This window comes from Podarcis bocagei (genome assembly GCF_964188305.1).
Source record: "Podarcis bocagei genome assembly, chromosome: 9".
In the NCBI taxonomy this organism is placed as follows: Eukaryota; Metazoa; Chordata; class Lepidosauria; order Squamata; family Lacertidae; genus Podarcis; species Podarcis bocagei.
Window position 1 is genome coordinate 48255086 of NC_138134.1, and position 554432 is coordinate 48809517.

The window sequence follows — 554432 nt, forward strand, 5'->3', positions numbered from 1 at the left end:
GCAGTGGGGGGCAGTCCTGTATTCTTTGTTAAGAAGCGAGACACGCCCCAAAAAAGACTCGTAGTGGATTACAGGATTTTGAACAGTGTGACCAAGCCGTCGGACTTCCCCATGCCCCGCATCGACGACCTCCTGGCGAAGGTACGGAAAGGAAAGGTGTTCACCAAGTTGGACCTGCGGGGGGCGTACAACCTCATTCGCATGCGGGAAGGTGATGAGTGGAAGACAGCCATGTTCACGCCACTGGGTACCTACGAATACAGAGTTATGCCTTTTGGACTACAAAATGGCGCTCACGTTTTTCAAGCATTTATGCATCACGTGTTGGCGGGACTTCTCTACAAGACGTGCGTCTGTTTCTTGGATGACATCCTGATCTTTTCGGAGTCGCAGCAAGAACATGACAAGCACGTCAAGGAAGTGCTGGGCAGGCTAAAGCAACACAGGCTCTACGCCAAGCTGGAGAAGTGCCAATTTGACGTGCCGGAGGTGGATTTTCTGGGCTACAAGCTGTCTGCCAAGGGGCTCGCCATGGACAGCGCCAAGGTTCGAGCGGTGTTGGATTGGAAGAGCCCACGCAACCGGAAGGAGGTCCAACGGTTTGTCGGCTTTGCGAACTTCTATCGCAAGTTTATCAAGGGCTTCGCGATGCAGACGGCGGCCATCACTGACACCCTTAGCTCCAAGAAGAAGAAGTTCATCTGGACAGAGCAGGCGGAGCAGTCCTTTCAGGCCCTCAAGCGTCTCTTCGCGTCGGAAGAGCAGCTGCTTCATGTCAACCCCAGCATGCCGATGAGGGTGGAGACAGACGCTTCGGACAGAGCAGTGGGGGCGGTCCTGCTGCAGAAGGACCCGCAGGGCGTGTGGCGGCCGGGAGCGTTTTACTCCAGGAAGCTCAGCAAGTCCGAGCAGAACTACACCATATGGGACAGGGAGTTGCTGGCCATTCATGCAGCGTTCAAGGCGTGGAGGCACTTTCTGATCGGCGCCAAGCACACGGTGCAGGTTTGCACGGACCACAAGAATCTGGAACACTGGCGCACGGCACAGTTCCTGAACCAGAGGCAGATACGTTGGGCTGAGTTCTTTGCGGACTTCGACTTCCGAATAGAGTATGTCCCGGGGGACACCAACATCATGGCAGACGCTCTCTCCCGCAAGCCACAGTATCTGGAGGACGCAACACCAGCGGCCGCCATGCACATCTTTGCACCGACAGTGTGGGCGTGCGCCGCGGCGACCGTGGACCTAGAGGCGGTGCGGCGAGCGTTGCAGGGGGACTCCTTCGCACAAACGAAGATGGCAGAGGTGCGAGGGGGCAAGGCAGCGGCCGACGGTTTCCAGCTACGAGATGGCTTGCTCATCCGTAAAGGGGCCATCTACGTGCCGGGTGACGAACTTCGAGCCAAGGTGCTACAGCAGCTGCACGACGCACCCACGGCCGGGCACTTTGGCAAGGAGAAGACGGTGGAATTAGTAGCCAGGGATTTCTGGTGGCCTGGAATGAGAGGGGAGGTCGCAGACTACGTAGCGAGGTGTGACACCTGCCAGAGGGCAAAGCCGGTGCACAAACCGCCGGCTGGACTGTTGGAGCCGCTGCAAACTCCGGTCGAACCTTGGGAAAGGGTGGCTCTGGACTTTGTCACGGATCTGCCCAGCTCAAGGGGCAAGACGGCAGTGTTGGTGGTGGTGGACCTGTTCTCCAAGATGGCGCATTTCATTCCGTGTGCTAAGGTGGCCACGGCGGAGCAAACCGCCAAACTGTTCATAGACCACGTGTTCAAGGTTCACGGTCTGCCACGGTCTATTCTGTCCGACCGCGGGCGGCAGTTCATCTCGAACTTCTGGCAGAAACTGATGGGCTTCCTAAACGTCAAGATCAATCTGGCGTCGGCGAGACACCCGCAGACCAACGGGCAAGCGGAGCGAGCCAATGCCATCATGCAGCAGTACCTGAGATGTTATGCAAACCAACAGCCTGCGACGTGGGTGGATTACCTGCCGCTTGCAGAGTTTGCCTACAACAACACGAAGCACGTATCCACGGGCGTCACGCCGTTCTTCGCCAACAACGGGCGGCACCCTAGAACCTTTCCGGGACTGGAATGCAGGGGAGAAGGGGAGCCGCAGTCAGCAGATGCGTTCGCGTCGGAGCTGCAGGAAGTCCACGATCAGCTGCGGCGCCACCTGGAGCTGGCTAAACACGCATACAAGGTACAAGCGGACAAACACAGAAGGGTTGGCGAAGAGCTCCACGTGGGAGACTGGGTCTGGTTAGCAGCCCACGCAGTGCCGGCCAGGTCGTTGGCCAAGAAGAAACTAGGGCATAAACAACTGGGGCCCTACCAAGTCGAAGAGCAGGTCAACCCGGTGGCTTTCAGGCTGGCGCTTCCGGAGGGTTCCAGAATGCATCCGGTGTTCCACAGATCGGTGCTCACTCCCTACAAGGCACCGCACAGGTTCCAGGAACCCGGAACGGCGCCGAGTCCGCTCAGAGAAGGAACGGGGCACGCGGGAGTGGCACAGGAGGAGCGCATCAACGAAGTCACGGAGATTTTGGACTCCAGATGGGGGGAAGAGGGAGTAGAATACTTTCTCGCCAGGGAGGGCACCCCGGCCAGTGCGAACAGCTGGGTGCCGGGCTACGCTTTAGACGAACCTCTGCTCAAAGACGAGTTTCATGCCCTCTTCCCACATAGACCTATGCCAGCAGACTTTTTCGACGACTGGCTTTTCACGCCCACGCTTTCGGACAGCACGTTCAGGGGGTTCGACTCGGACGAGGAACCAACACGAGACGTCCGTTCCCCGGAGGGGTCACCCTCGGGATCTGTCTCAGAACCCTCGTATTGGTGGGACGATAGGCCGGAGGAGCAGTTCCGCAGGAAGTGGCTGGACTGTTCCGGCCGAGCAACGCCGCCTGGAGGAAGTGCGGGAGAGACGGACATGGACATTTTCGGGGACGACCCTGGTTTCGAGCACGGCGGCACAGAGATGGAAGAGGAGGTGACTGTCGTCAACGAGAGCAGAGAGGAAGACCTGGAAGAGTTCCGCTGGAGGCCTGCCACGGGAAGCGACCGATATCCGACGTTCGTCCCTTTGCAACAGCAGCCCCCAGCTCCAGCATCGGAAGGAGGGGAGGGGGGACTGGGGGGCTTCGAGGGGGGGATGGATGTCAGGGGTTTAGGTGCAGAGGCACGGGCAAGGGAGGAAACAGAGAGCAAAGGGGAGGAGACAGAGGAAAGGATGAGTGATGACGACGACCCGAGATCTCCCAGTCTTTCCAGTGAATCAGAGGATTCACAGAAAGGAGCACCAGTGGCCAGGGCAAGGGGGGCGTCTAGGGAGGCACCCCAGGAAGATAGAGCCAGAGGAGACTCAGGGGGGAGCAGCTGGAAATCGGGACCAGCGTCACCGCCAGGAAGCAGGGAAGAGGAAAGGAGCCAGGAGGGAAGCGCTGGCAGCTCACCACAGGAGGGAGGGCAGGAGTCAGGAGTGGCCACACCTCCATCGGGGAGCGAAGAAACGGTTAAGAGGAAAGTGGAAGGTTGGGCGCGCGCGCCAAGTTCAAATGCAGAGGAAGGCGGCGCAGTGAGCAGCCCCGAAAGGGAACCGGGTCCTAAAGCCCGGCGCAAGGAGGCAGAAGGGTCTGGGTCAGCGTCAGAAGAATCCCGGAAGGAAGAAGCCCCGGGGGGTAGAGGGACCCAGAGGAGGACAGTCAGGAGGAAAAGGTGGAGCAAGGCTAGGATATTAAGTTGGTGCGCACGGGGCGGAGACTCAGACGGAGCCTCGCCGATCTAGCTAGTAGACGTAGAGTTGCAGACAGCAGCGTGAGAATGGAAACTGTAATTCAATAAAGACTTTTACTTAATGACCGCTGGCTAGCGTGATCCTCTGTGAGCTAGGATCTTGAAGCAGCTCTGACACCACTGAATAGCCTTTTCAACAAAAAGTGGCTGCAGAACAAGCCACTGGAGGGGCGGGCTTAGCCTGGTGGCCCAAGCCCACTCATGATTCACTGATTTGGCAAGCAGGTGGGACCAATTACCCAGGCAGCAAGCGCAGACCAGAGGCTTCCTTTGCTGCCTGGGAAACTGTCCCTGGGACATCCCACATCGAATCCCGGAGCATAGGAAAATTCCAGGCTGCAATGGCACCCACCAGAGAGGGTGAGTGAACTTTTAGAAAATTCAAACTTTAGGTATTGGCAGTGGGGTAGGGTGCAATTTTAACTGCTAAACTTTTCAGATGATTTACCCCAAGGACTATTTCTCAGATCATGGGTCTTCTGTAGTTTGAGATACAGTTTAATCTTCAGCAAATGAGAATCCCAGGGATTTTCCCCTCTTTGGCTTCTCGAAAGTCTCAAAGAAATCCATGCTTTCTCTCATATCTATTCCATTGGTGTCACTTCCACCTCTACCTAATACGCTGTCAGATTCCAAAAACCTATCTCTTAAGCATTATGCAATGAATAACCACTGTATATGCAAACACCAGAGAAATGTGCTTTCATTTTAGCATTGCGGTAATTTACATAGCAAATATGATCCCCCTATAAATGACTTCTTGTCAAGCTCTTTACATTTGATCAGGTGAAGGATCCCTTTATCGAAACTGAGAAAGCGAAGGGGGGGAAGGGGGGAGGCAATTTGACATGTCTTTATGCTTCTATTTTGAAGGTCTGTGAAATTCATATTCAAACTGCAATATTTCCAAATGGTTTCTTCTTTCTATGATGGATTTCTTTGGTATTTGGACACCTATCTTACTCCTCCAGGGTAAGATCTGAATTTTCACTGCCTCTGGAAACTCGGAATGCCTGTCTTTCACAGCATTAACCATAGAAAGTTCTTTTAAAAATAAAAAAGCACTTACGACTTGACAAAATGCATTAGTGGTGAGAACTGACAAGAATTTGTACTTGTGGTAGCTTGGAGAACTTGTAAAGCTTCTATTTCTTTCTATTATAAAATATTTCCCCCATTCACATTGGTCTACAGCCAAGTATCGTCTCATCATTTAACAGGTACATTGACAAGATTGAGCTTAAATCACATCTTTGTCTACATATATTACCACAAAAAGAACCTTTTATGCATTAAAGTGACAAAGAGAGACTGATTTAAACCCCTAAAGCAAGAAAATGCAGTTAAAGATACCACAAGGAATAACTTTTCTCTTTCAGCACAACATTCAGAGGAATCTAAAAATCACTGACTGAACACAGTGTACCCAATAAACTGCATTGCCCTCTGTTGTTTTTCCAGTGCAGACGAACGACTTTTAATCCCTAACTTCTTTGTCTTTTATCATCTTATTTTAAAATGCACCATGTCATAAATGCTAAGACAGAAACGGTCAATGCAGTCCTCAGCTTGGGTCATTTTTTTCTGAAATGCCCAGCAAAAGGTCACAATAAATGCATTTAGGGTTAAACAGCATTAGCAGTCATCCTAAACTACTTGCATGAGTAATTATTTCTAAATGAGATGTTGCAGATATTATTTCATTCCTGTCTAAGGTGTTTCTTATGTTAAATTAGCATTAAAATTGTTTTACTTATTATTTTCTGGCCTCTAAGTCTTGGAGGTTCCAATTCACACTCATGGGAAGGGAATTCTTAAATAGCTAACAGATCTTTTGGGGATGTTATCATACAAGGGGAACTTATTTTAATTAAAATGTTTTTAGTTGGTGTTTTTTTAAAAAAAACTTCTTGCTTAAAATAACTTCTTAGTTTCCAATTTGTATCTTGGAATTTTATATGGAAATTCTACCTGAAAGTTGTCCAGGTCAATGGCTTGTACAATACGGGAGATAATAATCCACCCACATGTATTTGTAGTTAAAAACCACAGGCAACAAGTCTGTACTACCAAAGCAGCTGCTTTGAGGGTGGACAGAATAAAAAGTCCCACTACATGTGTTGAATATTTCTATATGCTTCACAATACTGTGCTATATCAACTATCAGGAAAGTCAAACTGAATGAAACATTAAATTCCCTCCAACCCATTCACCCTCACAAAGTATACTTGAAAGGAATTAAAAACAATATCCACCCTCTCAACACAGAACATAGGCTTATCAGAGCATATAGAATATCCCCCTCTACACATCTGCTACTGGAGATATCAGAAAATTCCAATGAAAATGGAAAAGGAAATTGCTGCAGTCAAGTGGACACAACTGGTATTTGTTCACTGGTAAAATACAAAGTCTACAAACGATGTAGTTACTTATCTTTCATTGCTTTGATGTTCCCTTTACATTGAAATGAATTTAAGTTATGTAAGTTACATAAATAGTTATGTAACTTATGTTAAGTAGTGGACAACGAGACAAAAAACAAAATATTTGGCAGAAACCGGACAGCAGTGGAATGGAAACAGCACCAATTGCAAAAAATGCAGGTTCAAACAGAAATCACTGCCTTCTTATGTCACTATCTACAGCAGTGTTTTTCAACCTTTTTGGGCAAAGGCACACTTGTTTCATGAAAAAAATCACGAGGCACACCACCACAGTGTGCGGAGAGGGAGATGTAAGAGCCCCGCTGCTCTCTATGGGGAATCGGATGAGAGCGGACTGCCTGTCCGCTCTCATCCTATCCCATCCGATCTGATCCCCACCCAGGACGGATGGAAAATAGGGTGGACACAGTCCGGTGCCCGCCTAGTGGGCGAAAACTTGACATTTTTTTAAAAAAAAAATCTTTCGAATTTTTCAATTTTTCCCACGGCACACCAGGCAACATCTCGTGGCACACTAGTGTGCCGCGGAACAGTGGTTGAAAAACACTGATCTACAGCAAAATAGCCCACCTAACATAGGTAGGTTTCCCTGTAAACTGGAACATGCAGGGGTTGAATTCACAGAGGCAGGCTACCTGCGTTCAACAAGCTTCCCTGTGCTTTAAATGTTTGAACAGTATTAGGGTGGGGCTGATGTGGGGTGCAACAGTGATCCTTCCTCCCTGAAATGGACACTCTTGCATGTTTCAGAACACCTAAATAAGTCCTATGGCAATTTATGGCTCTCTGATTAGGTTTTCCATGCAAATACATTTGGGGGGGACAACCTGGGATGGTTTATGTGGTGGTTTGGGTCTGAGAAAGTCTGAGGAAGAAACCTTGCACTAAATACATCTTTAATTTGACTTTCTGGAATCCAAAGCCTGTATGTGCTGAATTACCTTGGTATGTTTCTGACTGCCTAATGCCAGTAAAAAGGGAAGTTTTCCCCCTCTAAGCAAACCTTTTTAGATGTTAGATATCGTTTTTCCACCCATTAAGTGATAGATTTGAAGATCTAAAAAAGAACTGAAGAAGTGGCAGAATCAAACATCTGTTGGACTAAGTATGTAAATTATAAAGTTGAGACTCAGAACTGGAAGACCTTAAGTCAGAGTACTGGTATATCAAGAAGCTGATGAAAGCTGTTCTCACCATTAAGGAGGCTGCTGATTTCATCTGTGACATTTTAAGCCTTCAGAAGTCTACTGATTTTTTCCCTGTGAGATCAAAGAACATGCATTCAGATTTGCATATGGTTTCAGAGTCTATTTCTTTGCTTTCTTCCCCTTTCTCCGTTTGCATCACTCCTACTTCCCAACTTCAAACACGGCAAAACACTGAAATCTTAACTATAAAGAGTGAAACAAACAAGAAACTAACCCTGCATTTCAGATAGATAAAAGGTCCACTGAAATTTATGTGAAGTATTTGGTTGTTGCTGTAGCTGTTGTTGTTTTTTTAAAAAAGAATTATGTATCAAAAATAAAAAAATCTGACTCTTTTTGAGAAAGGTCAGATATTTATTCACTCAAATGCAACCAAAGATGTAAGTATGGTTTCTTAAATGAAATCAATGACTTCCCAGTGGTGTCATCCATTCAGACAACCTATTCTAAACTTCTAAAACCACATTCTGACTGATGGGTAGAACTTAGGAAGTGGAACCATAAAAGACAGAGGCAATGTAGGGCAACATGTGCTAAATAGAGTGTGGTTGTTAATGTCATCCCAGTTGCTGGACTGGTTTGGTCACCCAAAGCCCATGAGACCTGTTATGCATGCCCACAGATGAAGTTTTCAGGTTGCCCCATCCAGCTACAGCCCCCTCAATTTTGTTTACGAGGGGCCAGGCCCCCTCAATGTTCAGAGTGCCCTGCACACAGTGCGTGCACATGACATCACGTGTGTTGATGTCTCGGCTTCAGCAGCCAGCTTCTCCAGATGACGTATCCTGGGCCTCCTCTGGTACATAAAATAACCCAGAGCCTAGAAATGCTGTTAAGAAAGTGAAGAAGGGAAATTCAAGAAACAAGGGCCAGTCAGATAACTTCTTCAACATGTTGACCGACAAGTAAGGTCCATAGCAAATATATATGCTTGTACACACATACATTTTAAACAAACTCTAACACAATAGGGTGGGTGGGAAGACATCAGGAAATAATGTCTATGGTCTGAGGGCAGGTCACACAAGGGCAGAGTCTCTTGTGGTCACTACCTGCCTTGCCCTATCTCATCACAGTCAACAAAAAATTATAACACCAGCCAATAGTCAGAACCAAATATTTAGAGTTCTGTGAAAGCCTCCTGCGACTGCTTCAAGCCAGAGGTCTGGTTCCTTCAGAGGCAGATTTGGGACAGCACATCTGGTTTTGTCATTCTGGATGCCAAGCCTAGGGAACACCTCAGGATATCACAATTGTGATGTAGTGAATTGAGCAGAACAGAAGGCGAATCATGGGAAGGTGCCAAATTTTGGCCTTGCACATGGCACACTGAAATATGAAAGACCAAAGTCCTCCTGTGGTCAAAAGTTGGGCCAAAAAGTTGGGCCAATAAACTGGACCAACACTAAAGTCTGAAATGACTTTCAAATGACTATGGCTATGCAGTGAAAATAGTATGCTATCCTCTCTGCATGTAATAGCTCTGGGAATTGGTCTTGCTGTGGGAGATAACCAAACAATCCTGAACAACACTGGCATTACATAATACAGCCGAGAAATGTTAGGGGCAGAGATGAACTCCCCAATTTTCCCTTGGATTTATCCAAAAGTGAACTAATTTATTTTTCTGCATACCATTGTTAATTTCCTGAGCCAATATGAGCAGCTTGGAGAATGAATTACATTACCATTGCTCTTGCTAGCCCCCAAAGCCCACTCCCTTCCATTCCCTTTACTTATTTACATTCAGTTGACAACATTGGTAGCAGGGTGGAGAGCAAAGAGCATTTTCCTTCCCCAACCCTTCTTTTTTGTCACCCTGATGCACTGAGACTTAACAGAGCAGTGACTCTTGGGACTTCATGAGGGGTGAGTAGAATATCCAAGAGCTATGGGTATGACATATTTACGGTAACAGTAGAACTGAGTAAAACTTTCTCAGAAAACATTTATCAGAGAAAATGCATGGGATTTAATTTCTTTTGCAGCATCCCAGAAAAAGAAAGCATTGTAGGCTTCTCTCTAAATATTCTCCACTAATCTTTTTGTTGCAAACACCATTCTTCCCCTTCCTAATGCCCTGGAACAACACCAGGTTGGGTGGCTAGGCTGCTGACACAGTAAGGAGGGAAAGAAATAAACTGTGTTACTACAGCTGCTGCTGATGAGTCCTGCTCCTAAAACATTGTTGTTGATTTTCTCCTCTCATTTGGTGGAATGGTCTGCCCAATTTCCCTGCCCACAGATGTGGTGGAGAATGACAAGGGGCTATTCTGCAGCATGTTAGGACAATGGTGAAGAAGGGAAAAGAAAAGGTGGGGCCTTGCTTCGACCCACACTCTGTTGCTGCTAAGTGAATAGCTCAGTTGGCTAGAGCATGGTGTTGATAAAGCCAAGGTTGCATGTTTGATCCCTGTATGCCTGTATTACAGAGGATTGGACTAGATGGTCCTCAGCATCTATTCCAACTCTACAATTCTCTGATTCTGTACTGTGTTCTGTATACATGTTAAATTATACTTGTGGGAAGTAGGTTGGGGGCTGTGGGGAAAAGAAGTCGGGAACCCAGCCAGGCTATTGATATGAGCTAGAAAAGAGCACAGTGAATTCAAGGGGTTCTGAAATTTTCACATCCACTGAGGTGCCTTTGTGAAAACTCCAAAGATTTGTTTCTGAGCCAGGCTTGGGAAAATGCTTATGACAACACTACTGGCTCTCCAGATGTGACCCATCACCCTCCGGATGTTGTTGGACTTCCATCAGCCTCTTCCAGAATGGATCAAGGACAATGAGATTTGCTGTCCAACCAGCTCTGGAAGGCCACAGGTTCCCCTGCCCAGACTTTCAAGCTTGGATACACTGCAACATTGTGTCGAGGGTCCCCTCTTGTTCTAATATTAATGTGGCTCTGGTGTGATATTGTGATTGAACCTGCCCTTCCAAGATTTGGTGATTAAGGACTAGTCATGGAATCAATAGTGGCTCTATACCTATGCACCACAGCCTTTGACTGCAACCTTAGGATTATTTAGGTTGTTCAATGTCTGTAAACTTTTACAAAGTAATTTTATTTCAGATGCTTAGAAATATGAATTTATTCAAAGCAGCTCGAATATCACATATTATAAATATAGGCCACATTCCAACGAAAATTGGTCACAGGGATCACAGCAAGCAATGGAAGTTAAATTAGTTGTGACTAACTTGTCCCATCAGTTTCAGTGGGATTTAGACCAATTATAACTGGTTCAGGACCAGGATGAAGATGTTTGGGTAATATAACTTTGATGAGTTACTGCTTCTTGTTGTTGCTTTCTCTGTATATTATTAACTGCACTTCTCTGCTTTTGATTATTCTTTTATAGTTATAGATAAATACACTAATTCCATGGAACATTGGAGCAATGCTGATCACCTTTCAAGATTTTGGACTAAGATTTCCAGTTACTGTAGAACTATCAATTATTTAAATAATAGCTTCGAAAAGCTCTTTAGAGAATTCTTGACTTTATAATTGTACAATTTAAGCAAAATTTTATCATGATTATGCTATATATATGGGATGGTGATTTTGTATAAAACAGTCACATTGCCATCTACTGACAATGCTTTAGAAAAACTGCTAGTTGGTGTGTAAAAAAAACCTATGTATTGGCGCGCGCACACACACACACACACGCACACAATCTAACTATGCACTACTGATTCAACCCTGTTCAGGTAATAGTTCAGAGAAAAAGGCATTAACTATACGCTGTTCAATATATCTACTTGTAATAATCCTGGTCTCAGGCAATCCATTTCCATCCATTCAGGGTCTCACCTTTATATATGGCAGTTAGACACATGTATTAATTACACTGTATGTCAAAGGAGCAAAAGCAGGTTTTAGTCACTTAACTGTGGAAGAGTATATTAATAAGTCTAGGTTGCATGTACAGTACACAAGGGCTTGCTAATAGGATTTTCATAATACTAGCATTTATCTCACCATATATTTTATATAATGCCAATCATTCTGCAACCATAGCATTGTTATTACATTAAGTGAAAAATGGGATTTCAGGTTAAGGATATATATTACGGATTAAAAACAGCAAATGCAGCCAAGGTGTGTGCTTTTATATTTAAGGGCATTTGTTTTCATCCCTTTGCTTAAGAACGTTGAGGCCTGAACCTTGAATACAGCAGTGTATCCTGCTGCTTTAAACAAAATCTAAGCCTTTTCCATGTCATCTTACTAAGCTGGAGTCTGTAGATCCTGCAGTGGCCTTTGGGTGAACCAAAGCAGTTTGCGCTTGCTTGCTTGCACTCTCTCTCTCTCTCTCTCTCTCTCTCTCTCTCTCTCTCTCTCTCTCTCCATAGCAGACACATCATGTTTCAGTTTGTATTTGTTAACTGTTTTCTCTCCTGTGGCTGCTGATAGCATTAATTTTATGCGCAAGCTAGGCATCACTTTCGCCACTTGCGATTCTTTTTGCCTGCTCCCCTCCCCCTTGTCTGCTCCTCCACAGGAGTTGTATGAGCTTACTTCTTGTGCATAAAGCTCTTAAACGTGTTGTCATGCACTGTATAATCTTTAATAATGCAGTCCTGCAGGCAGGCTCCTTTGGAACAAATGGAATTGTAGATATAAAACATCAAAGGGCTACCTCTGTCAGTTGTATTCAGAGTATGTTTCTATGATTTGCACAAGACTAGTAACTAGGTACTGGCAGTGCATTTTTATTTAAAAAATGTTTAGGGGTACTCTCATTTTGACTCAAGAAAATCACAATTGTATAGTTCAAATTGGGGGAAATGAATACAGTAAATGGACAAAAGTACAAAGATTCACAAAATGTTTAGAGGTATGCATACCCCTGCGTCCCCCCAGAAAAAAGCTCTGGGTACTGAAAAAAGGATGTGCCAACAGCTTCATTGGTGCAGGATCCCTAAACAAGTTTACATTACTGTGCAACGGGGTTAACATAAAAAAATATTTAGGATCAGAATGCAATGGGCAGTGGAAATTTTTAGGATCCACAGTATCATAGCCTCTGCACTCTATAATAATTTTCAGTGAGGTTTTTAGCAGTACTGGGCCACAGTTAAGCTGAGCCACAATTTTGTCCAAAACTGCTACCTTTCTGTCATGTGATCTTTGCTTTGGTTATGGACTCAAGTTCTTGTAGCACATTTCAAAAATCACTGTTGAGCATCTCAAGTGGTTAGAAATACAGTTCTAGGTTTAATAGGCTGATTCTGTTAGACCTTTCTTACCTCTGAGTCAAAAATATTCAATGCACATCCTCTAGTTTTCTTTTACTACCTAGAATTGGTTAATATTTTAGGTTTTGTTCTACCTACGATTGGTTTGTATTTTATGGAGATAGCCTTAAGCACTGAAGCATTTGATTTTTATCTTTTTCTCTGGATTTATACAACTGTTTAAATCTTTTTAGAGGTATTGAGCCATGCCTAATTATTCCTTGCTCACTGATACATCTGTAATAACTGGAATGGCTGGATGTCAAGATGGAATGATTAGTATGCATACAGTAGGAACAAGGAAGCCATCAGGAGATAATATAGTGTTTTGTTAAAATTCATTGTCTCTACAGGTGACACAACAGCCAGATTTAAAAAGGTGGAAATTGCAGTCTTCCTTTCATACCCAATAGTTGTTGGCATTTACAGGCCATCCCTGAAACTGAGCCCTATGGCAATTCAAATGAGCACAGAATAAAATATTATGGCAGGGGGTTACCCTTCATTGGAAATCAATGAAAAGTAGTCATGATTTTTTTTTTCCTAGAAAATTAGTACATAAACAAAGTAAATAAAAATGCATTAACTTGGAGCTCCTAAAATCACCCATCATGAGTTTTTTTGAATCAAAGCATGCTAATGGAGCTTGAGTAAAAATCATTTATTTTTGCAAGCCCTCAAGGGCAAAATCATTTATTTAAGCACCAGCATAAAGCTGTTGTTCTCCCCCAATTCCAAACGGCTCAATGTGTGGCCCAAGAGTTTATCATTTTCTTCAGTATTAAATCACTAAATGCCATTGTACATATGATATACCACCCCAGAGCTGAGTCTGGAAGTTCTAATATCAGATGATGGGAATAGCTGTAGTTCAGTGGTAAAACATATCATTTGCATACAAAAGGACACTTGTTTAAACCTCCAACATCACCAGGTAGGACTGGTAATAACCTGCCTTAAAACATAGAGAGCAGTTGCGAGACTACTGAGCTAGGCGGATTGATGAATTGACTTGGCTTAAGGCAGCTGGGTGGATACACTTTGTCCCTATTGCCTGACAAAGGCTGGGAAAGGCTAGACCTTCACATACAAGATGACTATTATACAAGCAAGCTGCAGTAGCTAGTGTGGTGGGACTGAACCATAGAGCTGACATGGATGGAGTGGAGCAGGAGTGCATGGGTGCGTCAGCAGACCCAATCCAGGGCTCCTATTGGTGTATCCACCCAGTCCTGATGTCACCACTATCCTGCCCCAGACCTGCCCCATGGGTAGAGAGGCTACTACTGTAATCAAGGTGGTCATAGCATCTTGTTTCAGGGTGTATCTCATTCCACGTATTGTTTTGTAAAGAGCAAATTTGGTGGGTTCATCTTTAAACATGAGCTGAGATGAAATTTTCCCCAGCCCTATCCCCAGCCCCCACACACTCAGATGACTTCTGAAAGAGCCTAAACACATAAAAATAGTACCCTGCGGATCTGTGTTTACTGTGAGCTCTGTTCCTAGACACATAAGCTCCATTTACTTCAGAGTGTGTGGTTAGCTTGAGTTGTCTCTCCCCCACCCCTTTTTTATTTATTATATCTGCAAGATTCACTAAAACACCTCATTGCACCATTCCTCTTTTATTTCATCTACCCAAGCTATAGATATAGAACATACTTGCAAACACAATGAAGAATATAACCACATTTCCTGAAAAGACCTAAGGTCTTGTTTGGCATTTGGGGAATTTGCCTCACATCTTCCCTGTTTCCTTTTATCTTTTAAATGTTGCCCCTAGAAGATTTGCTTTACTCAAGAATGGTAAACAAAGAAAATAATTTGCATGGCTGTTTGGAGCTGCACCTCCAGCTATTCGGTTATGAGACGTTTCCTTGTAGCTGTTATGTTGTAAATCCTTTACAACCATTCATTCTTAAGTGCTTTCCAACTGGTATTCTTCAGAGGATCATCATTGGTCGATAGGAGATTTGGAGCATGAAAGGGAAGGTTATCTGCTGATATTTTACAACTGTGTTCCCAGCTATAATTGCACCTTTTAGAGCTTACCTCAACCCAAACAAGCCTTACAGTATTTCTGACACACACACAAAACACACTGGAAAAAGTCACTTACAAAAAAAGACAATCTAGAGCAAAAGAGTGTACTAAAAGGAAACAAAAATCTGATTAAAGGTGCTTCTATCTAGTGCTAGTGCTTCTGTCTCATTTTCTAATGCTCCTTTCACACGGCAGTACCTGTTGTATCATGGAACTGTGGCTTTTATACAGGCATACCAAGCAAAATTTCATTCACACCAGTGAGCATAGTCTGACACAGTGATGGACATCATTGGACAATGTCACTACTTGCCCACATTTTCTGCATGTATGTGCTCCTCTTCCCCCATGATTCCCCCATGAAAACAGCAGGAAAGAACTGATGCCAGTATACCACCCCAAACTCCTCACTTTACTGCCATGATTTTCTGGGTTAAGGGGGCTGCAAATAGAATTTTTTATTATTATTAGAATCAAAGCACATAGAAATAAGTGCTAAAAAAGCAGCTACGTTCTCTTAGTTTTCCAGAAGTGTCTTTTACTTCGTGTGAAAGCTAAAAATAATAATAATGTGGAAATTAACTGTCAGGAAAATGGCATAAACTGCAGTGTGAATGCAACCTAAGGATGGTGGAATCCTTCTACAAAAACTCACCAGCTGAGGGGCTGGTAGTTGCTGAATCTTTGTCACAGGGCGGGCTGCGTCTTCTCTATGTAGGATCCCTTCCCAAGGAGTTCTGTGGGTGCTGTGTTTTGAGTTGTCTCCTTCCTCCCCTTTGTTTGTGGTGTGATTCTAAAACAGTGGTGGTGATTTAAATCCCTGTCTGGAAGGAAGGGGAGTGGAAGTAGTGAGGTTGCTATGCCATTGAGCCTGAGGGTATAGGGATCCTCTGGTGTCACTGAGTGTGTTATGATGCCAAGGAATATGTGCTAGTGGTGTGTCACCATCATATTGAGTTCATTGCTTCCTGCCATGTGTGAATAGCATGTGGGTGTCACCACTGGAACAGTTCCTGTTTGGTGGGTGCTGGCAGTATGCAGTGGGCATGCCTATTGTTTTACTGTCATTTTTGTATTTCTCAGCTGAGCAAATTTATTTACTTATTTATTTTATTTCATAAAATTTATATACTGCTTGATTGTAAAAAAAACAACAACCAAACCTCAGTGCAGTTTACAAAAGATAAAACAGTAGAATCTAGAAAAGAATTAAAATATAGAAAGGATAAAATACTAAAACAGATTAAAAGAGGATTCGACATAGTCATGCAGCACAATGTAAGTTTAGGATTTCTCAGACCACAGCTGATGAGTTTCCAGACGATGAGTGCTTCGGATGATGCAGAATAGCATTATGGTTCATTGCAAGCATTGTTATCTGCTGCATTGTGTGGGTGTCAAAGTAACACAACTGTTACACATGATCAGCCAACTGTAGTAAATTTATCACTGCATCTTTGCACAAAACAGTAATGGGGTGGGGTGGGGGCTTAAGCACTCTATCCCACAAGTTTTCACTGCCTTCACCTCCACCTGGTGGCACCTAAACTACGCATATCATATATTATAGTAAAGGGTTAGAACAGAATAGCACCTGGAATGCAAACTCATAGGGACATATTTCTCTATAATAGAACCATCTATCCATCTGGAAATACATATCAGAATTCACCTTGTAGAAGAATATAAGCAAATATTTGATATGGCAGCAAGACATTTACACCTAATCTCTTACAAGAATTAGAACTACCTCATCATTAGCAGTTGCCAAAGAAGTAGAAAAATGGAAGAAAAATCCTTGAGTCAGAAAAAAAGTAATAGGTACCATTCTTTTCTTTCTCAAAATTCGGCGGCATTGTTAGTCCTCTTTACTGGCAGAATAATTATTGTGCTGATGCAATGATTTACTAACCAGGAAAGGCGGATCCTGTATTTGCCCTGTATAAAGTGATATTATAGTGTGTAAAGTGTGGCTGACACGTAAGAAGAGCCCTGCTGGATCAGATCAAAAGGTCCCTCTAGCCCAGCTTTCACAGTGACCAACTAGATAACACTGGAAAGTCTACAAGTCTACATAATAACCTTCCCCAACTGTTGTCCCCAACAACTAGTGCTTGAATGCCTCAGAACACAAAGTTTCAGGTGCCTTTGGCTGGGAGATTCCATTCCACCTTTTGTTGCAGATATGTGGGATTGTTACATGTCACATGTCTGTTTACATTCCAGCACAGACTGCTGGGTCCCATGAGCGGAACTTTGTTTCATTGTTCTAATTTATGTAAAATAAATCCGTAGTTTTAGTATGTATCCACAACCTCAAGCCTCTTCTGTTGTGCAGTTTACTCTGCTAAGTGTGCTCAAGTCAGCAGGCTTGAGTCGCTGATTTACATCGGAGCCAGAGGTCGATGTATCTCCGCAGCGGCAAGGCTGAGAGGGAGACGATCCAGCTGGGGCCAAGCCAGTTGGCCTATCAACTCCCAGATGCCGACATCTTTAAATACCTGGTCCCAACTTTTCAGACACACATTTATAGAGCTATACTTTATGGGTTTGCTGCAGGAAGCAGTTGTATAATCAGCAGCGGTTAGTGGAGAGAAGAAGAAGAAGAAGAAGAAGAAGAAGAAGAAGAAGAAGAAGAGTTTGAACTTGATATCCCACCTTTCACTCCCTTTAAGGAGTCTCAAAGCGGCTATGTCCTTTCCCTTCCTTCCCCACAACAAACACTCTGTGAGGTGAGTGAGGCTGAGAGACTTCAGAGAAGTGTGAATAGCCCAAGGTCACCCAGCAGCTGCATGTGGAGGAGTGAGGAAGCGAACCCGATTCACCAGATTACGAGTTCACTACTCTTAACCACTACACTACGCTGGTGAAGGCAGGATGGTTCTGCTCACTGGGCTTCCAATGCTGAGCGTCGCTGCTGGTTATCAAGAGGAGGAGAAGGGAGGCATGGGGATCTCAGTGTGGTGAAGGCATGGCAGCAGAGCCAATTCAATGCTTCTGCTACCACGTCCACACAGTGCTGAGCTCCCTTGGCTTCCCCACTATCCTTCGGCTGCATTCACATGGCAGGTCATTCCATTTCCCTCACTTTCCCCTAACTCTTACTTTCCACATTATATTTGAGCTTTCACACAACAGAAAACCCACTTCTGGAAAGCTAATAGAATACAGCATATGTCTAGCACTCATGTCTGTGTTATCTGATTCCAGAAAAAAATCCATTTGCTCTTAACCCTGAAAATCATGGAAGTGCTGAAATTTAAGGCAGTTTGCCAACATACAGTTTTTTTCAAGAGGGAATCATGAGTGCCTGTATGGAAAGGGTGAGGAATGAGCAACATTGCCAGATAACTTTTGTTGTTGTGTCACACCACGCATACTAGTGTGAATGAAATTTAGCATGACATGCTACCATATTGGTCCAAAAGCCACAGTTTGGTCCAAAAGCCACTACAGGTACTTCCGTATGAAAGAAACATTGGAAAAAAGGATAGAAGTGTTAGCGTTGTCACCAAGCACTGTAGCACAATATTCATTACGTCTGAATCCACAATTAGTAACCAATAGCAACGTTTAGCATTGGGAAGGCAAGTGGGCAACAGTGCCCTGCCTGCACCACCCTGCTGATCTCTGTTGTGTACAATGTAAGTCTACATGCAACAAAGAGGATGTTAACTGGCATACCAAATGAATCTCAGCTATGAAGGGTCCATTTCCTTTCCTGCCTTCCCCCATCCATTCAAGAAAAGTCCACACTTGCGAAAACACCAATGAAGTTCTAAAGTGATATAGGACAAGTCTTCAGAAACCAGGAAATCACTGAACCCATCAGATTGTGAAGAGGAGGGGGCAGAAATCAGAAAGTTATAAATAGAGCAAAAAACCATCAAAATCACCCAAGAGACTCCCGCTGAAGTTGCTTTACAAATATGAACTATTATCATAGAGCAAGACAGACAGGCAGCCTGGCCCCCAGAGTTCAGGCATGATTCCTGCTTCACTGACACATTTCCTTCACACCGTCTTGACAGAAGGTGAAGAGCATTCAACCTGATCAGAAAGAAAACGGCAATTGATACAGTTCTGTGGTGAACACTTAACTCCAAGACCAAAAGTCATCAAAGTACTTCCTGCTGCCATTTGCTATGAAATCAACAAGGCAATGATGGGAAGTGAGCTGAATACCAAACAGTATGGAGGCATCTCCAAAAGTTGGATACATTGGCAAAATCTGTTTATTGCTTCAACAAAGATTGCAGCACCTCAGGTAGTTGGCAAGCTCATTATTAGGCTATCGCCTCAGGAAAGGCTAGGGGCAAGAAATAGCACACAGCATATCACTTCAGTTGAGCAAGAGTGTCTTTCCTACATGTCATAATGGCACACATAGTTTGGAGGGAGAATGATTTTGGACTGACAGTAGGTGATGAACTGCTGTCTATGGGTGTGGAAACTTTCATTAAAATGTTTAGTCCTTCAACTTCTCTCCAAAAAACTGTAAGCATGAACCTGTTGTTCAAATGCACAAGTGTATAGAAATAATGACCAATTTGAGAAGACGCCACCATTTTGTTCTGCTTTGCTCCCAGAACAGTCTGTTAGCAATAGCAAATCATAGTAAAAGGCCTACCTGAGCTGACCTACCTGGCAATATTTCACCATGGCAAGCTGCTTCTGTGTGGCAACTCTTCCCCACCTTCTAGCATATTTTTCTATGTAGATTCTCTAGATCAGATTGAGTGTTTCTATGTAATGAAGCTAGTAGAGGGTTTACACTGCTTTTTATTAGGAATGAGGACGCTGTGGCCCTCTAGATATTGTTGAACCCATCAACTTTGACCATCTGGGTCCAATGGTGTCCAACAATATCTGAAGGGTCATAGGCTTTTATATGTACCTTTTTGACAGATCTATTGAACCAAGTGTGTTTTGGATATCAGCCTTTAATTATTCTATTGAAATATTTTCATCCCTCCCCCTACGTATCTATACATTTGCACACATTCACACTTTCCTAATCAAAAGATTCACAAATGATCCACAGCTTTAAGATCTGTACTTATTACCAGTTGTATCTCCTGACATTCTTTTCGGGGGTTTTCACATTTTGATCTTGTACTCTACTTGTTCTTGAAGCAATCCATCCTCCCACCCTGCTAGTTCTTCAAGCTAACTATCTTTATCTTGGCGGTCCCATAGGAATACAGATTTTTTTAAAAAATAAAAATGTCCTTGTCTATAATGAAATCATAAATATAAACTTTATAATTTCACTTTGAATGTGGGAAAAAGTTAAGTTATTTAAAGGCATGTGATGGTTTTTTATCTACTCTCCCTGTACTTTGATCCATCCTTTGAAGATGACTCCAAGAGCATATTCCAGACATATATTCAGGTAACTTTATTTGCATGTGAGACCCACAGCCACCTATTGAAACATTTGTCATTTTCATAGTGACAGAGACAAATGTTTTAAACTGATTCACATTTTCGGAGAAAATGATGGCAATCAAAAGCTTTAGAGTCCCTCCTGGCCGACTGAAGTTTTCATCTGTTATATAATCCATTATGTCTGACAATTCATTAGGTTTCAAAAAAAAATATTTTTGAGAGATGAATAAAGCATCAATGGCGATATGGAAGCACAAGCTTTCACTCCTCCATACTAATAACATCTTTTTGAGCCATTTGCGCATACCAACTAAGAGCATAGATTTTAATGTGTCAGTTTGGATTTTCCCTGGTGCCTGAATCCAGCTGAAAGAGCTTACTTGCATGTTTTGATTTGCTTTCTTCCCAAAAAGTATCACTCACTCGGCTGTGTCCTTTGAATCTCAAAGATTAGTTTTGAAGAACAGCCAAATAAGTTTGGCCTTTAAAGTGTGGGAACTATTTCATCATAGGAAAAGCTCCAGCTAATTACATAACTACTTTATTTTTCCATTTTTTAAAAGGCTCAGATCTCAAGTACTGTACTTTCCATCTTTCTGGACATTTGCATGCAAGCACATGCAAAGTGAGGTCACATGTAATTGTGATGGAGGGTGCTGTTTAGTACATAAGTTCTAAGGCATGCAGAATGTATACCTCAAAAAAAATAAAAAGGAAACTGTCTAGACAGGATTTCACAAAGGTAAGAATCATATAATGGTAGTGGACTAAGTTCTGCTTAGTAAACACAAATGTACCCTCTGTTAATCTAAATACATAATTGCCAGGACCCTATGAATGGAACCAGTAGACACTTGATCTGTGATCCACTGCACCCTGAACTCAGCTATGTGTTCTAAACATGCAACACCAGATGACACTGTAGAGCACAAAGCTTTTATATGCAATTTTACATAGCGTTTTTTTTCTTTGGTTGTAATGGTTGAATTTATCACCTAACTGAGCAATCACATTGGTTCTGGGGGCCCCTAACAAAAGTCACACCCCCCCAAAAAAACCATTGATTGATTGATTGATTGATTGATTGATTGATTGATTGCATTTTTTCCTGTGTGTAGATCTACCCCCTGTTGCAAGTCACTTGAGGCTATATAGAAAAGACTATGGTATCTGCTTTATAGGCTTAAACATATCTCCATCCACCTGCCAGGGCACCTGCATTCCTGGCCTGTCATGGCTATAAATGCTTCCAAATAAATTTATGGATCTTTCCTTGGACAACAGTTTGATTCCTTGTCAGTGTTAACTTTGGATTGCTGCATACCAAAAACAGTGTAAGGTCTTAACTAACTCTGGACACCAGAACTACCGTAAGTAACAGCAAACACTACAAAACAGGCCTACTGTTCCCTGAGAGCTACAAAGAGAGAAAGAGTGAACTAACAAAGAGAGAAAGTTAGTTCACATTTCCTAGGCTTTACAAACAGGAAGCTCATATCTTGCAAGTGTTCCCCAAAAAAGGGACTTACTGGGGGTTTTTTTATTTTGAGATAATTTTACAACGCGTTTTTTTCAGGGGGGGGAATGTACCACAAAATTGCGCAAAATCCCGGCACGCCATACAGCTGCCATGCTTTCATGATAAAAAATGGGAAGATGGCAGCCCAGATTTTGGCTTCAAAGTGTTGGAGGGTATGGAAGCTGTCGTATAAAGGAACAGCAATACTATTTTCCATAACTGTTCAGTGCAACAAATTCAATAAGACTGTTCAGGTGCATTCCAAACAATTTGATTTCCCAGCTTGATTACCTATTCAAAAGGATGCTTCCAAAATTCTCCCCATCCCAATGCCTTGCTGGATTTCAGCCTTCCAAATTACCCATTCTTGTTTCCAAAGTGAAACTGTTGTATTAGGAATCCTACCATTATTCCTTTAAAAAAGTGCATGTATAATTTTCATCAGCTATCACTTCCTTCTCCCTCTGTGTATCTCCCCACTACCACACACATTAATGGTTCAAATTTTACATATCACTAAAACACTGCAAGAAAGGTATCCTTAAGCATGAGCTTAACTGGGGGAGGAGGGCAGCTACCCCCTAGATCAAGTAAAACAATAGAAATACTTACCTAACTGACCAATCACATCGGTTCTGACCTCCCCTGACAAAAGTCTCCCCCCCCCAACAAAAATCCTGCCTACGCCCATGTCCTTATGTTATTGTAAAATTGAGTGCACCAAGAGCTTTTGTGCAGAAACATACCGATGTGTTCTGTTGTTGTTGTTGTTGTTTAGTTGTTTAGTCGTGTCCAACTCTTCATGACCCCATGGACCAGAGCACGCCAGGCACTCCTGTCTTCCACTGCCTCCTGCAGTTTGGTCAAACTCATGCTGGTAGCTTTGAGAACACTGTCCAACCATCTCATCCTCTGTCATCCACTTCTCCTTGTGTCCTCCATCTTTCCCAACATCAGGGTCTCTTCCAGGGAGTCTTCTCTTCTCATGAGGTGGCCAAAGTATTGGAACCTCAGCTTCACGATCTATCCTTCCAGATTTCCTTAAGAATGGAGAGGTTTGATCTTCTTGCAGTCCATGGGACTCTCATAAGTCTCCTCCAGCACCATAATTCAAAAGCACCAATTCTTTGGCGATCAGCCTTCTTTATTGTCCATAAAGAAGCTATAGGAAGAACCGATGTGTTCTACCTATAGCTAAACCAAAAGAGCAATCTTAGGTCCAAACTAGAAGACATGTAATAGGGCCATGTGTGTTTGCTATTTCTTCACCAAATAACAGTCATGTGGAGAGAACTCAATTAGGGCCACATTGTGCAGGGTGCGGGGACGTCTTCAACAGAGTTTAGTTACACTTTTAAATAACTCCGGTTTAGTGTTACATGCAAACCAAATTTACCAGGGTTTATTTTAAATTAGCTTCCCTGGTTAGAATGTAAGGCAGTGATTTTTAAAGTGAGACTAAGCTTTGCTGAAACCTTCCCCCTGGCTGTGCGGGACAGGAGGGGAACAAGAAAGTCCATACCTTGCTCACACTCACTCACAAACCATGGTTTAGCAGTATATGTGAACCAGCCCCATTGTCTTAACTGTTTGCATTTGATTATGTGGGCATCATCCCTAGTCATTTTGTAAACAAAAGTTTAGCTCCATGTGTCATCTGATCTTGGAATAGTGGCTAAGCTCTTTCCTCCTTAACCATGAGCTGTAGGCAGATTTAAAGCTTTTACCATGTGCCACAGCAAATTTAAAGAGCATGGGATAAAGAACAAAGCGGATATAAGTTTTTTTCCAGGCATCAACATGTATGCATGGTCCTAATAAACCATCACTTGATTACTAGGATGAGTGAACCAGGTCAGTGCATTGTATACTTGCCTTATCTTTCATATCTGTGGACATTCATAACAACCTATTTTTATGGCCCTAGCACCAGCAGCAGTATAGTTTCACTAATAGAAAATAAATTGCCCACTCTAATCAAAACCAGCTGTGAGGAAAAACTGGATGCACATGTTGTTAATATTTCATGGATTGCTAACTGAATCCAGCTCTATCTGCAGCTCTTTCTGTTTGTTTGCCAGATTTTGGATGAAATAACTGTATGAAAAATCTATCCATTTCCAGCATCAGACAACCCATGACACAAGATGAGATTATGTACACCAAAGGTTTAGGCACTGGAAAATGTCTGAGGAGGCCCAGTAGAATATAAGGAACCACTTATATTAAGATACTGGACTAAAATCCTGTTCATATGATTTTTTTTCAAAGGTTTATTTCATATATTTGTTGTGTTTAAGGACACCCAGCTTTGAAGTGGTGTGGGATGAACATCTAGCCATTTCTGAGGCTTCAGATTGCCCTTTTCTCCAATTTCACTGAGAACATTCCATAATAAACTGTTTGAAAATGTGCCCTGAAGCTTGTTGTTGTTGCTGTTTCACTGGGGCTTATTTTCAACAATTAACAGAGGTGTCAGGAATAAAAGGAATGAGAAGGCCCCTGTTGACACCTGGGTTCTGATAACAGGCTTGGATAAATGTGCATGTCTCTATCTAGCACTTGATATAGATGTATCTGCCAGTTCTCAGGAACGGAAATGAGAACATGGGCCAGAAAAAGTAGTACTAGTGCCGATCATCTTTTAGTATCCCCTCAGAACACTCTTACTTAAAGCAAACATTTGATCATCTGACAATTAGCATAGTCCCCTCTTTGATTTGACTTTTAACTTTGTTTTCTAACAGAAGGGAAAGGAAGGGAAGGGAAAGGATTGTGATGAATATTCACTTATTTAACTTTGCAGCAAGTCAACTATTCACAACAGGAGAGGTTCCCATTAGGGAACCACAGGGTCTCTCAATTGCAAGCTGGAGTATGGGGGGGGGAGCGGTAGTTCTCTAGCTACTAGATCAGAACTCACTTTGGCTAAGCTGGTTAGGGCTTACAGGAGCTGGGAAAACAGCAGCATCTGAAGGGCCACAGGTCTCCCAACCCCGGTCTAGAGCTAAGGGCAGACTGGAGTCATGCATTAGAAAGGCAGGTATTATATAACATTCTGTCTTAAGGAAATCTTCTGTCTCTGCTCTGTTGATAACAGAGCAAGCAGAAGAAAACCACCCATTCACCAGGTATAGACAAGCCTTGGCTCTACAACAGGCCTGCACCACTTGTAACCCACTAGCTAAATATATCTCACAAGCCATATACAGTGGTACCTTTAGATGCGAACGGGATCTGTTCCGGAGCCCCGTTCGCATCTAGAAGCAAATGTAACCAGCGACAGCACGTCTGCGCACACATACATCGCTTTTCACCGCTTCTGCGCATGCGCGTGATGTCATTTTGAGTGTCTGCGCATGCGCATGCGGCGAAACCCGGAAGTAACGCGCTCCGTTACTTCCAGGTTGCCACAGAGCGCAACTCAAACGCGCTCATCCCGAAGCACATTCAACCCGAGGTATGACTGTATACTGGTGACCCATCAAAGACAACCCTTGGCTCTACAACAAGCCTGCACCACATGTAACCCACAAGTTAAATATATCTCACAAGCCATATATGGTGGTGACCCATCAAAGGTTTGATAAAGCAAGTTTTGACAGCCTGCTTGGGATTGCTACAGGAAGCAATCACTATACAGACCACAATGCATAGCTAGTGGGCTGTGTTTGGACAGATAAACCACACATTCTGCTGGCTTGAACAATGTTTGAGAATATAATTCCATCTAGAAACTCTTTATGGTTGGGGGTACTATAATATATCAAAGCCATAACAACTTCTTTGTACAAACTCTAGAGCAAGCCATGGGGCACTTCGTGGTGAAGAACAAATAACTTGTTAGAGATGAAGTAAACAAGAAAAGTTCTTTTGAACCATGTAGAAAGTCTCCAAGCTATTGAAAACACCTGCTTCTCAAGAACACTTGGTTTTGAATGACATATTTAGACATATGTCAGTGATGTGATAAGCTTAAACCAAGATGATGGGTTCTGTTTGCCTGGGGGAGCAGCACAAGTTTCATAGCTAGTTGGGGACAATGTCAGTTAGAGAAGCACTGATGAGTTTTTGTTTGTATGGTTCAGTATTTGCCAGCGAAACACATAGCTTCATAAGAAACATGCACCAAACCACAAATATTGATTACCCATATATTTTCACCATTCGTATTCGTTATCGTTGACACCCTTTCTCTAAGCTTTGTCAATTTTATCTGTGATTACTGAAATAAGTATGTTGAGCGGTTAACATTTCATTTCAGCATTCACGGGTAAAATGTTTCAGTCACTTTGGAGGAAATCTAGCCATTACAAGCAAATGTTTGCTCTTCTGGGCATGGGCATGAGGTCTGTTGATAATTGCAAAGAAGATTGCCACCTTTTGGAGAGGATTTTTGTACCCCTATATTTTTTTAGAGGATCCGCTGCTATTAGTTGGGCAGAAATCACTTTCATCACTGGAAAGATATCTCTAAAGCGTGAACTCCATGTTCATACCTTTAGGCATGCAGGAGCGCAGGTGCAAAAGAGGAAAGGGATTGAGCTACACTTGCTGGCATTCCCTAGTAAACGTGCAAGAGCCCTGTTCTGTTTTGCATCTGGCCATCCTGTCTCCTTTCCTCCTCCTTATTTCACTTTGCTCCCTGGGCCCTGAGACATTTAGGGCTTCGAACACCAATGTAAGCACTTTGAATTCAGCCTGGAAAGGAGCTGGCATTGAGACTATCATAATATAAAAGAGGATTTACCATACAATCACAGTTAAAGAGACAGAGATGCATAACAACTAGGTGAATTCCATCACCCTTTCCTGCAATCTTTACAGTTTAGCATCTACATGCTGGTTGACACTCTCAAAGAATAGTTTCCACTCTCTGCTGAGAATCTAAATGCTGGTTAATGGGCTTCTCTGATGTGTGTGTGTATACCCTCTACTTTTTGCTTCTGGTGCTGGCTTTGGTTTTCTTTCTGGTCTATGTTGTGTTTTTTAAATAATTTTAAGTTTGAGCCACTTTTTCAGGACCTTTGGCAATTAATTAATTAACAGCAGGTGAAGCAGAGCTTCCCTTTGCAGAAGCCATGTTGATCTGTCCACAGCAGGGGTTGTTCTTCTAAGTGCTCATTTAATTTGAGTTTTAATAATGTTTTCTACCAATTTACCTGTGGCAGAAGTTAGGATGACAGGTCTGTAAATTTTCTAAATTCCACCACTTTGCCTCACCAGATCTTTTTGCATTAAAAAAAAATACTGGTGCTACTATGACTAATTCCCAATTCTCTTGTAAGAAGTCTGATTTTAATAAGCTGCATATAGATGAACAATTTCACATTTAAATTCTTATAAGAAGTCTTGGGGAAATGCCATACTGAATTGTGATTTGTTGGCTTAACAAATTATAAGCTCAGTTTTAAATTTCATCCTTTGTCATTTGTATTTGGCATAGCCCCTAAAATGCCCTTCTCAAAAACAATTATTGAGATGCTTTCCTGCATCTTCGACAGTTGAAGACCAAAGAAAAACATTTGGCTTTCGTGTCCACAAACTCCTCATCCTCTTTCAGTATCCCATCATACCTTTGTCATTTGGCAGTGGCACTCTGTGCAGGTCTACTCAGAAGTAAAGCCCTGTGAGTTTAACAGGACTAACTACAATGTAATTGGATAAAGGATTGCATGCCAATAATTTCAATGGACTAATATTCAACTTGTGGTGTATTTTTAAAAGAAGTTTAACATTCTTTTCATGCTCTTAGAAATTTGCTCCCAGTACTTTGCTTGCCATACAATTAAATGGCATATGATTCCCCCCCAAAAAAATATATTTTTATGCTCTTTTTTATTTTGAGCTAGACTTCCGTTCATTAAGGTAGCCTTCTAACCTTTTATTGCTTATTTAACATTGATCTTTAACCATCACGACATCCTCTTGGACTTTTCCCATATGCTTTCTGTATTTTATCTAAGGCTCTGTAATGTTGATTTTAAGAAATCTCCAAGCTTTCTGAAGGTATTTGGCTTTACTGATTCCCTTCAAATCCCTTTTGACAAACTGCCTCTACTGAGACAAATCAAAAAATGCTACTTACAGTGCAAACTATAATTGTCTACATCAGAGCTTTCCATACTGTGTGTCGCAACACATCAGTATGTTAGCTGCAGTGCATAGGTGTGTCACGCAAATGCTCCCCACGCTCCTCCCAGGGCTGGAAAGGGGTTAGTTTAACCTCCAGTTTGCTAGTAAAACTGAATTACTGTGTCACAAAATGATGCATGTCTAAAAAGTGTGTCACCAACACAGTGGTGTAGCGTGGGTTCTCAGCACCCGGGGCAAGGCAAGTAATTTGCGCCGCCTAACCCGGGGCAAGGCAAGTAATTTGCGCCCCCTAACCTGTGGATTTTAGCACTCGAGTCTCTCCCCCCCCCCCGATGTTGCGCCAGGTGCAGCAGGCCCCCTTGCACCCCCCACGCTACGCCACTGCTCCCACCACAAGTCTTCAGGACAGCCATCCGAAGGCTGGTGCGGGGAGAAGGTCTCTCCGCCCCACCGCCAGGCTTCGGAGCAGCCTTCCGAAGGCTGGTGTGGGGAGAAGGTCTCTCCGCCCCACCGCCAGCTTCGGAGCATCCTTCCGAAGGCTGGCGCGGGGAGAAGGTCTCTCCGCCCCACCGCCAGGCTTCGGAGCAGCCTTCCAAAGGCTGGCGCGGGGAGAAGGTCTCTCCGCCCCACCGCCAGGCTTCGGAGCAGCCTTCCAAAGGCTGGCGCGGGGAGAAGGTCTCTCCTCCCCACCGCCAGGCTTCGGAGCATCCTTCCGAAGGCTGGCGCGGGGAGAAGGTCTCTCCGCCCCACCGCCAGCCTTCGGAGGAGGTCCGAGGACAGTGGGGTTCCTGCTTCCTCGAGGAGGGCCGGCCAAACGCGCCCCCCAAATGTTGCGCCCAGTGCGGCCGGCACCCCTGGCACCCCCCACGCTACACCACTGCACCAACATGAAAAGTTTGGAAAGCTCTGGTCTACATTATCCCAGTCTGCATCCAAATTGAAACTATTTCTAACTAGTTTTGTACGTGAAATTGTTTTTAATTGTTTGTACCCTTGTTTTATGGTTGCAACTCTTTTATTTGTTCAATAGTTGTATAGTTTACTGTTGTAAGTCTCACTGGGACATTCTGATGAAAGGCAGGTAAGAAAGCTAAATAATAAAATGATAGAAGTAAGCCCCATTGAATCCAATGGGATTTACTCAATGGAAAGCACCCTCTTACCATGGGAGTGTCCCACCCTTATCCAGGTAAGATGCAGCAATGCTGGTATTAGAAGGGCAGCTCCACACTAACACACTAGCCGCTGTTGTTCTACACATGAGTATAGGTGCTAGGGCTAACTGGGCCACTCTTGGTCTGTCATACTTTGCATTGATAGATCAAGTGTTCATTATTGTGTTCCCTTCCATCTTGTTTTTAAGATAATACATAATTTTTGGAAATGATGTAATATATATCACATGTACAAACACAGCTATATATGTGTATATAAGTATGGAAATGCCTTCCCAAAGAATGCTTCCATTCTATACAACTGAACAAATTTTTGGCCATTGAAGCTGAGAGAAAGTCAAGACTCACAAGGGATACTACAACCTGAGGTGGATGAAGGTTATTTATTACTCTATAGAAACCTTCGGAAACTGAACTTTCAAACTCGATTCCACAGTGACTAGTTAACAAGCAGGACAAGTGAGAGCAATTTAAGAAAGAGGACTCCAGGAGATAAAAGATAATTGGAAAGTGTCACCATTTCCTTGCCCTCATGGGAAGCGTTAAACACAAGAAACAATCCGAAAATGTCACCCTTTTCTTGTATCCAGTGAGGTAAACATGGAAATTAATGTTTCCAGCACAACAGATTAGTAGAGCAAATAAAACGTATTTAACTGAAAGAAAGACTAGCTCTTCGAAGGCTGTATTTACCTCTCCTTCAGTGTCCTCACCAAACAATTCACCAAGCAAAGCAATTCCTTCTCCTATTTCCTGAAGGAAGTCCTATTGTTTGTTTGGAAGAGCTGAGATACAATGCTTCACAATGCATTGACTGCTCCCTATAAGGTCTAGCTATCAGAAACAGCAGATTAGGTGGTAAACATGTTTCTGGCTTATGTCTGCAGAGGAGGAACCATAGAACAAAATAGGTTTCCCACAAAATAGTATTAAAAACTGCCATGCTGGGAGGAAGGCCTATTTAGAATCTTGACACCTAATTTCCTATGTGCAGGGATTTATGTGGCCATCTCTTTATTTGTAGGGAGAACAGGAGATGGTCCAAGGCGTTTTGCCACCAAGATGAAGCACAAAATGGCACCTGCACCTTTCCATATACAAAAGATGGGTGAACTGGAATTTGAATCTTAATACCAGAAACAGGACAGTGTCCTCCACTGCACCTGAGGCCAGTAGGTTAGCTATGGGGGTAAAAGGCAGGCCATGTAGCACACATAGCTCTGTCTACCAACAGAAGGATATAGCAAGGGGGTTTCTGACACACAGACACAGACACACACACACAGAGAGAGAGAGAGAGAGAGAGAGAGAGAGAGAGAGAGAGAGAGAGAGAGAGAATCTGCTACTTCGGGCAGTTGTCTCACTCTGTCTAATGGTAGGGCTTTCCCTGATGGAGAAACCCAAACTGCTCTAATAGCGTTTTTAGAACCAGGTTCCCCAGCATGGCACCCATAGGCACAGCTGCACCTTCAGACATCCCCTCTCCAAGGCCCTTCCTTTCACCTTATTTGTTTGCCTATTTGTTGTTGCTTTACTGGGAAGGTTACCTATTTGAGCAGAGGCATTGCCTGTTTGTTTGTTTTTTGACCTGTGTTTCGTTTGGGTTGGGGGAGACACGTTTTTGGAGGAGGGGTGTCAGATCACCACCAGTTTTTCTTCTGGAAAGTGGGTATTTTGTGCTGTCCATAATGTTTCTCCGATTTCCACATGTGCCTTCAGATTTATTTATTTATTTATTTATTTTTAAAACATAAATCTCACTCACTCCTACTTGCTGTGCTCATGGATGCATGACTTCATGGACTTTCGGAAAACATGACCTTCTATATGCAGATCTTCCTTCTGATTTGTAGGGAAGCATTTGTGAAGGACACGTTTGGTGGTTGCTTGACACATTTTCCTTTATTTGTTACCATTCTAGATTTAGAAAGAAAATTGGTAGACCTGTGATCTATAAGAACTGTTTTATTTATTTATTTTATTAAATTTCTATACCAATTTCTATCATCCGAAGATCACAGGGTGGTTTACAATATAAATACACAAAAATACATAACATTGTAACAAACAAAAATAAACCCCACCCCACAGAACTAGCCATACATATGGAGACAGATGTCAGACCAGACACTGAAGATGCAGTCCTAGACTTCCTTCTGAGTTGACTTGTCTCTTGCACTGTCTCATGCCTACTCCAACACACATATTGGCAGGAAACAACCCTCTCAAGTCAGTCAGCAATGGTATGCCAATAAAAGTGGAACTTGTATTAAAAATTGATAATGTGCATAAATTGCAAGCTATAGAAAATTAAAGTTAAAATATGCAATTTATTTCACAGCATGTCTTCTGTTCAAAGTATACATAGTAGAATTTAATTTACAAAATCTTGCTCAGTGCAGCACAATACATAAGTAGCATGCAAAAAAAAGTGATTGTTGTTTTTCTGCCTTAAGGGTACTTAACACTGCTTTTAATTTCATCTCTGTCTTTTCATATTATCATCTGTAAAAGCTCATGGCTAAGAGTTTGCCCTGGTAATAGCTGACTGTTCTCTTTGATATCATCACTTCTTGTTCTTTACGGACAGGCCAATATTCATTGTGATTAGCAAGGGACAGCCCTGTCTATCCAGATTATTCATAAATACTTAGCAGTTTGGTACATGTATCAGCACTAATTGCTGGAGAGAAAAGGCCTGCATTTTTAAACTGTGTGTGTATTTGTGTGTGTATTCTCACAGATAGCAGTGTAATACTGAAGGTTGTTTACGACCTTTCTTTAAAGAGATAATATAGTGTTAGCTAGTAGTGTTTCTTGTAATGGCAATTTCTTTCCAGTGTTTTGAAACCTTATTTTCACCCATGAGCTAATACTCTACTGCAGAAATTAGCTTAGCAACCTGTATTAGGTTCCCAGTACTTGTGCAACCTCCCCAGTGACTTTGTCTTGCTATATGTGTGTGTAAGAAGAGAGGGGAAAGGGAGAGGAAGAGATATATTTAATGAAATAGTTTTGTTAGTTCTTGTCAGGCATCACATTGCCTTTGTAGTTCCAACATTTTTGAAAGTAGAAACTTAATTTTCTTATTACCAAGTAACTGTGTAGAAATGAGTAACTGCATGATTTCCTTTTGTCATGGAAAAGAGCAAGGCTTTGTTGCTAGGTGCCTGAATGATGAGGGTCACAGGCCCATGGCACAAATTTGCATAGAATTTGTAGATAGATGATAGAGATAGATAGATGATAGATAGATGATAGATAGATGATAGATAGATGATAGATGATAGATAGATAGATATAGATAGATTCACAAGGAACACCCAAAGCCACTGTAGGGCAATGCCTTTATTAAGACCAACCTAAGCACCTGCTGGCATGCTCTGGCATGCTCTGGCATGCTCTGGTCCATGGGGTCACGAAAAGTCGGACACGACGAAACGACTAAACAACAACAACAAGCGGGTGGCGCTGTGGGTTAAATCACAGAGCCTAGAACTTGCCGATCAGAAGGTCGGCGGTTCAAATCCCCGTGACGGGGTGAGCTCCCGTTGCTCGGTCCCTGCTCCGTCCCTGCAAGTAGAGATGAGCACCGCAACCCCAGAGTCGGCCACGACTGGACCTAATGGTCAGGGGTCCCTTTACCTTTTTTAAATGCCACAAATACAGACAACTCCCCATTTACACAGGGGTTATGTTCCAAGGCACCAAACGTTTAAGTTAAATCATGTACCTTGGGACCACCATTGAAAAAGCCTGCAAATAAAAAAAAGGAGGGGGTCTGTCATCGGGGTGCCTAGTTGCAAACCCTCAAAAAAATGCACCCAGGGCTAGGCCACCCATGCTATGCCACTGAGACCAAAGGTGTATGAACTACCACAGAGGGAGCACAACGTGTCCCCCACCCCACGTGCCCCTTTTCTAACACCCCATACACGCATTCCTCACTGTACTTGGATGCTATTTGTCAAGAACATTGTTTGGATTCTGCAGTTCAGATTGCAGGTCGACAAGTTACAATAGTACTCTTGTAGGATGCTAAATCAAGAAGCATTTCTCTTGTATTGTTAGAAGGTAATTTGAAACCGTCACAGAGAAATGTTTTATTATGAAAAGGCAAGCAATCTTTTAATAAGACTCTAAGAAGACAAAGTTTTAATGATGCTTAGCATAGTGCTTTCAGCTATACCCAGCATCAATATGTGATTTGCTTTTAAAAGCCTGCTATTTAGTAGCAGGTTCACATACAGATTGCCAGCTAAGTGTTATTCGGGTTAGCCATTACAATCTGACAGTGTACAAAGGTGAATAAGGAATAAGAGCAGTCTTTGTTCTTAATATATTTTGTCCTGACACTTTTCTTTCTTTGTTACTGATGTGTTGAAAATATTAGTAAACACACTTAGAAGCTATAAAAGAAGGGTCAAAGATGAACAAAGTGTATAATTTAGTGCTCAGGAAAACAGATCAACATTTTCCAAAAGAATTGTATTTTCCATTAGGAGTGTTTTTGTCTTCACTGCTACATATATAAAGCCCATTTTGAATCCTTAAGAGGGAACAGCAACACTTCAGATAAGACACAAAAGAAAATTTCAAAATTAAATCACAAAATTCAACTTTAGTTGCCTCCCACAATGTAGTAATAACTGATTTATAGACATTGGAAATAAAAAATGTCCAGTAATAATTTATCGGCTCTTAATTCACACAAAAACATAATAAACTATTATTGTGTGAGAGTTGTGGACTATTTCATTGTAAGATAAGACTGGGAACTGCAAACAGATTGTTGAGCTGGATTGGTTATTAATACAGGTTCAGAAAATGCAGCAGGCACAGAATACTTCTGCACAGCTGCTTGCAGGGAGAAGCTGTTTAGAGCATATTACTCTGCTATGCTTTCAGGCCTAGTTCGAAGTGCTTGTGGTAACCTTCAAAGCCCTAAAGAGTTTAATGGACTACTTAAACCTAATTCTGCATGCCTCCTAAGATTTTCTAAAGTGTCTCTACTCCCCAATCCTCCTGCCTCTGAGTCTAAACTGGTGGGTACAATGGACAGCGCCTTCTCAGTCTCAAAGCTGTGGGATTCTCTGTGCTGGAAGGCTAGTCTGCTGCCTCTTCAATTTCTTAAACTTTAAGAAATCTACGGTTGTGAACACATTAGACCTTTAAAGTGCATTCACTGTAGATCTGAAGGTGATAAACTACAATTCCCAGAATTATTTGATTAGGAAGAGGCATTCTGAGTGTACTTTAAAGCTCTGGTGTGTATGCAGGCTATGACTCTATATAAACAGTTTTCTGAACTCTTTCTTGAAAGGTTTTTTTCAAACTTATGCTGTCTTTCATAACTAGATTTCTTTTAAAATGTTCAATGGACTGCATTGCTTGTTGATTTTATTTTTATACATGAAATTTTTAATACCAACTGTTAGCCACTTTCAGTTTGTTTGAAAAAAATTGTTTGAAAAAAAGAACCAGCCTGTAAATGCTGAATATTCTTATGCATGTAATGTTCAAGAACACATTTTTATATAATAAACAACAGGCAATGCCATAAGGTTCGTTTGTTCGAATCAGTTAGATGATTTGTTGTTACTAAATATTTCCTATGGGTGCTTTATCATCTTTTCTCTCTCTTCTTCTTACACATTATAATTTAATTGATAAAGGATCATCTATTAGAAAAATACACCTAGTTAATTGGATCGAGATTACATGACCTTCAGAGCCATAATGAATATGTGCTTTTCATCATAGGCAGAAAGATAGAGGGAGCGAGGGAGGCTTGACTTCATCAAAAACATTGAAACCTGCTATGATTCTATGTCAGCTTGAAACCTTTTTATTTATTTTTATATAGTTTCTCAGCTAGAGAAATTTATTCTACTGTTCATTAATTCTGTTCATAATTCAGCTGTTAAGCACATACACGTCTACACACCCAACCTTAACCTTATGGGGTCTCCAAGTAATTTATCCATGCTGATTTGTACTACCCTGACATTGTGTGGTGGATTTAGGTTAACCTTTTATGCTTTTATAACAGATGCTTCATACTTTCCAGTTAGGGATTTGGTTAATTGCTTCTCCAATGGGTGAGACTATCTTCACAGCATGAGATTAAGAATGACTGTGGAAGTCAACAACAGGTAAATTAGAAGTGGATCAGGCACTTCCATATTGGGGGGGAAATGTAAATGCTAAAAACTAGGTTTGATCCTTGTGTGCATGCATGGTTTCAAAATAGGATTTGTCAATTGCAAATGCAAAGCAGCTCCAGTTTGGTATTAGGGGCTCTGTTCGTTTTCATATTCTGAAGCATTAAAGCTGCTGAAATGACCTGCCAAGTATTGATGTAAGCTTATTGACAAAACAGAATGCCTCACAGTAAGGACATCATCTCACAAGGCTCCATACGGTGACTCGGTAATTACTGTTTCAATCTCTGCATATCACATCTGTGGCATACTGTGCTTGATTCACCAAAAATATAAAAAGAATTAGCTGATACAACTATGAATAAATTACCTGAAACAAATAATCCCTCAGGGCTGAAAAATAAAACCAAGAGGGATTTTGAAAAGCTAGGCAGTTACTCTTTCACCCAGGGTTTAGGAGCAGGAGAAAAGAGATAATGAACTTTCTGGTTTTATTGGGGTTTTCGTTCGCATTACTCCATGGGAGCCAATCTTGCACAGCAGCTTCCCATTCTTACAAGGCAATATCAGAAACTGCAGGGCCATGGAGGGGACAGCATACACAGCAGCTTCTCCTAGATCCCACGTTGTTCCAGTTTCAGGAAAGTATAATGCTGATGTGGGAGTAAAACAAAGCATGGGCTGTTCACACACGACCTGCATCACCTGATGTTACTTTTGTGGACAGGAAAAAGCTGTACACTCCAGGCCTCTCTACCCAGTCCTCAAGACCTTCCCTGGGCAATACCCCTTCTTCCTAGGCTACACGTCCCACCAGCTGTGTCCAAGTAGCTGGTGGGACGTGTAGCCTAGGAAGGGGCATAGGAAGGGGGGTGCGGGGGCATAGGAAGGGGGGTGCGGGCCACCCCGGGTGACATCCTGGAGGGGGTGACAAAATGGCACACTGCAGGGGGCAGCACTTACTGCGGGGACTGGCCTGCAGTGCGCCCAAGCCATGCCTCTCTCCTGGGAGTGGTGCGGTGGCTCAGGGCCCGCGCTGTCTGAAATGGCAACATTGGCTTGTGTCTGCCAGGCAGACTCTATGCATGGATCACCGTGCCGCCCTGCTGGACGGATCACAGTGCCCCTGCCGCTCCAGGTGCCAGAGCAGCTAGCTACGCCCCTGTGTTGATAGTCTTGTCTATGTATTTGTCTAATCCTCTTCTAAAGCCATCCAAGTTGGTGGCCATCACTGCCTCCTGTGGGAGTGAGATCCATTGTTTAACTGTGCGTTGGTAATAAATGCCTTTGCACTGCAGCAGAAGGTGATCAGAGACTCTGTAACACAGAGTTCCAGAGTCTAGGCCCAGCTACAGAGAGGTTCATATAAACTTCCAGCAGTGCATGCAGCTTTCATGTAGCTTTACCTTTCCTCCATGGCAGATGCAGGAGAATTTTTGGGTGAATTGCGGGGAGGGGCTTTCACAAGAAAATGGGGAATGAACTCAAACTATTTCTGTCTTTGCCACCATCACCTGGTTTTGATGCCACCTCCTGTTTCGTGATGGAGGCAGCAGCACTGTTCCCAAGAGATATCATTTTTTACCAGAATTCTCCTTGGAAAGTTGTCTCATGATGTATCATCATTCCAAGTCATTTAGGGGAAGAATGCTAGTGAGTCCTTCCTCACAAAAATATGGCCTCCATCCCAGAAGTAGCTAAAATCCCACCAGCACCACCTTACTTTCTTAATCTAAAACTTGGGAGGGACAACTTGATAGGAATCAGCTTTGACAGCAACTTGATTCACTAACATCTCATTGACATGCAGCATGCACAAACCTACTGCCTACCTGTTACCTAGCAACACTTCCCCTTATAAACAGGCAGCAAGTAAGAATAGTAGGTGCTTAGCTCCCATTCCTCTTGGGACAAAAGCTAAGCATATGCCACCTCTGGTATGCACTTGTATATGTATAGGCTTTCCCCTATTTGCATGATCATTAGGGACATCAGTTTGGCCCTCGCTGACTATATTAGTTAAAAGAACAAGAGGCATTAGATGTGTCCCTAGGTGTAGCATGTCAAAAAAATTGTTCTCTTCGGTGAAGGAAGGTGCTCACTGTGAATATGACAATATCACCCTGAAGAAATGGAAAATGCACACTGAGTATTGACCTGCTTTTGGATGAGAACAGCGAGCCACTTTCTTGTGCATCAGAGATGTTGGACAGTGGGCAGATCAAGCCCTTTATTACTGGTGCTGTAGAATCACCCTCCTTGGGCTTAAATAATAATTTCTCTTTATGTTGCAAATATCACATGAAAGCTCCTTGGCACTGCACCAAGCAGTGGCCACACTGAAGCTGCTTAAGTGGGGAGCCCTTTCTACTCTCGTCGGCTCCCTGTGCAATTCAGAAGTTCTAAATCACATAAGGAGCCTGAGTAGGGTAGACTCATCACTGTAGAAATTAATTTCCAAGAGATGACGGTGGACCCAGCACACTTACCACAGCTCTCACTCATGTGATTCTAATTGCATGTGGGATTAAAATATCCAGCTAGGGTGAATGGGATTGGGGTTCTATTCATGGCAAGATGCTCTACATTTAGTAGTACAGGTAGAGAACTTCACTGAGCGCCAAAAAGCCTCTAGGCCCCTCCATCTTGTCTTAAGGTTTGGGACACACTAGCCGTTCTTCATACCCTCCTTCCAAACTTTTGACTGGTAGGAATATGTCATTGAGCTCTCATCATGCCTCTTGCTTGCCTGGATGAAGGACAGAGCACATGAGTGTGTGTATAAACTGAACTACTGTACAAAGGTAAAGTCTTTGGTCTGCCCACTTTTGCCTCTGGCCTTGCCAACACTAGCGTATGGCTATAGGAAGGTTGCCAAGAAGGGACTGTGGCCTTTAGTCTGAAGAATGACCTCTCTCCACAGGGGGAAGCTGTTTCAAGCCTTCTCCATGTGTCAGTCCTTACATTAAGAGAGACAAAGCATGAGGTCAAGATTGTGAATTGTACCTCACTGCTGGGTCAAGCATAGCCATCGAGGTTGGTTCTGTGTTCATAATGTTCTTGGTTTTGAACTGTGTTGTTCTTTAACTCCCTTGCTCTTTAACAAATTTCCATCAGGATTCTATTTAGTAATCACCAAGCAATGCAAGATCCTAAATACCGGTGACTGTGGTTCTTCATCCATAATTTATGAACATCTTCTTAACTCAGATCCCGTTGGTATCACCGTTGCCCCTTAACTCAAGAAACTAAAGGTATTCCACAGTGACACTGGTATGCAACTGTCACTTTTTTCTATTGTAAACGAAAAAAAGAAAAAAGAACCCTGTAGTTTAGGCAAGTTTGTATGAGCTTCACGTCTGAAAGGAAAAGCTATTAGAGGCACCCTGTGGCTTTAAAATCCATTTTATTTATTTTATTTACATTTTAACAATGTTTGATGGGATAAACCTCTTAAGAATTACTGTATCATTTGTGAGGAGAGCAACTGAATCTTAAGAAGGCAAATACGCTCAGCCATAACAAATGTTTGACTCAAAATGGGGTTTCAGAAAATTGCTGTTGTCAATCACAAATATGACTTTATACCCTAAATACAATAATAGAAATTATTGTTATTGTTAAAATTATTATCATCATCTATGAATCTACAGCACAACCCTCAAGAGAGGTATTCATTGAGAGATAACCCAGAAGGCCCACACTGTCATCATTTTTCATAGATGCCAGAGTGATACGGTGGTTCAACTGTTGAACTTGGATGAGAAAATCCCAGATTTAAGATTCTGCTCTGCTGTGATCTTGATCATGTCACTGTCCCACAGACTAAATTACCGTATTTTTCGCTCTATAACACGCAGATTTTTTCTCCTAAAAAGGAAGGGGAAATGTCTGTGCGTGTTATGGAGCGAATGTGTGGAAAAATAAGGCAAAAATCAAACCGCGCTTCAGGGAGAAGGGAGCTCCGTGATACAGGAAGTGGCAGCTTTCCTGCATTCTGCCTCAGGGTCTTACTGCCCGCCCTCTCTGTTTCCTTGCTGTGTTTGCTCAAACGGAACAAAGAGCAGGGAAAGCCCCTCCCCTCCAGGCAAGTAGAGAGGGAAAGCAGAGCGTCCGAACAAAGAGCAGGGAAAGCCCCTCCCCTCCAGGCAAGTAGAGAGGGAAAGCAGAGCGTCCAAACAAAGAGCAGGGAAAGCCCCTTCCCTCCAGGCAAGTAGAGAGGGAAAGCAGAGCGTCCGAACAAAGAGCAGGGAAAGCCCCTCCCCTCCAGGCAAGTAGAGAGGGAAAGCAGAGCGTCCGAACAAAGAGCAGGGAAAGCCCCTCCCCTCCAGGCAAGTAGAGAGGGAAAGCAGAGCGTCCGTCCTTCTATCCTGTCCCTGCTCCGGAGGAACAATGTTTGTGAAGGGAAGAGAGATTACAGGTTCGGCTTAAAATTCTGATTTGACTTCCTGCTTTTTGTTTTTGGAGACACACAGCATTCAAATATGCTTTCTTCCATTTAAAGAGGGAGAGAGAGAGAGAGAGAGCACACGCTGGCTGGCTTGTGTGGGTGGATGGGGGGAAACTTTTGCCTTCCTTTCCTCACGTTATAGCCCTCTCCTGCATTCTTAGCCTTCTGTGTTTTTCCTTCCCTCCCCACTTAAAATGTGGTTACAAAGCATGGATCCACATGGATCCTCAGGATCTTTGCATTGGGTCACCCCAAATTCACCATCAGAGCACACAGCATGTCCATGGCTACAGCCTGCCCCCCCCCAAAAAAATCACGCACCCACTGTTGCCTGGGGCTGCAATGGTGCAAAAACGTGGTTACAAAGCATGGATCCACATGGATCCTCAGGATCTTTGCATTGGGTCACCCCAAATTCACCATCAGAGCACACAGCATGCCCATGGCTACAGCCTGCCCCCCCCCAAAAAAAATCACGCACCCACTGTTGCCTGGGGCTGCAATGGTGCAAAAACGTGGTTACAAAGCATGGATCCACATGGATCCTCAGGATCTTTGCATTGGGTCAGCCAAAATTCACCATCAGATCACATGTCTGTGGCCACAGCATGAAGCACAAAAATGATACGTCCACTGTTTCATTCAGAATATTTTTTCCCTTGTTTTCCTCCTCTAAAAACGATGTGCGTGTTATGGTCAGGTGCGTGTTATAGAGCGAAAAATACGGTACCTTTCAGGGTTGGTGTGAGCTTTAAAAGACTGCTTGTCTGAGCTTTTTTCATGAAAAAAATAGCACATGCATACTCATCCTGATTTCCTACTATCATTCAACTTCCTCACTAACCAAATGTAGCATATCTTTTGAAGTGTGAAACAGTATGGAGCAGAGGTGCCAAATTACGCCCAACATGGAAGGAGAGTGCCACACATGTGTGATGTCATGTGCATTGCATTGCGAGCCTCAAGGCCCAGCAATGCCCGGTGCTGCCACTGCAAGGCCCTGCGAGGTCCACCACCGCAAGGCCTGGCCCCTCAAGATTGGAGGCACTTGAACAGACTTGGGCGGAGGGCTGAAGACACAATTAGCCCTATGGAGTTGGCATCTATGGTATGGAGGCATACACTAGCACTCAATACATTTCTATAAAATGTCCTTCCTGGTGACCAAATGCTTCTAAGTTTCTCTGATTCAGAAAAGTTTCAGCTCTTGTTCCTACAGAAGATTTAAAGAGCATTCCATTCTATTAAAGAAAATAAGACAGGATAACCAAATAAGTGGAATAGCAGTCAGTGAATAAAAAGTTAAGAGCTTTTGCAGATGATGTTATGATCACAACAGAAAATCCCCTACAATGCACACCTAGAATATTGGAATGTATAAACGAATATGGCAGATTAGCAGGATTCAAATTAATTATAGGAAAACAAAAATATTAGTGAAAAATATGGAAGAAAATGATAAAGTGAAATTACAAGAAATGACAGAATTGGAAATTAAAAAGAAAATAAGGTATCTTGGAATAAATTTAACAACAAATACTATGGATTTAAGTAATGAGAAATATGGAAAAACATGGAGCGGAATCAAAAATGATTTGCAAGTTTGGGGAAAATTAAACTTATCCTTATTAGGGAAAATATCGGTAATAAAGATGAACATACTACCAAGGATGATGTTTTTATTTCAAAGTATCCCAATACTAGGAGGAGAGAAATGTTATAATAATTGGAAAAGAGATTTGGCCAAATTCGTGTGGTCAGGGAAAAAACCAAGAATAAAACATATCTCTCTATGATAGATAAGAAGGAAAGAGGAGGATTTGGCCTCCCTGACATGGAGTTATACCATGATATGGTGGGTCTGACCTGGTTAAAAGAATGGATTAAATTAGACGATTCAGATGTATTGGATTTAGAGGGAGTAGAGATGAGATTTGGATGGCATGCCTATCTAATAGATGAGAAAGTCAAAGTAGATAAAGGCTTCCTAGGGCAGATAGTCAGAAAGTCCATATATAAAATATGGGAGAAATATAAAAGACTCCTAGAACTGAAAACTCCTTGGTGGGCATCGCCGGCAGAAATTGTCACAGTGAAAAAATTAAATATGAAAGAAAATTGGGCCACTTATAAAACTGTATTAAAGGAAGAAAATTGAGAATTGGAATTAAAGGATTATACAGAAATTAAAGCTCATATTAGTGATTGGTTCCAATATATTCAAATTAAGTATAGATTAGCGAAAGATAAAAAGATAGGATTTGAAAAAGAAATATCTAAACTCGATAAATATTTAATACAAGAAAAATCTAAAAATATATCTAAATTATATAATCTGATCTTAGAGTGGGAAACAAAGGATGAACTGGTTAAAGCATCCATGATTAAATGGGTGCAAGATACAGGGGGAAATATTATGCTTGAACAATGGGAAAAATTGTAGAAAGAAGATATGAAATTCACTATGTGTTATTTGTTGAAAGAAAATTACCTTAAAATACAACATCGATGGTATTTAACAACTGAAAGAATAGCAAAAATGAATAAAAACTGTGGCAATGTCTGATGGCGATGCAACACTGAAAAAGGTACTATGATGCATGTATGGTGGAATTGTTTAAACATCAAACCATTTTGGGAAACAATATATAATGAAATAAAAAAAAAGTTCAGATATTCATTTAGGAAAACACCAGAGGCTTTCTATTGGGAATAGTACCAGGAAGCCTAACGGAAGAAGACAAGAAATTATATTTATATGCAACAGTAGCCGCAAGGCTATTGATTGCGAAAAATTGGAAAAGTGGTATTATACCGACAAAACCAGAGTGGCTTGCCAAATTATTGGAGTACTACAATATATCCAAAACAATGGGAGAAATTGGAAGGCTCTCAAAAGAGAAGATAGACAAGGACTGGAAGGTGTTTAAAGATACTTGCAACATCATATTGAAAAATCAAAACTCCTATTAGAATAAATAAGTTCCATTATAAATACTGAAATACTAAATAAGATGGATAACAATGTGTAACAGAAAAAGAAGTAGAAAATTGGTTTAAAAGTGTGTGAAAGAAAGTGACAGAAGTGGAAAGAAATTGCAATTGAGTAGATTGGAAGTCTAACACAAGGGAGGGGTGAGGGGTGAGGGATGGTGGTGGGAAAATGAAGTACCTGTGGGATTGAGTGTGGGTATGTATGAATATTTTTAAGGATTGTATGAAATGTATGTTTGTTTGTTTGTATATTTGCAATATGTATGTATTAATGTTGAATTTTTTAATAATAAAATATTTGGTTTTTTTAAAAAAGAACATTCCTATTTACATTTATGCGCAAAAGTGCAGCTACAAATTTCAGCTGAATCACAGTCCAGTTTGGTACATAGTCTGAGAGCTGAGTAATAAAGGACCAGCAAAAGAAATGTTTATTGCATTCAGGTTCTGTTTGCGGGCTTCTAATGAACATCTAGTAGGCCACTGTGTGAACAGGATGCTGGACTAGATAGCCTCTACGCCTGATCTCACAGGTTCTTCTTATGTTCTTTCTGCTGCAGTGTCGGCAAAAACCTTTTAGGGATTTATAGCTCACCAGTACCTTGCAGTGGACCATAATAAACTAGAGCACTGAAGCATTTATGTGAGGTTGTCCTAGCTAACCTTCCAGGAAGCTGAACGTGATCATCTGCACCAGCCAGACCTTTTCAACCATCAACAAGGATAGCTCAGTGCACAGCTCATCACAGTATTCTGTAACCATCTACCAAGACATGAATGACTACTGCCAGCTCTGTATGTAAATAAATTATTTCAGTCATCTTATCAGATGAAGCTGTTGAAAAATGTTTCTGGTTCCCACTGCAAGTTGAGCTTCCAGGCACAGATCACTTTTATTTCTTCTAGATAATTTAGTCTGGCAGTATACAAAATTTGTAACTGATTTCTTCCCAAATTCCCAAATGGTAAAAAGATCTGATAATATAGGCCAGAATTTTTATTCACTTTGTTATAAACAAAATAAAAGTCATCTGAGACATTCTAGAGAACACAAAAGGCAATTTAGGCTGACAAATAAAGTGCAAATTAGGCTGACAAATAAATTAGAAGTATTAACAGGAAATCATATTTTTTTGCAGGTGAAAATGTCAGAGTTCTCCAAATAGATCTGGCCTGTTCAACCTATTGCATGTTACATTACATCATTTTTGGCAAAGGGTAAAAATTATAATAAAGCTTCTGTGCTGAAGCAAATGTGTATTTCTTTTTTAAAAAAAACTGATGTGAGGAGGATTTAATCTTCAATCATCTTGCTTGATAAAAACACTTAAAACATATTGATCACTGTGCAAACCATAATTATTATTATTTAGGGTTGAATTATACAAACTATAAAGCTAAAAGAGAATATAGATCTATGAAGCTCTTGACTGCCTTCTCTTTTTTCTGCCTAGAGTTAGAAAGAGAAGAGTAATTATGCAACAATATTCATCTTTCAAGAAATAATAACAGGAATTGGGAGTTGACTTACTGGTGCCTTGAATGGTATTGGCCATACTTTCCATTGAACCTTGATTATGAGATTCAGATTCCGCACATTTCCTGGTAATTTAACTGGTTTTATTAACAGGGTTCTATACAACTCCCTGGTGGGGATCTTACCACAGGTTTACAGCAGGTTTTCTTGCCTATCAGAAGGTTGGCGGTTTGAATCAGGGCCGTAGCTAGGGGGTGGTGAGGTGGGCCCCCGCCAGGGGCGCAGGTGACAGAGGGCTAAAAATATGTCCATAAATATAAATATTGATTACTGCCTCATAAGAAATGTTTTTAAATAGAGGGTGAATTGAATGGGTAGAAGGGGGTGGTTGGAGGAGAGGTGGAAAGAAGAGCTAATTTGTCCATGGCTAGGAGGCGCAATCTGGATGGTTCTGCCCAGGGGCACAAGATCACCTAGCTATGGTTCTGGTTTGAATCCACACAACAGAGTGAGCTCCTGTTGCTCTGTCCCAGCTTCGGCCAACCTAGCAGTTTAAAAGCACACCAGTGCAAGTAGATAAATAGGTAATTCTGTGGCAGGAAGCTAAACGCTGTTTCTGTGCATTCTGGCTTCCTTCACAGTGTCCTGTTGCACCAGAAGCAGTTTAGTCATGCTGGCCACATGACCTGAAAAGCTGCTGTGGAAAAACGCTGGCTCCCTCGGCCTGAAAATTGAGAGTAGCGCCGCAACCCCATAGTCACCTTTGACTGGACTTAACCGTTCAGGGGTCCTTTACTATATATACATGGTATACAGTATATATAGCTTTATATAGCTATATAGTAGCTTCAGCCAAGTGTTCCTCTTTTTTTCTACTGACTATGGTAAATTAATTTTTACTTAGTATGAGATGTGTACTGTTTCCTACTATAGATGTAAAGGAACAGTAACATCTTCACACTGAGCAAAAATCAATTTACTCCATGTGGCGAATGAAAATGTATCTCATGCCTGCTGTGCAGTAAGATGTCTCAAACCATATCCAAGTACATTTCTTTGTAGAAGAAGAAAAGGATAGCTAAAGAGGGCAAATCTAGATGAAATGCCTAATTTAACGTTTTAGAACATGTTCCAGCAAGAGTCCTCTTTAAAAGTTATGGGATGTTTTATGTTGTGTAGATTACAGTTTGCTCCATTCTCTTCCCTCTTATTTGTTCAGCTGTTATCAAGGGTGGGTGCAAAGTCTCTCTATATGAGACATCTGATACATGCGACACAACTGTCTCCCCTGCTAGTGTTGAAGAGCACTCATGAAAAAAGGGTTACATTAAACATTCCACTCTGCATTTGAGCAGTACAGAAAGCCAGCTGTTCATAGTCAGTTACAGATTGCAGCAAAATTATCTTATTTGAAAAGGCTGGTATCTGGCGATGCAGAGAAATGAGATCACCATAAAGTCACATATTAAGAAGAAGAAAAAAAACTCACCAATATTGTACACATTCTTGGATCTATTGCTATCCAGTACACCATCCGAACTCCCAGTGCAGGAGACAGTTAATACAGTAAATTCTGTATTAAGCAAGTAGATGAGAAAGAAACAATTTATTTAATATCTCTGTGGAACAAAATAAAAAGGATTTATACTTGCCGTGATGCCTTCCTCTGTCAGTCATGCAATACACACTGTATTGAAAATCAGTGGTAAGGTTGCTTTAGAGAGTAAGAGGCCACTGGTATAGACAAAATCAAATTAGGTTTCATTGGCAAACAGAAAATCTGGTCGCATAGTTGCAAAATGAAATGGTCCACAGGAGCTGCACACTGGAACCTGACTGGCAGGCAGAACTCCAAATGGCTCGCATATATGTGATGCCTAGTTGTGATAAATAGGCAGCCGCTGGATATTTCCCACTTACAGGATCATCGAGGTGAAGGGGATCTTATCAAGGACATCTAGTCTAACCTTCTGTTTGATGCAAAACCAGAATTGGACATCCCTAACACATGGCTGTTTAGCCTCTCTTGGAAGGACCAGCCCTCACTGGACGTCACCATCCCTCTAGGTAACTTCCTTGGCTGTCAAGCTACTATTAATGTTACAGAAATTCTTCTCCTATTTAGTGGATAAAGAGAAGTTTTTCTCCCTCCCTCCTAATATTAGAGCCCAGGGCAATCTACGTAATGTCACTGAACATCACACAAGAGGTAGTGATGGCTACCACTATGGATGGCCATTGGTCCATCTTTTTAAATATTGTCTACACAGCCTGGCAGTAGCTCCCAAGATTTTAGGCATTGCTGGTTTTTGGGAGGACTTGCTGGATGCATCTTTTTTTGTCTGCCCTTTGTTCTTACTGGTTAATTCCACAATTTTTTTTAGAGGGGACTATTTGATTGCAAAACATTTGAGCTGTAGCCATTTACCCAATATATGCCATCAAATTGCCTAAGAATTATACCTCTCACCCCTTGAAGCCATTTGCTTAGCAGGTTGGCACAAGAAGGGCATCTGGGTGAGAAAGAACATTCTAGCCTTTGTGCCATGCATAGAATGAGGCACCCAGGCCCATGCAAAGATAGGCTGGTGGAAGACAGCAAATCTGGGAATGTTGATATCGGTCAGTGGCAACAAACTAATCTTCCAGTTCCAAGGGGAAGGGTTGTCACACAGTGGCAAAGCATCTGTTTTATATGAAGAAGGTCAGTCAGGGTCAGTCTCCAGGCAGGACTGACAAACCCTGGAGAGCCACTGCCAGAACATACTCAGTTAAGACGGACCAGTGGTCTGATTTGGTGTAAGACAGCTTCCAATGTTTGAGGAAGCAAGGTACCTGACTTCTGAGGCCAAAGAGGATTATTGGTTATTGTATGAAAGTCCCAGTTATCTGATATTCCTGAAACTGCAGGAATGCATCGTGTTTGTGTCCTGTGGCACCTCACACATGGAAAGTGGTATCTGAAGCATTTGTATCCCTGAGCATGTGTCCCGAACATTATTTATTCATTAAAAGAATGCCTAGACTGCTTTTCAATTTCCTTTGTAAACTGCTTGGATGTTTTTCTTCCCTTACAATCAAGCACTATATAAAATCTACAAAATAAATAAATAATTCTTCAAAAAATATACCATAGCAGTTCACGTTATAAAATCCCATAAAATAATGTCTGTAAAAAAAAAACCCAAAACAAAACATCACAGCAACTGAAGGCAACAGAAACTGACAACAGGGAAAGCCTGGATAAACAAATGGATCAGTGGAGAGAAAACAGCTCCCAATAGATGGGTACGTGACCTTGTGGGTTCACTTACCAAGGCAACAACAATTATAAGCCAGCCAGACACATACCAGTATCCGCAGTCAAAATGATGACAAGCAGGAAGTCCCCGTGGGAACGTCATCATATTCCTGGATCTGTCATGCTGTTTTGCAACACAAAGTACTTACCTTAGCGAAGCATTTTTAGGTCGTCAGCCAGGGAGAGGCTGCCTACACAATCGCACCTTTAAGAAGATAAGTTGAACTGGTTCTGCAGTGAAGAATTCTGGGGCTCTGTGCTTGCTGATCTGGAATACCTTCTCACTGCTAAAAAGATATGTAACTTTTTAATTCCCCTTGAGAGAAAGCTAAAAAAACACACCACCAAGACTATTCTAAATGGTGGCATGATCCCTAGAAGAAAGCATGTCTTAATGCAGTACTGGTGCAGTCAAGCACATTTTCTTTCTGGGAAAAGTGGGGGAAATAATAACCACTTGAAGGCATGTCAGAAATAACTGCTGCCTTTCTCTCCTCCCACCCCACCCTGGGCTTCTTACAAGGGCAGAGATTGGTGAGCCAATCAAGAAATTAAAGGCAATGTTTCACAAATGGATAGCCATGTGAATCTGTTTATAGTGCTGCTGTTCCCCCACCCCCAGTTTTTTTTCGCTGCCAGATGCAAACATTGAAGACACTAACCTCAGAGGTTTCTGAATAAGAAACCCTTCAGAGAATTAATACACCCACTCCTCTAACTGTTCAAATAAGCTATTGCAATTCCATACTCTCTTTTTTCCATGCTAGAACAGTGGTTTTCAGTTGTTCTACCTTTCAGTGCCCTACTCAGCAATTCTCCCCTTATGTGATTGCCATCACATGATGGGAAAAGAAGGGCCACACTCACTGGCCCTGAACTCTTTGCCACAGTGGTTGCTGTTGCTGTTAGTTGAGATTCTTAGGGCAGATGCCAAGGAGACTGACAGTAGGTGGAGCTAGAGCCCATGCCAGGGCTAATTCATTTCAGTTTTGTCCCCACCCTTTTCCCTGCTGAGTTCCCTACAAGAGGCAACAGGACTAGGGTAAGGGTAAGAATATACCACCATGCATTGGAAGGGAAGGTCTGATTCAGGGCTCCTCTAACAAGCAGGCTTCCTTTGTTATTTAGAACAGTGCAAAAAAAAAAAAAGCCTTACACACACACACACACACACCCCTATCATTCTCTATCAGTAAATGAGGAAAGAACCTGCATTAAAATGATCTAATGAGGAGAAAATTATCATGGGATGTGGGGCTAAGGAGCAAAGTTGTGTAGAATTGAATTCTTACTGCACAGGGCTTTTGTTGCACCCACCTTACTTTGGAGAAGGCCCAAGAGGGTTTTTGAGTGTCCATTCTATTTTTTTGTAATATCTCCACTTCGTCACACATCTAAATTCTAGACTGTAAGGTCCTCGGGAAGAGATGTGTGTACTCTGCAAAGCATCATGTAGCCAATATGGTGCTCTCTAGACTCCAACTCCCTTCAGCCCCAGCCAACATGGCCAGTCATCTGGGATGACGGGTTTGAGTCTGCAGCTTCTGGAGGACACCATGTTGGCTACTTCTGATAATAAATGAATGAATGAATGAATGAATAAAATCAATAGCCTTCATCTGGGGGTGAGTGCTGAGAGAAGAAAACCTCTGAACACTATAGCCTTGCATTATTGGACCAAGTGATGTTTTCTGCAGAGAAAAACTTTTCTCCATTGAAAAATTGGGTATATATTGTGCTAAAATACATGGACCCAGAGCTTCAGCTTTAGGCCAGTGTAAAACTGCTCATGGTGTGCCTTCTGTGTTGATGACACCCATTTGCTAGCTGATGGCTGGGCGTTCCTTTTGTGTGTGTTTTGATCCAATAAATCTGTTTCAGAATAATGATGTTTCCAAAAACAAGTTAAATTATTTAAGAGACTACAATGTCTCCATGTGAAAAGGTTCTCATGAACCATGAAATTTTCTTTGTTGCATTATTTAGTATAGTTATAAATGTCAGGTTACTGCTTACAGAGTTATGGGTGCTAAGAGTGGCATTTGCAGAATAATATTTGCCAGAGTTCATGTCAGGATTGCTGTCAGTGCTTTGGGCAAAGACTTATTTGCATCAGTGTGACAAGTCTTTGTAATAGAGAACGCAGTGTTTTTGCTCAGTTTTAAATAGCAACATGGGGGAGGGAGCATTGTCTCACCAATCAGTCAAGAGAATTGTTTTAGGAATAGTGGGCAGACTCAATACAATGTCTTATTAAACATATCAAAAGTGCCATGGGAGGGGGAAGAGTTTTAATTCTTCTTTTTCATTCATACTAATCTCCAAGTCCACATCCAATACAGAGTTAAGCATACTGACAGTGCAATCCTACAGTTCAATGGGGCTTACTCCCAGGTAACTGTGTTTAGGAAGCCCAGTGATACAAATGGGTTTAAAAATGCATTCTCTTTGTTTTGGATTATGGCTTCTATTAGCATTTAGGAGTTAATAAATTAATGATTAATAAAATTTAAACTTCCTCGTTTAATCTGATTACTACTTATTCATTTATTATTTATATTTATAAACTGTTATTCAAGGTTGCAGGGAACTGAACATGTGTAACAAAAGCCATAGAACAATTAATTTATTCTATCCAGGCGCTCGATATCATTAAAGTTGCATTAGATCAGCAAAAAAGAATTCATAACAATTCATTCACTGAGTTCCCATAAAGCCCCATTGAATAACTAGGTATCTTGTGAAGAAAACTTATGAGAAACTAATAGATAAGTTTCAGCACAGCTGTAATCTAAATTGAGACAGATTGGGCTGAAAGACTTGGGTAGGCAACTAATTATTTTGAACTTCAATATCTATGGTTGGACTGTGGAGTAATTATGAAACTGTAACACCAATTTTCAAAACTGGATCCAGAGGAAACCCTGGAAATTACAGGCCAGTTAGATTAATTCCTGCCCCAGGAAAACTGGTGGAAAGTATTGTTAAGGATAAAATAACAAAGCATATAGAAGAAGCCATGCTGAAGCAGAGCCAGCATGGCTTCTGCAAGAGCAAGTTGTGTCTTAATTTCACATATACACTCATGGGGTCTGAAGTGGTGGTGACTTACCAGAAATGAGACCAAGTGGATAGTTCAATGAAGATGTCAATGCAGTATGTGGCAGCTGTGAAAAAAGCAAATTCCACCTTAGGGATCATTAGAAAATATTTGAAAAGTAAACTGCTGATATCATAACACCTTTAATATATCCATGGTTCAATTGCATTTGGAATGTGTACAATTCCTAGTTGCCACACCAAACAAGATATTGTATTGTTCAAAAAGTAACTCCCCTATGAGAAAAGGTTGCCACATTGAGACTTTTTAGTTTAGAGAAACAGTGAGTCAGAGGTAACATGATAGAAAATAAAAAAATAATACATGGTATGGGAAAAGTAGAACTCAGGGACAGTCAATGAAGCTGAATGCAGGATGATTCAGGATAGATAAAAGAAAGTACGTCTTTGCACATTCTTCACTATGGAACTCATCCTCACAGGAGGTTATGATGGCCATTGTCTTGGATGATGATAAAAGAGGGTTGCATGAATTCATGGACAGTAAGACTGCTAGTGTCTACCAGCCGCTCCAAATACTGTATCGTGCTTTGAGAGGAAGTTAATTCAGCCTCTATGGAGGCAACAGCTCAACTTGAAAGAGCAGGAGTACTTTCTGGTGTTCTAAAAAAAAGTGTGGCTTGCCTGTAAAACCTCCCGCCATGTAATCTCAGCAAGTGTCTTTCTCTATCTTGTACCTTAAAACAAAGCAAAAACAAAATACCTGGTCCTCTTTGATTTGGTTTCTTTTGGTCATGCAAAAAAGGGTGTGCGTGTTTTCTTCCCAATTTCTAGATCTGAAGGCTTGCCGTCTCTAGATGTGAAGGGTTTCCCTCTCATGGTGGAAGAGTCCATACACAAAGTTGGTGCCCTTTTGTATACGGAATACAGCGGAGGTGAAAAGTGTATACTGTCTTGAAATAACTTAAATATCTGTTTTATTAAAAATGCATATGATAGACTGTTTATTTTTTTTAAAAAGGGGGGGGAGGGGGGTAGCCTTGTGCTCATGTCCTACTTATGGGCTTTCTATGGTCATCTGGTTGACGACTGTGAGAAGACTAGATGGGTCATTGGCCTGACCCAGCTGTCTCTTCTTAGTATGTTCTTAACTCTCTCTATCTTTCTTTTCAAATATCCATTCTGTTTAAAGAATTCTATGATTAAAATCAATCTGAATGGGTGGTGATTTGTATTTTAGTTCAAGGGCAACTACATACTATTTAACTAAGATATGAGTAAACAACAGATCAGATCAAATTAGGTTGGGTGAGGGTGGAACAGGCTCCCAGGCTGATTCCACACCAAGCTAGTTCATGCCTACAAGAAATTTATTAAGGAGCTAAATGATTCTGAAAACAAATCAGTTGTTGACATGCATTTCTTTTCTGGCTTCACTAAGATGTAGGCTTATACACCTTCATTAACCGGAGGACTAGTTTTGCAATAATGTAGATGTGGATGCACCTTAAAATGTTCAAGCAAATTTGCAACCAGCTGGAAGCAATGTAGCGGATGTAGCATCCACACTCTGAAGCACATCCTGTCAATAGATATGCCCTGTTGTTTCTGATCAATGAGTGTACTTGCTTAGCACGTGGATCTGCTTAGCTGGAACCTGTACAGTTTGCCACTTCATTGTCTTCTACTGGTTGTGTATGAACTCACTAGAAGCTGAGTTAATGATGACTCAAACTTTATTCTTATTGAGATATGGGGGGCTGCACACAGCAGGAACTAACTTCTCCAGCCAGGCCACACCTCTGAGTCCGCTTTCCAGAAGTTAGCCTATTGCATCATAGCCATTTCTCTTAAAGGGTCCAGGTGCTCGATATTTAGTTGATAATGCACACATTACAGTCACTACAGTGGTGGCTGGTGCCCTTTGGGACTGGTAGGGCAGAAGGCATACAGCCCAACAATAGATAGAGCCAGATCCAATTACACAGAGCCAATTCATTCTAGCTTGGTCCCCATCCTCTTCCTCCTCTATCTGGAGTTCTGCAAGGGCAACACTGAGACTACAAAGCTGACAGGAAGTACCATCCCCTGGACTGGTTGTTAGAAAGTGCCCAAACAGTGTCAATAGTATCCATATTTAGTCAATGACTTAAATCTATGGTTTATAGCGTGATTTATTCTTCTTCTTGAAATTTACAAGAGAAATGAGATGAGATTAAATGAACTATTTTCATTTTTCATCACTTTTATTAAAAAAATGCTGTCATAAAATATATAGGGCAGGCAGCCAACACTTCCTCTGTTCACATAAGGAAAGTTTCACTCATGGATGGAGCCCTTCTGTAAGCACAACCCACATTCTGTGAAAGGAAGCTGCTTTCATGCAAAGTGCCAGAATACTGAATGATACCCACCACTAATAAAATTAATTAAGTAAAAAATAAAATTGGACAAAAATAAAGAAAATAATTACAAATCTCACATCTGCAAACCTATTAACACCACACACAAAAAACACAACCCCACCACCCTCTAGAATAGTAAGAATTTACCTAGCATATGGCAGGTGTAGAATATCATAGGTATAAAACATGTTTAAACTGTGAGGTGTAGGAAGGGCCGCTCACCTGTAGTGATGTCAAGGCACTTTGCCATAAACTGTTGTAATGGAATGACAGTATTGTATGATTTTCAGAGGGATAGCCATGTGAGTCTCTTGCAACAAAAACAATCCAAGTGTCTTGTCTTATCATTGGAGATTGTTGATTTGTTCAAGATTGTCACATTTATCATAGCATAAGCCTTCATGGACTCAAGCCCACTTCATCAGATGCACAAGGCAAAATCTGAGTTGGCAGATACAGAAAAGACAAAAAACAACAATGGTAAAGTGAGATTTAAATAGTAATGAGCTGCAAAAGTTATAGTGAGTGATAATTAGAGCTTAAATATATGTAAAATAGGCAAAACCTTAACCTTTTACAGTAGCAAAAAGTGATAATTGCTGTGATTATTGTATCAGTTCCTGTAGAGGGGCAGTGATCCTTTTCAAGAGACAGTCATACATAACATCAATATCTGGGGTAAGCTAATTGATACGTGTAGTGGGATAAAAATCCTGTGTATTGATTAAACCCGCAAGTGATGGCATTGAACTTCTTGTTTTCATGATTCTGATGACACTTATATTTGTCATAAAAGAAAAAAATAACAATTAATGGAGGACTCCTGTACACAAGTAAGTTCTGAGTTCAATGGTGCTTACTCCTGGGTAAGTAAATATAAAACTGTAGTTTCAAAGTGGTGCCTTTCAACAAGCCCCTGGCTTTAACAAACTTGCACTAATATCTAGAGTTATAGAAAGAGAGATATATTACTGAAAAATTCTTAATGAGTACATTCCTGATCAATCACTTATACAAGCAGTTGGCCTGCACTGGAGTTCTTTTGAATGACGTGTCAGTTTGATAGATCCTGGGGTTTGATTTTCATTAGAGACATTAAAAATACAATCCTAGTTGATCTGAACTCTGGTTTTCATGTATCCAACTCTGTGTTCAGCCTGACTGAAGAAAAAGTAAGCGGATAGAGAGATCAGAAAGATCTAAGAGAAAATAATATATTATTCAACCATGCCCTAAGATGGTTAGTATACTATAAATTAAGAAAAATACATTTTAATATCCCTTGGTTCCTTTCAATGCAGAAATCTTGAGGAAATTCTTTTTTCCCCTTGCCCTCATTTTCCATTTCTATTTCTCCTGTGGTTTTAATTAAGTTTCCATTTGTGAATATGTCTTGCTTTTATTTATTTTTTTATGTTTTTCAGTGATAAGAGCTCGTAGCCATCTTTCCCAGAATTCTCTTCTTCTAGGTTTTTGATGCTGACAGTACCACCAAAGACAGATATATATATACACACACACACACACACACACACACACACACGAATGACTGATTTCTAAATCCAAGAAAGAGGGTAATATTTCTAATTAAAATCAAACTAATGACGATTATGTAACCAGCAAGATTTTTTTTCACCCACTGGAAGTTTTGAGAGTGGTTTGAACCTGTCAGCCTTTGCTCAACTTAAACATAAAAACACCTTTTGTGTACCCAAGCACCTTGAGTTGTTGACAAATAGTGAAAGAAGCAAACTTTACGGGGAATGTATGAGCTAAATTATCTCATATTAATTGCAACTTTAGTAGAATTATTCATAAACATATTCGGTAATATATGTAAAATTCTTTCCTTTTAAAGGTAATTATCTTTTTCAGCATAAATTCAGACCATATTTCAACACTTGACAGGTTTTGTTAAATCACTTGCTGATAACTTGACAAAAGGACTTGCTTATGGCCATTTGGATGAAACTATTGTATTTTTGCAGAATTTTTGAATACCATCACTCTTGAGGCACATCACTCAGACTACTGAGGCAGTTTGACAGTTTGGACAGGCCATTACAGTGGTTTAAATTTTATTTCTGGAAGATTCTTAAAGACATGGACAAGTTATGCTACCTTAGAAGCTCAAATTCCACTGAGCTCAGCTTTTGATCTCAGGTCATCATTAGTTAATGCAAATAACCCATGGCAAGCTCTTTCATATTAACATTAAACAAGAAACTTTTGAAGTGTTTCTTTTTCATGCCGTTCGTTATGTATAACAATATTGGACACTTCAACAGACATGAAGTGAATTATTGAAAATGGTTTCTCAATAACTCAATCAATAATTAAGATATACGATAATTAATGTATACACGGTATTTGTTTGATTAAAAGCGAGCCAGCGGTAGCCTGCTGTAAAATAAAGTTGTTTGTGAATGTGTGTGCATCTGTGTGTGTAGAAAAGAAAGTGGAGAAAGAAGGAGGTATTGTAAATTCTCTCTGTTCTTTTCTCCTTTGAAATGTTAATAAGAATGCAAGAAAGAAGAAAGTGGGAATGAGCTGGAGCAAATAGGGCAAGAAATTATTCACAACTCTATCAGCAGGTTTGCAACCAAACTGGGAGTCCAGGTATACACCAAATTTGCTTCATAAATATTTATAGTACTGACACTTCCATAATGGTAGTCAGCGTTGGGGGGGGGGGAGAGAGAATCTCCACCATATGCTGACATCAAGTATGAACTTTTTATCACTGACTACAGTAGGGAAAGCATTTGGATCATTATGAATAACTTTGGAATCTGAAATTAACTATTCAAACTGAACTATTCAAACTGAAATAAGAGCAGCCCTGCTGGACTAGGTTAAGAGCCCATTTAGTTCTCAAAGTGGCCAACAGGATGCCCCCAGCAGAAACCTGAGTGCAATAATGCCTACCGCTCCAGTGATTCCCAGCAACTGATACTTGGAGATAGAACATAGTCATTGTGTCTAGTAGGCGCTGATTAATTTATCCTCTATGAATTTGTCTTAACACAGTCTTCAAGCCATCCAATTTGGTGGCCATCACTACATCTTGCGTAAGTGAATTCATAGTTTAACTATGCCTTGTGTGAAGTACTTATATCATTTCCCAGAATGCTTTTAGAACCTTACAGGTCCACCACATATGGTAGAAGGTGCCTTTCTTTTGCTTACAATTCCAGCAGATATTTGCACTTGTCTTATACATTTTTGCAAGCTTACTAGGAGTCAAATACCACCGGTACATCATTTTCATATAATTTTCTTTCAGTGTACAACATGCTGAGAATTTCACCACCTCCCTTACCTAGATTGTGCAGCGGTGCATGGCAGCAACAATGGCAGATTCTGGTGTGAGATCTCACAGAGCTCTTGCAAGATCTTACAGAGCTCATGAGATCTTGTGAGATTTCAGGAAGCTCTCACAAGATCTTGCTAGCCTAATACTACTGTTAAACCAACTAGATTTAGTAGGATTATACATAGGGTTTCCATGTTGGGTTGCAGCTAGCACTGTCGGCAGGGTAAGGTCCTGGCACTTACATAACCTCCTACTACTGACATTGCTGGTGTGGGCAGGGTTGAGTAAGGTTGGCACAGTGCAAACACACCGGTGCACCGGATTTTATTTGCTGTTATTCTGGGTTCCTGGTGCACCAGCATTTACACCGGCGTAATAGAATTGGCCAAGACGAAAGAAGGGATATAATTTATGAGCTTTCTCCATTATCTGCACAGCAGGGGGTGTTCAGTCAACAGTGCAAAGGCTGACTGCAAATGCTGTGTCCCACAACCGTTCTAAAGGCTCTAAAGGTTATCAACTATTTCCTTTTTAAAAAGCCAACAACTTTGGAGTCCCCCCCCCTAAAAAAAGGTCTACAACTCTGGGCAACCTAGGGGCGCCGGGTGGATCTTTGCACCCCGGCACCGCATATGCTTAGTAGCATCCGCATTGCTGTTGTCACATACATGAAAAGTCTTTTCTGTTCCTTTGGAATGTGAGTACCTACAATTCCTAATAAAAGGCTTCGGGGTTTGTTTGTATTTACAAAAGTTATTTTAAACATTTTTTCAATTCATTATACAGTATTTTTCACTCCATAAGACACACCTGACCATAAGACGCACCTAGTTTTTAGAGGAAGAAAACAAGAAAAAAAATATTCTGAACCGAAACAGTGGATGTATGATTTTTGTGGTTCATGCTGTGGCCACAGACATGATATGTGATTTAACGGTGAGTTTGGGCTAGCCCAATGCAAAAATCCTGAGGATCCATGTGGATCCGTGCTTTGTAACTATGTTTTTGCGCCATTGCAGCCCCACGAAACAGTGGGTGCGTGTGTGTTTTTGTGCAGTCTGTAGCCATAGACATGCTATATGATCTGATGGTGAATTTGGGGTTACCCAATGCAACTGCCGACTCATCAGCTTTGTTTCAACACCCCCTTCCCTCTTGTTTGCCTTAGTGTCTTTTCCTTAGCTGGAGCAGTTTTTTGCTCCTCCTTTTCTTCTAATTTCTCTCCTCATTGCTTTAATCTTCCTGTCTCCTCTCCATGTAAGTTTGCTGTCTTTACCTCCCCCCTCCCAGGCAGCCTCCTTTATCACTAGAAGTCCCTTATCTCCCCTCCCAATCGCTTGCTGATCAGCTGATCAGCGGCTTTGTTTCAACACCCCCTTCCCTCTTTCTAAAAAAAAAAAAAAAAGCATGATCTGCTTTTTGCCCCTGGGCAATTCGGCCCCAGGGACCACGCATTCACTCCATAAGACATGCAGACATTTCCCCTTGCTTTTTACAAGGAAAGAAGTGTGTCTTATGGAGCGAAAAATACGGCACTATATTTTGTACATCCCAGACCTATCAACATTCATTTTCATTGGAGCCCCCCCCCCCAGTTTTATTCTTAATAGAGGGAGACAATGCATAATTTTATAAACTTTTATCATATCCCTTCTTACTCACCTTTTCTCAAAATTAAAGGTCACATATGAGAGTTGCCTTTAATGAGGGTTTATGATGGGAGGAGAATCAAAAGCATGTTAATGGAATCACCACAGATGTTTCGATAATGCACACATTTACCCAACATGGAAGAAAAAGCAGGAGTATGGCAACCAACCAAATATTTAAGATCTGTACACCTCTTTCCCCTTCCCCCAGATGTTTTCCTTTTCATTGCAAGATCAAAAAGGGAAGAAGGTTCTTGACAGTGCTCAGAGGTTTGTGCATGAAGATGTACACCCACAGCCAGCTCTTTCTGGTGTTGTGTTAAAAGCAAGGCCAGAAGACATGCTTGCACTCCCACCACCACACACTGCGTATATACATGGAACGGGTACATCTGAACACCCCTATTATGGTCAGAAATCCAAAGATCTTCTCAGATATTTCCATACATCCAAAAGAACTTTGGAGTTGTGCTTCTTGAACATCTTCCCCACACATGGCAAAAGACTTGAAATTGGATGAAGTTGCAAGGAGCGAATTGTGGTCAGGAATAAGAATGTGCTGTTCAAAGAAGCCCCAAGGCTAGTCTAATATGAATATTTGGATGAAGTCCTGTCTCTGTGTTTACTTATTCTTCCTCATCTCCATTCATGATGGAGTGATTTCTTCACTCATAGTGCAGATTTCTTAATCCTTTGAAATATACCCTAAGATCCTGAATCATAGAATCATACAACTGTAGAGTTGGAAGGGACCCTGAGGATCATCTAGTCCAACCCCCGCAATGCAGGAATATGCAGCTGTCCCATATGGGAATCGAACCTGCAACCTTGGTACTATGCATTATAGACCTGTGAATCTTTAGAGCCTGCTTTGAAACGTGCATGTTGTACTTTGAAGCCCACACGTTGTAAGACTGACATCTCTCCCTCACTCAGTCTCATACGAGGATTGAACCTGCAACCTTGGCGCCACACTATAGTGAGCTGAGCTATCCAGGCACAGGATTAGAGTCAACCACAGTCAACAAATATATTCCTAATGATTTCAGGCACTTGTTCTCTTTATATACTTTTTCCAAGACAGAAGGCAAAATGGTCGGCTGGTAAAAGGCTTTTGCCTGCGGCACTGGTCATATGTCCGCAGCAGAAATGAGGGAGGAGCAACATGAGCACTATGTTAGCTGCATGCCCCAGAATGCTGCTCATTACTGCTAAGCCATGGTTAAGTGCAAACCAGACTACAGAATCTTCCCTGGGAGCTGATAATATGTGCAGGTTCTAGATTTGAACCCTGGCACTGCCTATAGCAAGTATTAACCTAGTTCTGCTTCTATGTGACACTCGATATAAAATAGTGCTCTGGCTAATTATGAAACTGTATTTAGCTTATGTGTGAATGGTCTCTGTTAACATTTAGAGATCAGAAAATTAGAGGAAAGTATTGTAGCAGTCACATTTAAAAGGCCTCCCACATAATTTTAGCTGTAATTATATTAGGTAAATGATTTAAATGACAATATGAAAAGATTCATGTCTAGAAATGAGTAAACTTCAGAAAAGTTTTATACACGAACAATTATGCAAAGTTCAAGATAATTATACTTGCCTATCCATAATTAAATAAAAGAGTGAACATTTCAAAAAGACAATTAAAGCAGAAGTTAAATGATGAACTTGAAAATAACTTTGCCCTAATTATTAGTACAATCATTTTTTAATTGATAGCACTTATAATGCAATAGATTTTACTTATCAGGTTTTATTAACATAATAAAGAACTATATCCCTATGCATAGCCAGGAAACTAAATTGCTACCATTACATTTAAGCTTTACATTGACAAATAGGATGTGCTATGTATTACACTAAGCCATATATTAAATATTCTGGCTATTACCTGGAATTAGAGGTCTGTGTATTATCAGATCTAAATTTATTTTTGAAAGCCCTATTCAAGGGGACAAGGTTGTGCAAGAGAGAAAAGGGGTGGGAAGAAGACACTGAATATCAGAGAAAAGCCACTCAGAATAGCATCCATCAGCAGCCGTACTAAATATATTCATTTCAGCAAAGTCGTCCAAAGTACTGTTAAGGGAAGCTAATAAATAAGGTGTTGGGTATTTAGCTCCTAGTACACAAGAGCACGAGCGTACGTATGCATGTATAAATACTATTACTATGGTGTTGTTGTTTTTAATTCCATTTTTCAGACATCAATTTAAAAAGGAGAGGGAGAAGGAGGGAGAAGTCCAACTTCCATCAGGCGTACAAACTAAAGGGACAAGGCACAAATAAATCTATAGTGCTCTAAAGAGGAGTGGAAGTCTGGATTTCATTGTACTGAAAATGGAAATATTTGGCAGTGCCTTTCATCTTGATATAGGATAAACTATTCTGGCAGTTCCTTTCATCCTGATATTGGGGAAGAGGGGAATCAAGGTATAAAAACACTACACTCACGCACACACAAAATTTTACAGCTGTAGAAGTGTCCAAATAATCATATTTATGAAGTTTTCAGTATTTGTGTATCCAAACAGAAAGGTTGTATTCATTTCCAAATCAAGGGCAGGATCCTTCCCAAATGCACATGCAGGAGGTAATCCACACAGGGCCCTTTAATGCTTTCCTCCCATACCAGCCCATAGCTGAACATGAATTTGCTGTTGTTGTTTAGTCATTTAGTCGTGTCCGACTCTTCGTGACCCCATGGACCAGAGCACGCCAGGCACTCCTGTCTTCCACTGCCTCCCGCAGTTTGGTCAGACTCATGTTTGTAGCTTTGAGAACACCATCCAACCATCTCGTCCTCTGTCGTCCCCTTCTCCTTGTGCCCTCCATCTTTCCCAACATCAGGGTCTTTTCCAGGGAGTCTTCTCTTCTCATGAGGTGGCCAAAGTATTGGAGCCTCAGCTTCACGATCTGTCCTTCCAGTGAACGCTCAGGGCTGATTTCCTTAAGAATGGAGAGGTTTGATCTTCTTGCAGTCCATGGGACTCTAAAGAGTCTCCTTCAGCACCATAATTCAAAAGCATCAATTCTTTGTCAATCAGCCTTCTTTATGGTCCAGCTCTCACTTCCATACATCACTACTGGGAAATGAACAGGAATAGAACATGCAAATCTACTCCTGCTCAGGGGTATGTTGAGCATTGGATCACTCCAAGTGATATGAACACAGCTCATTGCAGGGTGTGCAAAAGTATGGGTTCAATCCAAAGATTGCTATGTGCAATCAGAAAGCATTTCCTCACCTGCATGTGGAAGTAACCAATTTCTCTCACTCTGACTACAGCCCCCTACACTACAATGTGGTGTTCCCTGATTCTCTGGCTGGAGAAAGAAGAGGGAGCCAAGAGCAAAATTGGTGGCATCCTTGCTGTTCATGTGTGCAACTGCCTTCCACATGTGCGCACACAGAGAGGTTTGGATTGGAGCCATCATGTTGTCCATGTCCAGCTATTTAATGGATTGAGCATGTCCTGTTGAGTGATCGAGCAGCCCTGCTCAGCATGCATAGATTATTCATAAACTGAGCAGGTGTAGCTTGCACACACAGTCCTGGGGAAATGTAGGATGGAAAAGGATAGGTCATGCCTAGGGTTGCAACACTTAAGTTGATTGGGAGGGCTGCACCTTGATGGTAGAGCCCATGCTTTGCATGCAAACGATCCCAGCTTCAGTCTTTATATGGCATCCTTATTCACTTGACTGCAATTTGTTCTAAATGTTTGGCTTTGCAATTTGCATTTAAATATTGCATATTTTGGATTGCTGTAACCAGCTGTGGGGTCTTATGGTGAAGGGTAGGTTAAAAAATCACATACAGGAGCAGCAGCAGCAGCATCCCTGGGGAGGACTGGGAATGATCACTGTTTAAAACCCTTGGGAGCAATGGGCAGTCCATATTCGGTAGACAACAATGAGCTAAAGCAGGCATAGGCAAACTCCGGCCCTCCAAATGTTTGGGACTACAATTCCCATCATCCCTAGCTAACAGGACCAGTGGTCAGGGATGATGGGAATTGTAGGCCGGAGTTTGCCTATGCCTGAGCTAAATAGACCAATAGCATGACTCAGTATATGTGTGATTGATTAAAAGTACATTCAAAAGCCACACTGATATCTATCTTACAATATGTATTTGTTCCTCTCTCATACACACGGAGGGAAGCATAAGACAGCGCCTAGTATGTGAAACAAGTTTCCATCCTGCAAAACCAAAGGTAAATAAGCTATTTAATCCCGAACTGTAGTCATATGCAGATTTGGTTGATTAATTAATCCATTAATAAGTTAAAATTGAGGGACTTCCGGGGGGGCGCCTCCGGTAATGGCTGGATTCCTCTGATCGGGAGGAATCAGCCCCGTGGAAATCTGGGTCTGGCCGCCACGGCGAAGGCGGAGACCTGTTAAAAATCACAGGCGGGAGAAGCCTGTGAGCGTGGGATTCGGCGGGCACCTTTTGTGCCTCCCCCACTCGCGGGGAAACCCGGTTTCGGGAATCCGGAGCGACGTGGGGTGAGGGGCGCGGTGCTTCGAATCATCTGCTTCTTCCGCGGAGCGAAGCCGCATAGCTGTTGTCGGAGAGCGCTTACTATTTCCTGTGGACAATTTGACTCTAAAGTAACTACCCGTGTGTAGAGCTTAATCAGGAAAATTTGATTTTTTAAAACGTCTAATTTGGCATCAAAACGGGGAAGGTTCAATACAGGAAGTCCGCCTTCCCCTTTTGTAAATAGACTGAAGCAATTGAGGCTGCAAGTTGAAGTCTTGGAAAGCCTTTTGTAAAAGACTAAATTTCCATAAGTAAAGAATATAATCCCCCCCCCCTTGGAGGCAGGAGAAGAGGGGGGAGGGAAGTTGTGAACTGAGTTTGCCTGCGGAAGAGACCAAGAGAGGTAAAACACCGCCGCTCGGACCCTGGGAACGGGCTGCTAGAAGGTCCGACGTTTTGGTGGGATGTTTATTGACAGCGCTTGGATCGTTCATTGACAGCTAGCATAAGAGAAGATACATTGTTTCTACTGTCTCCAGCAGTGAAAGTAACTGAAAATTGAAATTAGTTTTGGGTCGTTTGAACTGTGCCTATAAGAGGATATTACTTATCAATACAAATAGAAACTGTTTCCCTCTAGTGGAAGTTCTTGAAACTGGCGGCTACATAAGATCTGGGCTGGGAAACCTCCAGTTGTAAGATAAAAACCGTGAGACTGTGAGTTGACCTTGAATCTATTGAGTGTTATGGCAGATGGGAAAGACGGAATGTCGCCAGAAGAGGCCTTAGCGGTTGTATTAGTGAAAATAAATGACTCGCTGGAACAGCTTCACAAGAAAATGGATGTGATAAATATGAAAGTGGATGCTGCAAATATTAAAACTGATTTAATGGTAGAAAGTCTAAATAACCTGGGACAAAAGGTGAATACCAATACAGAAACCACCCAGAAATTGATACAGGAATCTATCCTGATACAGCAAACTGCGGATGAAGTTAATGAGAAAACCCTTGCTGCTGAAGTTAAAGTAATTCAACTGAAGAGAGAGAGAGTCCCATCCATACAAGGACAATTTGATGAATACAAGCTGACATTTGATATGACTGAACTTAAAGAGAAACAGATGAAATTGAGGATCAGAGCCCTACCTGAGGAAAAGGAAACCTTGATAGAGTTTCAGGAGGAGATAGGACTAACATTGGTTGAGAAAGAGAGGTATCTGGGGGTTAGTACGGCCGCCAGAAATGTGAATTTATTCAAGGGTAACTGTGAAGGACGTTGGCTTGAAGAGAAGGGGGATTTGGAAATAGGGTTAAATTGGAAGTTGTTATTGTTGGGCCGAGTTGCTGTGGTGGGGATGAGGGTTGCTGTGATGTCGGGGATGTTGCTTTTGTTTCAAATATTGCAAGTTTTGGATGGGAGGGATTGTTTCAGGAGGTGGCAGAGGGACGTCTCTAGATCTGTTTGGCAGGGCAGGAAGCCTCGAGTAAAATTTAAGATATTAACGGATGCTAAAGAAGGAGGTGGACTTGCCCTGCCAGACCCCTAAATTTTGTTGTGAATCATCTGCTTTTTGCTGGCTGAGAGAATCGGCAGAATCCGAGACCAGGGAGAAGAGCTGGTGGAAGAAGACTGGAAGTCTAAAGACTATTTATAGAAATACTGCAAAATTAATGAATGTTAGAACAAAGTTGGAATGAAGTTATATGGCTTTAGCAGAAATGTTATAAGGAATTAAGTATAAATAGATCAATTGAGCATTAAAGGGAATAAAATAAGGTTAGAATGTGTTAAGATAATTATAGGATAGAAAACAGAGGAAGATGGAAAGGAATTGCTGAAATAATTAATTGATGTGGAATACAAAAAGGGAGGTGTGAGGAAGTCGTGGAAATAAGCGAATGAAAGATATGACATTGAAATTGTTTAAAATGGTCTCTGTTTTGTTTTATTTGTCTTATGTGTTAGTGTTTTGTAGTGTTTTTGCATTGCATTGCATTGTATTGTTTGTTTTTTTGTTTTTTGTTTTTGCTTCTTTGTTTGTAGTGTTTAAATTTTTGGAAATTCAATGAATATTATTTTTTTAAAAAAGAAAAGTTAAAATTGATACAGATAATTACTTGAGATGTCTTTAATTCGGTGGCAGCCCTAATTGTATCTTATACTTTTACAGAGATAAATGATTACTTCTGAATATATAAACTGAGTATAACTATGCAGATGGGGAGAAAATGAAATCCTGGAAGTATGCTGGGTTGAACACCATGCGACTTATAAGAAAACATGCATAAGAATGCATAAAAATGCAACATGGGTTACTTTAGGGCAGTGGAAAGGAACCTCAGGCTTCTTCTAGTTTTTCCCCATCCTCCTCCCTGCTGAGTTCTATAATGGGGCAGAGAGTGGGGAGAACAGAGACGAAAGAGGAGGAAGGTGACAACTATTAGTATCACATCCTGGCCTGGATGTAAGAAAGAATGCAGGCAGGTAGCAGCCATTTGAGAGAACACTGAGGTTGATGGGGCAGTGCTCAATTTGCCCTAATGAACAAATGAGCAAATGGTGCCCACCCACATATCAGAGCAAATTGGACGTCAGCAAATCATTTTGGCGTCCAAAGCAGAAAATCCTGTAAGCACCTCTCCCTCTCCCTGGCCTTAAAAAGCAGCAATCCTAAATTGAATAAACAACAATTTGCTGCCCTTACATGACATCCAAAATGAGCAAGGTACAGCAGCTTCCAGTTGGGCTGGAAAATGGCTTTGGTGAATTTAGAACACTTGATAGTAGTAGAGCAATGGGGACTTTTTCCAGAATGCTCTCAATTCTATTCCTCATTTCTGCTAGCCTGAGGAGATGATCAAACCCAGGACCTTCCTTTTGGGTGCTAGAAAACTGACTTCAGATATATATTTTATGGCATCTTGCTTGGCGCACACTCATAATTATCAATATTCTTCACAAGTGAAAAAGACAGAATCCCCACAGAAGTGCATTGCCATAAAAACAAACACCTTCAATATACTGTACAAAAGTACTGGGTGTAAATCCTCTTCCACTGTGCAGTTAAAAGTAAATGTTATTGTTCCTGAGTCTTGTATATTTCTGGGAAAGATTTTGACTACTAATACATCAAAGACACTTTGTAAAACTGAGATCCGTTATATTCTGATAAAGTTGCTGGCTGTGGCTGGAGAGTGATGCATGTGTAACCTTAAAGCAGTCAACATTTTGGTGAGGCTCAGTGTCACTGAAATGAAAAATAATTGCTCACTGCTGGCTATAAATTAAATAAGTTTATTTTGCCAAGGGCAACACTTACCAGAATCTGTAAATAGCTAGCAAGTTAGAAATCACGTAAATTGTGACCCTAGCTAATTAAATTCTGCATCTAATGGAGTGAAATTTATTGACAGCTCACTAAAATGAATTAAGAGGCGCAATAACTGCACTTTGTTGCATGTAATAAAATGTTGGGTGGGGGAGCAAAAGCTGTTAGAAGGTTATTATAAAATTGCTCTAGGCCAAGCCGTTAACATATAACACCCAATTACTATTCTTTAATCAGTGAAGACATTTCTGTTTATTGGAAAATAGCTTACTTTGGTTATTGTTTCTAATTTTTATCCCAATTTAAGAAATTGGACACTTATTAAATATTGAGACTGAGGAAGGCAATGGATTGGTGTCAAATTAATGGCATCCTTGTACCAATTCACATGGAATTAACTTGGCTTTCCATCAGCCTGGCATTTCCAGGTTATAATTTTACTAACAGTAGGGATGAATATATGTCATTTACATTAAACTTAGCTAATGATGACCCTGAATGTTAGGTCTCACTTCTACATAGAGGAGTCTGAGTTTGGTTTTATGATCAGCCATATTTATTATTTAAATTATATCTTAAGAGTTATGGCTCTTTAAAACATACTTACACAGAAAAAACAAGATTTGTAAGTTTAGGCTTCTACCCTAACCTGTGCCATACGAGCAGTAAAGATTTTTGACAGTTTCACATACTATTCTCAGTTAAAAAATGGACATGTACCAACACTTTTATCCTGGTCTTTCAGTCCTAATTCTGTTCCTCCCCAGGAAATCCTCTACCTCAGAAGCTTGGATCAGTGTCAGTGCTTAAGGGCCAAACTGCACACCATTAGCAACAATGTCACTTAAAATAGCAAGTGTGGGGGACTCCCTGGTCCTGAATGGTGTAACTATGCCCCCCCCAAGGACCACGTGTGTAGCCTTTTGGACTAACAGCTGTCTTTGGAGTCACATTCTGTGTCCAGGGCAGCTCTATCTACCAACTTCATCTGGTACGCCGGCTGAGACCCTACCTACCTGTGCACTGTCCTGCCAGAGCAGTACATGCTCTGATTAGCTCCTGCTTTGACTACTGCAATGCGCTTTCCATAGGGCTTCCTTTGAAGGTGATCTGGAAACTACAACTAATCCAGAATGCAGCTGCTAGACTGGTGATTGGGAGTGGCCAACAGGACCATATAACGCCAGTCCTAAAGGAGCCACACTGTCTCCCAGTATGTTTCTGAGCACAATTCAAAGTACTGGTGCTGACCTTTAAAGACCTAGATAGCGTTTGTCCTATATATCTTAAACAACATCTTAAAAACATCTGAAGGCAGCCCTGTTTAGGGAAGTTTTTAATGACTGGTGTTTTAACGTATTTTTAAATTTTTATTGGAAGCCGCCCAGAGTGGCTAGGGAAACAGAACTGGTGGGGTAGAAATGATAAATCATCATCATCTCCACCAGTTCTGAGGTCCAGTTGTGAGAGCCTTCTAGCAGTTCCCTCACTGTGAGAAGTAAATTTACAGGGAATGAGGCATAGGGCCTCCTTGGTAGTGACACCTACCCTGTATAATGCCCTCCCATCAGATGTCAAACAGAAACAACAACACAACTTTCCAAAGACTTCTGAAGGCAGCCCTGTATCTGGAAGTTTTTAATGTTGCCAAGATTAACAGACCAATGGTTGATAAACCCCACACTGACATATCAAGTTTGCCCTAGATGAATATCTTCCATACCAAATCTTCCATAGCCAGACACATTTCAACCCAGCAGTTTTCCTTAGTGGCATATGAACAAAATTTAACAAACAGGTTAAAAATGAATCTTCTGGCTAAAGGATAATTTGGCCATTAATCTGAAGGGGCAAAGATAGGTCTAAGACACTGGCAGGAGAAGGTTTTGAATTTTTGTACTTCATATGGATGAAAACTACAGTGCAAAATTGCATTGTAACCACTATTGCAATAATAAAGCCAAAAGCTTCTCAATATTGTTTCCTTTCTGAGTTTTTTACATTATGATTTCAAACAGGAAGTTGAGCACACACATTCTTGGACTTTGCAAATATTATTTATCCCTCAATGTGCAGAAATGAAGTGATTAACTTGAGTCAGAGGCAATACACATTTCTTCTTCTGTTGCTTGAATGCATCTTCCAATACTCATATTTACACAGAAGTCTTTGAAACTTATTTTTTCACAATGAGATATTTCTTTGGTTGGAAATTTTGCTGCAGGTCTAATAAACTCTATTGTTTTTTGTCGCTGTTGTATTTATTTATTTATTTATTTTCAAAACCCCTACTGATAATTAAAGCCACAGTACCACATGCCAACTAAGGGAATGTGTGTGAATATTTCTCAAGGTTTTTCATGATATTTAAGAAATTAATTTCCCCTTTGAATGATGTGTTCTGCCTTCCTTCACAGAGCATAGAAAGCGGTGCATAGGGAATATGTAAAGGTTCTTATTTTTACAAAGGTATCTTCTTATTCAAGGACGCTTTCCTTTCTGATTTTTCCTTGAAAGGGAAAGCAAAGAACATACAAGCCAACTGATCAAGGTCAGACTGCACAATCTCCTCTATGGCACATATCCATGTCAATATGGGGCTTGCACAGAACTTCCCAATGGACTGTGTCCTATAAGGAACACTGCTTTTTAAACAGCAGCTAATAAGCTTTAATGTAAAAAAGTCAGAATGTTATATAAAAATGACTCCCAGTTTCGCCCATTGCCTTAAGAAGTTGTACAAGGCTGACAGAAACATGTCAGTAACTGGCTGATCCACTGGGAAATGTGTGGTCACTTTCAGCTGGAAATCATTCTTACACCCTTCTAAAGTTGGACACTTTCTTTTTTGTTCATCCAAGAGAAAGGAAGCTCTGCTAATTGAAGGTGACAGTTTGGAAGACCCAAGCTCAGGATGGCAGACCTAATAACTGGCAACAGGAAAAAAACGATCTTCAGCACACATCTCAATGGGAAAGAAATTATGTCCACAAGAACAATTTATACAGCCTTGAATTAAGAGCCTAATTCCAATCATCTGACAGCAGTTTTACTCAAAGATTCTTTGGCTTTAATGGAGCGGTTTTAATGCTCCCTTCTCATACTACATGTAAGAGACACAGGTGCACTTTTCAAGAGTTTTACTTCCTTAAAAATATCTGAGAAAACATAATGTTGAAACTGCAAAACACTTGTCTATTTCTAAGATTTATGTATACATTATAGATCCATCATTATATTTTTCACATATCTCTGTGCACAGATGCAACTCCTACAAGTGCACCTGTGTGATTTAAACTTTTACATCAATATGCATTACTTTCTTCAGCTACAGGGCTATGCAAAGTGATACATTCTGCCGCTGAATGATTCACTGCCCATAATGCAGGCAGATAAAAGTGTTTAATTAATGCTCAAAAGTATAGTGGGAACTTGATGTTGCTTAACCCAGCCAAAAGCACTTGATTATCTCACTGGGCAGAACACAAAGCTCGCATGTGTCATTGATAAGAATAAAGCATGAAAAGTTCAGAAATCTGCTAGCCACCAAAACAGGAAGTTGGGGAAGAAGGAATGATATTTTGCCTATGGAAGAGATCTATCCATTAATCAAGGCTGCAGAGAAAAACAAGACTGGTGATCTCTGGCGACACAATGGTTTCCAAGAGTGATTTAATGTGGAATCAACACAGTCTAGGGAGTTGGCATAACTGCGCGAAATGGGTATTCACAGAAAAAGAAAGTTTGTAACAGCATTGTCTTGCTTATTGGACCATTACTACAAAGTTCTCTCTAGTTAGGAACTCCCAGGTTTCAAACCATGTTCCTAATCACGTTACATGAACTCATGAATCACACATGTGACCATGTAAGTACCATATTTGGAGTCTTTATTCTGGAGCAACCTTTTTTCAGCCTTTTTTCAGCCCAGTGACCACATTTCCTTGTGGGCCAAATCATGCAGAGCCTAAGCGCACAGGCTTCCCTGCTCAGACTTATAATGGACACTGAATACAAGACTGGGAAAACTCCATGGGACCAAAAAGTCGCACAACATGGTTGAGTTGCCTTCATGCAGGAAAAGTGGGTCTTATATCCTAGCAATTTGCTCATTCCAATGCTTTAGACCACAATCTAACAATACAATTTTCACTTGACTTATGCCTAGATGCAAATCTCATTAGCTCTCTTCTCAATCACATTTTTCTTAAACTTGCCTGCCGGAAATTTCCTTTTACAAAACATTGCACCGTATACCCAACATCTCTTTTTATGGATTTTATATCGCTGAGATTATCAAGTGAGTTTGTCTCCCTATCAACATGTATTTGTTGTTGATATTATTGACAGCTGATGCAAGACTTTGTCACTGACAGCTGATAAATGATGAAAGTGCAATAGGTGCAATGACTGGCGGGTGGGTGGGTGGGAAACCTGGTTATCTTAAACTAATTACAAGCTGTTATGCTTCCCTCAGGGGTACAAATGATAGTCCTATAAATATTACGTTAAATGTCAATATGCCAAGTGCAAGGTAGGCATGCTGATAGCATTAGTAGATAAAACAGGTGAACATGTCAGATTTTCCAACAGGAGATTAAAATTTAGCACCTAAAGAGATTCATAATGATAATAATAAATAACGATTCTTGCATAGCATAGTTGGTAGGTAGTTTTCAAAATGGTATGAGCTTTCTTTGATGAATTTGCTCTCCACCCTGTTCTAAATATATATGGCAGCCATGAACTGTACATTTTAAGATTAAGTTATATATACTATGGTGTGTGAGAGTTTGTAGGCTAATCATGTTAGTCCTGGCTGTGCGGGATCCAAATTTACTTTATTCTTGGGTACAATATAGGGCACCACTTGATAATTCTGAGAGATAAACTCCTTCATTTGCTGAACAGTTTTTCCACTTCACAGAAGCCTAAAGGATCATAGCATGTGATTTTCCTGAATATATATATTGCCCTCAATCAGCAAGGGTGCCAACATCACTCACTAGATGCCCAGCTCCTAGAATACTTCTCTACTTAAAAATATGACCCTCATCACATGTTACTCATATAAAGCGGGGTCACGACATGACCGAGAGAAGTGGCACTGCACCACATGCCTGTGTATCAAGCACCAGCATCTGAAGAGATGGCCCTATACACAAGTAGCTGTTCACAGACATCTTCAGTTGTTCAGGCTCAACGTATGAACATTGGGGTATCAGATAGTTGGGGTATACCATCCTTGGTGGCATGACGCCACTCCCTGGTCATCACACTTTATGCTAGTTTATCTATATCTATTTTTTCTACTATAACTGCACACTGTCATATAACTCCCCACCAGCATCATACTGGCAAGTATAATCAACATTCTCGGCTAAATGAATGATCACCTGCTCCTCCGAGAGCAAGAAGGGAAGAACTGCTCTTTTCCAAGCACTCTGTGAAGCACTGAGACTCATTTCTAGACTGCTGTTTCTTTGCCCGCCTTGCCCCAATCTTCCACCTTGAGCTGTGTGTTGCACTGAGCCGTGCCCTTTCTGCATGTGTTATTTTGTGCTTCGCTCTGCTGTTGCCATTGCAAGATGCACAGTCTTTGATGCTGCTCTAGCCATTACTTTTATGATGAGATTTTTTGCCCTGGTGACTGAGGCGCATGGGATAAAGTGTCCTTGGACCTGCTAGTATCCAAATGAGACCGTATCCAAGTCTCATTTAAGCACCATGGAGTTACTATTGTTGTTATTTTTGTACTGTTTTGTTTCCACCCATGCATCCTAAATTTGGCACATGAAATATGAATTCCCCACTTCAGTTGTCTCCAGCTGCTCTTTTATTTCTTGAAAGGACCAATCTTTTTCTTCGGAAATACTCAAAAACACTGAAAATGCTTCACGCCACATCTTGCTGCTTTTTCTCTGCAGTAGCATAGGCATTTCACTCTCATTTTTCAAATGGCAAAGATCATTTCCTGTGGTCTTTCAGAGCCTACTTGTTGAGTATAATAACACAAAACTATGAAATTTACAGGTCTCTAATAAGGCAAAGATATGGACATTTTAAAAAATCTCTTTCAGGACTACTGGTTCTTCCACAGTAGTACCTTTCATGTTTTGATTATCAAGAGATAGCTGGAGAAGAAATTTGAAACCATGGTGCAGATTTATAGATCTGAGAGTCAAGGGAAGCTTAGAGATCATTAGTTTGACATCCTGCAAATCAGAATATTCCCCATTTTCCCCAGACTATTAAACTGTGTTGACAAAACCCTCAGTACTGAAAAGAGATGAGCTTCCTTACAGCAGAATAAACACTTGCAAGGTTTCATTACAAGACAAAATTAGCAATCAGTCAAAGCAATGCGTTTAGAAGTTAGCACAACACTACAGCAGTGCCATCACAAAAGATAATCAGATACAGAGAAGATCTTCAAAGGAGTTGGGGTATGGGATTCTTATCACATGAAAAATGATGATTATGAGTCATCGGCATATAAAAGAAAGACTTGTCCTGTTCTATTGATCTTAAACGATTTATTTCAAGCTTAAGAGTTTTGCTTATATTAACAGTACTAGGGTAGGGAGACTGATGGAATAGAAGTACAGTGGTACCTTGGTTTACAAACTTAATCCATTCTGGAAGTCCGTTCTTAAACCAAAGCATTCTTAAACCAAGGTGTGCTTTCCCATAGCAGCGGGGGACTCAATTTACACTCAGTAGGAAGTGGAACATGTTCTTCCAAGGCAATGTTCACAAACCAAAACACCACTTCCGGGTTTGCAACATCCTTAATCCAAGTTATTCATAAACTAAGCTGTTCTTAAACCAAGGTACCACTGTACAGGGATAGTTGTTTTCCTCTGTTTTTCCATGTTGGTGAGTTTGAAGCATATAAACAGGAAAGCTATTAACCAGGAAGGGAGCACAGTTGAGCCGTAGAGCGCATGCTTTGCACATAGAAGAATCAGGTCCCGATATCTCAAAAGAAAAGCAGCTCACAATGCAAGGCTGGTAAATATCATTCCTTGAGATTTTGAAGGACTGCTGCTAGTCAGAGTACTAGAGGAACCAACCATCTGTCTCATTGCCAGCTTCATGTGTACACTTGACCAGTTTAACATTCATGACTTCCCCTGAAGCATCCAGATAACTCCACACATGTGAAGTTGACGGCCATCTCTAAAACAACTCTCAGCTCCTTTGCAAGGCTCTGTTGAAAAACCAGTGGTTTACCATCAATTTTCTTTCACGCAAGTGTCTTTAAACTTATCCAAAACTATTAATTGCATCTGGGTGGATCAGACAGCCTTCAGATGTCTGCTAGCTAGCTTTGCAGTCCTATGATTCCACAACTGCTGGTAGTTAGCCAGCGTGCTTCATCTTAAAAAGGGCTTTTTTCCATCTTTGACTTGACATGAATGATAGTTCCATAAATAAAATTAGATCATGCTGGTAAGGTCAGTTATCAGAGGAGGAAATGCCAGCCTCTCTCTCAGCCTCCATGATAACCTTTCTCGATAATGCATGGGATGAAAGAGCTGTGCACTCAATTAGCTATACGTGTTCTATTCTTAGTACACTATCAATGTGCTACAAACCTTTACACTCAAAAGAACAGATCTGTGATACTCTGAACAGCAGCTGTTATTGTTCTATTACATTAAATACAAGACATAAAAGGGGAGGAATCAGCATTTATATCTTATAATGTGAGTACTGATCACCGGCATCTGTTTAGTTTGCTTGCTTGGATCAAAACAACATTTTAGAAGACCTTCTGAGGACAGCAAATTCACTTCTTGCCCTTAACAGAGGCACATAACAAGTGGTGTATCTCTATGCATGTGTAATTGCACAGTACAAGTCATGAAAGATGAAGCCACTGGCTACAGGGGCACTTCAAAATATACCAGCCAATAATTTAAAAACCAGTGCTACTGAATAAACCAAGCCCTCCATGGCAACAAGATAAAAGAGTTTGATGAGGTGGACAGCTGGCAGCATATTAAAATACATGCCACCTGCTCCCAGAATGCCTTTCGGGAATGACACTATATAGCATTGTTCCAGGAAGGTTTTCTGGAAGAAAGTAAGGGTGGTTGGCAGACAGCTGCCCCAAGGTGTTCTCTTGTTGCAGCAGAGGGAGAGGGCTTTGTAAAAGTGAAGGCAAACATCATAATAGTAAAAGGTAGGGATGGGGAAGAAATTGAGTTCAGCAATTCACACTTTTCAAAATAGTATGTGAACCAAAACACAGCCATCCTTAAAAAATCACATTTCTCCAGATTCCGAGCTAGACCTCCAGATTCCTAGCTAGTTCCACAGCTGGACCACTGTGGCCCCCTTCTCATACATTCTAACAGGCTACCCTTGCCCAGGCCATCTTGAGGAAGGTCATCACAGCATGTTGGTGCCCATTTACTTCTCTGGCCACTCATTCTGTATTGGGGCTGTGATTTCTACAGCAGCCAGGGGCCTGGATCCTGATTACATTAAGGCCATGGGCCACTGGCATTCCACAGTGGACAGAGCATACATATGTCCGCCTAGGATATCAGTCCCTTACACAGTCCTCTTAAATTTCTTTCAGGTACTACTCGCAGACAGGTTTGGGTCCTTGACCACAGTATCATCCATTGGGCAAGTGTGCACGCTACCTGTACATGCTGGGGAGCGCAACTGGGCCTTTCTAGCAAGGCCAACTTCTTCTGGATAGGTCGGCACGACATGCGGTAGAATGCGCTTCTGCCTACACTCCAAAGAGCTATCACCAGTCACAGCCCACCTGATGCCCTGATCCTCCAACTGGGCAAGAATGACCTCGACAAGCGTAAAAGTGCAGACGTGACTCTGGCGGCAATTGCCGACCCAGAACAACTGCAGTCTGAGTATCCATCTATAAGCATCTTCTGGTCAGAGCTCTTCCCACATTGTCAGAGGTGTGGTGCACTGAGACCAACACACCTTAACTATTCCCTTGTGAAGATCAACAGGGCCTTGCAATGTCTTCAGGAGTCTGTAATTTGATACCAGGACATCAAGTCTGATATGCGTGAGCTATTTCACCCTGATGGTGTCCATTTCTCTCCTTTGGGGAATGAGCATTGGGTAATAGACCTGAATGAGTGGTTCCAGCTGTAGGCAGTCTCGAGTGGCAGTTTAGGCCTTGGGCAGAATTCTATAGTCTTTCATCTAGTTGGGGTGTGGTGAAGCGGTGACTCACCCACTCCCTGTTCTCTGCAGCAGCAACAACAGGATGCCCCGCTAGTGGGGTCTGGAGGGAAGTCTCTGTCCAAAGAGCCCGTTGCATAGGGCTAACGGGCCATAGAGCTTCCTTCAGTGTTTGGGGCCCATCCGTGTAAACCTGCATTTTGCAATGGATTCACCCCCGAATAGACCCTGTCATGCCTCAGTTCCCCAGCATGGGGCTGAGAGGGATCCCCAGTGTCTATGCCAAGGCTTCCTACATCTGAAATCAATAAAGTTGTGGCCATTTTAAATCCTGGACAGTTGTTGTGTCCATTCATTTACTCATTTAGCTGTCAGGCACACCAGGCAGGGCAACTCTGTGGCTAGGCACATAATGCACTGAAATATAATTTGCCCTTTAAGGGTAAAGGGAGATGGGGTAATTTCTGCATGCACTGTCTTGTCATTATTTCATCTTTGAAAGTTCAGACTGCAAATCCTACCCCACAGTCCCTGAATCAGAAAATGAAAACAGGCTGAGTCTATCTCTGTATATATGTGGTTCAGAACCTTACCATATCTATTTTGGCATTTTTTAAATGTATTCCTCGCATTTCTCTATAAATAAACTCACATTAGCTTACAAAATACATACACCCGATAAAAGCAGTTCAATGCATTAAAATCAATGCCACTTCAGTGTATTATAGTCAAGAGCAGAACAAAGCAATTCTACATGAAAACAGGGAGACAATAATCTTAAACCATATTTAAAACTCAGCCTTAGCTCTAGAGAAGGCCAACTGTATCTCCCTAGGGAATTCCACAAGCTGGATGACACAACAGAATAATAATAATAAAGCCCATCCGCATCCATATTACCACCTGAATCCTTTGAATATTTCACATGCTTTACACATGTAAATTGAACAAAAATTCAGTAGATTCAAGCACATAAAACAGGTTTCAAGCTTATGGGCCAGGGAAAGCCATGACTTTACAACTTAGCTCTAGGTAGTAAAGTAGTAGCAGCAGGAAAAGAACAAAGTGGCGAGTTTCTGCTGTGAGTACCTCACACATTCACATTTAGCCATGGTTTGGCTTAACATTTCACACAAGCTGGGCTACTGGCAGAATTAATTATAATTCCTAAGTCTAGATTTGTACAGCAGCGCTTGGAACCGAGTACACCTAAAGTTTACTTGTGAAATTAACACGGAATATAGATTTCATCACAGTGTCTGGCAGAAGAACAAAGTTATTCTTTCCTGCTAAACCTGAATGAATAAAACCCCAAAAGAACACCCAGGTAATAAAATCTGACAAATTGACAATGGGAGAAAATTTATCATAAAAAAAATCTAATAATGCCTGCTAGCACTTTTTAATCACAGCTACTGAACTGTTGCATCCTGAGGAACACCGCTTGTTTTAATTATTTATTGGGAAGTGATGGTTTATTTGGAAGAAAATGCAATTACATCGTGACACTTTAATCACTATCAGTTTGTTTTGTTCCCTTGCCACTGCTAAGAGGAAGGTTACCTTCCTATGGAAATTCTGACATTTCTATAATTGGTTTTGTGAATCTTCCCAGAGACTGTAAAATATCCATATTATTAAATTTGTGCACAAAGTGGAGTTAAGATATTATTAAGATTGATGGCTAATAATGCTGAAATTCTGCACCCCAAGCTTTGATTAAGTTTTCTTTTCTCTTTAAAGGGCTGCACAGTTGACCAGATAATAAACACAGTATATTCTTCCAGTCAGCAACTCACATTCTGTGGAGTCTGCACACTTAATCTGTCTCTCCTTCCCCTTTCTGCCCAAGGGGTCACAAACCAAGAGTCCAAACAATTCTATGAACCTTTTCGAGGATTTTCAGCACCTAATCACATTCACAAGCTACCTTAGATGTGACTTTGCATTTAATATGCTTTTAAAAAATGCTATTTGCCACAACAAAGGGAAGTTTCCTAATTAATGGGGTCAGATGAAGCATTGGGAGTAGAACTCCAGAAAATACATTTTATGAAGCTGACATTTGTTTTGATTCCATTGGCACTCTTATGGACGGGGTTCCCCCTAAACCAAAGACTAGTTTGCGAAGAAGGATTTTCCTCGGACCACAGCATCAGCAGGTGAACCAAAAAGAGAAATATCTGAGGCAAGGAGGAAATAGTAAGGATTTTAAAAACCGTTGTCCAAGTTTCCTGCCACAGACGTTCAAAGGACAGAGCTGTTTTCTCTAGGAATTCATCTGTCTGTGTGTCTTAACCTCTTTATGTACTTGTACAGTAAATGCAAGTTGTCATTTTGGTTGCAGATTTCCCCCATAATTTGGGTCTTCCTTCAGTGAAGATGGGGCCAGCTCCAGCTTCAAAAGAGCCCCTCAGCCAAGTGCCTTCTGGTTGGCTTCCCTGCCTCAGTGCCTTCCCAGGGCAGATTTGCCTAGTGGCAGCACCAGACAATAACAGCTGATCTCTGATGAGTCTGAGAAGTCAACATTCAAAAGTTTTCCCAAGCCCACTCACTCAGTGTTCATTGGGACACCATAAAAAGATACACATGTCTGTCAGAGTGCCAGGCATCTCACACATTGATGCAAACCCACAATTGCCAAATTCCAACATATGGTAATGGAATTCCTCCCTCTACATAATTATCAAAGAAGTCCTTTCCCTTCATCCCAAGGCTTTTGTATTCAACAACTAGACATCAGAAGCCAATATAGCAACTGGATATAATCTTGCCCCTCCATTTCCCCTCGTATCTTAGTTAAATAAAGGGTTGACTTATTTTTGCACTCTTCAGTCCAGCTGAGGGGCTTCTTACCAGCAGCAAAACAACATACCAAGTAAAAGATTGTCTTTCTTTTTTCAAAATGAAAGCTGAGAATTAAAATTTAGAAAAGAGGTGTGTGTGTGTGCCTTTCAGACAGAAAGACAATGGATTAAGCGTGTTCTTGCTCCAACCAACTGTTCCGTTCAAAATCCACTCTTTGTTCCATGAAATTTCACAGCTTCACTTTGTAATACACAACTGAGCTGACTTAGATATTCAAGTACAGTCCAGTGTTCTCAAAAGCGCAGTTGTGCTGCTTTTGACTGTAGGCCATTGCTATACAACTATGCCTCTATATTAAATCCTTTGAAATCAGGAGGTAACCGTTTGCATCTTGGATTTCAGCCATTTGGTTCGCAAACCAACAATACAAAAATGCTGAGGCCCCTAAAAAGCCACCCAAAGCTGGGCTGTTGAAATAATTTACATAAATTACCTTCCACCATTATTAAAATGGCAATAATTTGAAGTGAAAGATGTTCTTGACCAAATTATCCTCTGAACCTCATAAACAACTAGCTTTTTGCCCTTGGAGTTTATCAGTGCTGTGGGAGACATTTATTGCCTCTTATTTGCTGTCCTTTTGCCAAAGCATACCAAGGTTAATGCAGTTATTCAACACCTTTAATGCAGCCAAGACTGCATTACACTGGGGTGAGGGGGAGTGGAAATATTAGACTAGGGAGAACTGTGTGGCCCTGCTTTTTCCTTCTTTAAAACAAGCAGCCAACTGCTACAAGAAAGACATTTTGCTGCTGGAGAAAGAGCAGCGAATGGCACCCCCGCTCCCCTCGCCCAAGTCAAAGTACATGATACCCAAAACTAGTCAAGTTATTTCAGCACCTCAGGCAGAAAATCCAACAAGCACTTCTCTCATGCACTAGCCATAAAAACAACAGCAACAAATTAGATAACTAACCATTTGCTATCCTTTCGTGAGAGCCCCAAACAGCTTTTCAGACTATTTCACTGTAGCTAATGGTAGGGCTGGCCCTGGCAAGAGCAAATTCCTTTCAGATATTCTGGCTCATAATAGTTATTCACAGTGCCATTTTTCTAGAAAAAGAGGAGCCAGAACTCACCATGAAGGCCTCCCTTGTTCTCTTACAATGACAATGCTGCCCACATGAGATGTGCTGGAACTGACTTCCAGTGAGTTCCAGCTGGAAAAAGCACTGGTTATTCATAGGTAAACTCGCTTAATTCAACGTAATTCAGCAATTATGAGTATAGAAAATTCATATAAAAATACTTCATCCCAGAGGCACTAAATACCAAGGTATCTAGAAAACAAGTCTTTTTGTTACTTTTTTTTGTAATAGCTAACTGAGCCTGTAATGATAAAATATTCTGGATATGTTGTTGGCTGATTGGTTTGGGAAATTTTCTTAAATTGGGCCAGACAAATTCTGGGGCTGTGCACATTCTTTCCCACTGCAAGGCTAAAGTTATATGGGGATGATAGTGTTCACCAACACTAATATAATAGGGCACCGAATTTTAGCGTTGCAGAGGGTGCCACTGAAATTTTAGAGGCTAGTGGTTATGTCCCATTTTCTAACATTCCTTTCACACTACAGTACCTGTTGTGTTATGGAATTGTGAGTTTTTGACCAATGTACCAGCACTGAATTTCATTCACACCAATAGGGGTAGTGTGACACAACAACAAACATCAATGGATAATGTCAGTACTCCTCCCTCTACACACTTTCTGCCTTTGCATGCTTTGTTCTCCCATGATTCCCTCATGAAAACAGCAAGAAAGAACTACATGCTGGTATACCACCCCAAATTTTGTCATTTTACTCCCACGATTCTTCAGGTTGAAGGTGCTGTAAATGGATTTTTCTGGAATCAGATACTGAAGAAATGAACACTAAACATGCACTATATTCCATTAGTTTTCTAGAAGTGGCTTTTATGTCATGTGAAAGCTCAAATATAATGCTGAAATTGTCTGTCAGGGAAATGCAACCTAAGTAGGTTTGTAGCTGATCAGTGTTTGGATGGGAGATTTTCCATTAACCATTCTATGCTCAAATTAAATAAATATCAGTACTGAAACAGTATTGTTACACAAATACTTAGCCTATATTTTAGTTATAGCCTTTGTTCTTTGCTCTTTGGCAAGATCCAAGAGGTGAATAGATACTGCGCAAGAGTTACACTCATGAATTGCACTCTGTATGGTTCTTTCCCTCTCACTCTTTACACTGTGAAATCAATCACATGAAAATGCTTTCCTGTACTTCTCTAGCCACCCAACAGCTTTTGCTCTCTTTTTTACATTCTGCCATCATTTTTACATGTAGTAATGCAGACTTTCAAATCTGCATTTCTGTTAATTTCTCTCATTAGGGAAAAAAATATTCATTATACTATTGAACGCTTGTGGAACCAATTACAACGGCTTGGTTTTTGTTATGTCTAAGCCAGCAGTTTAATGGAGTGACATAGCAATGCTTGCAAAACTGACATCCTGCATAATAAAAGGAAAACAAATCTTTTGTTGGATGTAAATCACTAGATCTAATTCTAGCAAATAGTGATACACATCTATTTCACTCATTTCCGTGAAACTCTCAAGCACGATTATTACAAATGCCTACAGCATAAGCAATAAGAATTAAAGAAGAACTCTGCTGGATCAGACCAAAGGCCCATCTAATCCAAAATCCCGTTATCCCAGACGCATCTGGGAAGCAAACAGAACCTGAGAACAGCACCACTTTCCCCTAATGTATCACCTCAAAGCCTTTAGAGATCACAATGGTAAAATGAATATATAAAATATGACATATTAGTATTAAACAGTGTTGCAATAGTAATATTATGCACTTTATTTAATACAAATATATATTAATCTTAACTACGTTGACCATAATTGTGCATAAACTTCCATTCAACAAACTTTATTGTGTCTGGCATTTATAAGAACCATTTGAGATAAGCTACTACTATTCCCATTTAATACTTGGAGACCAGCGGCCAAGGGCCAATTCACCCAAGCACAGGAAAAAGCATTTGTGCAACTTGGCACCACCCAACAGCAGTTTTAACATTTGACAGGTAGAAAACACAAGATTGCTGCAGTATCCTGTGTGTGCCAGGAAAAAACTGATTTGAATAGAATCAGGATCAAAAGGTTGGCTTTGTTGGCAAGCAGTTCACTGGTTTGTCGCCATTCTCACAATGCATTTTACTGTGAATAATCACATTGTGCCATGCCGCAGGAAGGATTGTTTCAACCTGAAAAATTAATCTTTTGCTATGGCGGCTCCAGCATGAGGCAGGGGGTGGCTGTACTTCAGTTAAGAGCTAACTTTAATATATAGAAACAACTATTTTTTCTCTCCTAATAACCTCCACAGGGCTCATTCACACTTTATGAGGGGGGTTTTCCAGCACAGGTTTGCTTGCACTGTAAACGATTGTCAGAGTTTGACAAGTTGTGACCTGCAACCCAACACTCTTAAGCACATAAAATCCATGTGGTAATGTGATGCACTGCATAGTGACATATGGTCAATGGTATAATAAGGATATGTTTATGCGACGTCAGGTGCAAGTTTCTTTTCTTTTGATTTAGGCTGCAACATGAAAACAATCGCATTGATCCCAGACAGGGACTTACTTCCAAACAAATTTACATATGGTTGCCCTCCATGCGTTGCTTTCCTTATTATTTGTGTGTTTATTTATTGGTTTTCAAAATTATAAGTAAAACAATCTTTTTAAAAATGAGATTGTTGGCCTGGAGTGCTTTTTTCTGCTCCATTTACATAAAAGTCTCTGTAGGAATCAATCCATACCAGAAAGATCATGCTGTGGCAATGGCCTCTTAATAGATACATTCAGCATGTTGTACATTAAAGTTTCTCCCCCTCACTGTGAATGTACACACACACACATGCGCATGCGCACACACACACACGCACACACACACTGTTGATGAAATTCACCTAGCAAAGCTGTTATCCATGCAAGATTGGTTTCATTGACAAATTAATAAGATAATACTGCCTATACTTATCCTTATTAAAATACTATCCGACTAAGGATCATAGAAGTTCAGCTTAACTCTTACATTTTAATTAATTATAGCATCATAATTGATTGTACACTTTTATGCTCAGGATTCCATAACCATGTTGGTCTTAATGTGAGGGCTACAGAAAGTGGAAATGACTTGAAACAAATCTGTTTTTATCTCATAAAGGCATTAATAAAGGTAATAAGTGCTCTAGCTATCCTGTTTTCAATTATTAAAGAATATAATTTTTTTCAAGGAGGATCCCTGGGAAAGCAATTTAGAAATAGCAGGACAAGTGCCATTGGCTACTTCATTTATATTATTCACAGAGCTCATTATAAATTCTCAATTGCATCTGCAGTCAATCTCATTAAATGTGGAATGAGGGAGCCAGGCGAGAATAGCTGGACAGCAGTGTGTCTTAAGTCATAGGCAAGGGACATGTTATTAAACAACATTACAGGAAAGGCTTAAGTAAAACATCCCATAGCAGGCATTGGTGCACAATGCAGATGTCATTGTTTACCTACAGAGGCTTGAGGAGTTCAAGCTTTCCAAATTTGAATACAACCTGGCTTGACTGATCAGCATCGCTCAACTTAAAAGTGCTAACTGAAAGATAGCTTGAACTTCTCCAAATGTTGCAATGCATTTCTCAGCAGTTTGAACTTATCAAGATGCTTCTAGAATGCATGTATTGAGAGAAAATAAATGCAGAAATGTGTATTTATATACATATTTAAGTGTCAATTTTCAAGTGGATTAAAAAAATGCAATTAATGCAGAAACTGAGCAGAACAACATTATGAGCAATCACATTTACAAGCGGCACGGTCCATTCCTATGTTCGCCCAGACAGATAGCAAGTTGCTTTCTAGGTATATTCTGAAAAGAATACTGGTGAATACATTACACACTTCTTTTTCTAGAAAAATGACACTGGAAATTGAGATTCTTTTTGACCTTTGGATAGTAAGTGACTAACAAGTTTAATTAAAAATAATAGACATGGGATTTTGCACCAGATGCATCTTCTGAACTAGCCTTAACAGCAGTTTTACATCCACAGTCCTACTCCTATTATTATTATTAATAATAATAATTAATTAATTAATTAATTAAACTTGTTATCATTCTACCACCTGCATATAGCATCTGTTAAAGGAAAAGCACTAGCCACTCCTATGCTGCCAAGCCAAGTTTAAGGTTTTGTTATAAAGCCCTAAACAACTTAGGACCAGATTGTCTAAAAGAACACCTTCTCCTATTATAGACTTGTCCACCAATTAAGATACAGTATTTGCAGACAGTCCTATTAGTTATGGTGCAGGCTGCAACTTGGGGGAGGACCTTGTACACAGTGACCTGCAGCCCGGGGAACGATATGACAAGCTCTGAGATTCAACAGGTACCTACTGTAGTTAGAAACTGTTAGAAATATATATGTTTACTCAAGCTTACCTTGGCATCCAATATTAGTTGAATATAGTATAATGTTGTTGTTGTTTTGTTTTGAATTAGTTTTTGAACCTTTGAGATTAATCTTATAATGTCTGGGACAAATGCAGCTGCAAAAAAATATATCATAAAACAAATTCAGCACTGTAAACAATCCAACAGTCCCAAGTCCAATAGGAAACTCTACAATTCAATCATCAAAAGGAGCTGCAAAGGCTAGGATGTCATTCAGAAGGCAGCGGGGGTCAACTAAAATAATCTCTGTTTCCTTAGAATTTAACTACAGGACATTTTCAAGTGCCTGAAACTGGACATCAAGCAGACACCTAATCAAAGCAGAAATTGCTTCCCTGGGGACACCTAAGACAGAAAAATAAACCTGAACACCATCATTCCTACTGGCAATGGTGCATTTATGTCTCTTCATGATGACATCTCAGAGAAACACATAAGCAGAACAGCTTGAGAACAAAAATTTAGTCCAGTGGAAATCCTTAGAGCATTGAAAATACCGTCCTTATCAATGGATTGTACATGTCATGCTGTGTGAAGTGACCACTTCAGGCCTTGTGCAAGTCATTAAAATTTACCTTCCCATGAAATGTAGTGCCTAACTGCCTAGATCTCAATTAGATGAAAAGAGTTTTCTGCTTGTACTCCTGCTTAAGAAATGTTATTGTAGAAAGACACTGGTATAGCAGCAAATCTTGGCCTAGGCCCTGGACTATTACATAGCACACTCATAAAATATTAGACCCATGCCTTTTCTGTAAAGTGTTGTTAGAAGAACAACAACAACAAAGAGCAGGAAGAGTTGACCTAACCCTGTTAACAATTGCCCTGGGACCTACACACTCCTGAATAATAATTCTTCCAAATATCTGAAAACTTCAAAATCTCTGCCATCAAGTAGGGTTCTTGACATCTTGGCATGTTGGAAGAATTAAAAGTACCCTTTAATTTTCTAGTACGATAATCCAAAATCAATAATGTTCCGAAGGTAGCATTTTACACAGTTGTCAGTACACATATGGTTCATAGACACCTTCTCTTAAAAGAATCTTACCCGTTAGCCAGCCCCAAAAGCGCACTATACCTTCAAAAGCAGTGTGGTGGTTTCATTTTATTTGTTTACTTCCGGGAGTTATTCTTTCTACGTGTATCTCCAAGGAGCTTAACTATTAAGACGCTACAACTGGTCATCTACCATTCATTATAGCTACTCCCTCATGTCTGAAACATCTATGAATTCTTACAGAACAGGTGTTATGTATTAAGATTAGTTGCAGTTCTCACTCAGGGCCACCAATATGTAAATGAAGGATTGAAAACTGTCACTCCTGATTGGTTAGCTGGTTGTAAGCTGTTACTGTTTCAAGTTACTTAGTATTATATATAGCAGCCAGCTAGGCTGCAGTCAGTCTGATTCCAGGAGCAGTTCTAACTACTGCAATAAAGAGCTGTGAATCCAACAGAGCTGTGTCCTTCATCCATCTTTTCCACTATTCAACAACAGGGGTGGTCTCTTCTTTGTTTTCAGGTGTTCCTAGAGCCATAGAAATTCATATATCAAGGCAGCACAAAGGAATGCTTCCTATACCTCTGGAGCAAAAGCACTGCTGGCTCCCCTCAAAGTACTAAAGCCTAGGACTGGACAAAACTGATTATGTTTGCAATACTTTCAAATTAAGATGGAAGAAAAGTGGCAGACTGACTATCGGCAATCAACTACTGAAGAAATACCTGATCCTCAAGGTAAGGCATTTGGGATCTTTGCACTACAAGTAAAAGAATACCGGGTTCCTGTAGAATGTTTTTACTTTGCCCTAATCCACTGTAGTTGGTTTCTTTCTTGTGGCTTATCTCAAACACTCTGCAGTTAATTTTGCTACATATTTCAATGATTAAGGCTGGAGTCGCAGTGGTGCTTCTTTAGTTTGCTGAATGCCAAAGAGCCTTTGGCACTTGTTCAGCACCAATACTATTAGATTAGCCAGAAGCTTAATAGTCAAAAACATCTTCTAAAGGAGTCTAGGGACTTAATACAATGAACGATTTTTAAGAAGCAAACCTCTCTCAGTCCTGATTTATTACAAACAGCAATTATAAAACCATAAAGATGAAGCATCCTGTTTAGATTAGTATTCGTCATATCTGAATGCATGACTTTTTTATATACATAAAAGGAGAACAAAATCAATGGCTGGTTTTTGCTTTATTTATTTGCTTAGCCTTGGAAGCTATTCCTCCTGCATGTGTCTCCAAGAAACTTTTCAATCAACTTCAAGATCCATATCTCTCTTTCACAGTTTGTTATCTTAACAGGCCTGGCCTACATCTTCCCCTGTTCAAGTCTTTAGCACAGCAAGCATTGCACTGTAGAAAGAAATGCAGAGGGGGAAAACAAATACACTGTGACCAATTGCTCCATCTCTAGTAGTCTGACTAATGGTGATGAAACCCATTAATTAAAAAAAGAAAGGAAGAAAGCAGAATGTATAATTGAGGAAGAGCATACAAAAAAAATTCTCAGTTAAGTGAGACTGCATATAAATGAACTGAAAACAAATTTCCAAACTATCATTAGGGTAGCTCCTCTTTCTAAGCTAAAATGTGTACAAATGAAAATACAAAGATATACATGTGCCAGCAAACATATTATCATGCCTAATGCACATCTCCCTAATGTGTGTATTTTAGCAAAATTAAAGGGAATTAAACTGTCTAATTAAGGGTATAAAGTTAGAGTTTCTTCCTGCATTGCTGATTCCATACTCTACCACCAGTTTCAAAAAAGGAGGTGGTACCACAAGGTATAGGGTCTATAATTGTAAACTTTTTTAATTTATTGTAATTTGTAATGGAAATTCTATAATGCACTTTTACTTGAAAGATGGCACAGCCAATGTCTACTTCTATAAATATTATCCTAGTGATGGAAAAGGATTTTAAATGTCTTTCCTTCTGGCAGCTTCCTCAGCCACCAAGCAGACTCTATGTGGGGATCAGCCCAGAACTATGGGGCCTTGGGGGATGGGGAGCAGGCCTTCCCACTCACCCTCATGGTGTGGTCTATGAATAAGATGCCGTCTCCAGCTTGGCCTCCAGTTCCTGCAGGCAGGAGTTTGGGTCGCCCTAGAGGCTGCAGTTGCTTCAGCCAGAAATTTGCTCCCACACCAATAGTGTGGGGTTGCAAGAGGTTGTTGTGGGTTTCATGTTAAATAAAGTGCCCCTAGTTCAACCCAGACTCTGTGTCTATCTGTTTATTTGGCCGCTTTAAATTCTGAACTACCTCTGGCAGTAGATAATTCCGCAGCAACTGTAAAGCCACTGATTATGAACTATTAAAGATATTCACTTGCCCTCATCAGCTGGAATACATTTAAGGCAAAAAGGCTAACCCAAAGTAATGACTTCAGCTTTCATTGCTGAGGCAAAGAATTTCTTCATAGGCTGAAGCAATAATTGCATTGTCTGTGACTATTTTTGCACGCTTCTTTATTAGGTCCACTAATTTGCTGGTCCTATTGTTTACTTATATGTATAATTGAACATTTTAAACAAAGCTGGAGAATAATAGAACAGTATCTATTTCTTAGTTTAAACCTATACCAACCTTATATTGTACTTGTTTTGCACATTAGAAAACAGCAGAATTATTTCCATGCATTCATTACATTTAACCACTTAACCTTTGCTCCACTTCTAGTATTAAATGCATAGGGGGGGGGGGGAACACGGTCTGCCCTCAGCCTACATCTGTGGAAGGACTCATTAAGGGTGAGGTAGCATTTAACAAAACTGCACCTGTGGTGATAACCTTTTTTATTTTTATTTTAAAGATGTCACAATCTGATATTCTTTGAAGGAAGAGTCTCAACTTCTGTAGAAAAGCAAAAAGTAAAGTTACTATGAAACTCAGATTTAGTATCAGTTTTACCATCTGTTATGATTGCAGGCAGGAAGTTTCCATCTATATAGAAATAACCGATTCAAGCCTTGCAAGTGGCTAAGCTTATGCAGTCAAAACCACACTACCTATAAACAAGAGGGACATTCCAGCAAATTGCAATTTATGTATAAGGTTTTTTGTTTGTTTTTTAAGAGAAAGCAGACATCCTCATAACAATATTGTGCTGTTCTTATTCTACCCCAACACCAGAATCTTTGTTGCCGAATGTGTAGTTTACACATTTATCCATAAATAAATAAATAAAGTACATTGGTAATGCCTATTGAAATAACAAAACCCAGTGGATGACTGAATAACATTTCTAGTGCTTGAATAACATTTCTAGAGATTGAATAATCTGTCAAGTTCACTTCTTTTAGTTTCTCAGGACTCATATCTTCAGTTCTTCGCATTTCTCCAGCAAGCTACAAGATATAAGAAAACCTCATGAAAATTTGTCAACTTCTTAGGGTATTTTATTCGAAAATATATTTGTATGCAGTCTGTTAACTCCTGGCAAAACACATTCTTGGGCTGTACTTCTGTGGCTGACTGATAATTGCCAGGTAAAAAAAGTCCCCTAAGTAGTGGCTTCCAGCCACTGGGCCCAACACAGATGAAAAAAGGAAGGGACTGGCAGGGATCCAAAGAATGTGTGGTAGAGACAGGAAACCAGGGGAGTGACCCACAAGAAGTGATTTATGGGGTTTGGTGCCACCTGCAAGGAAGGAGCCAGGGCAGGGAGAGCAGGAAACCTCAGGGCTATCTGAGGAGGAAGGCAAACAGGATGTGGCATAAGAAGAGGCGATTCTGGTGACAGTTGGGTCAATAGACTCCCCACATTTCTCCACTCCACTGTCTCCTAGAATTAGGAGGCATGAAGCAGGAAGAGCAGCAACAACCTCTGTGCAGGAGAGATTTCAGGTCATGAACGTGCAACCTGTCAGGGGAGGCTATATAAGCCAACAGAGGAGTGGAGTCTCACTGCTGCTGCAACAGTGGCACAGATCTGAGGGACAGCTGCCTAGTGCCTAGAAAAGTGTGTGCACGTGCTCATGCGCACATCTGGAGCACTAAAGGACTTTCTGTAAGTGCTTCTTTTGTCAATAAAGTCGTAACTATCAGTCGTGCGCCTTCCTTGGCTGGGGTAGGGCAGGGCAGGTACAATATGTGCTTTGCCTAGCAATTTGCTTCACACTTTGATAATTATTACAAAGCAGGCAGGAGACATGTATGTAGATTGTCTAAATGCCTGGAACACAGGTTTAGCTCTGCTTTCATGATCAATGATGATGAGCCAAGAGTTTCAGTTCTTAAAAATCCTTCAATCAGGTAAGTGAAAAGACTTTTTTTTTTAAAGAAACCTAGAAGCACAACCACATCCACTCTTACTTTTCTCTTTAGCGGCCTGATGCGTGTAAAAACTGGCACTTGCTGCATTAGGATTCATTATTATGTACACAGCGCATCCTACACAATGATATTGCCATTTGCTACCTCAAAGAAAGCTAATAGCATTTTCAAAATGCAATTATAACTTTTCAGTAGAAAGCTCAAGCTGTGTTTGGATAATCTGAAGCAACTCGCTACTACATTCACAGACAGCACACCAAAGCTAATAAATTCTTCTCATGTCTTCATATTATTAACACACCTACCGGCAATGTCAAGATGTTAGTTTAAAGAATTTCAAATATGAAACAGTTCAATAATCTGGTTGGTGAGAACTGACTGACAAAGCTAATTAACTGCCTGGAGAAGATTCTTTATAAATGAAGCAGCTTCTGTCTGAACACATTTCCAGGAAGAACAAAATGTTCTTTTTGTCTCTTGTTTTTACTCCCTCACAGGCTCTATCCCTCTCTTCCTCTAGTCTCCCCATCCCACCTAATCTCTGGAAAAAAATGGAGTTCTCTGGGTAATCTTTACCTGTTGCTCCTATGATACTTGAAGTCACATATCTTCCATACCCTGTGCTGTTTACAGCTTTCAACTGGATAATTCATCTCCCTTGTAGCTTTCATTAATTCTACCAGGGGATGATTCTTATATTATTTAGCTAAGGGTACTTTACACATTAGATTTCACATCTGGTATTCTGTCCTGGCAGGCAGAAAAACTGTCTAAGCCATTCAAGGCTTCAAAATTTTGATTTCCCTCTACTTACAAGCAGTCCCCTTTATCATCAAAACCTTCCCACTCAACAGTGATAAATTGTTGCCTTGTTTGTTTTCAGTGTGATTTATGGGATTACTAGTGACTTTTTTTGCAGGCAGGGGAGGGGATGATCTGAGAGAAATAATCTGCCTGAGAAAGTTGGCTGCAGTGTCACTGCCAGACATCATTGTGTGGAATACTATGGAAGGATCCACAGTTGCCTTTTATTCTCCATTATTTTCTCGTTCTGTATCCACATGATGCAATAGCCAACTTGTTTTCTTATTCATTTATTTAAAACATCATTACAGTATGTCGTCCTTTGTTCTGTGTAGAATTTCAAGAAGGCACACGATCAATTAGATCAATCATTAAATGAAACAGGAGAGAGAAAAACTCATTAATTCTGAAAACATATACAGATTCAAATGCCTCATTGAAAAAATGGTGTGAGTGTGAAAATATTGCAAGAAGGTGCCAGGGGAGCTTCTATAGGAGAGCATTTTATCAACAGGGTGGTACTGCTGAAAATACTCTTTCATTTTTTATCACAAATTATACTTGAAAAGTGGCCTCAGCACCAGGAGGCACTCTTCCAGGTATTTGGGTTCCAGGCCGTTTGTGACTTCAAAGGTAAATCCTACCATTTTGAAGTGGGCCTGGAAGCAGACAGGTAGCTGGTGCTTTTAAAACTGCCCATGATGTGCATAAATCTGGTAATATCAGTCAAAGTTCTGGTAGCCCCATTCCACAGCAATAGAAACAATAGTCATTTTGAAGGGCAGGCTCGCATATAATGCATTGTGGCAATCCAAGAGGAATTGTTGTTCACAAATCAGCCTTTTTCCTAGTACTGTAAATTTAATGCAATTCCCCCTGCTAGCCAATATCCCATCTGTAGCCATGGAGGTCCCGTACAATCATGTGCATTGTGTATAGGCTTCACACAGGAAATTTCAAGAGGTGATCTGAAGCTAGCTTTAATCAAGAATCAAAGGATATGTAAAGCAGCAGAATGAACAAACTCACCAAGGCAAGCCTAAAAGCTCGCTCTCAGCAGCAGCAGATGTATGTAGCTCACAGTGCATGCATTTGTAAAGTTTCAGCAATAGAACTTTTATTTTAACAGAACTGTTCCATATACCATCATATGAAGGAGAGCACAATTTTCCTGACCCCAGTGGGCCACATTTGTCAATTTCAGTTTCTATCATGCTTCTTTTTACTCGTAGTCCACTTAGTAGCACTTAGAGTTGGGATGGGGGGAGAATAATCCCAATTAAATGTATAAATCAGTAACAACCAGTTTGGTGGCTAAAGAGCCACTCTCTTAATACTGGCATCGCTGCTGGGGATTGAGCAGACAGTGGTGGGTGGTGGAGCAGAAGACCATAGGTGGAAGTAGATCCCCAACAATTCTAGTTTTGCCCCCATCCTCCTCTCTGCTGACAACAGAAACACTGAGGCTACAGAAAAGGAACCTGACAGCCAATGCCACCTGCTGGACCAGTTGCAAGAAATAAGATGGACAGGTGGGCTCCCCTTGTGTGTTTACTTTGCAGTCATCTTAATGACTTCCACTGCTTCTAGTTTGATTCATAGGCCTAGTGGTGTCCTGATGTTGTTGAACTACAATCAGCTCCAGTCAACATTGGGAATGACCAGGAATGACAGGAGTTGTAGCCCAACAACATCTGGAGGCCATCACATTGACTGCTTTTGGTCTTGTGGGAAAGTGGTTGAATTTAAATTTTAAAAGCTTTCATCTATTCTTATTATTGATTGCAATTCTTAATCACCCTGCCTCCAAAGCATCCAAGGGTGTTATGCAACAGCAAATAAAGATCAAAGTATATCAATGAATAAAATATATACAACACTAAAAAAAATAAAAAATAAACAACAGAATCATAAAAACAAGACACTGGTATGATTATATTTCTGCTAGGGATTAAGTATCCCATTACCAAATTTAGTGGTGTTATTTTTTATTGCATTTGAATACCTAAAAAGTATACACATTTGTCATATCAAAAGCTTTCCAAATATACTTGTTAATAATTCAGATAATGCTTCAAACATGGACCCTGTCCTTTTCCTTCAAAATTCTACCAAAGAATGAAATCTCTTCTTTCCACTTTTGCTTTGAATCATTTTTCCAATTCAGAAACCTCATATTGATCCACGACAATCCCAGCCTTCATTAGTCAGCTTGGACGCTTCCTTTTCCATTTTAAGGTCTCTGCTAGCTGATTAGAGAGTTTATTTATGCATTCTTCTGTTCTTTCTAGTTCTCCCTTAAGAAAGACTTTATCATTACAGCTAGGCACAGATCATCAAGAAATTCAAGTTCTGTGTTAATGAAGCCTGCAAACAGCTGTTGAAAATTCCACTTGAATGGGCTTTCCAGCATATCAGTAGCTTAGGACATTCTTTCAGCCTTCAACTGTTGAATCATTTGCTCACCATACTATCATGTGAAAAGGGAAATGAAACACTAAAGCAGCTTAATCCTTTTTCATTAGATATTTTATTTTAATCAGAATTTTAATATGTTCTTATTGAATAAGTACATTATGAACCATCATATCTAAGCCTCTCACCTTTTTTTAATAATGCTCCTGTGCTAACAGAGAGGCAAGCAAATGTTACTATGCAAATTTCCACAGAATTAAAGTCCTCAGCAAAAGCAGAGTTCAAATCACATTTGGGTTTTTTTATGCAAAGGTCTCCAAATTGCAAGGAATTAAGCCAAACCAGTGAGGGTCTCCCTTCCACCATCAATTCATAGAAGTTGGTCAAAAGATGTATAGGTGGGGATGAGGAAAATATGGTGGCTTAAAGCTTCTTTTGTTTTGCTGCCAGCTCCACACACACCTCACCAGCCTCCTTTGAATGTACACTCAACAAATGTGGTGGCAACCTATACCATTTTCATGGCTTAACTCACACTCAGACATAGATGTCTTAACCCAGCCTTAACCCAATGTTCACCATTACCACAGCTGTAGCTCAAGTTCATGCAACCCTTACCCTGTTTTTATGTGTGTGGCAAGGAAAGTGTGGGGAGGAGGTACCAAAAGAAGAGGCAGAAAGAGAGAAATGGGTGCCCCCCACCTTGGGTTCTGGGCTCACCCATTTTTTGCTTCATCCCAGCACACCTTTTACTCTGGCACCACCCATATGTGACCCATGAATAAGGTCCTCAAAAGAGGTGTTCCTGGGCTTGCCATACGTCTGGAAAATTCCTGTAAAAATGGCGTCAAGGGGTGATTTTGCTAAATTGGCAAAATGTCAGGGGAAACAACTCAACAACTTTCCGGGTGTCCGGAATTTTACTTTTTGAAATATGGCAACTCTAGGTTTTCCTCCCTTTCTACCATAATTAACCCTAAGTACATAAAAGAGAAATGATTGAAATTATTCTCTTGTCTATCCTGACATAATAATAATATTAATATTAATAATAATGATAATACCCTGCCCATCTGGCTGGGTTCCCCCAGCCACTCTGGGCGGCTTCCAACAAAGATTAAAAATACATTAAAACACCAGTCATTAGAAACTTCCCTAAACAGGGCTGCCTTCAGATGTCTTCTAAACATCTTCTAAACATTATCCATTCCTCTCTCTATTCTCTGTTATCTCCACTGTGTCCACTGTGTCTGTTTTCCAGATTTTAAACCCCCACTGGGGTTAGGAACTTTTTCTCTCATTCTTTGTAAAAATCCATGTACACAGATGGTGCTATACAAATAATAAAATAATCATAATCACATTTAATACTTGTCAAAGGTACTCAAAGCTCTGATACGTGAATATATTGAATAAAACTTGGACAGCTATCAGAGTTCTGTTCACCAAGGGAAATTGGAAAGATAGAATAAAAGACTGCATACCTTGCCACAGACAAAGGCAACTTAAATCAGCAATTTAAATCTTATTAATGAGATCATAAGTCCGAGTCCTTATTAAGTTCTTCAGTTATTCTTCACACATAGCAAAGATCAGCAAAGAACTCTTAGTTCACATAATAGCAGCACGATCTAATGAGGAAAGAAACGCCAATGAGCTTTTTTGGTAACAGTAAACGCCCTACCAATTATCGATATTTTTTTCTGAGGTTTTCCCAGCATTTAGCTGCTTCTGGACTTTATACACTGTTGCAGATTGTGCAGGTCACATTAATAAAAGAAAAGCAGTGACACTTTACGTGTTTAAGGGCACTTCATAATGGATGATAACAGCACTACCATGGTGACTGAGGGCAGCAAGCAACAAAGCTGAGCAGGTTTGACTCCTGAGGTTCAAAACCTCATTTGCTTTGTCTGTAAATGCTTCTAACTTTTGGACATTTCTGTTTGTCACAGTATCCTTTGCAATGAGAGAGAGAGAGAGAGAGAGAGAGAGAGAGAGAGAGAGAGAGAGAGATGCTATGCTACTGCTGTCAAGTCAGCAAACAGATCAGGTGCTAAGTTAGAAATTGGCATCTGTCCAGAGCTGTAGCTCTCAACGTTTCTCATCTTTCCAATTTTAAGCCCTTATGAAAATTATCAGCTTTTTAGTGCAAATTTCTCCTAATGTGTGCATTTTTGCAAGCTATTTTCCCTAACGTAATGTATTTGTGTGTGTTATTTTCACTAATATGGGTATTTTTTATTCATGTGTTCCCCTAATCTGTACAATTTTTTGCACATAATTTGGTTGGAGAACTGCATCACAAGCCTTATGAGGAATGATTGAGGGAACTGGGTATGTATAGCCTGGAAAGGAGGAGACTGAGATGAGATATGATAGTCATCTTCAAATATCTAAAGGCTGTCACATGGTGAATGGAGCAAGCTTGTTTTCTCTTGCTCTGAGGCTACCAAAATACGTAGCAGGAAAACATTACTGTCCCTAAAGTTGCCAAGGTGGTAGCTGTGTCTGTTGCAGCAATAAAAATCCAAATATTTTTGGTGTGGCATCTTTGTTTTTGTCCTACAAGTGATTATTAACACCTCAGCAGCTGCAAAAGGAGACATCTTTTGCCATCATTATTAGCCTTATTGACCACTTGTTCCCTAAAAAGTATCCAAGCAGCTTACATTTAAAAATGTAAACATATTTTATATGACAGATAAAAAGAAAAAATTATATAAAACATTAATGTTTTCATACAAAAAATAACCCCTCCATAACAGCCATCAAAAACTGTCGCAGAATACAGACAGTAAAGCAATAGAAAATAGTGTATTCATGTTTATACACATGCACATAGATCCTTTACATCCTTTGTAAAATTTTATTTCTAGAAACTCAGTGGAAGGCAGTGAACCCTGAAGCATGATCATGTTAGAAGCTCACATGCTGGATCCAAACTTAGTCATGTTTAGAGCAGACCTAGTGAAATCGATGAGACTAGCTAATTTAAGGACCAATGGTTTAATGGGCCTTCTGAAGGCAAGACTAAGTCCAGATGCAGCCAAAGATTTTACAAGGGATATTCAAAAGGCAAAGAATGGAGCAATGATTTACCAGAGATCTGTTTTAGAAAATAGGGACAGATGGAGTATATCAAGTGTCTTGTCAAGTCTGATGCTGTGATAACACTCCCTTGCTTGGGACTGTGGTAACAGGATAGTTTTCTAGTATCTAGCAAGCAACAACAAACAGTTAATAGACTGTAATGAACTTGATAAGACACAAGTTGTACAGGTTAGATGTAGTAAATGTCCATTCGTTTCAGAGAGCTTTACTTCTGCAAAACACACAAGATTGGTTCAAGATTCAGCAGTGTAATTTCATAGGAATAACCTTTGCCACATATTTGGGCACCTAAGAAATCACTGCAGCTATCAATCACAAGCTGCAGACAGATGGTATAAAAAGCACTATTTTCGCTTTATTTTTTATAGATCTCCACATGCCAAATCTGAATTTTCATTAAAAGCTGACACATATACTTGAAGAACACAAAGGCTCTTAACTAGCAGTAAAAGTTGTATAAATGAAATGGTTCCCCGTTGAAATTTGAAATTGCCTTCCTTTTTTTAAAAAAAAAGCACAGGGAATTCTAGCAGCAATATATTCAGGCAACTGTATCATAACTGAAGTATTCTGAAGAGGTTGCTAACATCTGTTGCACAATATACTCCCTGTAACTATATATACAATTATGTGCATTTGTACAGTACATCCAGAGACCATTCAATGATGATTATTACTATAACCAAAATGAATTAAGAACAATGTGCCACAGCTCCATGCTAAAGAGAACACATCCAGATTTCCTTCCTGCTATTACTGCCTCTAAAGTGAACCAAGACAAGGATTTTACTGTATCAAGAGGAAGGCTCCGATATTAACTCCTTGATTCCTCTGATGGGTTAGCTAGATAAAGGATATCAACTTCCCAAGAAGGAAAAGAGCAATCAGGTTCTGAGCTTCAGGATTCTGCAGTGTCTCGGGACTAGATTATAGATGATGGTCAGGCCAATGACCCTCAGGCTCAGAAATGGCCTCACTCTACCCTCTGGATCCCTCACCACTGCTGCTTGCTGCCACTGCTACCAGCTACCCTACCCCATCCCTGATGGGCAGTGGTGGTGGTACAGTAATTTTGCAGGGGAGGCATGGATTTCTGCAGAAGAAGTAAATACTCCATAAACATAGCGATGGCATCAGAGAACATCTAGTGACTAAGTGGTAATGAGGCCTAGGTAGACCTGGCGTCTGATCACCTCAAACTGCAGGTGCATCCTTCCATTGTTTCCTCAGTTGTAAGACCTGTCCATTGATGAGTAGACCTGGAATTCAGACAACATCTTTCCACTTATCACTGAAACCATTAATTCTTTCCATGGCTCCATTCACTCACTCCAGCCCTTAATTAATTGCACTGCTACTACAATCAAGTGCACAGCACCTCCCCATACCACATTTCCCGTTTAAAGGACCTAACACACCAGCATAACAGTACTGGACTGCCGTCATGAACCCCAATCTAGCAGTGATCCAGGCACAGAGTTGGAGGCTGCAGTGTACCTGATGGGAAGTCAGGTTAGGTTCAGAGCTTAGAACTGACTGCTGAAGACAGGAAGATCTTTGCACCTAAGGCTGTTTAACAGGCGCACCAAGAGCGCATACCAGACTGCAGAGTCAAATATTATTTTATAATGCTGAAGTATTATTTAATAGCTTCAGCTATTTAATCATCACAAGGTTGAATGTCACCCATTATTGTGAAACAATTAAAAGGTTGTTTTTTATTTTAAAAAATATAATGAATCATTATACATTTTAACAATGTAAAAGATTTCTATAATTGTGAACTATTCATTGAGCATTCCTTTTCTTTGGCCTTTATACTGAGATACAAAGGTCATCCTACACATGCAATTTGTTAAATTAAAAACATGAAATTTAAACAAAAATAAGGCCACTATGGAAAAAAACAAAGAAAGCCATTTCTAAAAACAGGTGTAGGTGTGGGATCAATATTTTAACTACAATCCACATGCCAATCTGAATATAAGAACATTTGTTAGGTGCACTCCGACTGTCCCCATGTACGGTATATAACAGGGAACATGACTTAATTACTGGAGGAGGAGAAATTAATTCATATATACACATTTGATCAACTAAAAAGCAAACTAAATTAACAAAGCCCTTATATTATTTTTCATCTGAAGAGTGCCAACATCTATCATATTCAAATACACTAGGTTCCCCCAGGAAAATTCTTTTCTCAGTTCATTAAATTTTGAACATTCAGATTTCATAATATATCTTCCACTTATGTAATTCTTTGAATTGTTAATCATTCACTGTCAGGGACTGGGCAGAGGAGGAATGGTGGGAGACCGCTTCCCCATCCTGACCCTTCCAGGGGGGAGGAGGAGGAAGACAATATAGATTTACAACAGGGGTTTGCGGGAGGTTACAGATCAGATGCAGATGAGGGGAAAAGTTGGGAAATAATGGGACAGGAGGAGCAGGCAGAGCCAGAGCAGCAGCTGGCTGACACGTCACTAGAAAGCATTCCAGACCCATCATTTCCAAGAACCCAATGAGCCTTAAAAGTAGGAGAGCAAAGAGCTCAAAGACAGAGGGCACATAGTAGTACCCATAGAAGTGATGAATGAGGAAGTTGGAGAGACAGGGAGTGGAGATTCACTCAGGACAACGCCATTATCCAAGAGGCTGGGTTCTATAGCCTCTCTCTGTAAAGATTGAAATTTAAAAAGATGGTAAGAAACTTTTCCTTGTCTTTATACTTTCCTGGGCAACCAGCCGGGAGCCACTGACATTCACAGTACTGAAGAGCAGACCCACATTTTCACACACCCAACCTTTCAGAAAGACCAGATGTATAAAAAATAACCAGAACTCAACTCAAGGGCTGCTGATAAGATGTAGAATTAGTGGAGAGCAGTGAGGAGGCCAAGTTTGCATTCCTGGCCCTTGCATGCATTGGCGGAACATGCATAAGTCCATTCTGCCACACCCCATCCCCATTCTGCCCTCTTCTATGTCCAAAGCAACCTACATATTGGCGGTCACACTTCAATTGAATGTGTGCAAAATGGTTGCTGCCTATATGCACATACATCAACTCTAACGCAAATAGTAGTATTATTTAATCTATTTCAGCTGGCTATTTCCTTAATTGTATCTGACAGCATTTATTTGCTTATTTATGTGTGTAATACTTCAGCCAAATTTTAATCAAGAAATGCTGACTGGTCTTTTAATTTCACAAACTCAAAATCAACATTGGACTGACACATAATGCCTGTTTAAATGAACATCCATCCATCCATCCATCCATCCATCCATTTGCTTGCTTGCTTGCTTGCTTGCTTGCTTGCTTGCTTGCTTGCTTGCTTGCCATCCTGTCTTTCACACTAAGTTCCCAGGACAGGTTATAGCATTAAAAACACAATATTAAAATCAATTTGAAACAACTTATTTTAAAACAACCATTAAAATAAGGTGGGTCTTAAAAACATACACTTCAAGTGCCAAAAACCAGGGTAAAGAGTATGTTCAAAGAATGTGTGAACTGCAACTAAAATCAAGCCTCACTACGTACCAGAAACCAGTTGCTGGCCACCCCCACATGTGAAGACCTCCCTGGCCTATGAGGGATCCCTTTGCAGTAGGAGCCTATGCATATACATTTGTAAATGCAAGGGGCCCCTTTCATATTAATGCTAAATTGCTGGGGTAGGATGGAGCCAAATGTAGGGACACGGGTGGCACTGTGGTCTAAATCACTGAGCCTCTTGGGCTTGCCGATCGGAAGGTCGGTGGTCCAAATCCACATCAAATAGCACTCAAACATTGGGGAGGATCTCCAACACCCCCTCTTAATATGTTCCCTGAATATGGTGATTTGCGTGTCGAGGTCCCCAAGTCACCCCAGTAAAACACAATTCACACAGAATTTTTGTTTAAGGTTTTTGGCATAATTTTGGCCACAACTTTATTAAAATTCAAAAAATGTGAGTGGTTGCTTAGGCATTGGTTGCAACTATCTGACCATGCACAGGGACAGACTGACATTCGCATGCATGCAAAGTCAGAAAGGGAAAACATTTTGGGGGAAAAGATGGAGCTGGGTACCATGCCCTCACCTCTCCCCAAATGCTCCCAGGGGCTCTTGCGTGGCCCTAGCCCCTTGATAGGGGTTCAGACAAAAGCATGGTGAGCACCTGGATTTCTTTAACGGAATGCTCTTGCAGCAGCAGCATTGGAGGGGCAGGCACAGCCAATTCATGCCCCCCTCCACCAACCAATTCATAAAACCAATGCCTAACTGCAACCTTACAAGTTGTGATGATTTGCTACGCAATAGGCAAAAACCAAATGGCACCAGCCAATCAGCCAAATGGACAAAATTCCTACCGGGCCTCTGCTCCAAAAGCAGACGACCCCATGACAGGCATAGCAAGGTCAATGCAAACAACCCTAAATATAGGGAGGGTGGGCGGGTGATCCGATGCGCACAGCGAAAAGAGAAAGCTCGATGCTGCGCACAGGGAATAAAGCCTTCTTGACTGTCAATCAGAAAATGGCAACATCAAATTCTCCCCAACGACAAGAGGAACCCAATCGCAAAGGTGGCCAACTACTTTTCCCCGCCCAGCAACAATGAGGTGTCTTGTTAGACCGCACCGCAACATGAAGGAGAACACGCTTTGTCCAAAGACACCTAATAGTTTTTCATGGTTAAATGTGGGTTTCCTCTGTCAAAACCCACCATAGCTAAAGCAATAAATTCTCCCCCTTTCATTTTCAAGATAAAAACAAAAATCTCTCCTTTCTCATATATGATTATTGAATTGCTCTCAAATCATGAAGAATTGCCTGGAGTTCTTCCAACAGCTTCTTCTATTGCACTAGCATTCGATACGCATTCCATGGGTCACCTGCTAAAAACCTCTCAGCTGCTCCTAAAGCAGGTTAACATTTTCAGTTCTGTGAACAAGAGGAAAGAGTTCTGATAATGATTGAATCCAAGCATGTAAAGGATCAAGAAGCACTTTTTATCTACAGCACAAACTCCTATCCTTCTTCAGGCATAATTCTCTCTTTCACTTAGTTCTCATTCCTTCTGTTACAGTGCCAAATCTCCTCCTGTCCTATCTGTGGTGTTCTAGGCACCATGGGGTAAATTGTAAGTACAGTGAACGTGGAACAACGGTTACATATCTCCTTAGCCATAATGAAACCAAAATGAATCACACACACCCATGCCTGTCTCCAACCATACTGGAACAAATTGTTCCATGGGATTATTAGAAGATCTGCCTGTACAAGTAAGTCCATGTGATACAATTAATGGTATGGAAAATTTTGTCAGAAAAAAGGAATGTAGCATCATTATCAATCCATTTGATTCTGCATCAGGAGTAGCCAGCCTGGTGCCCTCCATATGTTTTGGATTACAATTACCATCATCCAGGACCACTGCCTGGCAAACTGGGGCTAATGGGAGTTATAGTCTAAAACATTTGGAGAGCACAATGTTGGCGATCCCTGCTCTAGATTATGTATGCTACAAAAAAGAAAAGGGAGATGGAGTGGCTTCAGGCATACCCAGGAGCCTCTACAACATGCCTAGCCCCACTGACCTCATCAACCATCATCAGTGTTACTGTTCTTATACACTTCCTGTTCTTCCCACTGGTTTGCAAGAATAGTCCCAACCCCAGCACCATGGTCAGTCCGCACAATGCTTCATTCTGCTTATTTACAATGGCCACATCTGAACCATACATTGAATGCGCTGTTATATCACTGTATAGCCTGGGAACTGTACTTTGTTAAGGGTGTTGGAAAAACCTATCTCCCTACAATTACCAAAGTGGTTTAACAATCAGTCCCTCTTCCCAGAGAACTCTGGGAACTGTACCTCTGTGAAAGGTGTATGTGGTTTCCTAACAACTCCTAGTTTCCACTAACCAAATTGACTTTACAGGCAGCCACATAAGCAGGGTGTCTGCGGCAGATCTCAGTGCCTGGGGAGATTCATATCACAAACAGTCTGGCATCTTAATGGGTCAAATCAGCACTTTGAATTGGGTCTGGAATGCCCTGGTAACCCATCAGTAATATAGAATTGGTATCACATGCTCCAAATGCCTTGCCTCTAGAAGCAACCAAGCAGTAGTGTTTTCATTTGAATGAGATCAAATGAAATAATTTACACTATTGCAGCACAATATCGTACAAAAACACAACATGAAATAAATGCTCTGTATTATTTGTGCCTATAGAGCCAAAAGACTGTAAGAGAAAAGATCCCTTTTTCATGTCAGGATAGTTCTGCTTACCATGTTAGCTTAATCATGCTTAGTTATACATTCACTTCATTTCCATTTTTATGACAGTGAACGAATTATCATCATCACCACCATCCTGCCTTAGTGATCGCAGAGGAAAAGCCACAATGTCTAGAAGCCTTACATTAGAGTTTTAAAGCATCCATTTTACCTGAGTGTCTTGATCTTTCTTTTAATGCCTTCAGGACACAAACCAGGGCAATTTTGTTAGACAATGCATTTTGTTTTTCTTTTATTTTCTCATCTCATTGGCCCAAATTGATGTCCGGTTTTTCAGATTTTTTTTCTGTTTAGGAATATCCCTGCATTTTCCCCTGGGTAAATGCCTAGACTCCCCATAATCCTCAGCCAGCTGTGCTATGTGGCTGTTAGCAGAGTGTTGGCAGATAAATTGGAATGGCCTCTGTGCTAAACACGAAAAGGGCACTGTAACTTCCATGTTAGATTTCTATTTATTTTAACCAAGTAATCTATCTGGATATAAAAATGGGATAAGGTAGTAGCAGCTACCTTGTGTGAGAAGCCAGTATGAAAGCCATTTAGTTCTGTTCAGGTGTCATACGTTACCTCAAAGCTGAGACCAAGGATGGCTTCACAAATTGCAAGATCCATCAAAAATGAAGGGTGACATAGGTCTGAACTCTAAGTCTTTTTGCTTTCCTCTCATAGAAGTCATGTGGGAGAAAGTAAATACAAATTGTGCCAAGTTGCATGTACAATTTAAATTGTGGGCACAATCAAGACCCCTGGTCCCACGCGGGAAGGACAAGATGTGATGGTTTCACATAGTCAAACTAAATGTGCAATATTTAAGAATGTTAAATTTCTAGTAGTATCTTCAGGCTCCAATCATATTCAGAGTTTAAACAAACATTTTGTTCCTGCCCAGATTACGTGGTTGGTGTTGTCAAAGTTAGATGACCAAGGGTATTTTAATACAGGTGGCAACCATTTTTGGCATGTCCAATTGATGTGTGATTGCCAACGCACGGGTCATTTTGGGCCTGGAAGATGAAGGAATTAAGTGGGGGGGGCTTATGCACACTCCACCAGTGCATGCTTTGACTCAGAACACAACCCCTGCCAAAATGGGGAGTTCCCTGTTGTTGTTTAGTCATTTAGTCGTGACCGACTCTTCGTGACCCCATGGACAAGAGCACGCCAGGCACTCCTGTCTTCCACTGCCTCCCGCAGTTTGGTCAAACTCATGCTGGTAGTTTTGAGAACACTGTCCAACCATCTCATCCTCTGTCGTCCCCTTATCCTTGTGCCCTCCATCTTTCCCAACATCAGGGTCTTTTCTAGGGAGTTTTCTCTTCTCATGAGGTGGCCAAAGTACTGGAGCCTCAGCTTCACGATCTGTCCTTCCAGTAAGCACTCAGGGCTGATTTCCTTCAGAATGGATAGGTTTGATCTTCTTGCAGTCCATGGGACTCTCAAGAGTCTCCTCCAGCACCATAATTCAAAAGCATCAATTATTCAGCAATCAGCCTTCTTTTCCAGCTCTCACTTCCATACATCACAACTGGGAAAACCATAGCTTTAACTATACAGACCTTTGTTGGCAAGGTGATGTCTCTGCTTTTTAAGATGCTTTTTAAGATATATAGGGGAGTTCCCTATATATGTAGAATTCCCAGCAATTGATGTCTGAGACTTACGAGACAACATATTAAGGTTTATATTGATCGTTGGCTCCAGGAGCACTACTGAGCCTTTGTTTATCTTGCTCCTCACTTCTCTCCTCAGATCTCAGGTATGTGCTTGATGTATTGTCTTCATATGTTCTTATGTCTTAGAATACTTCAAAGGGTATTTTAGACAACATCACTCTTTCTGAGTCATACAACTGCAAATACCCATGCAGAAAGGGTAGTAATTTTCCTTACTAAAAAGATGGGAGGGAGAAAAGGAAACAAGGGTCCTTAGCAGTGGGGAGCACCCCTAAATCTGCCTGCGCCTACCCACTGACCAGATTGCTGGTGTTGCTCACGTCCTGGATAGGTGGGTCAGAGATGCAATTATTCATAACAACCCCATCTTTGATCAGCACCATCAAAGATTCTAATACAGTTGTACCTCAGGTTACAGACACTTCAGGTTACAGATGCTTCAAATTACAGACTCTGCTAACCCAGAAATAGTACCTTGGGTTAAGAACTTTGCTTCAGGATGAGAACAGAAATAGCAAGGCGGCAGCGGGAGGTCCCAGTAGCTAAAGTGGTACCTCAAGTTAAGAACAGTTTCAGGCTAAGAACGGAACTCCAGAATGAATTAAGTTCTTAACCAGAGGTACCACTGTACTAGGCATTTGACACAGCACACACAGTTCCAATCCAAAAAGGTAAGTGTGCATGCAGAGTCAGTTGCTGAATCCAGTCTTGGGGAAACACAGCACCCAATTGAACTCACGGCTCTGGATCAAGAAAACAGAACAGCACTGAGAAGCCAGTTTCGAAGTACAGAACATCTTACTGGTTCAAGGCATCTCAAAATACAATATAGTGTAAAAAGAATTTTGTTCAGGTGTAAATATAGTTTAAGTGCCCTGTCCTCTGTGGATATTCTCTGCTGGGTGAATAGAATAGAATAGAACAGAATAGAATAGAATTAGATTGTGAAAGGGATATTATAGTTCTTGTTCACTTAAGCATATTGAAATGAACCTAGGATTCTATAGTAAAATTAATGATCCTACTCACTCCACTTGGCCCAAAGCTATCACATGAAAGAAGAGCTAGATTAAGCTAAATACAGTTTTTAATCCCCAGATATAATGAGCAGCCCTGTCTGTTACAAAAGAAAAGGTGCTGCCCACTGATACCACATTAATTACAACAATAAAGAAAAGCTTAGATTCATATTACTTCAAGTGTTATAAGCTTTCATTTCTACAGGGCGATTTCAAATTGTTTCCTTCAATAGGCTGCAATGAAGGAAAGGCTGTTATTGGGATGCCCACAGATTTGTTTTACATAATAGAGTAAAACATCTATTAAATAATCAGTTTCTAACACACCGAATAAGACAATGAAAAGGAATACTGCATGTGTTAGAAAATATTTTTGATAATAAATATTGTAAAAAGAGAAAATAAAAAAGGCAAGTGTCATTATTATGACTTATAATGAACATTGGAATTGCTAATAAGCTTTAGGCTGAGACCAAGCTAGATGTGACGATGGCGTGAGACCCAAGTGTCAGAATTAGGTTACCTAATTCTGACATACAGATATAATAATAATAATAGATAATAATATTTTATTTATACCCCGCCCATCTGGCTGGGTTTCCCCAGCCACTCTGTGCAGCTTCCAACAGAAGTTTAAAAGTACACTAAAACATCAGTCATTAAAAATTCCCTAAACAGGGATGCCTTCAGATGTCTTCTAAACATCAGATAGTTGTTTATCTCCTTGACATCTGATGGGAGGGCATTCCACAGGCCGGGCACCACTACAGAGAAGGCCCTCTGCCTGGGTTCCTGTAGCCCCTAGGGTTAGCTTGTAGACTGAGTTCCAATATGGAGATTGTTATTGTTGTTTAGTCATTTAGTCGTGTCCGACTCTTCATGACCCCATGGACCAGAGCACACCAGGCTCTCCTGTCTTCCACTGCCTCCCGCAGTTTGGTCAGACTCATGTTTGTAGCTTCGAGAACACTGTCCAACCATCTCGTCCTCTGTCATCCCCGTCTCCTTGTGCCCTCAATCTTTCCCAACATCAGGGTCTTTTCCAGGGGGTCTTCTCTTCTCATGAGGTGGCCAAAGTATTGGAGCCTCAGCTTCACGATCTGTCCTTCCAGTGAGCACTCAGGGCTAATTTCCTTAAGAATGGATGTGTTTGATCTTCTTGCAGTCCATGGGACTCTCAAGAGTCTCCTCCAGCACCATAATTCAAAAGCATAAATTCTTCGGTGATCAGCCTTCTTGATGGTCCAGCTCTCACTTCCATACATCACTACTGGAAAAACCATGGCTTTAACTATACAAATATGGAGATTACAGGCTGAATAAGCCCCTCCCAGGTGCTACAGATAACTAAGTTGCACACCTGGGATTCTAGGATTAAAACAAACAAAAAACAGCAGCAGTTTTAGTGTAAAAAATGGGAGCTGTGCATGAAGTTAAGAAAGATTGTATATATCTCTGTAAAGAGTATTTGTTTGAAACAAAGTATTGTGCCCTTAAACAGAAACCAGCAAGCTATAACCTCATTGAGTGTAATAAACTAAAGTTCTAGTTTTGTTCTACAAGTGCCTCATTCTTGCTTAGATCCTCTGGGCAAAGGTTAAGTGGTCACAAGTTCCTCTTCATCCAATTACCTTGCTGCTGTTAAATATAAAAGCCACCACAAACTGTTAATTGAAGACCTCTGCTGTGGGAATACAGGGAGAGATTTATCTAACAACACACCTGTAATAGCGGTCATGTTACTCATCTTAAGTTGGGGTGCCACATAGGCTGCCCCAGAAACTGTTCCATAGGACACCTGTTCACTAATCACTTGGCAGATATGCAGCTAGGCAGTAGCCAGGGGCCCACATGTGAAAAAAATAAACTGAAAAATCTGTGCCTCTGTGCATTTGTACCATAAGAACAAACCACCATGTTTGGCGTTGATGCGCAGTAACAAAAAAAAAGTGTCTTTATCCTTTCTTTGGTTTTCACTTTCAAGAAGCCTGTTTTCAAAAGAGATATTAACCTCCCCAAATTGAAGAGAGAGGGGGAAAGAGCTGACAAAAGAAGTCACAAGCAGGCATGACAGCCACATTCTTTATACTTGAGGCTTGGCTGGTTTCCAAACTTCCTATAGGATTACTGCAGGGTATAAAGGGCCTTAAACAGCCAAGCAGTCAACAGCTGTCAGGCTGCCAACAAACTGTCTTTTTAGGCAGACGTCATGCATGCTGTCACCAGCTACTTTCACACAAATGTAGTAAGCCAATGGCAAGCGTGTGTTTTGATTCAGTTATTAACAGATCACTGTAGGGGACAGATGAATCGGAGCCAGCGCTTTGCTGTTTGACAAGTGGCGGGGGAGGGGGGGACTAGGACAGGCATAAAATAATAAAGGTCTGTGGCCTGGTTTCTGGCGTGAAGATAAATGTCACAGCACCATTTGCTGCAAACCTAGACAAAAGATACAAAAGGTATAGATTCAACTAAGGCCACAATTTTATTTAGAACAGTGTTATATAACCAACTGATTTTATCAGTGAACTGAACCCTCCCCCCCCCAATCCCATACAGCTATCTTGAGCTAGCATGGGGCAATAAATAGTATTTGATGTACTCCCAGGGCAGTAATACCTTTCCCATCTACACCCAGCCTATGAAGAATGAGAATTGTTAATGTGTGTGAGCAACGCAGCCATACGTCTGGAGTTAAGGATTGCAACATTGGAGACTGTCATCTGGAAGCGAGTCTTTGGCTATTGGCTGTCCAGCTGGCATAGGCTTCCCGACCATTACCTTTTTCAGTGCCTCTGGCGGGACGAATTTGTTAATCCGTGGGTAGGAAAAATCCATGCCAAACTTCTGAGCATCGGAATCTCCCCAGCGGACTCCTTAAAGATGAACTTACGCTCAGCTAAAAGCCTCATTGAGCAAAGATTAGCAGACATTGAAAATCAACACAACCTTGCCAGAGGTGGGGGTGTCTGCTCCCCCAGGTATCACGGAATAACCCCACCACTTGACCTTCCATCATACATGTCATCTCTTTCATCAGTACCTCACCGACTTGCATTTATTCGTGCAAGGTTCAATGTCCTTCCATCGAACCTGCTGAGCCACAGATTTTCCAAGGGTTTGGTGTCTCCGCTATGCGTGTGTGATGGGAAAACTGTTGAATCTCTTCCACATATAATGTTCAACTGTCCCCTACATAGCATAGCCAGGACTAAATTCCTGGGCCCTGCTTTACTGCGCTTGGTTAGCAGGCCTGTTGAGTCACACGCCGCACTGCTTTTGCAGGATACAGATCCTTCTGTTACTCTGCAGGTGGCGAGATTCCTGAATGCGGTTATCTCACACGCAAAAACCACCAAAAAACAACAACAACATCAAAATCTAATCGGACAGTTATGATGAGAGTGCATGTCGGATCTCGTCTTCAGTTTTCCTTTTTCTGTGAACCGTCCCTTGGAGCTCTCCGGGCCACATCCTATTATTTGGCTCTGCCCAATGACCCACCCTTGCATCGCAGTGTTCACCTTCTGTTGCCAGATATTTCGGTTTTTAAGCCTTTGTGCTTTTTTATGTTTGTACATATTTTATGGGCTAATAGCCGTAAATAAATGAATAAATGAAATGAATAAATAAAATGAGAATTGTTGATTGAGTTGCACAAACATTCAGGCTACCCCAAACTAGATTACTCTTTTATGACAGCCAAGCAAAAGTGACAGCTACTTTGACAAGGGTCATAGGCTGGATCTTTCAATTGTTCTTAATTCTTTTGTTGTCTTACACCATGTTCAGCCTCACTCTAAAACAATTAGCTGAATAGCTTCCCATGATTACTATATGTAGCCAGTGAATGTAGGATCAAAGGCAGAAGCCTGTGTGGCATAGGCATTTAAACAAAATTAAACCCATGGCCTAATCATGGGCCAAAAAGAAAATTTACATAGGTGATCAGCTTCTCTGCTATGACCACTTAGGGAATGCCAAGAAGAATGGACTACACTGGACTAAGTTGAAGCCACAGATACCTACTCTGTCAATAGGACTGAAATACATCTGTGGAAGTGGAGAGTATCAAAACTTTGACTCTCTGGCTCCTATCCTGTGCATGTTTACCTGGCTGTAAAGTTTAAATAGGCCTGGAAAGTAGGGGCAGTTTAGAAGTGGAGCATGTATCTAAAACCCAGTCTTAAGGCTAGAGAAACATCAGAATAGATAATACTGGGCTTGCATAAAGGAACTTCATCAGTTCACATTATTGATTGGCTTCATTCATCTGAGGTTAAACAAGTAGAGAGTTTGGATGCTCTCCTGGAGAACATTTTTCTAAGAGTGTTCACATTGTTTATAACAAATTGAAAGCAAGATACTTGAAAATTGAAGAAATATTTTGCATTTTTCTTCGTTATGAAGCTTTCTATGCAAGAGGCAGCATCTATTTACACAGCAAATGGTTGGATTTGCAACATTTATATACATATATTTCTGTCTAAATGCTGCAGTCCTGGGCTTCTCCATGGTTCATTCTTGGCAGACTAGCTTAAGTCAGTGATGCAGTATGAGGAAAACTGTTCCACAATATCCATCTTTTAAAAGGCAAGAACAATGAGGCCTCCTCAGCTAGATTTCCATGCCTCCTAAAAGCAAATCCATAGTTTGCTAATGCCACTCACACCCACCCTTAGGGAAGGCCATAGCTCTACTCCCCTCTAAAGAAGCCTCGGGTGGCTTCTCCCAGGTGATGAATGTGGGTAGGCATTTGGGCTCTCAAGCACAATAGGAAAGAGGTGAAGACCAAGCTATGTAAGCTGGTTCTGCCCCATCATCTTCCCTCTTCTCCTTGAGGCACTCAGCCTCCCTTTAGAGTGTGTGCTTTTTTAGTTGCCCTGCTTTTTCTGTGGGAGCCCCTGGTTGGCCTTGGGGCTCTTTTTTCACCTATTTCATACTGTAGGGAATCCACATGGGTGGATGGGGAGACTTCCTTTGAATTTGGATTATTGGCATTTAGTCAGAACAGCTGAGAGAATTTAAGAAAGGGTTGATCAAACATCAGTGGCATTTTTATGTTAATAGCAAAATCTGGTGCTTCTGCAGGCCTTGGCATGCACACCATGGTAAACATTGGCTTGCGGGCCATGGTATAAATGCCGGGTGGGAGAATTTCCTTTCATTCTTTTCTGTGTAGCCACACAGAGTGGGTGTAAACATGCCCGGGGGAGAGATATAAGGGCAATGACGACTGTATTAGAGCCTCTACTTATCTATTATAATCCTCCAAACATGCTAAATGCATTATTTAGGCTTAAATAATACAATGGAAATTCAAGTATTAAAAACTTGTACTGGGATCAATCTCATTAATATGAGCATTCTATTTTAATCAAAATAGCATTATCATATGAACTTTTTTCTGAACTTAAACCAGAAGAGAAGAGAAAATGATGCCATTGACATTATTTTATTTCTTCCCACAGTATTTAATTTCTCTTTAATATATAAGGGCTATCTTAAAGAGGGAAGGCAGTATTCAGAAAACCTCCTTGAAAACAATGACAACTCTTCAGAACAGGCTAAAATAGTGCTACATATACTCAGAGCATTTGAGATTCTTATTGATAATAGCCATAAAATAACATATTTGTGAGATGACCTTCAAGCTACAAGACTTTTAGAGAAAGAACAGTGGGAAAGAATGTAAGAGCTGACACACAGGTTATTGACTTTTATGTACTTGGACTTTCAAAAAGCTTTCAACAACGTACCTCACCAAAGACTTATCAGTCATGGAATAAGAGGAGAGGTCCTCTTGTGGAACAGGAATTGGTTATGTAGCAGAAAACAGAGAGTAGGAATAAATTGGTAGTTATGTGAACAGAGAGTTGTAGAAAGTGGAGTTCCCCAAGGACTGGTATTGGCACTTGTGCTTTTTAACTTGTTCTTAAATGATCTAGTGTTAGCAGGGAGCAGTGAGGTGGCCAAGCTTGCTGATGATACTAAATTGTTCAAGACTGTGAAAACAAAGAGATTGTGAAGACCTCAAATAGGACCTCTTCAAACTGAGTGAAAGGGAAGTAAAATATCAAATGTAAACTGTAAATCGTTCCATGTCAGCGCAAAAAAAAAAATTCCACACATACATACATGGGGTCTGAACAGACAGTATCAGGCAAGGAAAAGCTTGATGAAGATGTCCACCCAGTGGAACAAGAGGGAGACAGACTAAAATTGCAAAGTTTTGAAAAATTAAAAAATAGAGTGCGAGACTGGCTCCATTATTATCAAATAATGGAGGCATATAATTTGGACAAAAAAATAGGCTTCCAGGTGGAAAAATCAAAATTGGAAACAGAACTGCTAGACTCTAAAGTTAAGAATCTGTCAAGAATGTATAACTTGCTGTTGAAATGGAATACTCAAGATGAAACGGTGAAATCTGCTATGATTAAATGGGCACAAGATGTTGGACATAATATTATGATGGCTGACTGGGAACAATTATGGACCACTAGTATGAAATTTACGGCATGTAATGCCTTAAAAGAGAACTTAATGAAAATGATCTATAGGTGGTACATAACACCAGTCAAGCTTGCAAAAATTTACCATTTGCCTGATAATAAATGTTGGAAATGGAAGGAGACTGAAGGTACTTTCTTTCACCTTTGGTGGACATGCCCAAAGATTAAGGCATTCTGGGAGATGATCTATAATGAAATGAAAAAGGTATTCAAATATACCTTTCTGAAGAAACCAGAGGCCTTGCTTTTGGGCATGGTTGGCCAATTGGTGCCAAGGAAAGATAGAACTTTTTTTATGTATGCCACAACAGCAGCAAGAATACTTATTGCAAAATACTGGAAGATGCAAAATCTACCCACCAGGGAAGAATAGCAGATGAAACTGATGGACTACATGGAAATGGCGGAAATGACTGGCAGAATCCGAGACCAGGGAGAAGAGTCGGTGGAAGAAGATTGGAAAAAATTTAAAGTATATTTACAAAAACACTGTAAAATTAATGAATGTTAGAAAGGTGCTGGAATGAATTTACACGGTTTTAGCAGAAAGGTTATAAAGAATTAGGTAAAAATAGATTGTTAATGGGTCAAAGTGTAAAATTTAAGGTTAAATTGTGTCAAGATAAATTAGGGAACAAAGTTTGAGAAAGAGGGAAAGGACTTGCTGAAACAACTAACTGAATTAGAATACAAAAAGGGAGGTGTGAGGAAGTCAAGGAAACAAGTAAATGAAAGATAAAGATATGAAAATACTGGATGTTAGTGTTTTTAAATGTTTTTGTTTTTTCACTCTTATTGCTTTGTTGTACTGTTTTTGGGTTTTCTTTTTTTCCTTAGTATTGTATTTTTCTTTTATTTTTGAAGTATTGTAATCTTTTTTCTTTTTTATCACTGCCTGCTTTTTTTGTAATTGTTAAACTTTAATAAATATCATTTAAAAAAAAAAGATGATGTCCACCCAGTTACGACAGCTGTGAAAAGAATATACACAGTGAAGCTCACTCGCGCAAGAGGCACTGATGGCCACCAACTTGGATGGCTTTAAAAGACAATTAGACAAATTCATGAAGGATCATGTTATCAATGGCGGCTAGCCACAGTGACCATTTTTACCTCCACACGCAGTGGCATGAATGCTTCTGGATAGTACTGGTAATTGCTGGAAACCACAGGAGGGGAGAGTGCCTTTTGTGCTTAGCTGTTGCTTGCTAGTTTCTCAAAGGCCATCTGGGTGGCTACTGTGAGAACTGGATGCTGAACTAGATGGGTCATAGCTGGACAAGATATTTCATTGGCCTGATCCAGCTGGCTCTTATGTTCTCATGAGACTTCACAATCTACAAAATGAATAATAATAATAATTCAATATCATCTAACATGGATTTCAATTTAACACACTTTACAGCACAATCCTACACATGCCTAACTCATAGTGATTTAGGCATACTGCATTCAATTGGGTATGACTACAAAAGTAGTCATAAACAATAAATAAAACGTCAAAAAGTGCACAATCAAATTGAAACAGTTTCCTCATAAATCATAATAAGATCTTTTTAACAAGATATAAAAGATTACTATCAATAACAGCAACAGAAACCCACCAAAAAACCTCCACAGAATACTGTATCCCAAGTCTTTGTTTGGGTCCTCCCTTCCCAGGCCAGGTGGAAAAAGGTCTACAAAACAGGAAGCAGGTCTTATAGGCTTCACAGCCAAGATATATCCCTACTGGTCTGTGTCTCAGAATGCATTGCTTTTCCTCCTTCCTCCTTCTAATAAGCTTTAAATAAGTGACACAAACCACACGTCAGGCAGAAGCATTTCATGATTGGATCTTTCCATATCCCATGAAACATCCTGCTTTTACATTACTGCACAACATAAGGCATAATCACTTTGCTTGTCTTAATGAGTCCTAAAGGATTACTATATTTGACTGCACCTGCATGGCATAACCCAAGCCATTCTGGTGATTAAATAAGCAGTAGTGCTATATTTGCAATACATTGCCAAGATGAATTATCCTTATTAACTTTGAATACACGTGTGTATAGAAACATTGGCATTCATATATTTTTAAAATAATCTGTAGATAAAATTCAGGCAACCAGCGCTCATATTATTTTTCGGTTATCCCATAATGATATCTACATGGAAAACTATGTTATAACCAAAAGAATGCACTACATCCAACACATCAGTTTTCTAAAATTAAAAAAATAATATCCTAATGATGTGTTGTATGTTGTGACTGGGGAAGTGACCTGTATTTTAACCCAAGATAAAACATTCTTCCAAGGTTACATATGGTTACATATGGATCTCAACTTTCCATCCAAAATGTCATCTCACAGAGGACAGGGAAACACATTTGACCCTGTGCTAGAGGGCATCAGGAAACAAGGAACAGCAATAAACAAAACTATTAACCTTTTTTATACATTAAAAAAAAACCTGAAACAATTTTCTTCACTATTCTCCCACAGAGAAAAAACAACTTTATCCTCAAGAAGGCATTCTTTCAATACTCTGAGAATCCAGTCTAATGATATATTAAGTACTTTCCATCTAGTAATGGAATAACTATCATCAATCATGCCAATAATGTATAATTGCATCTAATTTGCAACATCTGTCAATTTTGGATACATTGCCCCACTTAAGTCATTAAGGTAGGAGACTAACTCCCACCTTCCATTGACTTATCTTCAACTTAAAGCAGTATTCTCCACCTGCGTCCAAAATGCATGTAATGAATATGTTTGGAACTGGGAAATGTGAAAATACATGCATGTAAATAAGCTTTTAGTTATTAAATTTATATCCCATTCTTCCTCCCAAAGGAGCTTTTGAGATGTAACATAAACCATGAAATATATCCTGTTGCTGCTTCAAATGGAAGATCTGATGGATAACAGAGCTTAATCTCTGCCCTATAAAATGGACACTAAGAACATTCTTCCTTTCTTCATTCAGTAACAAAAGATTCCTCCCACAGTGTGGGACTTTTAGAAACAAAAGAACAAGCAGGGATGCTCTGCTCAGAGACCTACAGTTCCCTGAGCTTTTGGGAAGAGAAATTGATTGCTCTGGCAATTGTAGCTCTGTTAGAGGAATGGGAATCTCCTAATACCTCACAGTACTAAACTAAACTTCCCAGCATTCTTTGGGGGAAGCTATGACTTTTGGAAGTGGTATGAAACTGCTTTAAATGCATAGTGCAGAAATGGCCATAGTTTACATGGAGAATCTGAACTGAATCAGTGTGCTGGTACAACAGGGTTAATCCTTTTGCTCTGCATAATTTCCCCCATCTAAGCTCTGCTGCCTTGGAGCTAGTATTAATTTATCAGGGGTGTGGGTGGGAATATAGGTATAAATTGCTATTGGATCTGCTGGGGGAGAAAATGCAGGAGCAGAACCTTCAACTGTTTCTCACCCCATTGCTGTACGGATAACAGGGTGTTACCTATACTGGGGGAAATGATTGTGGCATGAAAAAGATCAATCCATTCTCCAGTGCCACTCCAGTCCCAAGCCTCCACAGCTATTTTTAAGTAAAAGTCCAAATCATCAGAAGACCCCATCACAATTTTTTCACTTCATATGTAGCTTGGTCCCTGACAACCCTTGTACATTTCATAGCTTATCCATTCCACGGTCATATTTTGACCGCAATAAAGATGGATTTGATTTATACTTTTTAAAAAGCAAGATTCAAACCAGAAGAGAAGATACACATTCTAAGGGCCATAAGTTTTTGGCTTTCATAGGATTTTGAATTTTTCACGTTCCCCTTCACGCTTTGAACAAGAACAGTTGCTTGAATAAAAGGCATCACCTTACCAGCCTTGTCTTTCATTCTCTGAGATGAAGATGACTACAACTATTTTAAGTGTCAAAAAGCAGGACTGCAAGGCAGAAGAGGTCATTCCCAAATCATCAGAGCACTCAATTACATTAAGAGCTATTTATTGGAAGTGTCTTCATAAAGTACCTATTACTTTAAGAACCAATTAACCTTTGATTAGAGCCCTTCACATACGCAGCCTTGCACTTTATACGTCAATCTCTTTTTCCAGGAGGAAAACCACCTGTCTTGTACTCACTTGCCCTTTGATTCAGTATCCTGGATTGTCAGTAGCCATGCCCATTTATTCCTCTGGGCAGCAATAATTCTCCTTGAGTTCGTCATTTAATTCAAATAATGCCATCACTATCCAGAGGGAGAACAATTTATACAGGTATAAGGTGACCAGATACTAAAGGAGGGCAGGGCTCTTTGTACCTTTAACAGTTTTGTAAATATTTGGCAACTGTGGTGCAGGGTTGGGGAAAATCTACATCCACAAAAAAATTATCTTGCCTTCATTTGCAAATACGGTCATATCTTTTTTTTTATAATAGATATTTATTGAAGTTTCAGAAATTATATACAAAAGAAAAACAAACAAAACACAGACAAAAAAGAACAAGTATAATTTCAATCCCTTATTTTCTTATGCCTTACTTCACTGACCTCCTCCTACCTCCCCTTTCTGTATTCCAATTTCAAAATATTTATTCAGCAAGTCCTCTCCCTTAATTTCATTTAGTTTTAACCTTTCTTTTCTTTTAACTTGAACATTATTGCTATAAACCACCTAGCTTCTAAGCCGTCATCGTTCTAACATTCATTATTTTTGCAGTGTTTCTCAACCCTTTCTTCAGTTTATTTTTGATAACCTTATTTTCATTTAGTTTAGTTCATTTACAAAATCCAGTTTTACCTTATCCAAACTTAATCATCGAACTTATACCTCAGTTCTTATTCTGAAACCATTTTTTCTAAGGCCGACCAAGGTTCCCTTCCACGAATTTCCCAATTTACATAACAATGATAAGAAAAAATAAAAGCAACAGAATAAATTGTAATTATGAACCCTTTGGAATCCCAAACTCCACCCCCCCTTTCCCGGTTTCAGTCCTCAAAAATGTCCATCAGTCTTAATCTACTATCAGCCTGGAGATCTCACGTCCGAGGCGCTTGATTGTCTCTCAGTTCCTCTCTGCCGGTCTTTTTGATAGAGCTTGATATTAAACACCAAATCTTGGAGAAGCTCCGGCCCAACAGGATCTATGCTTTTTCCAGCTAGGCCTCCATACTTAAAGGTAGAGCCTATGGGGTGTTCCATTTCTTGTTTCTTGCTCCTTTCCAGTCCAAAAGTCCCCAAAGCTCTAGCCTCCACCTTAATCACATTTGTAATCCTTTGGTCTTCTGATCTCCACATACGAAGATCTCTCCATTTCTCAATCTCCAGTTCAGGCCAAGCTTCCCACATCAGATTTTTATTTTCCTTCATTGCCACCATGTCAGGCCTCAAAGTAACACTCTCTTTTAACATCTGCACACCAGCTCCTCCTTCCTTTTCTTCAGGGACAACATATATCTCCTTATCCATATTCGCAAAGCTCTCGGATTTCTCTATTTTTCCAGTTAAATAGGCTCCTTGTTTCCAATCCTTATCCAATCCAAGAATGTTATTTACTGTTAAGTCCAGAATTGAAACATTTAAGTCCAAAGTTGAAACATTTGTAGCCATAACATCAAATTGACCTTGTAACTTTCCCAAGAGAACAAATGCTCTATCCAATTCATCCTGGATTTTCCCTCCTCCAGCCATTTCTGTTATATCGCCAAGTCCCTCTAGGGGGATTTTAGTTCCTTAATATTCTTTTCAGCTCGAGTCCAGAAATCCAGTTATTTTGTAACAGCCCTTCCTTATTGTCAAGAAATTGTAACAAATTATAACCAATGTAACTGGCAGAAACAACAATAACAGAGTTCTCTTTTTCCGTCTTGACAGCCGACTTGACAGCTGTCAAGCTCTGCAATACTTCATCATCAGGCGCTCTCTCGGGGCGATCCCGGGTCCGGGGGGGTGGAACTTCAACTCTCAAAATCAGTTCTTAATCCTCCAGTGAAAATTTTGTAATATCAGACCGTGAAATTAAAATCTTTTGCAAGAAAGAAGAAAAAAAATTATTACGAACTTAGGTAGCAGGTCCTTTGCTTTATGATGTTTACAAAGAGGGGGGGCGGACTTCCTTTTTAGCCCTTCCCCGCTCGTTCCTAATTCAAAGAAATTCTTCCTTTAAAGCCCAAATTTCCATGATTACTCATGGGTTGTTACTTTGAAATCCGATTATTCAAAAGAAGAAGTCAGCGCTCTCCGACAATGGCTTGCGGCTTCACTCCACAGAAGAAGAGGAAGTACTCTCAGCACCGCACCGCACCCCGACCCCGTTCCGGAGCCTTTAAAAAGGCTCCTTCGCAGATCGGGGGCACAAATGTTGCCCGCCGAGTCACCACGTTCACATTTTTTAGGGTCCCCGCTTCGCCGCAGCGGCAAGACCCGATCCTGCAGAGCCAATTCCCTCCAGAGCTCAGAGGGAATCCGCCATTAGTCGCTGGCACTAACCGGAAGTCTCTCCGGAAATACGGTCATATCGCCCTATTCAGAAAGGTACATGGATGCCACTTCCACGATGCTCATGAATCCAGAAACAATCCAGAGTTGGATGTTGCAAAACTGCTCAGGGACCACGTCACGTTTAGGGTTTTGAGCCAGCTGCTGCGAAGATCAGTATCCAAGTATTCCAGAAGAACCAGGATCCAAGGACCCTCATGGCTTCTGCTTCTGATCATGAGGAGCCAAAATGCCTCTCACACTGAGTCCCACATTATCTTACCTGTCTAGTGGCACAGGGCATGCAACATGTCTCCTTGCCAAAGGGGTATGGTGACCAGATGAATCCAGGGTGCAATTAAAGCATCTTTGCTGGTGGGAGTGCTCCCTGGTGTCCTCAAAGACATCATTTCTGGCCACTTCTGAAAAAGCTCACCCTGGACATATTGATATGTAACATCTACCACCCAGTCACAAATACCCTACTTTTAGGAATGTATTTAAGGGGGTTGTGGCTTAAACAGATTACACTGGCCCATTTCAATCTGGGTTTAGGCCTGGTTATGGGACTAAACTGGCTTTGGTTGCCCAGATGGATGAGCCTTATTGGGAGAGGGATAGTGGGAGTGTGACCCTCTTATTCTTACTTGACTTCTCTGTGGATTTTATACCATTAGCCATGGTATTCTTCTGGGCCTTCTTAGTGGGATGGGTATTTAAGGCACCCTTTTACAGTAATTCCAAAGCTTTCTCCAGGGTTGGTTTCAGGAAATAGCAGTGGGGTGCCTCGGGGTACCATTATGTCCCCAAATGGTGTTTAATATATATATGAAGCCAAGGGGAGCTTTGGGGCAAGGTATGATGTATGATGTATGATGTATGATGAGTATGATCATATTCAGCTCTACTTCTCTGTAAAAACTGAATCAGGAGATGCTGCGCAAGCTTTGGACTAATGCCTAGACTCATGGTGAGTTGGATAAGGGCCAATGAACTGACTCAGAATCCTGGCAAGACTGAGACACTGCAGGTGGGTGGCTCCCCACTCCAAATAATAGGTGAATTGCCTGCTTTGGATGGGCTGTACTCCCTTCTCTACCCTTCTCAATTTCAAGCACAGCATGAAGCATCATTTTTTTAAAAATAAATTAGATGTTTTTATTTTCAGTTTGAAGGCTGGCAAAAGGCAGGAAACACCAACCCTCTTCTGAAACCTTGTTCTCAATAACTTTTCTGCCACAGTTTAGCCCTAAGAGGGTTGAGCCTTGTAGATATTTACACTGACATTTCATCAGTCAAAAATAGCAGGAAGAATTCTCAAGAACACCAGTTCAGTATTTACAATTTCAATCACATAGCACTCACTCCAAAGAATTTTCCAGGTTGTCATTGACCTAAAGATCCTTTTTCACAGTTTTTGTAACAGGAGCATCTGCAGAGGGGAACGCCAGCCACTTGAAACTCATTAAAACATACTTGAGATTGACAATGAGTTGGGAACATCTGTCAGAGTTGGCCAAGATTTCAATCAAGTGTGATGTGGCTGTGTTACTCTGCTACATTGACTTAATAAATGAGTTGGCTGCTGTCAGCGCAAGCAAAGGTTGGTTCTAATTACTACATTGCCCTTATTTTTGGGTACGTTTACTGTAAATGTTCACACTTTATATGAATTGCAGTTTCGTGTGATAAATGTCCCGGCATTAGAAGCCTAAGTACAAAGCATTGCAAGTCCCCTTTTCACTAGATCAGATCAGGCAAAGTGCAGTTGAACTTTATGACATTAAAAATATGAATTTCCAGCTATATGGGAGCATACACACCTTGTTCTAGGCCTTGGCAATGCATCCTCTGTCTGAGGGCTTACCTGAAATGTGGTACCAGCAACAGTACACTGAGCCATGCTGTATCTAACTGCCATTTTAATTTACCAAAAGAATGCAGCTCCTGATTCTTAATGGCACTTAGACATCAAAAGCAATCAGAATGAAATAAAAGAAACTGGCAGAGGGGGTTTGTTTGTTTGTATCATCTGGTTATGTTTTACAATGGGTGTTCTTGTCACATATTCTATAACCTGCTTGGCTTGAGTAGAATAAAAGAAGAAGATGGTTTCTGTTCTGTATTATTATTTAATGAGAAATTAAGAACATTTATTCAGTTGGCAGGAGTGCATTGAAACAATTTTTCACTTCACTGGGAGAACCACTTCACCTCACACTGGTATGATAAAATATTAAGCTATTTGAATTTTCTGACAATAACTTCATACACCTTTATTAAAAAGTATAGCACTGCTGAAGCTTTTAACCCTTTCAGACAAACACAAGCAATTTCTCTGGGCTGTAACATCAAAGCAAGGTGGACTCACCAGTGACTCAAGAGAGAAAGTGAAGCAGAAGGGTCTCCCTCCTGGTGTTGGTAGTGCTGCCACTCACTGGTAAAACTGACTCAGAGTTCTCTGAGTCTCATAGCCACCTTGCGCCACAACATCCTTGCCCCAGTAAGTGGCAACACAGTCAGTGTATGGGATAAAATTGGCACTATGTGTGCCTTTCCTAGCTTACCCCAGGTTCCCAACAGGCATAGGGGACTTTTTCCCTCTTGAGGGTCAAGAGCCATGCCAGTGGTGGGTAGGGCCAGAAATAAAACTGGGGCAAAGCCATGAATGAAAATTTTCTCTTTGTAAAGGAGGCTGCTTCTTAAACACACTCATACATCCCCCTCCATCCAATGAAGAAATATACATGATCAGAGCCCAAGCACACATCATTGCCATTTCAGGCTTAAATTAACATGCTGGTGTCAACTTGTAAAGCCTTACCTAGCTTAAGGCAAAAATCCCCAGCCTTTTGGGACCCATGGACCTAATTTTGACTTTGTTAATTTCAGGGGTTTCACACCATGCAAAGTTTTATCACTGGTGCTACCAGAGTTGTGGAATGTTCTCTTTCCTGAAATAGGAAGACCCCCTAAGTATGAGATTTCCATTGGCTTTTGAAGTCACACCTCTTTAAGCAAGCATTCACCTAATCTCTTGACTTCAATCTCCTGCTTCGATTTTCACTTTAAATGTAATGCTATTTGAAATGGGCTTGTTTATCATATATGTTAATTATGGATGCTTTAATATAGATGTTCCACTATGTATTATAATTACAGGTACTTGTATTTCATTTCTTTTGCTTGCTATTTTGACATAAGCTTTTTATGATATATGAACTATCTTGGTATCTCTTGTAATGAAAGGTGGTAGATTATGATTGTGATTATTATTAGTAGTAGTATATATATTATTATCTAGCCTGCTGTCTTCAGAAGTAGTGGAGGACTGAGTCCCATTCTCAGAATCAACTAAAGGTTCAAGTGACAGCCTAGTCAGCTTTTGTGAAAGAAATAGGGGGAGTTAACATCTTGTTCTTCACTTCAGGCAGCAAAGTATTTGGGGCCAACTTCATATAAAGCATCTATTTGTGAATGCTTATTTTAAACTGGGTTGGCAGTGATGTGTCCTTGGGTCTAAATCTCCCTGATAGAAACCTCTAAACATCAATCAATAGTCCACCTAAACTGGCCTCTACGTAACTTGCCCACTATGAAGATTTTGTCATATTTTGTCATGCCCACCAGTCAGTTAGCCAGTTTATTTAAAAGCAAGACAGTTGTTTGACAAAAAAAGTTTTTAATCAATTCACAATCCACCACAAAAGATGAGTTAGTACAAACCCAACTGTGATTGATTACATAAGGATTTTGCCTTTGAAGACAATGCTTAGCTAGCAACAATGCTCTGTAGATCCATGTAACTGTCGCTGCTGCAGCGGCAAAGTGAACACTTCTGTCAGCATAGATACAATCTGATTCTGTGATTCACAGAGAATAACCGTCCTTGTTGTCTGAATGCTGATATCTTAATAAGCACTTGTTCATCTGTTCATAGCAGAGCTCCATTGCTATTGATAGTCTGACACGGTGCACCAACTCATGCGAAAAAACAATAGGAGTTATTGACTCAGTAGCCATGTTTATATATGCACACACACATACTGTACACACATACTGTACATATATATGAGAAAGAGAGAGGGAGAAATTTATACTGTATAAACAAAGTCACACATTTCCTCAGAATAAATCAGGAACAACAAGCATCCTGTGATTCTGCATTCAGTTCCTTATTTTCACATTGTGAGCAAGCATGCAGAAAGTATTTGCTGCCTGCCCATTGTTTAATCACTCCTATTGTGAATAACAACAAAAAGATTTAATGTACTAAGGGGCAACTTATGAATGTTAAGAGATCTTCAGTATGGAACCATGACACAGCTATCCATGAGTAGCAGAGATCTTTATTGTGTAACCTTGTTGACTCTCCTGGACCTTTCTGTGGCTTCTAATACCACTGTCAATGCTATCAATCTTGGTGTTTATTGGTATATACCTTCTCATTCTTTAAGATCCACACAAACAATTTTGTGGTAGTTGCAGCTTTGGTGCAAGAAGATCAAACCTATCCATTCTTAAGGAAATTGGCCCTGAGTGCTCACTGGAAGGACAGATCCTGAAGCTGAGGCTCATACTTTGGCCACCTCATGAGAAGAGAAGACTCCCTGGAAAAGACCCTGATGTTGGGAAAGATGGAGGGCACAAGGAGAAGGGGACGACAGAGGACGAGATGGTTGGACAGTGTTCTCAAAGCTACTAACATGAGTTTGACCAAACTGCGGGAGGCAGTGGAAGACAGGAGTGCCTGGTGTGCTCTGGTCCATGGGGTCATGAAGAGTTGGACACAATTAAACGACTAAACAACAACAACATAGGCCTTGCAATGGCAGGCAAATTTAATGCAAATTCAGGCTCTTTTAAAATGGGCTTTAAATATATATTGCATATTTATAGCACAATACAATGGATATTTACTCACAAGCAAGTCTGCTCAACAAGTTTTACTCCTAGCTTAGTGTGCAGTGCAGTGTATAAGTTCAGCATCATATAGCATAAACAAACCATCTTAGTAGGAGCCAAAGAATCACACTTGCGGCAAAGAAAACATCATTTTTATTTCTTTGTATTATGTCAGAGATGATCACTGTCATTTCAGTAATATCTAAAAACTGCAGAGCTGCAATTAGGTATGTTAAAAAATCCATCTGTGCACAATTTAAATGCTACAACTGAAACTTCTCTAATGAAAACTACCGTATTTTTCGCTCTATAAGACGCACCAGACCACAAGATGCACCTAGTTTTTGGAGGAGGAAAACAAGAAAAAAAAATCTGAATCCCAGAAAATAAAGCCAGAACAGCAAGAGGGATTGCTGCGCAGTGAAAGCAGTGATCCCTCTTGCTGTTCTGGCTTCTGGGATAGCTGAACAGCCTGCATTCGCTCCATAAGACGCTCACACATTTCCCCTTACTTTTTAGGAGGGAAAAAGTGAGTCTTATAGAGCAAAAAATACGGTAATTATATCCTGGCCCAACATCATCAAGGTAGCCCTATTACTAAATACATAATATTCAATATAGAAAAATGCCACTTTGATGGGGTAATGAGTTGGTTTTTAATCACAGTATTCTGCCACATGTATATGGATCAACTGACATTTTTTGATGAAATACTGACAGACTAAAAACATTGTGCTCTTGTGTTGCACACCACCTTGTATTCAGTGTAGTGCTAAGTTAGAGTCCCTTCAATGTCAGAGTTACTGCTAATGCAATGGGTCTTTTCCCCTCTCCTTCCCTGGAGCACCTCTAAATCTGTTCTTGTGGTTCCCGTAAATCCTCCAGACCAGATTTGGTGAGGGAACAGGCCATGTGCATCAGGAAGAGAAAGGGGAAGTCTCATGATGTTAGTGGTAACTCTTGTGTTGATAGGATAAGTTATTAGAATACTGTCGTATATTTCTTATGAAAGTAACTATTTGAATAAAGGAAAAGTGGGACATCCCAGGATCAGATCAGAAACCAGGACGGCTTCTATAAAATCTGGGACTGTCCCTGGGAAATAGGGACATTCGCAGAGTCTGGAGTACAACATTCTGAGAGATCCAAATAACATTCAGAAACCACCTTAAGAACAAAGGCTAGACTGCAATACCACTTTGTTCTTCTGCAATAGGAGAAATGAATGAGAATGCCAGAGGAAAACACAACTCAATGGCATGTTTCATGGATGAAATTTTGACCAGAAAGCCACTAGTGAGGAAATGTAGGCCAAAGGCTCCAGACACTGGAAGAACATCAAAGACAGACTCCAGGTTACAGCTGGAAGTTTGACAGATGGGGAGAAAATGTGAAAACTGGATGCCAGTCAACTGGAAGGTGAAACACCGAAATTGCAGGCATGGCAAGGAAATGGCAAGGCCTGAAGATTGCAAATGCAGAATATAGCCCAAGAAACTGAACTGAAGTTGTAAATAGGTGAAACCTATGCTGCTTAACAAAAGGAACCAAAGTTTGTTGTACTCCAGTTGGTTTATTTTATGTAACTTTACGTTTCTCTTAGGCAGTTTTGCATGTGTTTTGCATTATTTGCCATATGATTTTTTTAATTAATTTAAAATTTAAAAACACCTTTGGTAGTGACTGAGAAGCAAGAAATCCCCCAAAGGAATGGGAAAATAAAATAACTCACGATGATTAAAAGCCTGTTTAGGATGTAGTAGGCCCTGGCAGTAAAAAAAAGTAGGGACTGTTTCTATTTCTGTGTACTGAAAGTATTCAAAAGCACCTAATGCGGTATATGTAGTGTAGGAAAGTCTAACTCAGGTTGATGCAACTGGGTTTCGACTATTGCTGATAGAAAGGTATTTGCATGATCAAGGCATAACTTGCCATTCCTGTCCAAGAAAAATTGTATGAATGGAAACAAAACAAAAATCTAACCACTATCCCATTACTACTCAATTCCATAGTCATCAAAATATCAAAAACTCCATAAAAGAAAAAAAATGTTGCCAATAAAGTCTGGGCTCTCTTAATTTCATGCACTGTGACTTCAACAATTTCTTCATTTCTCATTTATTTCTCTAAAAGTAGCTTCATTTAAAAACAGGGAAACCACATTTCATGCTCCTCAGTTTCATTAACATTATACAAATGCTTCTACCAAAAGGAGACTCCTCTAATTAAACCATTGTAGCAGATAAAAACATTTAAAATGATGAATCTGAACAGAATCCGACATTCCATATATTATCTTGAATTTCTTTTCATTATAGGATGTTAAAAATCTAAAATTGCATGCTGAAACATCTAAGGTCTGTCTTATAAATAACAGAAATGGAAGATCTCATCCATTTTTTAAAGTGTTATCAGCAAGGCTGGAGAACGTTGATCAATATTGCGAAAACCAAACGCTGTGACCAATGAAAATCTTATATCTTGTTGACTAAGTGAAAGATACAGCCCTGGCTCCAGATGCATTCTGCAGGAAATTTAGTATCCATATTAAATGAATTACGCAAGTCAGACTCATCATAATTCAAGAGGAGCTACAGTACATTCTGCTTAATGGGCACTTGAAATCAAGTGTTTCCAAAAATGAGAGTAAAAGTTAATGTAACTCATTCCCTTTGGGGACAGGAAAATAAGCTTGTTTGACTGACACCTTTCAAGAAGTGAAAGCAGTGATAATGACTGCTCAAAGACTGACAGCATGAAAAGTGGGAAGGATTGTACTCAACCCATTTTTACCTTGTTTTTGAAGCAATGTAGTGCCATATTATACAAAAAGCACCCAACTTTCTTGCTTTGCTATATATCTAATGTCTTCCCCCAGCACATTCTCAGGAAAAAAGCAAAACCCTTGCCATACATGTTGGGCCAAGACAAAAAAAACCCCAACCATCTGCAGATACCATCAAATGGACTTATTTATTTATATAGTACACATATACAGTACCACCATTCTTCCACTGAAGTCAAGAGTGTCATGTGGGTCTCCTATCTAGGCAGTGGCCAGATTTAGATCTTCTTAGATTCACAAAGGGGATTATATTGTCATTAGATTGTAGTAATAATAATAATAATAATAATAATTCACATTAGTATCATGTTTTCAAGTGCTCGAAGCACTTCACATGCATTATGTAGTCAACCTGTAAGATTCTCTTATACTGCATTTCATTTTTAGATTGATTATTGGTTTGAAGGTTTGATATTTTATTTCTGCTTTGATCATATTTTTGATATAGTCATAGAATTATGGAATTGTAGAGTTGGAAGGCAACCTAAGGGTTATCTAGTCCAACGCCTGCAATGCAGCAATAACAGCTGAAGTTTCTCTTCCTCCAGCCTTGGAATGTGAAAAACATGAATGCAACCCAAAGTTCTGTTGTCTGTTCTTAAATCTAGATTTAACCTAAAGACTCAGAATCAACACCAGGATATTTTTTGGAATTATACCAGACATCAGCTTCATATAATATTTTGAAACTCTGTTATAGTGTATTTGATTTTCTGTGCATTGCTTTGGAATTTTTTTTAATACGAAGCAACTGAGAAATTTTCTAAATGAATAAAAGTCAGTAATATTGCAGTAATTATTTTTATTATTATTTATTATTTATTCAACTTATACACCGCCCTATACCCAGAGGTCTCAGGGTGGTTCACAACAAGATGACAACATATCAAACAAACCAAAAGCAATAACCCCCTGCCCCCCCCCCCAAGCCACATTCTAAAAGGGTGCTGGATGTCAAGAAGATCAACCAAAGGCCTGGTTAAAAAAGGAATGTTTTTGCCTTGTGCCTAAAGGTGTATAATGAAGGTTCCAGGTGAACAGCCCTGGGGAGAGCATTCCGTAGAGGGGGAGCCACTGCAGAGAAGTAAGTAATAATTAAAGTAAGTCGGTAATATATTTCATATTGCAGGGTGGGTGCTGAAACTGACTGAGAGTGGCTTGCCACATGGTGAATTTATGGGGGAGGTAAGATTCAAACCATGAGCTTCCCAATCCAAAGCTCCGTCTCTTAGCCACTGCACCACAAATACAGGGACATGGGTGGCGCTGTGGTGTAAACCACTGAGCCTCTTGCACTTGCCGATCAGAAGGTCGGCAGTTCGAATCCCTGCAATGGGGTGAGCTCCAGTTACTCTGTCCCAGCTCCTGCCAACCTAGCAGTTTGAAAGCATACCAGTGCGAGTAGATAAATAGGTACCGCTGAGGTGGGAAGATAAACGGTGTTTCCGTGCACTCTGGCTTCTGTCACAGTGTTCCGCTGTGCCAGAAGCGGTTAAGTCATGCTGGCCACATGACCCAGAAAGCTGTCTGTGGACAAATGCCAACTTCCTCTGCCTGAAAAGCGATATGAGCGTCATAACCCCATAGTCGCCTTTGACTGGACTTAACCGTCCAGGGGTTCTTTACCTTTTTTTTTTTTTTACTTACACCAGACAGAGTGAAGCAGCGAGCTCCATCATTCCACAATATTCATTCATTCATTTATTAAATCTATATAGATCCATATGGAATGAAGCTGAAGTTCTAAAGCAATTTCATAGGGGTGTATATAGTGAAATTCTCCCATTCAGGCAAGGACATCTGGTTGCACAAAGGAATTCACCCTCCATCACCTCTCCGTACATACACCCACACATCCCAAATCTGCTCCAGTGGGTTGAGGAACCTCCAGAACAGATTTGAAGGGGGCACAATGAAGAGAGGGAGGCTAAGTTCTGTTGCACAAGTGGAAGTCCTTCCATGAGCAGTATGACTTTGTTGGATACAATCCATAATAACCCTCCCTAAATCAGGAACGTGAACAGTTCCTTCAGTGGTATCTAACAATTGTCATAGTGGCTCCTATTTCAAAGTCCATCTGGGCCAGAACTCTAATCTAGGATCTCAGAGTTCACATGATGGAGAGCAAGATTCAAATAGTCAGCTTTCCTCAGATATCACTGAACTACAACTCCCATCATCCCCAGAGAGTGTGGCCAGGTATGAAAAGAGCGCCATCTGCAAGGCTGCAAGCTGACCACTTCCCATTGACTTTTTTGTCTCTTGTACCTAACATATAGCCTGTAAACATGGAAGATACACTCCTGGTTTATTGGGTTTAGCAGCCTTTGGTGGACTAATTCTCCCTGTAGTTATCTAATCCCTTTGAAAGGATTATAAATGGTCATCTTGTAATAAAGAATATACCAATAATAATCCACTGGCTGAATTACTTTATTTTGCCCATTTTATACTACTGTGAAGGATGATGAGAAGTTCTAGTATTTTCGGAGTAGGTGAATAATTTCTCTGTATTCATGCTGTGCAATCCTTTAATTATTCTGTAATCCTCCATCACATCCACCCAGTCAATTTTTTTCTAAGCCAGAAAGCTTTCAAAGTTTCAACCTTTTTTTTTCTCATAAGGAGTTTTTTTCTCTCTCCAGCTCTCTTGATTTTACTTGCCTTCCCCCCCAAAACCAAATGCAATTGCAGGGAGTTTAACAGGAACAAATGCCAGTTGCCTGATGAGTCTGAATTTAGCAGGCATTGGGTTCAAATCTAGACCATATTATTATCCTGTACAGGCAGAGGGAACATATCACAGAAGAGAGGACAACCACACCATTTGGTGGCCAATGTGGGGAGGGCAGCTGCTTCCTTTATAAGAGAAGTCTTCTGTCTCTATACTTTGGGGCTTCTGACAGTGACTGCAGGATTTCTAACCATGGACTGTGCGTAGTGAAGGATTACCTGATTAGCAAGCCACATTTGTGGGCATCCCTGTTTGGCTTTACATTGCCTTTTTTCCTGCATCCTCTGCCCTGTTCAGGTGCATGTGAATTATTTGGTTCTAACTGTCTTTATCTTACTGTCACAACATGGCATTTAAGAGGACAATGCAATGAATTTAGATGTCAGATAAACACCGTAGGTTGAAGGCTGTCTGACCAACCACATTGTATTGCCATCTGGCTAAAGGTGATGCTTAATCTGATTTTTTGGGACCAGAAGGAACCACCCTGCTGAATCCTGGGCAGGAAAACCGCGTCCCCCTCCGGCTTATGGAGAGTTGACAATCAGAATCTCACTTATGATGGGTGGGTTTGAGTTAAGTGCTGTTCCCAAGAGCAGGGATTAGGGCATGAGTAGGCAAACTAAGGTCCAGGGGCCAGATCTGGCCCAATCGCCTTCTAAATCCGGCCTGTGGGCGGTCCAGGAATCAGCATGTTTTTACATGAGTAGAATGTGTCCTTTTATTTAAAATGCATCTCTGGGTTATTTGTGGGGCATAGGAATTCATTCATTACTATTTTTCAAAATATAGTCCAGCCCCCCACAAGGTCTGAGGGACAGGGGACCAACCCCCTGCTGAAAAAGTTTGCTGACCCCCGGATTAGGGTATTTGCATTCTCTTCATTCAGTGTGCAAATTCCTGGCCTGAGGTTATTTGCCTTGCTGCAGATCTTTAAGCATCTTTAAGAAACGTGTGTTATTTACACTAAATGCATATCTTGTGAGTCTCCACTCCAGGGGTGTGCAGGCAGATAAGCCTCCTTCCAATGCAGGGCAGATGCAGAAGACATAAACAACAACAACCTTGAGTTACGTAGGGACGCAGGTGGCTCTGTGGTTTAACCTAGGACTTGCCGATCAGAAGGTCAGCAGTTTGAATCCCCGCGACGGGGTGAGCTCCCGTTGCTTGGTCCCTGGTCCTGCCAACCTAGCAGTTCAAAAGCACGTCAAAGTGCAAGTAGATAAAGGTAAGGAAGGTAAAGGAAGGTAAATGGCGTTTCCGTGCGCTGCTCTGGTTTGCCAGAAGCGGCTTAGTCATGCTGGCCACATGACGCGGAAGCTGTACGCCAGCTCCCTCAGCCAATAAAGCGAGATGAGTGCTGCAACCCCAGAGTCGGTCACGACTGGACCTAATGGTCAGGGGTCCCTTTACATTTACCTCGAGTTACAGATGCTTCAGGTTACAGATTCTACTAACCCAGAAATATTACCTTGGGTTAAGAACTTTGCTTCAGGATGAGAATAGAAATCACATGGCAGCGGTGCAGCAGCAGCAGGAGGCCCCATTAGCTAAAGTGGTACCTCGGGTTAAGAACAGACACCCAGAACGAATTAAGTTCTTAACCCGAGGTACCACTGTATAAAGCAAATATAAAATGCACACAATCCTAAAAAGCATAGATTTCACCTCTATAACAAATGTAATGTCTCAGCATCCCATCACCAGCAACTGCTGCTTTCATGAGATACTTCAAGCATAATTGTAGCCCAATTTATACTCATAGTGCAGTCCTATACATGTTTACTCAGATGAGAATCACACTGTGCTCAGCAAGACAAATGTGACCAGAACTGCCATTTCACAGAACAATCCTATTTGCACTTACCTTGGAGTAAGGAGAGGGGGTTTGTTTTGACCTCATTTGCACCTCCCATCGATGAGAACATAATTGTATTTCAGATTTTGCACTGAATTTAGCAACACAGTTCGCAGTCCCAAAGAGGTACCAAAAAAAATATGTTTTAAAATGTGCATTTGGGGGTTAAAATTAGATGAGAACTGTGTTCAATGCAATAAAAATGTATTTTTAAAATGTTTTCGGTGATGAATACAGTGGTGCCTCACAAGACGAACGCCTCGCAAGACGGAAAATCCGCTAGACGAAAGGGTTTTCCATTTTGGAGGCGCTTCGCAAAACGAATTTCTCTATGGGCTTCCTTCGCAAGACGAAAGCCCATAGGGAAATATCCGGGACAGCGGGGAAGTGCAGCGCGTCTTCCCCACTGTCCTCGGACCTCCTCCAAAGGCTGGCGGTGGGGCGGAGAGACCTCCTCCCACCGCCAGGCTTCGGAGCAGCCTTCCAAAGGCTGGCGGTGGGGCGGAGAGACCTCCTCCCGCCGCCAGGCTTCGGAAGAATGCTCCGAAGGCTGGCGGCGGGAGGAGGGCTCTCTGCCCCACCGCCAGGCTTCGGAAGGATGCTCTGAAGCCTGGCGGCGGGAGGAGGTCTCTCCGCCCCACCGCCAGCCTTCGGAAGGCTGCTCCGAAGCCTGGCGGCGGGAGGAGGTCTCTCCGCCCCACCGCCAGCCTTCGGAAGGCTCCTCTGAAGGCTGGCGGTGGGGCGGAGAGACCTTTTCCCCGCGCCAGCCTTCAGATGGCTGTCCTGAAGACTTGTGGTGGGAGGAGGGTTTTCCTTCCCACCGCCAACAATCAGAATGCTGTTCTGAATGTTGGCAGTGGGGAGGAAAAACCCTCCTCCCACCTCAAGCCCCGGGAACAGAGGAGAAGCGCTACGCCCCTTCCCCTCTGTTCCCGTACCTGTCCTGAAGGCTTGCGGTGGGGAGAAAAGCCCTTCTCCGTACCGCCAGCCTGGCAAGCGGTTTCCATAGGAACGCATTAATTGATTTTCAATGCATTCCTATGGGAAACGGTGCTTCGCAAGACGAAAAACTTGCAAGAAGAAAAAACTTGCGGAACGAATTAATTTCGTCTTGCGAGGCACCACTGTACATGCTAAGTACATATTTAAATAACACTGAAGCATGGTTTTCTTTTAGTACAGTTTTTCTTTTTAAAAAATATGAATAGACAAACATGACATTGACACAGACTGAAAATAAACAGATCTGCCCATCTCTACCTGCCTCATTAAACACAGCAGAATTTACTCCTGAGTAATCATACAGAGGAAAGCACAGTCAATGGACCAATTTAAAGAAAGCCGCTGAAATGTACGGAACCTGCAGAGAGTTGCACAAGCTAGAAAGACTTTGTGACATGCTGCTGTAAACTAAGCTATGGACTGAGATAAAAGGGAGGGAAAAGCAGCCAGGTTGGTTCGGGCAGGGGACACACACGTACATAGAGTTTAACAACAATTTAAATGAAATGCTCTGTTCTGACTCCTGCCTGACATACCAATTTTCACACCAATCTCCTGCTGCCCCAATATCTGCAGGATACCTTGAAATGGCTACTTCATGGGCCGCCTGGGATGGTCACTGCTAGCACAACTCGTGGTGTTTTTTTGGAAAGATAAAACAAAAGCCAGTCATCTGAAACCATCTTTTTTTGGAGTCACCAAGAAATCAAAAACATGCTAATTATGATTTTCTTTTTCTGCAGCAATCTCTAATCCCTGGATGTACTGTGCATAAACCAGCAAGGTTTCTGTGGCCACCCTGCTGTAATTGACCTTTTGCTCTTCCCATTTCATTTGCCCTAAGTGTTAATTGACTTTGAAAAAGCAGTATATTATCCTTTTAGAGTTGCAGCTGGGGAGGGGGGGATAGAGGGAGAGAGAAAAACTGATTTGTGCATGCCAACATCCTATAGCATCAAAGCCCTGTTAAATCATAGTGCAGCAGAGCTGGAAATGAGTCTCTGAGAGAAGCCGGGGGAAGGGGGGTGGGGAAGACAAAAGGAGGCATGGATATGAAAGAGCTCCGGTGACATCTATAGGCAGCCTACACCCAGTCACTTGCCTAAGAGAGGAAATCAAAACGTCAATCCTCAGTACATTTATATGCACATTTTCTGATTTACAGAACCTAGATCAGTAACACTGCCATCACCCAAATTGAAACTGATATAGAATATCTTGAAATGTAATCTAATGCAGAGCCCGGAGGAATCTTATGATACTATCTCCTGGGCTTTCATATCATTTTAGGCTTTTCCAGAAAATACGTTTGCCACTCCTGGTTTTGTCTGGAATCTCTCCAGGCTAAATCTGGCAACTGGCTTTATCTTGTGCAACGCATATACCAGCTGTAAGAGCCTCCATATGCAGGCATATTCAAGGCTTTGTGTTTAACCAAATTTTAGACCCACCGAGTGATCTGGTCAATAAAGGTGATGCTCAAAACATGCTGAATTTGCACATCTCAAGGGATATGACTTTTATTATAGTACTACTTCACTAATTCATGTTCATTCATCACTTACTGACTGCAGTATCAAGTGGCAGAGAGCCATCATACAGCAAATAACTAGAGTTTTGTAGCACTAAAGGCATAATACATTTGAATGGCATCGGTTCATACATTTAGCCATCAGTTACCAGGTGCTGAATAGTGCTGAAAAATCAAGTGTACTGTAACAGTTCAATCATATGTGTATCTACTCAGAAGTAAATTCCATTGATTTCAAGGGGACTAACATGTTTAGGATTGCAGTTTATGCCTGGCATTTGACCCATGAGATCAGTGCCTACAAAAAAAGGGGGGGAAATACATCAATACAACATGCAGCCATTAGAAATGCATGGCTGCTAATTCTTCAGACACAGTTGTTTAATTTATAATGCAGTACAATCAAACAGCATTCCTGAAGAAATTGTTTCTCCCCTTATACAAGACAAGAGAATGTACTCTTGGGAGAGTACTTGCTGTGAACTGTAAAGGCGGTTATTTAGCTTTTATCGTCTCATTATTTAGTTGTTAATTAAAGTCTAATTTGTGACTTGTAACAACCAGCAGAGGCAGTCCCCTGCATCTCTGCCTTTGTGGAGCAAAGACCAAAGGATGGCCAGATGCTTGCATAACTTGAAGAGTTGTATAGAAGGAGGAACATCAGCCCAGGCAGTTTCTCTCCCACTTTAAAAATGCTTCTCCTACATAACTCTTAAAGCACGAGTGGGGCCCTGTATTACACTGAGGACTACATTCCTCAGGGGTAATCTGTTTGGGGCTGTGTGTTGGTGGTTGGCAGGGCCTGGAGCCAGTGGTGACCAGGGCTAGAGACAAAAGTGGGCAAGACAATCCCTTTTTCTTCTCTCTTTCTGCCACCCTGTTCCCCAGGTAGTGGTGGTGTTTTGCCACCCATATGAAATTAGGCCAAGGATCCTGAGGTGGAAGTTTCCCCTTTGTGTCTGAAAGGTGTAAGAATCCTGATCTCTTTTGCATCTGGTCACCAATTGCATATCTCCTTACACTCATGCAAACTAGCCAATTTATGTGCAACTGGTATTTGTTAAAGAAGTCTTCCTCTGTTCTTTCTTTCTTTTCTTCCTTCTTTCATTTAATTTCTTATTCATTATTCCAGTTACAGATAGGTAGCCGTGTTGTAAGACTGTTCACTCCAGTGTATACTCTCTTTAAAAAAAAAACCTGTAAAACCAATGATAATAATAGAATAAATTCCTAGAACAAAGACAGGGCAAAGTCACTTAAATGACACAGACAGAGTCCAGAGAGAAAAGAGATCTTGATAACATTTTACTGAGCAAAATTGAACAAAAACCATATGTAATTTCAGGAGAAAAGAACAGAGAGGTTTTGTCTATCTTACTTCAGGCCATGTACATAACAAGGAAACATTCAATCAAGCATACAGAGAAAAAACTGCCTCAGAACCACACAGCCAATCTAATAATGTGCTACCTTGGTAACCATAATGCCACCCAGCTTGGTTACTAACCAACATGTTGACCACCACCTCCTCTCAGCTAGCTGGCTTATTGCCAATAGAATTAACTCTACAGTTATGCACTGAATGGTCTCTGCTATTGAACATCTAACACCCTTTATACCAGAAAGTCTCGCCTCAGAGAGACAACAAAGGGAAGGAGAGAGATATAGGAGAGTCTCGCATAAACAATTAGGAGCAGTGAGACAGCAAGAATGAGGTGCTGAGCCGTAGGGAAGATTCAAGATGGATGTACTGGGAGAGGCCTACAGAGAAGCAAGCTTTAAGAGACACAAACATTTCACAGATTCAAACTGCCATTCTTAAGATATTTGTGATTCTTAAGATTTACTATGGGTTTTGCAAAGCTAAGCAGAAGAACAATATCTCACCAAGAGCCTCAGAGATCAACTCAGTGCACCTGCGAACAAAGATCAATATGTGAAACAAATGTATTTTTTATTTCCATTTGAAATGCTTTACGTATTTTAGAGGATGGTGTGTGAAATACATTAGGCCTTGAAGTAGTTCTTCCCTCTGTGCATAATATAATGGACTAATATGGAGACACAAGTTTCACCTTCAAGAACAATTTTCAGAGAACAACTCCTGCTTCCTTGAGTGTATAAGGCAAGTACTTCTTCAGAGCTCAACCTTGGCAAGTGACCTCAATGTAAAACAGTTTCCTTCTCTTGTTCACCTTTGGAAAGAGCATAAATACCTCCAGTCAGTGTTCTGTCGGCATGTACCAGGCGTCTGGTGAAGATGTGTTGTTCTGGTTTTAGTGAAGTGCACTTAAGGTGCATCAACAAGGAACAACGTGTTATGATTTAGGCACATGGTGTAGGTGTCAAGTTATTCTGAGTGAATAAAATCCTCACCAGGACTTTGCAGGCAGAAAATACTTACAATCATGAACCGTTCCAAATGGAAGGAGTTGACTTGTAGTGTGCCATGGTATTAGTATTGATCCTGTTTGCTTAAAGACCTGAAAGAAGGAAAATGCAGTACAGCGAGGAAAATGTGCTGATGATACAAAATGGAGGGAGCTTTGCAAGTACAGAGCAGAAAAGCAATAAAACTTGCAATAACTCAGAGAGACTAGAATCATGGACAGATAAGTGGCTTATGTAATTCAATTTGGCGAAAAGTAAGATAATGAATCTCAGGACAAAATAACTAGGAAGAGGGCTATATCTTGAATGGCAGAGTGGCGGCAGCTGAAATGACTGGTATTTTAACATTCTGTTCCAGGAAGTAGTTCATTGTAAATTCAGATTTTTAAGAAGTGATATAGCAGCACCAAAAAAATAAAAATAAAGGATTGTTCCATTGTTGTTTCTCAATGTCAAAAGCACAAAGCGCTGTCGGGGTGGGGGGCAGGAGAGGAGGTAGAGAAAGGAGAACATAGAGCTAATATTTTGGATCGGGGGGGACAGCAAACTGGGTGCTGAGCTGGAGTTGTCTTTCTTGAGTTCTCTTGTGACACTTCAGTAGGTATGGGTTTTATGTTCCCAGCTCAAAATAGGAGGCAACAAAAGAGTGGCTCTGAGAGTGCTTTACTCCATTCTGCAATCTCCCATCAAATACTGTGGTACCTCTGGTTATGAATTCAATTTGTTCCGGAGGTCCGTTCTTAACCCGAAACCATTCTTAACCTGAGGTACCATGTTTTCAGCTTTCAATATACTCAATATATATCAGCCATCCTAATCGTCTCCTCTGATTCAACATGACACAGACCTGAGATATATTTCTACAGTTAGAAAGGCAAAAAGCCACAGATACCCCCAGGCATAACCTTCAGGTAACATATGTACCTATCAGAGATTCTGGAAAATAGCCGTGTGTGTTATGCTTGCAAGAGTGCCTTTTTCCCCTTTCAGTTTGAAGGTGGATGGTACAGAAAAGATGTGGAAGATAGAGAGCATCTGTTATTTGGCTTCTATTTTCATTCTTACAGAGGTAGTCTTTCCCCTTTGACAATGGTATCGGAGGTACAATTCAAAGTTAAAAGAAATTCATACTCGTGGGAATCCTGTTAATCACTCACAGCTGTTAATTTTGACAGCCAATCTTTCCTGGTATCCTGGGAAGGTTTTCAAAAGTGCTGTTGGTATGAGCTTTCAGGTTTATAGTTTAAAATTTATAGATTGCAAGATTTCAAAGAAACCTTCAAAGCATTACTAGAATTTGTGCTCTAAAAGTTCAGAAAGTAGATGATCAAAGAAAATAATCTAGCTTTTAAGGAGTGTCATGATTTGAAGTGCCTTGTTCATTACATTTAAGCATTTTTGTCAGCAATTCCTGGATGACACCTCAGAAGGAGCAGGGATGACTGGAAAAGGCCATGGTTTGCTTGGAGGCATCATGGTACTGGGAGGTACTTATGAGGTCATAGGTCCGGGTATTAGCCTAAACAAATAACTACCGGTAATTTTGACTCCAAATTCATTTTATGGATGTCCAACAAATATTTTAATTTATGAATCCAAGCCGGCAAGAAGTTTTGTGCCTCCCTATTTTATACCAGTAGGGAATCAACACAGCTGCAACAGCGCTTTTGATAACAAATGTAAGAATGGCTAAACAAAGAGACACACAAAGACAACTAAAAGTTATGCCCAATCATTCCTCCATTTTACAAATACCTGGGATTACAGCTTTCCTCATTCAAAATTCAGATCTTGGCTTCCAGTAGATGTACAAAGAAATCAAGAACAAGAGGACTAAACTACTAATTTGTGCTTCACTTCCTATTTTCTTTATGTTGTTTATTCATCATGGGTCATTAGCTATATTTAATCACTCTTTTGAAATAACTGTATATTACAATTTAGACTATTCATGCCTAGCAGCTTTCCCCAATTTAATGACTTAATTAAGTAATTATTACATGTTTACATGAGCAGGCCCTGTTAGCATCAATGGAACAGCTCACATGAGTGCTGGATTCTCACGGGAGCAAACATTTGTTAGGGTTTCTTTTCAAATTCCTTCCAGTATCGGGGTCATCAGTATACAGTGGTACCTCAGGTTAAGAACTTAATTCATTCTGGAGGTCCGTTCTTAACCTGAAACTGTTCTTAACCTGAGGTACTGCTTTAGCTAATGGGGCCTCCTGCTGCCACCGCGCCACCACCGTGCGATTTCTGTTCTCATCCTGAAGCAAAGTTCTTAACCCGAGGTACAATTTCTGGGTTAATGGAGTCTGTAACCTGAAGCATCTGTAACCCGAGGTACCACTGTATACACAATTCTTTTTTTATATAAGAACATTTTGTAAGAGCACTGTTAGGGTTTAAAATCAATATCCTGCCTTTGATTCTGAACATTTGGCAGTCAGCGCTATGACTTGATTATTCATCTGGTTCTCTGGAGATTTCTAAGAAAGTTGGAGATATTTGTTATTACACACTGTGCTAGCCATAGAGCAATGCATCAGGTGAAGTGACCTACTCTAAGTAGTACCACAAGGAAAGGGGTGGGGAATTGGTGAAGGCATGAACTGGTCAGAAACACTAAGAAGTAAGGTAGGAGCAACATTTGTCCTCCGCTCCAGGCAGCAAAATATCTTGGGTTGGCACTGGGTGGTTGTCAAAAGGTAGGCAGACATATCCTTCCCTCTCTACTTTGCAATGTAGTCGTTATGGTCTTCAAGAGGCAGAACACATTTCAAGCCCTTGAGATCACCCAGTCCCTCAATCAAGACATTTGGCAGCACGGGGTATCCCTACACAGGAATACCCGATCCACAGGAAATCAGATTTGCATGCAGTTCCTCTACTCTGTCCTCAAGGAGTCACTTTGGCATGCTTTGTGTTGGAATTCAGTTACAATAACTCACTGTAGCATAAAACTCAGCCCATGGGCCACATTTTCTGGCATAAGTAAAATGGGAAGCACAGTTTCGGCTGCACTGGGATCACTCTCCATGGATGCCAAAGAAGAAGAAGAAGAGTTTGGATTTGCTATCCCACTTTATCACTACCCGAAGGAGTCTCAAAGTGGCTAACGTTTTCCTTTCCCTTCCTCCCCCACATCAAACACTCTGTGAGCTGAGTGAGGCTGAGAGACTTCAGAGAAATGTGACTAAGGTCACCCAGCAGCTGCATGTGGAGGAGCGGAGACGCGAAACCAGTTCACCAGATTACGAGTCCACTGCTCTTAACCACTACACCACGCTGGCTCTCAACAGATCACTGCTATTAGGTGCTCAGAGACAGTGAACAGGCTTTCACTTGCCTTCTCCTTCCCAGTGGTCCTGGGATCTTGGATGTGTTGGGAGCTGGCCGGGGGTGTAAAAGTGTGAGAGGCAATGGGTGAATAAGAGTGTGTAGAGAAAGGAAATGCCAACCCTAGCCCAACCCACCTCACCTGGTTCCTCGCCTGGGATAGCTCAGTCAGCAGAGCATGGGACTCTTAATCTCAGAGTTGTGGGTTCAAGTCCTGTGTTGGGCCAAAGATTTCTCCACTGCAGGGAGTTGGACTAGATGACCCTCATGGTTCCTTCCAGCTCTATTATTCTGTGAAGGCTTTCTTCAGACCAACCCAAAAAGCACCCAACTGGCAACCACTGCCACATGTGGCCCTCAGACAGAAAAGAGCCGCCCGCAGTTCATGGCTTGCATTACTGGTAGAGTGAGATATATGTGCATTTGTATATAAACTAGAAAATACTGGTGGTGCTATAGAGGAAAATAATAAAACACACAAGACAACCAAAGTGAAATATATGGCAGTGTGATTTGTCTTCCCTGTTTAAAATCACTACATCTTGGTGGCAGGTATGAGTAAACATTACTAGTAAAGGGGATATTTGTGAAGCTGGAAATAATAATGACTGGCATTTCTATAGCTTTTTTTTCATTCAAAGCCTTCTAACAAGCTTCACATAATATTGATTTACAAATGCTGCACCCAGCCCTGCAAACATTTCAGCACATGAGTATTCTGACATGCCCGGCTAGTGCAGTCACAGTCAATAAGAAGACTAGTTGTGCCAATAGTTACTCACATGCTGGCGCTGATAGGGATGGAAAACGGAAGAGCCATACATCTGAGATAGCACAGCAGCAAGCCTCCACAGTAGATCTCAAATGAAGCTAACGAATCTTACACTCCAGGGATCATACGGAGGGTGACTTTATAATTACCCAAATTGAATGAGCCTTAAAATATGGCACCATTTAATTATACAGCCCTATCAGCACCTCCAGCGTATGACCTTACGCACATCCGTGGAGTCAGACAGTGCAAAGCAATTTAATACTCTAGCTGATCGCATTTGTGGGTAAAGTTTGAGCCACTCTCGAGAAGAGAGAGAAGATGGACCATATATAATTCCACAGCCTTGTATGGAATGAGATAAGACAGTTTGGACAAATGAACCTATTACCACTTCTCCTATTAATAACATTAATTTTATTAAAATGGTAATCATCATTTAAAATTGCACCACTGGGAGATGAGAAGCAAAGTGCTGCAGTGCCATCTTCTGGTCGTACAGCATAAGGACACCATGCCAATGGAATCACAACTTGCCCATTGTCAGTATCTCAGGCTATGGCTGTGGGTTGCAAACAGATGCAAAGTATTTGCATTTCTAAGAGTTCTTGCAGCCTAGCCTCGCTCTGTAATGAAATGTGTGGTGCCTGTTATGGGATGTGAGAACTGCTATACATGTATGTCTTTCCAAAAACAATGTTAGTCTATTTAACAAGAAAGATAAAATGATTAAGTGCAGAGTTTGGTGTCTTTATGTTACCTCAATAGGATAGGTCAGGTTTTATGAATGCCTTATTTGAGCTTTTAAATTACATTTGAAGAAAAGAATTAAAAGCAAAACGAATTCCCATAATTTAAGACAAAGGCGCTTTTTAAGTAAAGGGCAGTATCAGATTATATAACGACTGTTCTTCAGGAGCATCTCTGTTCAGTTCACTAATTCAAATCACTGACAATACAATCATATATACATGTGTTTCTGTGGCCAGAAGTGGTTTAGTCATGATGGCCACATGACCTGGAAAGCTGTCTGCAGACAAACGCAGGCTCCCTCAGCCTGAAAGCAGAGATGAGCGCTGCACCCCCTAGAATTCGATTGGACTTAACCATCCAGGAGTCCTTTACCTTTACTTTTACCTTGCATGCATAAGATCCACTGTGTTCAATGGGACTTATTGCCAGCCAGGTGAGAGAGCACAGGATTGTAGCCTAACTGTACTATTGTGTTATTCCATTAAACAGGTCTATTTTCTAAATTCAAAAGTCCCCAACCCCTTTGCTTTTAAAAAAAGAAAGCAGATGAATGTTTCCTCCCTACTTATAGTATTGAAAGTATGGCAAAAAATCAAGTATGGTTTTGTGGAAATATATATTTTCTTCCAGGCCTTTCTTGGTTTTCAAAAAGAAAACTTTGCCTGGATACTCAAACCTGCACCATGGGATCAGTTTTTGTTGGAAAATGTTTACTGCAGCATATTGTATTGGAGTAAAAAAGGAGGGGTACATCACATGTAAAGAATCATTGAAAGCAGTTATTATAAGATTGGGAACACTGTGTCTTCAGTATGCTGATGACACTCAGCTCTATTTCTCTGTAACACCTGAATCAGGACTGGGTGTGTAAATCCTGAGGCAATGTCTGGATGTGGGCCAATAAACTGAGTCTGAATCCTAGCAAAATGGAGGCTCTTTAGTTAGGTGTTTCCTGGGTCTGGAAAACTGGCCAGTTGCCTGTTCTGGATGGGGTTGCACTCCCTTTGTAAGAGCAAATCAATATTCTGAAGGTGATTGTAGGGACCGCCTCTCCTGGTATGTCCCACAGAGGAACTTACAGTCTTCAAACAAAAACATCTTGAAGGTCCCAGGCCACAGAGAGGTTAGGCTGGCCTCAACCAGAGCCAGGGCTTTTTCGGCTGTGGCTCCGATCTGGTGGAACATTCTGTCACAAGAGACCAGGGCCCTGCGGGACTTGACATCTTTCTGCAGGGCCCGCAAGACAGATCTGTTCCACCAGGCATTTGGCCAGGGCACAGCCTGACCCCCTCCTTTGGTAATCTTCACAGAACTCTAGCCCAATGGTTGCCATCAATTTGATTTGAATTAATTTTATAATGAAATGATTTTAGAATGTTGTATTATTTTATTGTTGTTAGCCGCCCTGAGCCCGGCTTCAGCTGGGGATGGCGGGATATAAATAAAATTTATTATTATTATTTATCATGAGATGCTCAAGGAGACTCCTTCTACCAGCTTTGGCTGGTACACTAACTGCAGCCATTCCTGGAGGAGGATAATCTGGACACAGCAATCCATGCATTAGTTTCCTTAAAATTTGATTGTCACAGTGTACTCTATTTGGAGCTGTCCATAAGGAAATTTTTGTCAGATAGTTTCCTCAACACACGGCAGGAATGTAAAAAGCTGGACCTGCCAAAATCTACCTGATGTACATAATTTTACAGTGACATCCCAAGGGACTTTGCTGTCTAATACAGAGCTCAGTTGATCCCCTTCTTACTTTATAAAGTTTTTGTGCAGGGCTCAGTTAACAGTCTGTCCTGTTTCTGCCTGAAGCATGTCATCATCATCATCATCCTCATCATTTATTATTCTTTTTGCATAACAGAACCAGACCTGCAACCTCTTAGAGTTGCAAGAACTTTGCCCTTTATCACGTCTGGCCACTTGTCTTTTTGACTCCAAACATTAGTCAGTCAGCAGCACAATATTATTTCAATTGTCATTTTAAAAAAACTGATCTGAGAGTTTAAGAACAACAATATTATATGTTTTCTTCTAACACCTTTTGAGGTTTCTCTGTGGCCATAACAACATTCCTCCTTCAATGAAACTCTCCAGTTACTCCATTATTACCTTCTTTTCATTATCTCCTGGGCTATCCATTCAGGATCCCCCCAACCCCTATTCCTAGGAAGAGTGATTCATCTGCTCAGGGAGATTTATAGCATGGGTTTTTCCCCCTGTGTTGTTGTGCTTTTTGCAGTAAGTCTTTATTATCTAATAATGATGGCTTGCAAATTAAATTAGTTTTTAATGGCATAGTTAAATTCTAATTTATGTTTTGGAGCTTTGTTTAATTCATTTAGTTGTAATGCAATTGCTTTCTTGCTATTACCTTACATTACACAGAGTTTGGTGCCGGAGAGAAGCAAATAGAACTGCTGTAACTCTTTGGGATTTGTTAGACATCCTAGATACTCATAATCATTAGAACATGATTTATCTTTAATTATTATTATTATTAATTGAATTTATATATCGCCCTATACCCAGAGGTCTCAGGGCGGTTCCGTCCCAGAATATGGCCGTGTCACATGTGAACACCCCCCAACCTTGACAATCTGATTGCCTGATCAAAATGCCGCAATGAAATAGCATTACTTAAAAATCAGGGGTGAGTTTCAACCCTTGAGAAAACCTTAACAGACTGTTTCAATCATGTGAGAAAATGCTTTTCAGAGAAGCTTTGTAGCTTAATTTGAGACAGGGTTTGCCAAGTGCTAGAGGGTCAGCTTTGAAAGATGTGAAGGAACAACAATGAAGAGCGAGACATCCGTAGGCTGCCATCAAATTTTGCCGAAACCACCATTCAAGATGGATTTTCAAGGTTCCTGCTTAGGCAAAATATGAGGAGTTCTGAGGGACAATGAAAAATGAGCATGTTTCAGTGACATGGCCTCTGGTTTGCAGGCAGAAGGCTCCCTTTTCAGTCCCTGGCATCTTTAGTTGAAAGGACCCAGGAGCAGGTTCTCTTACCGTCTGCTCCCTGGAAAAGGCAGGTATCAAACCACAGAACTTCTCTGTACAATGTGCTGTACCACTGCGTTCCTCTCTTATGAACACCTCCCAAGGCAAACAGAGAGGTGCTTTGGGTTCCCAAGGCACCTACATGCAGGCCATTAGCTAGAGTGAACCAATCCTATGAGTCCTATCTCAGATCTTACTGCAAAAATGGACATGGGGGGAATACTGATATGCACCACATACTGCACGCAGGGCTGAAAAGATTTCCAAAGAGTCCCATCTATTCCAAAGCATACTATAGAACAGCACTTACCATTTATTCTTGGATCTGAGATGATTTTAGTCATCAAAATGCACATGTATTTCTAAAAATAGTTTTGTCTCAGTAATGCACATTGTCAAAACTGCTAAAGATTCTCTGAAAGGGCACTGGCAACCACACTACAGTCAGTCATATTTGTATTATAAAAGTTTTGTATTTATCTAAAAGTTCTGTATTTCCATTCCTGGAATATATGTGTTCCACAGGCCACAGCTATTACATGCTGTACTCCAAAGACTGTTAACAGCTTGAGTGGGAGATTGCTATCTATCATGGCAACAGACAGCCACCTATCAAAGAAAATGTACAGCATCTGAAGAAGTGTGGTACAAAAAAGAAATGAATACCAAATTGCCATGAAGTTCTGAGCTAAAATAAAAAAAACAAAGATAAGCCATAGATCAAAGCAATATTCTGCCTATCAAACCTGTCTTTGAAAGGTTTAGCTTTCATTTTCATTGCTTTTCATTTGAAGTGTCATTGAAATCAGCAATATTTACTTCCAAGTAAATGTGTCTGGGATAAAGGCCCCATGTTCTGTTCATGCTACTAGACTTCCTTGGGGGAAATAGCTGAGGAACATCTGCAAAATAAATGTAAAGAGCTGGATGGCCATCTGTCATGGATGCTTTAGCTGAGATTCCTGTATTGCAGGGGGGTGAACTAGATACCCCTCATGGTCCCTTCCAACTCTATGAATCTATGACTTCAGGCAATTTTTAAAAACCCACATTACTTTAATCTCCAGTGTTTGTTTCTGTATGGGGACGCAGGTGGCACTGTGGTCTAAACCACTGAGCCTAGGGCTTGCCGATCAGAAGGTCAGCGGTTCGAATCCCCGCTACAGGGATTGCTCTGTCCATTGCTCTGTCCCAGCTCCTGTCAACCTAGCAGTTCGAAAGCACAAAGTGCAAGTAGATAAATAGGTACCACTCTGGCGGGAAGGTAAACGGCATTTCCATGCGCTGCTCTGGTTCGCCAGAAGTGGCTTAGGCATGCTGGCCACATGACCCGGAAGCTGTACGCCGGCTCCCTTGGCCAATAAAGAGAGATGAGCACCGCAACCCCAGAGTCGGTCACGACTGGACCTAATGGTCAGGGGTCCCTTTACCTTTACCTTGTTTCTGTAATGGCCCTTGGCCCTGGTTAATATGAGGGTGAGCTGATGTGTTCAACTTGCCATCTTACCAGGTAGGCTACCTGGCACATCGAGCTCTTTCTTCTGAGTAAGGATAGGCAAATCTGTTAATTTCCATTTCCATTCCTCACTTTTTCCAGACTTAAGTTCCATTCTCCACATCTCCACATCAGTTTGCACTTAAAAATAAGTCCCAGTGAACATTCATCAGCATCTTGGTGCAATTTGTCCTACTACAGTATACACATTTCCATATGAAATTTTGGCTAATGTACACATGTTTACAAAGCAATACTCCCTAATACAAGGCATTTTTCTATGCTGTTTTTACCAATAGATGCCTTATGCACACTTTTCCCTAGTATATGCATTTTTCTATTCACATTACTTGGCTGGAGAACTGCATTGCAAAATTTGAAGAAGTGTGAATTTCAAAGGATGGCTGCATTTGAGTTGCTTTTTATCTCTTGGGGGGTGTTAAAGCAGTCCTTGCCACTTCTCAGTCCTCAACTGAATCCGAAGCCATCCACAGAGTTTATATCTGAGTTCTCAAGGGAGGGAAATTATGGAAAAACAAGCAAGGAATGTGTGGCTCCACTTTAAAATCACAGGTTCCTGGGTCAGTATTTGAAATCTTGTCTTTTTTATAAGAATATTAATTTCAGAAGGCTATCCATCCAGTTTCATGGACTAGGATTTGGTCCTGATCCTCAAGCCTTAAAGAAATAACACAAGATCTGAGCTATCACTGAACTTCTGTTGGGGAGCAAATCTTTACAGGGTCTTCTCTTCTATCAAATAATAAAAGAGAGCAAAGCTCACACACTTGCACCTAAGAAACTGGTTCTGCATTAGTTTTTCTTCCCTCCCACTATAAAAAAACAGATGGTTGGAATTATTAATAAAATAAATTCTCAAAAGTTCTCACAAGTACTGACTGTTCTCTTGCCCAGCTAGTTCTATAAAAATAGAAACAGTTAATGCTCTCCTGAAAACCCTAAGCACTAAATATGGTCCAAAGGAATGAGTCACACTCCTTGCTGAAGCTAAGCAGGTCAGGGTCTGATCAGTGCCTGGATAGCAGACCACCTGGGAAACTAAGTACACTACCTTGGTGGGAGATCTCATATACACAGCTTAGAGCTCAGTGATGGAAGAAAGGTGGGATAAATGTAATGAACAAGTAAATAAATGTACAGATTTGCATCCAACACTGCTGTTCTCTATGCACAGCAGACTTCCACTTGTGCAATAGAACCTGCCCCCGCTCTCCTCTCCTCTCCAACCCCCTAAACACCCTCAAAATCTGCTCCAGAAGGTTTGGAGACTCTGTGGAGCAGATTCAGAGGCACACTGAGAGAGGAGAGGAAAGGCAAGTCCCATTGCATAAGCACAACTCCATTTGTGCAGTACAGTGGTACCTTGGTTCTCAAACAACTGGGAACCCAAACACTGCAAACCTGGAAGTAAGTGTTCCGGTTTGCAAACTTTTTTTGGAAGCCGAACATGCTCCATTTTGAGTGTTACGTTTCTGATTTGAGTGCCACACTTTCATTTTGGGTGTTACGCTTCCGATTTGAGTGTTCCGCTTCCGTTTTGAGTGCTACACTTCCATTTTGAGTGTTACACTGAGGTCTGTCTGTTTTTACTATTTATTTTGCATTTTTGTTTTTGCAGCTCTTTTTGTGACTGTGTGGAACCTAGTTCAGCTACTGATTATTGATTGTGTGACTGCAGTACATTTTTATTGCTCTCATTTTATGGATCAATGGTCTCGTTAGATAGTAAAATTCATGTTAAATTGCTGTTTTAGGGGTTGTTTTTAAAAGTCTGGAATGGATTAATCCATTTTGCATTACTCTCTATGGGAAAGTGTGCCTTTGTTTTGGAACGCTTTGGTTTTGGAACGGACTTCTGGTACGGATTAAGTTTGAGAACCAAGGTACCACTGTACAGTTGTACCTTGGTTCTCAAACGGAATCCATTCCAGAAGTCCATTTGATTTCCAAAACGTTTGAAAACCAAGGTACGGCTGTACTGGATAGTCCCTTCTAAAGAAGCTGCAGTGAGTTCAATGGAATTTCCTCCTTTAGGCTTGATTCGGTTTGCAGCTTTAAGCTCCTACATTCCTGGTATTTTACAACAATTAAGCTACATTTGAGCTACAAAACAACATTAAGCATGTGGGAGGAAATATAAAGACTTAGCCACTATTTACCATATGTAACAGTCATGAGGCAACATTTCTCCCTCCTGATAGTGTTTCAGTCTCTCCAGCCTGATTTGTACTGAACGTTGTTCCAAAGCTATTGCTGGTGGTGGTCTGGTTAACTATTATCAAGCTTTAGCTGAGCCTAAAACTCCTCCAGCTATTGGACAGGAGTGCCTGGCGTACTCTGGTCCATGGGGTCACGAAGAGTCAGACACGACTAAACGACTAAACAACATATTGTTGGATGTTTGGGAGGGAGCCATCATGGATAAATTGACTCACCAAGTTATGGGACACCTTTTTTTTATAAATGGATCTGATCAGTGCTTTTTTTCTTTAAAAAATGTTTATGGGTACTCTCATTTTCCTACTCATATTGAAATACTGCCCCTAAGTGAGGCCAAACTTGCATTCAAAATGTTTAGGAGTATGAATATCCCTGCGTTCCCCCTCCACAGAAAAAAAGCACTGGGTCTGATATGGTTTTGCTTGACTTTGTCATAATGATGCTTTCTTTTTATACCAAATTTTCAGTTAGCCAAAATGAAAATTTAGTAGAAAGGATTCTTCATTTTCAGTAACATCAAGGAAAAGGTGGAATGGTGGACAGGCTCATTTTTGTACCAAAGCTTAATTGTATATTTCAGCCAATGAGAATTAACTATGGTACTCCAAGCCATAGTTCACAACCTTTTTTGTTTTGATCTAGTGCTGGAATAACTTCAGATAAATGCTTTCTTTTGCTTTGCGTTTCTACCAACAAATGTGTCCAAGGAAAGATGCCATTTAGCCTGAACTAGAACATTGCTGCCCTCAAAATGAAACACCTGAAACTGGGTGACAAAAGGTGTGCCATCTTTTTGAATACTGTATTAGAATAAGCAACCAATTCTTCATTGTGAACTCACCAGCGTTGCATATTTGGAGGGTGGAGGTTTTAACATACAATTCTAGAAATAGATTCAGCCGGAAGGCTGAAGCAAGCAGACCAAAATACTTTTAGGCCTAATTGTTACCTGTACAGCATCACAGGCAAAGATTGCTTATTATAAGACACAGCTGTACTCAAGTACTGTGCGATCATCAGCGTATAGAACAAAGCGGCAATTTTTGCTGAAGGAAACCACAGGGGGAATACACTGGACTGACAACTGACTGGAATTCAATTTACTGAAGTGATATTGAAATATGGAGGAGAGGTAGCAGCAGACTGATTACGGTTCGAAAGCTGCATTGCTAATACTGTCTCATGAACCTGTTGTCACCATGGCAACATGGTCATCAGAGCTATCCAGGAAACTGGCAACACTACCTGACTGTTCATTTACATTTTTGTGCTAGATACTTAAAAGACGTATGATTTTATAAGGTGCGAGAGGGGGGAACAAAATAGAAAATGATGCCCAGAGTAGAGCAACAACCCATCACCACTGCCATTTCTAGATACATACATATATACATAAAAAGACAGACAGGAATTTATTTGACTTTATAGGATATGAATATTATTGTATTTCAGGAAGTAACCAGGATTTTACAAGCACTAACAACAATATTTGATGCCTCCCTGTTTTACAATCACTTAAACCAATGTGATCAGATTTAAGGGGGTTTGGTTCCACAAATGCAATGGAATTAAACTGGTTTAAACCTAAGTACCCTGGCTTCATTGGTCTGTGGATCAGACTGAAAGCTTAGGTGTTTATTTTAAGCCCTCTTAGTGCCCCTGCATGTGGACTTTATTTAGGTCAGATACATCTTGGCCATGTTGAAGTTACACTAAACGCCCATTACCAAATGCTTTCTGGCAAGGCAGAGTTCCCATGCAGAACACAAACAAAATTGTGAGTCTTATCTCCTCCACCTGTCCCTTACTTTTGTGGGTAGTATTATGGCAAAAGTGGCAGAGGAATTGTCACCCTGTCCCATCATGGAGCTCCAAGGATTACTAGACTGAGATATGTCATCTCTTGCTTTGCTTTTCATGTGGAGAAGAATATTGATATTTTAATTTTGTTACCTTCACAACATGAGCCATAAACTTCCAAGTAAGAAGTATGCCTGAGTCCTGGACACAGCAAAAGTGTAAATCTACAGACAGATAAGTAAGAGTCATCCAGAAGGTTCTCTCTTTGTTTAGAGGTCTCATCTACACCCAGGGGTGGACCTGTGTACTATGATGCCCTGTGCGAGGTCAACATTTGGCATCCTGCCTGCCCCAGTCCTCCTGCTGCCTTCCCAAAGGTGGGTAGGAGGCACCTGGCTTTGGGAAGGAGGTGTGAGGGCTCTGGCAGGGTCCTAGAGGTCTCCCACCTCCTTCCAAAAGTTGGTTTTCAAAAGAAGGCAAGAAGACTCTAGGACATTGTCAGAGCCCCACAGCTCCTTTCCAAAGTCTTGTTTACTAGGCTTTGAGATGGTGCCCCCTTGGTTCAGCGCCCAGTGCATGCTCTGAATCCACACCTGCTACACCATATTTGCCCAATAAATAAAGCCCCAAAGAAGTACAGTTTTTAGGCAATTCAACTCATTTCATTTGTTCTTGCACCAAAGAAAACATATAACTTAAAATTACATTATGGCTGCAATTCTATGCTATTGGGGAGTAAATGCACATTCTTAACACAAAGTATTGGGCTGTGAGTTGATCCTGCTTATCTTCCACACCCCAGACATTCATTTTGACTTACTGTTTTGTTAATATCATCCCTTGAAAACTGGGACATTTAAGTTTTCTAAAGCCTCCGTCTTTTCCTTTATAGTGTACAAGCTGGGCTCCTGTAGCTTTACAGACTGAGGGATATGAAAAATAGTATCAATAAACTTTTCAATGCCTCTCTAAAAATTCATAAAGCAGTTCTCCAGTAACATATGAGGACTACACAGTGCAGTGACATATATAATGATTTTTTTTACACAGACACTTGTTTGAGAGGACCTGCTTATCTCACTCAGGGCCTCTATGTTTATGAGTAATGCTGCCATCAGAAACACATGCTGATAAAACATGCATTTCACCTTTCCCTCGCAGCAATGGTTTACTCTCTCCCTATTTTTTTTGGCCAAAAAGTGTGCTTTACCTCAGAAGCAAAGGTAATTTTGAAGTGGCAAAGAAAATTGTATCTTTGAAGAAAAATGAGGAACCATTCCTTTGTGTGCTAAAGTGAACTTCCCTGCATGTTCCCCCTCCCTGTTTCCCAGTGGGTGTTTGATACCACTGTGAAGCTGAAATGCCAGGCGTATTTATTTGCACACAAACATTTATATACACGAGAAGCACTAGATTATCATCACCACATGTTCACAGGCAGTGTGGGCATGAGTGAGGGACAGCTTACCTCACTCACCAACATACAGATTAGAAGCTGCTGCTGCTGCCTGCCCTCCTTTCGCCATCTCCATTTCCATTTCAGAGCAACAGGCATACTATTAAAGGTAAGTGAGGTAGCTGGGGAAGGGCCATAGCTCAGTGGTAGAGAATCAGCCTTGCATACAGAAGGTTCCAAGTTCAATCCCCCGCAGCTCCAGGTGAGGCTAGGAATGGTCTGAAACCCTGGAGAGCCACTGCCAGAGCATGGACAGGTAAGGTAAAATGTAAAGGACCCCTGGACGGTTAAGTCCAGTCAAAGGCGACTATGGGGTTGCGGCGCTCATCTTGCTTTCAGGCCAAGGGAGCCGGCGCTTGGCCACAGGCAGCTTTCCGGATCATGTCTCCAGCATGACTAAACCGCTTCTGGCACAACAGAACTGTGATGGAAACCAGAGCGCACAGAAACGCCGTTTACCTTACCAACGCAGTGGTACCTATTTATTTGCTTGCACTGGTATGCTTTCGAACTGCTAGGTTGGCAGGAGCTGGGACAGAGCAACAGGAGTTCACACCGTCGCAGGGATTTGAACTGCCAACCTTCTGATCAGCTAGCCCAAGAGGCTCAGTTTAGACCACAGTGCCACCCGCATCAGCATGGACAATACTGAGCTGTAGCATTTTATCCTGGCAGTTTTATCCAAAGGAAAAATACATAATGGATGCATGCAGAAGTACGCAATGTGACTTTTGACTGAACCCATGGGATAAGTGCACTTTCCAAGCTTTGCACAGATGTTCAATTGTCACTTTGGGACTGAGCTCAGGAGAAACCCATTCTAAATGTTCACAGCAGAAGCTGGCTTTGCAGAGCATTGATTTGAAGCAGAGTCCCAGTGAGATTGTGTAGTCATTCCTTCCCCTCTCCCTGGAGGCTAAGGAGGGCAGGAACCAAGAACAGTGCAATGAGCATGCTCAGTGAGTGCAGAATGTTCCCCAAATGCTGGGAGAGGAGGAAATGGAAAAACGGGAGGGAGGAGGATTGGAAAGAAGTATCTTGAACAGCAAAACTACAACATTGTGTGGCAAGTCCTGCCAGTTAAGAATAATTGCCATTGACTAATAGATACTTTAGGGATGTCTATAATTTCTTTCAGGGAATGCTATATTGTAACCTGCATGTATCTCAAAAGTGTGCAAAGTGGTATTAGGGAAATTAAGTCGAAACCAAACTAATAACCTCTACTGAAATAAATAGCTGAGACACAATCCTCACAGTGAAGCTTAAGGAGTTTCAGTGAAGAATTTTCAAAAAGAAAAAAAGAAAAAGGCTGCAGTTCAGTTTTGCAGGGAACTGAATATTTTTGTGCCTATTAGTAACACTTGTCAGTACAATGGTAATGTCAAGTATCAAGTCTATCTTTCAGGGCATGAAATATTACTATGAGCTCAAATACACGATGAGAAAAGTCATAAGGCACAGTTTTACTGAGTTATCCCATTATTCCACAAGGAATTTCATTTATAAAAAATATTTCCAGCAAATTAGAAAGCAAATAAACAAGCACCTAGTATATGAGGGAAGAGAATTCTAGGCTAGCCTTCTCTATGGCATGCAAATTTTGTATGTACAGGAAGGCATCAAATACACACGCACAATTACCTGGAAACTGAAATGGAGAAGGTGAGCAAAAAGAATTGTCATCATCCTAGCAATTAAGTTTTTTGTTGGAATAGTGTATGGTTTGGAACATATCCCATTGGGACTTCTCATTTCTTTGGCTGCTGTGATACAGTATTTGCAGGGGCGCCGACTTATAAAAAATATTGGGGGGGCCCATACCGGGGTTCTGCTGCTGGTTCGCTCGGGTAGCCAGGAGAACGCAGTTCGAGGTGGCGGTGTTGGGGAGAGACCCTCGCTCAGGGCGCCACAAGACTTGGCGGCCGGCGGCCTATCTGGGGGGTTTTGGAGCGTATTTCGGCAGAGCGATTGGGGAGGAGGGGGCTTGTTGCCGGATTCTTCAGCTGGGCCAGAGATCCGCTGCTGGGGGGGTCCCTGGGCCGAGTTGTGAGCACAGCCTGCTGAAGGGAGATCCAGCCGATTGTGCGATGGGGACGGCCGGGGCTCTCCGGCTAGGGCGCGCGGCTGGCTGGCTGGCTGGCGAGGGAGCAGGTGGGGAGGAGGCGGGCCTCAACGACTTTGGCTGCCCCCCCCCCCAGCAAAAATCCTGGCTACGCCCATGCCCCCCCCCAGGCCCCAGCTCCTTCTGCCCCCTCCCTTGGTTTTCTATATAGTAGACCCTTCGGAGAAATCCCGTCTGCTCCTGCGTCCCCTGCCAAGAGATTTTCTTTCCATAATGCAAGGCTGCATTTCCCCCTTCCCACCCCAGTTGCTTGTGGGTTAGTTATTCCCCTCCACGCTCTTGAAGCAGGCAATCCTTTTTAATTTTTTTAAGGTGAGCTGAATTTCCAAGCATTTGACATTTTGGGTGAGGCGGCGGCATTCCCAGGCGCGGCAAGAGATGCAAACAAAGCAAGAGGGCTGCCCTTTTGGGGAAGGAGGGTTGCTGCAACCTGCTCGGCTGCCCTGGCCCCTTGGCCAAGCAAACTCCGCGGGACGGGGGGTGCTTGTCGTTGTCTCTGCGCCAAGAGGCGCCTCGGCGGGGGCCGCCCGCCCCGCGGAACAGGGAGGCGGGGAGAGCAGGGCTCCCTCCCTGGAAGTGAGCGCCTGTTGCACAGCTGGAGGGTTTCGGCATCGCGGCGCCTTGCAGGACGAGGGAGGCGCGCCGGGGAGCAGGGATGCCACTCCGCGCTTGCTGCCCCGGGTAGAGCCCGCTTGCACCGCTTGCACCATCCCTCCCCCCCGGCTCGTGCTCGGCGCTCTGCTGGAGGGGCGTCTGATATTATTGGGGGGGGCAGAGCCCCCCCAAATGAATTTTTGAGGGGGCTCGGGCCCCCTCAGGCCCCATGGAGTCGGCGCCTATGAGTATTTGGCAATTTCAATGTCAAAATATACATTTAGAGGATATGTATATGTAGTTGACTATGTGTTTAAATAAATATTTTGGGAGTTGTTTTTTTAATGCTGATTAATGTGGAAATGGAATGGAACAGAATTATGGTCTAGTAATTTCAATGGGTCTAATCTGAGGGAAACTTAGTTAAAATTCCACCCTATGTAATTTTAATAGGAGCTTGCGGGGGGGGGGGGTTGTGTTCAAGTTTCTCATGTAATTCAACTCCTAGTGAAAATAATCTCCCGAAACAGCACAAATTCTCAAGCAAGGCAGCAGAGCAACCGTCTGTGAACAAGTGCCTCTAAAAACTACTTTAGCATCACCTCACAAATGAAAAAAGCAACAGTTCTCCTTCATTTTCAAAATTTAGTGTCCCCTCTGTATACGTTCCTTCTGGGTACATCAATACCAACATTTTACTGGGCGTGGGGCATTGAAAGACTAGAGCACAGTGGTACTGATGAAAAGGTGGGGAGTAGTTGGTAGGAGTTACTTGGAAGAAAAGATTAAAGCAGCTGCATGATGAAACACTTGAAAGATGTGAATATCAAGGAGGAAGATTAATTTTCTCACATACAACAAGGCAGATTATCTAGGAGTAATAAGATTAAGCTTGTCAAAGGAAAATTTATGATGAGTATCAGGAACATATCAAAGTAGAGTCAATAGGCAAAAATAATTGTCCTGCAAAGTGGTATCCCTATTACTTAATTTGTTTAAATTTGGGGTGGATAATACATTTAGGATTACCTGACAGAAATCAACACTGACTGGGAATGAAATTGAAATAAGGTTCTTGTTTTTTAGGATGTATTATGGCAAAATTCTGCATATACTGATAGAGTCCCTTCATATCAATAGGACTATAGAAAGAGTTCTATAGTTGTTCTCTGATTTGTATACCCCCCCCCCGCATATTGGGCCAGTTTATACATGCATGTTGATCAATTGGCGATTACACCATCAAGTGATGACTTGCAGATTAAAGCCTGTTGTGTATTGAGTCAAAGGATTTTATATCTGTATTATAATTGTCTGTATTTGCATTAGGGTGAAGTAACTGCCTTTGGGGTTCAAAGGGTACAGCTACTATTGGTTCATTTAAGCTGCTGTATTTGGATCCTCTGTCTTATTGGTTTCCTCCAAAAGGCAGGACTGTGATTGCCTGATATTGTTCCCTCCAAAATGTATCCTTTCTAGCTAGTTCCCTGTCCCTATAAATGTAGCTTTCCCCTCCTCAGTCTTCAGTCTTGTTTGCCTTAATAAAGAAGTGTTACTAGAGAACTGTCTCCAGCATATTATGTCAAGAGAGCTGAAATCACAAACCCCATGTCACAACAAAGCCAACAGAGTTTTCCTGTCACATTACACTCTAAAGTAAATCCATATGGAGTGGAGATGTGGATGTGTGTTTTCCCATCCATCAATTCTCTACCCCCAACACTAAACATAAACCCATGTGGGCTTTTCCTCCCACATGATGGCTTCACACAGGCATGTCAATGGCCACTGTGAGTACTGGATGGTTGACTAGTCTTTGCCAGCAGGAGAGCTCTGCAGTTTTGGAGGTTCCATGCTACTGCAGCCAATGTTTCCATGGTAGTAACTGTCACAAGGCTCTCAGAACAGAGGAATAGCAGAGAAGAGCTGCCAGTGGACCACTGGCCCTAAAGATGGCCCGTTTCTTGAAGAGGTCCCCAACCAGAACTTATGGTTCCCATACACATGCACACTCCCTGCCCTGGCCCACATGAAATGACAGGGCTGTGGATGCAGCAGAGAATCCTCTACTTAGTGTCTCCCTCACCCCAGGTAGGACTGCTCCCTAACCTGACAATCTCAAACCTGTTGTGTTCCATAGGGCTTAAGAAAGTGTGTTTGGAATTACAGTCAGATTCAAGCTGCAGGCTGTTCAAGCTAGTGCAACAGTCTTATCTTCCTTTGTAAAACCCATCCCAGTTTCAAATATACCTGCTGTGCTGTAAAATAATTTCAGATGTTTTGGGCACCACAGCCTTCCTGTTTCCTGAGCACTGTGCCAAATGGTTATTCCACTGACCATATATTCTCTGGATCGGCTCCTGATGTCAACTTCAATTATTTTACATTTCTTTATCATGAACCATCCTTGCCACCGGCTTAAACAACCCTTTTCCGGAATTGCATTGCACTGTTTGCTAGCTTTGCAGCTTCAGTGTCATCTTTTAAGAGAATGTATATGAGTCGGAGCATTGAGCAATTCAATTCTAAATTCAGCCTTATGTGAGCAAATGCAGGCATAATACAGCAAGTGCTCGTTGGGGGATTCTAGTCTGAGAACAAAGCTCTCTTCTGTGCTTCATGCCGTTCAGCAATAGCATTGATTTTATTTTTCCTTTATATATATATGAAAACCCTATCAAATCCTAAACTTGTTTTGTGTAAGATGGTATTTTCTTAATCCTCTTCTATCTTTATCACCCACTACTCTAAGTGCCAATTCCACCACCACCACCCCCCCCCCCACACACAAAAAAGACTAGTGTTTACACTGAAGCATTGACATTTTAGCATTTTTGTTTTTGAACAAATGGAAGCCTTAATAAAGGAAACAAAGATGAGCATCCTTTTGATTGCCCCTTTGTATCGGCTGCCTGCGAAGTGTGATTCAGTAAAGTACAGCCCTGCGGTGGCCCTTTGATGCTGGCTTTTATCTACCTGTCCTCTTCACCCATTCACTGAATGCAGGCAGCCAAGTGGGATTTAACACTTTTTTTAAAGCGGCAGTTAACTCCTGGCCACTTTAAGCCTTAAAAGCCACCAGACCAGCAGGGAAATAAGTCACCTTTTTCTCATCTTTGAATTGTAACCTCTATTTCACCCCACTTCACAGCTGAATACCTTGTAAAGCAAAAGAATCAAAGGCCACTTGAACGGTCTCCACGTATATATAAGTGCACACAAAGCCTTCCACTTTGGGGGCTGCCAGGGCAAATGCCTGGCCTCATGACCAGATGTGGCTGCAAACCAAACAACAGACAAAGAGATATGTATGGATAAATATTGGCAACAACTTTATTGAGTAACAGACATAGCTGGGGTTGGCATGCAATAGGGTCAGGATCTGTTGACCGAAGGACTTCCTCCCAACATGCCTGCTGGAGCATCCAATGGGAGTTATCCAGCTTCAAGAACCTAGCATGGTCCAAAACCATGTGACTAGGACCACTAGTAGCCTGAGATGGCTACTGGCCAACCCAGCCTACTTGAACTAGGGCCAGGGACAGTTCACCTCTCAGGCCCCTTAAGGGTGTCCCCCTTTAGACTTGGACCCTACCCAATGCCATTTCCTTCTCAAGGTCTTGTGATACCATTGGCTAAGCCAGTTCCTTGAGCTTTGACACACACCTGTCCCAATGCTCTGGCTTGGCCCACTCCCCACTGGGCAAGTGAAAAGGGAAGAGAGCTGTCTGTTATGCAGTTCACCAAGTGCTGCTCACATCACAAAGGATATGCTCCCTTGTCATTTCTTGTACTGGGTTTCACAGTGCTTCCCACAAAGACACACAGATCTTTTCCAAATCGATACAACCACGTGTTCGGCAAATGACGACAAAAAGGACACTCCTTGAACAGTTAATATTTAAACTATGCTTAGAAACAGGAAAGTAATATTTCAGTACTTCTTGCTCTACTTTTCAATGCTTCTTTCTTTTCTACTTTTGACAGTTTCTCCTACAGTTCAGGAAGATGGGGGAGATTAAAAGAGCCCATCCCGTCAAGCCATTTAACGTAAGTTGAAAACCATCGTATTTACCAACAATATCTTCTGCAGTCTTTTTGTGTGCTTGACAGGAAATGCTTGGAATAGCTATTGCCTTGCAAACTTTTTCATATCTGCCCTGTCCTAGGGAGAGAACAGCAATTTCTCACTTGCGTTAGTATGACAAGATGGAACTAACATCTACAAGTGATATCAGCATAAATGATCATCAGCACTTGCTGTGCATCTATCTCCTACAATATGCACTTCCCAACGCATTTTAAGATACATTGGTAATTGTGGAAGAAAGTGAGGCTGTCTACAGCTGGCTCTCTGCTTCAGATAAGAACATGTCCCCAATCTTTATTTATAAGTTGTGTTAAAAAACAAAAACAAAAAAACAGACAGAAAGAGAGAGGTCTCTCAGTTCTTTAGCTTGTAATAGAGATGTCACTGTTTTGTTTGCAGTAAGTCCACAGCCACTGAATGTTTACTGACACTGATCCATAAAAGATGCCCACAAGAATACTACATATCAACCTGTTCCCTCATATTTTAATATAAGTGGTGCCTACATACAAGCCACATTCCTTGACCTGGATCTGTTTTTCTCCAAACTAAAGATAGGGTAGGGTGGGGTAGGTGTCCAAGGCATTTTCTTCATGTTATTCCATGCTGTGTGCGAGGACCAATTTTGGGGTTTTACCCTCTGGGTAAAATCATGTAATGTCATGCCATCTGCACTGTGTAAAGCATTCTTTGGAAGAGTCCTTCAGAATCTATACATTTGTCTCCCACTCTTTCCTCAAAAGCTTGATAATGGTGGACATCAGGCATAGCTAACATTTTTGGCATAACACCCACATTTACTCTTGGCTAATTCTCCAAAGGTCACATGCCAGCAATGGGCATAGCTAAAAGTTTATGTTTCTACCCTACACCCTTGTGTGCATGCACACACATACACATACCCACATCCTTAGTTGATGCATGCAAGCAAATCAGCTGAGGAGGGGAAATTACTGCTTCCTCCCTGCACATCAAATGATTGAACTGATGACAGGAGGCATGTTTGCAATCCTCATCAGGGCTGGGTTGAGAGGGTTAAACCACTCCAACACATACACACCCACACCCACACTGTACCTATGTACATTCATTCATTCATTCATTCTGCTACCATCAACACTGTTGTGCTCTTTTAGTTCTTACTTGAGGTCTTGGAGAATGAGGTAGTAGTGTCTTCACTGACTGGGTACTTAATTCAAGCAACATTACCACTTATACTGGATTATATTAACACTTGAATTCTGTCGTGTTTGTGCTGAATTCCTATGCTTTATGACAAAGAGTTTGTAGGAAGTCTGACTGAGGAATGCCAGAGAGTGTTCTTAACTGGAGGTTAGAGAAACATCTTAACATCTGGCAGGGACCCATTATGCTGCATTGGCTGCTTCTGCTGCTCTTTTGGAATGTTGTCAGTGGGCAGATTGTGCAACTGTCTCTGTGGGTGTTATCTATAGTTTAATCAGTATTTGCCTTGAATACTTCTACCCTGGGTTTTAGGTAGACATCACCAAATGGGTCCCATAAAAATCACTTAAAACAATGATGATCACTGGAAATATGACAGTGGGGAAACTGAGCAGGAGCAAAAACATCAGTAAGATGAAAACATCAGTCAACTCTGAAAATACTGTTACATGCACCCCAGTCTCTGAGCCATGACAAACTTCAAGGCTACTAGTGCTTTTCTTGGGTTTGGTTTCGTTAGAATGAAGGTTACTAGATATCTTGTTTTTTAATATAGGGCTATATATATATATATATATATATATATATATATACCTGAGCATAAAATGAAAGGGCTCGCAGCATTACCAGCCCAACAGATCTTGGTCCCCCATTATGTTTCCAAGACTCTCCTTCCCAATGTTCGCTCTGCAGGCTCCATAGTTCAGTGGTAAAAAGCCCTAGGTTCAATCTTCAGCATCTCCTGGTAGTTACCCTGTCTAAAATCCTGGAAAGCTGCTACCAGTCAGTGTAGACAATATGGAGCTAGATAGACCAATTTGTCTCATTTGTATAAAACAGCTTCCTGTGTTCCTCCTGTGACACCTGATAATATACCGCTCTTTTCGCACTGTATTCCACCACTCCTCTTCAAAGCAGGTTTCCTGGCTTTAAGCCTAATTACTGCCTACATGTACTGAAAGTATTTTCCTGGGGAGAGCCAACATATGATGGGCTGTCAAGGAACAATAGCTAGCAGCATGTGAAAAACATGCTGGTGTGGAACCACCATCATTTCTACAGCATTTTCAACACAGAGAAAATAAAGTGAACAGCGCTTGGCTCCTGGCTTTGCTAGACAATACAATCCTCAAAGCAGCACTCTGTCGAAAACACAGTTTATCACATTAGGCTGGTTCTTACATCCACACTCATCACTGGATGATTTCAGCATCCAGTAATCATAGTAATGACTTGATTGTGATCTTAGTATATCAAACAACACATAGAAAAAAAGACAATGTATTTAGCGGGAATCAGCTCCCACATGTACAGTAGCTATGAATCAGCACACAAACAAGTTATCAAGAGATGCATGTGTGTATATATGAAATGGCCCGTTTGTTTTCTCACCTTGTCTTTCAGAATTAGTGCAGCTTTGGAGCACTGAAAAACAAGATTACCTGGAGGATGGAATGTCTCTGCAATATTCAGCTGCCATGAGAGTGCTGATTTAGATCAATTAAACTACAAACCTGTACACACTTATATGGAACTCATAGGAACTTACTTCTTATTAGAGATGTAGAAGGTTGTGCTCTTAGTCATACTAGAATTCAGTGTAAAACCAGCTCAGATTGTAGTTTGGGATGAAATAAGAAATTATAGTGAGATAACTTTAAAACAATTCAGCATTTTAAAACGTAAATATATCTTGTAACAACCATGAAATCCTATTTTTTCTTTATTGCATTTCTAAATCTTCACAGGTGTTTGGGTTTGTAGCCACAGTGCCGTGAGCAGAGGGATTGCCAGAGGGCAATTGAACTTGTTTGCCCCTCTCCCGGATCATTGTAGGGCCAAATCCTATGCCAGGCTATTAAGGAGAAAGAGAAGACTAGTTATCATTTTCCATATTTCTATCACTCCACCTCTTCCAGTCAAAGAATGAACTTTTGTCTCCCCCCATGCAGAGCAAGCAGGCTGGGTGAGAATGTGGGAGGAGAGAACAGGCCTTCTGTTCCCTTTTAGCAGTCTCCATGACAGGAATGGGGAATCTTTTGTTGGGATTCGCAGGATACTGGATAAGTCTGCAGGCTTCAACAGGATGATGCAATACTCTGCTGGGTCAGAGTGACTCAGCAGGAGTGTGATTAGTGTAATTGGCTATCACCTGTTTTAAAAAGGAAAGCCTGTTTAACAGGGGATGTGGTGGTTGTGCTGTAGTGTGGTGGTGCTGTGGTGGAGAGTATTCGTTTGTAAGTACTCTGTATGGACTGTTTCTTTTGTAAATGCCTGCATATAGCTCACATTAAAAAAGGACTGCACTGAAAAACCTGGAACTCTTAGTGTTTTGCTGAAAACACCGCGTGGAATACGCAACATCTTTGACCTGCTGGATGCTGTTTGACTTCCACTTCCATCAACCCCAGCTAGCATGGCGGGGGTGAAGGGAGGTAACGCCTAACAACTTCTGATGGAGCACAGGTTCCTTATCCCTGTGTTATCCTCCCTCTATACATGAACACGGTCCTCATGGTTGCCTGGATCAAACCATTTAAAAATATGTTCGGTTCATTTTCAAAATGGTTGAAACTAACACTTGCTTCAAAATACAGAAGTACCGGTATATAGTGTCACAGGCAGGTTCAGACTAAGCATATGCTGAACATCAACTGGAGGGGAAAAGACACCATTTTAGGTTCTGGTAAATGGTTTTTCATGGGAAAGCATAACCCATGGTTGTGACATCAGATATATCTGACCACGATAGGCATGGGCAGCACATTTCATTAGGGTGTGCACCAAAAGAAATTTGTTTTAAAGGTGAACATTTTTTTTAATACGTGCTCATCTTCATGCTCAGTTCTAAAGGACCTTTATTTTACTAAGCTAAAACTTAGCTTTTAAAAAATTAACAGCTGGATGTTATTTACAAAATAAAAACTTAAAAAAGGCCCAAAATACTTTTCTTTCTTTCTTTTTACTGTAATGATAACCAGACTTTTACAAAGATAAAGTCAATTTTCATGATCTCTATCTTTAACCCAAGTTGACCAAAACAGATTAAGGCGTCTTCATCTTCCCTCCTCCTTCCTTACTGCCACCACAGAAGCCAATCACACACACCCTTCTAGAAACAGATGCAGGCAGGAGCTGCAGATCCATTCCATCCTTTTTATTCTGCCTGCATCTCTCTCTGCGTCTCTGTCTGTCTGTCTGTCTGTCTGTCTCTCTCCCTCTCTCTTCTTCCTTCCTCTTCCCTTCCAAAGGTATTGACAGCTAAGGGAGTCAAGTTGCCCCTCTATACTCTCTCCTCTTCACCATGATCCCCATTATTTAAAAACACTAGGGTGTGCCTGAATACACCCGGCACACCCTGTGTACATGCCTTTGGTACCCACCTATCTGCAGTAGGGGCAGTCTTCAATGCAGTCATTCAGTGAAGAAGGTTCCTATAAGATTCACAGTGCCTGGGCACACCCTCACAGATCCCCTGCCTGTCCATGTGGTAGGTATGATGGATTTTTAGCCTGTGCATAGACACAAGATCAAGCAATGTGCTTTTGCCAAATCTGGCAGCACCGCACACTAATGCATTTTGTACTGTTATCAGATATCAGGAGCACAGGTTGTTCCCATGTGGCCACGCTCTTAGAACATTTTGGGTTTTCTCAGTACGCACAATGAACTCCCTCTTTTAACTTTCTGCTTGTTCCTTTACAGCTTCTTCTTTGTGCTTTTTCCTCTATAGCATTTTAATGCATTAAATATAATAATAAAGGAGGCTCAAAAAAGAAATGAAACTCCAATATGACAATATAATTAAATTACTTTAGTATCCCGCTTATCTTCTGGTTTTCAGATCTGTGAGTTAAATACGGCACCAATTCAATTTCCTTAAACACTTGACAGGACCTATTTTCTCTGAGATTTCTTCCTAACAGGCTTTCAGTCACATTAAGTGCTCAGAAAGTGTACTGAAGTTGTATTTTATCACATAGCCCTAATTGAGCTGTCTGGACTAAAGTAGCTGAATGTTACAGAAATGTTTATTATACAAACCCACTTCATCTGAAGCTAGAAAAAGAGCATTTTTGTAATTTATCCCTGCAAAGGGCTAGGAAAAAGGCCTTTAATCACCTTTCTCATTTCCGTGAATTATGTTTATACCTCCGTGAATCTGGTTTTGCTCCAGCCAATAGACAAGAGATATCCCCAACATTTCATGGCTGACTCTCATTATGCTGGTTGGCCCTTGTTTCAGATCAAGAAATATGTCTTAATTCCATACCATAGGCAGTAAAACCAACCATGTCTCTTTTATTTACAACCAGTTTCTATTCTGGTCGCTATGACTGGAGCCAAATTATGATCTTGGTGCTAATGAAATGTGCCTGACTATAACCCTCTAATTTCATCTCCATTTCACCTCACGCTCTTTTTTGTGACTTATTTATCTCTTTTAAAGCCCCAGTTCAAATCCTCTTGGCACCAGTAGTATCAATTGATCTCTTTGCAACAAATTGGCCTTGGGGGACAATGTTAGCTTCTTTTGCAGCTGGCTTCAAGCTGACTTCAAACTAGAAAAGTTAAATAATCAAGCCAGGACCACCCCTCATCCTGCATCTCTCTATTATTCCAACTAATGTGCTTGCCAGAGGTGTCAGGGAGTACCTGGCAAAACATCAGCAATCCCTAATGCCTTGGAATAATAATGGGGTTTGTCCATTCGAAACCATAGGGGGGAAGTGGTGGTAACACTTCCTGATCTTAGTAAGGCACCTGAATAAACATTTTGAAATGTCAACGGTATATTCAGGCATGTGACCCTTATAGTAGTCCTTAAGGAAGTCCCTGGAACAAAGAGGCTTGAGAATAAAGAGATTTCTGTGTTGAGGATGTCTCAAAACAATGTTCTTCCATAAGCTCCTTCCTACTCCATTAACATGAGAGTTAAAGTGATACTCTATGTTATGAGAGACAGAGACTTTCTAAACCGTCTTTCCCCCATTTACGTGTCTGCAGTACAGAGCCTGTTCATTCAAGAAGATCCTGGGCTGTGTTCTGATGGGCACATTTGGTTCAAACAGAGATCTGTTTGGGTACCATCATTGTCCTGGACTGAGGTTGCATCTTGGAACACATACTACGCCCCTGTTGTTTTAAAAACTGTTGCAGCACCATAAGGATGCAACATCACAAATTAGAAAGTGATCAGTGCAATCAGTAAGAAGCATCCTTGTTTAGTTAGCAAGACCCCTTTCTGCTTTCTATATACTTCCTTCCTTTCATGAAGTACTCCTCCTCTTGTACTCAACTCAACTTGTCTTGTTTCACCTCCTTCTCCCAACTGCTGTCTCATTAAAATTCAGCATCCACACTAGACTTGCACTTTGATTGACTGACTGGATTCCCCCCCCCCTCCGTCCACACTTGGCAGGCATTTAATAGTAATTAAAGATTTCTCAAATCCGTTCAAAGGGTACTCAGATAATCAACAGGCAATGACTTTGATTGATAGTCACTGTCAGGAATGCAAGAAGATGAGACCTTTGAACAAATTTCCTTGAAGAAGCCTTTCTTGTGGAGAAAATATGCTCTGGACTGAAACACAGAGACAAATTTTCCCCATATGCCAACGATGCCAAAAAGAAGGACAGACTAGGGAAGATTTGCTGCAGCCTTCAAAATTTCTTTATGATCCCATTTCGCCCTGGGGTGTCTCTCCTTTTCTGTGTTAGCCTTGGCTCCTTAGTGGTATGACATTTCAACTAGATATCCACAGCAATAAAACTAGCACTGAAGCAGCCTTGGCTGCTTAGGAATTAAGACAGAAAGTGAATCCTGTGGGTTTTAAAATAATGAGAAGAGATGGCAAAACCAACAGCAGTGGTAAAAGGGCAAGAACAGTTAAAGAGTCTCCATGGGTCATCTTCGGAAAACATATTATTTCTGTATACATTCTCTTGATTTAGTGCCTGCTACATAAGGGCTGTACTACCACAAAAACTAATAAATCATTGCTCGGGATGACAGTTTTAGCACCTGTGCTTTATCATACAGCGGGGAACCTTGTAAATTACCCAGAGAAGCAACTGGTGGCCATACAGCATGTCTGGGAGAATCATTCAACACTCATCCTGGCACACAGATTAACTTCATTCCATTGTCAGTAGCATATAAAACAAAACAAAAAATGACAGGGAGATGTACCCTCCTCCCCCCATTCTCCTATTAGTGCATAGGGCCAAATTCTGGCCCGTATACTCACTCAGCATCAATCCTGTTTGTGTGGTGGAAAAGCGGGGGTGTTGTAGGGGCCACCTTCACTATTCACATGTTATCCTAGGCCTCCAAAGATACTGCTGTATGCAAATAGGCCCTTCCTTGGACTGGCCCATATGCTGTAAAATCCTCCTCCTACAATAGCATAATGAAGATGGCTGGCATATAATATTGACAGGCACCAACATAATTCACACATACGTTTCACAGCTGAAAATGTGCTGCCACACAAAATGTGCTTCCTAGCAAATGGATGCTAGGAAGCAGCAATTGTCAACAGGGCTATTCTGCCTCAAGCATTGCTTCCTCTACATGACTGCATCTCTAGGGCCACTGTGCAAGGAGGATCTTCCAATAAATAAACCGGACCATTTTTTGATGGGTGGGAAATTGTATGAACTGGGCCTAGGTGTGGAATTTATACGTTACTTAGGGCCACAGGGCAGGTGAAATAAATGCCAAGTTCTTCATCATGAAAATAGTAGCAATAATTGCCTATATACTCAGTATAGTCCTTTAACACTTAGGCTTCAGTAACTGGGATGACTTCTAAATGAAACTGGTTCATCTTTGGCAGTATATTATGGCAGGGGGGGAACCATCCATGTCATTCCTTGTTAAATGAAAGATGCTTAGACACCCTGGATTTTCACACTATATTGAAATAACTGGATCTTATTCCAAAACGTGTATACAAGCCACTGTCATCCGTACTGTAGCTGCCTTGTGCTGCTGTGCAGTTTTCAAATAGTATTTAAGGATCCCTGTTATTAGAAGCATGGCATTGAATTATGCAAACTGTCGCTCCAACCAAAAGAAATTTAGAAATACAGGTTTGCAAAAAGAGAAGAACTATATACAGTTCCAGAGTCCTGTCAATGGGGCCAAATTAATGCAGGCATAATGGTTTTTTTCCTCAAGGGGGTAGATGTGTGCCACTCCTTAGTTCAAGCACATGAGAAGCTGTGTACACCTTCAGTCAGTGACGGATACATAAAGCCTAGCATTGCGTGGCAATAGCTGTCAAGTCGAATTGAAAGTCTGTGGATTGCATCAAATGTTGTGATAATGGAAGACAGCATAATCTGGAACCTTGTGTGAGCAGCGGTAGATTCCTTTACCTGATTTCAGGTGATTCCTCCTCCCCACTCCAGTCCATAAGACAGAGCCTGAAACATCTGGTGAGTCTCCCCAACCCCAGAAGCAGGGGTTGTCTGAAGATACAAGGGTCTGCATCAGGGAGGAAGGGAAGGGGGCAATTGATTGCTTAAACTACCTTACACTTGCGCAAGGATAGATACAAGCTCAAACTTGTCACTTGTTTGCAGGGAAAAGCAATTTAATAGAAATGTGGAAAATTGGAATGTGCATTTGCAAATACGGAAGATATGTATAAATGAGTTTCAGCAGACAGAATCTAATAGAAATTGGTTATTATCCAAAGAGAATGAAGATTGTGTTACAGGCTTGAGTGTAAGAAGAACAACTTATAAAAAGATTGTTCATCCTTATTTCAGACTCAGTATTTTCTTCTCGCTTAAAAAAAAGTTAAACTTTTTCATCTTGTTACAATCTTTGTGGCAGGAATGAGGTTCAGAAGATTAGTGCTTCAGCTTTCTGAAAATTGCAAGTAATTTCAAGAGAAGCCAGAACACTTTCATTTTAGAGCATTTTAGTGCCCTATAGTTTAATTGGCAGACCATTCTATGTGCTTTCACGCTTTCTGCTCGCTGCTAGGCTCGCTAAATTGTTGGTCACAGGTGAACTAGAGAGCCAAACGCAGGCTTGTTGAGAGAACTGGTGCTCGTAACATTATCTAACACAATCTTGCTACGCTATCCTCACAAGACATATTCCAGGTGCATATATTCAAGAAACGAGAGCTCAAAGGCCAACTACACCAGATGCAATATTATTTTCCTTACGTATTTTCCCATATAATAAAAAAGTTTTTAAAGGAGATCACCGCACCCTTACCAGACAAGTGTTCATGTTCCTATCAATAGGAACCCTTAGTTAATATTTTACAATTGAGCAATCTTTCTACGTAGGGGAGGGAACTTAGCACAGGCTCTGCATGCAGAAAGTTCTATGTTCAATCCCCAACAGCTCTAGTTAGAGCTAAGAAAGACACCTGCTTAATACTCTTGAGAGCTTCTGCCAGTACTTAACCAGATGGGTTAATTGTGTAGCTCCATATAAGGCAGCTTCTACATAAGGACATAAGATGAGCCTGATGGGTCAGGCCAATCACCCATCTCACCTAACATCCTGTTCTCACAGTGGCCAATCAGGAAACCTGCAAGCTGGACAGGAGCACAACAACACTTGGCCCACCTGCTGTTCCCAGCAACAGGTATTCAGAGACATCCTGCCTCTGACACCCGAGGCAGGGCACAGCCATCATGGCTAGCAACCATGGATGGCCTTGTGCTCCATGAATCTGCCTTCCTAGTTTTTTGAAGCCTTCCTAGTTGGTAGCCATTACTGCAACCTATGGGAGTTCCATAGCTTAACCATGCGCTGCATGAAAAAGCAAAGCAATGCATGCATGAACCATGGCTAATGAGCTCTGTCCGGCTTGGTGGGTCAGAGGTTTTGTAGGCCTGCCTTAATCTCATGCCTCATTAGCAATGCTTGGCCTTTTGCAGGAAAGCCTTCAAGAGTTATGTTCTATTTGAAGAGTTCTCTTCTTTCCTAATTCTTTCTTTTTTCTTTTTCTTTAAAAACAACCCCAGTCATGCACAAGCTTATACCTAGAACAAACTTAGTTGGTCTCTAAGGTGCTATTGGACTATTTTCCCATTTTTTATTTCAACTGCATCAGACCAACACGGCTACGTACCTGAGTCTTGATTTGAGTTAGGATTAGGAATAATTGCATGCAGCATTTCCTATTTTGTATGCTAAGCCCTTTGTCATCATTCCTCTTCACTTCTTTATCTGTATTTCTCTTTTTAAAAAACAATTCACACACCTGCATGGCATTCCATGGCGCCTTCATTATACACCTTTAGGCACCAGGCAAAAACATTGCTTTTTAACCAGGCTTTGGTTGACCTGATCAACATCCCATACCCTTTTAAAATGTGGCTCTTTGGGGGGGTATTATTGGATTATTGCTTTCACTTTTATTTTATATACTGTGATTTTTTTATATGAACCACCCTGAGACCTCCAGGTATAGGGCAGTATAATAATATTAATAATATTAATAATAATAATAATAATAATAATAATAATAATAATAATAATAATAATAATAATAATAATAGTAATACTGTGCCCTCATAGGTGTGCTTTTTGAATACCTGAAGAAGGCTTGTGAAATGCAAAGATGAAGAGGTATACATTTTTGGGCCTGTCGAAAGCATTTGGAAATCTAAGGAATTGTTGTGGGTACCACAAAATACCCATTTTAAGCTTGATGCTTAAACTCCATCTCCCCCCCCCAAAAAAAAAACAACCCAGGCAAAGCACCACAGACACATACCTGGAAACAAGACGAACAAAAATGCAGGTGACACCTCACCCAAATATGCAACACCTTCCCCCCAAAAAAAAACAATTTAAAATGTCAAACCCTCCTCTTTAGAAAATTGGAAGGGACAAGTAATCATGGTAGACTTCTCGGTGCACAGTGCCATGTTGGGTACCCCATGATTTATGTATCAGTTTCATAGCTGTACCTGCGTATAGATCCTAACAGTAAGCCACATTGAGCCAAAATTAGCTAAAATGTGAGTAGAAATATAATAATAGAAGCAAGCCCAACATCTGTCTTCTTAAGCACTGCCCTCTACAAATGTCATCTATTTAAACTGTAACTTTTTTTTAAAAAAACAAACCCTCACACACCATGTTGCTAACTTGAAAACCATCATGGATTGAAGCTGTACTGATTCCTCCCAATGAGCATATTGACAAACAAGTTCAACGCTGAAAGCAACAGTTACAGTTTGGCAATGAGGGTCCCCCCCCCATTTTAATAATATTGCCATTGGCATTCCCAGGTGATACGGTGGCTGTTATTCAAGGTGCCGCATCCATAACTCATGTCTGCCAGACTGTTATTGTATGTACACTTTGGAATAAAGGAGCCTCGCCGGCTGTCTAATATGATCTCCTTTGCAATCTGTTATTAGAACATGCATTTCCCATCTCGTTAATCACACCTTTATGGGTAGTGAAGACATTAGAAGAAGAAAAGAGAGGGAGGGGGGATTTCAAGATCATGAAGAAAGCAGTTGAAAATAAAAACAGGGAGGAACCACAGACGGACAATGACAGAAAGCTATAAGCACACATTTTTACCTAAACATTTGTGCTAATGGGGGGGGGGGGATAAGAGACATTTCTAGTCCAATTGCTGCCCAACGATTAGAAGCAATTATGTTAAGAATTTTTGGACATAGCACAGTACAATTAAAACCCAGCCAATAAATATATTCCCCATCCCACCCCTTTATCCATACTATCTTTTGGAACCAGGAAAGTCTGATGCATTTAGTCAGAGTCATCATGACTTTTGCACAGCATCATTAATCTCTTTGCTTGTTTATGAGCTCTGGGCTTTGGCTGCTTATGTGTACTTTGCTGCCACCACCAGGATACTGTGGTTTATTTTTTGGTGGGGGTGGCGGCAGTAGAAATGAGTACAGTACAAGACTGCATACAACTGCACTGGGCGCATTAGAGACAACCCTTTTCCCTTGACATACGTTTGCATGCAAAAGAGCAACAGCCATTGAGATGAAGACAGTTCACAGATGCAGAAGCTGCAGGCTGCTTGTTAAGCTAGGGAGAAAAAATGGTACTTTTACAATAATAGGCTATAATTTTACTCAATTCATTATGGTGGGAATTCAATAAAAATATTTACAGCACACATGCATACCACATGATTAACGCTGATGCAGTAAACACCAAGGGGATGAATAGAGACTAAATTGTCATTATTAAGAGCTTTGCTGAACGTTCTTTTGTCTTTAAGTACAAATGGCTTAAAGGACTGAAGGAGCATTGCTAAAAGCACAGCGCATTCACCACCAGTAGTGGAAAGTGCAATCAAAGAGCCTCAGTCCTTGGCAATATTTAACAAACACAGGTAAGCACAATATTTTTTTTATTGTGGACCCTTCAGTTCAAGTAGCATCTAACAGGGCCGGGGAGGGGGGGGAGGAATAATGTGGATTTTATCACAAATTTTGCAACAAAACACCAATTGTATGCCCTTGGCACTTTTTATCACATTGCGAAATATGCCGGTAGTGAATATTGGTCCATTGGAGTGAATGGGGCACTGCCCCACCTCTCAGCTCTCACCTCCCTGCCTTCTTTCTTACAACTAGCCCAGCACTGACTGCCAGTTTCGCCATCCTTAGGCTGTGTACACACTCCTTCATGCAGCTGCTAAAATGGACTCTAGACATAAGCTTTCCTTTAGGAGACAAATAAAAATGCACCTCTTCCAGCACACCTTTGGTGTAGAAGAAGTGTTAAATGGAATATAGGTACTGTATTGAGCAATTATGTAATTGTTAAAACTGCTGCCAAGTTTCAAATACTGTTTTTGTTTCCCTTTAAAAATCATTTTATATTATGTATTTATGTTTGCAAACATCCCTACAACCATTTTGTAAAAGGAGGTATTTTTGTTGTTGTTGTTGTTTGGTCGTTTAGTCATGTCCGACTCTTCGTGACCCCATGGACCAGAGCACACCAGGCACTTCTGTCTTCCACTGCCTCCCGCAATTTGGTCAAACTCATGCTGGTAGCTTCAAGAACACTATCCAACCATCTCGTCCTCATCCCTGAATAAACAATCGATACATCTGGGGTACCACAATCTGGTTTTTTAACTTATTCATAGCTTTGAAAGTAAGAGACCCTGGTCGATTCCCTTTGCCTTTAGATTACTAGGGGCATGTCACTGTATCCTCTCAATCCAATCAAATCTTTCTGAAGTTCTTGAGCATGAGGCATCACTAATTTAAACTCTGGGACCTGACCCATGTGTGTTAGTGGAAGGAGGCTGTCCTGAAGCAGAAGAGAACACCATGTTGCCTCCCAGGAGGACTGCAGGTATGTGTCTATGTGGCTGCATGTCCATGTTGGTTGTACATGCAGAAAGATAAATACTCGTCTTTTTAACACATTGCATTTTAAATTTGGTTTGCATTACATGGAAATTTACATTTATATGCATAAATGTTATACTGATTAAAGAGGCCTTATACCTTCAAAATGAAGGTGAGGGGAATTATTACAAGCACATAAGATTGGGAGCCCATTTTACACCATGAGTAGCAGCTCACTCTGCCGAGTGCTCTTTTAGGAATCACTTCACCAACAATATTTGTGAATGCCATTGTAAGAATTTGGTCTTACTGCATGATCAATTTTCCTTTCATCTGTCACATCCTGCAACTTTTGCTTCATAATCTTATAGGAAAATAATTCCAATTTGGCTGTTGCCTGCAGAGATACTGAACAGTTTCTTTCAAGGTATCTCCCTTTGAAATGTAAATATTGGTTATTTCTCACATCTCCAGAACTGAGCCAATCAAGCTGCCCACTCAAAAATACTTCTTGGCTGAAAGTGCTCCAAAATATATTTATAGTCAACAGTTTTAAGATTTGTCAGAGATTCTAATTTTCTGCCTGGTTTCAGTTATCCTTCTCACGGTAGTCTCAACAAAGTCTTTATTATTCTGTGTGATGACATTCTACAGTATTTTCAAGTATTCTGTGCAAGTAGAAAGTGGCATTAGACATCCCTGCTCTAAAAGACAAGGAGATGGGGCCTGCAACAAAATGGTGCAGTGCAGAGTGCTGCTTTTCAAGATTCCAGCAAAAATTCATCTCCCCCTCTCTTCAGTCAGTTAGCTTTTTGTACCAAGTGCGTACAGTCCTCATTATTCTGTTCTGAGAGTTCTCCCTGTTGATATTTCCCCCCCATTTTTTGTACCTCTGCAAATCCAGGATTCTCGGCCCCCCCCACTCCCCGCCATGCCTCATCATACATCTATTTTGAATGGATGCTTCCATTTTTGCAATGGCATTCAAAACTCCAGGCTCTCCACATCAGGCGAGCGACGTCTGCAACACGTCATCTTGGTTTTTCCAATGCTGTGGACTGACAATACATTGAGTGCTTCAAGACATTGTGGGAAATGAAAATGCCAGCTCCTAGTCAGCTGTGAAGTACTTCTGCTATTGACAAGCAAGCACGGGCCTCCCTCATTAATGTACTCCCCTGAAACCTGGAGTTGGGCCCGCCTCAGACTATCACGCTCACCGTGAAACCAACTAGTACACAAGGAAGCTTTTTCTGGGTTTTTAAGACACAACATTGCTACACATCCAAGTAGGTTCTAAACATCTTTTGCCATTCGTTTTCCACAAGGAACTTTGAGCATGGTAGTTCTGTGAAGGTGTCAAGAATCTTCTGTTAGAAAGCACCGTCTCCTCCCTGGATTACATTTCCTATGGTCCCTTGAGAAAAAAGCATGGCAATTAAAGCTTCTCAAAGCTTGAGCGAAGCCTGGCTTCTCTCTCACTAGCTCACTAGCCATAATGTGCACTATAGGCAAGGTTAGAAAAATAAGCAACTATTCTGCTCTAATCTTCAGTTGTATATATAATCTTAGTCTCACTGATAGGAAATGATTCAGTATTCTATTATCTTCAGTGACATGATTTATAGGGATTCTCTCTCTTCAACTTTTCTTACTTGCTGCATGTGCACTAGTTATGAAAACAATTCAGTGGGTGATTTCCAACCAAGTCATGCTCAGGATAGGCTCACTGACATTAATTGGAAGCCTATTAGGTCTACTTTGAGTATGAATAACATTGGCTCTCATTTAAAGTTTTGCAGTGCTTCAATTTATATTCTCCTATGGGCTTTTTTAAACCTTTGTTTATGGGGGAAGATTGGGTTCAATTAAACAGAATTCAGTGGCTTCAATGCCTGGGCTTGTGTTGAATTCATGGAATTCAAACAAGAGTTTTGTTATTAGGAGATTTTTGGCCAGGATTGTTGCCTCACTGGAGTGATTTATTGCACTGCTCTTCAACTGGTGAGTTGAGACTCACTAGTGGGTCGCAGCCTCATTCAAGGTAGTTTGCATCAGGAGCACTACTACTTTGCATTCACATGGTAAAAGATTAAGAAATTGGTTCCCAAATGCATGTTTGGGTTAAAAGTGAATCCTAGGTCTGAAAACATTGCCAGAAAAAATGTCTTTCTTTTCTTTTTCTTTTTTTTTGCCAAAAACCTACCAAAGAGCACAGGTGAGAAATGGTACCAATCAATATTTTTTCAAACATAAATGATTGGGGTATATATTTTCCAAATGAGGCTCATGTGTTTAAAATAATACGAGAGGAATGTGCCATACCTCTATTGCTGAATACATCAAAAAGAAGGAAAATCTGAATCCAGAGCATTCCACTGAACTAGGTGGATGACTTTAGAACAGGTTTTAAAAATTATTTCATAACTCTGTACGTGTGTGTTCATGTGTGCACATGTCCGCATGAATGTGTAACTCATGAAGCAAAAAGCTTAAAATGAAACCATGAAGTTAAGAAGAAACATATTAAAGGAAAAGCTTAGCTCGTATTTAGCAGTGCCAAAACTAGTTCACTTTATACAGATTCAGTTATCTCAACAACTTAAAGCTTAAATGATTAAGGAAATAAGTTGTATTTAGGAAGGTACATATTAAGAGAAAATGCCATACTCACAGTTGACCATGTTAAAATATACCAAAAAAATGTAATGAGCCCATGCTTAGGAAAGAGCATTGTTCGACTTAATGTAAGTAATGAACCTTTCATGTGAAATGATGTAGTGTCACAACTCATTTGCATCCCACTTAAAGTGTAATTAGGTTTCCCTGACAGCATGGCTTATGGCTGAAAGAGCAGACCTGGCTGCTAAATTAATCCAGAATCCTTCTAGTTAATAACACTCTGCAAAGCAAACTTTGCACACTTTAAAGTTCCTGAAATCACACTTTACATGACAAATTAAAAGGGGGTGCTAGTGAAGGCTTAAGGGATGATGGACCAAATTAATCCCCGGAGCTCATTTTACTTGAATTGCAACCATTTTCTTAAGAATAGTGTTTGATCTCAGGCAATTGCATTCAACACCGTGTTGCCATTTTACCACATTGATAGATGACCAGCAAGTTAACTACAATATCCTTGGGCACCAGGGTTACAGAGGGCCCAATATACATAAATGATGGAGAGCAAAATGATCACCACTAATTTCATTAATCATAGTATGCAATCAAGATGTCAATTAGGTAAACAGCACAAAGTAACATTGCAAAATGCCCTTTTTAAGGCCAATAACTGCTTCCAACTGTCAAAAGCGGTATTAAAAAAGGAACCTGAAAGGGTAAATATTTAATAGCTTAATTCAGGCAAATTCATATGACTGTTCTTTTGTTACCAAATGGAATTATTATCCTCACTCACTCACTCACTTAGTAGTGTGATCCCTGATGGCAATCAGTACTGTCAGGGTCTCCTGGTGACTAATGAAGATGGCCATGTTTTATCTCCACTGTCAGAGACAGTATGTCTCTGAATACCAGTTGCTGGAATCCACAAGTGTGAGATATTGCTTGTGGGCTTCCCATAGACATCTGGCCGGTCTCTGCAAGAACAGGATGCTATTCTACAAGGGCCTTTGGTCTGATCCTGCAGAGCTCCTTTTACATTCTTGGGACACCATGTGAATGATAGAATTCAAAAACTATGCTTAGCCAATAGTGCTACAACAGAATTCAACAAGGTTTCCAGGAAGAGATAGAAAATAAAACTTTCCTTAGTGTTGGGAGAAAGCATGTTATGATCCTCCCAACTTTATGGCTGACATAATGCTAACCTTTTAGGCTTTCATTACCTGAGAGCAGGATATCTATTGGAACATCTTTCTCCACATGAATCCAGCTGTGCCTTAAAGTCATTCTTACAGCATCGCAGCTATGGCAGGTGGCAATATGGGAACAGACTCCTGTGGTGCCTTGAATAAGGAATACTCTCCCCAGGAAGACTTGCTTGGCATTTATTTTTATATTATTTCAGTGCCAGGCAAATACCTTTTCATTTTCTTGAGTACTGTCATGATATTTCTACAGTTTCTGGTTACTATGATGCTCTTTCATCTGTTACTGATTCTTCTTTTTACTGTGTTCTGATTATATTTATTCTTGTATTTGTATACTACAGTAAGTCATCCAGGGGAAAATTTATGAAGAGTGAGATATAAATTCCTGACATAAATGATAACCAAGCTCTTGACCTTTGGTTTAAAGTAAGTATTAAACCAAAGAACAAGAATTTGAGGGAAACAATGATATATAAATAGTGATATATATTGACACTTGAAGTCTATTTGGAGCAAGTCAACAAGATAAACATTGGCAGGCCCAATCAATTCATTTATTTTAATTGGCTGACTCACTAACACCATGAGACGACATAAGTAATTCAATATTTGACATCTCATATTGAAGCACAACACATTGTTACGTGTTTTGTAATTATTTTTCTCAATGATTGACTTGACTTTAGAGGTTGATGAAGTTATGACCACAGATCTGATGGAGGCTGGTTCCAGTCTTCTCCCATTATGTCCTTCAGACTGAAATCTTTGAAATATTCTAGAAGATGGCTATCAATAAAACATAAGTATATCAGCACAAGTAGTTAAGGTCCTAAATATATAGAAAGTTTTTTTAAAAAAAAACATATGTAATTTTAAAATGATAGCTTTAGGGCAATACTGTTTTGAATAGGAGCATCTATGGAGATTCACCTGATCTGCACCTCCTGGGCTGAAGTGCAAATCAGAAGCAGCCAACTTCAGAATTCAAATTTGCTTGATGTTCCACTCATTGAGGTGGCTGAGCACTGGGTCTCTTCTCTGTGTTCATTTTCTCCTTGTACACTCTCAGGAGATTATATGGAGAGATAAATGGCTGCCCCCCCCCCATTCAATCCAATGGTGTACCAATGCCTTTTTCTGTAGTTTTCCCTAGGAACATCATCGGTACCTGTCATTCCCAAAGGGGAATTCATACTGTTTTTAGCAGTGTCCAGTGCCAGATTTACATATAAGCTAAACAAGCTATAGCCTAGGGCCCCACTCTCTTGGGGCCCCCCACAAAATTTAAAAGGAAAAAAACTGGATATACATTTCCAAAATATAATATAAAAAACAAATAAAATAGAACCTACATAGAGCAACAGTGTTTTGTGTTGTGTAGGCTCCTATTTGTTATGTGCAAATGGCTTTAGATACCTATTAGGTCCATAAATTACCATATAGCATATATTCAACACAAAAAACAGTGACAATTTGTTGTTGACAAAGGACAGTTGGACATATAAAGGGTCCCATTACCTTCAGTAGCTTAGGGCCTCATCAAACCTAAATTCGGCCCTGGCAGTGCCAGTTGTGATTCCTCCATAATGACAAGAACAAGGGTGGTAGATTGGTTGGACTAGGACCAGGGAGGTCCCCACTCAGCCAAGAAACTTACTGGGTGACCTTGGGCCAGTCACAGTCTCTCAGCCAAACCTGTCTCACAGGGTTATGGCGATATTAAAATGGGTTCCTTGGAGGCAAGGTGGAATATAAATGTAACAACCACAACAACTTATGCAATTGGTAGCCATATGTGCTAAATACAGGACTGAACAAGCCTAGAATCCACAAGAAGACATGATGGATGTTGGAAGATAATAGTTATCCTTCACCACAAAAGCATTTCCAGAGTTAGCTGAGGAAAAGGTATGTTCACTGCACTGTGGAAAAATGAGGACTGGCCTATCCTCCCATGATCCAGTTATCAGTGTTCCTGTATTTACCACTTTTACACTTCATAAAATAGGTCCTAGCAGTACACTATGAAATTGTCAATATGAAGAGTAAACAGCATAAATACTCAAGTATATCCCAATAAAGAATGAAGGATTTTCTAAATGTGTTACGTAAGCAGTTACCGTCAAGAATAGAAAGAAGCTTCAGGAACAGTTGGAAAGCAATTTGAGAGAGACGTGGGTGTTTTGTACTCACAAATTAGGGCCCTGCCCCTCTTTGATCTCTTCTTGTGGTATTGGATAAAGTGCCTCATACATTCTCCCAATACCAGACCCATGGATTGCATATGAATTCATCTTGTCCACACCGGGGGGGAAGTAGTCCCAAGGAATAATTGCTGTGCCATTCCAGATGCCCCCATTTATATCAGCTTTAAATGTCAATGGAAGTCCTTTCTGCACAATGGAACACAAAATACACTCTAAAAACTTCATTACTATTTTCACATAAAGTTGTATCAGTACAAGATATTAAGCCACATAACCATTTTAAAACAAAGTTTAGCACAATGCTTAATTATCAAGATAACACTGAATTGCTGCACTTGAAGTTCCTGTTAGCGCTTCTGTGAAAATGTCAGCTGTTGTTTTAAACATTTATAATACCATTCTATCTATTCAAAAATTTAATACAGAAGTTCAATTAAGAGAAGGGCAACTTTTGAGTTTTAGAAAGTGCTTTAATATAATGAACAAAGAAAGATATTCATGTCATTGGAAGACTTTCAGGTAGTATACAAAAAAGTAAGTGGACTTCTTATTCAGTTTCAATTTCAATATGTCCTCTGAGTAACCATCTGACAGAACGGATTAAAAAGGAAGCATAAATCCCTGAAGCCAACATTAATTCAAATAAATAGCAGGAATTACAGGATTTCATTTGTAAAGAGGCAACCACCAGCTGCTTGCAAAAGCAATTACACTAGCTCTTTACAGAGATGCCCTAATTGAAACTATTGGTATTGAAGTTGTAACATTAACATCAAAGGAGACGGGTAATAATTTAGATATAGGAATGTGCCAAAGGCAGCATTTGCATTAAATCTGTGCCACTCTAGGAGCCAGCTAGATCCCTCAGAGATCCATTCCTTCCTTTTCCAGAAGGCCATATCTTGGTAGACTGACATTGGCTATGTACACACTAATCTGCTTGTAGCACAAAAATGCAGTTTCTCTCAATCCAGTATGATTCATGTTTGTCCTCAACGTGCTGCCTTCATTATAGATTGATTCTAGATCCTGCTGTCCACAAGGGTGGGTGCAGTTTAAAAAACAGCCCCTTGATTTGGTTATCTACATCTTTCCCTCCCTGCATATACCCCAGGTGAATAAAAGAGGAAGTGAATGAATGAATGAATGAATGAATGAATGAATGAATGAATGAATGAATGTTGTAATATACTTGTATGCATGAAAGGGTTATCTTGAGCTCAGTCATCATTGATTCTAGAATAAAATGTCTTTACACACATACACTTTGCACTGTTTCACAACTGCCAATATTTGAAGTTCAGAAAGGTCGTCAGGCTACCAACTGACCAGCAGAAAAACCCAACAGCCCAACCTGTGTTCTTTTAAAGCAACTTAATCTGCATAAATTAACAGATGAAGCTTTTGACTCCATCAAGGTCAACATTATCACCTGCTCATGTTTGTTTGCCAAGCAATCATTATAAGGCACAGGAGCAGGGTAGGGCCCACTGAAAACAATTTGAAACCCTAAACAGAGATTGATTTAGGGCCTCTGGGCACAGATGTGAAGTTCTGCAGTCAAGTCCTGATGTCACAGTGTGACATCAGACATGTCTCCCTAAGCAGGGAATAATAGTAACTGGTCTTTCAAATGTGTAGGGATAGGGGAGAGAAAATATTAATGTTAAAACACTGTGCACATAGGATATAAAACCATCCCTAGAACTCTCACACCAGATCTCGGTGATTATCTTTCAATAGTCATTGTATTTGGAACAGATTCCTTCTCTCCATTCCGTTGCTTCCTTGATTTCTTCTTTTCTTGACTTGCATTTCTCCCTTTTTGAAGCCCTCTTCAGGCATTCAGAAGAACATTGTGGGTTTAGAGTGAGGAATGAGCACGCACATGAGCCCTATGACTGCCATACATTCAGCACCCAGGGGGGGTTTAACTGGCTAAATATAGCTAGAATCCTCCCTACAATCAGGAAACCAGGCCCACCCAGGATTCCAATTACATTCAGCTGAATGTGGTAAGACTCCCTCTACCGACCTTTGCACTGAACACACAAAGTTCAGGGGAAGAGGGGGTGGGATGAGTGTGTATGGGGACAATGGGGACTGGGCCAATATGTCTGCCCCCATCTCCATGCAGTCTCTCACAGACTTTTGATTAACTGAAGGGGGCTCTTGTCTCCATTTTTCTCTCCCCCCAAACCTGTTTCTCCCTTCTGCTTCCATATATAAACTTAAGCAGCAAAGTAGACGTTGCTGCTCCTCTCTTTGCAAACAGCAAGGAAGGTAACCTGAAGCACAATGCCAACTGCAGGCAAAACTGAACATTATATTCAACTAAGCCCTATTCAGAGGAGACCCACTGAAATTAATGAACTAAAGTTTGTCATGTCTACTCTGAATAGGACTAACATTCAATACCATCCTAACACCTACAGTTTAATTTTGTTTATGAAGCTGGGAAGGAGAACATCACTCTTCTCTCCGGCAACTGCCAGATCTAATAATAACTTTGCTCCTGGTGACAAAGCAACTGGAATTTGGGGCTGTAGTCAGAACCCTTTGTTTAAGGATCACAGTTAAAGACTGATGATGGCAAAGCAAACAAACCACCCTCCACCTGTTAGCTCTGTCTGTACTGGTTTTAAACACAATTATTTGTTCAGCTCCAATAGTAAATAGGTTATTCAATAAATATTCTGTCAGCTGTGGATTTCTGCTGTGAATTGCTCTCAGTATTATTCACCTCAAGTATATTGCTGGATAGAACCCAGAGAGTGTTGGCATCCCAGATAGCTTATTTCATTTTCTGGGAACAATGATAGAGCCACATTTTCATCTGTGTTTTAGACGCCGCATCTTATGCTGTATATTAAAGTCTAAATGCAATCAAAACTGTTGTTCAGAAGATAAGATTCACACGACAATTGTGTGTGCTTTGAAGCAGAATTCACAAATCACCTTGAACCAGGCTGGAGTGAATTAAATGAAGATTACCATAAAGGACAGTCTTAAGCCCTATTAGTTCAGTGGGACTTTCCTTGGTAAGTGTATATAAGATTGCAGCCTTAAATCATGAATAAACCACAAAGAGAAAGTTTGATTTAAGTTGCTGATTCTAAATCAGACTTCCCATTTCCACTTCAATTGTTTCCTAAACAAAATATCACAATAATTGTTTGAGATAACTCTTAAAATTTGTTGCTATAACACTAAATAGTAGTATACTACATAATAAGGAAATTAGTGTGTGTGAATTCACTGTCCTGCATATATTTTGATTAACATCTCAGGTTTAACACTGGTTTAAGAAAGTACAGGGAAACTGAGACCCCACCCTCATATACCTTTCACATCTGTACAAACATTGTTATCTGAACATATTTCTTAATAACAAATGAGAAATATAAAGCTAGGCTTGATTCCACAAAATTAATTTCTTTTTCTTATTTAATTTCAGTGCAATTACTGCACATTTACCTGACATAAAATCACTGAGAACACACCCAGGTGAGCTTTCAGATATCATGTCCTAATCCGGAAAGTGCTGATTCTTTGGTTTCCTCTTTTCCACATTTGCTGAGATGCCCCAAGCTAGTACTAACTATAGTACTAACTTCCAATGCATGGTTTGAAGTAGGTTTGCAAACCAGACTTTGGGGATTACTAACCTTAGTTTGCCTGATTTGGACATCACAGCAAACTGTGGTTAGAGCAACATGAAAATGGAGAAGAGAATCAGCAGATGAGAAGGGAGGAGGAAATGCATGAGCTTGCAAGCACATCCCCATTTATGATCCTCCAAATTATGGATACTTAATGAATTGGACTTGATGACTATCCAGCTTCATGACTGAGCAGGGAATATCAATCCAGATTTCCCCATTCCAAGTCCAACACTCTATTCCCCATAACACACCTGCTCTCGAATTATATGATACTGCTTGCCGAATAAGTAAATAATGTGTTCCCCAATTCCATTCTTATAGCATGAAAAGTTTTTAGAATAAGATGTTCTTACTTATCTAAGATCTTCTGTGAAAGTATATCAAAAACTGAAAAATAAATCATTATAATATATGCCATATAATTCCTATTCTGTTCACATTGCACAGATATAAACTGACTCATGATAAACAGTAAAAACCTACTGAAACAGTAACATATTGATGCTGTACAAAATTCTAAAATATGATGGTATGCAAATAATTTATTATGAATCTCCATAGCATAACCCATGATTATTAGCTTCTAAATGTAAAATGCCTTTCTATGGGAATATATATGCATTGCTTATAATGGTTTTAAGGAACGCTGAATTGCTCAGCACTAAATAGAAAGGGAAATGGTCTCAGATAAATTTATAGCATAATAAAAACTTTGATGTAAATGCAGGATGTGCCAACAGGTGAGAGATTTTTTTAATTTAATTTGATCGAATAAGCTCCATGGAACCAATTTGCAAATGATTTGCAGATGTGTTGGCATTGCTTAACTGTATTGCCATGATTTATGTTACTTAACACTAAAGGAGATGATGAAATGAATTTATTGTCTGTAATTACCACAACAGGAAAAAAAAGCGATCAGAAAGGAAAACGAGATTTAAAACAAAACCAAAAAACCTTGAGCACAGAGAATGGCTGTTTAAACTCTGCTCATAAAGCAAACTGTGGAAAACCATTGATTTAATTATACCGCAGCAACCAATTGTACCATTATTTGCAATTGCTTGCAAAATTCTTTAGCAAAATGACCTTATCTGATCTGGAGAAACTAGGTCCCATTATTTCATACACTCATTTATGAGTAATTTCCGCTGAACATCCATTGAAAATTATTCATGAATGCATTTTAGATGATGCCATGGCCAGGACCCCCATTAAGTTAAATAGCGGACATATAGTAATCAAATAACTTGGTGCAAAAATATTAGTATAAAAAGAGCTGCAATTTTACAGAGTTTTACTCATCATCTTAATCCCTGCAGTGAACTAAAGATAGTCACATTAGGTGGCAATCCTAAACTCACTTACCTAGGAGTAAGCCCCATTAAACTCAGCAGGCTTACTTTTAAATTGGCATGCATAGAATTCCACGCAGCTGTTTGCAACTCTGAAGAAGAACACATGGTGTTCTTTTGCTTCATTTTACACAGTAATAGAAGACTGGGTGCACAATGTGCATATAATAATATTCACAAGTTTTATGTACTCAGGATGATGAAAAAAGGTAGAGGGTGGCACCCCCTAGCATCTGCTGCCTAAGGCAACTGACTCACTCTACCTAATGGCACAGTCGGCCTTGAAGCCACCCACAAAGATGCAGAGGGGTCATGTTAATGATTTATACATGCATTCTATAATGTCAGCATACACAAATGTGAGAATCATTGTGTTCATAAAACATGAAATATATAGACAGCATCCTAATCAAACCTTACTTGGTTAAATGCTTGCTTCGTTTAATTTAACAACAGAAAAATTTCATGCAGAATTCTACTTACCTCAATACAATCTCCTGCAGAAAGAAGTAATACAAGATGTTGGCCATGCCTAGCAAAACAAAATCATGAGGATGAGGGGTGGGTGGGAATCAATGGCATTGTCAAAACAGGTATCATAGGAATACAAAACAGTCAACGTATCAATTAATGAATTCCATAGCAGATTATAGAAAAGAACAAAATGTTATGAGTGCTGCCATAAAATGGAGTATGTTGCCTTCACTTTGGGTAGACTTAGCCATTGTTTTCTGGAGCTAGGAAAGCTCAGGCTGTGTATGCATTGCTGTTTACTCTGGCTCCAGTGCGCTCCCACTGCTGGTGTTTGAAGCCATGTAAACATGACATAAGCCACAATCTATAGCTAACTTACAGTTTCTTGAGAAATATTGCTGTTTGATGTGTGAAAACAGAAGCCATGTTCACTTCACAGTTAAGCTGAGGTATGTACATTTGAGATAGTTACTGCACATGCTCAGATGACAACTTCATTGATAGGCATTCAGGAGAATGTAACAGTGTGGGACTTCATCTATAAACCAAAGTCTAAAGTAATAGACACAATGTGTTGTTTACATGGCAAAACTTACGGGCAGACTTCCACTTCCAAATAGTTTCTTGTTGCACTATTCAAAAAGAAGGATTCAGCCACTGTGAAAGAAATAATACCAGAATGCTAGTGTGTGAGGTTTGGAAGGAAGGGGAAAGAGAATTAACCAAGGAAATTTATTATTATTTCAGAAAGGCAAGAAATTCTTCATCTTTATCATAGTTCACTCTCACATCTATTAAATGTTTCACATACAGTTTAACTCAAAAGCGCATGGGTTCTTGTTTCAGATAAGATCTTTCTATGGATTCTGTAATGATTTAACAAACTGGTTCATGTCTGGATGAATCTGGTTCACCTCCATGTAATCCATACACTGTGATTCAAAAAACATGTTGACTTAGTCATGTCCAAAACCTTGTGCATACGCAGTAAGTGAGTAAGATTGTTGACTCCCCCCCCCCTTTGAACAATAAACCATCTTCTAAAACCCTCAATTTCAAAAGTGGTTTGCTATGTTACATGTGTGTGAGGGGAAGGAAGGGTTCACCTTCAAAGCTCTTTGGGGTTCATGGGACTAATTATTTAGTTCTTTGGGTCCTGCCATATCTATGGGTGCTCTGTGATGACTGCAGACACTTTAGGTTTCTGTATCTCGAACACTAAAGTTCATGCCAGAAGTTACTGTATTTTTATAGACCAGTATCTGCTTTTATTCATATCCATGGCATATTTCATGCTTTGTTTATTACTTCATCCCCAGTGAACAGCAGACCTTCATAGCATACCACAAACTGCTTTGAGAATTCCCATCAATTTTAGAAAAGGTTAGTTGTGTTTCATGTGGAACTGCTGTTTGGGATGCCCAAAGTCCTTCCTCCAGCATGCTGAACTAGCTGAGTTGTTTTAAAAAACAAAAACAAAATGCTCTTGGCTATTAAAATGTTATCATGTTATTACAAAAAGTTAAAATCCTACTACGTTTAGTAGGAGCTTTCGGGGGTTGAAGTAAGTGAAGAATAAAGCTGTATGTATAGGGCAAATGTAAATAATGACCAGGATTAAACAATGATCTGACTGTGCAACCTTAAGTGGAAGAGGCATGAGGTACAGACTTTCACTTCTCCCACAATGGTTTCAAAGGGACTGTCTTTGCCAACTCAAAGCTGAAATAGGGGGGAGCATGATCCTGGGGTCTCTGCAATGAATGAAGGGACCTTAGATCCAGTTTGCCCAAGCCACCTTTTGGGCTACTGTGAGAGAAAGAGCCACCATCTTTAGATATATACCCATCGAACTATTTCCGGCATAGCAAGTCCCCACACACAACCTCAACAGGCATGACCCTTTGCCAGCAGAGATCCATCTCTACAACATCCCACCTATTCCAGTTAGTGCGCATGCCACTTTTAAAAAGAAATGCACAATGTTCCTTCATTTTGAACTTGTTTGGCAATACAATTAACAGGAAATACTTCATCTCAAGAAGCACTGTACGCATGAGCTCTTGATACACATTAATACTAGAAAAAACTGCTAGTTGAATCAATATTAGTTTTCTAGGCCTGAAACGTTACCACTTTTTGTGTTGTATATCATTCATAAAACCTCACCTTCATAGTCCCAAAGGCCATCAAAAGGCTTTCCAGGTTCACCAGGTGGAGCTGGAGGATCATCGAAGAATAAGGAGTTCACTTCCATTACTAAGCCTTGAACACCAGGTTTAAATGTGATAGTCACTGGAGCATGCAAAACCGGTATGCTGTTCCAGGTATTTACAATTTTATATTCTACCTACATAAACACATTAAAAGTGATAAAGATTTATATTATCTGGTTCCAACAGTTAGTCTGAGGCTGTTACTGCTACATTTCCATAGTACATTAAGGGCGTTTTTCCCATATTGTGCTATTTGGGCAACCTAGATATTGCAGTGAATGTGACTGTAGTCTTCTGGGGACAAACTTTTCCCCACAAAGGTTTCCAATGTGCTGAATCAGATCCAAATCAATTAAGCATGCTAATTAGAAAACAAAATTTTAAAAGAAGTACATGCATGTTAGCTGCCTAAGTGGCTAATAAAAAATACTAATAAAATTTTCTAATAAAAAAACTATCATTAGCAAATGTAGTTGAAGCGAAATATTAGATTAGGAACAAAAATTAAAAGTGCACATTATGTGATTTAAATGTTACAAAGTTTTAGCTGTGGTTGTTTACTGGAATACTCAATAGCATATATATTCCTATCATTTCTGGAATATTTTGTGTATGTGGGTGCCTGGAAAAGACCCTGATGTTGGGAAAGATGGAGGGCACAAGGAGAAGGGGACGACAGAGGATGAGATGGTTGGACAGTGTTCTCGAAGCTACCAGCATGAGTTTGACCAAACTGTGGGAGGCAGTGGAAGACAGGAGTGCCTGGCGTGCTCTGGTCCATGGGGTCACAAAGAGTCAGACACGACTAAACGACTAAACAACAGGAATTTACATTTCAAAACAACATAGGTACAGTCACCTAAAAAACAGTAAAACTTTGAAACTCCCTAGTCTAGCTGGTACTGTGCTCATTCATTCATTTAATATCAAATCAATCATAAGTGGGGTGGGGCAAGTGATGTGGAGGAATATACTGCCACATCCCAAGTCCTCTGAGCCAGGCCACAACAGAAGGTGAGCAGGTGATTTATTGTTCTTTTTCACTATGCCAGCTCCAGACCAGTACAGCCTAGGGGCCTGAAGACTGGGCCCCTCCAAGGGCTCTGGATTCAACAGCCTGCAGCATCCTATTTCAGAGCTTCTGATTGCTTTTGCTGATAGGACAGCTGCCAGTAATAGTAGTTTTATGCCACCTTGGCAAAGCTGGCTTCCTGCAGCAAAGGACGCCTGGCCCCAGTGGCAGCCCTCCTTTCTGCTGACAAAGGAGCACCAATGCACCATACAGCCTGTCATGTCAGTAGAAAGTGCAATCTATTTTATTTTACTATACACAAAGAGAATGCAGAAGTTTATGGGAGTTGGAATCCCAACAACATTTGCAGAGCCACAGGTTAGCCAGTCCTGTGCTAAATGATTAGTCTGGGGGAAAGTAAAGAGCAAATTTATTTCCACCTGTAACCAAAAGGTGGTTTGCCAAAATGGGCAATCTCAGGGGTACAGTACAGCTAAACTTCAGCTGCTGAAATGAGCCAAAACAGAACGCTTTTGAGAAGCAATAGAACACAGCTAACAGCTGTTCATCTTGCAACATTCTAAGTCAGTGCAAGATTACAGTTCCTTTAAAATGTGAATAGGAGACTTGATAAGAAACACAGCATCACTGCACTTAACATTTTAATGCAATCGAGAAAATGAAATATAAAAGGTAACAGCAGGTGAGACTTCACCATTGCATTGTATTTAATCTCAGTAACTGCTATGAATTTTTAAAAAAATACTTTTCACAATGTTCTCATTCTCTTAAAAGTGCAGCATTTTGTGTAACCATATATAAATTCTCACCTGTCTTGTTTCATCCCTCAGAAATTTTGCCTCATGATCACTGAACACAGCACTTTCACTTGGGAAGAAAAGACAGGTAACAATAGATGAATGGAATCTACCTGCATTAATTTGTACTATTGCACTAGACTGTTTTATTCACGAAATGCAAAACATCAGTTTAGAAACTGAAGTCCCATTAGGTTTATATGAAACCAATGTGAGGTTCTATTTGGAAAAAAACAAAAACACAACTTCTAGAAGAAAACTTAGTAGGGATTTCCTAAGCATAACATTGTTAACTTTAGTCTCCCATCTAGTGGCAAAAAGCAGTAAGAGTCAAAGTTTCTGTGATAAGCCTATTAACACAATCATTACGGGGGGAGCAAGACACCTTAATTTTATATATAGGACTATAAGAGTGATAAAATTTCATAGAAAGTGCAACAACACAAAATTCTTATTTTCAAAACCTTGGAAACATTTCAGGAAGTATTAGGCAAGATAAATCCTCATTTGGATTGCTCTGGAAGACTTAAAACAATGGCTGTAGGTCTTATCACGATGTTTGTCCACCTTTGGTCCCCACATAGCACTCAGATGTCACCCATGGTTCCTAAAAGCTGTCAGCATGTGACAGTGACCATACCCCAGGAACACCTTCGCCTTTCTGGCTAAACTGGGTAAGGGTAGCTGATGAGTTTCAAACCCTTGGTGAGTTAGGGATTTTCTCTGCGTTTGAAGACAGGCTCAAGAAGATTGAGTGAATGAGACCAATAGTGAGTCCAACAGTAAAGAAGGTGGTTTCTGCATGTGCTATAGAGGGAAGTGAGGAGCAGGTGGGGCTTGTCAACCTGGGAAGGTAGTCCATCTAGGTGAAGGAAAATTCTGACCCTAAGCCTCTGCTGCCTTGCTGGATACCTTCAGGAAAAGAAAAGGCTAAGGGGTAAACCCTATACAAATCCAGAGTGGAGTCTGTAAGTTGGTTGGATGGTGTCCTGTACACCTCTTTCCAGCAACTCCTGCAGCCAAGCTGGTGTCAAATATATTGCTCTGCTTTCCTTTGGTTCACATCAGTGAGGTCAAGGGGGGGGGTCATGTCTAGGGAGCCCAGGACCACCATACAACACTGCCCAGGCTTGTGCTCTGGGGAGGTCACTTTGGTTACAAACACAGAAGTCTGACTTCACCCCCAGAGGTACACTCCATTGTCTCTCAAGATAGTTGGATGCCAACAAAGATCTTATCATGTAGATGGATGACTCCTGGAATTTGTGAACAAAAATCACAAAATATTGCACTGGTTTGTGTCATATTCTTGTAGCTGTTGGGGAAAGATATATTTAAAAGAATGATGAAGTGGGGAGGGGGGAGTCCTAGCAGATAAATGCATGTGTACACCTTCCTGAATATGCAATAATAACACTGTGGGGGGATAATGGGTTTTGTTTTTTGTTACTATGTTAAACATTTTTGTGTTTTTATAATCTAATCTGATCCTCAAGTGAAGGGCAGATATAGAAATTTAATTAATAAAACAACAACAACAATAATGCAATTGAGTGTTTAAGCAGAAACCTATGTAAAAAAAAGAGAGAACCATGATATTTCCAGGACTCAAATAATACTCATTCACAGCATCTGCATATGGTGTACACTGAAGCAGTACAGTAGCGCCAAGGTTTTGCTTTTCCCCAAACCAATTAGATCACTCCTACAGAGCTTATAACTTAAACCAGGCTCTTTAGTGAAGAACTTTTCATCCACTCTGCACTGTAACCATCTCTGTGTTGGAAGGACAGATTTGTTCTGCCATTCTCAGCTTCCTCCCTTTTATTGTAACGGCTCCCAACTATCGCTTCTTACAATAGGGAATAAAGATTCTGCTTTATCACCATGCAATCCACTTATTTTATATATATATATATATGCTGGAGAAAGGAAAAATCAACCATATGTATAAGGTTTTCTTTTTCAGTTTGGTAAACGGAGAACTGAAACAAATGATATAGAAATAAAGTTAACTAGTACCTGCTTAGCACGAAGTGGTGGGCAAAGTCAGGAAAGCAGGCAGCAATAAAAGCCACAGCAAATAAAGTATTCATTTTTGAAAGCTACCGGGCAGAACAAAAAAATATGTTTTATATACCAGCTAGATGAACAAAGCTGAATAGTCATTGGCTTTGGAGGGTGTTTACTATATAAAGAAGAGGTAACTGATAACACATCCTGACCTTGGCAGTGTTTTAATAATTGACTAAGACTTTAGTTGGCTACCTGTTACAGTGTGTTAAAGGGAAGCATTTTGGTCTGGTACTTAATGAGCAGAATTCAGCATCCTAATCCTTGTCAATCATTCAAGCAGGATACCATGGGTCAATGATCCTGAAAGATGTCAAGAGATCCAGAACGATGAGCAGGATCACACTCTCCCTGCCTTTTTCCTGGTGAACATTGTCTAGTTAAAAGAGTACCTGGATGTCAGGGAACTGCCATCGGAGCATCAGGTGGTGGAGGGGCTCAGGGAGGAAGAAAGAGACTCAACAGCTGAAGCAGGCACCAGCAGGGGGAGGAGTGATTCTCTGAGGGAATGTGAGCAGGAGGGAGGGCTCAGGGACGCTTCCAGCGAAAACAGTGGGGAGGTATCTGAGTCTCACATAGGGAGACCTACACCTCGCCGGAAACTGTCACGCCGTGAGTCCAGGAGACGCGTTTCCGTTAAGGAGCTCCTTTGCTGGAAACGCTTCCGCAGACAGCCACTGTCGGACTCTACTAGTGACTAGAGCAGACATGTCTGAGGAGCTCCGTCACACACTGAGGTTTGTGGGGTCGCACAAACTCTGAGGGAGCACGATTTTACACACAAGCAGCTAATCAATCCCTAACAGCAGTCCGACAGTCTTTGTACGCTGCCTGTGCAAGAGAAAGCATCATGAGCGAACCAACCGGAACCGGAGGAGCTGGGGTTGGGGCTGGTCCAAGCTTGGAAGATAGATACCGAGCGTTGGAGGTCCAACTGGCGCTGCAGACGGCGAGGCTGGAGGAGAGAAGGGCTCAGGATGCAGACAAGAAGGGGAGAGCCACTCAGTTCCCCAGAAAGGTACCAGGATTGGTGCAGAAGTTTGGGGGGGACCCCAAGGATTACCATGCCTTTAGGACAGAGATGCAATATGCACTTAATGTGCAGTTTGATGAATTCCCTGATGAGGAATCACGAGTTGCTTTCGTGATTGGGCATCTTGAGAGGGGGGCGAGAGACTGGGTTCGACCCCTGATGGCAACGCACAATGACGTACTAAAGGACACGATGAAGTTCTTTCGTGCAATGGATATCATGTTTTCCAGCGATATTGAGGAAGGGGTGGTGCGCAGACAGCTAATGGCTTGCAAGCAGGGAAGCCGATCTGTCCGTGAGTACTGGACTGAGTTTACCATGCTGGTTCACAGACTGGGTTGGGATTTATCGGCGGCACCCATTCAGATGCTATTTGAAGAAGGTCTTTCGTCGGCTGTGAAAGACGAGCTGTCACGGAGCCCCAGGGCGGGGTCTATGGATCAGCTGACCAAATCTGCGCTGACCATAGGAGCGCGTCAGGAGGCAAGAGCCTTGGAGAGGCGGGAAGGGAGAGGGGAACGTTGGAAGGAGTTCCGCATTCCAGACATTCCTGAGCCAGCTTTCCCGCCGGCAGAGCCGATGGAAATCGGGACAGCGCGCGCGCGCGCATTTTCAAAACCCAGCGAGGGGGCTAAGAAGGAGGGAAAGGGCGCCCGGAAATGCTATCTCTGCCAACAGCCAGGCCACTTTGCCAGAGTCTGCCCCCAGAGGAAGGAATGGCAAGGGATGGTGGGAGCTGTTGAGGGGGAAGAGCAGGGGGAGACGGAGCAGGTAAAAGCCAACGCCTGGTTGCCACAATCGGGGCACTGCAGCCAGGCCAAAGAGCAGTGAAAGTGCCCGTGCCAGAAGCTCCTCGACCTGCTCTAGTGATTGAAGTGTTGCTAGAGCTGCAAAATGGACACCCCCTAAAAATAAAGGCGCTATTGGACTCAGGCAGCTCCTGCAATTTTATGAGCAAGGAGTTTGCTGCTGAACACCAGATACAGACTATCCCTTTAAGCAACCCCCTGCAGGTGACCACGATCGATGGCAGGGAGTTGTTGGGAGGAGGAGTCAGCTTGCAGACGGTCCCAATGATCATGAGGGTGGCAAGGCACACAGAACTGATAGCGTTTAATGTGGCCACCTTGGGAGGCGCTCCCATTATTTTGGGAATGAGCTGGCTAGCTCTACATGATCCGCTGGTTGGCTGGCATCAAAGAGTGGTGTCCTTTGGTTCAGCACATTGCTTAGAACACTGCAAAGGGGAAAAGGGTTCAGCAGGGGCCCAAGCCACCCTAGCAGGGACTGAAGTAATGGAGAAGGTGAAGGTACCACCACAGTATGCAGATCTCAGCGACGTGTTCAGCGAGAAGGAAGCTGACCAACTACCCCCGCATAGGCCCTTTGATTGCCAGATCAATTTACTCCCTGGAGCACAGCTTCCTGTGGGCAAGTTGTATGCCATGTCAGACAGGGAAATGCAGGAGTTGCGAGAGTTTATTGACAAGAACCTGAAGAGAGGTTTCATCAGAGAGTCCAAAGCAGCGGGGGGTAGCCCAGTGTTTTTTGTGGACAAAAAAAACGCGGACAAGCCGAGACTTGTATGTGACTTTAGGAGGTTGAACGCAGTGACTGAACCAGTGGTGTTCCCTATGCCCAGGATTGATGATATTTTGACCAGGGTGCGGAAGGGAAAGATTTTTACAAAGCTGGATCTAAGGGGGGCGTACAACCTGATACGCATAAGGAAAGGAGATGAATGGAAAACCACCATGTTTACCCCTTTGGGGGCATTTGAATATCTCGTTATGCCATTTGGATTACAAGCAGGCTCCGCGTGCTTTCAATCTTTTATGAACCATGTACTGGGCCCTTTGCTCTACAAGAATTGCGTTGCTTTCCTAGATGATGTGTTGGTGTATTCGGAGAATGAGGAGCAACATGTGAGAGACGTCAGAGAAGTGTTGAGGAGACTGCAAGCCAACAGGCTGTGGGTGAAACTGGAGAAGTGTCAGTTTCATACCAAGGAGGTGGAATTCCTGGGGTACCGCCTGTCAGACAAGGGATTGGCCATGGATCCCGGCAAGGTGCAGGCGGTGCTGGACTGGAAAACACCAAAAACCAAGAAGGATGTGCAGAGGTTCCTAGGGTTTGGAAACTTTTATCGTAAGTTCATCCGCAACTTCGCCCATCTGACGGCGCCCATTACTGACTGTCTCAGCAGTAAAAAGAAGTTTGTATGGACGGCGGAGGCGGAGCGAGCGTTTGAGGAGCTGAAAAGGGCCTTCGCCTCTGAAGAACAACTTCTGCATGTGGATTTACAAAGGAAGCTAAGGGTCGAAACGGACGCATCTGACAGAGCCATAGGGGCGGTGCTTCTTCTGCAGCCGGGAAAGGAGGAGTCAGAGTGGCGACCGTGTGCCTTCTTTTCGCGAAAGCTGAACAAATCCGAGAGGAACTACACGGTGTACGACCGAGAACTTCTTGCGATTCATGAGGCGTTCCGGAGATGGAGGCATCTGCTAATTGGTGCACAACATAAGGTGCAAGTGTGCACGGACCATAAAAATCTAGAGTATTGGAGAACTGCGCGAGTGCTCAACCAAAGGCAGTTGAGATGGGCCCAGGAGTTCTCCAAATTTAACTTTGAGATTTGTTACGTGCCAGGCCCAGAGAATGTTAGGGCGGACGCTCTCTCACGCAAACCTGAATATTTGGAGGGGGAGGGAGCACCTGAAGAAACCCATATCATCCCAGAGGATCGCTGGGTGTGTGGGGCGACTTTGGTGGGACAAAGGGAATTGGTAGAGGGTACGGTGCTTGATGCATACGCCCAGGACAAACTCAGGGGTCTCAGGAGGGAGGAAGACAAACTCGGTGGTTTTGAGGAGAGAAATGGGGCATTGTATTACAAGGGAGCGTTATATATACCCGAAGGGGAATTGAGGGAGAAGGTACTCAAGCAGTTGCACGATAGTCCCACAGCAGGGCATTTTGGGCAACACAAGACCATGTGGCTGGTTACTAGGGAATTTTGGTGGCCCAAGGTCAGGGAAGATGTGCGGGAGTATGTGAGAGGGTGTGAACAATGCCAAAGAGCCAAGGGGGAGAGGCGGGCGCCGGCTGGTTTATTAGAACCACTGCCCACACCTGAAAGACCGTGGGAAGCAGTGGCAATAGATTTCATGACTGATCTGCCAAGGTCTAGAGGGAAAACAGCCATCATGGTGGTGGTAGACCTGTTAACTAAAATGGCCCACTTTATAGCCTGCTCACATGCGGTCACAGCAGAAGAAACAGCCAAATTGTTTGTAGAGAATGTGTTTCGGCTGCATGGCGCCCCCTTGAGGGTGGTTTCAGACCGGGGAAAACAATTTACTTCCAGGTTCTGGAGGAAGCTCATGAGCTTACTGCATGTAGAGGTTAATTTCTCAACGGCCCGTCATCCAGAAACCAACGGGCAGGCGGAAAGAGCAAATGGGGTTCTCCAGCAATATTTGAGGTGTTACGTTAATGACAGAGAGAATGATTGGGTGGAGAAGCTGGCGTTGGCAGAATTTGCCTACAACAATGCAGAGAACGTGTCCACGGGGATGAGCCCCTTTTTGGCTAATCACGGGTGCCATCCCAGAGCCTTCCCAGGGGGGGAAGGGGAGAACTGGAGCGTTCCAGCTGCAGAACAGTTCGTTGAAGAAATGGAAGCGATTCATCGCCAGCTCCAACTCAACTTAAACAGGGCTAAGGAGGAATATAAGAGGCAGGCAGACAAAAACAGAAGAGAAGGTGAAAGCATTAGGGTGGGGGACCAGGTGTGGCTGTCAACCCAAGGGTTGCCATTCAAAGGAGGTTGTAAGAAGTTAAGACCCAAAAGGCTGGGTCCGTTTGAAGTCATGCAGCAGGTCAACCCAGTGGCTTTCAGACTCCGGTTACCGAACCACATGAAGCTGCACCCAGTTTTTCACAGGTCGTTGCTGTCACCGTATAGAGGAGACAGTGAAGGGAGGGTCACTAGGGGACCAGCAATGGAGGAGAAGGAACACAGCTACCATGTAGCGGAGATCCTTGATTCCAGGTGGAAGGGAGATCAAGTAGAGTATTTGGTAATGTGGGAAGGGGAACCGGAGTCGGAAAACACCTGGGTTAGGGCAGAGGATGTCAATGACGAAGTTTTAATAGAGACTTTTCATCAGAGGTTCCCACGTAAACCTCAGCCTGTAGCGAGGTTCCGAAGGGAATACTTTGCCACCACCGATGAGGAAGAGGAGTTGGAGGGGTTCCCAGATTCTGAAGAGGAAGAGGATTCAGCGAGCCAGGACGACGATCGATGGAGGGAGTTGTTCGAGACGTCTGAAGATGAGGAAGATTCTTTTCGGGGTTTTAGCCCTTCACCTCCCAGAGGGGAGGTAATGGGAGGGGGTGAGGGGGGCCCTGGAGGGGAGGTGGATGTCAGGGAACTGCCATCGGAGCATCAGGTGGTGGAGGGGCTCAGGGAGGAAGAAAGAGACTCAACAGCTGAAGCAGGCACCAGCAGGGGGAGGAGTGATTCTCTGAGGGAATGTGAGCAGGAGGGAGGGCTCAGGGACGCTTCCAGCGAAAACAGTGGGGAGGTATCTGAGTCTCACATAGGGAGACCTACACCTCGCCGGAAACTGTCACGCCGTGAGTCCAGGAGACGCGTTTCCGTTAAGGAGCTCCTTTGCTGGAAACGCTTCCGCAGACAGCCACTGTCGGACTCTACTAGTGACTAGAGCAGACATGTCTGAGGAGCTCCGTCACACACTGAGGTTTGTGGGGTCGCACAAACTCTGAGGGAGCACGATTTTACACACAAGCAGCTAATCAATCCCTAACACTAGTAATATATACAGTATAGAAGAACACCCGATACATTTTTAAAAAAGAAAAAACTTGAGTGAAGACTTTTGCAATATTTGAAGTCCAGTGCTAATTCTAGTATACGTTTTCAAATCTGCCTGACTTAATAGGGAATCACAAGTTTCTCTCGATTTTAATATAAACAAACCCAGATTAGTTAGGATTAATATTTAAATCTCATCAGGTCTGAAGATTTGAATCCTAGAATGCTCTAAAACATCAGCCTAAACCTATAAAAGCAATTGTAAGTCAAACACTAGAGCCTACTATGTCATTATCTGTCAAATTACTTAGCTGAAACGGTTTCCTGTTTCAGGGGACAAAGAGCCTTCTGGAAGTAGAATGAAACATTCTGAGATCATACTTCAAAGGGAATTTTCACAAAAGCAGAAGTGGCAAACCAGTTCAAATTTGCCATCTGCAATAACCTGAAGAGCTCAATAGCTTATTGAGGCTCAAGCCATCTCCATTCTTGTTACCAAAACTGTAAACAGTATTTCAGAGTGTCCATACTGAACTGGCAAAATGACTTTGAATCAATAAGTGTTAGCACACATAACAAGGAACAGCCACTGAAGAGCGTAGGCCCAACATGTTCTGCAGCTAATGCAGCATGAAACTGGAACAAAATGTTCTTCCCCCCCACTCAATTCTCCTAGATTTTGTGCTTCACAAAATGGGGGGGGGGACTGCACTGCCACCCACAAGCACAACTTAATCCCAAATAAAAGTACGACAAAAAGGACAAAGGACCCAATCATGGGTGTATATAAAAAGGGGCTTAATATTTCAAAGGGCAATAAGGTGGTTTTTATTTTTTAAAGTATAGGATTTTCAGCGGAAAAGGTAAAGCTGGATTAAATGGTGGAAAAATACAGGTTGCCATTTTGATGCCAACAGTATGCTACATAAGCAACTTTGCTTCTTGCATTCAACTACGGAAAGGCCTTGGCTTCACTCTAAACAGACATTATGAGACTTTATTCAAATCTGATTTGATTCTGTCCAGTTTGGATATTAAGAACACTGAATATCCAAGGCAGAGGTTGTGAATGAGTCCTTCTAATTCATGTAAATTGCAATATTCTCACAAAAGGGTAATTCCATAGTGACCAACATAATATTTGTAATCTTCTATACATAATATTTTGTGTACAGCGGTACCTCTAGATGCAAACGGGATCCATTCCGGAGCCCCGTTTGCATCCTGAAACGAACACAACCCGCATCTGCAGGTCGCGTTTCGCGTTTCGCTTCTGTGCGTGCACGTGACGTCATTTTGAGCATCTGCGCGTGCACGAGCAGCAAAACCCGGAAGTAACACTCTCCATTACTTCCAGGTCGCCGCGGAGCGTAACCTGAAAAAGCTCAACCTGAAGCACATTTAACCCGAGGTATGACTGTATTGGCCAGTATTATTAAACTAATTGTGTGTTAGCTTGATTGATGTTCCCTTCAAAAATAAATAAATAAGCCAGATTGTTTAAATGATTTCTTTTTATTGTATTTTAAAAGTTGTGACTAACACAACAGTTTTACAACCACAAGAATTTATCTGGACCTTAAAACAATTATATTCTCTAAACTTATGAATAAAAAAAATCAATTAGTAAGCAATATACACAGTTACTGGCAACAGTGATAAAGTTTTCCAGCATATGACCTGTGACCAACATAACACATAAAATTCAGTGACAAACACATACAAATAAATGCTTTCAGACAAAGACACTGTGTGTATGACACTTTACTTTGCATTCACAAATTGCAGGTGTGCACCAAATCCATTTGAGAAGTTGCAATGCCCAAAGGAATTTTGACTTGGCTCAGTCAATACCCTAATGATTTGTTTCTTTTCAACCCATTGTGTTTATTAGGAGAAAGTCACAGTAAGATTCTGGTGAATTTCATGAAGATTTTAGAATTTGCAAACTGCTGGAGCAATTTAAGACTGGAAAAATAAGAAGCTGAGAGAAAAACTGACTTTACATCACTACCTGGTCCACAACTTTTCTTTTCAATCTCCGTGTCTCAAATTCAACAATAACAAAGTTGCCAACTAACAGCAGTACTTCAGTTACTGTTTCTGCTTTCTTTCAGAATAATCACATTTCCCATATAGACATCATCCCCTGTGTTTCTTCTCATTTTATTAAATGAGAAAGTCAACTTTTCAATACAATGAAGGGTCATTAACCTATTGTCTATTTTCTTGGAGAGGTCTTTAACCGAAGATTAGGAAAAGAGAAATTCCAAGTCACCTTGAATGTCATGCTGCTGGTTGCTTGCTCACGTATAAAATGCCATTTTGAAAAAATTGTTGGATTATGAAACTTTGGAAAATATATTTAAAATGATACAGAACATGTTAACTACTATATAAGTAAAAATAGCAAATGGGTTTGTAGGTTGACATTTTCATTCAATTCTCCAAAACCATTTTTAGATCAAGCGTATAACCCAAAACACCAGTCTACAGCAGATGTCAAACCGACGTATAAAATGGTTCCTTTGTTTATACCCAACTGCACCTTACTCTTTCTGCATAATCCTTCCCTGTTAACTACCATGTGCTTATGTTATTAGCATCACATCATTTATTGATTCTGCAATATTCTGTTAGGCACTGTATGCTTTCAAACACATTCCGAAATCTTATTTTGATCTCTTGTTATGACAGCCTTGTTTGCATAGCTGCCTTTAACAGATTTTAGACTGCAGAAACTCCAGTTCCAAAGATATTTGTGAGTTATCACTAGTAACCTCAATCTTAGCACCTGTCCTTTCATGCATTAGGAAAATCCTATTATTTCTACCTAGAGTTGATACACCCCTGCAAGGGGTAATACAAGCATGAAGTGTCCTCCGATATGCTGTGGTAGTTGTGCTATTTATTTGTGGCCTTGTCTCAATTTGGGATAGTTAAAGCAAGGTTCACTCCTTGTATTTTAATAAGTGTGGAGTCATTACTGCCATAGCCGCTTGTCTTCTTTGACAGCATGATAGCCTTTCACTTAGTTTAGCAGTATGCACAGATGCAATGACTTGCCTGCTAGCAACTGTACCTTCCACAGCAATGGGGGAGTGGGGTCGTGTTTGTATGCCTTGGTGCAACTGCTACACACTTTACTTTGAGTGCTACCTGTGCAGCAGTTGTTTTCCTGGAGCCTGATTCAGCTCATCAACCAGACATCAAACAATATTCAGCTAATTTTACTAAGAATACACCCAGTGAAATGAATGAAAATGTTTGTTAGGTCCTATTAATTTCAATTTCTTCTGAATAAAACTTAGTCGAATACCACCCAGAACATACTTTCAAAAGACACACATAAAACAGGAACAGATTTGTGTTGATCAAGGTGGGCACAACATTTTAGCCAGCATCATATACAGAGATACATACATATCACGCCCAGAGATTTTTCTGTATTTAATCAAATGTCTTCTGTAATAACTTGCAGTTCAGATTATATTACATTGCCTTGGATGAAAAAACAATAATTTTCTTCCATCGAAAGGGAGTGTCTAGCTACTTTCATTTTAATTTTATGTATAATGGGAAAAGATGATAAAAAGCACCTGGATCAATATTGTTCCATTCATTATTCCTTTATACTTAAGTCATAATCAGTTTGGTGTGAGAAATGAAAACCTGCTTGATATACGCAGTGAACAGGTATGCCATTTACTTTTATCCCACGTTAATCAATAATTAAAGATTAAATACATTGAGACAATACCCATTTCTGGTTAAATAGAACATAGTTTTAGTGGAATTACAATGTTTGTCTGCTCATCCCAAGTGGATAGTTCCACAGATTTTCCATGAAGGCAAGTTGTCAACAGCCCAAAAAGTGTCCATTTATCACAGGGGCATTGAAAAAAATGCAGGTGGCAAACAGAGCAACAAAATAATTTTGCAGCTATCTAAATGGAGGTCACTGTAAATAAAATAAGCACATGCTTGTGTTGGGAAAAGTGAAATGTTTAAAGTCCAATTATGATCTAGCAGGTATAGCAGAGTGCGAATGGCTTAGTTTCTCAATTCATTCTTGCAAGCAGCATCAATCATGGATTTTGTTTGAAAACAGCTTGATTACATCGCAACTTCTTATCCATTGGGATACACATGTGTGGCTTCAGGGGGGAAAGTTCCCATTTTCTTTACTGCAGAAGTAATGCCAGCTATCAGACAGCATCTATAATTGACTTAGGAAGAAATTCGCAAGAAGGGAGGAGAGGACAAAATGCATTCAGATTGGAATTAGAAGGATTCTTCTCATCTCATCTCTTTTCTTTTCTTGGTATCCTTCCATCTTTTGCATTCCAGTCAGGTAATCTTTGAAGCGGTTGGGTACTTAAGACCCGCAGAACATGAAATACTTTACTACAGAGACAATCTGTGAGGGAATGTGAGAAACAGAACCAATAAAAGAGCAATACTCAAGTGACCTGTAAAGAAAGTAGATCAATATGGGGATTTGAATAAGATTAGATGCCTGACAGCTGAAGATCACAAAGCTGATAACATGACTAAATGAGGAAGTAAAGACACAGTCAATTACTCCTTTGCAACAACTTGTGGGAATGGTTGAGGCTGGATTACAAACATAACGTGCAAGGGCTTTTGGGGTGCGTTGTTACTATTTGCAAAGGCATGGACTCTCAGTATCCAGAACAAATTCTGGCCCAACATTAATAGTTAGTAAGCAGTCTCCAATATCATCCACAGGACTCATAATAATATTGGTATATAATGCCTTAATGGCTGGGGACCAGTTTCCTTAAGGGGTCCCCTTACCCAATATGTGCCAACTTGATCACTTCAATCTGCAAAACTCACACTTCTGTAAATGCCACACAATGTCTATATTGCATTCATCAGGAGTCACATCTTTAGCGCCTGTATTTTGAAACTCCCAGACTATTGACATTATTGATGTCTGCTGAAAATGTTTCTGTTTCAGCAGATCTATTCAGATACATGATATGTTATGTGTTTTGTCGTCTTTCAGTGTTTCTAGATTATTTTAACAGTTTCTACATGTTTTAGAAGTGTTTCAAATATGTTTTATTTTACTGTTAATTGTATTTTTATTACAGAGCAGGAGAAAACAAGCATGGTCTCTCTTCCATGTAACAGCCCTTAAGATATTTGAAGATGGCTATCGTATCTCCTCTCAGTCTCCTCTTTTACAGGCTAAACCTACCCAGCTCCTTATTGATAACTAAATAAAAGTATATGATCAGGATGCAAATGAGCAACAGTGTAAGGCCCAGTTGAGAGGAAACAAAAGCTTTTCTCCAACCCAGACATTGGCGACAGATATTTTCATACATGCAGATATATAATGCAACTATGGCAGCGGACTTCAGCAAACTGAAGTCAACACTCTTCGATTTGATCCACTGAATGCTTGTAAGTGCTACAAGTAGGCAGTGGTCATCACTGTCTAACCACCTACTTTAAGCTGTCTGGGTAGCCTACCTTTTGTCTTTTTTATTTAGTTGCATTTACATGATGCCCACAAGTCTGATTCTGGTTGCTTCCAATCTTCTCCCATTAACAGTTTCAGGTTCAGGCATTTAAAATATTCTAGGTGATGGCTGCAAAAGAAAGGAGCAAAAGAGTCGGATGGGTTGGAAACATTAACACTTACCCCTTTCCACATCTGCTGAATTGGTATGAAGAAAAGTTATTGTATTACAAAACCACAGTACAGTAACTACGTATTAAAGAACTAGTGTGTGTTGTTCTTCACCATCCCAAGAAATTACACTGTAGTTTTTATTTATATATATATGTGTGTGTGTGTGTGTCTCACATTCATATTGCGAAACTGATTGAAATAATTACAGTCTGTGCCTTGTTGCCTTCTAAGTTTTCATGCAAGGAAAAGTATGAAAGTAAGGTGTGCAGATAACACTCTGTCAAATAAAGAATAAAAAGTAGCCACCAAGATAAATAGATGGGTGGTAGATAGGATTGGAGGTTTTGTGGTACAACTACCCAGAGAGCACATGACACTGTATGCAAGATAAAAAAATTCCTTCCAGTAGCACCTTAAAGACCAACTAAGTTAGTTCTTGGTATGAGCTTTCGTGTGCATGCACACTTCTTCAGATACACTGAAACAGAAGTTGCCAGATCCTTCTATATAGTGAGAAGGTGGGGAGGGGTGTTACTCAGAAGGGAGGGTGCGAATGGGAGATTGGCAGATAGCTGAGAGAGCCTCTTGACGACTCTTAACGACTGTAATAGGTCTTACAGGAAAAGGCAAGGGGTGGGAAGGTGAGAAATGGTTTAGTCATGTATAGTGAGATAAGAATCCAATGTCTTTGTTCAGTCCAGGTCTTTTCATGGTTTTAAGTTTGGTAATGAGTTGTAATTCAGCAGCTTCTCTTTCCAGTCTATTTCTGAAATTCCTTTGTAGTAAAACAGCTACTTTGAGATCTTGTATAGAATGTCCTGGGAGATTGAAGTGTTCTCCTACTGGTTTCTCTGTTCTGTGATTCTTGATGTCAGATTTATGTCCGTTTATTCTTTGGCGTAAGGTTTGGCCTGTTTGTCCAATATAGAGAGCTGAAGGACACTGTTGGCATTTGATGGCATACACAATGTTAGACGATGAGCAATTAAATAGTCCCGAGATGGTATGTGTGATGTTGTTGGGGCCAGTAATGGTGTTGTCCGGGTGTATGTGGCAGCAAAGTTGGCATCTGGGTTTATTGCAGGCTCTGGTGCCAGTGTCTGTGTTAAGTCTGGTTGTAGTATTATTGTGGGTTAGGAGTTGTTTAAGATTGGGTGGCTGTCTGTAGGCAATGAAAGGTCTTCCTCCCAGAGCTTGAGAAAGAGAACTGTCATTGGCCAGGAGAGGTTGTAGATCTCTGATGATGCGTTGTACTGTTTTAACTTGGGAGCTGTATGTGATGACTAGAGGTGTTCTGTTATTTTCTTTTTTGGGTCTGTCTTGCAGCAAGTTCTCTCTGGGTATCAGTCTGGCTCTGTTGATCTGTTGTCTAACTTCATCTGCTGGGTATTTTAGTTCTGAGAAGGTTTGCTGTAGATCCCTTAGGTGAGAGTCTCTGTCTGTAGAGTTGGAACAGATGCGGCTGTAACGTAGTGCCTGGCTATATACAATGGACTGTTTGGTATGTTTGGGATGGTAGCTAGAGGCATGTAGATATGTTTGTCGGTCAGTTGGTTTGCGGTATAAGGTGGTGTCTATGCGCCCATCCTGTATTTTTATAGTAGTGTCCAAAAAATGTATTTCTTGCATAGATTGATTCATTGTAAGGTTGATTGTGGGGTGAAAATCATTAAATTTCTGGTGAAAGGTGTCCAGGGTCTGTTGACCATGTGTCCAGATGATAAAAATATCGTCAATGTATCGCAGGTACAAGAGAGGTTTGAGTGGGTAGGAGTTCAGAAAATGTTGTTCTAAATCTGCCATGAAGATGTTGGCATACTGTGGGGCCATGCGGGTGCCCATTGCTGTGCCGCTGATCTGAAGAAACAGGTCATCACCGAATTTGAAGTTGTTGTGGGTAAGGACAAATTGGCAGAGTTTAGTGGCAAGGTCCGCTGTGGTTTTATCTGATATGGTGTTCCTTATAGCTTGTAAACCATCGTTGTGTGGGATGTTGGTATACAGAGATTCCACATCCATAGTAGCTAGTATAGTATTGTTACAATACTATACTAGCTACTATGGATGTGGAATCTCTGTATACCAACATCCCACACAACGATGGTTTACAAGCTATAAGGAACACCATATCAGATAAAACCACAGCGGACCTTGCCACTAAACTCTGCCAATTTGTCCTTACCCACAACAACTTCAAATTCGGTGATGACCTGTTTCTTCAGATCAGCGGCACAGCAATGGGCACCCGCATGGCCCCACAGTATGCCAACATCTTCATGGCAGATTTAGAACAACATTTTCTGAACTCCTACCCACTCAAACCTCTCTTGTACCTGCGATACATTGACGATATTTTTATCATCTGGACACATGGTCAACAGACCCTGGACACCTTTCACCAGAAATTTAATGATTTTCACCCCACAATCAACCTTACAATGAATCAATCTATGCAAGAAATACATTTTTTGGACACTACTATAAAAATACAGGATGGGCGCATAGACACCACCTTATACCGCAAACCAACTGACCGACAAACATATCTACATGCCTCTAGCTACCATCCCAAACATACCAAACAGTCCATTGTATATAGCCAGGCACTACGTTACAGCCGCATCTGTTCCAACTCTACAGACAGAGACTCTCACCTAAGGGATCTACAGCAAACCTTCTCAGAACTAAAATACCCAGCAGATGAAGTTAGACAACAGATCAACAGAGCCAGACTGATACCCAGAGAGAACTTGCTGCAAGACAGACCCAAAAAAGAAAATAACAGAACACCTCTAGTCATCACATACAGCTCCCAAGTTAAAACAGTACAACACATCATCAGAGATCTACAACCTCTCCTGGACAATGACAGTTCTCTTTCTCAAGCTCTGGGAGGAAGACCTTTCATTGCCTACAGACAGCCACCCAATCTTAAACAACTCCTAACCCACAATAATACTACAACCAGACTTAACACAGACACTGGCACCAGAGCCTGCAATAAACCCAGATGCCAACTTTGCTGCCACATACACCCGGACAACACCATTACTGGCCCCAACAACATCACACATACCATCTCGGGACTATTTAATTGCTCATCGTCTAACATTGTGTATGCCATCAAATGCCAACAGTGTCCTTCAGCTCTCTATATTGGACAAACAGGCCAAACCTTACGCCAAAGAATAAACGGACATAAATCTGACATCAAGAATCACAGAACAGAGAAACCAGTAGGAGAACACTTCAATCTCCCAGGACATTCTATACAAGATCTCAAAGTAGCTGTTTTACTACAAAGGAATTTCAGAAATAGACTGGAAAGAGAAGCTGCTGAATTACAACTCATTACCAAACTTAAAACCATGAAAAGACCTGGACTGAACAAAGACATTGGATTCTTATCTCACTATACATGACTAAACCATTTCTCACCTTCCCACCCCTTGCCTTTTCCTGTAAGACCTATTACAGTCGTTAAGAGTCGTCAAGAGGCTCTCTCAGCTATCTGCCAATCTCCCATTCGCACCCTCCCTTCTGAGTAACACCCCTCCCCACCTTCTCACTATATAGAAGGATCTGGCAACTTCTGTTTCAGTGTATCTGAAGAAGTGTGCATGCACACGAAAGCTCATACCAAGAACTAACTTAGTTGGTCTTTAAGGTGCTACTGGAAGGAATTTTTTTATTTTGACTATGGCAGACCAACACGGCTACCTATCTACTACTGTATGCAAGGTTATGTTTCAAGTGGACATCTCACAAAGTCTCAGTTCAGTTCAGGCATAAAGCATTTTTCTATCAGCATATCAGAAGCGCGCATTTTGCAGATTGAAATGCTGTAAGGCACACATACTACCATATATTTCCATTCAGCAAGTACTAATGAATATGGAGCACAGCAAGCTGCCCCAGACCCAAGAAGCCGTTCAAAAGAACACAGGGGAAAGACGAGCAAGCATTGTTATAATATTTTACACCATCATTCATATATTCACATTTCCCAATGCACTTCTTGATCCAATGCAAGAAGTGTACAGGTATTACATTATATCCCAACGGATAAGCTTAGCAAAGCAGTGTATGTGAGAGAGAATGATCGTTAAAGGTTATTTTGTTTGAACTCCTTTAATGTGTTAACATTTTCAATAGTAAGACTGCTACAAGCCAAATAAAAAGCATCCTTGACCAGCCTGACCAGCAGAAGCAACATCACTGCATTTAAGTTCTTGTCTAGATTCTGCAGTTTAGGTCCTAATATAACTTGCCCTCCTAATTTGAAGGGCAATAAAATATTCTCCCACTCTCACCAGTCTCTTAGAACGCCCCCTCCCCCCCCAAAAAAAGCACCACAGATGTACTTACAAATCAGGTTTCTGTTTTGCCACAATGTCATGTTGAGGTACAGGGTAGAGGGCTTCATATGTTCTGTTAACTCCTGACCCATGAATTGCAAATGCATTAAATTTGTCAGTAGCTGGTGGAAAATAACTCCAAGGAAGATGAGCTTTTCCATTCCATTTGGAACACGTTCTCGACACTTCAAACATTAAAGGAAGTTCTTGCTGTGTTAAAAGAAGATATGCAGATTTATCCCAGTCTCGTGAGTGTTGAAGTAATTGTGCGTTTGGGGAAGGTGGTGGTGGAGTCTACTTACTTTGCACACTTTCCGTCTCCCAGAAAGCAGCAACACCAGATACTGTCCATGCCTACAAAAACATAATATAGTCATACCAGAAATACATCCATTAGCATATCTAAACCAGAGGCAGCTTATAGTTCTCAGATGAAAATTGTGTAACTCGATAAAATGCAAATAACTCCTAAGCAACTTGCTATGTAAGTCAACATGAAGCCATTAAATTGCACAACTATATTTGCTTCATTCTGGACTACATCTACAAATAAGGTAAAGGTAAGGTAAAGGACCCCTGGATGGTTAAGTCCAGTCAAAGGTGACTATGGAAGTGGTGCTCCTCTTGTTTTCAGGCCAAGGGATCCAGCATTTGTCCACAGATAGCTTTCCGAGTCATGTGGCCAGCATGACTAAACCGCTTCTGGCGCAATGGAACACTCTGATGGAAGCTAGAGCACACAGAAACACGGTTTACCTTCCCACCACAGCGGTACCTATTTATCTACTTGCACTGGTATACTTTTGAACTGTGAGATTGACAGAAACTGGGACAGAGCAACAGGAGCTCACCCAGTTGCGCGAATTCAAACCTAGGGGCACGGGTGGCGCTGTGGTCTAAACAACTGAGCTTCTTGGGCTTGGCGATCAGAAGGTTGGCAGGTCGAATCCGCGTGACAGTGGTGAGCTCCCATTGCTCTGTCCCAGCTCTTGCCAACCTAGCAGTTCAAAAGCACACCAATGCAAACAGATAAACAGGTGCCACTGGAGTGTCATGGTGTTCCATTGTGCCAGAAACGGTTTAGTCATGCTGGCCACATGACCTGGAAAGCTGCTTGTGGACAAACGCCAGCTCCCTTGGACTGAGGCAAGATGAGCAATACACCTCATAGTCGTCTTTGACTGGACTTAACCATTCAGGGGTCCTTTACCTTTCTTTACAAAGAAGACATTTGCTGAAGTAAGTCTTTACTAACCCACAGCCACATACACACACATCTTTATGGGATGCTTTTAAATTCACTCATAATTGTCCATCATTTTCACTGGTCCCCCACCCTAGCTACAGCACCACTCAAATCCCCAATTTTGTATATTTTTCAGAGCTTGCCTCCCTGAATAGACTCAACAATAAAAACGTACACTGCCTTTATCCTATCTTGGACTCTTTATCCTATCTTGGATTCTTCTCACTCCGATTCTGTAAGAATACAGAAATTCATTCATTGGTTAATGTTATAATACTGCAGCTGCAAATTAAAGATTCCTACAGAGCTTTACATGTAGAGTATTGGCAACCGCATAGGAAAACATACAGGTGCTTTTGCTCTTAAGGACTCCGTCCCTATGCAGCACCTTACCATCTCACTGTATAATAATATTACTATTAGTAATTAATTAATTAATAGTAATATTAATATCCCGTCCATCTGGCTGGGTTTCCCCAGCCACTCTGGGTGGCTTACAACGTATATGTTATTGCACTGCACGTCAATATACATTAACTTTACAGCTCTGTTCCTTAGCTTACTGCTAAAATATACAGACTGAGAGAAACCATAATATTTTTTTCTAGCCACATTGTAGAATCAGCAGCTACCTTCTAAAGCCACAGAACAACTCCAAGCAGAAAGACACTTCTGATACTGGACAAGGTCTGAATGGGATTCCCTAGTGGCAAATCCTGTTCTTCACCTGCATAAAGCTGAAAGCACTCTTGGAATTCTAGCAATCTCCCAAAGACAAATGTACACATCAAGGATTCAAGCAACATAATTGCATAAGAAATTAAAGGATTTTGAAATGTTTACTTACGGACAAAACTCCACTTCTAAGTACTGCTCAGTTTGGTGATTCAAGAAGAAAGCTTCTACAACTGAAAACCAACAAAACATTGCTGCTTCATTTTAAATCATTTTTATATTTACAGTGCAAACCTACACACAGTTACATGAACTCAATCCCATTTGCTCAATATAACTTATTCCCTACTGCATTTAGGATTGCAGACTTAGGCTACAATCCCATATCCATTTACCTGGGAGTACAGCCCAATTGAACTCAGTGGGACTTACCTCTGAGTGGATACGCATAGGAGAATGCTGCAAAATCTCATTTCTCCTCTAATTTTTTTCGGCAGCCCACTAACTGTATATATTTTTCATAATGTGCTTTGAAAACACTTTTCAAATAGCTTATAATTACCATAATCTAGAAGAGTATTGCTTTTAAAACTACTACAAAAAAGTGTTTTACAAATTCTCTGTGTGTATGTACATAGGGGGAAGAAACAAAAGATTGATTCTTCCATCTTGATAAGGATGGAAACAGCTGTGGAAAATAACAGTTTCTCTACTTGATATTAGCTGTCAATCAGGTAAGTGATGCTTAGGGACTTTTACGGGATGCCTGTGTAGGTAAAATTGAACAGAACTGAGCAATCACTCATTGCACTGGCCCTAAGGAAAAGCCTTAAGTGCAAGAAACTGATGCAATATACTCCTAAAGCAATGGAATGAATGTGAAACAATTGAGAGAGCAGGGAAAGAATTTCATTCATATGTATGAAAAAGCTACTCAGGAATCCTGCTGCTACTTTCCAATGCAGTGCTGATCAACGGAAACAGCTGCAAGAAATAAGAATAAAATACAAATGGATCCCAGAAAAAGATTTCTCCTCCACCTAGGGAAGTATAAATTATGAATTCGTCATACCTTTAAGAGCAGAAAAGAAAAAGAATGGGGAAAATTGTTCCAACTGATGCTCATACAGCACATTAAAGTTTTTTTAAATACAAAATTGGCGTTATTCTAGCAGGTAGCAGCATACTCAACTATTACTCTAGACTCTCCTCTAGAATGCTATGTGAACATAGCCAATTAGTGAATATTTTAAACACTATACACATTTATTGCACTGCCAATTTGAATGCATTATGCTGTGAATATTATTTTGGCAACAATGCTGCAATACTAAAATTTAAAAACCTATGGAGCTTGAATGCAAGATAAAGCAACATAAGCTTGATGGCATAAGAAAAAAGTTTAAAATGTGAAGATCACATAGCCAAGGAAACTTGCCAGATGACTTCACACTGATATATCATCCTGTTCAAGAAAAACAGAATCAAAGTAGTGTTGGTAACACTGAAACTCCAACTATTGAGTAGCCATCTCCATAGTGATAGAAATCAGGGAAGTCACAGTGAAAGCCCAGCTGAGATGGGGAGAGATTACGCTACTTAGACTTGGAGAAACATAGTGGCTATGTCAAACAAGACCACAAAAGTTGTTGGTCCATCAAAAACATTTTAAGAATGTAAGAAGAGCCTACTGGATCAGGCCAATGGCCCATCTAGCCCACTATCCTGTTCCCATAGATGCCTATGTAAAATTGAAAGCAGAATCTGAGCTCAACAGTGGAGGTAGTTTTTAGTCGTCTTATCCAGATATCCCTGCGTCAGTAGTATGTGGCCTATAAAATGAGAGAACCAAGTTTTATAAGGCTTTTATGACTGATGATATTCAGTACTTTGGATGTCACCCAAGCTAAATCGCACTCAGAGTAGATACACTGCAATTAATGGGTCTACACTGAGCAAACTCTTGCTTTAAACAGGCTACAAAGTGGGTGGCTATTTGAAAATCTGTATTATGGTATTGAAGCAGTTCATTTATCATCAGATCCCTTAAAGAAACAGTTGCCAGTATAAAAACCAGTGAGTTTAAGTGGCAACTGTACTGAAGTGTTGGAATTTGTATTATAAGATAAAAGTTCTTTGGACTACACATTTAGTGAAAATTAATTTATCCAGCATAAAAGATGAGAGATTCTAATGCTGTACCTCCATACTCCTCTCTAAAAGATGTACATAAGAGTCTTTATCACACAGGAAAGTTAAGCCTACCACGTGGATCTTTTAAAAACCTTGAAGCTAATGCACCGAGTTTGGGTTGCCACGTTTCAAAAAGTAAAAATCAGGACACCCCAAAAGTTGTTGAGATATATATATATATATATATTTTACAAAAACTGATTTTTCAATTGACTAAGATCCAGGACAAAGCACTGCCTTTTGGAAATCCCTCTGCCCCAGGTATCAATTCCACCTTTGAAATCCCAGTAATGTCCAGGAAAATCTGGACATATGGCAGCCCTAACCAATATACAGTTACCAAACTTTATTGATGGGACAAATATATGGATTTTCATTCATTTTGTACTTGACTATAGTATTTGGGAATACCATATGGGAAGATAATTCAGAGGCAGTCCTTAATCACTATCATGTATAGTAACAGATTACAGTGGTACCTCGGGTTAAGAACTTACAGTGGTGCCTCGCAAGACGAAATTAATTCGTTCCGCGAGTTTTTTCGTCTAGCAAATTTTTCATCTTGCGAAGCACGAAATCCCATAGGAATGCATTGAAATTCAATTAATGCGTTCCTATGGTCAAACAAAGCCAAATTTGGTACAACAAGAGTTTATTAAGTGCTCTTTAAAGTCACACATACTGTAAAGAGCATTTCAAATATTGAAGGAACAATAAATCAAGTTTCTAAACATGACAGAAAAACATTTAAAAATCAACAAAGTGTACAGTACATTTTCTAAGACTCTGGAGGACCACTCGAAGAAGGTTCCTCTTCCACTCTTTGCTTCTTGCTGAAGAACCTGTCCATGGTCTGCTGCTTCATCTGCCTTTTCAGCACCTCCCTGAAAGGCGACATGACCGTCGCATCAAAAGTGTTCGCAAGGTCATGTGCCACGTGCTTGTTAGGGTGGTGCCGCTGTGCAAAAGCCTGCACATCCTTCCGCTTCATGCAAATGTCCCTCAGTTCTTTGGAGGACAGCCGTTCCTCAGTTGCTTCCTCCTCTTCCAGCGAGGCCTGCTCCTGCGCAGCCTCTGCCTGCAGTTTGACCAGCTCCTCCAGGCCCATGGTCCTCCCCAAGGCAACAATGTCCTGCACCACTGTTGACTCTGGTGCATCAGAGTCACTTGGTGCCACACAGTCCGGCCACAGGCTGCGCCAAGCGCAATTCAAATTTCTCTGGCTGATCCCGTTCTAGGCCGTGGTGATCATCTTCAAGCAGGTGACAATGTCGAAGTGGTCCTTCCAGAATTCCCGCAGGGTGATGGTGGTGCAATCAGTCACCTTGAAGCATCGCCTGAAAAGCTCCTTGGTGTAGAGTTTTTTGAAATTGGCGATGACCTGCTGATCCATCGGCTGGAGCAGTGGCGTGGTGTTAGGCGGCAGGAACATGATGTTGATGAAGCTGAACTCCTCCAACAAGTCCACCTCAAGGCCTTTAGGATGGGCAGGAGCATTGTCCATCAGAAGCAAAGCCTTCAGCGGCAGGTCGTTGTCCAGCAGGTACTGCTTGACAGCAGGGCCAAAAGCAAGATTGACCCAGTCCACAAACAGCACACGTGTGACCCAAGCCTTGCTGTTGGATCGCCACATGACACTCAGCCGCTCCTTGTCGATCTTGTGTCTCTTGAAGGCCCGTGGGTTCTCCGAGTGGTACACCAGCAGGGGCTTGATCTTCAGGTCGCCGCTTGCGTTGGCACAGAAGAGCAGGGTCAGACGGTCCTTCATGGGCTTGTGGCCAGGCAACTTGGACTCCTCCTGAGTGATGAAAGTCCTTTTGGGCATCCTCTTCCAAAACAGCCCGGTCTCGTCGCAGTTGAAGACCTGCTGTGGAACGTAGCCCTCCGTCTTCACAGCCTCCAGGAACTCCAATGCAAAGTCTTCAGCCGCAGGAACATCAGAACTGGCAGCCTCTCCATGCCTGACCACGCTGTGGATTCCAGATCTTGCCTTGAACCGGTCAAACCAACCTCTGCTTGCCTTGAAGACTTCTGGCTTGCCTGAGGTTCCTGGCTGTTCCTGGACGAGGTCTGTGTGCAAGGCCTTGGCCTTCTCACAAATGACGGCCTCAGTCACTGTGTCCCCTGCACGCTGCTTCTCTTCTAACCAGATGAGCAGCAACTTCTCGACCTCCTCCAGAACAGCTGGGCGGTTCTTCACGATCCTGGTGACTCCCTTGGCTGCATCAGTCGCAAGGATCTTCTCCCTCATCTTCAGGATGGTGCCAAAGGTCGATGGGTTCCTGCCGTACTCCCTGGCGAGGTCTGTCACACGCATTCCACCGTCGTGCTTCCGGATGATCTCCTTCTTCATTTCCAGCGTCACCTTCTCCTTCTTCCTCTCGCTGGCCTCTGCAGCAGCAGTCTTCTTGGGTCCAGCGGCAGCACAGCTCCTACGTTCGTAAACTCAGGGGGGGAAAAATCAGTGCTTCACATCCAAAAAATTCAAAAGCACCCAGCCACCCACCACACAGAAATTCAAACCCAGAACCAAGTCCTTGAATTCCAAACACCCAACCCAAAATCCAAAAACCTCCAAAAAAGTTTTAAAAGTTTAACTTACGAAATGGCTGCAAATCACCAAAGTCTTCAAAATCCTCAAATGGCTGCAAAAGAAGTTTTGGAAAAGCTTTAAAAATCACCAAAGTCTTCAAAAACCTCAACTGTTCCCCCAGCCACCCACCCATCACACAGAAATTGCAAACCCCTCCCCAACTGTTGCAAACCCCTCCCCAACTGTTCCCCCAGCCACCCACCACACAGAAATTCAAACTCAGAATTTTTTTTTAAAAAAACAACAACATGGCCCAGTGGTCACAGAAAATCATAAAAATGCAGAAAAAAACACACAAGCTCCCAGATTCTTGCAAACCCCTCCTCAACTGTTCCCCCAGCCACCCACCACACAGAAATTCAAACCCAGAATTTTTTTTAAAAAAAATCAGCAGAGTGCCCCAATGGTCACAGAAAATCATAAAAATTAAAAAAAAACCACAGAAGCTCCCAGATTCTTGCAAACCCCTCCCCAACTGTTCCCCCAGCCGCCCACCACACGGAAATTCAAACCCATAATTTTTTTTAAAAAAACACAACATGGCCCAATGGTCACAGAAAATCATAAAAATTCAAAAAAAAAAAAAAAAACCCACAGAAGCTCCCAGATTCTTGCAAACCCCTCCTCTACTGTTCACCCAGCCGCCCACCACACAGAAATTCAAACCCAGAATTTTTTTTAAAAAAAACAACAACATGGCCCAATGGTCACAGAAAATCATAAAAATTCAAAAAAACCCCACACAAGCTTCCAGATTCTTGCAAGCCCCTCCCCAACTGTTCCCCCAGCCGCCCACCACACGGAAATTCAAACCCATAATTTTTTTTAAAAAAACAACAACATGGCCCAATGATCACAGAAAATCATAAAAATTCAAAAAAAAAAAAAACCCACAGAAGCTCCCAGATTCTTGCAAACCCCTCCTCTACTGTTCACCCAGCCGCCCACCACACAGAAATTCAAACCCAGAATTTTTTTTAAAAAAAACAACAACATGGCCCAATGGTCACAGAAAATCATAAAAATTCAAAAAAACCCCACACAAGCTTCCAGATTCTTGCAAGCCCCTCCCCAACACCATGTCCTTGAATTCCAAACACCCCAACCCAAAATCCAAAAACCCCAAAAAAAGTTTTAAAAGTTTAACTTACCAAATGGCTGCAAAAGAAGTTTTGGAAAAGCTTCAAAAATCAGCAAAGTCCTCAAAAACCTCAAAAAAGGCTACCACACCGCGTGCTATGTGTTGCTCCTCGAAGTCAAGTCGCAACTGCACCTCTTCAAGCAATGCACCTTGGGTTTTAACGGTTTTACGAAAAAGGAAACAAACTTGCAAGACGTTTTCGTCTTGCAAAGCAAGCCCATAGGGAAATTCGTCTTGCGAAGCACCTCAAAAAACAGAAAACCCTTTCGTCTAGCGAGTTTTTCATCTTGCGAGGCATTCGTCTTCCGGGGCACCACTGTAATTCGTTCTGGAGGTCCATTCTCAACCTGAAACTGTTCTTAACCTGAAGCACCACTAATGGGGCCTCCCACTGCCGCCGCTGCTCGATTTCTGTTCTCATCCTGAAGCAAAGTTCTTAACCTGAGGTACTATTTCTGGGTTAGCGGAGTCTGTAACCTGAAGCGTCTGTAACCCGAGGTACCACTGTACTACCATTTTGTCCACTGTAACACTCTGTATATGGAATAAGCAGCTTGTGCTATAAATAGCTTATTGCTAGCATTTACACACTTGCTAATGAGCATATGTTGTAGCATAACCCCATAACAATTTGCAAAACCACTTTCTCCTTTGAGGCAGGGGCCTATCCTTTCGTACTGTTTGCACCATATAAACTGGCAATAATAATAATAATGCCCCTGTAGGTTTCATAGCATTGAATTTTTTTAGGTTTTCACAAACTGTGTGACAATTTCTACAAAGAACCTGGCATTAATAACATTAGTTTTGATTCAGATCTGGATAATTAGATGATTGTTTACCATAAAATTCCAAGAAAAGCATAGTAATATATTTCTTTACCTAGGAGGCAGAATTGCGGAGAACATGCTCAAAAAAAGAACATTTCATGAAAATTGCCTGCCTTTTGAGATAACCTAAAATAGATTACTCGATATATAAATGGTAATTGATGTTTACAACACAGTTATAATATTTATTCAGGTTGCATAACCTCTAATAATTTGCAATAAGTAGCCTTCCCATTAAAAATTAAATGACCCTTCTGCCCCACCATATTACATTATATCCCAGCTAGAAGAGGACAGAGGGTAAAGAAACAGCTGTGGGTGGAAGGGGAGCCTCTCCTCATCCTTTGGACCGATCCCTGGGAAAGCTGCTGCACCTGGAACTGGTTGTGGAAAGTGCAGCTGAATGGGACACAGCTGCGGGCAGTCTGAGGCAGTGCCTTGGGTCTACGCATAAAGATCAAGTCTAGAGCAAGAGACTAGGCTGATGTTTGCTGTTTCCAGTATCTTTTTGTTGTGAAACCTTTGTGGGTAAGCTAAAAGTTTGCTGGACTTTGGGTGAGAAACCCAGAGGATGATAGGGTGTGACCAAAGGAAAATGAATATATTTTATTTTACTTTATTTATTTATATACACAGAAACAGCCCTATGTATTGATGCAGCGCTTATATGTAACTGTGTATTTTTGTAGTATTATGTTTAAGTTGTTTGCTGTTGCTTCAGTTTTTTGTACTCTGATCTCTAAGAATATATATTTAATGTATTAATCAGTATAGAAATTAGATATTAAATAATCAATCAATACTGGAAAGAAAACTGAATGTTTAGGGCACTTGGAACTCCTAACTAGGCTTCATTCATTTCTCTGTTTTGAATCAGCTTCTCTGATAGTCACAGGATTCTGCATAATACTAATGGAAAGCTCATTCTCTCAATGTAGATCTTTATATAACCAAAACAGCACCATCTAGCCACATCAGCAGGCTCAGGGTAACCCAAAGCTTTACAGAAGTAGAGGATGGGAAAAGGAGGGGCGGTGGGAGGTGAATAGGGGACCTACACCCCCTCACAGGATAATTAGTGTTGAGCATATTCAGTGGGCACAAAATGATGAATCTGTTGGGGATGGAAAATGGAAAGCTGAGGTGGAATAGAATACTCTGAAAAATGGCAGAGTTGTCTGTCTGCAAGCTTGAACAAGAGCACTCCACATAACCTGTTGCTGCATTTCTTTAAACAAAGTTCAGCATTTCTCTTGACAGGAATGCCAGCCTGTACACAAGAGATGCTGCCAGAATATACATGATAGAACCTTGCAAAAAGATTGATTCACTTACCCTCATAGTCCCACAGTCCATTGAATGGTTTTCCAGGGTCACCAGGAGGAGCTGGAGGATCGTTAAAAAATGGAGCAGACACTTCTATCATCATTCCAGCATCTTCACCTGTCAACTTGATTGTTACTGGATCATGACTCACTGGTAAGCTGTTCCATGTATCTTCAATTTTAAACTCCATCTAAATATTATATTGTAAACTTAAAATGATTATTTTTGTTTAATACTAAGAAGTTTGCCACTATTTTTTTTTGTTTCGTTAAAAAACCAACCAACCTGCAGTGTCACTATATCCCTGCTTCATTCAACCCTCTGCTGTTGTTTAAACTCGCAGCTTTCATCTACAGTCATACCTCATGTTACAGACACTTCAGAGTACGTCTTACAGGTTCGGAAGTACTGGAAAGAGTTACTTGCTGGTTTCGCTGATCGCACATGCTCAGAAGCGCTAAATTGCGCCATGCACCTGCGCAGATACGGCGCTTCAGGTTGTGCTCTTTTCAGGTTGTGAACGGGCCTCCGGAACGGATCCCATTCGCAACCAGAGGTACCACTGTATGTCCTTCCACCCTGCTCTACTCAAACTTCTGCCATTGTGGGAGTGAAAAGGGGAAACACTGAAATGGGCATAAATGTTTTTCGGAACTTCTCAGCTGCCTCACGTGAGAGACAAAGGATGAGGAACCTTCAAACATTCCATAGTACATTCTCACAATGTATTTTACTCCTGGTACCATGTGTTGTTTTCAACATGAAGTTCCAGATTCAATGTAGTAATTTAGCAGAAATGTTTTCTTAACAGACACCCGTATATGTACAACACTCATCAACTGAACTTAATACTCTCTAACTGAACAAACTGATGGGCTTGCTCTTAAGATACAGTAATATATATCAGCATGGGTTATGCGTACAAAAGGGGCTGCAGAATAGAAGAAAGGAGGAGGCACGGAAATGGGATGTGGTCTTTGTGCAAGGGGTTGAAAAAACAAGGAGGTAGGAAAGGGGAGGGGAGGGAAATAATGGTGTGTGTATGGAAAGGAAGATGCACAATAGGAGAGAGGGTAAGGTGTGGAAATAGGGGTGATCTGTGTGCAGTGGCGGAGCTAGCACCTGGAGAAGCAGGGTGGGGCGATCTGCCCAAGGGGCGATCAGTGAGGCAGCACAATCCTGGAGGGGACCAATCGCGACACGATGCTCGGGGGGCGTGATCGCGGTGCGGTGCGGTGATCCTCCTGGTGGGGGGCAGATTGCAGCGCGGTGATGCAATCCTCCCGGCGGGGGGCCGGTCGCGGCGTGGCAGCGTGATCTGCCGGGGGGGTGTCTCCCCCCCCGGGATGACACCCAAGGCGGACTGCCCCCACCACACACCCCTTTCTACGCCCTTGTCTGTGTGCAAGGAGAGTTGAGAAAACTATGGACAAGGGGTGTGGAAAAAGGAAAATGATGGTGCAAAGCGGGTTGCAAAATAAGATGGAGTAGGTGGCATGGGAATGGGGTTGAAGATGAAAGCAGTGGTGCGAAAGAGTCTGGATAATAGGCCAAGTTTCATAGCTTCATAACTGGGCAAAGGGCACAAAGGGTGCTTATAGTGTGGTAGGAGGTTTCAGGAAGTTATAATGAGGGTGGACAAAAGTAAATGAGGAGGCATGGACATGGGAGCAAAGGTGAAAACAGGGATGCAAAGTGTGCTTGCACAATAGAGCGGAAGAGAGAAGTAGCTTCCGGAATAGGGTTGGGAAGGTGAAAAGTGAGCTTAGTAGCAGTAGGAAGGGGAAGCTCTAGGGCCGTGGTTCCCAATGTGGAGCACATGCCCCACAAGGGGGCAATCTGATTTTTAAGGGGGGCAATTCAAGAATGAGTTATTAACCCTGAATGGCCTTTTAGGCTTCCTCCACGTGAACAGGAGTTCACTTTTTTAATAATTATATATCACTGGGGGGGGCAGCATCAGGATTTTAGAGATGCTTAGGTGGGGCATGGCCAAAAAAAGGTTGGGAACCACTGCTCTAGGGGGTTAATGTGGGGAAAATAGTAGGGGTGTGTGTGAATGGAGCAGACAGGGGCACAGCTGCTAGTAACTTTAATAGCATTCTATAATCTCCCAACTCCTACCCATTATTGCAAGTGACACAACATCATTGCAACCGAGAGATGCAAGTCAACCAATTGCATGTGTTACTGGAAGTTCCATTAAGATCTTGGTATAGTTATTACATATGCAGGAGAATTAAATAACTTGCTGCAACACCATACCTTTTTCAGTACCTGACTGTTCATGCCTATTTTCACCACAGGGTGTCCACAGTGATCTCAACTTTAACTTGTATAAATATGCAAATCCACTGTCATCCTCCAAATAAAGTTATATTTCCACAGCAGTATTGGTGATGAACAAATGGCCTGCCTACGGATAAAGTAGAACATGTTAAAGTTGAAATACAACTATATATCCTCTGCAAACTTATGATAAAAATAAAATTTCCTTGTAATTAGTCTTGGAAATGTACTCCTGCAATATCTTCTAAGAACTTAAGAGTGAGCTGAATCAGACCAGTGGCCAATTTATTCCAGCATTCTGGCCAGTCAGATGCTTTGGGGAAGCAACTTTGCAAGCAGGTCGTGAGGGCAACAGCATGTTCATCTTCTGTTGATTCCAGCAACATGTATTCAGAAGCATACTGCCTCCAACAATGGAAGAACACATCCATCAGGGAAAGTAGCCATTGATAGCCTTGTGCTCTAAGAATTTGTTGAATCTTCTTTAAAAGCCTGCCAAGTTGGTGGCCATCACTGCCGCTCATGGAAACAAATGTCACAGTTTCATAGTTTTGTCTGTCCTGAAAATTCCTATGTTCAGCTTCAATGGATGTCCCTAAGTGCCAGTGTTGTGAAAGAGAGAAAAACTTTGCTTTCTCTAGACCATGCATAATTTTATACACTTCTGTTACGGAACCTACTATTTTCTTTGAACTAAAAAGCCCTAAATGCTGTAATATTTCCTTCTACATAGCTGCCTCCAACTGGTACATAACATAGCAGTTGATTGGCATTCTGCGGTCCATCAGCTTATCCTTGTGCTCTACAACTTGCACTTGCTGCCTGTAGCCTTCCAGGTATCATCACCCTGAGCAGCTTTAAGTATACTTTAACACACAATACACAAAACAAGGTATTGTAAATAATGTGCAGTTCATACTTCAGCATCAATCCACCCACAAAGCAATCAAAAGATAATAGTTTAGACACTCAAATGTGTGACTAATATAAAAGTCAAAACTTTTTTCTCAATACTGTATGAGAAAAGAGTTTAAAGGAGTTAAGCTAAGTGGCAAGTTGAGTTGAGCATACCAAGAACGGAGGTGCAATTCCTACATGTCATCCAATTTATCCAGGAACCAGTTCCCCCACCTTGTCTAAATTATACATCTTCCTGTCCATACCTGCAGAAATATTGCTCTATTTAACTCTTTCCCTCCTTAACTGTGGTAAAAAGAAACTTTGAATGCAGGACTGGGAAAATGTGAGCTAATTACAAATTGACTGAAGGATAGCTCCAGCATTGAAATTGCCTGCAATTGGTGGGTCAATGGTAGGGAATTTGGTCTCCAGTTTTTCCAAAAAGGATGTGAGTTGGTTCCAATATCCTGTCAATGTCTGCTTGTTAGGGCAAGGGGGGCTATATATGCTAATTATGATTAGAACTAAGTTTGAAGAGCTCAGGAGGAATGCTTGGGCAATATTATTACATGGCTGGAGGGAAATAATTTCAAGATTAGACTGCTGGGCACAAAGAAAATTAGTCCCGCTTTATATCGACCCATGATGTTGGATTTGTGGGCTAGGAGGGAATATGAGTTGTATCCCAATTGAGGGATAGCTCAGTCAGTAGAGCATGAGACTCTCAAACTCAGGGTTCAAGCCCCACGTTGGGTAAAAGATTTCTGCATTGCAGGGGGTTGGGCTAGATGACCCATGGGATCTTGTCTAACCCTCCAATTTTACAATTCTATGCTGCTGTAGCGTTTGCATGTTCACAAAGGACATCAGGTTTCCAGAACTTGGGGAGGAACTTGGGAACTACTAGCAGTGAGAAGGGGCAACACAAAGTGTTAATACATCCCATTAATCACCATCCAGTATTGTGGGTAGGTCACACTGCAATAAGAGTTTAATAGAGAGTGCTTATGTGTGGGTGGAAAAAATCAATTTGCTTGACTCATATGTGCATTAACACTCTGGAATATACACACTCTCTAACACAATATTGTGCGCGTGTGTGTAAGTGCAAGAATCACTCTTTCCTCAGGATACCGACATACTGTACTGATGAAGAGGACAGTGAGGCACATCCCGAGCATCTCTTATCTCCTCTCTGCAGAGTAGAAATCTATTGCAATGACTGTTCTGGGCAGTCAATGCGGGCAGCCCTCTTCGATTTAAACCAGGTCCTTCTCCCCTCTCCCCACCCCCGTCCGGTTGCCAACTTTTTCCGCCGGGGAGGACCCTCTGCCTCTGGAAACCGCGCGAGACGAAAAAGTTTCAGCTGCCACCATTTCAGCTCACGGCGCCACCCTTTTAAAAACACCGAGAAGCGTTGTTGGGGAGGCAAGTTGCTTCGAAACCAGGAAGAGGGAAGGAAATCCAGCCCTGCGACGGAGCATAGGGTGGCTGCCAGTCAACTTTGCTCAGGAGGAGGCCCCGTTGGATTTAATGGGGCTCCCTCCCAGCTAGGACTGCAGCCTAACAGGTCTACTCGGAAGTAATTGGTCCCTGGGAGATGGAGATACTTACTTCCGCGTAAGCGCGCCTACAAACGCACAGCGGTTGCCCACTCACCGCTCAGTTTTGTTCCTCAGCCGCTTCCTCGCACAGCCTGAAGGAAGAGGCGGGCACGTGATGCTTTTTTTTTTCTTTCCCCCTTTTAAACCAATGGGAAAAGTCATCTCCTTCGCCTAGATTCCGATTGGCGGCCTGAGTCAGGCGCGTCATATGCGGACCCGTCTCCTCCTCCTCCTTCGTTTTCTTCCACTCATCTTGTATTTTTTGCTTCTTTTCCTGTCCGTCGGTCGTTATGGTAATCGGCGGCGTTGAGGTGGCGAGTTAACCAGGTGTCTCGCGCCGGTCTCTTACGGGGGAGGTGGGGAGGCCTGTGATTGGTCCAGAACGGGGAATTAGGCGAGGCGGGGAGCAGCTGCGGCTTCACGCGCACGGCGGGGTTCCAACCGTCAGTCCCGGTCCGTGTGTGGGAAGAGAGTGAGAGAGAGGGTCGCGTGTGTTCCACCCCCACATTTCTTCCAAGAGAGCAATGTGACGCGCAACAGGCGACCTCGTCTGAAAAGAAACGTGTGTATTACGTACACTTGTCGGCGGGTGTGGGGAGGCATTTTTCTTCAGTTAACGCTTCCTCTTAAATTAATAGTTTCTCCTATGGGTTTATGCCAGAATAAACCTTTCAGCCTAGTCATATATCTCGCTGGCATAATCCATGTCTACTTTAGAAGTCCTTTCAGACGGGGTTTTTCATTGCAATAAGCTCTTTTGCACATTAATGGTGCATTTAGGGGTGGGTTTGTTCTGTTTTAGTATTAGTGGTTCTGAAATGCTTTCCCCCAGTGTTTCCACATAATTGCTGTTGGGAGAGACTATAACACAACAATAGCGGGATAAAAAAAGCCCCTTGCTCCATAACGTTTGTTGTAACTTTTTGCTGATATCCCATAACTTTCTATACAACTTATGTACCGGTTGGAAATGAAGCAGTAGGACAACCCCAAAACTTTTGCAGGGACAAATGGTTGTGGATTTTTGTGTGTGAGTAGTATTGAGTGAAGGACAGTGTATGACGGTTCTGATTGCATCATGGACACAAATAGTCATGAACATGCAATAAAAAGGATGCGCTGAAGGACTGTTCTTATTTTTATCTTTTTAAACTTTATAATGGTACACTGATGAGCTACTGTAGGCTGGGGGAGTTTTATATTTGATATCCATGGGACCATGGGCATAGCCAAGAATGCCCCTCCCTGCCCCCCCACCCGCCCACTTCACCCATGCATGGGACTATAGCTTTGAAAAGTGAGTTTCCATTATGATGTTTGATAGAGCATTTTTCTTTCAGAATTATTTCCACATGCCCTATCTTTCTGTAAATAGGACACTTGTAGATTCTGAGGAGAATTCAGTTAGAAACTAAAGTTAGAAATGAATGGAAGTAAATTACTGTAGGTTTTGCTGCTTACATTTATCTGACTTTTACAGGTTTTGTATTTACCTTGATGAGAGGGAGTTCATTTGGTCAGAAACCTTATTGTGCGACCTTCCAGGTTAAAATATGGAAGGAGCAACTGATTTTCCAAGAGTTCAAAGTAAGTTCTGCATATGAGTTCATTCAGATCTATACTGTTAGTTGATGTATTTCATTGAAAAGCTTAAACAGAAGTTTTCTTTTTATAAAAAAGAAGTGGGGGCCAATAACAGCTTAGGTGTTCTTCTGGACCTGTTGCTCTATATGAAGGTGCAGATAACATCAAAGACCACAAGTGCCTGTTACCTGCTTTTGCTGGTATTCTGTGCACTCCTATCTGGAGAGAGCAGACCCGGTGTCTGTTATTTTAACATGTATTCTGTCCAAATTAGACAATTGTAATAGTGTCTACATAGGGCTCTCTATAAAGAAAGTTTGGAAACTCCAGTTATTTGTTTGCTAGCAGGAGTTATACAACTCAAATTATACCAACCCTGTACCACTTGCATTGCTTACCAGTTTGTTTCTGGACTTAGTTTAAGGTGCTGGTTTTGCTCTTTAAGGCCTACATTGTTTTGGACTAGGTTATCTGAAGTATCACCTACTGTCACGAACCTGCCAATGTCTTAAGATCAGCCTCAGAGTCAGGTTTATGGTCCTTGAGGAAATACCACTAGGCACCAGAGACTGACAATTTTATGTGGTGCCCCACATCTGTGGAATTTCCTTCTCAGACATCTTTGTCAGGCCCCTATTTGGTTGTTTTTCAATGAACTCTAAATATGTTTCACTTAGCTTTTCCTGAGTTATTTGTTACGTTTGTCTTTCTGGTTTAATTTCCCTCAGTGGGGGTGATGTATTTAATTTTAAGTTGTATCTTCTATTTGATTGTAATTATTTTTATCAATGGTTGGAAAGTGCTTTGTGAACTCATTGTCATTTAAGAGGATCTATCTATCTCACTTAGGCTGTAATCCAAACCTCCTTTCCACCACTTGAGGGTCTGGATTGGGCAAAAGTATTCGTCTGTCCAGACTTGCTGGCCACTGCTCATGGAGCACAGTCAGTAGAACCCCCTATTTCACCTGTTGAGCAGGCAGGCAGGTAGAAAACCTCAAAATGGAGTGTTCTGAGGAGGGCCTTAGCTAGCCTGGGTTTTATTGGCTCCCAAGATGTTTTTTTTTTATATATGATATTTATTGAAAATTTTTGAAATTACAAAGAAAAAACAAAGCAGAAAAAGAAAAAACAAAGAAAAAACAAACCACATCAAACAATACAAATTCAAAAAACAAAAATACACCGCAAACAGACAAAAATAAATCCATCATTCTCAAATCCTCAACTCTCATTACCTTCTTTCTTTGACCTCCTCCTCCTCCCTTTTTTGTATCCTGGTTAATAATTATGCAGCAAATCCTTTCCATGTTTCATAGTATTCTGTCATTACATTACCTTAATCTATTTTCATCTTATCTTACAGAAAACCTTAAAAACTTAAAACTTAAATCTTATTTTTACCGACTTCTCACAACCATAATATTCTTACCTAATTCTTTAAACATTTTTGCTAGAGCCAAGTAATTTCGCACCAACATTTTTCTAACATTCATCAATTTTATAAAACAATCCTGGTAATAAAAAGAGAAATAAAAACAATCCAATCTTCATCCAGCGTCCCTTCCTCCTTGTCAGTCCTTTTTATCCCATCGATCTAGTGCATTAACCTGGTAACCTTATAGCCGAGGCTCTTAAGTCTATTCCATGTCCCTTCCGCAGCTCTTCTTCATATTCTCCTTTCACTCGTGGGAACTCCAGCTTGGTGATGTTTTTGACCCTTTTCAACAAATCAGCCCCTTTTCCATAGTCCAGACTCAACTCCATGTGGTATTTAAGAAGATGTTTCAGAATCCCTCCAAAATTGAGAGCCCCCACAGCTCCAAATATCTTACGGCCCATTGCCAGACCCGGAAAGTCCAAACATCCCTGCACAGGGGGGTCTATCCAACCCCCCATTTCCAAACCAATCCAAACTTTATCTTTCCAAATCTGGCTTTTTCCAAGTTCATCTGTCAAGTCCAAAAGCTCTTGTTCCTGCAAGGCCGCAGCTCCCTCCATCTCTGGCGCCCAAGATTCAGCAACATCCTCTTCTCTCATCTGCTCTGTCAGGGCACACTCCCGATCCAATTCCTGGATGGGCTCCACATAGTTTCCCACTGCCTGTTCAAAAATTCTGGCCGCATTAGTCATCAAATCCATCTTCTCACTTAACTGTTCCAGTAGGGCACTTGTTTTACAGAGAGCACACAACAGAGCCTCTGAATTACATTGTCCTACAAGGTCACAAGTCCATTCCCACGATTGTAATCTGAAACAGCTGCAAGCTCCCTGGAATTACTTACAGTTTCACAGTCTCCCTCTAGGGGGAGAACTTCAATTTGTTCTTGCAACAAAGTATCCTTTTTGAGATATTTTGTCAATATTTGTTCCTTTAAAGTGCGAAAGGAAACAGTGGAATCACTATGTTTCTCTTCCTTTAACTATCTGTCAAAAACGTTTGTCTCTGGTCAATGAGCTTCAAACGTCAGTCCTGACACCCCGCTCCAGGATCAGGACGGTGGAAAGTTACTTTACTTTAAACTCACTTCTGCAGGTTTAAACAGTCCAAAAAAGATCCCCCTTCTTCTCCTGCTGCCGAAGGGGGGTTCAACAATTTTAAATGATCCTTTAGAAGCGATTTTCTGAGCTCTAGTTTACAATGTCTTTGCTTTATTCTGTCTACAAAGAAACGGAAGGCTGACTTCCTGTTTAGACCTTCCCGTTTCAGTGCCAAATTAAAGTAGATTTTTAAGTCCAATTCCTTTCTGCTCACAAGTCCTTATTTAAAGTCCGATTGTTCAGAGTTTAAGTACTCACGGGTGCTTATTTTAGAAGCCAAATTGTCCCAGGAAAAAGGCAGCACTCTCCGGCAACGGCTGTGCGGCTTCGCTCCACGGAAATAGCAGTTGACTCACAGCACCGCGCCACTTCCCCCTCTTCACTTCGGAACCCGTTAGTGGGTTCCTTTGCGGGTTGGGGGGGCGCTAAGGGTGCCCGCCGAGTCCCATGGTCACAGGCTTCATCCGCCTGTGATTTTTAGCAGGGTCCCCGCTTCGCTGTAGCGGAAAAGACCCGTTTCACACAGAGCTAGTCCCTCCAGTTCAGAGGGAGTCCGTCATTGTCGATGGCACCACCCCGGAAGTCCTATTGGCTCCCAAGATGGTCCCATTGCTGCCGCTTGATGGTAATGGGCCTGATCACTACACCAGCACTAGGTTGGACCAGCACTTTGCCTACCTTATGCCTTCCACCTATCACCTTCTGCCTAGGCTAGTGTGAGCAGCAGGGCTACTGATGCAGCAGTGACGCCTCCACTCTGTTAAACCGCAGTGCTCCCCAGCCAGGATTTGACTTGCAGTGTTGTATATTGAAACTTTACTCAAGGTCTTGCATAGACCTAATATTAGTGAATCTGATAAAACTTGTGTGCATACAGTTATTATTCCTATTCATTATTATCCTTATTTTGTACCTATAGGTAAAGGTAAGGTAAAGGACCCCTGGACACTTAAGTCCAGTCAAAGGCAACTATGGTACCTATGCAGCACAAGCACTACCCTCAATAAGTAAGAATGCAATCATAAACTCACTACTGTAGTTAAGTCCCATTGAACTTGGGGACTTAACATAAGAGGAGCCCAAACCAGAGCAGAACAGAGGTCTGACTGGTCCAGTGTCCTGTTCTCGCAGTGGCCAACGAAATTCCTATTGGAAACCTTCAAGAAGGACTTGGGTGCAATAGCATTTTCCCAGTTTGTCATTCCATCCCCACACAGAGGCATACTGTCTCAAACTGTGGAGGTAGAACATATCCATCGTGGTTAGTAGCTATAGCCTTATTCTCCATAAAATTTTCTAATCTTATTTTAAAACTATCAAAGTTAGTGTCTGCTTTTACATCTTGTAGGAGTGAGTTCCATGGTTTAACTCTGTGCTGAGTGAAGTACTTTCTGTTCAGACTCTTCCTTGGACAGCCCCCCCTTCTAGTAACATGCATGGGATTGTGAGAATTTCCATTACATTTTTCTTATGCTTTGTAAATCTTTCACCCTTTCAAGTTCATGTTCATTTCCATCAAATGAAACAGTAATAATGTATATAAAACAGAAATATGAAAAGAGGCAAAATGTTACTTCAACGTCAAGATAAACATTCCTCCTTTTATAGCGCAAACACAGTGGCTGTTTCATAAAGACTAGCACTGTAGATCTGGTGAATATGCTGCATATGACAGCTTAATCAAATTGGTGCTGGAATATTAGCATCACAAAGTGAAACACTAAGCATTTGTTTTCAGGGAGTTTCAAAGGTGCTCTTGTTACATCATTGAAAAAGCTGTGATACTTCTGTTCTGTTTAAATTTCATTTATCTAACATGCTCAGAAAATGTTAATAGACACCACTGGGAGCCAGGTGTTAACATATGAAAACACATTTATTCTTGGTCTACTGCAGCTTCTTAATATAGTTGCCTACTAGTGTTTTGCAATTCCAAAGCATGCCTAATCAACTCAATACTGACAGCCGATGAATGGCTTACAATAAATGAAAAACTGTTTGTTTTCACTGCCATCCATTACTACATCACTTTAACTTCTTCCCCTGCATAACTCTTGCCCCAGACATTCCTTTAAAATTTTCAACTTGGCAAATCTAGAAAGATACAGTTTTCAGACCCAAAGGTGCATCTACTTTTACTGTAATGTTAGGTTCCATATATTTTATATTTTTATGTAACCCTCCCTGGCATGTTTGGGAGATGCAGTAAATAAATGAATACAGTTTTACTGTAATTCTGAATTGACAAATACCTGACAAAATGTTCCCCAAAATGATAACTCTCATCTCAGTGACGTATCAATTACACCCTTAAGTGAGAGCTAACTAGGGCAGGAGAATGATAATATTCAGATTTTGGGAATACTTCTGGAGCCAGTATTGCTCCTTAAGGGTTTGGATACTGCTGTTGCCAGATGTGCTTTTACTCAGCTTCAGCTAGTGCAGCAAATGCAGTCTTCCCAGAATAAGACAGTTCTTGTCACTGCTTCACATGCTTTGGCTACATCATTGTTGAATTATTGAAATCCCCTCAGTGTGGAGCTGCTTCCAAAGCATGTTTGAATGCTGCAGCCAGTCAAGAATACTGCTGTCAGTAATTCTGAGGATGTTATTCAGTATTCAGTATTACTCAGTCTCCATTTTCTTCCAATATGTTGGTGCAGATAATGACCTTGAGAGCCATAAATGCATTGGCCTAGGGTAGAACTCCTTGCTGAGATCTTGCCTGCTTGTCAAGATCATCTGAAGAGTCTCTGCTCTGCCTTCCACCTGTATCAGAAGCCTAAATTGATGGGTTTCCTAGAGTAACACCTGGGTTCTAGGGCACCCTTCCCGAGGTGGCACTGCTGGATGTATAGCCTTTTGAAACACTGTTAAAACTGTCCTCCTTAAAAGTTTTATATGTTTTATAAATGACTTAGAAGGCACCAGTCTAACAGGAAAAGAGCATATATGTGTTGAAATGAATTAAACATGTAAAAATATTGTTATTTAAATGACTGAATTAATATCACATGAAGGATAATGTACAAGAGTCAACATACATCAAAATCTACTTCCAAGATAATCAGTAGAACCCCCGTTTAAGAAAAGTCCAACCAATTTGAAATCTGTCAAGTGAACTCTTATTTTAGGTAAATTGGTAGCAAAGATGAATAAGGTGACTCCAAATAATGTTTTACTATCTTCTTAGATTTTGGGTGGTGGAATTCAACAAACATGTTGGTAAATAAAATTTGGTGAACAAAACTACTTACCATGCAAGCCAATGCATTATTAGTTGGAAGTGGTCCACTGTGTTTCATGAAACTTACTCTCAAATAAGTATGTATGGATTGCAATAAACTTTTCTTTGTTGAATTCGTGTCTAAAGGTTTTTTTGAAAAAGTGCATTCTTTTATAACAATAAAGGAAAGGGAATTCACAGTGAAAAGTGATTAAAACTGTGATCTATAAACTATATTGCATTTTAAGTTATATGTTGTCAAAATAAATGTTGTCTACATAAGGTAAGGTCAGGAAGCAAATGTATTGGGAGAGAATATTTCTAGTTGAATTTCATAATGTAAACTATCAGTCCTGCAAATTAAGGGGTTAATTTGTTTCAGATCAAAGGCTAAATGATGTGCCCCAGCAACTTCAGACAGAGAATCTAACAACAACTACCTTTGAACAGGTAAATTTATTTCCTGGTGTTTACATTGCAGTAAGTCACCAAAATGATGCACTGTAGAAAGTTGTTGAAAAGGTTACTATTTTTTAGACCTCTCTACAAATCCAAGTTTTCCTATATTATTGCATATATTATTGACACTATAGCATGGAGGAGCTTAAAAGTTTGTTTGCAGTTAGAAGCTACCCAGTTCTTTTTATTTAGGAACTTTTTATACCAGAGGTTTTCAACCTTTTTGAGCACACGGCTCCCTTGACCAACTACCTTCTTTCTGCGGCACCCCTGTGGGGCTCAGGAGCCCAGTTATGTCATCCCTTGCCTGCAGAACTGGCAGCCTTTCACCCATTTTTGAACATACTCCCTTGTGGAGTGTTCATTCAGCCTCCTTTCCTCTCCCTTCTTCTTGGGAGTCCTCTGGGCAACCAATGATGCCTCTCCTGGTCTCTGAGCTGCCACCCCCTGCCCCAAAGAGAGATGCTTCCTCACAGTGCCCCACAGGAGTCTGGGAAGAGGATGCCCCCGACCTTGGTGACCCAACTGAGACTGGCCAAAGTTGAGTGAGGCCAGCACCTTAACTTGGGAGGAAGCAGTGGGTGCTGCTGGGCCTGCATGGCGGAAAGGCTCTACTTCAGCACCGGGCACTCAGCTCCCAGGCAGGCATTGCACACAGCAAGCACAAGAAAAGTACCTGCCTGCCTGCTTGGCCTCTCACTTGTCTTCCCATTCCCAACAGCAAGGGCTGGCAGACTGGCTGTTTGGGCTCCATTGCCCGCTTGGTTGCTTGCTTGCTTTGAGGCTGCCTTAACTTCTGGCATCCAGCACCCACTGGCCAGCCCCAGAGGCACTATTTGCCTGCATAGCATGTTGTAGAAGAAGAAGAAGAAGAAGAAGAAGAAGAAGAAGAAGAAGAAGAAGAGGAGTTTGGATTTGATATCCCGCCTTTCACTCCCTTTAAGGAGTTTCAAAGCGGCTAACATTCTCCTTTCCCTTCCTCCCCCACAACAAACACTCTGTGAGGTGAGTGGGGCTGAGAGACTTCAAAGAAGTGTGACTGGCCCAAGGTCACCCAGCAGCTGCATGTGGAGGAACGGAGACGCGAACCCGGTTCCCCAGATTACGAGACTACCGCTCTTAACCACTACACCACACTGGCCAGACATGCTGCAACAAACAGTCATTCGAGACACTTGGAGGCAGAGATGCGAGAGGGCATCCGAGGAGAAAGGGAAGAAATGAGGGATGGAGACCAGGGTTGCCCACGGCACCCCTGACCATCATTGAAGGCACCCCAGGGTGCCATGCCACACTGGTTGAAAACCGCTATTTTATACAGTACTAATTTTTAGAATATTGCCCATAAATACATATCTGCAGAATTGTGGATTAAAATAACAGAATCCATACAATAGACATGAATGGGCTTTGGATTCATACACTTGCTCCTCTTAGCCTTTTATCCCTCTCATCCACCCTGATTCCTTCCTTATTGTCTTAGATGGACCAAACCATACCTTGTCATGATCTCTGAATTGTAGTTTCTCTGTTGTTGTGCAAGCCTCCTTTAATGAATTTTATTCATAAAGGTAGCTTATAAATATTTTACATAATACAAAATTGCTTTATTTATGAACTGCCTTGAGATGGTGTTTTGCCTTGTGAAGTAGTGAATGTGTATATACACGTGTGTATTATAATACATGTTATATTGTATCATATTTCTAAAATCTAAAAGGCCTTTTTGTAATTGTTCTGAGGTTGACTGGGGAAATACTGAAAAGTAAGACCTTTTAATAACCATATATTGATCAGATGCTACTACAAATTTAAAAGCTTTACTGATGCTTCCAGGTTATAACTTTATAGATCAACAATAATTGCTAATCCACAGTTTTTCTAAAACAAAACAGAAATTCATAGTACAACAAGAGGCTGGTTCTCACTTACAGTGAGAGGTGTGCCACAGATTTGTAATACTATAGAAACTAATATGTTTACATGGGCTTAGACGAGAAAATTTCACCCTGTTCTAGTTTCCGATCAAAAGGTGGTATATGAATCATCATTTGGAGCAGTATTAGTCATTTTAGATGGAGACTTTCTGCTGTGGAAAAAGATTGTGTTTATCTCCAGAAGAACTGAAATTACACATATCATTTTAATGTAAAAGCAGAATATGGAATTAAATATCAGTGCACATGGAATGGATTGGCCAAAACATGAAGATTTTAGAAAATTAAATATGCTTCACTTTTTAAATATATGTGGTAATATGTAACAGTATTAAAAGGAAATAGTTTCATTTCAGAAGAATTCCTTAGGAGGTAACAATTCAATGGAGCCTGAACTGATGAATCAAAGGTAAAGGTTTTTTTTTTTTTGGTGTTATAATTAAATTTAAAGTACTACTGTGTTTCGAATGTGGTTTGATTATTTTGTTTGTTTTCTATCAGCCACTTTTTAAATGTTATTTTCAAGCTTGGAAATATAGAATAAAAAGGGAACAATAATGTATTTTTTTCTTTCTCGTTTTGATCTGTATTTGAAAGGAAGTCTCTGTGTATACTGATAGTGCTCTATGGAGCTTTACGTTTTTTAAAAAACAACAACATTGTGTTATGCCTCATTAATATTTGGTGCTGACCCATTTTAGCATTGGTTCAAAAGAGGAAAAAATGGTATATAGAAATGAGAGAATTATTGGATGCCAGGATCCAGGTTTGGGGCAAGTACTCTTTGATGAGAGAAGCCCAGCAGAGATTTAAAGTCACAAAATATGCAGCAAAGTAAAGCATGGAAATTTAGGCTGTTAGACCTTTAAAATATGTCCTTGTGAGTTCCTTCCAAAGTTCCCCTCTTCCCCCAGCATAGGAAAAGGCCACATGTTTGGTAAGTTAAAAAATTACTTACAAACCCTCCAAACGTCAGGTTCATGTGCTTTTCAATAAATCTTTCAGAAAAGTTGCAGAAGCAGTAAAGCATGGCTTAGTTATTGTGGTGAAAGTCCTAAATTAATGGTTTGAAGCTCAATAGTGGCTTTGCACTTATCTGATTGACTGGGGTACAACAGTAGGCTTTATTAGCTTCCTTCCAAGGTTAGCTTCCCCTAGCTAAACCTGACAGGATAGCATATGGTATTAACCCATTTGTGACTTAAGCATGCTGGTTATCCCCACAATATCAAGAAGCAAGTCCAGTTGAACTTGGTGAAATATACTCATGAATAAACATGTTTAGGAGCATGCTGTGCAACTTGAGGTTAATTGGCTTTCCTTGATGGTAGTGATGCCATTAGCTGTGTTTGGAGAACCCATGGCTCTTAAACAGGGTAAAAATACCACAAGTGTCTCATGCCTTAGGAATTACAATGTGGGAAACCATAGCAAGTCTGAGTATCCAAGCTCTTGGATAGGCATTAGACCAGTCCTTTCACTCTTCCTATATCTATTTGCACAATTGTGTGAATGTTGCATGGAATTTTCACTGGATATAATTTTTTCTAAGGTTACCATTTTGGATGCAGTAGAGCTTCCACTGAAAGGCAGGCCATCCCTTTATGAAAATAGATTTGTCTTTACACCAAACAAGGCGCAGTGTGATTCATCCCCCTCTATTGACAAGCACTTTGCTGAGGAAATGGGAAGGATTGTGTTGTGTATCAAGCCACAGATCACCTCCTTTAAACTAACTGAATGCTCAGTCAGTGTTACCAATGTCTTTATTTTGTATATTTTTACTTCCACGTTAGACTGTCTCCTCTAGCTGTTGATTATGATGGACATCTGAAGGAAATGAATGAACAGCTGAGGTACTGTCAGGTATGAATCATACACACCAGTGTGCAAATGTTTTCCTGTTTCTCTTCACACAAGCTTATTGAGATCAAATTTTAAGACATAGTAGCATGTGCAGTTGAAATCTACTCGGAGTGAATAAATTTGAGTATGTCTGTCATTGAATACCCATTATGAATAATATTGTCAATACTAAAAACAGTTTTTGTTCTAAGTTATAAAATGTTATAATTCTTTTTTTCATGTAGCTGAACTAGCAAAAAGAATTTTATATTCCGTTTTGTCACTGGTGTTTGTGTATATACATGGTGTGCGTGAGATTTAATTTTAGTGTGTCTAATCTAACAGTTTTGTGACACCTATTAAAAAATGAATGCTTACTGTTATTTATTGCTTTTTTTTAGGTGCAGATGAGGGAATTGCGACTAAAACTTGAACAAGTTACCAAGGAAAATGAAAGGTCGATGCACTGAGTGGCGTGGTTTTTTTGTTTGCTTGTTTATTTATTCATTTTTAGATTTCTATACAGTCTTTCATTCGAAGATCACAGGGCAGTTTACAATATATAGACACAAAAATGCATAACATAGTAGCAAACAAAAACAGTAACCCCTCCACGGTTTAAAAGGCCATAGACTGTTTAATCAGCCAGAGGCCTGGCATAAGAGAAATGTGGTGTAAAAAGATACGTTACGAGGGCGCCAGGCAAGCCTCCCTGGGGAGAACATTCCACAAGTGGGAAGTCACCATGTCGCTCAGATTTTGAGCGCAGGGTCCAGGTTGGTTCATATGGAGAGAAGCAGTCCTTGAGGTACTGCAGTCCCGAGCCTTTTAAGGCTTTATGGGTCAAAACCAGCACTTTGCATTGAGCCTGGAAACTAATTGGCAGCCAGTGCAGTCAGGCTAGGATTGGCGTTGTATATATGTCTTGTCCTGATGAGCAATCTGGCTGCTGAATTCTGCACCAGCTGAAGCTTCCAACCCGTCATCAGAGGCAGACCCGTGTATAATGCATTGCAGTAATCTAACCTAGAGGTTACAAGAGCATAGATAACAGAAGTTAGATAACTATCCCTGTCCAGATGGGGTGCAACTGGACCACCAGCCGCACCGTGCCTATGAGGGGAACATGGTGGTGACTCTGGACGTGAGCCAGGCCCTTCCTGTGAGTCATCCCAGCTGTGGCAGATGCCACCTGGCCCTCCTCATGAGGCAGGAGCAGGCAGGCTTAATGCCTCAACCAGTGCCTAGCAGCTGACTTAGATCTGCTTTAATCAAACTTGCTCTCAAGTAAGTGTGTGTAGGATTACAATCTGAACACTCCTCTCCTCTCCGCTTTCTGCCATCAATGTCTCTTCCCACCCTGATTTCATGCTGCCAGATGCATTTTCAGAGTGAGCATTACTATTGCTAGCATCATTTTCTTTTTCTTTTTTAAAAGTTTTTTTATTAACTATTTTCACATAACAAATTATTCCAACAAATCTTTTTCATTATATTTCCCCCCATTTTCCCCCTCTTCCTAGCATCATTTTCAACCACCAAGCTTAATATTTATAAATACTTATATGCAAGCAAAATATTATATGGATATTATTAGTATATTTCTAACCCTGCTCACATATCTATAATACTGCTCATACACAACTGTTTACTCTTTTCTTTCATAACAAAAATATATGCATGCCAGAGGTTTACCTAGGGGACCTGGAGTACTTGATTTATGTTAACTTAGTGACTTTTATTTATTATTAAAGTATCCCGCCCTTCCTCTCAAAGTACCCCGGGCCTCTAAATTTTCAAGTAACAATTCCATGCTGAATTTTAGGTGCAGTGTACTTTCTTTTTCTATAGGAATCAGTCTTTTTTTCCATTCCTGTCCCTCCAGCAACAACAGAGAGCCTGGTTTTTGGAGGCCACAGCAGAGCCCAGTATTGTCATGATGAAAGATCAGATCTGGCAAGGGAAGGGGAAAGGGTCTCATTTTTTGAAGTAGAGATATCCCTAAAGGACAGACCAAGAACAAGGAGAGACATCCCTGGGAAGATACTGCATTTCTTCACAATGTTGAATTCCTCCCACTATTTTCCACAATAAACTTATATTGTGTCTTATGGCTATAGGATGTGTTTCTAACATCCTCTTTGCAGAATTTTTCACAGCAGCAGCCACTTGTCTTCAGCTTGTCAGTTTCTTCATTGCACAGCAAGAACTATTAAATTCCTCAGAAAATTCCTGCTGTTCACATGGAACACTTTGGTGCTGTGCCAGGATATGGTCATAAGGGATCTACAGATACCACTCTTAGTGTTTGTTTCTCTTGTGTATATCCTGTAGAAAGATTTCAGTGTGCTTATAGCTTTCAGAATAATTCAATACATTGTTATAAACTTGAGAAGTGTTTATTTTCCAGCTGATGGTTCATTTCCATCAAATTGGCTTTGATTACTATGTTAAAATAAATTGCTTGTCTATATATTTGAAACCTAGATTGCATGAAGAATTGAAAGAGGCTGTTGAAAAGCAGTTGGAGGCTCTACAAGCTGGTCCTACCTCAGGGGATGGTACATTCATGGATGAAAATATAATAAGAAACCTTCAAGACCAGCTACAACTAGCAAATAAAGTGAGTGGATTCAAACATCTAGACTGCCTTGGTTCCTTGACTCTTTTGTATGTAGTTTTAAAGCATATTTCCTCGGAATTGGCCCTTCCCCTCCTTTTACTTTGTTTTTATTTTTGGTGAAGGTAGCATGCACTTCTCAAAGTAAAATTTTGTCAGGATTTTAAAGCTTGCTTTTAATTTCAGGATTTTATCTTATTGGTAATCTGTGAACCTCTAAGGTCTGTTGAAGATGATATAATAAGTTCTGGTGTATTGAATGAAGTGTTGGATTAGGACCTGCGGAACCAGGGATCAAATCCCCACTTAGCCGTGAAGCTTACTGGGTGACCTTAGGGCAGTTGCTCACTCTCAGCCTAATCCACTTCAGTGTTGTTATGAGGGTAAAATAGGAAAGAATAGAACTGTGTATACCACCTTGAACCCCTTAGAGGAAAGGTGGTAATTAATTAATTAATATTCACATTTGAATTCCATTTTTTTGCAGCTAGGTTGCAATTGAATAGAATTGCCCACTTTAATTATATAGCATATAGGAAACATGTAAGTAATAAGTACCATCGCTTTGGGAGGCAAGTGGGAATATATTGCAGTATCTGCATAATGCGGAGTGGCTTTGTAGAAAAATAACAATCTCTGCTTTCAGTTTTCTGAATCATAAGCACTTAGCAGAAACAAAGTTTATCATATACTATTTTTGCTTTTATTTTTGTAGGAAAAGGAACATGCAGTAGAACTTTGGCAGACAGTATCACAGGAGTTGGAGCGACTTCAGCAGATATATCATGCACACATGACAGAAGCACAGATTCATATTGCTGAAAGTCAAAAACAAAAAGTAATCCAGTTTATTGTAATAGCTATGTATTAAAATTTGATTAAAACTTCAGTCCTCTTTTATGGTGGGGGTGAGACTCCATGGTACTTGCTCTGGCTACAACCAAAGCCATACCGGGTCCTTCTGGCTGGGATGGGAAGTAGGAAGATAGAATTTTGTTCTCTTTGTCCCAGTGGGAGAGACATGCCAGCTATGTAACTGGTGTAAATTCAGACTCAATCCATTGACATGTCGGGAAACTAGGAGGCTTTGGGTCCTTGTTCATGGTCTGTCTCCATCATGCCCATCCCATGTAACATCCTGTTTCAGACCATCCAGTGAATGGTGCATCTATTCCAGCAGACTTTTCTGTCAGGATTTGGGGGGCATAAGTGCTGTCCTGAGGGCAGAGCTTCTGTCCTTTGGCAAAGCAGCTCTTTAATTGTTTCCATAAGCTTTTCATCTGGTACTTAACTGACTTTTGGATTGCTTTTGTAAAAGCAAAAACATGATTGTTTCTCCTTTCCTTGAGATTTCAGAGATTGTCTTCAGAATGTGACATCGGTGAATTCTGAAAGTCTAAAAACTATAAGGCATATTAGAAAAGGAGCACACTTACTATGGCTTCAAAGCTCCTTATTTTGAAACCCATTTTCAGGGGTTAATTGCAGGGTTACCTCCCTTTAACTTACACAGCTTTTATACATAGGACTCATTACTACCACACACACACATGCAACTATTGGTTCTGGTGCAAATACCTCACATCTGGTTGCAGAATGTTCAACCACAGCTTGGCATTGACCGAGTGCTTTGTGTATATATTTTTCCATTTCTTTCACACACACACACACAAAACAATAGGGACTGGAATACACCATTATTGCTTTTTCTGCTGCTGTGTATTTCTTTGGAAATATCTGGCTAACTGTCAAAGAGAGAATTTTGGATGACAGCCAGTGGTAATGTATACAATATAGTAATAGTACTTAAATGTTTAAAATGTTAAGCTTGAGCATTTATTTTTATGTTGATGATAAATTCTTTAGATTATAATTACATGCTCTGCATCTTCTTTTTAGGATCAATTGACAAGCTTTCAGCAACTAACAAAGCAACTGCATTTCAACAACGAAAAAACAGAGTCAGTAAGTGAAACACTGAACATTATAATAACATCTTGAAACATTTGTAGCCTATCTCATATGAATGTCCATTAAAAAGGGGGAAATATATAAAACAAATGCAAATACAGTGGTGCCTCGCAAGACGAAAAGAATCCGTTCTGTGATTCTCTTCGTCTAGCAGTTTTTTCGTCTTGCAAAGCAAGCCCATTGAAGGATTAGCCTATTAGCGGCTTTTAGCGGCTTATCTGCTGATCAGTTCAGCTGATAAGCGGCTTAGCAGCTTACAAAAAGGGGGGGAGGGGAAAAAACCAGCAGGAACTCGCAAGACATTGTCGTCTTGCGAAGCATGCCCATAGGAAATTCATTTTGCGAAGCACCTCCAAAACGGAAAACTCTTCCGTCTAGCGAGTTTTCCGTCTTGCGAGGCATTCGTCTTGCGGGGCACCACTGTAGCTCCAAAGCAGATTCTAGGCACTTCTTATCTGTGTATATTATAAACCCTACCTTATTTTTTAACGACTATGCCATATTTTCTACTTCATTTTTAATCTGTTTTAATTTATTTGTTGGATAACATAATTGGCCCTTGCTCTGGAAAATTAGGTCAGATTTGCGTCACCATGAAGAAGCAAGCCTCTGTCTGTGAAACCACACTTATTTACTTTTATTCCCTAGAGTTTTTTATTATCAATCAAAATAATGATTTACAATTTTCTGTTTCCTCTGCTTCTCTTCTTCACTTTTTGTGTCAACTCTGTTAGAGGGTAGTGAAAATGATTAGTGGTTGTAAAAGAGAGCATGAACACTGAATAGGGTACAAAGTTGTTTTATATATGATATGAAAACGCTGTACGATGTAAGTTGACAATACAATAAAAAGGCAAATGATATAAATAGCTACATTTAAGAGAGAATTAAGAAGTTTAAATGGAAAGTGGAGAACTTGTGAAGAAGATAGTCAAGTTGGGAAATTATGAAAGACTTAAACATTTTAGAGTCAACTGTAAGCAAAGAGCAATTTTTTGAAAAGCAAATTCTTACTTCTTGAGGTACATATGTGTAACCAGAACTTTTAAAACTTTCTGCTACAAGTCTTGGAGTCAAAGAAAAATATATCCACCATACTATGTTTACTGATTATTATTATTTTTTGTTCTTTGGAATGTATTAAAAGACTTTCCCATTCTTGTAGCTTAATCAGGTATTTAAGAAGACTGTAACAGAACAGAATGTAGAACTGGACCAGCTACGCAAGCAACAGAGGTATAAATGAGATTTCTGAAACCTACTTTTATTTCATGAGCCCTAGTAGCTTGTTCTACCTTGTTCATTAAACCCATCTAACATCACAGAAACAGCAAACTATGTGACAGTGGTTCATATCCAGAGGCGACTTTTGAATAAGCAAAAAGTTTTTGTGCAGTGAAAATTTCATTAATTCTAGTCCACTGCGCTCCATGCACTATGCATCCCTTCTTGTCCCTAACTCTTTTGAGGGGTTGCAGTGGGGAATCTGAAAATAAGGACCTTGCCTGGTAATAGTGAAAGTGCCTTCTGCTTATGCGATCACATATTCTAAGTACCATTCCACTATGATTAAACTGTAGTGGTTGTGTGTATTTTTGATTCTTAATACATTTTACTGTATTTTTGGTTTTTATGGAAGCCGCCCAGAGTGGCTGGGGAGGCCCAGCCAGATGGGCGGGGTATAAATAATAAATTATTATTATTATTAATCAACTGGACTTCTCTGCCACCCTTCCCCTCTGCAGGGAGGTGGGACCAATTTGGATGGTCCGCCCCCGCCACTTAATGGATCCAAATGGTTTCCAGAGAGTGGTAGGAGATGCTTTATCCCATGTTGATGGCCTTTCAGCTGATTTGCTGGTGGCCCGCTGGAATGCGGAGTTAACCAGGGCTATTGACTGTCTGGCTCCGAAGTGCCCTCTCTGATTGCATGGAGCCCAGACAGCCCTGTGGTTTTCTTCAGAGCTGAGGGTGAGGAAACAATCGCTGAGACGGCTAGAGCACTGGTGGCAGAAAACTCATTCTGAATCAGCAAAAATCATGTCCACTTCTCTTACATTAGCATGTACCTTTCCTGAACCAAAAGCCATGTGATGAGCAGAATGGCAGCACTGGATTTTCACAATGGGATTATTACCTTTTTTATTTTCTTTTTTGCATCACTTGAAGCAAGTAAATACCAGTACTTGCATAAATAATTGATTGCCACAGGCTTAGGGGCTTCTTTTTGCATAAGTAGCAGTGGATGAGAGTGAATAAATATTTTAAATATTTTGATGTACAGTGGTACCTCGGGATACAGATGCTTCAGATGCATATCTTGTGAGTCTCCACTCCAGGGGTGTGCAGGCAGATAAGCCTCCTTCCAATGCAGGGCAGATGCAGAAGACATTTATACAGTGGTACCTCGGGTTACAGATGCTTCAGGTTACAGACACTTCAGATTACAGACTCCGCTAACCCAGAAATAGTACCTCGGGTTAAGAACTTTGCTTCAGGATGAGAACATAAATTGTGTGGTGGCAGTGCAGCGGCAGCGGGAGGCCCCATTAGCTAAAGTGGTACCTCCAGGTTAAGAACAGTTTCAGGTTAAGAACGGACCTCCAGAACGAATTAAGTTCTTAACCTGAGATATCACTGTAATGGTCCTGTCCATGCAACAGAACTAAGCACAGAAACATGGCACTTTACTGCATATCAGATTAAAGTTTTTAGCTATAAGTGGAAGTGTAGCTATGTAAGCAAACCTAGTAGATTGGTTGAGTGGATGTTTTCCCTATTGCTGCATTGCTGTGTCCTGCTATTATGTGCTGCTGTTTCCCCCCTCATATTTCTGTTTTTTGTGATTTTCTTTTATGATATTTTTTTAACCTGCCCTGGGACCATTTGGTGAGGGATCTCTTCTGAGGAAAATACATACCTACATACCAGATTCTGTTAAGGCCTGTGGAGATATGAAGATGCTTGCCTAACATCAATGGGCAGGGAGTTCCAGAGAGTAGGTGCTGCCACACTAAAATACTAGTTCCTTACAAGTGAGGAATACTTTTTAAAGTGCCAGTTCCACAGATCAAAGGAGTCAATGGGTATATATGGATAAGATGATACTTGAAGTAAGCTGGTCCAGAGCTGTTAAAGACTTTATATGCTAATAGGAACACCTTAAATTTGGCCCAGTAATGAATCAGCAGCTAGCCAGGTCTTGAAAGCCACAAAGATTGTATCTAAAGCCTCCAACAAAGAAGCAGGGACACAGCTGCAGTACCGTTCTCTTGCTCTTAGAAAAGGGTGTTTATCAGGGTGACCAAGATTGGCTTAGTCTCAGGGCTGGGCCTGAACGCAGAGTAAAATATGTAGAGAAAATATTTTAATTATTCAGGTGTGAACAATAAATATCTGCTGAAAGCCACAGATTGCAGTACCACCTGCTGATGGAAACTTCTACTTCAATTCATAATTCCCTGTACAGTTTTGTTAGAGGGTATGTCCTATTTCATATAGAGATGGTGTTATTGCTGAAAAGTGCTTCGCAGAAGTTTCATAAGAAAATAAGAAGGGCCCTGTTGGATCAGATCAAAGCTTTATCTGGTTTATCTGGCCCATTTCCCACAGTGGCCAGTCAGATGGTTTTTGGAAGCCCACAAGCAGGACTTGGAGGGCAGTCGTTCTTTTTTGCTGTTGTTCCCCAATGACCCTTAAGAGGCATAAGATTTTTGGTCCTGGGGTGGTATACAGCTCTCATGACTAGCTTTCACTGATAGATTTATCCTCCATTAATTTGTCTAATCCCCTTGTAAAGCCATCAGAGTTGGTGGCCACATTTGTGAAAGTGAATGCCATAGTTTGAGTACGTTCTCTGCACTGCAGCTGTTATAATGTGCATGGGCTCAGTATCTGAAAAATCTCCATACACATACCACGTTATCTTTGGATCCATGCTGCTTTCGTTGAGACACTGAGGTCAGCTCCTTTCAGACAGTTTGGCACCCACCTGGCTGCATGAAAGCAGTTTTAGCAGTAATCTTGCCACTGATTCACAGATAAAGCAGATGGAGGAGATACAAAATAGACAAACGTGCATTTTTATTGGTCCAATGTAAATGTTTTCAGTATGGGAAAATATTATTTGATTATACAGTTTAGTTAAGATGAAATAAGTAATTGTGATTAGTAACTCTAATCTGCTTTTTTACAATAAATTTAAAAAAGTAAGTGTTTATTTTTACGTGTAGACAATCCAAGTTGGACTTGAGAACAGCAGCTGCTAAGGTTGATGAGATGACCAGGCTGATTGAGAATCTTCAGGCCCAGGTAGATAGAAAGGTATGTCATGTTACTTCTGATTTCAAACACAAGGCATTAATCAGACTTTGGTTGGTTGGCTCCTATTTTTTAAAAAATTCAAGCGAAGCTCTGATAATAATTTCTGAATGACTTCTGTGGCTTCTAGGAAGAAGAGGTGCTTGCTGCTCAGGAAAGAGAGGAAGCATCAGACAAACGCTTGCATCAGTTGCAATGTAGCGTAAAAGAACTGGAGAAAAGGTAGAACATTAATTGATATAAGGAGTGTGTGTTTGTTTGATTCTCTGGCACCATAAGGAGGAGCATTGAGAAATTCAAATACTTTTTTGTTGTTGTTGTTGCTTAAGCCATTACAGATATGTTCTTTCATTGAATATAGCTTATTAGACTTATAACTAGGCTTGTTACTAACTGTACTTTTCTATGTATTGGATATAAAAGTACACTTCCATTGGTAAACGGCATCTTCTTCTCACAGAAGGGTTGTTTACTCTTTTCCTAACCAGTGCCTTCTGGTGTTCTGGACTTCAATTTCCATCATCCCTCACTGTTGACTTGGGCTGATAGGAGGTATAGTCCAAAACAACTGGGAGGTCACAAAATTGAGGAAGGCTGCGTGCAAGTATTAGAGTAGGTAATATAAAACTACATCCAAAGATATTCTTGCAAAAGTTTGGGAACTGCTATAGAACGTTCTTAACATGCATGGACACCTGTGATTATTTTCCTTCCATTCCTTGGTGGCAAATGTATGTATGAATATTGCCTCTGAAGTTAATCTCTGTTTCTACTTGATGCGTTAAAGAGAGGTATTTGAAAGGTTTAAGATATATTGCAAAAACTATAGATCCAATCTACAAATTCATGCATACCTGCCAACCAGATTGCTGGTTCTGTTGAATTTGTAGAAACTCACCACCAGTTGCTAAAGGAGAAGATGGCATTGCTCCAGTCCATACTGAAAGAGGCAATCAATGTTAAATCCCAATCCAATCTAGAAAGTTCACTATGCATGCACCCCTGGTTGCTAAATGCAGGATTTTATACCAGGTATTGTCTTTTTACATGCACTGATTGTATCCACAAAGCAATCCACATGCTAAATTTTAATTTTGAATCTGATGCTTGTCACTGTAGGAGAGTGTTAAGCTGGTGTTGTGGATGTGTTTCTTGGCATGCTTGCGTGGAAATAAGTTGAATTTAAATCAATAGAATAGTTTTTAATCCCAGAGCAACATAATACAGATCTTGGGAGGTCATTCTTAATAGTTTCTTAGAGCTTTGTCCTTCATTTTTTGTTGTTGCCATCTCGTAGCTGGCTCCATCATACATGTTGACAAATTGCTTTTTCCATTTGAATGTGTGAAAAGGGTTTATGTGCTGAGAATTACTATCAATAAAAGCAGAATGATCTTAATACAGAATGATCCTAATGTATAGGTTTGGGTCCTCAGGAATGGGACCAATTTATACCAGGCACTGAGCGTTAGGTTTGGAATATCCTCCATTTAGAATTGAGTAGTATGCTTATTAGTGAGTTGGTGGAACTCCTGAATAAAGCCTTTCTTACATTATATATGACACCACAGGAAGCTTGGTGTTAAGTCTTAATTCAGGTAACCTTTCAAACCACCAGAAAAGAACCTCTATCTAGGCCATAGTTTGGAGGATTATTTTAAATGTGTTCAAATTAACAAATGATTGTATGTGATCAGTGAGCAAACCAGAATACAAAACCACAACTGGGATGTGCATCAAAATGTTGTAATTTGGAGTACTCCCATTTCCAGGATACTCTGTTCTATTCTCTCTCCCATCCTAAGTTTCTGGATTCCCTGCCCATTCTCCCAAATCAGTCAGAATTCTGTGGCCACTAAAGTTAAAGGACCCCTGGATGGTTAAGTCTAGTCAAAAGCAACTATGGGGTGCGACGCTCATCTTGCTCTCAGGCCAAGGGAGCCAGTGTTTGTCCACAGACAGCTTTCTTTGAGTTGTCGATCTTTTGAAAGAATTATCAAGGGCAGTTATAGCATGGTGTTATAGCAAAAGGTTTCATAGATGTACATATCAGTCATGAGATCTGAATTTGAAAGAGCTTGTCACTTTGCCAGGAAAAATTACTGAACTCCTGAAAACTACCGTATTTTTCGCCCCATAGGACGCACCGGCCCATAGGACGCACCTAGGTTTTTTTTGGGGGGGGGGGGAAATAAAGGGAAAAAAATTATTTTCCCCCCAGGTGCGGGGCTCGGGCAGGGGAAGCCCGAGCTTCCCCCAACCCCAGCCCCCAGAGCAGGCTGCTATCCGCAAGCCGTGGGAGAGCTGCGCGAAGTCACGCAGCTCTCCCACGGCTAGCGGAGGACTGAGCGAAACCCGAAGCTTGGGGCGTGCTGAGCTCAGCACACCAAAAGCTTCTGGGTGCAGGCAAGCTCTCCGCTAGCCATGGGAGACCTGCGTCTCCCACGGCTAGCGGATAGCTTCCTGAAGCCTGGAGAGCGAGAGGGGTTGGTGCGCACCGCCCCCTCGCTCTCCAGGCTTCAGCAAAAGCCTGCATTCGCCCCATAGGACGCACACACATTTCCCCTTCATTTTTGGAGAGGAAAAAGTGTGTCCTATAGGGCGAAAAATACGGTAACCTTCAGAATCACTTCAAGATAGTGAAATGTGGCAAATGAAAATTCATATAACCTTGTCCTCTCTAGATTACAAGAGCTGACAATTGAATGTAGTTTCAATCCTAGATTTAGCTTCAATCAGCTAAGTGGTCCTTGTTCTGATATGCAGGCTTTGTGTAGCTGCCGAAGATTTAAAAGAGCTAAGAACAGAAAAAACAAACCTAGAAAAACAAATCCAAGAGCTGACTGTGAAGTGCACTGTTATAGAAAGGGAGAAGAATGATGCTATGGAAGAGGCTTGTAAGAACATCCAACTCTTAGAAGAAGCTAATCTGCAAAAGAGTCAGGTAAACAAAGCACCAAGGGACCAATTCTCCATACCTGAATATTCACTCTGGTTCTTTTTCTGAAATAGCTGGAATAATCCAGAACATGAGTGAGAGGTTACAATTTTGAACAGCCTGTTCAAAAAGGGGCCTTCTTAAAGCCACCTCATACATTCAATTATGTCTGAATAATGTAAGTATTTCTGACCAGTAGTCACACACTTTAAGCATTATAATACAAATTGTGTCTTGTGTAATACTATCATTTTTTACAGTCTTCATCATGCACTTTCAGGAAAAGTGACTTCCACCAGACACAGTACGCATTTCAGAAGTGCCTGAATTCTCTTAGAGCAACGGTCTTACTTGAACATTAAATAAAACTTGGGATGTTTCATTGGGGCTCCCATTTTAGGGATCATCCTTTGGGTCATGTATTTTAAGCCTGTGACATCACATAGTTAGCATTTTAAAAATTTGAATCTTAGGGCATATATGTTTACCAGTAAGGCAGTTCAGGTAGCATAACCTGTATAAAGCTAGTGTAATTTTTTCTGTCAATTCTGAACCATCTTGCTATTATGATGTACAATAGTAAATAGAACTCTAAAGTGTAGCACTCTAGAGACAAACAACTTTTAAATATAGTCTGTAATACTCTTTTTTTAAAAATAGATTTTTTAAAGTCCATTTCATTTTGGGAGGGAAACCAATTTCTTATAACTTTGAAGTACTATACTTGTATTTTGACAATAAAAACTAAACATAATGTTCTCTGATATGGAAAAGGGGGATGATCCAGTCTGTCCTCTGCATGCAAGAGGAAGGCTACGAGAAGAAGGGAGCTGTCAGTGGGAGAATTATGCACAAAGAAAGGGCATGGAGGACAAGGGAAAAATGTGATGAAGAACTGGATCATATACATATTGCTATTGTGCTCCACCAATGGAAGGAAGGACTTTTAGATTGGATCTCTCAGCTATGGGAATGTTAAAATGAAAGGTCTCTTGAGAATGCAGTTGTTTAAACTCAGAAGAAGGTTGGTTGAGAAACAGATACTGTATCTAGATTCTAGAGTCTGGTAGGTAGCTGTGTTGGTCTGACGTAGTTGAAATAAATAAATAAAATGTCCAGTAGCACCTTAGAGACCAACTATGTTCTGCATACTACTCTTAATGTCATATTTTATAAATTGCTTCCTGGTCATTGACCGTATTAAAGATATTTGATTTATGTTCTGCACATGAAAGCTTATACCCAGAACATACTTAGTTGCTCTCTAAGCTGCTACTAGACAATTTTTTAAGATGTCTACATGTTCTTGTCTCTTGATTGGTTCAGCATTAGTTTTGGCTTGTGATCATAAGTTTAATTAGCCTGAAAATTCAGGTATGCCAAATTCATTTTTTCTTACAATCTAAGTGTATGTGGAACTCTCTCTTTGTGTTGTCACTATATGAGAAATCCAAAAGTGTAAAAAATCCATAGTATACAGTTAACTTAGGGACACGGGTGGCGCTGTGGGTAAAACCTCAGTGCCTAGGACTTGCCGATCGCATGGTCGGCGGTTCGAATCCCCGCGGTGGGGTGCGCTCCTGTCGTTCAGTCCCAGTGCCTGCCAACCTAGCAGTTCGAAAGCACCCCCGGGTGCAAGTAGATAAATAGGGACCGCTTACCAGCGGGAAGGTAAACGGCGTTCTGTGTGCTGCGCTGGCTCGCCAGATGCAGCTTGTCACGCTGGCCACGTGACACGGAAGTGTCTCCGGACAGCGCTGGCTCCCGGCCTCTTGAGTGAGATGGGCGCACAACCCTAGAGTCTGTCAAGACTGGCCCATACGGGCAGGGGTACCTTTACCTTTACCTATACAGTTAACTTAGGAGTGACGCACAAGTAGAAATATAGAAATATACTAAAACTCATTGGAAAAGTGCATTTTAGAGTTCGTTAATTTTCTGTTCACTAGAACACCATGGTCTTGTTTTTTGAATTGTTACCTGGTTGTCCTCAACAGGGAATACACTTAGTTTTTTAAGGACTATTCATTTCATTTCCCATTTAGGCAATGATATGTGCAAAACAAAAAGAAGAGGAGATTGAAAATATGAAGGAAGCATTTTCTCATCTGCTTCAAGATGCTGCTTCAAGTACTAGAAAGGAAGTGAGTTGTGCTTAAAACTTTATTTATTGGAGAAAACATTTATAGAAAGTCTTCTATATAAAACTGCAGAGCAATTTATGGGAAGAATTTATTTATTTAATTAAATTTAATTTATATACCATCCTTCATCTGAGGATCACATAGCATTTTTTAAAAATACGTAGCATAGCAACAAACAAAACAATAACCCTCCCAAAAACAGTAATCAATACAATAAAACAACAAAAGACAAACAATAAAATGCTAAAATACACAAATACTAAGATGTCCAGAATTTCAAACAAACCCAGTACTCAAAATCAGTGTTCAGACATACTGCCACAAATGGGTGTGTTCTAACCAAACAGTGGAACACCAATACTCCAGGTGGCTGCCTGCAGTAATCTCTAGGGGAATGTTGTTGCACGTCATAGGTGCAAGTGCAGAGGACTTTCCTTGAGTTGGCAGTAAATAGGTGGGTGTGTGCAAAAGGAGATTTGCTCTCAAATAGAATGGACCTAAGCTGTTCAGGGCCTATCTTGCATGTAAATTGTGATATATTTTATCTTCTCTTGATGTTTGATTAACTATATTGTTCTAGCTTGTTTATTTATATTTATGTTATTGTAATCAGGCCAGGAATCAGTTGACAAGATGAGCAAGCAGCAATTTAATTAAATTTAATTCTCCTTGTTTATTCTAATGGTGCATTGTATGACTGGAAAAACTAACCATTGCATACTAAACAATACACTTATATATATATTTTAAAAGGTAGAAAATGAAAAGAAAAGGTGCAATATCCAGATATCCCGATTAGCAGAAGAAATTGATGCACTCCAGAAGGTATGTCTTAGGTTGTACTGGAATTGCTTGTTCTTTGCCTTTAAACTTATTTGGGGGCAACGTAAATTGTATCATAGAATCATAGAATCATAGAGTTGGAATAGACCACAAGGGCCATCGAGACCAACCCCCTGCCAAGCAGGAAACACCATCAGAGCACTCCTGACATATGGTTGTCAAGCCTCTGCTTAAAGACCTCCAAAGAAGGAGACCCCACCACACTCCTTGGCAGCAAATTCCACTGTCAAACAGCTCTTACTGTCAGGAAGTTCTTCCTAATGTTTAGGTGGAATCTTCTTTCTTGTAGTTTGGATCCATTGCTCCGTGTCCGCTTCTCTGGAGCAGCAGAAAACAACCTTTCTCCCTCCTCTATGTGACATCCTTTTATATATTTGAACATGGCTATCATATCACCCCTTAACCTCCTCTTCTCCAGGCTAAACATGCCCAGCTCCCTTAGCCGTTCCTCATAAGGCATCGTTTCCAGGCCTTTGACCATTTTGGTTGCCCTCCTCTGGACACGTGAATGAATTCAATCTTTCTGCTGTGTCACATACATTGGGAGAAGGAAAATTCTAAAAGGAAAATTTAGCCACAGTTGTGCATAGCATATGTCGCATGGATTTCATCAGTAGTGATGGGAAAGAAGCTCAGATCCCACTGAAATAAGTTAAGCTTAAAAGTGCTTTTGTATTTGACTGGGTTGCTGTCAAATTATTATTAAAATGAAGCATCAGAGTCTTCATTAAAAAAATTCAGCAATGGCTGTTGCTGGGTGGTAGTAGTTGATCACCATTTATGCTTTTGTTTCTGAATCTGACTAAATGGTGCAGAACTTTTATCTTTTTCAAAATGCTAGAACAAGTCTTAAAGTCTCAACAATATTTGTGGATTTTGGTGTATTCTTATCAAAGTACTACATATGTGAACATTTTATTTTGTTATCAAGTTTTCATGCAAGCTCTCTTTATTCACATGGTAGTAAAGTTTTTTGAGGAAAAAGCTAAAAATGAAGGTTCTCTCTGCTCATCAGAGCTTCTAGTTGTGCTTTTAAGGAGGTTCAGCAGAAGATGAAAAAGATAAAAGGAGTGTTGTTTGTGGCGGGGGCAGGGAAACTGTACCTGTACTTGAATGCAAGGTCATGTTAAAATATAGGTGTCTCCCTGACTGGGGATTCTGAGGTAAACAGGGATTAGGGGTTCAACAGGGGAATAGAAAGAGTCATTTAAGGGATATAAAGAGATAAAGGAGTGAGGAAAATGCTTAATTCTCCCTTTGCCCCCATTCTCCCTCCAACTTTGCAAATTTTTGTGGAATATCCCCCCCCCCATCCCTTTCAATTTTTTTGTTCTAGCATTGTATTTTTATTTTGCTTATTTTCTTACCTACTTAATACATTAGTATGGCACCTGATAATAAAGTATTCTCTAGATTGCTTCTAGTAACCAAAAAAAGACTACCAACAACCATAAAAAAATAAAGCCAGCAGGAAAAGATGAAACCATTATAATAAAAACTTACAACAGCAGTTCTCACATATTTTAAAGTGTTCCAGAATATCATAGAGGTACATGCTCACTAGACTGCTTCAGTTTGTGGAACTGGCACTTTTACAGTGCCATATAACATTCTTTCCACACTTGCAAGGAATTAATCCTTTGACTTGGCAACACCTGCACTTTGGAACTCCCTGCCCATTGATATTATAGACACCTTTGCTGTACTGTTTTCAGCATCCGCTAACAAAACGTCATGTAGAATGCTTTTGTTCAGTGTTAGTCAGTCAGCTATGCCCTCCTCCACATTTCCTGATTTCATTCTCCCACCTAGTTTTTAGGGTTTTCCTTTCCACCTTTAACCAGCATTAAATGGCCACTGAGTCTGCCCATTCTTCATTTGGGCTGGTTTGAGGTTCCTCTCCCCCTTAGGACTTTTTTTCTAACTATTTTTTTGTCGTTTCAAGTTTGCCCAACTCTGTTGATACCTCACAATTGTGTAGGGATGACATCATTTTCACTGCATAGGCAACTGCACTTACCTCTCAGAAGTTTGGATATAAAAGGAGTGGTGGTTATTAATGTCAAAGTTTCAGATGAAGAGCAATGGAAATGAAGGAAGCATTTTAAAGTTGCACATATACAATAGACAATGTAGCTTACTCTTTCAATCTACAAATATAAGAAATGCAAAAAATAAACTTTTCATAATTTGTGAAAGCAGTCTTGTACACATGTCATTCTTCTCTACAAGTGGTTATATGCAAGTATGTTATATGACATACTTATATTTTAAAAAGGAAAATCAATGAGAATGTCAAAATACTACACTGTGATTGTGGTTCTGAACTCTTCCTTCCTCTTTTGGAAGCAATGATACATTGTGAGTTCCAAACATGACTTTCCGAGTGTGTGTTAGAGAAAACAAAATCATGTGTATAATCAAGTATATGACAAGCTACTTGTATGTTAATTTGCTACAAGTGCTATAAATATTTCAAAAACTATTGTCCCAACAGAACAACCTGATTAAGATTAAACTACTAGTGTACTGTATATGTGACTTGTTTTATAGGTAGAGAAAATGCAAGACAGAGAAGACTTAAATGAAGCTTAAAATGAGTGATGTTTGTGCTTACTCCACATACCAGGTGCTAGATGACTCAACCCTGGCATTGTTTGCCAAGTAGAGTTACACTTGTATATGGTTTGCTCCTTTTTCTCCCTAATGCTTGCCTTTTGCTTCTTTGGTAGGAATGTGAAGAGAAGCAGATCCAAATTGAGCGGAGTGCTAGAGAAAGGCAAACTGTGGAAGAAGAGCTAGAGAAGGTGAAAAACTGTTACCATAGTAGTTTTCATGTATTAGTATGTACTATGATTATCTGTATGCCAATACCTAAGATTATATGTCTTGAAAATTCTAATATTTGCATGTGGGATACAGTAGACAGAGGACAAAACATTGAAACCTTTTTGAGGTAAATACGAAGTTATTGTTGAGGTAGGAATGTCTAGTCTGCTGCATCTACATTGGCTGACCCATAGCATAGTTCTTTGGTTAGCTTATAAAGGTATAGGTCAGCTGTCTCTGGAGATAAGAAGTTAATGTGTAGGCCATTGTCTGTCAGAAAATGATTCTCCCGATATCCCTGAGAAATTGGGAGGAGATGTAAGTTGTGCCAGTCCAGAGATTGGAAACAGATTTTCTCCAGAATTTGCATTGTTTCATGTGGCTTGATGTTTTGAGGCTGCACAATATAGAATGTGTATCTCAAGAATGCAGAGCAAATTTGATCAAGGTTGCATCATGGAATTTATTGTGTGCCTGGAATGCGTAACAGAATTAGGGAAGATAATTGGTAGTAGGAGGGGGTTAAAGTACAACAAGAATGCATTCTGGAGAGAATACAGAACATGTGTCTTAGTATCAAGCATTATCCCTGCCCCCAGTTACTTTCATGCTTATCGTGGATTTCATTCGAACTGCAGAAATGTTCAGGGCACTGTTCTGTATTGGGGAAGTGAGTTAGATCCATGGAAATAAGTGTTGAGATTCAGTCACGATGAACCATTGGTCAAAATGACAGCATCAAGCCATAGCAAGCTTTGGGCTCTCTTGCTTCTTTGTTTCTGTTCTTCTGGCATTTCTATGGGGATATCAGAACCATGCACATCTGTTGTTTATAAGGAATAGTTTCATTTCGTCCATATACTACAAACTGTGAAAAATCATAACTGTGATTTGTTAATCTAAACAACTTGAAATCATGGGTTAAGAAGCTGATTTGTTTTCAGAAACAATATTTAAGATTCAATACAGATTAGCCATAAGCGAATGTGTATCACAAATAGAGTGGTTTGCTTGCCTAACAAAAGAGCTTGGAATACCTTCTGAAATGCCAATCACCGTGCTAAGTGACAACATGGCTGCACAACAGCTTGCCAACCAACAGAACTTTAAAAGCAAAAGTAAACATATTGCGATAAGATACGGAAATGTGAAAAATGCTTTGGAAAGAAATGTGTTAAAGGTACAGCACTGTAACACAAAATGTAATGTGGCAGATTTGTATACAAAATGTTTGGATGCTCCTAAATTTCGAGACTTAAGAGAATTATTGGGTCTCAAGCCTTTGACTTAAGGAGGAGTGTTGGGATTCGCAGGATACTGGATAAGTCTGCAGGCTTCAACAGGATGATGCAATACTCTGCTGGGTCAGAGTGACTCAGCAAGAGTGTGATTAGTGTAATTGGCTGTTTTAAAAAGGAAAGCCTGTTTAACAGGGTGTGTGGTGGTTGTGCAGTAGTGTGGTGGTGCTGTGGTGGAGAGTATTCGTTTGTAAGTACTCTGTATGGACTGTTTCTTTTGTAAATGCCTGTATATAACTCACATTAAAAAGGACTGCACTGAAAAACCTGGAACTCTTAGTGCTTTGCTGAAAACGCCGCGTGGAATACACGACAACCTCCTTCTCAAAGTGGAGGAGGAAAGGGAAGGGTGGAATGCATAGAGGCTTAATATGGCTCATTCCCATCATGATAAACCATATTTTATGATGTCTGAACTGGCCCATAATCATAGAATCCTTACAACAACCCAGAGCACAATCCTTACCCTATGTATCTGAAGTAAGCTCCATTGAGTTCAATAATAATTGCTCCACTTAAGTGTTGTTGCTTTAGTATGTTATATTATTCCTATATCTCAGATATGGAGTGGGGTGCTGGGGCTTAGAAATTGTGAATTCAAGGCAGAGCTCAGTTTTGAATTGGGAACGTTCAACCTCACATTAGCCTCAGCCGTATACCATCACTTGGAAACTCAGACTAGAGTTGATGAGCAAATAGATGAGATACCAGTAGCTTTTATATGTCATTACTCATAGTAAAACAACAGTTCCATGAACCATCCAGTGACAGTATCCTTTGTTTAACTAAAAACCCAATGAAATGGCGAAAAAAGTATTGAAGAATTAGATGGGTGTAATCTGTTACCAAAATCACTTTTATCCAAGCTCTGTTTCTCTTGCTGCAACTTTCATAAAGCATTTTTAAGATTAACTTAACAGTCAATTACAAAAATAAAAATGACCACAGTCCAGAGGGCAGTGAATGAAAGAAAAATGCCACATGAATTTCCATGTGCAAGGCCTAAGTGCAAGATTTAGCTATGTGATATAAGATTTCTATATGCAGAGCAGATTCCATGGATTCATCATCCTGCTTCTTGCAATAAGCTGTTTCTGTAAGGAAAGTAATTACTCTGACTACAGAAGCTGTTTTCTGTGAAAGAGCATTTCTCTATAATTTGTCTTCTAGAAAACCCCCATTTAAAAGACTAGGTGAAAAATGCAACTAACCTTAAAGGAGTATGAGCAAAAAATTATACAGATTGATGAGATGAGGGTTACAGGTAAGCAGTTCACACAATTTATTTAAAGTCTGTTATGCTGCCTTTCTGCTGCACAGTTGTATTCAAGGCAGATCACAAGAAGGTAAAATCCACTTTAACAAAAATATAATTCCAGGAGAGAGAGGGAAGCAGGAAACCGCCTCAGTCTGTTCCAGCTCAGGTATCTACTCCCCACCAGGTCCTACCACCAGCTTCCCTGGGCAAAGGATCCTCATGCCTTTTAATAATAATAAAACCAATGCAATAATACCCTGCCCATCTGGCTGGCTTTCCCCAGCCAATATTTATATATATATATATATATATATATATATATATATATATATATATATATATATATATATATATATATATATATATGCTTTCGTAGATTTTCACGGGTACAGGAATGCAGGTTTTGGTGTCTTCGGGTGTCTTCCCGTGTAAGAGTTGGGGTGTCTAGGCGACGTTTCGACGAGGTCTCACTCGTCATCTTCAGGCTGGTGCTTTCGGCTTCTTGTTACTGGAACAGAGCAGGATCTCAGTGTTTGAGTTCCTATAAATACTGTTGAGGGGGTGTGGTGTATAGCCTCCAACGTTCTGGGCAGAGAGGAAGTTCCCAGGTTAGTGTGCCTTTTCTTCTTTTGTTCATTAATTACTTGAGGGATATCTTGAGTGATTTCTTGAGTGATATTCTGAGTACCACTTAGGAGGGTCATTAGGTGTGGATTAGTTGCTAAAGCTTTCGTGTCTTGACCTCTTGAGCTTGTGAAGAGTTTTTCTGAGAAGATGGCTGTACTGCAAATAGTTGTGCTCTGGCTTGGCTTCGTGTATAGGGGCGAGCTGTGGTTTTGTGCCCTGTGCCAGCCAGATCTGTGTAGGGATTGCAGGGGGGTGCAGCATCCGGAGGTGCCACTATGGTTTGGCTACTGGATGGTGTCTGTAATTTATCTGTGGAGAGGGTCTGGGTTTGGGTCTGGACACCAAAACCTGCATATCTTACACGGGAAACCTGCAACTCTTACACCAAACCTGCAACTCAATATCTTACACCAAACCTGCAACTCTTACACGGGAAGATACCCGAAAACACCAAAACCTGCATATATATATATATATATATATATATATATATATATATATATATATATATATATTGTATATTGATATTTGCTGAAGAGCTTTATTTGTTTTAATGTTTCTTGTAAGCCAACTTGCAAGGATTTGTATCCTAAAAGGTGGGATATAATAAATTGTAAGAAATAAATATCAGTACAAAACCAACAGCAGCAGATAATGGGCTAAAAGCAATCAAAAGCAGCAAAAGCAGTTCACATATCCTAACTGAGTCAACCATACTAGTAATTATAATCAAATTAATACATTAAATAGTCTATGAAAAGCTTGGGTAAAGTATTGTGGTACCTCGGGTTAAGTACTTAATTCGTTCCGGAGGTCCATTCTTAACCAGAAACGGTTCTTAACCTGAAGCACTACTTTAGCTAATGGGGCCTCCTGCTGCCGCTTTCTGCATGATTTCTGTTCTCATCCTGAAGCAAAGCTCTTAACCCGAGGTACTATTTCTGGGTTAGTGGAGTCTGTAACTTGAAGCATATGTAACTTGAAGTGTATGTAACCCGAGGTACCACTGTAATCCTCTTGTCTGAAGCCAGAAAGATAACAGAATAGGTATTGGGATGATTTCCACTGGAAAAGGATAGTCGTTTGTAGAAATGAAATTCCATTATCTTGAAATTTAAACTATGAACTATAAAGTGGTTGAGTGTGTAACAAAATTGGCGTGGTTGTTGTTACAAGAATCTACCTGAATTTTCTTTTTTAAACACTTCAATTAGGTGTACCGTGAAGGTAGAGGAAATGAAGGTGATTCTAGAAAACTAGAAGAGCTTTACCAAAGGTGTCTCATTGCTGAACTAGCCAAAGATGATTTGCAACGAAGTCTACAAACAGCACAAAACAAAATTAAGCAACTTGAAATGAAGTAAGTAATCACTATTTACTTATAAACAAATACTGATATTCATTCAGTAATACTTCACTGGAAAGTCCCTTGAATTGAAACTTTTGTCATTTGTTTTTATATCCATTGTCCATGTTTTCATGTTATGGTAAACCCTGGTTTAACATCACATGCACAAGCATGAATGAGCTGCTGGGAATCTTGGGGTTGCATGCTCTACCCTTTCTCTCAGGCAGCCATAAGAGGATTTTGGCACAATTTCACTTTCCATGAAACCTGGCTTATCATGTGCAAACCAGAAATTGTGGTTTCAAGAAAGGTTGGGCCAGTTTCTAAACAAACCAGCTGCAAACCATGGGTTATGAAACTGAACTAGAGTTCATTTTAAACTATGATCTCTGTGTCATGCATAACAAGTCAGGTTTTGTGGAAAGTGCAACTAATCTCTGTCATTACTGGAGGGGAAGAAGGAAGAGCAGAAACTTAGATAGGGTTGCCATATCTTGAAGAGCAAAAAAGAGGACAACCTGAGCCGTGGAAATAAGCACACAGGACCGCCACCGCAGCTCCCATGGGTCTCTTTCCCCAGCTTGGGCTGGCAGTGACTGGAGCATACAGAGCAGTCTAAGCCCCAAAACCCAGATATTTCCTTTAAAATGTAAAAAAATCCACACAGATGGGCATGTTGGCCCCCGCAAAAGGACAGGTCTGGGTTTTCCCGGACGTATGGCCACCCTAAGAAGCATGATGCTCACATTGGTTTCTTCCTGCTCATCAGTGCCAGATTTACATACGGGCTGAGCAGACTGCAGCCCAGGGTCTCATAATCTGTGGGCACTCAGTCTCTTTCCAATTTTAAAAATAAAAACAGGCAGATCTTACTATCTAGGCCCAGTTGCTTAGTAACATGAAACACGTAACTTATGAGTCTGACTGTATAACAGTTACACAAGTGCGTACTTATTGTTAGTAAAGTTCATGGAGGCATTAAAGTCAGCCATGAAGCAATACAAGAATTCAGATCACTACCTATCATTATAGCGTGTGCTTTTTGAACAAGTAAGGATTCTTTTAATTTTGACATTTTCTGAAAACAATAATGAGTATGCAATATAAAAGTGGTGCTAGTAAATGAAAGCAACAAAAGGAAATACTCAAAAGTTTGAAGCCAGTCATGTTGTATGGCTTCATACAGCAGGTAGAACCAGCCCTATATAATCTCTCAGAAACAGAAGCCTTAGATAAACTTTCTCCAAGACACAAATTTAAGGAAATACATATATCGCTGTCATGGATGCTGTTGAAGCCAACCTATTTCTGACCACACAGAACCTGCCACGGTGTGTGTGTACAAGTGTTGAATGCTTATAAGAAGAGTACACTTCTCTTAGAATGTTATTGCTGCTGACAGCATCATGCTTCAGATCAGTTAAGAAGGAAGGAATTGCAAAGCATTTCCCCCCATTACAACTGAATAGAAAAGAGTCACATTGTTACAGGGGTTTCACTATAACTTACGCTCTGTGATGGAGGCCCTGCAGCACTGTGACTATAGAAAACAGAAGGTCCTTCTTTTACTTGTAACTTGGTAAAGGCTTTTTTCGGGGTAATATATTCATATCCCTTAGGCTAGGCTTGAAGCTAACTAGGATAATTTTGCTGTAGCTGCAAAACTGCAGGAATAATTTTATTTGCCTACACAGTTTGAATTTCTTCTACTAATATCAAGTTTAATCAAATTATCCTCCCTACATCATAGCACAGTACATCCATTCAAAAAATACTATCAATTACTGTAATAGCATTCAAAAAACACATCACAGTGAAGATGAAAAGGCTCATATTTAAAATAGTACACCATGAAGTTCAGTACCTTCTCATAGTCTTCTGAAATGTTATGAAGCTAAATGATGTGCAGTGCAACCCTCTGAATGTTTACACAGAAGTAAGTCATACTGTGCTCAGTGGGAGTTATTCCCAGGAAGGTGTCTCTAAGACTGCAGCTTTAAAGCAATATTTGAACCAATATTGGGGCAGGTGATTTCCAGAAGAAGGGGGCTGCAATGGAAGAGACACTCATTGTTGTTGCCACCTTATGAAACCTTGAAAGGTCAACAAGAATGATCTCAGCTGTAAGCTTATTTGGTGGAAAAAAGTTATTCATGTAACCTGCTCCAAAATTGTCTAGCTGTGTTTCATATTTGCTCTCATTCAAAGCCCTGAGAATGTTTCAAGGCATGCCCAGAGCTTCCCATATAATAACTGAAATAAACAGGGAAATCCTTCTAAGCTGAGAGGCTCCATACCAAAAAAAATGAAACTTAGTGGGGAATACTTCGCTTTTTAGTTGCCAAGCCTTTTGATCATTCAAATTCCACACTACTGAACATTGTATGTATTATGCATTCACCTTAATTAATATATTAATTTCTGTGCATTTGTTTAACATATTTGTATCCTACCTTTCCATTCAATAATGGATTACCAAGTATTGTTTGTGAATTTCTCCTCCCTTCCTCGACTTCAAGCTATGAGGAACAGAGAAACAGTGGTCAGGAAATGATTTACAAGTTGCAAAGTATTCTGGAATCCGAAAGAAAAAACTGTGGCTCTGTCAGTGAAGAGCGCCTAAAACTCCAGCAAGAGAACGAGCAGTTTCAAAAAGAAATGGAAGAATTGAGAAAGCTGGCTGTGGAGGCACAACAAGCTGCAAAATTAAAGGTATTTGTTTTTATATGGTATTTTATTTTTGATGTCACATCTTCGAAGATTCAATGAAAGGAGAAATCTGTGTACAAGGAAACAGACAGGGTGTCAAATTGCTCACGAAACTCTATCACCATAGTTTAATATTCCTTAACTTTGTATTCCATTCGCTCCTTTGGTGTTTTTCAAAATATACTAAAATTACCTTTTGCAATTATAATAATGTTTCTTATCCACATGTCAACTCAGCTATGTAACATATGGACACAACTGACTTTTCCATTAATGTTCCAGTGTCTGGAAGCAGTAGTTAGGAGGACTGGATAACTACGTGCCACTTGGTTCTTTTCCCAATCAAGTAATTTTCTTCCAGACAGCAAAAACTTTTTAAAAAATCATACATAATGCAAACAGACTAACATGTTAGTCTTCTTTTATAACGAGAGATATACAGCCTAAATGTCTAGAAAATGCACAACACAATATAATGCAAGGGGATTTTTGGCCTAAAGCCTATTGACATCACTTTAAAAAAAGGGATAAGGAGCATTTTGTACATGCAACTCTACCAACCTCAATTTTGATATGATTCAGATCCACTATTGCTAATAATAATAATAATAATAATAATAATAATAATAATAATAATAATAATAAATTTTATTTATATCCCGCCCTCCCCAGCCGAAGCCGGGCTCAGGGCGGCTAACAACAATAAAACAGTATAAAAGTATAGCATAAACAACATTCTAAAATCATTCATTATAAAATTAATTAATTCAGGCCACTGGCAACCATTGGGCCAGAGCTCCGCAAAGATTGCCGAAGGAGGGAGTCAGGCTGTGCCCTGGCCAAAGGCCTGGTGGAACAGCTCTGTCTTGCAGGCCCTGCGGAAAGATGTCAAGTCCCGCAGGGCCCTGGTCTCTTGTGACAGAGTGTTCCACCAGATCGGAGCCACAGCCGAAAAAGCCCTGGCTCTAGTTATCCCTTTCATTTTCTTCGTACTTACATGCTGTGCTTGTAAGAGAAGATTCCTGTTTTTTGTTTCTATCATCTGCCTCTAATTCCTTAACTTTCTCTTCCGTTCTGTTCTCTTCCGTTTTCTCTTCTTTGCAGCGAAGTTACACATAAACTTGTCGTCTTCCTTCCATAGTTGGTTATTGCCCTTCAGTTGCTCACTTCGGCACTTTACATGTGGAGTTCGCGTAATAGTTGGCTGAACTAATTAGCCGTTGTTGGATGGTGACTTGGGGACAGCCTCAAGTTTTTGCTCTGATACCTAAAAGATAAATCAGGGCTTCATACAGAATTTTTACTGCAGGGATTCAAGTATTCAGTGATGAAATGAGTAAAGGATGAAAGATCTGCACACCTAGAAACAATTATTACTCATCATGGGTGATCCAAACGTGACAATCTGCATTCTCTTTTCAGTCAAATTAGTTATTCATTCTGAAATGAATTCTTTCATCTTATATCCACAAATAAAAGTCCAGTAATCTTTTGCAGATAGATATAGTCAGTATGTGCACACAAACAAACAAACTTCAGTCCTTTAGTCAAAAGACAAAAACTACCGTGAACTAATGTGAGGCTTTAAACTTATTTTACTTATTTTTTTTTACTATAGATAAGCATAATGGAGAATGAGCATATAATAAAAGAGCATGGGTCTGAAGTTCGTTTGAAAGAGATGGAAGATGTGCATCGAAAGTCTACTGCTGAGCTGAGACGCCTCTTGATAGCTCAACAGAAAGCAACAAACCGGTGGAAGGAGGAAACAAAGAAACTAACGGAAGCTACAGAAACTAGAATAAATAGTTTAAAGTAAGTAATACAATTTTGTTTGGCATTTTTAACAAATGCAGGCAGCTGGGAATGGATCTGCTGGGACCATAATTCAGACAGGAAATGTAGATGTGATACTGTTCTTGTTTAGATTTTAATTAACATTCCTCTGTTTTGTGATTGTCCAGAAATAATAGCTGCCAACAGAGCAAATCTTTGAGAAGGTAGATGTAAAGCTTCCAATAGATAAGCATTGCTGTGGGGAAAACTCTTTCCCCACTGCAGTTCAGAAAGGTTTATTAATGGAGCCTGGTCCTCTGAATCAGCTTAAGATGCAGCAGGATAAACTATAAAATCTATCCTATTCTTGGAAAGTGAGGCTATTGTTCAACCCTGCCCTGCTTCTGGAAGGAAAGAAACCCTGCCTTATTGCCTCTTCTCAACAGTGGCTAGAACATGGCATGTTCTCATTAACTTTTGAAGTGATTCCAAAAATCAACAGTGCTGCTCAAGGAGGTGGTAGAGCAGTGGAAGAGCAATGTCAGTGCCTCATGCAGTCAAGCTGCAGGAGATGGGTATTAGCACCCAAAGTGGTCACTGAGGTCAGGCAATAGCAACCAAGTCAGTATTTGCTGGATCTGAATAAGTGTTTAGCTGTTAAAACCCCAGATTCTGTTGCAACATGGAGCTCTGATCATTGTAAGCAGGTATTTCTAAATCTTCAACTCAAAAGGGGGGGGAACATGGTGGTGTGCACACAAAAATCGGTAAGATGTTCATAATAACTTTAATTGGCTTCTTTCTGAAACAGTGCTGGTGAGATTCAAAGGTGGCTTAGAAGAAGCTTATTGAATGTTCTTTGTAGTTAACGCTTCAAACTAGGAAGTCCCATTTGCAGTCAGGACCTGGAAATTGTAGCATAGTCTGATTTAACAAGAAAAGATGCACCTGCGCCTTCTATCCTCCCTAGGCAGTTATTTTTCTCAACTGAATTCCCATACCACAACTCATGGGGAGGTAAGCAGCAGATGCAAGGAGAGTTCTGCACCTGTCCTCTTACAGGATGGATTTGGTTATCTTTTGTAATATGGCACTCTGTGAGAGGCCAAAATGTGGTGCCCCCAAATGGATCTTCTTAATTTTGTCCCGTCCCCCCCGCTCAATTTTGTGCAGGGGAACCTTCCGCACCACCCTAAATCTGGCACTGCCTCTTACTATTACAGAGCTGCATACCACTCTGGCCCTGCCTCTGTCACACCTTCATTAGCTCTAAACTTTTAAGGTAATATAAAGTCATAAGTGTTTGCCAAACAGTAGCAATAGTGGCTATATGTTATATACTATTTGGTGACTGCATTTGGCGTTGTTTTCACAGGTGCATGGAGTGGGGGGTAGTTTGGCCAGTAAGGAGCCCCATCTGCACTGTGATCCTGTGGTGCCTATTTGAGATCATTTGGGGTTTCTGTGGGCTCCTATGGGGTAGATATTTGCTTTCATAGTTCCCAGTGGAGGATTAAATTTTAACTAAGATAGCAACTTCATCATTTTTTTTCTCCACCACACCCTGAACTCCACCTGTTTCTTGGACTCCCTTACACTATCATGGCAGTTATACTTACATCACCACTTAAGGTTACATAGGTTTAAAGGATTGAGTAGCAATCCTATTCTTGTTCAGGATAGGACTGAGAGATAGTGTGAGTGTGTGTGTATGCTCACACGCATGACAATTTACAACACCCATTCCCAAAGTTTGAGATACTTGAAACAAACAGATAAATCCTACATAAAATACCCATTAAAGTACATAGAGTCATGTGGCCGGAGGCATTAAGGGAAGGTCTTTTAGAATTTCCAGGTTCAGTTTTAACAAGTCTCCAAGGGAGTTCCTTGAAGTGTCTTAAGATACTCAGATCTCGATAATGCAGATTCAGCGTATGCTAATTGTGCATGCTCCTAATGTTGAAAAGTGACCTCAGTGCCTTTCATTTATTAAAATCCTTTCACCTTACTAAGGAGCTCTATCATGTTGAGAGCCACTCTGGAAGTTAATTGGCTGAAAAGCAGGCTATAAAAATCAGGAATAAATGAAAATGGGTCACTTAAATTGTTTGTGTTGCTCTTCAAAGATTCCCCAGTATCTTCAGTGGGATTATTTCTATCATAATGACCTGTAATCCTATAGTCCATTTTGCTCATTACTGCAGTTACAAACTGTACTGTGAAATCACAGAGGAGTTTGGGGTCGTGGTGGTATGAGCCAACCTATTATTAATCGTAATAACATTTTCACCAGCATTTCTATACTATCCTTCCTCTTTCAAAATCAAGTAAGAATAGCTGTTAATCTTACACTTTACAGTGATGCCCCACAAGATGAATGCCTCGCAAGACGGAAAACTCGCTAGACGAAAGAGTTTTCCGTTTTGGAGGCGCTTTGCAAAACGAATCTCCTATGGGCTTGCTTCGCAAGACGAAAATGCCTTGCGAGTTCCTGCGGGGTTTTTTCCCCTTTCCCCCCTTTTTCTAAGCCGTTAAGCCGCTTATCAGCTGATCCAATAAGCCGCTAATAGCGCTAATCCGCTAATCCGTCAATGGCCTTGCTTCGCAAGACGAAAAAACCGCTAGACGAAGAGAATCACAGAACGGATTCTTTTCGTCTTGCGAGGCACCACTGTAGCTATAAACATTCCTTCAGCTGGGGAAATGTAATGCCTATTGAAATCCACTGAGACTTAGGTGTTTGAGGCTAGGCACAGACTAACAGGTTAAGGCCAGGATGCCAGTCACCTTGTGCACACTGGAGTGCCTGCAGTTTCTTCCTCTGACAGGAGCTCATTGTACCACATCAGATGTTTCCCTGCAGGATTCTCCAACTTCTCAGAGTAGTATTTCAGGCAGTGAATGATGCAGCATGGGAGAGGGGGCAGACAAAAGCTTCCTGTGCAGCTGTTTGGATCCCCTTAAATTAACACTATTTTGAATAAATCAGTTTTGAGTTTCGTAGGCGTTCTTTCTGAATCATGGTTGTATCTTTGTATCTTTAAGCTTTTGGTTGTACAGCTTTCTCATGATTTCCAAGACTGATCCTTCTGGGATAGTATAGTTGTTCATTATTAGGTATTAGCTAGAGCAGTGTTCTTTTGACATACCATCTAGTCTATTAAATAAATTACATCATATTTAGGGACCTTTGAGTCCCCCACCCCTTCATTTCTACCACGTTATTTTTGGCTGGAATTCTGTAATACTTGGCAGCCATAACTGTTTATTTTAAGATATTGATTAAAAATGTTAAGAGGATGAGAAACAGCTGCAGGTACTGGCAGTCTACAAAATATATAATTACTAAGAATAACTGAAGCATATTACGGCATAAGTCAACAGAAAAACATCTGGAATGTGCTGTATGTGTCACATGAGAATTTTGCATTAAACACTTCCCACAGCTGGCAGATTTATTATCTTTTCTGCTCTACTACTAAACAGCTCACCTTTGTTTTCCACACATAAGCCTTTGTGGTAGACACTTGAGCAATTTTCTGCAAACTTCATGTACCTATTTTAATGAGGCAAATTCTCTGGAATATGTAGGAACAATTGGGACTGATTATCGCTCTGATAGTTTTATACTATGTCACCTTTCTGGGGTGTGTGGGGGGGACGACGACTGCTTCTCACTATCTCGGTATTTTAGAATTACCAAACGCAAAAGGGTAGCCATGTTAAAGGTAAAGGTACCCCTGACCGTTAGGTCCAGTCACGAACAACTTTGGGGTTGCGCACTCATCTCACTCTATAGGCCAAGAGAGCCGGCGTTTGTCCACAGACAGCTTCTGGGTCATGTGGCCAGCATGAAAAAGCCGCTTCTGGCGAACCAGAGCAGCACACGGAAATGCCATTTACCTTCCCAGAATGGTACCTATTTATCTACTTGCACTTGATGTGCTTTCGAACTGCTAGGTGGGCAGGAGCTGAGACTGAACAATGGGAGCTCACCCCATCATGGAGATTCGAACCACCAACCTTCCGATCGGCAAACCCTAGGCTCAGTGGTTTAGACCACAGCGCCACCGTCTAACAAATGTATCATGGCATAGAGTTTTGTGTGCAAGAGTTCAATTGTTAGATGCATGAAGTGTTATTTGACATATATACAGATGGTTACAAGGTGGGGATGTTGTTGTAGAGTGCAGTTAGGAAACTGAACAATCAATGCAAATGATAGGTGTCCATTTACTGGGGAAATAGTAATGCAAAGTAGTGTTTAGTGCAAAACAGCATTTAGTGAAAAGGATTGTTTCAGTCCGGTTGTGTGTGGTGAACTGTCAACTGTTGATTAATTGGCAAAGAAGATAAAGCGTAGAAGGTGTGAAGATGAACAAGCTTCTGGTAACATGACTGCTGTTTGTTGCAGAAGCTTGTATGTGTACAGGGTGCCCCAGTTTTTGAGCCACTGGAAGATGAGTAGTGGACTATAGTTTCCTCATAGTCCTTCAGATTACACAAACTAACTACTTGGAGTTGGGGGAGCTGATTCTCATTGTAAAGACAACATGTGAGAACCTGAGGCTCCTCTCTCCACTTCCCCACAGAGATCAGAATGGCTTGGAGACTTAGGAAATGGTACCAATGGGGGGGGGTGTCTTTCCCTTAGGTTCCTGGCACTGCAGAGAGGTGGCAGTGATCTCCATTCTGATCTTGGTGGGAGATTGGAGAGCTATAATGTGCAGCCTTCACGGTGAGAATTATTTAAGAAAATCCAGGGTATGTAGCTGCCTGCTATGTAATGTGATCATCTAGTTTGGCCCTAAGAGCCTGAGAGGAAAGAGTTATCATAGCCAGACTGTTGGGAATCTGAGTGCAGTGGTACCTCGGGTTACATATGCTTCAGGTTACATATGCTTCAGGTTACAGACTCTGCTAACCCAGAAATATTACTTAATTTTGCTTCACGTTGAGAACAGAAATCGTGCTGTGGCGGTGCGGCAGCAGCAGGAGGCCCCATTAGCTAAAGTGGTGCTTCAGGTTAAGAACAGTTTCAGGTTAAGAACGGACCTCCAGAACGAATTAAATACTTAACCCGAGGTACCACTGTACGTGCAGGTACTCACACAGTCAATTAAGGTTTGGCAGACAGCCAAGGCAATTTAGAGGAGTAAGTCTGCCTGGTGATAGAGAGGCATGGAAACAGCTCCATGATTGGTCAAGCTCTCTCAAGGGAGTAATGATTAATGGCCTACTAACTGGAAAGTGTTAGTTCAGTGGTTCAGCATGTCAGTGTGGAGGTTGAGAGTTGTGAGAGAGCTAGCAAAAGATCCGTGTTCTGTTCCTGTAAATAGTCCACTGTATATAATAAACACCTAACTACAGTGGTGCCTCGCAAGACGAAATTAATTCGTTCCGCAATTCTCTTCGTCTTGCGGGTTTTTCGTCTTGCGATGCACGGTTTCCCATAGGAATGCATTGAAAATCAATTAATGCGTTCCTAGGGAAACCACCTTCAGGCCAGGTCCGGGGATTTGGCGGGCGGCATTTTAAAATCGCCCCGGACAGCGGAGGACTTCTCCGCTGTCCGGGGCGATTTAAAAGCCCCTGGGAAGGCAGGCAGGGGGGAGCAAAGACTTTCGCCCCCTGCCCGCCTTCAGAAGGTGTTCCCACCCCCCCGCCCGGCTTCGCAGCAGCGCTACGAAGCCCGGCAGCTGGGGCAGCTGTTCCCGCCCCCCTCCCCCCTTCGGAACATCGTTCCGAAGTGGGGCGGCTGGGGCAGCTGTTCCCGCCCCACCTCCCCACTTCGGAACAGGGTTCCGAAGTGGGGCGGATGGGGCAGCTGTTCCCGCCCCACCTCCCCCCTTCGGAACATCGTTCCGAAGTGGGGCGGCTGGGGCAGCAGTTCCCGCCCCACCTCCCCACTTCGGAACATCGTTCCGAAGTGGGGCGGATGGGGCAGCTGTTCCCGCCCCACCTCCCCACTTCGGAACATCGTTCCGAAGTGGGGCGGCTGGGGCAGCTGTTCCCGCCCCACCTCCCCCCTTCGGAACATCGTTCCGAGGTGGGGCGGATGGGGCAGCTGTTCCCGCCCCACCTCCCCCCTTCGGAACATCGTTCCGAAGTGGGGCGGCTGGGGCAGCTGTTCCCGCCCCACCTCCCCACTTCGGAACATCGTTCCGAAGTGGGGCGGCTGGGGCAGCTGTTCCCGCCCCCCTCCCCCCTTCGGAACATCGTTCCGAAGGGGGGCGGCTGGGGCAGCTGTTCCCGCCCCACCTCCCCCCTTCGGAACATCGTTCCGAAGTGGGGCGGCTGGGGCAGCAGTTCCCGCCCCACCTCCCCACTTCGGAACATCGTTCCGAAGTGGGGCGGATGGGGCAGCTGTTCCCGCCCCACCTCCCCCCTTCGGAACATCGTTCCGAAGTGGGGCGGCTGGGGCAGCAGTTCCCGCCCCACCTCCCCCCTTCGGAACATCGTTCCGAAGTGGGGCGGCTGGGGCAGCAGTTCCCGCCCCACCTCCCCCCTTCGGAACATCGTTCCGAAGTGGGGCGGCTGGGGCAGCAGTTCCCGCCCCACCTCCCCCCTTCGGAACATCGTTCCGAAGGGGGGCGGCTGGGGCAGCAGTTCCCGCCCCCCCTCCCCCCTTCGGAACATCGTTCCGAAGTGGGGCGGCTGGGGCAGCTGTTCCCGCCCCCCCTCCCCCCTTCGGAACATCGTTCCGAAGTGGGGCGGATGGGGCAGCTGTTCCCGCCCCCCCTCCCCCCTTCGGAACATCGTTCCGAAGTGGGGCGGATGGGGCAGCTGTTCCCGCCCCCCCTCCCCCCTTCGGAACATCGTTCCGAAGTGGGGCGGATGGGGCAGCTGTTCCCGCCCCACCTCCCCCCTTCGGAACATCGTTCCGAAGTGGGGCGGCTGGGGCAGCAGTTCCCGCCCCACCTCCCCCCTTCGGAACATCGTTCCGAAGTGGGGCGGATGGGGCAGCTGTTCCCGCCCCACCTCCCCCCTTCGGAACATCGTTCCGAAGTGGGGCGGCTGGGGCAGCAGTTCCCGCCCCACCTCCCCCCTTCGGAACATCGTTCCGAAGTGGGGCGGCTGGGGCAGCAGTTCCCGCCCCACCTCCCCCCTTCGGAACATCGTTCCGAAGTGGGGCGGCTGGGGCAGCAGTTCCCGCCCCACCTCCCCCCTTCGGAACATCGTTCCGAAGGGGGGCGGCTGGGGCAGCTGTTCCCGCCCCCCTCCCCCCTTCGGAACATCGTTCCGAAGTGGGGCGGCTGGGGCAGCTGTTCCCGCCCCCCCCTCCCCCCTTCGGAACATCGTTCCGAAGTGGGGCGGATGGGGCAGCTGTTCCCGCCCCCCCTCCCCCCTTCGGAACATCGTTCCGAAGTGGGGCGGATGGGGCAGCTGTTCCCGCCCCCCCTCCCCCCTTCGGAACATCGTTCCGAAGTGGGGCGGATGGGGCAGCTGTTCCCGCCCCCCCCTTCGGAACAGCGTTTTAAAATGCTGGGGGTCGGCAGCGAACGCTTTGCTCCCGCCCGCCAGCATTTTAAGATCGCCTGGGGCAGGCGGGGGGGGGAGGCAGGCGGGGGGAGCAAAGACTTTTGCCCCCCGCCGGCCTTCAGAAGAGGTCCTCTTCTGAAGGCCGGCTGTGGGCGAAAGTCTTTGCTCCCGACCGCCAGCATTTCCCTATGGGCTTTCGTCTTGCGATGCAAGCCCATAGGGAAATTCGTCTTGCGAAGCGCCTCCAAAACAGAAAACCCTTTCGTCTTGCGGGTTTTCCGTCTTGCGAGGCATTCGTCTTGCGGGGTACCACTGTACAAGTTCCTGGTTCCCGCTTCGTCCATCCTGTCTGCAGCCAAGTTGCCAATTGCTTTCGTGAACTCTGCGTTTACTCTGCTAGGTCTGGCTAAGGTCCTGCAACTAGTCAGAAAGTTGCGAAACACCAACAGGTTTTGCCAATACAGACAACAATGCTATGAGAGTCCTAGAGCCCAAGACAGTGTGGTTTCTAGGATTCCCCCGTTTGTAGATCTTGGAAACAAATAGAAAATAACACATGAGGTGTGCCTGCGTAGATTTTTCCTGCACTCCTATAACACATTGTTCCTTTCAGTATTCAATGGGTGTGAAAAATGCATTATTCATCAAAAGCTGCACATCCTCCCGTTTGTAGGGCAGTTGAAAAGGGTCAGACAAACCAGTGTTTGGGACAAGATCCATTGCAGGAGAAGGGCTTGGGGTGCCTCATTCTCAAGCTTGCAAGCCTGTTCACAGAGATAGGGTGTTCTATTTCTACAAGCTTCTTTAATAAATTTGAGGTAGTAGGTAGGACTTTCGGCATTTGCTCAGTGGTACAAGATGCCAGGGCCAGATGTAAAGATTTCCTGTACACAGTGTGCATCTTTTTGCAGGAGCTACTTTGCTCAATACAAAAAATAAGACAACCAGCCATAGCTAGTTATGAAAATTAAAATGCCTCCAAACTAGCTGTACAACAAAAACTGAGTTGCTACTCAGACTTTGATGAGAAGAAAACTGAGTGGGAAGGCATGTGCACTCTCTAGAACCGTGCAGTCAACAGACATCTTCCTTGAGTTTAGTGGACTGTTTGCTCCCATTTTTTAGCTCTGGAAGGTACAGCTTTGCCCAGGATCCCATGTGTCCCTGTAGGGAGACCATGACATAAGTGGTATCCAGGCTAATACTTGATGGACACCGTCCATAGGATTATATTGCTTATTTTATCACATTAAGCAGGGATGTGGCATTCCAGCTGTTGGATTCCAATACCCATTAGCCCAGCCAGCATGGCCAGTGGTCAGGGATGATTAGAGCTATAGTCCAACACCTGGAAATCCACAAATCCCCTGTCCTTAATGAAAAGTGTTTATTTTTGTGAATGAATGACATTTTAGATTTTTGTTAAAAGTAAGGTTTCGGAATTGTTGTTGTTTTGCTCTTCGTTGTGAATCTGTCCCATCACAGTACAGTCACAATACTAAAGATGGCCATTATTGGTATCTTAAAGTACTATCCTTTTCCTACTTCATTGGAAAGAAGGAATTTGAAAGAGGGAAGAATATATGATTGTCCCATATACCTCTGGAAATGACTCAGGTCAACATATATGTTGATTTTCATTAAAGAGTTTCTTTGATCTTGTTTCATAGAAGTGAGCTGAGCCGTCAAAAAATTTACACCCAGGAGGTACTTTGTCAGCTGGAAAGAACAAATGAAAAGGTTATTGAGGTAAGAGAATGGTCCCCATCCAAATGCTGTGCTTTAACTAGATGTACATCTTGTCTAACTTGAACTCTCTTGGTACACATCATTTGTTTGCTTAGAGTAGTTTTCAGCTGGAAAACTGTCCTATTTGTGATCATACACACTGGGGAAAATGCTAGGAACATTTATTTTACTATTATTAAAACATTCAACTTCGTTCATAGCTAATTTTGAGCTGTTAATTTTTTTTTACTAGGTAATGGTTCCTTTCTGTGATCTTTAGCTTGTCATTTCTTTCTGCAATGGCTGGTTCAATTTTTGTAACAACTAAAAAATATTCTGTCACAATTAGCCCTCCTAAGTACTGATCTTCATAGTTCTGCCTCTTTGGACAGCCTGTCATCTGTCCTTACTTTCCTTTGAAGGCCAACTGATTGAAGCATCTCAGGAGTCCAGCACCACCCCTTCCCTGTTGAAATTTGTACTTGTAACTTCCTTAAAATTATGTTTTTTATATAAGAGTTGTGTCATGAGATTCCGAAGACTGGAAACCCCTGTCAAGGTTAGACACAATGCATAGGAGCAACATGCCTTGTTTGCCTTTGTTAGTCGGTTCCTGGCTTTGCCATTCACCAAGTTTCTCTTCCTTAAACCTTGTTTCCTGAAATATGTATGATCTGATAACAGAAACTTAAATTTGTAATGAGCTATTTCATTTATACAGAATGAAAAATTAATGATGGAACATCAAGAGAAAGTCAACAGACTTCAAAGGCGACTAAGCCAGGCAGAAGAGAGGGCAACCACAGCATCTCAACAGGTATCTAGAAATAAATCAGATCAGCACCCTTATTACAGCTGCATAACAAAAATCTTTAATCATAATAATTTTATTATTTATATGCCGCCCATCTGACAGGTTTGCCCCAGCCACTCTGGACAGTTCTCAACAAAATATTTAAAACACAATAAAATAACCATTAAAAACTTCCCTATACAGGGCTGCCTTCAGATGTCTTCTAAAAGTCAGATAGTTGTTTATCTCCTTGACATCGGATGGGTGGATGTTCCACAGGGCGGGCACCACTACCGAGAAGGCTCTTTGCCTGGTTCCCTGTAACTTTACTTCGCACAGTGAGGGAACCGCCTGAGGGCCCTCGGAGCTGGACCTCAGTGTCTGGGTTGAACGATGGGGGTGGAGACGCTCCTTCAGGTATAATGGGCCGAGGCAGCTTAGGGCTTTAGAGGTCAGCAACAAAACTTTGAACTGGGCAGCCTTCAAACTGGATCATTTAATGAAGAGCTGAATCAGAGTCTTAACCAAATTAGTGTTTCAGTTTTCTCTGTTGGGATGAAAGTCAAAACATCTGCATGTAAGAAAGTTCAGCTGTACGTGGGGACAGGATGGGAAGTTATTGGTTTGTTCTTATTTGTATTATGCATTTTGTGCTTTTATCTTTTATTTTTACGCGGTGATTTTTATCCCAAGATCTATGAAGTGTGGTATGTAACTCTTAAAACTGGCAACTGTGCAATTCCTCTATGTATTCATAATGAAGGTCGCTTTCACTCGATAAACTATTCAGAAAAAAACTTAGGAATCATTTTAATACACACACACACACACACCTTAAGTATATTGTAGAAGCAGAATAAAATAATTCCCTCACTTTATCTGTACTTCAGCTTGCATTATAATCCAATTAGTTTAAAGATTCCTACTGAAGAAACAAATTATTGTTTTGTTTTGTTTTAATTACAGCTCAGTGCAATTACAATGCAGAGGAAAAAGGCTGCCTCCTTGATAGAGTTGGAAAATACTTGAAAGTAATATATTGTTCTTCCGTGCAACATGTAAGTTGAGGCTGCTGAAGAGCAGCATTAGGACATATCATGCAGAGTGACTTCTATAAAAATGTGCATCACTGTTACCTGAGAAGAGAATCACTGTGGCTTCTTCACAATAAACATTAAGTGGGTAACTGCAAATACATATTGAAGTGAATTAAAGCTAGATGGAAAGGTGGATTGCCTTATATAACATGTTTTGTTTTATGGTAGAAAACTTTGCCACAAAGTTTGAAATACACAATTGCTGAATTTTAAGGTTTTTTACAACTGACAGTACCTAATGTTGTGTTAACAAACTCAACATTTTTAAACTATTTTTTCCCCGTGTAAGGTGTTGAATTTGAAAACAAATTGGCCTTTGTATAATTGCTATTGTATTTATTTTTTTACTTTTATTTCTTAGATGTTAATTGACACCAGTAAGACTACTCTTCTGGCTCCCCAAATTCTTGTGGATATACAAACTGTTCCTATTACAGATGAATACTTCAGAGATGTTATTTACAGGATTCAGAATACTATTGCATTTCCATGTTTATAATGTAGGAACTACCAAAGAATCAAAAGGGCTTTTAGCATTATGGTTTGAGACATGTGTTTCCAATGCACACACATATGAGTAACTTGGCTTGGAATTAGCCTCTCAGAAATGAGTGAATGGGAAGGAATTTAGCATCATGACAGGGAAACTTTGGCCTTCTGCAACCTTGGGCTCTATTTCTGCTGGAGTGCAGGCTGTTATCTGGTAGAGCTGCCTCAGAAAACTGGCACCTTAGCCAAATTGGCAAGAGCTTGCAAATGCAGCACAAGACTTTGGGTCTATATAGTGGAGTACCATGGTGGGTACTTAAAGGAGGGGGAAAGAATGGTTAAATTTCACAATTTCATTGAGAAAGAAAGTCTTACAATACAATAAAAGGGGAGAGATTGCCTTGTAAAATGTATGGAGTAAGCATGAGTCACTGAAGTGAGAGTAGGAAGGAATGTGAGACAAGAGAGCAAAGAGGTGGCAGCGAGCCAAGGCCAGCTTCACTGAGATGGGTTGGAGAAAAAAGAACTGTAGGAAGGAGATGAGTTATTGTACATCCTTAGTCTACTGAGATGAACAGAGAAGGGGGAATCCTCAGTAGCAGATTAGATCCAAGAGCAAAGAGAAAATCCAGACTCCTAGCATTTCCACCAAGTAGGGATGGAAAGTGATGGGCCACCTTGGCACAAGTTGCAAGAGTAAGTCTAGCTGAAAAGCTTTTCTGCTTCTGGAATCTTGTGGAAGTAGCAACATAGATGTCAAATCATAACACTTGACGTGTATTGCAAAATGTACAGCATTTATTCACATACAGACAAAGGCACAATTCTACTAAATATTTTAACAAAAAAATACAGCCATCTTCAACTAGGTCTTTATAAATACTTCAAAAAGGGAGGAAAATAAATACAGGATTGGGCCATGTAATATAAAATAGTCATCTCTACATATACTTTATTTCTGATTCTATCTTTTTTTGTCATCATGCACCTGTTTTCAAATTTGAGCAAAATGGACACCAAAGCTAGGCACATAGTGAAAAATCCTCTGTACAGGGTTTTACAAATGTAGTAATGAAAGTTTTTAAAAGTTTTTTTAAATAATATTTGTACACATGAGACATGTATAACGTTCCATTCATTTAGGGAGTGTGTGTGTGTGTCCATCCCCAAAACCTAACAGATAGCATTCCAGGTCATTACGGAAGGGTTTATTAAGCCTACATTTCAATGTAGTACACCAATCAAAATCAAGAAATGTCTTGGGCATTCTGCATAAGGAAAAAGGTGAAACCTAACAAGAAATAACAGCTGTTTCCATATTAACAAAATGAATGCAGTAGTAGGTAAGGATTACTGCTTCATTTTATTTTATTTTTCTCTTACTGAGTGCTTATAGCATGGAACTTGTACAGTTAGTCATACTGATGTTTTCCCATATTTCTGCAGCTATGGGGGAAAGCACAATTTATTTTTCTCTTTTGTTTTTCTTAATTTTTGGTTCAGCATTATTCAAAATCAGAAAGCTTATTAACCTAAACATGGTGGGGAGCAAAACAGGTAAGGCATTGTTCTGCACAAATGCTATCATTCCTAATAGTGCAAATGTTATGATATTTCTTTCAAAATAAGTCATAACATTGAATAATGTTTACTTATAATCAAATTTATTTTATTCCTTCTATGGCTTGATGAACAACACCCTTACAGGGCAGGCTAACTGATAATATTTCACTCAACCCTCACCCAAAACACTTACTGTATTGAAAAGTAAATTAATCACGTCCCTCTTTTCCCATATTTTAACAAGAACATGTCTGCTTTTAAAGCAGCAAACCTGGTCAACATACCTATAAGATATGAGTAGTTTAATCAGAAGCAATAAAGCCTTATAAAACTACATCTTTCATATCACTATTTTTTCATTTCCAATATCCTAAACTGTTGTCACTATCTTGATCACATTAAGAATCAAGGCCTCAGTGTCTTAATCTTATTCTGATCCAAAGCTAGTCATGGAGTACACTGAGAATAGAGGTGTGCAGGAGGGACTTGTTCTATTTACTTCACTTCTGGAGAATTCCTCTGGTTAAGCACTTGCAACAGCCCCTACCTGTGTGAAGTTCTGTGCATGCGCTAAAACTCCAGCGTGCAAACAGCAGCGGCTAGTGTAGGGCTCTTACATTAAGGCTCACTTCAGATGCGCCTCCAAACATTTGTTTGTAAAATCATGTACAAACCACAAAGTTGCACATTTCCCTTCCCTCCCACACATGGATCCCCTTTCAGCTGCCTGTTTAAGCACAAACCAGTTTGCTGTAACACCTGAAATTTGCCCTCCAAACTAGATTTGGAAGCCCCACTTGCAAGTGTGGTTTCTGATTCTAGTACAAGCAATATTGTAAATATGGGCAGTGCCAAACAAGAAACTGAGAGGAGCCAAGAGTAAATTGAGATGATGTGAGCCCACAACTAATTTCTAAATCTCAAAGAGTTTATTTGTTTTAGTTTATTTTAGGATTATGACCTCTGTTCCAGAAGCAAATAGGAATGAATTCTGAGGGCTGGTTCCCAAAATACATCATGCAAACTCCTACTAAATATATCTGATTCACAGGTACACACATTACATTTTTCCAAGTGGAGAAGGCCAGGGCTGCTTGCATGTAAGGAACATGTACTGTGTCAACCTCCCCAAGCAGTTTTTTTATCATTCAGTGACTTGCATAGCAAGATGGAACAGCAGCAATCCAGTTCTCAGTTGAAACCCCTGGAAGACTCAAGTCAAATTGCAAGGCTTCAACATTTGTTTCATAGTTGTAAACCCACTTCTTGTGAGTGAAGTAGCTAAATACCGCTGTTGATGGACTGGGGGGAGAGCTGTCCATTTTTGTTTTTTTAAAAACACCTAAGCTGCTTAAACTTTCTTATAACTAGGTTATGTCTGATTTTACATCAAAGTTCAGTCCCCAAAGTTACTGCAGCCTAAAACTACGTTATGTGTATTATAGATGCACTCGCGATAGAGACACACACTCTATGGGTGCAAAAAAAGGAAAAAAGACTCTGAACGATCTGTTCATCTTATTGCTGATGGCTTACTCTCATTAGTTATTGCAATTCTTAAAATGATGTAATCCGAACACAAGCCCCTCCATGGTCAAATCTAATCCTTATCATAAAATCATGTTAAATTGGCTTGAATGTAAAGCGCTACTCACATCTTATTGCCTTTCCATTGTATTCAAAATATATATATATTTATTACATCCTTCTCTTTTTATTTAAAGTAACCCTTGTGTGTCAGAAAATTGCATATCCCAACACATACCATTAGTGCACATTGGGAAAGGCTGCTGACTAGTGCCTTTAGAAACATGGGCATATCTTCATAGCAAATTTCAGCCTGTTTACCTGTCATGGCTTCTCCCCAAAAACCTGGGAATTGTGTGATGAGATGCTGAGAATGAGTTACTGAAAAATCTGTTGCCCATCAGAGAGTTACAATTCTCAGGGTGGGGTGGGGAGCAGACAAGGAAGGATGGGAACCATGACAGCAAAAACTATTTACTATTTGCAGTGTAGACGTACTGAGTCTTTCCCACTTGAATTGTCATCATATTTCGGATGGGCAGTGCCAGCAGAATATAGCAGGCTACAAATCTGCCTTCCTTCTCAGAACAAGATAAAAAGTACTTTTAAGACATACTCTCCAAATTTGAGGAGCTGAGTAGTTTTCATACTCTTAGTCTGAGTTCCTTCAGAATAGCACTGTGCTGCTACTGTTTTCACAATTGGTCAGCTTGGTTCTATCCCTTCAGGTATCTTAGTAGTCATGGTAAATTCCTCTTACCTGCTTGATGGGCTTTTGTGAAAACTCTTCCGGGGTTCATAAAGCTGCCAAAAAAACCCCACCACCACCCTGAATTCTAAAACAACAAAAATTGCAGACTACTAGGGCTTAGTCCTAGCCAGCATCATGAAAGTGACAATTTAGAGTGGACAATGCGGTGCAGGGTGACTATAACCACCATTGTAAATTATCCTTGTGTACTAACAGGTTGTGCTTTTCAGAGACAGAAGAAAATCCTCAGTGCTATCCACCTAAATCGGTTTCCCCATCCAAATCTACCCCCCATTTATTTCATCTTTTAATTTGTATTCATCTTATTGAGCAATTGGCATAGCAAGGTCATCTTCTCAGGTGATTTCTTCAGGAAAGTTGCAAATAAAGAAGGTTGTAATCTCACGGACATGACGGGTGGAGGACAAACTCTTAGTCAAGTGCACGTAAACATATTTCTACAGCCCGGAAAAAAACAGGCTCACTGTTGGCTTATATTGTAGCCATGTGTAAGGACCCCCCCCCCTCCTTGTCACACCAATAAATAATGCAGAGTGGATAATTTTTCCAGGCTGGGGCTTCACCGACTCCAGTGCTGCTATTGTGTCTCACTCTCTAGTCAGGAGGCAAGGATGCTTCTCCTAATGATATCTGTCCTCCTAGGAATAGTGCTATTTGAACTGAGCCTTTGTTGCCTGCATTTCTTCTCAGCCATCTCAGTTTCTGAATCGCTCATCTCGGCATCAGGGGCGTACCCATCATTCTCGCTGTCCACCTTTAGGTTGCTTTTGGCCCTATCTTTAGGGGAAACTCGACCCACGCCCGAGTAAGGATAGGAGTTTTGGCGGCACATCTCATCTTGCCCTTCTCCCTGCTGCTGTCTTTCTCCTTTCTTTGGAATTCGAAATCCTCCCCAGTTTTTCACAGGGCTTCTGGGTGTCGTAGGCACTTTAACCGGAGTTGGATTATAGTTTATTTTGAAAAAAGATCCATTGCATTTAGGCACTATATCCCTCCGGGTTCCGGGCGCTGACCTGCCACTCGGGTGGTTCACAGCCCTTTTGTTTTCTAACTGCCTCTGAGACAGTTCGTTGGATCTCAGGGGTTTGTGGTTGTGTTTAGAAGGTTTCTCCTTCAGTCCTACCTTCATCACATCACAATGGGAATGATTGTCTCTTCTCTTCCTGTGGTCTGCTATAACAACTCCATTCTTCTGTTGTGCTGATCCAATTTGTGCTTCTGCAAAGGTCTTTTCAAAACTGAAAAAGCTACTGGGAGTTGCAAAGCCTTCCCTTTGGCTGGGCTGCTTGAGTAAAGATTTGTCATCATGCCCAGAGCTCCTCCTCATCCGCTCTCTCTTCTGTGTTTTTTTCAAAGAGTGACTCAATGACATGCCCATTTGCTTTCTGAAGAAAGCTGAGTGCCATTTCAAATCCTCTATCTGAGGTGCATCTGGGCCCAGCGGTGAACTGTTGAAGAGCATTATATTTTCCATAGAGGAGGAGGAGGAAGGCGTGCCTGGAAAGACAAAAACAAATGGGTTAATGTTTATCTGAAGCAGCTTTCAAGCATTTTTGATTGTCAGTCGATTGCCTGACATTTACTTCTCCAGATCCCGACAACTCAGGGGAACTATCCAGCTTAGCCAGATAAGATATGATCAAGCATGTTGGGATACGCTACTCTTAACCATCCTAACGAAAAATCCTAAGAAATTTTGGAAGGCTGTAGCAGACTCCCCACAGACACAGGATGCTTCGCTGACATTGATTCCATCTTTGTCATGGGTAGAGCATTTCAAGGCGGTTTTCTTCGATGACTGTATTCCACCTGACAGTCAGGACCATGCCATTTTTACTTTCACGGATGACTGGCCCCCTGCCTCTATTACCGAAGTTACAAGTTTAATTGATCAGATGAAAGCAGGAAAGGCTGCTGGCCCTGATGCTATTCCATCTGAACTGATCAAAGCCAAGTCAGAGTGGTGGGCACCGATACTAGTGGATCTATTCACTGTGATAGATAGATCTGGTATCATGCCTAACTCATGGCAGCAATCTATAATTATCCCAATATTTAAAAAGGGTGACAAAAGCTGCCATTCAACTATCGGCCAATAAGTCTATTGTCAAACATCGGGAAATTGTACACTAAACATCTGCTAAATAAACTAACTACCTGGCTCGATGAAAATAACATCATAGGTCCAGAGCAGACAGGGTTTAGGCAAGGGAAATCCACTTTACACAACTGCATGGTGTTATCTCACTTAGCTGCTAAGTACACGCGGCTTCATAAAGAATGTCTTTATGTGGCCTTCCTAGATAACAAGGCTGCTTTTGACACTATTGACAGGGGACTGTTATGGACCAAATTGGAGACAATGGGCCTAGAACCTAGATTACTATACTTGATCAAAAAGCTTTATACAAAGAACACCTGTCGTATAAGAACACCGCCAGGGAATGTAATGACAGATGCCGTCATTATAAACCGAGGAGTAAAGCAGGGCTCCCTCTTTTTTCAGTCTTTTTCTTAACGACCTTACTTCGTCATTAAAACAGGTAGATGCCCATAGCCCAAAACTCAACACATCAAGCATTCCCATCCTCCTATACGCAGATGACATGATTTTGCTTTCATGGACAAGAATTGGCCTAAAACTATTGTTAAATTCCTGTATTGACCATCTGTCCAGAATGAAACTGTGCATGAACTTTGATAAAAGCAAAATAATGGTTTTGGGGAATTCACACAAGAGCTATAGCTGGGTATTTGGTGGAAAAACCATCCAGTAGGTATTTGAATTTAACTATCTGGGAATTACATTCCATCATAGGCTTCTATGGTCCTCGCACCGTGCACCGCGGTGGATGCCAGTAAGATGTCTATGCAGGCCATAATGCGGTTTTTCATAACGAGGTAATTCGCATATCCCCTCTGCCCTCAAGGTCTTCAACGCCAAAATTATAGCTCGATTGCTCTATGGAATCCTAGTTTGGCTGCCAGGGTTTACCCAGCTGGTAGAACAAGTGCAGGCAGCTTTCCTTTTTAAGATTTTTGCTATCACACGTTGTGTACCCTATGCAGCCTTGTGTCTAGAGGGAGGGCAACACAAGATAGAGACCGTTGCCTGGGAGAGATTTCTTCTATGTTGGTTAAACATCTACCTCACATTAGACAAAGATTCTCTCCTTAGCGAAGTCTTGTCAGACCCCTTTCTTTCCCCAGGGCTACAACAGTTTAACATAAAGGTACAGCAACTTGGACTGTCATGGAACTTTTGTGATCAATGCCCCCATCATCTGTCATGGCTATAATAAAAACTAGGTTGTGGGAGATTGAACACCAGGAACTAACAGCAGCAGCAGAGAAAACTTGTTCCCTGTTTTACTTTCAACTTTCTTGGGCATATGAAATTAATCACAATTATCTTGAATTTCTGTTTATCCCTCAAAAAAGAAGGGCATTTTCGATGGCCAGGTTTAATTCAAATCCATCAAACCTCCTTTGAGGAAGGTTCTCGGGAGTGGTGGAAGGAGAAAGAATTTGCCCATGTGAAGACCACCTGCTGGAAACTCTTACTCATATGGCTCTTAAATGTAAACTATATGCTGATCTCTGCCAGCAGTTTCTAGATCAACTCTGCATCCCCAAATGGAAACCAGAGTTGGAGGTCATACATTTTCTATTCCTGGGGAATGATCAGGAGCTCACCAAGTTAGTGGCTAAGTATCTCTATTTGGTTTTTTGTCACAGAAACACATTACAGATGTCTGATCTCCCTGGAGACCTAGAGATGTAACGTTAGACTGTTTTGCCTCTTTTCAGTTGACAAATGTTCTGTGACATTGGGGAGGTGGTAATTCTGTATTGATTTGCCATGGATGTTTTTATGTGATGCCAATAAAAGGTTTGATGATGATAATGTTTGAGCTTCTTAGCCAAGAATGTCCTTTAGGTGGATCCAGACTTAAGTAATGTGCTCGGTTCCCAGTGAAATCAATGGGCCTTTAAGTCATGACTAAGGTGTCACAATTATTTCAATAGTACTTAAGTTCAATTAGCTAGTTTTGATCCAACCTGCTGTCTCTATACTTTTTCCATGTTTTTTTTAAAGGGTTTTGGTGGCGTTTGCCCTCCTAGGTGACATCATGCTGGGTCATAAGGAAAGGGTTAAATGGGTGTGAAGTGATTGGCCAGTGGGAACCCAAGGGGAGGAGTTAGAGTTAGTGTTGTTGAGAAGTCAGCTGGGAGTTGGAGAAGGAAGAGGGAGGATAAGCCTGTGGGTTGGTCGAGTTGTGTTGTGAGAGAGAGAAACTGATAGGAGTCGGATAGACAGTTGGGATAATCAGTTAGCAGTTATTGGGAAAGGTATAGGTATAGAAAACTAAGATTAAGAAACTGACAAGAAAAATTATCTGAAACCATAAACTTAAGGCTTATAAAATAAACTTGCTTATTTGATTTAATGTTAACAACTGTCTGGACTCTGTGTGTACCCGAGAGAAGCGGGTTGGTGGCAGTAGGAAAGCAATCACAGTGGTGGCACAGGGATCAATAGACCGTCAAACGTCCGGGGACCCTGTGTGATCGCCACAGTTTTTTCTAAACAGCTAAAACATGGAGTACCAGTTTCACAACACTGAGCATGTGGCAGTAAACTATCTGTGTCAAAGATTTTTTTAATTAATGGCAAGATTTTAATAGGGCTTTACTGCTCTGAAAAAACCCACTTCTCCCTGATTAAATACATGTCCCTTTACATCAGAGGCTGACTTCTCTATTTCTGCTTAGTTACATGGGGCAATAATTGTGGAGTTTTAATAAATATCACTAGAATAACTAAAAATTAAGGCAAGATGTTGCTTGCCTTTGTACGGATATATGGTGTGTCAGAATATTGGTGAGAGAGTCAAACTGGAACAAATAAGCAGTACTGAAATAGTAATATTTTTATACTTGACCCAGGGGACCAGATTCAGTGAAAGGTAGGTGTACTTAGATCACATTTAAATCAAAGATGCATCACAAGTGTGGTTACTTGAATGCAACTTCCACTGAAAGGAACTGGATTTCTGAGGGTCATAGGCCTATCAGCATTTCATTGATTTCAGTTGGGTAGGGATAACATTGTGCTTAACCCTCCCACTGAAATCTACAGGACATTCCAGCGCTGAACTCCCAAATATACTACAGTGGTACCTCGGGTTACATACGCTTCAGGTTACAGACTCCGCTAACCTAGAAATAGTACCTCAGGTTAAGAACTTTGCTTCAGGATGAGAACAGAAATCGTGCTCCGGTGGCAGCAGGAGGCCCCATTAGCGAAAGTGGTCTCCAGGTTAAGAACAGTTTCAGGTTAAGAACGGATCTCCAGAACGAATTAAGTACTTAACCCGAGGTACCATTGTATGTTCATCATGTGGAAGTTCCAGTGAAATCAATGGGACACTTTGCAAGTTTGGAAACAAATTAATGCTGAATGTCCAAATCTGTGAGTACACTTTGCTAAATCTCAAAGTTTGTATGTTCATTGGTCGTTTAATTAGGTAACATAAGCATTGGGAGCTACAGACGTCAGAGCTTGATCTCATTTTGCTTTGTCCCCAGATTTTAACAAAAACACACTTGCCCTGAGAATAGGTGCTTTACAGCTTACAGTTCACCAAAGTGAACACATCCCCGTTAGCCAGGGGTGGTAACCCAACAGAGGCCCAGCTTTGTTGCCTGCCTTAAGAATGCAAGAACAAGGGGACTGGGGAAGGAATTTGTCAAGCCACAACAGAAAATGCAGTGGCTAACTGGCCACTTCATTATGTTACTGTACTGTACTAGCAGCTAGATCATATTGCACCAAACCAGAAAACTCCTCAGGGTTGGGTTATGTTAGCAGCCATGTTAGCATAACTTCACAAAACATTAAGCCAGGGTTGCATGGATGTTGCAATAATCCTACAGATTAAAAACACCAACATCCAATGCTTTAACACTGGATTTTAAGGCGGCTAAACTGGTGCTGCTGATTAATGATTGAAATGGGAAGGTCATTCAGCTGCAGCAGTTTCTTGCTCAATGGGTACTAGCGTCTTTGAAGAATATATAGTTACAAGTCAGCTAGCTATTTCTTTTGGGTTCATGCTTTTAAAGCACTTTCTGACTGGCAAGCCACATTAAAGAAAGGTCGTTGTTCCACTTAGTTTCTGACTGTCTCCAAAGCTATTTGCTTGTCAGAGTAAGACACTTAGGTTTAAAGAATGTGATAAAAAGGCAGACCTTTCTAGCTCAATTCATTTTTAACATAATAGACTCATGGAGCTCTGTTCTCCTGGCAGTATTTTCCTCCTTGAACATTTGATAAATTTCAATTGTGGTTGAAGAGAGTCAAGTTGTCAACCATTTGTAAAAGAAAGTTAAGTGTAGCAACTAGGATGCATTGTTCATCTTATGACATTCATGCCCCTGATGTTATAAAGAAGGAATAAAAATATGTTCCCTATGAATACAAGCAGGGAGAACGATACTCCTGGTTTCATAATCCAGACCAGAAAGTAAATCTATCGCACATAACAGAACAGCAAAAATATATATTTTGCCAAAACAATACTGATTTTAATTAAAATTAATAATCAGTTTTGCACAATGAGATAATTTAGAATTTGGAACATTGCCTTCGTTGTCAGCTGTGGGTAGGGGACCACAAAGGCTTATGTAACCCTTTTCTCATGCACCCCTGCGTCTTAGTGGCAAACCACCAACAAAACAACGTAAACATGTACCGTATTTTTCGCCCCATAGGACACACCGGCCTATAGGACGCAACAAGTTTTTTGGGGGGGAAATAAAGGAAAAAAATTTTATTCCCCCCCCCCCAGGCGCTTATGGGGCCGGCAGCGGGGAGAAGCGCTCTTCTCCCCGCAGCCCGCCTTCACATCAGGTCCAGGGACAGTGGGAAGACGCGCTGCGCCTCCCCACTGTCCCCGGAGCTTGCGGGGCTGGCGGTGGGGTCTCCCCGCCGTCAGCCTCCAAACCACTTCGGGAGACAGCGGGATGGCGACGTTCCGCCTCCCTCTGTCCCCCGACCTTGTGGGGCTGGCGCTGGGGCTCTCCTGAAGCCTGTCCCCAGAGCTTGCGAGGCCGGCAGCGGGGAGAAGCGCTCTTCTCCCCACAGCCCGCCTTCACATCAGGTCCGGGGACAGCGGGGAGACGCGCTGCGCCTCCGAGCTGTCCCCGGAGCTTGCGAGGCCGGCAGCGGGGAGAAGCGCTCTTCTCCCCGCCGCCCACCTTCAGATCAGGTCCGGGGACAGTGGGAAGACGCGCTGCGCCTCCCCACTGTCCACGGAGCTTGCGGGGCTGGCGGCGGGGTCTCCCCGCCGTCAGCCTCCAAACCACTTCGGGAGACAGCGGGATGGCGGCGTTCCACCTCCCTCTGTCCCCCGACCTTGTGGGGCTGGCGCTGGGGCTCTCCTGAAGCCTGGAGAGCGAGAGGGGTCGGTGCGCACCGACCCCTCTCGCTCTCCATGCTTCAGCGAAAGCCTGCATTCGCCCCATAGGACGCACACACATTCCCCCTTCATTTTTGGAGGGGAAAAAGTGCATCCTATAGGGCGAAAATAGACCACTAAACTCACTGCACAAAAATGGAGTCAGTTTTCAAAGTAAGACAACATAAACAAGTATTAACTGTGCTTTAAATTTTGTCTGTGGGGTGCTAATATACCATTGAAATTGTCACTCAATTTCCATACAAGGGAAAATAAATATGCTGTTAATAAATTGCTAGATTATTATAGATAGGAACAAAATCTAAATTGTTCACATGTACCCAGGTTAAGTGATTATGAATAATCCAATTTAGATGTAGGGCAAGCAAAAATAAGAATTTTAATTAAGAAGCTGTTAAGAATTAAGTAAAGGAAATTTTGAGGGGTAGGATCTAAGGAAACCTACATAGTGGCAGCTAAATAATGTTGGAGGAAAATAACTGCCAGGTAGGATTCAGACTTGCACAAATATAAACATAAATAGCAAGTGATTTTATAGTTATATATATAAAAAATACTTTTGAGTGGGACCCGTATACACTTCACTGATTGAAATCTATGTTGAGAGGATGAAGTACAGGTTAGTGGGTAACGAGTTATGAAACTGAATGCATCTGAAATGTAAAAACTGAAAGAGCAAACATAGTGAGGAGGGAAAGCAGATCATCTCCATCTCAAAATATAAAAAGAGCCAGCAAGTGGCAAGACACATACAGAGGCCTACTAGCAATGGTTTTTAATAGCTATCTACTATAGCAATCCACAAGTCCCTCAGTAAGTCAAAGAAATTATCAGAGTCTTTCAAATATTTAACATGTGGTTGGTGGTTTTTTCTCAGTGTGCAGGGTGCAAAGAGGGTTATGGAGAAATGCAAGCCAATACATTTCATTACAGTGCACAAAAACATTACAGCAATAATTTTCATTCCAGACCAGTATGCCAACACATTTGCTATGCCATACTCCAGCACAAAAAGACAAACGGAACTCACCTGAAACTCTTTCATGCTCAACAAGATTTGTATAGAGATTGAATATCTGTTCCTGGACTTTGCAAACAGATCTTTTAATTTTTTCCCGTCGGGTCACCATATATGTGAGGTTTCGTACCTAAAAACACAATGTGTAATATTATGTAGATTCATGTAAGAGAAACATATTTTGAAGTTGATATTTGAATTTTAAAAACCTCCTAAAAAGCTTTTCCAAGCTAGAAGACATTTTGCAACCCAATCTGGCACGTGTACTGGGTTACTAGTGCTGAAAGAGAGGTATATTACACCAGCAAAGAGGACCCCTTTTCTTTATTCCTTCAGTGGTACCTCTGGATGCAAACGGGATCCGGAGCCCCATTCGCATCCTGAAGTGAACGCAACCAGTGTCTGCGCAGGTCACGATTCGCCGCTTCTACGCATTTCATCATTTTGAGCGTCTGCGCATGCGGTGAAACCCGGAAACAACACATTCCATTACTTCCGGGTCACCGCAGAGCACAACCCAAAAACACTCAACCTGAAGCAACTTTAACGCAAGGTATGACTGTACTTCCCACATTAAGAACCTATGAAGAGGTCCTCCTCCAAGGCTCTTCTGATGGTTCCCTCACTGCAAAAAGTTACAGGGAACCAGGCAGAGGGCCTTCTTGGTAGTGGCGCCCACCCTGTGGAATTGCCCTCCCTTCAGATGTCAAGGAGATAAAGAACTACATAACTTTTAGAGACATCTGAAGACAGTCCTGTTTAGGGAAGTTTTTAATGTTTGATATTTTATTCTGTTTCAATATATGCTGTAAGCTGCCCAGAGTGGCTGGGGAAACCCAGCCAGATGAGCAGGGTATAAATAATAAAAATATTATGATAAGTACTTTCTTTTGCCTGTCCTTTTGTATTCCAACATTTGGCTTCATTGAATGTCCCTGTGTTCTAGTAGTATGAGAAAGGGGGGGAAACGTCTGCTTTACCACATTTTACACACCGTGCATATTTTAATACACCTCTATCATGTCATCTCTAAACTAAGAAGCCTCAAATGTAACTTTTCCTCCTAGCAGAGATGTTTCAGCACCCTCCTCTGCACTTTGGGTTGCTCTGTTCTAAATTTACAAGCCCTTATTGAGGTGAGACAACCAAAACTGTACACAATATTCCATTGCACTACAGATTTGTATAATGGCATATTGGTGGTTTTATTTTAAATTTCTTTCCTAATGATCGCAAACATGGAATTTGCCTTTTTCCACTGCTCCTGTACACTGAGTCAACATCTTTACAGAGTTATCCACTACAGCCCCAAGGTCTCCTTCCTAGTCAATCACTGCCAGTTCAGACCCCAAGAGCACATATGTGAAATTTAGATGGTTGGTTCCAATGTACACCATGTTACACTTGCATCGCATTTGCCATTTTACTGCCCATTCACTCAGTCTGGAGAGATTCTTTTGAAGCTCTTCACAAACCCTTTCGTTTTAAGAGATTCTGGAGCTAAGCACTGGAGTTGAGAACAAGTTCAGAATGGCCACATTGTTCAAAGCATCAATCAAAGGCAGGCAGCTTTTGGAACAACTTCACATTCTCCCAGGGAGGTGTTCGTGCCACACTAAACTGAAAATCTCCAAGAATCTACATTACTTATCAAACAGAATAGATGAAAGTTTATTACTTTCTATCACAGCCACACCCCCACTCCAGTGGCTTTTTGTGAGCACAGGAGCTCTATAATGCACAGAAAGCTGTTCTGCCCACAGGGGGTTTCCTACTCACTTTAATGAAGGGAAGACCCCTGCAACTACAAAGGGATGTGTTTATAAAGAGTTCACCATGTTGAGAGAACCTGGGAAGTCTACTCAGGCAGAACGAATCTGGTTTCAGAGTCCATAGCAAGGCCCACAAATTTACCATTTGCAACTGCTCGCTCCCATCCTCGCCTTGCAAGTCAGAAGCAGGCCTTACAGCATAGGATCTGGGAAATAGCAAGCACAAAGGATGTAGAAGGAAATCCCTACTGATTGCCTGAACATGTCACAACACAGCACTACGCTCAGAGAAGTTCCAGCAAAAGGAGGGGCAGAGGTGGAACTGCAGGTTCGCCTCTTCTCTAATCATTCTGAGAGGACCTTAGTGGGATGAGATCCAAGGCCACATGCATTGACCATTGTGCACCGTTCAGCTGCACTGAGCAGGATTTTTATGCCTGATCCGACAGCATTCAAACATCAGGATTGGTAAGGCAACTGAGGCAAAATCCGTCTTTCAGACCTACCAAACAACACAGCAACTTACCCTCTCCAAATCCTGCCGGAGGTGGGTGAAAAGCTGTAGCCGCCTGAACAGAACATCCTGCTCCCGTTTGGCCAGATTGTCCTCTTCATCTTTCTTTGGGGTGATCAAAGGTTTGTTGAAGTTTGATTTCCGCTTCAACTTCCAGTACTGGTACATAAATTCTACAGAGTCCTCAGGAAGCTGCAGGGCCTTGGCCACTTCCGAGGCGTTGACAAAGGCATAGAACTCATCTTCCAGTTGTTGAAGCTTCTGCTTGCGAACGCTGACCCTGTGGGCCTCCTCCTGGTTTTGATCCATGCTGTCAAAAGGTTCTAGGTGAGCAGGAGGGGAACTGTCCTGTGCCCCGTTCTCGTTTTCCTGACTGGTGAATTCGCTGAGGTTTTCCTCATCTGACTTCTTGGTGGAGCTGTGCTTGGGGCAGTAAGACTTGAACTTGACTTCATCATTGTCGGCCAGAATGGTCTTCATCTCCAAGCCACGGTCAAACGCACAAGTGACATGGAAGGCTGTGCGGCAGTTTTTCACTGAACACTGTAGATGTGGGGAGAGGAGGGGATGGAAGAACAGATCTTAAAACATTTACATTTTATATGTTTGTAGCTAACAGGTTGTGTAAAAACAATCATATGGTTTTGCAATGCCTAAGTTTCTTATATTTCATTATGAGCTCCCTTGAGCCCAACACAAGGTGGGATAGAAATATATTCACAGCGGCTCAAATCTCAAGAACCACAAGTGGACTTCTGCTGAAGTAATAGCCATCTCCTGCCTCATCGTCACTGCAGTTGCTTGCACATCCCATTAAAAAAGCTATTTCTGCTGCTTGCTATCATATTTCAATCCTTGGCAAAGAAGCTCACATGTAGGCTGCATGTAGCCACACTTAATGGTCTGGGAGCACTTAATACTGCAGCATTATTGAAGCTCAGCAGGTGTGGACCCAATAAGTACCTGAACGGAGGACTACTACAAGCCCCACATAAACTGCTCTGAGATTTCTAAAGGCAGAGCAGAATAACAAATAAAACTTCTTTCTGTGGGTCTCAAACAAGCAGCTTGTAGCAAAGCTCTACGAAGCAAATAGCTTATGTTTCAGGATGTGCTTCAATAGGCATTAACAGAGAGAGAAAAATCCCTTTACACGCTACCTCTCTTCTCCCCCTTCAGGGCTCCCCTCCAACTCCAATGAGGATGGAATAAATGAGTGTCACTGACATTTATGATGACAGGAAAATGCCAGACTTAACCCAAACGTATCTCACGTGAGAAATATGTGTGCGGCAGAAGGATATTTATACAGTCCTTTTGTGAAAAGGAGCCAATTATCCTCCTCCTCAGTGTTTTCCCACTCAGGTTGACTCAGCAGCCAGATGTCATTTAAAAGTGCACAGCAGGGTTCAAACTGTAGAAGCTTCAGATAAATCTGCTTGAATAAAGTCAACACTGAGGCACAATATGAAAGGCGGTGAGATGTACATTGCCCTCTGGCCTTCCCCAATAAACCTTCACTGACAAACAGGCCGACAGTGACCTAAGGGTGCACTGAACAGTTTCTCCATGCAGTAAAGCTGAATTTTAATTTGGGCTCTATGCTGCTGTCATTTCACATATCTAGGTTAAAGAGCATGAGAAAGATTTCACAGGAGGGAAAGAAGTCTGCTTAATTTGGAGAGGACTGGGGGATGATATTCCATGTGCACAGCCTCCTGCCACCTTCTGAAATTATTGGAAACATTCCACAAGAGAGAGCATTGGGCCAACTACCTCTTTCCTTAAGCAAAGATGTTAAAGGAAATATATGCTGCAATTCCTTCATCTACAGAAATATGGTTGTGTAAATCCACATTTAGCATTCAGTTGCACTAGTTGCCCATATGCTTCCATATGTTCAAAGTTCTTGTATTAATTTACAAGGCCCTTAACAACTTGTGTCCAGGTTATCTCAAAGACTGCCTTATCTCTTACGTTTCTGCTTTATAACTTTGGTCTTTGGGGGAGTCACTTGTCTCCCATGCACAGCTTATAACCACCAGGGTTTGTGCATTCATTATTGTGGACCCAGTTTTATAGAATTCCTGTCCAGCTAAGGTCAGACAAGCCTGCCCCCCCAAACTTATTGTGCTTACTAAATACCATATTTTTCGTCCCATAGGACGCTCCGTCCCATAGGACGCACCTAGTTTTTTGGGGGAGGAAATAAAGGAAAAAAAATGATCCTTTATTTCCCCCCCCAAACCAAACCAGGTCGAGGAACAGCGGGATGGCGGCGCTGCGCCTCCCCGCTGTCCCCTGAGCTTGTGGGGCTGGCCGATTTCTGCCCGAAGCGCAGGGCGCTCTGCTTCAGCGCGCTCCGCGCGGCAGGCTGCTATCCGCAGCCTAGGGAGCCCTGCGGGAACTCCCACGGGCTCCCCAGACTTGCTGATAGCTTCCTGAAGCCTGGAGAGCGAGAGGGGTCAGTGTGCACCGACCCCTCACGCTCTCCAAGCTTCAGCGAAAGCCTGTATTCGCCCCATACGACGCACACAGATTTCCCCTTCATTTTTGGAGGGGAAAAAGTGCGTCCTATAGGGCGAAAAATACGGTACTACTTTTTATTTCAGCAGGTTTTTTAATTGAATTCCAATTTTACAGTTTTAATTCATTTTTAGTTTCCTTGCATAAAGTCTCCTGTATACTGCTTAGATTCAACCATAATTAAGTGGTATATAAAGTGTCAAAATAAACAAGTAAATCCCTACTGCTGTGCAGCTATACAGCGATTTCAATTCTCCTGTTCAAATGTACACATAAAAAAGACACACTGCCACCTCGATCCCAAAGGAAGCTGTCAACGTGACTATTGCTAGGGTTGACAATGGCTAAAAGGATTTGTAATCATGTAACTACTTGGCTTTTAAGTGGTCACTCAACTGGAAACAATTAATTATAACTGAAGCCATAACTTCAGTTTCCTAAAGTAAGAGGACAATTTCTCTTAAGCATGAAACTTCTTACAGTTTTGAACTATCTACCAGCTATGCATTGACAGGAATGGGAAGTCATCTTTAAGTTTCTTTTATATCACATGTGGCACAAGGAGGATGGAGCTAGCACAACTGAATGATCTGTGCCATGGAAGGTTGTTAAAGAGTCCCAGAGCTCACATCTCACTTGCCATCAGAAGCAAATTAATCAAGAAGCAAAACGTTAATCTGCGATGGAAACTTACATTAAGAGCATTAAAATATATTAGATTGCAGTCCTACATTTCCCTTCTCTGAGACAGTGTGATATTCTGTACATTCTTGTAAAGGATCTCCCAAATTAAATCTGCAGCCATATAATTACAGATATTCAATCATCATTTCAGTGGTGATATTGCTCTGTGATTGTGATGCAGGCCTGCACCCAGAACCCCTCTGAGGCACCTCTTGCTGATGTAAGTTTGTCACCCACCACCCACTAATTCATAATGGCAAAATTCCCTAGATCCATCAATGAACCCACCCACCCTTCTTACCCCAGACATAGTCAATAAAAGGAAGCAAGTTACGCCTGCATTCAGGCCTATACTAGGTGGAATATAATGTAAAGGATTATTTAGAACAAACTTTTATTTTCACTCTTTCACTAAACTCCCTATTTTGCCCACTGTCTTGTATTTTCCATAAATATTTTAATTTTAATCCTGGGGTTGAACATTCAGTTTGAATCCTAGGATCACTTAGCTAATAGGTGTCGTATATCCGTGCACCAGTCGGTTTTCCATGCTACTTGCCTAGCATGGAGGTAGCAGGAACCACACACTGGATTCCAGCTGCCTTTAGGCAGGAATTTCCTACCTCTGTTTATTTCTCACCCCAAACCTAGGTGGTTTTGAAGAAAGAAGTGGTGGCAGTGTATGTGTGAACAACCTGCATGAAGTGCACTAGCGTGATCCTACACTTCAGGACAGATGGGGTGGTTTCACCACAAGCGCTCTTGGTTCTTAAGAGATTAAAAATCAGAATGAAAGCCCATCAGTGTATTTCAAGGATGTGGGAGGAGTCAATCCAACAATCTGATCAAGCACCACCTTATCAGAGCATGCCCAAACACATTCACTTGCGAGGGGAAACCAAAATACCACCCATGTCATGCATGCATCAATGCCTTTCCTTGTGATAGCAATGGGTAATACTGGAAAGTAACCCAATGTGCAAAAGTAATACCAGAAAACCACGACTGAGATCCTTCCCTCAAGCACATGGGAGGGTGTTTTTGTAAACAGCATGTTCCCCAAAGGAACAGCAATGCCCTTTTCTGGTGTTTGCATTATCAACTCTGCAGGACCTTCATAAGGAAGAACAGGACACACCCACTAGTATCTATATTCAGGGCAAAGATTCTAGCAAACAGATGAAGGTCTGCAAAGGACTTTTAGTATTTATTTATTTATTAAAGCACTGGGCACCAATTAGATTTCTATGATTCATATTCCGTGCTTTTGTTTTACACTTCGTTTGGAAAGGGAGCAGTAAACAAAGCCTCTGGCAAAGTGCTTGAAAGGCTGTCTGGCTGCACTACTGAATCTCTGGCGTATCAATGATTCAGAGCAGAGAGTGAAGCCAGGGAGGGGCCAGTGCAACTGAATGATCTACACACAGAGCAATCCCCTAACACATGCCCTTGCCCTACAGCCAAGTTCAGTTTCCTCGAAAGCCCTGTATGGGCAAGTCAATGAAAAGAATTCCCCCAAGCTCCCTTCTACAGAGGGGAGGACATTGCTTGCTATATGCTTGCATCTTTCTCCATATTAAACAATGACTTCTTTTGTAGTTAAAACATCCACCCACACATACAGGATACAGTCAGGTTAGCTCCCTATTCAGGTAGCAGTTCTTTCATGTTTATGCATAAAATATTTATTAGCATTCTAAAATCCAAGCGCTGCAAAGCGAGTGCTCTACGTTAATAAATATTTTACGCACAAACATGAAAGAACGACTAACTGAACAGTGAGCTAACATGAATTGTCTTCTTGTGTGTGTGCTATAAATCTATCACAGTGAGAGAGAGAAAAAGTAATCATTCTTTATCTAGGAATCTGAGAGGGCTAATTAGAACAAGCTGAAGAGAGTTTTATATTGACAGAGTTCGATTATCACACCAATATACACCAGTCACCAATGCCTATTTTTCACTGGCAAAACTACAGTATCACCAGCCATAGAAAATCCTTCTATGCCAATTTCACATTAACTGAAGTATTTGTTTAGGTTAGATACTTCTTGTCCTAGTACTGGTCTCTCTTTATTTGTGTACATGCACGTTTCCCCTTTACAAAATGGTGGGTTTAGTGCTTTTAAAAAAGAAACTTCACAAAAAATTTACTAACAAATTTACATATAAAAAATAAAAAACACAAAATGTGTAATTGTTTGGAGACAACTATATTCACCAATTACTTGGGGGGGAGTCTGTACTACATAATAAATAGCAGAACAGTGTGAGGTCAGAACATAACAACATCCCTGTTGCATAGCACCACCAACCTAAGCAGTGACCAACCAGATGCCTATAAGAAGCCTGCAAGCAAGACAAGTACAATGGCACCCTCTCCACCTGTGCTCCCCATCAATTGATATTCAGAGGCACACTGCCTCAGATACTACAGGTAGCATACAGCTGTTGTGGCTACTTGTCTTTGATAGCCTGATCTGTCTAAATCACTTTTAAAGCCATCCAAGTTGGTGGTCATTACTGCATCTTGTGATAATGAATTCCATAGAGTCAACTCATGCTGATCTTCGACACCACAGGAGAACTGTGTGAGGAACAATAAAACTACCACCAAAGAAACTAGAAGAAGATATTGGTGGTGAATGGATGGGAAGTGTGCACCAGCATTTTGATACAGGCAAGGCTAATAAATGACACTGGCCCTAAAAAAAATCTCTTCATCCACATGCCCATCCACCTGCACCAATTGCCGCACTGCTCGCAGCCTTCGTCACTCAACACATAGCACCACGCAGCCTGCAATCTCTGGTGCACATCCCTAAACACCGTGCCACAACGCTGCAGAGGTGCCAGAACTCAGTTCTGGTGAGTTCCGGCTGAAAAAAAGTCCTCGGTACAGGCAATTTCCCATTTACGTGAATTCAAGCCACATGAGATCGCACACATCGCAGCAAACTCGGAAGTGGCACAAAAGGGCAGGAAGTAGGAAATGAAACTTTTTTTATCATATCTATACCAAAATAGTTTTCAGAGACTGCTATGGATCTTAGGAAACCATGAGGAGAAACAAAAGATGAGGATGTTGCATATCTGTGTAGTGAACCAACTAAAGTGGGAGTGGTAGGGAACAGAGGCCCTCTAGACATTGCTGGACTACAACTCCAATCATCCCTGACCATTGGCCATGCTGACTGGGGCTGACAAAGATTTGGGGCCTGACAACATTTGGCTGGCTACAAGTTCACTACCTCAGATTTCAACTAAGGGTCCTTGCTTTTAGCAGACATTGAGTAATATGACAACAAGGCCTAAGTATCTTCAGTCCAAAGCAGACCCCAAATTAAAATCCTAATCTGATGTTTCATACAACTAAAGAGCAACATCTGCACTCTAATGTACTTCATAGAAGTTAAAAATGAAAACCTCACTACAGTAGCGATATTTCTGCAGCAGATACATGTTCATAATACCCAGTCGGAGTGATTTACCTGTATGGATGCCCCAACCTTCTCGTTACAAAGACTGCACACCAGGGCCCATCTGCTGCTGGGAATATGGGAGACCTTTGTGATGGGCTCCATCTTTTCTGGGCTGCCAATGCTCACCTAAGAATCATTAGATAAATAAAGAAGGGGGTGGGTGGGAATCAAGCAGTGAACAAAGAACAGGAAGCATGACTATCCTGGAGTGATCTTGCTATGGACAAAAAGGTAAGCTAACTATTTAAGTGTCCAACCATTTATTAAAGCTATTTTTAAGGATAGAAAATTATTACATTTTTATCACACCCTTCTAAGGACCTCAGAGCAGCATGCACAATTCCCTCACCACCACCACCCAAAGTTGTTTTCATAACAACATTCTGAGGTAGTAGGATAGGCAGTAAGTGACTGGTCTGTGGTCACCAACAAACAGGAATTTGAACCCAGATCTCCATAGCTAGCTGTGTTCTTTGTATCCTCACATTCTTGCAAATCCTCTTGGTCACCACTGACAGGTGGCACTACTCCAGGGTCCATGATGATGGGTGCTATTGCACCTTGTCTTCCTGCAAATCCCATTTTCAGATGCAGCTGGGGCAACACTCTCTCCAAATGGCTTCAGTACCTGACACTCTTTGTTGACACCACCACCAAGGCTGTCTGCTCTCACTATAAAACATACAATACTCTGTTTTCTCCATTCTGAGCATGTGCAGAGAAATCAGTTGCCTGAAACACCCACCTCAGGAATCCAGAGGGCACAGCTAACATGGACCCACTTAGTCCCACTACGAGTTGGCTTCATGGCTCCGCCTTTCTTGGGGCACAACAAACACTTGGGCTGAACACCAAGAGCACAGGTTCGGCACAGCCAGCTGCCTTCTGGAACTTTTAGGATGCCATAGCATGCCTGCCACAATGAAAAGAAGTAAAATGAAGAACGAAGTAAGAAGAATAAGAATAAGTTTATTATTTATACCCCGCTCATCTGGCTGGGTTTCCCCAGCCACTCCCAGCAGAATAGTAAAAACACAATAAAACATCAAACATTAAAAGCTTCCCTAAACAGGGCTGCCTTCATATGTCTTCTAAATGTCAGATAGTTGTTTATTTCCTTAACATCTGGTGAAAAGTGTTCCACAGGGCAGATGCCACTACCAAGAAGGTCCTCCGCCCTGATCCCTGTATCTTCACTTCTCGAAGTGAAGGAACTGCCAGAAGGCCCTCAGAGCTGGACCTCAGTGTCCGGGCTGAACAATGGGGGTGGAGACGCTCCTTCAGGTATAGTAGGCCAAGGCCATTTAGGGCTTTAAAGGTCAACACCAACACTTTGCATTGTGATTGGAAATCCCCATGTAGAGTGCATTGCAGTAGTCCAAGTGGGAGATAACCAGAGCATATACCAATCTGGTGAGACAGTGCACAGGCAGGTAGGGTCTCAGCTGGTGTACCAGGTGGAGCTGGTAGACAGCTTCCCTGGATGCAGAATTGACCTATGCTTCCATGGACAGTTTTGAATCCAAAATGACTCTGGGTCTGGGAATGCTCCCTCACAGAGGGAAGGATTCACCACCCACAGAGCCCATCACCCAGCCCTTCCTGGCTAGCTTTTTATGAGCAGAATGGGCAAGGATAAAAGAGACAGGTGGTCGGGTTTCACTCGTCCAAGCAGCCTGTCCACATCCTCAACGGTAACAGATTGGAATTGATCCCATGCAACTTGACTAGACAGGACTCTAGCACTCTCCCAGAAAAATGCAGCAATTATTAAAATGATAACAAATAATAAAAAGGACACTTCATTGTATGGTCTTGTTGCTAATATTTCTCTAGCACATTTGGTGGACATAACATTTGTTATAATACTCTCCTCGTTCAGCCTCACAGCAAATGTGTGAACCACAGTGCAAGCAGCTTTGACAGCCCTGTTTGGAAGAGCACCAAGCACAGGGTTAGCAAAGCCGCTTTCTGCAGGGATTAGTTGAGCAGCCAACCCAGCTGCATCTGTACCTGTCCCACACCTGAAATTACATATGAGGAGGGAAACAGTTTTGTGGGCCACACTGAGACCTGGACCTGGACCAAATTTGGCCTGAGGAACAGAGGTGCCCCAACCCTGCTATAAAGGATTAATTCTAACTTCTCCTGTATGATTTGTCACTAAAACAGCTTCCAATTGGTCAGGACTCCACATGACTGTGGTATCTCAGGAACTGGCTTCCCCAACATATCAACTGGATCATGTAGAAAGCACACCAGTACAAGCTACCGTGATTTGTGACCAGGCTGCATGTGAAGTTAGTTTCAGATCCCCAAACATGTAGGACCATATTAGTAGTAGCAGTAGTAGTAGTACTCATGACACCAAGTTCATATTTTGCACCTGCCTCTTAAGTTGCCCTAGATATGAGAGGTCTTACACTGCAATAGCAAGGAAACTGGAACAGGAAATAAAGAGGACTATCATAACCAGCTGTGACAGCAAAGGGAAGGCTGATTCCTGCCTGGGTTAATAATTATCTCAATTGGAGGTAAGCCAGGACTTTGAGACTAAAATAAGAGCATGACATATAAATAAGAGCATTAACTTCTATGTCTATCTGAAAGATGAGAAGGTGAAAAGAAAAAAAATAGGGGAGGTCTTCCAAGAGCACAAGTGCTACTGCTTTGGGCACTGGCTCAACCTTTGCCCCAAGGAAAGGTTGACCACAGCTGTGTCACTAACATTTCATCTTGTCACAAACATAGGACCCCTTCAGAGGCATTTTTCTTGGCTCTGTCTCTAACTTTGTATAGTTCACTGAACTCAATATGCAATAAGAACATCTGCCAACTTATTAAAAGGGAAATATGAAAAATAATTAAAATAAACTCTAAAGTCATTTTGCAAGATAAACCATGCTCAAAAGGCAGTTTGTCCTATTGGATATGAAAGCACATGTATATGTTTTCATCCACTGCAGGACCCAAGAGACAAAATTACCCTTCTCTTGCTTATCAGGTATCATGTATGAAAGGGCATAGTTAAAACACTGGGGGGACGGGGGGACAACACACGGCAGACTTTTCCCTCAACAGGAAATAGCCAACCACAAAATCTGATGCATTCAAAAACTGCCGTATAAATTATCTTCTGCACCAAAAAGTATTTGTCATTTCTGCTGTGTTAGGTGGGATGCCTTGTTCACTTCCAGCCATGTTCATTATAAATGAAAGTGCCCCACATTCCACATATACTGAACAAGCTTGTTATTGGCATGGCTATATATGTCAGACAAAAAGATGGCGATCTTTATCAAAAAGTAGACTATGACAGCAAACAAAAGCAAATCCAATGATCTGTCTGTGGGTCTGGGACATTTTTGAATAGATTAAATTGAAAAATGAATAAAATGAGGATGACAGCTCTACATTTTTTCCCCAGGAAATTGATGCTCTATGCAAACAGAATGTCTGCCTACTTGCGTGATATATTTTATTTATTGATCATCTCAAGAAGAGAGCTGCCTACAGAAGCCTTTCCATATATGCATTTGGATGATGCAACATTACTACTGGGAGCTGCTAGCTGTTGGTACATGACTAGCACTGGATCGGGTCCTTATGTTACTTTGGCTATGCCCACCAAAAAAAAAGAGCAGCACACAAAGTGGCAGATTTTCCAAAAACAGGAATATGTGGGACCCAAATGGATAGGTAATGTCAGAAACATGAGAGATGCTAGAAAATACATATGCTTATTGTTAAATGAGCCTAATGTGTTTTGGCTCAGGAGCTTATCTGTATAAAGTAGAACACTTCCTAAACCACAAATAAAAAGCCTTGTAAGAGCATTTAACATACAGTTATGCATAACTGTAGAAACCACGTTTTCAAGCCAAATTAAGAGGTCAAAAATCATCAGTTTCAAAGACCTTGAAGGGCAAAAGCTCTTAAGAAGCCCTCCTCAAACCACAGAACTAAATACTTGCAAGCAAACCCAGGTTTGTGAGAAATGAAAGAAAGCAGAAATCACCCACAAATTAACAACCATTTGATTCACTCCAAGGATGTTTTTGAGCAGTTAGGAAAGGATGTTTGTATGGGCTACAAGATACGGCTGGTTCTAGTTAAAATAGGTTTTATTTCTGTTAATTTGACTTGAAAATGAGGTTTCAATGACATATTGTATTTTAAAAGCCTTTTAAAGGCTTTTTATGTGTGGTTTAGCAACAGATAAGCCCTTGAAGAAAGCACTGGAGCTGAAGTATGTCAGGCTAATTTAACAACAAACACGCATTCTTTGCAGCATCTTTAAGATTCATTTCTCTTTTCTATTTACACTATTGGATGCATCCTGTTTTTTCTGTATGAAGGAGGAGGAGGAGGAGGAGGAGGAGGAGAAGAAGGAGGAGGAGGAGGAGGAGGAGGAGGAGGAGGAGGAGGAGGAGGAGGAGGAGGAGGAGGAGGAGAAGAAGAAGAAGAAGAAGAAGAAGAAGAAGAAGAAGAAGAAGAAGAAGAAGAAGAACAACAACAACAACAACAACAACAACAACAACAACAACAACAACAACAACAACAACAACAACACTGGGTGGTTCCCAGCATAAAAATACAAAATGAAAACAAAAAATACATAATAGAACAAAAACCCAATAACCCCCCACCACCACTACCACAAAGACATTTAAAGGCCCATAGAATGTTAATCAGCCAAAGGCTTGGTTGCAGAGAAAGGTTTTCGCCAGGCACCTAAAGATATGTAATGAAGGTGCCTGGCGAGCCTCCCTGGGGTGCACATTCCACAGAAAAGACCCGTTCTCCAGTAGTCATCCTTCAGACCTCTCCTGGAGAAGGCACATAAAGAAACATGAGATATCTAGGGTTCAGATGTATGCAAAGAAGCAAAACATCACTTAGACATGCAAGAAACCAAAGCTAATGATTTAAAAATTCAGAAACCCACTAAATGGGGCAACGTAACCATCCTATGTGAATTTTCTGTGATCTTATGACATCACCTCTCTAAGCATCCCTATACCTTTGCCTCAATATATGCTTCCACCTACTATTCCCATACATCCTAAAAAAGCACCCAAGGCTTATGAAATCCTCATCACCTCCTTATCACGGTGAAATCTAAACAAACTACTCTCAGTTCCAATTATTATTGCATCTTGCTGCTGTACCTGATGAACGCAAATATTGCATTTGTCACAGAACACCATCTCATTGCCATCTTCACCATCTGGAGACTGGCAAACGTCACAGACAACATCCTCATCATACTCAATTCCAAGCCCTTCCTCGGTCTCGATAGCATGATTCATGTTGTCATAGCATCGCTGTTCAAATTCTTCCATGACTCTCTCCATAGTGTATTCATCCAGTTCAGGCATCCCTGGGAAATCAATCCAATGACGTTTGCTTTTAATATAATAGAGACATTGAGGGGCACAGCTTCCTTTATCAATCTACAAGTAACCAGATCACTCTATTAACATTGAACAACTGATCAAGTGGGTTATTTACAATTTCACGTACCTTCAAAATACTCTGCTGAAAGGCATCCATTAGATAACAATAACAAAAGCCCAGAAAAAGTGTGCATCAATACAGTACGGTTCTTGTTTATTGCCAGTAATCCAAACACACATACTGGACAAAACAAAACTTTAAACCCAAGCGTAGCATATTGATTTTGCAGTGGATGGTTGAAAATCTCATACAAATGTTTTATTTCAAGGTATTCAGCTTTTTAAAGAGCCAGCTGCTCCTAGGGCTATTTTGCCAACTATTACTATGTTTTTATAAGGTGCTCTGCAGAACTGAAAACCTTCATAAGGGGTAAAATATTCATTTTGTAAGGGAACATACTGCTCTTCACTTCAGACCATTTGTCTAATTTTAGCCATTTCACAGTTGACTCTTAAGCCTTCTTAATTGCTGAATAAATTCCAGATGCTTTTTGAAAGACTATATGGTTTCAACAATGAATTGCTGCTACAGAATAAAATAAAATAAAATGAAATAAAATAAAATAAAATAAAATAAAAAATAAAATAAAATAAATGCATGATACAATTGTCAGAAGTCCAAGACAATGTTGCCACAAGTTAGCAGGGCCAAGAGGTGAATGTCACTATAGCAGTTCAATTTTTTCCATCAGTTCTAGGGAAACCTGAAGGGTTTGGAAGCTTCTGAAGTCCCCAAACAACTCTAGACTGTTTTAAAAATATCATTCACTTTTCTATTAATACATTTAAAGATAAGATGGAATTGGCTTTCCTGACACATTTCCTTTCTCCACTTCCTTCACATTAATCTAGGAATTAGAGCTTTGAGATGGCTGTTGCCTTGCCACCCAACAAAAATAGTGTTGACATTTGTGCTGTTTTTCTTTCCCCTCAGTTCTCCACAGCCCTCTCTCCTCCACATGCAGGGATATACAACTTGCTTCTGAGCATTCCTATCCTTCTCCTTTTCTTTCTGGAAGCTGCAAGTGCACCATATGAATTGGCAGCTGCACTACAACCACCCCAGACTGCTCCCTGTCACTTGTCTCACAGCTCAGCCAAAAGCTGGCCGTAACTGGATGTTGCACTCACCCATCTCTTTGAATTCTTCATTAGCCAGTTCCAACCATGCTACGTCCATGAAATTAAGGTCATAGCGACAGACGCTCTCTGCCAAGGTCCGAATGTCGACGTAGCCAAGCTCAGGGGGCTCAGAACCTGAAGAAAGGATGTACTTCCGAGGTCTTGTAAATATGACTGCTTTTGTCTCAGATACAACCCTGAAAGTATACCGAACAGGAGGTGTTAATTACACCAGGTTGCAATCCTCCTTAAAGTGGTGAAACCTCCATTCTCCAATGCAATTACTGCCAGAGGCTTCAAATTGCTATGCAGCAAAATAATGGTAATAATAAAATAACAACAACAGAAAAAGATCATCTGCCAATATTGTAGCACCAGAGGGATGCATGTCTGCAGAAATAAAAATACATAAATTTTATTATTTATTGAAAGCATCTATATCCTGTTTTTTCCAATTAAAATTACCCTCAAGTTACCTTACAACATACCATATTTATGAGAATCTAATGTGCCATCAAATCTAATGCGCACCTCAATTTTCAAAACCTTGAAACCAAAATGGTATTTGCTGGCGCCATCAAATCTAATGTGCACCCTAATTTGGGGGATGTAATTTGGCCCCAAAAGGTACACATTGCATTAGAATAAATACAGTATTTAAATTGACACCAGCGTCTGAATAATACATACCCGAGAAAAATAACACAAAAGTGACACTTTTTAAAAAAACTAATTGCAGCACACAAATATGGAGGGAGAAACATCACTCAAACAGTACACCAGTTCATGTAAATTACAACTGAATTATTCTATTATTCTAGAAACTACAAAGATAGTACTGTAATCCATGTACTGAGAGACTGCATGGTCAGTAGATACAGATGTTCTGGGGGTGTAAAAAAAAGTCAATGTTTCTCCATCTTCTGCTGTCAACAGTGACGTGGCACAGAGTGACAAATGGTGTAAAAATGCAAGTCATAGTGCCACAGACTTCTCACACACAAGGATTCCCATGAAATCAATAGATTTCCTCCTTCCCACCATGACCAAATGGAGAGGAAAAGTTGGGTGAGGCATTGGAAGGTGTGAGTTGACCTCCCATTTCTTCCAGCAGACTGTTGTACTGCTTATGCACTGTGCCAGGTGAGAGAAGGCAAACAAGATTATATTCAGCCTATAGGAATTCTTCATATGTGGATGCCTATACATGGAACTGTATAGGCATCTACATATTCTGTACGTTGATTTTATGGAATCTGCCACAAGCCCCAAAGTTCAACAAAAGGTAAGAACACTAAATAGTGTTCTGGAAATTTAGGAATTGTCTTCTGTAGTTATACTATTGTGATAGGAAGAAGACATCTGCAAAAGCACGAAAGTGTAAAAATAGGAAAATGGGGGGATACAACACAGTCAAAACAGCAATTTGGTTTCTTAAATGTACTGCTGCGGTTAAAATCAATGTTTTTATGAATGTTTATAAGCCACTCTTTTTCTGCGTGAATCTAAACTGGGGATGGGGAACCTGTACCCTTCAGATATGGCTGGATTACAACTCCCACCATTCCTGCCCACTGGCAAAGCTGGCCAGGGCTGATGGGAGCTAAGAGTCACAGGTTCTCTACCTCTGGCTTAAATTAAAAGCATCAGATTTACACTGCTTGGGAAAAGACTTTGATATGACCAAAACTGGGTTTAGAATACAGGCCATACTGCATTTTTAGCATTAATTATGCAATCACAGATGTACTTCATAACACGAGACTGCATTTCAAAGCTGGAAGTTAACGGAGGCTGCAGTCACATGAAAGAATCATGGGGCAATACTCATGACAGGAACAAGGGCTAGAAGCTACAGACATAAAATTCCATAGTCATCTGGAATTTTTCAAAAAGAAACTTTCAGAAAGAAGCCTGATCTTAGTTAAGGCCAGGTTGGAGCAACTGTGTTGTTTTTCGACTACCATCAGCCCCAGCCACCACAGTGAAGGGTCAGGGATGTGGGAATTTAAAAACTCCTGAGCCAATGGGAGGATGCTTCCCTATTCTTTATGTCTAGGTTCAGTGGCGAAACATTTAGCCCTCTGGACTTTGAATGCAGAAATCTGAACTGGGGCTTTGTGGGTAGGTCTTCATATACAGAAGGTCCCAGGTTCAATTTCCAGCACGTCCAGTTAAAAGAGATAAGACAAAATGTGATGGGAAAGACTTCTGCCTAAGACCTTGGAGAACTGCTGCCAGTCAAGTGTGACAATACTTACTGGGTGAGACAGAAGGACAAAGAGTCTCATTTAGTATAAGCCAGCTTTGTTCACTCTGCTACTTAAACAAATTGCACAAAGCAGGAAAATCTGTACCAATGTACGCACTTTCCAATGTGACTTCATTTGGCAGGATATTCAAGAATTTAGAATTTTGCATAGCATTTGTTGCTGCTGCAATTGGTTCAACTGTATATAGGTAGCACTAGGTTTTCTAGAAAAACAAATGGGAGACCAGCACAAGAGAAAATGACTAGATCATAGAATCATAGAGCTGGAATAGACCACAAGGGCCATCGAGTCCAGCCCCCTGCCAAGCAGGAAACAAGGGAGATCACAGGGAGTTCTGAAAATTGGACTTAGTGCAGGTCAACCATCATGATCACCAGAAGTAAAATCTATCGTTGTAAACATGCCATTAAAAAATTATCAACATTTAACCGGTGCTTGCTGGCATTCCTTGGCAACAATAAAAACCTGTTGCATTTTAAAGAAAGTCAAAATCACAATGATTCTCAAAAAGGATGTATTAACTTTTTTTAAAAGCAAAAATATATCCATGGAACAGTTTGTGAAGCTCAAACCACATCCTAGCCAGAGTCACTGATGACTGGTCCACTTCCAGATATATATTTTTTTTTGGGGGGGGGTGGCAATGAGCAAGTAACTCATTAAAGTGTTGTGATTATTTTCCTGGAATGTCTGAGTAGGCAGCACACAGAACATTGGATCTGCTCACAAGGAAGGGCTACAACAAATTTTCAATTAGGAAGAACTCATTTTCAAATAGGAAACAGGAGTCCTCCTTCTGCCAGCATGTATTGTTATAAGTAAGCACTCAGTCTGGGATGTGATGTCCTTAATTCACAAGTAGAGGCGCTGGTGGGAAAGGCCTGACTTTCATCTGCAACACTTTCCTGGGGCAAAATCAGTTGGCTAGGATGGGTAACCTTTAAATCAGCAGAGTGGAACCCAAGTCATCAGGTGATCTGCTTTTTGGTAAGCAACCCAACAGGCTGCTAAAAGGTGATGCTGATAGGACAGCTGTTTTGTTTCCTAATGGGTTCACCAAGCTATACCTGGCTACTGGCTCTGGAATGGTCCCCGGACTGACTGGCACCTGAACTCCTTTCTCCCATTCCTGTCTCCAAGGGTCTGCCAGCACATAGTACTCATCCGGGTTCAGCTGGTAGGAATCAGGCAGCTTCATGGCAGTGATCAGGTCTGTTCTAAATACCTGCAAAGAAAGGAAGTGAGAATGGGGGAGGGATGAGACACTGATATGTAATATTTACACTCTATGATTTACAGCTCCTGGGTAACCATGGAGCACGGTGCACAACAAGGTCACCAACACTGCCAATTAAGAGGCCAGAAAGTTAAACCACATCATCATGCTGAAGCAGAGAACTGAAAAATACAGTTTGGACATGGGGTCCATAGTTGCCTTTGTCAAATCACATGACACAATCAAGTTGCTGCACAAATGGATAATCAGTTCTCGTCAATTTCAACAGGAAGTGCAAAAACTCAAAATATCCCTAAATATAACCCCAACACAAGGAGATGTATCCCAAGATGAGATAGCCTAATTCTTTCCCTTGTGAAGCTTGCTAGCGTCTGTACATCTAGTAGCTAAAAAGGGAGAAGAGGGGGAAATATGTAATTTCAGCATCTTGTTTACTGGGATCCTCATTTCAAGAGATGCCCCATACTTCACATGGTCAGAGCCCAGAGATGACATTTCAATAGCCAAGTGTTACAGCATCTTTACACTGCATCTTCAATATCCCAGGCTCAATCCTCAACACATGTGGATAAAAAAAATCTGCCACAGCTATCATTCAGGACTAGGGCTGTGCGATATATCACCATATCATTGAATACCGGTATTGAAATAACACCTGATAAGTGTTTCAGCAAGGCAATATACCAGGGAACAGATCTGACAGCTTCCCAGGGGGTAGCTCAGCCCAACCATACTTTACAGATAGTTTGCAGGTACCATGTCTCCTGCTTTGTTTGCTCTCTCCCTCCTACCTATAAAAAATGATTATAAGTCCTCACACAAACCAGCAAAGTCTTTCAGCTTCACCCATATCTTTCCACTTAAGAGCTCAACTAATTATGCAGAACCAGCTAACAATCCAGGATGGACCCCCCACAGCTAGATAATCAAAGATCCAGCAGCAAAGTAAACAAAGAACATAAACGAAGAACTGGAAAGCACTTCCTTCTTCCCTCACACTCACCCCCACCGGTGGGGAAAAAAGAAGTGGAAGAGTTTTTATTTTTATTTTCTGTTGGTGTTTATGTTGTTGGTTCCCCCTAAATAGCTTTCTTCCATACTAAAAGGGTTTTTTTAAAAAAAAATAAAGGAGACTATCTTTTACCTTTGTTGCCCTCCCCTTTGATAAAAAGGGAGACATTGGTGGGATAAGGACTTTTTTTGGGGGGGGGTCTTCTGTGGGGAGGGAATGGAGGGGAGAAGATATAGCTGGCTGCCTTATACTGAAATGGGAATTGGGTATTATGCGAGAATGACAGGGAGGGTATTTTTCAGTAAGCAGTGCAAGAGAAAGTTGAAGTTTAGTTGAACTCAGTGGGGTTTATGCATGCAAAGATTTCACTTAGACCTCTGAGTGGGGAAGCAGATGCAACTTGACTAGTAAATCACTTAAACTACTCTTAAATTAGTTGAAACTATATTACAGTATATGGAAGTTTATTTAATATTTTTATTACTTCCTTACATCTTAAGGCCCTCCACCACCGTGTGGAGCCTCAGCAAAGCCCTCTGCAGCTGCAGGGAAGCACCCTCCACTGCTGCGGGGAGGTATGGTGGGACCCTCTGCTACCGCGGGGAGGCCCAGCAAGGCCCTCCGCCACTGCAGGTATATATCATGATATATCAATATTTTGTGGTGTTTAGCTGTTGATATATTGGGATGTTGAAATCCAGATATTGCCCAGCCCTAGCCAGGACAAAGAATACTGGGCAAAATGGACCATTGAGCAGATCAGTAAAAAGCATCTCCTTAAATCTCTACAAACCACTGATCCATTATTTTGGGAATTCTGAATTAAATACTGTTAAAGTTTCTCAAAAGTCATCAACTTTGTTAAGGGTCAGAATGTACGTACAATGCGATTGGCAGAAGGCAGTGCAGACAGCAGCAAAGTAAATATGTCTAGAATTTGTCCATCATACACTTTCCGCAACAGAATCTTTTGGAGGGATCACATTGGCTTCTTTTGATCCAATCTCCCTAACTCTGCTTCTCCTATTAGCCAGCTGCAGTAACAAAAATACTTGCATGGGAGCAGCATGCATTTGTACCAAGACCCTTGGTCTTATTACCTACTAAAGATCATTTCTGAAGGTGGTTTTAAGACAACAATTTTGCATGAGAGTTATGCTGTTTTAATGCATCATTTTGTGGCGAGAGCTAATCTTTAATACATCAAGCAAGCACACTCTGATTTTCAGTTCTAACAAAGGTCCCACGCAGAAATGCCCTGAACACTTCATATATGCAGCTGTAAACACATAGGCTCCCTGTTCAGAGCTTCCACCAAAGGCACAAGGGTTTAGAGGAGCAGAGCCAGCAAGACATTTGGGGTGGCCAGCGACAGCAACCCTGCTCTCCTTGCACATGCTCAGTGAGACACATGAGTGGCATTTATGAGTAGAACTCAAGGGGGAGGCATCTTCTTACAAAGTACACCCTATCAGATGTTGACTAACATGTAAAAAAAGTCACAGCCTAAGATCACATCCCCAGTTGCATTTCAATTTACTCCTATGTAGCACAGCTGGTAAAAGCAAGACTTGCACCCATTCTAACAGATATAATAAGGCAGAGTATAAATCTGCACCAGTGATCATGGAAGTAGCATCTCTGCAGAATCTCAGCCACCATGAAAATGAAACTCAGGAGGATACAGGATATGAGCAGGTCACAATGCATGTCAGATGAACAACCATGTACATCCATTTAAGAATCAACACCACAAAAAATGCTGTAGACCAAACTGGCCACCAGAGGACATGCTACATATGCTGGGTCTCATAGTTTAAACCAAAATATCAGCCAGGAAAGTTCATAGCCAATATATATCCAATGCTTACCACCTGAAGCAACATCTGCCATCCAGATTTACAACTGTTTGTAGCTAGGGTTCAAACTGTGCTTTGAACATGAATGATTTCTGAAACTAGTAAAACATCTTGGGAAGTTGTAGGAAGTTATCAGCCACAAGCAAGCAGGGAAAGGGTCCCTAACCCAGCATGTGTCATGAGTTAGAGCCATACATCTTTGCGGAAAGCACTTGCCTGTGTAAAACGCATTCTGATTTGTCGCTGCTCATCAGCAAAATAAAAACCATGAAGTGGCAGGCTTTAAAAGAGCAAGGCTTTGCATGCCTAAGCACCTTCCAGATCTCTCAATGCGCTTCTGCTATTACAAAGTAACAAGGATCATTCATGCTTAGCACCTCATCTTCAAATCTCTATATTAACTGCCACATGCCAACAGAAGGGTACTTATCTGGAATGTTAAAGGTGCTGGGGCAGGAGGGAGGAAGAAGCCAGGCCAGATGGCTTTGCTACAGAGTGCCTGAATCAGTCCATGCAGTACCAGCAAGACCTCTAAAATACCGTATTTTTCGCCCCATAAGACGCACTTTTTCCCCTCCAAAAATGAAGGGAAAATCTGGGTGCGTCTTATGGGGTGAATGCAGGCTTTCGCTGAAGCTTGAAGAGCGAGAGGGGTCGGTGCGCACCGACCCCTCTCGCTCTCCAGGCTTCAGGAAGATATCCGCCGCCCAGGCAGCCCTGTGGGAGGTCACACAGGGTTGCCTAGGCTGCGGATAGCAGCCTGCTTCTCGGAGCGTCGGGCGCCCTGAAGGCAGAGCGCCCGACGCTTCGGGAACAATTCCGCCGCCCAGGCAGCCCTGTGGGAGGTCCCACAGGGCTGCCTAGGCTGCGGATAGCAGCCTGCTTCTCGCAGCGTCGAGCGCCCTGAAGGCAGAGCGCCCGACGCTTCGGGAACCATTCCGCAGCCCAGGCAGCCCTGTGGGAGGTCCCACAGGGCTGCCTAGGCTGCGGATAGCAGCCTGCTTCTCGCAGCGTCGAGCGCCCTGAAGGCAGGGTGCGCAAGGCTTGGGGCGGCAGCGGACTGCTTGCGCGCACCTAGAAGCTTGGGGCGTGCTGAGGTCAGCGCGCCCCAAGCTTCTGCATGCCGGCAAGCAGTCCGCTGCCGCCCCAAGCCTCCCGCACCCGGCAGGAGGTCCCGCCGGGTGCGCAAGGCTTGGGGCGGCAGCGGACTGCTTGCCGGCATGCAGAAGCTTGGGGCGCGCTGACCTCAGCACGCCCCAAGCTTCTGGATTAGCGCAGGGGTCCGCTAGCCCTGGGAGAGGCGCCGGCTCTCCCACGCTAGCGGAGACCTTGCCGGCACGCAGAAGCTTGGGGCGCGCTGAGCTCCGCACGCCCCAAGCTCCTGGTGTAGCGCAGCGCACCTGGGGGGGAAATAAAAATTTTTTCCTTCATTTCCCCCCCTAAAATCTAGGTGCGTCTTATGGGCCGGTGCGTCTTATGGGGCGAAAAATACGGTAGTCTGTCTGAAGACTCATCAGTTTATGGCCAGTGCAGTCAGCAAGACACACAGCCAGCACCACTCCACACGCTTAGTAAGCAGAAACAGGTTGACCAGGATGTTCTCTCTCTCTCTCTCTCTCTCTGTGTGTGTGTGTGTGTGTGTGTGTGTGTGTGAGAGAGAGAGAGAGAGAGAGAGAGAGAGAGAGAGAGAGAGAATAATATTGTTTATCTGGCTGAAATCCTCAAACCACTTGTCGTGTATTAATCCCAGTGCTTTACTGGGACTGATCAAGACTACATAATTTGAGGATTGCTGCATTTTCCAAACACTGCTGGCAGTGATGTAAAATATATTTCACGTGAACCACCCAATTCACCAATTAGGTTTGCTATACTGTATGTTGTGAGCCTTCCCACATTTTGCCCTTTTAGAGTTTTCCACCAGACTAGAGAGTTGCAAATTGTACAGTCTTGCTAAGTATAAAGCTAAACACTGTTCAAATCACCCTGGGTGTAACCAAAACGGAAAGAGAGGGAGGGAAGGGTGATTTAAAAAAAAAAGATTTAGTTTGGAATTTGGACAGATTAAAACAGGGATATAAAAAGATATCACAGAGTCCGATAGAGTCCGACTATCATCCATCAATTCAACTCAAATGATGGTGAACAGGCTACTGAGTCACCCACACATTGACTCTGCCTTCTTGCCTATATAGAAAGCATATTACATTTAGGTTGAAAAGGTTGAGAAGGCACTCCTGACATACCAACTCCTGTCTGTCCCCTTAGAGAAGCCTGCATCACCCTTAGCTAAGGTGTGACCCACAATTGCATAGAGAGCGGGAGGGAGATTTCAGAATTTTTAACACCCTTTTTTACCAAATAATAATTTTTCAAGAACTCAAGAGAAACAAAACCAAAAACAGAAGAAAAGAAGAATTTAAAGAAATGTGTTTTTTGGGGGGGGAAATATTGCAGGAACTCTAAAAATGCTGCAAAATATCAAAAGTAGGGCTGGGTGATGTTGGGTTTTTAACACTGCAGTGTTTCGCCAGTAAAACATAATGGTTTGGCGATATACTATGATGTTGAAAAAAACTGCATTGGCTCTAGCCAGAGAGATGTTGGGTGAAACTGCCACAGCTCTCAGCATGGGAGCTAAGGTGCTTTCACCCCAGCGCCTCACGGGCCATGGCCAATACAGCTGGGGGGCGGTAAGGCACCTGCCCCCAGCCTGCTGCTCAGCTAGGGGGCGGTAAGGCACCTGCCCCCAGCTGAGCGAGCCCTAAGCTCCTTGGCTAGACTCCACTGGGAGCAGGAAAGCTCTTGTCCCCAGTGGAGTCAGTCCCGAGTCCCCTGCCACTCGTGCTCCCTAGCTGAGCAGCCCGGATCCCGCTCCTACTCATGTAGAAGCAGGAGCGGGGTTGGGGATCTCTCAGCTGGGGAGGGGGGCACTTTAATAGAGTCCCCATCCCGCTGATGACTTGTGCAAGCCAGTGGTGGGTCAGGGGCCCCATAAAACTGCTGGGCTGAGGTGAGGGCAGCAGCACGCTCTTCAGCCAAGCAGTTTAAAGAAGTGAAGGAAGGAACAAGCTGTATCAGCACCTCACCAATTCAGCTTGATTCTCCCTCTGCGGGGGCAGAGTGCTGCTGGTGAAACCGCCACCGCTTGAGTCCCTCTGCCTCCAGCTCCCAGCTAGTTTGTTTGTCTCTCAGAGCACTGAAGACAGAGGGACTCATGAGTGGTGACCGTTTCACCAGCCATATACCACTGAGTGAAGCTGTCATCACAGTCTCCCCCCACATACCGGTCCTGAGCAATATATTGATATATTGCCCAGGCCTACTCTTGTGCCAGGGACAAGGTTTTAGACTTAAAAAACCCCTTATTTTAACTGCCTAGAGAAAAACAGGGCGTGAACGCCTTTGAGCTGAACATTTGTGATGAGTTGCTCTGGCCACAAAACAAAGGAGGATTTAATGGAACATCAAGGATATAATTTCCAAGAATCACTGCCTCGCAATGCCATTCCTGCTGCTCTGCAGATGCAAACCGCATGCCTAAATCCAGCATTGCAGAATTACTGACCTCCAACCCAGTGACTGGCACACAGTTCTTCAAATATAACTTTAAGAACTGGTGCTGAGTTTGCTTGCTTTCCTCTTCCCACCTCATCTCTTTCCCCTTTCATTTAGTGTATTTCGAATTAAAAAAATTCCTTCCAGTAGCACCTTAAAGACCAACTACACAGAAGTGTGCATGCACACGAAAGCTCATACCAAGAACTAACTTAGTTGGTCTTTAAGGTGCTACTGGAAGGAATTTTTTTATTTTGACTATGGCAGACCAACACGGCTACCTATCTACTACTGTATTTCGAATTGTAAGCCTACAGACACAGACTGCATTCTTACCGTTATTGATCTTAAGTATGCCACTCTGGGAGGCTTTTCAGGTAAAGGTAGGGGTAAAATGTTTTAAATAAATATAGGGAGCTTTGAAAGTGACATATTGCTGTTAGAATATAAAAATATTCATAACAGCATTCAGTACCAATTCTATTAATATAAAAACAGACATGCTACTAGGAGGTAGAGGTGGAGAAAGAAAGCTACTTGGAAATGGGAAACATACAGAACACACACACATCCAATATCTAATTATAAGCATGGGAGGTCCATCAGCAACTGCTTTCCTATTCATTTCAGTTAAAGAAGCAAGCCTGTGCAAGCATTCATTTACATCATGGGTTGGGAACCTCTAGCCCATAGGCAGATCTTTAGCCCAAAAGGCCATTTTCCCAAAACCATATCCAGCTGCCATCTACTTCCCCTGCAGGGAATGTGCTGGTGAAGCAGCCCCCTATGGAGAGGACGAATGAACTCTCTGCTCATCAGATAGTGAGCAGACTTCAATCCTGCTTGGTGCTGCTTTCTAGCATGTTCCTTGTAAGGAATGCACTGGTGAAGCAGACCCCTCCCCACACCCTGCAAGTCAACTCTGAGAGGCAAGCAGGAAAGCCTATCTTTCAGCCACCTGACCTCACCATGATGTAAGATGATAAGTGGGTGGTTCCACTCACATGTCAAAGTTGGCCCATGGGCTGAGGGGGAGGGCAATAACGATCTGGTCCACTGTGTCAAAAAGGTTCTACATCTCCAGTATACATGCATGGAATTGCTTCTACCATCAGAACAAAAGAGGCAACCCATACATATTAATTCACTTGGCCAAAGGATTATATTGTCCACAGTCATGAGCATGAACAAGCGAGGGATAAAGAATTTAGAAACCTGCCAGGGCAAGACCCCGAACATGAACATGTAAGATATCTGATTATGATGAACCAGACAATCTTCTTAAGAAGTTCAACCTACAAAGAATATCCCTTTTCTTCTAGTCTCATATTTGGCTCAAAGGACATCTGCCAATTTGTAAGGCGTGCAACAGATTGCACTTGGTGATCCATCATGAAAAGTTCAAACTGATTTGTATTTCCTCCTTTGATCTGTTCTCAAAGCAATGCAGATGAAGCACTCAAAGAGACAAAGTTTTCTGGTTTGACTGCTTTGCTGAACAAGGACTATTATTCATAAGTGCCACGTAATGGTTAGGAAACTAAGGAAACACTCCTAGGTACACATTTTTCACTGTTCACAACAAATAAAAAAACCAAAACATATTCCCCGATATATTTTTTGAAAAGGAAAAGGACTATTTAAAAAAAAACTAGGTTGGGTTGGTGCCAAACTAACCCAATATTCACGGCTAAATAACTAACTTGATGCTGGCAGGGACTGTGGTAGCAGCTGAGCTCCCTGATCTCCTGGCCAGAAGAAAGGTTGCTGGGTGCCAGCTGAGACGGAGCAGAAAAAGGAAAGAAAAAGAAGTATTAGGAAAAGGAGACACATCTGTCTTTCAGCAAGATGCAAGAGCATTTAATCAAGAGAATACCTCTGATGGTTTCCGATCTTCGTGCTTAGAGCATGAACTTCTCCGATGCTGAGATCTAGAATGCTGAGACCAGGTTGACAAGCCTAGAAAAGGAAAAGAAACATGGAACTGAGAAGAATGGTTATTTTAGCCCCAAAGGGGTCTCTATCATCATCATCATCATCATCAATTTATTTATACCCTGGTTTTTTTCTCTGGCAGGACTCAGGGTAGCCTTTGCTCACCCCCTTTCACACAAGCTGTCTAAGCCAACTTCAGTGGGAACCAGTGTGGTTAGAGTGTACGAGGTTTACTAAGTAGCCTTGGACAAGTCACACACTCTCTCTCAGCCTCACATACATCATCAAAGGGTGGCTGGGAGTTTAATAACGGAAGGAGAAAAACTATGGCCGCTGCCTTGAATTCCTTGGAAGAAAGGAGGGAAATAAATGTCATGAAATAAATAAATAAAAATAAATAGTTTACTATGGCAAGCAAGAGCTACACTTTCATTCCACTCCTTGGTCTATACGTCATAATGAACGTGTGGGAGGAAAACTGCTGGGTCAGTTTAAGGTCCCTGTGATCATTCCATATACAGCAATTGTTCCATCTTCATATAGATTAATACAATTAATACAACAGTAGCCACCAACTGTAGCAAGTGACTTGCAGCTTTTCTTCAGTTTTTTCTCCCCCCACCCTCATGGAAAATTGAAAACTTAGGTACAGTACTCTACAGATGCAGCTGATTATACGAAAAGGGTCATATTACATTAAAAAACAGTTGCTCAGAAACCAGAATATTGTACCAATCTTTCATATCTTTTCCCTTTGTCAAGATATTATGCCCCAAATTATCTGGACAATTTTATTATGTGCATCTCCATATATTTTTATTGTTTGTTCTTGGTCTATATTCATCATTGTACCAACTAGAAAAAGTGCTGTCAAAATTCCTACCAATTGTTAGAAAAGCATTGTTCAACGTTTGGATAAGATATAAAGATCTGTTGGAAAACAAAACCCCTAGATGGGTGTCACCAGTGGAGGCCAAGGCAGTGAAGAAACTCAATATGGAGGTCGGATGGCCGAAGTATTGGGAAATTTTGGAACAGGATGGAGATAAGTTGAAATTACAAAGTCATGAGAAATTGAAACATAAAGTACAAAATTGGTTTCAATACCATCAAATAATGGAGTTTTTCAAACAGGACAGGAAAATTGGCTTTCAGATGGAAAAATCAAAACTAGAGACTGAATTGTTAGAACCCAATACTAAGAATTTATCCAGAATGTATAACTTGTTGCTGAAATGGAATACACAGGACGAAACAGTCAAATCGGCTATGATTAAGTGGGCACAGGATGTTGGTCATAACATTATGTCAGATGACTGGGAATGGTTATGGAACACCGGTATTAAATTCACGGCATGTAATGCCTTAAAGGAAAACATTATGAAAATGGTCTATAGGTGGTACATGACCCCAGTCAAGCTGGCAAAAATTTATCATTTGCCCGATAACAAATGTTGGAAATGTAAAGAGACTGAAGGTACCTTCTACCACCTTTGGTGGACATGCCCGAAGATTAAGGCTTTCTGGGAAATGATCTATAATGAAATGAAAAAGGTACTTAAATGTACTTTTCCTAAAAAACCAGAGGCCTTTCTCTTGGGCATTGTCGGCCAATTGGTGTCAAAGAGGGATAGAACTTTTTTTATGTATGCTACAACAGCAGCAAGAATACTCATCGCAAAGTATTGGAAGACACAAGATCTACCCACTCTGGAAGAATGGCAGATGAAAGTGATGGACTATATGACATTGGCCGAGATGACAGGCAGAATCCGTGACCAAGGAAAAGAGACGGCGGAAGAAGAATGGAGAAAATTCAAAAGTTATCTTAAGGACTATTATAAACTTAATGAATGTTAGAGTGTTGTGGTTTTCAGGAACAAAGGGATACAGTGATATAAGGTCAGAATATAGAGATGACTAAGATGACAGAGGTTGGAAAGTAACAGTTGGGAGTTGCTATAAAATTATGGACATTGGGATGCAGAAAGGGGGGGTATGGGGAAGTCCCAGAAAAGAGGTTTATGAAAATATGATATGAAATTATACGTTTATGTTTGTCTTTTTAAGTGTTTGTTTGTTCTTTAAAATTTTGTAAAACCAATAAAAATTTTATAAAAAAAAAAAAAAAATTCCTACCAATAGAATCCATGATTGTTCTGTCTGTCTATGCATGTATGTAAGTATACCATTAAAGTTCCAACTGTGTGCACTTGTTGGGACAAGTGGTGGGGCATTACCATCTCCAACATGGGAACTACCCAAGGTTATCTGCTGTCTGTGGCAGGGGCTGCACTAGACAAGGCTTTTGAGTAATACTTATGCTTTTTATTTTTAAAAAAACATAAAAAATTAGAGTAAATAAATGGTATGGGGGGAAGCTTGGAGGAGCTGCTCACTGAGCAGGCCCAAAAATAAAATAATAATAAATGAAACAGATGTATTGAGGCTATTATTCTTCCTAGCAATGGCTGAATGCAACTAAACTGTATCATTTTTGTAGGATTTGATATTCCACTATCAAAGTAGTAAGAAGATTAGATGATGGTATGCATGTCATTATTTTATTTAAAGCAAGTAATGATAAAACATGCATATTAGGAGGGGAGAATGGCATGTCTCAAATTGAGTAATGACGTAAACACTGCAATGTGCTTTTTAAAAGCAGAAGAACCCGGTTCTTACGATTACCAACCTTTGTCACTTTCTTACTGTGTTGGGAACTGCATTCATTTTAATTTGTTTGCAGTCCTTCCCGACAGTAGATAGAAAAGCAAACAGAAGGAAATAGTTCAGGAAGGGTTGACAATATTTGTTGCTTAATTTGGGCCAGGCACAAGGAACCTCTGGCCCCTAGGCCAAACCTAGGCCTGCCAGGGGTCCTAATTTGAACTATGAGGTCGCTTTTCATCAGCCATGCCCACCTGCCCTACAGACCTGCTGCTGCAAAGGAACAATTGGCAGGGCTCGGGCACACTCCTAAATGCTCCTATGAAGGCCCCCTTGTACTTTTATTTGGCTCACTATGCAAGCCCCCTATGATCGGCTCAATTAAAAAGCTCCCAATCATAGATTCCAAATGGAGTCAATCCCTGCCACAAGCGGGGCTCACATTCTTCATTTGCATCTCCAGATTGAATTCAAGACGGGATGCAAAGGAAGAAAGGGGGGGGGAATCAGAAGTGCTCTCTAAATGGGCACATCCAATTATTTCCTGTGAAATTGTCACCTGGCATCATGGTGTCCTCAGGTGGGTTCAAGCCTTCCTTCCTCTCAGTGTTTTCAGGAAAGACGGCTTTATTAAAACTAAATACAGTGGTACCTAGGGTTACATATGCTTCAGGTTACAGACTCTGCTAACCCAGAAATAGTGCTTCAGTTTAAGAACTTTGCTTCAGGATAAGAACAGAAATCGGGTTCCGGTGGCGCGACGGCAGCAGGAAGCCCCATTAGCTAAAGTGGTGCTTCAGGTTAAGAACAGTTAAGAACAGGTTAAGAACGGACCTCCGGAACGAATTAAATACTTAACCCGAGGTACCACTGTATTTCAAAAAAGATTAAAGCAAGATAGCAGTGCTGATGAAGAGCATGGCATTCAAAAGATTTTTTTTTTGTAAAAGTCCGCTTACGTACGGTATTTGCCAACTCTGCTAAGACAAATCATCTGCATAGCACTAAGATAATGCAAACTAGGTCACAAAGTCCAACAGTCACCACGTTAAAAGGAAACTCATTATCAGGAAGTCAAAATACTGGGAGCTTTTGTAAAATGGTTAAATACTTGGATAATTATTTTTTTCTCAATTCAGCACACATGTCTATTGTTGAGTATCATCACTCTGCCCATTATATGTTCCAAGTGTTCTGCATATATTGGCGTATACACATTTTTCCCAAGGACAGGTGAGGCGGAAAGAGACAGAGACACACAGAGATTTTGACATTTTAAAAATGAGCAAGTCTCCATGAGCTGCCAGAGCATATCCGGTGTCCCAGGGAGCACGCCCAGCCACCAATATGCTACGCTGCGTGGCGTAAGATTAGCTACAGAGTGCATAATGCAGAACAGTGTTGTAAAACCAGCTGCAGAGCACCCAGCTGTGTCCCAAGAGAGCTCCAGGCTGCTATCATTTCATTGACACTTCAAAGCCTGAGCCCTCTTGGAGGCTGCACACAGTCTTCCCCACTGTAAATACAATGCTTCTACATTGCAAAATCAGACAGCACAACAGAGTTTCCAACATAGAGAGGCATGCCTAACTGCTGCTCCTGCTCAGTGCTGGTATTTCCATTTGCCGAGACTCTTTCTGGGCTCTGTTTGAGCAAGAGTGGGCACAGTTGCCAACAGCACAATTTGTTGGGAAACCATGCAGCTGGAGCAGAAAATGGAAGTGGTTAGAACAGTCTGAGCTGCCAGCCCATCATCATAAAACCTTATTTCAGACTTCCTTCTCAGCCTGCCAAGATCATGGAATCTCAGACAATCCACCCACCAGTCCCACGCAATGAAGTCACAGTCAGAAGGCAAACTCTGTGCAGAAAATTGCCTGCAAAACAAGCAATTCTGAACCACCACCCTCCCCCCCCCCCAAAAAAACAGGGATCCAACATGGAATGTATGGCATTAAAGCACCAGAAATTACGGTTAGTATTCTACTTTATTACAGCTATAACTGCAGGTGCATTGTTTTCAGATTATATCCAGTACAGTATTGTATCCAAAGCTGGAACAGTGTGGAAGGTGAAGAGTGATGCAGGAGAATTCACAAGAATCACCTCTCCACTTTCCTTCTGGATCAAAGAGCTTTCTGCAAGGGAAACGACGGCACTGAATACAACCCGTTGGGTCTAACAAGGTATCTTCTGACATTATCACTGCTGGTAGATCTGCTGGTCAATTAGCTTTCTCTAATGCAGTGTATAGCAACAACACTATTCTTTATCTGATCATTCTGGCAAGAAAAGATAACCCCACCTTGCAACTAATCCATAAATGACACTTACCCAGAAAAAAACCCTCTACTAAGTCTGCCTGCTAACATATAACTTTATTAGATGTTTGTGGCTCATTGATCACCTTAAAGGAAATGGAACCCACTCTTTTCCTATTTATAAAAACTTCCCTATGTGGTTGTCAGGATAAGATTCTGACTTGCTACAATCAACCAGGAAAATGGGTCAACATTTTCAAGATCCTAGCAACAACAGAAAAGGTACACACTTCCTATTTTAATTTATCCCTATATACCTTCTTTTGTACTTATCCAACAGCTTGGTTTACATTTTCTTAGCCAGAATACATTAACTATGAATAACAAAAGTGCATGCCAAGAGTTTGTGGCAAGACAGACAGGCAAAGCTTCCTGCTCTACAGCTAACCCAATATGCCAAAGATGGTCAACATCATATGTGCAATTCAATAAGAAAGTAATATTATAGTCACATCTATACGAATTAAAAACAGATATTTGTACTTGTTCCTTTAGGAACATAGGAAACTGATTTATACAGAGTCAGACCATTGGGCTAGATGGCTCTCCAGAATTTCAGGGAAGGCTCTTTTCCTGCTGCACCTGGAGATGCCAGGGATTGAACCAGCGACCTTCTGCATGCAAAGCAAATGCTCTAGCACTGAGCTAAGCTCTTCCCCTATGGCCTTTCCCTACCCACAGACAGATTCTGGAAGACAAGGTGATTTCACAATTAAGAACTTCTATTTTTAATGCATCATTGTTTAATGCTTTAAAAAAATCAAAGGAAGGTTGCATCTAATGTGGCACTTCCATCTGTGGGTAGTTTGAGAGACAATTGTGAGACTTCTCAGCAGGAAGAGGAGGTGGCAGGAATGTGATGTGAAAGTGTCTCCAAGGCAGGGCTTCTTTTCAGTTCTGGCACCTCTCAGGTGGGCACCATTGCCATTAAAAGACAACAAGGGAGGTGTTCATGGTAAGTTCCAGCACATCTTTTTCTAGAAAATAGCACTGCTCCAAGGTATGGGATCCCAGAGAAACCAGATGAAGAGAGAGATGGAGAAGCAGAGTCTGGCTCTCAGACAAAGGAAGATTTCCAGTGCAATTTAAAGGAAGGTAATTTTTGTTCATACTCACTATAACTGACTGCTCTGGCACCACCTCATGTTGACCTCCCTACCTTCCACCCTACCAGTCCCAATGGGCATAAGCAACCACTGCAAGCCACAGACTGAGAACTTGGGAAAAATATGAGGTACTGTCTCACATGCTGAAGGCATGGAAAGTGTGATACTTTGGCATATCTTATGTTCTCCAAATCCCAGCACATATCCAGAGAAGTTCCATCTTCAGTTCTGTCAGAAATCAGGAAGGTAATTTTTGTGCTGGGGTTTATGAAGTTTTGAAACACAGGCCTAGCTTTCTTTCTCCCTCTGGAGCATCTCATGGGATTTTGCCATTATCCTATGTTAAAGCTCAATATTTAAGCATTAAGACATGTGTAAGCAAACTAAGGCCCGGGCCGGATCCAGCCCAATCACCTTCTCAATCCGGCCCACGGACGGTCCGGGAATCAGCATGTTTTTACATGAGTAGAATGTGTCCTTTTATTTAAAATGCATCTTTGGGTTATTTGTGGGGCCTGCCTGGTATTTTTACATGAGTAGAATGTGTGTTTTTATTTAAAATGTATCTCTGGGTTATTTGTGGGGCATAGGAATTTGTTCATTCCCCCCCCCAAAAAAAAAATATAGTCCGGCCCCCCACAAGGTCTGAGGGACAGTGGACCGGCCCCCGGCTGAAAAAGTTTGCTGACTCCTGCATTAAGACATGTTGTATGAAAATGAATGCCTTGAAGTTAATAGTTTCCAAACTTCTTAAGGGTGAGGCATTTCACCAGATTACTTTTGGAAGCAGCTCACTCATTAACCACCACACTAGGAGGCACGTGCTTAATTAACTCAACAAGAATACCTACCTGTTTTCACTTGTCAAATGCTGGAAGGGCCCTAAATACAGGGCTGGTTCTATCTTTATAGGAGAGATTACACCATCACAGTCATTAACAAGTTCAAAGCTTATACATCTTTGTTTTCTTCAGACCAAACCCAGACCTATTCAACTTCAGCAACAGTATTGTGATGTGTTGCGCTTTCAAACAAGAGGGGAGAGGGTCAGAGTACAGTGTTGATCCCCACCTTATCCTTGTTGATCCCCACTCCCCCCCCCACATTTTCTCTTCACTGAACTGCAATGCCTGCTTAGTGCTATTTATATTGTCTCACTGTAATTCTGATCTGTAGCCTACACATGGACTTCCACTGCAGTAACAAGAATATCTTTCTAGTTTATTCAGTTGTTTTGTATAGAATTTCACTATGTTCTGAACTTGCTTCTTTGCATTAAAGCTAAACAAATTATTTACCTTCTTCCACCAGGTATCACTAAATGTGCTGTACTCGCTCCCTTTGATCTTCCATGCAATATTTCACTTGATGAAATACATTTGGGATGGGCTTAGCGCATTTTATATATGAGTGTGGTTAAAATTATGCAGAACTCGACTTTAGCATGATACCAAAATACCTGGCCACAGAACACACTTTACTGAAAAGCTCCCAACCTCAGTATGAACAGTTTAAAAGTTAGGAGCTCACTCCCATTAAAGCCAATGGGGGTTTGCCAATTAGTTCAGTGAGAGCATTATTATACTCCAAAGCCGCAGGACCACGGCGTTCAGTGTGGCTTAAGAGCATGAAGCATGCTAACAGTCAAGAAAGAGGAAGAGGGACGGGGATGTATTATCAGGAAAGCAAGATTCATCAGAACTATTATACTGCTTTTCCTGGTAATGGGATCTCACTTATTCTACCCCCTTGTTTTTCCTCTTTCCTATCTCTTTTGTCTTCTAAGGAATAGTGAGGCAGAAGACTGAAAAGAAAGGGGTGGGGGAGAGAAAAGGGGTGGAATGAATGTTGCCAAAAAAACTGACAAGTGTAGAAACAGAACAAAATAGAATCAGAAATGATACAAGAAAGGTTGTACCAAAAAAAAAAAAAAAAGCCATTCTAGGCTGATCTAACTGACAGTCCTGCTCCCAATATGTTACTTGGCAGGCAGTCTAGTTGATTTTAATAAACTTCTAAGTGCGCATAGGATGGAGACCTGAAAAACTATGGCTATCAAAAGGATAAAAGGCACAGCAAAACATTTAATTCATATAATCGGAAACACCTCAAGGAACATGGAATAGAGCTCTGAGGCTTTATCAAGCGCTGCAGCTCAGCTGGTGCTAATTATTCCTGTGTGTTCAATAGGCCTTCCTCTTCTGTCTCCTCCAGTGTTCAGCCGCCCAGCCTCAAAATTAGCTCCAGAGGATTGGGCACACTTTGGAGTAGACTCTGAGAGCATGCAGTGGAGAAGGAGAGGGAAGTCCTACTGTACCAGCAGAATCCCACCATCACAGTACTAGACACAACCCCTTAGCTTTGAACATTAAGTAAATTTAAAGCAACAAACCTTTATTCATCACCATGACCTCCTTGGAGGAAGCATCAGATACACATTTGATAAAAACAAAGGCAAAAGCAAAGTAGCTTCTTGGTGTTTTCTGACACCACCAAAAATAGTTGGCTTTCTTCCCTTTTCTTTGCAAGCCTTTGCCCCAAGTTGACAGAATAAAAACTTGAATTCATGCAATTATATGGAAAATATTTATAAGTTAAAGGTTGTCTGGGATTGTTTTCCAACAGCAAGAGGCCAAGAATCAAAAATTCAGCACAGCTTGCAAACCGTCTTCACCACGCCATAATAATAAAATGTTACATCAGTAGAAAACAAGCAAATCTTCCCAATGCATTTCAATCAAACCCCCATAATACACTGAAGAGTTTTACTAGAGGAATCTTTTCCATATTGTAATTTGCCTTTTGAAAGATGTTTAACTTAGGCCTGCATCATATCGGAATAGAAAAATATTCTCAAATGTCAATACCTCTCTTCAGTGACTCAGTCTATGTTCCCCTATTTACAATTAGGTCATAAAACACTAATCAAAAGCCAAACTCCATTACATTTTTTCCTTTCCGACTTCAACAGCCAGGAGGGCCCCAGAACACTTTGCACTTAAATCGCACCTTCCATCCTAGAAGATGAGCATTCATTTATGCTAAGCCACATCTAATGCCTTTGAGAGCTATATAAATTATACAAATAGAGAATAAGTAATTTACTTGTTTGGAGAAGTAAAACATTTTTCAAAATGCCACTGCTACCACTGATTCATCACAGATACAATTTTTCTATTTTTAAATGGAAAAAACCTCAGTCCCAAATAATCTAAACTCAGGAGACAGATTGGATGAAACTAATGTTAGCTGCACAGAGAGCTAAGAAAAACCCCTATTACTATGGGTAGGACCCATTTACACAACCAAATTAGCATGCTGAGCAATACAGAGGATTTGTTTTGTTTTTTGTGCTTAAAGAGCAGGACAACAGTCTGTACATTTGCCCATGTTGTTGACCTGACTATCAGATCCTGCCATCACAGCAAGCTTACTAAGAATAGGAACATAAACTGGTAATGACTGGAAAGGCCGCATCTTCCAAGGTGTGCTATGATTTCGAGGGTGAGAGCAACCACTGGAACCCAAGGAAGCAAAGGATAACCCCCAATTGTACTCCCTATAGGCTCTTTCACTCCTTTGGGATTAAGACTTTATGATCTCACCTGTGAGAGAGTGGGTGCTTTGTGTTGGCAGGGACAAGACAGTCATCAGATCAAAAGCAGAAACTCAAGGATCTATCCTTAAAGCACCCACGACAGCTCCTGGAACATTCCACCTGTTTGATACTCACTGCCATCACCAATCTTTTATTCTTATTGGCCACTAAACCCCTGACACAAGCTGAGGCTTTCAGAATGCATTCACTGCCTGCTCCTTAAAATTTTTAGAAACATGTGGAAATTAGGACTTGCGAAAGAACTTACAAGTGCAAGTTCTGTGGTGTCCAAGATTATGCCCTACATTACTGGGGAGTCCCACTGAATAGGCTCCTCCAGTTCTAACTGAATGCATACAACAGCACTGGTTATTTAAAACTGTAGTAAGGACAGATCTGGTAAGTTGGATCTAGGGCATTTTAAACTTGCTAGTGTAGCACTTTCAACCCGTGCCTAGTGATGTAAGGTGAGAATATTCTCTACTAGAAAATTCTCTAGAGAATATTTTCCACAAACTGTAAATTCTAATGTAAGAACCAGTTTTACAACCCACATTTAAAAAATCTAGTAAATAATAAGTCAAGCTGTGATATTGCCAGTGTAAGTAATGTATAATGGTTTTTTTGATCTAATTACGTTACTGGGCATTGTGTCATTCACCATTGGCAGTTCTGAAATGTGAGCTACATATTTTTTTATTTTTTAGTTGTAAAAATGCTATTCATTTAATTTGATGAACATTTGAATTTTTATGTATTTCAACTGTATGATTTTGGTGTGACCTTATTCTTAGCAATTCTATACCCTTGGCCATACAGTGTGATTTTTTTTTACAGAAAGTAGCTTTAATGCTTTATACACTTAAAGTACCTAGGTCTATACAATTATGTGTAACAGCATGTGAGGTGGCCTTGATTTAAACAGATGACGTTTCTATATTTTTATTTAGTGCCAGTAACTGGTTTTTGCAGTGCCATTCAATGGTACAAGGTACCATTTACCAGAGATTGACGTACTGAAATATATTATCATATAATGATAATATATTCAATGTTAAGGACTTCTTTTTTATATGTATGCACAAAGTTTTGCTTTAGTCACTAAACAGTTATTGTTAGAGCTATTAGAAGCACAAGATAGCCTGTTACTGAATTTATTTGTATCAAACCTCAACATGCCAATTGTATTTTTTGACTTGTCCTATAACATGTACATGTTCTAACGGAAAAATAAAATATGATTTAACTACTGAGTTTCCTTATACCAAACCTTAACATGATCATTACTGGTGCCATCACCAGTGAATATTCTCCTATTTTAAATTAAAATTCTCTAATATTCTCATTAATTGAGTATATTCTCGATATTTTCCAAAAGATTATTCTCAAGAATTTAACATCACTACCCATGCCCATGTCACTCAAGCAGGAGAAGGGTTCCAAGCAATCTGTAGCACTTTTCCTTTCTATGGAGAGCTATCTGCAGAGCTGATGCCTAGTGTCTTCCTTACATCTGCCCATCAAACTAGACTAGGGGTCAAGAAGGGATATATCCACTGTCTTGTCATTTTTAATTTCTGCATATTCTCTCTCGTTCCACACATATTTTCTTTTGAACCGTGAGGGAAGATCATGAGGCAGAACATGTTGTTTCTTTGGAGGTGAGAAACACAGTATATGAGGAAGGCCCTCCCAGCTGTCACCTTTGATCCGTACCCTGTCATTCTAGAGGGATTTGCCACCTACTTCACCAGGTCACTATCCTGTTCCTGATGGGAGAAATACGCACCTAAAAGATATTGACAGAACTGGGCAGTCAGTGACGAAGTCATGTGAATACTTCACCACAGGCCTAACAGAATTCACATTTATCACATTGCTGCAAAGTTACCAAAGAGGCTTGAACACTTATTTAACGAAGCACTCATATGATCACTTCCAGAACACCAGATTCTTATCATGCCATCTTAAAGGTGTGAAGAGGTCTGCAATCCATGTAAAGCTTCCTAAATCTATACATGTCTGGCTAGTTTTATTGTAGGTAATCAGACTTTGCACCAGCTCTAGTACATTTCTTGGGCAGAAAGGAAAATGAGTCTCTAAGGATAGATTCAGGCAACTCATTTCTCTGGGTGATAAGCTCACCCCAGGCAAAACATACAACAACTGATATTTCCCACACATTCTTACAAAGACTTCTCCCAGGGAGGGTCAGTGTTTAAACAGAAGCTTAAACATAAGTTTAAACATAAGCTTCAAATTATTACAAAAGCATGCAATAGTTAAACCCAAAACCTACAGTCATGAAAAGCTATCTTAAGTTGTCAAACATGACTATAATGTTTACACACAAAGTACATTTTTAAAGTTGAAAAAGTGGACTTCCAAATAATATGTGTTAAAGAGATATGTGTTTTTTCAAGACCACAGCTGCTGAACAGAGATAAAAAGAAGCACGCCCCTACTCACAGGCTTCCAATCTACACTTGTTTTGCAAACATGGCAATGCAAATGTTCAAAATAATATATTACTTTTTATATCTCATTTGTTGGCAAACAGCAGCATTTCAGTTTGAACACAGTGTGGGAGTGGGCCTGAGTCTCCAAATAATAAAAAACTGCAAGGGAATTTTGCATTGTGTGTGTGTGTTTAAATAAACTCATAAACCTAGTGTGATACAAGCACAACAAAAAGGAGCACTTACTGCCATTGTCATCAGAATCCTCACTGCTGCTGGGAAGTCGACCTCGTTTCATGATCTTCCCGGGTAACAGCAGGCAGCCTGTGAAGAAATGCAACAGAAACCAGAAGTTATCAAGTTCTGAATCAAAGAGCTCACAAATGAAAGTAAGTGCCATTAAGTAGCATAAATAAAAGCAGCAAACATCCTGAAGATGTTCAGTTTAGAATGCACGTCCCCACAATTAGACAGAGCACAGCAGCTGCCCTAAGCAACATGCTGGGGAGTGGTAGCAAAACCTTGGAGGACAGAGATGGGTGGCTTATGTGGCTTGCCCTGTACCGCCACCTAAGCTAGCCTCCTGCCTTCAGGTACAGTTGAAGACAATGTCCAATCACCAGTTTTGAAAAATAAAACTGCTACCCCAGCTGACTTCTGGGCATGGACTAGGAATGGGGCACCATACTGTCCTTTGCCTCAGGAAGCAGAATGTCCTGGGCCACCATTGTTGATGGAATCCTCAAGCCAAGCTCACCCCAAGAAGATGTAAGATCTTTTTTATGGCTTTGATATTAGCAAATTTAAAGCAACTGCAACAGAGCATATACTTTGTCCCTATTTAGCCAATATTTATATTGTACAGCACATTTATGAAAAGGTTTTACAGTCGTAGGAGGCATCAAAACAGCAAGACTAATTACAAAGGTCACTGCATCCCTCAACTGAGCAAGCAGTATGCATAGAAATGTTCCCACACTAGCCAATCACTAAGCTCCTATGACAACACAGAAACAGAGACTGTAACTGAACAGTATACCAAACAGAGACTGGATTCACAATGAGCTAACATTTCCTGAGTGGGGATGTGCATGTGAAGATGTGTTGTGGGAGGCTAATTCATAATGCATTAAGACCATAGATACATAAATTGAGCAAATTATCAACACTACGTTCATGCTGGCCACAATCCTAATCCATGTTGAGCCTTTCACATAATTTAGTCCCATGTGGCTCCCCATGGCAAGAAGCAATTTCATGGCAGAAAGAACAATGCAAGAATCTACCCCACTGAGACACAGAAAAAAGGATATCAAAACTTCTCTCAGTAACGGTACTGCTGCTGTGTGATCTGCTCCCAAATCCTTAGGTTGTTCTGATTTGCAATTCAGGATTTGTTAAAAAGTCAAAGCAGCAAGGCAAGTGGAGAAGTCATCTACACATTTATTCTTTCTTATGGCTGCACTTGCTGTATTTATTCTGACAGCTATCAGGAATTCCCAGTTTCTATCCTTCACTGAAATAGCCATCAGTGATAAAGATAGGGACTTGTAAAGCCAAAGCATGGGTAATTTAAATATATATATATATATAACGTAAGAAAACATTTGGTCTCTGTTTCTCACTTCCACATTGAGGAGGACACTGCTTAAGGATCTTTTCAGCACATGTGGTAGCAACATCTATCCATGAACAACACTTTCAGCATTCAGAAGGAGTCAGAATATAGACAAATTTTATAAATGTTTATTTGGTTACCAATGAGTTTGGCAAGGGTACTTACGCAGCCTCTCCCTGATAATGACTGAAAACATCAGCACCTGTGTTGGCTTAGCAGCCTGGCCTTATAAACGTTCCAAAACATGTCTAGATCATGACTAACCATTTTCTTAAAAATAATTGAAAAGCTAATAGAACCAGACTGTGGCTAGTCTCATCCTGGACATGTGCTGGAACATTCATGAAGCTGGTTAAAATGACAAAAACCTACTAAATCTGTCCAATGTGTGCTGACATCAGCACACTTAAATGACTACATGAATAAGCCCCGAGAAGTGAAAAACTCTTTATCCTAATAGGTCCCTTCAGCAGAGATGATGCTCCAAAGCATTACATTATGCAATAAATGCAGACTCTCAGTTACAACATAAAAATAGCCAGTGAGTATCCAAGTGCTAAAAGGCCAGGAAAGGGGGGTGACGGGGAGCTAAAAAAGCGGAAACAACGTGACACAACAAGTGAAGCAAAGCATGTTCAGCGTGAATTAAAGTGACAAGTACTCTAGGACATGCATCAAATCTCATGAGGCTTAGTTTGCCATGTTTCAGTTCCAATGACAATGTGGGCTGGCCAAGCCATTAGCAGCAAAATCCCAAGGCACGCCTTCCAGGTGCAGTTTCAGGAATCAGCTGCCAAGCTGATTTGCTTCTAGTTTGGTGCTCAGACACTGAACTGATTAGATGTCATACGAACAGCAACTTCTAATAAGCTGCTCCACTGGCATTTACAACACGGACATCTAGCCAAGTGAAATGTAGGAAGTATGTCTAATTGTAATGGATGTTTAAAAAGAGCAATATGCTTAGATTACAAACCCTTAACAGAGAAGCTGGACTCATAAGACAGAAACCACACTAGAACCCATGGGCCATTTCCCATGGAGTAAACATCACTATAAGCAATCATAGTCCCATTATCTTTAACTCTTAGTTACACTTGTGCTTGCTGCTATGTAACTCCAGGTAAATAGAAATCGCTATTATCAGAAAGTCTGGATATTCAAATATTTGGATGCTGCACAAGCTATAGAGGCAGATAAAGTTAAATTATACAAACTGAATAAAGACCTCACTAAAGACAGCTAATCAGAGGTAGAACTGAGTAGATTTTGTCCAAAGTATGCTAGCCATTTCAGTCTCTTGGAATTGAAATAATGTGTCTCAATGCTATGGACCTAAAGCGTGAAAAAACAGAAATCTACAACCCTTGTTTAACTCATCCACAGATGGTTAAGCACAGGATGCAGCCAACGACAAAGGCAGACAAAACACTGCAAGCTGTATCAAAAATTTAGGGAGTAGCTATGTCCCACTTCTGGGAAAGATTGAAGCATAACATTCTACTGATGAACAGCTCCATTTTCAAAAGGATTGTTAAGCCCTTTCAACCAGGTGGTACAAAAAACAAATACTGCAGCTAGCATTCACAGAACAGCCAGCTACTGTACATATCTGACCTCCAGCTGTTTTGTAAATATCTAAATTCCAGTAAAAGGTTCTCATGCACAACGTATTAGTAAGTTGCCAACCTTCACAAAGATAATTTACATATGATTATATTAAACGAAAAACCTAAACATCACCTCTCGACTTGCAATATTCAAGGCCCATTGCTCAGTGGCAGAGGACACTCCCTACAAGGAAAAGGTCCCAGCTAGGGCTGAGAATGACTTCTCGCTGCCAACCGCCAAAGACACTGGACAGTACAGAGCTATAGAGATCAACAGCCTGACTCAATGCAGGGCAGCTTCTTAAGTGCAGGCCTAATAACTACTGTCTCATGGAAGGGCCATAGCTCATGGACACTGTACCTGCTTTGCATGCAGAAGGTCCCACGTTCAACCACTGGCATCTCCAGGTAGGGCTACGAGGATCTCCTGCCTGCAACTTTAGAGAGCCTCTGCCAATCAGCACAGCCCACACTGAGCTAGATGGACCAATGGTCTGATTCAGTATAAGCTAGTTTCCTATAGTAGCCACTAAGATTTTAGTTTCAACCAAGTGAAGCACTGCATTACTCCAACAGTCTGTAATGCCCTTGTCTGAGATATCATATCTACAGAATGATTTCTGCTTAAGTCAGATGTGTAGAAAGGCATTGGCCAGACATACATTCTAGCCACTGATGACAGAATTTCTTAATATAAATTGCTCTGCTTTGAGCTGGTTTGTCTTAACATAAAAAAAGTTTTGTTTGTTTGTTTCAGACATGTTAAATTCTAATGACAAGAACAAGCAAATGAATGTCACCCACAGAGAAGGTGGGGATGAATAAACCACTGAATACTAGTCCCAATGTTTCTTTTTTAAAAAAACTCTCTTACTATGGAAAGTTAGCATGTCAAATAGGTTAAAGTCTAGGGTACTCCTTGGTTTATTTGTTGTACACGCAGAGATTTTTAAGTTGTAAAATATTTGTTGGGTAGCCAGCAGTCTGAAGTGGTGCAATACAAGGAAGATTTCTGAATGGGTACTTCAGCTCCCACTGAGCATTTTGAAGATGTTAAATTTTGCATTAGTGCCAAGTTACTGAACTAAGTGCAAAGTGCTAGTTTTGGTGTATGAAGCCCTCTACAACTTGGGAGCCAGACTGCCTTATCCTTTATATATGCACTCAATCACTGCACTCTGCAGGTGAGGGCTGATTGCTGATACCATTTTATCAGGAGGCTCATTCCGTTCCACACAATATAGGAAGAGGCTTTAGTGCTGTGGCACCTACCCTTTGGAATTTCTTCCCATTAAATATGAGACAGACACAAACTCTACTGTCCCTTTAACACCTTCTGAAGACCTTCCTCTTCCAACAAGCCTTTTAAGTAGATATCTTTCCAAATCTGTATCTGCATTGGAATAGTTTTTAGATGCCCTCAGCTTCTTTAGGAAGAAGGATGGGATGCAAATGTAAGAAATAAATAAAGTATTATTAAATAACTAATAGTGTGCACTGTAAGAATTTGGGAAGCCTTTGCTGAACCATCAATCATGTATGATGAGTAGACCAAACTTGGGTTTAGATAGACCAACTGAGTAAAAGATCAAACAATTCAACAACAACATTCCAAAACTGTTGCAGGAGTCTGCTATTAAAATTCTCTAAAATTCATAGATTTCCCCATTAGATCAGGAGTATTAAGAAAAAAAGGTTTTAACATTTTCTCTGGAGAGTTCCACCTGCTTCCAAGATTGCCAAACATGATGAATAAATAGAAGTGTTTCTTATTTTTTAGAAACAAGTAATTGCAAGCTCAAGAACAAGCTACCTAAACGTTTTATCTTTATCACTTAGAAATAAGGTAGGTAAGAATGAGCCAGTATATGCTGTGTATTTGAACTGTCAAAAAATTGCTGACACCTTAGCACAGAAAAATAGTTGAAATCCCTAGGCTCTGGAATCAAGTTTCAGTTACCCCTGCATATGGGCATTTTCCAACTGTGTCTCGCATTAATTTCTAAAGAGTCATGGTGGGAAAGGAAATGTCTTTTTTGTAACTCACTGTTTTTTAAAAAATAAGAAGCATGGCCAATTTTCAAAGTGGAGATGAACAGAAGCTTATCCCAGAGACATGTTTGTCTGAAAGGAGTTGTGCCTGAAATCATTAGTGATTTAGGAAATGCTATGATTAATGATGTTGCAACATTTGCAAACTATACGTTACTTAGAAGAGGCAGAGAAGAATGATAAGGCTTGTACAACACAGAAGGACTATTTAGCTCAGTGACAGAGCACATGTTTTGCACACAGATAATCCTTCCTATGTTCAATCCCTGGCATCGCCTATTAAAGCTGGGACGAAGAACCAGTGGCTGCACTGCATATGTTGCTGTACTACAACTTCTATCATCCCTCACCACTGGTCATGCTGGCTGAAGCTGGCAAGAGTTGTAGTCCAACAAAACCTGAGGATCTCTGATAGCAATGCTGGAGAAAATCACTGCATGAAATTGTAGGTGAGCTGCTGCCAATCAGAGTAGACAATACATGAATCAAGAGATTGAATGGAAGATAAAGCAAATGAGACAAAAGACATTTGAATCTGCGGACAAATGCGGCAAACTTCTGGCTTGGCAATGGATGCTCCTCGAGAACACAGATATCTTGGATTTAGAAGGTTTTAACAATGCATTTGGTTGGCATGCATATCTATGGTATGACAAAGTTAAGGTGCATAGGGCCTTTAAAAATCATATTGTTAGAAAAGCCTTATATAATGTCTGGATAAGATATAAAGATCTGTTGGAAAACAAAGCCCCTAGATGGTTGTCACCTTTGGAGGCTAAAGCGTTGAAAAAACTTAATATGGAAGCCGAATGGCCAAAGTATTGGGAAATTTTGGAACAAGATGGAGATAAGTTGAAATTACAGAGTCACGAGAAATTGAAAACCAAAGTACGAGACTGGCTCCATTATTATCAAATAATGGAGGTTTATAAACAAGACAGGAAAATTGGCTTCCAGGTGGAGAAATCAAAATTAGAAACTGAACTGTTAGAACCCAATACTAAGAATCTGTCAAGAATGTATAACTTGCTGCTGAAATGGAATACACAAGATGAAACAGTTAAATCAGCTATGATTAAGTGGGCACAGGACATTGGTCATAACATTATGTTTGCTGACTGGGAATGGTTGTGGAACACCGGTATAAAATTTACGGCATGTAATTCCCCAAAGGAAAATATTATGAAAATGATCTATAGGTGGTACATGACCCCAGTCAAGCTAGCAAAAATTTACCATTTGCCTGATAATAAGTGTTGGAAATGTAAAGAGACTGAAGGTACTTTCTATCACCTTTGGTGGTCGTGCCCGAAGATTAAGGCTTTCTGGGAGATGATATATAATGAAATGAAAAAGGTGCTTAAATGTACCTTCCCTAAGAAACCAGAGGCCTTTCTCTTGGGCATTGTTGGCCAATTGGTGCCAAAGAAAGACAGAACTTTTTTTATGTATGCTAGGACAGCAGCAAGAATACTCATCGCAAAGTATTGGAAGACACAAGATCTACCCACCCTGGAAGAATGGCAGATGAAGGTGATGGACTATATGACATTGGCCGAAATGACTAAATGACTGGCAGAATCCGTGATCAGGGGAAAGAGACGGCGGCAGAAGATTGGAAGAAATTTAAAATCTATCTTAAGAAATACTACAAAATTGATGAATGCTAAAATGTTGAGGTTTTTTAGAAAGAAAAGGAGATTACAGCGATAAAAGATTAAGTTAAAGAAAAGAATAATGAAGGAATGTATTTGATAAGATTAAATTTAGGATTTGCTGAAATAATTTTGAAATTTGGGATGTAGAAAGGGGAGGTTTGGGGGAGTCCGAGAAGTGAGGTTTATGAAAAAAAGGATATGAAATTATACATGTTTGTTTGTCTTTTTATTTGTTTGTATTGTTTATAAAAAATTGTAAAACTAATAAAAAAAATTATGAAAAAAAAAACAGAGTAGACAATACAGACGCAATGGACAAACAGTATGATCTGTGTAAGGCAGCAGCCTACATTTCTACAAAACAGCAAATGATTAGCACAAAAAAACTCACACAGGGAAACACTCTAATCAGCCTAAGGAGAGGAGCATTTGCCTTTTCCAACTTGAATATTTCCATATCACATCCATCCAGCGTTTTCACTCTCTCCCGCCCTTCCCTGCTCAGTTAGCCTGCCCTCCAGCCCTCCATAGATAAATACAACCAGTGCATAGTTGATTATTTTTTGGTTGCTATATTCCAAAGCTCCCTTCAATTGGCTTTAAAAACACACACACACACACACACAAAACCCATTATACAAGCCAACAAGTTTAGGGACAGTAACATGCAACTTATTAGCTCAACCCACATTTTGATTCTCTCTCCCCCCGCCCCCCGGTCAGTATTGGGAGCATTAACATTACATATTTCTATCCCTTTGTTTCTATTTAACTTCCCTTGAAAATGACAACTTGCTATGGGTTATTACCTAACTTCTGAGTTGGTCTGGATGATCATATCTCAGCTTAAGAAGTATTTTCCCTGTGCACACCACCTTTACAGAAGCTATGGTTAAACCAGGAAGCCTCTAGTTCAAATACAAATTAAGAAACCATAGTTGCCAACTTTGGAACAAGCCAGCCTTTGAAAACATCTTCAACCCACAAGTTAATATCCTGGTTTGTTCCAAAGTTGTTTTTCCTGGTTTGGGTGACACAAGAACCTGTTTTAATTGATAAGACTTCCTTGTTTGGTTACTCATGCTGCAAAGGGGTTGAGATATGATCATCTGAACACAGCCACACTTTAGCAGATTTTAGGAGGAAAGTAACCCTAACAACTTCAGTGTAAAAAGTGTAAAAAGACAGTTGAGAAAGTGAATTAAATTACTGTGTTACTATGGAGGTACAATGCTGTATCTATATAAACAATAACATCAACATAGATTCAACAACACACCATGTTCATATTGTAAGATTTAGTTAATCTTGCAGTAACATTTTAGACATTCTCCCATTCTCTCATTTTATAGAGGGTTACCTATTTTCCACTAAACAGAAATGTAGGTATTGCTGTGTAAAATTAAACACAACAAAATAAGATATATTCCATTCTTCACTTTCTAGGTATATCAATATTCAGGAAGTCTTGATATATATTTGCAAAGCTTGATATAGGTTGAACAGCAGCATGTGGAGAAAATGTAGTTTCAAAGTGGCTACAATTATTATTTTAATGGCTGAAGAGAAACAGAATTTTATATGGACATTAAATGTGCATCCCCAGGTCAAAGCTTTTATAACCTGTTTTCCCTTCCAGAGTACTTTTAATGACTTCCATAAACCCCTGGGTAAACAGGATTTATAATTCCAGCTCTGACAGATCATTAACTATAACAGTGTTAACGGGTGCAACTATAATAAACTGCACAGAACCACTACAGAGACAGCACAGGGAGAATGCAAATGTACACCCTAAAGACATACTGAAGAATTAGTTTTCTCCAAAATAGCCCATGAACTGATATGATACTGGCTGCATCAAGACCTAATTAGAACATCTATGCTAGAGATCATTTCAAATATTATTTTGCATATGTGTTAAGAAGTGTGCCATCTAGTCTTGGGCTACATTTACGGTAAATGACACTCCTAAAGTCACAGAGTAATTGATACACAGGTGTCTTTCAGTTACGCACAACTGACTTCAGTAGATTTTTCTGCTAACTTTGCACCAATGCAGAATATTGTTTTGTTAAAAATTAGTTCAGCATTATATCTGTATAGCTTCTGAAGGCCAACCAACCTATTTTGGTTTTAGTAGCGCTCCTGTATTCTGGCAGTGATAAAGTGGACAATGCACATCTAGTCTAATCTACCTCTCACCCATCAGATTTATTTAGCAACTTAAGTGTGGAGGAAGATGTTACCAGAATCCATTTCAAAAGGTTCAACTCTGTACAAGCTACTGGAGACAGAGAGCGATCGCTTTCAAAAGCTGCATCTTAGCTATGCTGTGGGAAACAGTTCAATATATTATTACAGTAACAGGCCACCTATTGCAGTGTCCATTTATAAACACTTAACCAAATGGATGTGCAATGCAATTCTATGTATGTTTATTGAGAAATAAGCCCCAGAGATCAATGGAGTTTACTCCCACAAAGAGCATTAACAGGACCAAAGTCTTAAGTGGGTAGGACTCTGGACTAGATCACAGCCATGGTCTCTATTTACAACAGTCACTGACAAATATTATTCATTCAAAGTTGTATTTATCATTATGTATCAAGATGATGTCTTTTAGTATCTTGACAAACAGATTCAAAAATTGTACAGATAACCTGCCATTTAGGGATTACATACTGTATTAAAGATTAGCAGTGGTGGTAAAAGATTTAAACACACAGGTCACAAACTCAAGAGCAAACTGACTTCCGGGGGCGGCGCGAAACTGTAATGGCGGTCCTCTTCGAGCTCTGAAGAGGGGCTCCGCGGAAAAGGGTCGTTCGCTGCGGCATAGCGACGACCCATCAAGATAAACCACGGGTAGAGTGAGCCCGTGGCCGTGGGACTCGGCGGGCACCAGAAGCTGCTCCGAAAGCACAGAAGGGACCCCGTAAGGAGACCCGGAGTGAAGGAGGGGTAGCGGTGCTGTGAGTTCATCGCTCTTTCCGCGGAAGCGAAGCCGCGCGGCTGTTACAGATGAGCGCTGATCCTTCTTCCTAAAATCAACGCTAAACTGCAAGCAACATACCCGTGAGTAAAGGGGTTTAAAATCTGGCAAAAGAAATTCGGTTAATTTGGCTGAAAGCGGGAGACGAGAAAAGGGAAGTCCGTCTTCCGACATTGCTGACAAGATCAAAGCAAAGTTTTTAGAAACGGAAGCATTTGAAACGGGACTTTGGGAAGCTTAAACTTTTTCGTGCTATAAAATCTGTTTATTTTATTGAGTTGAAGGTGGAAATGGACATTGACTAAAAGAAGCAGCAAATGGTAACTTTCCTCCTATCTTTTTTCTCCTTTGGGCTGTATTTTTAAAGAGCCAGATTGTCGGGCTGCCAGAGAGAGAGACTGTGTCAAACTGCGGAAACAGTTGCAAACTGTGCTAGAAAGTAACTGTTACATTTGAGCAGAAAAGACTGAGTGGGATACTGTTACAAGCACCTTTCGTGAAACTTTATCGATTTATAAAAGGTGCTTTGGGAAATCTTGAGTTTATGAAGGGACTTTTGGATTAACGAATTTACTGTTTTGAAACAATTTGGAACTTTAATGGCGGATTACTTCCTTCTTTGTCTTTGAAACCGGGTGGTACTCCCCCTACAGGGCTTTCGGATTATAAAATCCTGGGAACTGACTTTTGTTTTGAATTCCATCTCACTGGTTGTTTACTCCTGAATTTGTCTTTCCCATGGAACAATAGACAATTTGACCTTGAACATTGACAGATGTGTAATGAGTGGTGCAGGGAGAACAAGAGCGTCTAAAGCAAAGGAAACTAAAGAGGCTAAGGAAAAAGAAAAGGAAAAGGAAAGAAGACCAGCACAATTTGTACAAACAACATTGACCCAAGGACGCCGTTCGTCGGTTCCAGCTGTACTGGTGTCTCATAGAGAACAAGGGGAAATAACTGAGAAGTCCACTGAGGAAGATATGGCAGCAGGTGGGTCAGATACACTATTAAAACAAATATTGGAGCAACTATCAAGTTTAAATCAGAAGGTGGACGATCAGTCTGTGAAGATAGATAAAGCAACTTCCTCGATCCAAAAACTGACTGACCAAGTTTCCCAGCACACGCAAGCCATAGAGAAATTGCAAGGAGCAACAGCGGAAAATCGAGAATTAGCTGGAGAAGCAATCCAGAAAGTGGGAGTCCTACAAAAAGAGGTTGAAGAAATAAAAGGAGAAGTTAGGCCCCTGCACAAACAGGTGGGTGAACAACAAGTCTATCTGTCAATGGTGGAACTGAAAAATCGTGAGAGCAACATCAAATTGAGAGGTATTCCGGAACTCGAGCAAGGAGACTTGATTGGATACTTAACACAGGAATTCTCGAAGTTCTGGGGTTTAAAGGAAGACACAGATTTTAGGATTGTCTCGGCATATAGATTGGGAAGACTGGTAAGGAAAGACAGATCCAGAGACTGTTTGATAATTTTAAGAACAAAGGAAGAGAGAGACAAGATCCTAGGCCTTCACTTCAAAAAAGCAATTGAAATACAAGACAAAAGGGTGGAAATTTACAGAGATATCCCGAGGCAGCTGCTGGACCTTAGAGCCACCTATACAGAATTAGCAAAATTGCTGAGACACAACGCAATTCCCTATAGGTGGGAGTTTCCACAGGGATTATCCTTCACCTACAAAGAAAGGAAGGTTAAAATAAGAACACCTGAAGATAACCAAAGGTTCCTTCACGACCACGGAGAAGATCTCCAAAAAGGAGCGGATTGGCTTCCAGTTTTACCAGCACCAGCACCGCCCGGAAGTGGGCCAACGCCTATACCTTCGGGATCTGAACAGAAGGAAGACACCCCATCTTAAGAACATCTTAAATAGAACAGGATGTCTCTGCAGCTACTTAGTTGGAACATAAATGGCGGGAATTCTCCGGAAAAAAGGAGAAGGATATTTCATATCCTAAAAAAAGAACAATTGGATGTAATATGTTTGCAAGAAACACATGTGACTAGGCTCCACAGGAAAGTATTAATCAATAAAAGACTTGGCCAAGAATTTATCTCATCAGACAAAGTTAAAAAAAGAGGTGTTGTAATTTATGCAAAGGAGAACCTGTCGCCAAAATTTTTATTTAAAGATGATCATGGAAGAATCCTCGCAATTGAAATCCAAACACAAGGGGAAAAGATTTTGATATTAGGAATCTACGCGCCAAATGATGGAAAATCAGAATTCTACAAGAAGCTGCATGAGACAATGATGGACTACTTGGACTATGCTAATATTATTGTGATGGGAGATATGAATGGGGTGGTGTCTACAAATATGGACAAATCCCAAAATCAAAACTTAACAACAGACGGCAGGCTCCCTAAAACTTTCTTTGAAATGACAGACAATATGGACTTGATTGACATTTGGAGGACAAGGAACCCCTTGGGTAAAGAAGGAACTTTCTTTTCTGAGGCCCACTTGTCATGGACACGAATCGACCAAATTTGGATATCTAGAGGGCTGGCTCCGAAAACGAGAAAAGTGGAAATCTGCCCAAAAACCTGCTCCGACCATAATGCTATAAAAATGGAACTGAGACTTTTCCCAACTGGATCCTTCAGATGGAGAATGAATGACACCTTGTTAAGAGATCAAGAGATTGTGAAGAAGGCCCAAAAAACACTAAAGGACTACTTTGAAATAAATTTGAACACTACGGTGGAGAAAAGAACAATCTGGGATGCAAGTAAAGCTGTAATGAGAGGGTTTCTGATTCAACAGAATTCGATAAAAAGAAAATATTGGAATGGAAAAAAAGAAAAAATTTTAGAGAAAATAAGTGAAGGAGAGAAAAAATTGAGAATTAAACCGAAGTCTAAAGAGGTGCTAAGAGAGATCAAATTTCATCAAGCACAATATTCGAAACTGATCAATCAAGAGATTGAGTGGAAAATCAAACAAATGAAGCAGAGATCGTTTGAATCAGCAAATAAATGTGGAAAGTTGCTGGCTTGGCAGTTGAAAAAAAGACAAAAGTTAAATACGGTTACAAATCTGGAGATTCAAGGAAAAATAGTTCAGAAACCAGAAGAAATAAGAAAGTGCTTCCACAGATATTTCAAAGAGCTCTACGCACAGGGGCCTCAGAAAGAATCGGAAATGGACAAATTTTTGGAAATAAATGGACTACCTAAAATAAGTCAAGATAAAAGATCAATTCTTAACAGCAAAATAACTCAACAGGAAATTGAAGGTGCCATCCAAAACATGCAGCTGGGCAAATCTCCAGGCCCGGACGGACTCACCTCCAAATATTATAAAACTTTGAAGGATTTCTTGATACAACCGTTGTTGGAGGTTTGTAACCAGATCATGGAGGGGAGGAAGGCACCGGAAACGTGGAAAGAAGCATTTATCACATTGATTCCCAAGTCAGAAAGGGAAAAGACTCAGCTTAAGAACTACCGTCCCATCTCACTCCTGAATGTGGATTACAAAATTTTTGCAGACATTTTAGCAAGTAGACTTAAAAATGTATTAAATGAAGTAATTCACAAGGACCAAGCAGGCTTTCTCCCTGGTAGACACATGTCGGACAATACCAGGAACATTATTGATATATTGGAGCTGTTGCGAATTAGAAATACAAGGGCTGCTTTAATCTTTATTGATGCGGAGAAAGCATTTGACAACATTTCTTGGATGTTTATGAAGAAGAACTTGAAAGGGATGGGAGTGGGACGGGGGTTTGAAAATGGATTAGAAGCAATTTACTCAGAACAAAAAGCTAAATTGATAGTGAACAATGTGGTATCGGAGGAACTTCAAATTGAAAAAGGGACACGACAGGGGTGCCCTTTATCCCCTCTGCTATTTATTTCTGTTCTGGAGGTATTGCTGAATATGATTAGGGAGGACCAGCTGGTGCAAGGTATAGAGGTCGGAGCGAAACAATACAAACTGAAAGCCTTTGCAGATGACCTAGTCCTGACAGTACAGGAGCCAGTATCTAGCACAAAAAGAGTTTTGGAACTTATTTTGGAGTTTGGTCGGGTGGCGGGATTTAAGTTAAACAAACAAAAAACTAAGGTTTTGGTCAAAAATCTGACACCTACAGAGATAGAGGGGTATCAGAAAGAGACAGAGCTAAGTGTGGTTAAAAAAGTGAAATACCTGGGGGTATACTTGTCCACTAAAAATTTAAACCTTTTCAAAGATAACTATGAAAAATGTTGGTTGGAAATTAAAAAAGACTTGGATATTTGGTCAAGATTGAAACTTACCTTGTCAGGCCGAATCGCAGCTATAAAGATGTGTGTTTTGCCTAAAATGCTATTCTTATTTCAGACCCTTCAGATCGTGGACAGAATGGAATGTTTTGGAAAATGGCAGAAGGATATTTCTAAGTTTGTCTGGCAGGGCAAAAAGCCCCGAATAAAATTTAAAATACTAACCGACTCAAAAGAAAGAGGGGGGTTTGCCCTGCCGGACCTAAGGTTGTACTATGAAGCTGCAGCCTTCTGCTGGTTGAAGGATTGGTTCCTGTTGGAAAACACCGATGTCCTAGATCTGGAAGGGTTTGATAATGTGTATGGTTGGCATGCATACTTGTGGTATGACAAGGCGAAGGTTCATAAATTGTTCAAAAACCATATTGTCAGAAAATCAATTTTTGCCGTCTGGATGAAGTACAAGGATTTATTAGAAAGCAAGACCCCGAGGTGGCTATCACCTGTGGAAGCCAAGATTTCTAAAAAAAAGCCCAATATGGAGGCCTACTGGCCAAAATATTGGGAATTGATTGAAAGAGTAGGAGATAACTGGAAGCTCCAAAGCCAGGACAAATTAAAAGGTAAGGTGCGAGATTGGTTACATTATGCTCAAATTCAAGAGGTATTCAAAATGGACAAAAAAGTGGGTTTCCAGTTGGAGAAATCGAAACTGGAGACGGAGTTGCTAGAACCAAAGACTAAGGTACTTTCGAGGATGTATGACTTGCTGCTTAAATGGAACACACAGGATGAGACAGTTAAATCTGCTATGATAAAATGGGCACAGGATGTGGGACACAACATTATGTCTGAGGACTGGGAAAGGTTATGGAACACCGGTATGAAATTCACGGCATGTAGTGCCTTGAAAGAGAACATTATGAAAATGGTATACCGGTGGTACATGACCCCAGTCAAGTTGGCTAAAATATATCATCTATCTGATAATAAGTGTTGGAAATGCAAGGAGGCAGAAGGGACATTCTTTCACCTCTGGTGGACCTGCCCGAAAGTAAAGGCCTTTTGGGAAATGATACATAATGAGCTGAAAAAGGTATTTAGATATACCTTCTCTAAGAAACCAGAGGCCTTTCTCCTGGGCATGGTGGACCGGAAGGTGCCAAAGAAGGACAGAACCTTGTTTATGTATGCAACCACAGCAGCTAGGATTCTCATCGCTAAGTTCTGGAAAACACCAGATTTACCCACACTGGAGGACTGGCAGACGCAGTTGATGGACTACATGGAGTTGGCAGAAATGACTGGCAGAATCCGAGATCTGAGCGAAGAAACAATGGAGGAGGACTGGAAAAAATTTAAGGACTATTTGCAAAAACATTATAAGTTGTTTGAATGTTAAGATAACGCACGATTAAGAAATGTTATGTTTCCGCAATTTATTTTAAGCAAATGATAAAGTAAGTATTGATAGAAAAAACGAGAAATATTTGAAACAAATTATTATGTTTATTAAGAAGGTCAAAACTAAATTACAAATTTTTGAAATTGGTAACATAATACATTTAAAGGTATAATAAGATGGGAAACAAGATAACAAATTGCTGAACTGGCTAGAACAATGAAAGCAATGCTGAGAGGATGTGAGGAGGTCCAAAAGTGAATTGCTGAAAGATGTTAAGGAAAGTTTCATAATATTTTTTCTTGTTTTTATTTTTCCTTATATATATATATAAAAAATGTTTCTTGTATGCTGCCATGTAAACAAACTTGTTAATCTATGAAAAGAAACGCAATAAAAAATCTTTATAAAAAAAAAAAAACAAACTCAAGAGCAAACTGTTGCATTCAACAACAATCTGTAATAACCTACACCTGTGATCTCAAAACACAGGCAAGAACCCTCACTACATCTATAAGCATGCTCTGAAAGGGGACGCAGGAGCCACCCTTAAACTACCTTGCTTTGAGTGTTGTGAAGACTGTCAATCATGACAGACTATGCATCCTATGATTCATATGGCATATTTTTACTTTGTTCTGCATATCAATTTTAGCAGAAATACAACTTGGTGCATCTGACCTCCCAGAACAATTTGTTGTTGTTCTGCCATGAAACTTGCATAAAATCCTGAGCAGCTAACTTTGTACACTTGGTTTATCGCAAATATTCACCTCAAGCACAGATTTGGACAGAAAGGACCCCATGGGGGGGGAGAGAAAGGGGCTTAAACTTTCAACTTGTGCTTTTAATCTTCTTTTTCCTCATGACAGGTATCCCAACGAAGGCTTGATTTTAGTATCTCCCCCTCTCTCTCGCGCACACACACACGATTATTTCCATCCCATTCTTTCAAGCGCCGCCGTTTTCAGTTTGAGGGCAACAGCTGCTCCGAAGGTACAGCCGCGTCTCCTGAACCCGCCCACTCGCTTCCCCAACCCGTTCAAGGCAGCAGTTCTTTGCCGGCCGCCTTCGCAATCCACCCGGCGAAGGAGGGGCCGCCGGCTCCCGATGGTAGCGGGTGCCACCGCGGACGGCGAGGCGGGGGCAGAAATACCGGGACGGCGCTCGGAAAGGTGAGACGCGGGGCGCACCGGCGGCACCTTCCTCCGCACCAGCCACATCCCCACCGCTCGTCTCTCCACTTGCAACTGACCGGCCCTCCTCGTCGCATCCTCCAGCCTGGCTCCTTCCGCTCCGCCCTCTCTTCCCGGCTGCACCAATCCGCTCAACCCCGGCTGCAAATCAAACTTGGTGCTCCCGGCGCAGCTCTCTCGCTCTCCCTCCCAAATCCACCTCTCGTCGCGCTCAAAGCGGCCACGCAACCCTCCCGGTTGCCTGATTTCCCTCCCCCCTGATCTCCATGTTGTAATGTCTGGGGAAGGAGGGAGGGGAGGTTGACTGAATCGAGCAGAGAGCCGCCTTGGAGGAGCTGCCTGCCTGCCTCCCTCCTCCCTCTCTCCTCCCACTCCTCGACAGTTCTGGAAACTGTATCACCTCTTGTCACAGGAAACCATCCAGCAGGCGGTTGCAAACAAACAAACGCCCTCTGGACTGGCCCCCACCCGCTGGAGAGAAGGGGAGGGAAAGACACAATACCAATCCCCACCACAAAGGGTGCATTGGAGGAAAGGGGGGGGGGGTCCGAGGTGAAAACCCTCCTACGATTTGAGCAGCTTGCAAAGATTGAAGATGGGAAGTAACACACACCCCCGCCGCAAAAAAATATAACAAGCCTAAGGAGATGGGCGAGCAGAAGAGCACTGTGGCGGCTTTGTCTAATTTCAGCAAGGGGGCACGCTCGCCTCAGCTGCATTCCCTCCCTCCTGCTGGAGGTTGGGAACGGAGGACGGGCCGTTAGGTGGCAATGATGCGGTTATTTGAAAACACCACCACCTACACCCATTTTATTTGCTTTGACGCGGAGAGGGAACGGCTCTCCACATCCCCGGAGCCGATCCATACTTCCGCCGGTGTAGGCACCATGTACGCTTCACACACTCCTTGCATTTTCCTGTTAGTCTTAAAGGCGTTGCTCAATAACGCACATTTAACCTATCTGGCGGGTTATTTAGCGGCTATACTCCCGTATTTCCCGAGTACACTTTGTGACGTTTCTCGAATGCATTCTTACATAACTACCGAGCCTGCTACCAGGTTTTGTCCGGAGCGGAGGGAGAGATTAAGGCGCCAACGCGCACTCGAGGCGGCTTCTGAGAAGCCCAACGGTCCCCGAGCCTCATGAGCCTGCTCCATTTCTGTGCCACTATTGATGCAGAGGGGAATTGAGGGCAGTATGACCCCTCGACTGCAGAGTGTTTTGAAAAGTTCGCACCCACCACCTGCGAGCGCTTGCGGCTGCACAGCAACCGTACATGTATTTAAGCTCCCCGCTGCAAAGGGGGAGGATTGGGTGAGATGGCACTAAAAGAATGGGTAAGTTGAGGCTTTTGCTGACGCCGTGCACCTGCCTGCCCGCCTGGGCTCCTCCGTCTCCACGCACAGCCCAGCGAGAAAGGCCCGCCTCCTTAAGGGGGAGCAGGCGCATGTAGCAAATGAGGCTGTTCTACGAGGATTCGAATCCCAGGGCAACCTTCCACATTCCATCCTTTCCCCGCATTAATCATCCACGCCAGCAGCAGCAGCGTTGAGCACCGAGAGAATCTGCTGCCACCCAGCAGAACAGCAGTCTAACAACAAGCCCCGCCACTACTGCACACACCACACACCCCTTGTTTCCCTGATATCCATAAGCTCACACTTCCTAACACGTGCACTTTTGGGGTCTTACAACTTGCTCCCGCGATCGTAGATAAAAGACAGCACGCTTCGGATTGTTGTTTTAACCAATAAAATAAAATAAAAAACATGGATCGAGGTGCTTCCCCCACCGCAAAAAAATAAAAATAAAATGCTCATCTTCAGGTCTACACAATGCCCCTGCTGCACCAAGTTCAGCATCAATCCTGCAAAATTAAGCTTTATGTCCACCCAACCGTTATAAGCTTTCCGTGGAAAGGAAAAACCACAATCCGATCTGTGGAGGGAGGGTGCATTTATTTGGTAAACTGTGTTTTTGCCCTCTGTACACTCCCTGCCCTTGAATTAATGCAATGGATATTTTGAACATGTGGGTGACACGGCGACAGATCCTGGTTCCCTGGCTACCCCTCCCCCCCCCTTCCGAGAGATCTATCTAAAAAGGACCTGCGCTCTGCCGCTGCCATCTGTCTCCCAAGTTCTTACAATGCTTTTCACTTTCCGAGTAGGGCTGATCTATCAGCAAGCATGGATGCGCTTTAGGGTAGCCTGCCTTCCACCTCACCGACAAAGGAAACTAAACCAAAAGTCTATGGATGCATGAAGAAACAACACTTAAGACACGAAGGGGGGTGGGAACCCCAACAACTCCACAACCGGGTTCATTCACCTTTAAAAAGCTCCCGGTTTGGCGAAAAGCAAAGTCTGCAGCGACATTAAAAAAAAAATGCAGCCAGCCCTTAACTCTCCCCCCCCCCCGCCGCGCGCGCAACCCTTTCGGATCTGCTCTCAAAAGCTCCCAAAATAAACGCCGATTTTCCCTCCTCCCTTCGCCCCCACCCGGTTCCTCCCCAGCAATGTACAAGTTGCTTATGGGATAGTGAAGCTGCAACTCAACTGCCTCCCCTTTTTGCTCCCTATCAAGAAGCAAATCTTTTGGCGCCATATTAATGACGTACTATATTATTTCCACTAGGCAGCGACCTTCGGCATTAAATTGCTCTCTAGCTGCTTCTGGAGAACTCCAAAGCTAAGCAACCAAAAAAGAAAAAAGAAACCCCACCACACATCAAATATGGCTGTGCAAGGCGGCTCGTTCTGCGGCGACGGGCGGAGAGGAGGCGAGCGTAAGGAGCTGCCTGGGCAGTTACCTGCTGCTGTTGCTGCTGCGATGGTTGCCAGTGAGGTTGGAGTTGCTCTGCACGGAGGGGTCTGTGCTGCCTCATGAGTTCAGACAAGCACTGGAGAGTGGGAGCAGATTGTGGCTCCCTTCAGACACACACGCACACACATATACAGGGGGGGAGAGAGAGAGAGAGAGAGAGACTCTCGCTCTGACTGACGTTTTTACTTGTTATGGAGGAAGGACTCTGTGAATCAAACTCATTTCTGGGTCACTGCTGCCACAGGGGGGAGCTACTTTAATCCCCTGCCAAAACTAGGGGAAAATGGGGGGGGGGGAGAGAAGAGAGAAACAGGGTGGGGAGGAGGAGGCAAGGAAAGAGAACGAGAGACACTACCGCACTTGGAAACTGTCTGCGTTAACTCCTTGCAGCCATGAAAGAGCTGAAGATGTCATGCTCCATTTACACTGTGCAGGGAGGAGACTCCCTCTGTTCCGAAGGTTTGCATCGAGGGACCTGCCTCTTTGGAAAAGAAGGAGCATTTCACGCAGGGACAGCAGCCAGTGGGTGTTGAAGACGGATCTCACGCGTTCCAAAAATTGTCAAGTTCTTTTAAAGGAGAAGTCTCTCTGGCTTATGCATTGCCTGCCACCTGGGCTTTTGCTTGCTTGCTTTTGCAAAGGATGCAGCATGGGAAAATGAAATGAATTTTTTTTAAAAAAATAAAAAATAGGAGAAACATCCAAAGCAGTAATAAGAGAATCAAGAGATGGCTAACAGGCATGTCATTCTCTGCTTGGGGCATACCAGAACCGTATGATGCTGGAGACTTAAAAATATTTGGGAGGGGGGCTCCTATGCCAGGGGGCCAGTTCTGAACTGGACGACATTCACCTGTTATCCAGCCTTTCATTATAATGTTGTGGTTATTTATATTTATAAGGATATATTGATTTTCCTTTTTGTTTTTAAAAGCAGTAACAATTTTATAAATTATTTCAATTTATCACCCACTCAGCCAAATACTGCTTTCTGCATCAAATGTTTTACAGGTCTATAAGTGTTCATTTCAAAAACACACACTCTCTCTCTCTCATATTCTGCACCAGTATCAGCTCAACACGAGGTATTATTAAGGGCATGAAGCAAGATCAGCCCTCAAAACAATGTGCCAGATTCCAGTTCTGCATTTGAGTTTGGAAACATCTCCACAGGAAAGTATCACTCTGGTCATGCCTAAAATGGCTTTTCATACATGGCACCAAATGTACATTTAAGTCTCTCTGTGCTGTTTTTGTACAAGTGAAATATTGTTCATGGTAGGTAGAACATGTAAGAGCTTCCTTTTTAATATATGGACATTCTAGCCAATATATTCAAATTACAAACAGTGAAAATGCAAACCATGAGATTTTTCCCATTTTACAGATGGAGAATTTAGATGTAGAGTAACACTCAAGAATGCCCATTGCTAAACTAGATTTCAGTTCCCCATGATCCAAGTCCAGCACTCTACACATTGGTTATTTCAAGTCTATAGGTAAATGAAGAGATTAAAAAAAATATCGGGGGACAGGACATAATGGTAGAAGCAAAAAACAACAACCCAGTGAGGGTTGAGCTACAGATTGCTGACTGATTGAGGTAGGGAACAGAATACCTATTGTTAGCCACTGTGAGCCCGGCTTTGGCCGGGGAGGGCAGAATACAAATAAATTGTTGTTGTTGTTGTTGTTAGAGTGAGAGGAGAACAGTAAACAAAGCATGCTCATGTTGCAGTTCCAACTTGTCATCGTGACAGTTAGGTTCCCAGGGAGATCACCAAGCCATAGCTTTGGGTCCAGCTTAGCAAGGTGATGTTGTTTCCAACAAATTGGGAGGTGGGGAGAGCTACCTCCATTTGTCTCTATGGCTACTGGGCAGCCTCTTTGCACATGTATATGGTAGCATTTAACCAGACAGTTAAGGAACTGTTCTGACCCATTCGGTGACCTCTTCTACTAGATTCAAAACTTCATTGATGCAGAATCACAAGCCTGGAAGGGACCCACAGATATAACCCATACTGATCCTCCAATCCCATAGCAATTAGCCACCATGGCTTGTAGCCATTGATACATTATCTCTGTCCTAGAACTGAGCCCTATGTTGGTTTGTCATCTAATGCAGGAGGGACAGAGAGAAAGTGCCATGCCATTTTCTCTCACTTTTAACAGTAGCATGAGATGCAGAAATTAGCAGCTCAAGATTCTCACAGCATGGAGAAAGGAGAATCCAACTGCTGTTAAAAGGCACAGAAGTAGGGGTTGCTCAAAAAGTAGGCAACCTCAACTCCTGAGATATTTGTATTTTGTTGCTACCATCTGCTAACAGCCCACTAATGAGACACAGTCCACCCGGATATCACTACACCAATATTTCTTGCATTCCAAAATATGGAATGTAAATGCAAAAGTGGCAGGCCTAAGACACGTTTCCTTAATCAATGGATTTACATTTTTCCCTGGGCAAAAGCAGGCATGTGTCTTTTTCAAAGCATCTCTTGCCAAATTAAAGAAGAACACGCTAGGTTTATCATAATCTCAACATGAAAAAATAAGCTTGCTGGGAGGGAGGAGAGATATTCTAGCATGGTTAACGTGCACTAATTACAGGGTAATGCATCCCCCCTCTGGCAACCCTTTTACCCATGTGCCAAAAAAGTCACACCTTATTCAGTGATGCCAGAAGGCCTCCAAACGAAGAAAGTTGGGAGCAGCTACACACCTACACACCTACACACATACACACATGTAGAAAGGGAAGTATGAGCTGTTGTTTGCTCTGTCTCATCTGTGATTCAGCAGAAGAATTGCTCTTTATACATTATAATAAGCTAAGTAATTTATCCAAGCATATCATACACCTACACCTTTGCTACACACATTGCAAACTTGTTACACATTCAGAAACCAATTTCATTTTCCCAGTGAAAGCAGGAGCCAGGTCTTTTATTCATCTTTGTAATGTCTAAGACAGTCCTTTATTACGGGTTCAAGTACTGAGACTTCTAGCATTCTATGAGTGTGGCTATTTATGTTAACAAGACATACAAACTACCATGCACAAGAGGGGTGTATCAGCAGATGCAAGGAACCCCAATAAATACAAAAATATTTAGGGGGGAAGAAATTTCAATGAGGACTGAGGATACTGAAGTGGGCATGGAATGCTGAGTGGCTGGGTGGTGGGGAGAGAAAACCAGTAGGGAGCAGCAATGGGAAGGATTGTCCTGGAAAAGGGCATTACTGGCTGGAATCTTGGAACAGCAACACTCCATGCACCCTTTTTACTGGCGGTCTCATTTGTTATTATTTATTATTGAGATTTATATTCCAGCTTACTATTTTTTAAAATGGTTCAAGGCGGCTAGCTAGTAGATTGAAATTACACTGAGTTTGACAAATGTATAAATGAGATGCAGAAGTCCAAATGAAGCATCTCTTTTCCTGAGCTGTATTAGGATGGCGTGAAATAATATTGAACTTTTGTGACTACTGAGGGGGAAGGCTCAGTAATAGAATGGTGATAAAGAGTACATCTCCTGTCAAGGAAGTCAAAGGCCACTTCAATAATGATCTCTTGCTTGAGTCAGAATCAGTCTCAGCAAAGTAAACTATTTTTCAAACAAAACAGAAAACATCCAACCTCAACCTTGATGTATTGATTAGATATTCTGTGCATCATCTATGCACATGAAAGTTTTGTGATTGCTCTGCTACCCTGCAAAATGCAAGATACAGATCACTCCTATAGAGCCTATTTGGATGTAGCATTCACAACAGCTCTATACAAAGGACCAATGAATGCATAAAGGCAGCATGTTGAAGCCCCCTTTTCCTTCCACACCTTAATTAGCTACATATTATCTGAAGAGGACCTCTATGCTGAAAATCACCAGCTCTCTTTATACATTCTTCGTTCCCCCCACAAGTTGAAGTGTGACTGTCTGAAGCAGGGAGCCTCCTGGACTCATAGAGAGCTCTTCCAAGTGTGTTTGTTTGCTTGCTTGTTTTTGTTTGTTTGTTTGTACCCTGATTTTCCAGGGAGTACATGAGGCTCCGCACTTCAAGTGTTTGCCTTCCAACCTTATGGAGGTGAAGCTACTGCACTAGTTCCTGTCTCACATGTTTACTTAAAAATGGGTTAAAAATGCATTAAGAAGGCTATTGTCTTACCATGTTTGTAAGGTCAGCTGGGATGTCTGGTTGGTGAGATATTGAGGATATTGGGAAGATCAACCCAGTGTGTTTTGTTTGTAATTAAAAGCAGGATTGCTATTTCAGCTCAGGACCAAATTAACTCTCATGCTGAGTAGGCTACGGAGCAGTTCCCTGACCAAACCATATACCTGCAGAGTAATTATGTGAGAACAAGAAGAGAATCTCTCCTCTGCTCCCCTGGTCCTGAGCTTTAATTTTTCCTCAGCTAAGAACATGGTGGCACCTTTCTGAAACAAAAAGGAGTCACCAGCCTGAATGAACATGAGCAGACACTGCAGATTTCATGTTCAGAGTGAAGACTGTCTTTCTGCATATACAGTGGTACCTCAGGTTACATACGCTTCAGGTTACAGACTCTGCTAACCCAGAAATAGTACTTCAGGTTAAGAACTTTGCTTCAGGATGAGAACAGAAATCGGGCTCTGGCAGCGCAGCAGCAGCAGAAGGCCCCATTAGCTAAAGTGGTGCTTCAGGTTAAGAACAGTTTCAGGTTAAATACGGACCTCTGGAACAAATTAAGTACTTAACCCGAGGTACTACTGTATGCTGGCAAAGAAGAAAATGTGGCTTTTTGATTAGAGACACAAATACTAGCCAGGATTCATCACATATAGATGACACAGATTTTTTTAAAAATCCAGCCCTGTGACAAGGACCACCATTAGGAACAGCTGCAAAATTAACCTGTGTAATCTTTAATTATATGCACACCACAGTGCCAGATTTTATAGGTATGCACAGTATGGGCAGAATTAGGGCTCCTTGTGACTGATGCCCCAAGTTATTAGTATACATTCTTAACTGAGAAAATATCATTGAAACATGACTACAAACAATGAATAGCCAATGTTGAATTCTAATATTTTAGTGTGTTGCATTGTTTCCACTCTTCATTTCTCCTACACCGCAATTAAAGTCAGTGGCGGCCTGGTTCATAAGAGCAGAAGTCACCAACCTGATGCCCATGAAGACCTTTATGACACTTGTGGAGGCTCCAGGTGCCATTAAGAACCCTGGTCTTCCACAAGTACAGGAGACGCCATGCTTCAGAAGCTTGCCCTCTAATTTGTGGAAGGTAATTGTGACTGCAATGAGAGGGTGGAGCTTATCAAACTCATCCCTGCTTTCTCTCACTCAATGCTATTTGCATGAATACTTAATTCACATTTCCTGAAAGTATATGCAAGCAAAAATGCAGCTATCCTTTGAAATTTGAAAGCCCTCTAAATTTTGTGATGCAGTTCTCCAACACAAAAATATGTGCACAAATGCATGTGTGGATAAAAATGCATATATTGGTGAAAATGCATATATTGGTGGCACACTTATTAGGCCTATTTATTTGCAAAAATGTGCATATTAGGAGAAATGAACACTAAAATGCTGGTGAACTTGACAGATACCTCCATCCTGAATTAGAGGACAATTCTCTTCCTTTTTTGTGAGTTTGCTTGCTTTTCAGTTTACCTTGCTTTTGGGAATGCAGTTCACACCAGAACCTCTTCCTCTTCCCCTAGCTGCTCCTAGGCCAGAGATGTCTGTAAGCATGACCAGCTGGAATTCTACCACTCTTTCCTTCATGAAATGCATGAACATTGAAAATGTGGCTCATTAGCTAGTACAGAGGCTTGAGTTACAAAACAGCATTCTCTTGCTGTCAACTAAAGGAATAAAAATAGTTATATCTGCATGGTGTAGAAACACATATTGGAAAGCAGAAAAATGGAAGACTGAGAGTGAAAGTGAAGCAGTCTTGGAAACAATGGTAGTTGAACCATTGACTTGGCTGGCAGCATCATTCTGCTTTGCCAATGCAAACCTCATTCATATTTCAAGCCAGCATAGCTCTTTTGAGAATAGAGCTGCCTAGAGTCATTGTACATAACCATCTGAACACAAGGCATGGAGTTTGATGTTGTAGCAAAGATAACCAGCACATAGCTTTGCAACAAGTAGAATTATGACCTAGGCAGCAGCCATGGTGGGAGCAAATGCCAAGGCAAAACATATCTAAGGATCTGTTGCCCCGGGTTTGCCATAATTATAAGTGCAGATACAAAAACCATGCACTCTCTGAGGAATTATAGAATAATGCCTACACATGATTCATGTGACTGAGGGTCAGCTATCCTCATGAGGAAATGCTCAAAAGCTAACCTTCATACAGAAGTCACCAACCTTTTGGGGCCCATGGATATATGTTCTGTGAACCGCCCTAGACCTTCAGGTATAGGGTGTTATATAAATTCAATAAATAACAACCAACAACAGCAACATTTGTAAACCAGAGAAACTGCCATGGGCAACACTCAAACTTCAACCAACCACATACCACAATCTATACTCAGCAGGGGAAGAGGGCTTTTCTGGTGCCAGGGAAGGCTTATGCAGGTGCATCTCTGTCCACAGGCACCACACTGACAACTTCTGCCTTAGCAGCAATATTAATAATACTTTACTGCTAGTAGGTGGTTTGGAGTGTTACAAGATTTGCACTTCCTCAATTTGGTGTTAGTTACTGGCACTGATAGCTCAGGGATGGGTAACCTATGGCTCTCCAGATGTTCTAGATTGCAGCTCCCAGCATCCCTGAGCATTGGCCATGCTGGCTGGGCTGCAGTGGCTGCTGCTCACTGGGCAGAAGGCAGGGAGACCAACAGTAGCTGGAACCAGAACTACTGACATGTCCCCATCCTCCCTGCTGAATTCTGCAAGGGCAACACTGAGACGAAGGAGGAGGAAGTTGACAGGCAGCGCCATCCCATGGACTGGTTTTAAGTGGGCAAGTGGGAACAGACTGGCTGGTGGGGCAGTGTCTCATTTGTCCTAATGGGGCAGCGTCCACTGCAGTTTGAGCTGGTGGTAGTTGTAATCCAAAACAAATAGGTCTGGCCCAAGACATTTTGCCACTTGAGGAAAAACTGAAAATATACCCCCTGCCCATAAATCAAAGTGGGTCACATGCAAGGCTGACCTTTTGGTCCTAGAGACAAATGCCTCTCCCTGGGAGTAGACAACAACAACAACAACGGGAGGGTGGAAATAACAATTTGCTGCCTGTTTACAACTCCTGGAATCAACCTTTTTGAGTCCACAGCTCCCTTGACCAACTGCATTATTTCTGTGGCACCCTTGTGGGGCTCAGGAGCTCGGTTGAGCTGGCAGCCTCTCATCCTTTTTCGAACACCCTCCATTGTGAAGTGTTCCCTCAGCCTCCTCTCCCCTCCTTGGGAATCCTCCAGGTAGCTGCCACAGCCTCCCCTGGTCTCTGAGCCACCTCAGCTCCAGGCAACCAGCACCTCCTGGCCAGACCCAGACGCACCATTTCCTGGGGAGCTTGTAGCCAGGGCTACTGCAACAAACAGCTGTGCAAGCCTTTGGGAGGCAGAGACATGAGAGGGTATAAGAGGAAGGAAGGAAAGAGGGACAGAGGCCAGTGTTGCCCACAACACCCCTGACCTTCATTCAAGGCACCCCAGGGTGCCACAGCACACTGGTTGAAAACAACTGGACTAAGGACCAGCCCTACACAGTAATAACTACTTGAAGGGTCCTTAATCTCTGCACTCCATCACATCCTGTAGGGAACAGAACATAGCTCTTCACAACATGAAGCACGGAAAAATGAAGAGCAGTGATAATGCAGAGCAGCTATCTAGAGACATTGTTGCTGTGTGAAAATACACTGCTACCATTGCTCTTCTACACATTCATTTTAAAGAACTGCCAGATGCAAAGTACAGTACAGCTCATGATCAAGACAGAGATACAGAGGAAATGCTCGAAAAAGTGAACAGAAATATAAAGAGAAAGACAATGATGCAGATGTACCTGATTGCTGACCTTCTAGTATGGCTGGGCTTTGAAAGTTAAACCCCAAGAACTATCATTCAAGCTCCTGTGAAAACTGAGAATGAAACAAATAGAGCATTTGCAAAGCCAAGAAATTAAGGTCCTTGTCTGTTTAGGTACTAAGAGATAAGGAGTAGAAATGGATGGAAAATAAACATTTTACTACGCTTGCCCCTCTAACTATCCAGCTAATCAAAACTTGATCCTGACGGACACATCCTATGTCTCTAAGGCACATACCATTGAGATAAACCAGAGCAGCCAAGGTCATTCCTGATAATGAAATATTTTCCACCCAAACAGACTTAAAGCAGAAATTCTCCTTTATCTCTGTAAAGATACCATTAGCAATTCTCAATCAAGGCCTAGGCAGAGATCCTGGTTAGTCTGGTGCAATACCCAAATAGTGAGGCTTGGGGCTTGCTGTGAACTGCTCCAAGTATTAAAATTATTAAGCTGCTTCTAAATTAGCCTAGTTTTGATAGGAGACGACTACCTCTACCATACAACACTGCAGCTCTGAAAATCATATGCTTCAAAAGCAAGCCCCATACATTGAATCCTATGCATGCTTACTGAGAAGTAAATTCTACAGTATTCAATAGGGCAATAAACATTTACTGGAGCGCTGAATTCAATGGGGCTTGCTTCTGTGTAGGATTGCACAGTTAAGCAACTAAAACAGGTTAAATGTTAAGTGGTTTCAGGATTGCAGCCATCTTGTCATCTCCAGGCAGGAGAGGGAAGGACCCCCTAAAGATGTTGTTTGTTTGTTTGTTTGTTTGTTTGTTTGTTTGTTTGTTCTCTCTCTCTCTCTCTCTCTCTCACACACACACACACACACACACACTTACTTATTTATTTATTTATTTATTTATTTATTTATTTATTTCCCCACATTTCGTCTAGGGCACTCAGGTGGCATACATAGTTCTCCTCATTTTTTATCTTCACAACAACCCTGTGAAGAAGGTTAGATTGAGAGACTATGACTGGTCCAAGCTAACCTAGTGAGTTTCATGGCTGATTTGAACCCTGGTCTCCCAGATCCTAGGCTGTTACGCTAATCACTACACCACACTGGTTCTTACAGGAAGAAAAAGCAAAAAGTACTCACTGCAACTTATCTGGACAGCACAGGGATTAAGTGGGGTGGGGCAGAGAGGTTGAGGCTGCACAGACATATTGGTGGACCCAATCCAGCTCTCCCACCAGTACAATCATGCAGGCCTGACCTTGCTGCTGCCCTGCCCTAGCACCAACTAGGTAAGCTGCAGCGATGCCAATGCCACAGAAAGGCATCTGCAGCTCTGCCCCACCGCACTGACTGCTAACATGTGTGTGTGTGTGTGTGTGTGTGTGTGTGTGTGTGTGTGTACACTCCCAGAGCTGTTACTGGAATATGTAACAGTGAAGAGTAAGATCTGCTATATCCTTTTCATTCCTTTATTTTGCTGTATATCATTCTTACTTGATAACATTCATTTCGTCTTTTACATCTGAAATATTTCACATTAATCCCTGAAGAATCTCATGCCATGAAAATGAACACCGAGCTAATAAAGTTGACTTTTCCCCTGCTGCTCAACCTCAGTCATGCCCTCCTTTAAGTCTTAGCTATCTCCTCTCTCCACCCATCCAACCTTTTAAGCCAGATTCTTGGAAATTTTCCCTCCACCAGCACTTTCGCCTTCAGGGTTAGAAACATGTTATAAAGCATGTAAAAATGTAAAGGACAAAAAAACAAAAACCACCACCCTGCCCTGTCCAACAATGTCAAATTTATACCCAGAATCTAATCTCTAGTGGTAGGAATTCCTTCAAAGTGTTCATGTTTACCATTAAAAGAAATGGTCATTGTCTATCCTCAGCATTCTGTTGTTTATTTTTAGAAAATGGTAGTCACATTTTAATTGGTTTTCTCACATAAAGAAGTTAACGAAGACCTACTCATCTTAGGGAATAAACAAAGCACAGCACATCTGTGTTATGAAGTTTAATGATAATTATTTCTTTTCTTTTCTTTACACTAATAAGAGTTAAATTCTGGGTTTGTTTTTTGTTTTTGTTTTTTAAAAGAAACACCATCTAGCCACAGTAAGGGAAAGGTTATCTTTCAACAACTGTCATATGTTGTGATATTATTGTGAGTGTAATTGGATTCTTGACTGAGAAGTGCCTCAAGCTGCCCAGGAATTAAAAGAAACCAACAAATATTGTGATTTTTTAAACTGATAATTTGTGATTTTTAGTGCTGTAAACACATGCACACCAACTCAGGGCTCCAACCTGACCTGGGGAACACCTCACCCATCCCCCAAAATTAATTGGTGTGTGGTGGGGGGTAATGATTAATCATGATTTTTTTGGTCTGCCAAATTGATTCAACATGGCCTCTGACGTCCAAACATAGATAAAGACAGTATTTTCCACCTTGGGAACTCTTGTGCCAAATTGGGTGACAATATATTCAGAGCCATACAAATTAGGGCAGGTTTGAACCATCACGCCAAATTGAGAAACGATGTAATCAGAAACATCTTGCTCAGTGCAATTTGGTCATGTCACACCAAAAATCAGGTAAAGTCATGCCAAAGTCACAGTTTGGTCCACCAGTGGCCCAATGTTGATGTAAAACACTGCCCCCACTTCGGGAACCCTTGTGCCAAGTTCGAAATTTGTGCAGTTTGGACCTGTCACACCAGAACTACTTACAAAGAGAAAAGAAAACACTGCCAGAAGTATACTTCCAGCGTTGGGAGTTGTTGGGTCCACCACAGTCAATGCATCACCAGTGCAGAATGACGTATGTGAGATTAAGATGAGGGACTCAATTGTTCCAAGTACAAGGTCACACCACACATCTAGCAAATAACAAATCAACATGCTGATGTACTGACACAAAAGCAAACTGACATGGACATGAGAATGGAACTGTATATAAAAAGCAAAGCTTGTTAACCCTGGCTCAGAAATTCAGTACTTAACTGCTAGAGAAGACTACTCTCTCTTGTCACAAAGCTGTATCTTTTTTTAAAAAAACAACCCCATATAAAACACACACACATGCTAATATACTGATGATCATAACATGTAATCTTGACGCAATTCAGTGTGAGTGATTCATCCATGTGTCACTCAGATTCAAGAAAAATTACTTTTTCCAAAACAAAATAATCTATGCTACGATGCAGTCACCTTTCCTGAGTAATCTTGCAATTTAAATGACAAGGTTACTTACAAAGTAAATGGCAACAGGGAGATCTTAGTTCCTTTGCCAGGGAGATCCACATGTGTCCAAGTGTTGCAAAGGGGTAAGCACACATGCTTTAAAAAACGTGTCTGCCAATCTTATGGTGGTCGAGAATTTACAGGAAACTGAGGTGCTGATCCTTCCTTCCCTCTTTTTTATTTTTAATAAAAATAATACATAATTAACAGAAGCAAAATTGTGCATATAAGAACACATGTGCACACCCAAAAAAAGAAAGCCTCAAAGAAAAAGGAGATGAAGCCTGTGAAAATAAATAATTACATACCTGCTTAGGGACTAAACAGATGACCCTTGGGTCCCTTCCAACTCTAAGATTCTATGATTCTAAGTTGTTGTTGTTGTTGTTGTTTTAATAAATTGGGAGATCAGGTTTACAATCAAGTCTTCCATTTTTTTAAAACAACAGCAACAATTTAAAAGCAGTACAGGATTAAATCAGGGTAAAAGTGCCAGAAAATAGATTAAATATCTATTTAATCCTTTCTCTTCATACCATTTTCAGGAACGGTGCCTAAGGAAGGATTAACCCTTTCCCACAGTGCTGGTGCAGCTGGTCCTCCAATCCAGTGCTTTATTTCATTTTTAAAGTCAGAAGATCCAATCATGGACCTCTCTCATAACATCTGCTTTGGAAGTCCAATAGTTAAACAGTAAAGCAAAGCAATTTCAGCTCTACATAAAGATTCTGTAATGAACACAGCTGTAAGCCCACACTGCATCACTCACTAGTGTAACTGGCCAGAACCATTTACAGTAGAAATATATATTAAATACCGATTCAAGTAAACTGAGCTTTGTATAAACATATTCTTTGCCTTTGACCTTACATGTATTCTTGTTTTTAAAGAAAATGCATGATCTGTTTGCACTGGCAGATTTGTGGTAATGGATCAACATCTGTTCCTTCAGATGCAGAGCCTAAAGCCACACCACTTACAAAAGCATCTTGCTTGCTTTCCTACAGTGTGTGACTAACACTTGTGCATTTATTACCTGCATTAGTTACATTTACTAGGGAGCTTGCTACATTTAAAGAGCACTGCAAATGCCAGTTGTCAACTGGAATTAAACTTGCTCAAACTATTGATGTATATTATTGATACTTGACTTCACCATTTATTCTTCTTCAATGGCAATAAAACATAATTTTATTAAACAGGAGGGAAGTAATATTTCATTTGTTTGTTTTAAATGTATTGTGACTGTGAGTTTGATGCTGTCACTGATTTGGCATCTAGAAGGGGGAAACAGTGTATATGGATGCGTGTTTTCATGAATAAAGAAAACAGACTGTATAATCAGCTAGCAGCATCAGCAGGAGCTTTCTCTACCCCACAGAGCAGGTTCAGGGTCACAAGTCAAAGCACCATGCACGCCTCCCAATACCTCCATAGGTAATCAAATGGTGATAGTCTCCAAAATATGCTTACTTATGGGCAGAAGCAACTAACGTTCACCATGAATGGTCTGTAGACCACTTTGGAATTCACTAAGAAAAGAGAAGAACCCAAAGCCACAAAATTGTAATAGGTACTAACCAAGGTATTGCCATCCTGTAACGTTTAAATGCCACCCCCTCCCTGCAATGAACCAAAATGGCTATCTGCAACAGGGGTAATCACCACTATAGTGAGTGCACCCATCAGTATTTCCTATGGCACCTGCAAAAGGCCTTAATAAATATGCTTTCAAAAATACACACTGCATAAGCCCGTTTGCTCTTCCTGTTCAATTCCTGTTTGCACAGGCTCAGCCTCTCCTACACTGAACATGCCTCCTTAAACATATCCACATTTTATTGGATGGCAGGACTTAACAACCTCCCTCCCATTCTGAACATAGGAAACAGGTAAGTAGCTTCTCTCTGTGAGCAAGCACGGTGACGGTTGATGTAGGTACTTTTTTCCTCCAGTGATGAGGCAGCATGTCACCCATTTTATTGTCCTACCTCTTTCTGCTATTGTATTCATTCATTCATTCATTCATTCATTCATTCATTCATTTTATTACTAAACTTATATCCTGCCCTTCCTCCCTAAGCCTTATGGGGCAGCCATTTTGTATTATGCTCCATCCCCTGTGACAGCTATTTTGGGTTATGCCACATGCCCACAGCAACCATTTTGTGACTGGTGCCTACAGCACTCTCTCAATATTCCAGATGAGTCCACAGACCCAAAGACTGCCAATGCATGATCTACAATTTACCACAGTAGCTGGCTGGACACTGTGAGAACAGGATGCTGGACTAGATGGGCCACTGGCTTGATCCAGCAAGCTCTTATGACATTCTTATGTGTAGCAAACTTCTTCCTACAGACACATATGATATTTGCAGTGTGTTTTGGGGACTGGAGCACAGTCTGATTCCCCCCCCCCCCAAACTTGTCTAAGTTAAAGTATTGGGTTACTTACTATAAGGTATAGTGAGAAAAAGTGGTTACAACGCTACATTACTGTACTCATGCCTTGCAAATAAGGTGCTGGGTCCAAACAGCTAATGACATAGGTCTTCGTGTTAGAAAGATCTTGCATCTGCTTTTTACATAACATGGCACATGCCAGACTAGTGAGAAATCATAGAATCACAGATCTGTAAAGTTGGAAAGGACCTCAAGGGTCATCTAGTCCAACCCCTTGCAATGCAGGAATCTCAACTAGATCATACATGCCACCCTGGGTTCCTTTGGAAGGAAGGATGGGATAAAATTTAATAAAAATAAAATAAATTTTAAAATTGTGTCTGACCTTTCAGACAGGATAAAGACATGTTTCTTTCACTGCTGCTGTTGCTCTTTTCACTTGAAAAGCCTGGAATGTAACACACCAAAACTATCCCTTATAGTTAATATTACTTATTTTAGTTCTGAAAGCAAGATAAATAAGATTGAGGGATATACCACCACATATTCATTCATTCATTCAGGCCAGGATCCAGAAACTATATAAGCTCATGAAAGCCCTGTGGGTCCGAGGGATTTTCTTCTTCTGAAGTGTGCTACATAGCAATGGGAGGAGAGGGTCTTGTCAGTTGTGATGCCACTTTTAGGAAAACCTCTCCCCAGGAATGCTCACCTAGCATTTGCATTCATGTATTCAGCAGCGCAATCCTTTCAGAAGTAGGGCTCATTGAATTCAATGAGACTTTCTCCCAAGTCACTGTGCATAGGATTGTAGCCCATTGTTTTTCATTGCCTAGACTTTTTCAAACATCTGGCATATTAGTTATTTTTGCAGTGATTTTTCTTTTATGCTCTTTTACCGTTTGACAGGTTATGGAAAACCAACCTGGAAATTTCTGAACTGAAGGGTGGTATATAAATCTTTTTACTCAGCTAGATAAACAAACAGGTACTCAAGGCAGCTTACAGAAATTAAAAAATCAATCATAATGCAATAAATAAGCCATCTAAAACAATATTTAAAAAAAGCCGTCTAAAATCAGAATAAAACTGCAACAGTGGTAAGAATCACACCGTGTTAAAAGTACAGCTGAACATGACAGACTTCACCTGGTGAATAAAAGATACTGAGAAAGGACAATAAGAACAGCTATCTACTATTAAAGGCACTATACATGCCAAACTGCTCATCTCAATATAAAATCAAATGGAAAAACAAATTTACAAAAGGTCACTGTAGCACAAGCTCTAGATTAGAGCTAGACAATGAGACTTGCTGACGGTTAGGGAACTGAGTGCTAGGAATATAAAACCAATAAAGCCATGTAGAAACCAAAACTGTTTCAAGGTTCCCAAAAGAATAAGGTGCCAAGCCAAATCGTATATAAAGGGCCGTTAAAATCAAAGGGCAACCCCCTGAATTACAGGAGGCATTAATCCTCTCACCAAACTTCGCAACTAACTCATACAATGGCGAGGAAGTGATCCAGCGCCGTTATTTGGCCCATGGACACTTTCAGTGTTTCTAATAAAATTCTTGTTGAATTAATTACACACAATAAAAAGTGACATAGAAAATAGTGCTTATGCAATGAATTAATGTGCCAAGCTGCGTTTGGCGCTGGCCCATTCCTCAAGTCTCTTCTCATTTATTTACTTCGGGGACAGGAAGCAGGGAGTGTGGGGAATGTGCTGACAAGCAAAGGATCTTTTTTTAAAGAAAAAAGAACCTCACCCATCTTATTCAGGGAAATCGATGGAATCTTCACACAATGCTATTGTCAACAGGGGATCTTATTCAAGCATCGCAATTCTGTCTGTCTACTCAAAAGTCAGTCCCATTGAGTTTATTGGGGTTTATGTCCAAGTCTATGTATGCAGCACAGATGCCCAATATTGCAGGACTTAGGCAGGCACAGAACCAAGTTGCACACGATATTCAGTATGTTACAGCTTCTGAAGGCTACTAAATGCAACAGACTGTTCAGAAAGAAAAACTGACACTAGAATCTGATACATGACAGCTCAGAAATAAGCTCCACTGAGTCCAAGGGGCCTCACTCATAGGCAGGTGAGCATCAGATTGCAGCCTGTCAGTTGCCTTGTAAGTTTCATAATCAGAATATTAGCTCCTGCAAGGCAATGTAATATATGGACTAGGTATGGGGAGACCCAGTTTCAAATCCCTAATCATCTCAGTGGGGGGCCTTGAGCCAATCACTATTATCCACCTTCGTCTACCTTCTAGGGTTGTTGTGTAGATAATAAAATGGGCAGCGGGAGAACCACATACGTCACCTCAAGCTTCTTGAGATATCAATGTAACTAATGGGGGTTTTTTTCAGAGAAAAGACCTGTGATCTGCTTCCTTTCAGAAGTCAAGTTCTTATGGAAACCACTGTGAGTGTTTAACAGTAGCCAAAAGCCTTTTGCTTTGCATTGTCCTGCACTTTCATGCTGTTGTATTTCCCCCTTCCTTTGAAGCAGAAAGAGTGACAGCAAACTGTCCCTCTTTGAAAATTATGTCCTGTGGCAATTTAAAACAAACCCAGTGTACAATACACTTTCAGTACATTCACTGCGTAGGGTAAACAGGCCTCACTGGGCTTCCAGTGGTCAAGGAGCAGGAGTTCATATGTACTGCCCTCTGGTGGTCCTTTTACTCTTTCCTCTCAACCAGCTCAGTTCTTACCCAAATATTGTTATAATGTAAACAGTCAGCTGGAATACACAAAACATTTTGGGTATTCTAAATGTGGTATACCAGTTTGTATACCACATTTTGAATACAAAATGTATGTGCATTCCAGCTGTATATGTCTGGTTATATTGACAGTATATTTCAAAATGTGAACTGTGGCATGAAAATCTTGAAATACTGAATTCACACTTATTTCCATGCAATTCAGGAACTGTGGTTTGAAACTGCAAGAACTAGACTTAGGAAAACATTTTAAAACCAGCTCTTCTTGTTGCTAGTGTTGAATGTTGAAACATTCCTGAAAAGAAAGCCATTTTATCTGATAAATATTTATAAATATTGATATAGGGTTTTGCCCAGCATTGTAGGTGGAAAGATCTTGCACCACTTATGCAAATACAAGTAACTCACAACTTACACACATTTAACTTGTGCACATTCAACTTTACATGCTTTGCAAAATAAAATAAAATAAATAAAATAAAATGGGAGCAGAAATTGGGTGGGCATCTGGGGGAAAAGGCTTCAGAAATCCCACCTGCCATTGAACTCAATGTGCTCTGACTTTACACAATTTTGGCTTTAGCTTGCACACAGCAGCCAATAAACTGGAGCAGGATGGAGGAAAGCTGAATACAATGATATCACATCATACATTTCTTAAGGAGGCAGATGTGAAAAAAAGGTTAGCAGCTGCTACCCATCCAGACTGTAACATCGACTTCAGCGCTTAGCATCACTGGATCTAAATCATTTGGATTTTACATCTTTTAGGCCCACATATGAGTTTCAAGCATCTTGACTTAATATTCTATTCCAGTATTTTTTAATACATAATTTTTCCACACTGGCATTAGCTTGTACATACACAACACATTTTTGTTTTCTAATACTGTCAGTATAGAGCTACCTTTATCACCATTTTCTCCAAGGTTAATAAACACTTTCTCTCAAATCCTCAAGGTGTTGTCCAAGGCTGAATGAATGCAAGGCACATGTCTAAAAAAGGGCATGCTCTTGCCACACTGGAGATGACTATTACTCATTTACTCGTTTCTTCCTATTTTTAGTTGGTTGTTACTTTAGCACCCCCTCTTTTTTAAGATTAGTACTCTCTTTTAAAAAATGTTCACCCCTTCATCTGCGAAGATGTCACCACAGTCACAACAACCATGTCCCCACACACTCAACCTCTAAAGGTTTTTTGAAATAACAATTTTCCTTGTCCTTCTCCAACTTTCCCTTTTCCCCATCTGGGCTTTCGTGGTTCATTGATTTACTACAGGAAGGGAAAACACGGTTGCACTCAGGTCTTGCTTGCCCACTCCCACAGGCATCTGGATGGCCACTGTGCACTGTGACAATAAGGATGCTGGACTAGATGGGCCATTGGCCTGATCCAGCAGGCACTTCTTATGTTCTTACATTTTTGCTTGGTGAATGATAGCCGAATGTGTTAAAGGGTTCTTTTAAATAAATGTACTTATATACTGGGAGGAAGAAGTTTTGATTTAACTGCTGAAGGGATGGAAATGAGGTTGGAAAATTAAAGAGGTATGAAAAACATACATATGGCAACTTTCTAAAAAAACTAAATGCTATTGGTTGAGCAGTATGTATTGATTTAAAAACAAACAAACACGGAAATTTGGTTTGAAAAGTGTTCAAAGACCACCAAGATTAGATTGATATGGCTGTATACCCACAATATATTTAAAGCACATTTCAAATACATTTAAAACAAATGGCTTCCCCAAAAGTATCTTGGGACACATAGTTTACCCGTCAAAGAGCTACAATTCCCAAAACCTTTAAGAAACGGCAGTTCCAAGGATTCTTGGGGGGAAGTCATGCACTTTAAATGTGTTTTAAATGTATGGAATGTATGTAACCTATACACCACATATCATTTGAGGAAAATAGATACTTTACCTATAAAATTCATCAGTGGCTACTAGTAACTATGGCTACAAGCTACCTCAAATATCAGAAGCCTCTTGATATTGCTGAAGATCAGGAGAGTGCTATTTCCTTCAATAGTGGGCTTCCCAAGCATCTGGTTGGTCACTGTGACAACAAAATGAGAGACTGGATAAACCTTTGATTTGATCAAGCAGGGCTCTTTTTATCTTCTTAAGTACTTGAACAAAATGGCAATCTGCACAATGCCAGCCAAAGGATCCTGGATAACTGTACTGCTCAGATATAAATATTCTATCAGCTAAACAATCACTGCTTGGACTGATATTTTACTCTGTTGCCAAAATAATTTTAGCTTAACTGCATGCTATGGTAGTACTTGCCAGTGCTAGACATCAGGCACACATGAAAGTTCCTTATTTTCCTTCACCAGTACACTTTCTTAATGAATAACTGATAAACCGCCACTGTGCATTTGCTTCATTATAAACACAATCACAAAGGACAGTTTTAACATTCCTCCAATGAATGGCAAAGCGTTTATAATAATTCCTTTCTCTGGATATTCTCTGGAGATGAGCTTTGCAAAGAAGATTTCCAGGATGAAAATGGGCTGATTTCATAGATCCCATTCCTGACCTACCGTATATGTTTCTACCTGCCTGAAGTAAATGTCAATACTTACAAGAGTGCTGAAAGATAGTAAGCGAGTTATAAAATACTTCGAGTGAGCTTCAAACTGCACATTATTCAACAAGCTTAGGTGACCCATGGAATGGCCAAGCATATGCTTTGTAAAAAAAATCCAGGTTCAATCCCTGGTATCCCCAAACAGTGCTAGGAAAGACTAGAGAGCTGCAAGTCAGTGTAGATCAAGGGAAGCCCTCCAAAATGATGTTGGACTACAACTCTCATCATCCCCAGCAGGCAGTAGGATAGTGACATAGTCCCACAATATCTGGAATATCTGGATACCACACTGATTTAGGAATAGTTTGTGGCAATTTTTGAATGCAGGTTAGTTGTTCTGGAGGAGAGCTGAGGTATGGAGCCATTTGTTAGGCTAGAGGCAGCACACCATCACAATATTAGTTTAATCCTATGCATGTTTACTTGGAAGTAAGTCCCTCTGTGTTGAGTAGGGCTTATTCCCCAAGACCTATGTCTAGGATTAAGAGTAATCTCACTGAACTTGATGGCACTTCTGAGTAGGCATGCAAAAGATTGCATTGTTAAGTCTTGTTACATATTTTTTTCTGTTTCGTATTTCACTTGGTTTTCAGGCAGAAGTCTAACAAGGTCCCTTTATTGTCAGTGGTGGCAGCAGAAAAAAGGGGGGCCCAAAATGGGCAAAATATATTTCTAGGTGGGTGAGTTGCATCCCACATGTTAAGATATCTGAAGGAACATGCTAATGACAAGAGTCCAGCAAGGCGCGCGTGCGCACACACACACACACACACACACACACACACACTCCCGGCACCAAAAACAAAGAATGTCCATAACCATACAGAAATCATTAAAATCATGTATGCACAGAAAAACCTCCACCACTGATGAATAGGGGGCATCCAGACAGGGACTTAATAATGTAAACAGGTCACTGGCAACACACATTTAAAAAAAATAAATTATCATATTTCTCCCTAAAGTAGTAAATCCAGATTAAAGATCGGGGGACTATGGATTAGCATTTTGATGCCAATGATGTAGTCTGGATGCTTTTTTAAAAAATGAATGAAAAATACTAATCCTGCAATAAACACCCACCTGGAAGTACCCAAAGTCAAGTATTGCTAGACCACATAGCCAATAAAGATTCGCGACAGGAATACAAAGTGTCCTTCCAGACTGGTGTTTTATGGCATGTATATTCCAGTACATGAATGAATGAATGACTCTTTATTTGTGTCAGCCATCAGCCATAGCAATAAAACAACAATACGATATACAAAGAATAGAAATAAAAAGTCAATTACATAAAATACATTTTAGGGTATCGAATCAATAGTCAAATAGTGGATCTTATTCTAATTGCCCCAGCTAATTGCCCCAGCTAAAAATCTTGCAACCTTTTGATGGCCCCTGCTCATCTTGATCTGCCAAGAGAAAAGACACTGTGGCAGTGGTTGGGCGACCCGGAATGGACAATAAAAGAGGGGTGATAACCTCATTCCTCAAGTCTTTATAAAGAGTGCAAGCCAGAAGGGCATGGGCCACCAATTCGGTACTGCCATCTCCACAGGGACATAAGCGTTTTTCGTGGGAAATCTGTTGGAATCGTCTCTTCTGTACAGCCGAGGGAAAATACATTCAATCTTGCAAGAGTAAAAGCACGCCTATATTTTAGAATTTCTAGGTTATGCAGATAGGGTGTCAGAGAGCTGAAATGGGAAGTTGGAAAATAGTCATACCATTGGCAAAATTTCCTTATTGTGGCCAAGTTGTTCTGACGCTTGATATCATTTAGGCGCTGAAAAATTAGACTGTTTGCTTTACTAAAACCCAAAGTGAGTAGCTGTTGTGGTGATAAACCACAAGAGTGAAGTCTTTGATAGACAATTTTACTCCAGGCACTCTTGTGACAATCTTGCAGCACTAGGGATATTAGACCGGGGGATTTGAGTTTAGGCGAAGCCAATAGTTAAGTGTCCAACGCCAGATCCGAAATTCTACCAAGAGAAGATTAGCCTCTAGGTACAATGATGTGTTTGGGACACAGGGTGGTACAGAGAAAATTTGCCTTAAGAACTTTGATTGGACAGCTTCCGTAGATCCAAGATGAGTGCCTGCCCAAATCTGAGCCCCATATAATAACTGTGCTAGGGGTTTAGCTTGGAACACTTCCAGGACTGATGGTATAATTCCAATACATGGTTTTAACACAATAACAGTGCATTGGTGGAAGATTTATTCTGCTTTGGTTTGTTCTGTGATGCTTCCCCAATGCAATTACATGGCTGCTGTCTGGAGGAGCTGCAGTGTAGTAAAAGAGTTACAAAAATAAACCAAAACAATTGTTGTATAAGAAGCTATGGGATTTCAAGGTTGATGTAGGGTGAAGGAAAAATTGTGGTGTTTCAAAAATGAGGTTATGGAAAGGGGGCAGGCAGAGAACTTTTGGCAGGCTTTCAGAGACAATTTGAAAGAGAGGTACATGGATGATACTTGGGATGCCTTAGAACGCAATGCTGCATTCCTGTAAAAAGCAAGGCCCTCTTGAGTTATGAATGCTGGGAACTCCTTCAAGCATGGACTCAGGTGTAAATGTGTGCAAATAAACCATATTTCATATTGACACTACAGCCTCCATTGTGCCTTGTTCCCAAAGGAAACACAAACTATGGATAAGTGCCAAGACCCCTGGAATCTTGTGCACCACTAGGCTGCAGTGACTAGTAACAATTCTAATAGTAATGCCTCTAACCTGGCCCTGTAGCAAATTGGCAACCAGTGCTGATCTCTGAGCACAGGTGTTATATGCTAACAAGGCCATACTCCTGTCAAAAATCATGCTGCAGCATTCTGCACTAACTGCAGCTTCTGGATCAAGTGTAAGGGAAGTCCCACATAGAGCGGTAATCCAGTTCCAAATAACCAACATATGAACTACTATTATGGGGTAGGCACTCATTGGAAATGAAGCAGAGCCCCAAACCTTTTGAATGTGTATTGAAAGCATGATCACACGTGACAGCTCTGATAGAATCATGAGCACAAATCATCATGAATGTTCAATAAAAAGGACATCCCAAGGGGGCCCAAGACAATCAGAACCTTCTGGTCAGACTCTGTTATGTGGCAAGTCTAGGCACTGGGTCTCTTTCCTCCCAGTTCAATGCAGTTCTTCTTTAATATAAGGGACAAAGGTTATATTAGGAACTTTACGCTGTCTTTTTCATTACTTGTGTCTCTGTGATTTCCTTCTAATGCTAAGCCTCAAATGTATATAGCTTTTCACCGCCAATTCTCTCTGCCTTTGAAAAAAAAGTTAAAACAAAACAAAAACAAAATAAAAGTGAAAGACTTTTCATCATTCATTAACCAGAGTCGGAAGTGTCAAGAAACAAAGTTCTTCTTGCAATCTGTAACATGGAGTGAACTTGTTCTTACAGAGTGAGGTGATACCCATTTGAGACATGCCTGTTCTGCCCCTGCATAATCAGAATATAAACTGCAGCTCTCCCCAGTAGCAGAGCCAAAATCTGATAAACTGATTGGGCAGAGAGCAAATCCGTCTGGGCAGCACTAGAAAAGATTTTAAGCAGATGTACTTTCCTATCAATGCTTGCATGAAAAGCAGTTAAAAAAAAAAGGCACTACTCGCTCTTTTTCAGCCTCTCTCTACTGTTAAGTGTAAATACGCTTGCTTTCGATATGGTGATTATTGCAGAGCCATTTCCTCTTAGCACCTGCTTATTTTAGCACCAAAGATGCTGGCCGCATATTCACTTCAAGTGGTTTTTAACTCACTCCAGCAGTCTCGGTTAAGGAGAAATGGGACTTACTCAAGAAATGGGGCTTGCTCTTTGTTAGAAACATTGTTGGAAATTTAATTCCCTGCCCCATTCATTTCACTCATATTTAGGTAAATCTAAATAGACACAGATTTTTACACTTCTCAGCGCATCATAGTCCTATGTAACATTTAGCTCATAACGAGAATGAAACGTCCATTTGCATAAAAGGCATTTTGTTTCCCCGCATATGGTATAACATTAGCAGCCAGCATATGTCTCTATCATTATCAACAAAGCAGTTACATTTACAGAACAAACACTGAATAAAGAATACTTATTTTCAATATGTCACTTCTTTCCAGCATGAATAAAAAATATCTAAAATGGATGCTTAAGGACAGATTCCTAATGAGCAACCAATAGGAGAGGCTAGCAGTGCAATCCTAACCATGTCCCCTCAAAGATAAGCAATACTGAGCACAAACCTACCATTAGGCTGAGTGATACAACCACTTCAGGCGGCAGGTGTGGGCGGGCAGAGAGGAGCAAATGACAGAACTACGGTATATGTGCGCCATGCTCTCCCTTTTCCCTTCCAAAACAAACCTGGCCTTCAGGTGCAGCAGAGGACACTGTCCCATTGCAAGTGATGAAGTAAGATTCACCTGCCAATATACTGTATTTTTCCATGTATAACACGCCCCCATGTATTTTTTCTGGACCACAACAAAAAGGGGGGGTTGCCCAGAGTTGCAGAGCTTCTTTTGGGGGAAGATTGCAGTTGCTGAGCTTTTTGGGGGGGCACCGCCAATCAGTCTACAGCCTGCCCAACGATGCAAATCGCACGCATCGCCACAGCCACCAATCGTCTGCATTCTCACCTCCAAAAACACACTCATCACAATCACAGACGATGGCACACACGCCTCATAGCCCGCCCAATTGCCGCAGCCAATCGTCAGAAGACATTTCCGCAGCAACCAATCACACGCCCTATCGCCACTGCCAATCTCCTGCTGGCTGCTGCCACCAATTCCCCCCCACACCGCTATCCATGTATAAGAAGACCCGCTATTTTTGAATATTATTTTTAAGGAAACAATATCTTCTTATACACAGAAAAATACGGTAATCAACTTTTTTATATGGAATGGGCAAGGAGCCATCTTGTCCTTTGCCTTGGGCAGCAAAAAGCCTTGGGCTGGCCCTGGGTATATGATTGCAGCTCTGAACCCAGTTCTAAATTTATGCATATACATGTCCCATTAAAGTCTCAGTAGGATTTCCATGTAATTATATTTCTGATAGCGGAATTCACCCAAAGAATGCAGTGGCTACTATTGCTGGTTGATTTGATTTATTACTGTATGATTTTTTTAAAAAGAGTGAGTGGTTTACATAACCTAAACTGGAAAAATATATAAAATCACGTGGGGTTGTGTTCGACTAAGTCATTTTCAGAGTAGACCCATTTAAATTAAAGAAACTAAGTTAGTCATGTCAATTAACTTCAGTGGGTTTACTCTGACTGAAACCCAGATACATGCCACAAAAGAAAATGGTGTTTGGGGAAGAGAAACATCTCTAGCTGGGCTTCTACCAATATAGAAATTAGTGTGACAGTACTACCCCTTCCTCCCCTCCTGCACCCCTCCCCCAAATCTGCTCTGGAGAGAGAAGATTTTGGTGGCATAGGCATCCTGCAGGGGAGGGGGAAATCCATTCTATCCATGGCATCCACTCTGGCAGGCAAGACACTGTTTGATTTCCCCCACAGTATTTGCATCTATGGAAATTTTGGGCAATTTCCATTAAGGTGTGTACATGAAAAAAAAAAAGCTACCAAATGGTAATTCTCTGAATAGGAGCATCACATTCTTCTCCAGGGCTTACCCAAGACGTTTTGCAAAGTTGAAAATGGTTCCCCCTCTCCATCAGACACATTGCATAGTAACCAAAGAGTCCCACAAGCACCTCTTTCCTATCCATGACTGTCAAATACAGTAACAATAATAACAAATTAGATAGCTAACCTTTTGAAGACTTTTTGTGACACCAGAGATCTGGCCCTGTGCAGCTCACAGAAGTCCTCTTGAAAAATCCTTGATATGAGATCAAATGGTGGGGTGGGTGGGTTCATATATCTATCCAGGAATTTCAAAACCAGACCTACTGGGGAAACTCATGCCTTAGGGCCATTTCACATCTATCTCCTCAAGCATGGGAAAGTGTCGTTTGTATTATCGTTGCATACCATTGAAATGTGAATGAGGTTTTTGGTATTTCCATGAAAATATGTGCATTTGCTACAATAAACTAGCTATACATCATTTCCAAGCTTGCAAAAGCCTGTTAAAATGGCAGTGGCTACCATCCTATATACACCTATAGAGGAGCACACCACATTGAACACAATAGGACTTGCTTCCCAGTAAGCATGTGCTCTACCCAGTTGCTAAATATTCAGTCAACATTTGCTTACTGACCCAAAGACCCCAAGAACTAAAGGAATCACTCAGAATTGTGTGTTGTCAACAACAGAAAACCAGCTATCATCCAGTAATTGTATAATACAGTAGTGCATTTTATTTGCATTCCAGGTCTGTGGGGCAATTCAAATGCACGGTGATTTATAGTGCGATTTTTCATGTTTTTCCAATGCTATTTTATCATTACTGGGGTGGCGCTGTGGGTTGAACCACAGAGTCTAGGACTTGCCGATCAGAAGGTCGGTGGTTTGAATCCCCTTGACAGGGTGAGCTCCCATTGCTCGGTCCCTGCTCCTGCCAACCTAGCAGTTCCAAAGCACGTCAAAGGGCAAGTAGATAAATAGGTACCGCTCTGGCGGGAAGATAAAAGGTGTTTCCGTGTACTGCTCTGGTTCGCCAGAAGCAGCTTAGTCATGCTGGCCACATGACCCGGAAGCTGTACGCCGGCTCCCTCGGCCAATAAAGTGAGATGAGCACCACGACCCTAGAGTCGGCCACGACTGGACCTAATGGTCAGGGGTCCCTTTACCTTTACCTATGTCCTAGTATCCCTTTATGGAAGTGATTAAATAGAAGCAATGTCAAAACCAGACACTCAACATTGAAGATAGCTGTTTAACATGATAATGGCTGCTGCATCTTTATGAGACACTTGCAAAATAGTTTTGTTTTGTTTTTTAAGAAGAAATCAGTTTACCCCCTTCAAATATTGCCCGAGATACTTTTTGAAGAAAATTGGTTTACATAATGTTACAGTTAAGAGAAACTGAGATTTTCATAATCCACAGTTGGGGATCATCTTTATTAGGACCAGCCTAAATGTTTCAAAGTCATGTGCACACTTTTGAGTTCTTCAGAACTCTCTGAATGAAATGGTATGTAAATAGGGGGGGAGGGAAAATAAATAAAGTGTTTTTAAAAAATAAAATACTCTTGTTATTGTAGCTTTGATGGCTGCATTAAGCCCAAAGATGGAGATTGCAGTCTGGATTACAGAGCCATCAATGTATGCCTTCTCAAAAGTCAGTTTCACCAAATCCAATGGACCTTACTCACAGAAAGGATACACCGCAATGGCTAACCTGTGTCCCAGCCAAGTTGTTTTTTTGTTTTGTTTGTATTGAGGGGGACGGGACCTCTAATTGTCCTTGCCAGCTTGGAAAATTATTGTAAAGCAAGCAGAGCCGCTTACATGCTCTGCACAGCTCTCACTTTGGAATCTGGAATGATTGCTGTTGCAACATTTCACATGTTGAAAAGCCTGCATGCCCGTATTGGAATCGGAATTCATTCTGAATCTGAAAGGCAATAGTAGCAACAGAGGAGAAATGGAGCCTACTAGTTCTGGCCATAATGATATCACCATGCCTCTTCAGTTAAGTATGGTGTGTATGTGGACTCAATAAATTGTCTCAACTGCTATGTGCCATACCCTAACATGGCCTTTGCTCCTCCTTGCTTTCATTAGTCCTTAGGTGGTGTAGTGGATTAGTGCGTCTTGTTGTTAATCAGAAGGCTGGTGGTTCAAGCCCGCCTAGAGTCCCTTCCAACTCTACAGTTCTATGATTCTATGATCTGCCTATAGGCATAAACAGATCTCCACAGTAACAGGAGTAGAAGCGGCACTGCTGTGAATATGGTGGATGATTGTCTGTGTTATTTTGGATGAAAACCAACATTGCTGAATTACATTAACACTCAGACCTGCCAGTTCTGCTGTTTTACATGTGTTTTACCTCCCTGCCATATATTGTTCCCATCCAGAAGACATCATTAATTTGGCAGTGTATGAATGATGACTGTTCACTTTACATGGTTGAAATATGATTCTGATATACTGTTTATTAAATAGTTTAGTACAACATTTGATTCAGAATATTTTTTTTCTTGTTTTCCTCCTCTAAAAACTAGGTGCGTCTTATGGTTGGCGGTAAATCCACATGGGGCTTTTATGTGACACCACCACCAATGAACAATTCAGAGAGGAACATCTAAGGTGTTAAAACAGAAGCCTCTGAGACCTTGGGTATACCGTAATATTTATTTTTCTGTACTTTCACAGGGATATTTGCTAACACCTCCTGATAACTGTACAAAACTTATAGGATATTGTAGGTAATTCTTTGAATACAGAGTTGAAGAAGTAATATCACAGTAATATGTAAACAACTCTGTTTCAAGAGAAGGAAAATGTTTGTACTAGCTATTGCTCTCACAAGGAAGGTTTCAGATTTTGGAGAGGGAGAAAACCCACCAATAGTTACTGCCCTTCTTCTTCATTATTATTTTTCCCATTCTCATAATTCTAAAACTCATCTCATGAAACAGAAAGTTTGAAGATTCAGGATAAAGGGAATTACTTCTCTACACAGAGCATAGCTAAATTAGGGAATTTGCTCCAAGAAGATGACAACCAACCTGGATGTATTTTTAAAAAGATTTATGGGGATAAGGCTACCAGAGGCTACTAGCTATGATGTTCTGTTATACCTCACTATGCCTATGCATATCAGCTGTTGGAAATCACAAGTGGGTATTATTTTTATTTATTAAATTTCTATACTGCCATCCACCCAAAGATCACAGGGTAGTTTACAATATAAAAACAAAAATAAGATAGTAACAAACAAACAAAATACCCCCTCCACCCCCACCACCCCCACACAGTAGAGTGCAGTTGCACTCAAGTCCTGCTTACAGGATTTCTATAGGCATCTTATTAGCCACTGCAACAGGATGCTGAACTAAATGTTAGCTTGACCCATCTGGGCTCTTCTTATTTTCTGTTCATTCTAAGACTAATTCATCAGGTTAAAAAAAAAACATCTTATCACTATATCAGCACACTGGGACAAACTTCACCTGATGGAAGTTTGATTTTCTCAAGCTGCCATTAAAGGAATAGGAAACCTGCTAGAAAACAAGGACACTACAAAAGCCATCGGAATCTGGAATCAAATTTATCTTGCCTTCAAGGGGCATGAGAAAGCTTAGGGGAGCCTCTCCTTTTTTGTATCCAAAGAATATTCCAGCCTGAGTATTTGTCCTCTCTGTTTAGATGGTTAAAATGCTAATTCCCAGCTGCCGGCAGTGTGAAGATCTGTCCAAACAAAACACTCCAGGTGATGCAAGTCTAAAGTTTTCACACCAAGCACTGTTCTTTATCCAGGGAAGAAGGAGCCGCCTGCAACCAGAGTGACATTGACAAACTTCAGAGTACACAAAAGGGCTCCTTTGCAAGCAACGCCAAGCAATTTCAGAAGGAAAGCCAACAGTCTGAACCAGCAGCTCTCTGCTTCGCCCTGTTTTTCGTACATTCTGTGGGGGGGGGGACCCTTCTGGATAACAACACAGCCACAGTAATCCTGTCATTAGCAGCCACAGAACTGTCACATCAGTAACTCTCAAGTGGGTGTCAGCTACAGCCCTTTACTTCAGCTGCTTGCTTCATTGGGGAGAGTTTTCTTTGACTGCCAGCAAAGGGACCATGTACATTTGTCTGTCATTAATATATACAAGCTCTCCAGAGCACATATAAACAAAACAGTCATGTACACTTTGCTAAATGGGCTGCATTTCTATTTTCTATTTTTTTTCTTTTTGTAGCCAGGCCAAACGAAGCCTACGTGAAAAGCCCTGCATAGAAAGCAGTGTGGGATAACTTGCTTGTAATCTGTCATGTACGATAGAGCAATTGCTACTCACTTCACTTACCCTATTCCAACACTGGGAAATAGATTATTTTTAGACATGCTTTGTACACAACCTAGCATTCAAACTGGGGACAACCTACACCCCAGCCTCCTGTGGATTATGATGAACATTTTTGAATATAATGGGGAAAGTCCTTCCTTCTTACTATATCATCTTTTGTGTCAATATTAGTGCAAAACAAGCAGAACTTGACGGTTCAGCATCACCAAGTGCTTTTTTATTCTCCACTGCAAAAACATTTTCAGTTTTGACACTTTTTTGATCACTAGAAAGGATAAAAATGATCCACTGTGAGGTCTCTCACACACCTTGCACTGAGTTTCCTTTCTATCAGTCATCGTTTCTCCATGACAGTAGGATGTGTCCCATATCACATAATTTACCCGTTTCCCCATGAAAATTCTCACAGGAACAAAAACAATTATGTAAGTGTACATATGTAATATTATAACTGAAATCTGAAAAATACATGATTGTTTATCTGACAGGAAACAGGATAAATGACAACTCTAGATGAAAGAATTTATAAATATAATGTCTTAAGAAACAGAAGAGCAAGCCAAATGATTTATATTACATATGTCCCCATGAAGCAGAGATTTTGAACTTCTGCAAACAAAACATAAGCCTCTTAATGGGTTTATTCTACAGAAAATGTTGTTTTCTTCACTGGAATGCTGAGTGACATCTATAGCAATCCCATTTTCTCATCAACCCTGCTTGGCTTCTGCAGTTTCTTTTTGAAACGTTTAGGCTGCAATCAAGCACACCTCAAGGCTACTTAAATGCCATCGGCTTCAATAGGATTTAGGAAGGTTGTATACCAGATTTGCAATGCTAAAAGAACTGAAACCTAATCCTCACATCTGCACACACACTAGTGCTCCCAAGCCTCTCTGTCCAAAGCGACTGCCCACATCATCTGTGAAGACAACCTCAAAATGTCAGTAGTAAAAACACAAAGTCTATATATACATCTGTACACACCCTTGCACACACCAAAATAGGCTATAGGATATTGCAGCCAACTGGGGTTTTTAACAGACCTACAACCAAGGGACTGTCTCCAGCTCTATAAGAGAATCTTTTGCACATGCCCTATTTTAGCCCCAGCAGGGCTGAGGAGATGGCCTGTTGCTCCAGCAGTCAGTTGGTAAAAGCCGGTGCCCTTTTACATTGTGCAGAATTTTAAGCAGTAGTCATCCTTGGAATCAGATGCAGGAAAAAGGCTACATCAGGTGGTTCCTGGGGCAACTCTCCCATGAGAGCCTCTGGAAAGGCTTTCTGCAGACATGATTCCTACCTTAGTCTTCCCCATTATCCTGGTTACCAGAGTCCAAAACCAGATACATGGCATTTTTTCAACAGCAGCCATATACCTATGGAGGCAGTCCTGTGATCTTATCATTGGTGTATGGCAAATAGTACTTGTTGTAGAGTTTGTATTTGACCTAAAGGCTTATTTACACACTAGAGGAGGGCCACTTTTGACAAGCTTGAAAAATAAAATAAAGTCACAAAACCCCCAGTCTCTATACATCTGTTGTGACTTCTTTCTTTAAGGCTATTTCCCTCCACCATCTTAAATAAAATCTGTTGAACCTGCAATAGAGGCTGCAAAGGTTTGTGTTGTGGTGGGACAACAACTTCTACCTACACAGACAAGTGATTTCAAGTTGTTGCAGGGTCAATATTCTGGGTCACTCACAGGTCACTTGTGTTTGCATATAACTCTTGAACTTTACTCACTCCTGCATAGCAAAACTAAAAACCCACTATGGTTTACATGATTTGTTATTCCCAGATGACAGAGAGGTGATCTTGCCACGGACGATTGACTGTCTTCACCTTCTGATTCACACAATGAAAATGTAAAGAAATCAGAGGCTGAAATTAGTCAATTTGTTGATTCCCAGGATAATCAATGGTGTAAACAGAACATTTCTAAAATAATATATCTCACTCATTAATAAATACCATTTTTAATGTTGGGATGTGTAGAACCCAATGCTCTCTTGTTAATTTTCTTAGAGCAAGTTCACTTTTTAATTGTATGGTAAGATCCACAAATTCCTACTAGGCCCTTAAATTGTACTACTACTTTGTTCAGATGTTACTGTAATTGCAAGAAACCAGGAGCAAGGGAGATTTGAGCACATGCAATATACAGTGGTACCTTGGGTTACTGAAGCTTCAGGTTACAGACGCTTCAGGTTACAGACTCTGCTAACCCAGAAATAGTACCTCGGGTTTACTTTACCTCAGGATGAGAACAGAAACCGTGTGGCAGCAGCACAGCGGCAGTGGGAGGCCCCATTAGCTAAACTGGTACCCCAGGTTAAGAACAGTTTCAGGTTAAGAACTGACCCCCAGAACGAATTAAGTTCTTAACCCGAAGTACCACTGTAATAATTAAGAATAAACAAGCCAAAATAGACATGACAGATAAAGCATTTGCACATATAAATGTCCCATGTGTGCTATACCATATAAAACACATGTACAACGAAAGTCAGCCCATTCACATGTAGGAGTTTGCAGGGAAGCAGGCCACTTTCCTTGGATACTCAATCATCAGCTTGCTAACTGGGCAGCAACTCTTCATCCAGGCTTTTAGCGGAGGCTGAGACACTGTGCCAGCTGTCACCTGCCACATATCTTGGTTTTTGGCAACCTTAGCGGATGTTTTATACTATGCATTTATTGATGTTATTGTTTATGAATGTATGGTTTATTGTTCTTTAACCAACCGAGCCTTATGCATACATACACTCGTACTAACACATTCACCACAAAGCCAAGTTAAGTATCAGAATAAGTACATATAGAATATATTATCATACAAAATGTTTGTAAATATTCCCTCACAAAAATAGGGCAATAGATTTATTATAAGCTATACGATCTTCAGATTCAGTTGATAGCTTTTCCATCTCTATAGCCTGTTTAACCAACTTGCTGGTTCCAGAGTTTTACTTAAAGGAAGGCCTTACTAAAGATGATTCATATATTTTTATGTGTAACCTGTCCAGGAATCATTTTGACAAAAGGTGCACCTATCAGTTTATTAAGTAAGTAAGTAAGCAAGCAAGCAAGCACACACAAACCAGCTGTGCATTTTATATGAGATGGAGCAGACATCAGACTCTTATGCAGGAAAGAGCCTTATTTTTGTCCACCTTAAGAGTTTTGGCTCTATGAACTGTCTTTCTAGAACAAATGATGGTCTAGCCATGCCAGCAAAGTGTCTACCAAAGTGGCCAGGCATCTACCTCTGAATAAAAGTTCCCTAGCAGGACATGGCAGTGAGGGCCACCACCAGTTCTGCATCCATTGCACCTCATAACACTAAGGTTCTTTTTAGCTCTCATAACTAACAGCTGTTGATACTTACTCCTTGCTATTAAAGTAATGTATGAACCAGTCCATAGTTCAACCTGTGAGCAAGGCTTGCCTCTTCTAGGTACTGACTGGATATTTATTATCTTGAAATCGGGCCTTTTATGAGTTGAAACATTCCAGAGCAAAAGTACTGGGCTGTCTTATTCAAAATACTTTTATTGTGTTCTCTCAGTAACAAACTGAGTGTATTCTCTGCGGAATGTAGCCAATAACATGCTGACCCCGTTGAAGTAAATTAGAACTTTGTTATGGCTTCACGAGAGACATGATTTTATCCATTAGTCCAAGTTCATTCTAACCCATTTTCTAAGGAGAGGTGTAGCAGTAGATTATTTATGTTCTTTAGGACAACTGAGAAGGAATTTAGCTGTGGATATGAATCATTTGTGGTCATAAAGAATAGATAGCTAATAAGAAGAATGTGGTGTAAAGATAAGGAAGCAAATTAGCAATGTAATTAGGAGATAATTAGAAGAGAGCCAGGGTGACCCAATAGATACAGAGCTGGACCCGGATTTAATCTCAGCTCTTCCATGTATTCACTGGATAGCTTTGTGAGTTCATTATCTCACAGTTTCCGCTCCCAATGGGCACAATATCAATATCAGCGACCTAACCACACAGGACTGTGAGTGGAAGCGATAAATAACGATGCCATATTGAGGGTCAAACAAGAGGTGAAGTGTCATGTCATGACCTCAAACAGAAGCATGTGGCTCAGCAAGGCAGTCCAGGGTTGCAGCACATTAGAGAGTTCCAAGCTGGCAGCTTACTCCAACAAAAGCTAGAGGCTGTCTGTGAGTTTATAGAACTCTTTAGTCCAAACTACCCCTGTGGCTTCTTAAAGGGACTGGCCTGGAGGCAAACAGGTTGTGCCTCTCATGGCTTCCTGCTCAGCTTTGGGCAGATATGGAGCAGGAGATCCTTGAATGCTCCAAGGAATTGGGCTTGGGGCGGTGATGGCTGTGAAGGCCCTGAGTCAGTAGAAACCATATAAAGTTAAAAACAGACAACAATTAATCAAAGTCACTCTCAGTAACCAAACAGTGGGGAAATAACTGTTTTCAACTCCCCCCCCCCCATGCCTTATAGCTGTGTGTGTGTGTGTGTGTGTGTGTGTGTGTGTGTGTGTGTGATTTGAGGGAGTTGTGGCAGGAAAGGAGAGATAAACCCTCTCAATGCACTGCAATTCTGTTAACAATCACACACAGATCCCGATGACTGCAATTAATTTAAGAGAAACGAGAGTTATGGTTGCAAGCTACACATTAAACCAGCCTTCCCTCCAGATGTTTCAGACTATGATGCCCATCAGTTTGAGACTGCTTGACCAATGGTCAGGGATGATGAGAGCTGTGATCCAAAATGTCTGGAGGCAATGAGGGTAGTTCATGAATAGCTAACCTGTGGCCCTCCATATGTTGGACTTGCAGCTCCATCATCCCTGATCACTGGACACAATGAATGGCTCCGATGGGAGTTTGCAGGGGGCTGATCAAAGTAGTAGTTCACTTTTGCCATGCTCAGGAAGGCACTGCAACAACCACAGCACAAGCACTCTTGGTACTACCACCCTTACATATTTCAGCTTTTTATGATCGGGGTCTAAATATAGTAACCTTTTGCCTATTTTATTAACCTGAAAGCTGTGATCCTACTGAGACTGTAATGTGTAAAAAGCCTATTGAAGTTTACCGGTAAGAACATGGCCTGATTTCACACAGGCTCTGTGCAGCAAAGCCTTTTTACGTGAAGCATAAGCTAATATTCAAATATTAACGTTAATACACCAAAACAAGGCTTAATTTCTGCCAAAAGCCATAGTGTTGTTTTAGCTAATAAGTGAGATATTTCTTGTTTGACTGAAACAGTAGATGGAATGGGTATGCATTAGCATATCACCTAACAATTGACATAATCAGCAAAGAAGTATGTTTTCTGTTCTCCTTCCCAGGCTGCAGAGTACTCACTAAAGCAAATATTCAGCTAGAGTTTAATTTCTCTCTGAAGAAAATAAGAGGTTATAAACAATTAGAAAAAAAAATAGTGGTAATTACTGGCATTAATTTAAATACTTTGCTACTAACATTTATTCCTGTGAATGTGCTTCAGATTTACATGATAAGAGGAAAGAAATTACCTTTTTTATTTCTCAGTTATTTGTTTTTATATAGGGATTTGTTTGAGCAATTCACACGGGAGATTAGTCTAGTTCAGAGACAAAGGGCCTAATTCTAGACTCCTTTTTCAAGGAGTGTCTTGCCAGAGAATCACATTGCCACATAATCCCTCCCAAGAGCTGCATCTTGAAAACTTTCATGCCATATACACCAAAGGTGAGATAGAACTCAGGCTTGCAGGATCTATTTTGATTTTCATTAAAGCCCCAAGATTTACCAACCAGATGCAAAAGTCATGCACTTAAAGAATTCTAAGTCCAGAATGTGTGAATGATGCTACCCTATAAAAGTGCCTTTGCAGACACATCCAAATTAGCCAACAGTTCTCATGAGATTCAGCACTTACTGAGCTCTGCCCACCAAAGGATGATGATCTGCTCCATCACCAATATTCTCCACTGCCATTGGGACATTTTGCCCACGGCTTGGATCTCCCTTAGAGCATCAGGTCTTCTTGTCCTTCCTTTACCTCTTCTCTTCCCAACCTCAGAAGCACCTATACTGAGGCAGCACTGGGAAGATAATCACCTGCTGCAGCTAAACTATCACTACTATAAGTAATAACTACCAACAGCTGCCATGTGGCAAGACATGTTCTGCCACAAATAGCTCAGCCTCTTTTTTTCTAATGGTAAAGCTAGGCACAGAAAACTGTGTCTTTATCACACTGAAACCCCAGAATTTATTACCATCCAAGTACTACAGCCCATGAAATTGCTTTTCAGGTTACACTCATTATGTTCCATTTTCAATCTGTAACCTCATAGATTTGTGTAAAAGGGAACACAAACTATTTCCCAGGACAATTTAACAGGCAAACTGATCCCTATCAGCACAAAGTGAGATGGTAATGCTTTGATGCCATAACCACGAAAGCAGAACTAACTTTTAGAGTGGATGCTGAGCTATCAAGGGGAGGGTTCATGTTTTCAAGCTGCAGTGACAAGCCAAATTAAGTTGTATTTTAAAATACTCTGGCCTGGCCAGATATCCATTAATTTAAGGGGTCACACAAATTGAAACTCCCTCGCTCCAGAATGTCACAAGCGGCAGAATACAATGGATGATAGACGGTAATGCTACTGGTAGCACAACAGAGAACTTTTCATTTCAGAATACCATGTGGGGCACCCTTTACACCTGATGCTCAGTATAACTGAAAGGGCAGCACAAACCTTATAAATCCTCATCTTCCTTCTCAATGAAGTGCTGTTCTTCCTGTTGCTGATGCTGGCAATGTCACCAGCTAGCATTATTACAGGAAATGTTGTTTGTCATTTTGTGTGTCATTTATTCTGATACACAATGTACAGTTAAAACACAATATGTGGCACATTGCTGCATGGCGCATACAAAGGGACTGATATTCAACCAGTTAAAGAAAAGCTCAGTAGAAAACAGTGTGCAAAACTTCAGTAGCTTCCATTTATTTAAAGCATTAACTTATTGGAATTATAATGGAAAGAGAGCACTGTGCAAATGACAAAACTACTGTCACTAGAAGACACTGCCCAGACCCTTGACAGAATCAAATTGAGGCCTCTTTTTCCGAAAAAAGTGCAATGTACTTTGTGGTAATCTTTACTTCTGAGCACTTGTGAGCTGTGTCAAGTTGCCACTGCTTTGATTGCCAAAATTCTGGCACCAAGATTTAACCATGAAATAGCAGCATAAAGAATTCAGCAGATGCTCAGAGGCAGTCAAATCTTGGTGCCAGAATTTCCACCAGGGAAAAGCAGCATACAGTGGTGCCTTGCAAGACGAAAAGAATTCGTTCCGCAAGTCTTTTCATCTTGCGATGTTTTTCGTCTTGTGATGTTTTTCGTCTTGCGAAGCATGGTCCGTCGCAACTGCGCCTCTTCAAGCGGCTTTAAAAAAAAAAAAGCGCAAGACGTTTTCGTCTTGCGAAGCAAGCCCATAGGGAAATTCGTCTAGCGAAGCAACGCAAAACCGAAAAACCCTTTCGTCTAGCGAGTTTTTCGTCTTGCGAGGCATTCGTCTTGCGGGGCACCACTGTATAAAACTAAAACAATGGAAAAGCAAAATATAAAATATAAAAACTCAACTCAACCTACTCCCAAAGGAGAAAAAGTATTTATAGTAGAACTTCTACAGTACTTACAACTGCCTCCACTCGCGGATGTTCCAAGTTGCGACCATGTGGCAAACCCACCAGTTACTTCTGAGTTTGCCACTGTTTGCGCATGCGCAGGAGTGGCGATCTCCGTTCACGCACGCGCAGAAGCGGGAAATCGCCACCCACGCCTGCACACAACGGCACCTCTCCCAGCAACCTGTTTCGCCATAAGGATGGTCCTCCAGAACAGATTGTGGTCGTGAGTAGAGGTTCCACTGTATAAGAAAATATCTAAGAACGAAATACATTTGGATCCACCCACTTTTGCCTCTTGCCCAGCCTCCCCACACACCCGGAAAAGATGGTCCCCAAAATGAACATAGTGGAGAAAAGTTTCCCCACTGATGTAAAGTCAAAGTAGTTTGACTGCCTTTTTTTTTGGTTTGTTTTTTAAAGCGAGGGAGCATTCAAACTACTTTACATTAAAGGTAATGTCATGCTTGTCCATAGCAATGTCATGCTTGCCCAGAGTGTAAATCACACTAAATACATTGTTAGGACTTACTTATATTACCTGCATAAGGTAGGTTTTGCATGTTTCCAACAATGACCAGGTGTTGTTCCCACATTAGATCCAGATGCTGCATTTGGTGCAGAATGCAAGAGCAAGGCTTCTAACTGGAGCAGCCTACCACCCGCATATAAAGCCTTTGCTGAAGGAGCTGTATGGTTTCGCTGCTGGTATACACTACACTTTACTTGATCTTAGCCAAAAGGCTTTACAGCATGGAAGTCTTTCAACACTGCCCATTGCACCACCTACATCTAACAGGCAGTGGATGCAATCAAGGCTAAAACAGTGAATGCATGCTGGCAGAACTTGTGGAAGGAATGTGTGCACAATTTCAAGGGATTTCCAAGCACTGCCACTGAGGTGGAGGACATTGTGCAAATGTCTAGGTGGATGGTGATGGCTTTGCTGGCCTCATCCAGGAAGAAGTGGAATCGCTAAATGAGGGTCCACAGGTACTGACTGTCAAATAGCTGGAGGAACTAATCAGATCAAGTTCAGAATGTGAGCATGAGGATGGCAAGCATGAGCCAGCAAGCTGGAACCTGCAGAAATTTTATCAACTCTTCCAAGTAATAAAGAAGGCAAATGATCTAATTGCATAATTTGACCCAACTACGGAACGCTGCTTCAAGATCATCCATGGAATTACAGACACTCAGAGACCATGCAAGGAAATTTTGATAAGCTCAAGAGACAATAGCAACAGTTGACCCAATCACCATGTTCCTCACAAAGGAACCACAACCAGTAGCAGCAGCAGCACATGTGCCCAGGCAACCCACCTCTGGATCTGAACCAGTCAAGCACTTCTTTTGTCTACCAATCAACCCCTGTGGTCCTCATATCTTCTGTATCAGCAGCCAGTGAGAGAGAGAGAGGAGAAAGCCTAAGAGGAAGACTGGAAGCCTCATTTGTCCCACACAGTTCAGTGATTAAATATTTAAAAATCCAGTGTTTTTTCCAGTTTTCTAAAGGGTGTTCTGGCTTTACACAGCAAGCCTTCCCAGGGGCTTGATCCCAGCAATGCATACTGTTGATTTATGTGAATTGCAGGACCGAATGTTAATAATCTTTTATTGTATATTGATGTTTAGAATTACTGTACATACCGTATTTTTTGCACCATAACACTCACTTTTTTCCTTCTAAAAAGTAAGGGGAAATGTCTGTGCGTGTTATGGAGGGAATGCCTACAGGTGGCATGCCTACGGATTTTCCTCCTCTAAAAACTACGTGCGTGTTATGGTCGGGTGCGTGTTATAGAGCAAAAAATACGGTAACTTACATTTTCTGGATATAAAGTAATTATTTATTTTTATTTTTGAAAATACTATCCAAAGCTATTATACATTCTCTTCAAATTAGAAGGAGGGCAAGCTTTCTGTGAAGGTCATATTAGAAAACAGCAGCTATGTATAACATGGTCACAGAAAAGGAATGCCAAACCAGAGAGAGCACAGCACGACAAATGATGTGCAGGAGAAAATACAGGAGGGCTAACCATTTTGAGAGAGCAGTGAAGTAGAATACTAATTTTAGAACAAAACTCAAAACCAAAGCCAAGATCCTGTCATTAAAAGAACTGTGCATGTCGCAGAACAAAACATTAAGACGTAGAAGAATCAGCTAGCTTGGGGTGTATCCACATATATGTTAATTCAAAAGCCAAGCTACTATAGAAGTGTATTCACTGCCAATGTAGATTCAAAAAGTTCTCTGAAGAACTCAGCTCAGTTCCATATATTTCCACACATTTGGGGAAGAAACTGTACACTACTGATTGGTTGAAACAATGCTGTCAAAATAATAATATTAAATGATTCTGCTGTTTAAAAGGTGGGAGGGGAGAATGGGTATTTACAGTGCAATCCTAACCATGTTTACTTAGAAGCCCCAATGAATTCAGGATGCAGCCTTGGAGATTTAGTTTGGAATAATAATGTGACCTGCATACTGTACTGTGCACATATTGGGGTGTCAATAGTGCTTCTGAATCAACAAACTGGCCCTCCATATGAAACTAACTGGGAGGGCAAGAGTTAGTAAAAATGCAAGGTGAACACTTGAGTATTTTCTATTCTTGATGAAGAGGCAATGGTCAAACGGGGAACGATCATCACTCATGCACAGAGCATCTACTTTGCATGCAGGTCGCAGATTCAGTCCAAAGCATCTCCTGTTAGGGCTGGAAATGTCCTCTGCCTGAAAACTTGGAGAGCTGCTATCAGACAGTGCTGACAGTACAGAGGTATGACCCAGCTTCCTATGTGCCTAATATATGACAGAAGGGCTCACTCATTTTGCCTGGATGAAATTAGTGATTGAGGACCAGACTGCATATTGTGCCAAGAAGCCAGTGATTTCAATTTTTGAATACTTAATGCAGTGCAGTGAGTCTGTTAATTTGCTTCGGAGAGCATCAAGAGTATGTGAACATCTAACCATTCCTCTTCTTCCACGTTACCCAATCTCTCTCAATACACACAGAGAGAGAGAGAGAGGTTACTATTTGCTCTGTGTTTTGAAAACTATATTTGCCTGTATTTTCCCCTGGCACAGCAAACAACACTTGATGAGGTTATCTATATCTGAAAAACGGCGTGAGAAAATGATTAGAACACCCCCATACCACTCCTCCAAGCAAATTTGCAACACCACCTTGCCATGAGTGTACCAATTGCTTCACTTTCCCTGTGAATGGCAGCACATATTGTAGCCATCCTCCTTACAAAGCAGGTATACAACAAGTCTGGAATCCCAGTAAGGTTTTGGAGGTACATTACTGTGTGCAGTTATTGTCAGTCTGCATTTCTTAGTACAGAAAGTATTGATCTGAGGGGTAGAGGTCTTTCCTGTTCTACTTAATTCAAGAGGGTTCTGGAAGCTTCTCTGTGTGAAAGAAACAAGCAGAAGGTTCATGATGTTTGGGTTATTGCTTCAGAGAATCTGAGTACAGCTGGCTTAAACTGGTTTTGTTATCTTTTCTGTCAAGGTCATGCTGACTTTAAAAGGCCAGAAGGAGCCTGGGTTTCACTTTCTCTTTCTATCTCTTTTCCTTCTGGTCTGGTGTTTTGTACATAGTATGTTTAGTGTTAAGATTTAAACATATTATAAGTTATTTTAAGTTTAAGTTAAGTCTGCTGCAACTGGATTTCTTATGGACAGTGCCAATCCTGAATGTATTGGATTTGTGACCATTATGCTCATTTGCCTTCATTAGCAATAAAGCTCTGCTGGATGAAATATTAATCGCCTCTGATCTATTTTTTGGGAATCCTGCAATGTGTTTAAGTTTTTACTCTTGGAATCTACTCTGGATCAATATTGAGTAGAATCTCATGAAAGTTACATGGCTAGATAGCCAGTCCATGGTCAACATTCAAGGAAGTTGTAGAATGAAGCAAGAACAAAGGCAGAAAAGAAGAATGGAACTGAAGACAAGAGAGTTGGGTCAGGGAAAGCTTATAATATGGCTACCAGACATCCCCATTTCCCGGGTACAGTCCCCAGATTTACAAATTTGTCCCCGGACAAAAATCCGCCCCCGGAATGTCCCCGGATTTCATTTAACATCGCTGGGTTTATATTTTAAGCGTTGTAGATTTATTAGTAGGGAATGAATATTGTGTGATTGGTTCAACAACACAAGACACATTATATGGGAAATTCCGGTGAGGAAAAATGGTGGGCGCAACGGCAGCGAGCAGCTCCTGAAACCAGCCAGAGCCAACTGCACTACCAGGCTGGCTCAGGGTTGCTGAGACTGCTGCTGCTGAGGGGAAACTGGAGACGCCCGGCACGTCAACTGGGGGAACAGCTGACGCACAAACCCCACAAGCCAAATCGACCCAGCCAATTGCCCAACAGTGCTCCGGGGCCAGGAAAACCCTGGAGCTGACGCAGGGAGAAGGAGGAGAGGAGAAGGAGAAAGGAAGAGAGAGAAAGAAGGAGAAAAAAAGAGGGAAGCCCCAACCTTGATGCGCCCCTGCCACAGCCGCTGCTAAGGAGGAGAGGTAGGAGAGCACCGGGAGGGCAAGGACATGTGGCCAAGCCCAGGCCCGAGCCAAGCCTACTTCACGGCAGATAGCGCTCCAAGAGAGGAAGGTCAGAGGAAGGCCACGCAACAGAGGAGATCACAGAAGATATTATTTCTTGATTATTATTTTTTAATAACTCCCCCCCTTAAAAAACAAAGTGTCCCCGGAATCTTTGAAAAAAATCTGGTAACCTTAGTTTATAAGCACTTTCTGTCCAGTTGGATGAGAAGTTCTAATCCAGAAAGCTTTTATAAGGCTATTGAAGCCAACTCTCTGGATACACAGTTACATAGACAAGGAGAGCATTAAAAAGTGCATCTGAAATATGGTTTGCATGCTATTTTTATTATTATTCTGACTACATAATTGCAACACATAGACTCTAACAAAAACTATGCTAGGCTTTAACTTACTGTTAAAAAAATAACTAATGAAAAACATATGCAGAGAGGAAAAATATTGCCAGAACAAAACACCAGAGATGATATAAACCATCATTATAATTCCTTGCAATGCCAAGAATAAAAACATTTATTAAATCGCCTCATTGCTTAGAAAATATGTTTATTTTGTTATCTCTCCCTGTGAGAATTTTAGAATATGTGTTCATTGCTCAATGGGGGATGTTCAGACCACACTCCTTTATGAATGCACTGAACACAGGACTGAGGAGCAGGATTGCACCTGCTAGTCAAGACACAACACATCTACTGGTCACATTCCCTGGTGGCCGGATGTTCAGTGTCCTTGTGAAGGGGGGCTTTATGCAGATGTCCATTATGTATGGCTCCTCCACATATGAAGCAGTTTGCTGTTTGCAAAGGAAGAGATGGGTGTCTGAAAGAGCTTGGACATGAAGGGGACAAACACAGAACACCATAGGCTTAAATTTGATAGAGCACCAAGAGCCCCAGGGCTAGAGCTTAACTTAGAAGTATGACTTACTGTGGTATCCTGAATTGTGTTAGAGAACAAGCATTTTATTTTAACGAGCAAACTAGATAAACCCCAAATGCTTACACTGAACTCCTTGATCATCATGGGCTTTGCTCCAATTAAGCTCATATATACTTCTGATGTCAGGTGCTCAGCTGGTATACAGCAAGATGACAAGAAGTTTATCAAACCTTGTGCAGAACTAACTTTACACTATAGCATACAAAGCATGAGAAAGGAGCATTAGCCTTCCCCAAAATAAAGTCTAGGGCTGCCACTTCTTCTTTTTAACTGACCTTTCACTGCCATGCCTTTCCTTCTCTAAGGCAGAGAAATTTGGAGATAAGTAGTGGGGAAAGATTCATTTGCCCAAGGCCAGCTGGCTCAACTACAGTTTTGTTCTATTTAAGAACATCACAAGTCACTTTGCTGAATCAGACTAGGGTCCATCTAGTCCAGCATTCTGTCTGCAACAGGGACACACAAATACAGGCAACAATTCACCGTTGCATATAAGCTTCAGAGGGATTAGCCATCTTGGTCTGTTGCAGCTGAAAAGCAATCGTCTTTGCAACAATGTGCACCTAACCACATAGCTAAAGCACACAATTTACAATATTGTCTATATTAACCTGCAAAGTTGTGATGAAAACTTTATCATACCTTTGCATCAGGACATAAATCCAGTGAAAAGATTCTAACACTTGACAAAACAATACAGATTACTAGCCTACCAAGTGAGTCTAAGCACATTGTGGTAAGTGACTGCTTGAGAAAGGGTTGCTGGCTTATTGCCTCTGAACATAATTGGAAACCTTTTGTTCATTACAACCAATAGTGGCTGGTGCCCATTGGAACTGGTAGAGCAGAAGGCAGGTGGTATAAGAGACACTGGCAGGCAGGGCAAACTAATTTTGTCACCATCCTCCTTGCTGAATTCTACAAGGCCAAGGATGAGATTTAGGAGGAGAAAACTGATACGCTGCACCACCCCTTGGACTAGTTTTAAGAAGTCATGTAGGTGAGGGTTGTCAGAGGTCATACTGAGGTTGGTGAGGCAGTGACCAATTTGCCTAAATGATAAGTAGTAGGGGAGGAGGGGCCAATGGATGTTCAGCAAACTACAAAACCAGGCAGAAAGCAGGCCAATAAACAAGGAGGCCACCTACATTTCACATGATGAAAAGGACATCAGAATAGTAGGAAGTGATGACTCCTAAAACTAACATGGAAATTTAGAGGCCAAGGCAAGGCTCCGGGGCTGTATCAGACTCTCTGGGGCCCTCAACACAGGCTGTGGCATCCCTACTGCATTCCATGGTATTCAATCATTTTAAAGGCCAAGAAGCAACAAATGGCACATTTGAAGTGTTGGAGTGGCCCCAGCCTGCCATTTAAATCACCTCATGTGCCTTAGGCAGGCTTGCAGCAAGCAAACTTTCTGGGCACTGCGGAGGCAAGACAGAGAGTCAAGTTAGAAGGGCTACACAAGAGGATAAACATGACAAAGGAAGGAAAGTCCAAAACAATGTAAACAAAAGACTTAAAGAGGATTCCAAGGCATACCGTGCAAGTATTTTCTTCAAAAAAAATGTTTAAAGATTAACAACTAAATTAAATTACCTAGGCATGTGGATTTGTAATTTTAAGTCATTTCCATGGACGAGAGCTTTGTTAGAAAAACACTGGGGTATTTTCAATAAAGCTGTACCATTTTGGACTTTTTCCTGGTTTTAGAAGTGAAGCAAGGAGACTTCGTAAGAAATGTACAGAACTGCCTATTTTGTTTGCCCATCGTGAGATGTAGGCCTTTAGGCTTCACCATCACCTTGGAACATATAACCATTGCACAATGTATTCTGATGCTTGAGTGCAAATTATGGGGAGACCTAGGTTCACATTTCAACCTAGTGACGCTCACTGGGTGTCCTTGGGTATCTCACTGGGTATTTCTCAGCCTAAGGGTGTTGGGACCAGGGCCACCCCTTACATTAGGCAGAGGTGGCTGTCTTGGACAGCAGTTACTGTGAGACACTTATAGTAGCCCCCACAGCTGTCCATACCTGGTCATTCCCCTGTGCTGGAGAGCACATACACACTTAACCCATATACACATTATTGTTGTTGTTGTGCACAAAATTTCTATACTGCCCTTCCTCCAAGGATCACAGGGGAGTTTACACACATACACACCACATGGCCTGTCCTAGACCCCCTAAAGTAGCCTGCTGCCTCAGGTGCAGTGGAAAATGCTGTCTAAATGCCAGCATTCAAGTAAGGTTCAACAGTTGGCTTTGGTGAATGGAATGGGAAGGAGAAGCCATCTTGTCCTTTGCCTCATGCAGCAAAATACGTTAGGCCAACACTGGTGAGAAGAGATCAATAGGAAGCAGTCTAAGGTGAATCATGGGACAAAGCCAGTGGTTGACCAAAGACTAATTACAAAATATGACAAGCCATGATCAAGGAGGAAGCCAAAATCAAAGAATGTAAGAACTCAGGAAGACCTTACTGTTCAAGTAAGGCTTAACTAACTGCAATAGAAAGCTTTATTATAGTCCTGCCTGTCCAGGAAGATCCAATCACCAGCCTGGTTGGGTGGAGTGAGTCCAGGTCCAGGACCTGAAGATACTAAGCTGCCTAGGCAGAAGTTGCAACATGCAATTCAGCAGCTCACCCTGTGGGGTAGCAAAAGGTTCCCATTTTCAGCCCTTGCTGCATTTGACACAGGGGTGTTGTGAGGATAAAGTGGTATGTGTGTGACAATCAGAAACATATGTTTATGTGGATAAATTCACACTAAATATGCTGATGAATTTTTGTGAGAATTATTATTTAATTGTAAATTGCTGCAAAATGTGGAGGGCAGAATTTAAGAATAGAAATCAACAGATCCTTCCATCCCTAGCTGTGAAATCATCATGTTCACAACATGATCCACAGTTGGCTGGGACAAAGCATGTGACTTCAGAAGAGCCATGAGAAAAAAGACACAGAATCAGCAGCAGTTCAAGCAAACAGAACTGGGGGAAGGTGAACATTTGAACAATTTACTTTTAAGGGGGGGGGATTTTTTCCCCTCCAGGGACTGCTTTCAACCTGAAAATTGAATTGGGAAGACATTCAGCACAAGCATAGTTATTTTATCCTCAGTGGTATCCTATTATTTTCTCGTTTCCAGATGTGTTCAAACCAATTGCAAACTATTTGTTTGCTGAGAGCAGTTTTCAGGATGAGGTAATTAAAAAGGGGGCTATCAGTTTTCTTATACATTTTGAAGCCACTAGCTAGTCAAATAAACCTACCATTTACAGCAATCTGTTTTTGTGAAACCCTTTTCCTTTAACCTCCAAATTTGACTCTTCCTCATGTTGGTTAATCAAGAACGCATGTTCCACACTAATGCTGATGGCCAAGGGTCTATTTTGGGAAGCACTCTGCTCTTCCAGAGACAGAAATGCAGCGAATTTGTGTGGTAACACTGATATATAATGAAAATACACTTGGTTATAAATCTTAAATATTAAAGAGGTCACTTCAGAAAAACTGCCAGCTAATCAAATAAGCACCAAGGAAGCACGCAGACAAAAAAAACCCGTCAGCAGGCTTGAGTTCTTGCTAATATGATGCCCACAGCAATTAGGCACTACAAGCATTTATTTAGATGGTTAAGTTCATACCCTCCATTCCAAAGATTCAGTGAGAATAATAACAGAAAAAAGAACATGCAGCAGTGTGTGCCCCCAGCCTCCCACATACATGGATCTCCACATAGGTGAGGGATGCCAATGGGAGCATGTCAGCAATTCTGTATGTGGAGTAGCATGCATTGGGTGGAGATGGAAAGATGCTGCAGGGGCCAGAGCATCCCCATAAAATAGACATTTACTAAGTGGAATTTAGTGGTGTATGGAAGTGAAAGCTGGACCATAAAGAAGGCTGATCGCCGAAGAATTTATACTTTTGAATTATGGTGCTGGAGGAGACTCTTGAGAGTCCCATCGACTGCAAGAAGAACAAACCTCTCCATTCTTAAGGAAATCAGCCCTGAGTGCTCACTGGAAGGACAGATAGTGAAGCTGAGGCTTCAATACTTTGGCCACCTCATGAGAAGAGAAGACTCCCTGGAAAAGACCCTGATGTTGGGAAAGATGGAGGGCACAAGATGAAGGGGACGACAGAGGATGAGATGGTTGGAGAGTGTTCTTGAAGCTACCAGCATGAGTTTGACCAAATTGCGGGAGGCAGTGGAAGACAGAAGTGCCTGGCGTGCTATGGTCCATGGGGTCACGAAGAGTCGGACACGACTAAACGACTAAACAACAACAAGTGGAATTACCAATACAGTGGTACCTCGGGTTACATACGCTTCAGGTTACATATGCTTCAGGTTACAGACTCCGCTAACCCAGAAATATTAGAATCATAGAATCATAGAGTTGGAAGAGACCACAAGGGCCATCGAGTCCAACCCCCTGCCAAGCAGGAAACACCATCAGAGCACTCCTGACATATGGTTGTCAAGCCTCTGCTTAAAGATCTCCAAAGTAGGAGACTCCACCACACTCCTTGGCAGCAAATTCCACTGTCAAACAGCTCTTACTGTCAGGAAGTTCTTCCTAATGTTTAGGTGGAATCTTCTTTCTTGTAGTTTGGATCCATTGCTCTGTGTCCGCTTCTCTGGAGCAGCAGAAAACAACCTTTCTCCCTCCTCTATGTGACATCCTTTTATATATTTGAACATGGCTATCATATCACCCCTTAACCTCCTCTTCTCCAGGCTAAACATGCCCAGCTCCCTTAGCCGTTCCTCGTAAGGCATCGTTTCCAGGCCTTTGACCATTTTGGTTGCCCTCCTCTGGACATGTTCCAGTTTGTCAGTGTCCTTCTTGAACTGTGGTGCCCAGAACTGGACACAGTACTCCAGGTGAGGTCTGACCAGAGCAGAATACAGTGGCACTATTACTTCCCCTGATCTAGATGCTATACTCCTATTGATGCAGCCCAGAATTGCATTGGCTTTTTTAGCTGCCACGTCACACTGTTGGCTCATGTCAAGTTTGTGGTCAACCAAGACTCCTAGATCCTTTTCACATGTACTGCTCTCAAGCCAGGTGTCACCCATCTTGTATTTGTGCCTCTCATTTTTTTTGCCCAAGTGCAATACTTTACATTTCTCCCTGTTAAAAGTCATCTTGTTTGTTTTTGCCCAGTTCTCTAATCTATTACCTCGGGTTAAGAACTTTGCTTCAGGACGAGAACAGAAATGGTGCTCCGGCGGCGTGGCAGCACAGGAGGCCCCATTAACTAAAGTGGTGCTTCAGGTTAAGAACAGTTTCAGGTTAAGAACGGACCTCCGGAACGAATTAAGTTCTTAACCCGAGGTACCACTGTATTTTATGGGGCGCAGGTGGTGCTGTGGTCTAAACCACAGAGCCTAGGGCTTGCCAATCAGCAGGTCGGTGGTTCGAATCCCTGCGACGGGGTGAGCTCCTGTTGTTTGGTCCCAGCTCCTGCCCACCTAGCAGTTCAAAAGCACATCAAGTGCAAGTAGAAAAATAGGTACTGTTCCAGCAGGAAGGTAAACAGCGTTTCCGTGCACTGCTCTGGTTCTCCAGAAGCAGCTTAGTCATACTGGCCACATGACCCGGAAGCTGTCTGCGGACAAAAGCTGGCTCCCTCGGCCTATAGAGCGAGGTGAGCGCCGCAACCCCAGAGTTGTCCGCGACTTGACCTAATGGTCAGGGGTAACTTTACCTTTACCACTGTATTTTAGAACTGTGAGTAAATGCGCTCATAGTAAAAGTATGAGCTTCTTCGTTCATGCCTCTTTCCCATTAGCTTGCTCAATGCATACAAAACTGTTCTTACCTACAAATTTGTGTCATTATATATTATGAATGCACAATTTGCATTTTCTGACTCTGTAATCTGGCAAAGGTGAAATAGATTAGAGACAGTTTGCTAGGTTGAAAATCAGGAGCTAGATGCTAGGCCTTCATACTCTTATCTTCTTTCCTTATGGTTCTATTTCCTTTCCTCCTTTTTGTCCATCCTCAGTCTGTCGCTCCTTCCTTCCTTCCTTCCTTGGTAAAGAACCATAGTTGAGTGGTAAAGCATCTGCCTTACATGCAGAAGGTAGCGGGTTCAATCCCTGGCATCTCAAGGTAGGCCAGGGAAAGAATATTGCCTTAAATCCTGGAGAGACTGCTGACAGTCTATAAACAGTACTGAGCTACACAGAGCAATAGTATAAAGGCATCTTCCCATATTCCCTAGGACAGTGTTTCCCAACCGGTGTTCCGCGGCACACTAGTGTGCCGCGAGATGTTGCCTGGTGTGCCGTGGGAGTCTAACGGTTCTCAGCACCCTTAACAAAATACAGTTCCCAGGATTCCTTGGGGGGGGGGGTAAGTCGTCGCTCTTTAAAGTGGTAGGAGATACCGCTTGAAATGTGAAGGGCTGTTGTAAGAGAGGGAGAGCAGCAGCTGGCGCAGAAGGTGTTAAGGGGAGTCGGAGGCTCCTCCTCCTCACGGGAGTTCGAGTGTCGCTCTTTCTCCGGCTGTACCATTCGTCCTGGAAGCGGGGGGGGAGAGGAGGGGAGGAACCATTAAGCCTTCGCTGACGGAGAGCCATCGCGAGCTTCCAGCGAGTGGCAGCAGCAGCAGCAAGCGCCCGCCTCGTCTCTAGAGGAGGAGGAGCTGCAGTTGCCGCCGCCTTTTGCACGTAAGAACGGGTGCATAAGCGTGCGGGAAGGAGGCGCGTGCAAAAGGTGGAGGGATGGGGTGCCTGGGTGAAGCGAAGGCCTGGTCATGGAGGCGGCGGGGCGAAATCCTCCCTCGTAGCCGCCGGAAGGCCGCCCCTCCGACTCGCGTCTTGAGCAGCCTCCCTCCCTCCCTTGAGACTGAAAGCCGGGCAAATCCCAGCAATGGGAAGCGCGGTGGGGGAGGCCTGGCTGGGCGCGCATTTGCACGACTGAGGTGACCCGGGTTACGACATGCGCGTCAAGGTGGTCCAGGGGAGTGCGTGCCTCCGTCTCTCCGGGGCAGGCCTCCAGATGACCGACAACGTCAGCCCCGCCCCACGCCCCTTCTCCAGCCCTGCTCCAAGCATACAGTCAGACAGCAACCAGGTCTGCTCCTCTGCCCTTGCTTTCCATCTTTGGGTAGGCCAGGCATCCAGATACCCAAGGCTGAAACCTCCAATCTGTCCCCTGCTTTCACAACTGTGCCCGCTGACTCCAATTTCCTGAAAAGGCCAATGCACTAGGATAACACAGGACTACGCTGCTGGACTATAACTCCTTCCTACTCAGCTAAACAGGTATTAGCAAAGCAGAGCTATTTTGCACTGCTGGCAATAAGCGGTGCACCCTCAGCTGCATAGCCCAGTGTTTCCCATCCTTTTTAAAAGTTGCATGTGGGATTGTGGCATTGTGCAAAATGCATGAATAAATCTTTCATGGAAATGGGCAGTGACACAAATCCATAGTCTTTATATATACTTTATATATATACTTTATATATAGTCTATACCAGCAAAACAGGGTTACGAAGCTAATCCAAAAAGAAACACCCCCCAAAAACCAAGACACAGAAGAAAACAATGGCATGGCCCTCCTTCCTTATATCAAGGGCACTACAGATAAAATTAGCAAAATCCTCCATAAACACAATATCAAAACAGCCTTTTGCACCAACCAAAAAATAGCCAATATCCTCAGAAACCCCAAAGATAAAATCCAGCTAGAAAACCAAGGGGTCTATGAAATACCCTGCAAAGTCTGCCCAGCCACGTACATTGGACAAACAAACAGACGAATAAATGCACGTATCGCAGAACACAAGAATGCCGTCAAAAAAGAAGAAAAAACTTCCTCTCTTTACCAACACATGAAAGAAACAGGACACGAAATTAATTTTGCAGATTCCAAATTGCTCTTTAACATGGAACATCACCACAAGAGAATAATCATGGAAGCCATCGAGATAGAGAAACACCCTCACAACATGAACAAGCGTGACGACACGTCCCGCCTGCCAGACATCTGGAAATTAGCCCTCCCCACAAAAACCGACACCAGAACCAGAGGCACACAGAACGCCATCTCCAATCAACCACACCAGACCCAAACCCAGACCCTCTCCACAGATAAATTACAGACACCATCCAGTAACCAAACCATAGTGGCACCTCCGGATGCTGCACCCCCCTGCAATCCCTACACAGATCTGGCTGGCACAGGGCACAAAACCACAGCTCGCCCCTATACACGAAGCCAAGCCAGAGCACAACTATTTGCAGTACAACCATCTTCTCAGAAAAACTATTCACAAGCTCAAGAGGTCAAGACACGAAAGCTTTAGCAACTAATCCACACCTAACGACCCTCCTAAGTGGTACTCAGAATATCACTCAAGAAATCACTCAAGATATCCCTCAAGTAATTAATGAACAAAAGAAGATAAGGCACACTAACCTGGGAACTTCCTCTCTGCCCAGAACGTTGGAGGCTATACACCACACCCCCTCAACAGTATTTATAGGAACTCAAACACTGAGATCCTGCTCTGTTCCAGTAACAAGAAGCCGAAAGCACCAGCCTGAAGATGACGAGTGAGACCTCGTCGAAACGTCGCCTAGACACCCCAACTCTTACACGGGAAGACACCCGAAGACACCAAAACCTGCATTCCTGTACCCGTGAAAATCTACGAAAGCATATATATATATATATATATATACACACACTTTATATATACTTTATATATAGTCAATATAGGCACAGAGTTAATTTTTTAAACATTTTCTAATGGTGGTGTGCCTCGAGATTTTTTTCATGAAACAAGTGTGCCTTTGCCCAAAAAAGGTTGGGAAACACTGCCCTAGGAGGCTGGAAAGAAGAATCAAGCTATAATCCCATACCTACTTACCTGGAAGTCAGCCACACTGATCTCAGTGGGACTAACTTTTGAATAGACATAATGTATATCCGATTGTGCTGACAATACCTTTCTCCTGATAATTCTTCTGGTCTTTTTGTCCATCTCTATCTGCCACCTTATATGTTCCACTCTCTAGTGCAGTGTTTCCCAACCTTTTTTGGGCAAAGGCACACTTGTTTCATGAAAAAAATCTCGAGGCACACCACCATGCCAGATGGGGAAATGTCACTTTTTACTTATGTAAAAAAAAATAAAAAAATAGTAACAGCATAGAAGGTAATGGTTAGGCTAGCATCCCTCTTCCAAATATGCTAGGTTTTTATTTGCAGGGACTGTTCTACATGGGAAAGCATTCAGCACTGTCATTCTCCCATCTGCCATCTGAATTGGTACTATTCTGGGTCAACTTACTCTGCTGCATGTGTAGATGAAAATGGCACCAAGTGTGGGGGAGGGGGCAGAACAGGTTTCAGATACAGGATATTAAGCATACACGTACTTCAGATTGAACTGGTTGCTTGCTTTGCAAGTTTTCATTTCCCAAATGACTGCCTTGGCAAGCGCAATACCTGCCAGGCTCAACGCCGGTCTCGCGCTGCCGCTTCCCGCGCTCTCAAGGACCCGGGAGGAGGAAGGCGTGAAGGGAATCCCGAAGGCGCGAAAACCTTGCGCATGCACAGGCCTTCCGCCTGCGACAGCCCAGTAGGCCGACCGAAGCGAGCGGCGATGGGATGTGGGAGGGAGCTCGCTCGCCGCCCCGCATGTGCCTATGTGGGGCACGTTACAGCCCCGTGACGTCAGCGCCACGCAGGCAGCCAGGCAGGCAGACGGCGAGAGCCCCGCGCTGGGCGGCCTCTCCTCGCCGTCGCCGCCCCGCCTCTCGCCGCCCGACTCGCCCGCCTCCCTCCCACGGCACACCAGGCAACGTCTCGCGGCACACTAGTGTGCCGCGGAACACCGGTTGGGAAACACTGCTCTAGTGCAAGGATGAGGAATTAATACTAAGACCCAAGGTGGAGTGCAACCAACCACTCCAACCCATCAAAAGCAGCCTATACCTGGAAACAGGTTATTCTGTATTTATGTGCACAGTGCTCCAATACCATGCTACATCATCAAATATACACTAAGGTCAATGAGCATTTAGTTGTGTAATATTGTATTAGGAAAATCTACCTTTTCTCATAGAATCAGCTGATCTCTTTGCAGTGCTAAAAAAAGAAAATCATAGCAGATTGGCCAGGGCAGAATAAAAGTCATACTGCTTTTTACCCCCTGTATGGCCAAATATCCTACTTGGCAATATATTTAATTAGTCCTTGTAACAAGGTATGCTAATGTACTCTTGAACACACTTCATCCCTGCATTAGCTGGTTACAGTCAACAAAATGTTGTGCTTTATCTACCATTAAATGTAATTTCTGCAGACATTGTTCATCTTTGTCAAAGTGCTTGCAGGAATAAATACCAGCCATATGAAAAGATTTATTCTATTCCCTATAAATGTATATCCTACATCCAGGTGCACAATATATTATGACTCCTAGGTCATCCATTTGTCTCCCTCACATTATAATTAATAAACTTGGCTCAGAGCTCCTCATTGCCATTTGCTCTTTTAGCATGAGACTTTGTAGAAAATGCTTGTATTTCCTTTCAGGTGCTGGCAGTGAAGAATCCACTCTTTCTTGGTGGCTGGCCAAATCTTCTCTGGGGGCTCTTTGAACTTGAAGCTGCTTTTGCTCTCAAATGTCTGGAAAGTGTTTTTCTTGGGAAACCTTTATTAATAATATCCTTCTTTCTTGCTGGGGGGGGGGGAATCAACTAGCATCCGTTCACGGAACTAGCGGAGAGCACAAATGAGAGTTAATTCCTACTGCGTGTGTTGTGCATAGTGCTTTCATTAATTGATGGTGTATGTGTGCTTTTATTTCTTTTGTAAGGCCTCTGGACTCAAAACCAACTAGTTAGTGATGACTAAAAACAGGCATGGCATGGGAGTTCCATGAAACACCATATAAACATAAAGAATCTAACTGAAAAGATCAACAATAGTTAAAAGTCCTTGTAAAAAAGGTCTTCACGTGGCACCCAAAGGGCACCAGAATCTGGCACAACCCAACAGCTGATTCACACACCCTTATTTTTAATCAAGGCCTTCTTAATCTAACTGGCTGCAGCAGAAGTTGAGGGAGGCCAGCTAACAGAATAAAAGAAAAAAACTTTCAAGGAAGCCCAGATTTACAAGTATAGTGGTACCTCGGTTTTCAAACGTAATCCGTTCCGGAAGATGATTCAAGTTCTGAAATGTTCAGAAACCGAAAACTCAATAGCCAACAGCTAGGCCTCAGGATCTTGCACTCAGTGGAAGCCATGTGGCCTGCTCTACTTCTAAGGCATGTTGGAAAACCAAAGCATTTACTTCCGGGTTTACAGCGTTTGAAAACCAAAATGTTCATCAACAGAGACATTCAAAAACCAAGGTACCACTGTATGGGGAGAGCCTCAATTGATGAAGCATCGCAGCCCAAGTGGCAAAGCATTGAGCTAAACAGTTAAAACAGACAGCAAATAAGCACCAATGCAAGTTTAGCAACAGGGAAAAGAGGCCTGGTCAGCCAACCTGTCCCCTTTTGATTTTGCAAATCCTACCTTTTAAAGTAAACAAATCCAACAAACAAGAACCAGCTATGGGGCTCAAAAGCCACACAGCTGGGGTGGGGTGAGGTGGGGGCTATCCAGTGTACTGCATAAAATGTAATATGTATGACTATCAGAAAGCTGGACGTACCGGTAAGTTATGAGTGTATGCTTGGTGAAATTAGATCTGACTTGGGGAACACTGGTTCTAGTGAGACCAAGGCAGTTTATCTGGAGAAGTCGAAGGAGGCAGGGAGGTTTATAGACTAAACCTTCAGTGATATGATACTCCTCAAAGGTTGGGAAGCAGGGGACTCCTACTTAGCGGGTAATTAAAAACATGGAGAGATGGGTTTTTGTTGGGCATGTAGACTAGGTGGTTATTTGTCTACCTGGGGTGCAGTTTGCAGATGTCATTCTTGTTTGGGCAAGCTATTAGTGCTGGAAAAGAGTAAAGGAGTCACTGAGCACATCCACACCAATAACATGTGGCCACATGTAATTGTGTGGCCCAGAAAGAAAAATGTCAGTTCCTAAGTAGGAAGTCAATTTCTACACATTCCAAGGTTGCTTTCTCAGAAATTCTCCCTGTTCCACACTAGACAAGCAGGGCCAAAGGGACTCAAAGGAATGGATGAATGGTGGTGCCAAAAGAAGAGTTTTGAATTTATTAGGCACTAGAAAATGGTTAGGGACAAGCCAGGCCTGTATGGAAGGGAAAGGCTCCATTTGAACAAAAATGGAACCAGACTGTTGGCTCAATGTCAAAAAGCCTGCAGAGCAGCTTTTACATCGACCCCTGTGGGAAAGCCAAGCAGAGCTGGGAAGCATCCAATTTTGGGATGAATCATCCCAAGGAGGTGAGGGTGTAAATGTTTCTGATCATACAAATGGAGATGATGTAAAACTAGGCAATGCTCATTACCATAGAGAAGATCCTGCATCAATGTTTTAACATCTTCTTCCATGCAGTAGGCTTCCTTTCCCACTGTTCAGGCTATTTTTTCTCTTTCTCCTTCAAACTGCAGATCAGTCCTTAAATGTTTCCAACATGACTTCCATCTGTGTGCAGGGGGGTCTTCCAAATATTTCTCTTGGACATTCTAAGGTGATCTTGTCCCATGATAAAAGCTGATGTCTCATCGCCAAACTCAATTTATTCTTCACAACCCAGTGATATGCAACTTGAGCCATTTGTATCCCTATGAGAACTTTAAATGTGCAGAACTGGTGTATGGGAGTTTTCCAGGTGTGAGCTTATGGCCTTGCATCTGTGGTTTTTCTCATGTCCCCCCCCCCCTTTTCTAATCTTTATGAGTTACATGACCATATTATTAGATCAACAGCATATTAAACTTTTTAAAGAGCTCTTAATATTACTGCAAAGCTCAATATATTGTTGCATGCCACCCCAATATCCAAGCAGTGTGAGATTCCAGGAATTCCAGGTGGTTACCCTTAGTTCATGTTTCCTCTGAAATGAGGTACAGCAGAGACTGTCATGTCTTTACACTACATGGTTTATATATACCTATATACAACCTGAGCCTGCGATGGAGGGGTTCACAACATTAACATGCCAAAAGGGCCTTGCTTCTTCCAAAGCTGCAGCCTTGAATTCAAACAGAAATCAGACATTGCTCTGTCTCTTTTGGCTCCCAGTTTGCCGCTTTGCCTGTAGCTCAAATCACTGCAAACTCTCTGCTCTTGCCTTTCACCCAGTCAGCTAGCATGGCTATTCCATTAGAAGCCTTGATTAGCCTTGAGGTGGTGGACTCTCCTTGGAGGTTTTTAAGCAGAGGTTGGATGACCATGTGTCATGTATGATTCAATTGAGATTCCTGCATTGCAGGGGGTTGGACTGTGTTACAAAGATGTCTGCAAATGTGACATGAAGGCAGGCAACACTAACCCCGCCATATGGAAATCCTTTGTAGACGATCACAATGCTTGGAGACAGATAGACAGGCTGTGTATCCACAGCAGTGATTAGAGGAGGAAGACAGCTGGGAGAACAGAGAGAAAAAACGCCATGGTGTACCTGTAGAAGCAAAACCAGACGCCTTCATATGCCCCACCTGCAATAAAATGTGTCTCTCCTGTATTGGTCTCTACAACCACAGCCAGAGAGGGATAGAGCAGCAAGCCCTTGACTGCACCTTCAGACCTGCCAGCTCCTGTCAAACAAGCTGGAGTACAGTAGTTGGCTTTTACTTTTTTTTGTTACACCAACTCCTGGCTGGTGCAGCAGAGGAGCCTGAATAAGGGAAATAATCTAGCCCAGATCCAGTGCATCCATAACCACCGCAATGCCCCTTTTGGAGTCTCCCACTAGTCACCCACCTGCACTTTCAGTGGACATAGTAGGGGCCTCCACTGTACAGCCCAACCCCACCCCACCTAATCATAATGCCCTCAAGCAGCACTTCTCAGGGGGTTAGAATCATACCCTTAATAAGTGAAAATAAATAATGTAACGATAGGGAGCTTCATGCCAAGCAACCTGTATTCTCCTTGGTGAGTAACCACCCCAGTCTACGGGTACCCCAGTCTCCCTTAATGGATTTATTTCTTGATTGTCTTTTCCACATCCAGTCCCGAAGAGCAAGCTTTCGGGTCTCTTTCACTGTGAATGCTTAGTGCTTTTATAATCTAGGATTGATTCATACTCCAAAGTCAAAAGGTGGACATTTGGAAATTATCTCTTAAATGACCTAGACTTTCCACAGCATATGAAACAGCCAATTCAATTATTCTAAAAGAGTCTGAGAAATGCTTCCTTTGAATATATTCAGTGCATACCAATAGAATACTTATTTTTATTAACCAAGGCAAGCATTTTGAAGGGGGGGGGGGGAAACACCACCCGTAAAATCAAAGGGATTTTTCCCTGGTTTAAGAAACGTGTCTACATTAAAAACTAGGATTATATCAGAATGCATGCACTTGATCTATTTTATCATGCAAGACAAGTTTCAATGACAAGCAGAGAGAGAGAGAGAGATTTTTCATAGCACGGTTTTACTATAGTTTTCAACATGGTATTGCTGTGGACCAATGCTGGGCAACCATTTTACAACCTGAGGGCCACATTTTCTTCTGAGCAATCTTCCTGGAGTCACATGCCAGTGGTAGACAGGACTAGAGGCAAAAGTGTGCAGAGCAATGAATGTAAATTTTACCAGTGTACAGTAGATTAAATTTCCAAACATACTTACAAACCCCTCTCTAGCCTCCATCCAGACAAGTAACAGGCATTATCAGAGTTCAAGGACATACTCCAGCCAGGCACAAAACTAAAACACAGTGAGGAGTGTAGCCCAATGAGTTGGGGTGTGGCTGGACAGGAGGTATGGCCAGGCAAAGAGGCCTGGGTGACCATATTTGGATCCTTCCAATGGAAGCAACAAATAGCAAAAGTATCTTACAAGTTAAGAATTTGCATGGTGATTGCATTATTGTGCCTTCTCTTTAGAATATTATCCAGTGAACTAACTGCACAGAAGTTAGTTCACTGTAAACAGGCAATACTCACATTTATAAGCACAAGGTCTGAAGCTAAATAATTGACTTGTTAATGCAGAATTATATGTAAATTTCAGCTTTTTCTCAAGAGAGGGAATGGGCCCATTATGTGCTTTGTTTTATATCCCCTTGGGACTTCAGCTTTGTCGGAAGCTTCTCCACTATGAGACTGGTTCAAGTTCCCCAAATAAAGTTTCACCTATTATATGCATGTGCCCTGTGACCTTAGAATTCTTATAACACCTGGTACCTATGGGTATAGGTCACTTCCCATATGGTGGGAAGTGTGGAAAGGTGGAATGTAAATTATTGTAATAAGTACTGTATATACTCGTGTATAAGCCAACTTTTTCAGCACATTTTTAATGCTGAAAAAGCCCCCCTCAGCTTATACTCGAGTGAGGGTCCCACCCAAGCGCATCTCCAGCGGCAGAGGCTGTTGGAGGAGGAGGAGGAACAAGCAGTCCTTCCTCCTCCTCCTCCTTTGCCACTGTCGGCGGCAGCAGAGGAACAAGCAGCCCGAAAGCAGCCCTTTAGGGCTGCTTGTTTTTCCTCCGCAGCTGCCGCCACCAGCCTCTGCCTCTCGGCAGCACCGTAGGTAGGCAGGGGGACGGGAGGGGCTGGGGGGGGAGAGAGAACACACACACGCACACACACACTCCAGCCCACCAGGAGGTTTGTGGTGTGGTGAACCGGCTTATATTTGAGTCAATAAGTACTGTATTTTTCGCTCCATAGGGTGCACCGGACCATAGGGCGCATCTAGTTTTAAGGGGGGAAATAAAGGGGGGGAAATTATTTTTTCCCCCAGCCCCAAAGAGCAAAGAAGCCATCCATCCCGCTGGCTGTGATCCATCCCGCTGGCTGTCTTGGCTTCCTCTTTAGCCACGCATAACCTCGCCGCTGCTCCCGGAGCTTGCAGGGCTGGGGATGGGGGAAGCCCAAGCTTCCCCTGACCCCAGCCCCCAGAACAGGCAGCTATCCGCAAGCCTTCTGAGTGCAGCAGGAACTCCTGCTGCGCTCAGAAGGCTTGCAGATAGCTGACTGAAGCCCGGGGAGCACAGCGGCAGTTGGTGCTGCGCTCCCCAGGCTTCAGGCTGCAGGCTGCTTTCCGCAAGCCTTCGGAGCCCTGTGGGAACTCCCGCCGCGCTCAGAAGGCTTGCGGATAGCTGCCTGAAGCCTGGAGAGCGAGAGGGGTCGGTGCGCACCGACCCCTCTCGCTCTCCAGGCTTAAGCGAAAGCCTGCATTCGCTCCATAGGACGCACACACATTTCCCCTTCATTTTTGGAGGGGGAAAAGTGCGTCCTATAGAGCGATAAATGCAGTAATTAGGTGCCTCGGCTTATATTTGGGTCGGCTTATACCTGAGTATATATGGTAATTATAATAAGTGTGGAATGGTTGCTCAATACAAATTGCCCTATGATTCTAAAAAAAGCATAGTTTGCAGTGTATGTGTCTTCCTTTAAACTAGGCCTTTAAGTGATTTGCCAATGTCATGGAGTGCCCAGTTCACACTAGATCAGGCTTCCTCAACCTCAGCCCTCCAGATGTTTTTGGCCTACAACTCCCATGATCCCTAACTAGCAGGGCCAGTGGTCAGGGATGATGGGAATTGTAGTCTCAAAACATCTGGAGGGCCAAGGTTGAAGAAGCCTGCACTAGATGCTGTCTGCACAGTGGATAGAAGTGTGTGCGTGAGCTCACTCCTCTGGTATGTGCAGACAGCACCACTCCTGGCAAAATGTATGAACTATGTCGGTGCTTCCCACTTTCAAAAATGGATTTGAGACTGTGTTTAGGCCTTAATTTTTATTTGAAAGCTAGCATAAAACTGAAACTGCTGCCAGCTTCTTTCCCTGAAGTGGATTCCTTCAGCATGAAAAAGGACTCCCCCTGCTGGTCTTTCATGACTGATCTAATAAAGACAGGGCACTATAAATGATAGGCTCAGTAACCAGTTTGCATACTCGAATGGGTTCCGTTTTCCTTTTTGGAAGTGAAAAATTAAGTATCATTCATAGTACAATGCTTATTTGTGCTCCTTTCCTTCCTTCTACTTCCCTAATATGGAACCTTCAAGTGCTGTATGTGAGTTGTTTGAGTTATTGTTGCTTGAGTTGCTACTAATAATAATAAATAATAATAAATCCAATGTCTTCAATTTTCTTGTCCTTGTTTTCTCTTTTTTTTTCTCTCTCCCCCCCCCCTCGTCTCCATACTTATCAGGCCAATACTCACTCCCAGCTCAGCAAGTGATAAGCTGTGATAAGTATAGGTGTGAGAGTCAGTTTCAAGCCCATTTCCTTTCCTTTCTATGTCACATTTCACCAAGTTTTCACCATCTCTGTAGTCATGCCCACCCTGTGGAACGCCCTCCATTCAGATGTCAAGGAAATAAACAACTATTTGACTTTTATAAGAAATCTGAAGGCAGCCCTTTTCAGGGAAGTTTTTAATGTTTGATGTCGCATTGTGTTTTAATTTGTTGCAAGCCTCCCAGAGTAGCTGGGATAACCCAGTCAGATTGATGGGACGTGTGTGTGTGTGTGTGTGTGTGTGTGTGTGTGTGTGTGTGTGTTTCACTCGCAAACAACTACCATGTACCAGAGAGGAGGGCAGAATGAGAGAGAATATCTACTGATGGCAGAGTGGGCCAGAATTTTGGTGGGGGTCAGAACTGGCCCCTGACTTTCACTTGAGGATGCATCAAAATATATTCCTGGTAGCAACAGCCTGGGACTCCAAAGCCTAGGGGAATGCATGTTCAGTGGCACGCATCCTTTGAAGTCAATTTTCTTCCTCTTCCCAAGGGGGGGGGGCTTCTGATTAAGGGATTATAAAGAAATTGGATTTGCGGTGTGTCTGCTTTATCATTAGATATTCCCAACTCACAAACCCAAGGACCCTTTTGGTGTTAAGGGGAGTTTGCTCCAAGACCGAAAGGATCATGAAGGTGAGGAGAGCTCGGTGCCTCCTCTCAAGTCCAGTCCCCCGAATTCCCCTGGGAATTCTTACAGGGTCCTAGGCCGTGAAAATATTTTGCTGCCCAGATACATCAGTAGCTTTGCCATGCAGAGGACATATATGTTCTGCTAATTTGGAAGAGACAATATTAATCTACTAAAATGTTTAATTAATACAGACACTAGGACCCCATTATCCTATGCAGACTGACTTTTATAATGTGTAGTATATCATTATAGATATAGTTCAAAGACAAGTTTAGCACAAGTGATACTTGGATTTTTAAAATCCAATTATCCACAGCTTTGTCTGGGTTAATCAATCTGCCAGGTGTAAAGCCTGCATGAAATTATAGATATGTTGAGCTGCTTAATGATAAGAAGTAGGAAGAGCCTTTGTCATCGATACTTAAGGAAGGTTGATGACATCAGAGCACCAATTTCAGGATCCCACCCTGCCTCCAAAAGTTAATTTCTCATCCTCTGCACCTCAATATCTGATACTAGCATTGCAGCATAAGCTAATTCTCCCTTTCCTATGTCATTTTGTATAAAGTTGAGATTAACTTCATTTCATCATCTGACAAAGTATCAGCCATGGTTGCACAGAGAACTCTTGGTGACTCACCTGGTTGCCACCCACAGAAATGATCTGGGGTGACTAACAACACACAACAAAGAAGACCAAAAAATTATGGACAATTAACATGCAAATTTCTGTTTTGTAAACAGAAGTCACAGGGAAGTCTGAGCAGTCTCTGGACCATGTAGAGAATTTTAACTATCTCTCTCTGCCATGGTTGGTTGGGGGGTGTCACCTCTCTGAAGCGTCAATTTGCATTTAAAAAGAAACTTCCATTAGCTTCTGTTTACATAACAAAAAATGTGTCCATTAATTGCATTTAACATCTTGTTTGGCCTGAAAGGAGGCAGACCAGCTTTCAGGCTGGCACGCATACAAACTATCTGCTGCCACCCAATCCCTTCAGCTAAGACTAGCTGAATCAGGGGTCCTGAAGATCTGACAGTCAGGATTAAAGCTGATGTAGTTCCATGCATACCTTGCTTAGCTACTTAAAACTGGTTAGAGGTATAAATAGCACTCTGACTACCCTCTTAGAAGCTGAAAACCAGAAGACCCATATTTAAGAGTTGCACTTGACCCTATTTCCTACCAATACTAGTTACTCCATGCAGGCAGTTTTGGATGATAAAATGTATATTTATCTAAGTTCCCCAATAGATATCTGCCTTATGTAGCCCAGGGGTATGAAATAGGGTCAGTTTTTTTTAAAAAAGGGAGGGGGATGAAACAAAATTCTACACCATTTCTGAGAAAATGCACTTGTTTAGTCCTTAGCTTTAAGTGCACTTCACTTAGATGCAAGGAAACAGAGGGACAGGTCAACATAGAAAATAAAGCAACTCCATAGACAGCATTAAGGTTAAATCCAAACCATACATTTAAAGCACATGGCTTCCTCCAAAGAATCCTGGGGACTGTAGTTTGCTGTGGATGCTGGGAATTGCAGCAGTGTAGGGGTAAACTACAGTTCCCAAGATTCTTGGGGGGGGTATGATTTAAATATGCTTTGCGTGTGTAGTGTAGAAATAACTTAAGTATCCTGGCAGAAATCTAGCACACAAGGTTCTGGAAACTCTGTTACCCAGCTGACAGGAGGAACATAATGATACAGCAACAGATGAAACATCTAGCATGTTGGTTTATAATAATAACCATTATTTCCTTAAACCTACCCATCCCTCTAGTATGAAATAAAAAAGGTGACCTCTTTTCTTGCTAGTTGCTTGAAAGGCCAAAAATAACATTTGCAAAGGTACAGAAGAGTCCATTTATCTGTTTGCTTGTTTTGAAATAGTCATCAGGAGATTCCTCAGTTGGAGGGCAGAGGGAAGGGTACCATTGGCATGGTTGAACTGTGCCCATAAGGACAGAGACCAGAATGACCACAAAGGCTTAAGGACATACAGTAGGGAACATCCATTGTATAGGAACCAAGGACATTTGGAAAAGGGTTAAAAATGCTATAGTAGGCTATGGGGATAGAGGTACTGAATTTTCCAGCGCCATTAAGAATATAAGAAGAGTCTTGCTGAATCGGACCAAAGGTCCATCTAGTCCAGGCATCCCCAAACTTGACCCTCCAGGTGTTTTGGGACTACAACTACCATCATCCCTAACAGAACCAGTGGTCAGGGATGTTGTCCCAAAACATCTGGAGGGCTGAGTTTGGGGGTGCCTGATCTAGTCCATCATCCTGTTCTGACAGTTGTTAACCAGATGCTTATAGGAAAGCCAAAAGCAGGAGATGAGCAATGCCAGCTACTGGTATCCAGAGGCATATTGCCTCTGACAGTGAAGGAAGAAAATTGTCAGCATGGCTAGTAGCCATTGCTAGCCTTATTCTTAATGAATCTGTCTAATTTTCTGACACTACTTACAGGATGCAATCCTATACTGTATTTGAAATACGCTGGCTTAGGGGGTATTGGAAATGATGACTGATGAACTCATATTGTGGCAGCATCTCTCCTCCTGGTGTGATTCATGTAGGATTACACTGTCAAAGTCATGTGTTACTTACAAGCTAAATGAGTTGGAAGGATGAGAGATTTTATAAAAAATACCTAAGCAGAAATCAGTCAAAAAGTTACCCCTTATCTAATTAATAATGATATTTACCAACTTCCCCCAGCACAAACTAAGATCAGGGTGGGAGAGCAGTTTAGTCAACTGTATATGTGGGTATATGTGCACTGTGGTAGCTTACTAATTGGAAAAATCAAAGGCAGGGAACCTATGGCTAGCCAGACATTGCAGGACTACACAATCATCAACACTGGTGATGCTGGCTGGGGCTGATGGAAACTAGAGTTGTACAGTGTCTGGCAGACCACGTTCCACATCTCTGTGGTAAATTGTTGACTGTCTTCATCTTTGGTATTATGGTAAGCATGTCTGGGGAAACAATGAAATGGCAGGGTAGGCCAGCAAATATATAACTAGTGGACAATGTGTCTCAAGGCCACCACAGAAAAACAGTGACTTTTGAGACCTGAAGGTAAGTTGAAATCCTTATGAAATAGCCTTTCTCTGCTGCCATGGCTCAGTAGTTAAGTCTGAACAAAACAGAACTCTTTCATCCTTGGCACTTGGTACAAAGGGCAAAGCATGGAGGCGAGGGGTACCTACTGGGCATTTCTCTTTTAAAGAGCAGCTGGCATAAAATTAAACAGAGAGAAAGACATTCTGCTTGAAAGCATGCATAAATTGATTCACTGTATTTTGGACTTTGAGACATTATCTAGCAAAACTGTCTTTTTAGCAGTCCATCTGCACAGGCAGTTTCTTACGTTTGAAATTACTGTAACTTCACAGTGACATCACACTCTTTACATGATGTGTGGGGACCTTTTTCAGTCCAAGGGAATATTTTGGACTTGCCAGTGGTAGGCATGATCAGAAGTAAAAGTAGGTGGGGACAGAGGTATAAGTGGCCAGAGCAACTGGATAGAACTCTTAATCCTTGTACATTTTATCAGTTCGAAGTTTTTTGCATCCACAACCGTAAACCAATAAATCTCTCCATCCAGGCACACAAGAGGCATTGCCAGAGTTTACAGACACTTTCCAGCCAAGCAAAAGCACTTGAGGTGGTTTCAGAAAAGGGTTGGTGCTGAGTGTGGCCTGGGAAAGGGTGTGACGTCGGGAGAATCCCGAGGGTCAGACAGAGAGGCATGGAGGGCCACATTTGCTGTCTGGGCCTGAGGTTGCTTTACACCAACATGCTTAAATGGAATGGCTAGGACCGGAGAGTCTTAGACTCTCTTCAGACTGAAGGTAAACAGATGCAGCCTACGCTCCTTGATAGTAATAGCCAGGAGTGGTGAAGAAATGGGGACAAATAAGTACAGTATCACCTACTTAACCCAAACTGGTTTCTCTAATTACACATGCAATCAGTGGTGGCACAAGTGTCACTTAAAATACAGCTGCCTAATTGGGAACTAGTTTGTGTGAAGTGGTTAGCAGCCAAACCTAACAAATAGATATTCTTGGTAGTTAGCATGAGACCACAGAGCTGATAGGCAGATACCAACACGGAGTATGATGATCAGATATCTGTCCTGAGGGTGATGAGGAAATGGGTGCAGTTGCAGAGCCAGAGATCTGATGCTCATCAAGACCTAACAGAGATGTTCCAGCTCTGTGACTGTTCTACATCGCAAGGATGGTGCAAGCCCTAGAACCTTCCACCTGTGAAGAAACTGAGCAGTTGCCAGAGGCTGAAGCTTGTCTATGGGAGGATGCTGCGCAGAAGACAAATGCACTTGCAACAGAACACAGCCCTGTGCATGGGGGGTGGGGGGCAGCTGGTATACTTGTCCAGAACCTTGAAGGGCTAAGCCAGCCGGGGGCGGGGCTGCTATCTTATGTTGCTGAACTGGCTGCCTTTTTGTTTGCATTTATAACTTTATATAATTCTTCCTGTTCCCCTCTCTCTTCCTTTGACCTATGCTGGATGCAGACGTGCCTCTGCTTGCTCCAGCTTCAGGCAGGTGCCTGAAGCTGGTTATACTGTAAATTTAAGTATTTTGCCTGCATAGATTTTGCTGCTGTCATTGCTATGAAGCAACACATGATTATAAATTAAGTAAATCTTATTTTTAAACTTACTTCCTAGGTTGTTGCCTGATTCTTTATTAAGCTGGGTAAGAAAGGGGAGCCCGCTTACTTCATAGCTGGACTTGATCCAAAAAAGGCTTTACAGCATAATTCCTATGCTTAATTTTGCTGCCAAGGATGGGCTTTTTTAAAACTCTGTTCAACCCACACACATGGGTGCCTGGAGGTATAGATTGCAATTAATATATCCTCTCCTACTCATTTAAACCCATAGAGGAGACAAAGGAAAGAAAACTGGAGGCAGGGATAAATAGGGGGAGGCTATACATTAATTTCAGACAACTACAAATACTTAGGCTTAATTATAGTAGGGCATGTAGGCAACCTTCTGCTTATTTTATGTAGCTCCTTTAAGATATGGTTTCAGGAGAAGAGAAAAGTGGATCCATTGCTAAGCACTTTCAGGGTCTTCTTGTAACTGCTGTGTCAGCATCTTCCAACATAAGCACATCCCATTTAGTTTTGCTCTCTCTGGAGTGGAGAAAGTGTTAATTGTCCAGTCCAGAGATAAAACTGACATATTTTGCAATGCCTGGACTGGAAAGGGAGAAAGAGTTCCAGGTCAGAGATCTTGATATGCAGATTTCTGACTACTATTTACTCTGGCACAAGAGCTCACTGTCTATTTCCGCAGTCCTTAAAATGAGAGAGTGAGTAGTCCATTAGGGAGGTGCTGAGGAACAGCAGTTTTTCACAAGCAGCTGACATTTACAATTCTCAGTTGAGATTTTGTTTCATATGCAAAATAAGCGATGACGACAGAAAATATGGACAAATGTGATCCACAGTGTTAATCTATACAAATTAAGAAGGGAGATCACAAATTAGGAGTAATAATAACAATTAGGAAGCTGTGGCAGCAAGTATATCTGCCCTGGTGGCTCACCTTGGTGGTTTCTATTCTAGGGCCCCTAAAAGTATCCAGATAAATTCTGGCAAGTTATACCTTGTGTCTTCAGCTGCTTCTGCAGTGTAAATGGGGCTTTTTAGTTTTTTGTTCACAAAGCAATGCAGAACGGAGATTTGTTAACTTTATTTTATACAAGAAAGATGATCTGATGAGAATAAAAGCGTTTTAGAAAACATCACTTATTTCACCTTCTTCCGTAAAAGATTGTATAGATTAATTGTAACTTCAACATCTTTATTCATGAATTGACTCATTTCTGAGTACCTGCAGCTGTAAATAATAATAATAAAAACCTGCAAAATTGTACCAATATCCTACTGTGTGTATTGGCAAAAAAAAGCCCTTGGAGAAATCAATGAGCAACTTGCATAGCAAATCTGTAATCTTTTCCATAAAGGATATAAAGAACTACAGTTAGAATTGTATGTTGTTAGGAGTCCGTCATAGCTTATGGCCAAGGTGACTCAGGCAGGGGTAAATTGGACTACTAATCAACTGGATGCATTGCTTGACGGAGACATATAAAAGGGGGAATTTTGTAGGCAGTATGAAGAGAAAAAGAGGTATGGGACTGGTCTCTGCAGCTGGTGATGAGTCTCAGATCTGGCCTCTCTAGAATGATTCAGGAGTGCTGTCCACTTGGCCATCAATAACACCATATTCAAGTTATTAAGAGTACTGAATGCCAAGCAACTTTGGAACTTAGCATGCCAAGTGACTCAGTGACCAATCACCATCTGCATCTAAGTTAAGTGTCATCCATTTGTTTATTTAATTTCTTTAACTAATTTAACAGGGACCCAACAAAGGCATGGTATGCCAGAAGCTGAAGGGTGTGTGTGTCAGGAGCAGGATCTTAAGGGTGATAAGCTTATAGGAGCCTAGTTTTAGGTCTACTCTAGCAATATAGCCTTGCAGTAAACAGTAACCAAAAACCTAGGCTGTGTACACATTGCCAGCTTAAAACACAGCTAGGTCATTCTGCAGATCAAAGCTGTATTTCCTAAGAAACAACAGGATAGATAGAGAATATACAGTGGTGCCCCGCAAGACGAATGCCTCGCAAGACGGAAAACTCGCTAGACGAAAGAGTTTTCCGTTTTGGAGGTGCTTCGCAAAACGAATCTCCTATGGGCTTGCTTCGCAAGACGAAAATGTCTTGCGAGTTCCTGCGGGGTTTTTTCCCTTCCCCCCCTTTTTCTAAGCCGCTAAGCCGCTTATCAGCTGATCCGATAAGCCGCTAAAAGCCGCTAAAAGCCGCTAATAGCGCTAATCCGCTAATCCGTCAATGGGCTTGCTTCGCAAGACGAAAAAACCGCTAGACGAAGAGAATCACAGAACGGATTCTTTTCGTCTTGCGAGGCACCACTGTACATGGACTGTGGCTAATGCGTTTACAACACCTCCCAAACCAGCAGTGGATAGATGGATTTATACATACATACAATTTGTATGTCGCTTAATCAAAGTTATAACTAAGCAATGTATAGAATACCCAACACAATAAAACTTCAAATATCATACAGCAGGCTAAATCAATCTGAAATTAATGGTTCAATGGAGACTTTCCTCCCAATGCAAGAAGCAGCTCTGGGTTTTTCCCCCAAGTATCACAGCACAGGGCGGGGAGGACTACCGGTAAATTCCCCCTCCCCTCATAGTCCTGATCCCACGACATTCAGGCAATTAATGTCACATCTAGTTTGGCCATCTAGCATATGCTTAAAATATATGATGGAACTTCTTAATTTTGACTGGATCATTCACATCTGTTTTTATATGCTGTTGCCCACCCTGAGCAAAAAAACTTATGTATATAGGACAATGGTGGGGAGCAAGCAGTTTTTGGTCTATTTTTGGCCTAATGGGACAGATCCTTATCTCCCCAACCCCAGAAGACCGACTTTGACATGTGGGCAGGACCTCCACCTATCAATCATCTGATGCAATCTTGATGTCAGGTTATTGACAGGTAGGTCCCACTCACCTGTCAAAGTTGGCCTATGGAATCAGGGGAGATACAGCACAAAGCAGGATGGAATTCCTTGTTCATCAGCTAATACATGGGGAGTTCAATCCTGCTTTCTGCAAGAGCATCCCCCCCCCCCGACATCACATAAAAGGTCAAGTGTGGAGCAAGCAGTTGTGGTCTCAGTAAATGGCTTCACAGACTAAATGGGAAGACTTAGCAGGCCACATTTGACCTACAGGTCAGAGGTTCCCCACACCTGATGTAGGAGCACAACCATATGTTGCATTGACCTCTTTTATTTGAAATAGGGAGTAAGCAGAAGAACTTTAGGAACTCCTTTTTATCTCGAGGCATATCCTATTCATTTTCTGTCATTTCTGGCCCAGCTTATCTTCTAGCTAGTTTCAATGGGCCCATTCTGCATGCCTCTCCTCCCCTTAGGTATTCAAATTCAGGGAAATCAAATAAAGAAACAGCTAATTATTCTGAACCATGGAGGCAGGCACTCATAACTCAATGGGAATGGCACTTTCATTAAACACTATGTTCTGTGTGTCTTCAGGAAATGGTTTTAATAAACCGATCTAAAGGGATTAATATTGTTTACTCATAAGCACAGCTTGTGGCTGATCTTATGATATATCCTCCAGTCTTTCCCCAGCTCTTGAAGTGATTTCAGCCATGTCAGCTTCCTATAACTTACAAAGGAATCAACACTGGCTGTTCCTTCCCAAGTATACATATGGCTACAAGTGCCCACAGGGGAAAACTACACAGAGCATATAAAATGGACTTTAATATCACAGCACACCTTTTGGGATGCATGTCTAATTTGTTTTAAACATGCAGAAAAGCTGACAAGCTACTTTTTTTGTTTGGAGAACTACTGTAAGCAGTGCAGTCGGATGCAAGGAAAGGAACTCAAACTGATGCAGCCTATCTGTATCACCCCCTTTCCCCCTCCAACTTTATTTTATTCTCTTAAAAAGGGCATTGCTGCTTTTTATTTTCCACTTTCCCTATTCATTTCTTAAACACTGTAAATGAACTGTATAGATGGGGAATCAGTTCCAGCGCAAGGTCCACATGACATTGGTAGGTGAGGTGAGAGACAAAAAAAAATTAAAAAATGGATGTAAGATGGATTAAAACTCTTAACATTTGTACAGTAGGCTTCATTCCAGCTTACAAAAGCCAGGGTTTCTACACATACACCTCTCCATCCAGGCAAGCAAGAGGTATTATCACAGGTCAAGGGCACATGCAGGACCATATCCACAATGTTGTAGGGCCTTCAAAAGTGTACCACCCTGAAGAAATGCATGTTCAGCTTTCATTTATAGAAAATTCATAGAAAATTAATTCATAGAAACTGTTTTTTATATATACAAAACCGTATAACGCTTGGGATGATGCCTAGAAGTTCAAACCACCCCTTATAAACCAAACATTATCTTGTCCATTGATTTCAATGGGTGTATCCTAAATATTACTTAATTGGCTGCGACCTAATGTTATTAAAGAGTCCCTCTGCCCCCATTCCTTAGGACCGTGGCATCTCTTATTTGGACTGGCAAAGGTATGTTAAGCAGAGTGCAAGGCTGTTTAGGAGCTAGCATACACAAGCACAGGACAGGATAAGTGTTCTTCTATGAGCTACTGAGCTGTCTGTTTGGAGAGTAACATTTGCATTAAATGGCATGCATATAAAGCAACACTGCTGTGGATTCTAACTGCTGGATTCTAAGATTCAAGTGATCTTAAGTAACATTAAAATTGGCTCAGTGGAGATTTTGAGCTGTTTTGTTTCCTATCATTTAGATAGTGAAAAGCAGCTGTAAAGTACGGTAGATTATGTGCCTGGAAATTCTTGCAGTGTATAGAATTTCCTTTCCTGCCACCTTTTGGCCACTTTCAGAAAAACATCTCTTGCTATATATAAGATTCCTAATCATAGATAATACCTGCTCCTGTAGAGTCATCCTATTTTAGAAGCTATAAAATATTCCGAAACATATCTTAAGTTTTGGATCCTCAAAAAAGCAGGCCAGAGTGGCAAACAAATGAAAACAAGACAAACTTAACATAAGGAGATGTGAAGAGAAAATCAGAAGCAAAATACAGTGGTACCTCGGGTTAAGTACTTAATTCGTTCCGGAGGTCCGTTCTTAACCTAAAACTGTTTGTAACCTGAAGCACCACTTTAGATAATGGGGCCTCCAGCTGCCGCCGCACCGCTGGAGCACAATTTCTGTTCTCATCCTGAAGCAAAGTTCTTTACCCGAGATACTATTTCTGGGTTAGCGGAGTCTGTAACCTGAAGCGTATGTAACCTGAAGCGTATGTAACCTGAGGTACCACTGTATAGCTACTAAATTACAAAAAAGAGATGTGAATGAAATTTTAGCATAGTTCAGTTCTGGTCACTCAACTGCATAGCTACAAGCAATAGGATTTTTTTGTACTTTTTTCATTCAGTAGGAAACACTGGACTTAATAACTTAATGCAAATCCATTGTGATCACATTTACCCAGACCTGAGCCTGCCTCACCTTTTTGGTCAAGATGTGGTGACCTTCTAGATGAGGTTCTGTCTGCAGCTGTCTTGCAAAAGCTGGATGATGTTCATGGTAATGGGTGTACCAAACCTGCATGCCACAAATTGAGAGCCACCATGAACCAGCTATTTTCCAGCTATGTCCTTCTTGTGACTATACATACTATAGCTTTGTGAGTAGGCCCTGAGAATACTCCGTTAAAAACACGTGATTTTGGGATAACATTATCCTGCTCTGCTGGGCCTTGGGGCTCACATAGCAAGTAGAAGCAGTAAAACTGTGTTCCTTTCAGGCAAGCTGAGTCAAGCAAAGTCAGGTCTCTTTAAGCAGATGTCAGGAAAGACAGTATCATAGATAGCACCCACTGGGCGCTGCTGGCTGAAGTCCCACTCCCTCACTTTAGTTTTTGAGAAACGACTCAGCAGAGGGTTGAGGCAATTAAAGTATTGTGCAGGCTGGCAAAGTCTGCACTGCAGTTTGCTACACCTCCTTGGGAATGTTAGCTGCTTTTTCTTAAAAGTCCCTTATCTAATTATTCAGTTGCTAGTTTCCATGATGAAGAGGAGACGAGGGCTCACCTTCTGTTTCTGAGGAAGATGGAGACACACATCCTCGGACAAAGAGAGAGCACAGGAAGATGTGCTGTGCCCCACCCACCCCACCCACCCCGTGTGGGACAGCCTGCTTTCCTCCAGATCCAAACTGTCACTGTATCCTTTAAGAGGGACAATGCATAACAAAGTCTATCCCCCCTCTCCAAGTTCTAATAATTTCTCCTTCTCCTTCTCTGAAACCCTTCCCTCTGCTCTACTAAGATAAGGTATCAATTAAGGAATGAAATTCCCTTTTCTCCAATCCCAGGTAATAAAACTATTCTTCTATAAGGAAAATTCCAAGGAATTGTCAAAGCTTGTTATAACTAGGAAAGACTCTTGTATGTCATTTTGAAACCTGGTCTTTTCAGTCTGTTAACATTTCATTTTCAAATATTAGCTCATAGGCAACCCCTTTAGTGTCAAGAATGTCCCTGATGCAGGTAATTTTCAAAATTAAATAGCCATATTTCATGGAGCGTGAGGTACTATGGATTTTGATGACTATATCAGACCCTTTACCTTACTTTTTCAAAGTTCTGCTTGTGGTTTTGAAAGCACAAATCCTTCTATTATGATGGGATTAGTACACATAACTTTCAAAATGTAACTTTGAAAACACAGGCAAGTTTTTGAAATTAAGCGAGGCTGTGATGCTAGACTGCAGTACTTCTTTAGTGTACACATAGCCATGAATTCAGTTTTGTGAAGGGTTACATAAGTTTATATACTGATTATAGTCTGAAGGCACATAACTCAGTGATCTAACTAAAGCTAAATCAGTCTAGTACTTAGTTGGGAGATCCCAATGTATACCACCTTGAGTTTTATGGAAGAAAGGAGACATATAAATGTAAACAAATAAAATGAAAAGACTGGTTGCCCACAGAAATTAATGGAGAGATCCAGGATTTTACCACAGCTGTGACTGAGCAGCAGGTGTTCTACCTACAAAAAACAAAAACATCCTCCACCCTAAAAGGTAGTAGCAAAGACAGCAGTTGCTACTAGGGACTGTACGTAAGTAATATGCACAGGCCTCTATTCACAGGCTTACAAAAGCATGACACAAACAGCAAGGAGATATGGAAGAAGGAGGAACTCTTTGCACATGCAGATGAGACTAAGAGGAAGTGAAAAGAACTATAGAGTGTTAACTTAGTAATTAATATGATTATAGCTTCCAGGATGCTTATTGCAAAAACATTTTTAAAAATGGAACTCTATTAAGACTTATATTTTAACAGCATAGTATCATAATGTCTTGAATGTAATTATCATAAACATAATTGTAGAACTTGTTCATAGTTGAGCAGGAAATATGACTGAAATTCAATTGTTTGTTAATGTTTGTTAATGTTAATGTTTGTTAATGTTTGGAGTAACAGGGGCTTTATTTATCCTGAAGTCCATCAATGGGCATTGCATTTCTGTGAAGCCACTGGGTTGAAGCCAGACTCAGTTGGTCACTCTTTAGTCCTATTGAAATCAATGGTATTTGATAGAAGCATAACATAATTTTTATTTCTATGTAGTTTAATTAAGTTGGCAGAAGAGCGGACAGCAGTACACTTAAGTTAAGCTACAAGAAGACCTGGTAAGCAAGATAGCATAATAATCATCATAGCATAAGATGAAAGTTTGAAGTGCAGCTGCTCTCAACAGCAGGAGTGGGGAACCTTCGCCCCCACCAGATGTTGAGGAACTATGACTCCTATCATACCTGGCCATTGGTCATTTTTGCTAGAGCTGATTGGAGTTTAGGTTCAGCAAGATCTGGAGGGCGAAAGGTTCTCCACTCCTGTTTCAGGTCTGCCTGGAAATGCCAAGGATTTAAACCAGGACATTATGCATGGAGAACATGAGCTTTGCCACTGTGCTAAGTCTCTTCTACAGTATAAAATCTCTACACCACTGGTCTTCACTGGTGGGTTCTGATCCACTATTGGGTCCCAACCTGATCTAAGGCGGGTCTCTACAGTAGCATTGTTACCATACAAATATATGGTAAAAAAGAAGAAGAAATGGATCCCCAAATGCAGATTTAGGTCAAAATTGGGTTCCAGGTCAGAAAAGGTTGAAGACCACTGCCTTATACTATGATTTAGACATGGATGGAACAGATACATAAGCAACATACATAACTCCACTGTTATCTCTACTTTGTCACTAAGAAACCAGAATAGTTAACTGGATCAAAAGCTGGAAAATGTTCACAGAGAAAAAGAACTGAAAAAGTCATTGCAGCTTAACATATAGAAGCTCATTAGGAATTTTACACAGAGCGGTCTCAGTAAAATGAAGAGGTTGAAAATAGCACTGGAATGCGTAAAACATGGAACAGGAGGGGGGAGAGGCCTTCACAATAGACAAGTCACTTGAGTAGTCTAAAAATGAAAGAGAGAAAATAAATAGGTATCTGTCCTTTCTTCTCCAAACACTGCCCTATATATTTTATTCAATATTTCTTCTCCTTTTTTCTATAATGGCTTTAATAAATATAAGTACTTTGAATGTTAATGGTTTAATAAAAAGACAGACAAGAGCTAGATGGAGGGGGGAAACGGAAATGTGACATAATATGCTTGCAAGAGGCTTATCTTTGGTTCATCTATTGCTATTTTTGTTTCCTTTCTCACACTATTGTTCCTGTACTGTCATACTCTATGAAGGCAGTCCTATACTGTAAGGCTTTTGCATGAAGTGACTCTCTGCTTCTGATAATTTGTAGTCACACCAATACAACACCCCTTCTTTTTTTGGACACTAGTAATGGGTGATCGAAAACATTTGGGCTACAATCATTGCAACACTTTCTCATAGGTGAGTCACTCCGGTCCCTTGATCATTTTGGTTGCTCTGAAACATTTCCAATTCTACAATATCCTGTTCGAGGTGAGGCGACCAGAACTGTACAAAGTATTCATAATGCACAATGATGGCATTATGATAGCAGCAATTTCATTTTCAATTCCTTTCCTTTTGTGCATCTATCACTGTGTATGCAAAATATACACACCTCTTTGTGTACACACACAAAATTATAAACACTGATATTTTGATCTTATTAAGTGTCTCTTCTTCCTGTCTTCCATTCTTGCATGAAGAACTAAAATTTCTATCTTCACTGGGTTGGATATTGACTAAGCTGATCACTCTTTAGTCCCATTGGTTACTGTGGGATGAAAGAGTGGCTAACTAAATCTGGGTTAGGCCCCCACATGTTCCTATTAATCCAATTGTTTATTCAATTACTTAGGCATTTGTATTGATAAAGGATAATAGCTTCCACTTATGGCTTGCCAGCATTATGGCAGAGTTGAGGGCAGGGAAGATGCCCAAACTATAATTTTGCACTACAGAATATCTCTCTATCTGAAATGAAAGCCAGTGTGAATTTAAACAATGAACTTGGTGCCCTCCTCCAGGAAGGACTTAGATATCTTTTTTATTTGTTTGTATATAAGCAAGCTCTAAGGACTGAAGAAAGTCTGAAATTCTGGTTAAAACCTTTTCCAGCATTATAGTGTAGTGTAGTGTAGTGTAGTGTAGTGTAGTATAGTATAGTATAGTATAGTATAGTATAGTATAGTATAGTATAGTATAGTATAGTATAGTATAGTATAGTATAGTATAGCATAGCATAGCATAGCATAGCATAGCATAGTATAGTATTAGTATAGTATGTTTCTTTCTGGAGCAAAGCTGTGGTATATCCAAGTCATGTATCCATTTGATTTACATTATTATAATAAAATACAGAATATTTGTGTCAATCTTTGGAATTTGGGGTGCTTTCCAAAAATCTAGGAAAGGGATTATTATAATATTGCACATTATTGACTGTGGCAAACTTAAAGTACACCCTTGTAGTAAAATCTCTAAAGGTCCCTATTTCATTCTTAATCACAAAAAGCAAAGGTGAAATTACAGTGATAGTAATTACAGAAATATTGAATTGCAGATGAAAAAGAGAGTTCTCATTTTTTACTATGCCAGGGAAGCACTCAGAGGTTTATTAAGATATTAAGTAACGTGTTTGCCAAAATAAATATTGAAACTGATCCCAAACCATCTAAACAAACAAGAAATCTAAAACTGCAAATTAAAACCATCACATGTCAGTTAATGAATAACTATTTGGGTTATTCAAGGAGGCAAATCTCCCTTAAAAGCTTAAAGATTTTTTTTAATTTTATTTAAAAAGCTTAAATATTATCTTACTGAAGAAAATATATCTACCAATATCAAATTGGGCTTGGACTTCAAAATGCACATTTTTGTTACCCAAATCTGTTCTATCAGAAAATGCTAAAAATTGAAACTACCATTTCCATCACTTTTTATAGTTTCCTGACATTGTGTGGGGTGGGGGTTGCTGGTCTTTTTCTTATTTTTTTGGTTTATGACCAGACTTGTGTGTTTCTGGGCATTTCATGTATTGCCAGAAATATTTCAAGTTTTTTCTAAGAAGAAAAATGAGGACTCAGCTGAAGCACAAATAGCACTTCTCACTTGGCAGGAAAATGTAGTTCTTTTCATCATGTGGTGTTGTCTAATATGAAATAAGTAGGGAATAAAATGAATATCCCTTTTCTCTGCATGGCACTGCATACTTATATTCACTGGAGCAAATACAAAATGACTAACGTGCTTTTTTAATATAAAAAATATATCTTTGGCTGTGATTTCATCAAAACACACAATGATGGCATGTAGATGCTGGCAAGGTTACAATGCACAAAAAAGACTGTTAATGACAATTCTCAAATGAAGCTACCCAAAAATATCCCTCATCACAATTACTTTAGAATTATTCCTCTCATTGCCACTGTCATCATTAAAACATAGTGGGCGTGTTTTTAATGATGCTGCAGCACCTGTAGTCTAATGAAATTGGAGGAAACTGTGTGCAGCATTCAACGCTGTCATATAAAAGATGCTTTGTTTGTCATGTGGAAGGGACATAAGTCAGTGTCAGAACTCAGGCTTTTGCATGCAGAAAGTCACAGGTTCAATGCCTGAAGTTTCCAGGAAGGGCTGGGGAAAACTCCTGTCTGATACCCTGGAGAGCTGCTAGTCAATGTAGACCAGGCTTCCTCAACCTCGGCCCTCCAGATGTTTTGAGACTACAATTCCCATCATCTCTGACCACTGGTCCTGCTAGCTAGGGATCATGGGAGGTGTAGGCCTAAAACATCTGGAGGGCCTAGGTTGAGGAAGCCTGATATAGACTATTCTAAGCTAGACTGGACAACAGTCTGACTCAAATAAGGCAGCATCCTGTGTCACCCTTTCCTTCATCTTCAGCACTCAGAACACATGTCTTTTAGAGACAGCTTGGATTTGGTGGAAGCACAATATCCATCATTTTCAATATCTTATTTGGATGTTTTCGAGGTGTTCACCCACCCCACAGACAGGGGCGGAGGAAGGGGGGCGGTGGGGGCGGTCTACCCCAGGTGTCACCACTGAGGGGAGTGACAAAATGCCGGGTGGCACTCATCGTGGCGCCTGCAGCGCGCCTGGGAGAGATGCGGTGTCTTGGGCGCATGCAGGTTCCACCCTGCCCAAACGGTCCGTCCACTGCCTCCCCTCCCCCCCAGCTGTAAGCCGGCTGAGTGGGAGGCAGGCAGACTCCTTGGAGGCCCTGCGGAGCGTCCTGCCCTGGCTGGCCCCGCCCCACGGGTGGCTGGCCCCACCCCTGGGCGCACACGCTGCCCCAGGCGCCCGATCAGCTTGCTCTGCTGCTGCCCACCTTACAATTTTTTTTGTCTTCCAGTTTTTTGTACTTCTGCCAACTTTGAGGTTCTCCCAAACTTGCTGATATTGCCTTCTTGTGAACAGGTGCTGCCACCTTGACTGTATAAGGAATGGTACTCAGATAATTTAGTTGGTTCTTAGTATATGACCTTCATTCTCAAATTCACTTGGTGGAAATATTCCTGCATCACTTTTAACCATGGTTTAAAGCAGGGACAAGGAATTTCAGGCCCAGGGGCCAAATGCAGCCTTCCAAGTCTCCTAAGGCCACGGCCCTAACCAGCCAAGGTGAATTAAGGGTAAAGTCAAGTCAAAAGCAACAGACAAGGTATATACATAAAAGGAACAAAGGAATGATGGTGATGAACCGTCTCTGAAAATAAAAATACAACCAGCAGCCAGAGCCTTTTTTTAATCAGAGCTCACCAGAGCTCTGTTCCGGGAGAGTAGGCGCAGTGAAAATAATGGGCCTAAGATAATCATGACAATTTTTAATGAGACAACTCTGAGTAGGAATAACATTGGCTACAACCCTCCATTTCTAGCTAGCTTTGATTGGGGAAGGTAAACAGTTTGCCTTCCATGTTTATTTTCTTCTTCCAATGCTGCTATCCAGGGCCTGCCTTGGCTCCTCCATCAGCGTTGTTGTTGTTTAGTCGTTTAGTCGTGTCCGACTCTTCGTGACCCCATGGACCAGAGCACGCCAGGGACTTCTGTCTTCCACTGCCTCCCGCAGTTTGGTCAGACTCATGTTTGTAGCTTCGAAGACACTATCCAACCATCTTGTCCTCTGTCGTCCCCTTCTCCTTGTGCCCTCCATCTTTCCCAACATCAGGGTCTTTTCCAGGGAGTCTTCTCTTCTCATGAGGTGGCCAGAGTATTGGAGCCTCAGCTTCACGATCTGTCCTTCCAGTGAGCACTCAGGGCTGATTTCCTTCAGAATAGATAGGTTTGATCTTCTTGCAGTCCATGGGACTCTCAAGAGTCTCCTCCAGCACCATAATTCAAAAGCAACAATTCTTCGGCGATCAGCCTTCTTTATGGTCCAGCTCTCACTTCCATACATCACTACTGGGAAAACCATAGCTTTTACTATACGGACCTTTGTTGGCAAGGTGATGTCTCTACTTTTTAAGATGCTGTCTAGGTTGGTCATTGCTTTCCTCCCAAGAAGCAGGCGTCTCTTAATTTCGTGGCTGCTGTCACCATCTGCAGTGATCATGGAGCCCAAGAAAGTAAAATCTCTCACTGCCTCCATTTCTTCTCCTTCTATTTACCAGGAGGTGATGGGACCAGTGGCCATGATCTTCGTTTTTTTGATGTTGAGCTTCAGACCATATTTAGCGCTCTCCTCTTTCACCCTCAATAAAAGGTTCTTTAATTCCTCCTTACTTTCTGCCATCAAGGTTGTGTCATCTGCATATCTGAGGTTGTTGGTATTTCTTCCGGCAATCTTAATTCCGGCTAGGGATTCATCCAGCCCAGCCTTTCTGCATATAAGTTAAATAACCAGGGAGACAATATACAGCCTTGTCGTACTCCTTTCCCAATTTTGAACCAATCAGTTTTCCATATCCAGTTCTAACTGTAGCTTCTTGTCCCACATAGAGATTTCTCAGGAGACAGATGAGGTGATCAGGCACTCCCATTTCTTTAAGAACTTGCCATAGTTTGCTGCGGTCGACACAGTCAAAGGCTTTTGCATAGTCAATGAAGCAGAAGTAGATGTCTTTCTGGAACTCTCTAGCTTTCTCCATAATCCAGCGCATGTTTGCAATTTGGTCTCTGGTTCCTCTGCCTCTTCTAAATCCAGCTTGCACTTCTGGGAGTTCTCAGTCCACATACTGCTTGAGCCTTCCTTGTAGAATTTTAAGCATAACCTTGCTAGCGTGTGAAATGAGTGCAACTGTGCGGTAGTTGGAGCATTCTTTGGCACTGCCCTTCTTTGGGATTGGTATGTAGACTGATCTTCTCCAATCCTCTGGCCACTGCTGAGTTTTCCAAACTTGCTGGCATATTGAGTGTAGCACCTTAACAGCATCATCTTTAAAAATTTTAAATAGTTCAGCTGGAATACCATCACTTCCACTGGCCTTGTTATTTGCAGTGCTTTCTAAGGCCCATTTGTCTTCACTCTCCAGGATGTCTGGCTCAAGGTCAGCAACCCCACTACCTGGGGTGTACGAGACATCCATATCTTTCTGGTATAATTCCTCTGTTTATTCTTGCCACCTCTTCTTGATGTCTTCTGCTTCTGTTAGGTCCTTACTGCTTTTGTCCTTTATTATGGCAATCTTTGAACGAAATGTTCCTTTCATATCTCCAATTTTCTTGAACAGATCTCTGGTTCTTCCCATTCTGTTGTTTTCCTCTATTTCTTTGCATTGCTCGTTTAAGAAGGCCTTCTTATCTCTCCTTGCTATTTTTGGGAAATCTGTATTCAATTTCCTGTATCTTTCTCTATGTCCCTCGCATTTTGCTTGCCTTCTCTCCCCCACTATTTGTAAGGCCTCATTGGACAGCCACTTTGCTTTCTTGCACTTCCCTGTATAATGTTGCGAGCCTCCATCCATAGTTCTTCAGGCAGTCCAGCAAATCTAAATCCTTAAACCTGTTCCTCACTTCCACTGTGTATTCATAAGGGATTTGATTTAGATTGTAACTTACCGGCCCAGTGGTTTTTCCTACTTTCTTCAGTTTCAGCTTGAATTTTGCTATAAGAAGCTGATGATCTGAACCACAGTCAGCTCCAGGTCTTGTTTTTGCTGACTGTATTGAGCTTCTCCATCGTTGGCTGCAGAGAATATAATCAATCTGATTTCGATGCTGCCCATCTGGTGATGTCCACATGTAGAGTCGTCTCTTGTGTTGTTGGAAAAGCGTGTTTGTGATGACCAGCTTGTTCTCTTCACAGAACTCTATTAGCCTTTGCCCTGCTTCATTTTGCTCTCCAAGGCCAAACTTGCCAGTTGTTCCTTTTATCTCTTGATTCCCTACTTTAGCATTCCAATCCCCTATAATGAGAAGAACATCCTGTTAGGATATTTCTGTTCCACCTTAAAAGGGAGCAGGCTTTGTGAGTCACAGAGTCTGCGTATTTCCTGTTCACAGGAAGTATATGTTTTGTCTATTGCTTTCGTTTTCTCTCTGTGCCTGAGACATCAAAGCAGGCAGTCATGTTTTTTCTTTGTTCTGACCAATGCTGAATAAAGTTCTAAATATACTCTCCTGAGTGCATCTTTCGCTGTGCGAACCCTGCTGATAGAGCGTGCACGAACTCTGGAATGTGGCAAGCTATTTCTGAGGCTTCGTGTCGCTAATTGACTGATACTGTATCTACGCGAGATCGATGGATCGTCCGGAGGCGACGTGCAACCATGATGGCCTATGTCTCCCTGGCAGTATCCCAACACATCCTTCTTTGGTGTCACTTCTATAAGGTGTTGTAAGTCTTCATAGAATTGGTCAATTTCAGTTTCTTCAGCACCAGTAGTTAGTGCATAAACTTGGATTACTGTGATGTTAAAAGGTCTGCCTTGGATTCATATCGAGATCATTCTATCATTTTTGAGATTGCATCCCAGTACTGCTTTCGCCACTCTTTTGTTGACTATGAGGGCCACTCCATTTCTTTTGTGGGTTTCTTGCCCACAGTAGTAGATATGATGGTCATCCGAACTGAATTCGCCCATTCCCGTCCATTTTAGTTCACTGATGCCCGGAATGTCAATATTTATTCTTGCCATCTCATTTTTGACCACATCCAACTTACCCAGGTTCATGGTTCTTACATTCCAGGTTCCTATGCAATATTTTTCTTTACAGCATTGGACTTTCCTTTCGCTTCCAGGCATATCCGCAACTGAACGTCCTTTCGGCTTTAGCCCAGCCGCTTCATCAGCTCTGGATCTACTTGTACTTGTCCTCCGCTCTTCCCCAGTAGCATGTTGGACGCCTTCTGACCTGAGGAGCTCATCTTCCAGCGTCATAACTTTTATATGCCTGTTGTCTTTGTCCATGGAGTTTTCTTGGCAGGGATACTGGAGTGGCTTGCCGGTTCCTCCTCCAGGTGGATCACGTTTGGTCAAAACTCTCCACTATGGCCTGTTCATCTTGGGTGCCCTGCTCGGCATAGTTCATAGCTTCTCTGAGTTCTTCAAGCCCCTTCGCCACGGCAAGGCAGTGATCCATGAAGGGGCCTCCATCAGCGTACAGCTGATGAAAACCCCAAATCAACAATATCAGAAAATTAGAATATTAAATGAAATCAGCAAAACAAGGATTGCAAACAGAGCAATATTGGACCTCTGAGAAGTAGAAGCATGCATATGTACCCAGTACAGTGGTGCCCCGCAAGACGAACGCCTCGCAAGACGAAAAACTTGCAAGACGAAATAGTTTTTCGTTTTCGAGTTGCTTCGCAAGACGAATTTCCCTATGGGCTTGCTTCGCAAGATGAAAACGTCTTGCAAGTTTGTTTCCTTTTTCGTAAAACCGTTAATACCCAGGGTGCATTGCTTGAAGAGGTGCAGTTGCGACTTGACTTCGAGGAGCAACACATTGCACGCGGTGTGGTGGCCTTTTTGAGCTTTTTAAAGAGTTTGCTGAATTTTTGAAGCTTTTCCAAAACTTATTTTGCAGCTGTTTGGTAAATTAAACTTTTAAAACTTTTGGGGGGGGGTTGGATTTTGGGTTGGGGTGTTTAGAATTCAAGGACTTGGTGTTGGGGAGAGGTTTGCAAGAATCTGGGAGCTTGCGTGGTTTTTTTCTGCGTTTTTATGATTTTCTGTGACCATTGGGCCATGTTGTTGTTTTTTTTGAAGAAAATTTCTGGGTTTGAATTTCTGTGTGCTGGGTGGCTGGGGGAACAGTTGGGGAGGGGTTTGCAACAGTTGGGGAGGGGTTTGCAACAGTTGGGGAGGGGCTGGGGGAACAGTTGGGGAGGGGTTTGCAATTTCTGTGTGCTGGGTGGGTGGCTGGGGGAACAGTTGAGGTTTTTGAAGACTTTGGTGATTTTTAAAGCTTTTCCAAAACTTCTTTTGCAGCCATTTGAGGATTTTGAAGACTTTGGTGATTTGCAGCCATTTTGTAAGTTTAACTTTTAAAACTTTTTGGGGGTTTTTTGGATTTTGGGTTGGGTGTTTGGAATTCAAGGACTTGGTTCTGGGTTTGAATTGCTGATTTTTTTTTTTCTTTTTCTGAGTTTACGAAGGTAAGAGCTGTGCTGCCATGGGACCCAAGAAGACTGCTGCTGCTGCGGAGGCCAGCGAGAGGAAGAAGGAGAAGGTGACGCTGGAAATGAAGAAGGAGATCATCTGGAAGCACGACGGTGGAATGCGTGTGACGGACCTCGCCAAGGAGTACGGCAGGAACCCATTGACCATCGGGACCATCCTGAAGATGAGGGAGAAGATCCTTGCGACTGATGCAGCCAAGGGAGCCACCAGGATCGTGAAGAACCGCCCAGCTGTTCTGGAGGAGGTCGAGAAGTTGCTGCTCATCTGGTTAGAAGAGAAGCAGCGTGCAGGGGACACAGTGACTGAGGCCGTCATTTGTGAGAAGGCCAAGGCCTTGCACGCAAACCTCATCCGGGAACAGCCAGGAACCTCAGGCGAGCCAGAAGTCTTCAAGGCAAGCAGAGGCTGGTTTGACCAGTTCAAGGCAAGATCTGGAATCCACAGCGTGGTCAGGCATGGAGAGGCTGCCAGTTCTGATGTTCCTGCAGCTGAAGACTTTGCAGCGGAGTTCCTGGAGGTTGTGAAGACGGAGGGCTACGTTCCACAGCAGGTCTTCAACTGCGACGAGACCGAGCTGTTTTGGAAGAGGATGCCCAAAAGGACTTTCATCACACAGGAGGAGGCCAAGTTGCCTGGCCACAAGCCCATGAAGGACCATCTGACCCTGCTCTTCTGTGCCAACGCAAGCGGCGACCTGAAGATCAAGCCCCTGCTGGTGTACCACTCGGAGAACCCACAGGCCTTCAAGAAACACAAGGTCGACAAGGAGCGGCTGAGTGTCATGTGGCGATCCAACAGCAAGGCTTGGGTCACACGTGTGCTGTTTGTGGACTGGGTCAATCTTGCTTTTGGCCCTGCTGTCAAACAGTACCTGCTGGACAACGACCTGCCGCTGAAGGCTTTGCTTCTGATGGACAATGTTCCTGCTCATCCTAAAGGCCTTGAGGTAGACTTGTTGGAGGAGTTCAGCTTCATCAACATCATGTTCCTGCCGCCTAATACCACGCCACTGCTCCAGCCGATGGATCAGCGGGTCATCGCCAATTTCAAAAAACTCTACACCAAGGAGCTTTTCAAGCGATGCTTCGAGGTGACTGATTGCACCACCATCACCCTGCGGGAATTCTGGAAGGACCACTTCAACATCGTCACCTGCTTGAAGATGATCACCACGGCCTGGAACGGGATCAGCCAGATAAATTTGAATTGCGCTTGGCGCAGCCTGTGGCCAGACTGTGTGGCACCAAGTGACTCTGATGCACCAGAGTCAACAGTGGTGCAGGACATTGTTGCCTTGGGGAGGACCAGGGGCCTGGAGGTCACAGAGGAGGACATCAGTGAGCTGGTGGAGGAGCACGACCACGAGCTGACCACCCAAGAGCTGGTTGAACTGCAGGCAGAGGTTGCGCAGGAGCAGGCCTGGCTGGAAGAGGAGGAAGCAACTGAGGAACGGCTGTCCTCCAAAGAACTGAGGAACATTTGCCAGAAGTGGAAGGAGGTGCAGGCTTTTGCAGAGCGGCACCACCCGAACAAGCACGTGACACATGACCAAGCGAACACTTTTGATACGACGGTCATGTTGCCTCTCAGGGAGCTGCTGAAAAGGCGGATGAAGCAGCAGACCATGGACAGGTTCCTCAGCAAGAAGCAAAGAGTGGAAGAGGAACCTTCTTCGAGTGGTCCCCCAGAGTCTTAGAAAATGTATGTACAGTACACTTTGTTGATTTTTAAATGTTTTTCTGTCATGTTTAGAAACTTAATTTATTGTTCCTTCAATTTTTGAAATGCTCTTTAAAGTATGTGTGACTTTAAAGAGCAGTTAATAAACTATTGTTGTACCAAATTTGGCTTTGTTTGGACTTTTTTTGACCATAGCAACACATTAATTGAATTTCAATGCATTCCTATGGGAAACCGTGCTTCGCAAGACGAAAAATTCGCTAGATGAAAAAACTCGTGGAACAAATTAATTTCGTCTTGCGAGGCGCCACTGTACTTGGTTTGGGCCCCTTTTGTATGAATTACTGCCTCAATGCAGCGTGGCATGGATGCTATCAGCCTATGGCACTGCTGAGGTGTTATGGAAGTCCAGGATGCTTCAATAGCAGCCTTCAGCTCTTCTGCATTGCTCGGTCTCATGTCTCTCATCTTTCTCTTGGCAATGCCCCATAGATTCTCTATGGGGTTCAGGTCAGACGAGTCTGCTGGCCAATCAAGCATAGTAATCCCATGGGCACTGAACCAGGTTTTGGTACTTTTGGCAGTATGGGCAGGTGCCAAGTCCTGCTGGAAAATGAAGTCAGCATCCCCATAAAGTTCGTCTGCAGAAGGAAGCATGAAGTGCTCCAAAATCTTCTGGTAGACGGCTGCGTTGACCCTGGACTTAATGAAGCACAGTGGACCAACACCGGCTGATGACATGGCTCCCCAAATCAACACAGACTATGGAAACTTCACACTGGACTTCAAGCATCTGGCATTGTGTGCCTCCCCATTCTTCCTCCAGACTCTGGGTCCTTAGTTTCTAAATGAGATGCAAAAGTTGCTCTCATCAGAAAAGAGGACTTGGGACCACTGAGCAACAGCCCAGTTCTTTTTTTCTTTAGCCCAGGTAAGACGCTTCTGATGTTGCTTCTTGTTCAGGAGTGGCTTGACAAGAGGAATACGACATTTGAAGCCCATCTCCAGGATCCATCTGTGTGTGGTGGCTCTTGATGCACTAACTCCAGCCTCAGTCCACTCCTTGTGAAAGACCCCAACACATTTGAATGGTCTTTTCCTGACAATCCTCTCCAGGCTGCGGTCATCCCTGCTGCTTGTGCACCTTTTTCTTCCACACTTTCCCCTTCCGCATAACTTTCCATTAATGTGTTTCGATACAGCACTCTGGTAACATCCAACTTCTTCTGCAATTACCTTTTGAGGCTTTCCCTCCTTATGGAGGGTATCAGTGATGGCTTTCTGCACAACTGTCAGGTCAGCAGCCTTCCCCATGGTTGTGCTTCCTACTAAACCAGATTGAGAGACCATTTAAAGGCTCAGGAACCCATTGTAGGTGTTATGGATTGAATAGCTACTGCACCTTTTCACAATATTCTAATATTCTGAGATTGTTAATTTGGGGTTTTCATCAGTTGTACACCCTAATCATCACAATTATAACAAATAAAGGCTTGACATATCTCGCTTTGCATGTCATGAGTCTATCTCATATATTAGTTTCACCTTTTAAGCTGAATTACTGAAATAAATGAACTTTTCCACAATATTCTAATTTTTCGAGTTTCACCTGTATATAGGCCTTTTCTTTATCACCAAGAATCTCCAAATGGCTCACAAAATCAATAAAAAGACACCATCCAACAATAAATACAAGATACAAAGCAGAAGTAGAGAAAATAGCACAAATACATTCTTAATGGGGGAAACACATGACATAGCAATTTGCCCTTAGCTGAACTTCATGGAACAGCTAGGCTGCTGGAGGGTAAAGAAAACAGATGAACAGAAAGCTACCAAGCTATTATCCAACTGAAAAGTAAACCAATAAATATGTAAAGGATGCACTTCCCTGTGTTATATCAATTGGAACTTTGCTTTCCAAAGAGATAGTGCACCCTCCCACGTGTAATATATTTTACCATTCCTTACTATTCCTGACAAACTCAGATCACTGAAGTCTTTGAGTCAGATCACTCTGGTGTTTGAGTCCAGAGCCTTCACAAACATGTGTTACAAATATGGGTGCCTCTAAAGAAACATAGTAAAATTAGTATGTACTGTATCAACATTATTCTTTTAACACAGGAGGCAGCAATTACAAGTTACTGGTCTCTGTGGCCACAGTTGTGATACTTCAGGGGTTTGACTTTGGCCCCAGAGGTACACTGCATTGTCTTTTGAGACAGACGGATGCCAACATTATTGTCACTCCCTCTGTTTACAGATGGAAGGGTCATAGCTTAGTGGAAGAGCACATGCTTTGGCATGCAGAAGGATTCAGGTTCAACACCTGGCATCTCTGAGTACAGTGGGGAAAGGCTACTGTCTGAAACCCTGAAGAACCACTGTCCCCAAAACGCTGAGCATAGGGCTAGCAATGCCTCTTGTGCTGTGGTCCTGTGTGAGCGTCTGGAGGCGGTTGGAGGATAGATGGCGGGTAACAGATTGAGGTTGAATCCTGACAAGACAGAAGTACTGTTTTGGGGGGACAGGAGGCGAGCGAGTGTGGAGGAGTCCTTGGTCCTGAATGGGGTAACTGTGCCCCTGAAGGACCAGGTGCGCAGCCTGGGAGTCATTCTGGACTCACAGCTGTCCATGGAGGCACAGGTCAATTCTGTGTCCAGGGCAGCTGTTTATCAGCTCCATCTGGTACGCAGGCTGAGACCCTATCTGCCCACGGACTGTCTCGCCAGAGTGGTGCATGCTCTGGTTATCTCTCGCTTGGACTACTGCAATGAGCTCTATGTGGGGCTACCTTTGAAGGTGACCCAGAAACTACAACTAATCCAGAATGTGGCAGCTAGACTGGTGACTGGGAGCGGCCACTGAGACCATATAACACTGGTCTTGAAAGACCTACACTGGCTCCCAGTACGTTTCCGAGCACAATTCAAAGTGTTGGTGCTGACCTTTAAAGCCCTAAACTGCCTCGGTCCAGTATACCTGAAGGAGCGTCTCCACCTCCATCGTTCTGCCCAGACACTGAGGTCCAGCGCCGAGGGCCTTCTGGCAGTTCCCTCACTGCGAGAAACCAAGTTACGGGGAACCAGACAGAGGGCTTTCTCGGTAGTGGCTCCCGCCCTGTAGAACGCCCTCCCACTAGATGTCAAAGAGAAAAATAACTACCAAACTTTTAGAAGACATCTAAAGGCAGCCTTGTTTAGGGAAGCTTTTAATGTTTAATAGGTTATTGTATTTAGTGTTTTGTTGGAAGCCGCCCAGAGTGGGTGGGGTATAAATAAATTATTATTATTATTATTATTATTATTATTATTATTATTATTATTATTATTATTAGTGCCCAGAATTATCCCTATTTTAAGTAACTGGATAAATCTGCCAGATTGCAGTGTTACCAATGCCTGATGATCCTAATTCACAAGACCCTTAAAGCATGTGTATGTGAAACTTGAAAACTGGGGCGGGGGGTGAAAACAACATGCCTCAGCTTCCCTTAACCTTAAAAAACAGTCATGGGCGAGTCATATACACTATAGGGCGGGAGTTGAAGAGACTGATGGGGAAATAAAAGCATGTTTCCCATCATCCTGGTCCCTAAAGCTGGTAAGGAATTGAACTCATTAGTCATATTTTCAGGCATACCTGTCTACTGATGAAGAACAAATCTGTGTTGTATTTCACCCAATCCTGTTGGGAAGCTCCTATTTCCACATTAACTGGATCCTCCCCTATCACATGGAATGACACAACTAAAGATTTGCTATAAAGATAATGCTTATAGTATTAAGAATCTTGGTCAGACCTCAGACTATTCATATTTTATATTTATAATAAGAAATGAACTTTTTATTTAAAGATTTCCCAGATCACAATCTTTTCACATTTCGGAACAGGGTATCATGCTTTTTATTCAGGGTAATTTGCTCCCTTGCCCTTATTTTATAGGAATGTAACCTGCTTATCGACTTGCTTAAAGACTGCCCGTAATCTTGACAGCATTTGATGGCATATGTTCTGCTCAAAGACACTTATAGATCTCACTGGTGTGGCCTTAATTTAATCTACATCACTGTTTGTATACAACAGTGCATTTTGGCTTTCATTCATACCTTGAAGAAGGTAAATACATGCATAGAAAACTAAAAGGTAACTTTATTAAGGGTGGTAAATATATCAAGGTCTGTTCGAAATAAAGCTTGAGTAGTTTATGGCATTGGCAGAACTCTGAAACATATTTACAACCCTGCTTGTTTTTTATTCATTCCCACCCCCACTGCTTTTTGTTGGCTGCAAGATGTGGTCCTGAATGCAAAATGTAAGCACTCTCTCACACATACATGCACACAACATGTTTATTTAATAGAAAAACCCAGCTAAAATTTTGCCAAACATTTCAATCAATCTCTGTCAAAGCCAGATTGGCTGTGTCAGTTAAAATTAGTTGTGAGTGTAGCCAAGAGCATCTTCCCTTCCTGCTTCAATGGTGGGGGTGGTTTCAGGGAGTCCATATCACAAGGTTAAAGAGTTTAAAACAGAGATGGGGAATCTGTGGCCCTCTTGATGTTGCAAGACTCCAACTCCCATCAGCCCAAACCAACATGACCAATGGGACACAGGAATGATGGGGCTGCAGTCCAACATAATTAAGAGCACTAGTCTTCAACTTTTTCCAACCTGGAACTGAATTATTGCCTAAATATGCACTTGGTGATCCATTTCTTTTTGTTACACACCACCACCCAAATCTCTGAGCGGTGTGAGATTCCAGGGGGTTCCAGGAGCACTTATCAAGGGCCATGTTTCCTTTTGGAAATAAGGTACAGTGGGGACTGTGGTGTCTTTATGCTATATGGTTAATTTACACATATATACAAGCTGAGTCTTTGATGGAGGCATTCACAGCATTACACTCCAACAGGGTCTTGCTTCTTCCATAGCTACAGCCTTAGATTCCAGCAGCAATCAGTCATGGCTCCCTGGCATTGCTCTGCAGCTTGCCTTGCTCTCTAGGTCACATCACTCCTAACCTCCTACTCCCGCCCACATTGCTTCTCACTTTATCTATTGAGGAGTTTCTGGTGAGTTCCTTTGACACATTGCTGTCCTAACATATGGGCAGGCAAACTAAGGCCAAGGGGCCGGATCCGACCCAACTGCCTTCTAAATCCGGCCCACGGAAGGTCCGGGAATCAGTGTGTTTTTACATGAGTAGAATGCGTCTTTTTATTTAAAATGCATCTCTAGGTTATTTGTGGGGCCTGCCTGGTGTTTTTACATGAGTAGAATGTGTGCTTTTATTTAAAATGCATCTCTGGGTTATTTGTGGGGCACAGGAATTTGTTCTTTTTTTCCCCTTCAAAATATATTCCGGCCCCCAACAAGGTCTGAGGGACAGTGGACTGGCCCCCTGCTGAAAAAGTTTGCTGACCACTGTCTTAACAGGTCATAGCTTTGCACAAGAAGCTAGTCCTGGCTTAATTAGCTCTTGACACATCACAAGAAGCACCAGCTTGGCTGAATCAGCTTTTGACACATGCTGATTACAGAAAATTAGAAGTGTCTAATACACATCTTAAATACACACAGGTCTAGCAGTTTTAACACTCTAAGTCTTGATTAAATTCTAACATTTACGGAACCCAGTAATTTGGAGGAGTCTAGCACCCATGAACATTACTTTTTAAACAATATATTTATTTTTTAGTAGTACTGGCATCGCGATCCACTACTCAATAGTAGGTTCTGACCCACCAGCTGGAGATCAATATTCTAGTGGGTCTTAAGTCCATCATCCCTTGTGTAACTAACACACACACACACACACACACACACACACACACACACACATGCATGGAGTATGCTGAGGTCTTAACTAAAACAGTTAACTAAAAGAAGTATCCATACTAGAGAGGATCTGGCAGTTATCACCTTGCCCACTCTAGTTTAATGATACGAGGAGACTTCCTAGGCGAGCTGGAAGTTTCTTCTTTTGGCAACAGATAGGTGTTGGCACACACATGAAATAAATCCTCACCTAATATCCACCAGGTCACATCACCAATCGAAGTCTCATTATAGCCTTAAATCTTGACAATGTGTAGTATAATCTTAATTTAAAATGGATTTTAAAAATAAAGCAAAACACATTTTAGATCCTCCCAGCTTTCACTTTCAGGTGAACATATATAGTGGAATTGGGGTAACCCAGGAAACCTAGTTTAAACCTTGTGGTGCCATGATTCACAAGGCAGTTATATTGCATATATTCTTAATCTACTGTATAGAGCTTTTTTGTTTATCTGCAGCATGGGAAGAGACAAATACCCACCCACTAGGCATAAAGAAATTAGGATGGTAGAAATATCTGCTGCAGTTCCAGCCAGGACTGACTTTAACAAGCGACCAAAAATGCAACTGAGAAACTGCATAATAGCTACCAGTAAATAAGCATGTTCTGTCCAAACAAAAATGATGGATATTCAGGCCAAGTTATGAGTCAGCTACCACATGCTTTTTTCTCGATTTGTACTTTTCCTAATAAGTAGACAGACTGCATGCATATCTTCATGACAAAAAGTTTGCAAAACAGTCTCAGAACTTTCTAACCTTAAGGGGGCAAAAATCTGGATCAATCTGTCATAATATAAACACTGAATCTAAGTACTGTACAGGAATTCTACATTGTATAAGCCTTAAGGTACCCCTAAGCATACAAATACCAGCCTCTGTTAGGATGATGCAATAGTTTACATTCCAGTCTTCGAAAGATCACTAACTGCTGGGTCTGTCTGAGTTCAATGGGCCTGGTACTTAAGCCTTTCTTCTACATTACCCTGATTCATAACCATAGGTGTTTGGGTGCCCATTAGACTTTCCTGCACATCTGGGCTACTTTACCCATATCAACAGCAGAAGCAAACCTTTAGTTGCATTCTTCTGGCCACTGATTTCAGCACTCTTCAATGGAATGCATAGAAAAATTCTCACTGGTACATAAACTCTGTCCATGCATTGGAGCTGCTTTGCCTAGAAGCAGTGTTTGGGTTGGAGAAACCATGGCTTCGTACACACCACACTTTTAAAGTACATTTCCCCCAGCCCACCCCACCCCAAGAATTCTGGGAAATGTAGTTTGTTAAGGGCTCCATGAGGGGGTAATCTATAGTTCCTGGGATTCGGGGGGGGGTTGCTTTAAATGCATGGTGTGCATTTATTATAAATAATAAAATAAATAACAGAAACAGAAATCAAACATGGCTCTCGCTCTGCCTTTCCAGCCTGCCACTTCTCTTCCAGCTTCTAGCTCATGTAACTGATCTCTCTACTTTGGCCTTTTGTCTTAAAACTAACCATGAACTGGGGGAGGGCCTCACCCATTTGCCACCATCCATTTGTCGTCTAACACAGAGCCCCTATCATTTGTTTCCCTTAGTGGCCCATTATGCAGACAATCACCTCAACAGGAAGTGAGCCGGGCTTATATTTTAATAATTGCTAGATGCAAGGACTAGAAATGTCTCTGCATACTGCCTACTTTTCCCCACCCCAAACTCATAACAATATTTTAACCAGGGGTCCCCAAAAGGCAAAAATAGGGATAAAATAGAGGCAATGATTTTCTAAGAATGGGTACTAGGAGGAAAGGACTGTGAAGTAGATCAAGCTGCCATGCATGACTGGTGGTGGGCAGTGTTCAGCTTGACAGATCACAACTTGTGCAGACCTGTCCAGGTAGATAAACAGTAGAAGTGAGTATGCAAACTCTGCTATAGAAAGCAATTTTTTGCTATATATTTTCTCAGGTTTTAGTAACCACTGAAGCTGTAAACAGGAGGGAAACATGCAAGCCTACATTTAGACTTGATTTTCTGAAATGTGAGTGGATTATGTTGGAGGTAAACAAGCCTGGTTGATCTGTAAGTCAAGATCAATCATCAAACAGGACCTGTAATTCATTAAAATGGCATGCAGAAAATATAAGTACAACTGCACGTGCATATGCAGCACAAATTGGATGCTTGTGTTTCTAGATTCCCATTTGCATCTTCATTCATATAATTGGGTTTGGGGGTTTGGGAGAGGGATACTGTCAAATGCAAACATCCTCCCTAAACTACAAGCAAAAAATCTCAAGGATTTTTCCTTTACCAGAAAAAGGCAGCAAGACATTGGGGGGGGGGGGACACTACTCCTCTAGTCCTATAGATGTGTCAACCTATGATAGTGTATAAAGCATTCTATTTTGGTATGTGACCCAGCTCCATGAAGTTGTTTTCTGTGATTGTTAGTCTGGCTTTGCATTACATTTGAACCAGTGCTTATTATTTGGTTCTCTCCAAACAAACCATGAGCAGAACATGCACCAGCACATTAAACCACAGTTTATTTTTAACTATGGCTTAATATGTCATCCAAGTCTGGTAAATGTTTGGCACTTTTCTCCAAGCAACTAACGATAAGGAATAAGTAGTACAAAAGAGGAAAGGGAAACCTTTAATAGTTGTGCGGGAGTAGAAATTTGAGCACATGCAGTTTCTTAAATAAGCCCTAGACAAAAACCTAAAGTAGCATTATTCAAATGTAATTTCAATATAGTCGTATGTATTGAGCACCCACATTCCTCTTTATTGTTTTTAGTATCATCAGTGTACTTAGTGCTTTAACATAATTACAAAAGAAAAAGAAAGTCTCTGTCCCACAGAGCTTGCAATCTGAATTTACATTTGAACAACTTTCCAATACATTCATGAATGTACAAAAAGGCATCCCACGGTGAGGAGCTGGTTAATTCTTGGGAGGGGGGGTGTTTGGCTTACACAACCACTGGGTGGAGCTTGACAAAACAGCAGATTTTTGCCAGACAGCAACTGTTAAACAGAAATGCCTAAGCCAAAGTGCCTTGCCTCACACATGCCGAAACATATTTGCAATGGAAATGTTTGTGCTTTAAGGGAAAAGGGAACAAAAGGACAAGAGAAGGAGGATATTTCAGTCTTCTGTCCTCTAATCAGACATTTACGCAGGATTGGTGTATGTTCTCCAACGTTTGCATCAAAATATTATGAACTAGCATAAAGTAGGGACAGGAGAAAGAGGTTATAGTTTGACAGATGATTTGCATTTAGAGAATGGTGACTAGGACCGTTTTTCCACAACTTTAACTGTTACGATTTTGTTCAAAGTCATGTTTTGTTCATATATGTTAGCAAATTTGACAGTTAGCACACTGCAAGGTTAACAACCTCTTCTTGTCTGTTTATAGGACTTTTGGCCCACATAGCCCTCTAGTGAGGGGTACATTAGTACTGTATACAGACACAGTAAAAATGTTGATTTTAAGCATCAAACTACACAAGACATATTTGTACAACTTATTCTAAATGAAAAGCTTATTCTAGAGTTTAAAAACTGCTCAAACTGAAAAGCTTCTTAGAGTTAGACTTTGGAGGGTGGGAGTACTATAGCTGTGTTTCAGTCTTGTTCTGCAAACTTGAGACATGAGTGGTGCCGATAAGGTGGCATTTTAACATATCTGTGCAATTCTGATACTCCACAGAAGAGAGGGATGCATCAAAGAAATGAATGACCCAATGGAGATGATGGTGTTGCTTCAGTGGGAGTGGTATGACTGCAGCAGGAAGCTCTGTCCATATGCTCCCTAAATTACTCAAGACAACCCTAATTCAAAAGTATAGCTATGGCACATTGGTCCCTCTCACATGTCTCAAAGTAGAAAAACCATGTGACTGACTGAGCTGCCAGAAAGTCAGTCCTATTAGGAAAGCTTTTCTCCCATCTGTTGTTTTGATACCAGTCCAGAACAACCACTATAGCAGACATGGGAGGAGTCAGAACTGCTTCAGAAACAGCCTTATGTGCAAGTATTAGCCTACCAGAATCATACACTGGTTTTCAGCATGGTCAGGGCTGTTTCCCTGAAGACTAGAGGAGTTACAGTGTACTTTCTGCGGAGCTATTTTTGTTGCTGATTAGTTTAGTATTTGTTTTATGACCTTGCCAGAGATACAACAAGCAAGCAAGCAACTATGAGTCTCTTTCACTAACCAATATCTATTTTTTACTTAATCATTCTGCATTGATTGATTGATTGATTGATTGGGTGGAGAAATAGTGGCTGGCTTGTTTATTTATTGGAAAAAAACAGGCTTCCTCAACCTCGGCCCTCAAGATGTTTCGAGACTACAATTCTCATCATCCCTGACTACTGGTCCTGTTAGCTGGGGATCATTGGAGTTATAGGCCAAAAACATCTGGAGGGCCGAGGTTGAGGAAGCCTGAAACAAACTCTGTATTAACCACTTCCCTACATTCACTCATTAGAAGCCACAGCAGCTGCTGGGCTGGGCAAGTCAGGTCAGGTAGATCTGGACCATTTGCTATTCCAGGATATTTCCATGAAAGGTTTGTGGATGTGGTTCCTACAAGCCCCTCTCCTAGCAGGGGATATATCCTGAATGCATAAAAATGGAGGAAAATGTTATCAATGTTATTTCTACCTTGCTCTTTTGTGAGTTTGTCAGTGAATTTCTAAAAGCAAAAGTTTGGGCTGTATGCCTGTCTGGATATGATTCCACACCCTTCCCCAAACCTGGAAAATATTCTCCTGATTCTCAAACAGAGGTTGATTATTGTAAGTCTGGTGTGATTATTGCAAATATGTTCTGATGTGCTCTGATGAGTCCCTCAAAAAGACAGCTAAGCAAATGTTGGCAGAATTCCCCCAAGAAGTTCAACAACTTTTCTGGCATCTTAAAAAACTTTGGCTGATCTCCTGAAAAAAGCTCAACAACGAGGATTGCTATGTTGCTGTGCATGTCACCAACCATTACAAGCAGGTATGTGTGTTTCAGACAGAATCGGTAAAGGTAAAGGGACCCCTGACCGTTAAGTCCAGTCGCGGATGATTCTGGGGTTGCGGCGCTCATCTTGCTTTACTGGCTGAGGGAGCAGACATACAGCTTCCGGGTCATGTGGCCAGCATGACTAAGCCGCTTCTGGCGAACCAGAGCTGCACATGAGACAGTAAAAGAGCAGTTCAGTGGGTTCGGTGGAAAAAAATATAAATATGTGTACCATCTTTATGGAGTATCTCAAGGAGCTGATCTACTTGAAATTTACACAAATTTGGAAATTACCATAGTGTGCTATGGATTTTTTAAATAAAATACTGCCTGGTAATTAAAGATCAAAGTCAGTGCATGTATGCTAACTCCCTGCCTTGTTTCATCCTCCTGCCTACTCTCTGGAACAACAAGGAGAATGTGTAATAAGATGAGTGCACACCCACCTACTGCCTTTCCTGAGCAGGGGGTGTGGCAGCAGTAGATCCTTTGGTTCTGTGCAGTCAGATAAGGAGGGTGTGTCTACCAGAAGCATGAAATCATGCCTTATGCCACTCCAGTTTTGATAACCTGTTCTGTTAAGCCCCTATTTTCACTAAGAGGGTGAAAAGAGCTGTTATTATAGAAGACAAGGTGGCAAGGAGTCTGGTCTTGAAAAAGACAAAACATCATCTTTAAGATTTAGGAGTAGGATTTGTTGAAATTACTGGATCTAGCTTCAAAATAAATGTGTTTGTGGGAAGGGGAGGGGTTACTTTAAAGTTTGAGAATGAACTGGGTATGTTTCTAAAGTGAACATGTTGATTCATTCACATGGGGAAGCATTCTTCATGTGGGCCTCTTCCTAATTTACGAATGGAATTAAGAGAAGGCAACTATACAGGCAAGGTAAGGCAATTAAGGTTTTCCACACCCATACAATTAGCATATTTTCCATTAGTTGACAAACGAGTTCCTAAACCAAGTACAGGACAGTCTGACCAAGTTGTTGTTATGTTCAGTCAGCTCTATGTGAAGAAATTTCTTAACGTGTATATATGTATATATGTGTGTGTTCGTATAGCAGCAGCCAGATCGTTTCTGGTTTTCTGTATCTTGGGATCAAAACCTCTAGATTTCCAAATAAATTAGAAGTACAATAGTCAAGTAAATTTGAGACAAGCTGAACAGCACTTTGAAGTTTGCTGGAGGCTGCTGGAATCATGTCCACACCTTTCAAACATTACAAACCACATGTGGTGCTGATGCTTCCAACGGCCTCCATATATTTCCTCATGACTTTTCAGGCTCATTACAGCTCATTTTTTAAAACTGGCTGAACCACAAATCTTCTCATACCATATCTGGATAACAAAGGAATGTGGGCCTTCTTTTCATCTCACCAACTCCAGCCTGGTGCAGGAAAAAGTAATCACAGCAGGCTGCCTTTCAGAGCCCTGCAGCATGAAGCCACACAACACAGGTGACACATATACCACACATTCCATAAAGCCAACACTGCCATAGGTGTCTACTTTGTATTGCTTTAAAATTCATCTGCTATTATTTTCTGTGTTGTTTTTAACAGGGGTTTCCTTCTTTTTGGCTGCTTCTATTTTATTTTGTACATTGCCTTGAGGCATGTCTGTGTGGAAGGTGATTAATAAATAAAGACTGTGTAGTTGTGTTGGTACAAATACGCCCCAATAATCTGATTCTGGTACAGGTGCTTTTGAATATCTGTATTTTTAAAAATCAGATCAAGATAATAACATACAATGTTATTATTTGTCATCATTATTGGTGTCAATTTATTAAACAGTTGTCTCAAAATTATATATAATAAAAACAGCAAAAATGGTTTAAAAACACACATGCACGCAAACCAATACATTTTAAACAAAACTAAAACCGTACAAAAGACACTCATACCAAAGACCCATTTATCTATCTACAAAAGCCTGTTGGGACAAAAATGTCTTACAAGTGTTTCCTGAAAATGCAGATAGTGGGTCCGTGTCCTATCTCGATAGGAATGCTGTTACACAGAACAGGGGCAGCCACGCTAAAAGCCCTACTCCTCTACTAGGTATATTAGGGATAAGGCAGCCTCTCAAGTAACCTTGTTATGAGCTCTAGAATGCACGCTTCTTCAGATATCTTCAGTTATCTGAAGTGTGCTTGCACACGAAAGCTTATACCCAGAACAAACTTAGTTGGTCTCTAAGTTGCTACTGGACAATTTTTCAATTTTTGCATTTATTTTTACTGCGTCAGACTAACATGGCTACCTACCTGAATCATGAGCTGTAGAGTACAAGTAGCAGACTGGCAGTCTGTAAGCAAATCCTGCAAGCAGGGCATTGTATGCTGGTGGTAGTTTGCCCCCACAGCCAACCTAACTTATGTTCTGTTCCAGTTAAAGCCCCCAGCCAACCCCAAGAGTAGCCCCACACAGAGCACATTACAGTGATTAAACCATTAAGTTACCAGTGCATGGAAAACTGCAATCGTTAACCCGATCCAATAACAACCATAGTCAATTTACCGACCAAAGTTGGCAACTGGTATTCCTAGCCATCAAAGACATCTGTGCCTCCAGTGATAGCTGGATCCAGGAGCACCCTCAAACTATGTACTTGCTCCTTCAACGATAGTGTGACGCCATCCATCTAATTTATTCCAGGAATGCTTACAGCTCCATTACCACAATATTGCATCTTACAAGCAATATTTCAGATTACAGACTCTTGGCCTCATCTCAGAATCCGTCACCCCGAAGGTTTTTGGCTTCTTCTCCACATTCATAGTTATAAATAATCCCAATCCTATTGGATTTCAACACCAGTATTTTTTTAACAAATCTATCTGGAAAAGACCTAAAAATTTCACGGAAAGCCTTTCATACAAATACACAGGTGAAGGACAGGCTGCCCTTCTTAAGGAATTTGAAAGTATTCAAATTCTTACCTTGCCTTGTAGATATATATAAAGAGCACCAGCTGAAAAAAAATAATTGGTGGGTGTTAAAATCATTACAACTCAAACTGAGGTGGCAAATAAATGGGGAAATGGACAAGGTCCACATAAAAGTGATTGGGTGAACAGTGTGGAATACACAACACCATGTACACATTTAGTTCAGATTAGAGAAGGTAAGGAATAGGATGCTCACAAAAGGGATTTTGCTTTAAATCAGATGTGTTAATTTTTGGAAAGACTGTTATCAACAGAATATGGCTGCTATATATATTTTACATTTTGAGGTAAACTGAAAATAATTGTATTATTTATGACAGCATTATTGTTATCATTATTTTTCTTAACTGTAACTGAGGGTTTTGCTATAAAAAGGAGCTGCCCTCTATCAGATATTGTAAATGCATTAAAAGCAATGGGTTAGAGATAAAATTGCAGAACTATCCAGTCCTTAAATGACATATGTTAAAATGGACAGACCAATCCCAAATCCATTTGCACCAGTATAGTATTGATGCTATCATAGAGAAGAGAACCTGTTGCATCCAAGCAACAGGATTGTACTGGCACAGGGCTAGGGGCAGTGCTATATCAATGTATTCAGTCATACACCAGCAGAATCCCATGTCAAGAATCACAAAAAAATTGATAGACTGAGAAATGGTTTTGGCATGAAAGGAATTAAGAAGTGGCCAGCCTGTCCTCAATGCCAGGTTTGGATCAATTCCTTGCACCAGCATCATGAGAATAAAGTGGAGCTATACTTGTTTGGTAAGGGAACCTATCTGATACTTTGAGATGCATGCAATGGGACTCTACCACTCTCCCATGTCTTTATATTAGCAACGGATATTACCGCATTTTTCACCCTATAGGACGCACTTTTTCCCCTCCAAAAATGAAGGGGAAATGTGTGTGCATCCTATGGGGCGAATGCAGGCTTTCGCTGAAGACTGGAGAGCGAGAGGGGTCGGTGCGCACCGACCCCTTTCGCTCTCCAGGCTTCAGGAAGCTATCCGCAAGCCTTGCAAGCCCGGTGGGAGTTCCCGCAGGCTCTCCAGGCTTGCGGGCAGCAGCCTGCAGCCCACAAGCTCAGGGGACAGTGGGGAGGCGCAGCGCGTCTTCCCGCTGTTCCCCGACCTGGTTTGGAGGCTGGCAGACCCACAAGCTAGGGGGACAGATATCCGCAAGCATGGGGAGACCAGCGGGACTTCCCCCCGGGCTCCCTAGGCTTGCGGATAGCAGCCTGTTCTGGGGGCAAGGGGCAGGGGAAAATCGGGCATCCCCCGCTCCAGCCCCGCGCCTGAGGGGGAAATATTTTTCCCCCCTTTATTTCCCCCCCAAAAAACTAGGTGCGTCCTATGGGCTGGTGCGTCCTATAGGGCGAAAAATACGGTACCTTTTTTGGGACAGATGTAGGAAAATTTATCACTAGGTGGCCTTCCTGCCTGCACCATACTATCATCTAGCACTTTTTTTCTTAAAAAAAAAGTTTAGGGGTACTCTCATTTTCCTACTCATATTGAATTACTACCCCTCAATGAGGCCAAACTTAGATTCACAAAATATTTAGGGGTATGCGTATCCCTGCATCCCCACAGAAAAAAAAGCACTGCTATCATCTATTTGTATATAATTTTATTCTCCGCTTAGGGATAACATAAGGATTCTTAATTCACCTACATTTGTATATATCAATCTAAATAGATGTTTCTTCATTACTGTACAATTACAGTACCATTTATACTTATGATGAATCTGTATATTGGGAATTGATACCTGGCCAATTACTATTCTCACTTGTGTGTGTTCTGCTTATGGCAACTATATATTCTTTACTAGGAGCAGGAAAAAAACCTCATTCAAAATGTTAAGGAATTTACAGCACCTCTCTCTGAATTTTCCATGCATTTATATTTATCTATATAATCATTTTTGTCCAAATAAATTGCAAATGGCATTAAACTAGGAATGGATTATACATATTCAGAAACCCATTCCAAACAGTAAGGAAATCCAAATAAGCTACACCCATCCCTTCTTCCCTGTACTCTGAATATGGTATTCACTGATAAAATACATTGTCCAATGAAACTCCTGTTCTGTTCTGGGTGGATTAAAAAAGGAATTCCTTCTATTGTAGTTTCAGTTTTAAAAACCCATAATATTTGCTTAAGCACAGTCTGCTTTAAAATAGCATGGATTAATATGCTCAACAGGAAGTTGGAAAGACAAGGTCAGATGTGGAAGTCTGTTATTGTTTAGCTTAAATCACAAAACATTTACTTGGAAGTAATTTTCATTGGTTTCAGTAGAACCTACTTTTGAGTAAACCTATTTTGGACTGCAGCTTGACTCCTTGTAGTAAGCACATTTCAACCATTATGGCTCTGTGTGGAGCACTGCCATATGAAAGTGTTTTTCTAGAATATTAGCCCTGGTGTGTTTTCCACAGCTCAGGGCTGTGGTACCCTCCAACACTAATGACTACAATTTCCATAATCCCTGAACTATGGCCATGCTAGATGGGGATTAAAAGAGATGCAGTTCAGTAACATCTGATGTATTTCTGCAATATATTAATTCTGACCCCACCTGCTACAGACATAAACATCCTTCTTATATCACTTCATTTTAGGGGAGTGGTGTATACATCCGTTTACCCATGTGCACACACGTTTGTACACGGGGGGAGGGCTACCCTTACTGTATGCCAGTAATATCCACAGAGGGCTGGCAACAAGTGTGAGGTACTCCTAGAGGCTAGTCAAGAATCTTAGAATTAGCTTAATAGGATGCCCCTTTCCATGACCAACAAGAGAAACTGTTTTCAGCAAGCACTTACAGAAGGCCTCTGGAGCTTGTGACCAATGCTTTGGAGTGGGGAGGTGTTAAAATAGGAAATCCTGTTTTCTCCTGGGAATGATGTGGTGTGCAAAGCATGTCCTGTGGGTACTAGGAAATTGGCATGTTTTGTTCATTTATACAGCAGCCATATAACTGCAACTCACAAAGCAAACAAAAAACGGTAGAATACAGTGTTAAAGAATAAAAACTGGGACATATTGAATTAAAAAAATCCGAAGCGCAATTAAAACAAAATACCATAGCGAAGAAATGTGGATTTCGGTGAAGGATATTTTTGGGGGGAGGGGTTGCTTATTTTAAAAAGAAGCCCATTAGGGAAAGGGTTTGTGCAGCCACTATGTATTAAAAACAGCCTGCTGGGTCAGTCCAACCGCCCTTTTAGTCCCTGCGCCCCTGTTCTCACAACGGCTACCCCAATGCCTGTGAGGAAGCCCGCGAAAACGAGCCCTCTCTCCAGCAGCTGGGACGATACAGATTCTGCCTCCTTCAGCCAGCAATTCCCTCAAGGCGAGTGTTAACAAGTCTGTGGGGTAGGGCCTACCTGGTTTTTCATTTTATTTGCACAGAGCGCCCCGTGTTCTTAGGTGCAATATACCACTGACAACTCATGACGACGCTCATGCATCTTCGCCATTGTGAAGGCAAAAGAAATTGAAAAAACGCCTTGAGGGAGCCTCTCGGAGATAAGCAGCGCCTCACCGCCCTGATTTTACAATCGATAAGGGAAAGGGCGGGGGAGTACAGAAGCATGTTTATGGCGTCGACGAGCCCCCTTCTCTCTCTCTCCCCCCTCAAAAAGAATATTCTAGTCCAGCGCCCGCAACGCGCGCGCGGCATTCCTCCGTCGGCACCACGTGAGCGCCAAGAATTTATGAGGGCGAAGACTCGCTCGCGCGCGGACGCCGCACGCTCGCACACACATTCTCTCTCTCTCTCCAACCAACCCCTCCCAGGCGAAGATTCCCCTAAGGTGGAAATCTGCCGTTGGGTAGCCGCGTGCGCCTCTTTCTCATTCGTTCTGCTGGGCGCGAGCTAGCGTGGGTGACGTGTCCTTACCAGTGACCAATTGGAGCCCGGGCGAGGCAGAGTCAGACGGCGCCCCGCCTGCGCCTCCCCGCCTCCCTCCCCCGTCGCGGGGCGGAGCGGTTCCTCTCAGGCAGGCGCTGGCTGGGCAGTGATGGCGGACGATGGGGATGGGAAGCTAAGGACTGAACAAGGAGGCGGGGGCGGCAGCAGCAGCCCGGAGGAGACGGCCGCTAGCAGCTGGCTCGGGGGGAGCGGCGGCCTCGACATGCTGCTGAGCTTGGCGCTGCTGGCGATCGTGGCGCTCGCGGCCTATCGGCTCTACAGGCGCTGGGGCAAGAGGAGCGGAGCCGGGGGCGCGGCGCAGCAGGGCCTGGTCGACTCCTTGCCCCGCATGAAGCGGCGGGACTTCACGCTGGAGCAGCTGCGCGAGTACGACGGCGCGCGCGCGGCGCGCATCCTCCTGGCTGTCAACGGCAAAGTCTTCGACGTGACCAAAGGCAGCAAGTTCTACGGGCCCGGTGAGGGGGACGGAGGGAAAGGGGGCTAGCGGGGGAGGGGGCGGCATACATGACTCCTGGGTGAGCGACGGTGGGACAAAGGCCTGGAAGGCGGGAGAAACGCCCTCCCCCCAAGTAGCAGGTGTAAGTAAGTAAGTGGGAGTGGGGAAAAGGCCCGCTTTACCCACCCACATGGGTAGGTGGAGAAAGAAGATATAGCAGGCTCCAGACTAGGCTGGTTTCCCCGGCCTTTTGGGGGGGGGGTTGGTTCCAGGGCACATTTGGAGGCAGGGAAAGTGCCACGGGCACCACAAAATACCCATTTCGCAGAAGGAAAGCTGGTGATCTCCTCTGAACTCTCCCTTCCAAAACAAAAGGTAAACACACACACCCCAAATAAAATGCAGACAAGGAAGCAGACAGCATCTACACAGAAACAAGTAGCCCACACCAAACGAAACCGAAGAATGCAAAATTTAAAATAATTATTAAAAAAAAAACCCAAGGAGGTGGGGGGCCTTGGAGAATATGAAGGATTGTGGGCATGTCATGGTGCCCACAAATACAGTCTTGGGCACCTAAACTTCAGTTCTAGTTTTGTTCACACATCTGCTTTACTTTCAGACATTTAGTCCCTTTTGAATGCATATTTGCCCTGGAGTGAACAAGCTGTCTTTGGCATATTTGCTTCCCAGATTTTCAGCAATCCCGAGGCTGACTTGTTTCCTTTCCCTACACATGTAATTCTCTGGATTTTGATTAACTAACTAGAAATAGTTCCAGCCTTTTACAATGTGAGTTGGAATCCAGTTTCATTTTATTAAGGTTTGGATATTTTCTCTTTCTGCAAGTCTCTCAGCAATTGCAATGATAATTGGGCTGCAGTCTTACACATAGTTACAACAGAATAAAGTTTATAATAAGCTGACGTGGAGCTGTGGACTTAATCGTATACTAGTCCTAACCATGTACAGATAAAGGCTTATTGATTCATATCAGTGCAAAGTTCTTGGCAGCTGGAATAAAATTTGTCTTGCTTCTGATTAGATTTTGCCTAATATATATTAAAGGAGGCAGAAGATTGGCAATATATAATCCAGTTCTTAATATTTTTACTTGCAAGTAAGTCCTTCTAAGTAGCAGGTTTAATAATTAAACATTATTTTATTTAATAAGCTCACAATGATCTTTTGTGAAGTACCGTATTTTTCGCCCTATAGGACGCACCTTTTCCCCTCCAAAAATGAAGGGGAAATGTGTGTGCGTCCTATGGGGCGAATGCAGGCTTTCGCTGAAGCCTGGAGAGCGAGAGGGGTCGGTGCGCACCGACCCCTCTCGCTCTCCAGGCTTCAGGAAGCTCTGCACAACCCTCAGGAGACCGGCGCCACTTCGCGCCCACCTCCCGAGGGTTTCGCAGAGCTGCCTGCAGTCCCGGGGCGAGCGCAGCTCTGCGCAGCCATCTGGAGCGGGCCGCGAAGTCGCGCCCGCCTCCCGATGGCTGCGCAGAGCTGCCTGCAGTCCCGGGGCGAGCGCAGCTCTACGCAGCCATCCGGAGAAGGCCGCGAAGTCGCGCCCGCCTCCCGATGGCTGCGCAGAGCTGCCTGCATTCCGAAGCCTGGGGAGACCGGCGCGACTTACCGCTGGCCTCCCTAGGCTTGCAGATAGCAGGCTGTTCTCGGGGCTGGGATTGGGGGAAGCTCGGGGCTGGGATTGGGGGAAGCTCGGGCTTCCCCCGCGCCTGGGGGAGAAATAATTTTTTTTCTTTATTTCCCCCCCCAAAAAAAAAAACTAGGTGCGTCCTATGGGGCGGTGCGTCCTATGGGGCGAAAAATACGGTATATAGTAGGTAGTGAAGGAAAAGTAGGGCAAGGATTTTTTTAAAAAAATCATTGTACATAGAAAGTTAATAGTTAGAATAGATATTTCTGCAGTTGTTTATTTTTAAACCTGCAACCTGGTTAAAGAAATTTACAAATTATAAGACTTTGGGGCTGCATTTTTTTAATTAAAAAAATTGCTCAACCAATGGGGCATCTGTGGCCCTCCTGATGTTGTTGGACTTCAGTTCCCATCTGGCGGGGAATAATATCTGGAGGTTCATATATTCCCCATCCCTGCTGTACTCACTTGCCTGGGGGTCAGCCACATTAAAACTCTAATTGCCTTGGTTCTGTGTACACACAGATGTGCATACTGTAAGTGAGTTTGTATAAAGTTAAAAACTTTTCCAAACACAAAGCATAGACAATGTACACATAGGATGTAGTAGGCATGCTAGAAGAGGCATTCTTCTGTGTAAAAGAATTGTGAATACCTCTAAAAATAGTGTTGCAATGTGTTTTGAAGGTAATTTTAAAAGATCTGTCCATTAATCATGATATTTTTAATTCATTAAAGACCTTAATTAAGTGGTTAAACTTGGTGGCACTGTTTATATAAATATCTTGCTGACCACTTACGCACTGCAAATGTGCAACTTGTGCTGGTGAAGTAAAACAGTGGTAATGTAGGTACAAATAGATAACATGCCATTTGGGCTACTAAACCTTTCTCCCTGAATACTGGAGTCAATTGTGAGAATTTGATGCTGGAATAGGGGTCTATTGTGTCTTGCATTGTGCTGAGCATTGAAACTAATCTTTTCCAGCTCTCTCTGCAGGCTATATACTGGCCACAATATGCTAACTATCAAGTAGGTATCTTGACATTTTCACTATCACACAATACAGCAGTCCAAATCACAGTGATCCCACAACTGAAGAAATGAATCTCATTTTCCCAGCATCAATATGTTTTGATATTTAATAACAAAAAAGTACTATTAGAAAACTAATTCTTAAACTATTATAACTACTTAAAGAATAAGCAATATGTGTATCTGTTGTGTTGTAAACCTTCCTGGAAAGTACCTTGGAAGACTCCTACAGAAGATCTGCAGCCTTCTAACATGGATGGGTCACTAAATGAATTATGAATAAAGGAGACATCTTTTATAAGAATATTCTTGTCCATCTAGCACTGAAAGAAGTGGTGGCTTATATACTTGAGGTTAGAATATGTGACTTCAGCAAATCAAATGATTCTGAGTCCAAAGCACAATAGAGACTGGTAAGCACTCCATGTTGATGGAGATTTTATTTCTTATATTTTGCCCTTCTCATGAGAGTGCAGGGTGGCTAAAATCAAAGGGTAGAGTAAAGTAAAAGCACACTACAAAGTATAGCAGTCAAGTCAGCACTAAATTAGAGAAATATCATATAAATTATTCCACTCTTACTAAACCCCAAAGGCCTGTTGGAACAAATAGGTAGTTGGTTGCCCTCTGTGGGGAACAGTCTGAGTGTGGTAGGGAGAGGGTTCCACAGTCAGGGCAAGACCATTGAGAAGGCCCTGTCTTGTGTAGCAATCTTCTGGGTCAAATTCACCGAGGGTAAACTGCAAGCTAGGCTTCCCCTGCAGATCTCAAAACAGGTTTGCTGATACTAGGGAAGGCATTCCTGCAAGTACTTGAGTTCTAACCCATTTTTGAATGCTATTGTCTTATTGAATTGGACCTGGTAGGCTAGGACAATTCTTTCATGTTCTCTGTCATTTACCATTTCTTGCTGCCCTGTACAACAACTGGACAGTAGCACTCTGCGGCAGCTGCAGCTTCTAGATCATCTTTAAGGAAACACCCATGTAGATTGTGTTGCGTTAGTTCAATCAGGAGCTGTCTTGAGTGTGGACAACTGCAACTAGGTCATCCTGATCCAAGAACACCTTTAATTGGTCAACTAGCTAGAGCTGGCACTCCTATCGGTGGAGACCATATCCAGGTACACCCCCCAAAAAAACCCTATGCACCTGTTATTTTAGGAGGAGTGCTACTAACAGGCTACTAGTTCTGAGACATGAGAATCACCTACTCACAACACATCCAGCTTAAGAGTATTAATAGAACACAATAAGCCAAACTTAGGCATTTCTCAACCTCCTCATTTCTGTAAAAGTCATGCTTATGCTTTTGAAGTCCATAGATGGCAAAATGTTTAGCTTTGTCTAGAATTTGCCTTTTTCATGGAATCGAAAACCTCCCTGAATTAACACTTCAGTAGCATAACAATAAATATGTGACAGTCTGTATTGTTCAGCTGCCCAGGTGATTTCTTTTTTTGTAACTGCTATGATATTATCAGAATAGATTTGGGTGAGGGGTTTATGAACAATACGAACAGCTATCCCATGGAACTATGTTGTCATTGCAAAAAATGACAAATTTGAGGTGAGAATTTTACTACTATTGTCGGATACCGATTTCTTTGGTAATCTTAACTGTTACATAGTGAAGCATTATTATGCTTTAAAATTTACAAATTACAGTATTTGTTAGGACAACAAATATAACCTGCCCTGGGATCATTAATCTGATGAACAGAGGCCTAGACCTTGATTACTTATTTCAAAGTAATCAAAAAAACAAAAGCAAACTAATGTCCCAATTGATATATCTACCATTGCTTGCCAGCAAACAATAAAATTGTGAGCCCTTCTTTCCTCTGCCTTTCATCAACATACCCATTTTGACTAGTTCCACACATGTTAATAGACACTCCTAAACAGATGGAGAATTAGTGTATTTCCGGTTTCTAGCGCATACTATTTTAGTAGCAGTTAAGTTCACTTTTTTTTTTTAGGGATTCCAAGTACAATCATATCTAATGTGACTAATAAAGGGTATGTATGTATGTATGTATGTATGTATGTATGTATTTAGCCACTCGTCATCCCTAGATCTCAGGGTGGTTCACAAGATGAAAATGCAATATAGTAACCACAAATATAATAAAAACAAAAATAATATAATAATAAAAACAAAAAGAAGCCATGCAGTTTGAGATACTATTCTCCAGGTTTCCTAGGTTTCAGATACTATGCTGTCCCCTTGGGAGGCTTGCCTGGCACCTTCATCTCTTTAGGCACTAAGCAAAACCACTCTTCATCCAAGGCCTGTGGCTAAAAACAACTACAGTACAACCTTTTTTAACTCTGTGGAGGGGTATTGCTTTTGTTTGTTACTATGTTATTTATTGTTGTGTCTTTATATTGTAAACCACTCTGATCTTCGGATGAAGGCTGATACAGAAATTTAATAATTAATAACATTTAAAAGACTTTACATGTACAAAAGGTGACTACTATATTGGGGTGCTTTCCTTTTGAGTCTACAGTCGGGGGGGTTAGTGATCCTTTTAATAACTTGAAACACTGCTGGAAGGTATGGAACTGAGGAGGAAAATTGTAAGGAGACTTGGAACAAAGTACAGTTCAAATCTTCAGCCTATGATTATGAGAATGATTATAGGTAATTCATTAATGGCATTTGGACCTATTAAAACTACACATAATTAGCAGACCCATATCACCAAAGTGCTGGAGAGGTGGTGATGAGATTGGATGCTACTGTTGTGTGGTGGATGTGTAAGATAGTTGAAAACTGCTGGAAGTTAGATTTTCATTATATTTTAAACAGACCTCTCTTAATTCAAAATTGGCTTTATTTAGCATTTTTCAGAACAACCCAGATTGCATTATTTACAGGACTTTTGTAAGCTTTGCCATGCTCATAAAATTTGTGATATCTGTGGGAAATTATATTCAAACATAACTATGCACAAGCAGTAGTTGGTGCATGAAGGGGTAAAGAACAACAGGGCTGTATTGCTGGATAGACTCAGCTAAGTGACACCCCCTCTCCTCCAGATCTCTCCTCCCCCCCCCCCCGCATCATGTAAGTAAGCCATGAAAAAGGATTGCATCTGTGCTTTGGGGGAGTTCCACTGTGCAAGTGGAAGTTCTTACATGGGACAGCTTTGTTGAATGAAACCTTCAGTGTCTGTGTTGGTGTACTGATTTATCATTGCAGTTGTTTTTGAGACTATAGGTAGCTTCTTGGTATAGTTGTGTTTTTGTACTATAAACTATGACACTTAATAAAAATTTATCTCTCTTCATATTAAACTAGAGTTCTGTTCATTTTCTTTCTAAAATTTGGGTTTGTTTAACCCAAAAGTATAATAGAAAATGGTTTTTTTCCAAGCATAGCAAGGTAAAATCATATGCTTAAACACTTTTAAGTGCATGGTTGTGAAAAACACTAATGAATTTAAGCCTTAGGATATGTATTTTATCTGAAATCCTAGTATTGCAATGTGGACAGAAGTTTTAGAAAGTCATTTTTGTGGTTGTAAGCTGTTCTAAACTATTTTTGTTATATTTTAAATTGTTGTAACCTACTCTAGGCTACATATGTTCTACGATGTGATCTTGAATTCCTGAAGCAGTCCATTGATCAGTTAATATGAGCCAATTCAGCACAAATTGGTCATATACTATTTCATCAGAATGACTGCTATCATTTTGTTATTAACCTTAAACCCTTTGTTTCAGTAGATAAGTGTATAAGTGTCACAGTTCATTTGAATAAAAGCATAAAACTTATTTCCATAACTTGAATTTCTGTGCCTTTTTTAAAAAGTCATTTAGTAATTTTCTGGATGTTATGTAATCTTAAGAGTCAAGTTAAGCTATTTCCAAAGGTCAGGTTGATAAAAGTTAGTTGTGTTGCCAAGTTCCATTACAGCAATTTTTAAAGACTGCCAATGTCCCTAGGTACCAAGAAAAATATTCCACACTTCTTTAAATGTTTTGTGGCTTTGTTATAAATATATCCAGTTTCTTTAACCAAATTCTGTTCTGCCATTCATGTATCATTTGGCCTATATAGTCTTTGAGTTAGTGACCTCCATTGTTAGCTTGCACATTTCACTTCATTTGAACAGCATTTTGTAGAGGAAAGTTCATGTTTGTGGATCATTCAGCTTCTGTGTTAGCCAATGCTTTGCCCAAGAAAGAGGGATAAATTTATATTTTGCAGTCCTGAGTAGAGACAATCACGCACTTTAAACATGTTTGCACTCAGCCACTGTGTGACTAGCATTTGTCATGTATTTTAAAAAAGAAAATATTAAAATTGGGACAAAGGAGGCAAAGCAGTTTGAGTTACTGAATAAGCTTGTTTGTTCAAGCTCAAATTTATTAAACTGTGTTCAGTTAGCTCTGATGTTTGGCAATAATTAATCTGGAGTAGGGGATTCTGAGAACACATCGATGTTATTCTGAAAGGATAATGCAAGTGAATGACTGAATACATGGGTCTGTTTTTTCTATTTTCAGAGGGTCCTTATGGAATATTTGCTGGCAGAGATGCCTCAAGGGGACTGGCAACTTTCTGTCTAGATAAAGATGCGCTTAGAGATGAATATGATGACTTATCAGACTTAAATGCTGTGCAAATGGAAAGCGTTAGAGAATGGGAAATGCAATTTAAAGGTAATGTTTAAATTCGGATATTCCTTTAAATCAAATGGAAAGTGAGTACTTGTAAAGGTGTTTCTCAATTATTTTGCAGAAATTGATATGTACTAAATTGCTAGTGAAAATGTCATGGTTCAGCTTATGTAAATATTCATTTAATATGCATATGTATAGTGTATCTGTGTGGAAGGGGAGGTAAGAGACACCTTAATAGGTTTCCATGGCTGGGCACAACAGGACCACTCCCTTCCTCACAGTAGTGAAAATACTGGATCAGATGGGGATCAGGAGGATGTGGAGGCAGTTGGTTCTAAGTCTTAGTATACAGTTGCCTCTTGTTAATTATGCTGCCACAAGCAAGATAAAAAATTGTGCTGGCTAGGATTGATGGGAGTTGTCATCCAGAGCATCTGGAGGACACCAGATTAGGGAGGGTTAGGATACCAAGTGCTTCTGTAAACATCAGCATTAGTCAAAGTACCTCTTATGGGGGAAGGAGCTACTGCTGTGCGGGGAGTGATCACAGGGGTTCTTCCAGAATTCCAAAATCACTATCTCATGAGTTGCTTGTGTACCCTTCAGGGACTGCAGTACATTCTCATCATTGTAGAGACATTCTTGCATGGATGTTTGTGCAGGCAGAGCTTAGTCCTTGACTGTCAACAGTCAACAGGGGAAAGTGGTGGTGGCAGAGGCAAAAGCCACTGCTCTTTGTAAGTTCACTTAACCTCTGACACTTGTTGCTGTTTGGTGAATGTGGGTGGACAAGTAAGTTTTCTGCCCATGCTGACAGCTGTCAAGAAGGCCATTTTTATTGCAGAAACACTAACCTTTCCATTGTGGGCGTGTTATTTCCAGTATACAGTGGTGCCTCGCAAGACGAAATTAATTCGTTCCGCAATTCTCTTCGTCTTGCGGTTTTTTCGTCTTGCGATGCACGGTTTCCCATAGGAATGCATTGAAAATCAATTAATGCGTTCCTAGGGAAACCGCCTTCAGACCAGGTCCGGGGACAGTCTGTCCCCGGACCTCTTCTGAAGGCTGGGGGGGGCAAGGGCTTTTCTTCCCACCCCCAGCATTTTAAAAAACCCCGGGACAGCGGAGGACTTCTCCGCTGTCCGGGGCGATCTTAAAATGCTGGCGGGCGGCATTTTAAAATCGCCCCGGACAGCGGAGGACTTCTCCGCTGTCCGGGGCGATTTAAAAGCCCCTGGGAAGGCAGGCAGGGGGGACAAAGACTTTTGCCCCCCGCCAGCCTTCCTCTTCTGAAGGCTGGCGGGGGCGAAAGTCTTTGCTCCCCCCCCGCCTGCCTTCAAAAGCTGTCCGGCCAAGGCTTCGCGGACCTCTCCGCCAGCAGCGGCAGCGCTGCCGCTGCTGGCGGAGGGTTGCCGGCATGCCGAAGCCTGCGCGCGCTGACATCAGCGCTCCCAGGCTTCGCGGACCTCTCCGCCAGCAGCGGCAGCGCTGCCGCTGCTGGCGGAGGGTTGCCGGCATGCCGAAGCCTGCGCGCGCTGACATCAGCGCCACGAAGCCTGGGAGCGCTGATGTCAGCGCGCGCAGGCTTCGGCATGCCGGCAACCCTGCAAAAGACGTCCGGGGGAAAGCAGGGAAGAAGCGCTTAGCTTCCCGCTGCCCCTGGACCTCTTTTGAAGCAAGGGGCTGCGGGGAGATAGCGATCTCCCTGAAGCCCCTTGCTGCAAAAGACGTCGGGGGGCAGCAGGGAAGAAGCGCTTAGCTTCCCGCTGCCCCTGGACCTCTTTTGAAGCAAGGGGCTGCGGGGAGATAGCGATCTCCCCGCAGCCCCTTGCTGCAAAAGACGTCGGGGGGCAGCGGGAAAGAAGCGCCTTGCTTCCCGCTGCCCCCGGACCTCTTTTGAAGCAAGGGGCTGCGGGGAGATAGCGATCTCCCTGCAGCCCCTTGCTTCAAAAGAGAAGACCCGCTGTCCCCGGGGCAAGCTTCGTCTTGCGAAGCAAGCCCATAGGGAAATTCGTCTTGCGAGGCAACTCGAAAACGAAAAAACCTTTCGTTTTGCGAGTTTTTCGTCTCGCGAGGCGTTCGTCTTGCGGGGTACCACTGTACTAGGATGTTTTTCAGGTAGGAGAAAGCTAAAAGAACAGCTTAGGTGTGTGTGAAAACACCTTTAATCATGGATATGAACTAAAAAAGTTAAGTTAATGGGTTGAGAGATAGACCAATTTTTATATAGATGTTTAATGTCATGTTGTAACTTTTGATTATAATACCTACATGTCTTTTTCAGAAAAATATGACTATGTAGGTAGACTGCTAAAGCCAGGAGAGGAACCATCAGAATATACAGATGAGGAAGATACCAAGGATCACACTAAACAGGAATAAACATTGTAAATCACCAAAGTCAGGGGCCTTTGGAACTGCAATCTCTTACTCCCCATCACAGAAAGCCCTGTGTCCTTGGGTACAGTTCATCTGCTGCGGAAAACGACTTGATAGGTTTTGTACAAGAACAACAAAAAATTGATTACTAGGCATTATTTGTGCTGCCAAACATAGTTTTTGTTGCAGTTTAACTGTAATGTCTGGAAAGGCTTCAAAAATGAAACGGGCGCAGGGATTTAAAATGCAAAGAAAACTATTCTTTTTAGCATGTTGAAGCCTATGAACAGTTTGTTATTTACAAGCTTAAGTGTTTCATATGCCATTTTCTACTTCTCTTGACGCTAAATGGAAAACCTAGTTAAGGAATCCCAAGTAAATTTGGCTGCTGAAACATAATAAAATGAAAATACTCAAACTAGTTTGTGGGCCATTGGTTTCCATGGCAGAAAACTACTTCAGATCTCTGCAGATTAAAGGGTTTCAAATAGAATCTCCTGGAGGATAAAGGAAAATTTATCTGCAGAAGGTATCATCTGAAGCTTCTATGATTTTCCTTCCCCCTCAATCAAATCGGAATAATTGTGCCTTATTTCAACTTAGAGACTTGAATTGTTTTAAGGGAAAACCCCAAATGTGACCTGAGTCACTAAAAGCAGCATTGAGGACTGAAGTTAGAACATTCGGGTGACTGGAAAACATTGATGTCATTCTGTATATAGAATGTAAAGGAATACTCAGTGTTACTGCCATATATATATATATATGTTAATATACATAAACTTAATTAGCAGTGTAATGGCCAAATGCACTCCCCTTTTGCTTTTTAAATAAACAAGCCCACCTCTTCCCTAAATTTAAGGAGCCTAGCCTCATATCTTTGAGAAATGAGGGATGTGCATGGATGTGGGTGCTCATGTGCAAGAAATGGAGGGATGGTTCCTGCAGATACTGTAAATATGAATACAATTTTAATAAAGCATGTAAAATACCAAATGTGCTGTCAGACTTTATGTAGATGCTATTAAGCTAGTATCGGTGGCCAGGACTCGTGTGTATGAGTAAAAGAAGAAATATTGGAGATATTAAATATTTTTGCACTGCTATTAAATAAAGCTTTACCCAGCTCATTTTTACTTAGTCATCACACTTAATTCACAACAGAAATGTGACATTCAGGTACAGTTTAGATGAATGAGAGCAAACAGGTAGCATATAACAGTGGAGCATATCTGTATGTAGACATGCTTTGGCTATTACTTTTCATTGAAGGTTGTCATTCCTTTTTCTTGGCATATTACAAACACAGCTTGTTTTTATCAATGTGGCAGGTGAAAAAAAACTTTTTCTTGAATGCATTTCCTGTAAATTAGTCAATAAAATAGCATTAAGCTGCCATTAACAACCAACACAAGGAAAATCATGCCATGCAGTAAGACAGCCATGTGTCGTGCATGAAGAAAACAGAGCTGTGATCTTCAAGCTATGTGATAATAGTGTGTTTAACAAACAGCATCCTCCTCCTGTCCAAAATGACCAAACAGTTCTGGACCATGCTCAGGTTGGCTTGTGAGTAGAATGTTATTATGGTGTCAATAGGAAGATTTTCTATCTGCTGCCCCATTTTTTAAAATGTGAACATGCTGTTGTCCTTTAATTTGAAAATAAGCCTCCACTGATTAGCCACAGTTACAACTCTTCCACTCCAAAAATGTATTCCATAATTGAAATAATGCAGTCTGTTTTGAGAAATGAACAATTTGTGTTCCTACTTTTTTTTAAATAAAGTGTTCTGTAGATACATTGCTAGCGTGCTGTGTTTGTCATTTTACATTCAGGGAAGCTGTTGGAAGGGGAGTAAAATGTTGGACTTAACATAATTTCCCTTTCTATAGTGGATGGAGGGTATCCTCAAATCAGTTGGTGTTCCCATTCCAGTAGGGGAGGGCTATGTTAATCAGACTTGTAATTGCCATCCTGCATGAGAGTGTGTCTCCCTAAGTTTAGGGATATAACAGAAACAATCTGAACAATTCACAAATTGCAACCCTGAAAAGCAAAAATAACAGACAAGGAAACATGTAAGGCATCTCTATTCTTAAATAGCACCAGCAGAGAGCCCTTGACATTCCTAGCAGCAATAATCACTCCAAGTAGAATACCCTACATCTACTGTAGAAGAGGAACTTCCCACAGTAAGTCCAACATTGTTTTCCTGTGGTAGATGGTCAGATTGGATGTTCAAAAACTGCACCCATCCATAGTAGGGTTTTTCACTGTGGCTCCCACCTTAAGCTGAGACCACCTCTGAAGACACCTTGGAAAGAACCATTTAGTTCACAATGACACACAACACCACTGATGATCGTATGACTGCCCTACAGTTGTCTGGAGGATGATACTGAACTATGGTGGTATTTGCACTTCACATGGAATGAGCAATGGTCCTTTCAGGCAAGAGTGGATGCTTTGTAACACAGAAATGCAAGCTTTTTTCACCATTCTAGTAAAGACTTTCCTCCCACCACTACCAAAAATTCAATGTCCTTAGTACACCTACATTGTATCTTAATAGTCCAACAAGTGTCTGGTGCCATTTCTTCTTTGGAGGTAGCTGAGATGGCTCTGGGCCAAACCCAAGTCCTCATGAACCTTATGACAGGCCAGATCTGAGCATCTTAACACCTGATCTCAGAGAGGAGTCTTGCCCTCTTTCAGAATTATGACGCTGGAGAGAAGCTCCATGAGGGGAGCATCCACTATGGGAATCTTGGATCCTCCAAGGAGTCCATTGAAATTTAGGGCTGTCCACCCCCTGCCCATCTAGTAAACATTGCAGCATTGGGGTTCACTGTCCTTTTAATCTGCCTCATAAACTCCCCAACCCAAAGGGAAGTGGGATGTGTGTGGCAGAAATAGGCAAATGAAAAAGTTTGGCAAAACTTGGCTAATGCCCTAACCACTGAAGTTCAGCAGGACAGAAACTGCAGGAGGCCCTCTCCAACACAGGATGGCAGTTAAAAGCAATTTCCACAGCCCTATTACAGTATGGAAAGGCCAACCCATTTGACGATACCCTCCACTGTAGGAAAATTAAATTTTCCTGCTTCAATGCAGAAAATTAGCAAGAGCATCTCCTTGCACTTCCAACAAATCCTTATGCAAAGTATGATGAACATTTAGGTTTAAAGCTCTACTTTGATGGCTTTCATAAAGGACATAGTAATGGTTGGAGACCACTGTCACATTGTGTTCTGTGTTCTTCCTCCACTCAAGTCATGAGGTCCTTCTCCAGGGTGCTTGAAGGGTGGCAATAAATCAAGAGTTGGAAGGGGCCCTGAGGATCATCCTGTCCAATATGTAGCTGCCCCATGAATCGAACCTGCAATCTTGGCATTATCAGCACCATGCTCTAACCAACTGAGCTATCGAGTGAGAGGGCTTTTTCAGTTGTGTCCCATCCTCCCCACTCCACCCCCAAGTGTATGGAATACTTTCTCCGGTGAGGACTGCTTCGCACAGACACACGGACATCTTTTTGTCACCAGGTTAAGACTTCCCTTTTCTTCGCAAGCATTTGGTGGCATGTGACCCGGCTTTGTTGGTGTTGCATTTTGGAGTTTTTCAGTTGGTTTCTGTGGAGGCAGCTGGGGTTATATGATTTGTGTGTTGCATTGATGGTCATTTTTAATTCTGTATGCTTTGAAAATTGCTAAATGTATAGTGTTGGGCAGCCATTTTAAATGAACAGGATTTGTCTGTTTCAGCAACAGCGCCAAGTTACTGACAAGATGCTTATTGACGGTGTTCACATATAAAGCCTCCTATGTAGGACGAAACAAGGTGAAGCAGCACCTTCCTCAGTACAAGCCCATTCATATCCTAAGATCTTCTTGGCACCCCAATTCTAGGAGATGTCCATTATGTGGTGATGAGGGAAAAGGCCATATCCTTTTGCCCAGCACAAAAATGCACTCTGCTTCTGCAGGAGGGAGTGTTCTGTCCTCCTTCTAGCAGCTGATAGAAATTTTTCTTTCTTTCAGGATTGCAGCTTTTGAGAGCTTATTTGCAAGGCTGTCTTTTGTGATCCAGTAACAAAAAAGGCAAGAAAATACTACTCCCTCTCCATCAGTAAGATTCCCACCCATTCACTTGCTCATATGTACTTGCTGTGCTACTTCTGAACTACAAACATTCAAAGGCATTTTTAAAGACTCCACAGAGTATTTGACTGACTGCAAATAAAGAACATATTAAATCATGAAACTGCATTTTCAAACAATCATAAAAAAACTTTCATCTCCAAACTTATACTACTAAAGTGAGATAAGTAAATAGCCATTTCTTGGGGAACTGCTTTGTTTAAAGGACAGGTGTACTGTTTGGTTTTGTGATGTTATCAGGAAACAGACCATGATGAGTATTACTTTCCAAGAAGAGGGAGGGGGTGAACTGTGTAGAACTTGCACATAATTTGCTGCATGAATGTTCAGAAATGTTGTTTTTCCAGCCTACCCTTTCTAATGGTGGTGCTTGTACTACCTGCAGCAGTTTATTATTTCTTTCACAGAGGCAGCCTAATCCCTGGGGGGACAGGTTTGCAAACTAGAGCAATTATTTAATCAATTATTTTTTTAAAGAGCCTTTTTCCAGTTCAGATTAGTGAATCAACTACCTAGACAAAGACTACTTCAATGTCTTGGAAGGTGAATACCTTTTAATGTTCTCAGGTTGTTTAAATTAAATTTGATCTCTTTTCTAGGCTGGGTTTTTTTAGCCCTTCTTAATAGTTGATTGCTTCTTGCATATTTCTATTTTCCCCCACTAGTTTTATTCTATTTTGAAATTATATAAACCAATCTGGGAATCTGATCAAAGGATGAGGTATAAAACATTTAACAATGAAATCGGCCAGCAACAAAGTATTGCAGTTTGAATGCAGGGAACACAGTATTTCCTCAGCTAATATCTGATGCAAGAAAACTATGTTTGAATCCATCCCAAGAGACTTGATTCCTTGGCAATGAGCTCCACAGTCCCCAAATTAAAACCTTAAAAATAAAACTTGTGTATTCCCATCAACTATTTGGGTAAAATGATTGACCTTTTGCTACCCAACAAGCAACAGCTTTTTATGACTCGAGGATTCAAATAGTAGAGACAAGCAACCTAAAACAACCATGCAATTCATGTGGTAAATGTCCTCTGTACCCCTACTCATTTAAACATCTCTATGCATCAAGGCAGCATTTGCTAAGCACTTTGATTATTAAAAAAATATATTTTTCATGAAATAGCCTAACAAATTGTCTATTTTTTCCATAAACTTAAATCTGCATAATGTAATTGAGTTTTCTTGCCACAAACACTAGAATTTTGGAACATAGTGCATGAACAGCCGTATCAACAGGTGATATAGGTGGTCTGCACAAACAGATCCATGAAGATCCATTCAGCGCTTTATCCTTGTATAACAAACCCTTGTTTATTCCAGGCAGGATAAGGATCAGCAAGAGCCTAGTCTGCTGCTATATGTACAGAGTTGGTGGACAGAAGTTGTGCAAACCAGTTTTAGAGAACAAAAGCACAACACACCTCCTTCTTTACAATCAAAATCAGTTAATCAACTGGAAATAAAAGTCAAATGTTAATAGCCAAGAACAACTTGCAGGAAAAATATTCAGGTGAAGTTTATCAGCTATACAATACCAAGTACCATAATCTTGGAATAAAACCCATATATTTTTGCCAGTGCCTATAGTGTGTTCCATTATGCAAAAGCAACACTCCAAATTCTCCTATATTTGCAACATTGTTTACCTCATCACCACCAGTACCTGTTAAAATCATGTGAATTAAGAAGGTAAATTAAGACTTTTTCATAACTTAAATTTTGGCCGGAAAAGAAAAGCCCCTGGTCATGCTTAGTTCCACTCACTGCTGCAACAAGCTCTAGACATGCCAGTTTAACTAATAGCAACACAACAAAATTAGTACACAAGTTTAAAGAACAAGATTGCTTAAGAACCACACACTACACGAAGGTGACTTTTTTGTATTTTTATAAAATCTGCAAAGATACCACAAATTATGCATACTAAAAGCTAGATATGCACACATTTCATTCAAATAAATGAAAGTAAATATATTTCTTTTATATACAGTTTAATCCAAATTTACAATTGCATCATTTTCATGGAGGAGGTGGCATAGATAGAGCACAGGTTTGAGATGTATAACTTCAGCACACTGAAAAGATGCTATATAAAATGTGTATCATCAATTCCTAGTTCCTTTGCAAAACAAAGTAGTTCTAAAAGGCTAGTTTGTGTGTAGAAATTAATTACTGGGAAATCCTCTTATATTCATATACAAATATGCACATATTCATAATTGTTCTATTCAGATTCACAAGGCAATAATGCAGAAAATTGCAATGGATTTCAACCATATCTACCAAAGAAGTCCAATAAAACTAAAATGTTGGATCACTTAGGATATCTCCCAGTAATAAGGCATCAAACAGTGTTAGGCTTTATTTGTAGAAAGTTACCTGAAGACAGCTATCTCACTGTTTTGCTGTATGTAATGAAAATGCACCTATTCCTACCACTCCTTCCACTTCAGGGGAGGAGGTTTTCCGTTTCCTTATTCTAAGCATTTTAATTTACAATAACTGAAATGAACAGGTAATTACAGGTTAAGTATCCCCTTAACTTCTACCTCCCAATACAAATAACTACTATTTGAATTAATCATTTACATTTAAGAAAAGTGATGACTTGGACAATTTAAGTTCAGTTGGTCGTAGCAGAGTATGAAATCTGCACTTTATTTAAACCCATTTTGACAACATTTTTTAGTATGTACTATATTTGTACTTTAAATAAAAACAGTGTCAAATAACAAAATATAATTGTTTAAAAATAACCTCTCCTTGAAGTGCAAGTCACTTAGTAGAGCAATTAAACAGAAAACACAAGCATCTCTTCTAACTGAAGGGTGATTAGTGAGCCACATGTTACTTTTATCCTTCTGCTTAAACTTAAAGATGTAATGTTTACTAAGCCATACCCCTTCCCCTCTGCAACCTACTTTTGCCTAAGTACAAGTATGAACCAGCATAAAATAAAACACCTTAAACCAAAGAGATTGATGCCTAACTCAAAATTTCATGCTCAACGCAAAAGAGATCCTGAAATAAAGTAACTAAAAAGCAAAACAAAATCCAGCACCCAAGAACGTGCACATTCCTATATAGCATGGAGTGTGCATGTACTGTAAAAAAAAAATGTTGATAGTAATATATGCATTTATCAACTTATGTCATTTCTCCATTAAAAATGTCTTCTTTTGGCTTCTATAAGTAGAAATAATGATGGAAAACTTGAATGAAAAAAACTTTGTAAGTTACATGAGTATACCATAACTTCTTTAAGAAGTATGAGCTGAACCATAAGGCATCCCAAAGTATTTTTGCATATAATATTGGAATGCAGATCCTGTAAACAATAGGTCAGGGACAGCAACACGGAGACCAATATATTTTCCCTAGGATCTCTTTGATTATTCGCCAAACCCAGTACAACTGATCAAGGGCAAGTACTTGGAACTTAATTTTGTGAGAAACCAATGCGATCCTTCGTTTTCCTATACATTTGTTTTTAATCAAGCTTTAAAATAGCTCTCCCTGAAGATCCTTGAGCTAAAATACTGGCATTAGGAGTTGATCTCAAGGTTCAAGCTTAATGAAAGTCTACTGCTCAGGTATATCACTTCTTGATTTTGTGGCAGTACTGTTCTGGTGTATGCTGTTACTCAACTCCTGTACAGTATTTGTAGTGGGAAAGTTTATTGGGACCCACGCCTGAGGGGCAGCTGTAGAATTACCAGCAAGGATCTTGGAAGAATTGGATTGATGTCTATGACGATCACTTTCCTCACCAGTTGGATGTCTTTTTCTCCCAGATTCTTCACTAATGGGAGGCTGAAAGAAAGCATGGAAATATTATTATACCCTTGCGGTTATCAGAACTTATTATGATCTAGTTTTGAACCTCAAAGCCTGAGCATTTAATGGTTACTCCAAATGGCTGAAGTGCAGTGACATCATGCCAAAATATGAGAAATTGTTTCTTGAATAAATAAAGGGAATGTGGCCTGCAAGAAAGGTATCAAATACAACCCAGCAATAACATTTTCTCTTTTAAGACCTGCTTTGCTCTAGTTGTCACTGTCAGGTATCCAAGATTATCTCTACAGATGACATGTACAAAGTTTCATAATGCAGAAAGCAGAATAGAAAATGTGCAGCATAACTACAAACCGGTTTGGCATTTCAGACAATATTACATTTCAGAATGTCTTAAACTTACCCTCCAATCATAACAGACATTTGTTGACTTTACATTAAATTTGGGGGTTGTGTCTCTTAAATCAGTCAGTAATGTTAATACACTAAATTAATTTGCTTGAGATAGATTGAACACTTACATCTACTCTGAAGTCTTCCAATCTTTTAAAGTTACAGAGGTATTCTTGAAGCTTTGGATCAATAGGTGGAGTTTTAGACTGTGAATACTTTAGATAAGCCCAAAATTTTTCTAGTCCATAGAGTTGACCTAATGAGAGAGCATGTTGGAGATATCTTAAAACTAATTAAGCATGAAGTCAAGCAATATTACACAAGACCATTATGAACAAGGTCTTACCAGATTCATAGTCTCTCTTTGTTTCTTCTTGGAAATCTTTGAAGATCTCCTGCCTGAACTTTTTTTCCAGCCCATAGCTGTAAAACCGGAACAAACACTCCAGACCATATCTGTAGAACAGTGAATAAAGAATAAGAGCACAAAAATCTCTTGAAGATATTTATTGTTCTCCTTATAGCAAAAACAACAACAAAACATCACTTTAAGGATGGGAATCTGGAAAGCTTATCCAGCTATTCCAATTTTCATAAGCTAGTTCTCTCTCACACCCACACACCCCACACCCCTACTCCTCAGTACAGGCAGCTACCTTGTTTTTTGCTGAGTATGCCATACCCTGAAAACAGAACAGCATATTTTCATTATGACTTTTACAGAAGGAATTTAGATATGATGAAGTGGAGGTGGGGATTCTAGATGATTAACGACTGTCTTACACTAGTTAACTGTAGCTACATAGTGGAGAAACATACCTGGACTTAATTTTGGACAGTGCCCAGGCCCTGGTGTGAGCTATTTTCATGTTGATCAGCACAACAGTGGTGAGTATATTGCTATCAAATATAACCAGACTTGTAAATAATCCCACAAAGATTTCTAATCTTATGTTATTTAAAACAAAAAATGGAGACAGTGGAAGCACCTGCCTGTTGGGTTTTTCTGTCATTTGCTTTGAATCAAAACTCTGGCAAAAATTTAGACATTGAAAGAAGAATCTTTCTATTTATTTAGTGCACAAAAAAGCTGCTATCCAATGAGGAAGACTGGACAGCCAAGGATTCCTAGCAAACAGTCTCTTAAATTATCCATCTGATAACTTTTTACAGTCTGTTGTAAGCTCCATATTCAAGAGTAAACACTGCAAGATGGAAAGAAATCTTAGTTTTCTATTCTGCAGCTGGAACCACTTTATTTTGCTATACTAATGCTTCAGAAGCACCAAAGCAATGCCATTAATATTGCCACACAAGTTGGCACTCGGTTCCTGTACCGTATATGACTTTACAGGTCAAACAAAGCACTACCTGTAGTGTTCTTTTGCATCATCTAGAGCAAGTTGCTTGAATTCTTCATACATTTTCTTGTTAAAGTGGTCTCTGAGGAAAAAGGACCAGAAACGAAATAGTGTGTTCATTTCTTGAGACTGGCCGATTCCCAACCGTTTCCTTTCTGGAGACAAAAATAATAATAAGGTAGCAAAGATGAAAGATAATCTATTTAGCATTCTAATTCTACTTTCTTCAGAACAGATGCTTTGTATGAATCTATGCCACAAAAGAGTAGCAACCAAAAAAAAAAAATACACCTTACACTACAGCTTGGAAAAAAGTTAACGTTAAAGTCGCTTATGGCATTCATGCATTTATTTCTGTCTCTGCCATGCTCTAGTGAGGTCAGGGCATCAAAACACAAACCTGATTTTTCTATAAAGATAACTTAGAGGCAATTTTTGGCCATGCTTCCTTTCCTGTGCAGACAGCCCTGAAAAACTGCCATAAGGGCAAAAGGATGCAGAGGGATAATCAAAACTGCCTCCCCTTTTACTTCAGCAGGAGCACCCATTTGCAATTCAAGTCCCTCCAAAAATATGTAGTTATATAACATTGTTGATATCCTACAAGCTATAAGAACAAAGACAAAGCAAGAACATAAATGGTTATGGTACTTAGAACTAAAGACAAAAAGCTATTTCCCATTACAGTTGCAGGAAAAAAAATTGTATTTTTTACCATTAAGGCATCTACGGCGATATTTGTGGTACACTTGCTGTGTGAAACCATTTTCTTTTAGAAGTTCATGAGAAGGATGCTGAAATTTAGGAAGCGAATTTGGAGTACAGCCGTAACTTCCAGATAGTGGAGCACCTTCCAATGGCGATGCATTTGAACTACTATAGAAAATAAAAGACAAGCTGCTTAAATTCTTCAGAACATTTTTGAATATAGGTAACTGTGCATTCTCTTTTAATGAATAATGTAGAACCAACTTTCCAACCCTGTCACCAATAGGCGATCCTCAAAGTTAGGTGGCAAGACTACATTTAAATGTATAGCAGGAAGCATGGTTAAATAAAAATATTTCTCTGATCATGCTACCTTTTTGCATAAAGGAGATTTTGGGCAGACGGAAACATAAAATATGCCATCTGTTGCCTGCATTTTGAAGTGGGAGATTCTTAAGGTGTATACCACAAACTTTCCCCAAATTTTTTGAATCTGCTCTGATTTCACAAGGTTCAGGCTGGAATATAATGCATGTACAATAAAAATTATTTATGTTTAGCAAACCCACCCAATAGATTTGGATCTACATATACTTTTGAGCAAGCCCTTTCTAGTGTGATGTCCTACCATACCTAATTCTTTATTCAGCTCTGCTTTTTCTAACAATTTGTTAGAACTCTGTATGATTGCAAAGGCCCTTCAGTTCTGGCACAACGGATATGGAATTTCCACAGAACACTCCTCTAGCTACCACTACAGAAAACAAGTCTAAATGACATAGTATTATCTACTATACATCCAAGGAAGGCTTCATAACTGCATTCAGGTATTACCTACTGCTTAGTCCTATGCCTGGAACTTCATGACTGTTCCCTGCTGTGACTATGACAATGGTTGCATTTGGATAATTAAAAAATGAATCAGCCTCCTGCATCTTCATGTAACTCCTACCTTCATGAGCAGGAAAACAATCCAGAAAGCTGGTTTAAACCAGGGGTTTATATCCTAGCTTCCCAGCTACTTGGATTGCCTCCCCGTGCACTTAAAAAGAAGTAAAGCAGCTGCATGTGAATACAGGTAGTTTGTTTTTATCCCAAATGATTGTCCAAATGTAGCCATTCTATTGAGACAATGCCTACACTTAACTAAATAAAAATGTTTTCACAAATATTGATGCCAGATGCAATGCAAATGTAAGCTAACAATGTGGCAAGTGCCTGTAAACTGTGTACTACCATTCATAAGCACAAGTTGTTTTGTGTAATATGAATTTGTGTTCTGGAATAGACTTCCATTCCATTTATATACATAGAATCCATTCCTATGAAACTCCTGACAGTACAGTGGTGCCTCGCAAGACGAAATTAATTCGTTCCGCAAGTTTTTTCTTCTTGCGAGTTTTTCGTCTTGCGAAGCACGGTTTCCCATAGGAATGCATTGAAAATAAATTAATGCGTTCCTATGGAAACCGCTTGCCAGGCTGGCGGTGGGGAGAAGGGCTTTTCTCCCCACCGCAAGCCTTCAGGACAGGTACGGGAACAGAGGGGAAGGGGCGCAGCGCTTCTCCTCTGTTCCCGGGGCTTGCAGTGGGAGGAGGGTTTTTCCTCCCCACCGCCAACATTGAGAACAGCATTCTGAATGTTGGCGGTGGGAAGGAAAACCCTCCTCCCACCGCAAGTCTTCAGGACAGCCATCCGAAGGCTGGCATGGGGAGAAGGGCTTTCCGCCCCACCGCCAGCCTTCGGAGCAGCCTTCCGAAGGCTGGCACGGGGAGAAGGGCTTTTCTCCCCACCGCCAGCCTTCGGAGGAGCCTTCCGAAGGCTGGCGCGAGGAGAAGGGCTTTCCGCCCCACCGCCAGCCTTCGGAGGAGCCTTCCGAAGGCTGGCGCGGGGAGAAGGGCTTTCCGCCCCACCGCCAGCCTTCGGAGGAGCCTTCCGAAGGCTGGCGCGGGGAGAAGGGCTTTCCGCCCCACCGCCAGCCTTCGGAGGAGCCTTCCGAAGGCTGGCGCGGGGAGAAGGGCTTTCCGCCCCACCGCCAGCCTTCGGAGGAGGTCCGAGGACAGTGGGGAAGAAGCGCTGCGCTTCCCCGCTGTCCCGGAGATTTCCCTATGGGCTTTCGTCTTGCGAAGGAAGCCCATAGGGAAATTCGTTTTGCGAAGCGCCTCCAAAACGGAAAACCCTTTCGTCTAGCGGGTTTTCCGTCTTGCGAGGCGTTCGTCTTGCGGGGCACCACTGTATATGCTTGCAGGTTATGTTCATCAACAGGCAACACCTGAACATATCTTGTAGTTAGGGGCTGTGTGTGTTTGTTTTGAAGGGTAACCACCATTTATAAATAACAATTTCCCCAACCTAATAGGTGTGAGCACTTGCTCTTTCCCTCTACAGTTGCTGCTCATGTGTGTAAACCTTGCAGCTTTTAAGAGTATTTCATTCCTCTCATTATTCTCTTCCTCTTACTTGCTTTGTTATATTGTGTAATTAAGCAATTTTCCAATGATCCTATGAACACAGAAGATTAAACTAAGTTATAATCTTAAAAAATATTGCTACCTTATAGAAGATGTTCTTGGCCTGTGATCCTTGGAATCCATTACCCAGCCAACATGACATTCTAATGGAGGGTTTGTACTATGCCGTGTTTTTCTTTTCCTTCGAGTCTATAATAAAATATAACATTATAATTTCCTGATGTGACTGGTGCCACTTTTCTGAAGAATCACAGCCTAATTAAAGTCAAGTTTCATAAAGTTTCACATTGTATATCATATGCATTGTGAGGTCATAAAGTTGAGCTTGACTACCCAACTGCCTAGCTTTAAACAATAAGTTAACAGTGTGAATATTTCACAATGGATTTAACAGTTTTGGTCAAATCCAAAATTATTATTTCCTATACTACAATATTTGAGCAGCAGGAATTTTGAAAGTGTTACAAAGCCTGTGCTCCTCTGGCAACAAGAAACAACAGTAAGTATCATGATCTGAAAGTTTATGTAGAAAGAATTTAGCTACCTTAACATCAATGGATCTTGCTTCTTTAACCACAGGATAGAACCTTGGTGTTTTGTTAGGATCTTGTAGCCTTGGTGTACGAGGTGTTTTGGGTGTTCTGGTAGGGTGGACTCTAGGAGATTCAGGGACAGCTGTTGGCAGTGAGCGAGCCATTGTTGTTGGAGGTATTTCTTGGATGCCAAACAATTTACAAGCCAGCTCTTCAGTTATGTCTAAACAGAAAGACCAGCAGATGAACAGATGAACACTGGGCACCTTGCTTTCTGTTGCTCTTCGAGACCTTTTACCTGGGCTCTGTGTTTATCTGTTTCTTTAAATTTAATGTTATCTTCTTTTATTAATTTATTAGTATAACAATATTAAATTAAGAGTCCCCCCTTTTTATTTGTAAGAAAAATTCATTGCATATACTCTCAGTATGTATAAAGTAAGCCCCTTGTAACCAAGCTGTACAGGAACCACTAAGCACCTGGAACTCCATGTGAATAGTGAAGGACTCATGGAGTTCTCAATCAGGTTGCACCATATCAACTACCATCTTGAGAACTTACAATTTTGCAACATTATGAATATATACCTTGTTGAGATCTTGGAGGACCCGGAGGAACTTCCTGATTTGGATCAATTGCATGCTCAGGCGTAAGATTGTCAAATTCTTCTTTACTGATAAGATTTAACTTCTTAAAGTTTTCAACTTCTTGCTGAAGTGGGGATAAAAGCTTCTGTAACAATGTATCATAAATTATAGGATAATAGCTGAAACAAGCCATATCAACATGAACTATTTGTTAAATAATCACATATTATTTACTAATATTTTAGTAATTATTCCAACTGGCAAGCAGGGTGCAATAAAACTGTGTCATGCTCATGAAGACCGTAAAACACTAAAATGGAAGAAAACCAGTCCTTCCAGGTTCATATCCCATGTCTGAAATAGGTGATCACCCTTATCAAACAAGTTGCCAAACAGAAAAATTTTGATAGCAAGAATGATTAAGAATGCTGCTCAGCCAACTGTCCCATCTTTTTAATATGCAGGAAAAAAGCAAATTGTACCCTAATCTCTCACATCTCCAGTTGTGTATAGCATTATATGCCAACGGTAGGCATGGGCACAGCTAAGGGGAGCAGCTGCCCCCCCAGCAAGTAAATCAATAAAAATAATGGTAACATGAAGCTTGTCCCCCCCAACATAAATCCTGCCTACACCAACGATGGTGGGCATTATCTTTGTATAAACAAAACCTGCTATGTTCCACACACTGAGTAATATCGCAAGCCCACAGTAATTTCACTTAAAAATCTATGAACAAAATGCCTTGATCTCAAGATTCTGTGCCTAAAGCAGGAAAAGACCTGCTTTAAACACTGAACCTGAAAAAGATAGTAACAGAAAACCTAGACAGACCAGACAAATTACTTCTAAACCATTAGTTTCTCAATTTAAATGTATCTTGTTATTCTGCAAATATGTCACTTGTTTTTTAAAATTGCTCTAGCTCAAAAACTGACAATGAGTTCATTCATTTAAAGTCTAAATTCCAGTATTACCAACACAAGTACAAAAAGACCAAAACTTTATTAGCATATGGATTTCTACTTAATTTACCACTGCTGATAATCTGAGCCCATGACATATGTATTTGATTCAATAAACATTGAATACCTATTTATTAACCATTCATTAACATAATTACCTTCAAAGCAATGCAGTCATTTTCACTCTGTTCTGTCCACAAATCTTGTTCATAGTAGTATAAGCCATCATTAATAACTTTGGCAAGTTCTGATGTAATTTTTGCTCGTGAGACATGGTTGCCAGTGCGATCTCCTCCAGGATGTTTTCTCATATATGGTGGCGTTTGTGTTACAATCAAAATCTTATTTAAATCCTGATCATCAATTTCATAATCTGAATCACTATCTGACCACTCAGTGAATGTATTTTTTCGGCCTTCTATTTGTTCCATCTCTTCATCAAACAAAAAATCAAGTTCTTCCTGTTCTTGTTCCTCTAAAGGCAGTGGCTGCTGCTGTCCTGACATCTCCTCAATTGCAGGCACAGATTCCTGGAAAAGGCAAAAGTGTTTCACACTTTCAGTGAATCAAAGCTAATTTATCACTTTTTGAAATAATATTGGGAAAGTATCTAACTGGAAATAAAATGAACAGAGGAATTAACTGCAGGGATAGCAGTTTCAGCATCCCAAGTCATACAGAATGGAACAGAAGGATTAACAAATTATCATTTACACTTCTTAAAACCACACCTTTTTTCTTAGGCTTACAACTCAATTCAAAAAATAGTTCTATAGTGTAACAGAGTTCTAACACTGGCCACAATTCAACAGAGAGCCAAACATGCTTAAGCCTCCTGATTTCAATACGCTGATTGTGGCTGGCATGCTTTACATATTTTTCTTCTCTTTTCCCAAAACAAATTCAGTAGCATGTCACCTGTGGCTGCTTTCCACAGATGTGGGGTATAATGTAAGCACATGTACAGTGGTACCTCGGGTTAAGAACTTAATTCGTTCCGGAGGTCTGTTCTTAACCTGAAACTGTTCTTAACCTGAAGTACCACTTTAGCTAATGGGGCCTCCTGCTGCCGCCGTGCCGCCAGAGAATGATTCCTGTTCTCATCCTGAAGCAAAGTTTTTAACCTGAGGTTCTATTTCTGGGTTAGCGGAGTCTGTAACCTGAAGCATGTGTAACCTGAAGCATATGTAACCCGAGGTATCACTGTACCAATGATGGATCCATGTAGCTTTAAGCACCTCCCTCCTAAGAAAAACACAATAGCAAGGTGAAGACCAGTCTAGTGCCAGCAGAAGCAACTGTGCAGAGCTTGTCTACCCTTCCCTGTCTGAAAGTGCTGCTCTTGTTCCCATTACTTTAGCAATGTGGAAATAAGGGAAAGGACACTAGCCCCTGCTGCAGTGAGTGAACCATAGGCCACTGGAAAGTAAACCCATTTCAATTCAAGTAAAAGAATCAGCAAAAGAATATCAACATGGGCACAGATGGATACAAGTCCCTATATACAACTCAGCATGTAATTGTGGCATTGTGAAGCTGATCTCCCTCCTCTACCTTTTCCCCCTTCCATATGCATCTTGCCTATTCACATTTAAGCTCAAGGACAAAGCTTATGTCTATTTTTTTTAAAAGAAAATACTGTGAGGCACTTTGGAAAACAGTATGTAAAGGTGAATAAAATGAATAATTAACAGACAGAGACAATTTGTGCTTGAGACCAAAATCACTAAAAGAATACAGTATATTTGCTAAAGTTATGATGGCCTGAAGGCTGTACTTCGACATGTGTCTAGGTCAGGCATCCCCAACCTGTGGCCCTCCAGATGTTTTGGCCTACAACTCCCATGATCCCTAGCTAACAGGACCAGCGGTCAGGGATGATGGAAATTGTAGGCCAAAACATCTGGAGGGTCGAAGATTGGGGATGCCTGGTCTAGGGTCATGGTACATTACATCCCATGTCTAAATCCACATTTTCCGGAAGGAATTTAAGCCAAGGTACCACTGTAATCTCATTTTATCACCAATTCTAAATTCATTTGAATGTGCCTTATTTATCTAGCATTCCAGGTACAGAACTATCCTGAAATACTTTTTACAGTATCTGGAAGACACGTAACTTAGAACATCTTACAATACCTTTGGCTTTGCTGGGGATGGACGATGTCTTTTTTTAACTTCTATCCAAGGTTCAGAGTCCAGATCTGGCAAGCTTGTAGATAATCCTTTAGACATTGTTTGAAGGTTACTTGTTTCAGTGCTTTTCTTAGTAGTTAGACTTCCCATTCTTGGAGAACTTGGTGCAGATTCTAAGATTGAAAATTATTTCTGTATTTAGAACAGATCAGGCTAGTTTACTGTTGTTTGACTTACTATTTTTCTTTCATGAAGTTGACCTACTTTTCCATTCATGTCCTTATTGATATGTGTTTTAAGACAAATAAGTCTACAGAATATTTTAAAATGTAAGGTGTAGAACTGGAGCCTTGAATCATTCCCTGATCTACTGTCATGTTCCCCTCCTGTTTAGCTGCTAGGACAGTAATAAGAAAAATGAAAGCGTTGATTCCTCCTCTGACTCAGATATCAAGGCCAACAAAACTTATATCACTGACCAGAGAGGAAATCATTCTCAGTTTGGGGAGATAACTACAACTATTAATTGAACTACATGGCAAGAGAAGGTCTACTAGGTGGCAGGCAACTTGAAAAACAGGTAGAAAGAGTGGAAACAAAAAGCAGCAACAAACAAGTGTATTGGTAGGTATCCGGGGAGACAAAGCAGTCCAGGCCCTGGGATAGCAGCTGGTGCTGGAAAGGAAATCTCATGAAGGATCTATTCTAGTGCAGTTATTGCCACCTTAGCCAATCTACCTGCATATTCAAGTGTCATCAAAAGGAAGGCAACTGCTATAGAAGTCAGGCTGTTCATTGTCCAAGATAGGAAATATGTTTTCCCCTAAAGAACCCTCAACTTGGTGCTTCCTTGGATTAAGATCAAACTTCAAGCAGTACAGTGGGACAGTAGAATGGGGGTGGCCTACTGCACAAGAAAGGGAGTTCTGTGCATGTCCTCAGCCTACAGAAGTTCACATGTTTTTCAGAGTTAGGCGGATAAAGAAATAAAAATACCTTACCAGTATGTGAACCAAAAACTTTGCCTGGTATAAATTCTGGACAGTTAATAAGCTGAGAAAAGTCTGTTTGTGGAGGTCTGCGTGGAGAGGGTCCTGGAATTGGCCATTTCTCTGGTTCTACTCTTTTCCTCATCTTCTGATCCACTATTTCTACTTCTGTACTGTCCTTTAAAGCCTAGATGACACAAATACATAAATACAAATAAACTGTAATGTTGTATAACACTTTTTTGTTTCAAATGGCTGTTTCATATATATTATACCTTTTCTACAGAGAAAACATACTTAGCTTATCAGTAGGATTCACATTTCATCATGAAGCCAACAATGCCTTTCTGATTATCTATTTTTTCTTTGTATTAAAGGGATATCCAAGAGCAGAGATTGCTTGTTTCCTAAATCTTGCAAGAGTCTGAGAGATCATACACTTCCATTTAGAAACAGAAAGTCCACCCCAAAAGTGCTACCACATCTTGACTTATTTTTTATAGTTCCAATGGGTATGTTCTGACCTATTTCTTTCAAAATGAAATTTATAATTGTTTCAATTATTCCTGACAATGTAGGATTGATACCAAGAAGGACCAATGTACCTCTTCTTGCTGGTAAGGAGCCAATAACGTATTCTGCTTTACTAAGATGTATTACTGGTTGTTTGTGGTTTTTTAAAGGAGCATGTATTTTTCACCCTTCCGCGGAAAAGTAATTTAGAATTCCCACGTTTGTTTTCTTCAAGTTCTACATTTAACAGCTCTCAATGGCAAGTGAAATAACCAAAATATGCTGAAATTCATTTTATATTGAACAGCTTGCATATTAGACATGTATTGCTTTGGTGTTTTTTGATTTCAAATGTACTATTTTATAAAAACTGGATTTTGAAGCATTAAGTAGCTTTAGGTTAGACAAAAAAATTGAACCAAGCTTTGTTGAAGTCTCTAATTCAGGTTTCCAAAAAAGATTCCCCCCCCCAAAAAAAAATAATGATTTACATTACAGTAGGGACTAAAAACTGAAATTGGCTTACCTCTAATATTAGACTAACATTTGTAGTAAGAGCCTGCACACGATGGAAACTGGCAATCAAAGAAATAGGCAAGAATCCTTGTTGGTCCATCTTTCTCCTCAAGAAGAAGTCTCTTTCCAAGTTTTCTACACTGAAATAATACTCACTAAATAAAGAAGAATGTTTGGTTAGCCCACTATGTTCTTCTAAACTCCCATCACCCTTTATCAAAGCTGGCTTACTTATCTCTTTGTAGTAAATATTTGTTTTCTCACTTTACTAACTTTTTGAAGATATTGTCCTATACCACTGTGAATATTAAATAATAATAAAATAACTTATCAAAATAAAGTACCATTGCTTCACTTACCATGACCAGTAAAAGCAGTCATAGGAATAGTTTACGCTAGCCTGAGTGAAGACAGACTGTTAGCTCCTTCCCCAGCTTTGCTGAGTAAACTTGTTAGTTTCACTGCTGTCTGCTAAAGGCCTAAAGAGGAAAGCAAAGAGGGTTGCTTCTGTGGGGAGAAACAGGGGAAAAGGAGCGAAGAGAGAATCTCAGGAAGAAGATAGCAAAAACTGAGTGCTTTGACTGATGACTGAGAGATGCTCCAGGACAGGAGAGAATGAAGCCTGGTATGCATTGGGCCCACTGAAGCTTGGTTGCTTTTCAACCCCCAACTAGAAAGAAGTACAGTGATCTGTGCGGGAGGCAACCCACAGCACCGCGTCTACACACACGCGGGTCAGTGCTTCTGTGCATGCGCAAAGTGCAATTTAGCGCTTCTGCGCATGCATGAGTGCTGAAACCCGGAAGTAACCCGTTCCAGTACTTCCAGGTTTGGCGCAGTGCGCAACCCGAAAACATGCAACCTGAAGTGTCTGTAACCTGAGGTATGACTGCACCTTTCACAGTAGGTAGCCAATAGTACATTCACAGTTGGGATAAAAAAACAACTAACAAAACTCGATTTGCCAAAGTGAAACTATATCTTGGGAGAAAGACAATGGGCTCGTGTTACAGATAGAAAACTTGTTGCCGGAATCTCTGATCAAGGACAGCTTTTGCAGACACACATGTATTCTAAATTGTCTTGTATGGGTTACAGAGAGGGAACCCTCTCTGGTAGCTAGTTTGGAAGTTGAAAAACATACACACTTCTCCATCTACTTTAGCAAGAGCTACCAAGAGGGACTCTTCTGATAAGTCCTCAAGCTGGCTTGTGCCATCCTTTGAAAAGTATCTGCAGAGTTGAGAACTGCCTGTGAGATGAGGAGAAGGAATGTATTAGAGCAATTCCTCTGAGGAATGCTTCATTTCAGAAGCCTGTTTTGACTGTGGCAAAATCAGATAAAATGTGCAGCTTTGGAAAGTTATTATTTGCTTCATCCATCAAAGGAAGAACTTCTCCCTGCCTGGGCAATTTTGGCTTAGAGGAGCAGGGTCTATTTTGGGCTTCAGAAATGCCCTCCATTTCAGTTTGACAGTCTTCAATAATTAGATGGCTATTGGGCTTCCATGTAGGACAAATTCCCACCTGCTCCACACCTTTGTTTTTGCGATCAGGTCTGACAAACCAGCATCATTCATGTTTTCTGGTCACTTTTTGCTTCTGAGTTCACCCTAGAATGTTCTGTTATGAAACAAGAAGTAAAGGAAGCCTTATAATTTCAAAATCTGGTAGGTCTCTAGATCAAAGCAGTCTACATCAAACCCAGATTTGGCAGCATCTTAATCACAGGTTTGACAGACTTGGGTTGTTTTTCTTTCTCCATGTGAAGCATGTTCGATTTTTGTCTTTGCAGGAGTTCTCAGGAAGAGCCACAAGAGTGGAGAAAACAAGAAAGGCAGGCAGATGGAGGCAGGTTTCTTCCATAAGACAAAAATAAGAAAAAGAAAAGGCGCTGAAAAATTAACAGGTTAGAAAGAAGAGCCAGTTAAAGTGAAGAAAGGGCATAGAAGAGATTTTCCTTATCAGGAAAACCAGGATATGAACAGGAGTCTACTCAGCAGAAGCCAAACTATTAACTGTTTCCTGTCTTCAATCAGGCAGTAGAATGCTTTTTCACCCCAACTAAGAACAGCCATTGTATAGAAATACAGAACATGTGTAATATACAATTAGAGTACACACACCTACTAAGATAAGCATTATCATATGACTAGAATGTATAATTATTTGCAAGAAAACAAACTGCACAGTTGGGTACACATGCTGATCTTATCCCTGTTTTCAATACCGTGCATAAGTAAATGCCCAAGTTAAAAAAAATAGTCATTTTATTTTCTCTCTACCTTGCATCAATAATGTGTAACTTCAGTATTCAAGAATAAGACTATCAATAGCTTTCAATAGCTACACTCTGCTTCCACGGTTGGAGACCATGGAGGCAGTTTGCTTCAGAAACAGCAGGAAGGGAGAGTGCTCTTTTGCTTGGGTCCTGCTTGTGTATTTCTCACAAGCACCTGATGGGGCACTGTGAAAACAGGATGCTGGATTAGATGGGACCATTGGCTTGATCCAGAAGGCTCTTATGAGCATACAGTACAGTGGTGCCCCGCAAGACGAATGCCTCGCAAGACGAAAAACTCGCTAGACGAAAGAGTTTTCCGTTTTTTGAGTCGTTCCGCAAGACGAATTTTCCTATGGGCTTGCTTCGCAAGACGAAACGTCTTGCGAGTTCTTGCAAGTTTGTTTCCTTTTTCTTAAAGCCGCTAAGCCGTTAATAGCCGCTAAGCCACTAATAGCCGTGCTTCACAAGACGAAAAAACCGCAAGACGAAGAGACTCACGGAACGGATTAATTTCGTCTTGCGAGGCACCACTGTAGTAGCCACTATTATAGTCATGCAATGGAGTTAAGTTTATTAGTGGCCCTTCCTTCAACTACCTCAAAGTAGCATTAGCTGGGGAAACTCAGCCAGATGGGCGGTGTATAAATAAATAAATAAATAAATAAATAAATAAATAAATAAAGTTATTACTGTATTTTAAATTTATATTGTGGTTCGAGGACCCGACCACCGCGAAGTGAAATGAAGACACAAGGACACATGATGTAAGGTTGATGGGCTAGAAAAGGCCACAACTTTATTGATTACAGCAATGAAAAGGTATTGGCTTAGGCATTGGATCGAAACAAGTGGGTTTATTCACCAGTAGGTGGAGCCTGTTGATGCTCATCCAACTATAGGCTCACCCCTGCTGTCACCGAGGGTCGTGCCATGGCCTCCCGCCAAGCAGGCATCGGACGGAATACACAACCCCCAGATTCCTTTAACGGAATACCCCTAAAATTGAAGGCATAGGCGATGGCCACACCTAGCACTTCGACACACCACAACACATTATTCCAATGCCTAACCTACCCACCAATACCACAAAAGTTGTGACGATTGCTACGAGGTAGGCGAAAAAACCAAAAAGCCTAATGCCAAATGGAAAAACTCCTACCAGGACACCCGGGCAACCAGGGCGACCAACCTAAGGTCCATAGTAAGGCCAATGACCTAAGCCCTAACTAAAAGGGAGTGGAGGGTGGGTGACTCGCGACGGGGCGACGAGGAGGAATGAGGCCAGGGAGAGGCTGGCACTGCAGCAAAAGGCTGAACACGCCCCCTCCGTGGCACCTGGTTGGGTGGCCACCGGGGGGGGGGGCGTGAGCGCCAGCCAGGTGAGCTGGAGGCAGGGGGCCACGCCCCCTGCTGGGCGGTGCTCGGGCTCCCGACCACAACCACTCCCCTCTCTTTCAGGGAGGAGAGTCTTTATGTTCATAGAGTAATAGTAATTGTTATAATGGTATTATCATGGAAAGGGGAAAAAGTTTCTAACAAAATGCAATTCTTAGAATGATTAATTTATACTATCATAAAACCACCATGGGATGCATATCCTATACGATAAAACAAAAACATTAAAAGATGTGGATAAAAGAAAGGCACGAGCTTTGAAAAGATCAGGAAGATATGCATGTACTTCAGTAAGCTGGAAAGATACACAAGTAAAAAGAAACTGCCTAAAGATACTAGCATATTCTCTGCCTTAAAGCAGCATACATTTCTCTACAAAGTGACAATTTAAAGTCCATCTGGGAAGTAAAAATCCTTGGTTTATATTCACTGTGGTCACCTAGAAAATGCTCTCAAAAGTGTTTGAATGAGCTTGTAAGACACCCAAGATTCTTATCTCTGGGAAATATTGGAAAGTGTCCAAAATATGGAACACAGAAAGAAGGGGAAAATACATTTCCATAAGTGAGTTAATAATAAAGGCTCCGGAGATGCTCTCGAGAGCAAAGAGTGCATATGGTTCGAAAAGTGTCAAAATATACATATGGAGCCCCCAAGAAAATTAGCCCAAAACAGACTTATAGCTTATTGAAACCAACTACTGATTATCTGAAATAATATCCCTCAATCCCACTGAAGCCAGAAATATGCCACAACATTACATAGGTAGTATAACTTTACCAAACTACGAAAAAGGAAGAAGACATACCCTCAAGGTTCTAGTTTAAGAAAGGCCTTTTCCTCCAAAACATGGAAGGCAACAAATCAATATTGATGACAAAAATACATAATCATTTTAGCTCTGAATTCTACACAACATTCAGAACTCTGATAAGGTAGAAACTCATTTTATCTGAATTCTATTTTCAGAATGGAACCAATTATATTAATTTTCAAAATGATTCCGATAAGGTTTCTCTTAGAACATAAGGAAGTGCAGTTTATGGCAACAAATGCAAATTATGGTTGTGTTTAAAAAACAACAACAACAATGTTTTCCCCTTTATATTAATTTTCTTTCTTATAAGGTTATCCTGATTAAGAACAAATAGAACGCTTGGGGGAGGAGGGTTTCAAGGCTAGCTATTTAATTAAAACTATAATTAGCAATACTAGAAATTAAATTATGCATATTCTAACTTGTCTTAACGCTTTATTTCTATATGGCTGCAGAATCTGTAAACACAGTCCAGAAATTCTAGTACTTATTAAGAAAATAAAGACCTATTGCAACAAAAGGCTGGACAGACGCCCAATTAGAAAATTGTAAGACCTTCCAAACTATTTGGAAGGTGAAAAAAGCCTCTAACATTCTAAGAACAGTAGCACATTCCATGATAAGGCTTGGAAATTTCCAAACTAATTAAGGAGACTTTGTGAATAATTTAACCACTACTGGGATATCTGACTAAATCCTACTATTAATAGCAGAACTTGAAGATATGACCAATATTTGGTTTAACAATGTGCTGAGCATCAGAGGGGGACATCATCATGTTCTACCTTAGAGGATCTGGATTCTATACTGCAAGCTCAGAAATCTGACCACAAAGAAGAAGTGTCTGAGGGCAGTGGAAGCCAGCTGATTAATGTGACATGGAACTGTCGGGTTTCACAAGGCCCAGCAACAATAACTGGGAAAAATTGAAACTGGCAGCCTCAAGCCAGAGTCTATCTGCCAATAAACCAAATTTATTTTTAATTTTTTCATTTGCATTAACTGTAACAAAACAAGCAAGCAACAAGCCACATAAAATGCAAGAGCAACAAAAACCACCATTAAACTATGGCAAAACAGGGTGTGCAATATGCTAATTCATAAACCCTTCACTACAATCTGAAAATTCTGAACCACCCTGTGATCCTTGAATGAAGGGCAGTACAGAAATTTAATTAATAATAACAACCGCAATAATTTTCTCCAGGGATTTGGATAACCAGCCTTCCAAATGGCTTTTTACAACCCATTGAAATACAAGGGAATATTTCCATTTATAGCTATATACAATATGTTTTCTTCAATTCAAACACAATGGCAAAGCACCAATAAGTACTTTGGAAAGAAAAATTAAGAATGGCAAAATTACTTCCAAGCCAACATAATTAGAAAGTTTTCATATGTACACAGTCTTACTATACCATAACACAAGCATACCTAAGTTACAATGTCAACAAAATGCCACAGACAGAATGGAGTAAGGATGTATATACATGGATTGCATGTGGTTTATAACACCAAAAGACTCAAGACCTGTTCTTATTAAAAGTTCACAGTGAAATGTTTGTAGCATTTCCAACCTATGCCACAGGTTTATTTGAAACCACTGGCTTATTAAATGAATGTAGTCTTGTACAGGCACAAAGTTTAACATCTTGCTTCCCCAACCACCTGCACCATAAACACAGAGCAGTCTACTTACATTTGGCGTTTAATGTATTCTTTTAGTAGTGTTTCATCAACAGAATACACCTGCATTCCTGTTCCATCATCATAGTAATACATCATACTAGTGTTAAGATCTGGCTGAAATGGCTGGTCAGTTCTCTCATTATATTGTTCCCGATAGCCATATGAATAGTCATGGTTCACTTCAGGAAGGAGGAAAATTGAATTATTACAAATTATGAGTCTAAGTATGTGAAAATATAAACCTCAACCTAATCAATGTTTAGAATTATTTGAGAGTCAACATTTTATTTTATTTATTTCATAAAATTTACATCTCACCTGATTGTAGAAAAAACTTCAAAGCAGTTTACAATATATATACAGGAGTCATGGGGTAGAAATATACTTTTACTTTCAGAAAACACATGGCAAAGTTTCTCACTAACATTATAATCATGGAATAAGAGGACTCTCTCTCTCTCAGGAAGCAATAATTGCTTAATGACAGGATAACAGGGAATAGAAGGACAATTTTCACAATGGAAGGACATAAATGGCAATTAACTAATTCCTATCGGAACAGACACTATTCGAACTGTCAATATAATTTTTTCATAATAATTTCTATTTTCATACTTCGAGGGTTTCCTCTTCCACGTCCTCTTCCTCTTCCTCTGCCCCTTCCTCTTCCTCTGTAAAACCCTCGAATACTGCCACCTTCACTTCTCACACTAGAGACTTCATCATGATCATCTCGTTTCTCTCTATCCCGTCGCCAGCCTTTTAGAAATAGGAGAAGAAATGTAGATTCCTAAAGTTACAGAAGTGAGGTTTTAACAAGAAATAGTTGTCAATTAAATACAAACACAAATAAATAAAATTTAGATGACATACTAGTTCTTGTCTCATTGCGTCTGTTGTTGTGTGGCACAAGCTTGCCTGTTTCTGGCTGAGATCTTGAACTGTTCCGAGATCCTGGTCTATCTTGGCCTTCTGGCTTCATATCATCTAAATGAAGTGGCACCCATTTGTGCTTGTTACCTTCAAGTGTAAAATATAGAACTAGAATGCTGTTAAGAATACCCATTAACCCTATAAAATATATTACATTTATTAAGTATTAGTTCCCACATTTTGAATAAATATGCACATATGAATTCATTCTAAGAATAACAGCAAATGTCACAGAGTAACTTTCTGAAAGTTACTTCATGAAAATACGTTCTGAACATACAAGAAATAGCTTCTCATCCTATGCACTGTCCAAACTCAAATTTCAAACACTTGCAAGTAATTAGATGAGGGGGAGCTGTGGAGGAAGGCATGCTAGCTCTGCCTCCTTTCATTTTTGGCACCTTCCATAAGATGAAAGGTAGGGAGCTGTTATATCTGTGGGGACTCCTTGATGTATGCAAACCCCAGAAAATCAGACTACTGCAGGAATAGTAAGATATCACTGGTGGGCCTCAGTAAGATCTTAAAAGGACACTCTTCTAAAGCAGTTCTTCAGAAATTTAATCCCACTGTGCCCTTTACCACATTCATAAGTTCTGTGGGGATATCACTGAAAATACTATTCAGTTTAATGTGCTTTGGAGACAGTGAACAGTTTAATGTCATAGTAGTAATATTAATATTATAACTGCTCACTCTTTTGCACCTTTCTACCTTCCAACTCTTTTGAAACCTAACCTATGCTAATCCCAGATGAAGAATATCTGATTTCATACTTCTAGCCTATGTGAGTTTTTCCTGTAATATAAGCAGGATATTAGATTGGTTGCCACCTCATTAAGTGACTTGTGGGGAAACAAGACACTGTCAGAGGATTAAGGAATTCCCTCCCATGACAAAACTGATGTGATGCACTCAAAGTGCTGAAGCAGCTCCTTGTTTCTGAATATGATTTTTGTGTTCTGCCTTATATTAAAATTTTATCTAAGGATTCATCTGCATGCATTTGGAGTATGAGGTTACTGATCTTCACACAGAAGAAGCTAATAAAAATTCTTTATATATAAATTAATGCCCAAATTTAAAATTTTAGGAAAATGAAGATTTGCTAAATTCTAAAATATTAATACAGCAAAATTTGTGCAAGCACAATAGAACAAGCACTATTGAAACAGTTGTAAATTAGAGTTGTGACCTTTAAAAAACTGTCAATAAAATTAACAAGAATGTCAGAAATCAAGAGCACAAACACACATTACAGCTCCATTTTTTAAATTTGGTCATAATACCTCAGGTTCTAGAGAACATTATTAATATGCTAGCCCAGACCAACCTTTTTTCTTTTGATTGTTAATCTGAGCCTCATCTTCACTAACGTTTTCGCTAGGAATATCTGGATTTATTTCCAGGTTTTCTTTGATTCTGCTATTATTCTTCCTTTCATTCTTCTCTTCTTTCTCCTTTTTGATTGGAGTTTTTTTATTCTGATTGCTTATATTTTTACACTGTAACACAACAGGGAGGGGAATTAGAGCTGAATCCTAACCCCATTCAAATATTTGCAGCCATCCCATCCCTGCTGCCAAATTTGAGCTACATGATAAAAAAGCAAATCACTCTTCCCTACTGTCCTTTTATCAACTGTTCAGCTGACATATGCAAAGGAACAGAATCACAGCAGAAACTGCCAGCAGAAACTCCCAGCCTCAACTTATATGTGTTGGCTATACTATCTGTACAGACCCTATTCACACGTGTTCAGAGCCAGCTATATGTATGAAGGCTCTGTACATGTTTCCAAGGAACCTGTGAGGGGGGGCTTGTTACCTCAATTCCTCTATTGCCTTCCCCAATCGCATCAGTGACCACAAGAACATATGGACAGACCCAAGAAGGTGGGTTTTTTTGCTAAGTGTTGTCAATATTGTCATATATTATTAACTTGATTAAGTCTACCTCAGTTCATTGTTAAATTTGTTTATTGCTACAAAAAAGTAATAAAAACTGCCTTTTCATAACTGAATAGTCATACCTTGGTTCTTGAACGTAATCCGTTCCAAACGTCCGTTCAACTCCCAAAACCGTTCAAAAACCAAGGTACGGCTTCCAATTGGCTGCAGGAGCTTCCTGCACTCAAGCAGAGTCAGGTGTTCGGCTTCCAAAAAAGTTTGAAAACCGGAACACTTACTTCCAGGGTTTCGGCGTTTGGGAGCCAAAATGTACCAAGGCATTTGAGAACCAAGGTACGTCTGTATTCCAGTAGAGTTAGATTTCCAGCTAATGTAACAACAGTTAAATCCATTATAATCACTATGGCTCCCTTTCTCTTCCCCACATGCTTCTACTAGCAGGCTCATCTGCAATCCTTCCTTTTCTCTGTTTCCTTCTCTTTCTTTCTTTGGAGGCAACTTGCAGAAACAAGCAATTGCTGCTTCCTCAAAACCACTTTTGGTATCTACCCCAGCTGAGCAATTGTAGCTTTCTCTGCAAAACACTTTCATGTAGGTGAGTTACAAAGAGACAGATCATTTGTTACTACGAGCCACTCAGACAGAACTCTCTGAGTGGAGCAGCTTTCTTGCAGCAGTGATGGTGGTCCATGTTCTTTCTCCTTCAAACAGGGTTTCACATAACACTAATCCAAGTTGTGTGGTTTGTTTAAACCATGTGGCTGTTTAAACCTAAGTGCTCCCATTTCATTCCTTCATTTGTTCAGATGAAGCAACAAACCACAAGCCTTGCATTAGTGTAACATTCAAACCAGTGCTTATGGTTTGTTTCTCACAAATAAACCATGATTGGGACTCTAGTTATAGCTTTGAAGAACATAGGTTGCAATGGGTTTTGCTGCCACAGACAGAAGATTGGGACTGATCCTTTTCAGGTTAAGTACCATATCATTCCAAATTCAATCAGATTTCTAAATCATACTTCAGAAAAATCAGCTACAAGAGTCCTGTGGCATAGGGTAGAGAACCATGAGCTATTTACAGAATGCTTTAGGAGAGGGAATGGGGGCTGGCTGCCCAAAAATATTTTTCTGCAAATTGTCTAGCTGCCCTTGCTGATCTCCCAAACAGATACCTAGGTCATCTGTATGCAAAACAATTGTCATTTATTAACAGATCAGCCTTGTACAACTCAATTATGCTTTAAGAATGAACTGAACATAACATGCATCAATTAGTTCTATCATACCTCATTGATACTGTGTTTTGCAAAGGTCACAATATGAAATTATTTTTATGTGGTATAGAAAAGAAAAGCCATCTAGAAATACATAAATGTTGTCATTGCAATTTAAACTTGTTAAGGAAATAAATGTGCCTTCATTGTAAACTAGTCTTACAAGCAGTTAGACTAACAGTTAACCAGCTTGCTCACCTCCATCTCTTGTACCTTATAGCTGCTAGCTCCTCTGCTACCACATTGAACCTAAGCTTGTCTAGCATTCTGAAGCTGGGAAAGTTACAATACTGTTATGAAAAGAGCATTATGATGATAGTGCAGAGACAGGAGAAAATTGGCTGGTAGACAGAATTGTGAGAAGAGAAGAGTGCAATATTGTTTGTTATTTCTATGAGGCAAGAGATACCTGCCACATGGAAGTGGCAAACTTCATTGTTGTTGTTACAAAGAAACATTAGAAGTGTACTTACTTCAGAGTTGGCAATTTCACTTGGTGTTGGCCAGTTTGATGCATCACTGAAGTCATTTGCCTGCAATGGTAATGAACACATCTTACTGTCCAGAAACATTTGTTCAATAGCAAGCAAGAATCCCCATCTGACACTGGATTTATGCTACAGTTTTACAGAAATGAGATCACAAAACAAAAATTCTTGATTCTTACGTATCCTGACTCGCAAAATAGCACAGTGAAAAACCAAACTCAGCAACGTAGTCAGCAATTCTGAATCCATACACCTTTTTTTAAAAAAATGTGCTCAGTCATTTTTATGAAGGCAGTCTTTTCAAATTTGATATTAATGTTATGAAGTAATTTGCATAATAATTAACAGTCAATGGTTGTGAATTACTTGAAGCTAAAATCAGCAAGTAAACATAGCTTTTCTGTTTATCCTCTATTTCCAATATAACTCTTAGTAAGGTAAACTTTTCCATCACTTTGGAAAATTACATACAACACTCAGACTAGCTGTTTTACTTCTCAAGATGCTCCTACAGTAACTTATCCCTTGTTCAGTTTGAAGGACAGACCATATTGTAAGATAAAGGCTATCCTGAAAAAGGTATCAATAAAACTTTAATAAACTTTTTTTGTTGTGCTTTAAAAAAACTTTCAACAGTTTAATTTCTGGGTACTCCCACTTTCTAAAAAGCATATACAGTAGTACCTCGCAAGACGAATGCCTCGCAAGACGAAAAACTCGCAAGACGAAAGAGTTTTTCGTTTTTTGAGTTGCTTCGCAAGGCGAATTTCCCTATGGGCTTGCTTCGCAAGACGAAAACGTCTTGCAAGTTTGTTTCCTTTTTCTTAAAACCGTTTCCTATGGGAAACCGTGCTTCGCAAGACGAAAAATTCGCAAAATGAAAAAACTCGCAGAACGAATTGATTTTGTCTTGCAAGGCACCACTGTACAAATAGATTTTAAAAGCAACATTTGTATATGAGAAAAGAATTTCATGTAAGTCCACCAGCACTATCTTTCTTCCTGAACTTGAATAAGATGGTAACTTAAAAGCTTTGCTTCAACAGTTCAGTAATAAGGGTGAAGCCTATGGTTCAGGTTTTATAGTCTTTTCCATATTAAAAAACCTATTCATATGAAGTATGTGGTGTCAAAGAAGTCCTTATGATAATTTAAATAAATATGCAAATACAGGCTTATCAGTATATTACAATAAATGGATTTAATAATTAATTATGAAAGTATTAATTACTAATTAATATAATAATTTAAACCTAAATTAATAGACTATAAAACTGATTTGGACTCCTAAAACATACCTTACTCGATTTCTTTACTTTCGATTTTCCTGCCTTTATGACTTTAGCAGAACTCTGCAATTCTAAAATGAATAAAAGAAAGATGTGATTCAAGTAATCTAGAAAGAGTAACAAAACCAAGTTTATCACATATTTTAAATAGTATGATTAATTTCTGCTCTCAAATTATTTAAGTACAAGTTGAAACAAAGAAATTCCACAAAGTACAAATGATTTTTTTAAATTAACTGGATAACTATCGAACTTGAAAAAATATTTTTTTCAGCTTGTCAAATTAGCTTAAGTGTTAATTCTAATTTGAATGCTGCTATTAGCCTTGTAAATGCTAGGATTACGCACATCAAATTACTCACATAAATTAGAATTTTATGGCTGCAATCCTATCCATACTTACCAGAAACCGTACATCCCATTGATATCCTATCAATGGGACTTCTGGATAGGAGCCTATATAAAACTTGATGACTGAAACTCACATGTAGACTATATTACAAAAATTAAGATGCATTGTGATTTCAATTTATGATAGCTTAAAAAGAGATTTTGTTAGAAAAAGAATAGATTAAAAATGTATTTTTATACTCCAGTTAGTGCTTTATGAGCTGAAACTGGCACAGTTCATATTTGTAGATTTCAGAACAAATATCCAATCTATGTCAGACGAATTCTTACTTTACCATTATGCTTATAGATATATGTAACAGCTACTTAAATATTTCAGTCTATGCCCCCACAGCTGTCACATGTGGAATACAAAATTCTGGAAAAATAAATACTCATAACTTTGTATTAGCATACAGGGCAAATATTACTGCCTAATACATGATTAATGCTTCAAGTCTTCTCCATATCATATTCTGAACAGACATATGAGTGAAGATTCTAGAGCCAAAGTGAAAATATAGGAACAAAACAGTCTAGTTTCAAGAAGTCAATGAAACATTAAGAATGTAAATACAAAATCCAATTAAAACAAAAATCTATCTAGTGCTTAGCAGGCTAGCTAAATAATTAAAATTAATCTAATTTCAATTAATTGCTTGCATCTTTCTGGTGGTTATGAGGAAAAAATTATAACTGCTAGTCCTATCAAAAAGCATCAAGTATAGATGGAGGGGATGCTTTCTCTATACAGTATATGTTTAACAACCTAGGGAGGAGTGCAAATGTACACGAGCCCAAAAAGATTGTGATCCCCTGCTGTACACTGTAGGAATTTAAGATGGAAGAGATATACTGTACACAGTACTACTTTGCAATATATTCCTTTTTAATATGTAACACATTTTGAATGTGAGCTAGTAACTTATCCAAAAGAGAAATAATATGATCAAAACAACAACTGTGTGGTAGAGATTATGCTCATTGTATCGCAGAATAATAGTACTGTACTATTGGAGTATCCAATGCGACAACCATGTGCACCATGGTTGCCTCAGGCAACCCCCAATCTGGAGACCAATGGGGAGTGTCATAAACACCACTCTAAGCATTTTGGAGAAAGGGTCGAGTTGCATAATATATTACTAACCACCACCACATTTAGAGCAAGAACTAGTCAGGCATATCATATCTGACAGCATCTTTTTTGAACACGGCTGCTTTAATATTCTATTCTCGCACTACAAGGTAGTGCCTGAGCAACTATCCATCTGTCTAGGCAAGCACGTAAAGCTGAATGCGCACAAGTTAAATGTGTGTAAATTGCAGTCTTACTGTGTAGAATCAGTTTGCATAGCATCACTTAATGAACTTATTACATGAAAGTTGAAGATATGCAAAACAAATTATCTATTTAACAAAATCCTAATTAATGCTAATTAACCTTTTACTTTCCCTATTTTTTAAATGTAAAATACAAAAGCTAGTTATTTAAGGCTGAACTCTATTTTTATTTGTAAGGTATTTAAACTAGGATATTCAACACATTTATTAGGGAGCAAGTACTTAAGAACTCAACTAAAGTAATTCTTTTATCCAAGTTTTAAATTGTACTGTTATATCACTTTAATCTAGCTAAGTCCCAGAGCACTAATATAATACCTTCTATTATCTCAAAAAGTGTTACAACTACTGCTGCTGAAATTGAATACCATTTCATGATAATTCCTGCTACATGGTGGCATACTGTGATTTGTGATCCACAGATTATATACAGTACAGCACATGATAAAGTTTCTTGCAAGACCATCAAGCATGAACTACAAAGCAAAGCATGACTAATTACTACAGTGGTCATCCTCTAAAGACCTGTTAGCGCAAATATATGTTTAAAACCCTTGAATTTGCTTCCACCAGCATACTATCACAGGAACCCTAAACTATGAATAGCACCCTCAAGAAAAAATGAAGTAAACTCTATACAGAACTCATGCTTTTCAGTTTTATTGTAGGTAATGCCAAGTGTTGACAAATATGCACAGTGACCAAAGAAAGAGTAAAGGCTATTTCATATGTTAACTTGTTAAGTTTTGGTTTGGTAGTACTGTAAACTTATTTAATAGCACCACCCATACGTATAAGTTCACAAATATGTAGAACTGCAGTATACAGTGGTACCTCGGGTTAAGTACCGGTACTTAATTCGTTTCGGAGGTCTGTTCTTAACCTGAAACGGTTCTTAACCTGAAGCACCACTTTAGCTAATGGGGCCTCCTGCTGCCGTTCGCCGCCGGAGCACGATTTCTGTTCTCATCCTGAAGCAAAGTTCTTAACCTGAAGTACTATTTCTGGGTTAGTGGAGTCTGTAACCTGAAGTGTATGTAACCTGAAGCATATGTAACACGAGGTACCACTGTATATGTATACAACAGAGGTACATACACAACAATGATTTACATGCAAGCAGGAACAAACTATTCCCTGCACGCAAGTGGCATCCGCACAGGATTCTGAGAGGAAGCGGACCAAGCAACAGGCATAATGAAGGACAAAAACACAGAAAAGTTCTGCATGGGCAAAGTGGGACTACAACAGTTCCCCACCACCACCACCACCACCACCACGACGTCTATGAAGTTAAATCTCTTCTCAGTCCGTCCGTCCGTCCGTCCGTCCCCCCCCCCCCCGAAGTAGCCACTTTCGCTTCAAGGCATCCCTGCCGCTGCCAACTGAGCTCTGGCTTTCCCAACCGCTTCGCTCTCACCGTCCACCTCATAAAAGAACTCCAAGGCAAAAGAAGCCACACCTCTTCACGCTCATTTTCCTAATCTGACCATATATGCAACATGAGAGAGGGCAGGCAAGGCTGAAAAGAGCTCCCTGGCACCGGCTGGCTGGCTGGAGGCAAGCAAGCACACGCCTTTCTCCGAAGCCTGTGTCATTCGGGGTCGCCGCCGAAAGCGGGCGGGGGAGGGTGGAGGAAGAGAGAGAGGAAGAGAGAGGGGACGCTTTAAAGAAACTTGAGAAGGAGGCAGCAGCAGCACGCGGGGCTCTCGTCGTCCCCGCAGTAGGTCAAAACACAAGCTCCCTGTCCGCCCAGCCCTTTCCTTACCCGAGTCCTGCGGGGCGAGCTCGCTGCCGGCTGAGGCGCTGGAGGGGGATAAGCTGCCACCGGAGACGGGGGGAGGCTTCCAGCGGGTCCAGGGGTTATCCTTGGGCGGGGGGGCCTCGACGGCCTGAGGCTGCTGCTGCCCCGGTTGGCACTTGTCGCCGTTGCTACTATCCTCTTCCTCGTCGTCGTCGTCGCCGCCGCCCTCTGGTTGCTGCTGCTGCAGCCCCTCACCGGAGCCGCTTTCCCGGGGGGCTTCGGTCACTTGGCAGGAAGGAAACAGGAGCTGCTCCTGATGGTTCTCTTCGGGCAGCCGGGCCCCGCCGCCGCCGCCGCTGCTCTTCTCCGCGCCGCGAAGTGGTGCCTGCGGGGCGGCCGCGGACATACCGAGAGGGGTCCGCACCCGCTGTCCTGCCGCGCGCCCCTCTCCCTCCGCTCCCCGCGGGGCTGCCGTAGGGCGGGAGGGGGAAGAAGAAGAAAGAGAGCCTCTAAGCCGAGCTGCTCCGTGCGGGGGGCCTGGCCCGCCCCACGGGGGCTGCGGCTGGCGGGGAAGCAGCCCCCCCGCCCCAACAGCGGCCTCCGGGGGCGTCGCCGCTCATTCACCTCAGCGGGTGGTTCAACCGCCACCGCCCCGTGCCGTGGGGGGGAGGGAGGGGGTTGTAGAGAAGAGAGACGCGCGAGAGGGCCGCGCACGAGAACGCGTCGTCGCCGCCGAGGGGCCGCCCGGGGTTGAGGGGCGGGGGTGGGGGGGCAGGAGGAGGCGCCGGAGCCGAGGCACAGTTTTCGTGGGGCCTGCTTTGAGGTCCGGCAAGGAGCTCCGTCACAGCTGTCGCGCGTGTGTGCTTCCTCGCGCCGGGGGAGGCGGGGTGGGTGGGAAGAGGGGCGGGGACAGAGTCAGGGAAAGGAGTGAAGGGAGGGGGGTAAGAAGGAGGAGGCGGTGGCGGCGAACGGGCGAAGCGCTCTGCAAAACGAGGGCGGAGCCTCTCCGAACCCCTTCGGCGCGTTGTGACATCACAACGGCCAACAGCGCGGAGGGAGGCCGCGTGCGTCTCTTCTCCGGGCTCGCCTACCCCCCCCGCCCTTTTCGCTCCCCTCACCTCCGCCTCGGCTAGCCCCGCCTACGCCCCGCCCGGAACGAGGAAGCGAGAGGCGGCGGAGGTGGCCGCGAAGCGCGGCCATCCTCAACGGAGGACCTAGGAAGGGGAAGCGGCGGCGGCGTTCAGGGGGACGCCACCGTTTCTCCTTCGAATTGGGTGGGCCGAAGGAATTCCGCTTCTTGCGGAGCACGACAGACGCTGGTCTCTGAGGGAGAGGGAGTCAGTTCACAAGGGATCTGTGGGGCGCGAAGGAAGCTCACCTTCGGCCACACCAGCATTTCTTCGCCTCAGGAGAAGCGGGGAAGGGTTATTTTGGGGAGCTTTTTTATTTTTATTAAGAGACTTTGGGCAGGCTGCCTTGACACTGTAGACTTAAAAACAACTACCTGGACAAAATAATTAAGCGTTGTTGCATAGATTATAGCTTACTGCCAAAAGATTTACATCCCTGCCCCGCTCCCGGTGGCTGCATGCTGTAGGAGGAAGCACTAGCCTTTTGAAGTTTCCACCAGCACATGAGCGCACTCGGAAGACGGCTGTTCCCCGCCCTCTTTCAATTTTGGCTTAAATGTACAATGGGTTGAAGATCCAATAAGATTAAAATGTTCGTTGGCTAAAACATCTTTCGAAATAAAACTCAGTTGTGCTGCAGGCTCCCCTGATACTTAGCCCTGATACTTAGCTGGGGTCAAAATAAAAAAAATTCCTTCCAGTAGCACCTTAAAGACCAACTAAGTTCTTGGTATGAGCTTTTGTGTGCATGCACACTTCTTCAGATACACAGCATCTGAAAGGTGCTGTCATCTTCACTTGCAACAACTATCTATAGCTTCTGTGGCTGTTCTTTGTGACATGCACATTTAAGAAAGCACCAAAGCAGTAAACAGTGGTGGTGTCATAACAACCCATGCATTCCAAATGTAGAATAATAATAGAACCAAATATGGAGCTGGAAGCCAACTTCAACTTGTAATTCCATTTTATGTACAGTACATGTTGCAATAATCCAAGGTGCTTCCATTCTTCTAAGCTGAAAAACAGTAACTGTCCTTTTAAACAAAGGAGTGTTGTTACTTTCTGGAAAACATAAGGTTCAGCTGAGGTCTACTAGTCTAATAATGCTTATCAATTATGCCCTGCATTTACTTTAATTCATTCTGCAGCATTTATTTTTATTTAGAATGATAAAGCAAACAGCTAAGTAGCATATGAAGAAATGTACATAAAATGCAGCTAAAATCCCCCAAACTATTTAAAATACTAATGTAGTCACCTGATAGTACCACAGGAAATGTCAGGTTAGACAGATTTTAGTTACAACTGAAACAGCATAGGATAGAAAGCATTCCTTCCATATCAGACATGCACCTAGAGAAGCTGCTTTGCAATTCATCACTTTAAAAAATTGCCTGACAAGCAATCCATAGCTCTTAAAAGAATCCACAAGGTATTTTTAAAATGATATAAATACTAAATTTACATAGGTAAAGGTAAAGGCACCCCTGACCATTAGGTCCAGTCGTGACCGACTCTGGGGTTTCAGCGCTCATCTCGCTTTACTGGTCGTGAGCCAGCGTACAGCTTCCGGGTCACGTGGCCAGCATGACTAAGCCGCTTCTGGCGAACCAGAGTAGCGCACGGAAACGTCATTTACCTTCCCGCCGGAGCGGTACCTATTTATCTACTTGCACTTTGACGTGCTTTCGAACTGCTAGGTTAGCAGCAGCAGCAGGGACCGAGCAACGGGAGCTCTCCCCATCGCGGGGATTCGAACCGACTTTCTGATCGGCAAGCCCAAGAGGCTCAGTAGTTTAGACCACAGCTCCACCCGCGTCCCCTAAATTTACATAACTACAAATAATTTTAGAAGGCAACTAGAACATGCCACTTAAAATGCATGAAATTCATAAAATTGTGTATGTGAAATGGTTAGGAAAAAACTGCCTGTCTGTAAATCATGTGAACAGATAAAAACGTATGAGAAGAACCTAAACCACAAATGAAAGTGGTTATGAGGGCAACAGGAGGGCATCTTGCTCCATCTTGCATTACTGGGTAGAGACATTTAGGGGCATATAATGGGGGACAGCATGTCTCTCCCACAATGCAAATTTCTGTATTAATATTACTGCTACCTACACTTTAGCTATGGAGTCAATAGCATAAATGTCCAACATCTTTTACTGACCAATTGTATTGGATTAAGTAGTAGATAGGTAGCCGTGTTGGTCTGCCATAGTCAAAATAAAAAAATTCCTTCCAGTAGCACCTTAAAGACCAACTAAGTTAGTTCTTGGTATGAGCTTTCGTGTGCATGCACACTTCTTCAGATACGGTTGATGGACTTCCATTTCATGCGGCTCAATGTGGTGCCTTCCATGGTTCCAGTAGTAGATAGGTAGCCGTGTTGGTCTGCCATAGTCAAAATAAAAGGTATCTGAAGAAGTGTGCATGCACACGAAAGCTCATACCAAGAACTAACTTAGTTGGTCTTTAAGGTGCTACTGGAAGGAATTTTTTTATTTTGTATTGGATTAGTTTTAGGTTCTGATACCTAGGTATGCTAGATGCTTCTATTCATTCTACTACATACCCAATGCTGCTTGTCTACCTGTGGCTCATATTAAGAAACGTGCTAAGAGGAAGGCATGCTTGGCAAATCCACACTGTGATCAACTCCTGCCGGGAAACCCGTGTCCCCACTGTGGAAGGACGTGTGGTTCCAGAATTGGCCTCCAGAGTCACTTACAGACTCGTTAAAACTGTGTTTATGGAAGACAATTTTACTCAGCTACGAGTGATCGTCAAAGACGACGACTGTGGCTCATACTGTCCATTGAAGGATATTACATGCTACTTTGAGAGACAGTGTTTATCTGGGTAAATCAGTTCTTAAATATAAGATCCTTCTTAAATAAGCTTTCTGAGTACAGGACATAAAGATCTAGGACTCATTTTGGCTCAAGTTTCAGGAAATTGTGTTCTTTATATAGAATGATTTCCAATGTCATATTTTCCTAAACGATTCAAGATTGAACGGAGAACATCTTGACAAGGTCATTCATTAGATTCATCAAGGTTGCATAGCAAAGACAAAACGGGTGATGTTTCTGGTTGAGAACACCTTTATGCCGAAGCATACTCCAAATAGTGTATATTCCCTGGAAGTAGACAATAATTAGATACAGCAAATATGAAACTTCAAATAGTATCTTTTATGTATGAGCATTGTGTTTTGTTTTTTCACTATTGAGTAATTCAGGTTCTTGGGAGAGTTGTCTTGGAAGAAGTCAACTATTTTCATATAAAACATTGCCATTTAAGATTACATAGAGCCCATGGGTACGGCAATCCCAGTCGCAGAGCCTACTAAAACTTGGTTTGGCTACTAAATTCGGATACAGTACTTTCATTGGAGCCTAATGACAAAGCAACTGTCTACAAGAAGGCTCTTCACAATACAGACCAGCAGCATGAAAATGTTTTTGCAAGGTTTTATTGAAAAATATAAAATGCAGTTTAGAAAAGTACACAGAATTCTGAAACTTACTTTCATTTAACTATGATTTTCCTTTTTGATTAGAACACCATTAGTAAATTCTTTTAAATGAAATGTGTTAGGCAAGAGTATTAGAGACATTTGAATATAGTAAGGCCACAAAACTTTGTTATCAAAGACTTTGTTACCAATAATTTTGCCAGTCTTTGAAATACAGAATGCACTTTAAATGCAAGATTAATTAATTCTGTAAAATACTGTTGAAAGCATATGATTATGACACACTAATTCACATAAACAGTAGTCTTTGAATAGTGATATTTAGACAAATTTGACAATATTTATTTAGCAAAATTTATATACCACTTGGATTGTTGAAAAAGACCTCAAAGTGCTTTACAAGGAACCCACCATGTCCATTAACTTCAGTGTGTCTACACTGGGTAGCACTAGCAATGAATACCACCCCCTTAATCACTAAATTGGACACTCAAGCATGTTACTGCTCCTGCTACAGCAGATTTTGCAGTATAAAATTCTAGTAGATGCATAATATTGTGGCAGATTCCATATTCAAACGTCCAGCTATTTCAAGCCAATCCGTTTTTGCAAATTCTGGTGTTCCAGAAACCTGGAACCGGAACACTCCAAAAAGAGACATAGAGCCGATTCATGTGGGCCATAAATACTTAATTTTAAATATTGTGCCAGTTACATACCCTCCAACATTTCTCAGATGAAAATAGGGCTATCCTAGGGGAAAATGAGACATTTTGGGATCAAATCTGAAACCGGGATGGCTTCTGTAAATCCGGGGCTATCCCTGGAAAATAGGGACACTTGGAGGGTCTGCAGTGATAACTTATCATCAAAGGAGTGAGTTTTAATACTTTAGTTCTCCAGGAAATTACTTTGAACAAGACTTCAGCAGTATCTGGAATCCACTTAAAGCTGCTGCTTCAGCGTAAAGTGCTGTTCACTACGATTAGGAAGTTCGGTCAAGTTTTCTTTTTACTTAGGCTTTGGTACTTTTAATAAACTTCCTCTTCATCAGACTTTGCTCTTCAAAAATTATTCTAGTACGTACAGTCTTATGCAGGTGTACTAAACATGTCCAAATTCAATGGGACCTAATCCTAGATAAGTGGGCTGACTTCAACTTTAATTATTCAGCAGAATCCAGTTACACTTAGAGAGTTGTATCCAACTAAGTCACTACATGGGTTTAACAACTTCCACTCACACAACAGAACCCCAATCTCCTCTGAGCTTCCCCCAACCCTCTAGCAGATTTGGGAAGGAGGGAAAGAGATTGTGTTGTGTGAGCAGAAGTTATAACTTTATTGGATTCAGCCACAATAATATTTTATCAAATTCAATAGCACATACTAACTTCCATATAATATGAAAGAAAATACAATGGGTAAGATGAAGAGCTTCTGTGAGGCTAGCTCAAGTCACAGGATGCAACCACTGAATAATGGGGGAATTTATTTTCACCAAGTCCTGCTCCCTGAAACACAGCAGCCCCATTGAAGGCTGTTCTGGAGTGTTGGGGGACCTTCTGGAACTATGTGGGAGACAGCATGGGGAATGCTGGGATAATAAGGATTGGATCCAAATGAAGATGGTCACTTTCATCCCATTAAAAATATTGAGAGTCAACTTAGTCTTGATTAACTTGTCCCATGGATTTCAATGGAACTAAAGAGGAATTAACTACAATATTGGGTTGGATCCAAATGAAGTTAATCCCTCTTTACTGCAACATGATGCAAAATAGTTTGTAAGAAAACCAACATTAAACATGCAACATATACAGAAGGATTCACACTTTATTTTCATTTCAGGTGTAACAATTCAGTCAATTAACATTTTATGATTCCTCAACAGAAGTATACACCTCCTCCCTCCATTTTAAAACAAGAGCACACATAGCATGCTACTTTAAATGATTAAAGGTGGACAAATAGTTTTAAAGAACCAATTATGAGGTGCAGGAAAGTAATGTGCAAACTTTGTTCTTCCAACTGAAGTTGAAATAGGGCCAGGGAATACAGAAGATTGTGGGGGTATGTAGCTGCCTACTCCCCAGAGTCTGAATAGACCATCTTAATAATTTTTATTATGAATAAACTTTTCAAGTTGAGCTCATTATTGAATGTCTAGTTGGTCTCCCTGAAGGAATTTTTGAATTCCTAGTCCTAGTGACAACCTGGGGTGTGAAACTTATGCTAAAATTTATATAAACCAAATTTAAGCAGCCTGCGTTGGTCTCTCTTCAAAGGATAAGTGTACTCTTGAAATAACAGTAGTCTTAAAAATCAGCCTATTCTTTAGACGGACATTACCTGTATTAAGAAATTGTGCTAAAATTGTCATTGGCATGACTGGTGCAAGTTTGAAATTGGTTGATTTCATTCTGATATAACGCCAAGTTCAGTTTACCGTCCAGTTGGTGACTTAACTGAACTTATGTCTGACTTGTTCTCCACATGAAGTCAACATGAGGATCCATGTAAAAAAGAGCTCAGAACAAGTCTATATAGAGCGGCTCCAAAGGACAGAGCTATACAGCGTATTTCTGGAGAAAACGTTCAAAGGCATCATATATAGCTTGTCTAAGAGAAAGAGAAGATTAACAACATTAATGAAGGTACACTTATAATTTACAAGATTTTTTTTTGTCCAGATGCAACACAGTGATCTAACAAAAGATTTTAGCACCTGGTTCTACTATAAATTTTAGAAAAATGTCCATTTGTCTGTTTTCAGCATTCGGATGCTTCTTGAGATATACCGTATTTTTCTCTCTATAACACGCAGATTTTTTCTCCTAAAAAGGAAGGGGAAATGTCTGTGCGTGTTATTGAGCGAATGTGTGGTCCCTGGAGCCGAAAAATCAGGCAAAAATCAAATCGCGCTTCACGGAGAAGGGAAACCTGAAAAGAGGAAGTTGCTGCTTTCCTGCATTCTGCCTCATGGTCTTACTGCCCACCCGCTCTGTTTCGTTGCTGTGTTTGCTGAAACGGAACAAAGAGCAGGGAAAGCCCCTCCCCTCCAGGCAAGCAGAGGTGAAAGCAGAGTGTCGTTCCTTCCTCTCTGTGCTCCGGTGCTGCTGAAAACATGCAGGTGGGAGAGAGGGAGAGAGGGAGAGAGAGAGAGAGAGAGAGAGAGAGGGAGCTGGCTGGCTTGGGTGGGTGCGTGGGGGAAACTTTTGCCTTCCTTTCCTCCCTCCCGTTATACCCCACTCCTGCATTCTTAGCCCTTCTGTGTTTTTCCTTCCCTCCCCACTTAAAATGTGGTTAAAAAGCATAGATCCACATGGATCCTCAGGATTTTTGCACTGGGTCACCCCCAATTCACCATCAGAGCACATAGCATGTCCATGGCTACAGCCTGCCCCCCCCCCAAATCATGCACCCACTGTTGTCTGGGGCTGCAATGGTGCAAAAACGTGGTTACAAAGCATGGATCCACATGGATCCTCAGGATTTTTGCACTGGGTCACCCCAAATTCACCATCAGAGCACATAGCATGTCCATGGCTACAGCCTGCCCCCCAAAAATCATGCACCCACTGTTGCCTGGGGCTGCAATGGTGCAAAAATGTGGTTAAAAAGCATGGATCCACATGGATCCTCAGGATTTTTGCACTGGGTCACCCCAAATTCACCATCAGAGCACATAGCATGTCCATGGCTACAGCCTGCCCCCCAAAAATCATGCACCCACTGTTGCCTGGGGCTGCAATGGTGCAAAAATGTGGTTAAAAAGCATGGATCCACATGGATCCTCAGGATCTTTGCATTGGGTCACCCCCAAATTCACCACCAGAGAACATAGCATGTTCATGGCTACAGCCTGCCCCCCCCCCCAAATCACGCACCCACTGTTGTCTGGGGCTGCAATGGTGCAAAAACGTGGTTACAAAGCATGGATCCACATGGATCCTCAGGATCTTTGCATTGGGTCAGCCCAAATTCACCATCAGATCACATGTCTGTGGCCACAGCATGAAGCACAAAAATGATACATCCACTGTTTCATTCAGAATGTTTTTTCCCTTGTTTTCCTCCTCTAAAAACGGTGTGCGTGTTATGGTCAGGTGCGTGTTATAGAGCGAAAAATACGGTAGTTGCCAAAATTGAGGGTTCCTAAGTTGGGGTGGTGGACTACATTGATGTTTGAATGCAGCATACTAGTTTAAAATAAAAATGGTGGAATAAAGCATAACTTTGCCATGACTATGCCCATTTTTTTGCATATTTTCAGCCACCACTTGAAATACTGTTCCCTAACTTGGCATGAAAGTTGCCAAGGTGGGGGCAGTTGTCTTCAGCAATGTTTGGATGCTAGGTGCCATTTTGATTCAATTTAGCAGAGCAATACAGTGGTGCCCCGCAAGACGAATGCCTCGCAAGATGAAAAACTCGCTAGACGAAAGGGTTTTGCGGTTTTTGAGCTGCTTCGCAAGACGAATTTCCCTATGGGCTTGCTTCGCAAGACGAAAACGTCTTGCAACTTTGTTTCCTTTTTCTTAACACCGTTAATACAGTTGCGACTTGACTTCGAGGAGCAACTCATAGAACGCGGGTGTGGTAGCCTTTTTTGAGGTTTTTGGTGATTTTTGAAGCTTTTCCAAAACTTTTCCGACACCGTGCTTCGCAAGACGAAAAATTCGCTAGATGAAAAAGCTCACGGAACGAATTAATTTCGTCTTGCGAGGCACCACTGTACAGGACTTCGGAATTTTTTTGGCATAGATTTGGCTGCCTCTCAATAAATCATCACCAAACCCAGGATGAGGGTTCCAGGTCCGGGGGGCGGAGGGAGTGCAGCAGTCTTCATTGACATTTGAACAATGGACATAATTTTAATTCAAGTTGATGGACCAAACTTGACTTGGTGTGACTTCACCTAATTTTGAGTGTCATGAGTCAAAACTCACAGATTACACTATCCATTTATAAAACACACACATACAAAAGTGTTTCTAAAAATTCCTGGGCAATGCTGGGCACTTCCTGCCAATTATAAACAAAGCCACAAATCTCAGAAATCCACAATTTAGGGGTAACAAATGCAACAACTGAAATATAAAACAGAACTGAGTAGGAAATAAAGCTCATTTCAGATGTAATGCTGTCATTTAGCACTAAATTAATGAGAAGAGAACCTAGGTTTATACACCACCACTTCACTGTTGTAACAACCTGGCAGTATACATTTCCTGTTTCAGACTACATCCAAGCTAGGTGGAACTCTATAGTTATTTTAAACTATGGCTTGTTAAAACAAGCCTGGCTCAAACTGAGGAGATGGGAGACCATAAGCCCAAGACTCAATTCAGCTTGTTCACATAGCACAAAACCATGACTTACTACTAGCTTTGAAGTGGCCTAAATCTGTTGAATGCAGGCAACTTTCAGACTGCCACAACAAAATATGTATACTTAGCACTTAAGAGATGCAGTAGTAGTAGAGTATAAAAGCTTTGTTTGATTTTCATTGCTTAATCAATGCCTCACCTGAACAATCCTTGTTTGAAGAGGTATGCACTAACATGACCTCCTTCCAAGTATCTGATTTCACATCCGGGCCATATTTCTTGAAGGCTACGTACACCAGTTCTTGGAATATAAGCATCCTCCTTGGCTTGAACTACTATGATCAGTGTTGGATCAACTGGAACTGAGAACAAGGAACAAAGCTCTTTAAAGCTAAATATGCTATCTTTAGTTCGGAAGACAATGTTACAGAAAGGTTAAAATTACAAGGTAATTGCATGGGAATCCACAATTCACAATCATGTCTTCAGCAAATGGCAACTATTTAATGCAGCCTTAGTTCTTTTTTACTGCTGAAGCAACACTGTCAGTAGCTTATGTTAGATTACACAAGAATGGGAAAGAACAGCAAAGGAAAATTAGTCCATATACAATAGGTTGTGACTATGAAACCAGCTTTCTTGATCCTGCTGAAGAACCACCTTATAGCCTAATAACCTGCTCTAGTATGTTAGCATCATCTTGTGATCTGCAGTGGTCTCATGTTGACCTTGTGGCCTCCTTCCCTGTGTCTTTTTGGTTCATAGACACATGGGGTAGTGGGGTATTGTCTATGACCATGCCCTATCAATTTCAACATGTTGCATGGTCGATGGCACAGTTTTGCATTTTGTTTTTCTGCTGGGCTTTGTTGAGAATAATTGGCCCTGGTGCTCAATTTTTTCATTTCAATATTTTTTGGTCCTCGCCTTGCAGAACAAGGAGCCCTAGTCCCACTTATATTTATGTCACTAGCCGCTACTATACCTTCTCTGCTCACACAAAGCTTTGCATGTTGATAGGTATTGATCTAGCTGCTGTTCCACCAGTTCACCATAATTTACAATGAGGCAACAGCTGTGTTCAACCCCATCTGCTTTTTGCCTTGCGCAGACCAGAGAATTATGCTGTTAGTGATCATGTGAGGCTTCAAATAACTCCACAGACTATGCAACTTACGATATAAGCTACATTTCTAGTCCTATGAGACAAACTAGACACCACTGAATATAAAGAAGAAAGAAAATAAATCAGGTTTAAATGCTTTATGTGCTCAGAGATTACTTAGAAATGCAGAAAGGAAAATTTGGAGAAAGAAAACATAAAAAACAGAAGTATTACTTAACAGGGTAGAAATAGGCAGAGGGCAGCAAAAAGAAGAATTTCAAAACTGTATTAAAATAACATGTACCTGAAAAATTAGCTACATGAGTACATTCGTCCATCACCCCTTTCATGAATCTTAAAGATTCTCTTTGTAAACTGTCCCTTTTTCCACTTATCAGATGCTTCTGATTACTGGTAAAATCCTTATTGCTACTGCTGCTGGTTGAAAACGTCTGGTTTATGCACTGCATTTTTGACGCTTCTTGCACTAACAGTCCTTCCGCTGAGACACTTAGAGGTGTTCTGCTACTGCTAATGCAGTGACCAGCTTCCGAAGATAGAGCTTTGCTTCTGGTATCCAGGTTCAGCATACCGGAATGCAGATCCAGATTGCTTAAACTGTCCACACTGCCAGGAGAATTTTTAACAAAGTCTTGTCCCATCTTGAATGAATCTGTCTAAACAAAAATATCTATTCAATTAAGACACTTTTAATATTAGGTAGATATCCTGTAAGGTATCAGTTCCTCTGGTAACCCTAAAACATTTGCTCTGTGGGCGGGGGGTAGTATGTGGCAACTTCTATGATTTGCTCTCTTGAATGAGCTAGATGTTCCATTACTCTAATCCAAGGGTATCTAATGTAGTGCGTTCTGGATGCTGGTGGGACTCCCAATTGCCATTAACTTTACTTAGAATGCTAGTAAGTCAGGGATGATGGAATCTGAAGTGCAGCAACATCTGGAGGACACGGTTGGTGACCGCTGCTCTAAAAGAATATGGCAGAGTTTATATTTTAACTCAAGACACTTCCCAAATATATGGTGACTACAACACCAAATATCTCTTATATTATATAAGATACAATTGACAGTGTTGAATCTTGAGAACAATTTAATTTCTAATGTAAGTCACTTAAACTATGTAAACATAGAAAAGACTAAAGTGACATATCCCAACCTTTGGCTTGTATGAAACTGCCTTATGAATGCACCCCTGTGTTAACAACTTTTAATTTAACCGTATCTGGGGTGGGTGGGGGTGGAATTTATTTTCAGAAATTTGAAATCTGTGCAAATGCAAGCACATCCACAAGCATCCTTAGAGAGAAAGGCAGAAATCTCAACATAGTGTCCTTTCCCCTATCATAAATGATTAAATCATCCTCATTCTACACTAGGCTTTCTCAAAGTATCTATTTCACAAAAGTTATATAACACTTGATTGGTTTTTTTTAAAAAAAAAGCCCAAGCAGTTTACAACAATATAGGCTGTTGTGTGTATTCTGTTACCTAATGTTGAGTACTTGCAATGCATACAGTACCAACTCCACCGGAAAGAGTAAAGGAATATGCAAGATATGCAGTTCTCAGTTGTGCTTAACATAGAATAAATGTTCCTAGAGAACGAGATACTTTCCCACTGATTTATAATTTTCTTACTAGGAGGAGGACATTTTAGTCCCAATATTTTGAGAAGCTCATTACACATAACTAGCATTGGAAACACCAAAAACCCCAAGTTTTCTATTCTCCATCATCTTCAGAAATTCTAGGCAATAGTTTTACCAGCAGTCACTTGATGTGGCAACAGCTCAGCATCTTCCATTAGTGGCCTCCTAGCACATCTAGTCACTGCTTTTTTGTTTCCTATGCAAAATATGAAACAGCTGGGAAAGACTGCGCAGGTGAGTAGGAGAATAAAGAACCCTTCTTCTGCCACTACCACATTTCTCCAAGTCCTCCTATAATTATTTCCTAACTAAAAGGGAAAGAGCCAGGAGTGCAAGGAGCATTGTCGAAGGGAAACTCCCCACCGGGGTAGAAATCATATATTGAACAGATGGAAAACCCTTAAGTTAGGCTGAAAGCAAAGAGGAAGGTTACCATAACTTCCGTCATAGAGCTTCAAAATGCTGCTGCTGATGATGTAGTGTGTGCAAACTCAGAGGATGACCTCCAAACCACCCTAAATATCTTCGCAGAAGCTTATGAAAAGCTTGGCCTATCGCTCAACATCCAAAAAACCCAAGTGCTGCACCAACAAGCACAAAACAACCCCTCTGCTGCGCCACAATTCCAACTTAACGGTGTAATGTTGGAAAATGTCGACTATTTTTCCTACCTGGGCAGTTATCTTTCCACAAGGGCAGGCACTGATGCCGAAATCCAGCATCACCTGAGCTCTGTGCGTGCAGTTTTCTCTCGATTGAAGTACAGAGTGTTTGAGGACTGGCACATTTGCAGGGAAACCAAAATGCTTGTTTACAGAGCTACAGTGGTGCCTCGCAAGACGAAAAGAATCCGTTCTGTGATTCTCTTCGTCTAGCGGTTTTTTCGTCTTACAAAGCAAGCCCATTGACGGATTAGCGCTATTAGCGGCTTTTAGCGGCTTATCTGCTGATCGGATCAGCTGATAAGCGGCTTAGAGGCTTAGAAAAAGGGGGGGAGGGAAAAAAACCAGCAGGAACTCGCAAGACATTGTCGTCTTGCGAAGCAAGCCCATAGGAAATTCGTTTTGCGAAGCACCTCCAAAACGGAAAACTCTTTCGTCTAGCGAGTTTTCCGTCTTGCGAGGCACCACTGTATTGTACTACCAATCTTACTGTACGCTTGTGAAACATGCACCACTTCATTTGAGTGGATGCCTGATTATAGTCTTCCAAAGCGACTACTCTAAAAATGAAAAGCGTAATGCTAGTGGTTCACAAAAGAGGTTTAAAGACTCTTTCAGGGCAAATTTAACAAAATGCAGTATAAACACCGAGAATTGGGAAACACTGGCCTGCAAGTGCTCCAATTGGAGAATAGCCTTTACCAAAGGTGTCATGGACTTTGAAGATACTCAAACTGAGGATGAAAGGATGAAATAAGCGAAGAGGGAGGCACATTTGTCAAACCTTCACAATGATCAACTCCCATCCAAAAACCTATGTACCCCCTGTAAAAGGACGTGTGGATCCAAAATTGGCCTCCACAGTCACCTAGGGACACACCATTAAGACTGTGTTCAGGGAGGACAATCTTACTCGGCTATGAGTGATCGCCAAAGAAAAAGAAAAAGCCCTCCTCCACATTCTGCAACAGCGGTCTAAAAAAACCCCCAACATCTGGCCACTGTCAGGAGAACTAAACGGCCTCGATCCTGTACAGTGGTACCTTGGTTTACAACCGTAATCCATTTCGGAGGTCCACTTGTAAACCAAAACAGGTTGTAACCCCCAAAAAGGGACACGTACTTCCGAGTTTGACGTGGTTGTAATCCAAAGCAGTTGCAATCCAAAGCAGTTGCAAACCAAGGTACTAATGTATACCTGAAGGAGCGTCTCCACCCCCCCCCCATTGTTCAGCCCGGACACTGAGGTCCAGCACCGAGGGCCTTCTGGTGGTTCCCTCGCTGTGAGAAGTGAGGTTACATGGAACCAGGAAGGGCCTTCTCGTTAGTGGTGCCTGCCCTGTGGAACACCTTCCCAGCAGATGTCAAGGCAATAAGCAACTATCTTACTTTTAAAAGACATCTGAAGGCGGCCCTGTTTAGGGAAGTTTTTAATGTTTGATGCTTTATTGTGTTTTTAATATTCAGTTGGAAGCCGCCCAGAGTGGCTAGGGAAACCCAGCCAGATGGGTGGGGTATAAATAATAAAGGTAAAGGTACCCCTGACCGTTAGGTTCAGTTGCAGACGACTCTGGGGTTGTGCGCTCATCTTGCTCTATAGGCCGAGGGAGCCGATGTTTGTCCGCAGACAGCGGTACCTATTTATCTACTTGCACTTTGACGTGCTTTCAAACTGCTAGGTGGGCAGAAGCTGGGACTGAACAATGGAAGCTCACCCCGTTGCGGGGATTCGAACCACCAACCTTCCGATCGGCAAGCCCTAGGCTCAGTGGCTTAGACCACAGTGCCACCCGTGTCCCTAAATAATAAATTTTATTATTATTATTATTATTATTATTATTATTGAAGAGAAATGAGACAGATGGTCCATTACATTTTCCTATTGAAAAGACAGCATCTGATATTCTATCTACGGATCCTTACATTAATGTTTTTGATAACCTGATAACAAGAAATAATCCCTAGTTATAATTTCTAAGCATCTATGAACAGCTATGTTGTTTACTAAATTTTTGGTGAACATGTAACAAACATAGGAACCATTTAGCAACCAACATACAAAATGTAAGAGGAAATGCAGTATTTTTTTTACAAAAGCAATCCAAAAATTCAATTTTCTGGTTAAATGATCTGCTTGGTTCTAGTCATACGATGAAAATGCTCCTTCCTAATCACATACTGTAGTTTGACAAGCTCTCTCACAATCCACCATTCACCAGTGTAAAATTAATAAAGAGTAGAAGGGTAATGCATTTTAAACAAAAAACAATGTTAATGCATCTTTTGACAAGAATATTTGTATAACAAATTCTATAGTTTCATATCTAATGTTTTCTAAAGTGCTTGAGCACTGTGACATGTTTTCAATGGTCAAACTGTGGAGCTAATATTTAGTATGAAAAATAAAATTATACCTACTCCACAATATTCAAGCATTTGAATGATCTCTTCTTCATAAACACTCTCTGAATAATACTGTTTCTCAAGCTGTCTCCAGTTCACTGCCTTGCTCAGTACACCCTGAAATTAAAGACATTATAAAGCAGTGACAAGGCATTATGAACTCTTATTCTAAAGATACCAACTATATAAGAATAATTTTAATTTATATCATTTTAGCAAAGTTTCCCCATGAGCTGTGAAAACATCTCTGGGCACATCTACAAACAAGGGCAAGGATCAAAGAACCATGGAAGCTTTAGGTTTGCATGTTTCACTCAGCTGCCTTTCATGCCTCATAAAGCATTTTAAAAATGAAATGTTTGTTGAGATACTGAGAGATGGAATAACTATTTAAAAAAAGTTTCTCCTCAATTCAAAATTTGGCAACTCTACCCTAACCCCAAGAACACAAAGTATTTCTACTATGAAATATCCCAACAATAAATCAAACCAGATTAATATTAGGACCTTGAAGCCTTTTGGTTTCCCACTTGTTGGCATTGTACACTACAAATAGATTACCGTAGTAAAAACACCAGAGGCTGTAGACCAGGAGAGACAAGGAACTAGTGGCAATGGTTTAGGCCAGTTTGACACTGCTAATGATGCCATCTGTCAAATAGAAGACAATACAATATTTTTTTCAGATTACATACTGCTTGTCACTGAAGATGAATAGCACCTGTGATTTGTATTGTATTAGTCACCTCAGTATTTTTCTTCCAAAATCCTTTAACGTAAATCTTTATCTGTTTTCTTTACACACACAATGCATTTAGTGCCAATTGAAATAAATTATACAGCACAGTTGGTTTCATAATTCCTTAGGGAGCGACAGACTTATTTTGTTTTCATAAGCACAAGTAAAATGAAATTACTACCTGAGAGAAATAGCTTTTAGAATACATATTTTAGAATACAAAAAACCCTTCCCTTTTCTTTCCCCTTCCAGATTTTATTCACAACAAACTTAAGTGGCATTTATATAAAAATATCATCTAAAACTTCAGATTTTGAAAAGCATTTCATAATTTTTATCATTATGGATGCATCCGATACAAATTCTTCTTCCAAGTAATCCTCCTTCCCTCTTTAATACAAATCCTGAGGTCCTTTTTCCAAGGATCTCTGAGTAACATAAGTAAGGTTCTCATTTAATCTTCACAACAGATTTGCTGAGGTAGACTTGTCTAAGGTAAGTGATAGGCCAACAATACTTCATATGTTTCATGGGTTTGTACCTGGGATGTGTACCAGGACATAAACTTGAAATTTAATAAGAATTTGATCAAACTATATTCAGTATTCATTCTAATGGAATATGAAAATGTAAGGCCATTTCCATATCTGCGCATCCCATTTTTCACGTCTATGTCATGTGATTTAGATAACTCACTTATATTGTAACTTATTTTACAAAACTTAAAACCAGCTAATGATAGACATATGTAAGCTTCAACTTATTTACTATGTTTCAAATAAAGGTTCTTACATGTCCTCCCATGGATATCCCTGTCATCCCAAGGGGTCCATAGCCTTCTCTTTCTAACCAGTGCAGAAGAACCGCTGATTCTAACACAAGCGCTCCTCCCATGACAAACAGGTCAGAGACATTTTTCAGACATGATCTTCTTTTCTCCCGAGAAAAGAAAGGCAAACTTTACAGATATATTAACAAATGCACCTATCATCATATCTTCTACAATTCAGACCACTGTCCTCATGAAAACTCTCTCTCATTTAATTTGAGGAAGGGCTATGATTATATTTAAACCTAGTAGCTGCTGCCTGGACAAACTGGACCCAACTATATAGCTATTTGAACTACAGTTAACAGGAGCACAGTCCACACAAAACTGCCAACAATGGATTTTGGCCAATAAAGTAAAATATTTTCTTTATAAAGTTGCTTTATGACAAAAAGGCCTCAAAATATTGATACTGCCATATGAAGAAAAGCTGTGGACTTTGTGAAACTTATCCATCAATCTACAATTACTATTAAGGCCAGAATTTCAAATGTGCTACAATATTAAACAAATTTGTTTTGCAGAGATACCTGCACTGAAGTTACAGGATTTATTTTCCAAGTAGTTATACAGCAGTTTTGTCTGCTGTGAAGTATTACAAGTACACTGCAACAATTTAACTTTACGATGGATAGCTCTGGTGCCTGGTTGGAATCCATCATGCTATGCTTGTTCAGAGCACTTTGCTAATTTGGGGAAACAGAAGCGAAGAATGCAGAGATGAGGAATGTATTATCCTCCCCTTCTCAGTTGGGGAAAGCTGCCACTATTCACTCAAAATGGTTGGCAAAAGAAACAAGTGAAATGCTACAGCCACATAAAGCCTTCACTGCGAAATTTATTTACAGCGATTGGCACTCTATGAAATGACCTAATTTTCATACATCTGAACATCTTGCAACACCAAGTTGCTGCATACTTGGAACAGGGTTATTTCTAGAAATAGCTTATATAAAGGATTTGAAGACATTCAGCATTAACAGTTACCAAATTCAAGGTATGCAGAAGGTAGCAACTTTAAAAGGTTATGTAGCCCCTAAAGTGAGGGACGCGGGTGGCGCTGTGGGTAAAACCTCAGCACCTAGGGCTTGCCAATCGCATGGTCGGCGGTTCGAATCCCCGCGGCGGGGTGAGCTCCCGTCTTTCGGTCCCAGCTCCTGCCCACCTAGCAGTTCGAAAGCACCCCTAAGTGCAAGTAAATAAATATGTACCGCTTTATAGCAGGAAGGTAAACGGCGTTTCCGTGCGCTACGCTGGTGCCGGCTCGCCAGAGCAGCTTTGTCACGCTGGCCACGTGACCCGGAAGTGTCTCCGGACAGCGCTGGCCCCCGGCCTCTTAAGTGAGATGGGCGCACAACCCTAGAGTCGGACACGACTGGCCCGTACGGGCAGGGGTACCTTTACCTTTACCTTAGCCCCTAAAGTGGCAGAATGCAATATTCCTATTTGTATTATTGACCATTGTGGCTTAAAATGAGTTTCTTGCAAAAAGGAATAAATTCAAATAAACACGATGCATCAGAAATAAGATATAACTTGTAAATTTTAAGCAGTATATCTATTTCCTAAATGTATCACAGAATACAGTACATTGCTAATACTTACAACTGATCCTTGGGTTTTCTGCATCCATGTACAGATAAGAGTCAAAGAAATTAATATGGAAATGTATATACCTTTTGAGTCTCAACATTTTCATTACAATTTATATTTAAAGTTTTTTTAAAAAAATGTGCACACTAAAATAAAAGTTATTTTAACTGTGTGGCTTTAGGCTTGCAATTTAACAATTAAACAGGAGGTAATGTGAGGGACGCGGGTGGTGCTGTGGGTTAAACCATAGAGCCTAGAACTTGCCGATCAGAAGGTCGGTGGTTTGAATCCCCGCGACGGGGTGAGCTCCCGTTGCTCGGTCCCTGCTCCTGCCAACCTAGCAGTTTGAAAGCACGTCAAAGTGCAAGTAGATAAATAGGTACCACTCCGGCGGGAAGGTAAACGGCGTTTCCATGCGCTGCTCTGGTTCGCCAGAAGTTCGATCAGAAGGTTGGTGGTTTGAATCCCCGCGACGGGGTGAGCTCCCATTGCTCAGTCCCTGCTCCTGCCAACCTAGCAGTTTGAAAGCACGTCAAAGTGCAAGTAGATAAATAGGTACCGCTCTGGCAGGAAGGTAAACGGCGTTTCCGTGCGCTGCTCTGGTTCACCAGAAGTGGCTTAGTCATGCTGGCCACATGACCCGGAAGCTGTACGCCGGCTCCCTCGGCCAATAAAGCAAGATAAGCGCCGCAACCCCAGAGTCGATCACGACTGGACCTAATGGTCAGGGGTCCCTTTACCTTTACCTTTAATGTGAGCTCATGCATTATGTTAGACATAGGAGATTTGAGTTCACACATGCGTAACATTTCAATCATTGAATGACTTATCTAGGCAAGTCATTATATACAACTAAACAGCAATATGAAAAACTTGTCTTACTGCTTTATTAGGAATTTCAGTAACATTGCTTAGAATGATGGCTATGATCCAGACACGTTCCACACAAACATTCTGAATGTTTAATTGCTGCCAACTAGTATTAAGAAAATTATAATATGTGAATTAAATTTTTGTCCTCTTGGGCTACATCTTGGGATAAATATAATATCTCTATAAGAAAGTAATTCAGAATTTGTTAACAGCTGCCCAATTGGTGACAGATTTCCATTTTTGTGTTATCAAAATGCCAACAGAAGGGGATTGGATTTTAAAAAACCCTCAGGTTTATTGATAGATAAATTAATGCAGTGGCTTCAAACAGGGAGACAGAAAACTAATATTTTATGAAAGACTGCTGGTTGGTAATTTGGAAACTGAATCTCTTAATTGTGACAAGCCAAATGAAAACATGGCAATCAAGTGGGGCAATGCATTCTTTTCCTATTATTTTTTCTTTAAATGGTCCTCATGCCCTCCCCAAGCTGCATTTAAAATGTGTCTAATTTTAGATAATGATGCCCTGGAGTCTATTTGCATATAGTTTTACTTTATATATGATTACATACACACAACATTAATTTGAGTTATTTATGCTTTTGGAGAGTTGCAAAATATCCACAGAATATATGATTTCTTTTCAAGCAGAACCACACATACTTAAGTATAATCATCAGGTCACTTACAGGTCATTTACTATAGTTTTGTCAATTTCTAAGCTACCAATCTATACAGGAAACATATAAATGGTTTACATTTCATATGCTTTTACATATTTGACATCTCCATTCACCATATTAGTGTTGGAACTAAACACATGACTAGGCAGCAGCATCTTTCCTCTCTAGATCTGTGCTTCACAGATACATTTTGCTTAATATAAAGGATATAATAAGGGTTTTCTAACAACAGTGAAGCCATGCAGGCCTCTTTGATCATTGGACGGGCCATTAACGTGCGTCGCCTCCAAAAGTACTAAAGAGACAAAAGTTTAATAAGATTAAATTAAATAGAACAAGTGTAACAGGTTTTTTAAAAAAGCATTAATGAAGTAAAGTTGTATGCTTACATGGTCGCCAGTGCCTGCTAAATGAATGCACACTGGTCTGTATTTGCTGTTCCATAGCTTGGGTACTAAAAACTGAAACCTATCAAATAGAAAGCAATCATTTAAAAACTATGCCTACATGAAATAAAGTTAACAGACTAGCAACTAATATCACACAAAGTTTTACATCAAGGACTAGTAATGCATTTCCCCCCTCTTAAGTAATAAGCATGATTGCAGAAAATGTTTTCCAGCTACCGTGATAATTAAAACTGCTGCTAGCCATCATATATGGCATTTCTCCAGTCAAATGCAAATCCAGAATAACTGGCACATGTGTATGGGGGGGGAAAACATTGTACGAGATCTAAAATGTCCCTTAAGGCATGACGAAGTTTAGTTAGGACCTTTTTAATTGTAGTATTATACTTACTGGGACAAAAATTTGAAGAGGAGCTCTCAGCACATAAGGTAGCTGTTCCCAGTGGCACTCAGTGCAGACAAAGCCCTAGCCAACATGCAAACCTATCCTTATTCAAAATTAACACACGTATGTGTCACCTTTTCACCAGCATTTCATCTCATCTCACTCTCTGTAATTTCGTAACTTACATTAGGTGCCTGTCCTTACCTTGCTGTGATGGATTCTGGTGGCATGATATCTGGAACATAATGAGCCAAGGGGGAAATGAACTGCCCATCAAGGATCTTACAGTCTGACTGCTCTTCAACCTACAGTAACAACACTGCATTATTACTAAAGCTGTCAAACATTAACAAGTACATTTGGTGGGACAGAGGAAGCTGCCTTATACAATGTCAGACCATTAGTCTATCTAGCTCAGTATCATCTACACTGACTAGCAGCAACTCTCCAGGTAGGGAATATATCTGCACCCTACCTTAAAGTGTTGGAGATTGAAACAAGGATTTTCTGCACACAAGGCAACGGTCTACCTCTGAGCTACAGCCCTTTCACTAACATCTAGTGAATTCTAGCAACATGCAGTTTACCAAGCATAGGTTCCTTTCTATAGATATACTTCAACTCAACAAATGATACCTCCCCTTTGAACAAATGTTTATCCTTTTTCATAATCAGGATTGCAACTCTGCATAGACTCTTAAACTACTTAAAAAATAAATGCAACTTAATACCTTGTTGATGTGCACTGGATAGTCTCTTGAAACCAGATTTTGACATTTTTCTCTGTTTCCTATAATCTTTCTGAATGCAAATATTCTGTTAATGACAAAAAATAGTGTTAAGTTTCAGCTATTACTACATACAAGACACAAAAATGTGTTTTATAATTTTGTCTCTGTTGGGCCTAAATGATCTTTAATTCCACCCCTACCCAGGATGCTATAATATCCAATGTTAACATTAACTCCTGCACAAGCTTTGTTTATTTTTAATGTGACACCAGTCTTTAAATTTAAACATCTATTAACACAAATATTACCCTTCAATTTGAGACAAATGCTTTTCTAACTTTTCCTTCATACAGTATAAGAAAACTGTTTTAAGCTTTCAGTGTGCACTCAGAATATAAGCTTTGGGTGTACTATTTTTTGAAATTGAAAAACAGAGCATGTACCCCAATCTGGAATATAAGCATGAGTGAGCATAACTACCTTTTCAAGTCTTCTGGTCTTCCCCATCCTTGAATAAAAAGCTTAGTGAGAAGTAGGCGCCTGTATAAGACATCTAGTTTACTCACACCCATTAGCAAAACACATCTAGAAAAAGAACAGAGAGAGCTGTTTAACATACTGGTGAAAAGTACTGTTGTTTCTTACTTAGTAACTGTAAAAGTACAACTCTTATTTCCAATGAAAGCAAACACTAGTTATAAACACACAGAAATTGTGCAATATAACTTTCAAAAACATGCTTGAAATTGGCACATTAATCTTCGTTAAAGAGAAACCCTGTACTTGCTTTAAGAAAATGACTAAGGAAGTAGAATTTATTAGCACTTGATTTGATGCACCTTTAATAAGCTGCCTGTCAACAATTTGTTGCAATTCTGCTACAACAGCAAATATCAGTGAAGGGAGAAAGACATTCTATTAATCCAGTTTGTTTTCTTTTACAAATGGGAAAAGCTATGTAGGCAAAATACTTATATTGATAGTATAACCAGATTCAGGCATATGCCTAAAGCTGGAGCAAGTGGAGGCATGTCCACATCCAATGCTGATCAAAGGAAGAGAGACAGAGCAATAGGAAGTACTATACATTTCCTCCCTCCCAGGAGAAGAGGGGAAGTGACAACACACAGAGCCCTCTCTACCAATTACATTTTCTATGGTCTGTGGTGTCAGCCCCTCTTATGTTAACTAGCAAAAATATGCAGTGGTTAGGTTTGGCTGATAATCTCCCACTCAGGAATAGGAACCAATCTGAACAGAATAATGAAAACTTTTTAAAATGTAAAACACACTGAAACAGCCTATTACCTGCACAGCTGTTCACACTGCACAGATATTTAAAAGAAACCTTCTGCATGTTAAATTATTTTGTATTGCAAATGGGTAAATTATAAGGGTGCCTAGACCAATGCAGAGGACACAGCTGTTTAAACAGAGCAATACTTGCTGTGGCATAAGCAACATACCACAGAGTACAGAGTCACCTAATTTTAGGAACTGAATCCTAGTGGATAAAGATGTTGGAAAAATCCCAAGAGTACAAACTGTTGTAGTTGGAAAAGAATGTGCACCTTGTAACAATGAAAAGAGCTGTAAGGAGTTTACAAAGAGAGCTCAATTTACATGCATTAGTTTGAGTGAAGGGAAAGGTGATTGGTCCCCCCCCTTTTTTTGGGTAAATCTTTCAATTTTGTAAATGTTGCAATAACCGAATGAACTTTCCCACTGTTTTCAACTTCATTTTAAAACATGCACACTCTTTTCAATCTCTTAAATTCATACGTAATATGATGGTTGCAAGAATATATTTTTATTGGTAGGCATTCCAAAACTAGGTTGCTTCTGCATCACCAAAATGAGATCTTTTAGAATGCTTTCCAAAGTAAACTCTAAGGTAATAGAAGATGTGACTTTTGTAAGATAGCTCTAGGTCAAAGTATTAAATTTTGCAATGTACATCTAAAGAAACAGAAGCTATGTCCGAACACTGAGAGACTTTTCCTTCCTGAAAATCATTTCAGTATCATTGCTGTGGTCATCTACCGCTTATCAAGTAAAGCAAACAAAAGCAAGCTGCCTTATCCTTTGACATAATGTAATTGCTTAGTTAATATTTCACCACTGCTATTTCTTCTTTTAATTTACCACTGAGCTTTTTTACTGGAAACAAATCAATAGAATCATATTTCTATCTCACTCTTCAAGAACCATGTCAGGAATTTGATAGCTAAGGTTCTTTGTTGCTATTTTTTCCAACAATTACAACACAGGATGAAAAATTAACAAGGAGCTGAAGTGCTTTAAGTCTAGAATCTACGTAAGATCTTTCAAACATACAACATTCTGCTCAAAATATACTTTGATTACTGCAAAAGCTAGTTATTTTTCATTCACACAAGGACACACTCCAAACAGCAAAACCCAAGGAAACACAAGATGGTTAGTCTAGCCAATGACCCCCTCCCAACTTTTGGTAATGTCAGATTAACCTTGATATTTGGTATAAGGTAGCATTTTTCCAGAGCGTAAAAACATGATTGCAGTCATGCTTCGTTTCTAAAGTAAAGTTTCACAATGATAGCATACAAGGTTAGTATGTTGAGAAGATAATATGTTGCCAAACTTAATCTACCAGTTTTTACTAATCCCAAAGTGTGTGAAATATTTGTAGCAACAACCTTGGCCTCAAAAACACTGTCCTCAAATAAACACATTGAAATTCAGAATCAAAATGAGAACAGGAAAGAACAGAAATAATAAAACTATAATTAGTGGGCCATGAATAACACAGCAGTATTATAACATCAGGAATGTGATTTACAGTGCAATCCTATTCATGACCATTAATAAAAAAGTTGTTTAATATAATGTGGCTTACTCCCAGCTAACTGTGCATAGGACTGTCTTAGCCGTGGTTTGGGCGCAATATATTTGCAATATACAAAAAGAAAAAGTTGACACCATTTTCCCCCTACAATAAATCACTGGCAATCTACACTGCGAAATGTATGACAACCCTGAAAACAACAAAACCAGCCATGTAATTTATGAATAAAAAGGAAACAAATGTTTTCATACCACACTTTCATACAACACCCACACACTAAAAACATACACCTATTAAGGTTCTCAACCAGAAGTTGTTCATACCTGTCAATCTTGTCAGTCCAGAATTCTCTTAACCGCAACTCTCTTAATATCTGCTGGTTCAAAGTATGAATGAGTCAAATTCTGTATGTAATTCAAAATATTAAGAGTATATATGCTACTAGGAAAGGCTTCAGATTTCCTCTCAGCACCTTTTTATAAAACAAATCTGGAGGACAGCTTCTATTTGACACTGTAAACCCTATACAGAGATACTTACCCCACCACCAAGAGGCCAGAGTTATAAGCTACTTCACTCACTATGGGTGCTGATACAATACCCTGAACTACTCTGGCTCTCACACTAGTTTTTAAAAAGAGGGTAATATAATATCACCCAAAGGAGGCAGATCATTTTTTTTATTTGCCAGAATCAGCATGTTTCAGACCTTCAGAATTTTGTTCTGGCCTCCTAACGTTGGTGCTTTGATAAGCAATAGCCACTGGATCCGTAGAGAGCAATTGCTTTAGAAAACAGACACACATATAAGGCAAAGCAAATACAGCATCCACACACTTCAACGAAGTTCCTTTCTCGCTGGCCTTCCTCTCACCATAACGGGTGAACTCTCGTTATAACCTTCACAAGCAAACAAAAGCTTCCCACATATGGATAAGGGCGCCGTGGGCTCGTGATTGATTTAACTGCGAGCTTGTCCCTGAAACGCGCCTTCAACCCGACCCGCCAACAAATAAAATTACAACGCGGTTGGTTAGGCAGGGATGGACCGTCCGAACCTACGTGCTGGGAAGCGAAATCACGGCATTCAATGGAGCTGGAAGATGCACTGGATTGCCGACTAACCCAGAAACAAAACTTTGCCAAAAAAAGGAGGGTGGAAAGGGGGGTCCTTGGATAACATTTACCCTTCCTCCCGAGAAATGAAGGCACGGAGGACAACGTGTGAACCCCAACTTGTGCCACAAGACCCCGGGCAGGTGTAGGAGGTCTTCTGGCGCTTCCCAGCAAGCTTGGGCAAGGACGGCCAGGAGCCCACAGGCTTTTCCGTTACGCCCCACGGCGACGACCTACCCATGTCCCGCCACCCAGGGAGACGCGTCAAGCTGCACGTCCTGCCCGCGCGGAGGCAGAAAATGAATTCTCCCCACCCGCCACACAGAAGAAGCGGCAGAAGGGAGAGGCGAGCGGGATATTTCCTTCCTCTTCGTCCTCGTCCTCCAGCCTCTCCCCCTTTCCCAGCCTCTCCTCTCATCCACCAGCCTCCGGGACTCCGTTTCACCGTCCCGCCACAGTGAATGAGGGAGGGAGGCGGGGCAACTGAGGAGAACTTCGAAGGTCGCCGCTGTCACTCACTCCCTCTTCCCGCTCTCTCGTCTCCGCGCGAGAAGCGGCAAGAGAGGGGGGCGGGGTAAGCCGCCTTTACACCAATCAGCGCCTCTCCTCTCACGTGACCAACAAGCGCCTGGTGTTGTTGGAGGCTGGTGGTGGTTGGTTTTTTTGTTCGCCGTCAGTCACGTGGCGCGTCACCTCACGGCTTGAACGGGAAGACGCGGAGTAAAGGAAAGGAGGGCGGCTGTGGGCGTGTGTGGAATGGCGTGATTCCCGTCCCACCCATTCCTTTCTTCCTGGTAGCGTATCTGCTCCGTCTTGCCTTCGCTGCTGCTGATGTTCTTCGTAAGCCGACCATGGCCGACGATGCTGTTTGGGAAGCTGCGCCTGAAGGGCAGGAGGAGCCTTTGCTGGACCCCCGGACCCCCAGTTGGAGGTAGGCGGAGGGGGCTGCGCTCCGTGACGGGGTCTCGCCTCGGAGTCAGGCCCCTGAAGAAGAGCCGGTGTCGGATTGTCAGTCGCTGAGGGAAGGAAGGGCGTGGTGGTCCAGGCGAGGGCGGAAGTGTTGTTTTGTTGTTGTTTGGGGGTTAGTGCTTATATTCCTATACTGTTCTAATTAGCAGCAAAAGGTCAGTAGGCTTTGAACTTTAGAATCAAATATTATGCTTCCAGATAAAAATGTGAAGCGTCACAACGAATATTGGTATTATGGCGCCTCCTTTTAAAAGGGCTCTTATTATTTATTTTATTCTGGTGGCATTTTTTTAGTTGAGCCTTTGAACAGCCCATTTCCTGTTGTTGTTGTTTTTAAATGTTGTATTTAAATACTGAAGTCATAGAGCAGGGGTTGTCAACCTGGTCCGTACCGCCCACTAAGGTGTTTCAGGATTTTAGGTGGGTGGTAGAGCACAAGCTGAATCCTCCTTCCATCGAGCACTGACGGGCGGTAAGAAAATGTTACCATCAAGAAAGGTGCATTAGTGGGTGGTAGGTATAAAAAGGTTGACTACCCCTGTCATAGGGATGCGGGTGGCGCTGTGGGTTAAACCGCAGAGCCTAGGACTTGCCAATCAGAAGGTCAGCGATTCGAATCCCCATGACGAGGTGAGCTCCCGTTGCTTGGTCCTTGCTCCTGCCAACCTAGCAGTTCGAAAGCACGTCAAAGTGCAAGTAGATAAATAGGTACCGCTCCAGCGGGAAGGTAAACGGCGTTTCCATGTGCTGCTCTGGTTCGCCAGAAGCTGCTTTGTCATGCTGGCCACATGACCCGGAAGCTGTACGCCAGCTCCCTCGGCCAGTAAAGCGAGATGAGCGCCGCAACCCCAGAGTCGGTCATGACTGGACCTAATGGTCAGGGGTCCCTTTACCTTTACATTTACCCCTGTCATAGAGGGACTGCTCTGAGTGCTTATTATTCTTGAACAGATTGCTGTAAGTTAGACAAAAACAAGTGCCAGGAGTTGTTAATCTTTAATTATGTTTTCATTTGTTACAGATCTGATGGTGTTATGGAAACCCTACAGCATTACAATAGCCGGTGGAGATCCATTCGGATAATGTATCTCACAATGTTCTTCAGCAGTGTTGGTTTGTAAAATAACGTACTTTGCAGCTCCACTTCGATGTCTGTATTGAATGTAAATTAAAATGTTTTATGGAAACTTTTTTAATGGAAATGTATTGTGCAGTCGTACCTTGGTTCTCGATCGTCTTGGTACTCGGACGTTTTGGCTCCTGAATGCCGCAAACCCGGAAGTGAGTGTTCTGGCTTGCAAACATTTTTCAGAAGCCGAATATCCGACAGAGCGTCCGGTTGAGTGCAGGAAGCTCCTGCAGCCAATCGGAAGCCATGCCTTGGTTTTCGAACAGTTTTGGGAGTCGGAACAAACTCCCGGAACAGATTAAGTTCGACAACCAAGGTACATGTCTTGGCCACAGTATGGAGGAAATGCCAAAATTTAGTTGGGTGGTAATGAATATTTCTATGTTATGTCCATTAATTTCAATAGGTCTACTGAGTAAAACAGCTGAATACCAACCAGTGTAAAGTGTAGACTGGTTCTCAGTGCACTCTTGTCTAATTTGGAGAAACTGAACTGCTGTTTATCCTGGTGTTTTTTTTAAAGGTTAATGTTCAAGAAAATCTTCCTGCAATATTTTGCTTGCAGCTATAATTTGGTTTCCTCCCATAACCTGCTATAGTGGGATTCTTATGTGATAAAGCTGTAGGAAGACTCTTAATCCAAATATCAGTTTTTCCAAAGTCTAACTCAACTGGTTTCAGTTCAACCTGAATAACTGGCCATAAACTCTGATACCTTGTGCCTTAATTAAAGCATGTGACTTTGTTAGGGGAAGAAAGCTCTGTTGGATCATATATTTAAGGAGTGAGCCATAGATTTATGATTGTTTAGTTGGACACATGCTACTAAAAAGCCAATAGGAATAAAACAGAAAAGGTAATATATGCCTCCATAAAATTATAAGGGAACAGGTTGTACTTTGATTTTTCTGTGGACTTTGAACATTTAGGGACACAATCCTTTTATTCAGACAGATATATGAAGAATGTTATGTAATGATTTAATAATAGAAGCATAACTTCAATTATTTACATTGCAGGTTTTTCTATTGTGATTATGTCAATATGGCCCTATCTTCAACAGGTAACCATGAGAGTTTGAATTAGTTATCTGTTTTGTACTTGACTATGAATGGGTTTCTTTGTTGTGATATTTGAAGTGGTTGTCTTAATCTGGGGTGATTTATGTCAATTTTGCAAATTCAGGCTGCTGAATCAAAAGAGGTTTAGTTTAAAACCCTGTTTTTCAAAATACTACTATTTAACATTCACTCACTGTTTTATGGCTCGTCTAAAGTGTGAAGAAAATGTAGTTGAATACTACCCATTGGTTATACCTTAGCATTGTAGCAGTGCTATTGAGAAAGCAGTTCATAATTATTTTCATAAATTGGGCATTAAGCAGGGTGGTTTTTAAAAAGCATCTTCCAAATATAGTCCCTTATTAGTTCTACGGTGGGCTTGCTCACATTATTTTCTGTCACCTTGCAATGCATTATACCTTTCAACTGTCTCTTCCCAAATAATTCTTCAGTTTTAGCTAATGGATAAATTCAGTAATACGACAATACCTCAAAGTATTTATATTACCTTGGGAAATGTTGTGATGCTGTTTGTAAAACTCTTGCTGGGAACTGATGAATGAGATGTGCTTGTTTTTGAAGTTGCTTTTGTTGTTTCCATAGATAGATAAAACGGCAGATCCAAGTTTCCTGGGCTGGATTATTGCTTCATATAGCATTGGTCAGATGATAGCTTCCCCCTTCTTTGGCACATGGTCCAATTACAGACCAAGAAGAGAGCCTCTTGTAGTTTCAACTACCATTTCAGTGGCTGCTAACTTTCTTTATGCCTATGTCCATTTACCTACATCACACAACAAATACTACATGCTGGTTGCTCGAGCTCTGGTGGGGTTTGGCGCAGGTAATTGTAGAAACATTTACACGGAAGATTGACAGTTGTTGTGTACTATTTAAGGCAGCTGTGCTGTTAGGTTAATCAGAATCTCATAAGCAGCTTTGAAATCTATCTTGCTTCATAGCGCCACTTGTTACATCACTAGCAAGGTGTAATTCAGAAATTGTGTAAATATATAATTTCCATTGTTGCTTAACTTCAAAATATAGACTCATGTCTCCCAATTTTACCAGGCGAGTTGCCCCTAGTTCTCTGTGACCTTGCATCTGAGTCAATGGTAGCCCAAAGGTGCAATATTTTTAAGTAGCTGACTCAGTAGTGACAGAGATCCACTGTGAAATCGGAGGGTCTGAAAGAGCTGCTATATAAGAGGTTTGGCAAGAGTAAAAGCATGGGGAATTTAGTGCAGTTTCCTCAGGAGCCTTTTACACATTAAGCTTCAAAAATGCTATGTAAGAAGCATGAGCTATTAACTCCTGTCTGCTAAAAAGTTCCAAGTTACTGAAAAGTTTTAACAGCTGAAATTAGATGGATACAGTTGTGAATAATCACTTCAGTGAAAAGGTGTCCCTGTAATCAGATGGCTTTCAATATCTGTGAATCTCTTTAAAATAAGACATGGCGAAAGAGGAATAAGTGTTACATTTCTAGTAATTTAGGTAAACAAAATAAATTCCTAATGTTTTATTTGTGTCAAGTAAACGTACTTCCTTCTGTTCATCTTTCTTTAGGAAATGTAGCAGTAGTTCGGTCATACATTGCTGGTGCCACCTCTCTTACTGAAAGAACTAGCGCCATGGCAAACACTAGTGCTTGTCAAGCAGTGGGTTTCATACTGGGACCAGGTACAACGTAGGTTGTATTTTCATTATTTTCAAATGAAACCTGATGTGTATGTGGAAACTTGGCATTCTGAATCAGAAAGACTTCAAATGTTACTTCAAACATTTGCATATGTATGTGTAAATTTAATTTTCCTGCTGTGTTAAAGTAAGCTTTAGTTAAAACAGTATTTGGAAGTTGCAAGCTCAAATTCTAAGGATGATACTGAGGGGTATGAAGATGGTTTATCATATGCTTTTAATGTACTGAAGCAGCAGGTATGGGTAATAGTTCCTAATTTAGGCCTGGAAAAAATGGGGCCATTTCCACATCAAAAGCACTCTTGGGTTCCATGCACCTCAATATCTATGGTGCTTTTCATTTATAGTGACTACATTGGGGGACAATGTTAGTAGTTCATCATGCTCTCTAACATCTATCTGGGATGGGGAATCTATGGCCAAAGCACTGATGTTTCTGTGAGTAACTGGCCTTTCATAGGAAAAGGGTTCCCTGTCCCTTGTCTACAGCTTAGTAAAAGGTACATTAAGCAGGCAAGTGAATCAGACCTTATTGAGCTTAGGGCTCAATAGGACTTTCTCCCATGTAAGTGTGTAGGATTGCAACATAAGGATAATGTGTTCTTTCTATTATAAGAACACAGAATGTTTACGTTTAATAATTTTCACAAGGATCTTTTCTATATATACGTTATAGGCAGCATTAAAGTCATCATTTCAATCCATGGAATCCATATAATTTGAAGTGATTTATTTTTGTTTTGTGGAATAAATGCACTGTTCTTATGAAATATTTTGGATTCCATGTTCAGAGCAAAACATCAATATTTGAACATGCTCTTAATGTTCTGTTTTAACTCTATTCTGTTTTGGATTAGTTTTTCAGACCCTCTTTACGCTTATTGGAGAACAAGGAGTCACATGGAGAACCATTCATCTTCAGATAAACATGTACACCACACCAGCACTATTTGGAGCTCTCCTAGGAATCATCAACATTGTTTTGATATTTGCTATGTTTAGGTAATTAGAAACTGAGACTGTTCTAAGACACCAAGTGTTTATCCTTGATTTCTCTTTTGTGCGGGGTAGGGGTGTCTATGCATATGTGATTTTTAAAATCTTTGTTCCTCTTTGGGACTTCTAGATTTTATTTTCTTCTTGAATCTAATGAGTGCGCAATCTGGATAAATGTATTTTGGTCCTATTTTAATTCCTTAATGTACACTATACAGTAGTGGCTGACCTTAGCAATGGCAAGTTCTTCCTGGCCTTTATAGGGAAGAAATTATCTCTAACTTTGCACAAATAATATAATTCATTTTCCATGCTAGTTTTTATGGACTTCTGGGAAGCTTTCAAACTTTTCTCAAATTATTGTCATTTAGGGATTTATTTTCCTATTCTGAAAATTAGAAAAACCATCTCCATGATACAGAGTTGAAAGTGGAGGACTTGCCATTAAGAGTTTTGAAGTCTTGGAGCAATCAAGTCCGAACTGTATGCCAAATTCCTTGGAGTAGAAATAGAAGTTTAGTTTGGGGGTAATCTGAACTTCATTTTTTCCAGAATAAATTACTGAGGACTGTACTTGTTATCTTCTAAGAGCATGGCTTCATTTTTCTGAGAAGGTGAAATTGAAATCTTGCTGGTGGGAATGAGGGATCATTTATACTCATTTCATTATCAGGCTAACTAACTGTCCACCAGCAAGATTTCAATTTCACCTTCTCAGAAAAAATACTTCAACATGACCTAGAAAGTTACTGAACTGATTTTGACACAAAGGATTTTGAGGAATTGGGTTAGAAATGATAATAAAATGAAGTGGTTAAATATTAAAAACCACTGGGAACATAACATGATATTACAAGATTGGGTGTTGAAATGTACTGCTGTAGCTTGCAAAGCTTCCTTAGTGTATTAATTATTTTAATGAATAATTATTTTTAGAGAACATCATGTAGATGACATGGGAAGACCACAAAGCAGCATTAACTTTGAAACTGAAGGTAATCTTTTTGTAGAAAACTTGAAATAAAATATTGTAGTACACTTTGGAATATAAATAGAAAGAAATGGCTACTGTGAAACTTCACATACAAAGGGCACTATCAAATGAAGTAGTTCTGCTAGTACAAGGATTTGTAACTTCTATTCTTTGCTTAAACTATTATGAGAAACCATAGCTTCCTGTTACATTTCAGCTCTGAAACAATAGCTCAGTCTCTGGTTTAATATTCTAGATAGTAACCCAAGAGTAAACTCTAGTTTTCCAGATGTAACAGAAAACATTTTCTGTTATAATTCATAAGCGAAAAGGAGGAAAGGACTGCAGGGGCTTGCCTCATTTTGACTTAATAAACAATGGTTTATTAAACCAAGGTCATTACATCTGAACTGTGTAACACTTTCCTATTATTCCTTTTTTTTTATTCAGAAAACGAGCAGAGGAGTCAAGATAGTCAAGCAACCATTGACCATGTGGCTGTTGTATCAACAAACCTTCTTTTCCTTGTTGTCTTATTTGTTTTTGCAGTCTTTGAAACGTGAGTATACTTGATTCTCCAATATCTGTTTTTGTAGCAGTACAGTAAGACCCAAAGTCATAGCAATAAGAAACTCAGCTGTATTCCCATAAGCAGTTCATATTGGAAATCTCTCCTAATAACCCCAATATAAGAAGATCAAATTTGATAGTTGAGGATACACAACTGAAATTTCAGCTGGCACAGCATCTCTTCTCAGGCTTTTGGCTAATGTCAAGTGTAGCACATTATACAGCACAATAAATATATGTAGCACTTACTATATAAGCAAAAATAAAGCTGTCCCAGATCCAGCCTCACATGGAGTTTACAGAAATTGGGAGAGGCAGAGAGAGGTACCACATACATGTTCAGGGAGAGGCATTAAAGTTCCTCAAGGAAAAATGTGATAAATTATAAACCCATATTCCAATTTAATGTGTAGATATTGCTCTAGTTTTAAGGATGTGCTGATATGGGATTTAAAAAACAAGATAAGTCATTATGATAATGCTTCATCTAAGTTAGTACAAATTCCAGAACATTCACATCCAGTCAAAAATTCAGTGGTATATAAAATGAAATTTTAGGTCTCTAAATATTTCAGTATCCAGACAGAAAAACACACATTCTTAATATTTGTTGCTCGTCCTCTCAGATCTTTCAAAAGGTGGTTGGTTTTTCTTGGCAGGTGTTTCTCACATCTTTAGCAATGTCTCATAAAATGATGGTGATGACCTACTTCTTATTCTCCTGCTTTACCACCTTACTGTAGTCAATCTGTTTGTTATCAAATATCTACATTTAATTATTGTATAGCTGAGAGATGGTTTAAGCCAGGGATCCACCATCCTTTTTGGACTAGTGGGCACATTTTGAATTTCGAAATGGCATTTATCATCAGTGCGGCTCAAAACCCCTTTTTATAAGTGAGGGAAATGGTGCACGAAACAGAGGAGTACAATAACTTTTATACATCAGTTCAAAGCAAAGCCTTAGCTATTCAGCTTGTTAAATTTCACACAGCGTAGCAACATACTTGGCTAAAGGCCTTCAGCTGGTAAACCCTTCATCTTTCTCACCAACAGTTCTCTTTGCTAAGCATTCACTTCTACTAACAGCCCAACTAATGATTTATTTCAGTTCTTACTTAACGTGGCTTCTTTTCACAGAATCCTCCTCTACATACTTTTGGCTTTCTCCATTTTCTATAATCTTTCTCATAATTCCATAAGGGGGCATCATACAGCACAAAGTCAGAGTACAGTCACGTTGAAGCTTTCTCAATAATTGTATTTCTGTACTAGAAAACACTTAACCCATTGAATTTCAGCCTGCCATGCAACTGTTAAATGTAGGAGAACCCTATTTTCCCCTCAATGCCAATCCTAGTCCAAAGCCTAGGGTGCCATCCTATGCCTGCTTAATTAGGAGAAAGCCCCATTAAACACAGAGATTTATTTCTGAGTAGATAGGTGTTGCCTTGTACTGTAAGTTAACTATACAGTGAACTGTTTTGTAGTAGTATTTGCAGAAAATATCTTAAAGGGGCAACATGAACTGAGGTGAACCACCATAGGAAGATGCATTCTAGTTGCTTGGGGAAGGAAGGGCAAACTATGACAAGTCCAAGGGCTAAAAAAATAAGACAGAAGCAGAAACCTGTAACAAAGGAAGGGGAAACCAGCAGCTCTTTAGGACCCCAGAGATTCCTGTTGCCTGGTGTCCAAATAACTCACTTATCAATCACCGCAGGCACAATTTGAGAATACTAATTTGTTTTATTTTATTCTCTAGCATAGCCACACCGTTGACAATGGATATGTATTCCTGGACCAGGAAAAAAGCAGTGTTTATCAATGGATTAATCCTTGGTGCAGTTGGCATTGAATCTGTCATTGTGTTTTTAGCAGTTAAAGTACTTTCCAAAAGGTAAGTTACTAAGTATGATAGCAATAAATTCTGAAATTAATAATAATAATAATAAAATTTTATTTATATCCCACCCTCCCCAGCCGAAGCTGGGCTCAGGGCGGCTAACAACAATCAAAATAATCCAACATTCTAAAAACATTCATTATAAAATTAATTAAAATCAAATTAATGGCAACCATTAAGCAACATTCTGTGCAGATTGCCAGAGGAGGGGGTCAGGCTGCGCCCTGATCAAAGGCCTGGTGGAACAGCTCTGTCTTGCAGGCCCTGCGGAAAGATGTCAGGTCCCACAGGGCCCTAGTCTCTTGTGACAGAGCGTTCCACCAGATTGGAGCCGCAGCCGAGAAAGCCCTGGCTCTAGTTGAGGCCAGCCTAACCTCTCTGTGGCCTGGGATCTTCAGGATGTTTTTATTTGCAGACCGTAAATTTCTCTGTGGGACATACCAGGAGAGGCGGTCCCGTAGGTACGAGGGTCCTAGGCCATATAGGGCTTTAAAGGTTAAAACCAGCACCTTAAACCTGATCCTGTACTCCACAGCTGGTATAGTACCGGATGAATATGATCTCGCAGCGAAGACCCCATAAGGAGTCTCGCCGCGGCATTCTGCACCCGCTGGAGTTTCTGGGTCAGTCTCAAGGGCAGCCCCATGTAGAGCGAGTTACAATAATCCAGTCTGGAGGTGACCGTCGCGTGGATCACAGTGGCTAGGTCAGGGCGAGAGAGATAAGGAGCCAACTGCTTAGCTTGGTGGAGATGAAAAAATGCCGCCTTTGTTATAGCTGTAATCTGCGCCTCCATAGAGAGGGAGGTATCGAAGATTACACCCAAACTCTTAACGGACGATGCTGGCACTAATTGCACCACCGCAAGAGATGGGAGTTGCCCCCTCAATCCCATATCGCCCCGTCCCAGCCAGAGGACCTCTGTCTTCGAAGGATTTAACTTCAACCGGCTCCCACGTAACCATCCAGCCACAGCTTCCAGATATCTGGTCAGTGTGTCTGGGGCTGAGTCAGGATGGCCATCCATCAACAGATAGAGTTGGGTGTCATCGGCATACTGATGGCAACCCACCCCAAAACTCCGGGCGAGGGGGCGCATAAAGATGTTAAAAAGCATCAGGGAAAGAATCGCACCCTGAGGCACTCCACACACCAAGGAGTGGCGCGATGACAATTCTCCCCCAAGCGCCACCCTCTGTCCCCGACCAGAGAGAAACGAGCACAGCCATTGAAGGACTGTGCCCTGGATCCCCACGTCAGCAAGGCGGTGGTCCAGGAATTCGTGATCGACCATGTCGAAGGCTGCTGACAGGTCTAGAAGAATCAGCAGCCCCGACCCACCTCGATCCAGCTGCCTGCGGAGATCATCTGTTAGGGCGACCAGAGCCGTCTCGGTCCCATGACCAGCGCGGAAGCCGGACTGGAATGGATCAAGAGCCGATGTTTCATCTAGAAGCCTACCAAGCTGTTCAGCAACCGCTCTCTCAATCACCTTACCCAGGAATGGAAGATTCGAAACCGGGCGGTAATTGGATAGATCTAAGGGATCTAATGATGTTTTCTTTAAGAGCGGGCACACCACTGCCTCCTTCAGTTCCCCTGGGAATATCCCGGTGCCAAGGGACAAATTGATGATATCACCCAGGGGGGCCCGCACCTTGTCTGGACACGCTCTAATCAGCCAAGACGGGCACGGGTCAAGAGGACAGGTGGTGGGATTTCCAGCTCGGAGGAGTCTGTCCACATCGGCTGGGGATATCCGGTCAAAGTGGTCCAATACTGGACCCGAGGACAGTCGAGGGGCCTCCAGTTCCTTTATTGTATCCAAATTGACAGGGATGTCATGGCGGAGCAACAGGACCTTCTCCGCAAAAAAGCTCGCAAATGCCTCACAGCTTTGTGTCAAATTGTTATTTAAATTTGGCTGTCCTTCAAGGGACGGTAAAGACCTAATTATACTAAATAATTGCGCCGGGCGAGAGCTAGCGGAGGCAATGGAGGCTGAGAAGTAGGACTTCTCAGCGGCCTTCACTGCCATCTCGTAGGTTTTCATAAAAACCCTATAAGATGTTCTTGAGGCTCCGTCACGGGCACCCCGACATACTCGCTCTAGCCGTCTGAGGTCCCGCTTCATTTTCCGAAGCTCCTCGGTAAACCAGGGAGCCCGGTTTCTGCGGGGTTGCAGAGGGCGCCTAGGTGCAATCTCATCGATGGCTGCTAGGAGCTGGATATTCCAGCCCTCAACAAGCTCAGTCAATGAGTCACCAGGGGGAGCAAGGTCCCGCAAGGCCTGACGGAATCTATCAGGGTCCATCAGCCTCTGCGGGCGAGTCCAAATTGGCTCGCCACCTAAGCAGGGTGGGGGTGGAAAATCAATCCTGGCTTTCAGAGCATAGTGATCAGACCATGGCACCTTCATCGAAGGAGACATGATCACATCTATACCGATGCCAAAGATCAAATCCAGCGTGTGGCCTGCTTGATGTGTGGGGCTCGAAACAAACTGGGAGAGCTCTAGTGTCGCCATGGAAGACACCAGGTCCAGAGCCTGTGAGGAGGGAGTGGCATCAGCATGGATGTTGAAGTCCCCCAATACCAATAGGTTAGGGAACTCCAAGGCCCAGCCGGCCACCGCCTCCAGCAGGCCTGACAAGGTGGCTGCTGGTGCGCTAGGTGGCCGGTACACCAGCCAGACAGCCAAGCTCACCTCGGAGCCCCACACTAGGCCAACACATTCAATGCCGGGGATCGATGGTGATGGTAGAGCCCTGAAAGAACAATCTTCCCAGATTAATAATGCCACCCCTCCCCCCCAGCCCACAGTCCGCGACTGGTGGAGGATGGAGAAACCCGGGGGCGCTCGTAAGGTAACAGTTTCCCCTTCGCGCACCCAGGTCTCCGTCACACAAGCCAGGTCAACCCCCTGCGAGGTGAAGAAATCTCGCAGGGTGGCGGTTTTGTTGCCTATAGACCTGGCATTGCACAACACCAGTGACGGAGGTGAGTAATCCTTGCTCACCCTACCTTCGTCCATCGGGATGGGGCGCAGATTGGAAGGGGTACGAGCATATCCGTATCTCGACCCCCTTCACCTATGACATCTGCCCCCACCGCCATACCTCCCTCCCCCCACTACGGTAGCAATCCCAAGCCTCAAACCAACCTCCATTTACAAAATAGAAAAACAAATCAAACCAAAAATAATTGTACCAAACAAAACAAATCCCCACCCCACTCAATATCCAACCCCAAACCAAAATAAAAACCACCGTTCACGGTGGTACAACAAAGTAAAAAGTAAAAAAAAGTAAAAGGTTTGATGAACTCTAGGTTGCAAATGATTGTCCATAAACCTTTTTAAACTAGTTGCTTGTAGCACTAGTAGCACCCTGATCCCCAGAGTGCACCTACTAACATACCTATATTTTTAAGAAAAGCAAACAGACTTTAGATTTGCTGCATCTTGCATCGTACGCAGGGTTGGTTTAGTTAGCCTAAGTATGAATATTGTAATCATGGTTTTCATTATCTGACAGGACTGGTGAACGTGCTATACTCTATGGAGGCCTAGTGATTATCTTGGTTGGATTCTTTGTCTTACTACCGTGGGGACATCAGTTACCTAATATCCAGTGGGAAGGTACAAATATTAATATTAAACTTCTAAGCTTCCTACTGAATATCTGTATATGATACCTTTTATTTGCTTTTTCACAGATATAAAGAATAATTCTATTCCAAGAATGACTTTTGGTGAAAGCCTTGCCTCTCTCCGGACACTAGAATGGATGCTTCCATCCAGTAATACTACTGAAGCAACAGGATGTCCTATGTCACAGTCCTGGTGCCTCTATACTCCAGTCATCTATTTGGGCCAATATATCACTACTGTCATTCTACTAGGACTTGGTTATCCAGCCTGTAATGTTATGTCTTACACTTTATATTCAAAGATCATAGGACCAAAGCCCCAGGTAAGAAAGATTTTTGTGATGTGTGCAGATAAGGTCTTTTCTACAAATAACAAAATTTCTAATTTTGCTGTAAACTTTTGCAAGAGTGCCAGAAATCTTGCTGAACTTGGAATAATGTTTCATTGTCTTGAGTGTTTTCTTGCTGGAGGAGTTCTGTGCCATCACATGAGGAAAGCACCATAGAGCAGTGGCACTTTGTTGTAGTCTAGTCAATCCAATTTTGGCAGGGGAGGTCACAAGTTATATCCAACTAAACCATTGCATATGTGGGATGGAGCTCCTCATCCCACACATCCCTTGCATCAACCCCAAATCTGCTCTCACTGCAACCAACCAAATGCCTGTGGGAAGCCCACAAGCAAGATCTGAGTGCAGCAGTGCTTTCCCCTCCTGCATTTCTCACCAGCAGGTATTCAGGCACATCCTGCCTCTGACAGTCTTATATGTTTGTCTGATACAGGGGAAAACTACTCATCCTTCCCAACTTTATTATTTCTCCCATTTCTTCTCTACCCATCACATCTTCCTGTGGTGTCTGTGGGAAAGTGAAGCCTCAGGAGTGTCAAGACTATGCAACTCCAAGTGAGAGTGGAGAAAGTACCATATGCAACACATGCTGCCAAGTTATGTGTGGCAGAGAAAGTGGCCTTGTTTACACAACACACTATGTGGCAGCAAGACAGGATATGTAGAAATTGAAGTTAAATGTCACATAAGTCTGTTTCCTGGCCACATTAGAGGGGATATGCAAGGCCATGGGTTCACTTTTGGGCCCATTCCAGCTTATCTATCTAATGTTTGTATGCAAACATCTAGTTAAATTGTCTTTTTTAAAAAGGTGGCCTAAAAGTCCATTTTAATCAATTTTAGAGTTAGAAATAAGTTTTTTTGATAAGAATGGCTTGACAATAGCTTGTGTTTGAATGTTTCAGAAGTTTCGCATCAGCACTCAAAATTCTCTGATCTGTTCTAGGGTGTCTACATGGGCTGGTTGACTGCCTCCGGAAGTGCTGCACGTATACTTGGCCCAGTCTTTGTCAGTCAACTCTACACGTACTTGGGACCCCGCTGGGCATTCAGCTTAATATGTGGAATTGTTCTCCTCTCTCTCTTACTTTTGGAAATTGTGTACAAGAGACTTGTTGCATTTTCTGTCCTATATCAGAGACTTCAAGAGCAGATCTCCTAGCTGTGGGTAACTATTGTTCAATCTTTTTTTTTTTTTTTTTGTAGCCAGTGTGTCCTATAGAAATGCTATGTTTTACTGCTGATAATTTATTGTCAGACATATCACTGGTACAGCACTGAACATGATAATGAAACAGTTTTGATGTGTATAGTTCTAAAAGTTCACACAGTTCCTAATTCTACTTACTGTGGTAGTGTACTTCTTAAATTGCCTTGATTCTGTGAATCAGGTCTTATTAAAAGTGTTTTTCAAACACAACTTGAAAAAAACTTTGTATTTAGGCACTTTTATAATTAGCTACCTCTTCTAAATTTTAACGAGTGCTTTCTAACATGACTTAGCAGAAACTAATAAATGGTCTCACTTAAAAGTATCTTGCTGACAGTTCTTGTTTTATAGTCATACAAAATATTTTATACAAAGAAAATTGTTTCAGAGCGTTTTTTGGGTTGGACAGAAGTACAGCCAAGGGACAACTGTCCAAGATGAGAAAGAAGAGTGTTGCACCCAAGGAGCAGGGTTTCACTGGCACAGAATCCTTCCACCTCTGTGACACAGCCCTCCCTGGTCATGATAATACATCAGACCATCTGCTGCAGGAGGAAAGCTATACAAGCTGTGTTTTTACTTGTGCAAGCATTTGGATACAACTCCATATGCGCAGGTGTGCAAATGATTATGGATTGCTATTGTAGAAGTGCAATTTTATTGACAAATTATAGTGTATTTAGTAGAACATACCTCAGCATTTGTGTTGAATAAAGCAAGGGGTCTGAACAGTTACCACTGCATTTATTTTTTAAAGGTTCTTTGCAGGGTTATATCATTAGAAAAACAGTTAGAAAAATATAAAAATTATAAAACAATACACTTTACATATCAGCTGAAAGTAACATAAAATACAAAGTATTTACAGGCACAAATACTGTAACTGCAGAGATGTTCTTTGATGCCAGAGTTATAAGAACAGTAGAGAATAACACACAAACACACATACAGAGTTCAGACTCCCTTCATGGAAAGTAAGAAGCACCAGTGGTCACAGCAGTTTCTATAATCCATTATATAAAAATGCAAGTAATTTGGCCTTGATTGGTCATACTTTAAAAAGCTTTACAAGTGCTTAGCTAAGCAGAACACAGCAACTCTTATGGTCATATGCTTTAACCAGTCAGGAAGGTCTGAGTTCATTGAAGAAGCTCTGCTTCATGCCACCACAGTAGGTAATTTCATCACCACCAAGTAATTAGCCTTCATGTTCCAAGTTTGTCAGTGCGGACCAGCTGGATTGGTAAACATTACCAGAATGGAAGATAAACAATGCAACTTCTCTTTGATGTACTCTGGCAATTTTTCATTCTCTCCATACCTAGGAAACAGTAACATATTTAGATGAATAGATTTAACAGCACATATATAAAATATACCCAGTACTGATTTCAGCAAGTTAACATTTTGGTCCAGTGCCAGTATACAGTTGCTCCTTTTAAAGACATGCTTAAGAAGCTAGAAGGCTTTGTTAATTCCAAATTCACTCCGTCAGTATATAAACCAGATATTCCAACCTGAGGGGCTGTTATTCTAGCAAAACTTATATCACCAGATCCAAAACTAATGGCTTAATGCAGTTCTTATTTAATATGCAAATTTCAAAGCAAATGAAGTTCATTGTCCTCATATTGCCTCCTGGAAGATGGTGACTTTTGACAGCCCAGAAGCGTAGCTCTGCAATGTTGCCCAGCAGTACTAGACCCCACTACATATTGAGCGTTGGGCTGAAGCTGTAACTACAGCCATTCAATTTTACCTATTGCTTTTAACCCCATATTGCAGTTTGGGCTGAAAAAGCAGTGCAGTTCAGGCTGGAGGGCTGTGCTGAGAAAAAGTAGCTGTTAACAGTAGATTACATAGAGTTACTGTAATACTGCAAGTCAGAAGTGAGTTGAAGTGGACCCCCACCCACTCAACACCTCAGATTGCAAACAAAGGTCCATCTACTTAAATTGCCCCCTTGGACTTCCTCCCAGGCTGAATCAGAACAATCAGTGCAGGCAACAGCCTTGTGTTCAGTTGATAGGCATGTAGACTGGTTGAAAAAGTATTTTCAGTGCTGTACAAAGATTTTAAAAAAGACTATAGGTACCCACTATAAGCCTGTGGGTAGAGTCTAAAAGACACAATATAAGAAGGGAAAACAGGTAGAGGGACAGGAAAATTAGCAGATAAACATTTGTATAGTTAGGATATTCTACTTTTACTACATATAGTGCATCTAGTTTTCTCTTTTGTATATATCTTTGTTACTCCCACCAATTATTAACTTAGGCTAGAGTGAGAGTTACCAATACACAGTAGTACAACATTTACAGCAGCAGCAAATGCTATTATGTATGACATACAAGGAATGGTACTTCAAGGTCATACAACTTCTAAAGTTACAGTACCAATACAAAATGTTGGAAAAGTAACTGAAATAATCAGGAATGTGCTATCAGTATCAAAACTGACACTCACCTCACTGTGTCACCAGCTGGAGATGTATATGTGATGGAGGAAACGCCAGCTTGAGCTACCAACTGGGATCCATCATTAAACTGAACCCATACTGCTCCACTAGTCAGCTAATAGGGAAAAATATTGTAGAATTAGTTTGCACTGAAATACAACAATGAACTCTTTCCCAGTGCTTTATCTTTCTAGTCAAGAAGCTTTATTTAGCTTGGATTGACACAGCACAGCCATGCTAAGTTGCACCTGAAGGTTCACTTCCTTCAGAAGACTTGTTCTTCCAGAAGTAGAATTTGGATACAATCCACTGTGTTTTGTCATGCAAGATAGACAATCCCGATTTTGCCCATTTTGTGCAACCTAGTTAGTATTTTGTGTAACTTCAGCACATTTTTATGCAGGTTCTGACAATTTGTACAAGGAGAACGCATTCCAGTTTAAAGTGCAGAAAGTAGCTAGGTACAAAGCTTTGCATTCTTCCATTAACTACTTCCTGATCTGCAACAGATTTTGAGGCAAATAAGTAAAATAAATAAATAAAACTCAATAGGGAACAGAGCTGATTCCATGCATCATCAATTATACTATCAGTTCCTTTTCAGTAGAAGTATAACAACTGCTGCATTACAGCTCATCTTCCTTGGCTGTTGATTACCAAGCTCACCTGAGAAGCCCAGCCAACATTCTTTACAAAGACAGACTTTAACAGTTGAGCTGAATTTACAGCACACTCATTTGGGTGACTTAGGGTGCTCCTTGATTCAGTTGTTGCTGATGTAAATGCAGATCCTTCATAAGCCGATATCTGGAATATAATTATGAAAATAGCAGTTGTGAGCCATAAAGCCATGATATACTTCAGTGTTTAAATGGTCACCTCTCTTGAGTGTACCTTACCTGACTTGGGTTTCAGACCTACCTAGTTAAAATATGAAACAACCCAATACCATTGGCTCTACTCATCTTAAACTTTTTTTTTTTTTTTACTTGACAGGTTAAATTTAGCCTTCCAGCATAGTGTTTCTTAGGGCTTAAATAAAAGCAAGAACTACACACTCATGTACTTACCGGGGGATTAATGTTAGGCACTTCACTTGAAGCATCAGAGGTGGTGGCGGTATCTCTCTTCATCAAGGCTATTTCCGCCAAAGAAGGGCTTGTATCTGGCAAAGTGGGAGGGAGCACTAAAGCCTTTGGAGACTCAGGATTTCCTGGTTTCCTGGTAATGGAAGAATTATGCTCACATGTTTAAACTTTCCAACTTCCACTAAGAATATCAAAAGGCACAAACTAAAAATTTCACGTGGAGAATGAGAAGCATGTGCAACTGAAAAGAAATAATAATACAAGAGGCTGCTTACCGCCCAACAATAATGGGGAAAAATGGAACACTTCCATTTCTTTCTTCAGCCAAAATTGCAGATTCCAGTGCAAGACAAATGCGATGTCCCTATATTGAAAAATAGAAAACTTGCATTAAAACATGCTAACACTTTCAAAAAGGGCAGGAATTCAATACTCGGGGACAGTGGGCAGAGGCAACGAAGAAAACATTAATGTATTGTGCTAAATTAAAAGGTACAGGGTTTTTTTTTTTAACCTTCCTATTGCATGACATCGAGTATGATCAATGTTAAACAGTATAAAGTTCAATCCATAACATTTCCTTGATCTCCACACCCCTCAACTTCATAGGAACCTTTCGAAATCAGTCTGCTAATTTGCCATTTGGAATCACTTACCCATGTGCATCACACTCACTGAAACATTACAAATAATATTTACCTCATTTGCATGATCCACATATATTTGTATATCCTTTTCTAAACCAATTTTACTCTCCTCTTTTATAGTGTAGGCTTTTCCAGATTTTTCTATTACTCTAATTACGCCTGCTGTCTTGTGGATTTTTGCCCCTATAAAAAACAAAAACATATTACGTCGGGTACACATACATTGACAATATGATCACACTCTAGTAGAAGTAAACTAGTAAACAGGAGATTGCACTTAACAACCACCTACAGTTCAAATACAATTATCACTGACTTGAGTGTGTTAACAAGAAGTGCTATCTGCTACAACTCATATAATTTTTGGATTTCTAATTTGTTCTTAATATTTACATTTAATTGCCAATAAAACAAAGTATTAGAAGAACTAAACTAAATCTCTATTGGGTTTTAAAATGCCCTAACAGTTGGCAAATAATTTAATGCAATTTAATGGCTGAAGGGATATGTAGAAAACAGCTTAAGGATACATACCATCATAAAAACAAATTTCCACATCTGCAGGAGGAGAGTTTTCCATCAACATACACTTGGCATATCTTGTATAGAAGGTGACTTTGGGAGTTTTGGATCTTACCAACTGCACAAATTTGGCAGCATACTGATACTTTTTCCAGTACTTCTCTAAAATGAATACGTAATAAACAGTGATTACAATTCAAATCACCTGTCTACTTACACGCACAACACATATGGAGGGATGGGAAGGTACAGACAAGGTACAAATGTTGCTCTTCAAAGTAATGTAATTATTATTATTATTAATTACATTTTTGGAGGAGCAACATTTACACCTTATCTGTACCTATATTATTCATTTATATGATATACTCAAAGCCCATTTGAGTATTGGCCAGGTGAGTATCATTTATAGCTTTAACAAGTGATGCTACTTTGTGATTTGGTCATATAATGCATTTTTGTCAAGCAACTTTCATGAGACCACTGAGGAAGACCATGGTAAAAAATGTTTGGGTTTTGTTACAGTTTGCTATTTTAACTGTTCAGTTTATTGACATCTGTGTGTGCTCTGTGATATTTCATGCACCACATATATTTAGTCTGTCGATATTATGTTTGTTTATACTATTCATGTTTGGATATATTTTTGGGTACACAAATAGATACATATTGTTTTTTAAATTTGTACTAAATTTGACTGATTGATTTCTTTGTACAGTATATGTAGTACATTAGCTTGTATATATAATTTTGATCCCATTTTTTAATTACTCCTTTAGTTTCTTGGGATTTACTTCCTTTTTGTATCAATGAATAATTATACACGTTTGTACTGCTGCAAGGGCGCAACAGGATGTTCTTTAATTTTTAATACAGTCATACCTCGGGTTGAAGATGCTTCAGGTTGAGCGCTTTTGGGTTGCATTCTGCGGCAACCTGGAAGTAACGGAACGTATTACTTCCGGGTTTCGCCGCTCGTGCATGCGCAGGCGGTCAAAATGACGCCATGCGTGGAAGCGGCGAATCGCAACCCGCACAGACGCAGGTTGCGTTTACTTCAGGATGCGAACAGGGCTCCAGAATGGATCCCGTTCATATCCAGAGGTACCACTGTAGTCAAACATAAATATATCAGACTTTGGGCGCCACCGCCATGTCAAATAGCGGATGCCAGCCATGCAGTTAATAATCTGGGAGTAATTATCCTTGCAAGCCCACCCCCCACCCCAGGTCTAGGAGGAGGAGAGCTTTCACTCACAGATTGTCCAATAACTGCCTCCGATGGAATGCGGGGGCAGGGACACAGAGTGCATAGCACCGCACGTATTGGAAACTCCCCAATGCGGTTGCCATGAGCGGAGGTACTTCTGTTTCTTTTAAGATGAATCTAAATACAGACTTAAGAAACAAACGTGTTCTAGATGAAGGAGAAAGATAACTTGCTAAACGAATCAGCCACTGAGTGCCAAGGTTTTGATCTGGAGAGGACTCTCGTCGTAAATGGAATGCTATGTAAGTGAAGGGGAGCCTTTGTTCTCTTTCTACATTATATTTACACTCTATTTGCTGTGCTATGATTCGGCAAGCCTTCACTGAATGGATTACAACTATATATGGAATGCAAGAAGGATTCAACAAGAACCTATAAGTTTCTTTACAGAGTACTTGAAAGAATAGACTGTGAAATACTGTGATGACTTGTGACACTGCCTACTAAAGAGGGCTCTAATTCTGATTTATTATTGTTTTGGCAAGACACCAGCTCGTTAGAAGGTTGGAAAGGATCAAAGACAACAAATGCTGGAACTAAGCCAGGAGTCATGGCCAGACGCTGGCTTGCTTTCGGTTTTGGAGAGGCAAAATAGAGAAGTGGTGGTGTACTAAGAAATGAATTCTTGAAGGAGGGGCAGTGTTGAAGAGAATTGATTGATTACAACATGAAGGAAAAGAAGGAGGAAAGCAAATATTTCACACAGAAAAGTACTGGATATAAATTCCCTCTGCAAGTTAATGGATATAAACACCAGTGGCTGCTAAAACAAAGGATTAAGTTCTGAATTGTGGTATTTGGACTAATTAAGAGAATTGGAGCAGGACCAAGGAATAACACCAACTCCTGATAGCTGAAACACAGCAAGTCATCCAAAAACACTGAATTCAGAACTGATTAATTGGCTTTTTTAAATTGTATTATGATTTGGTATTGTATTAATGTGGCCTCCATTGGATTGTTATTAATGAAAAATTAATTAAAATTATTTAAAAAGAAACAAACATAAATCTATCAACCACTGCAAGTTAGGGCAATAAGTTTACATGGCACACAAAGTACAAGAATTTCAGTAATTTGTATATTTTAATTCAAATCACTACATGGAAGTTTAATGCATCTGTAATACCCATGATATTCTGATAGTGAAGGGAAACATAATTACTAGAACAGCATCCATATATAAGGTTGGATCCACACTGCAATAGAATCCTGATCCATTTGAGGAAGGGGGGATTCTTTGCTCACCTATCTTTCCTTCTGCAGCTCCTAGCACTACTTCCCATATTATTTTGCAAGGTCCCCCAAACTCTGAAGCAGCTTTTCAGGGAACACAGGCAAAACAAAGAACTGCTGAAAATAGCTTTTCTCCTTTGCACTGGCCAAAGTGTTTGGATCCAACCTATAATTACTGGCGAATATCCAAAGAATTACAAAGGGAGCTTTCCTTGTTCATTTATTTGTTTGAACAACAAACCTCTGTCACATGCTGCTTTTGAATTTCTTCTCATTTTCAGAAATAGTTATCTACGTTGCTTGAGAGGCTAATAAACATAAGCTCGCACACCCACCCACACCAGGTTGTTTGGCTCCTTGCCACTGTTTCTGAATGGGCCCATAGAAATGCACCTTACCTGGCAAGTTGTCAAAACTATATATATTTGAGCCCTCAGGAGGTGGTGGGGGTCTATTATTCAGAGGGATGCCTTTTCCTTCATTTGGGTGGTAAACTGTGACCTAAATACACAGAAAAAACACAATCTCATAGCCAAAGAGTTATTTGTTTAATGCTTCTTTCTGGAAAATGAACAAGTTATTAATGCACTACAGGATACAGAAAATTTGAATCTGGCATGTGTCATGTCTAAAGTCTTCATTTCCTAAAAAAAAAAAAAAACAGTTTCCTATCCTCACTAAGCAAGATTATCTGCAGCTTTTACAGGTACAGATATTTTAGTTAGATCAGTGCTTCTAAAGACAGAATTAGTAAAAACAAATGCCTTTCACTCTTTCATGGAATTGTGCCAGCAATTCTACCAGAAAATGAGTAATCATAGCAAAAATTAAGTCAGTTATTTAAACTACACTGAACGCTTCAGATTTCACACATGCTTGACATATAGGCATTTAGCATAAAGGAGACCCCTGTGTTAATGTGTACATACAAAGTTCTGAAAAGAAAATCTACTTGATTTCTAGAAGCAAAAAAATCAGTGAAACAAGCTTATATTCCAGTGTGATGAGGCATATTACACCTTAGTAATATTGGCATAAACACATCATTTCAATACTGCCAATGAATTTAGAAGAAACAAAAAATTAATACTCACTGCACTTCCATCACAAGATATCCTCAGAACTTCTTTTACAAACTCTTGCGAATTATATTCTTTTAGAAATTCCATATATACTTCTCCTGCATCTAGAATACTCACCTAGAATGTAAATTGAAAACAGAACAAAACCTAAATAAAACACTTTCGAAGCAATCCAATGTAAATGCCCCCTCCTTTCCCCACCATTTACATCAAAATGAACTAAAATACTGCAGTGAAGTAAAGAACTTGTTTTTGTGCTCCTTGTTGAGTGCTTTAAGCCTGAGGGACTATTTGCAGTGTGACTGAAAAACTATTAGGCTGCTGAGGATTTGAGGCAGCCAATCAGGGTGTTCTAACCTCACTGGATTTACAAATACTAGGAGAGAGATGGGAGGATCAAGGGGAAAACAATACCATGAAAACAAAAGCAAAAGAGGGAAACACAATAGAATGAGATATGATACATACTAGAAAGGAAACCTAGTACAGTAAAAAAATTGACTAGAAGTCTTTAAGTCCAATAACTGAACTGAAATCTGACAGTGTACATTTATGTTGATGACAAAAATACTGGAAGTAGGTAAGATATTATTTTATGACTGTGCTAAGAGATTTTTATTAAAAACCTGCATACTTTGCAACAGAATAAGGACCAACAGATTATATTACCCTTACTTCCCTTCTCATTATCTGGGACCAAACGTTCAAAGGCACCTGAGCAAAGCTTCTTCCAATCAGGCGTTGCTCAAGTAAAGGTGGGAACTGGAGAGGTCACTAAAACCCACGTTGCACTAATTCACAAACTACAGCCTCACTGCAAATGCTGAAGTAGCAGTCATCAGCATTCTTGCCATGACAGTTGCTTCCTGACTGGATCACACCAAAGCCATCCTATGAACGACCCAGTCCTCTGCATTCAATTTAGCTGTACTGCTGTAAGAGCCAATTCCTGGCAAGCAAAGCAGAGCCAGCCGTTTCTCATCTGATCGCTAGAAAACCAGCTTCAATAAGATATCCCACAAGGGACTGGGGTCAGTGTTCCCATGGCCCTTTGTGGGGTATCTCATGGAAGCTTGGACTACTGCAATGCGCTCTACGTGGGGCTACCTTTGAAGGTGACCCAGAAACTACAACTAATCCAGAATGCGGAAGCTAGACTGGTGACTGGGAGCAGCTGCCAAGACCATATAATACCGGTCTTGAAAGACCTACATTGGCTCCCAGCACGTTTCCGAGCACAATTCAAAGTGTTGGTGCTGACCTTTAAAGCCCTAAACGGCCTCGGTCCAGTATATCTGAAGGAGCGTCTCCTCCCCCATCGTTCTGCTCGGACACTGAGGCCCCGCTCCGAGGGCCTTCTGGCGGTTCCCTCACTGCGAGAGGCCAAGTTACAGGGAACCAGGCAGAGGGCCTTCTCGGTAGTGGCGCCCGCCCTGTGGAACACCTTCCCATCAGATGTCAAAGTGATAAATAACTACCTGACATTCAGAAGACATCTGAAGACAGCCCTGTTCAGGGAAGTTTTTAATATGTGACATTTTAGTGTATTTTTCATCTTTGTTGGAAGCCACCCAGAGTGGCTGGGGAAACCCAGCCAGATGGGCGGGGTACAAATAATAAATTATTATTATTATTATTATTATTATTATTATTATTATTATTATTATTATTATTATTATTTTCTAATGATCAGATCAGAATCGGATGACAGCCTTGCAAGGCAGCAACTGGAATGGGCTCTGATCTAATGCAGAGGGGTGGTCTATTAATAGAGGTGTGCATCTTTGAAAATGAAGAAATGTTACAGTTCTGGTCACCTGATTATCAAGAGAAGATTAACACCAGTCAAGTTAATTGATTTGTGCTGTGATAGTTGGTAGGTATTTAAAAATGTGGAAGAGCTCCATTTTTATAAAATTGTCACTGTAATTCATTATTTTGAAATATAGTACAATACATACCACTGCATTTTTTGTTTTTTGCCTAATTGGCTTTAGTCTATGAGCATTCAGAGGTGATACAACACTTTGCAGTGCAGGTTTTGGATGTCCATGTTGTCGCTCTTTGCCCCCATTTCTTCTGCTTTCAGACGCTAGAGGGAGGCCAAATGCAGGTGCTGGCGGAGCCTTCTCAGCAGTGTATTTCCTTGTGTCCAGTGGCCCTACAGCTGGTGCTATTGCTTGTGCAGATTCAGGGGGTCTTCTGCATTTTAAGCCATTCCATGCATTTTTCAGTGTTTCTTGAGGCACACCAAGATGGAATCGAAAATCTCCACTACTGTCATATAAAGGTTCCTGCATCTGAGCTGAAGCAGCAAAGGGATATTTTAATGATTTAGAAAATGCATTACAGGATTCTTCCTAGTTTTTACAGGAGAAAAATGTTATGTCTCTAACTATAAATGAGGCTAGGAAAGCATCATATCATTTTTGTCAACTCACAAATAGACAATGTTTACACCCTGGGAAAGTTACTGTTGTATGTATGAGAAGCTAAGTATTGTGGCACATAACCAACTTTTCTGAATTGTTTGTAACCGATGTTAACAGCAACAACTTCCTTTACTATTTACTAGAAAACTGGTTTAAGCTTGCTTAAATTTAACTCTACTGAAAGAGATTAAACATCATGTTATGGGTTCTTCCCATGCAAACAGATGGACTGGGAGTGGTTAAATAAAGCATTTGGGATGGTATCAAAAAGCAGCACCACGTCTGTCCTGGTAAAGTGCATGAAATATCATATGCACCTTCTGTCTAAGTACAGAAGCAATTAAAAGCAAAAATTAAGAAGAAAATTGCTTGAGGATTCAAATAATCCCAACTGTGTGTCCTATTGGTGACAATTCCCCAAGGCATTCCTAGTAATTCAAAACAAAAGAAAATGTCTGAGAAGATTTAAGTAATCCTTGGCTAAATTACAGCTACATTCAGTGCTCTTTCACTAAATGAAGTAATTTGATGCAGGAGAACAAAAGCTCCTCCTTCCCTTATGGCCCTGTTCTTCTTTCTACCCTCCCTTCTGCAGCAATGTTTATATAATAAGCAGTTGCTGTTTTCATCCCTGATCTCTCTACACAGATAATTTATTATCAGTTATTAGCGCTAGACAGATGTTCTCCACCTACACACAGGATCAAGATCGTGCCAGTTCACAAAGCCCAATACATGCAGATCTTCACAATTGTTATCGTTCCAGTTTGAGGGGTAAGAATTCTATACTGAGCCTAAACATAGGTATCCATGTTCCCATCTTAACATAACTTTCAACGTGTGGATATCCGGTAGACCCAGAAAATGCAGTGTCATGATCCATCCCTAAATGTGCAAATATAGATAATGTTTGCATTTTGCCTTCTTAGTAAGGACAGATAACTTTAGACAGCTTACCAAAATAAACTTTTGAACAGACTACTGGAATATGTGTTTCTTAAATAAATATTCCTTCACAACATACTTAGGAGCTTCTTCTGTTGTTAGTCAAGTTAAGAGCTAACCTTAGTTGTAGCATTTGGAGGTGACAAGAAGGGAAAGGGCTCTTTGACAGCATAACCCAAACCATGATTTATGACTTGTTGGACACAATTAACCCTCTACAATAAGATATCTATCTTTCATAGAATTACTACACAGGTTACAGCTGAGGTCCATCTGCACAATTTTTCATCTATGCACATAAAGGTGGAACATCTGAATTCAAACATATGCCAAACAGTGCACTTGTCTGGAAACTTGGATTGTGTCTTTATGAAAACGTGATGGCAAACATGGGCTTGACATTACATAATATACAGTGGGGCTCAGGAAAAAGTGGTATGACTTGGGAGTTCTGCAGCATTATCCATCACCACAGCATGTTCCTTCAAACGGTATTTATGTATGAAGAGGGACTGAGAAAAGTACGGGGGGAATCCAAGGCGACTCCCATAATTATTAAATATAGACAGTGCTTAATGACCAAGCTGGGCTTAAAATACTCAAAGATTCCTTCAGAGAACATGCCCCAAATAAAACACACACACGCATTATGGCTACTCAGATACTGCTGGACCACAACTCCCAGCATCCTGATCATTGGCCATGCAGCCTGGGGCTGATGGGAGTTGGGAGTCCAACATCTGGAGGGCACCAGCCCTTCCACAAGCCATAACACATTTCATTGTCTAAAGTTCATCTTCACATGGAATCACTTCTAAGTTAATCTCTCAGTTAAAAACATTATCCTTGGATGGACACACAGTGTACCTACATAAGCTCTACTGATAGGAATGGTATCTTTTGAGAATTCAATGTGTCCAACACACAGGCAATAAAACACTCTCATTAAATAAATCCATACCATTTAGTTGCATATTTCCAAGCCACTGCTGCATAGTTTCAGCTTGGGACTTCGGTTCTAATAAACCAACGCTGGGCTTCATTGGACAGAGATAATTTGAACTAAAGACAAAGAATTATTCATAAGTACACTTTATAAATATGGACACAAATAACTTATTGAGCATGAAAATAGATTAAGTTCTATTTGAGGAACATATCACTAAAGGTAAAGGGGCCCCTGACCGTTAGATCCAGTCGCGGATGACTCTGGGGTTGCAGCGCTCATCTCGCTTTAGTGGCTGATGGAGCTGGCATACAGCTTCTGGGTCATGTGGCCAGCATGACTAAGCCGCTTCTGGCAAATCAGAGCAGCGCACGGAAACGCCATTTACCTTCCCACCGGAGTGGTACCTATTTATCTACTTGCACTTTGACATGCTTTCAAACTGCTAGGTTGACAGAAGCAGGGACCAAGCAACGGGAGCTTACCCCATCGCAGGGATTCGAACCGCCAACCTTTTGATTGGCAAGCCCTAGGCTCTGTGGTTTAGACCAAAGCGCCACCCGCGTCCCATATTGTATCACTACATGATATAAGTAACAGGTTTGTTTCCACTACATAGTCCTAATATTTTAAACTACTATAGGCAAACACTTTGTACTGAGAGAACTTGCAATTTTTCAGTATCAGTTTCTTATACTCAAATGACAATATGTAAAATTAGAGATTGTTTTTAATTTCTTAGTTTAAAGGAGTTTCATAGTATTAAGTTAATAGCTGAGAATCAATGGAGGCCAGTTCTAAGCTATAATGATCCACGGCTACACACAAAATGAGCCCCATTGTATTTTAGAACTTAGCTTGAACTTTTCCCAGTCCATTTGTCACTTACAAGATAGGAGCGATAAATAACTCATTGGCTTGACTACAGTAGACACTGAGTCCTTTGGATGCACAAGTAGCCCATCAGGAACAGGACTATATATGAAAGCTACACTTTATTTTTTAAAGCCATGAGTCGAATCCCTCCCCCTTCTGCAGTCCACTTATCTGCACAGCTAAATGCATATTTCCTTTGGTCACATAGGCTCTGGTTCTGACTTTCTGTTGCCACCAGCACCATTGTGCCTTTTACATAGATGACTGGGAAATAATTACGTATGCAAGCATTAGATATCACTCCCGACCCCTCATGCACGGAGTATTTACAAGGAGATCAATGCTTGTTTTTGTTTTCAGTTCACCACAGTTTAGTGTTATGTACAAATCCAGAATTGTGTTCAATCTTAGTTATGGTGTACTAAAATGAAACAGGCTAAGTTTGTAAGCCAAAGTTTAAAGTTGGTTCATTTCCACGGTTAAAATTAATCAGTTTGTGACTAATTAATCAGAGATATGTCAGACTGCAGGCAAAAACTGAACGTTTCTTATGACCTCACAGATGTGCTAGAAGAAAGGAAAGGGTGCAGCTGATGAGACCAAGACTCATTCATGTAATATCACAGTTTGGTATTTCATCCAGACTAGGTCATTATATTACAGGGGAACCAATTTTACATGATGCACTCAAAAAACAGAGATATATGAGAACAATTCTTACTGAGCTTGATCTTTCACAGGTGGAGACAGATTTTTTTCCATTGAGCCAGAGCTGGTCGGAAACTTTTCTTTAAATACAGTAGGAATACCACCATGGCTATTTGCAGGTGAAAAATCCTTCCTGTTTCCTATTAGTCCTCTGGACTTTGAGAGGATTTCCAGGGAATGGCATCTCTCCACATTATTTAGTACTCCTTGACTCTGACTATGGGATGAGCCGGATCTTTCAGAGGAGTGTGCTCTCCTGAGGTAGCGCGAATGAGGTCTTTCTTCAATCAGCTGCATTGCTCTTCCCCTACCAGTATTTCCCATTTCTTTTACTGGGAGTCCCCAGTTGTTATGGGAACTACTTCCATAGCCAGATGAGACTTCACTGGCATTCTTATTTTTAGGAAGAATGGTCATTTTGTTGGGAAGTGGCTGACCCCCTAGAAGTCTTTTCTTCTCCTTTAAGCAGCCACTTGTACTGACACTGGGAGAGGCAGAAGCAGCAGTAGAAATGGTGGCATTTCCACTGTCCATTGAATCCTCTACAGTTCCTGAATCTTTGCTTCTTGCTGAGTTACACTTGGACATAAAAGGATGATCCAATACAGACGAAAGGCTTAAACGATCTGCTGGATTTTTGCGAAGCAACTGGTGAATAAGGTCTTGAGCCTCTTCTGACAAAAACACTGGCATTTCATAATCTGCCAGCACCACTTTGTTCAAGGTGTTCTTTACCGTATCAGTATCAAAAGGTGGTCTTCCGGCCAGAAGAGTAAAGAGCATGCAGCCCAAGGACCAGACATCAGACTCAAGCCCATGCGCACTTCTTGTGGCTATTTCTGGAGAAATGTAATTAGGAGTCCCACACATTGTGTAATGCTTTTCATGAGGCATTGTCAGTTGGGTTGCAAGTCCAAAGTCAGCAATCTTGATGTTCATATTGTTGGTGAGTAAAAGATTAGAGAGTGTAAGGTCCCGGTGTAATATTCCATGGGAATGAAGATATAACATCCCTGTAATAATCTGGTGCATGAAGTTCCGAACTATATGAAATAAAAAAAGGAAGAGGGGTGTTAAGAAACATTTTTGCTATTTTGTCTTTAAACATGCTTTTGTCTTTAAGCATGCTTACCACCTACTTCTTGTAACTAATAGATTCAAAGAAATTCATACTTAAGCAACTAACGAAACTTACAAATGAGTCTACAGTGAGGGGGGAAAGTATCTGAGCCCCTGCTAAATTTGCCTGTTTGCCCTCTGACAAAGAAAGGACCAGTCCATAATTTTAATGGTAGGTTTATTGTAGCTGTGAGAGACAGAATAATAACAGGAAAACCCCCAGAAACCCAGAAGACAAAAGTCAGAGATTGATGTGCATTATAATGAGTGAAATAAGTATTTGATCCCCTATCAACCAGCCAGATGTCAGGCTACCTGGTATCTTCACTGTATGTAACGAGCTAAGATTAGAAGCACAAAAGACACCTGTCGACAGAAGCAATCAATCCAGCAGATTCCAAAGTAGCCACCAAGACCAAAGAGCTATCCAAGGATGTCAGGGACAAGAATGTAGACCTGCACAAGGCTGGACTGGGCTACAAGACTATGGCCAAGCAGCTTGGTGAGAAGGTGACAACAGTTGGTGCAATAATTCGCAAATGAAAGAAACACAAAATAACTGTCGGAACCTCCCTCGGTCTGGGGTCCATGCAAGATCTCATCTCGTGGAGTTGCAATGATCATGAGAACGGTGATGAAGCAGCCCAGAACTACACAGGGGGGGACTTGTCAATGATCTCAGGGAAGCTGGGACCATAGTCACCATGAAAACAGTTGGTAACACACTACGCCACGAAGGACTGAGATCTTGTAGAGCCCGCAAGATCCCCTTGCTCAAGATAGCACATGTACAGGCCCGTCTGCAGTTTGCCCATGGGACATCTGAATGACACAGAGGAAAACTGGGTGAAAGTGTTGTGGTCAGATGAGACCAAAATAATCTCTTTGGCATCAATTCAACTTGCCGTGTTTGGAGGAGGAATGCTGCCTACGACCCCAAGAACACCATCGCCACCGTCAAACATGGAGGGGAACATATTATGCTTTGGGGGTGTTTTTCTGCTAAAGGGACAAGACACCTTCACCCCATCGAAGGGATGATGGACGGGACCATGTACTGTCAAATCTTGGGTGAGCACCTCCTTCCCTCAGCCAGGGCATTGAAAATGGGTCGCGGATGGGTATTCCAGCATGACAATGACCCAAAACACACAACAAACCATTTGAGAAGTGCTCAAACACACCCCTAATTTTAGTATAATAAAATTGCATTTGCCAGTCGCTGTCCAAGGAGATGCCACACACAAACATATATATATCACCCGAGCCTCTGAGGGCAGAGGAACTACCAACAGTGCCCCCTCTGCTGATCTCAGCACCCAAAAGGGTATGTAAGAAGCATATTACACCCCTTTAAAATTGATAAATAACTGCACAACAAACTCTACAAGATTGGGTGACTTTCAAAAGCAAGGTCTTACAGACCACTATGTCTAAAGAAAAATAATCTCATTGGCTATGTCCAAGCCCTGGGTGGATTCCAACCTATTTACTTGATGGAAAGGCTGCTTCAAGGTGCAACAATAAGCAATATTTCAGCCTTACCTTCTTCTTCAGAGAAACGGGTCTTTCTGTTCTTTAAATATCTGCTCATTTCTCCATTGTGACACATCTCCAGTATCAGGTACACGTAGTTGCTATCTTCAAAGTAGTTATACAACTAGAAAAATGAAAACTAGTTTTAATATACATCAAAGTTTAGTTACCAGCATGTCAAGTTCTTTGTGTAAATTCTTACCTCAAGTATAGAGGGATGTTTTAGTTGACAATGTATCTTCACTTCATTTTGAACTCTTTGCACCATTCCAGCTTTGTGCATAGCCTTTTTGTCAATCTGAAAAGATTTTCTTTTTAAAATTAAGCTCATATACACACACAAAAGTAATGATTTTTTTAAAATAATAATAATTCAGGAATAGATTTAAGCTAAATGAGGGTTGGAAAGAGTTTTATTGTTACATTTTATACTAATACCATTATTTCAGGTATGTCCAGCTTGCTTTAGTCTCATGTTAAGATAACAATTCTTCAGAAATCTGCTTGACACCAGCCTAGAAAGTAAGCCCAGCTAAATAAAATGGGACTTGCTTCCAAATAAACATAGGAATGGGGTTTAAATGTTGTATTATATCCCTACAGATATATATTGAACTTTCTCAACAAATACTGACTAATGGCCAAACTACTACACAGTATTTTAAAAGCATGGTTTACTCTTCAGTTTTGTTTTGTTTTTAATCAGAGGTGGATAACCTGCAACACTTCAGATATTGAACTGTAATTCCCATCATTCCTGACTGTTGGCCATGCTGACTGGGACTGATGGGAGTTGGAGTCCATAACATCTGGAGGGTCACAAATTCAGAATCAGGATTGGGACCATAGTGCAGGTGGATATGTAAAAAGCAAACAAAATTCTTAGCACTTGTGCTGTGATCTTAATTAAAAATGTTGTTCTCTTGCTGCCGTTGATACCATTTTTTAAAAATCTCCCCTTATACTATGGTCCCAATCCTAATTTCCCCCTCTGCTGCTATTTAATATTTTCACAAAAACAAAACATAAGACTCACCACATAGTGTGCAAAAGACACCTCTAATTTCACATTATAATGTGCCTTGACCCTGAAAGCTATTCTATACTAAAAACAATCATCTGTGCTGAGGAGTTTGACAGATGAAGCACTTCAGATGTTAAGTGCTTAAAAGACTGGACTGGTTTATGTGTTTGCACAGTCAAGTACAGGGCAAGCGCTATATGGAGAAAACCTTTGCAGCCTGGAATTCAAATTGAGAGGTGAACAACAGAAATCAGGAACTAACAAGTTGTGGGAACATAAGGAGTAAGTTAGAAAGTAAAATATTGCATTTATTAGCTTACCCAGCAGCTTGGTATCCTATATTCTGGCTAAATTCAGTTACTTTGGTATCTGATCCAATGGCAACTTACCATTTTGATGGCAACTTCTAGGCCTGTTTTCAGGGATACTGCTCTGTAGACTCCTGCAAAGGAGCCCTTCCCCAGAAGGTTCCCCACTTTGAAATCCTGAAAAAGAAAAAGCAATGGTCACTGCTCTTACTGCCTCCGCACCTTCCATCTGCACAGTTATGTATCAGCTACTGAGATAGTGTGGGGTGTCAAACATCTAATTGTTTTAATATGCTACCTGTAAAAAATTCCCTCTGAAATGTTTGCAGAGGAGATGTGATGAAATTTCACCTTGCCTTGTAATTTAAATAGCTGATATAAAGAGTCACCTTGATTCAAATTAATCCCTGTTCTGAAACAAAAAAGACTTTAAGGAGAAAACTGTGAGGCTAGCTTGAAGTGTGGGAGGAAAGTACTGCTTCCACTTCCCAATGCAGTGGGGGTTAGTATGAAAATGCATCTAAAAGGAAAGAGGTTAAGGCTGCTTCTCCCTCCCACCTCCAAAGTTGTTTTTAAAAATGCATCCTGTTCATACCTTTCACATACCAACTCTCCCCTCATCTACCCTTATCCATGTTTTGCTCCCATCACTCCGCAGTTCCATATTTTACAGACTACTAGAAAGCCTGCTCTGAAATCCCTCTGGACTAGAGTCATGAATGTAGTATAAGAGGTAGGGCAAAAGGAAGCAAATACAGAGATGTGTCCACACCATACAAGTTCAGTCTTGCAGTTTCTGACTTTTACACGATACAAAAAACACAGGCTCTTCCACGTGTTTCACCTTTGCCCAGCTGAAACCTGGTTCCCTTGGGCAATCTTCGTACTTCTCCCCCTCCCCTCAAAAACCATCCTGTCCCCTTTCAGGATGCAGGTGGGAAAAGCACTTCAGTGCCCTGAGGGCCAGTTAAAGGGCGCCCTGGCCGCGCTCTCGCCCCGACGGCGCATGCTCCGGCAGAGGCGCTCCTCAGCAGAGACCGGCCGGCGGCAGGAGGCGGCTTTACCTGAATGGAGCTCTCCCAAGGCGAGCACTGGGACATGCCGGCGGCGGAGGCTGCGCCGGCGCTGGGCACCGGAGAGAGCAGGAGACTGAGCAGCCACTGCGGCATCGCGCTGCCAGGAACTCGCAGCCACTGAGGAGCTCGCAGCGCCGGGGCTCGCGGGCGGCTCTCGCCTTGCCGCGCTCTCTCCCGCTCCCGGGGGAGACGCGGCTTCCATCCCCCGTTGCCAAGGAAACGACCCGGGGGAGAGACGCCAGAGCGGAGGCACCCCCCCCCCCGCCCGCGCATCCCGCGCGCCGCCTTGCTGTTGCCGCCGCCGAAAACGGCAATCCTTAGCCCCCCGCCGCCCCCTCTTCGCGCGAGAGGGAGTAAGGTCCCCCGAGCGGTCCGGGGCTCGCTTCCGAGTACGCAGGGACAGGGCTGCACTGTTAAACTGTTTGCAAACTCATTGGCAAAAGAAAGGTGTCCTGCAGAGGCTTCGCCCCACTTTTAAGAAATACCAGCGAGCTGGGTTTCTCCTTTCTTCAACGCAAGGCTCTTGGGGTTAGAAACTTTGCCCTCGTGGCAAAAACCGATTTTGCGTTTTAAGAGCGATGGATGTTTTCTATAGGGCTGGCCTTCCGTACCTATGTAGCCTTGCGGGTAGTGGAAGTCCAAGAGTTAGTGTCAAAAAACTAACGTCTTAATGTTCAAAGGATTTAGATATCTGCATATGTCACAAAAATTGTGGCATTTTCAAAACTGCCTGGGGAGTTTAGAAGTTGGCATCTACCTCCCCAATACCTTTCTAGGGGCAATGATTATATCATGAGGTACATGAATTAAAGCAAATTGTTATATTGCCAGCCTTTAGGGGACCAGCAGAATATTTGGAATTTTGAGTGTTTGATGGGCACCACCCCTTCCAACTGATTTGCCTTTTCCACTCCATCAACATAAAAAGAAAAGTGTCACCCACATACATTTATTTTCCAAGGGCTCTAGATCAATGTTGGTTCCAGTAGAATCAAAATAGATCCTCTTTCGTTTGCATGATTTAGCAACCCCCAGACTACCATGATGAGGATGACTGATAATATATTTTACTGTAATTAGTTTGCATATCACCTTATGAAGTTACCTAATGATTTGGAAATGATGGGTGGTTTGGAGTTGAAGTAGGAGTGGGGAAACAGAGAGCATGTGCTGGGACTTCTGGAGGTTGTATTCCCCCCTGCCCCCACTGCCAATGTTTTCATAACTGATGAATATCAAAAAATATCATATTGGCCCGAATATAAGACCCACCCACAAATGCCGCACCTTTAAAATTCAAAGCTCCTCTGCCCTGGCGGCTCGGGGGAGGCTTGGGAGCAGTGGGCAGGCTGTGCATCGTTGCCTCGCACTCCCGGGCTGCTTCTGGGCGGCGGGGTGAGGGAGCTGCGCCGTTTTGCCGGTGGCGTAAGGTTACGAATATAAGCCACACTTTAACTTTTCACTGTCAGAATTTGGAAAAAAGTGTGGCTTATACTCAGGCCAAAATGGTACATAAATATTTATTCCTGAAGTAAAACAGGTCAACTTTTCTCAACACTTATTTCCTGTCGTCGTCATCATCAGAATAAACAAACTCTACAGGCATGTTTACAGTTGCTTTTCTTGTAGTCCGTCTGTGAGTGTCTCAAATGCTCCCTATTCTCTTCCAAAAAAATTGATCACTAAAACTCAAAGTGACAGCAAACACAAGCATATATTCTTGTATTCTAAACCTATTCCCTAACTCAATGAAGTGTTTTTAGTACTCTGATCCTTCAACATAGGAACATAAGAAGAGCCTGCTGGATTAGGCCAATGGCCCATCTAGCCCAACATTCTGTTCTCACAGTGGTCAACCAAACACCTGGGGGTCGCCCATATGCAGAACCCAGGCACAAGAGGACACTCCCCTCCTGAGGTTTCCAGCAACTACTATTCATAAGCATACAGCCTCCAACTGTAGAAGTCAACCATTAATAATCATAATAAAAAATTCCTTCCAGTAGCACCTTAAAGACCAACTAAGTTAGTTCTTGGTATGAGCTTTCGTGTGCATGCACGCTTCTTCAGATACACTGAAACACTGAAAGTTTCAGTGTATCTGAAGAAGTGTGCATGCACACGAAAGCTCATACCAAGAACTAACTTAGTTGGTCTTTAAGGTGCTACTGGAAGGAATTTTTTATTTTGACTATGGCAGACCAACACGGCTACCTATCTGTAATTAATAATCATGATTATTAATGTTCCCAACGGTGCAGTACATAAAAGGAAAATCCATTATCTGTTTTGTTAGGTTAATTCTTGCCTGAAATATTAAGCATATTTCAAATGTGTATCAAAAATAAAAGTATAACCTACTGTTGAAACAATCATTTCAGTATAAATCATAATACTTGCCGGGCCATAGTTTACCATTACACACTTCAGAGAACACTTTAAAGATTAATTCATGTTAACTGCTTACAGCTTGATCCTTCCATGCTCACTTGAAAGTAAGCCCCATTGAGTTCAGTAGGTTTGACTTTCTAATAAGTGTGCACAGGGTTGCAAGCATGCAGGCTTATCCTACACATATTTAAAATCCCTCTGAATTTAGTGTTGCAGCTGTAATCTCTTGAAGGCCAAGGTGAATACTTTTTCACATGATTAAGGGGGGGAAATCTATCACACACTTCCTCCAAAGCATACTTATGGGAGTACCCTAATTATGCCTGGCTAGAATCATAGAATCATAGAGTTGGAAGAGACCACAAGGGCCATTGAGTCCAACCCCCTGCCAAGCAGGAAACACCATCAGAGCACTCCTGACATATGGTTGTCAAGCCTCTGCTTAAAGACCTCCAAAGTAGGAGACTCCACCACACTCCTTGGCAGCAAATTCCACTGTCGAACAGCTCTTACTGTCAGGAAGTTCTTCCTAATGTTTAGGTGGAATCTTCTTTCTTGTAGTTTGGATCCATTGCTCCGTGTCCGCTTCTCTGGAGCAGCAGAAAACAACCTTTCTCCCTCCTCTATGTGACATCCTTTTATATATTTGAACATGGCTATCATATCACCCCTTAACCTCCTCTTCTCCAGGCTAAACATGCCCAGCTCCCTTAGCCGTTCCTCATAAGGCATCGTTTCCAGGCCCTTGACCATTTTGGTTGCCCTCCTCTGGACACGTTCCAGTTTGTCAGTGTCCTTCTTGAATTGTGGTGCCCAGAACTGGACACAGTACTCCAGGTGAGGTCTGACCAGAGCAGAATACAGTGGCACTATTACTTCCCTTGATCTAGATGCTATACTCCTATTGATGCAGCCCAGAATTGCATTGGCTTTTTTAGCTGGCTAATAGAGGAAATTTGGGGGAAGATGCTGCAAACCCAATTTGGCAACCAGCCAGACCTTGAATGTAAACAAAGCCTTCCTGAGAAAAATGTTATAACAGATGCAAGTTTTCAACACTTGTAGCAATTGTAGACCTTTTATCTGAGCTCTGTGAGCTAAAACATAACGATGCAGAATTTGGTAATGTTTCAAATTATTCATGCTGTTTGTCAAAGCACATTGGTTCACTTATTTATCATAGTAAAAAATTACTAGATACAAATGAGAATTTCTCAGGGATAGATGCAGTCTCCTTCTTGAATTACAGGCTGCACAGATGATCATTACAAAGGCTACAATTAAAACCACATAACCATTTGCTTGGTCACCTGTGACTAAGAAATACCATCTTCAGGCAACTCTGTGTTCAGAGGGAACACCATACAAGGTAGAAGCATGGTGACAGGTATGCAGTACTAAGAATAATGTTGTGAGAGTGCTAATATGGACCAAAATTCATCCTTTATGAACCTCGTTAACTAGTCCGAAATAGCTACCACACCTTAGTTCTACAGAATCTATACAAACACGGATTAGAATTCCCACATCAACCACAGACACACATCCTCGGTTAATGGCAAACATTCGAGTTGTGTAGAGTTCAGCCCTATGAACAACTTGTTCTTTTTAAGTCATACACTAAAGGACATTAAATTTAAAGATGTTAAAGTGCAGAGCTGCCTGTCTATTCTGGCAGGGCTTCTGCACCTTGACAAACTGAGATGGGTACAAATTCTACAGATGGAGACTTCCCATTTTTAACGCCACCGTGATTATTGTGATCCGCTTTGAGCTCAGCATTTGTCGCTGGAAAAGCGGAAGACAAATATCAAAACAAATCAAAGGCATTGTAAAAAAAAGAGCATAGGTTGGTTTTCTGCCTGCCACGCAGCTCTTAATGACACTAAAGCAGAGGTAGCATAGAAGCAGGGGACGTGCAACCTGGTGCCATCCAAGGAAAAAGGAGGAAAGAGAAGCGACCTCATCCTGAACCAGCGAAGTGGGAGGGATCGAGTGTTTTAAGTCGCTGGTAAGGCGAAACCCCGCCCAGCATCACGCCGCGCCAGTCAGCAAGCTGGACGGGAACACCTGTAACAACACCAAGCCCTGCTTCCTCCTCCACTGAGATATGGTTGGGCCCAGACTCCCCCTCCCCCGAGAATGGCTCGGTCCCCACCCACCCCGTAATGGCCGTTTCCGCACCTCAATCTTGTCGCCGATGCAGGTCGCCATGGCGGCGGCGGCGCTCGCTCTTCCCCGCGTCACTCTCTTCCTTTCCTATAAGCTACAACATGGCCGGGTAATGCGCGTCTCTTTCGCCACCGTTGCCGCTCCGCAGGCCTCTCCCTCCCCGCTACGGGGGTCGGGGAGAAACCCCTTCCTTGAGGGGCTCCATTTTGAAAATCCCGCCCGTTACCAAAGCCGCCTTTGCGTCACTTGCGCATGACGCCATCGCGCCGTCCCCTCCGCCTATCCTCGGGCTCCTTGGGAGCGGGGCGGGGCGCCGTAAGGCTGTTTGCGGCCTCGGAGAAAAGTAGCGCAGAAGGGCGCGTGCGCGGTACAAGTCAGTGTTCTCCGCTAGGCTTGCTGAGGAAACCCGCCCTCTAGTGGCAAGGATGCGGAACGTCCATGTTTTCATTTGCTTTTCTTTGTTTGTGAAGAACGTAAGCAGAGCTCCGCTGGGTCTTAGTCATCCCGGCAGCCTTAGCCGACCAGACGCTGCTAAGGAAACCCAGGAGCAGGGCGTAAATGTCATAGCCCTCCTCCGGTCTCTTCCCACCGCATTGTTCCTTAAATGTACACTACGCAGCTCACCTCTCGCTATGCTGCCTCTTCATGCTAGCCTCCCTTACGGGGTTGCTGTGAAGATAAAAGAGAAAGAACCACCTGCCCTGCCTCGAGCTTCTTGGAGTAAAGGCAGGACGGAAATAATTCCACACAGTCTGTGTCGCGAATTCCATAAGTTGACCATGTGTTGTGCAAAAGTACTTCTTTTGTGTTTCCTGAATCTTTTTTTTAAAAAAAAAGTTTTTCAACTTTTAACAACAATAAAAACAGTACAGAACTCAACAATGCGCTACCAAGCTGTTCTACAAATTCATGTCAGTATCCATACATAGTTCATTGCCTCAGTTACGGTGTATTGTTTCTTGCCACCCCAAACTCCCAAGTGATGCGACGTTCCAGGGGTCCCAGATTGCACCAAGCCACTTAATCCTCCTCAATCACCAAGGCTATCCAAAAACATAAGTTTCCTGAGGGACAGTTCGCGAAACAAAACAAATACAGTACAATAAAAATGAGTGCTGTAAAAACCATTACAAACTAAAAACACAGTTAAAACCCAAGCTCAAAATTAAGAGGGCTGTGCCATAATGAGACACAAGTTGTTTAAAAGCACTGAATAAACAAGATCCACCTGCAGCATAAAAGAGGGCAAAGATGAGTTCAGGCAAACGTCTCTGGGAACAGTGTGACGTAACCAAGATGCCACTACTAAAAAGATCCTGTCTCTGGTGGTTACTCAGATCACTTCATTTGGCAGCAACAATTGGCCTCTGGGGAAGAGAATAAGGTTCAGGTACATAAGTGGGTACATAAGGTACATTCAGGTAACCTGATTTATGAGAAGGAATTGCAATCAGCTTTTTTTTCTTCCTCTGAATTAAATAATATTTATGCACTTTGAACAATGCTGTTGCTGTATGAACATCATGAATAAAAAACCCAGCACAGCACATTGGAGTGTGAACACAGTCTAAGCCTCATTGATTTCAATGGTATTTCTTGCCAAACAAGGCTTGTAATCCTATTCATGCTTATTTGTGATTAAGCTCCACTGAACTTGGAGGAATTATTTCCAAATAAACATTTATAGGACTGAACAAGCAATAAGTACATTTAGGAATGTGGACTTAAATTCACCTGGTTACGATTTTTGCTTTGGGAAGGGTTGTTTGTACATACATGCATGACCTCAAGGGGGTATCTGAGGGGGGGATTACAAACAAATCTTCAGAGTAAGTGTTTGGTAGAATTATGAAGATTTACAGCACAATCATGAGCATGTTTACTCTGTAAAAAAAAAAAGTCTCACTGTGTTCAGCTGGGTTTACTCCCAGGTAAGTATGCATAGGATTGCAGTCTTAATATAGATAGATGGAATCCTATACATGTCTATGTAATCATATCTAAGAAATAGCAGAGGAGATGCACTGTGTTAATAGATTTTTCTTCTAAAAATGAGTATTGAATAGAACAGCAGCAACTCAAGGGCAAGACGGCTGGAAGAAATTGCTGACAGATATATTTCTCCCTCATTTGGTGGGCAAGGGAATCTTTTTTATGTTGTTCAATTTGACCTTTAATCTAGACTCCAGTGTCCTTTTCAGATGGCGTTTAACTGAATAAATGGTGAAGAGTATCTCTCAGCAGCTTATCACACACTTGTGATTTCCTTTAGTGGACTTTTTAATTTCTCTTTATGACATGTACTTCTTTATTTTGCTCAGTTAATTTTTAGTGCATAATGTCAAACTATCAGTATGAATTAGTGTAACACATTAATCCGTTCCCTTCCTTGCTTAGGCTGTGTACAGCTATTTGCTTGTCATAAATGCATTTGTTCAAGTTTCTTCCCTGTCAGCTGCTGTTTATTGCTGATTAGATTTCTCGCCGAGCTTGATAAAGAGATGAATCATTTTCAAGCTGTATCATCTTCGCTCTTTAATTTATTACACACATTTTGCCATTCCTGTCTCTTGTACTTAGAGTTAAATGCAGGAGGTCAGCAGCACAGGGCTAGTAGGTGCATCACTTACAATTCCTTTGGAAAGCCATGCTGAGACTGTGAATAAGCGCTTCCACTTTTTATGGTCTGTCGTACCGTATCAGCAACAATGTTGAGATTTGTTAATTAGCAAGACGGTTGTGGAAAAATTGCCTGTGTCTTTGAGTCTCTGAAAATTGACATTTCCGTTTTATTAGTCAAACCACTATGTTCTATGGAAGAATTTGCTAGCTTTTGTAGAAGCTTCAGAACAGAGGCAGCTTTAGCCCAGTGCTCTGGGAAGACCCTCCCACACAGTTAGTATTCAAATAGCCCTTTTCATAAATACTGAAAGCAAGTCACAAATATTGTCTCAGCAATCTTTACAACATTCTCTAAAATATGCCAATATAAATATCTAGCCTCAGTGGTTTGCTAAAGGCCACACAACATATATACAACCAAGCTGAAATTTGTGTCACGAATTTCTGCCTCATATGTCATGTTCTTCATTACAATATCATACCAACTCCACTGTGAATGTATTGGCCCTACAATTGTACGCACACTATACCCTTAAAGCACATTCAAAGCACATTTCCTTCCCTAAAGAATTCTGGGCCTTGTATTTTATCTCTCGTAGCAACCCTTAACAAATTACAGTGCCCAGTATTCTTTGAGTAGAACCATGTGCTTCAAAGATGTAGTGTGTGGGGAAGGAAGCATGGAACTAAGAGTGCAGATCAGTGGCTGCCATCCTTTGAGGACCCATGGGCACATATACAGACTGAGGAAACTTCTCACTACAAACATTGCAAGTAAGTGCACACCACAACCCATTCTATTGGCTAAATAGAAGGCTTCTTTCAAGTCCAAACCTCTGAATGACCCCACTCAGCAGTTTCATGTAGCTATTAAACAACACGGGAGATAAAATTGGACCCTGAGAAACCCCACATTGAAGACTCCATGGAGCTGAACAGTACTCCCCAAACACCTGGAAATGGCCATCCAAGTAGGACCAGAACCACTGCAAAGCAGTGCCACCCACTCCTAACCCAAACAGCCAGTCCAGAAGGATACCATGGTCAGTGGTATCAAAAACCACAGACAGGTTGAGGGAATTCACAGGGACACATTTCCCCTGTCTCTCTCCTGACAGAGGTCCACATATTCAGTGGCGTAGCGTGGGTTGTCAGCACCCGGTGCAAGGCAAGTAATTTGTGCCCCCTAACCTGTGGATTTTAGCAGGGGGTAGAGAGCTGCGAGTGCGAGCGCCCCCCCAGATGTTGCGCTCGGTGCGGCCAGCCCCCCCTGCACCCCCCACGCTAGGCCACTGCACATATTGGATGGCCAAAACAGTTTCTTTGCCAAAAATGGGCCTAAACCCCAATGGAAATGGACCTAGAAAATCACTTTCTTCCCAAAGTGCCTGGATCTGGCCTGCAACCACATGCTTGAGAACCTTGCCCAAGAAAGAGAGATGAGCAACTGGCCGGTAGTTGCTTAGATTTTCCAATTCCAGGGAGGGTTTATTGAGGAGTGGTTTTACCACTGCCTCCTTCAAGCAGGCAGGGACCACCCCCTCTCTTAAGGAGGCATTAATCACCTCCCTGGCCCAGCCAGCTGTCATCACCCTGTTAGTTTTTATCAGCAGTGAGTGGCAAGGGTGCACAGTGCAAGTAGTCACCCTGACCCTTCCAAGCACCTTGTCCATTTCCTCGAGGTTTATATCCATGTCCCCTGCACCGTGACCTATGCCAGTGGTTTTCAACCAGTGTGCTGTGGCACCCTGGAGCACCTTGAATGATTGTCAGGGGTGCTACGGGCAACACTGGCCTCTGTCCTGCTTTCCTTCCCTCCTTCCTCTGATGCCTTCTCGTGTCTCTGCCTCCTGAAGGCTTTCACAGTTGTTTATTGCAGCAGTCCTGGCTATAAGCTCTGCAAGCGAATGGTACCTCTGGGAGACACCTCTCTTTGGGGCGGTCAGCTCAGAGACCAGGGACAGCAGCAGCTGCTGCCTGGAACACTCCCGAGGAGAGGGGAGAGGAGAAGAGGCTGAGGGGACACTCCGCAAGGGAGGGTGTTCGAAAAAGGGTGAGAGGCTGCCAGCTCTGCAGGCAAGGGGTGGCATAACTGGGTTCCTGAGCCTCATACAGGTTGACAGAGATTGGATAAGGAAGCCATG

At 41.5% G+C, this 554432-nt stretch overlaps 9 protein-coding genes and 4 long non-coding RNA genes across 37 annotated transcripts; 8 read left to right on the top strand and 5 right to left on the bottom strand.

The window, feature by feature from the left end:
• Window positions 1–155372: 155372 nt before the first annotated feature.
• LOC308594826 lies at window positions 155373–158367 on the top strand. The gene is made up of 3 exons (XR_014011644.1): window positions 155373–155472; window positions 155567–155629; window positions 158259–158367. It is a non-coding gene; the product is annotated as an uncharacterized lncRNA (long non-coding RNA).
• A 15199-nt stretch (window positions 158368–173566) lies between these two features.
• LOC308595293 (UPF0462 protein C4orf33 homolog) lies at window positions 173567–217660 on the bottom strand. Its single transcript, XM_081209298.1, has 10 exons — window positions 217564–217660; window positions 215026–215176; window positions 212770–212950; window positions 204850–204910; window positions 203059–203158; window positions 182905–183085; window positions 181332–181392; window positions 180745–180793; window positions 175228–175427; window positions 173567–173820 (listed from the first exon to the last, which is right to left on the bottom strand). Exons 2-10 carry the CDS (start codon window positions 215047–215049, stop codon window positions 173733–173735), a joined length of 945 nt encoding a protein of 314 aa, XP_081065424.1. The 5' UTR covers window positions 215050–215176; window positions 217564–217660; the 3' UTR covers window positions 173567–173732.
• Window positions 217661–217740: 80 nt separating this feature from the next.
• SCLT1 (sodium channel and clathrin linker 1) lies at window positions 217741–267200 on the top strand. Of its 5 annotated transcripts, none has more exons than XM_081209286.1 (22): window positions 217741–217880; window positions 219034–219140; window positions 225286–225353; window positions 227656–227708; window positions 229096–229165; window positions 229546–229601; window positions 231632–231767; window positions 232480–232602; window positions 233664–233729; window positions 234901–234971; window positions 237968–238058; window positions 238186–238277; window positions 240822–240999; window positions 243039–243137; window positions 243891–243962; window positions 246713–246787; window positions 251207–251352; window positions 253860–254052; window positions 255668–255864; window positions 264981–265059; window positions 265760–265855; window positions 266798–267200. In XM_081209286.1, the coding sequence occupies exons 2-22, from the start codon at window positions 219107–219109 to the stop codon at window positions 266858–266860; spliced, it is 2058 nt and encodes a 685-aa protein (XP_081065412.1). In that variant the 5' UTR covers window positions 217741–217880; window positions 219034–219106; the 3' UTR covers window positions 266861–267200. The 5 variants fall into 5 exon arrangements, with proteins under 5 accessions (XP_081065412.1, XP_081065411.1, XP_081065413.1 ...); XM_081209285.1 differs by lacking the exon at window positions 217741–217880 and adding an exon at window positions 217887–218115; XM_081209287.1 differs by lacking the exon at window positions 217741–217880 and adding an exon at window positions 217887–218115 and having other exon boundaries at window positions 227659–227708.
• A 993-nt stretch (window positions 267201–268193) lies between these two features.
• JADE1 (jade family PHD finger 1) lies at window positions 268194–440373 on the bottom strand. 10 transcript variants are annotated; one of them, XM_081209280.1, is made up of 14 exons: window positions 439935–440373; window positions 436517–436548; window positions 409424–409519; window positions 319615–319692; window positions 307156–307238; window positions 306983–307057; window positions 298681–298838; window positions 295350–295537; window positions 293931–294142; window positions 289505–289672; window positions 288769–288885; window positions 282080–282610; window positions 279794–279911; window positions 268194–272776 (listed from the first exon to the last, which is right to left on the bottom strand). In XM_081209280.1, the coding sequence occupies exons 4-14, from the start codon at window positions 319664–319666 to the stop codon at window positions 271878–271880; spliced, it is 2601 nt and encodes an 866-aa protein (XP_081065406.1). In that variant the 5' UTR covers window positions 319667–319692; window positions 409424–409519; window positions 436517–436548; window positions 439935–440373; the 3' UTR covers window positions 268194–271877. The 10 variants fall into 10 exon arrangements, with proteins under 10 accessions (XP_081065406.1, XP_081065405.1, XP_081065407.1 ...); XM_081209279.1 differs by lacking the exon at window positions 409424–409519; XM_081209281.1 differs by lacking the exons at window positions 409424–409519; window positions 436517–436548; window positions 439935–440373 and adding an exon at window positions 424674–424729.
• Window positions 420138–422865, top strand: LOC308594133 (tigger transposable element-derived protein 1-like). The gene is made up of 2 exons (XM_081206860.1): window positions 420138–420433; window positions 420831–422865. The coding sequence occupies exon 2, from the start codon at window positions 421015–421017 to the stop codon at window positions 422716–422718; it is 1704 nt and encodes a 567-aa protein (XP_081062986.1). The 5' UTR covers window positions 420138–420433; window positions 420831–421014; the 3' UTR covers window positions 422719–422865.
• A 111-nt stretch (window positions 440374–440484) lies between the features above and the next one.
• On the top strand, window positions 440485–452430 carry PGRMC2 (progesterone receptor membrane component 2). Its single transcript, XM_081209297.1, has 3 exons — window positions 440485–440937; window positions 448132–448287; window positions 450533–452430. Exons 1-3 carry the CDS (start codon window positions 440571–440573, stop codon window positions 450628–450630), a joined length of 621 nt encoding a protein of 206 aa, XP_081065423.1. The 5' UTR covers window positions 440485–440570; the 3' UTR covers window positions 450631–452430.
• Window positions 442758–446953, top strand: LOC308595296. Its single transcript, XR_014011976.1, has 2 exons — window positions 442758–445150; window positions 445186–446953. It is a non-coding gene; the product is annotated as an uncharacterized lncRNA (long non-coding RNA).
• Window positions 452431–456672: 4242 nt separating the features above from the next.
• On the bottom strand, window positions 456673–486247 carry LARP1B (La ribonucleoprotein 1B). 5 transcript variants are annotated; one of them, XM_081209272.1, is made up of 19 exons: window positions 485359–486247; window positions 481866–481927; window positions 480553–480612; window positions 478227–478398; window positions 476834–476947; window positions 476576–476719; window positions 475971–476139; window positions 469783–469927; window positions 468756–468930; window positions 467758–467927; window positions 465777–466148; window positions 464654–464798; window positions 464077–464288; window positions 463615–463721; window positions 461069–461229; window positions 460364–460508; window positions 459339–459448; window positions 459121–459248; window positions 456673–458614 (listed from the first exon to the last, which is right to left on the bottom strand). In XM_081209272.1, the coding sequence occupies exons 1-19, from the start codon at window positions 485738–485740 to the stop codon at window positions 458384–458386; spliced, it is 3204 nt and encodes a 1067-aa protein (XP_081065398.1). In that variant the 5' UTR covers window positions 485741–486247; the 3' UTR covers window positions 456673–458383. The 5 variants fall into 5 exon arrangements, with proteins under 5 accessions (XP_081065398.1, XP_081065394.1, XP_081065396.1 ...); XM_081209268.1 differs by having other exon boundaries at window positions 476834–477001; XM_081209270.1 differs by having other exon boundaries at window positions 464654–464777; window positions 476834–477001; window positions 485359–486246.
• LOC308595294 lies at window positions 463747–472732 on the top strand. 2 transcript variants are annotated; one of them, XR_014011973.1, is made up of 3 exons: window positions 463747–464031; window positions 469322–469360; window positions 470250–472732. It is a non-coding gene; the product is annotated as an uncharacterized lncRNA (long non-coding RNA). The 2 variants fall into 2 exon arrangements; XR_014011974.1 differs by having other exon boundaries at window positions 471568–472731.
• Window positions 486248–488207: 1960 nt separating the features above from the next.
• On the top strand, window positions 488208–489411 carry LOC308595298. Its single transcript, XR_014011980.1, has 2 exons — window positions 488208–488657; window positions 488991–489411. It is a non-coding gene; the product is annotated as an uncharacterized lncRNA (long non-coding RNA).
• A 2357-nt stretch (window positions 489412–491768) lies between these two features.
• Window positions 491769–511862, bottom strand: ABHD18 (abhydrolase domain containing 18). Of its 6 annotated transcripts, none has more exons than XM_081209291.1 (14): window positions 511629–511862; window positions 510522–510571; window positions 507852–507956; window positions 507372–507456; window positions 506845–506945; window positions 506235–506313; window positions 506054–506140; window positions 504299–504324; window positions 502657–502795; window positions 501687–501776; window positions 501141–501242; window positions 496693–497065; window positions 495483–495645; window positions 491769–492572 (listed from the first exon to the last, which is right to left on the bottom strand). In XM_081209291.1, exons 3-14 carry the CDS (start codon window positions 507941–507943, stop codon window positions 492521–492523), a joined length of 1389 nt encoding a protein of 462 aa, XP_081065417.1. In that variant the 5' UTR covers window positions 507944–507956; window positions 510522–510571; window positions 511629–511862; the 3' UTR covers window positions 491769–492520. The 6 variants fall into 6 exon arrangements, with proteins under 6 accessions (XP_081065417.1, XP_081065418.1, XP_081065421.1 ...); XM_081209292.1 differs by having other exon boundaries at window positions 511552–511862; XM_081209295.1 differs by having other exon boundaries at window positions 507852–507879; window positions 511552–511861.
• A 151-nt stretch (window positions 511863–512013) lies between these two features.
• MFSD8 (major facilitator superfamily domain containing 8) lies at window positions 512014–526152 on the top strand. Its single transcript, XM_081209290.1, has 12 exons — window positions 512014–512245; window positions 513305–513396; window positions 514432–514475; window positions 515077–515317; window positions 516043–516156; window positions 517032–517176; window positions 518107–518165; window positions 518594–518702; window positions 520479–520613; window positions 524156–524259; window positions 524337–524593; window positions 525567–526152. Exons 1-12 carry the CDS (start codon window positions 512166–512168, stop codon window positions 525780–525782), a joined length of 1596 nt encoding a protein of 531 aa, XP_081065416.1. The 5' UTR covers window positions 512014–512165; the 3' UTR covers window positions 525783–526152.
• A 403-nt stretch (window positions 526153–526555) lies between these two features.
• Window positions 526556–549917, bottom strand: PLK4 (polo like kinase 4). Of its 2 annotated transcripts, none has more exons than XM_081209274.1 (16): window positions 549679–549917; window positions 544109–544204; window positions 542898–542993; window positions 542705–542819; window positions 540054–541083; window positions 538472–538572; window positions 536095–536438; window positions 534146–534250; window positions 533450–533552; window positions 530558–530707; window positions 530076–530206; window positions 529652–529740; window positions 529359–529509; window positions 528955–529095; window positions 528297–528403; window positions 526556–527151 (listed from the first exon to the last, which is right to left on the bottom strand). In XM_081209274.1, the coding sequence occupies exons 1-16, from the start codon at window positions 549706–549708 to the stop codon at window positions 527052–527054; spliced, it is 2889 nt and encodes a 962-aa protein (XP_081065400.1). In that variant the 5' UTR covers window positions 549709–549917; the 3' UTR covers window positions 526556–527051. The 2 variants fall into 2 exon arrangements, with proteins under 2 accessions (XP_081065400.1, XP_081065399.1); XM_081209273.1 differs by lacking the exon at window positions 549679–549917 and adding an exon at window positions 545092–545211.
• Window positions 549918–554432: the final 4515 nt, after the last annotated feature.

What these genes read in the sequence shown, in the direction of transcription:
- LOC308595293 (XM_081209298.1), bottom strand. Translation starts at nt 215,049, where the DNA reads ATGAACAGTCAGGTACTGAAAAAG. An exon ending in GGAGACGGAAAGTGTGCAAA is followed by an intron (nt 183,086 to 203,058) that starts GTAAGTAGACTC and finishes GTGTTTATGTAG; the next exon opens with GTAGAATATAAAATTGTAAA. An exon ending in CTGCAGGAGATTGTATTGAG is followed by an intron (nt 175,428 to 180,744) that starts GTAAGTAGAATT and finishes TCCATTGTGCAG; the next exon opens with AAAGGACTTCCATTGACATT.
- SCLT1 (XM_081209286.1), top strand. Translation starts at nt 219,107, where the DNA reads ATGGAAGGAGCAACTGATTTTCCAAGAGTTCAAA. An exon ending in ATTAAGCAACTTGAAATGAA is followed by an intron (nt 251,353 to 253,859) that starts GTAAGTAATCAC and finishes CTCGACTTCAAG; the next exon opens with CTATGAGGAACAGAGAAACA. An exon ending in CAAATGAAAAGGTTATTGAG is followed by an intron (nt 265,060 to 265,759) that starts GTAAGAGAATGG and finishes TCATTTATACAG; the next exon opens with AATGAAAAATTAATGATGGA.
- JADE1 (XM_081209279.1), bottom strand. Translation starts at nt 319,666, where the DNA reads ATGAAACGAGGTCGACTTCCCAGCAGCAGTGAGGATTCTGATGACAAT. An exon ending in ATTCCAGAGCCAGTAGCCAG is followed by an intron (nt 295,538 to 298,680) that starts GTATAGCTTGGT and finishes GTATACTTTCAG; the next exon opens with GGTTGTATCTGAGACAAAAG. An exon ending in TGAAGAATTCAAAGAGATGG is followed by an intron (nt 294,143 to 295,349) that starts GTGAGTGCAACA and finishes TTGATTTCCCAG; the next exon opens with GGATGCCTGAACTGGATGAA.
- LOC308594133 (XM_081206860.1), top strand. Translation starts at nt 421,015, where the DNA reads ATGGGACCCAAGAAGACTGCTGCTGCTGCGGAGGCCAGCGAGAGGAAG.
- PGRMC2 (XM_081209297.1), top strand. Translation starts at nt 440,571, where the DNA reads ATGGCGGACGATGGGGATGGGAAGCTAAGGACTGAACAAGGAGGCGGG. An exon ending in CAGCAAGTTCTACGGGCCCG is followed by an intron (nt 440,938 to 448,131) that starts GTGAGGGGGACG and finishes TTCTATTTTCAG; the next exon opens with AGGGTCCTTATGGAATATTT. An exon ending in ATGGGAAATGCAATTTAAAG is followed by an intron (nt 448,288 to 450,532) that starts GTAATGTTTAAA and finishes TGTCTTTTTCAG; the next exon opens with AAAAATATGACTATGTAGGT.
- LARP1B (XM_081209268.1), bottom strand. Translation starts at nt 485,740, where the DNA reads ATGTCCGCGGCCGCCCCGCAGGCACCACTTCGCGGCGCGGAGAAGAGC. An exon ending in TGGAAGAGGAAACCCTCGAA is followed by an intron (nt 476,140 to 476,575) that starts GTATGAAAATAG and finishes TCCTTCCTGAAG; the next exon opens with TGAACCATGACTATTCATAT. An exon ending in CCAAGAACATCTTCTATAAG is followed by an intron (nt 461,230 to 463,614) that starts GTAGCAATATTT and finishes TATTTTCTATAG; the next exon opens with TAGTTCAAATGCATCGCCAT.
- ABHD18 (XM_081209291.1), bottom strand. Translation starts at nt 507,943, where the DNA reads ATGGGTGTGAGTAAACTAGATGTCTTATACAGGCGCCTACTTCTCACT. An exon ending in TAGCAGGCACTGGCGACCAT is followed by an intron (nt 506,141 to 506,234) that starts GTAAGCATACAA and finishes TTGTCTCTTTAG; the next exon opens with TACTTTTGGAGGCGACGCAC. An exon ending in TGTTAGAAAACCCTTATTAT is followed by an intron (nt 504,325 to 506,053) that starts ATCCTTTATATT and finishes TTATCTGTACAT; the next exon opens with GGATGCAGAAAACCCAAGGA.
- MFSD8 (XM_081209290.1), top strand. Translation starts at nt 512,166, where the DNA reads ATGGCCGACGATGCTGTTTGGGAAGCTGCGCCTGAAGGGCAGGAGGAG. An exon ending in TCTGGTGGGGTTTGGCGCAG is followed by an intron (nt 515,318 to 516,042) that starts GTAATTGTAGAA and finishes ATCTTTCTTTAG; the next exon opens with GAAATGTAGCAGTAGTTCGG. An exon ending in GGGTTTCATACTGGGACCAG is followed by an intron (nt 516,157 to 517,031) that starts GTACAACGTAGG and finishes GTTTTGGATTAG; the next exon opens with TTTTTCAGACCCTCTTTACG.
- PLK4 (XM_081209273.1), bottom strand. Translation starts at nt 545,196, where the DNA reads ATGCCGCAGTGGCTGCTCAGTCTCCTGCTCTCTCCGGTGCCCAGCGCC. An exon ending in CCGTTTCTCTGAAGAAGAAG is followed by an intron (nt 541,084 to 542,704) that starts GTAAGGCTGAAA and finishes TATTTCATATAG; the next exon opens with TTCGGAACTTCATGCACCAG. An exon ending in TGGAAATATGCAACTAAATG is followed by an intron (nt 536,439 to 538,471) that starts GTATGGATTTAT and finishes TTGCTGCTTCAG; the next exon opens with CTCAGATGCAGGAACCTTTA.